Consider the following 505,111-nt stretch of genomic DNA (forward strand, 5'->3'; position numbering starts at 1 on the left):
GTGTTGGCAGCAGTGTTAGCTACTGAATATGACGTGTCTACAGTGACGCAATAACTATCAAAAAGGCAGCAGTGCTACCAACGCAATCCAAAGCCTCTTTATGATGAGGTTATTTCAACATGAGTAGCCATGACACGTTGTCTTTACACGTAAATGGTAAAAACGTCAAAAAGGAAATATTGGCAATTTAAAAGTGATGGCACAGATTACCACACGCTCAAATTAACGATTGCTATTTATAGTCTCAATGTAAATAAAAACATCTATTTTTGGAAACTGTTGTGCATCATTTGCAAATAATGAAATTAAATCACGTGAAGTAAAGTGAGAAACAAATTATTTAAAAAAAACACGGTGGCATTTAACACGAAAAATTCAAAACAAATAATGGAAGTGTAGGCAACCAATAATTCACACATTTTAGTGCTGGGAAAAAATGAGAGATGTCGCTGCTACGGTTTTGTTTTTTTTTCTTAAAACAGAGGCCTGTTATTGCGAGGTGTCCCAAAATCAATAAATAAACAGGAAATTTTAAACTAAAATTTGAAATTTCGGTTGACTGTACAAAATTCGATAAAATATTTTTAAGAGAGTTCTAGACTCAGTTGGGAGTTTGCCCGTTAGAGGTCAGTACTTGATATGACGTCACATTGTTTAATACAATTCTTTACATAATTAATTTTTTACAAAATTATAAAATTCAGTTCAATAATTCCCTCTTACTATTTTTTTTAGGCATTCACAACTTGAATAAATATGAGTGTAAATAGAAGAACTTTGTTGTGATTAAATTATCATATGAAATAAATTTAAACAATCGGCTATAATTACTTAGAAGCAAGCATGTCCATTACGCTCGACATGATTCGATTTCCTTTGTAAAATTTTAATGATAAAAGTGCAGGTACAATGCCCAATTTAAAATGCAAATATAATCGGGTAAACATCTAAAGCAAACGGCTAATTGGTAAAAATGCACCACAAACGGCTCGTCAATTACGCGAATTACGTCAGCCTGCGCCCGTTAATCCAATACTTAACGCCCTTAACTTTTATATCTGCTAGTGCATAATTTATGCCGAGAAGTGCACACGAACAGAGAGGGAATCAAAAATATGTGCCCAAGAAACGCCAAAATTAATTAAACAGATCTCTAAAAAATGGTGGATGCGCCGGGTCTACACTAAACTTCGTCGTCATCTTTCGTTTTCCGCGCACCGCCGCCAAGAATTGGTTATATTAAGTTTGATTTATAAATTGCCGTAACAGTCATCTAGCAGCTAGGGCCGGGGCGCGTCTGTGCCCGAGGTATGAATAATGAATAAAGTTATCGTTTAGTTCATATTTTTGATGGGGTACGGCAGAGCAAAATGAAATTTGCATTTGTAAGAGATATAGCGAGATCAAAGCCGGCCCACCCTCGCCCCTGCTGTTCCTCCCCCTTTTCCTCCGTCGTCCTCTTTTCGATGTTTGGTCGATTTTTTTCCAGCACCCGCAACAAAGTCCGGAATTCCTCCTAAACTCGATTGGCCTTTGAGTTCGGTGATGGACTTCTTGATTCTCGCAATCAACACGGAATCCGATTTGGCGGCGTGCGCTGAATACTCCTCTGATCACATAACCGAATGGAGAAAACGAATTTGTTTGTGTCGCTACACTAGATTGGAGAGAATTGGTTTACGACTTGTACCGACGGTGATGTGGTTTACTCATTGACGCTAACTAACTTCGCGACCCTTAAAACACCACTTTTCACAGTTTTAACCCCAACTTCAATCGGGCGATTTTTGAATTTCCTATTAGCAGCGTTTAGTCGGGTGTGGGCGAAATGCTCGTAAATCTAGAAGTGTCCGTGTCTTTGAGGCGTTCCTTATTCGGAGGGTATTTTTGCATGCGGATGGGATGAATGGCGGCGTCTGAGCGATCCAGACAGGCAATCCATTGAGGACATCCCGCGGGAACCATACACTACGGCTCTGGTTACTCCTTCGTTCCTGCAAACGCTCGCAGGATACTCTCACTCCGACACAACCGAATTTTCAAAAACTGACCCCTCGAAAACCACCCAAATTAATTAAACAATCTGATCAAACTCACAGTTCCGTTTCAGTTCAACAGACAATCGTCGTCATCTGCGTTATTTAATTCTGGAATGCAACTGAAAGATTTTCTTTGGGCGCGGGCAAAGTGCGAGCACTCCACGCACGTTCTTCGATGGTTTATCTTATCTACCTGTTAGTACACAGGGCGCAGCGTGCTTTGAAATATGAACACAATTTTTAAAATTTGTACATTTAACCTGAGGCAAGCAGCGCTCAGGATAATCGGGTTCCGACCGCAAATGAGTTATTCATTTTAGATTTATGGACGTTTCATGTCGAATTTATCCGACGTCTGTTTTACATGCACGACGAGGAGAATTGAAAGGAACATCTCTCAACTACTTTATCGACGGAGCGCCTGAATTTGCCAAGATGAAGTAGTGTTTAAAAATCTACTAATAAATATTTGGCGAAGCAAGGGGAATATTAGATGCAGGATGAAATTTTTGTGATTTTTCCTGCAGCGGCGCCATCGATCCGAGATCGCCGAACGGTGTGTATAAATGTAGCAAAAACAGTTACAATATAAATGAAGTTAATCTGTAAAAGTGGCACATCAAAAAGACTGCGAAATTGATATGCAATTTTGTCACCAGTTTTCGCCCTTCTCGACTGTCATTCGCGAGGGAATCGCTGCTGCCGAGCTTTATTGCGTTAGCTGTAAGTGAGCTTTGATTTTAAATTCTATACCATTGAGCTTTATTGCTGCAGACTTGAAAAACAATGGTAGCAAGCTTGAACTCTCATTCCTTGTCACCGGTCAATTAGCGAGAAAATTCAGAAAAAAACGATACGAAAATCGGGTCTATGAATATATATTTGTTGCCTCGCAGGTACACACATGTTCTCATTTCGAATGCATTGGGAAAATACAATAGCGAAGAAGACATAAGGAATTCTAAATTTATTTTCCGCATATCGGTGTGTATTGGTACGTATGTGATTCCGAATGATTGAAAATAGATAACGCTTCTCATGTTGGCAAACGTGGATGATTTGCTGTGTGATGAGGTTACCAACCAATTTCAACTTTTGGGGAAAAGGAAAGAAACCGCGAAGAAAAAAACACAAACGCGAAACTTTAGACATCAATTTTGAAGTTCCCGCCATAATATGAAAGTAAGTTGACGTCGCGCCTCTTCCGGCTTCATTTCAAAAATTCAGCCCCCTGATTTTTCCATGCCAGTGCCGCCTCCTCTTCCCCAGAAAGAAAATAATGAAATTATGTATAATTTATAGAAGATGAGGATTTTCGGATTACCAAGATTTAATCTGCAACTTAATTACGAACTTGTTTTACGAATTTTTGTTCTTATTTCTTCATTTACTAATTATAAAGTCTGAATTGTTTTTAAATAATTAGCCAAGTTTTACCAGAGCGCTCCTCAATTTCATTTATTCCGATTAGTTTTTTCCGCGCGATTTTTTCTCTTTTACATGCGATTCCCGGACGAGACAAATAAGAGATCACGTAACAGGATTAAAGACGGTTTAAGTGAGTTAACCGATCGTTCCGATAACAAATAAAAATAACTCCAATAAAGTAGTTAATGCAATTTGGGCCTTTCCACTATTTCTCACTTGTTAACGCGTTACGACTTCGCGGCACGGAAACCGAAATTCTGGAGGCGGGAGCGGCGGCGGTTCGTGTTGGAGCGAACTAACATTGTTACTGACCGAATTACGGGCATAATAGAATTACGACTTGGAGGATACAAAATCGAAAACATTGATCGAGAGAATAATTAAGGAAAATAGGTAATGCCGTCTCTGTACTCGTACGTCAGTGGTGATGTTGTTCCACTTGATCCATAAACAATTGAAGTTTTTTTGAAATCGCAAACTTCATTTGTCGTCCATTTACTCGGCGACGGTCCATCGATCCTTTCTTAAAAAAAGTCGTGGAAAGCCGCCCACTAATTGCCTCTAAATAATGAATAATCCCTCCGAAGAAGTAAAATCCAGCGAGACGATAATAAATGAAAAGGACTCTCCTGAATTTCCGCGTCGTCCAATGGCGCAAGCAAATATATCACAGCACAAAGACCCCATCATCCATCTTGCTTATAACAAAACAAATCCATTAAAGCCCTCTCGCTTTAATCTGCTCGTAAAAAAAGTGTTTAGTGTTTAGCCATAAACTGTATCGGTATCCCCACTATTAACCGGATCCGGTGCACCGGAACAGGATTCCGTCCTCGTCCTTCGCGTTTTCAGCAGGAATCCTTCTCCTGCTAACGGCTCCGCCTTCTACAAGAGCGCAGGAGCAAGCGACTCGCAGCATCTGGACCTCCCCTAGCAACGTCAGTATCTCGTGTTGATCTGTCATTTGCCACGATCCGGTTGTTCTTGTGTAGATAAGTCGCTCTCCGGGAACGGACACTCCGGGTTTTTTTTTTAAGAGGGTTCGAGACGTGAGTGTTGAGGTGAGGTTGTTCATGGTTAGAGGGGGCTTCTGAAGGAACGAGGGGGCGGCAGCCCCGGATCCAACATCACGATTTTCGGCGACAGTCATAAGGTAATTTTTTTTTTTATAAAAATTTTACAACGGGACAAAATATTTCATTCCAATTTTTTTACCCTTTTTACAATTTTATTACTGTTTATAAATTTCAGTTACGTAATACCGCAATGTTTAAAAAAATTATAAAACTAAAACTAAATTTAATTTTTCTAGTGACAAAATTACGGAAAACAAAAACTCTTCTAATTAGATCGTTCTAAAAATCTTGACTTCTAAATGTTAAAAGTTTAAACTCTTAAAAAAAGATGGCTGAAAAACACATGAAATAAAGTCATTAAATTTGATCAGTTTTCTTAAATTTTCAAAGCAACGTATCGCCCAAAATAATTTGGAAAACACAAATCCCCATTCTGGTGTAATTTTCCTAGAAATTTTGAAATAGAAGAATAAACAGAAGAAGAAAACAAGACAAAAAACAAAGGTTTTAGAGTCATTAGATCTTTTTTTTCCTTAGCTGTGAATTTTCACAGTAAATTTGATCAAGAAAAAATTGAAAAAATTGCTTCCCAACTTAAGCGCAACTTTTCCTAGGGACTTAAAAAGATGACACACAAAGAGACCCCCCACAACATGAGATACGAAGAAGAAACCTTCAGACGGTCGATTTAATTTTGATCTAATTATAATTACTGCTTCTCATAAACCAACGAATTCGAAGATACCGAGAATTCGAGAACATCTGCACTTATTAGGTACAATTTAATAAAATGTAACGCGCTGCTTAATGAGACGAATTAACTCAATTAATAGCACTTTATGCGCTGCTGTTTATTTGAATTTTTCTGTGTGTTTTATGGCGAGCGTAATAAGACGAGTCGTTGATAATTCGATTATTCGTTTGATGAAAATAACATTTAAATTAGTGTGTCAAATATAAATATCACGATGATTTGATAAAGACATATCGCTTCTTATTTATAAATTTAATAAGACCCGTATGTTTGCTACTTAACATTTCGACGTTATTAATGGAGAGATAGATTCTTTGCGGCGGTCGTTAAATCTAATTGACATATTAAAAAACCTCAACGCAATTTTGATCGTTTTTTGGGTCTTCCAGATATGTGGGCGCCGAGTATAAGCGCCCGCTAACTAGCCAGATCCATCATCTGTCCAATAAAGCGATATAAAGAGTTGATTGTTTTCATGATTTCTATTAGTGGCTTTAATAACAACAACTGAATGTCTTGCCGTCGATTACTGTGATTTGAAGATTGATCAGAAAGACCGGATTATCGTTTAAATCTTTATGACGCTTTGCAATTGAGTTTGCACTTCATTTACACCACGCAGGATGTTCTTATTAGCGATATGTCATATCCACAAACCTAATTGTTGTAATAGGGTTAATAAACTAAACGCTGCAAAACAGTTATCTGGACGAAGAGATGAACAGCGGCGGCTGTAGGACTGGGTTAATGGGGAAAATGGGACGCGTGACATGAAGAGGAAGTGAAATGTTCGCAGGAATATCAAAAAGAATAAATAAAATGCATTTGCTGTCGCATCCAATGACAGCTATTTTCAGCATTCGCTTTTTGTCTTGGTCCTTCTGCTTTGGTTATTTGCAAACTTTTAAAATTTGACAGAACGTCGAAATCAACAATTGGATCCAACATTGGATCGGAAAAATCTAAACGATAAAAGCCCAGATCCTCCGCCATTTGCGCCCTTTCTTGCTCCTCGATAAGATCTCTCTCGAAACGTCCGGTCCCACAGCCAACTTCCTGAACCACCACCGAACATGTAAGCGCAGGTGTTCGCAAGCTACTCGAAGAGCCGTCCTCCATCATTAATATCAATCGAGTGTACGTAATGTGCCTTCCCCGAATTAGAGAAGTGATTAGCATATTATGCCGCCCCGTGCAAGCAAACATCATGTACATGACGAAATTGCATTCCGTACGTATGATTAGGGCCTAATTCGTCGACGGAGGGGCCCTCTGTAAGGGATATCCAGTCTAATAGAATTACGACGGTGATCAACTTACCGCTGCTGTTGCTACAGCAGAGGACCTAGTACGAGACTACATAATCCCGACCGACGCATCACGATAATCTCATCAATTTTACATTCGCATGGTAATTATTGAAGGGCGGGCGCGCAAAGGGATGATGGACAATTATCGTTATTTAATTGGAGGAGGAGGAAAAAAGCACGCAAAGGAAGGAAGTTGACGCTCTTAAGCCGGCGTGATGAGTAGATTCCGATCCAACTAACAACAAAGTTATACAAACGTATCGTTCACGACAAACTCATGAAAAATTACGCCTTCCTCCCTGCATTAGCCAGAGTTGAAAAGGGCGTCCCGTGTAAAAATTAGCAATTCCCATTACGCAAATGGATCTGATTGTAGAGAAATGCGATTTCGCGTCCTGCATCCGCATCTACATTTCCAATATTAGTTCCCTTCGTCAAACCCAATTAAAGTGGGTCGAAATCGGGAAAGTATCGATGTTCCAGGCGCCGGCCCGAACGATAATTACGACCATCACGGTCGTCTCGCTCATGATGTCACGTATCTACTTAACGTAGTTAACTTAATCAGAATTAATTCGCTGTTAATTTAACCGATGCGACCGACGGCGTAGGCTTTATCTAATTTAGAAACGCGGAGGTTATATGCCACAAGGACCCAATCGCGGTCCTCTACTATTTTTTCGGTTTCCTCATTTCTGATTTTCTGTTTCAGATTGCGGGTGGGGGAGGCAGAGGGATGTTCTGCTACCACTGCCCGCCCGCACTTCATCCAGGCGCCCCTCAGCCACGTTTGCCCACTCTGGAGTATCCCTTCACCCCCACGCACCCTTGTGAGTACTTTTTTTCTATAGAATTAACGCGTAATCACAGGTTGTCAAAAATAGTTGCATCGGAGGTCACAACTAATGCGCTAAGTAAATCCACCCTTAATGCGACATGCGGTCCGAAATTCACCCTCGTTAGGGGCGGAGTCTCCCGAGACCAACGATAAGGGAAATAGCGTCGAATTAGACCAGTTCGACAAGAAAAAATACTCCTTTTGGGTTCGGTGCAGCATGATGACACTTTCCTGCGATGCCGATACGACACAATAGCACCGATAATAACAGAGCAGGTACGGGATTAGCGGATAATCGCATCATCACAGGGCGCATTAGCGACCCATGACCTGGGGGCGGTCATGCCGCCCCCTGCGAGAGAAAGCATCGATACATTTCAATCGTTGTATGTTTGTCATTGAGTCATGGAATTCCGAACCGAGCCCTGTCAACGATCATAATTACGCAGCGATTTCGCATTCCATTTGTAGGTAGACATGCATTGACGGTAGGGAAAATCACAGCCGAATTCAAATCCTGCTTTTTGTTCGGGATCTGGCGCCCAAATCCTGCTGGATGTGCGTGGAACTTAATGGGATGTGGCGTTTTAGACAAGGTGGCGGTGGCTGAAATTTAACGCTTTGTTGCAGAATTATGCCATAATTAAACGATCAGATCGGCGGCGGCGGAAAAGAGCTCCATTTTGTAAAGTCTAAAAATCCATAAAACTGAGAAAGAAGTGTTCAATTTAAAAAAAAATATACAGGGTGGCCCATCTAAGACTTTCGGGCTCAATATCTTTGTTATTTATGAACGGATTTTTCCAAAATTTAAAATATAATTTCTTGAATAGGTAAGGATGATATGACATTACCAGCGTCATCCTTGTCTTAAAAATGTTAATTTTACTTGTCTTAGTTTAAATTTTAATTAGTTAAAAGTTATGTCATTTTATAAAACAGCAATAATTATACGCGTGTGCCAAAAATCAACCGTCTAGCAAGTCAAGTTGCCGAGAAAAAGACAAAAAAGGACCTCAACATTTCCAAAAGATACTAACTGATAGTCGGCTATGAAACAATTGACTTCTACAGCGAGTTTAGATTTTGGACATCCCTGACTTGTTGATGAATCCGTGACATTCATGACATTTGTGACATTCATTTGAGGTTATGTTTATTTTTGAGCATTATGATGAGGACTATTGATTTAAACATGCACATTCACGATTTTTTATCTCGATCTTTTAGTAACTAATCACAATGCATTGAACCGAGCATCGTTTCTCGACATTTGTGATATTTCTCGTTCGAGGTTATGTTTACTTTTAAGCATGATGATGAATATCATTCATTTAAACTTGCGCAGAACGATTTATCCCGATCTTTTGAAATTGAAAACTAATCACAATGCATCAGACAGCGTTTTGGTGCAAAAATTTCATAGGCACAAGGAAATGTGAGCGAAAAACTTGTTGAAAGTTGGTCGTCACCAGAAAAATGATTGCAGAATGGTTCGTTATGAGGTGCAACTAGTATTCACGACTTCTTTAGCACTGTCACAGGTTTATTGGAAATGGAAATTCAGTGACACGTATGCAGTGAAGCGATTTGACTCATTTATGATTGCATTTGCGTTAAAACAGTACTCTCATTTATGATGGAGACAGAATTAGATGATCACAATACTTTACTTTGATTAACAAATAATTTGTTACAAGGTATTTTATTGTAAGGTACAAAGTTTTAACAGTGAATAAACTATACCAGTGACAATTATAGCAATGTAACACCATATTTTCTACAATAGTAATGAACGAATGTACAAAAATTTACAAATGTATCAGATATTTACACTGTTACAACATGTCTCTGTACTTTGGACATTTATAACAAGTGCAAATAATGCTGGAATATTGTAAGCGTTTGGTCACTGCCATTTTGCTTGTTGGCGATGCGATGAGATTTGGCTTTTTTTTACTAGCAACTCATTTCTTGAACTTTCTTGTAACGAAATGGACACAAACAATTAGGGGCAGCATAAGTTTTTGGATATGTTCTGTGATGGCGAAGAATGAATTTGAAGCCCCTTGGTCCGAGCAAATCGCTTGTCGCTTTCAACTGGAACAATTGCTTCGATGATACTAGTCATTTTCCTTCGCTGAACACTTACCATGTAATGTTGCGGCGACTCTTCATCGAATTCATCAACAAGCAGGGTTTTGCACTTTTAGCAGCTTGGTTACTGTCCGTCAAACATATCCACCCATGTTAGAAGAATCCAAGTGGCATAGTCGTTCATGGTGGTCAACAACACCGTCCAGAACGTTCTGCAATCGTTCTTAATGCTTGCAGCAGGGTACGATAGGGTGTCAATAAGAGTCCTTTACATGTTTTCATCTTTTGGCGGTTCATTGAGAAAAAACAGGTTCAATATTGAAAGTAACAGTCCGTGTTGAAGTACTGCATCATTTTCAGTGTGTTGCTTTCAGTCTTGTTCGTCTTTTTTCACTCGTCCAAGTTATTAATTGGTTGTTTAAAGAATTATCCCATTGAAAGAGTCGACCGACGATACTTTGTTAGAAATATCATGTGTGCAATTTTCATTAGAACGCAGTTATAAATGATGTTCATTGTCATTTTGTTTCATTTTTTTCTTGCACTACTTCTTTGACTCGTTATTCTTTCTTAGTGAGAAATTGTCTTGATACCGTGCAAGCACATTTTTTATATGATAATAGAGGGGGTATAGTGGTCCTAGATCGTTAGGTAGTTCGCAAGGTTTGTTGAAGCAACAAATACAAGTCGCAACATCATGCACCATATTCAGTTCGAAAACACGAATCTGAAATATCAGATGTAAACAGTGTTCCTACAATTTGCAATGACCTTAGAAAATGTAACTCACTATTATGCGTTTTTGGTGATCCAAAACCGCTTAGTTGTCGGTAAGTACATGTATCTGATTTCTATATTACTTATACGTCTTGGTATCATTAGTTGGTTTCCTATTCAAAGTTTCATTTGCTAATCTTTCGAAACGGAATATTAATGGTACTGTACGACCAATTTGGACTTGAAAAAACTTTCTTGATAACACCTTTTAGCATGGCGGTCTTGAAAGTGTGCAGAATTGTGCCTACATTTGTCGATTCGACTTTGTTTCTACAAATCATAATTGAAACATACGAATTTATTAGTCGCATAGCCACTAAATACCACAAAACTCCGTTTTGACATGGGTAAGCTTGTCTTTGCCGTTGCTCCTGTAGGTTCTAAGCCACTCAACGATACAGCATTCTTCGTTACTTTTGCATACCAACTATACCGACTGCACCAGCATTTTTCGATAGCAGCACTACGTCCTAGATTTCATACGTATTGTGAACCAATTTTGACTTCTTGACTACGGCAGTTCACATATTGGAGCTTCGAGCTTAATCTACTTTGGATTAATGACATTATTAAACAAAAGAAAAATGTTAAAAGTATCTAGTACCATACATTTTATAGGCGCGGTAAAGAAGTTTGCCGAAAAAGGATGAAATCAGCTAATTCTGTCTCCATCATAATTGAAATAACTGTTTTAACGTAAATGCAATCATAAATGAGTCAAATCGCTTCACTGCATACGTGTCACTGAATTTCCATTTCCAATAAACCAGTGACATTTCTAAAGAAGTCGTGAATTCTAGTTGCACCTCATAGCAAACCAATCTGCAATCATTTTTCTGGTGATAACCAACTTTCAACAAGTTTTTTTACTCACATTTCCTTGTGCCTACGCATTTTTTGCACCAAAACGTTGCCTGATGCATTGTGATTAGTTTCCAATTTCAAAAGATCGAGATAAATCGTTCTGCGCAAGTTTAAATCAATGATTTTCATCATCATGCTCAAAAGTAAACATAACCTCAAATGAGAAATATTACAAATGTCAAGAACGTCACTGACGTCAGCGATTATTGACAGACCGAACGCAGGGATGTCCAAAATTGGGCGTGGGAAATTATTTTTTTCATAGCCGACTATGATTTTGCATCTTTTGGAAATGTTGAGGGTCTTTTTTCTCTTTTTCTCGGCAACTTGACTAGCTAGACGGTTAAGTTTTGGCACACTCGGATAATTATTGATGTTTTATAAAATGACATAAATCTTAACTAATTAAAATTTAAAATAAGACAAGTAAAATTAACATTTTTAAGACAAGGATGACGCTGGTAATGTCACATCATCCTTACCTATTCAAGAAATTATATTTAAAAATTTTTTAAAATTCGTTCATAAATGACAAAGATATTGAGCCCGAAAGTCTTAGATGGGCCACCCTGTATAGAATAAAATCTTATATATTTTTGATGCGGTTAGAGGAAACTTTTAATTTGGTCTTATGTAATATTTGCGTTTGGTTGGGTGTGTTTTAAAATTGAAAGCTCGATTTTCCGTCGGCGCTCTTCCACCGGCTTTAAAAAATTCAAATGCCTAAATGTAATTATCCGAGTCTTCTTTCATCATCATAGGATAACTTTTCGTCCGAAATCCACAGCCGGCATCTCTAAACTTTAATTTCAGTTATGCGTAATTACATTACCGCCATGCCGAGGATACATTAATTAAAATCTCATGTTTAATTCAGAGAAATTGTATATTTAATCTTATAATCTGCTCTGTTCCCCGCGAATTAAAACCGCGCAAACATCGCTTATTTCAAACTCATCAAATATTTACCGCTTTATTGATTTAATATTAAAATCGGTTTTAGCGCGCTATAAAATTGCTTTTTATTGTGAAGTTAATACTTTTTTTCCTCTCCCGTTCTGTTTACTTTTTTAGTTCGACCATAATCCGCTTTAAAAGCTCTCTCCATTTTTAAATTTTCAATTAAAATTATTTTTTATTCGGGGCTTTTTGATGCTTTGCAGCTTTCATCGAGCGGTATAGTCCAAAAATTTAATTTTTCTACATCTATGTCTAATCCACCAAATCAAATTTCAATCAGCAACGAGATGGAAAGTTTCAATCAATTTATGTCCGCGAGAATTAATTCAATCAAAACGCCAATTAATTTGTTAGTGGCTGAATTTTCGGTGGAATCATTTAGGCGATTCAATCAGGAATTCTGAGAATTGATTGGCTAATGGATTATGTTTTATTTTGTGCAAACACGACATGTCAAGTTGGTGGGCTTTTTGTCAAAAATTCAAATTTCCCCTTTTTGGATAAGTCAATAACTGGGACCTTTAATCCAGAGTCCTCGAAATTCCTCCTTTCCCCTGTCCTTCTCGCAACATTTCACACAGCAACTTAACGCCGAGACGTATTCGGTAATATTTGCCGTCTGGTAAGCTTCTTCCAAACCCAATAATCTTAATAGAGTTTGTGTTACATGGAGTTATCTTGTTTCGTCGAAAAATCTACTTTGAAACTTTCCAACTTTGACCTGCGGTCACTTTTTGCCTCGTCTAATAACGTCAGACGTCTCGATCAAAATGAGGAAATTCTTGCAGATACGAGTTATTCCTACCATCCTGCGATCCACGATGACACTTTTGTGAGGAGGAAGCAGAGGAGGAATCGAACGACTTTCACACTCCAGCAGTTGGAGGAGTTGGAAAGTGCGTTCGCACAGACGCATTATCCGGACGTCTTCACCAGAGAGGATCTTGCGATGAAGATTAACCTCACGGAGGCGAGAGTCCAGGTACGAGTAGTTGCATGAATTCTAGATGATCCTCTTGTAGAGTTAATTTGACACATCCACCGACAAGAGAACGGCCCGGGGCCAGCAGGAAGTCCCTCAGCAGGGTGTGTATTAGATTCCGTGGCAATTAGAGCTTGCTAATGAGCCTCTACGGACACAATTACACTCGTCAGCTCCGGAGGACCTCGTTCGCTTTGTAAACGTGAACGTGTGTGGAAAAGGGCGAAGTGGGGACGCCACCTTTGTCACAATCCTGCAGTAGCAGGAAACGCAAAAAAATTATATTCGTAACTAACGTAAATTCACCGCTTCGTTATCTCACCCGGGGGTATCCTACATACGTTCAAAAATATATAAAACATCACAAGACATCGCTAAGTGACTGTAATATGACACTGGACATGTCGGACCCGGTCTGTGTTCATCGACTCGGGGGAGTTTGGTGTTTTATAATGCGGCCACGTGTCCGTTCCGTCTTCATTTCTGTCTCGAGAGTTTAACGTTTTCGACCAAAAATCAAATTTGCGGACTTCTCGTCTTTCGAGTGGATTGCGGAGGCGGGGGAGGATGCGTGGGGGATTGGGACGGCGGTGTGATATACCGACTCCAACTTTGACCCCAAAAACGACCAATGCAAAAATCGTCTTTTCCAGTATGACGCACCAATCATCATTAAAATATCAAATTACAAATCGAATAAAAGCCCCGAAATAACGTTCTCATGTCAATCGGGTGTCGGTTTACAAAACGGGGGGTTGCCCGAATTTATGTATTCTGCGACCAGTTCTGACTCGAATTTATCGCTCCAATGGCTGGGACTTAACACCTAAAATGAAAAACTCGGTCGGTCACGTGTCACTAATTGGGGCGTGCAATTTTCACTTGTTTTTCAACATACAAACAATTGACACGCGTGCGTTTAATTGTTCGTTAATGTGATTTGCTCGGGGATGTTTTTGTCGATTAAAAACGGTCCCGGTTTTTGGGAATTTCTCGCGAAACCACAAGCTCCTTGATTTTTTTCGTGCCAGGGCAAAACCGACGCCGACGCTTAATGAAGTTAAATAATAAAACGAACGTTAATCTGACCACTTAACTTTTAAAGCGCGCTCGCGGAACTAATACACTTTCAACATAAATTTACTTTAGGAGGCTTTTCCGCGAGATCAAATTCGTTTTAATCACACATTTTCCTGAGTGATTTCATAAAACAGCGCAAAGTGCTGCCTCTTACGACGTTTTATCATATTAAAATAAATAATCCGCTCATTTGACGTGAGCTTTTAGTGACAGAGAGGGCAACACCCACTTCTTAATTTCGTTACCAATGTACTGCCGATTATCATGCAAGAGTCTTCTTTACGTGCACATGTTTATTTGACGAGCTTTTGGGTAAGGGATGGGATTACAACACCCCTCGAATATTTGCGTTCAAAGGGGTTGGATGGATCGCTGTAACATTGTGCGCGAACAAAGAACAACATCTGTTGCGGTTTGCCGAATAAACGAACTGCTATTATGGATAGGCTAATCGACGACATGGGGAAAAATATTTACGGTTGCTCCAAAACCACGCAAAAAATTAGAGGGGTGGAAAAGAAAATCTGCCCAGTTGTAATTAACGCGTCGAATTTTCTTGATAAACCCTTAACAAAATTAATAGACAAGCACCCGCCGAGCACCCTCCAGCCACAATCATTTTTCCATAACCGAGGGTAGTTTCAAAAAGAAAACAATAACGCCCGACCGATCATTCGATTTACCCCGTATATTATAGGTGCAATTCAAGGGTGGCAGATTGTAATTGGATAAGCACCCTTATTATTCTTCAGCCTCGTTATCCGCTTGTTAGGGACAATAATGATTGTTTGTACATCGAAATTGTCGTCGAGACACGGGGTTGAAAACCCCCAACAATCCAACCAACTATTTTCAAACTAATTATCTCGTTGCAGGTCTGGTTCCAGAATAGACGCGCCAAATGGCGTAAAGCCGAGCGACTAAAAGAAGAACAACGCAAACGCGACGGCCAAGACGTGGTGAAACGCGACCACGAAGAAACCAAAGAAGAAAAAGTCGATGATACAAGTTCACCGGAAGTGACCACCGCTCCTGATGAAGAAATGGCTCGTGAATGTTCGAGTAGAAGTAGCGGTCGTGACACCCCCGAACAACGACCCACGGAGACGTCGCCGGTACCGTCGTCTCCACGGAGTCCCGCCGCCTCCGCGTCGTCGGAGCCACAACGCCCGGCGCCGCCACCATTTTCGCACATGTTCCCGTTTGGAGACAGGTAATTTCCAACCGCCCCCAGTGCATGTGATAGCCGACAAAGTAATTAACGACATGACATCACGAGATTTTACTGGAGAGTTAATTTTCAGTGCGTGATGTTATCAATTAACAAGTGTTTAAATTAATTATTCGATAATTAGAGAACTTGTTCGGGGATAATGGAGTGGTCGTTCTTTAACGAAGACAATTGTTTGATAAACATTGTCACGATTTTCGTCGCGGACCCCAGAAAAATGGGAATTTTCCCATGAAAACATATGAGCGGCGCTCTCGTGCATTCTAATTAAGTGTAATTACGACACTAACGGAATTAGTACGAACGATGCCGGCGACCACTAATTAATCGATGATGTCACGAAAGGCGGCGTTGAAACAATCGGCAAATGGGGTGGCATGGCGGTGCAGTCACCGCCCAGCCAAACCACTCAAAAATTATTGTTGGAAAAAATTCGCTTCGATATTCAAAATTTTCTTGATTTACCTGAATTCGACGGAAAAACTACAAAAAACTTCGGTTGTATGAATTTTAGAAAACTCCCACACCCCCAAGATTTTCCCGCCATTTAGTCCCCGAATTAAGACATCCTTCCTTCCCCCTCCGCTGCCGCCATCGCCGCCATTTTGAACACGACGCCCCCGGCAACCCGATTTTTATCGGGCCTCGCATATTGGACAGTTCAATTTAAAACATAATTTCTAACTTTCAAATATTAGCATTTCATATTTACCCTATTACATCACATGACGAAAACAGTCGCTCCCTCCGCTTCTTCGTGATGAATGTTTCATATTTTTCCGACGACTTTATTGACCGACTCGAGCCGGCGGTTATGTGACGAATTTAAATTGCATAAGCACACCCATCACGTTAAATAATTCCGAAATAAATCCACTCAACCCGGCCCTGCGATTGATCCGCCACTACTCTCCGGGCAAGAGCACCGAAAATCTACTCGCCGGGAACAGACCTAGTCGGTCGGAGTAGAAAGGCAAGGTTTAATTCGTTCACAACGAAATTAGCGTAATGAAAATATCACTGTCATTTCGAGTGAGCGAGCGCCCTCTTCTCTGAAATGTAAATGAGATGTTAGCCGGTTTTCTTTTTGTTTGAACGAATGGAAAATTCGTTTTATGATATTACGATCTTTATGTCTACTTGATGAATATTTAAGTTTCTCCTCTTGTCAGATCTTTGCTGCTCTCAGTGTTTTCGAGATGTAATATGGCACTTCACAGAAAGAATATAGAATTTATATGTTTTATAGATCCGCTTTATGCCGGGAAAATATAGTTTGGCCCTCAGTGGAACTTAAGGCGATGCCGGTGCAAAATTCAAAACGATACACGTTTGTTCTCGAGACGCTCTCCTTTGCTTTTTATGTCCGTTTACGACGTTTACGGGGAATACGACTTACAGTTGCTCTTTTTAAACGTCACCTTGAGAATTTTCAAGCTTTTTAACGGACAAACGGGGGAATATTTTACATGGACGCCAGAAAAACGCAGCCATTTCCAAACCGCATAAAAGGCAAAACTGCAAGTTTACCAAAACCAAATTAACAGAATTTCTCAAAAACTGTTTATTAGAGTGCAGGCGTAAAATTATACAAGCTCTAATAACTTAGTCCTTCTTCGTCCAAATACGAACTGTATTTTCTCTTGTAATCTCCATGGGGGTCAAACTTGTCACTAACCTCCCTCCACCACTGCGGTTTATGCTCGATCAAATGATGAAACACTTTCCTCGCCCCTTGCAAATGAACATCATTGCATCTAACACATTGAGAATCAAGAGCCTCAGGAATTGCATCTGCAAAAACGGATCAATTTTAGGAAGACAAAAATCAAAGACTTACCTCTAAGGCGTTCGCCTTCTGAAGTGCACTTTCCACGTCCTAAAACACAGTCCAAATAGTTCCTCGTTAAACGATCATTCCTGAGAATATCATCGACGTCGATGTTTTTCGGAAGAAAATAGAAATCTTCGGTGGCGGAAATGGCTTGGAAAGCCACAAAAACGAAGAAAAACACAAACATTTTGATTATGGTGGTTCTGAAGTGTGTGATTGTGTTTTTATACTTTTGTGAAAAAGAAGGGGAGGAACAACCCATGGTCAATTTAATTACGGAAGGAAGCTCATTAGTTTTAAATTTTGAAAAATTAATTTTAAAATCGACGAATTCAACATTCCATTAAATTTGATGAATAAAATCGTTTAATAAAATGCATTAAATATTCAGTTTATGATCTAATAGCCGATTCAAATGTGGATCTTGTGTAATTGTGACTGTTTTAAAATGCGCCGAATTAATTTTTAATTAAAAATTAAAATGTTGATGCAATTCCATTATCATTTGACAATGAAGATTGTGAAATATTTAATTTCCAAGGTTCCAATTTGAGTAAAAACACCTAAATTTGCATCGAGGGTAACATTTTAATAAGTTTACATCTAAAGTAATTCCCTTTGTCCTAAAATTTCGTCTCCAGCGATCCGTCTCTGCCTTTGTGGCATCATAGTCCATCCTTCCATCGACAACAGTGTAAACGCCATCGTCTAATATGGACAACGACGTTAAAACATCGCAAATTGACACTTGACCCGTTGAAAGCGCTGCTTCGCAAATTATATTTGCGATCCGCGCTCTGACAACACGAATTCTTTAATTGTAACGAATGTATGGCAAGTACGAAAATAGATCATCATCTAAGTATTCAACCGACCAAATTCATTTATATCAATTTCAATTGCATCGTATTAAATACATCTCACTGCGAATTATTATTACCAGGAAAAATCGTAGCTTCTCCGTCTCGTCGGATGTCTCTGTCGGTATTAAATGGTTCGAATTGCATAATAACGAGATTGGAACGTTTCATGTGTGACATTCAAATTTGGGGGTCTGATGTATGTATGCCGGTACCGCGACGAATTAACAGTGCATTACGACTGATTACGACGATGGAAACTGAGAATAATTTCAATTAGCGTGTTAGAACGATTAACAACGCTAATTAGGGGGGGAGATGGGCGCGTGATGCCCCCCATCAAACCATAAAAACACAATTGAGACAAACATACTCACATTCCTGCGATAGGAACTTTTACCGCCCCTTAATTTCATTCCTGCAAGAGCTTCAAATTCCTGCTGCTTCATTCAACTGGTGCAGAAATTCGCACCTCAAGTAGCGTAAAAATTGTGAATTAATAGCAGAACTGACAGTATAATTGCAAGTTTGGAGGAATTCCACCCCTCTAACCAGAAACATTTTCAAAAATAGAGAAGTCAAGTGGATCTGTAGGAGTATTGATAACCAGAAGGATAAGATAGAGAATTAAACAGAATCGAAAAAACGAAGATCCAGGAAATCCGAAAAACCCTAGAATTTCCAGCACTTGAAGGCTCTAATAGAGCAAAACCAGGAAAACCCAAAAATACAAAGAAGCCAAGAGAATTCTAAAAAACCCAAACCGTTCAAAAAACGAAACAAATTCCTCTAAACACTTTATTTCATCATCAAATTCATTACAATTCATTTAATACTCGACTCCTTCGTCCTTCAAGTAATTGGCATACTTCTTCTTATACTCTCCTTTGGGATCATATTTCTCAGTCACTTCTTTCCACCATTCTGGTTTCTTCTCCACCAAATAATGTAAGACTTTCTTCGCCCCTTTTCTGATTTTTTCATTACAATTCGAGCAGTTGTTATCCAGCGCCTCAGGAATAGCCTCTAGAGTTTTTTCGTCGTACAAAAAGAAAGAAAATGAAGATACTTACTCTTTAGATTTTCACCCTCCGAAGTGCATTTCCCCTTTCCCAAAACACAATCTAAATAATTTCGAGTTAACCGATCGTTTTTGAGGATTTCATCGATGTCGATATTATTGGGAATTAAATATTCTTCGGACGAAATTAAATAAGCCTGGAAAGTCACCAGGACGAAGACAAGTAGAGGAACCATGTTGGATGTTAAGACTGAAGATTAGAAATTGTTGTGTGCTATTTATAGCGATTTTGAGGAAGCGGTGGGATTGGCAATGGAAATAAACAGGGTCAGACTTGGGAATTTTTACCAACAATGCAAGAATGTAAATTTCAAAGTCAATTACTTAAGTCGACCCAAAAAAATGCAATTTTTTGAAAAGAAAGCAGCGAAAGTGATTCGTTAGCCACTGGGGTATTAAAATTCATAAGTAAAAATTGAATTCAAGTCCTAATTAGAGCCACATCGGACCTCATATTTTCTCATTTTAGCTCTTCCGTAAAAATGCCGCCTTAAAATCTTGAATAAAACATCGCGCAATACAATTTAGCGCTGTAGCCATTTCATAAAACGAATCCAGAGCGAGACTCCGGGATCCCATAAACCGGACTTGAAATATTAAAACTGCAATAAGACACACATCCCGGAGCGAATTCCGGTGTAAATCGACTAATGCATTATCCGTTAATTTAGCAAGATTATGCGATCAATTTTAGCCTCGTCTGAGTTTAAGTATGGAAAAAGTTGCATGAAAAATGCATGAGAGCCGCCGTTGCTGCTCACAGATGGAAATGTAACCGAGGAAAATTCACTTGGTCAACTTGAAAGCTAACTTGTATTCGGGAAACTTTATTGAGGAAAATTTGATTTAATTTTTATAACAGCACCAAAGAGGAATGAGTGCTGTAATTTCTTTTGATGCTGCAATATAATTTCTGTATAGCGAGTACCTTTCGGAATGAAATTTTAAACGTATCGCGAAAAACTTTCAGTTGCACACCTGAATAAGGAAACGGGAAGGGAAATGATGAAGGAACAAAGAGGAGATGCGATGACGGTGCTTTAACAGTGTACTTTGGATAATTCGATGTGCACCACTTCAAGGAGTTATATTTATTGATTAAATTATTCCAATAAGCGTGTTTATGGGAGACAATTGTTTAATAGTTAATATTCGCGAGTCCTTCGCTTGAGTGCTTGAAATATTTCGGCGTTGATTGCTATGCACTTTGTGCCGCGACGCGGTCCATTGTTCAAAAGCTTGAACTCTCTCTCCAAAAACTTTCCTGCCCCTTGCGTATCCCGAAATCAAAAATTCAATTTTACTATACGCTCCCAAATATAGATATTTTACGGACTCATTTGAGTCCCTTAAACGAGTCTTTTTCGGACTCAATTCCAAAAAGTTGCCATGACAACTAATAAAGCATTATATAATTCAATACAACAATTAAATAACATTTGTGCGCCTCCTTCTGTTTTCATGGCATTTGAGATACTTATTTGCGGCACATTTCGAATAGTTGGTTGTATTTTGCTAGTTGGCATAGCATAAAATGTCAATTGTGTCAATTTGTGTGCTGTTTTGGAAGCCAATAACTTTTTAAAATAATACAGATAAACTAATTAAGTAAAACTACAAAAAAAAATATCTGAAACATATTTTAATTTAAACTGATTTTCAATCGTTCGATTTGAATGCTGTGCTACCAACCAATTTCCCTACTGATAAAATTTCCATAAATGAGTGAAGGACGCTTTAATTCATTAGTCATTTCATTATGTACAAGATGTTTATAAATGTTTCTAGCTTCAAGGGTGGCTATGAAATGTCAAAGAAATTTGCCGGTCATTACAAATATGGGTTTAGATTTTTCAACTGACAATTGTAGTTAACCTAAATTATGAAGCAAAGTAAGTTTTGAGAGTTGTGATTTGAACCTGAAAATCCAAAACTTGAACACAAATCTGTAACTGAAACGCCTTTGACGTAAGTAACATTATAAATAACTATTCATGTACATAGTTATATTCACTCTAAAAACAAAGTGACAAAATTGTGCATGACAGGAACTCCAGAGCCACCCTTGATGCTAGTAACATTTATAAACACTTTGAATGAGTAACTTGATAAATGAGGCATTTTTTGCGACAAATTTTAAACACAATTTGCATAAACTCTAAAATGACAACAAAGATATTTTTAACTCATTTATTTTGAAAAACAAATAAATTATCAATTGGTTCCACAAATCCTCACACATTTTTAAGGCGTCGCGACGCCAAAACTACTCTGCACATATTATCATATTTTATCTTAAAATAATAAAGAATGTTCATTGAATTTTCTGGAGCTTTTAATAACAGTATAATGATATTGTTCGGTTATACGGATTTTTTGATAATCAGAATGGCCTCGGTTTTAATTAGTCCGGACTATCGAGGTTGCACTGTAACTATTAATTATTATCAGCGCACAAATCTTTGTGTTTCACCACGTCTAGAAAATACTTTGAAAATACTCGGAAATTTCTTCGCATTTCCAAAAGAACATTTTCCAGCCTTGTGAAACAAATATCTAGGAGTATATTATTTAGTCTAATAGGTACATTAATATGAATAAATTATTAGATTTGTAAGTAAATCTAACACAATTTTCTTCGCGTTTTCGGATTTTTTTCAGAATTCTGTGTTTTATGCAAAAAACCGTCTTTTTGTGTACATTTTAAACAATGCGACGCTATTTTCAAAAAATTGTAAGATTTGAATGGGTTTTTTACTAAAAAATGTTGTTTGTAACACGTACCTAAAAAAAGCGAATTCATCTGCTATTCACAACAGCAACGATTAGTCCGCAAAAACTGTATTTTAGATACTTGTAACAAAAATAACAATTTTTTGGAATTAGTAGGAATAAAAAAAGGATCAACAGATCTCTGATACAATAATTCAGAGTTTTCGATGTGTGTGGTTGGAGCATTCGCTGCTGAAACTCGTGTCTAATTTGCGCAATGTTGTACTATGCAAAGTTGCACAAAAAGTCTTCATTTCGAAGTTTTGTTGGCTCACCATAAAAAACCTCCATCCCCGCAAGCATGTTCGGATCAAGGCTGATTTTGCAATGTTTATGATTACATTAGGGGTTGTATAAGCAGACTATAATAGGGAATTAAGGTAATTTAGTCGTGAGGCGGAAAATGAAGTTATAAAGATACGAACTCTCCTCAAAGGAGACGTTATTGTCTGTAGCTGCCATAATTTGGAATTTCGCTAATCAGATTTTATGTACTCGCATTACTCCTTGCGCCTCCAAGAAATAACACGACACAGTTACGTCATTTTTTTTGTGTCAACTATGACGTCATTACGTTATTATTAAAACCGCCCTTTGCTATCCATCACACTATTGTCTTTCGAACTAAAGGTCAGTGAAGACGGGCGTCCGGACGCCGTCCCACGGGGTGAGTGCGCTTCCGTTTCCGACTTCCTTTTCCCATTGACTTAACGGTAATCGTGCATGCTTTGGTTGCAGTCCCAAAATTGCATATGCTACATTGATTCGCACCCCCGAAAAAAATAGAGGGTGTACGATGTCATTAACGACGCTTTTTTCCGTTTGGTGCGTGTGTATACTTTGTAATTTCTGGCTTCGTGGCGGTTTTGGGGTGTTTAATTTCGGGATTGCTTTAAGCGTTTTTTATTGCGAGGGGGTGGGTCGAAAACGAGTTAATATTCATGGGGTTGGAGAGACGGCGACGAGAAAAATGAAAATGATAATTCTTTCACGAGAGGTATTAATTGCGGCTGCTGTCACCCATGGATGCCATTCCATGATCATTTTCGACGTGACTGCATCATAATGCGCCTTACGTAGGAAATCGTAAGTTATTCAAGAGCCTCTCCACATCATAAATATGGCTATTATTTATTTAAATCGCGAGGGTGCTCCCGCGTAATGGAAAATTAAAGGGCGAATTTAAAACGTTGTAAAAATCGCGTCCCCTGCATGGATTTGCCGCCCCCGGCCGCTCCGTTCCCGAAAGAGAAAACCTAACGAGCGTCATCCACTGAGTGATTAGCTTGTAGCTGTTCCCTCGAAGATACACATCGCACCTGGGGGTGGCGGGGGCGGCAACGGAAATGAGCTTAACTCGGCTGCGGTTAACAGAAACCCGGCTAACTTTGATCCGTGCCAGTCTGCTAATTAGCTGATTAATTAATTGCACAGTCACTCTAATTCGATAGGTATTTATTTATGAGCAGCGGCATTAATGTAATTACTGCAGGTGTTGGGGGGCGGCGGGATAATGCGACGTACGCGACGGGAGCGGCGAACGGGGACGGTCGCAACGAAATCCATTTGCCGGAGAATACGAAAATATATAAATAAATCAAAATGTCACATTTCTTATATTACATTTCCCCGATATGGAAGCTCTGTTTGACGTCTGTAATAATGTTTGCTGACATGTTTCTTCCAGTGTACTCCGCAAATCCGCCCCCAGTTAAAATGTTTAGACTTCAATTTACTTTAGAGTCTCCGAGGAGGGACTTTGGCTTATGTCTACAAATCATATCAACAAAGTATCCAGTCGGCCATAACGTACACAAGCGAGAGGGGCAATTTTCCAAAAACACCCCAAAATTGGAACATTTCCATAATTTTGAGTTTTGAGCTTCGTCTGTGTAACACTAGCTGCGCTCCACAGAAGTAAAGTTGCGGCTAGACAGCGAGTTTAACGTTGTTAGTCAAAATAGAGGTTGGCATCGTCGGCATCGAGTTCCGTCGTTAACGTAATTCCACAAACTGCCTTCATGACATTGTTTAATATAATATGTGACATTCGAGAAGATTCCTTCTACACAATTACGGCCGTGCCAAAGCGAATGCATTTGCGTAAATGCCTCAGACAGCTTAATTTCCTACACTAACATATTAATTGGATCCCGTGTGTAGCTTACTTACGCTGTTACGCTATCTACCGGAAGCGGCCATTCCGGGATTTTCACGGCCTCATGCGCTCACTCGTCCATCGAAGAGGAAAAACCCGGAGCCGAGAGCGTCTTGAGGCCGTCTGATTGGGGCCTAATGAGGGGATTTGCAATGCATTGGATGGTCAAAGCAAATGCCCGGACTGGAGCGGTTTAATTGAATTTGATATAGTTTGCATTAATTGCTACATCATGTATCATAATCAGAGATATACATCCTATTTCCATTTCCAAATTATATCACCAGCGGACCCGGGGCTTAATGGAGGCTTTTCAATTTGCTGCTGGATTATTTATCAAATTCATTTACATTTCATTAACGGAAATGCGTGCGTATACGTGCCGCTCATGCTAATTATTTGTATAATTAATGGTCACGGTAATTCTGACCAAAAGCAATTTGCAAATTACAAGAGATTTCTTCTGACAAACGTGTAACTTTTTTTTTCAGTGCCGCAGGATTTCGTCCGGTCCTCGATGGCAACGCTGCCACCCGCAACACGCCGCCTCTCTTCTTCCCGCCACACTTGGCCTCTCATATATCATCACAATTTTCGCCGCCTCTGTTCCCAACACTAAAAGGTAACACCATCAAACAGAAAAAAAAATCCCTCCACGATTTATTATAAGACCTGGCGTATCGTCCTAATCGAGTTTGCGAACAACTTCGCCTCCTCCGTAATATCCTTACATATCGAATTTAAAGTTGATCGCGATCTCAGGTGTAAAGTGGCGGCAAATTGGACGATAACGGGGGCCTAAGTGAATAAAGAGACGCCGAGGTGTACGACACCCAAAACAAATTATCCCACATTAATAATCATAATTTACGCCGTTTTTGCAGGATTCCCCGGACTTTGCTCCTGCTGCCCCATTAAACCAATGGCTGGCCTGCTGCCATCTGCCGATAGCTCGCAGATATCGCCATCCGGTGGCGGCGATCAGCGTTCGTCCAGCGTCGCCGAATTGAGGAGGAAAGCGCAGGAACATTCCGCCGCCCTCCTGCAGAGTCTCCAACACGTGGCCAATTTTCAACAAGCGGCAAGTTTGGCGGGAGGGCTCAATTTTCCCCTTTTACCGCCGTTGACCCTCCAAGCTCTTAACAGAAAGCATGAGATGCCGGAAACCGCCACCAATAACAAGGAGTCGACGACGTAATTTGCTGAGTGCTGGAAGAGGTTTCGTACTTAGATGGAGGAGATGTAAATAATAGTGTCGAAAAACGACGAGTGCAATGATGTAACGAACACCAAATCGCAGAGATGTTGGGGTAGTTCTAATGGAAGTATTTTAATTGTTTGTCAAGGCTGGGGGCGGCACAGGCACATTGCGTTTGTTTCCAATTAATATCTATATTAACCTGGCTTAACTCGATCAGCCTTCCTATAAAAAAAAACAAAGATATCTGTTAAAATGACTAAACGTTTATTAATATTACCTACAATTTTTTTTACACCACCCGTAGTTACGACATGCTTATTTTATGAGGTATTTAGAAGAAAAATATATTAATAATAATATTTAAAACTAGCAGATGAATTAACAAATTATGTTTTACTTTAAATTTTAGTTTTAACTGGATAATACTAATTTCTACACCATATCATATGATCGAATAAAAATACTATAAATATAACACTGGAATTTAAAATGTGTTGGTAGTTGTGTCTATCCACGTCAATTTGACAATTTTAGGTTAAACATTACATACAGTCCGATCATATGGTATTTCGTACCAAGTTTTATCCTAGAATTGTCTGTACTAGAAAAAAATAAAAAATTAAAAAAACGATTTTATATAGCAATATTCAATCAAAAGTGCACATTGTGATTAAATAATTTTGTAGTCTGCCGCCGCCTCCGCCGCCACTAAGCAATAGCTGTACATATAGTTGTAGACTAGCGACTTGTTACCGAATATTGTGATGTGATCTAGTAATTATATTAAAAAAACCTGTGTACCATTCCGGCCCCGCGCCGCCCCCATAACTGTAAAAACCTGTATAAACGCTATAGTGTGTTCAATAAACCAAACTATACTCGACCCCTTCATTTCATTTCTGTACAATCACACCACCCTTGCAAATAAAAAAAATTGAAACGAATCTGTCCGGCGGCGGTAATCCCATTTGTCGTCGTGAGGTCGCCACGACGGCGCAAACCCCGCCTCCACCAATAGTACACCGCCATTCGAGGGCATCGATCACGTCGCGACGCCTCTCACAAGGGGGCGGCGGTGCACTTTCAACTTTTTCGACGTTTCCGAATGATTTCGATGAATCACGTCACGTGGTCCGGGTGACTTATGGGAGCAATTGTGAAATTAGATCGCGGTACCTGGGCTCCAGTGTAGCCAACCTCGCGCTAATGGAATTGGCTGATGATGCTGTTTGCGGGCGTAATTTATGGATATTAATATCTATGATATTTCGGATTAATTATGCGAGTGTCGGGGGCGGCGGAAGGGGGGTGGAGGACGGTTTCGATGAAATGAGATCGTAAATTTACACATTCTTAGTGTAATTGTTTCGGTGGTTTCTTACGACTTGTTTTACACATCTGAGCTCGGAGGATGTCGCTGATAATAAAGATGAAAATGCAAAGTTTAGAGTTCGGGAATGTGGAAAATTGCAAACAAAGAACTAGTCGAGAAAATGAAATGATTTGTGAGACAACTACACAGTTGAGAATGTAAATACAGAGAGAAAAGCTGAAAAGACATAGAAGTGCAATTACAATTCTAAAACGATTTTTAATTACGACTTTCTTAGTAACTGATAATAAAATCATAAAACTGATAATAACTAATCTTCATGCTCTGGCATAAATTATGCACTTTGGAAGCAATCATTATAAATGAGTTGATTTATGATAATTGTCTAAACCCGTTGAGACAAATTTGTGGAAAATTGATGACATGCATTACCTCCAATTGTCAAGAAACCGTACAAACTGATTTTTAATACCACAACCTACTTTAATATACAGGGTGGTCCACCTAATAAGTCTTTCGAGCCCAACATCTTTGTTATTTGTGAACGGATTTTAATAAAATTTAATTAAAACCAAGTTAACTGAAAAGATTAAAATTGATTAAGCGTTGCAGACGCCACCGTTTTCCTCGTCGATTTTATTCGTCTTAATTAAAATTTCAATCAATTAAGTAATCATATGTTTTATAAAGCGGCAATAATAACAGGCGTTCACTAAAAAGGAACTGTCTAGCAGGTCCAATTTTCAAGAAAAAACATTGTTGCAAAAAAGCTACAAAATCAAGGGCAATTTTGAACATCCCTGACATCTTCTTTAATCTGTCGATTTTGACGTTTCTGATTGGACGTTATTGTCTGATTATGATTAATTTTAACCTACAGAGACCCATTTCGGCTATATTACGGTGTTTTATTTTGATCTTTTGGAAATTACAGCAACGCATTGACACAGAAACTGTTGCAATGTGAAGAAATTCAAACTTATTGAAAAGTAAGGTCAGCAAGGGTGCACAGTATCAACGAATTCTCTTCCAGTCAATTTTTGGTAAATAAATTTACTTTTTTCTACGACCGTATTTAAAATGCCGTTTTAAGTTGCCATCTTATAGTGATGCTAAGTGACATTTTAAACACATCGAGTCACCCGTGACTAAAGTGGCGCTTTCTTTAGTTACAGGCTGAAATTGGCGCAATAATTTTAGTCACGAGTTGAAATTAGCCACAGATAAAATTGACAATTGGTTGGAAATTTAATTGTGGTTGCGGTGGTTTCGAATAGGCGGTTCTTGGCACGATAATAAATCTTTAATTATAATTTTTTTGTAATTTCAATAAAGTTGGTATTACATATTTTAGTTTCAATATTTAAATTTATAAACGTTTATAAACTACCCTAGACACTCGAACTTTAAACACCCGCTCCGCTCGTGCCTAAATGTACTCGTGACTAGAAAGATTATAAAACTTGTTACATAATAGAGTAGACTTTAGATTTTTCAAGTTTTTTCTATGTCCTCTAAATTCTGAACTGTCCACGCTGTCTTCTTCTTGAATTCTCTATATTTCTATCCTCGATTATTTAGCTTCTTATACATACAGTAAACTCTCGATAATTTAAACCTCGACAATTTGAAGTTTTGATTCGTTTGTTGATTCTGACTATTGTTTGTTTGCCTTTAAATTCTCGTTTATTTGATTTTTTCTTCTCTTTCTCTCGATTATTAGAATGACACTGTATTTTAAACTCTCGATAATTTGAATTTTTTCCAGGTCCCTTGAGTTTCAAATTATCGAAAGTCTACTGTACATACTATTTTATACTTGACGTGATAGTAAACGTTCCGAATAAATTTACCATTTAAAAACATCGCTAAAATTGCATTTTTAATGGTAAAATAGTAGAACTATCGTCGAATTAAGCCGCACGTCATCAGTAATCATCGTTTTAAATTTCATTAAAACTCGTTTACCTATACAAATAATAAAAATATTGGATTTGAAAGTCTTATATGTGTATATAAACTCTTCCAAGAACAATATAATTATTATAGATAAGATAATACATCTACGTCTACCGTATGTCTTTGATTTACCATTATAACGTAATTTACAGTTAAGGAAACAGGCAATTAACAAAAACTGTATAATCAATGAATGAAGTCCATAAAGTCACAAAAATTATGACGGATCATGCATACTGAATAGAAGCACAAGAAGAACTCTTTTAACAATTTCACTCAGTGTGTAAATTTCATCAGTCATGGATTAAATCTAGAGAATTTTTTATAGATATCAAAGATCGCCTACTACTGACGTGCAAAAAGTGCAGTAAAACTTGATTTACGGCTTTTATCAAAAGCTTATTGTTTTACAACTTGTGCTGCTAATTAATTTTATTACTCTTGTTCCGTTCCACCAAATTTCCTTATCTTCCATTCAGAAAATTCCACTGAAGTCGGATTAGCACAATTTTGCAACCACCAAAAAACCATCCCTTTTAATTCAGTGTGGTGAAATAGTAAAATAATTCAGCTCCAGATCCATAAATCATTCCGATTATGTTTTGTGATCGCGTTATGAAAAATGTAACATTCCGCAACTCGCTTAAAACAAAATTGCAATTCCGTAATGCAAACGAAACGCAATTACTAGCGGCATTGCACGCGAATATATAAATTTTAAATGTTTAAATTTTAATTAAAAATGTCCGCTGTGAAATAACACGATTTTGTCGGTAGAAAACGCGTTTAAAAAATTACATTTTCCTAGGAAAAAAAGTGGCGAGGGAAATAAAATAAATTCGTGTAGCAAAACTATTTTTAAAAACCATCACATCAAGTTTGAAATTTTAATTACTTTACGCACTGCATTGTTGTAGCCTTCCTTGTACTGGTACCAGATGTCGTTTTTGGCATCTTCGAGTTGTTTCCCTGGAAAACCGCAGATTTTCTTGTACAAACGCAATCAAAATTACAACGGTTCGACTTTAATTAATACATTTAGACGGTCGTGATTGAGGAGGGACAATGAAATTGAGAAACTATAGAGTAATTACGTCGTTTGCTGAAGCGGTAATTTATTGGTAATGACGTCTGTAATTGCTTAGGAAGCAGAGGCGAATTCTGGCCCGGATTCACCAGAACACTATTAGCTTATTGTTTGCCGACGAAAATTACAATTCGGATTATTACTGTTTGGATTGGGTGATGGATTTAGGATGTTTCGCGATGAGGGGTGCAATTACTCACCTGATGGGGATTTCTTTAAGATGGGGCGGCCGAAAAAGTCCTTCGCCACCTTCTGAAAAAAATACAAAATTCAATTTACAACCACAAAGAATCATACATTATATTAACTTTTTTATTTCCACGTTTTTGCAATACTGATAAGATAACCATAAATCATGTCGACACGCATTTCTTATAGAAAGCAACGAGACTAAAAAAGCATGTTTACCAACATTTTTTTAATTTCCCGACCTTCCCAGCCCTTGAAATATGCAGCCTCTATTTCCTTTACTCTTTCCCAACCGTATTTTCTCTAACATTGACAAATGCTTGGACCGTTAAGCCTCCAGCGTCTCGGGATCGAAATAATCTGACAAACAATGGAATCACAGTGAAAATGGGCTATCAGCAACCAGTTTTCCCATTTCCAGTAAAACGCTAAGCTCGCAATCTAGCCAGGTCATCTTTCATTACCGCCGTGATATCGTTTGGGAATAGTATTAACCGACTCGTGTTGCAGCCGTCGATACTGAAAATCTCCTCGTTTTTTCTCCATTATTCGGATCAAACGATCCACGTGAAGAGGAGATCGCTATTTTTTTCACCAAATACAATCATGAAGAAGTTTGGTGTGTTTGTGTTGAACATGGCGCGGTCAAATTGATTCTCAGTTGAAATTGGAATTTGAACGGGATTTTCCAGTGGGAAACTTTTATTACGACTAACGACTTTGTTGACAATAGATTACCGAGGAGGAAAAAAGGCTTTATGTTTGTTATTAGGGTAGATTTTGCTTTTCGGAATTTGTTTATCAGGGAGATAAAATTAGTAACTAACAGAAGAGGAAATTTGTCGATGACAATTTGAAATAAGTAAAGGAAAATATATCTAATAAAACTGTTAAAATGTAACTGAATTGATGCAATATTTCACAATAATTATTATTATTGACGCATCGTTCAGAGGCAATTGACTTAACTCAATGAAAATCAACAATCAGAATTGGCGGTTGTAAAAATATTGATTACCGCAAGTCTACACACAAAACAAAAACAGTAAATTCAATTATAATTATTACAGATAAACTTTAATAGTTTAATTAGTTTAGTATGTCTGATAGCATTAGAACTGTCAAAATACAAATCCCTAGATTTATAACTTTTACGTTGATTAAGGATTGAAAATTGTATATAAGACTTTCTATAGATTCGACAAAACAGAGAAATTGTGAGCTCAGATAGAAACCAACTAGAGAGCAAAGCAATCGAAATGAAAGTTATAATTTTTGCCATAGCTTTGGCACTTGTACCCGGTAAATATATTTTTTGATTTTTTTAAAACTGTTTTTAACTATTTGAAATCGCAGCTTTTGAAGCGAGGTCAGCCAGACTACCAGTCAAACCCCAACCAATACCAATTGGCCCAGGTGTAAAACCCGAACCAGTGCCAATTGTACCAGGAATCAAACCCCAACCAATTCCCGGACTAGAAGTACCAGAAATTGAAATTGACCCTGTCCCAATCGTGCCAGGAATCAAACCCCAACCAGTACCAATTGTACCAGGAATCAAACCTCAACCAATTCCCGGAGTAGAAAGTCCAGAAATTGAAATTGATCCAGTTCCAATTGTGCCAGGAATCAAACCCCAACCAGTCCCAATTGTTCCAGGAATCAAACCTCAACCAATTCCCGGAGTAGAAAGTCCAGAAATTGAAATTGATCCAGTTCCAATTGTACCAGGAATCAAACCCCAACCAGTTCCAATTGTACCAGGAATCAAACCTCAACCAATTCCCGGAGTAGAAAGTCCAGAAATTGAAATTGATCCAGTTCCAATTGTACCAGGAATCAAACCCCAACCAGTTCCAATTGTACCAGGAATCAAACCTCAACCAATTCCCGGAGTAGAAAGTCCAGAAATTGAAATTGATCCAGTTCCAATTGTGCCAGGAATCAAACCCCAACCAGTCCCAATTGTTCCAGGAATCAAACCTCAACCAATTCCCGGAGTAGAAAGTCCAGAAATTGAAATTGATCCAGTTCCAATTGTGCCAGGAATCAAACCCCAACCAGTTCCAATTGTACCAGGAATCAAACCTCAACCAATTCCCGGAGTAGAAAGTCCAGAAATTGAAATTGAGCCCGTCCCAATTGTACCAGGAATCAAACCCCAACCAGTTCCAATTGTACCAGGAATCAAACCTCAACCAATTCCCGGAGTAGAAAGTCCAGAAATTGAAATTGAGCCCGTCCCAATTGTACCAGGAATCAAACCCCAACCAGTTCCAATTGTACCAGGAATCAAACCTCAACCAATTCCCGGAGTAGAAAGTCCAGAAATTGAAATTGATCCAGTTCCAATTGTACCAGGAATCAAACCCCAACCAGTTCCAATTGTACCAGGAATCAAACCTCAACCAATTCCCGGAGTAGAAAGTCCAGAAATTGAAATTGATCCAGTTCCAATCGTGCCAGGAATCAAACCCCAACCAGTACCAATTGTACCAGGAATCAAACCTCAACCAATTCCCGGAGTAGAAAGTCCAGAAATTGAAATTGATCCAGTTCCAATTGTGCCAGGAATCAAACCCCAACCAGTCCCAATTGTTCCAGGAATCAAACCTCAACCAATTCCCGGAGTAGAAAGTCCAGAAATTGAAATTAAACCCGTCCCAATTGTACCAGGAATCAAACCCCAACCAGTTCCAATTGTACCAGGAATCAAACCTCAACCAATTCCCGGAGTAGAAAGTCCAGAAATTGAAATTGATCCAGTTCCAATTGTACCAGGAATCAAACCCCAACCAGTTCCAATTGTACCAGGAATCAAACCTCAACCAATTCCCGGAGTAGAAAGTCCAGAAATTGAAATTGATCCAGTTCCAATTGTACCAGGAATCAAACCCCAACCAGTTCCAATTGTACCAGGAATCAAACCTCAACCAATTCCCGGAGTAGAAAGTCCAGAAATTGAAATTGATCCAGTTCCAATTGTGCCAGGAATCAAACCCCAACCAGTCCCAATTGTTCCAGGAATCAAACCTCAACCAGTCCCAATCGTACCAGGAATCAAACCTCAACCAATTCCCGGAGTAGAATCTCCAGAAATTGAAATTGATCCAGTTCCAATTGTGCCAGGAATCAAACCCCAACCAGTCCCAATTGTACCAGGAATCAAACCCCAACCAATTCCCGGAGTAGAAAGTCCAGAAATTGAAATTGAACCCGTCCCAATCGTGCCAGGAATCAAACCCCAACCAGTCCCAATTGTACCAGGAATCAAACCTCAACCAATTCCCGGAGTAGAAAGCCCAGAAATTGAAATTGATCCAGTTCCAATTGTACCAGGAATCAAACCACAACCAGTCCCAATTGTACCAGGAATCAAACCTCAACCAATTCCCGGAGTAGAAAGCCCAGAAATTGAAATTGATCCAGTCCCAATTGTACCTGGAATCAAACCTCAACCAATCCCAATCGTACCAGGAATCAAACCTCAACCAATTCCCGGAGTAGAAAGCCCAGAAATTGAAATTGATCCAGTCCCAATTGTACCTGGAATCAAACCTCAACCAGTTCCAATCGTACCAGGAATCAAACCTCAACCAATTCCCGGAGTAGAAAGTCCAGAAATTGAAATTGAACCCGTCCCAATCGTGCCAGGAATCAAACCCCAACCAGTCCCAATTGTACCAGGAATCAAACCTCAACCGATTCCCGGAGTAGAAAGCCCAGAAATTGAAATTGATCCAGTCCCAATTGTACCTGGAATCAAACCTCAACCAGTTCCAATCGTACCAGGAATCAAACCTCAACCAATTCCCGGAGTAGAAAGTCCAGAAATTGAAATTGAACCCGTCCCAATCGTGCCAGGAATCAAACCCCAACCCGTCCCAATTGTACCAGGAATTAAACCTCAACCAATTCCCGGACTAGAAGTGCCAGAAATTGAAATTATTCCAGTACCAATCGTCCCAGGACTCAAACCTCAACCAGAAGCTATCGTTCCAGCATAAATCAAATTGTGTTATTAACTATTTGAAAGTCAGTTTGTTAATTTATTATGAATAAATAATTGCATTATAAAACTTTGTTGCTATTACGAGCACAAAACCCCAAACTTTATCGAACCAGATCGTCATCATCGCCATTAATCTCTAGCAATTCCATCACCTCTTTTCCGCAACTTCCATCCCTAATTACTTCATCACTCTCATATTATCCTCCTTTCATCATTCCCATTTTCGTTCAACTCTTTCCATCCGATTCCGGCGTCCGTCCACCCCTCAGATTTATATTCGTTTACATTGTGGAAAAGTGTCAAAACGCGTTTAGACGCCCGTCCCGTTTTATGCGGCGAATAAAATTCAAATCGTGTCGTGCTAAACTGATCTTTACGAAGAGTGTCTTTTACGAACAACTCCACATGCGACCTCTATCGCCGTCCGCATTAGTTAAATGGGGTGGTAACTGCCGTGATCTTTCGTATCGTAAAATACTGCCGTTTTTGGACATCCGGCAGGATTATTTTATACACTGGAACAATTTAAAACACTTCTGGCAGTCTTAAAGGCTGCATTTACGCCCCGGAGTACGGAAAATTGGTGCGCTGAGGACAGGAAGACGTATCGAGTTTTATTCGATGAGGGGGGAATTCGACATTTTGGGATGGTTTTGTTATGGTGATTGCGTGTTTTACGTTTATGGATCGAATAAAAGTTTATGGAGGGTTTAAGACCGATCGGATGGCGAGAGATAAAGATCTTGAATTCGATTTCGAGTTACGAGAATTATATCAACAGAAAGTGGTTGTGCATACATTCATAGTAACTTTTTTGTTATTTTTTTCATCGTCTCCCAGTCGCCGGATTTTTCCGGTCGTCCATTTTGGAAACAAACACGCAATTAGCCGCAGTGGAAATAGCCACCGCCGCCGACAATAAGCCGTGAACAAAGCTAAGAACATCCTAAAGATGTTAGAGAAACGGAAGTCGAGCCGTAATGGAGCAGGAGGAGCGGCGTGTGCGCCAGGATAAGCGGCAGATTCCATTTAGCCGTCCGAAACTCTTTTATTTAGGTCGTTAAACAGATACTTGATCCAGTCTAGCTATCTCCTTTTCATCCTCCAAAGACCGCAATCCTTAATGGGAGAATCCCGGATCCCTATATTGTTTAACGTTATTTACAATCGACGAATAAATCAACGTTGAGTAGACTTCGGATGTACTTAATCTGGGATATATACGTCCTGGAGGATACGCCCTTTGAGAAATTTTCCTGCCAGTTTGATCTACTGAACGGTTAGGATGGGGAAATGCAGGTTTATGTTGAGATGCACTTTTGAGCTGAGCGAACCAAATTTGGCACGCGCAAGTTGAAGACCGATGAGTCTTCGGACTGTTCATATAGATTTTTTTCAATTCTCAAAAATGGTGGAGGCGCCGGTACAAAGCTACCTTATTACAAATTCATTATTTTTTTTACCCCCAATCCACTTGAAATCGCCGTCTTTTCAACAATCAATTACACCGACCTCCCTCCCCCGTCCCCGCCCTGTAACCGAGCGCAACTTACCCTACTCACCCCTTGGCTCCAACACAAACACACGCACACTCCGCCTAATGAGCTAACCATTTCCAAACAGTTTATCATTGTGCGAATGTAATTGCGCTGTTATATCATCATTAGCCGATGACACAGCGCTGAACAATGGCACCCATAAATTCAAAACGCGTCCATTATTAATTCATGGTAATAAGTGAAACGTTGCGGATTTTCACCGTCTCTCCCTCTCTCCACTTTTTGTGTAATCCGTGCATTGTCTCGTTTTTCGCTTTCGGTCGATTAGAAGAGAGTTAACCTGAGAAGTGGCGGTGCCGCCCATGACATCAAGACCCCAATGGCCACCGGAAGGAAACGGCCATCTCTCTCCGGGCCGACATCAGAACTTCCGCAAAGAGCTCTACTACGGTTAAGTAATGTTATAACCTGCGAACGGGGGTGCTAACACTCACCGAGAAAATTCATAAAATTCGGGTTTGTTTCGCTACTTTTTCATTACCTTCCATCATCATTCAAAATCTGGTTACGCCGCCAAATGAGAGTGATTAATAATTTCGAAACGACGAGCGTTGGCGCGAAAAGCGCACTGCATGAGATAATTTTGTGGCAAATTACGGCGAAAATGAATTGAATTGATGTTGTGATGTTGAACGATGCTTCCATTAAGGAATTAGAATCACGGGATGACACATCTAGAGCAGTGTATAAATCGTATTTTAATTAACTAGCTTATTCAGGCTGATAAAATATGGAAGCTAATGAATATTAGAAGCAACGGAATTTTCAGGCGAAATTCAAAAATTACCAAATGGCACCTCCACCAAAAATTACGTAAACGACGATATGCTTTTTTAAATTGTTTCTTTTGAAGGAGACAAATTTACCAATCACAAACTAGTCAGCGGAAAGAATTGTAAATTGTACAGTCGACCGAGTGTCTCTCTGTCTTCGTTGCAACTGTTCCAAAAGATAATGTATTGGTTTTGTTTTCTTCAGCATAATTAAAACGAGACGAGACCTTGCATTTTTTGCGTTGGTAGCAATGTTTTTATCCACATTTAAGACCCCAAACTGTCAAGAAACAAAACTACCAACAAACTTCAAATTCCAAGGCGTTTCTCTCGCGATTTTTTGCATAAGAAATAGTTCTTTGATTTTTCTACAGTCGAAATTTGCAAATTTTTGCAAAAATTCATGACTAAAACTATGCCAAACTTCTGATATCAATATCTCGCTTATTTTTTAGGGTAAACTTAAGTTATTATACATCAGTGTACGCAGAATTTTCCACAGATTCCAAAACTGGGATTTAAATTCAGATTCGACAACAAATAACTGAGTTATGGCCGATCAAAGTTTCGGAAAGTTGATTTTCATTTTTTCTCATTTTTCCCAATTTTCAAAGTTAAATATCTCGGAAACTATTAGAGATATTGAGATGCGGTTTGCGCCATCGTTTTTCTCGGCCCATTTTACGTTAGAAAATGCTCTCAAAAGCCCAAAATTCGATAGTCGATTTTTCGCGAAAAAAAATTGCGACTCAAACGATGAAAATTTTTAATTTTTTTTATTTTTGGCCATAACTCGTAAACTATTTGTCCGATAGATCTCAAATTAGGCCAGTAGATAGATTTTGAGCTCCTCTTGCGACCGATGTGTAATTCAATGCTATTAAACGTCGTTTTCATTCTGGAAACATTGATTGAAAATTACCCTAAAATGATGTTTTCAAAACAGTTTTGGCCAATACCTCGTTTATTTATTAAGCAAACTCAACAAATTTGGGTCCCATTTTACGCAGAATTTTACTCTGAATTCAAAAACATGATAATTTTTTAATTTTTGTCAACAAATAACCGAGTTATAGCCGTTTGAAATTTTGGGTTTTCGCCAGAGGGCCAAATTTTCGAAGGTTCGAAACAATTCGTGCTCGATATCTCGGAAACTATTTCAGATATTGAGATGCGGTTTGCGCCATCGTTTTTCTCACAATTTTTTACATAAGAAACAGTTCTTTGATTTTTCCTCAAACGAAATTTGCAAATTTTCGGAAACATTCATAACTAAAACTATGGCCAAACTTCTGATATCGACATCTCGCTTATTTTTTCGAGTAAACTTAAGTTATTATACATCGGTGTACGCAGAATTTTCCGCAGATTCCAAATCTGGGATTTAAATTCAGATCCGACGACAAATAACTGAGTTACGGCCGATCAAAGTTTTGGAAAGTTGATTTTCATTTTTTCTCATTTTTCCCAATTTTCAAAGTTAAATTTCTCGGAAACTATTAGAGATATTGAGATGCGGTTTGCGCCATCGTTTTTCTCGGCTCATTTTACGTTAGAGAATGTTATTAAAAGCCCAAAATTCGATAGTCGATTTTTCGCGAAAAAAAATTGCGACTCAAACGATGGAAATTTTTAATTTTTTTAATTTTTGGCCATAACTCGTAAACTATTTGTCCGATAGATCTCAAATTAGGCCAGTAGATAGATTTTGAGCCTCTCTTTCGATCGATGTGTAATTCAATGCTATTAAACGTCGTTTTCATATTGAAAACATTGATTGAAAATCACCCTAAAATGATGTTTTCAAAACAGTTTTTGGCCAATACCTCGTTTATTTATTAAGCAAACTCAACAAATCTGGGCTCATTTTACGCAGAATGTCACGCTAAATCCAAAACCATGAGAATTTTCCCATTTCGTCAACAAATAACTGAGTTATGGTCGTTTGAATTTTTGGGTCGTCGCCAGATGGCCAAATTTTTGAAGGTTCGAAACAATTCATGCTCGATATCTCGAAAACTATTTCAGATATTGGAATGCGGTTTGCGGCATCGTTTTTCTCGCGATTTTTTACATAAGAAATCGTTTTTAGATTTTCCAATAGTCGAAATTTACAAATTTTCGCGAAAATTCATGACTAAAACTATGGCCAAATTTCTCATATCGATATCTCGCTTATTTTTTAGAGTAAACTTGAGTTATTATACATCAGTGTACGCAGAATTTTACGCAGATTCCAAATCTGGGATTTAAATTCAGATCCGACAACAAATAACTGAGTTATGGCCGATCAAAGTTTCGGATAGTTGATTTTCATTTTTTCTCATTTTTCCCAATTTTCAAAGTTAAATATCTCGGAAACTATTAGAGATATTGAGATGCGGTTTGCGCCATCGTTTTTCTCGGCTCATTTTACGTTAGAAAAAGTGCTTAAAAGCCCAAAATTCGATAGTCGATTTTTGGCGAAAAAAAATTGCGACTCAAACGATGAAAATTTTTCATTTTTTTTAATTTTTGGCCATAACTCGCAAACTATTTGTCCGATAGATCTCAAATTTGGCCAGTAGATAGATTTTGAGCTCCTCTTTCGACTGATGTATAATTCAATGCTATTAAACGTCATTTTCATTGTGAAAACATTGATTGAAAATCACCCTAAAATGATGTTTTCAAAACAGTTTTTGGCCAATACCTCGTTTATTTATTAAGCAAACTCAACAAATCTGGGCTCATTTTACGCAGAATGTCACGCTGAATCCAAATCTGGAATTTAAATTCAGATCCGACAACAAATAACTGAGTTATGGCCGTTTGAATTTTTGGGTTGTCGCCAGAGGGCCAAATTTTTGAAGGTTCGAAACAATTCGTGCTCGATATCTCGAAAACTATTCCAGATATTGGAATGCGATTTACGCCATCGTTTTTCTCGCGATTTTTTACATAAGAAATAGTTCTTTGATTTTTCTACAACCGAAATTTGCAAATTTTCGCAAAAATTCATGACTAAAACTATGCCAAACTTTTGATATCGATATCTCGCTTATTTTTTAGAGTAAATTTAAGTTATTATACATCTGTGTACGCAGAATTTTCCGCAGATTCCAAATCTGGGATTTAAATTCAGATTCGACAACAAATAACTGAGTTATGGCCGATCAAAGTTTCGGAAAGTTGATTTTCATTTTTTCTCATTTTTCGTATTTTTTAAAGTTAAATATCTCGGAAACTATTTGAGATATTGAGATGCGGTTTGCGCCATTCTTTTTTTCGGCTCATTTTACGTTAGAAAATGTTATTAAAAGCCGAAAATTCGATAGTCAATTTTTCGAGAAAAAAAATTCCGACTCAATCGATGAAAATTTTTCATTTTTTTTATTTTTGACCATAATTCGTAAACTATTTGTCCGATAGATCTCAAATTTGGCCAGTAGATAGGTTTTGAGCTTCTCTTTCGACCGATGTGTAATTCAATGCTATTAAACGTCGTTTTCATTTTGAAAATATTGATTGAAAATCACCCTAAATTGATGTTTCCAAAACAGTTTTTGGCCAATACCTCGTTTATTTATTAAGCAAACTCAACAAATTTGGGTCCCATTTTACGCAGAATTTTACGCTGAATTCAAAAACATGATAATTTTTTAATTTTTGTCAACAAATAACCGAGTTATGGCCGTTTGAAATTTTGGGTTGTCGCCAGAGGGCCAAATTTTTGAAGGTTCAATACAATTCGTGCTCGATATCTCAGAAACTATTTCAGATATTGAGATGCGGTTTGCGCCATCGTTTTTCTCACATTTTTTTACATAAGAAACAGTTCTTTGATTTTTCCTCAAACGAAATTTGCAAATTTTCGCAAAAATTCATAACTAAAAATATGGCCAAACTTCTGATATCGACATCTCGCTTATTTTTTCGAGTAAACTTAAGTTATTATACATCAGTGAACGCAGAATTTTACGCAGATTCCAAATCTGGGATTTAAATTCAGATCCGACAACAAATAACTGAGTTATGGCCGATCAAAGATTCGGATAGTTGATTTTCATTTTTTCTCATTTTTCCCAATTTTCAAAGTTAAATATCTCGGAAACTATTAGAGATATTGAGATGCGGTTTGCGCCATCGTTTTTCTCGGCCCATTTTACGTTAGAAAAAGTGCTTAAAAGTCCAAAATTCTATAGTCGATTTTTCGCGAAAAAAAATTGCGACTCAAACGATGAAAATTTTTCATTTTTTTTAATTTTTGGCCATAACTCGCAAACTATTTGTCCCATAGATCTCAAATTTGGCCAGTAGATAGATTTTGAGCTCCTCTTTCGACTGATGTATTTTTCAATGCTATTAAACGTCATTTTCATTTTGAAAACATTGATTGAAAATCACCCTAAAATGATGTTTTCAAAACAGTTTTTGGCCAATACCTCGTTTATTTATTAAGCAAACTCAACAAATCTGGGCTCATTTTACGCAGAATGTCACGCTAAATCCAAAACCATGAGAATTTTCCCATTTCGTCAACAAATAACTGAGTTATGGTCGTTTGAATTTTTGGGTTGTCGCCAGAGGGCCAAATTTTTGAAGGTTCAAAACAATTCGTGCTCGATATCTCGAAAACTATTCCAGATATTGGAATGCGATTTACGCCATCGTTTTTCTCGCGATTTATTACATAAGAAATAGTTCTTTGATTTTTCTACAACCGAAATTTGCAAATTTTCGCAAAAATTCATGACTAAAACTATGCCAAAATTTTGATATCGATATCTCGCTTATTTTTTAGAGTAAATTTAAGTTATTATACATCTGTGTACGCAGAATTTTCCGCAGATTCCAAAACTGGGATTTAAATTCAGATTCGACAACAAATAACTGAGTTATGGCCGATCAAAGTTTCGGAAAGTTGATTTTCATTTTTTCTCATTTTTCGTATTTTTTAAAGTTAAATATCTCGGAAACTATTTGAGATATTGAGATGCGGTTTACGCCATTCTTTTTTTCGGCTCATTTTACGTTAGAAAATGTTATTAAAAGCCGAAAATTCGATAGTCAATTTTTCGCGAAAAAAAATTGCGACTCAAACGAAGAAAATTTTTAATTTTTTTTATTTTTAGCCATAACTCGTAAACTATTTGTCCGATAGATCTCAAATTTGGCCAGTAGATAGGTTTTGAGCTTCTCTTTCGACCGATGTGTAATTCAATGCTATTAAACGTCGTTTTCATTTTGAAAACATTGATTGAAAATCACCCTAAATTGATGTTTCCAAAACAGTTTTTGGCCAATACCTCGTTTATTTATTAAGCAAACTCAACAAATTTGGGTCCCATTTTACGCAGAATTTTACGCTGAATTCAAAAACATGATAATTTTTTAATTTTTGTCAACAAATAACCGAGTTATGGCCGTTTGAAATTTTGGGTTGTCGCCAGAGGGCCAAATTTTTGAAGGTTCAATACAATTCGTGCTCGATATCTCGGAAACTATTTCAGATATTGAGATGCGGTTTGTGCCATCGTTTTTCTCGCAATTTTTTACATAAGAAGTAGTTCTTTGATTTTTCCACAAACGAAATTTGCAAATTTTCGCAAAAATTCATGACTAAAGCTATGGCCAAACTTCTGATATCGACATCTCGCTTATTTTTTAGAGTAAACTCAAGTTATTATAAATCAGTGTACGCAGAATTTTTTCTTTTTCCACCGGAAAAAATTACCATTTTTATAATCGCGCCGCGGCCGTCTAGACTAATTTAGCAAATTAATAGAGAATAAAAGTGAACAAACCAATCAAGTTCGAGCTGGCCCAATTGTTTCAGGAGTCAAACCCCAACCAGTTCCAACTGTAAAAGGAAGTGGTCAAAATTGCATTTTTAACTATTTGAACAACAAAAGCAGCAAATGAGGCACTTTCTCGCCATTTTCATGACTCTTGTGCTGAATTTGGACGACAAATTAATAGTTGAAAACTTCTAACCCTCAATAAACGGTTTACATTCAGGGTTACCAACATCTGAATAAAACCTCTAGTGGGGCAAGTTAAATTATCAAAAATAATTTAGAAGATCGACGGAAATAATCAATATCGCGTTTCTAACAATAAAATTCCCAAATCGGTCAAATTCATATAAATAGAACCCACCTTCAGCCCCAGCACACAAGTTTTCAAAAAACACCACATAAGTGTTCAAATTCACCAAAATTTTATCACACGAGCGGCACTAAACAGTGAAATCGCTTTAAAACAGGAAAAACAGCAATTGATCGTACTTTTAGGCGTTTTTCTTTATTTTTCCAACGCAAAAAATCGCCATTTTTATGATCGCGCCGCGGCCACCTAGACTAATGTTGCTAATTAATAGAGAAGAAAGGTGAACGGACCAATTATGTGCGAGCAGTCCCAATTGTTTCAGGAGTCAAACCCTAACCAGTTCCAATTATAACGGAAGTGGTCAAAATTGTATTTTCAACTATTTGAACAACAAAAATATCAAATTAACGCAATTTCTCGCCGTTTTCATTGCTGTTGTGCTGAGTTTAGATGAAAAAATAATAGTTGAAAACTTCTAACCCTTAATTTTCGTTTCATATTCAGGGTTACCAACATCTCGTTAAAAGCTCTGGTGGAGCAAGTTCAATCATCGAATAAATTGAAAAGATGGCTGAAAATAATCAAAATCGCGTTTGTAACAATGAAATTCCTAAATATTTGTGAAATTGAAGAAGATAGAGCTTACCTTCAGCCCCAGCAGACAAGTTTTTAAAACAACCAGAAAAGTGTTCAAAATCGCTGAAATCTTATCACACGAGCGACACCAAACAATGAAAATCACTTTAAAACCGGAAAAACAGCAATTAATCGCAGTTTCCACGAGTTTTTCTCATTTTTCCAACGCAAAAAATCGCCATTTTTATAATCGCGCCGCGGCCGCCTAGACTGATTCTGCAAATTAATGGGGAATAAAGGTGAACGGACCAATCAGGTGCGAGGTGGTTCAGCGGGAAATTTAAAAAACATTTTTGACAGCAGCTGTGCCCTAAAGTCAAATAATAAAATTTTGACTCGGATTATCCGCCTGAGCTGAAGATACAAAGGTAAATTCGGACCCCTAATTTCGCAATCATGTCCTTGCAACATTGAAAAACCTCTGGTAAATTCCCCCAAAACCACCAGCTGTTTTCTCACCCCCGAAAAGCATTTAATGCCCCGTCGTGTAGCTGGTGCAAATCGCTTTGTTTGACAATCACAATGGGATCGTCGGAGGGAGCATATGGGCGAGGAGAGCGAAGCGTGAGCGCTTATACATACACAAACATCCACTTGATGTTCGAGTACCTCGGCGTACAGCCAAACCACTCGACAAACAAACGTTGTTTAATCTTTATTGTGTTACGCTCTTCACGCCGTATTTGCGTATTACGATGTGATACTGTTTATTATTAAACGGACAAACAGGCGGGGGCGCCTCAGGACTCCGATTGAAATCTCATCCTGTCTGGTAGCTAGAGATCAATTATGTCATTTTTGTTTGCGCGTTGTTTTCGCTTCTTAGAAATGTAATCCCGTCACTCCCCCTATAAATTGATTCCGAGTTAAAACCTAATCCGTCTGACCACCCCCATCCTTCCTCTCCGATGATAAATGTTCCACTTATACAAAAAGTCGAAAAATTGGCGGGGCGGCCACATCGTCCACGTCTTGTCTGGCGCTGCTATAATGGCCTCAGCCATTTAAATATGAAAAGAATATGAAAAGAGCCACTCGGCCCCCGATATGCTCTTAATTATGCCGGTAATGGACCGCAATCCGCCACACTTAATGGAAATAATGGAGATCCGGAATGACGATCATAACAGATTTACTCCGTCGGATAGATTTATAATGTTTTTTTCCTTTTTCGACGATTCGCAGTTATTTCATTTCCGCCCCCAAAAAATCCATTAAGCGCGGAAGAGGTTTAACGCGTCCGAGTGTGGATTGGAATTGACCGCTTACCGGTGCTTGAGGGATACTGACACTCTTCACTTTCAACGTCTGGAGGTGGTTTCGAACGGGGGTTGCAGATCCAACTTGAAACCGACGCATCTTCAACGTTTCGATCTCTTGGGCGATCAACTGCTTGTTCGAGTAGGTGAGAGTCTTCGGCGCGGTGAACGAAACCAGTTCATCCAAACAAGGATCTAAATAACTCTTCAGATAATGTCGTCGATGGGTAGTCATCACTCACCTAGTTTATAAACGTAGGAGCCTTCCGGAGTCCTCTCTTGGACGTAGGTCAAGTTGTAATCAACCATCACGTTGACCACCTTCTCCAGAGTCTTCTTTTCTTCCTCCGTGTACAAATGTAAGTTGATGGGGCGAAACTGGGGCGAAATCACGTATAGCAACAGAGGGACTAAATCCAAAACTAACGCCAGCGAGTGGACGTATGAGCGTATTGCTGGCTGCATACCTCGCATCAATTCCCCAATAATCGCCTTCTGTCTCTTCTGCTTCGTTTTAACCTGAAAGAAAGAGATTTTTCAAAAGACTTGACACTCCGTCACTCTATTTTCCGAGTAGAGACGTTAATTACCGGACAAGTATCGGATGATATCTTTTTAAATGTAACGAGTTTGCTCGGGACGCTGCATAATTCAGGATCTCATTAAAGGGGGCGCAGGGCCGGAACGAAAAAAATATCAGCCACGAAATGACCCGGCGCATCCACCAAAACCACGGCTCAAATTACAGAGACCGATCACGTTGGCGCGGGGTTTAAAAACAACAACAATCGACGACTGTCGTGGGTGTCTGGATATCAACACGTCGAAGAAAAAAACAAGTTCGGGCATTTCTCCTCAGTCCGTCCCTGTGCGGCAGCGCCAAATTGCCTAAATCAAAAGAAAATCTCGCAGTTTTCGTGCGCGCACTTTTTAATACGTTTTCATTTCTTTAAAAGGGTTTCTCAACAACCGGAGCGTAATTACGCCACACAATAAGTACTCATTAATAATTCCTAAGGCGGTGCTTTGTTCCCACGCGTCCTCTTTTTCCCCGGATGGAATTTGAAATTATACAGTCGACAACTAAGCATAAATTCGGACCGACTGTCAAAAACTTTAACTCTTCGTCTTCGTTGCAACTGTCCAAAGATAATTTATTTAAAATGTTCGCGGAAAATGGAAGAGTTCCAAGAGATAATGTATTGGTTTTGTTTACTTCAGCATAATTAAGAGAGGCCTTGCATTTTTTGCGTTGGCAGCACTGTTTTTACCCACTTAACCCCAAACTGTCAACAGAGCTACCAACACACTTCAAATTCCAAGGCCTTCATAGCCAACGTGCACTTACTTCATATCCGGCGCTGGGATACTGCAGCTTCTGCCACGTTCTGCTGGCAAAGGCAAAGTGCCACGCCACGAAAGCGTACTGAAGATAGCTAGCCAAAGTATAACTCTGCGTGGCGAAAATCTCCCTATTCACAACATCGCTGAAGCTGAACCACTCCAAAGCCTCCGTTGCCGCCTGCAACTGCAGCCCCCCTAAATTCACAAAGTTCTCGAAAACTCCCTGAGCCACCTTCTCATAGTCCCCGAACGAGTTCACCACCTCTAAAACCTTCTTCCCCCGTTCTTTCAAACTGTCTTTATTCTTCTTATCCATATAAAAAATATCCCGCCAAACTGAGAAAATCCCTTTCTGAGTATCCTTCTGCCCTAGACTCGTCTTCATCACGTCTGACAACATCACCGCTTTGTTCTGCGTCTTAAAAACGTGGAGCACTGAAAGACACGATCGAATATCATTCTGTGATTTCTCAGCAAGAGCGAGCATGGCCCCCATGTCTGTTTTAACGTCCCTCCATTTCGCTATCTCGCAGAGTCTTTCAGCGAGTCGAGTGTTGCTCGTTGGAGGGAAATTAACCACGAAGGCGATCTGACGAAGGGGGCGCAGCGCCGGGACGTACGCATCGTTACAAATACAAATTATGGGTCGCTTCAAGACGTGCTTTTGATTCTTTTTCTTCGTGGGGGCCCCCGAAATAAACTTGACTAAAAACTCGATGGAAGCGGCGGGAGCTCCGTCGATTTCATCAAACACCAGACAATTGGGGCGCTTTTCAGCATCGAGAACCGAGCGCATCTGAGTGGCATTCTCGAGCGACTTTTTGAAGGCGTCCAAACTACGGTCGTCCGAAGCGTTGATCTCCACTACGTTGTACCCGGCGTGACGAGCCACCATGTGAGCCAAAGTAGTCTTCCCGAGACCTGGGGGGCCACACAAAAGAGCAACTTTGTGGAAAGGGCGCCCATCCTGATCCAACTCTGTATTCAAATCAGACTTTTTCGTCGGTTGGACTTTGAGGCGCCTCTGAAAGACAACTTTGTCCCAAAGTTTCAGCCACCGCAAAATCACTCGATTCGTGCTCTCGTCGCTGAGAAGCTCAAAGTATTTCCGCGGTTTGTACAAGTCGACCCAGAGGTCTTTCTCGTCGGAGGTGGCGACCACAGAGACTTCTACCTCTTGAGTTTGTTTAGTGATCAGATCTTGAGCTTCGCTCCAAAGGTGTTGGTTCGCCCCCGCGGTTAAAGTGATATCAGAGATGATACGGCGGCGCTCCTCCAACTCGTACTCTTCAGAGTGGAATCTTACATACACCCTTTGCTTGTCAGGGCGTGTCACCCCAATAAAGGGGTAGCTGGGAACCGAATACGACAAGTTATCACAGTCTCTGTTCCGTACAGACGTGTAATCTCGGCGGGAACCCTCAGGAGCCCCCTCGTCTTTCGCCAAGCGGCGAAGCTCCACAATGTGTTCGATTAAAGCTAGCTCGTCTCTATTCTCATCAGTTTTAGCCCGCTTGGTTTGTTTCTCATACAGAATATCGTCGATATCCCCGAAAAGCTCCTCAATGGAGCGCTTATTGGTAGTTTGGGTAATTTCACCAACATCATCTTCAAACAGATCCTGTGAAACCTGTGGGATGTTTTCCGGTTCTTTTGGCAAATCCAGACTCTCCTGGGACTCTTTCGGAGCATTTTCTATGTCTACAAAAAATGAAAGCAAAGTGACACCTAACCTCACTGTTGCCCATCACTAAATTACCTTCTTGTTCCCTCAGAACGTCGAGGTCATCACCGTAGGTCAGCTCAAACTCATCTTCGGAGGTGGGAAACTCATCCATACTCAAAATGAGTGAGTTTAGCACGATTTTTAAATAAACTTTTCGTGGATTAGTTTCGCGCCAAAACAAAACGATTGTGGCGACAGTGGTGACATTACCTGTGGCATTACCCTAAACTACAATGTAAAATTGGTTGCCTACATTTCAGGCGGATTCATCAACTTCTTCGTTTCGCTGTGGACTATGAATAACACTCACTTTATCGAATTGATTAATTTTATTTGAACTAGAAGGGGGCAATGTAATGTGGCGTCGTGCCCAGTAATTCTCTTTGGTCGATAAAAAAATCTCTGTGGATTTATTATCTTTATTGCTCATCACTTCATGTTTGGTTAATTAACACGGCAATTTTACAACACAAATCCAATTGTAAAGACCTTGACGCTTCCTTTACAAGCATGTCGTGCGATTTGACTCATTAACTCCGTAAAAAGTACATTCCGGCGCCTGTGGTCATCAGGTTCTTCAGGTGTTCTAGTTAGAGGGGCCTTGACCTTGCATCGGAATGTAAGTCCCATAGACCGAGAGTAAAACTTTTGAAACAATTAGAAACTTCCGGAGTCGTCGCTAATAGAGCATTACGGAATTAAAAGCAATAAACAGACGCTGAAGGATAACGTCAACGTGCTGGAGTTAACAAGTAGAACAAACTTTAAACCGTACATTAACGGTACATACTCGAGCACGTCTAGAAGGTGGGTTCAAAATGTAAAAAGCCAGTGAGGATGGTGGCTCGTTTTGCTACGGTCTTCTTTTGAGTGGTGAGTGAAGACCTTGCAATCAAATTGATTATATTGTGACTTATATCTCCATTGTCTTCATATTATCAGTGAATCCACCAACTGTGATTTCACGCGCCCGTATCGTAGGTGCGTTGACGTCAAATCCCATTAACAAGACAGTAGTATACGAATCCGTGCGAGTGTTATAAATCATGTTTCGGAAATGTTAAGTTAACTTCTCGTGCTCTTTCCACCATGGCAGCACGGATAAAACCCGAGATAACTCTCCTCAGCGTTACAGCGCACTTTGACCCGAGATAAGCCGCAAGAAATGGCCGTGAATTGAAATTAAAAACAGTGGAAATGTGGACCAGGTACTTTGTGTTCGCGTGGCTCTTCGGCCTTTGCTACGGGTTCGTGTTGATCTCGTCAGCTGCTGGAGATGACGTCAACTTGTTCCAAGTCGGAGATGTCGAAATCTATGAGTTACACTCGACGGTGCTCTTCAACGAAAACAGCGAGAGTACGAAGAATGTTGGCTTCTTCATCTCGGGGAACGTGCTCGTGCACTCCGTGTGGGGCGGCGGGCAGGAAAAAGTGTTCAAACTTGAGGTAAGAAACGATTTGAAGAACACGAAGATAATTGTTTTTTTGTAGTTGAAGGCGCCGCAGTTGCACATCAGGTCGAGGAAGGCGCCTTCTCCAGATGGCTTCATTCAGCATTCGTCCAAATTGGAGAGCTTCTCGTTGAAGCCGTTCTATGTGGTGTGGAGACAGGGGAGGATTATCAAGGTTTTCATGCCCAAAGGGGAGCACGTGGCGATGGCTAATCTGAAGAAGGGGATCGCTAGTCTTTTCCAGGTTCGCATTTTTTGCTAAGTCAACAGTTTCGCAATATTCGTCGATATTATTATCGCTGAGCAGCAGAGCGGCGCGTGTTGAAATAAGTATCGTTAGCAAAATTCCCATTTATCAACATTACCAACTTGTCTAAGAGCCTTTGAAATGGTCGAGGCGTGTCTGTTTTTGCCATTAGAACTATCAGTTTATCGTCATCATTAAAAGCAAAAATGACTCATATTCAATGGAAAATACATTCTTTTCGTTGACCAGTCGCTGTTAATTTACCCCTGGGACTTATGCACGTCTTAACTCCAATCGGTATAACTGGTTGCCTTATCACCACCAATTTTATTATCGAAATTTATTTTTTTTTAACTTTTCTTGTTTAGTTCCAGATCCTCGACCAGGAAACCGTCGAAACCGACTCCTCCGGTCTCTGCAAGACCGTTTACCAAACCATCGACCCCACGAAATTCCGCAAAACCAAGCTCCACTGCGCCTCCCAAGACTTACCACTCACCCAAAAATCAGACCCAATTCTAGAAGTCCTCGTCTCTTCATCCCGTGAAACTACCTATGAAGTAGCCCCCCAGCTCACCTTCATCAAAACCGTGTACAGTAAAGAAACCCACCGCATGGTCCTCGCGGCGAAAGAGGACCTCGGCAGCGTACTTCACGCCGACCAAATCCTCAACCATGTCAAAACGGAGATCACCGACACTATCAAAGCCCAAGACTTGAAAGAAGTCGAGGAAGTGATCGTTTCTGGGGGCTACGAAGAAGACAATCTCTTAACCCGAAGAGAAGAGTCGCCGAACGAAGAAGGAAAGACCTTCCCGAATGTGGTCAACGACTTACGGGAGAACATCGCGGCGAAGAACTTGGGGAATTTAGTGTCAGCGAAGGCGTTCCTGCGCTTATTGGAAGTAGCGAGGAGGGCGAGAAAGGAAGAGATCGCGAAAGTTTTAGGGGCGAAGAAAAACCAGAAGATTCTTCCTCAAGTTTACGATGTGTTGGGATACGTTCAGACTATGGACGCTCATTCAGCTGTGATGAAGAAACTCCACTTTGATCGTGACGATCATCTTGATCTCAGCGAGCGCTATTTGTGGTCGCTCTCTTTGTCGGATAATCCGAACCCGGAGATCCTGAAAGACCTCCTGGAGCGACACCGGAAAAACGACAACTTCCCAGAGAAGGTGAAAGAAACGCTGGTGTTAACAATAGCGGTGATGGCGAGAAGAATGGACTCGGAACACCACAAAGTATGTAAAAAATTCGTTGACCACACCTTCATGTCTTTGTTTAGATTGTCCGCAACGTCGAAGAAGCCATCGTCAACAACCTCAACTATGCGAAGAACGAAGCCCGGTTTGTTTTTCTACGGGCATTGAAGAACCTTCGAAGTCCAAGCACCATTCCTCTACTTCTGAAGACCATCAAAGATGGAAGCACCAAAGAAGGAGTTCTGGCATTTAAAGCCCTAAAATCGTTCGATCCTAGCTTCTGGGACAGAGAGGTCCTCAAAGTCTCTAGGTCCACGTTCCTCCAGCTTGACCGTAAACATGACAGCAGCTCCAGGACTCTCGCGATTGATATTCTGCTGGAGTCTCAGCCAGGCACTCACTGTCTTGAAGACTTCTTAGTTTACCTCAAAAGCAACGACTCTAGCCTCGAGGTTAAACAGTACGTCATGCAACGTCTGGAGATGACCTCCGACGAAGACGCGGCTTTCAAAAGAAGAGTTTCCTCGCTTATCACCAGAGATCCAAGTTTGAATAACTACAACGTTTTGTCCCCGAAAGGGTTGTCCACGGCTCTTAAACGCAACTTCTTGAAAAGTCCTTCAAGTAACGGTAGCTTGGTAACAATCCAGGAGATCTTCGGAGGAATTGTGAAGAGAGGCATCGTCAACGTGATGATGGACAAACATGGCACCACCCGCGAAATGTTCAGTGTAAGTACCCAACCCCATTGAGGCGACTAAATTTTGTGTAGTTGGGGATCTTCGCCGGTGGCTTGGGCAGCTTCGTCGGTGGCGACTCCGACGGCGACGACGACGCCGCGACCGCCGGCATGGAGCTCACTCTGCTAGACACCCAAATCCGCCCGTTCGTCTTCTTCAGCGGGCAAGGCGAGCTAATGGGACACGTGTGGTCAGGAACGGCTTCAGAGCGTACCACCGCCTTCCAAAGCCTCGTTCTCCTCCAAGACCACCTGGAGTACATCCGCATAGGTCCAGGTTTCATCGCAGAGTTCAACTCCAAAGGCGCTTTGTCCTTTGACTTGTCCGGGAAAATCGAGATTTCGATTTGGAGTCGTACCGCTGATTCTTTGGTGGAAAAATCGTAAGTTTCTTCCGAAGAGTGGTGCGTGTCTTAACACTTTTTTGCAGAGCTGGGATTGTTACCAATGGTCTTGTCGTGATCGACACGGCGTTCGTGCGCTCGCAAGTTGAGTTCAGCGCCTCGGTGGAGCCGAAACTGGAGTTGAAGTCCAATATTGACTTTTCAGGAAACATGAATCTCTGCATGAGGGTGACGCAGCCGGATTCTGTCTTCAGGTGAGTTACCACCGGGAAGATCGCGAGTTTCAACACTTCTTGTAGGTACAACGTGTTTAAGATCGAGCGCATCCCCGGCAGTAAGCACAAGATGCGCATCGCCAAGTACAAGAAAACGTCCATCCCAGGCACCACGTACTCTCTCAACCACAAGAATAACGAGATGTGTAGTGCTATGTTTAGTTAACCAAGTGCTGTGTTAAGACTCGTGCTCAATTAAACGTTAAGAACGACAGAAGACTTTATTTAAAAACGTATTAATAATCCAATCGTTTTTTCCTTCGTTTCTTCTTCTTTTTCCTGGTCCTTTTCCTTTCTTTCTCTTTTGCTTTCTTAGCCAGTTCAATGTACAAGAGCTTCTGGTTTTCGTCCATTTGTCGCCACAGTTCAGCTCCTTTCTTCATGAGCTGGCTGCTCTTGAGGCCGCGGTTCCAACTGCGAAAGTCGCGAATGAAGTTGAAGAAGGGGTTTGATGAGGGCTTTTTTTCGCAGGCGGAGGGCTCCGCGCCCCAATCCGTGGAAAAGTCGTTGTTCCAACATAAATTTTGAGGATTCATTGTTCAAAAATTTGACGTTTGACACAAGACAGAGTGATACTAAAAATAGTCAAATCCTGTAGTTCCCATCGCTCATCTTCGGTTATTTTTAACAGGTATAATTCTTTGATAAGCCAACAACGCGATAAGCACCAAAATGGATCTCAAGTGTTTTCACGGGCGCCGCCGTCCCGACGCGTCAGTGTGAAAATAATTCTCCAACAATGCACCTCATCCATTTCGCCACAATCCTTGTTCTTACCTTCATTTGGATTCTTCTTCTCTATCTTTTGCGTGTTAACTTCTTCACGTCCATCCAGTTGAACATCGACTCCAACTACAACTTCAAGACTGCTCCGAAGAACAAAAAGTATCACATTCCAAAAGTCATGTTGGAACTGTACGAACAGAACAAGAACAACAACAACCAGTCGCGGCCTGATGTTGTCAGAAGTCTAATTCCGAAGCACGCTGGTAAGAAAAATCACGAAAAGAAGAGTAGTGAGATCTTTTCCAGGTTCCATGAATGTGGAAGTCGAGTCCGAGAACCACCTCTTGGTGTTTGATTTACCCGCCTCCGACGAAGAGGAGGAGTTTGTAGGGGCGGAGCTGCGCATTCTGACAGTCGTAGGGGTCCAATCAGGTGTCGAGCGCCAATTAAAAGTCTCCGTTTACGATGACGTCACCAAAATGCTTGACCGCGTGGAGGAGGTGCACGTGCACCACGTCAACAACACGTGGGTGTCGTTCAACGTCACCAAACCTGTTGTTGACATTCTTCGGAAAGAAGAAAAAGACTTGAAGATTGTTGTTTCGGTGAGCGCGTTTCTTCCTTATTTTCGGGATACCGGGAATGATTTCCGGTTGTCTCTCATGCCGGTAACGGACGACTTTGACCACGATTATCCCATTTTGTTGTTATCGTACTCGTCGGGACGTGGAAGGAGGAAGAAAAGAGGCATCGAGGAGGATTACGAGGAAGAAACGAACAGAATTTGGGACGAAGACGCAAAGAAGAAGAAAGTGAAGAGGAACAACTGTCGAAGAAAACCACTTTACATTGATTTCTCCGAGATAAATTTCGATATTTGGATCGTGCAGCCGCGCGGCTACGAGGTACGAAGCATTAAAGTTTGAGTGAAGTTGGTAGCACTGAATTTCAGGCGTTCCAGTGTCAAGGGAAGTGTTTCTATCCAGTGGCGGACCATCTCAACCCCACTAAGCACGCCATTGTGCAAGCTCTCCTGCACAGTGTCGCCCCCTCGAAAGTTTCAAGATCCTGCTGCGTCCCGACGCATCTAGATTCTATTTCCATCCTGTACGTCGATAACAACGGAGTCCTGACTTACCGGTACGCGTACAAAGACATGGTAGTCTTGGAATGCGGATGCAGATAAGAAGTTTTGTAAAAATTCAAAGATAATAAAAAGATTGCAGCAAACTCGTTTTGCCTGAAGGCCGAAGATCAGTTCTGGCACAACCGTAAAAGTGTTAACATTGTTAATTTGCGACAAGTCACTAATTTTCCTATGTGTATTAATAGATTCCTGTTCGTTGAAAACTGTGTTTAAAAGGTAAGAAAACGCGAGGGTTTCTGTGGGAAAGCGCGCTCGTTTCAGGCGCTCGGTGTAGATGTCCCTGCCGCTGAAACCCTGAAAAGTCGATATGTGCATTCCTGCTCGTCCCGAGCGCGGCCTGCTAAATCGCTAAAATTGACGTCGTAGAAACTTGTCAGGTTGACTTTTACCACGAAAAGTTGGGGTTAAGCAGGGGTACCAACAGATTTCGCATTTTCATGCCTCCTGAAAAAGTTTCTAGGAGTGGTGGGTAGATGTCTCTGTATTGTGCGCCTTTATAAATAAATAATTAAACTAGAAATCAAAAGTTATAGCATTGGCGACGGGGACTTATTTGGGTCAACTTTGAAAATCCCGGTTTTCTAGGGATTCTCTTTTTCGTGATTTAGGACTCTTCGGCGTTTTAGCCCTCGTATTGACCTAGTCTAATGTGACGTCACAGTTTCTGTCGTAACCATCGTCATGGCAAAGCACGGAGGTGGAAGCCATCTCCTTTCATTATACAACAATCAGAAATTCCTGTATTTAATAACAGTTGGAAATGCCGCGTTATAAATAATTCAAACCCCTTCACTTTTCAAACACGTTTATGGCTCTCCCACCCTTTTTTTCCACCCAATAATCTCCGATACTGTTCTTATTTTTCTATAATAATGCTTGATTCGACCACGTCGCAACGAAATCAAAATAAATATTTAATAAATATCGATTAATTACGTCGCTACCACCTCCACACTACACCCTTGCGTTCCACAAGGGGTGCTTTCAGTTTGACCGTGAACGCTGCAAAGCGTGCTTAAAATTCCTGGTTTCGATGCTCGAAAACCGGACTGATTGTTTTAATTTAAAAGAATGCGTTGTTAAGTGATGTTGTTACGCAATCCATTTTGCGAATTGTTAATAAGATCGATTTTAGTGATAAGCGTGTGATATGCTACTAGTGTGATAATTCGGATGCCAATTACTTATGATCGGTTTGAGTTACTTCGTTAATGCTACTAAAATGTCAGTTCAGTTGGTTCAGAAGGTGGATGTTTCGAAAATTAGTAAGTCGGGGAGTTGGGGGGACATGCCGCATGGTGAGGTTAACTCTATTGACCAGCACCACGTCAGATGTTCATAGAAAAACTACTTCCAAATTTAGACATCGATCGAGGTTTATCATCAATTATCTATTGTCGTTCGAATAAAACCTTGAAGACACTAAAATTTATACGTATCAGTTAGGTGTAATTAAGTAATCTATACGAAATCAAATGGATCCAAATCTGGCCACTTAAGCGGATGTTTGCGCATCAAACCGGAAAATTCACCGACAGATAAAACAACAATACAACATTTTACTTTTAGTATAAAACCCACTAGATGTAATTATTCTAGTTGCCATACAATATCAGCTTGATAACAACAAATTAACCTTTGGATTCAAAAACATGTAATTCCAGCCAGTTTTCTCCAAGCCTCCGCGACAATCAGTACTACACAATGTTTGAGAAAATCAGTAAGTTTGTTTATCCGTTATCTTATCAATGTTCCGTCTACCGAAAAACAGTTATTTTAGACACAATAATACACCATGGAAGTTTTTTTTTCGGTAACTGTATTTGTATTCTACGGTCCAGTGCGCCAGTTCAATTTTTTCAGGTGTCATCATACTGTTATTTCGTTATCTAATTAAAGGTAGAAGGGGCCAGTTTCTTGGTCAAGTTAATTAGAAAAATGACTTGCAGTTTGGGTTGTATGTAATTTATTTGTCGTTCGTGTGGTTATGAATATTATGTTATGACAAACATCGGTGGAGACAGGTGTTTGCAGTTGCAGCTTTAATTAATATTTGAAGAAATTTAAACTTGGAGGTTGCCAAGTCGAAAACGGGAGAGAATCGAAGCTAGACGTTTTGTCGCTCAGGGAAAGACAATTTTCTTCTGGAATTTCAGTTAAGAGTTAAGAATTCTGTAAAGAAATAAGTTCTCTTTACATTATTTTCTCGAGATTCTCTTTCGGCTATTTTTAGATTCTTCAGATTTATCTACTTTAGTTTCTTCTATAACACTAGTCAACAAATTTTGTTGGAAAGTCATTCATCCTGACTCTAAATCCGAAACCCGTTTTGCTCCATCAGGTCAGGACTCAGAGATATTTGTAAAATAAGTTTAGTTGAGTACCCCTCGTTTACTTTTGATTTTTTCAGTTTTGCTTAACAACTTACAAAGTCATGAAACTCTATGCTATATCATTGGAAAGGTAATTAAATAAGCTTCTCAACGAACTATTAAAGTGTCCAATTGAGTTAGTTTTTGCGAAGATATTTAAGAAAAACTGATGAAAATTTCGAAAAACGAACGCCTAAAAAAATGACACTTTTTGCATAGAACTCATAAATTGGTACTTCGATTTTTTATTGTAATATGTCATTACAAGGGTTGAAATCTCTGCTTTCTAACGCGGTGTTAAACAAGTTATTATCTCTTGCCATTTAGTAGTTACATGACAAAGAAGTTGGAGAGGTTTTTAGAAAAAAAGTCATGTTTAGTTAGCTATCAAAAATTTCATAAAAATTATCCACACACTTGTAGTTTTTGATAAATTTCGCGTTTCTAAACAATTTTATTAGTCAGAATGGAAGATCATAGATAAAAAATTATGCAGCAACTGTTAAAAATTTGTTGATCGAGTTTTTTATAATTTAAATAAATTTGAATACGTTTTTGTATCAATCTATTTAATCGTTTCGCCCCAGATAAAATTTTCGTAAAAGTGATGATATTTTCATGAGTTACTGCCACCAGATTGTCCGGAGAAAAGTTCGAAAATCAAGATTCAACGGTTAAATTTGGAGAAATGTGGTTGAAATCCACAAAATTCATCGAAAAATCAACTAAATTTGAAGCTAAATAACGATTTTCTTTATAAAGAAACGGTTTTTTAAGTTGTATATGCAAAGTCGAGATCGAAATGCACAGTTCCTCCCCATTTTCTGCTAACTTTTCAACTACACAGATTGGCGAGTATTTGTGATTAATTAAAGATTTCCACTCTCTAATTTTTTTGGTCCATAAGGAAACTAAAAACTCTTCATCATCAGTTTTCTAAGATTGATTATTCTGCACTGTTTTAGCATCAAACTAAATATGAAATTAGTATTTTTTAAACTTTGACATTGATTTTTTTTATGAAATCGCCAAAAATAAAGTTTTAATTCTTTGATAAAGTTCTCAATGTTTTTTGTCCCGTAATTTTTCAACGATAAGAGATAACAATGCATTTGTCAGCGCGTCCAAAACTCAAGATCTCAATATCTTCAATGAAGCATTATAATGAAAAATCGATGTAATAATTCTTCAGTTACATGCAAAATTGCATATGAAAATCTCTAAAAACAGCGTTTTTTATGGACATGAGATCAGTTTTTCAAAATATCAAAGGAAGTCGTAACTCTAGCTAGAAATTTTATAGGTCGTTGAAAAGGTTATTAAATTTGCTTTCCAAAACACTGTCGAGCAATTTCATACCTTTGCAAGTTTTGAAAAAAAAAATGAAGAAACTAAATGTACAGTAGGACCTGAAAATATAATTTTTCAAGAATATCTCTAAATCCGGACCTGATGGAGCAAAACTAACTTCAGATTCGGAATCATAAAGCCATTCTACTTAAAGTACTCCAGTACATTTTTTTTCCAAAATTCTTTTGGATTCTTTCGTGTCTTGATAATTTCTTGGTTTTATTAGGATAAAGGAATTAAGAAGAGTAATCAGAACCCTGAAGATTAATTTGTGCTTTCTATTTTAATTACACTTCAAATTGCCGTTAATTAGCGAGCCTTGACTTTTCAAACCATTGGTCAATTATAAAACAATAAAACCATAAATCCCTGCTTCCCATTCCTGACCCACTTCTCAAATTTATGCTTTCAGCAGCTGCCAGCCGTCAAATTTCGAAAAGCAATAATCTCCTCATAACTCGATTTGAATCATTTCAAGGTTCGTTCTAAATCCAAGTTGCCAAAAATGCCCGTGATAAATCCGTTTTTTTGTAAATCCTCTGATGTGTCACATCGTGGCGTCTGTCCCTTCCATCAGCATAAATCTTCGTTAAAAAAGCTCGTGACTAATCCACGGGTGGTACCCCTCCAGGAAACCAAGCACGCTCTTCCAACACCTACAACAGGTGAACGTCCTGTTCACTTGGTCACTGTACCAGCACTCTTCAGCTGTTGGTTTACCACGTCGACCTCGTTTTCGGCGCCTAACGGACCGGTCCTAACAAGGTCAACGAAGGTACCTTGCCGATGGTACCACGAACCCTTTGCGCTAAAAATAACTCGCGGTCGTCGAACCCCATGTAGGTCGCGAACGATTTTATTATTTTTGTTGATTTCCGCATGGGCAACCTTGGTTTCGCCAGTCCTCCACCTCTTGCAATGGTACTGCAACAGTACCGGGTTCCGCGTCGACGCGACGTCATTGTTTTGGGTTATCGTCCGAATTAAGAATTTCGCGCGAGATTTCTTCTCTAGTTCTTCTTGAGCCGAAAAGTCCCCTCTCTTTGATCTCGTTCACCGTTACCATATTCGACTTCTTCAGATCGAACTATGAGGTGTTGTAGTGCGTGAGGGATGGACGCGATCATCCTTAAAACGAAGAACTTTATCAAAACTCATCAGAAAAGCAAACGAAAGAAGAAAGATGGGAACAAGGACGACACTAGATGGAGGAACAGTGAGTGAACCATTTTTTAATAGGTCACTAGTCTCTTGACCTCTTCTTTCACCACGGCTACTTTCTAGTATTTTTTCCAAACTCGAGATCTAGCGGTATTTCTTCAGTTCCTTGTTACGATCGTATTTCTTGAAAGTTGCGCATTTTTACACCAAATGACATTTCGAAGTAATTTAATTACAAACCAACTGCCGCTCTTTATTCATCGATGTTGTAACCGTATTCTTTATTAAAGCTGTAAATAAAACAGCGCTAATATTGTGGTCTCAACAAAGGAAAACGCTCGTAGGAGTTAATAGCTCTGCTATGTTTGCTTACGCTCAAATTATTCGCAATCAAATCTTAACATTTCAGTTTTTCTACACTTGCAAGGTTTCATGATTCATTGTTTTGTTTTGCGGTTGTTTACCCTTTCGACTTCAGGATTTACGGATCGGAGATTTTTTACCTTTGTTTTTACAATATTTCGAAAGTGTAACAGTCATTCACTCAAAAAATCTGATGAAATCACTTTAAGCGATGTTAACAAAGACTTTAACTGAGTCATAAAACTGAAACAAATCAACAAATAATCAATTGGATGATTTATCATCGAGTCGGCTGGCGACTTACGAACGTGTGTCGCAACTTGACGCTTAAACACCAAAAGACTGACAGATGGTAGAGAATGACAGCTACCAAGACATACGTTCATAGAACAACAGCCGACTAGATGAAAATAAATAGATCTGAAAAGAGAATTCCCGATTTGGACTCTTTTGATTTCTTTCCAGTGGACGATATGGAGCAGTACCTGCACTACATCGGCGGCGGCGCTGGAGCATTGGCCCTCACCGGTGTAGCCGCAGCTTCAGCTTTCTACTTAGCCAGCAGACCGTCCTCCCAAAAACCATTGTTTCCATTAGACGAACAATGTCTACTAGAACCGGTAAGTTTGATGCTCTTTTTTTTCCGTTGTAACGGTTACGACCAATCACGCTCTCAAGCGGTTAATTAAGGGCGAATCACAAGATAACGGACGACATGACGTCACTATTGTAAGATTAGCTGTTCTGGAACGCGCCGAACGCGAAAATAACACTTTATGGCTGTGGGCCAAATCGACAAATGTCATGTGGTGGTATCGGGAATACTGGCCTCGTGATTTTCGGATTTGGGCCATCGAAATTTTCGTTTCGATCGGTGACCTGTTAGGTTCCGCGACTTATTTGGGGAAAAAGACATCACAGTCGCGCGGCTTAGTGAGAACGCGACTTAATTTGCACCGAGGCGAAAATTGGAGGAAAGAGCACGTGGGAACCTGGCAGGTCAAGGTTCTACTCCACTTTGGTTCTTTAATTTAGCTGAGATGATTTGGCAACTGGAAATACTAATCGCACGTCAAAACATGCACATCTTTTTGACAAATGAAGAGCCACACTTGTTTACTAGCCACACGTGTCTCCAATCTTCGCCAATCAAAGAAACGAAAAATACGAAAATCGCACAGTCCGGAAATTCTTCAGCGGCCATCACAAACACCCCGCGCCCTTGAACGTGTTAATTATAAAAATAAATAAGAATTTTCGTACAGTCAACTTGATGCAACAGGAGTGGGATGAGCGAGGACTATTCTCGTCCGCTTTCATCCTTCAGGACGCCAGTCGTGAGCGTCCACCCGAAGATTTCCCAGCGAATTTTTCAAAATTACGGTCGGGATTACATAAAATTCGTGCTCTTGAAAACAAGCCAAATTAAACCAGTGACTAAGTCCTCTAAAAACTTTCAATGAGTTTAAAAATATTGTTCGCGAAATTGTACAATTCGTTGCAGCAAGTTGTGATGCGGTTTTGAGACGTTACAAAAAGAATCAAAATGTGCAGTTGTTGTGCCACGGTGCCTCCAGTCACCGTCCCCATTAACATGAACAACCAATCGGATACGCTTAACTTTAAAGTAAGTGGAAGTTTGCCTGTAATCGCAACTGCTGCTATTTCAATTAAGTTTTTACGAAAGGTCGAGATGTTGTTCTGCCTTGATGACAGTTGCACAATTGGAATTTATTATCGTTTTTTCGCGATTTTTCGGGGTCCTCAAAATTACAAAGTACGGACCTGTGCAAATGCCCAGTGGTCTTTTAAGCATGTAAAATTTTTTAAGCATATAAGATGATCCTGGACAATGTAAAATAAATTACAAAAACTGAGAGAAAACAAACAAACTCTAAGAGAGATCCAGAAAATCCCACAGAATCTAAGAGAAAATGGGAGACTTATAACACTTGCTAGTCGGTTCTAGAGCTTCCTGGAGAATTTTGGAAAAAACTACAGGATATCAAAGATTCCAGAGATTTCGGGAGAAAAGAGCAAACCGGCCAACAAAAATCATCCGCGTGTCTGTTCGACATGTTTTTCGGCGCGAAATTGAAACTCCGTTTTTGCAGGGCCCAGAACTAATCCGCGTTTCCCGCTTCTCCAAAGACGCGAAGGAGGGCAAATTCGTGAAATTCATGTTCCCCGACTCCCGGACCCTCTACGAGACCTTTCGCCGAGGATCGAAAGAATCAAGTGAGTTACCCTCCGGCCTATTTTTCGAAGAGCGTGACAAATTACCAAACATTCTTGGCACAGTTTCTGAGCCATGTTTTATGTCTTTTTTTCTGTGTTAGATAACGGACCTTGTCTGGGCTGGAGAGAGTCCTACGTGAAGCCTTACCAATGGTTGAGTTACAACGAGGCTCTTCTGCGAGCTAAGAATTTCGGTGCTGGGATGGTAGCCCACGGACTGAGTCCTGGTGCCAACACTTTTATCGGGATCTACTCGCAGAATTGTCCGGAGTGGATCTTAACAGAGCAAGCTGCGTATTGTTATAGCATGGTCTTGGTGCCGCTGTACGACACTCTTGGTCCTGATGCATGTGCCTTTATTATAAAACAAGGTAAAGTGCGAGCCTGTCATCAGTTTCAGTAATCTCTAATTGGATTTCAAATATTTATCATTTCATCACGATATAAATACCATTAAAAAATATTCGCTCGGGTATTTCCACTAAATTGATAAATATTTTCGTTGGATCGATTTAGTTGAGTGTCAGCTGTGAAGATAGTTTATGTTTATTGGTCACTTGGTGCACACGGCCATGTGGCGTTGTTCCATTGGGCGAGCGCAGCGAGCCACCCAACCTGCTTTTATCGAATTCCCATTATCCACGTGTCTTTCCAGCTGAAATCACGACTGTGGTATGTGAAGACGACTCCAAATGCAACCTCCTCCTCGAACGTGCGCCGCGGTGTCTCCGGAAACTCATCGTTTTCAGGGACGTGCGACCAGCGACCAGACAAAGAGCGAAGAATCGCGGCGTGGAAATCGTCACGTTCCTCGATGTCGAAGTCTTGGGGTCCAAGTCCAACCATCCGGCAGTTGTTAGTACTTTCTAATCGCGTTGGTCAAAGACTTGAGCGTTCTTTTTCAGCCTCCAAAGCCCTCTGACCTGTGTACGATTTGCTACACCAGTGGCACCACTGGGAATCCTAAAGGTGTGATGTTAACTCATGAGAACGTAGTGGCCTCTATGAGTGCCGTCTTGATGCAAATGGGTGATCACAAGGTGAAAAGTTCCGACGTCCTCATTTCGTTCCTTCCTTTGGCTCACATGTTGGAGCGGTGTTGCGAGGTTTGCGGTTCGGTGGTATTGTCTCTTATTGATCTATCTATTTGTAGAATGCTATGTATATGATGGGTGCTTCGGTGGGGTTCTATCTCGGGGACATAAGACGATTATCCGATGACATGAAAGCGTTGAAGCCCACAGTGACCGCTGCAGTTCCCAGACTTCTTAACCGCATTTATGATAAAGTTCAAGCGGAACTCAACGGTAGTTGTATCAAGAAGATGTTGTTCAACATGGGGATGAGCGCGAAAGAGAGCGAAATCAAACGAGGGGTCCTCAGGAGTAACAGCTTCTGGGACATGTTAGTCTTCAGGAAAGTCCAAGAGGGAATGGGCGGGCGGCTACGACTGATGTTGGTCGGATCGGCGCCCTTGGCGGAGAACGTCCTCACCTTCACCAGATGCGCTCTTGGATGCTTAGTGATCGAGGGCTACGGCCAAACCGAGTGCACAGCCCCCATCACTCTCACCATCCAAGGAGACCACGTCCCTGGTCATGTAGGTCCCCCAGTAGCGTGTTGTTGCGTGAAGTTAGTCGACGTCCCTGAAATGGAGTACTGGGCGAAAAACAATCAAGGAGAAGTCTGTGTTAAAGGCACCAACGTTTTCCAAGGTTATTACAAAGACCCTGAAAAGACTGAAGAGACAATAGATGAGCAAGGGTGGCACCACACCGGCGACGTCGGGATGTGGATGCCGGTAAGTACCATCGGCGAATTTAAGTGCCTTTTTAATTCCCATTTTCAGAACGGAACCTTGAAGATCATCGACAGAAGAAAACACATTTTTAAGTTGTCTCAGGGCGAGTATATCGTCCCTGAGAAGATCGAAAATATCTACATTAGGTCACAATATGTTAGCCAAGTTTACGTCCATGGCGAGTCCTTAAAGGTTGGTTCCCTCGTTCAACAACTTTCGATGACCCTTTTTGTTGCAGTCTTGCATTATCGCAGTGGTGGTACCAGACGTCGACGTCATTAAATGCTGGGCGTCGGAAAATGGTATTCCTGGAACCTTGAGCGTGTTGTGCAGCAACGACGACGTCAAGAAGTTGATCATGGATGACATGACAGCATGGGGAAAGGAGGCAGGATTAAAATCCTTTGAACAGGTGAGACTAGAAACCTCTGCAGCTTTTTCTGACCAAGTTTTTTCACAGGTGAAAGACATTTATCTACACCCGGACCCCTTCAGCGTTCAAAACGGTTTATTGACTCCCACGCTGAAGTCAAAGCGTCCTCAGTTGAAGGCTTACTTCACGCCGCAGATAGAAGATATGTACAGCAAATTGGCGTAAATTGTTCGAAAAAAAAAGTATTAGGAAATTTTATTAGATCTAGAAAGCACCAAAGCAGAAGTTTCTTATTCAAAAGACTCATTTCATAGCAATATCGTTGAGAGTTAAAGAGAGTTGCAATAAAGTTTGCATATCTATTCTTGATTAAGGCCTCCGTGGTCGTTAGAACGTTGCCAAAATCAAGGTTTTGATATTTCGTTACGTGTTCATTTGTATTCAACTATATCAATTATGCATTATCTTGCCTTTTAGGTCATAGGTTAACACTTTAATCACCTATATAGGTTAGAATTTTGTTGTATCTGACAAGCTATTTTATTTATTGTTCGTTGTTATATCTGAACAACCCCTTTAATAAAATTATTTGCAAAAAACCTGTCATTTATCTAAAACCTAGAAAAAAATTAAACTTAAATTCTACTGACCTGCAGGATCCAGGAGGGTTCAAGGATTACAAAATAAACTTGCGAGTGTACAAATTACACATTTATTAACTTGTCCTATTTCTTAGGTTTAACAGCTTGTTGGGCTTTCAAAACCTTGACAACAATCTTCTGTTCTTCAATAAGGAAAGCTCTGACGATCTTTTCCTTGACGCATTTGTGGCAAAGGACTCCACCATATGCTCGTTTCACGGTCTTCTTACGTCTGCACAAGCGAGAGCGTTCCTGAGGACGCGCAGGAAGGATTCCCCTAAGTTTGTCTTTGCATTGTCCGCATCTCGGGATCTTCTTGGGCTTTTTTAGGTATTGATATACCAAGCGGCCGCCTGGTGTGCGAACACTAAAAGAAAATAAATAAACAAGGTGTAAAGACAAGAAGGAGTTTATTGGGAGGTAACTGAGAATCAGAAAAGTGAACGAAAGGGTGGTGTCGTCACTGAAATCAGGACTCTAGCCAAAATTCATCATGTTGTCGCGAACATAACCTCAAACTTCCAGGTTGAATTTTCCGGGATTTTTCCCACGGGAAACTACATTTTTGTTTGCATTTAATTTTGTACTTACATGTGTCGCCTGTTTGACTTGGTATTGTACGATAAACGGCGTCTAAACACCAACCTCTGCACCATGTTGGTCTGAAAATAATCACATGTACACTAAAAAATCTCACTGGAATAACAAACTACGACTAAAATGGAATCACAATTCGTGCGATTTAGTCAAAAATAGTGAATATTGAGCCCGATGAACGCCGATGAAAGTCATGAAAACATCCTCACCTGTCAACTTTGACGTCTCACAGAAAAAGAACCAGGCGCAGGCGTGCCAACCTCCAACAATCAGTCATCGCCATCTACGTCAAAAATGTCGAAATCAAATTTCTCCTGATAGAAACTCAGATATGGTTTCTCTATTCGAGAACTATGAACAGCAATATTCGGTGCTCACGGCTGATATTACAGCTCAAATCGGACTCCTCGCAGCCTCCGCCACAAGTAAGCCCCCAGTTTTGACATATCGATATTCCATTGTTTGTTTGCAGAGGACCGTCGCCAACTCATATCGAACATTGAAAAGCATGTCGAGGAGGCGCAAGAACTGGTAAGTGACAATAATCAATCCTCTTTAGTTCAATTGAATTATTTAAGCTCGAACAAATGGATTTGGAGGTTAGGGAAGTCGAATCGGCCAAAAGGCAAAGGTGTAGAACCAAGCTAGATTGCTACCGTGCTGAACTCAAGCGGCTAACGCTGGAATATATAAAGGCTCGGTCGATAAAACAGTTGAGTTATGATAGCGCGGAAGAATTGAATGATGTGAGGATTTCGGGGGATCAGAAACAGAGGCTTTTGGACAATTCAGAGAGGATGGAGAGGACAGGGAGGCAACTCGAAGAGGGGTACAGGGTGGTCATTGAGACTCAGGAAATTGGAAATCAGCTCATGCAGAATCTGAACAACCAAAGAGAGACCATAAAGAGGTCACGATCAAGGGTAAAAACGCAATTATCAATACACTGTTTCTATCATTTTATTGTAGTTGCGCGAAACTGACGAGGAGTTGGGCCGTTCGTCCAGACTTATGAGTTCCATGATAATGAGGTCCATTCAACAAAAAATCGTCTTGTTCATTGTCGGTGCCTGTTTTGTAATCGCCCTGTGTTTGGGGCTGTACTTAGGCTTGAGCAAGTAGTTTTTACACTTAGGTTTTTGTATATAGTAAGCGTCTACAAGAAGTATTCTATTGTGTCATATTGCGATCTTATTTTATTGTTATTTAGTTTGGTATTACATTCCCGTTATTTGTGATGATTTTGTTTGCACTGACTTTAGAGCTAGCGTGATAATAATACAATAATTTATTTATTTTAATAATACTGAAGTACAAATGTCGTTGTTTGTTGTTTTTTTTTATCCCGACCATTTTTTTAGACTTTCTGTTTATCGTTTTATCGGCATAAATAAATATTTTGATAAGAGATTAGATAAGATGGTGGGAAGTAAAACTAATGTAAAAAAAGCAAAAATTACCATAACAAAAATAAAAATCAGATGATTTGGGGAAGACAAGAGTTTTTTTTTCGATTTTAATAAAATCAGTTTGAATTTCCGCGCGTTGAATGCCGCGCTCTGATTCGCTAGATGTCGCCGCAATCTTCGCAAACATCAAGTCGCCATCAGTGGTACAGTGCAGTGGATTGTGTCGTAATTGTGCAAAGATTTGTGGCTTTGTGAATGCATTTGTGCCCCTAAAATGGCCGGTTCTGTCGAATCGGAAGTTCCAGTGGTCCAATTCCTCAACAATACTTCAGCGTCGAGCCTTGTGCAGACATGTAAGTCTTCTTTATTATTGGTTATGTTCCTTGGCCTTCTGGTATGCGTCACAGCAATCTTGGGCAGCTGTGCCGATGTTGCGATAGCGCGATTCATTCATAAATCCGCGATAAAGGCGTTGTTTGCGTCGCGACGCGATTTTATCGATTCTAGGAGACGTCCCGGAGATGACAGGAATCGACGGAACGGAACAACAAGGTCACGGGACGACCTGTCAATTTTGACGGATGACAGGTGATGCAGGGGCGGAGGCGGCAGGGTGTCCGGGGGCGGGATGACCCGTGACTTCCACCACGGGGGGCGGCGGAATTTCCCAGAAATGACGAGTGACCTTCGAGGTCGTGCAGCCAATGCGATTTTGGGGAATTTTGAACTTGTTTATTCAATAAATAACGAAAACAGGGGTCGTTTTTTATTTGTCTTCAGCCCCCGGGCCCGCGCTTCCAAATCTTAAATTTTCCACACTTGGACTGGCCCCCGGCGCCGCGATCCCTTCGCACCCCGCAACTCCAATTTACGATTTTCCAGTCCCAAAACTCATCTCCGACGCCGCATCAAAATAAAACGCAAACCCAAAACAGGTTACAAGCAATAAATTTGAAATGGGTCTGTACTCTGTACCATCAGCCCCGAACTTGACCTCTCATATTCAGTACCAACGTATACTCCACCATCTCAGGCATGGTCTTGGTACCGGACCATGGTGTTTAATACCTGGCTTCACAGTATAAGAGCCCGCCTCACAAAAGACCGCGAGCCAAAGGTGTTAGATTAATTATGTTTCTGACGCGTTAAGGCTCCAGACACGATTTCGTGGTGGTTGCTTTTTTCTTTTTCGACGACGATGGTATTGAAATGAGGAGAAGAAAAAATTGTAAGCGGTTTAGATGGAGATCTTTGTATTGAAGTGCAGGTGGACGGTCGGAATGTGGATTTGTCGGGAAAAAGATGGGACCACGGAGAGAAAGAACCCTGCGGAACTTCCTTGGTCGATTTTTGAGCTTATTTATAGCTCTCGTGGAAAAATTGCTGAATAATCGCCGCATAACTGTCAGATTTCCTCCCATATCCTGATTTAGCGCTGTCTGGCGCGCGTTCTCCACTCCATAAATAAATCGGGAGTTTATTATGCCATTGAGATATCTCGCTATTAATTTGCATATCCCATTGAAAGATTAAATAATTTATTTGTTTATGATTAAAATAACCTTTATCGCAGCGACTGTGGTCATGTGTTAAATATAACGCACCGTCGATTCCAGCGAAATTGCTGTTTTCAATTAATTAGTTATGTCATAGACTCGAAGATAATGATGCACATGTAAAGTTGGAGACAATGTTCGATGCACAGATCGAACGTTGTTTGCTTATATTATATTGTCGAACCACCTACGTGGCTACAATCCGAAATTATACGTTCAGCATGCGTAATTGCAGCAATTATTTTTTATTACCGACAACTTTCGTACTTGAGTAACAAGGAAAATGTAAATAGTAATTAGCAACGAGGTGGGGAAATGGATATTGAATTCATTCATTGTTGTAAAATTTATTACTATACCAGCTTCAACGCTGCTTATATGGGGACCGCGCCCCACGGATGCATACTTTTCTGAAAATACTTTTCTTCACCTGTTTTATGTCGCCTGCAGTAATTACTCATTCGAGAAAATAGCCACTTTCGCACTCCTCATACAAAAAGCAGTTAATTTTATGACGAATCATAAAGTGACAACTCATAGGAACACGTTTCGGACCATTTGCGACGATAATCGAACTAATGCGTCCACCATTATTATCGTTTGAGGGTGTTAAGCTATTTTTTACGATGTTAGTCATATGCGAACATGTCTTCAAGTGTTTATTAGCCCATGACTTTACGGGTCGTCTTATCTTTACTTCTAATTTATGGCTGGAGAAAATAAATCCTACACTGCGAAAATCCGCAAATTTCGCCCACAAACGGGCTCATTTCCGCGTGCATGCCCTTAAATACCAATATCTTGACATTTGACCGAGTGGAAATACCATTGAAATTTCGCCATCGCAAATGTGGGTCATTCCGATAGTGGGTGTTGTCATTGCACCGCAATTGCAGCTGGCTGCCAAAAAAACGCACCCGTGTGTACAGCTCGCAAATCTGATACGATTTGAACGCAATTACGAAAGTTAATTGAACAAAGTACATAATCGTCACCGTCTTTTGTTCCCCGACACAAAGAGCAATTAAGCATGCAGTCACCACAATCGGAATTCGTTCGTTACGTTCCGCTGCACTGCGTAACAACGTTTACAAATCGACCTTTAACTATTAAATTGGATTCAATTGGACCAGGTTGTGACATCGAAAATAGCCGGGTCCTCTGATTTTACCCCTGGGAGTACCTCAGGGCTCGCCTCTGGTCCCCCTACTTTTCGCATGCGTACTGTTGCCGGCACCAAATACAGTGTTATAACCAGGGGTTAATACTTCTCAAAAATGGGCTACGCTTGACTTTCCCTGATTTCCTTGTGATTTCGTCTAAATTTTCCTGATTTCCTTGACATTTCGTCCAATTTTCTCGTATTTGTTTATTATTTCGCAAAACTTCCCCTAAGTTGCTTATGATTTCGTTCAAACTCTACTTATTTTCTTGTAATTTCGTCTAGTTTTCGTCTAACTTCCCCTATTTTTTTTTGATTTCATAAAACTTTCCCTGATTTCCTTGAGAATTCTTCTTATTTCCTTGTAATTTCGTCTAAATTTTCCTGATTTTTTTGTGTTTTCCTAAAACTTTCCCTGATTTTTTTGAGATCTCGTCCAACTTTCCCTTTGCCTTGTAATTCGTTTAGTTTTCGTCCAACTTCCCTTTATTTGCTTGCAATTTTGTCTAAATTCTCCTGATTTCCTTGCGTTTTCGTTCAACTTTCTCTTATTTGTTTATTATTTCGCGAAACTTCCCCTAAGTTGCTTATGATTTCGTTCAAACTCTACTTATTTCCGTGTAATTTCGTCTAGTTTTCGTCTAACTTTCCCTAATTTTTTGTGATTTCATAAAACTTTCCCTGATTTCCTTGAGATTTTGTCCAACTTTTCCTTTGCCTTCTAATTTCGTCTAGTTTTCGTCCAACTTTTTTTTATTCCCTTGTAATTTTGTCTAAATTCTTCTGATTTCCTTGCGTTTTAGTCTAATTTCCCCTTATTTCTTTGTGATTTCATAAAACTTTCCCTGATTTCGTTCAACTTCCTTTTATTTGTTTATTATTTCGTAAAACTTCCCCTGAATTGCTAGTGACTTTGTTCAAACTCTACTTATTTCCTTGTAATTTCGTCTAGTTTTCGTCTAACTTCCCCTAATTTTTTTTGATTTCATAAAACTTTCCCTGATTTCCTTGAGAATTTTTCTTATTTCCTTGTAATTTCGTCTAAATTTTCCTGATTTTCTTGCATTTTCGTCTAATTTTCTCTAATTTTTTTGTCTTTCTCTGATTTCGTTCAACTTCCTCTTTTTTGTTTATTATTTCGCAAAGCTTCCTCTGAATTGCTTATGATTTCGTTCAAACTCTGCTTATTTTCTTGTAATTTCATCTAGTTTTCGTCTAAATTCCCCTAATTTTTTTGTGTTTTCTTAAAACTTTCCCTTATTTTTTTGAGATCTCGTCCAACTTTCCCTTTGCCTTGTAATTCGTTTAGTTTTCGTCCAACTTCCCTTTATTTGCTTGTAATTTTGTCTAAATTCTCCTGATTTCCTTGCGTTTTCGTTCAACTTTCTCTTATTTGTTTATTATTTCGCGAAACTTCCCCTAAGTTGCTTATGATTTCGTTCAAACTCTACTTATTTCCGTGTAATTTCGTCTAGTTTTCGTCTAACTTTTCCTAATTTTTTGTGATTTCATAAAACTTTCCCTGATTTCCTTGAGATTTTGTCCAACTTTTCCTTTGCCTTTTAATTTCGTCTAGTGTTCGTCCAACTTTTCTTTATTTCCTTGTAATTTTGTCTAAATTCTCCTGATTTCCTTGCGTTTTCGTCTAATTTCCCCTTATTTCTTTGTGATTTCATAAAACTTTCCCTGATTTCGTTCAACTTCCTTTTATTTGTTTATTATTTCGTAAAACTTCCCCTGAATTGCTTATGACTTTGTTCAAACTCTACTTATTTCCTTGTAATTTCGTCTAGTTTTCGTCTAACTTCCCTAAATTTTTTGCGATTTCATAAAACTTTTCCTGATTTTCTTGAGATTATGTCCAACTTCTCCTTTGCCTTCTAATTTCGTCTAGTTTCGTCTAAAAACTTTCCCGCATTTCTTATTGATTGCCCCCAATGTCTTGATGCTTTTCTTGTAATTTTCTATTGATTTCCCAAATTTTTTTCTAAGACTGATACACTGATTTTCCAGGGAGATTTACCCCACGGTAAACACGATTCTTAGTGCCGGCTTCAGTACAGTTGATTAAAATTTTTCAATTACTACAAAAAATACGCGTCGACTAATGAAGATTGATGTTAGAAATTCGAAACTCGGGTCAGAATTCTAGTGAACCCACGCCCACGATTTGCTTAGGCGCTCGTCACGAAGAGTCCAGGGTGGTCGTTTCTAGCTCTCAAGGAACCTGGAGGAACGGTGACGTTGCCATCGCCATCACTTTGCTCACAAAGACGAAAATGACTAAACGAAATCCAAGTGCGAGTTCAAGGTTGTGTCTTCGCCATAGAGACCGTTTTACACTCGGATGAGGAACGACAAAAGGCCGCCGCGCAACGAATCCAACCTGTTCGTTGGTGCTTTTTGTTGTTAACAAAGACCGTCCTCAGGTGTCACGGGAACAAAACGGCCGTTTTATTATAAATTGATTCGAAACGCCAGAGCAATCACAGAGCGAGAAAAGGAATAAAAAACAGTCATTTTGGGGCTTTGTCCGGGCAGACGTGACGGGCGTCAGAGAGGTTGACGTTTGAATGAGGCATTAGTTGGATAAATATGATTTTTGTGATTCCAAGTGTGGTTTTCGCTCGTCCGAGATCCAACCAACGGAAATTCTTTATTTTTCTCTACACGTCTCTGGGCATTTTATTCAAATCCCAGTTGGCGTTTAGCGCCAGGTCCGAATTTATTAATTTGGCTCGGTCAGAGGTGGCCAAGGCAGGTAAATAAATTTGTCGCGGAACGAGTCCGCCTCGGGCCAAAAAAGATTCCAATTTGTGTAGTCATATTTCGCGCTTTTTTGAATGGAACAGAGATGTGTTTGTTGCGGTCCGGCGGCGCCAGAGTCGAGATTATGCTTTTACGACGACTTTTACACTTCCAAACGAGATAACTCACAATTATGTTATTGTACGAACGAAAATAGACAGCGCGTTGTGAACGTAATTAAGCGGCGATGCGTTACACGAAATCGGAATGTGAGTCCCACAAGGTACTATATTAGGGACGATCCTATTTGAGAAACGTCAATTTTACTCGTATATGGAAGACACTGGGAACAATCCGTACCATGGTCGTTCCCATTGTTCGACTTGGGCAGTAAATCGCTGACTTTTCTCAAGTTCCTTTTATGGGGACGTGTTCTAGATTTTTTGATCAAACCAGAATCTTCCAAAATCGAAACCAACAGATGTTGGGAAAACGTACCCACAATCGCCGTTTCGCTTTTATCAGCCAACTTTCACGCCCAAAAACGGAAAGTTTATGTAATTCTACCATATGTAGATGTGGTCGGGCTGCCGGTTGATCATGGAGACGTATATAAAATCTTACTTATGGACCAAAAAAATGGAAAAATCGACGAAAAACCATTCCAAATCAAGCATAATTAAATAACGTTTTGATGATGGAGTGAAAGACGAGAGAAACGTCGATGATTCACAGGCGCCTCTCGATGATTTTTATTGCGTTGTAAACCAGAGATTTTGGAAAATTGTCGATTTGATTTATGTCCATGACGCAGGCATTTTGGAGGATTTATTATATGTTGCGTGTTGGTGGTCTTCGACAAACTTCACCGTTTAGCTAACGAAGCAGAATAGCGACACCTGCTATAAAACAAAGTTCCCCTCATGTTTACTTTATTCATGTAGGGATATGAAAGGTTCATGAATTAATTAATAATTTACTGGAACACTTTAATTGATTTTTTGCACGCAAGTATTACCAAAGAAAGGTGTGTTTGTGTACTGAAGCTACCTACACTTTCTTGGAAAAACAAACAAACCGTTGAACCATATGAGCTGGAGGAATTGACAATGCGTGGGCGTTGAGAAACGATGTGATAATTGGTTGGCGCGAGCGAAGGAGCGAGCGCAGCGAGCTCCGTTTCTCTACCACGAACAGTAATCACAGCAGCTTTTATTCCAGTGTCGACTATAAATCCGAGTTATTAATTACTGCACGTCTTGAGATTAGATATGGATGAAAATTAATCCGAGTCTTATAAAGGCATACAACCAACAATACAAGTTTTTGTTTCGTGTCATTTTTTCGTGTTTATTAAGCAAATCGCCCCGAATAACCTCGTTATGCTTTTATTGAAAAAACATGCCATAATACCAGCTTCTCCGATCATCACCATGCAAATTGGAAGCTACTTGATTAAATTATTACGTTTAATGGCCGCCATAAATCCACGAATGTCATGGCCGGAGGCGGCGATCGAACCAAGTCGTAGCGACAATCTTCAATAGTAACAATGTGATGGCTAAATAGCGAGTGATTTAATGAGGATCCGGGAGGTTAAAGACGAAACCGGTCGATCGTTGATATTTTTCCTGATAGTTTTGCTTAATTAGATTTGAGTAATTCGTTGGGAATAATTAAAAGGTTTTTAGAAATTGGTTTTGATTTATGGGAAATAATAAAATCGTGAGGTGTGACCTTTTGACGACTACCGTTAGGTTTTGAAATGGTTTTGGAGATAATTTTCAGACCACGAGCATCCGATGAACCATAATCGAGCACAGAGGTGTCAGAGGCACGTTCTCGGCTCGCCCCTCGTCATGGAACAAGGGTAGACACGCAACAGGTCTTTGTGCCCCTGGGCAAGGCTGTTGCTCCGATTCCAAACCAGTACAACTCTCATATCTTTACACCACATGAACACGAATTTTTCCAGCTACCTGTCTTTACCACCAAATTCGCTATCACCGCCAGGTAAACGGCCTCTAATTACCCCAAAATCATTGTCTCTTCATTCATTAATTCAATCACCGCCTTTGGCACGTGCCTCATCGAATATGCGCGGTGTTTTTCGTCAGCTCATTGTCGTTCAATTACGTTTCCGTGTTTGCTTACCGGAATTGTTGCCAATCATCGTGCGTGGGTAATGATTTTCGATGATGAAAGTGAACCTACCACTAAAAGGCGTTTAGTTTGATTAGTGGTTGCGTCGAGTCATTATAACGCCTTCCGATCACCGTTTTGACATTGAAGAGAAGAGATGAGATCCGATGGACACGTTCGGAGGTAGGTTTCGAGGCGCCGAGGAGGAACCTTTTTTTGTTGTTGGTAATCGTGTTGGGAGTCGTGTATGGGTCGATTTTTAATGGTGGTCTTTATTGAGATGGGTGTTCGGAGATACGAGAGTGTTGGGCGGGCGAATTGAGGTTTTGTTAATTAACCACATGCTAATCCAGAGCTCTGTCTATTATTCCAACACCTTTGGTCAACCAAAATCGCTTGATCAAAAATTTTGACTCGCGTCCACAAAGCCGCTTTTTTACTTGAATATTTTTGAATTTAGAACGTCTGGGTATTATAACGAGGGCCGGTTTTTTCGACTTGTCGTTTGTACCATTCCAAACCACCGACACTTTGAGGTGTTTTCGTCGACCGCTTCTTGCATCAAAATTTATTACGTTTTTCGTATCAGATGCGGGAAAATACCGAGATGCTTTGAATTAATAAGGTACCATCCACATATGGGAACGACCATGAAATGTCTGGTGCTGTGGGTTATCAGATGACGAGGTTTTTGGAATATTTCAGGAAAAAACTCTGTGGAAATCTTGGGTTCGGTCTTATCTTCGTGTAAACATACAATGTATGTCATAACCCAATTTTAGGGCAGTTATCAGGTAATTTAACTTGGTTGAAATACAGGTATTGTACGATTCTAAGAATCTTTATCAGGATTTGTTAGTAAAACAGCTGAGTGATTAGATAAATAGACGATTAACTGGAAGATCAGTATTAAAACACCTTTGAATTTCCTAATCGCTTATGTCACATCCCGTGGAGCAAAAAGCTGTTTGAGCATCAAGGGCGTAAAGTCGACCCTCAAACCGAATAATAACAACACATGTCCAACACGCAAGATCCCTATCACTATCTAATTCAGTTAACACCGTCCCTGTTTTCCATACAAAGAGCATTTTTTTCGCCCAGAATGCAGAAAACCGACACGCGAAAGTGTGTAGCTAGCAACCACGACCACTGCTATCATATTTCATCGGGTTATAATGTAAAACCCGAACCGTACACGCCGACATGTCGTATATGGGCTCATTCCATGGAACATTGGACACGTTCAGGGCGTAAATACGTGTTCAGCGACCACAACAAAGCCGCGGCTTTATTCAAATGACAGACGCTGCATGTTCGACACGACGGTCATTAGCTGACCGATCATTTTTACGGAAGACCGTGACGTTGGATGGATGGACACGGAGATTGGCGGCGGATGTGGTCATAAGACACGCGGCGGAGCGTAATTGGCTAAAAAAAGTCGCGTCCCCTCGTCGCTATGTTGAAAAACCAGAACCCGCTTTAATAGAGACATCTTTCCTCACCTGTTACGTGTTGGTCTCACATTTGCTCCAAAATCCCCTGATAACTTTCGCCATTCAAATGACTTCATTTCGGGTGTTTTACATGTCGAAAAGTCGTTCCGTTGGGGGTCATGGAACAATAAATTGTTCTCGTAATGGGGTTGTCGAGGCACGTACGTACAAATAGGTGTGAATAAAACTTATGATTTAAACAAGTGGTACGTGTGTGTTGCGAATAAAGTCAAATTGAAGCGTGACGGGCGACAATGAAAGGGTTTTTTTGCGAAATTTGCAAGCGCTCGTTTTTTGCAATTAACCCAATTAATTATCCACACAACCATAAATTAATTCAGTATCGCAACTGTGGTACCGTTACGATTTTGGCAGCGATGCCCAAAAATGGCTCGTTTCCGACCAGTACGTCCCAAATTCGACAAATCGATCTCTTAATTTCATACAATCACGCGCGTCATTCATTAATTTTTTTCTCAAGAATTGTTACGTCTCACTTATTAGCCAATGGGCCCCCGAGCTCAATCCAATAATTGAAACTTACAAGTTCGAAGAATGCTAGGTGAGATCATGGAAAAATTCTTCAATCTAAGACATTTTTATGGTGTCACGGGTCAAATCAACTACAAATCGCCGTTACCGATGACGCCGATTAAACAAACATTCAAACAAGATAAATCTCTGCATAATAAAGATAAAATTGAATGATGGTCAAAAATTATCTTTACAGTTGTTTCATTTTTTTTCTTAATTGACACTTTGAGGAACATGTTTGTTTTTTCGTGACGTCCCGCGGCTTTTCCGTCGATTTTCGATCACGATTTTTACCTTTTTGTTCCCGTTCAGGTGTGACAAACCGGAGATGCAACCGTTTCAGGTATGTGCCTCTCAAACAACACGTGTAACGAGATTACGATATCTTCGTCACGATTTATTATAATGAAGAGTCGATGATCTTCGCGAATTTGAATGTTGAGAAGATTCGCAATTATATTAACTTGGTAGTACTGGTTTCGATTTACATACAATATGGTCGCCACAGCATCGTATTTTGGTTGTTTTTTTTCCCCCCACACTTGATGCACATCCATCCATCTGATTCAACGATTTAAATTCAATACTTTCTTGGTCGCAGGTGTAGAAAAAATGACGTTCTAAAAGTTCCAAAAAAGAGAAGACCGACCCGTCAACGAGAATTCAACGGAACGAGTTGAAAAACTCCCCAGATCCAATTTCAGAAGACACCAGACACGCCACAAAAAGTCCAAGAACTTGTTGTCGCGGTCTTGTGACAAAAGGGGACGACACAACAGCATTAAATTTGAATCGCGTCAGATCCAATGCCTTTTCTTTGTTTACCAAAGAGGCAACAGAAGCGCTGAATTTCAAGACGACCAATTAAAACGTTTTTATCGGATTCTGTGGTGTCGGGAACGCGTTGCGAGGTTTGACAACGCGTTTCGGATGTTTGCGGTCGGTCATAGGAGGAGATAGCGTTTTTATTGCTGCGAAAAATTTTGACACGACTTGTTGGTTCCGTTTATCTTGGATAAATGTCTTGTCTCTTCGACCACTGCGGCCTATTCTTACCCTTCTCCGCGCAAAAGACCGCCTCGGCCAACAGATGGTTTTGTCTATCTAATCCTAATCTCGCACACTTCGCGTTTTCCTTCCTCGGCGACACGGCATTAATCCTCAGAGCAAATATGGCAGTCGTGATTTTTTCTTCATCGCGATGACCTCTTCAGATAGAAGAAAAATCTCCGAAAAGCCGAGGTCACAGTTCACCTCCGTTCGGGTAAACGACACGTGCCCACGTACCCACGTACCCATTACCAAGTTCGTAAACCAACCTACGCTCTTTCACCTGACGACCATCTGGTCCTTTCCTTCACTTATTAAATGTCTTATCGTGGATTTCATTAAGCGGACGTGGGTGACTCGCGAGTTTTTGGTCGTTTTCGATCGAAAAAAAAAGTACCAGATGGAGGAATACCAGGGACCAACGCCCACGACGCGGGTCAAGGCGCGTGTCATTTACAACGTGTCCGTTTTGTTGGGATTAGACGACGCCCACGGAGAAAAGTTTTGATCTGTCGAAAAAGTGGTCACCACGAGCAGCTGTTTTACGTTTTGGCGGGCTTTCCCCGTGTCAAAAAGCAATTCGAGCATTTCCGACAAACGCGAACAGATGCCTGCTTGAAAAAAGCCTCGACAAAAGCCAATTAAAGTTCGTCCGTCGCGTTTCTCGGATTTATTTTCAACTCGTCTGCGAATGCGATGATGTCCGTCCTATTTCGAGAAGGCGCTCACAATCATCGAAAATAATAGAAGAAAAAAACAAGAGTGTGACATGTGTCACTGTAACAAGCCTGATGTTAGATAAACCTCGCGCATGCATCAGAGCTGCCAACACAAACGAAAATAATTGGTTGGACACACACACCACCAACCCTTATCTCACTCAGTAACACCGCCAATTAATCTAAACGTGTAGCCGCACCTTTAGCTGACGATGGTTTTATGACGTAAATAATGGGAAAAATGCGGACGTTAAATCTCGACCTACGCGTGCAAGTGTAGAATGTAATATGCAGATGGATGCGATGGGTTGGATACCATATGGGTGTAATTCGCACTTTTTGTTGTTTCTGCTAACTGGTATCGCTGTTTCCGCGCCTGGGATGCGTAATTGCGCGATTTATCGACGAGTAGAGAACGGAAATGAAAAAATCACAACTTCGCACACGTGACACGTTTTTGCTACAATGATTGGTTGTCAAAATCGTGGGTCGCTCGCGCGATTAATGCGAATGAACACGACCGACGGGTTCTCGCATGTGTGAATCGTAAAAATTGAGATTTACAGCAGAACACGAAGCCGCAAATTAACTGTTAACTCTACACCCACAATGTAAAAGAACTGGACGATTTTTTTACTGAAGACAAGTCGCGAGCTTTTTATTAAATTCTTGCTACGCTACTAGTGAGCAGAAGGTGAAATTGATTTTTGTCATCAAGAGATCAATATCTTGTCTGCCACTTGGGGCTTTTAATTGAGCGTTCTGTGAATTACGAGGCCAATTATTTTGTTTTCTACCTGAAAGTATGCTGGATTATTTTTGAGGCCCACCGTAATTATCCGTTTTACTGTAGTCGTTAAAGACGAACACTTGGGCTCTGATTATATGCTATTAGATGACTACTGTTTAAGCGCGATATCTTCGGATTTATGGGTTGTGTCGTAGATGATGACTGACTGATCAAGAGGTTCTCGCTTAAATTATATGGATTTTAAACGGTTAATAAGAAACGCTTTGGTAATTGGGATCATCGGGAAAAACGGACGTTTGCTGGTACAGATTTAAACCAAAGTCAAAGTTTTTTTCAATACCATATATTTGTTGTTTTCGCTCCGCGAACAAATTCGTTAAAAATGATCCCGGAACTTTTGAAAACCTTATTCGGTTCATATGTTGTTACGTTTATGAACGGTTTCCGTGATTATTTAATGTTCGACAAATAGGTACATCACCTACATACAAAACGCAATTTTCGCGAAAATTCATGACTAAAACTATGCCAAAATTCTGATATCGACATCTCTCTTATTTTTTCGAGTAAACTTAAGTTATTATACATCGGTGTACGCAGAATTTTCCGCAGATTCCAAATCTGGGATTTTAATTCAGATTCGACAACAAATAACTGAGTTATGGCCGATCAAAGTTTTGGAAAGTTGATTTTCATTTTTTCTCATTTTTCGTAATTTTTAAAGTTAAATATCTCGGAAACTATTTGAGATATTGAGATGCGGTTTGCGCCATTCTTTTTCTCGGCTCATTTTACGTTAGAAAAAGTGCTTAAAAGCCCAAAATTCGATAGTCGATTTTTCGCGAAAAAAAATTCCGACTCAATCGATGAAATTTTTTCATTTTTTTAATTTTTGGCCATGGCTTGTAAACTATTTGTCCGATACATCTCAAATTTAGCCAGTTGATAGATTTCGAGCTTCTCTTTCGACTGATGTATAATTCAATGCTATTAAACGTCGCTTTAATTTTGAAAACATTGATTGAAAATCACCCTAAAATGATGTTTTCAAGACAGTTTTTGGCCATTACCTCGTTTATTTATTAAGCAAACTCAACAAATTTGGACCTCATTTTACGCAGAATTTCACGCTGAATCCAAAAACATGAGAATTTTTGAATTTTCGCCAACAAATAACTGAGTTATGGCCGTTTGAAATTTTGGGTTTGCACCAGAGGGCCAAATTTTGAAAGGTTCAAAACAATTCGTGCTCGATATCTCGGAAACTATTTCAGATATTGAGATGCGGTTTGCGCCATCGTTTTTCTCGCGATTTTTTACATAAGAAATAGTTCTTTGATTTTTCCACAAACGAAATTTGCAAATTTTCACAAAAATTCATGATTAAAACTATGCCAAACTTCTGATATCAACATCTCGCTTATTTTTTCGAGTAAACTTGAGTTGTTATACATCAGTGTACGCAAAATTTTCCGCAGATTCCAAATCTGGGATTTAAATTCAGATCCGACAACAAATAACTGAGTTATGGCCGATCAAAGTTTCGGATAGTTGATTTTCATTTTTTCTCATTTTTCCCAATTTTCAAAGTTAAATATCTCGGAAACTATTAGAGATATTGAGATGCGGTTTGCGCCATCGTTTTTCTCGGCTCATTTTACGTTAGAAAAAGTGCTTAAAAGCCCAAAATTCGATAGTCGATTTTTCGCGAAAAAAAATTCCGACTCAATCGATGAAATTTTTTCATTTTTTTAATTTTTGGCCATAGCTTGTAAACTATTTGTCCGATCGATCTCAAATTTAGCCAGTTGATAGATTTCGAGCTCCTCTTTCGACTGATGTATAATTCAATGCTATTAAACGTCGCTTTCATTTTGAAAACATTGATTGAAAATCACCCTAAAATGATGTTTTCCAGACAGTTTTTGGCCAATACCTCGTTTATTTATTAAGCAAACTCAACGAATATGGGTCTCATTTTACGCAGAATTTTACGCTGAATTCAAAAACATGAGAATTTTTTAATTTTTGTCAACAAATAACCGAGTTATAGCCGTTTGAAATTTTGGGTTTTTGCCAGAGGGTCAAATTTTCGAAGGTTCGAAACAATTCATGTTCGATATCTCAGAAACTATTTCAGATATTGAGATGCGCCATCGTTTTTCTCGCGATTTTTTACATAAGAAATAGTTCTTTGATTTTTCTTCAGTCGAAATTTGCAAATTTTCGCAGAAATTCATGACTAAAATTATGCCGAACTTCTTCTGATATCGACATCTCGCTTATTTTTTCGAGTAAGCTTAAGTTATTATACATCAGTGTACGCAGAATTTTCCGCAGATTCCAAATCTGGGATTTAAATTTAGATTCGACAACAAATAACTGAGGTATGGCCGATCAAAGTTTCGGAAAGTTGATTTTCATTTTTCCTAATTTTTTCTAATTTTTAAAGTTAAATATCTCGGAAACTAAATCAATTATTACGCATAAAATGTAAAGATTTGCTTTTAATTTGTGTATTTTTTGTATTTTAAAAATTCACAAATCCAGCTGTCACTTTGAACACCGGCTTATTCCACCTCTGAACCTGGGTTAGTTTAACACCGTGCTAACTTGTATTTGAACCGCTCAAAAATGTTTGTGCAACGCAAAAATCATTTAAGCCTGGGTTAAGACAGATTTGAACCGGTTCAAATTTGGCTTTTATTGCTTTTGATCGTCTGGAAATATGGGTGCTCGAAAATTCTATTTTACTTCTACATATATTAAAGTGTTGTATCATTCTGGCTAAAGGCAGAAATAATAAAAAAACGTAAACTCCTAATTTAATCCTTCAATCAAATCTGTGAAAAATAGAAACCTCCTAAAAACACAAGTTTCTTCTTTTATGGTGTTGTCACTCAAATATGGTTCTCATTGACCGAAGAGGTAATTATAACTTTCCTGCTACCGCCGACCGAAATTTGTGCTATTTTCAGTTTTACATTATCTTTCGAACAGAATCCCTGTAATTGCAGAGCTTTGATTTTCTCATGGGACGAGTCCAGTGATAATGTTAGCATTCTTGAGGCGTGACGGATCAGGTGTCGAAGTGGAACTGCTGGCGCAGATGTTGCGATTGTGAAATTCGCTTTCATTACAATTATTTATCACAAAATAAATAACACCGAGCAGAATTGAGTTACTGGGAAACTGTTGGGCGCACTAAGCTCGCTTTGTTAACTTGATGAAGAATTCCCCGAAATGCGATCCGTTTTGGGTGATTTGACGGTTTATTCTCTCGCTTCGTTCGCTCCGACAATGAAATTGTGTACTTTGTACAGAAATGACATTTCACGTTGGTTGTAATTACGTAAATAGTAAAAAAAACCATAAATTTGCTTTTACGGCTTGCATTCCATAAAATTTTTGATTGTGGCATGATCACCGACTACTTTATTATTATGACGCGTGTACAACACGACCGTTATTAAAATATGGACATCATAAAGATTTCCATGAAGTATAATAAACCGCATAAGATCATACTTATTGCATTAGATGATGGCAATTACATCAGCATGGAAAAAAATTCTTTTATTTTAAGGCTGGTTCACAGCGTCTTTCTATAATTCGCGACAAATTCCCACTGTGCATTATCTTAATTATTGTGTACGACAAGCGACAAACTTGCAGGTGGTATGCAAATGGTTCTTCGGTGGTCCGATCGGAATAAGAAATAAAATCGTGGTTTTAATGCCTGCATTCCTTGCTCGCACGATTAGGTGTTAATCTCTCCTCATCTCTCTCTTCTTTCATGTCGTGGGCGACGATGCATGCGATTTTTTCTTTCTTCATCGTCCGTCGTGTTTTCTTTATTTAAATGGATGGATGAGCCCTGAAGGCCATCGTTTTCTTCGAGTTCAAGAAGACTGGTAGTAACGCATGACTGCTGAAGTAATAACATCAGTGATGGATTAATAAATATCTCCCTTTGAAATAATAGAGCAAAAGAGACGTTTATACAAAAAACCGTCCCGATCCTGGGAACCGCCTATGGAACGGTACGACCGAGCGTGCACTTGGTCAATCGCCTCTAAACAGGACATAACTTTTAATCTGTAGCGAATAATTACGTCAGGTTGGTACTACCGGATAACGCGTCGAATGTGTGTAAGTTTCGAAACGAGAAAAATCCAAATCGCTCCGAGATAATCCGAATCAGGAAGGAGTCTTGAGATGTGAAAACGGTCGCCGTGACCCGCATCAGTGCAATGAATTGGATCAATTGAAAGGGAGAAATGATGACACAGACGGTAAATTGGAACAAGTGGATCCATCAAAGGATTTATGCAGGAAACGTCCAATCAATTAAGGGACGGGGGCTCTTGGAGATGGCCGAGGACCGGAATTGCTGTGGGACCCGAAGAAGTACCGTGTGATTAAAAACGAGCAATTCCTCACGAACCTATAAATCAGTTCTGTTTACAAACAAAACGTAAACTTGGCCGATAAAATGATTTACCATTGGCAATTAGCGTAAACGGAAAAATCACGATAAGTGATTGGTCGCGTCCATAATGTCCGCACTATCTGGTGCCGGAATTCTCATTACTATCGCCACATAAACGTCCACATTTTACTGACTCGCTCTCGAGATAATTAGCATCGTATGCGATTTTCCAACCGATAACAAACCTGCGGACGAAGATGAGATAAACGAAACGTGAGCTGAGAAAACGACGTCGTTGAGACGCAGACGATAGATTTCCGGCGACTACCAGAGCGAAAAAACTCTCGTAAAGTCGCCGTGGTGATGTCGGAAGAATCGCGATACGCTAATGAGTCATTTAGATAAGTAAAGACGCGTCGAAAATTTTTTTTGTTCTGTTCTTCACACCATTTTCTCGGTGTTACGTGATCGACTCTTCACACACCTGACTCCTGTGGTTTCCGGTACCGTCGCGCGTCCGACATGGAGATGGTCGATAACGACGATCGTCCGTTCACATATTGAAGAAAATAACGACACTTGCGCTTCTTGGAAGTGTTAAATCCACGCTAATGAAGTTGTTAATGTAATTGGTGGAGATTATAGCAGTGTCGCCGATTGATTTCTTCCTTCTACTCTTTTGTTAACGTAATTTTCTATTTGTTTAATGTCTACGGAAATTATCGTCACCCAGTCTGTCAGTTGACAGAGTTGTTCAAACAGCAAGTTCAACGCTCTTCAACATTTATTTGTCAATCTAGATCCGTATCTTCGTGTGATGTAAATCTAACTTGCTTTTCCAGTTATTGAACCCAAATTTCCGATCAAAGGAAGAAACTCACTTCCTGCCATGTTTATTTACACATTGACAGTTGCCAAACGCGAATTTCGCCTACATCAAACAAGAAGTTCAGTGCCCCGGCACAATAACCGATAAGAAGAATCGAAGAATCTCCCGTGGGTGACCAAACCATAAACCGCCCATTAATCTTTTCGTGGGTGCAATCCATGGAGTTTCGTAATCTTGAATATTTGCGCCCCGACATCAAACGAGATCACGTTAATTTCCTCATTTTCGCCGCAAATCATAAAGCGAGTCCAAAATAACGCACGCACCTGGTAAGTGGGTGGCTTCTCGGGGGCGGCGAGGGCGATCGTCCGTCATTTTGATGGGAGATTTATCAAGGGGAATGTTGGCGGCGGTTGGAGGACGTTAAATCACTTTGGCTTTTTTGCGAACGAGCAAATATATTCTTGTAAACATCGAGTTCTCTGTCAACGTTTATTAAAGTGTGACTACCGAGTTGTGACGTTAAACTGTTTTAGATGCAATGCGAATAAATTACTTTTATGGTAATGACTATCGTAAGTTAAATTCTGCACGATCTTGAGTCAGCAGGAATTATGTAACCATGCGCGTCGTGTAAACAGCGCTTTAGTGCGGAAAAATACGTTCTTTTATTTCATCTTCATACATCACGATTCTGTATTGATTTGTTTGTTGCAGGTGAGTTGTCCATTTGACTCCTAGAAAACTGCGACTATGTTGGGTAAGACATTTTCAATTCGCCGTCTATGTTGTGTTTTGGGCTTGCACTCGCTTTTTTTGTGAACAGCGCTTTAGTACGTGGTGTACCACAAGCCGCACTTATATGACCGCTTTTGTACCTATATAAAAATGCGTAATTTTCTCTATTGGTGTGATACAATCTCACCGGTGTTACCAACCTATTTACAGACTTCCAACAACGTAGTTTTGATAAACGATTAAAGTGCGTACGTTTTATCTTTGTTCTAACAGAGACAGAGCACCATTGTCGTCGATCCGTCTTCGATAACCGATTTTATAATATCTCGACTCAAGATTGATCTCAAGGCAATTATTATCAATCAATCATCGAACGATTCCTTTATCATCCACCTTCTCGTGTTTACAAACTAAACTCGCTGCGCAATTCGTGTTGTTGTCCTGATAACGAAAACTAGGATGTGTCAATAGAAGACTTTCAACCGTTCTTTTAATCTAATCGTGGATTTTATTGCCTCGTGGGTGGAAACCGTGTTTTGATACCAATTCTACCTGAGGGTGGATTTGAAATGAAAGCCATTCGTCCAACACCTGTGCTTTCTTTTGTAAAATCTCTACCTGTTCTTTGAAAGGAGCTACAGAAATGACGAGCTTTTGTCATTTCATAGGGGATAAAAGAAGTTTTGTTGGCTTTCTGGGCGCACCTGTGCACCGTTTTCAAAATACCGACTGGAGTAAAGTCCCTTCGCCGTAAATTCTCACGTCGATAATTTTATGCGACTTAATTACGTTGCGTACGCCGCGCCGAGTCCTCTAAGAAAAAGCCAACCGGTCTAGGAGACCGGACGATGCCACTAAGTGTTTATTTAAGGCCCCGTGAAACTGAATCAACGTTTTAGTGCACAAGGAAATGGCTTCACTCTCATCGCACCGCCTTGGGGCATTTTAAATCGAAGAGTTGGCAAGCCTGCGAACTCGACTTAATCGCAATTTTACCCAAGGTGCTGTCCAGACGACGACTTGGAGTTTCACAGACTGAAAAAACACTTTTCCGGGTACGTCGCTACAAGGCGCGGCCGCCAAGTTCGCCCGATTTCCGGCTCATTGATAAATGAAAGACTAGCGATAATCACGCGGTTCAGCGGAGAGGTTGAGGTCGAAGATAGTTTTTTCTTCGGAAATGAGATTATTTTTATTGAACGGGATTTGGGGACGGTTCAAGGATGATTTCGCCTCCAGTGAATGAATGGAACGAGCAGCGAGCTACTTTCGCGTAGGTCTCGAACACCTGTGTTGTTTTACATAATTTCCCTATAATTTTGAAGAAGTTCCGTTGGGATTCATCAGTCATCACGCATATTTTCCTAGGAAAAAACTGTGTGGGTTTTCTTCCACACCTGCTGGATTTTCCTTCGCCGAGCGGAGGTGGAGCGTACAGCTGCGACCAGACCCATCTCCAAGTTTATTAATATTCAAATTGATTTTTGTGTACGATTCCATTAGCACTTATGGGTGTGGGTATGCGTATTCGTATGGTAATTTTTCCAGAGATGTTATGCACCACGGAACTAGTTCTTATCGATGGATCAAGAGCAGACCATGAGGACTTTTTCGCCTGTTTTGTCGAGATCGGTCTTCAGATTTCAGGTTTTGAAGAGATCCAAGGTTGAGCGGCGTGAATTAATGGATTAATCAACAGGTGAGAATGCAATTATAGGAATGACACTTCTGGGTAGAGGAGATTCGTCATCCTCGTGGTGTCGGGGAAAAATCTTCTCTTTGATACTTTCAACCTGTCAGTCAAACAAGTTTGTCGAAATCCCCGAAAAACGAGACCAGCAAACTCGTTTAATTATACAGTCGCTGCAAGAACCCGATCTTTGCATATTCATTCACCATATAGCGGCTCCCATTCATGACTGAACTTTACTCTTCATATTGACAAAAAAAAGAGTCAAAGAATAACAAACGTGTAGGAGGCACACACATCCTGTGCACCGAAGGACAAATATTGACTTTGAATCATAATACATAGAGACCGAGCCTTCGAAGATATCGAAGATGTTTGATATGCGTGCCCGGGCATCAGCTCTGTTTCGATGAGTTTTCACAAGAAATACCAAAGAAAATTAGGATTTCCCACGAGCAAAAGGAAAACTGTTTTGGATGAAATGTCACTGTCATTCTTGATGGATGAGCCGACAAATATTGACACCATTGACCTGATTATTGGTAAAGTACACAAGTATTCTTCGTGGAGGAGTGACGACACCTGGCGCGTTTGTAAATTTGTTCAACTCGTTGGTGGTAACAGACACAAAGAAGAAATTCAAACAACTGCGATCTAAAGTAAAAAATCTTTTTTCCTCCTCCTTCCACCATCTGGTCGTTCCTCGGCGAAAAATAAACCGGCACCTGTTTCAGGCCCATTTATAGTCATAGTGGAAAAGCATGGGAACTCGTTCGTACGAGACCACAGCAACGTTTCATAATCTTGATAGTGGCGCTCATCCAGGTTTATTGTACTTTTGTCTGTTGTAAATGATGGCAGTGAGAGCTTGCAAAACCGGATAAAAGTCGAGACTTTTTCCGAGGAAAAAACGCGCCAAGTTGGATGTGGACATGAGAGGTTATCGGGCACATGTGCGCAATTTTGATATTGCCTTCGAAATGCTTAGTCTTCACTGCCAACAATCAAAGCAATCATCACTTGCGTCCTCGCGATGATTTATCGTTTTTGAATTGAAGCCGATGATTGAATGTAGACATCCGTATTTAGCGCTAGAGAGTCATCAGTTTGTTGTTTGATCGTTACACCAGTCAATAAATTTTCGAAAAAAAATTGTGCTGGAGAAGTGGAGAGTCATTTCTTAAGTGGAATTTCGAATCTGAAGTCCGTTTTATTTCATCAAGTACAAAGATAGTAGAGATAGGTATTCTTTTGAGGTTCTACTGTACACAAATTTATTTTTTTTCACTTTTTTTTTTAATTTGCAAAGTAATGGGATTGCTCGACAGTATTTTGGAAAGTTAATTTAATAAGTTTTCCAACCACCTAGAAAACTCATTGCTAGGGGAAGTACTTTCCATGATATTTCTAAAAAAAGAACGTTGTTTTTACTGATTTTCATACGCAGTTTTAAATTACATAAGCCAAGAATTATTACATCGATTTTTTATTGTTATGCATCTACTTATTACTTATCGTTCAGAAGTTTCAGAATAAAAAACATTTTCTGAAAAATATAGGTATTTTTGTATTTTTTGGGCGACTACAATAGTATATTATGAAACGCGTTTCATAATGAACATTTTGCCGCACGCATGTCGTGTCATAAAGTAAGTGCGGCAAAATGCATTATGAACAAGTATCATACGCAATTTTTTCTATTTCGCCTTATTTTAAACGAAAAAACTTGATTTCGAAATCTAGGGAATTTTAGGGTAGTTGGCATTTGCAAAATGTTCAGGAAAAAAAATCGAAGTAGCCAAATCTAATTTCAGTCAGTTTGACAGGTGTGACGTTTTGAGGTTACCGGAGCGCAATAGTGCCAAGAGAGCGAAGATGTTGATCATGGTCATGATGGTCCTCTTGCATCCAAGAGTTTTTCTCTGATGAATTATTAAGCCAAGTACAACAAGAAATAATAGTGTATTGATCGATTTATCATAGTTTATCAAAACCAAAATCTAAATTGTCAACGTTGACGGCAGGTTGACAGTTTGTCTGCTGCAAACCTAAGAAAGATAAATGCCCCTGGAAATATTGGCACAGGATTGGTCCATTACGACACCAAAATAAGCTCAAACGCGTATCGAAATATCTTCATTATGAACGCGAAATAGAAAAAAATTCTAATTTATAGTGATTCATGCACGTTCAAAAATTTTACACCCGTAATTGTACTTTAAACTTCTTTCAATAAAACGAAAGTTTATAGCTTTTTCGAAAGCCTTTATTTTTTTAAATAAAATATTTATTTCTTATTCTAAAATTTTGTACTTTTGGACAGTTAATGAACAGTTTAGAACAAATATTAACCTAGCGAAATTTATTTGTCATAACTTAAAAACTAGAAAAGATACGAATTTTAATAATTTTAAGTTTAAAATTTTTGGTTCGTTTTAAAATAATATACAAATTTTGTACTTCAACGCAATTAATGAACACTTTAGAAGTAATAACTTCCCTAAAAAACGTTGTCATAACTTATTAACTAACAAAGATCTGAATTTTACTAAAAAAAGTGATATTTTAAAAACCAACAAAGATACGAATTTTAATAACTAAATATTTGGTTCATTCTAAAATTAAATTTTCTAAAATCTCTATTTTTTGTTCTAACATTTTGCGCTTTGACCCAGTTAATGAACAACTTAAAAATAATAACTTTTTATTTTACAAATTTTTTTGTCATAACTTAAAAACTAAGAAAGATGCGAATTTGAATAAAAAAAGTTTAAAACCCTTGATTTGTCCTAAAATTAGATTTTCTAAAATCTGAATATTTTGTTTTAAAATTTTACACTTTGACACAAGGAATGAACAGTCTAGAAATAGTAAAAATTTCATTGTAATATTTTTAAAACTAACAAAGATACGAATTTTAATAAAAAAAAAACGTAGAAATTATGTGCTTCGTCCTAAAATGAAATTTTCTAAAATCTCTATTTTTTGTTTAAAACATTTTGCCCTTTAGGCCAGGTAATGAACATTTTAGAAATAGTAATCTTCACAAATTTTATTGCCATATCTTAAAAACTAACAAATATACGAATTTTAATCAAAAAAGTTGAAAATATTTTGTTTTTGGTGAAGGGTGCAAGACTTTTAAGCGTTACTGTATATTGAGTTTTAGAATGACTTTAATGCTAACATAGACGAGAATAGTTCCTACACTTTTGAAAACTTCTTAATGATGAAGAGTTCTTGGCCTGTTTATGGACCATAAAAATGAGAGGGTGGAAATCTTTGATCCGATTTTTGGAAAACTCAATGCGTACAACTATTCAACACAAATACTCGTGAATTTGCTGGGAAATTTGCACAAAATAGAAAAGTGGATGTCCCAGAAATTTTTTTTGTACCTTTACTTCTTCTTTTCCAGACAATCTGGTGGCAGTAACCGATAAAAATATCTAGGACGAAAAATTTATCTAGATTGATAGCAAAACGTCTTCAAATTTATTAATTATAAAAAGTCGACCAACAACTTTTTAACAGTTGCTGCAAAATTTTTATCTATGATTTTCCATTCTGACCAGTGAAATCATTTTTTTCTAAAAATCACTTCATATTCTTTAAACTTCTAAGTACCAAAAGATAATAATTTATTTAACACTTTTATAATGACGTATTAATAAAAAATTAAATTACCAATTTTGGAGTTTTATGCAAAATTTTTATCAATTTTTCTCAAATACATTGGCAAACACTAACTCACCAGGCGACTTTGATAATTCATTGGGAAGCTTATTTAATTACTTTTCTTATAATTTATTATAGTGATGCGGGGTATTAAAAAATTATTTTACAAATATCTCTGGGTCCTGACCTAATGGAGCAAAACGGGCTTTGGATTTAGAATCAGCCAACTGCTCCAGTACGAATTCCGTCGAAATTTGTTGGCTTTGTAGTGTTATTTGGCATGAAAATATTTAAATTGTAAACGTTTCCACGAAAATTCCGCACGAATGTTTCCAAAGAAATGATAACGCACACAATTGACATGTATTTTTATTTATTATTTTGTTGTCATCGTATATAAATTACGTGCGTTCATAAAGAGTAAAGTCCCTTAATTTCGAAGGAAAAACGAAATTTATCACCTGTTATAAATGGTGGCGGTTCCTCGAAACAAAAAAAAGGTGGCGTCCCGCACCGACCTGTCATAAGTCCCCTTTTATTAATGTTTATGTAAATTTCATAGCCCACTAATTCCAACATTTTTGCACCGCTGACCACATTGGTTTTATCTCTAATCATCTAATTTTTCTCGACCGGTCTTGTGAGCGTCTCCGGATCCAATTTAAAACCAAATATTGCGTAATTCCGTAGATAAACGCGTTTCAGTTTACACGATCTTCATGTAAATGCTGCTTTTTCAGTCGCCAATGAATGCGGATTCGCCACTTTTATAACTTTGATAAGGATCAGTGGATGTTACCAAAAATCTCCGAATGTCGCCATTAGTTATTTATTATTAGTCGTGCAGACGAGAGACAAGTCGCTGGTCCGTCCGCGTCCTCTTCCGTATGTGTCGGTCTGGAAGCAGCAAGGGTGCCAACATGACGCCCGGTGCGACATCGAGTCCGAAAAAACTGCAATTAGGCGGGAAAACGATGCGCCAGACATTACGGGAAAACGTGCGTGTCTATGAAATCGTTAATGAGAATCGTTAATAAGCGGTGCCACTGGACTAAGGTCTGTGCCGTATCGGAGACGCTAATGCTAATTCATAACGGGGATTTGGGGGTAATTGGGGAAACGCACCTTAATAAGTCTAATTGAGGTAATTTTCGCCGAGTGTCACTGTCATGGTAAAAAAGTCGCTTTTACCAGTCGCGACATTCCCACCGAAACCTGAAACTCTTGGATTTCCTTTTCCTTCGGCACGGTCCTTTTGGAAAAATCTGTACGTGATCGGTCACAAGATCTCCTAATTATGGTCACAAACATTCGCTCTCCGTCACACATCCAGATGTCATACTTCTTATTTATTCAGCCCTCTGTTTAAACATCTTTCCCATCCGGTCCCATGTCTTTCTCGCTCTTATTTATTGCCAAAACGTAAACAATTTATCCCGTATTTGGTTTGTCTTCTTCATCGTCGCTTATTAGGTTAGATGTTCAATTAAAGCAAATCCCTAAATAGGAGATGCTCTTCATTGCGCATTCTGTTAGGGTTTTCTTCGTGGCGTATTTGGGTATAAATGCGCTCAAGGTGAGCAATGGTAATGTATTCCGACGAAGCCGTCATCGACAATGTGGAAGAAACTCTTGCAGGGATATAAATACGGCCGTAAATAAAGTTGCGACCTTCGCTTCCAAGTCGGGTTAGCATCCTTCCAGGAATCTGGGACCTTCGAGACATATGGTGGAGAAATTTGATAGAGAGCGTGGAGGAGATAGCGATATGGGGTCCTGGGCAACTGATACCCACAGTGACGGGAAAAAACGATGATTGGGATTGAGACGTGTCAAAGATTGACGAGAAAGTCTTCGAATTTCAGCATCAGTTTTCCCCCTATTTCCACACTTCCTTCTCTTGGTAATATTTATACTTTCTTATCAGATTACGCAGGTTGTTTGCCAATATTAAAACGCAATATGTTATCTTGTCGCGTCAAAGAATCGGACCATGAACGGCGCCCTGTGTGACACCCCCGTACCCTTTTTTCATTGCGAACAATGGAAAAACCGTAGGTCGTTTTTCTTGCGATAAACAAACACAGCATTAAGTCGTTTTCCGTTATCAGCTCCATTCTCTTTTCTAATTGCACATAATTGAAAAAAAAATGAAGAAAAACGGACTTGTAGTTGGACACGGCCATAAACCGATAAGATTACGAAACCCATGTTATAACGGCTGTAACTTATTGATTACGACTCATTTAATAACATCTCCAAGGAAAAAAACAAACAATGGGTTTCTTATCTCGCGATACGTAAATTGAGTCGATCATCGATCGATCATTATTGTTATTAGAAATAAATGTCGTGTTGTTGAAAAAATCGCATAAATTACACCATTACCCTTGGTCGAATATAAATCAAGTCCAACGTTTTTGGTTCCAACAAAGAAAACACCACAAAAGAACATCTGGGCATCCCACATAACACCTTACGGTGGTCTGCAACGGTCCGATTTTCGACTCAACGCTCAGGGAATATACGAGTCAAGGTGGTGCTTGTCGTACCGAACACTTTGTTACCAGTTTAGTGTTGGACCCACTGTGAAAATCCATAAGTTATGGTCGTCCGACAGCGAAGAAAAGTTTTGATATCACGCTTCAGCTATATAATCGGATTTGGGCGCGGGGGATTTTACGATTCGTAATTTGGTACCTATTATGCCCATGGCGGGAGATGAATCATTTCAGTCGGATTGGACATCAATTGTGATTGAATTTATTATGAGCGAATAATGGTTTCTTGGATTCCTGAAGACGACAAAAGAGTTTTTATGGGGATTATGGTCACTTCATGGATTTAGTACTTTGCATTCTCGCCGGCTTAAAGTTTTATTATCGTCGCCGAGGTATGCAAAAAGACGTGTCTAAATTTTGGCGTGATTTTCCCTCCTAACGTTGGTGTCTCCGATCTCGCCGCCGGTGTCACCAAATTAAACGTCCTGCATGTCGAACATGCTGTTCGGTGACTTTTCGAGATTCATCTCTTTCTTGGAGTACAGCAGAGTGAGGTGGAGGCGGAGGAGGAGGCGGTACGCCGCAGCAGCCGTAACAATAGTCCTCCCCACTAAAGTGTCTGAGTCAAACGTCGACTGCTACTCGCTTGTTTTTTCACAGCCCCGCTATAACAACCTGTAATCTGTGGACGGAGACCTCAGTTATGCGGCGTGTACGATGGAGAGCGCGTTGTGTCGTTACAAATGTCGATCGCGCGCCAAGTCAACTGCGATCGTGATGTGATTGGTTTCTTGGGAAAAGACGAGAGTTTGTGAGGACTATCATGTCTGTGATATTTAAGTGATTGGGGGTGTGATTTAAAGGGAGAAATATGAGGAGGAACAGGAATATGAGGGCCAGAAAACAAAATGGTAATTAAGTTTCTCGATATCTAGAGCGCGACCTACTGCGATCGCAGGTTTTTCAACGGGAAAAGCGCATTTTCCAATTTTCGTTTTGGTGGTTTTAACGAGGTGCCGCGGTCGGAACCACGGGATACAAACCTAAATCATTTGTACTCTTGACACTTAATTAAGTATGAAGGCATCACCTATCATCCCAAGGGTATAACAAAAGGACCTTTATGTCGTTGAGATGAAAGGATATTATGGTGGAAAAAGAACCAAAAGGGCGAAGCGCAATTTTGCCGATTCGCCATGTCCTGTCAAATTGATGTAGTATCAACAGTTGAGCGAATTTTGACCTTCTCAAACGACATGTTTTGTTGTTTTAAATCGCCATCCTTGAATTTTTCTCTCGAATATGTCGGTCAACAAAACTGCAAAGAAAATGTTATCTGTTCAATTTCTAGTAAATAAACACTGATAAAGTGATCCACCCCTGTTTTGATGTGCGTAGCTTGGACAGACCCGAATTGACACCTCGTGAGTTGAAATGGAAATGAATATATACAGAGTGTATTTCCAAAAAACTATCAGGCTAATCAAGTTCATGGAATCACTGTATTTTCACGACTAGAAGCCCCTATCTCCTTTATCAGAACTCCACAATGAAGTGCATTTCCTGGAACACTATTTATTTGCGCGGAGCAAACATCGTGGATCATATCATGTTGTGCAGCCCCAAAATTGTCGACGTGAATCGCAGCCAACTACTTTAATTAGGCCAGAAATTAAAACCTCGAATTTTACACATTCCACGCCATTCCCATAATTCCACGCACATAAAAACAAAGCGATTTTACAGGCACTTTGCTGAGGTTAACGTACGAACCCACTATTAGAAAATCTCATCGATGCAAATTCAATAAAACCGTAAAATTAACGACTAGTAATTGCTAATCGATAAAGTCGAAATGAGAATTAATCGCGGATAATAACGTAGTCAACGTTTAATTGTCTAATCTGAGTTGATTAAGGAATTTGGTCCTTGGAGCCGGATGCTCTGGCACAGATTTGGGCGGTCGTCCACCTCGATTTCTGCCATTTTGGGTGCTCCGCCCCTTTATCACGCGGAAATGGCAATAACCAATTAAAAGATCTAATTGGATCATAGATCGTTAATTAGTAATTACGTTTCCCTTAATTAAAGCAATCACATTTTTGATTGTGTTTTTACGATTTTCGTCGAAATGTCACGATGGTTCTCTATTCCCAACTAATTTAAATGTTTATTATAGTTTCTTTTTTATGTACATCCGTTTTCGAATTTCGTCTGTTTTGCATAAACGTTTGGAGCCAATTATTATAATTACATGTTGAAATAGTACGAGATTGGAACTATACACTACTAGTCTTAATGGTCTACGGGCAAAAAACCTCGTGGGCCGACCATTTCGACTGTCCATAAACCGACCCACTGGTCTCGAAACTCGCGTAATAACACGTTACCAATTCAGGTTATACGATTCATGCAAATTTTCCTTCCGAGATGTATGATTTACCTTCAGGGAGGGTGGAACGGTGGCATTAATTTCACCCCTCGCGGAAGCCGGACGTTCATTACGCCCTAATACAAATAATTACCAGGAAATCGAGGTTTTTCTGTTTAATTTGTAATTACGTAACTTCAGGGGCAATTAAAGCAAACAAATCGCCTAATTTGCTGCGTGGGTGCGTACCGACTCAGCAAAAAACTCTCTTTCTTTGGTCGCCCGCATTGTTCTCTTTTGTCCGCCTTCCAGATGTCGGTCCAATTCCCGAAAGTTTTTCTCCCCAAAAATGTCACCTCGTGGACAAAAACCGGCCCTGTGCGTTCTCTCTTCGATTAATCGAATCGTGAGTTTCTTGTGGCATCGGTCACGGTTAAACAGACACTCTGAAAGGCGCCACAGGTATGCCAGGACCGGCCATAACGAATTCAGCGCGTTTGAAAAACAGATCGTTCCGAGATACATACAATACGCTAACGGGGTGTACAGTCTGGCCAGACGCGCGGAATCTTGATATTGTTGCGAGGATAAAGCGAAATAATTCAGTCGCGTTGGGCGCCAAAATTTCCATATAGGATTGTGGCGCCCAACGTGGATCCAGTACCGTGTTGAGCCAAAAGTCGACTCTCGACCGCATTATTTGGAAGACGATCTAACCGCCGCAGACATAACACAAACCAAAATAAAAACCGTAAAAATAACCGAAATCGTATAAATAGCCGATCCGAACGATCATAAGGAAATCGCGTTTTTCCTTCTGTTTCGGCGACCTTTAGCTACCCGGATTACGTAAAAATACGTAACGCAAAGAATCTGGCGTTCGTTATTTCCGGCTCCAGGTCTTGAGAACGATCCTGTCAATAGTAGCACCGATGCCAAATCGGCGATTTTCCACACTGGACGAGAGTTTTTCCGACCAACTGTCGTGACAACGTCGCATTTCTGAACTTTGGAACGTCTATTTCTGTCACTTTGGCTGACCGCCGTCTGCCTGTGCAGTAAAAAAGATGACATAACAAACACATCTGCAAAGGATGGACCGAAAATAATCGGAAGCACCTGCGTTATTTGCGCCGAGATTATTTTCGGCCCACGACGCGTGCGCCACCTGTCGGACGAAATACTCATATTTTTTTCAAACGAAGTTCTGTCATGAGTCGATGAAAACGTCGGATAAATCGAGAAAAGTGAGATATTAATCGGAATCGGCGAAATTTGGGCGAATTTTTGGCACGAGTTGGGAAAAAATCAGGACGCGAACAGATGTGGCCAAAACACAGGTGGCGGGTTGGGAAGTTGGCAATGCTGCGGATTTATACAGGGAAATTGTAAAAGTAAGCTTGTAGAGTTCTATTTCTAATGTTTTTCTTTATTACAAGTAAACTGCGAACGCGTTGACCATGTTGGGTAATAAGACCTAGAGAGACCCCACGTTGGGCGACAAACTTTCTTGCCCATTTACTGGCAATTAAGTACCGATGACCCCATTAAGTACCCCGACATTTACTCCCTGACATAAACTCGTCCTTCAGCGATCCGTTCCGGTCAACTGCCCGAGCATGTGACACATAAACGCTCAATTTTCCCATTTCAAATGAATATAAATCCTTCACCGGAAATTACATCACGTTTTTTTGTCATCATCGCTTTTCCCAAGCACCCTTTAACTGTCGTTCCTGCATAATTCTCATAAAATTTACATGTAAACTCGAGAAATGAGTGTGATAAATGCGTTTCGACAATATTCGCGACACCTTCAGTGAAAACGAGCGCGGATTGCAGCGAGTACGGTCGTCGTGACCGACCTTGTCATTAACGTTCCTTTTTTCCGCTGTCCCCGGTAGACTTGAGATAATTACTGCAATTATAATTCACGTGGTTGCTCTCACGGAATCCTGTTATTAAAGCGTGGAAAGCAAGAGGGAAATGGTTGGGGGAAAATTGCAAATTGGTGCTTCCCCGGTACCATCAAATCGTCTTGGCAAAAATTCTGTTGTATGACTCGACGATTTTCCTTCTTTTGTTGAACCATTGACGTGCGAATGGTAATGAATAAACCGTCAAAGATCGCCATGACTTGTTTGACTGACTGCCAGCAGCCAAAGTCTCCATAAACCCCAAATTGTCTTCCCGGTCTATTGTTAGTTTAACGACTTCCAGCAAAGTCAACATTTCGTCGAAAAGCGATTTTTTCTCGCCCCAAAAAAATCAATCCGACAATTCCACGCGTGTGCAATTATCTCGAAAATCCCCAACGAGCCGTCACTCATCTCCGATAATTAAATGTCTGTTGTGTATCATCCCGAACCGATTTGGTCGGTGCTAATGGCGCAGACTTCGGCGCCAGTCGAAAGTACTTTTGACTCGACTGTACATCCTATACCTGGCCCTCTGAGATCTCGGCAGTACCGGATTTTTCTTCCAGTCTATAGATGGCCGCGTAAGAAGAACGTTGCGTTTTTGTCTTTAAGAAAACCGCGTGTGTTTTGTTTATTATGTATGTTTTCACCGAGGACGACGGTACTGGTGAGTTGTTGTAACGTGCGGTTTGCTTTTTTTGACATGGGAATATGGCAAACTGAAGATAGGATTTGTGGCGCCGGTCGTAATACGATGGAATTTCTTGGATGGTTGGTTGGATCGGTGGTTGGTTTCGGAGATTGTGAGGATATGAGACCTGTTTGGGTGTTAAGTCAAGCTGGGTCGATTCGGTACCGACCATTATGTATTTTTACAATGAGGAATTATTCATGAGGAGTGTCAATCATCCATTCCGTTTTTATCGAGCGAAATAGAAAAAGAACGGAGAATGTAGGCGCGACTTCTCAAAAGAAACTGTCAATGTTGGCCAAAATTCCCCTCAGGTTTAGTGCAAACATCGCAATAAGCCGCATAAATGTGCGTTTGATCATCTCGAGCGATCGGCTCAGATCTCGCAGTCGTCAATTAAAGTTTCTGTACCAAGGCCGGGACAAGTCATGAGTGGGTGTCGCATAGTTATGGGTTCGGTTCCATAGCGCAATCCACCCGGACGTGTTTGAATAGCGACCATGCACACGTGTTCACGTTCTGCTCAGCTTTTCTGAAAAAGTCGCAACGACACGAATGTAGCGACATTTTTGCACTAACGGCTTTGTTCGCTGGGTTTTGGTACCGCCCACTGTACCCCAACTTTCTAAATACGACGTGAAAGCTGTCCGTTCACAAAAATGGTCCAACGAGCCGGATTAGCTCGGGACGTTCTGGGAGTCGTCACAATTGCATTGTTTACAAGAGGAGTAAATATTTGAAGCTGGTGGATACTGGAAATGTGGTATTATTTCGGGTTTACGATTGGAAAACATTGTTATCTAAATAATTGTGCTGGATTTTGTCGTTGGAATGTTGGCGGGTTAAGGTGAATGTACACGAGACAGTTTCGAAAAACAATGGGCGTAGTTCGCTCTTTTCGGTTTCTTTGGAGACTGCTTCTCTGGTTATTGATCGTTTTTTGGTTGCGTAATTGCTTCTCGACGACAGCTGGTTGCAACAATGACGAGCATATTTGTCATGAAACATGTGATTAAAAAATGAACTATGCAGGTGTCATGAATAAAATTTGCATAATCAACAAAAAAACGCGTTGTTTTAAATCTGCACAGAAGTACGAAAAATGGGACGCGCTGTTACTAGCAATTAATAAACATTCCTTGCATTTGCATTCATTAGAAACGACTGGTATTAATTGTCGTCAGGTGTTTTAATAGCGTTGGAATTCGAAATTGGTTGGTAGCCCTGCGACTTTTGACGGTTTGAGGTTGCACATTGATTTATCTTATTGACAGTATTGCCAACACAACTCACGTTTTTTTCGTTTGCAGTGAGAAAATGTTACTGCGAGGAACACTGTTCAAACGGCCAATTCAATGGGACCTGCGACATCAGACCCGGAGGATTCTGCTTCGCCATGGTCGAAGTGGACTACAACGACCGAGGTGAAGAATACGCTCGTAGAAGCTACGGATGTCTTCCACCAGAGGAAACGGGCTTGATGCAGGTAAATCCTTCGCCGTCGACTTGAAGGATGAGTTGTTAATAGTTTGTTGTAGTGTAAGGGTGACCTGGTGCCCCACGCCGACCGCAAATCAATCCAATGCTGCAACGGCTACGATCTCTGTAACAAAGACATGAAACCAATGTACGCTGAACGTCCCACGTCTGACATCCCCGAATATGGCATCTTCGACAGTCCTCTCCACATAGTGCTCTTAACCTCAGTGACGTTTTGCATAACCGTTTTTCTCATCGTGATAATGATCTACTACTTGCGGTACCGCAAGAAACAAGGTTTCCTGCATAAAGACTATCACCCCGAAAAGTACCCATCGATGAACATCCACCGGCACCACCTCATCGACGAGAAGAGCAGCGGTTCGGGCTCGGGAATGCCGACGTTGGTACAACGGACAATCTCGAAGCAGATCCACATGGTCAGTTCGGTGGGGAAAGGACGATATGGGGAAGTGTGGTTGGCGCGTTGGAGGGGCGAGAGGGTGGCGGTGAAGGTGTTTTTTACAACAGAAGAACAGTCGTGGTTTAGGGAAACTGAGATCTATCAAACGGTGTTGATGAGACACGACAATATTTTGGGGTTCATCGCGGCGGATATTAAGGGCACGGGGTCGTGGACGCAGATGCTACTCATAACGGATTACCACGAAAATGGATCGTTGTACGATTACCTGCAGGATCATGTTTTGGATACGACGACCTTGCTGACGATGGCGTTGAGCGTCGCGAGTGGGCTGGCGCATCTACACACGGAGATCTTCGGCACCAGAGGTGAGTGCTTGACCCCATTAAACGTTCGTGACGAATTTTAAGGAACTATTGTCCGTTTTTAATCCTTTTATGATCACAGTTTAAAGAACAAAAGCTTTCGTAAAACCCTAATGAAATATTCATGACGTATTGTAATTAAATCACTTATTTAGTACCCGGTGGATTAACAAAACAGAATAACTTTCCATGATGTTAGTGTGACGAATTGTTTCTTTCCAGGCAAGCCGGCGATCGCTCACCGCGACATCAAAAGCAAGAACATTCTCGTCAAAAGCAACCTCGAATGTTGCATCGCCGATTTCGGATTAGCTGTGAAATTCTTCAGCGACACCAACGAAATCGACGACCCCCGCAGCAGCCACATTGTCGGCACTCGCAGCGGCACCAGGAGGTACATGGCGCCCGAAATACTCGACAGCAGCATCAAAGTCCGTAACTTTGAAGCCCATAAGATGGCCGACATCTACGCCTTCGGTTTGGTGCTGTGGGAGATGTCGCGGCGGTGCATCACCGGAGACAAGATCACCGCCGCCGACGAGTATCAAGTACCGTACTATGATTGCGTCCCGAGCGATCCGAGTTTCGACGAGATGATGCAAGTTGTGTGTGTGAAGAACGCGCGGCCGCAGATTCCTCTTCGGTGGGAGACGGAGCCGGTGCTGAAGACGCTGGCGAAGGTGATGCAGGAATGCTGGCATGCCACGCCGTCGGTGCGGCTCACTGCGTTGAGAGTGAAGAAGACTCTGTCGAAATTGGACACTGATTCTTGTATCAAGATCGTGTAGAATCGGGGGGGGTAGAGTTTCTTAGTGTACAAATATATTGTGGGTGTGTAGATGTGTGTCTACGGAACGTACAATCCTACCAACTAACTGTACATAGATTAGGCTAAGTCTGTACATAGTTCGTCGTAAGAGATATCCGTGTTCAGTTGTTTGGCAAGCCCACTCAAACTTCACTAGTGTTTGCGAACAGTTGAACATCGCCGGAACAGAATTCAAGTACCTATACATTCACATATGAAGTCTTTACGACAATATGAATAAAAACCAAACTGTCAGGACACAATAATTTGTCACGCCATAAGTCGCTATTCCTACTTTCTAGTGCCATTCAACCAAATTCGAACAATCCTTTTTGAAAAATTATTGTGTCTCGGAATTTTTGGTACTCGAAGACAATCGTCACTTTGGGTATTTCTAGAAGAGTCTTGATTTCACTTGTTAAGATTGCACGACGGTTAAGTTCAAATTTTGCTCAAAACGATTAATTTGTGTCGATCAAGTGCAATGATTTTTTTGTTTTTGTTTTACTGTAAATACATTCTTTTATTTACACTTGTCCCCGTGAAACATATAGGCCGTGTGACTGTAGTATTGTGCATTTACGTTTGTAAATATCCTTTATCTTTTGTAATAATGTGAAGTATCAAAATTGTTTTTTGGATGTGCAGTAATATTGCAAGACTGATATATTTTGAATGTGTATACAAATAACGTAATAAATAGTTTATAGAAAATTACTTTCCGAGTTTCAATCTCAAGTTGGCTTGCGGCGACGCAAGATAAAAACACCCTTTGACTAAACCAATGTTTATTAAACTGATATAAATACAAAACAATTTAAGGAATCCCTCGTAGTCACTTAATGTCATCAGTCACATGTTTGCGCAATTCGTGCAACTTCAAGTCTCTCTTCGTCTTAGTTCTGAAACTGCAATGTTCACATTCTTGCCAGACAATCTCATCCGGCGCCAAATGCTTCCTCACTTTATGACACTCCAAGTAAGACTTTGACTGTGTCTTATAATCGCATTGATCGCACAGAAACCATTTGATGTTTTCTGTAAAATGAATGCGCGTTTTGTGTCCTTCGACTTCTTTTATTGTCCGACCTTTGTAGCTACATTGATCACATTCAAACCAAACAATGTCCGGCTCATCCATATGCTTGCGAAACACGTGATGTCTCATCAGTACTTTGGTTTTCGCCCGATACTTGCACTTGTCGCATTGCAACCATTGAATCTCATCAGGAGACGAGTGCATTCTGAGTTTATGCCTGGCTAGGTACGAGTTGTACTGAGCTTTGTACTCGCACTGGTCGCATTGGAGTAATTTCAGGTCTTGAGTGGAGTGTTTGTTGTTTCGATGCATGGAGAGCGACTTCTTGATCTTCGTCTTGTACTCGCATTGGTCGCATTGGTACCACTGCACCTCCGAGTCATCCGTGTGTCGACGCAGGATGTGAATCTTCAACTTGTCTTTTCCTTTCGTTCGGAACCCGCAGTACTCGCAAACGAACCACTCGATCTCATCCGGTGTTAAATGTTTCCTTATTTTATGCGAGACTAAATGACAATTGTACAAAGCCTTGAACTCGCACTGATCACATTGAATTTTCTTAACATCTTCAGTGGCGTGGTGGCGCATTTTATGCGCCTGCAACTGCTTTAAAGTCTTCGCTCTGTAGTCGCACTCCTCGCATTGCTGCCACTCTATCTTCTCCGGTGCCACATGTCTCAGTTTGTGCGCCATTAAATTCGCCTTGATCGTAGTTTTAAACTCGCAAATATCGCATTTGAGCGACTTTAGTTTAATGCGATAATGCGTGCGGTTTTTGTGTTGGTTCAACCGCCCCTTTGTGCTGGCTCTGTAGGAGCACTGATCACATTCCGCCCACTCCACGTTATCAATCCCGTGCGCTCGGTACTCGTGAAGAGCCAACTCGTTCTTCCCGTGCGTTTTGTAATCGCATTGCCCACATTCGAACCACTGGGTTAAAAACAGTGTTGGGTGGACTCGTTTTCTGTGGTACGCCATCGCGTTGGAGTACGTCGTTTTGTATTCGCATTGATCACATTGCAGCCACTGCGTGGCTTCAGTGGGGTGCTTCCGGATTTTGTGCAACTTCAACTCTTTCTTTAGTTTCGTTTTATAGGCGCATTCGTCACATTCGTACCAGTGGATCTCTTCCGGGGATAAATGCTTCCGGATTTTATGCTGGACGACGTGGTAATTGTACTGAGCCTTAAAATCGCATTGGTCGCAATGAACCCATTTGATGTTTTCCCGCGCGTGCACTCGCACCCTGTGGGCTGTTAAATGCGACTTAAACTTTGATTTGTACTGACATTGATCACATTGGAACCATTTCGCTTCGGCGTCGCTTGTATGTTTGCGTATCACGTGAACTTTCAAGCTCTCTTTGGTTTTTGACTTGAAATTGCATTGATCACATTCAAACCAGCGGATTTCGTGGGGGAGGAGATGTCTTCTGATTTTGTGGGCTTTCAGGCGGTAGTTGAGAGGTGTAGCAAACTCGCAGTAATCACAGTTAAAAGTTTTGGGGGTCTCTGACTGTGGAAGCCCCCCATGGCGCCTTTTCTGCGCGCATTCTTTCCTTACGTGTCTCAACAATTTCAACCTGAAATAACTGACGAAACCGCAGCTCCGACATTTGTAGATTAATGTCCGATAGCTTCTTTTTGGATTTCCGGTGCGTGTGGAGTGGTCTTTCAGGTGGTGCTTCAATTGGACCACAAAGTCAGTGGTGAAGTTGCAGTCTTTGCAAAAGTAGGGCTCTGGTCGCTTGGCTTCACAGGAGAAGAGTCCTGGGGACAACCATTGTTGTCGCAGATCAACATCCAGAGAAAACATGGGGGTTTTGGCAAGACAGAGCTGTGACCTCTTTTTCCTGGATTGTACTAAGGAGACTTTATCAGTGTTCGAATGCAACTGTTATTGGTTTTTGTTGTTATTAAAAGGAGATTTGCGATAACAGACTCACCAGTGTTATGTAATCATGAAAAGAGGAATTCAGGTTAATAAACAAGAGATCTAACCTCAAATTGACGAAAAGTGACGTCGTAGGTGCCTGCAATACCGACTCGATTTGAATGGTGCCAAGGACATACGTCGAAAACACAATTTTAAAAATTTAAATTAAACAATAACCAACGCCTGAAGCTCAAATCAAAGTTCAGATTCTTATTCCTGATGCCAAAATTGATTAAAAGAGTATTTTTCCGGTTTTATTCAAGTCGAAAAAATTCAAGTCAAATAAAAAAAATCAATTCATTCATTAATTAAGCGTTGCATCGAAAGATATTAAACCGATTCTCTTTTCTGAGCTTCCAATTGGTGAAATAAATCGGTTTCAACGAAACTTTAAGTTTTGGGCAAAAAAACATAAAATTCTTCAGTTCAACACGAAACTTTGCACATATCATCATTTGGAACACATTTCTAGTATTAGTTTTTCGCCATCTCTACGATTTTCCAAGAAAATTCAAATTGAAAATCTCAAAAAAATATTGAGTTAAATTTAAATAGTGCCAAGACATACGTCAAAGATTTGTCCTATCTTTAGACACATAATTACAACGGAATAACCAAGTCATTAATCTTAAATTAGAGGTCTTATCCGTTTTTCACGTGTTTTTTACTGGTGTATTTCAAGAGAACCTAGTGAAGTTGGCCACAAAAGGCACGTGAGCACAACCCTGCACCATCATTGGTCGTGGTAGCGCAAAACTCTCGTTACCATGGAAACTCATTATTTATTTTACCAACTTGACAAAACCGGTTTAAAATTGTGATTGTGCTGTTGTTAAGTTCACTTGTCAAGTTATTTGATCGTCTTTGGTAAGTAATTTTGCTTTAATTGCTTAAATTAAGTGTAATTATCTGACCAATATGTTAATTTTTGAAAAATGAAAAATCGACTGGTTATTTGGGTCTAGCTTTATTTAAAATGGACTTGTTTTTGTGAAATATGCACTGCTGACAACCTAACGAACGTAACATATCTAAATTTTTCAAATCTTAACATTGGAAATAAACGTTTGTTCACTGGTGATTGGCGACAGATATTGTGCACTCCCCAATCTTGGCAATCTTGTTTTCTAAAATTTCCAAATTCGTGGTATTCGTGATACTAGGAGCTTCCTCAGTTTTTTCTTCTTTTTCCTTCTCTTCCACTTTCTCCGGTGCGTTAGTCTGCTTCTCTACTTGCTCTGGTTCGTCTTTTTCCGTTTTGATCTCGACGTAGGGCTCTATCATTTCTGTGTCTTGTATTGGCATAATGAGATACTCCAAGTCTCCATAGGGTAAATTCGTGATATCGTAATTCTCCCCGTTTCCTCCTTCAGATCGACTAGAGTTGAGTCGTGGTCTTCCTCTCCCCCTTTTAATGAGGGGTTTTTGCGCGACTGGATATTTCCTGGGACGCCCCCTAGGTCGCTTCGGAGGGTTCATCATTGAGTCTTCAGCTTCACTGCGAACATGGGAAATAATCTAAAACGTTTCGATTGTTCTTTAAGTGGTCACTTACAAACGGTAGTGGAGTGCCGGGGGGCGAAGCAACGGAATGTGGCAGCTCACCCTCATAATCTTGCTCGTGAGTCTTCCTAATGTGGTGCTTGAGTTTGTCGTGTCTCGAAAAAGCCTTGTCGCAGTGCTCACACGCGAACGGTCTTTCTCCAGTGTGGACAAGCTGGTGCCGCGTTAAATGCGAAGAACGCTTAAAACTGCTCGGACAGAGATCACACTTGAATTTCCGCTGTTTCTTAGCCCAAGCGCTCAGTTTGGGCATTTCGGGTCGAGGCGGAGGGTCCTCAACATCAGTCGGAACTTCAACAGGACTGTCTTCATTGGTACCGGTTTCTAGACCGTCGTCTGAAACATCCAAACTTGGCTTGGGGGCGTCGGTTTTGGGCTCTGGGTCTTTGTAGTCCACCGCGACGCGCTTCAAGCCTTTGTATCTGGTGTCCCGACCATGGAGACCGTTCTAGAAAATTCCGCCGTTTATTTATTATTATTACTCAGTGGTGTTATACCGTATCACTACTAGCTTTGTCGTTTTCATCCCGGAGGACTCCAGAGATTCCAGACAGTTGGAATTCACCCGCGAGTTCATACAACGGGTTGAGACCTTCAGGCAGCACCTCCACGTTCCCTTTGTAGATGAGCTCGATCACGTCGTGGAGGTGCTGGTACGAAATCCCATGCATGACTAGAATTAAGTGGTCGTGGTTGTTTTCCGCGAAAATTCGGTGGAAGTATGGACTACTCGCGGCCAAAATGAGCTTGTGGGCTTTGATGGAACCGTCTTTGCAGCAGAGGGTGACGTCCGCCAACTCCTCGTCATTGTGGAGTTTCCGGAACATTTTGCTGATGTTCTCCAGGTGCTTGTTGGGGTAGAATTGCACGCTCGACTTCATCTGCGAGCAAAAAAGTTGAAGAGAGTGTGAGGAATAGGAAAGTGTACAGTGTAATTCTCCGCAATCCGGACCTGTGGCAACTCCGCCCCTGCACCCGTACGTAATCGACGTGCAAGCGAGCCCACGCGAAATTCAACCTTATTGCCCCGTCCTTGAGAAGCATTGACCACAATTTTTACTAATTTTCTTTGAATCAGCTGAATGTTGAATAACCAGAACGTGATAAAGAAATGAAGAAATTACCAAGCGCGACAACTTACCAACGCGCGACGAAAGAATCGTATTTCTAGCCCATTTCCGTCGATTACAAGCGGAAAAACTCTTAATCGACAATAAATCCGTTTTGTTTACAATACGCAGCGAAAAAAATTTCGCGGAAATATGCAAAATCTGCGGAATTTTTTATAACTTCGCCGTGACGATTTTTCTTATGTTTAAAGAAAAAAGAAAGTACCTTGAGAGACTGTAGGAGTTTTCTTTTGCGGAATTTTCTTTTCGCTTAATAACGCTGTTACCCACACTGCTTTTAACTTGTGACTGCGCCCTTTCTACAAAAGGGGGGCAGAGTATTGATTTATGCCCGCTGTCCCCCCCTTTCAGAAAACCCTTGCGAATTCATTATTAATTCTGGATGGGAGATAGGTGCCCGCCCTCCAAGTTTTTATTTTAATATTTTTCCCAACTGGGGACATTTGTTTAAACTCAAAATCCGCCTCATCTTTGCATCATTTTCAGTCATAAATAAAACCGCTCGGCAAACATTCGGGCAATAAACTGACAGGTGTTTATATTTTATTTTATCGGTGCTAAACAAAGTTTATAGAACCACGAAATGGGTGGCGGAAAAACCGATAAATTCGGAGGCCCTCAAAGTTTTTTCATGTTGGCAGACCTTGGATTTTGCAAAATTCAAAGGAGGCTTTGAGTTGTCAAAATTTCAAAGCACCCTGTGATTTCTCGTTTGGCAAACAAAAAATTATCAAACCACTTGAGTCAATATTCTATTAAAATAACTGCGCCGTTCCCAGGCCGCTCCAAGGCGCGATTACTTCCAAACATCGCCGCCACGTTCAGTACAACGTCCGGCGTCTCATATCGACAGACGCGTCGTTCGTTTTTCGTTGTGAAGCCCCACGCATTTTCGTGCTCTTCAAACCCACAAACTTCATCAACGTGGAGAATTATGGACGTCGTCGTCAAAAGCCCCCACGTGTCATACACCGATGACTACATCCAAGCCGACTATGATTATCTCACCACCAAGGTGGAAAAAAGAGGTAACAAGATTGAGGTAAGACTAAGTGGAATTTTCCAGTCGACCGGAAAATGCAGTATTGATTTTCCGGCCGGCTGTTCTTCGAGAATAGATGAACCCTCCCGAGTTCAAGGTAACATTCCAAATCTCTAGGTCACACCCGTCACTGAACATCTGGTGATACGCACTCGCACCAAGGTCCCCCGAGTTGGGGTAATGTTGGTGGGATGGGGGGGAAACAACGGAAGTACGTTCACGGCTGGGATTCTCGCAAACAAGGAGGGGTTGTCTTGGCAGACCAAAAAAGGAATCCAAAAAGCGAATTGGTACGGATCGCTCACTCAAGCCAGCACCGTACGACTTGGGGATGGAATTTACACCCCTTTGGGGAAACTCCTCCCGACGGTGCACCCAGACGACTTGGTCATCGACGGATGGGACATCAGCTCAGCGAACTTGGCAGAGTCCATGGAAAGAGCGCAGGTGTTGGAGCCCGGGCTGCAACAACAATTAAAGGGGGCGATGGCGTTGCTGAAACCGAGACCGTCGATTTACGATCAGGATTTCATCGCGGCTAATCAGGTAATCCTAATCTAATCTGTTTGCTTTGCTAACATCCACCATGACTAGGCTTCCCGCGCGGACAACGTCATCAAAGGCACGAAACTCCAACAACTCCAACAAGTCTGCAAAGACATAGAAACCTTCAAGAAGAAGTCCAACGTCGACCAGGTCATCGTGCTATGGACAGCCAACACCGAGCGCTTCAGCGACATCCTCGAAGGCGTCAACGACACGTACGCCAACCTCAAACTGGCGATTTCTTCAAACCACCCCGAGATCTCCCCATCAACCCTCTTCGCCTATGCTGCAATCTCCATGAACTGTACTTATATCAACGGCTCCCCACAGAACACCTTCGTTCCTGGAATCATCGAAATGGCGGAAAACGCAAACGTGTTTATCTCCGGTGACGACTTCAAGAGCGGTCAAACGAAGATTAAGAGCGTCCTGGTGGATTTCCTCGTGAGCGCAGGGATCAAGCCCACGAGTATTGTTAGTTACAACCATCTGGGGAACAACGACGGGATGAATCTTTCGGCACCCAAGCAGTTTCGGTCGAAGGAGATTTCGAAGAGTAACGTGGTGGATGACATGGTTGACTCCAACAAGGTGTTGTATAAACCTGGAGAGAAGCCTGATCATGTCGTTGTTATCAAATACGTCCCTTACGTCGGTAAGTTAGAAACTACCCCTTGAGAGAGAGAGAGTTGTTGAAATATTCTTTAGGGGATTCCAAGCGCGCTCTCGATGAGTACACCTCTGAGATCATGATGGGGGGGCTCAACACCATAGTCGTACACAACACCTGCGAGGATTCCCTCCTCGCCACTCCAATCATTCTCGATTTGATAATCCTAGCAGAACTATGCCAAAGAATTCAAATGAAGAGACGGAACGAACCGGATTCAACCTTCACCGGATTTCACAGCGTTCTTTCGCTTCTCAGTTATCTTTGTAAGGCGCCTCTGGTGCCTTCAGGGACTCCCGTTGTTAACGCCCTCTTTAAACAAAGAACTTGTATTGAAAATGTTATGAAAGCTTGTCTAGGTTTACCCCCGGATTCCAACATGCTCTTGGAATGTAAAGTTCCGTTTTTAATGAAAGACGACGTGGAGGAGCCACAAAAAAAGAAGATGAAGATACAGAACGGGCGGCATTAGAGAGATGGATTGTTTCCCAGTTGGTGTCGCGATGGTTTTCTTTGATGTTGGATGAGTCTATATGTGATAAGAGAAGTGTTTTACTTTTGTACCTTTCACATGAATAAAATTTGTTGCTGGACAAGGAGTCTCATTGGAAAACGCCGCACTTTGATCTGGTTTTATTACAAACATTGCTATTTTGGCTGTGTAAACAATCTAAAGTCAACAATCGATACTGATGATAGATCCAGCATTGCATGTTTTCAAGGCTTCCCAGAAAGGTGAACGCGCAGTAGATTACATTTAATTACCTATCTCAAGTATTACACAGCAGTTCTGTTGTGATTACACATGAAAATCATCCAAACGTAAGTAAAACAAGTCTTATTGGTGTCGAATGAATTAACACTAATTTCCAGATGTTCCCTCGCGCCGCCCCCGTTTTCCTCCGAACCGCCGCCACCCAAGCCGCCCCTCTTCCAAAATCGTCTTCATTTGAATACGCTTTGACCCGCTTAGACGATCTCATAAACTGGGGGCGCAAAGGGGCCACCTACCCCCTAATGTTCGGTCTCGCGTGCTGCGCAGTGGAAATGGTACACACGGCAACCCCCCGATACGATTTAGACCGATATGGGGCGCTTTTTAGAGCTTCGCCCCGCCAAACGGACATCATTATAGTGGCAGGGACCCTGACAAATAAAATGGCCCCCGCGTTTCGGAAAATCTACGACCAAATGCCTGAGCCGCGATGGGTGATTTCCATGGGGAGTTGCGCCAATGGGGGTGGGTACTACCATTATTCGTACGCTGTGGTGAGGTGAGTCAAAGGTTGAGGGTACAAGGGGTGCTCTAAAGTGGTGTTTTAGGGGGTGTGATCGGATCGTGCCTGTGGATATTTATGTACCGGGGTGCCCCCCGACTGCTGAGGCGCTTGTGTATGGAATTTTACAGTTGCAACGGAAAATTAAGAGTTTTAAAACTTTGCAGATGTGGTATCGAAAATAAAGTTGTGCTAATTTTACTTTTAAATTTCCCGCTTTATGCAAGCTGACAGAAATGTCACTAGTGTCAATTGAATGTCAAATCGTTAAACGTCAACATCTTTCATTACGTAAATCTGTCAAAACCAAGCAAAATATCAGTCGCACTTAATAAAAAAAGGTAATTTTTCCTCGAAAGTTCGCCCTTTTGACCTCCCCCAGTCATCTCCTCAAGATTGTAAAACCGCACTGACACTAATCGCCTTAACCTCAAATTCCAGATGATCCGCACAGCGATCGCCTCTAGTAAGGGCACCGCAAATGTTCCCTCGTTGGCGAAGATTGTCACCGGCAGCTTCACACCCCCCGTCCGGAATCAAAGCACACAGACAGAAGTAGCCCCCTCGCCTCGCCCGTACTCTCCGTTCCAAAAAACGAGTAACCTAGCCGAATACTCCTTGGCTCGTCTCGATGATCTCCTCAATTGGGGCCGCAAAGGTTCCATGTGGCCTTTGACTTTCGGTCTCGCGTGTTGTGCTGTGGAAATGATGCACATCGCCGCCCCCAGATACGACATGGACAGATTTGGGGTGGTTTTTCGTGCGTCGCCGAGACAAGCTGATGTGATCATTATCGCAGGAACTTTGACGAATAAAATGGCACCAGCGTTGAGGAAGGTGTACGACCAGATGCCCGATCCTAGATGGGTAGTTTCCATGGGCAGTTGCGCCAACGGGGGCGGTTATTATCATTATTCATATTCAGTTGTTAGGTTTGTATGACAAGACAGAGAGAAATGGGGCTAAAAGTTTGTTTAAGGGGTTGTGATCGAATTATCCCTGTGGATATTTACGTGCCAGGTTGTCCCCCCACTGCCGAGGCTCTGTTGTATGGCATCTTACAACTACAGAAGAAAGTTAAGAGGTACAACGCTTTGCAGATGTGGTACAGAAAGTAATTAGATTAGGAGTATTTAAAGCGATTTGTAAATAAGCGGAAACCCGAGTTGTGTTGTAACAATAAATATAAATGTCTCCTACGGACCCGTTTTTTATTTAGACAGCATTACTGTCAATTTGACGTGCAAATTTCAATTATTTTTGCCAAAAGTGACAATATAAATGACATAAGGTTGTTTTACACTTTGACAAACCGAAACTATGACAGACGCACAAAACAAGTTGGCCGTGAGTGTATAAACTGGGCTTTGGGGAAAAAATGACGACCGCAGTACAGTGACGGCCAAAAAAAGTGGTACAGCTCTTGAACGACATTCTAATCTAGGCCAAAAATTAAACTGTTGAACTACTAATCGGACGTTATAACTACCAATAATAGGCACTTACAAGACGTATTTTGTAAATTTCCGAAACATTAAAAGTACAGTACTGTACAATAATGATTAAGAAAATTTCAGATTTAGTTATCCGTGAAAAACAAAAATCAATGAAAACGTAGGACTTGGTTTGAATTAGACGTTCCTTGACAGTTGGAGGTAACATTACGTCACTTACAGCATTAGGAGATATTTTTTGGGTTTTAGAAGCATTCAAAGGAGTTTTACAATGGTACTTTCACGTGTTCCTAAATACACAATGAAAGTGGTGATACAGTCGCGATCAAAATATATTGGACGTAATTTTTTTGACATTTTCAAAATTTGAGTGTAGTCTTCGCATTACTCTCAATTTCACATGTGAAATTTACGCAATTTTGTTAAAAGTAACAGTAACAATGAAATAAATAAAGGGTGCTTTACACTTTATGATAATTAAATGACTGACGTCCAAAATAATTTAACCCCGACTGTACTTGGATATTAGCTTTAGCGAGCTTTAACGCCAGTATAGTTCAAATTAAAATTTTATTCCTAATAAAAAATTAAAACAAATAAAAATAAAAAAAAAAAGAAAAATAATTAACTAAAACCGTTTTCATTGTTTTTGTTTTTCAGATATGGTAAACGAAAATAAACAAACTACTGTATAAGTAGAGTCTATGATTGTAAACATGCATCAATGTCAATTTTTTCGTTTGTTTTATGTCATATTTATGCCTCCAATGATTACACAGTTCAACAAAATTTAACTTTTCTATTTTTTCCAATGAAGTCTCTTCATAAACCGTCGACAGATTTATGATACCAGCTCTAGTTTTTTGATTTTCAATTGTTTTTCCAAATTTCGAAGAAGCGATTTTGGCAACAAGAAGAGGAAAATCAAAAGTCTGTCTGTTTAATTTAATCAATTTAAGTGTAAATTTACGATTTTCATCGATCTCTTTCCAGTGTTTAGTCTTAAATCATAAAATTTTACCAATTTTTGCGTTTTCGACATTTGTCACTCCAATCTTCTAAGCAATGTTACTCTAACATTTAATCGCATTGTTTGCAGAGTAACATCGATTTTAAATAGATAATAGAAAATTCAGTATGTTTAGCTGATTTAGCCTGAAATTTGACATTAAATTTGCTATTTTTTCGAAAACTAGAGCTGATCTTGAAAAACCGATTACTGTTTCGTAATCAGAACGCCTTGTATATCCAGAAACCCCTTTTAAATCTTTGAAAAAAAGTGCTGTTGCGCAGTGTTATTATTGTGCCTACTTTATTTAAAAGTCTGTTTTACACAGCTCAATTTTTGAATGGTCCACTTTATTTTGGCCGTCACTGTATATCAACTGGGATGTGGGGAAAAATGCCGATCGTAGTAATTAATAAAAGAATGCTCTCTTGCGACCAGGGACGGGTCATAAATCTGAAACGACACGTCTTCTGTATGACTAATGTTTCTAATATCATAGAAACAATATTTATTATATATTACATCACTCGATTCTTTCAGAATCGTACACATAAAAAATTGTTTTTTTCCTCCTAACAAACATTAAATAGAGCACAGTGATTTATCTACATTATATCGAAATGTATCTTGACAAGGCGGGTATCTACACGCGATTATGACTTAATTATATTACAAGCTACCTCGTCACGAATGTGGGGTAAATTCACGCCACCCCTTGACATAAAAAGTACGTGCCAAAGTACCAGGTTGAAATAGAAAAAAGAACGTAAAATTGGTCCACATGGTACGCTCTATATACAAAATAAAACCGAATTTTGGCACTGAGTATTCTTCAAATTAGTTAAAAGACACACACACGAATTGAATTTTTTTAAATAAAATTTGTACCGAGCACGCTGGCACGCACGATGGGACCACTGCAAATTCAGGCTATTTATTGCGTTGACGTCATTCAAATCAGGCCCCATGGAGTGTAAAATAAATAACTGCAGCCGCTTGAATCTTACAAATTAAAGTATAAATAAAATGAGCTATGTATATAAGAGATGATAAGTCATCAGTCTTAAATAAATTACTTAATGAAAATGTACACAAATAAATAAAAAGTAAAAAATAAAACAGAGGACATGACGTCGGCTTTACGTCCACGTAGAAGCTGTTTTAATAATTTTATATACAATCATTTCTTAGGCAGTTTCGGCACCCATGATGACAACTTGACACTCTCACAGTTGTCAGTATGGGTTCAATTTCAGGGATGCTGACGGCTGTTTATATGCATAAAACTACACATTATACATACAAAACCACTGCAAAAATATTTCTAGGAACGATAGCCCCCTTCTTAATTTATCTTTTGATTATGCTATATAATGAGATCATGAATGATGAGTGGTACCCCCAAAACGAGAACAGCTAAGCCTGTCACTAGTTTAAAGTACGATTTTGATTTTGAAGAACGCCAGTAGTACGATTTTGCTCGATTTGGACCAGTAAGTAGCAGGTACCACTCTCTACATCTTATGTCGCCCTGGTCAAATCCCCAGAAAGTTTCAATCTCATCCACTAGTTTTTATCACACGCTATTCGCTATCGCGGCTCCTCTTTCTTGTGCAAGTCCGTCGGGGGCGTCACGCTCATTTTATGGTGTTGAGATGGTGGCGGCGGGGCCGGACCAGGACGCAAATGCATCAATCCCGGATCTTTTCTTAGTTGGCTAGGATGTGCGGCGTACGCACTGAACAACTTTGCACGCTCTTCCTCAGCTCGCATGACGTCGACGAGTGGATTGTATCGCAACGGTTCGTAACGATAGAAAGGATCCGTCGTGGGCGGCCAATGAGAGGCTGCCGGAGGCGGTGGCGCGTAATGCGGTAAACCGTGCGGCAGCATTCGGGAGCGGTCCAACACTGGAGGCTGCAACGGCGGATGGCGCAAGAACGGGTGGTATCGCGGATCCGTCCGCACCAACAGTTCTTCTTCTTTAGATCGTGGTTCTTCCTTAACACGGATGTCTGAAGGGTCCGCTTGACCGTTCCGTAGCGGCGAACGGTCGCGCATAACTGGAGGAGCGAGTTGTTTGGCCGACTCCGCCAAGCGTTGCTGGTGGAGGAGGCGTTCCCGCTCCCTTTCCCGTTCCCGTTCTCGTTCCCGCTCCAGTTCGCGGCGTTCCATTTCCCGGCGCTCTTTCTCGCGACGCTCCCGTTCTTGTTGTTGCTGCAACTGTGAAATTAGTACCCAGAAAACCAAACGAAAAACTTACAAATACCTGTTGTTCCAACCGCCTCTGCTTCTCTTCGCGATCTCTCCTTTCTCGTTCCTCGCGTTCTCGGCGTAAGCGTTCCCGTTCTCGTTCTTCGCGCTCGCGGGCTTCACGTTCCCGTTGTTCGAGTATTGGGTCGGGTTTGATGCTCCACGGAGTCGGTGGCGCCAAACCAGGCATGCTTGGAGGTAACGCGTTTACGCTTGGCGGGAAATTCGGAACTGTCCTTTGTAGGCCTCGCCAAGGGTCGTGCAAAGACCCCAAAGCCAAGTCTCTGGTGCTGGCGAAGGGGGAGACTCCGAACGGCGACCCGGCCGAGGTCGATCCGAAACCGGTACCATACCTGCAACGGTGACAAAATAAGAAAAATATTACAGTACAACCTCGATTATCCGTGCTTCAATAAACACTCGCTTTAAGGCAACAGAATTATTTGGAACGTTTTTTTCATTTTAAATACAGGGTGATTCTTATTAATATTAATTACAGGGTGCGTTGACATTTTTTGAACATGTGTTTTCTTACACCATACGATTTTGCTCAAGTTAGAAAAAACTGCGTTTTGCACTGGTGAACGTTATTTTGTTATTTGTTACCAAGCAACAATGAGACAAGCTCATAAAGTGTTCATCTGTCTTGTACCACCGCAAATCTGACACTTAACATTTGATTTCACAGATGACAGATCAGTGACAGCGAAGTTGGAGCCCAATGGCGTATCATGTGGTGACATTTCGCGGTAAAAAAAAATAATTTTAATGGTCCAAAATGTGCTTTGACTACACTAGATTTGCACGGTTTTAATTTGCATTAATGGTGCATATCAAGTAGCAGTAGTTTAATGTTCAATATTGCCAAAAAATAATTAATTATTACATGGACCCTAACCCCCGTCAATTCTACGCTGATGTGTAACACGTTCAACGAGTAGCAAACTACGTCAAAATTTGCAAAGCCGTCTATGATTAATATTAATAAGAATCACTCTGTATTTAAAAACTTTAACAACATTTATCAACATCTTATCAATAACAATTTGAAATATTGAAAGAAATAATCAACTCTTATCAGACATATTACATAAAAGTAACTATTTCGTGGTGAAAAAAATTTTCTCTGCCACTTGAGTTTTCAGTTTCCTTAATTATAAAGAATTTCATTACAAAAGAATTTGTTTTAAGCATTTTTCTTAATGTTTGCGAACACTACTATTCAAAGTTTGAAATTTTAACTCATAATTTTGTTTTTGCTCTCTACACTGACTTAAATTTTATTAACCCTTTAACTGTTGTAAACGTATATGTACGTTTTGCAAATGATAAAAATTTGAAATTTTGGGGAGAAAAGTAAGCGGATAAGAGGAATCAAATAAATAATTTCACATTTACTTGACACTTCTGGTTATGTCAGAAGTGGCAGTCAATTTGCTTATTTTAAATAGAACACCCTATATTTTATTGCATTTTTGAATTCTATATGCAAATTGAAAATCACTTTCTATATACCATGCAATACCTAAATTGTATCATTTCTGAAATATCTCAATTAAAAAAAAATAATTTTTCATTAAAAAAAAAATATTTTCACAAACATTTTTGAGTATTTTTAATTTCTATTTGACCACCAATTTTGTTTAGAAAAGATCTACATAAAAATTGAATTGTCACTATTCCAAAGCATGTTTAAAAAAAATTGGAAACATAAGAGTAAAAACACTTCTTTTTTCCGTATTTTTAATAGGAAATAGGTGTCCAATACATAAAGTTGATGCAAGATTTCATTGTACGTTTGTATTGTGCTTATTGTCCAATATTAAAATGGCGATTTTGGAATAGTTAACTTATCTCGGAAAGAAAATTTCTCTTGTATTGTACATTTTTTTTTACAAAAATCAAGATATCTGTGAAATGGTTAAATTTAAGTGTAGTACACTATACATCAAATCACCCTTAATTTGGATGTAGAATCTGAAAATACTATAATATATAGGATGTTCCACTTTAAATAAGCAAGTTGACTACGACTTCCGGCATAACCGGAAGTTTCACAAATACGTGAATATTGTCATTCAATTTGTCTTATTCGCTTATTTTTGTTCCCAAAATTTCAAATTCTCATCTTTTGTAGTTTATGAGAAAAATGTCAAAACGTATATACAGGTGTGCCAGAACTCATGACTCATGAAGCAAGGAAGGGTGCCGACAGCAGCACAGATCGTAAATTTCAAAACACAAAAGCTTAATAGTATTTAAGAAAGGATAAAAAATTAACAACCAATCCCGGAAGCTTATTCTATAGAGATGGAGTAAAATATCCTAGGCAACGAGAGTGTAATGTTGATCGGACCAATGAATGATAGGATGTGTCCATAGTTACCGATTTTCAAATTCTGTTCAGCTTCGAGATTGGCTACCGATTTTTTCTCTTAACTCGATAATTTTTTAAGGTAACAAATTTTTGTTTCGAAATTTTGATTCAGAATTGTTGTCTTCATAAGCCTTTTTTCTCTGGGTCACGAGTTCTGGGACACCTGTATACGTTTATAACAGTTAAAGGGTTAAACTACACCAACTGTCACTCATGAAATTTAAAATTTTAACTTTTCTAACATTGGAAGCAAAAATACGAAGTAGTTGGCCCTCGATTTGTATGTTTTTTGTAATGCACGGATAATCGAGGCATGGATAATCCGCACCCGGATAATGGAGGTTCTACTGTACTACTATTATTATTATAATTATTTTTATTATTGCCCCCCTTGACAGGCCAAAGCCCAATTACCAGAGAAGAAAAAAAAAATAAAGAGCGAAAAGCGACAGAAAACAAATGAAAAAAGTACAATTAAGAATAACTACAAACTGAAATGAAATAAAAAGAAGAAATTGAGCCACCATTGAGTGTCTTACCTCGTGAACGGCGACATGTTGCTGGCGGCGAAGGGCGACTTTCCTAGATGCGTGGGGGGCGGCGTGAACAGCGAGCTCGGATGCGGTTGATCGAAGCCTGGAGGTCGATGGGTGGCTAACGTCGGTGGGAAAGCTATATCATGGGGACGTCCAGCGTGAACGCTCGGTGAGAATAAGTGTGACGGCGGGCGTAACAAATCGGTTTTGGTAGCAGCACCACCTTTCCCTTCGCCGCTCTTTTGTTGATGATGATAGATCTCCCAAGCCACTCTAACATGCATCGCATTCCATTTTCCGGTTTTCTGAAAAACGACACGGTATTTATCAACCCGGAAAATTCGCAAAGATACACATGCAAATTTCTCCCACGAGATGAATTATGAGGACAAAGCAAATTTTAAAGCGGACTTTTTCTTGCACGTACCATTGCTTTCGGTTTGGTCGGATCTGTTGGCATCGACTGTGGACAAAGAGAAAGCGTTAGGGGTGGCAAGGCATGCCGAGAGTTAGTGCACATTGGCATGCCGCAAGCATGGTGACGGGCGCAGCGACACAAAAAACAAGAAATCAACGGTCAGTGTGTCGCTGCGCACTTTATGCATGATGGCATACGAACATGGCGCGTTTGATGGTCTTACCTTCGGCTGGAATGTGGAAAGATGGTTCGGGGGGACGAACGGCGTCGGCCCCGTCAAACCTGGATGAACCAACCCTGGCGTGTAGCCTGGGTAATTGGGCATCCCGATGTTCTGCCGGTAAAAAGGTGACTCCATCCCACCCAATTTCGGGATGTCCTTGAACTACAAACAAAATAAGATCAGAAAAAAAATTAACATCACGACATGTGCAACATGTTTCACCTGCAAATTCTTTCAAAATTGCCGGCAACGCACACTTACACAAAAACTTTGTCTTCATACTAAAATTATACTCACACTGCTGCCGTTTCGTCTGGACAGTCGTTCCATTGGCGATACCGTCTAATGACAAACAGAAGGGTTCAGAGTTTTTAACTTTCAAATTTACAGGCAAAACACATTTTTGTTTTGCATGCGTTTTGAATTGTGTAACAGTTTCACTTAACCTTTTAGCTAAACTTTGTTTATCGTGACATACATAGATATCCCGTGTAAAAATTTCACGAACGCCGTATCGCATGCTCTTGGCAAATCAAGAAGATTATATTTTATAAAAGAACGAACACGCAAAACAAAAAATATAGGCCGATTGTTTTGTTTACCAGTGGCGATGGGAATAGAGAGGAGGCAGCCGGAGGCGGCAGCAGCGACGTCGTGTGCTGATGTACATGTGTGTGGTGGTGCTGATGCTGGTGCATTTCGGTTCTTAAGTACGGCGGAGGCGCCACCCCCAAGCTGCGGTCTTGAGATGCCAAAAATCTATTGTCGAGTTCCCTTCTGAGCATGTCGGCTTGATCTGCAAATAACGTGTAATTTTTTTCTCGCCATAATGTTGGTACAACTCACTCGTTTGAAATAGACTTTCCGCAGAAAAAGGATTCGGATTTGGTGGTTGTACCGCTGAAGTCAAAGGACTCGCCCTTGAAACAGGAGGCAGAGGTGCCGTGAACATCGGAGGCGGGAACGACGAATGCAGAGGCGGCGTCGGTCGTGGGGGCGCCGGACTCAGTTGCGGAGAAGGTCCCGTCCACGGTTTGCTCATGGCTAGACTAGAAGACACTGTGGTGGGGGGCGGACAGCTGAGGGGTGTCACGCTGCCTCTACTGAGACTACTGACGTTACTACTGCAAAAATGAAGTGTCACTCTCGTTTCAAATTGTGTTAATTTTCACCTGTAGCTCTCCCGTTCCCTGTTGGGACTGTGGCCCCTCGGTGACGGCGCCTTGATCGTCGTGGTGGTCGTGACGGCCGTCACAGGCGGTGGAGGCACCGCCGCCGTTGTCGTAGTACTCGGCACGGTGGCCGTTATCGTCGCCGCCCCACTAAACGGCGTATGCACAGCATAAGGCGCATACAAAGGTTGGTACGACGAAGGATGATGGTACTGTCCCGCCCCCGGGGCGACAGGTACATTGGCCGAAGTTGCCACCGCCGGACTGTCCGTTCTCATGGCGTGGTTGGCGGCGCCCGACGTGGAATCAGGATGATGGGCCATGGGGGCGGCCGCCGGTTGTGGCATCGTCACCGGTGGCACACTAACTGGAACACTAGCTGGTGGTGGTGCGGCCGACGCCGGCGCCACGTCACCGACGGAAGGCGGCATCGCCGGTTTGTTGTTGCCACCAGGGGCTGCAGTAGTCGCCGCCGCTGGTGGATGTATCGGGGGTTGTTGTGCTGGAGCTGGGGACGGTACGGGCAGATTAGGAGGGGTAGGAGCGGGAACTGGGGAACTGCTTGTGCCATTGCTCAATGGTAAGCTAGGCGGCAAGGCGCCTGGAAACTCGCGTTTCCTGGACGCCGGTGTCGAGGCGAATATCACCGAGCTGGCGTCGGAGCCCTGCAAAAAGAAACACCACCATCAAAACCAATAAGACAACATTGCGGCAGAGAGAGATGCAAATCACGTCGTCGCTAATTACCCCCAGCGACCCGCTTTGGTTTGTTAAGAAGATTTCCTTCGGCCGCACCCGATAACCCTAATCATCCCCGTCGCGACCCTCAACCCTAGAATTGCATTGGATATCCCGACTAGCACTTAATTGTGTTTTAATGAATCATTAAGGTGCGGATGGCGCTGTATTAATTGCAAACTCGGTTGCGAACACTTTAACAAGCTGGGTAATTGCACTCCCGAGTCCAGAGGGCGGCGGCGACAGCGACGGCGGCGGCGATTCTCACCTACATACTGCGGAAAAGTCACGCACTTCATCATGACTCTTTTATTAAGAGCCCTCGTGCGGAGAAAACAGCGAAACGAAAGGGTGCAACCACTACACGCGTTGAATGAGCTTTTATTGGGAGCTTTTATGAAGTGACATGCGAGCATAACGATTTAACAGGCCTGCAACGGCCCCAAAACTGCGCCCCTCAAAAATCAGAAGTCATGTCTGTGATTGAAGCACAAGTGTTGTTTATTCACCATTAGTCCATTAAGAAAAGCCGACAAATATCACCGGTTTGTTCTATTCTAGTTTATTACCTTACAATTACTTTCCCGGCATTAATATTTAAAACGGCGTAATTGTATGGAAAAAAATACTTGTGGAACGCGTTGACCTGGAAACACGTAAGAGCTGGAAAATGGAAACATGGAAATGTGTGTATTTTGTCAAGTTTGCGCGCTGTCCTGTTGATCCCTGTAGGAATTCCTGTCGCCTTTGCGCCCTTTAACCTCTTCCCACTTCATATCCTGTATTGGTCCAGGAATGTACACGATGCGCCCGTCTGTTTCCTGTTGGTGTGTAGGCTGCATTTTCCTGCGGATTATCGATTGCGGCGCGTTTTTAATTGCGCGTTTGGTCCTTGCAGCAACGTCGGCGGCATCCCAGACGCGTCTTCAACATCCACTTGATTACCCATTTGCAAATTCGCTAGGACCACCTCCGTCCCTATAATTACGACGTCGACGTCATGTCGACAAGGGACGGTCGTATAATCAAAATAGCCATCGCCTGCGGCGTCGCAACTATTTAAAGCCACCGGGGGCACGAACATGTGTGCTCCACTACTAGAAAATCCCCGAAAATCTGCGTGTTTCCCGTCAATTTCCCGCCCCCAAGATTATTTAACGTCATAATCAAATCCGTCTGTTTAACCGCGAAATGACAGGCGATCATCCATCACGATCGCTGGGATTTCGCCGTAACATCAAAAGAGATTCCCGCTGCCACCACACAAGCAAAAGACGACCGTTTCGTATTGATTTGCCCCCACCTCCACCCATCGGGACCGTTGCTACAGTACAGTCTTTGTGTGGCGGCGGCGACCGCGGTGGAGTTATTTCCACCCGTTTTTATACATACAACGTCAATCACAACGAGAGTTTTTCCAATTTACCACGACGAAGAGTATGATAATGTCTTCGCAGGGGATCGTGAGAGACGACATGACCCAAGGCTTTATTATGGCAAACGACGTGACATAAAAAGTGGGCAACATAGTTACGGCCTCCTGTTTTATTCATGAGGATATCGAAGAAATTGATAGCGATGGGGGTTTCCTGTATGTTTCTTGAAATGGCAATAGCAGAGACGTTTCGAGTGTTCCGAACAATTTCCTTCAGGGTTGAATGGGCGGAAAGATTAGGGTCATGAATATATTTACACTGCTCGAAATTAAGCGCGCGCAACGAGTTATGAAGCATTTTTTAGTTTCAGCAACAAAGACATTGACATAGAAATGGGGTATAAGTAGTCGAGATGTTTCCTGCTGTAGGCTTATGTTAATCCCTAGTCTTATTACTTCAATTACAAGTCATAAAAGTTGGAACAGTCATAAAACCCCCCGTTTACGTTTAATGACTTTGATTATGACTTTCAAGTGCAAAACAAAACTTTCTAAAAATAAGGTGTTTGTTTACGTCATCATAGTCGAGTTCAAAGTTGCAGCAAACTTCCAACTACATTTTTTTTTTCGAATAAATTTCCACGTGTATCCAAGCAGAATCAGTCGTTACAAGCAACTTATTTCACCGTGAGCATGAAATTAAGTTACAATCACAACCATAATCACACATGTCATTCGATAGCCCCCGCAAAGTGCAAACTTCATTAAAATTGCAACAGTAAATCAAAGCTTCGCTTGCAATTTTATCAAGTCCGGATCAGATTGAGAAATTTATTTCCACACTTCGGTTAATTTTCCGATCGCTTTGTGTTGTTCCAACACCTCTCTCCCTCCACGTGTTAACCCCTATAGAGTCGGGTCCTTCGCTTAATTAAGCGTTAATTATTCGCCGGCTGCCACAACTCACGATACTGATCTTGCTTGTTATTAAAAAAGACACTTTCACCTCGTTACAACGTGAACAGGTGCAGCAGGGTCGCTCGTTTTTTCTCCGATTTTCCAGCGCGAAATTCAAATCGAAAACGCACCCAAAACATAAACGAAAGGATTTTACGATCGTTTCGTAATTTATGTGATCGTTAATTAGAACCTTTTAAGATGTTTACAACTCATGATAATAAAACGCGGACCTTTCGGCGTACCTGCACCGATATGTCGTCAGATGGTGAAGTTAACGGCGTATCGACGGTCTCCTGGTGTCCTTCTTTCTCCTTGGTCTCGGTCGTTTCTTTGCCCACATCTTCCTTATGATCTTCTTCTTCGATCCTCACTATGATAGCTATGGCGGCGGGTTAAACAGTCGCCTCACCGGGTGAAAATAGTTGGGCACATCACAACGTGTTCTAATGGGCACACGAGGGAGGCTATAATTTCGGCGGAATATTCCCAACGGTCTGTCCCACGCTAATCTCGACAACACTTACGACTTAATCCCCTTATAAAAAGCCATTATTTACTCGACTCTGTCGGTATACGAACTGTTATTTATTTAATGCCTTGTACGACCTGTGTTTAACAAACCACGACATCGAGATAGGCACGGCACGTTTCTCTTTTGTCCGCGAGGAAAGATGAGTAAACACCGTCGGCCATCGTGAAAAGAACTCTTCACCTACTCGACCGTGCCCGTCATTATTATGATAATAAGACTGGTAGTGCCCACGCGACACTTTCCGCACTCAATGTAAAATATACCACCGTAAACATCGAATTTAACGGGGCTCAGGTTTCGAAAATCGCGATCGTAAAATTTTATTAAACCGAGAGAAGCCGCAGCCCTTGTAAGGGTTGTCGACGACCAGTTTACAAGACCGAGTAATGCACCCTCGAGCCGGATGTGTCATTTCGGGCCATTAATCCGACAAATAGACCATTAGCGCAATTGAATACTTTGACTGTTTAGAAAGAAATTCGGAAATTACGACGCGGCCACTAAACCGATTATTATTATTGTTATATCACAGCCAACAATGCATTGAACTGGAGAACAAAGCAGGAAAATATAAACGAACAGAAGACGAAATACAGGAAATGAGAAGAAGCTCTTCAGAGACCGAGAATTCCATCAAACTAAAAAACGGAAAGAGAGGCTAAAATTTTGAAAAAGTAGGTGAATTTGTGTATCTAGAGTAAATCTGGGACTTTTACATCGATTTTTTATTAATATCTATTTTTAATAGGTACATACAAGATGTTTATAAATGTTTCTAGCATCAAGGGTGGCTATGAAGTGTTATAGAAATTTGCCGCTCATTACAAATGCGAGTTTCAATTTTTCAACTGACATTTGCAGGTAACCTCAAACATGGAGTAAAGTAAGTTTTGAGAAATAAACTGTGTTAGTTGTGGTTTAAAACCTGAAAATGAAAAACTTGGACACAAAATCGTAACTGAAACGTCATTGACGTAAGTAACATTATAAAAAAATTTTAAGATAGTTTTATTCACTATGAAAACAAAGCGGCAAAATAGTGCATGACAGGAATTCCAGAGCTACCTTTGATGCTAGAAACATTTATAAGCACCTTGTATATTTTTATTTTCGATGTATCAATAAAAATCCATGATTGCGGTTTCGATGTATGTATTTTATTTTACACTCTTGATTTTGGTGATTTTTCGTTTCGTTGGTTGTCAACGTATATTTTAGAATTTTGTTTATTCTTATTAATTTCGAATTTGTTTTTTTTTATAATTTATTTACTTATTTAAGGTTTTTATTTATTTTTGTTTTTCTCGTATTTGTTTATTATTTTGTTGCTTTATTAAGAATTTTATTTATTTCTGTTTTTCACAATAAACTATGCTATATTGAGTTTTTTATTTACTATTTTTCAAAATCGATGTTTTCTCCGATGTATTGGAGATTGATGTAATGTGCTCTTGTTGAAATTGAGTTCAATATCGATTTTTTTACTCGATGTTCCCAGGTTTAATCTAGAGCTCTTGTCAGTTAAAACATTTGGAACTCCACCAACAGATGGCACCGTTTTTTCAGTGACGTTCGTGCAAAAAAGTTGACCATGATTTTTCAGTCAAAATAAAGAGTTTAGCAGTTTTAAAATATTGGTGTGCCACTGAAAAACTCCATGAGCAACAAAGGCTAAACTGAGTCATACTAAATCTTGCACTTGACGTCGCGTATTTCTGTACAAACTAGTACTAGTCGATTGGAAAACGGAGCTTAAATAAATAGTCCAAACCCAAACACTCGTTCTGCGGGCAAAAAAAGTCACAAAGAGCCGAACATACGAAACAATAATACCGTCAATGAGATAGATGAAGAAAAACTTGAAATTTGGGAAAGAAAAACGCCACGAAAGATATTTGGGGGAGCCAAGGCACAGGACGGAAAATATAGAGTCATAGACCTGTTCAAAAAATCAAGAATCAGCCAGTAAATAAAAGCACACAAAATGTCTGGAAGAAGAAACTGATGAGAAAACAAGAGGTCGCCCAAAGAAAAAATGACTGGACGAGACAAAGAGACTTAAAGGTCGTGCCAGCTAGAATTGAAGTTGCATTTTTAAACCTCCAGCCACTGGCCACCCTGAACCGAAGAAGTTGAAAACGCACGTGACACCCTTCCCGTGTTTTCAGTGACGTTCGTGCGATAAAAGTGACCATAGTTTTCAGTCAAAGTGAAGAGTTTTGCATTTTTTAAATATTGGTGCATTACTGAAAAAGTCCAGACAAAAGAAGACTAAACTAAGTCGTACTAAATTTTGCACTTGACGTCGCGTCTTTCTGTCCAAACTTGTACTGGTCTATTAGAATACGGGACTTAAATAGTCCAAACCGTTTTCTGGTTAGAACGGACAATGTAAAAGTCTACGAAAATGCTCTTTTTTCTGTGTGCCGTTCAAAAAATAGTGAATGCATCAAACAAAAATGACTGACAGGTCCTTTTCTACGTGACAACGTAGAGAAGCAACATTAACAAGTAGCAGAAAAAAGAAGATAAATTGAAAACAGAATACTGAAGGGAAGTAGAGCAGCAGGATCACCAACACTCCTGCAGGCAAAAAAGCAACAAAAAATTAAACATACGAAACAATAATAAGGTCGGTCGGACACTCAAGAAGATAGATGAATAAAACCATAAAATTTGGAAAAGAAAAATGCTGCAAGAGAAATTTAGGGGAGTCAAAACACAGGACGAGAATTGGAGAAGAACAGAGTCCAAAAAATGTCTGGAAAAAGAAGAAAAGGTCTCCCAAAGAAAATATGTTTGAACGAGCCAAAGAGGGACTTAGCAAGTTCAGAAATCATCATGAGAAATTAGAGAAAAAGTTGCGATCGAAAGAAGAAATGGACGCAGATCATCTTCGACTGTTTATAAAGAAATTCAAAAATTCCGACGCGGCCACTAAACCGATTATTAATTGTTCCAACCAGCGTAATTGCGGTCACGATTCCAAGCCGAACTTTCGTCGTAACGATGTAATTATTTCGCGAAATTCCATCCCCGACAACTGATAATTTCGCGAATTAAAAATGCTAATTTCGTATTGTGCCGGCTTTTATGATGTTTTCGTAATTTTCGATAAACACCAGTTTGGCAGGCACAAATTGCCAGGTACGAATCGCACGTACCGGTGCATAATTCAGCTCCGTGGAGTGAAAGGCGCCCGTGACTCTATGGCGAAATTCAATGAGAATTATCGTTTTTTGTTATCGATTTGAAACATCGCTACTGGCAGAAATCAATTGAATTTTGACAGTTTGAATTAAGGAGATGACGGAGTGGTTACAAGCACTTTCGGACCGCAGTACGAAGAATGCGAGGTGCAAAAAAGTATTTTTCTGCCAATTAGGGAAATAGAACTAATTAAAGTAATTGAGCTTGATACAAACTAGCTTTTTTAGTTTTATGGTTATTGCCGGTTATAACAGTCAAGTTTTTCTGTTGAAATTTGCCAGTTTTGCAAGGTGATTCATCAGTGGAGAAAAATTGACTGAATATGTAGTTTTGCCTGTCGTGGCGGAGATAATAAACAAATTAGAATGAGTGATCCATCACGTAATATTGAAACGATGATTAGTGCATTTTGAGATTAAGCTCCGGGAAAATCCGGTGCTGTGATTGATTTTCCTACAATCGCGAACATTGTAACCCGTCAAGCTGTCGACATATTTGACAATATTTTGACTAATGAACACAAAACGTTGAATAAACGAGTAGAAATTTGTAAATAGAAATGACTGGTTAGAAAAAACAAATTAACAACCAATTAAATTCAGACAAATATACTTTACTACTAATGACCGCATATGATTAATTATAATTTCTTCATACTAGAATTAAAGGTAAAATAAACATGCAAATGGAATCTGATAATAACATATATTAATGTCCGACTGATAAATATTCATGGGTTTTTCTAGTCAACAAACATCCAATAAATTTTACAGAAAACGGCGCTGCTGAATAATAATTAGAGCCGGATGCATAAAACTTAAATAGATAATGGGGCAGCAAAAACCCGTCCCCGGCTAAAATATGCAGTGTATACTTATTTATGAGCTGGGTTAGAAATAGCTTATGACATATCGCGTGTTGTAAAACAACGACGCACGAGAGAAAAAAATTGGTATTTCGCCAAAAAACGGCGTCGTCGTGTTCCGGGGGGTGGGGGAAAAACCCACACCCTCCCGACAATAAAATCCGAAATTCACAATTTTCCAAACGTCGCTTTTATTACACATTCAAATCCAGCCGATTTATAGCCTCCACCGTAAAGTAGCCATAACACCATCGACATTTACGATCTATTAAATTATTTCAGTACCACTAAACCCTTCAATGTCCACCACACAGCACAGAAAAATTATAATCATCCTATGGGTGTCCAACAACCAACACCAAACCACCGAAAAGCGCACACACTTGACTTTGCAGGAGAGCGAACTGGGTCGTTCAGCAGGAATGCGATCGTAGTCTCTGCAGGAGACTTCGCCTCACACTGAGCGAGCACCATGTCCGCGACTGGGTTGGAAGGCGGCGGCGCCTGCGCCGCCAGTTTTCACCCGGACGAGAAGACATCCATTACAGTTTTTCAGGAAACGTAATTCGACTTCGACAATGCGACAAGTGAAAAGAGGAGGGAAAAAATGAAATTTCCATGAGAGTTTCCTGCTGGAAAAATCGACGTTTCGACACCAGATTGGGCGCTGTGACGACGGAGCGCGGCTATAAATAAAACCTCGCAGGACTTGTACGACAGGATGTTTTAACAAATCGCACGCGCGGGGAAAGAATGAACAAGGCCGCAAGTGTAATTCGGCGCGGATTTTTTTTCTTGTAAACGAGAATAAGAGGAAGAAAAAATATTGTAAACAAGGCCGAGATGAAGGACAAAGGAAAAACTGAAAATTTCACGCCGTGATCACATTCAAGCCACTTCCCGACATATGAAACCGAAAATACTCATTCTGTCAGTCGTTTCCATTAGCGAATCAGCGTCACAATTTGTTTAAACCTGACGCCTTCAATAGCACCGAGACTAATTTGCACAGTTAGATGATCACATTAGTGCCACTTACCATCGCGAAACCGCAAAAGTCAACAAAAAACGAGCAGTTTCTATGCAAATCGAGGAACAATGGTCAGTCAACAATAAACTTATGTATCTTTTTCTGTTTGAATTTCGGTGCACTATCATTAGTGCGTCGTAAAATGAACAAGTACAAAAACGTCCGTGTTTTAAAATAAATAGTTATCTTCGATAAACATTGAAATGTTTATTTGTGTAAATATGCGTTTCAAAATAGATAAACTTTGAGTAGTTTATGTACTAAAAATTCGCGTGAAATTGTTTTGTTTACTAGGCCAATAAAACGTGCATTCTTATCAAAAAGTGCAAAAGTGAAATGGCCGTCAGTCAATTATAGAGTATAATAAAAATTGTCTTTCAAGTAATTACGGAAAATTATAGCATTTCGATAAAACGACAGCTTATAATCGACCCCATAAATCACCGATATATTTCTACCTAGTAATCGACAAAAGCAACGACCGTGACAAGGCAATAAACTGAAGATAATTGCGTTAAATTAAATTCGACAATGAATGCTTCACAGATCATTAACAAAATGATTATAACCAATCCAATTGACATATTATCGTAGAAATCGACACGTTTAAACACGAAAATCCACTCGCAAAACATAGAAACCTACGCACCTGCTTCGACAGCTTGTCGATTTACCAACCAACCAGTGGCGGCGCACGTGTACTCAACCACAACAAAAAAAAAACAACAAACCATTGTATGTAAATGCAGTTCTTTTGTTGTAACAAATTACGTAACCCGGCCATTACACTATGCTTCGATAACAGGGGGTGGATTTAATTCGTCTTGGAAAGACCAGGGGGCGCCCTTAAATATTTAAAAGCTCTCTTTAATATGCAAACGAGGTCCGTTCGTACGCCCTCGCCTATCTCTGCCTTCCTATCAATTTTCAATTACGTCGGCCTTTTGTGTACGTTATAAATATTTTTCGCGCTTTTCAGAAATTCCACAGTGTTTACTTTTTTTTACGAGAGCCCGAAGCCGCTTCCGCTTGGATTTACGCAGAGCGCGTCGTAAATATCACGCGCGGTGCGGTAATGAACGACGCTCGTTATGCGTCTTTACGGCCCTGGGACTTATTCAATAAATGGACGCGGTCGGCTCGTAAAAACACCTTCGTCAACCCCCACGGCAGCGGCACTGGCGACGAAGAGGCTCAACACCTTTGAAAAGGGAAGTCAAAAGCAATGTTTAAGCAATCAAAAAATCGGTATAAAACTGTCTGTCTGCAAATCAAAGGTTTAATAGTGAGAAGATTTGGCACAGCCGGAAAGGCCATTATGTGTAATCAACTTGTCAATTAGACAACTAACCTATTTCATTTTATCACCAGAAAATCACCATTTGGTAACTGATGAACCATCTCAGATTTTGATGGAAATTTTCCAATTAAAAGGAAGTGGGAGCGTTTTGGAACACCTGTATAATACATAGTTTGATAACATGATTCTTTAATGTCTTTTCGATTAATTAATTAATTAGGAAATTTGACATTAAACGAAACATTTTTAGCATTCCACATCATTTAATTTTATGTAACGACAATTAAGCAGTTTTTGTTTATAATTAATCGTTTTTTTAATACTGTTGCGAAAATTTTATGATTAAGATATGTTATCCTTGCCCTGGCAGTGATATCTCTTTACTCTGTATAATTATGATTTTAAGTTCTTTTAGAGTAATTTAAGTGATAATTACATACTTGTCTTTATAAGTGCAAGTAATTAAAAATCCCTGAAATCCAAGCCCGGATTAAGAAAATTTGAAGCCCGGAGCTAAATCGTAAAAGGGGGCCCATCGATAAAATTATGCAAAGAAAGTCTTACGTACTTCATTTGTATTTTTTCAATTTCTATAGCAAATTTTTACGTGGCAAGGGACCTCTGGGAAAGTGAGCCCCCCCTGAGTCCGGACTTGATGAAATCGCAATGCATAATGGTAAAGTTATGCTTTCCAACCCTTCGACAAATAATTGATAAATATGAATAGTAAATTTTTATGTATTTTAAACGTAGGTCATTTTCTAATTGTACGTACAAGTGGTCAATAAATCAATAGACAATAATTTCTGTTTTCTTTCAAAATTATGTACTTTCTTAAATTTTATTAAGATATCTATTTTGGGCATAAATGAGTTTCTCCCGACCGGGAATAAAAATCGACTTATTTATTTATTTTTTTTAATACTCGTTTTTCAAAATATGCCTTAGGGATATTTTATTCCTTCTTACACTTTATTTCCTTTTTGTTTCTAAGACAACGTTTGTTCAAATAGCTTAATTCATTTAAATTTGAGCTTTGATGCTATCCTCTTTCAAGAAAACAAGATCGGGAGAAAATTTTTGTATTCATTTCAGGAATAAAAATTCCCTTACAATCTCGGGATTAATATGAAGGTTTATTCCCTTAATAAATACATAAATAACTATTTCAATTTTATAAAAAAAATAACAAAAAGATGTTTATATCGTTGAATAATTTTGTGTTGCCATTTCAGAATTAAGAAACATTCTATTAATATTCATTTCCCAAATTTTCCAATTTTAAATTTTACGACAGAAATGAAAAAAATTAAGACTTATCTATGTCCGACAAAAAAAATTAAAATGGACTTGACGAGTTAAGCCGATGAAATGTTTACAAGCTGAAGCCTAAGAATGACAAAATAGACTGCAGAAAAAAAATGTACTTATTGAATTTATTAAAAGTCAGAACAAAACACCCTGTATATATTTTCCAAAATTCGCAGAAACGTATTTTGAGAACAAGCGGAGAGTAGTATCTTCTCTTGTTGTCAAAATTATTTTTTTAGGGTGGTGAAAATCTGGAAAATTGATATATTTATGGAATGTCTTAACATAGACATTGAATAAAAATAAAGTAATATATTTATTACGTTTCATGCGCGTAAATTGTAATGAATCGGAATTAACAGTCAAAATAAAATTTAAGATTTATTGACCATGGGCAATAATAATTTGGCTATCAGCGCAGTCAAAAGTATCACCTATTGTTCTGACTACACGATGATGGTTTTTATTTATGATTTTATTAGCGTAGTAATCGGACTGACTGGGTTCTCACCAAAAAAGTGTCTTCTACAAATAAAGAGGGTTGAAGAGAGAAGCTGTTTAGGTGTTTGAAAGTTCAGCCAATCCATGACGAAAATTTTGACAATAAATTTTCACATTATTATTTTTACCATATGTATGTGAATAAATATTGTGCTAAAAGATTCAGATTTTAACATACAATATATGTTTCATATCAAATAGAAGTATTGATCAAATATCAAATCATCAAGTATCAAATACAAGTGGCAAATATTTTTAAAATAATGTAACCAATAATACAATTTTCATGAATAACTTGATACATTTCGTTAACTTTATTTAGCATGAAATTTGTAAACTCCTGACAGTGTGCTTAGAAAAAGATGTAAAATCTGGGAATAATATTCATCAGTGCTGAAGAAGTCGATAAATCTGAAAAGTAGGTAAAAAATCACAAATGATTACCTAATTAAATTATTAAATAAAAATTTGTTTTCAACTTGGAAATACCAAACAAATATTGCCTACACGTATTACAGAATCTGTTAAGTTTGATATTTATTCTGTTTATGAATACTTAGTTTGTTGAAGAAAATAGTTTAATTTGTTTGTACCATCCAATATAACACCAAGTGTTATAAAAAGGTTCCTCCAAAGCATAATAACAAATATTAAATAAAACAAAATCATTGCCAAATTTTGGTTGAATCCAAGTTTATCATTTTCATAGATACAGGGTGTCCGGAAAGTCGCGCACCACCGTAAAACTGTATCATCGGACAATGCCATAGATTACAGAAAAAATGTTAAAAAAAATCCATGTTTTCAATTTTTCGAGATATGACGGGTTGAAGAGGCAAAGTTTGATGCGAAAATTAACGATTTCTGAGCAATAATTTTACGTTCAAATAAATTTGTTACTTAAAGAACATTTTGCGCATAGGTATGGTGCAAAAAAATCGGAAAAATCTTGTAAGAAATGCCCGAAAACTCTTAACAAAATTTTTGAATCAACAATCTCGATCAGTGTGGCATCGTTCACGTGAAACCATAGTTCATGAGCCGACCTGACTAACGCCAACAATACAACAGCAACGTTACTATGGCTTTAAATACTGGAAATTTAAATTATAGGGGGGCACAGTTCTACAATGTTGCCATTTTCCTAATTTTCTTTTGCTTCTCCTGCGAAAACAGAGAGTCGGGAATTTTTTTTAACATTTTTTTTGGTACTGTGGGGGACCACCCAATTACCCCCTTTCAAGGTGGTGCGTCACTTTCCGGACACCAGTAATTCCCGCAAATCTTCTTAGAAAATTTTGATTAAAATTGTAGCAATTATTTCGTCCGTTATAATTTTTAATTGGTAATTTCGAATTTTCAAGTTTCAATTCAAAATGAAGAAATGAAAGTGGACGTTTCAAAGAACAAAGAACCCGGCAAAATGAATCGAACCATTTACAATAATTTTTATCCCTGCTCTCATTATCCTCCAATTCGAAAAAACCCCTTCGCCTTTTCAGGCTTAGTTTATGCGACAGCCCCCGTATGTGTACGCACGTTGGCTGCGTCGTGACTGAAAAGAAAGGGCAATTAGCCGTCCATTGACGTATGAATGGAGTCGTAAAATCCACGAGAATCTCAAATAAATTAGCAAGACGAGATGGTCGAGACGCGAGGGGGCAGCGAAAAACGCGATTTCTCGACTCGTTCTTGAGCATTTCTCGTTTTGCATAATGGGGATTGAGCGTGTTCCATTCGCGAACACGCCAGAAAACATTCACTTAAATGTATAATTCAGGCGTATTAATGCAAATCGGGAGCCCCCTCAAGACTATTTTGCATATCGATGCGGCGGCGGCTGAGTTGGGGCGGACTTTCATGCAAAAATACAGACGAAATGATTTTTTATTTCTGGGTAATAAAATTTTGTGTTTTTTCGGACTGGAAATTCACACGAGCGCGCTAAATGTCCGCCGCGTATTAATTATCATAAATATTTGTGTGAAAGTGTTAATTGTACATGTAGATAAATGCCAACGTTTTATTAACATGTGATAAACGGATATTTGTCGTTATTAGCATCTGATAAATTATTATCTGTTACGTAAACACTCGGCATAAATAGATTCCACACATTGTTCAAATCGTACGCCTCTCTCCCACGTTTTGTAACGCTAATTTGTCCATTCCCACCTACTTCCATGTTATATTAGTGTTTTCGGAGTCGCATCTAATTACACTTTATTCCGATAATCATCGGATTATCGATGCTGAAATGAACACAACACCTTTCCGTATTTTAAATCGTTATTTCGCAATTATTGGTTTATTTAATTTTCTAGTTGCGAGTGATCGGCCATGATTCATGCGCAATTGAGAAAGTCCGTCAGTGCTACCAACTTGGAGAAAAAAAATCCAAGGCCTTGTAGTGTTTTTCCAAAATTCCCCCATAAACAGGCGATAAAGCAAAGTTTTAATCTTTATTAGAACGACTCTCAACGGAAGGAATAAAAGACGAGTTTACGACCCCGTCGCTGATTTGCGAAATTAAGCGATATCGAATCTGGTAAGTCTGGGAAATAAGCGCGATTTCCGCCCCCTGCAGAACCTCTCTAAATTCCGGTCAGAACCATCACTCTCCACTCCTTGCATCACACAAAAGACGTTTATGTTCGACGATAAAAAATACGTCGTTTCGGGTCGCTTTTCGCCCCCTACAACCCCCGCGTTCGTTTCGTTTTTATGGTCTTCGTCGTCCTGAAAATTCAAGACGCGCCCTCCGATCAGTGTTGTTCGTGTAGTCGTTTAGGGTCGTCCTCGAAACGGTTCTCCCTCACATCCTCATTTCACATCCTTCTCGCGTCGTAAAAGTAAATTTCCAGCCACGTTTTCGTACCAATAAAATTTATTGGAATTACGTGGATATCGACTGAGCTGAACGTTTTAATGCCTTTCTTTTTTTCTCAGTTCTTCGTACTCTTTTTCTCTGCGGTCGTCTTCTCAGCAAAATCCACCACACATTGTAGCGAGAATTCGATTATAAGGCTCGGGTCGGCCATTCGCGACGAGACCAGTTTGCCCAAAATCGAAAGAACTCGGACAAGAGTCCCGAGGGAACGTGCGGGAATTAGAAATTCACACCTAATACGGCACGGAGGCGATCAAATTCGAATTTGGCTGCGGATGAAGACATCGCACAGAAACTGCACAGCGACAAAATTTCTAAATTATTTGCATCTAGTTGCCATTCTTTTTGTGCCGCTCGCATTGGACTGCGTTTGAACTAGTCCTGTCACTTTGGACTTCTGTCAATAGTGTCACTTGTCAAACGGCAAAATCGCCAAAACGGAAGAAATTTAAACAACAATATGCAAAATTAGGCCAAATCCCTCCAGCGCCTATCTAATAACACTGGTTTACAAATTTAAATTTTTTCTTATATTCTGAGATTAAATTATAATTTTCGGGGCCCACTGTGATCATAAAAAGCCATTGGGCATAATTTTATCACGTCTGGATTTTTTTGTTTTTTGTTTATGCGTAGGAAAGCATTCATTTCTGGGTAAAATTTTTGGCTAAATATTGAAAAATCCTTCTTCAAAAAATCGCAGTAGGCTGAGTTTGCAACTTACAGTAAGCGTAGTAGTCTTAAAAGATAACCATATGGTCTTCTATGATTGTTATTAAATTCAAAATTTTTCTTCAAAAATAAACGTATATACAGGGTGATTTTTTAAAAACGGCAGGCGTTGTAGAATTTTTATTTATGAACCGATTTCAAAAATTTAAAAAACAAATTAAATGGTTTTTAATTTCCTATAAACTGATGATTTTAAAATTTTTCTAAATGTCTTAGTATCTTTTGGGCGATACTCAACTTTCTTATTTTAAATTGGCATCCATATTTTTTTTTTCATAATATGGAATATATTTTTTTTTTGATTCAGAAATGTGTAATGTTCTACTGTTACAAAAAATATTAAAAAAAAAAATATCAAAAATGAAAAAATTTAGGCAATAAAAGTTAATAAAATCTAGGTGCGTGGTGTCAAATAACATAATATCGTTATTGTAATCTCAAAAAGCAGCAAATAACAGAAAGAACAAGTTTTCTTTCAACAAGATGGGGCTACACCTTACAATGCACAATGTATTTCTCGTAGGTGTCAATTGTGCAAAAAAAAACGGGATAGCGTTTCAACAGTATTTAAGTGATTAAATAAGTTAGTTGTTTTTTTTCGATTTGTAATTATTATTGTCTTTTGTTATTAATAATTTCAAAAAAAAAAAATGCCGATCCTTTGTTATTTGCTGCTTTTTGACATTACAATAACGGCATTCGTTTATTTGACACCATGGACCTAGATTTTATTAACCTTTATTGCCTATTTTTTTTTTCAATTTTGATAATTTTTTTAAAAATATTTTTGGTAAAAGTAGAACATATTACACATTTCTGAATCAAGAAAATTTATATCTTCCAAATTATGAAAAAAAAAATGGATTCCAATTTAAAATAAGAAAGTTGAGTATCGCCCAAAAGATAATAAGACATTTAGAAAAATTTAAAAATCATCTGTTATTCATCATAGTAAATTAAAAACCATATAATTTGTTTTTTAAATTTTTGAAATCGGTAAAAATTCTACAACGCCTGCCGTTTTAAAAAAATCACCCTGTATGAGTGGTCAATTAAGAGAGACACCCTGTATAAATAAAAAACCAGACGTGAATTTTTTTTGTGTTTTCAGTTTTGAATTCTGCTTAAAAAACTCATCTAGATTCAACCCTTTTCATTGTCGGATAAAAAATCTTGTAAACTATTGTATTTTTTTTTAAAGAATTTTCAGGTTATGTAACTAACGTTCCGACCATTATCTTCGTTAAGCGGAAAATCATAGGAGACTAGATGACACGGTGTGTCTTCTTCCAAAGTACAGCACTGGTCATTGCAGATATTGCATGAAATAATTAAAAAACGAAGAAGTTAGAAACCGGAAAATCAACGTCAAACTCGGAGCTGCATAAACACGACGTTGAGCTTTATGCGCCTTGTCATCCCGATAAATAAACGTTTCGTCCTCGCGTACAAATCCTTTCTCAAGACCGACGCCACGTTCCATCCTTCCGACGGACATTTCAACAGACGTTCCGGGTCGGATTATGAAAAATTCCCGACGCTAACTCCATCGGAACGTTTTTTGATATAAAAAAAAGTATCGGCGACGTGTACACAACAAGCGACAAAAAAAATTCATAAATATTTCATCATGGACTCCGGGTGCTCGCCATAAATCAATAGGTTTATTTATGTGCCCGAGGGAAGTTTCCTAGACGTCGGGACACTCTCTCTCTACCGAACGATGATTTTTGTCTAAATAGAAAGGAGACTCACCTTATCGTCTTCGCCTTCGCTATCACACTGCGAAAAGAGAAAAAGAAATCCATTAGTATAACAACCGGGGAAAAAATCGTGGGGGTAAAAAGGTCTCGGAAAAAGATACTTACGATATATCCTTTTCCTGAACTGCATCGACTGCTGGCCTGTAAATAAAGAAATTAGAAGGGGGTTTAGGGGGTGTTGGGGTACGTACGTCACTGAGGCGGTCCCTTGAACTGTCCGCGTCACGTGGCGCCACTGACGACCCAGTTAGACGTTCAGAAGCCCGTCCACTGTCGTCGCTGGTGGCCGGGTCTTGGGTCAGCGATAACCCCTAAAAAAAGAAGAGATTTTAACTTTTTAATACAAAGTCCTACAATTTATTACCAGCAGGTGTATAAAATCATAATAAAAATGTTCCGGTAGGAGCTACAAGTAGTGGCGCTAATTAACACTAATTACTCAATTACTGTACTGAACAAACATGAAACATACACAGACCGGAGAGATGGATGCATAATACAAAGAGTAAATTACACAGGTCTCAGGCACGCCCTCTTATTATTTTAATTTCCCTAATAACACTAATGGTATCTGTATTATTTAATGTTGACATGACACGAGAAAATAATAATATATCATGAGTATACTACACACAAGTCAATTAATTCTGTCATTAAACGACGATTTCCTTTTTTAGAAACCATTAAAACGAGGATGTTGTAAAAACCGCTGGGAGCGCAGATGCACGAATTAATAAGAGCCGAGATCTCGAATTTGCGGAAAACAATTGAATTGACACAATTTTACCGCGCGGGACGACAATGATCGTTTGTGTCACTAGAGCAAAAAATTGAATTTTCCGGATCAGTAAAAATTTTTTTCACGAATTTCATTACAAAGGCACCAAATGGTACGGTAAATTGGTACCTTAAAAAGAAACGCTCGTGGCTATAACTCGCCAAATGTCCTCCCTCCGTGCAGAAACCATTTGTTCGTTGAAAAAACAACAACCGAAGCAATTCGAGACTATTATTTCGCCATTAACGATGAAGACTCGAATTACTTACGCAATCGTGGCGGTAATACCACCGTTGATCAACTGGCGCTCTAATAAGACTTTTCTATTACGAAGAGGAAAAAAGTAGAACGAATTAATTAACCGATTACCATGATTAGAGTCATTAAAAAGTGTTTTATTGACTGGCAGCGATCTGGTAAAATTAAAGCCGCGCGTGCCATCGCCATACAACATTCTTTCCCCTTTTCTCCCGGTCGTTTCGCAGGGAGATTTGTACCGGATTGAGCTCCGCACTGACATCTGTCGGAAATTCGGAGCGACGCTAAGTAACTGAAGACGAGCCGCTACTTGTCGCCGGGATTTTCTCCATTCGCAGGATTATCGACGAGAACCGGAAAAGGAAATACTTACGTGGTTGTTGTGTGCCGAGATGTGATGGGTTATGTGCGTCTTGGTCTCAAGTCTTGGCCTTTCGATGTCTGCCAGGCGCTTTATATTCTCTTTACTGCTTATCTTCAGTACGAACTGCAACAAGACATGGCGTTACTGACAATATTCAATTTCATCGTTTTCAATCATTGTCGGCTCAATATGAATGAACGCAAAATTGGCGGAGGCGCCGGTCTCTGCTCCGAAACAGTCAGCTGTGTTTGTGCGCGGTCAATAGCCCTGCAAAGGTACCGCTTCTGTTGGTACCACGTCGACCAAGGTCAGTCAGACTACTCTCGACGGAGCCGGATTCCTGCCGTGTTTCTACTAAGGTACACGGCCTATAAAACCGGCCCATTGCACCGTCGCGAATATGTAACGTAGTACTCGCACGATGGTACCGGATGGGTGAAACGTCACTCCGGAAATGCGGAAAATCCAGCAGGGAAGAGGAAGCAAACCCGCGGAAAACGATAACGAAACGAGCGCACAGTTCGGCGAAAGAGTATTTTATTCGAAAAAAATTGCTCATGAAAACGAAAAGCAACAATGGATTCTAGGACACCTATTTTTTTCAATTTTAGATCATCATAGGTTGAATCACTTTAATTTTGAAAAATTATGAAAATTTATGTAGGGTAAAACTACCAATAATCGGCACCATTAGCAGATTTCTCAACTTCAAAACGCTGTATAAAATTGAATTTTTGTTCTATGTCTTTGTGATTGTTGTCATTTTCCTTAGAAAAACTTTAAGTTGTTGTTAAAACAGTTGTAAACCTCCAGATAATGTTACAAATTCGTAAATTTCCAAATTTCACAAGACACAGCATTAAGCTAATTATGAGCACCTTTTTTGCCGAATAATAGTGGGCACCATTTCAAAACACTCTAGAGGACTACCAAAATTGCAAAATTGTAAATTGGTATAATAGTTTTTATTCTAACAAAAATTATTTATTGTTAAAGTCTTTTGTCCTAGTTTTTTCTTTTTGGCTCAGAATAGCACATTTGCATCCTGCTTCTATTCTTTGTCTTTTTCGACTCTTAAACAATTTTCTTTTTCGCTTTCTTTTCCAAATGGATTTTTCTATATTCTGTGGTAGTAACCTCACTTTGGTATGAAATATGAAGACATTACTGAGGAGAAATGGATTTTGACAAGATGTTACTTATCTTTTTACCATTTTTTTTCGACAAATACACTTCACCATTTCAAATTAGATACAAACAGTGTTAAATAAATGCTAAATGTTAATTTTTATTTGGTAATTTTATCATAAGTAGGCACTGTCCATTGTTAATTTTGTGGTGTGTCAAAATGTAAAAGAACACATGGAAAAACAAAATAAATTTTGCAAGTGATTTTGTAAACAAAAATTAACTAAAAGAAAACTAAAAACTTCAAAACAAATCGAAAAATATCGTCACGGCTATAAAATTTGAGGAAAATACAACTTTTAAGCCGTCAATTGACTCTACTAAATTAAAATGGTAGACCAAAAGACCCAATTTTAGAAATTGTTATTAAGGCGGAGCAAAAAATTTAGACACCCTTTGTTTAAATTCGGAATGTTTTTATAATTCCAATACATCGGCTACAAAACTTGGAAAAGTTCCTAGCTATGAGTTATGTACTAATTAAATTACAGAAATCTAGATCGGAAGATACAGACTTCAGAAATTTTATTTAAAAAACGAAGCAAAATTCACCATTAAATTCGGTAATTTGATTGCTTCAGCATAAACTTTAGAAAAACTACTACTTTTGAGCCGTGTATTAATTCAACCAAATTGCAAAATTGTAAAGCAAAAAACCCAATATTTGGAAATTTTAATTTTCAAGAGGAAGCAAAATGTTCTGACATTCACCACTAAAATTCATAATTTTAGTAATTTTTTTGTTACAGCTATGAAAATCGGGCAATTTTCTACTTTTCACTCGTATATTAACTTTATTAAACTGGTAATTTTTTGAAAAAAATGCGCACATTCTAGAAATTTTAACTATGTACAATACCCAGCAAAATTAACGCAAAATCGGCCTATTAATTTTAAAAATGGCTTTAAAAAAATTATTGACGATTCACACCAACTTACCTTTAATTTAAATTTGCATATTAAACTTTTGCAATGCATTCAGAACTAAACAGTTTCATTAACTGATTTAACACAAATGCGATAAAAAATTGTTAAGTAAGAAGTCAGAAATTGCTGAATACTTATCAGTATTCGAAGAAGTAAAACACTCTGTCAAGGCCAACTGTAAAATTCGAGGTAAAAATCACAGCGATTCCCACTTTTGTTTTTTCCAACTAACAACAAGTGTTGTTAATTTTGTGGAAAAAAATTGATATTAAATTGTCAAAATTGGTTTAAAATGCATGTTCATATAAGAGCCCAGTTCATTTAACAAAATCTATATACAATCTTTAAAAAAAAATAAATTTTAAAAAGTTTGCCTTAATTTTGCGGCGCAGTGTAGTTATAATATTTTGCCAGCTACGTTGTTGGAATTTTTTACTCAGTTGTCTTGGTTTTAGAGTTGTATGACATAAATGCTTTTCTCAGCAAATATTCTGTTGTCGATTATAAAATTTTAACCATATAAACCATCAAAAAAATAAAAAAAAATCAATTATTGAAACATAAATTTTCAAAATGTAAGTAATTCCACTTACGATGATTTAAAATTTGACTTCTTTTGAAAAAAGGGGTGTTCTGTTGGTTTTCGTTTTCATGAGCAATTTTCTTCGAATAAAATTCTCTTCCGACGAACCTTGAGCGCCGAACCAAAAAATTAAGAACGTAAATAAAAGAGTTTCGCTTCAGATTTTTTCCAAATTTAAATGCCTCCAAGAGTGATTTAGACTTAAGAGCTTAATCAATAATGGAACGAGATTTGAAAGCGAACTTATCTTTACAACGAGTTTTTGTTTGAGGATTAAAGTCTTAAACTTTAACGACTTAATCTTGATACAGTATTCACATTAATCTAATTCGACTTATTTCGATACTAACAAAAAGACACTCGTGTCATAAATAGTCATTTAATAAATCTTTGTTTAATCTTGTTGATGTCATTTCACTGTTATAAATTACGCAGAGTTAGTTTTCCGCAAATCCCCCGAAAGTCTGTTTGCTTTTTAGAAAATAGTTACTTATGCATCCAGGGAGGAAAGCGGGGTTTTCCCGCCCAATACCACCGTAATTATCTCGTAATTGATGGATCGTGGCGATAAACAATCAGAGTTTGGTAAACACGGCTCACAAATCAAATATTTTGATTGAACATCGCCGTGTTCCACTTCTCATTCATCGCGCTCATGATTTTATCAAGTGATAAGAGCTTTTTTTTTAGTACGGCTCTGTTTTTCTTTATTGTCGGCGATTACGTTGTCAAGCACCCATTTCAATAAATCACACGGTATTTCGATACGTATCGATTGGGATCGCGTTTAATTGAATGTTTCACAGGAATATTTAACTACGCCTGGGGCAATTTAGATAGACTGATATTAACATAGATAAAAGTGTAGGTAATTACGGTGTTTATTTCATTAATCAGAATACGCGGTTGCGGTTTTGCCACGTTCGGTGGCTGGATAATGAGATTGCGTGTAATTTCACTGTTTTTTCGTAGTTATGAGTTATCGAAACTCGAGAGCCGATAAGAATGTCAACAAGTTTCGAGTTGGATTTTTGTAGTTTTTCGGGCGTGCATTCAGCGAGCGAGTGATTGTTCAAGTCGTTGACTTTTTCGAGTGTTTTTGCGATGATATCAGCCGCAAATCTTAATCGATAGACGTTTGTTTACGTTTTTTGTCAAGTTGAGTTGCGGCAGCGCAACTCCAAATTGCGTCAACTAGACCGCGACTTTCTTTCCGGGGATGGAAAGATCGCGTGCTGCGCTCCTGCAGTAGTCGACTCGCGGCAAGTCCTCATCATCATCACTAAACCAGCCACTACCACAAGAAGAAGAGTGAAAGGCTGTCGAGAGTTCAATGCCCAGGGGCTCGCACCGGTGCGGTGCCGCGACTACCGTGTCCATTGTCTGAATGTTATGTATTGGTTTTCTTATCTTGTATCTTTTTAACTTTCGTGCCACCAGAAATTTTCGTTGGAAAACGGAGAAAAGCGCTCGCGTGCGCTTGTCCGGTTATTAATAACTTGATTCTATTTGTGTCGTAGGATTACGTTATTTGTAATATTTACGATGTTTAAAAGGCCACGGAAACCGTGTAAACATTTGGACGATGATTTAATGATTGATTTAGTGTTGTTGACACCTGGTGTTCCGCAAGGAGCTGTCCTCGGTCCAGTTTTATTGTTCGCGTTTGTTTACGTTGCAACACGTGGATGGGCGATTATCAAAAAGTGCGATTTTCCACGCCATCACCCACGCTGATTAACAAACCAAAACAGGCAGAAATCGTGTGGGAAATAATCAATTAACGATCAAAAGGCGCGAGTTTTCCCGTTGGTAACACTTAAACTGTCATTTGATTATGAATATGAGAGGAAAAACCGCCACGAAACAGTAAACAAGAGAGTCTGCCGACGTCTGGATGTCTCCCTTTCCACCCCTGTCATAACACAACATAAACAGCACTTCAACACCCCATCCGGCGTCCTACATACGGGAAAGAAATCGATTAATGTCAACGAAAATTGAAACACACGGTATATAGCCAAACTGTTTTATTATCCTCTTAATTCCAGTGCAGTGGCTCTCTTTTGTGCCCACCATAAAAGTATTATCTGTCTATACAATTACTCACAGTACTTTCCCTGACCACAACAATATATTTTTATAGCCAACCCCCGAGCCACAAATAACTACCATGTTTTCCAATAGCAGGTATAATCCAACTGTGCTACTAGAGAATTTCGTTTTATTGCACTCCTGTTGGCAGTGCAACCGTTATTATGATGTGAGGACACAAATCAGAGTCTATAATTGTAACAATGCCGGAGAAATAAAACCTTTTGGGAAAATAATGAGATTTCGTGTCTATTAAAGTCGACGGCGGCGGTAAAACGATCGCTGAAATGCACGAATTTTAACAAAGGAGTCGAGAATTGATTGGATTAATAAGCCCAAGCTACCTTAAAACAAAGGAAACATTCATGTACCACCCTCTAGCCCACTCCAATTACAATTTTTCAGCGCGCTTTTCTGAATTTAGTGGCGCCTTTATAACAATGTCACGTTTTTATTGCATAATTCAGTCTGTCAGCAGAAATGTTAATCTCCATTGTATGTATATCAACTTGGCATAAAAACTACATTGAATCACGTCGATAAAATTAAAATGACAAAACTAAACAACTTGACTCGATAATCGTGTAAACACTGTCGATAAAACACTCGAAAAGAACGCAATCGGTTTTGTTTTCTTACAATTTGTTGCACTTAAAACCATAAATACCGCATGATCGGATAAAAAAGACGACGCACAGCCTTTGGAATTACAAATGGGTTGGTAGCTCTGTCTGTTGACGTTTGTTGATCGATAACAGCGTCACCAACATGAGGAATGCAAGAAACATTCTAAATTTCAAAGTTTTGATACCGCCAAGTTGCCATACTGAGCCAGAAAAATCACTAAAATAGCAAAAAGGTAAGATTTTAAGAGTCTTTAGTTTATTTTGTTTTGTGTGATTTAATTAGCTTAGAAAGGTATCCAATAAACACCCACTTTTGCACACCTAGCCAATAAATGAAAAGGTACGATCTAGTTGGTTGTTTCCGTGCGTTTTTTGTTATAAAAACGACTTTGATAAAGACACCGGCAGCCAATGAACGAATTCTTTTTTAGGTGTTAATCCGATTTCAATCACTTTCTCCATTTTGGTATGAGGAAAGGGTGGAGCTGTAAATAAAAGTTTCTAAAATTTGTTCCTTTTGCTCTAGAAGATTATTTTTGACTTCTCTTTGCAAATATTTCAACATTTTGGAGCTCAATTCAAGGAAAGTCCGTGCGACATTTTCCAGATCGCTCACCTGTTCATTAAAATAATAGGGCAACCATAAAAGTTGGAATTTTTAAGACCACCTTCATCACGTTGCTGTCACTATAAAATTTTGACATAAACAAAAGCGAAAACTAGGAATTTTGACGTTTCAAAAAATTACTTAATTCAGGGAAATTTCGTGCGGTATTTTCCAGAACGGCTCGCCTGTTCAGAACTTAATTAACGGGAATATTAAGACAGCCCTAAAATGAGTGTGATTGACATTTACCAAAATACGAATTTAATATCATCACGTTGGTATCATCATAAAAATTTGACATAAACAAAAACAAGAGTGAGCTTTGAATGAGTGTCATTTGTCATTTGTGTTTTGAATGGGGTGGTGCGTTTTCTCTTTGGGACTGCAGTCGCCCTGGCAGCCCCCGTGAAATTAGAGAGATTAAATTTAGTGTCTTTTTGGCAAGACTGCGTTTTTTAGGGTGGTACGACATGTTGGGCCGACCGTCTATTGTCCCTCAGAGCCTTTGTTTCGCGAAGCTTTTCTGCTTCCTTTTGGTTTTAGGGTAAAATCGGAAGCCCCCCGTTACTCACTTCAAGATCCTCGTAGGACCGAAACTGTAATATGGAGAACCCCTCGACGATGTCCTCCTCAACGAGGGCCTCCTTGTTCTTCTTCCTCCTGTTATGTGGCCTTTGGGGCTTCTCCCTGACGACGTTCTCGTCGTCGTCTCCACTGTCTGGTCCATCGCGACGGTCACCCTTACCCTCCCTTTGGGCCTGCATGCGCTGGGCGCGTCTTCTGCGTCTGTTTCGCTGCTTCACCTCCACATCCATGACTCAGACATTGCAGCCGTTGCGACGGTGGCGGCGGCGATTCGCCGACATAGCGACCATTCACTACCACCTGGAGCTATGGCGGACTCGGCACCCCGTCCTCCGCGCCTTATCCCATCACCGGAGGGCCCCAAGGCACATCGCACGCCCTCACCAACAACACTCACAAACAACACCATACACCGGATTTAATGCACGGACCGCTAATTTTACTATTAACAATATTTACAACGGACACGACACGGCCAGTCAATACAATGTAAAATGTCGCGACGCACGGGCGGCCCCTCGTGGACGAAAAGCCAACTAGTAACAAACCACCAACGTGAGGATCCAAATATCCCTAGAAATAAAACTGAGGATGACTAGAGCCAGCGTGCCACTATGCTGCGGGGCACTTTTCCTGAAACAGCTCCGAAATATTCCATTCTATTCATGCCATTCCAAAGAGAAATTATTCCTATTTTGTGAACTGGAAGTTTGAGGCTGAAGATCGCAAAACTAAACCAGAGTGACTCGCTGCCCCTAAACAATAGCCCTTTGTCCGCGCTCGAGGGTTGTTTTCCCCTAATATTTCAAACAAAGCTCTCCAATCCCTTCAACCCCCTGCGACGCTCATTACAGTTTACGTCAGTCATTATCTACTTATTGACACTAATTAAATAGACAATAGACATCGATTTGCAGTTAAAGTGATAGTTTATGCAAGACAAAGCTCATTACTCCACACTGCGGAACTCATTCAAACTCTAATTAAACTCTTGGGGATTTTTTCTCTAGTCAGTATGACCATCCGCGATGCCGTTGACCCTTTCAACCCTTTTTAAGTCCGATAAATATGAAAACTATGCCGTCATTGTGGCAACCCTGATCTCTCCAATCAGCTGTGACCACCTTAAACTGATTAAAATTGAAGCAGGCGCAATTCTTTACACGTCATTTTAGTTGTGTTGGTGAGCCTGTTTTAATTTTGTTTAGAACATCATCTGGCAGCTGAAGTTTCAACTATTATAAGTTATGGTTTCCTTGGGGCTTTTGAATTATTCAATAACTTTTTGCTGTTTGATTGGATTGGGTTTATCGATTTATGCCTATGTTGTGGAACTACAGGCTGAGAAAGATAACAAGTATGTGGCAATGTGCGACATTAGTGAACATATGAGCTGTACGAAAGCTTTTACTTCTGAGTAAGTTTATTGTGGTGTCATTCGGTTACCTGTATGCAAGTCATAAATTTGCAATGCAAAAAATGTGGTAGAGTAGAAATCTGTTATATCGATGTTGAGACGGAGCGACATAGAGGGAGCCACATGTTTGATTGAAATTTTGAATTAATAGAATTCTGTTTTTTCCCGTCTGAAAAGGATCTCTATTACTGGGTGTTCATTTGAATTTGTTGTCTAACCAGGTTTGACTGAAATTGGCGTTCGTCTTTTCGTTACTATAATTTTAAGATTAGGAACTCCAAACTTGAGAAATCCTGCAAGTCCACTAAACATTCTTGTTTCTAGTTTCTTATTAAATCTTTTTTTTAGACTCTTTATTGCATAAGTGTGGATTTTACAGTTGAAAAGAAAAGAATTCTCAGCCTACTATAGTTGATTTAGGTTGCAAATGTTCACCCAAGGTCACAAATTTCAAACTTTCCATCATGTAAAACGTTCCTGTTGCAAATGTTGCAATGGCGGTATTATGTGAATTGAAAAAAAATCGTGTAAATTCTGCTAAAGTAATGTGTTAGAATTTAAATTGTTTATTATAATTTGTTGTAAAATTTCAGTTTACTTAGAACATATTAATTTAAGTGTTTGCCCTAATTTATTTACGTAAAATTAATGCACAGCAATTTTCATGTCAAAATTGACAAATTTCAAATTCTGGGTGGACAATGGTACCAAGCTTGTCACCTTAAAATTTCCAAAGCTTATTCATCAAAATTCCAACTTTAAATAAAAAAATAACTGTCAAAGTAGACACTTGCAATCTAAACCGACTGTACCTACGTAAAATTGATGCACAACTATTTTTATGTCAAAAGTGACAAATGTCAAATACTGTAGAGTTAATGATGCCAAACTTGTCAAATTTCCAAAGTTAAGTTACTCAAGATTCCAACCTTAAATAGCGTTTACAACTCTAGGGAAATTTCTCTAGTCTCTGGGAATTTTAAAGGCATCTAGGGACGTAGGGATTTTTTTTTTATTTTAAGGAAAAATTTGTAATTTATACTGAACCTAATTACAGAGATATTTTTTAGAACATTTTTTATCGCACAAATACAAAACGAATTAAAATTGAGATTTATTATTTTAAATGGTAAAAAAAGTAGTTTAAATTTGGTGCAAGATCAGGACAGCCAAACTAAATAGCAATGTATCCAACAGAGAACAACCGAAAACTCCTAACAACGATATTGTGTGTTGATTTAAGAATTAAATAAATTCTTCTACAAAATTTGTTTATTTTATGCACTAAAACTTTTGTATCCCGAAACAAAAACTTTAATATGTGGAAAAATAACGAAATTTAGGGAAAAATTGTGTCCGGTTTAGGGAAATAGGTATACAAAACGAAAGTTGGCAACATTGACTTTAAATAACAAAATAGTCGTGACAGTAGACACTTGTTCTCTAAGCCGACTGTACGTAAAATTGATGCACAGCAATTTTTATGTCAAAATCAACAAATGTCAAATTCTGGGGGGTCAATGATGCCACCATTGAACTTAAAATTTCCCAAGCTAATTCTTCAAAATTCCAACCTTAATAAAGAAACAATAGTCAAAATGAGCACTTGCCACCTAAACCAACTGCAAACAACAATTTAAAATAAATAAATTGTAAACTTTTTTTTTAAATATCTAAGATTTTACAAAATTTAGTTTAAGACCTCATTAATATCGGTCCACTCATTAAAAAGTGAAGTTGGCAGCAGTTGGCAACAAAATTAAAAATTGAAGTTGGTTGCAGTTGGCAACAATTGTCCCATCATTTTCTCTCTAAAAAATTGCAAGGCTGATTTACACTCAAGAATTTTCAAAAATTTGTGCAGGGGAATGGACTGATGGCAATATGCATGGGCTCTAGTTTAGAACTTATTTCTAAAAAAATTCAATGTCGTAAGGAAAAAATTATCATTTTAAAGGCTATTTTTACTTTAGAGTATTTTTTGTAGGCGCTAAATTTAAAATGCCCCTCTGTGATTGGTCGCTCAGCAGAGCGGAATGTCAAACCAGAGCTGTCACATTTGTCAGATTGTCATTAAATTGTATTATAACTTAACCGTTTCAAATCCTGCTGATGTCTAAAATTGTAAATTGTTAAATTGTCTGCAGGAAAAATAAAATATCAATAATGAAAAGCTGAAGTGAGCTTTGGAATTTTGACACGCGCCAGTAGTGACACTGCCAGTTCTAAAAAATCAGATTCCAAAGCCTCCTTCGCTGTCATCTTCAAGTAAACAGTTAGAAATATCTTTGTCTGACATCATCAATACCAGTGTCACCGAGGAAAAACTCAATTATTCACCGCCTTCCCTGACCTGAAAAGATAATGAGTGAATAATTGATACCAAATATAGTAAAACGCTTGAAAGCAAGCAAAAGGACTTCCATGAATTACGATCAATGTCTGTTTATTTTTTAGATATGGAAAAGGCTTCGGTCTAATTCCCAAAGGATCGCTCCTCCACGTCCCGAACAGTCTACTCGGAATTTTATTCTACAGCTTATCAGCGACTTTAGGTGACTTTTCTTGCGAAATTTCAGTAAAACACGTTTAGTTTCAGCCCTTTCAAATTCCGCCATCATGACGCGATTGTCGTATTGGGCCGTGATTTTGTCGAATTTCTCGTCGCTCTACTTCGCCTACATCCTCTACTTCAAACTGTACGACTTGTGCGTGGTTTGCGTTTCCACTTACATCGTCAATATTCTGTGCTTGATCTTCACTCATTTGAAATTACGTCAAGTGCTGACCGACGCCGAGAAAAAGACAAATTGAGTTTACACTCGCAAGAGGGAGCCATCTGACTGAGCCAAACCAAAGAACATTGTTATGTAATTATTTTTGATGTTCATATAACAATTAAAATTTCAAAAAAACTCGTTTCTTCTGTTTCCTAACTCAGTAGCTCGTTGATTATGTAGGAATTAGCGGTTGTATAATGCGCTCCGGTTATGTTTTCCTTCAATAACACTTGCCGTGTACTCAACCCACGCAGGATTGACGCAATCGTTGAAGAATTCTGATAAAGGCGGACTCGACTTATTGGGACACCAATAAAGGGAGTCACGCAAGGAGCTGATTTGAGGCCGATTCTACAAATATTTGATCCCATTTCGGCGTCAGATGGTCAATTCAAAGTTCAAGGGATTTTCAAAGAAGTGTTGAGTTTACCAGTATGGCCCGATCAAGGATTATGATGTTTGTATAACATACATGTAGCGAAATTGCTGGGATTGGGCAATGCTGATTGCTTGGGGCGTTCACGGATTACGTAAGTGTGAGGTGGTTCATTGGATTTATTTGACTTAAGTCATTTTCCGGCCGTAATTGAGTATGACACATCCTTTTCCTTTGAGGCAACGGCGCTGAACACCCGAAATTCCTCAAAGAAAGGTCGATTGATTTCAGAATGAACAGTGCCTCTCCTGCCTTTGCGTTGAAATCTCTCAGAAACTTGGATTTTTCCAGGTAAACGACGGATGGAGCAGGAAGAAAAAAATGTGGCTAATTAAGATTGATCACGATTCACTAAAAAACGACCTCTAAATATCTATCAGTCATTTCTGTATCGTTTCTTTGCAAGTTAATAAAAATTACGCACTAGAGACAAAATCTGTTTGAAGTGTTAACTGAAACGTCCTCAGCATGTTTGTTTATTACCTCTCCGAAGTCCACACACCTCTGAAAAAGTCGCCCATCAAGCAATTTCCTGGTAAACACCGAGCCAGTAATTCGTGTTTCGTACCATTGACAGATAGGCGCAATCGGTGCTGGCTAACACCTACACGCGACTTGCTTAGTACGACTTGCAAGGTGATCTGTAGGCACCAAGGCGAGGCACGGTTTGTTTCTCAAACACGCTGCGACACTCGCAGAAAACGTATCACTAGCAGTGCTGCAGCGCAAAACACGCGCTCTTCTCCCAGTGATTCGAAAACAACAGTGAAGTGATAAAATGGTGTTGGTTGAGTGAAGGATTAAAGACGTGGTAAGTTGGAGTGACTTGTCGGTGGTGAAAAGGGGCGATATGGGTCAAGAGCGGGTGATTTCAACGCGCGATCAGGAAAAAATCTCCGGCTTCCTTTCTGATCCATCGTTGAAATCTCCGGAATGTTGGCGAGAAAGTCGCAACAGTCAATGATTTGAGTGAGATTCGGATTTCGGCGTGTTGGGAAAAAACTAGTTTTCTGGAAATTCTCATCTCATCACGTATGTACCAACATGGTCGGTGATGCACGTATGTCGCATGACCTTGGTATCTCTAAGGTAACTAGATTTCTCATCGCATATGTTTTCCAGTCCACGTTTCAATTGTTCCTCATACAATGCGACATTTCGGTCGAGCTTCTCCTTGCATCGTCTTTTTTGGATAAACAATGTCATATCCAAGGTTTCTTCGCATTTTTCCCTCGAAGGTTAGTTCGTTGCCCAAAAATGAATCACATCGCAAGGCTGTTAATGAATCCAATTAACAGTTCGTTGACCAATTTCTACAAGTCCAGTTATGACAACATCTCGGGGTGCAAAAATCGGATGACTCACCAGTAGATCTGCAAGGGTCCTCCTTGGTTGTCTATAAAAGGATACCACGAGAGAACGAGTATGCTTAGGTCGTCTGCGATTTAATATCGGACACTTATCATCCTTAAACATCCAATTAGAGCCTCTGGGAACTATTACTGTTTTTGCTTTTGATGGCCAATTGCATAATTTAAGAGGGTTCGTCTAGACGGGAAAAAAGAAAGATTTCTTCGGGGCCTCAAAGCGATTTGATCTAATCGTAACCGGACTCTCTTAATTCGAGATTTCGCGACAGCTGCTTCTAAATAAACATTCTTGAGTTGACATTAACACAGGAAACCGTATAAATCAATCATTAGCAGCTCGTTACTTTGATATTCGAGAAAAAACGAGAGATAATAAAACGAGAAACGAGTTAGACCCACACGACGCCAAATATGAAGTGTACACGGGTAATTAGCATAAGTAGTAGCAAAACTTGATGGATTTAGATCGGGGCGATAAAACGAACAGTAAAACTGCAGGATTTTGATCATTTACCTCCTATTCTACTAATGGAACAGATAACGAGCGGAAAATAAGAAAAAACTTGTTTATCACTCAAAATTTATTTGTCAGATGCTCGTGGCTCTTCATTTTTGCAAATCGCCAAAATTGCACTTTAACAGTTCTTTATTTTGCAATATCTCTCTCAAGCTTTCGGTTTTCATTTTATAAGGTCAAAAAATCCTCTTCCATTATGTACTTTACAATTTAGTGGTATTAATACTCGAGACCAATACAATGAACACTTCAAATTTTACTGAAATAGCTTGAAAATTACCGGAATTACAAATTTTTATTTAAGTAAAATTGGAAATTTTTTATTCGACCGTAAAATAAAAATTTCCAAAAAATGCCCCTTTTGCACCACGACCTTCCAATTGGGTGGAGTTTTTACCCGTGGCTAATACAATGAACACTCCAAATTTCACTGAAATGTCTTGAAAATTACCAGAATTATAAATTGTTATTAATTAAAAAAAATAAATTTTTAACTGGACCGTAAATTAAAATTTTCTAAAAACTATTCCTTTTGCACTCTCCAGATTTTACTGAAATAGCTTGAAAATTATTAAAATTTTTATTAAAAAAATTGAAGATTTTTGTCCGTCCGTAAAATAAATATTTCTAACAACTGCCTTTTTTTGCACCACAACTTTTCAATTGGCTGGAGTTTATACTCGTAACCAATACAATAAATACTCCAAATTTCACTTCAGTAGCTTAAGAATTACCAGAATTACAAATTTTCGTTTAAAAAAATGGAAATTTTTTGTTCGTTCATAAAATAAAAAATTCTGAAAACTGTTCCTTTTGCACTACAACTTTTCAATTTGGTGGAGTTAATACTCGTGCACAAAGTAATGAACTCACCAAATTTCGCTGCCATAGCTTAAAACTACCAGAAATCCAAATTTTTATTTAAAAAAAACAACAAATTTTTAGTTTTTTTACAAAAAAAATAAAAACTGTCTCATTTGCACCACAACCGTCCAATTTGGTAGAGTTGATACTTGTGCTCAATACAATGAACACTCTAAATTTTACTGAAATAGTTTTAAAACTACCAGAATTACAAATTTTTATTCCAAAAATGGGCATTTTTTGTTTGTCCTTAAAATAAAAATTTCTAAAAAGTGTCCCTTTTGCACCACAACGTTCTAATTTAGTGGAGTTGATCTTTGTGTTTAGTACAATAAACACTTTAAATTTCAGGGAAATACCTTGATAATTACCAGAATTACAAATTTTTATTTAAAAAAAATTAGATAATTTTTCGTTTGTCCGTAAAATAAAAAAATCTAAAAACTGCCTCTTTTGCACCACAACCTTCCAATTTAGTGGAGTTTATACTCGTGGCCAATACAATAAATACTCCAAAATTCACTTCAGTGGCTTAAGAATTACCAGAATTACAAATTTTTGTTTAAAAAAATAGAAATTTTTTGTTCGTCCATAAGATAAAAAATTATGAAAACTGTTCCTTTTGCACTACAACTTTTCAATTTGGTGGAGTTAATACTCGTGCACAAAGTAATGAACTCACCAAATTTCGCTGCCTTAGCTTAAAAACTACCAGAATTCGAAATTTTTATTTAAAAAAAACAACAAATTTTTAGTTTTTTTACAAAAAAAATAAAAACTGTTTCATTTGCACCACAACCTTCCAATTTGGTAGAGTTGATACTTGTGCTCAATACAATGAACACTCTAAATTTTACTGAAATAGTTTTAAAACTACCAGAATTACAAATTTTTATTCCAAAAATGGGCATTTTTTGTTTGTCCTTAAAATAAAAATTTCTAAAAAGTGTCCCTTTTGCACCACAACGTTCTAATTTGGTGGAGTTGATCTTTGTGTTTAGTACAATAGACACTTTAAATTTCAGTGAAATACCTTGATAATTACCAGAATTACAAATTTTTATTAAAAAAAAATTAGATAATTTTTGTCTGTCCGTAAAATAAAAAAATCTAAAAACTGCCTCTTTTGCACCACAACCTTCCAATTTAGTGGAGTTTATACTCGTGGCCAATACAATAAATACTCCAAATTTCACTTCAGTGGCTTAAGAATTACGAGAATTACAAATTTTTGTTTAAAAAAATAGAAATTTTTTGTTCGTCCATAAGATAAAAAATTATGAAAACTGTTCCTTTTGCACTACAACTTTTCAATTTGGTGGAGTTAATACTCGTGCACAAAGTAATGAACTCACCAAATTTCGCTGCCTTAGCTTAAAAACTACCAGAATTCCAAATTTTTATTTAAAAAAACCAACAAATTTTTAGTTTTTTTACAAAAAAAAATAAAAACTGTCTCATTTGCACCACAACCTTCCAATTTGGTAGAGTTGATACTTGTGCTCAATACAATGAACACTCTAATTTTTACTGAAATAGTTTTAAAACTACCAGAATTACAAATTTTTATTCCAAAAATGGGCATTTTTTGTTTGTCCTTAAAATAAAAATTTCTAAAAAGTGTCCCTTTTGCACCACAACGTTCTAATTTAGTGGAGTTGATCTTTGTGTTTAGTACAATAAACACTTTAAATTTCAGGGAAATACCTTGATAATTACCAGAATTACAAATTTTTATTTAAAAAAAATTAGATAATTTTTCGTTTGTCCGTAAAATAAAAAAATCTAAAAACTGCCTCTTTTGCACCACAACCTTCCAATTTAGTGGAGTTTATACTCGTGGCCAATACAATAAATACTCCAAAATTCACTTCAGTGGCTTAAGAATTACCAGAATTACAAATTTTTGTTTAAAAAAATAGAAATTTTTTGTTCGTCCATAAGATAAAAAATTATGAAAACTGTTCCTTTTGCACTACAACTTTTCAATTTGGTGGAGTTAATACTCGTGCACAAAGTAATGAACTCACCAAATTTCGCTGCCTTAGCTTAAAAACTACCAGAATTCGAAATTTTTATTTAAAAAAAACAACAAATTTTTAGTTTTTTTACAAAAAAAATAAAAACTGTTTCATTTGCACCACAACCTTCCAATTTGGTAGAGTTGATACTTGTGCTCAATACAATGAACACTCTAAATTTTACTGAAATAGTTTTAAAACTACCAGAATTACAAATTTTTATTCCAAAAATGGGCATTTTTTGTTTGTCCTTAAAATAAAAATTTCTAAAAAGTGTCCCTTTTGCACCACAACGTTCTAATTTGGTGGAGTTGATCTTTGTGTTTAGTACAATAGACACTTTAAATTTCAGTGAAATACCTTGATAATTACCAGAATTACAAATTTTTATTAAAAAAAAATTAGATAATTTTTGTCTGTCCGTAAAATAAAAAAATCTAAAAACTGCCTCTTTTGCACCACAACCTTCCAATTTAGTGGAGTTTATACTCGTGGCCAATACAATAAATACTCCAAATTTCACTTCAGTGGCTTAAGAATTACGAGAATTACAAATTTTTGTTTAAAAAAATAGAAATTTTTTGTTCGTCCATAAGATAAAAAATTATGAAAACTGTTCCTTTTGCACTACAACTTTTCAATTTGGTGGAGTTAATACTCGTGCACAAAGTAATGAACTCACCAAATTTCGCTGCCTTAGCTTAAAAACTACCAGAATTCCAAATTTTTATTTAAAAAAACCAACAAATTTTTAGTTTTTTTACAAAAAAAAATAAAAACTGTCTCATTTGCACCACAACCTTCCAATTTGGTAGAGTTGATACTTGTGCTCAATACAATGAACACTCTAATTTTTACTGAAATAGTTTTAAAACTACCAGAATTACAAATTTTTATTCCAAAAATGGGCATTTTTTGTTTGTCCGTAAAATAAAAATTTCTAAAAAGTGTCCCTTTTGCACCACAACGTTCTAATTTAGTGGAGTTGATCTTTGTGTTTAGTACAATAAACACTTTAAATTTCAGGGAAATACCTTGATAATTACCAGAATTACAAATTTTTATTTAAAAAAAATTAGATAATTTTTCGTTTGTCCGTAAAATAAAAAAATCTAAAAACTGCCTCTTTTGCACCACAACCTTCCAATTTAGTGGAGTTTATACTCGTGGCCAATACAATAAATACTCCAAAATTCACTTCAGTGGCTTAAGAATTACCAGAATTACAAATTTTTGTTTAAAAAAATAGAAATTTTTTGTTCGTCCATAAGATAAAAAATTATGAAAACTGTTCCTTTTGCACTACAACTTTTCAATTTGGTGGAGTTAAGACTCGTGCACAAAGTAATGAACTCACCAAATTTCGCTGCGATAGCGAAACCATCAGAATTACAAATTTTTATTTAAAAAAAATCAAACGTTTAGTTTTTTACAATTTTTTTTTATGTGTTTTATTTGCACTACAACCTTCCAATTTGGTGGGGTTGATACTTTTGCGCTCAATTCAATAAACACTCTTAATTTCACTGAAATTGCTTGAAAATTACCAGAATTACAAATTTTTATTTAAAAAATATGGAAAATAAAAAATTTTGCAAACTATTCCTTTTGCAGTACAACTTTCCAATTTGGTGGAGTTAATCCTCGTGCACAAAATAATGAACCAACTATATTTCACTGCTATAGCTCAAAAACTACCAGAATTACAAATTTTTATTTGTAAAATGTAAAAAAATCAAATTTTTAGTTTTTTTACAAAAAAATTCTAAAAATTGTCTCATTTGCACCACAATCTTCCAAGTTGGTGGAGTTGATACTTGTGCTGAATACAATGAACACTCCAAATTTCTCTGAAATAGCTTAAAATTTATCAGAATTACAAATTTTTATTTAAAAAAAGTCAAATTTTTAGATTTTTACAAAAAAATTTAAATCTGTTTTATTTGCACCAAAACCTTCTGCCTGGCGGAGTTGATACTCGTGCGCAATACAATAAACATTTCAAATTTTACTGAAATAACTTGAAAATTAGAAGATTTACAAATTTTCTTAAAAAAAATGAAATTTAAAATAAATTTTTTTTAAACTTGTTTCTTTTGCACCACAACTGCCCAATTTGGTGGAGTTGATATTCATGCCCACAAAATTTCATTGCCATAGCGTGACAATGATCAGAAGTAGCAATATTTATTAAAAAAAAATGAAATTTTTAGTTCGTTAACTAAATAAAAATTCCTAAAAACTGTCTCTCCTGCTTTACAATTTTCTAATTCGGCAGAATTAATAAACACGTTTAAACGAGTAAACTCCCCAAATTTTATTGGCATGGCGTTAAAACTACTCACATGACAAAATTTTAATTTATAAATCTCTGTTCTACACTTTTCCAATTTGATGCGTTCGATTCCATCTTCGCCCGCGACAATAAAACTCAGTTTAGAAAAACCTGCGATTAGAAGCAATGTAATCAAGCCATAAATAATCCAACTGTTTCCTGCCAAGTGCACTTTTAATCTAAAAGCAGCAAACATAAATCTGATATCGAAATTTTTCTAAACTTCGAAACATGAAATAATAGGCACTTAGTCCTCCATATTAGGAATTAAGCGAGCAGGCTATAACAGCCACAATTACCTACAGAAAAACCAAAAAGAAAATCGTTTGCGATTGCCAACGGCCACAATTGCGACTTTGTCCCTTCAGCGACAGCACGACATTCCATCATAACATTTTTATCATGAAAGTTTGAAGAACTAGGAGTGTCTTTTCGCTTGAGATATTCGCGGATTTTCGAAGCAATAAATCTGGTAAAAATTATAGGTGGTAGGTAGTTTAACGGTTACTGTAATGCCTACGCCAATTTGTAAATTATTGTCTTGACACCAAATGGTAGGTCAAAAAAGTGGAACAAAACTCCACCAGATCCGAGTCCTAGTGAAACAAAGGTGCTAAATGATTACCACACACCTGTGGTTGCGTATTTTTTATATAACGCATTTCCAGGTCAATTAAAAGTTGTGTCGCATCGATGGTTTCACATACTAATAATAAAAATGACACGAGCCTCCGGCTATGACAGTTTGGTTCTCTAATCCCTAAAGTGGAAAACATCCCAAAGCACTGGATAATTAATGGAAATCTTCTCATGCAGAACTGAAACGCGGCCATAAATTCTTACAATTAGAAGACTGGAAAATATTTTTAAATCTTGCGTCATTATGGGTCACAAATCTGCGGATAATTTGAGCTTATTATCGCGACGTTACAACAGTTGTTAACACCGTTTTCATAAAAGGAAAACTCTATTAACTCTTTCTTTTTTGTGTAATGACAAGTCTTTTATTATGCAAGAATGATTGATAATTCAAAACAAACTCTGACAGAGGTCGAATTTTAATCCAGGGTCGGCTTCAAAGATGTCACGTCGAAAGAGATTTAGTGGGCCTTGTTTATCTTTCCATGTTGGTAGCACTGTTGAATAATTTCCACTGAAAGTAAAAGTGTTGGATTAACATCAATTACAACTTCCTCGAATAAACGTGAGAATTTCATAGTAAAATTCATGATTAATAAATAATAAAATCGCAAAGTAACTGGTATTTCTGGTAAATATAAATGAGTATGTATATCATTCGAACAATACTGTTCCAAGAACAATTTATGCAACAATGACGTGTCTAATTTCCGCGAACAAAGGCCGCATCAAAACCTCTTAATTAGATTTTGACAAATCAAGTCAAGGATAGCACCTGCCAGAAGCTTGCGCAAAGAAATTCCTCGCTCCAATTTTCATTTGTGTTGTTTCAGACGATGACGGAAGTCGCCAGTCTTCTTCCTGCTGACCACAGATTGACCTCAGTGCGGCGATACGAAGCTGGACCTCCGGAAGGCCTGGAACTGGTAATCATAAATTGTGACGCGAAATTGTGATGTAGGCAACCAAACATACACCAAAGGTCTTTCTCAAGTACGTTTCGTCACAGATAATAAATAATTTCATATTGCAAGGCGCACCTCGCTGACCTTTATCATCTTGAAACGTCAATAGCGTAACGCAATTTAGCACGATCGGAGTCGCTGCGGTTTTAGAGCGAACCTTGCGAGTCCAGAAAGAAGTGGGCGCGACCTTTTACCAAAACTTCTCATGGGTTTGAAAATTTTATTATTTTATTGCGTGTCGTGTAAGAGATAAATCGCGACATATTTCGCCATCTATAGAAAAACGGAACAAAGAGAGAAATTTTTATCAAAAGGCATGGGAATGATGAAGATCAGTATTGAAACGAGAAATCGAAAGTGAAGAAAGTGAACTGTGAAAATGAGAGCCCCAGGGAATCGCCGCGGGCTTGGGCGCAAAAAAACTTCGTTTAACCTTTGCTTAATTTGACGTTGCAATTATCTAAATAGTTTTAATGGTGGAAAAAAAAGATAATTACAAGATGGAGCCACTAATGATTTAATTGAGACGTGTTTAAGAAATATTTTATGCGCTACTTTTTTCGCATTTTTATTCGGGTTTTTACACGAGTTTTCAATTATCGCGGTGTTTTCTAATGGAAGAAAAATGTTGAGGCTGAAAGTGGAATTTCCGAATTCCGGGGCTTGGATTTGTGAGCTCTCAATTTCTAATTTTTCAATTTTCTCATTTCAAATTGTGGTTGTTAAACATCTACGAAATTTCTAAAAATTATGTTTGGATGTTTGAAATTTTGTTAGAACAATAATTCCTTTCGAGAGAAATTTTAATTAAAAATAAGAATTTTTGGTTTGTCCATAAAATGAAAAATTCTGAAAAATATGTATTTTATTCAACAACATTCTAATTTGGGGGAGTTAATAAGAAGGTCTAAACTAGTAATCTCCCCAAATTTTATTGCCATTGCCTAAAAACTTTCAGAATTACAAATTTTTGTTATCAAAATTTGGAAATTTTTAGTTAGTCTGCCAAATAAAAATTTCTAAAAATTCTGTCTTTTGAACTACAATATTCTAATTTGGGGAAGTTGATAAACAGGTACAAATTAGTAATCTCCCCAAATTTTATTGTCGTAGTCTGAAAGCTTCCAGAATTACAAATTTATATTTTCAAAATTTGGACATTTTTAGTTAGTCTGCAAAATAAAAATTTCTAAAAATTCTGTCTTTTGAACTACAATATTCTAATTTGGGGAAGTTGATGAACAGGTCCAAATTAATAATCCCCCCAAATTTTATTGGCGTAGTCTGAAAACTTCCAGAATTACAAATTTTTATTTTCAAAATTTTGAAAATTTTAGTTATTCTGCAAAATAAAAATTCTGTCATCTGCACTACAGGACTCTAATTTGGGGAAGTTGATAAACAGATCCAAATTAGTAATCTTTCCAAATTTTATTGTCATTGCCTAAAAACTTTTAGAATTACAAATTTTTGTTTTCAAAATTTGGAAATTTTTAGTTAGTCTGCCAAATAAAAATTTCTAAAAATTCTGTCTTTTGAATTACAATATTCTAATTTGGGGAAGTTGATAAACAGGTACAAATTAGTAATCTCCCCAAATTTTATTGTCGTAGTCTGAAAGCTTCCAGAATTACAAATTTATATTTTCAAAATTTGGACATTTTTAGTTAGTCTGCAAAATAAAAATTTCTAAAAATTCTGTGTTTTGAACTACAATATTCTAATTTGAGGAAGTTGATGAACAGGTCCAAATTAATAATCCCCCCAAATTTTATTGTCGTAGTCTGAAAACTTCCAGAATTACAAATTTTTATTTTCAAAATTTTGAAAATTTTAGTTAGTCTGCAAAATAACAATTCTGTCATCTGCACTACAGGATTCTAATTTGGGGAAGTTGATAAACAGGTCCAAATTAGTAATCTTTCCAAATTTTATTGTCATTGCCTAAAAACTTTTAGAATTACAAGTTTTTGTTTTCAAAATTTGGAAATTTTTAGTTAGTCTGCCAAATAAAAATTTCTAAAAATTTTGTCTTTTAATCTACAACATTCTAATTTGGGGAAGTTGATAAACAGGTACAAATTAGTAATCTCCCCAAATTTTATTGTCGTAGTCTGAAAGCTTCCAGAATTACAAATTTATATATATTTTCAAAATTTGGAAATATTTAGTTAGTCTGCAAAATAAAAATTTCTAAAAATTCTGTCTTTTGCACTACAAAATTTTAATTTAGGAGAGTTGATAAAAAGGTTTAAATTAGTAATCTCCCCAAATTTTATTGTCATTGCCTGAAAACTTCCAGAATTACAAATTTTTGTTTTCAAAATTTGGAAATTTTTAGTTAGTCTGCCAAATAAAAATTTCTAAAAATTTTGCCCTTTGATCTACAACATTCTAATTTGGGGAAGTTGATAAACAGGTACAAATTAGTAATCTCCCCAAATTTTATTGTCGTAGTCTGAAAGCTTCCAGAATTACAAATTTATATTTATTCAAAATTTGGACATTTTTAGTTAGTCTGCAAAAAACAATTTCTAAAAATTCTGTCTTTTGTTCTACAACATTCTAATTTGGGGAAGTTGATAAACATGTCCAAATTAGTAATTTACCCAAATTTTATTATCATCGTTTGAAAACTTTCGAAATTACAAATTTTTACTTTCAAAAATTTGAAATTTTTATTTCATTTGCAAAATAAAAATTTATAAAAATTCTGCCTTTTGTTCTACAACATTCTAATTTGGGGAAGTTGATAAACATGTCCAAATTAGTAATTTACCCAAATTTTATTATCATCGTTTGAAAACTTTCGAAATTACAAATTTTTACTTTCAAAAATTTGAAATTTTTATTTCATTTGCAAAATAAAAAATTCTAAAAATTATGTCTACATTCTAATTTGGAGTTGATATGTAGGTCTAAACTAGAAACTTTCTTAAATTGCATTGTCATAGCATAAAAATTACAAGAATAACAAAATTTTATTTTCAAAATTTGGAAATTTTTAGTTCAAATTTTTAAGAGTTGGAACAAATCATATCTAATTGTGACGTTCTTTGGCAAAAATATAAAAATTTCACACCCACTCAAGAACTGAACTCTTCCCTTTGAATTGAGCACCTCCTATTACCATTAATCCGCCAATAAACCCTGAAAAGAAGCCAATAAATAAATCAGAACTCTTTATATCCCACTGCGATCACCCATAAAATAACAATGAAACAGCGATCAAACAATTTTATGACATAACTCCACCCACTCATGTTCCATCAAGACCAGCGGCGGTGGATCCGACGAACCGCACTGTCAGCCACGATCATATCTTCAGCATTGTTCTCACGCTAACATTGCACTTTCAAAATTCAGGATAGAGCGAAGAAACTGAAAGTGAACAACTTACAACATTCCATCAGCAACCGCACCCTTCTTCAGCGCTCAAATGTCAACCCTTGCGAAAAAGGGCAATACGAGGCCGAGACCGAGAATTTCGTACTTTTTCTGGGCAAAATAGTCTTGTGAAGAAGGCGCGGTCTAACAGGTGGAAGGTGGAACAATAACTGTGATGTAACAAATCCCCATTACACATGAATGTGTTGTATTCCGTAAAACTGGGCAACGTAGAGTGGTAGTAATGAGTGGAAAACTGAATGGCAGTACAGTGGCGTCCGTTGGCAGTGCGCGACCCTTCGATAGTCTCGTTTCATTTAATTAATGCAAATCGCCAATTAATTGTTTGAAGGTTCTTCTATATTTAACCTTCCAAAGCTGTTTTCTCCTTTGTCCGTTATGTCGTCGAATTGCGTAAAACTATTCTTGTCTGTGAGAACGTGCAAATTTCAAAATTTTTCTCTGCATTGTAGTGACCAGTGATGTCGAGGTCCGACCCGATTTACGTTACGTAACGCAATTAGCCTCAGTAGAATCCGGATAAGTGGCAAATCGCGAATTTTCCACCATCAGTAGTGAGCGGTCCACGAAGTAAACAACAAGGTGCACATAAAATCGAAACAACGGTCTAATTTATGTACCTCTATAAACGTCAAACGGCTTTCGAATCGATTCAATCGCCGGATGTTTACAATTTTAATCGTCATTTTGAAGGCTAGAAAGTCACCAGCGCCACCTTTTATTGTTCTCTACGGTTTAATTGCAACAGAAACGTGGCAAGGATTAATTAGCCACACATTTGATTTGACGAAAATGTACGCACTTTAAGATTGACCAGTGCTATGAATGGTGGTTATAGTTTTTGTTGCCGACCCTAGAGGTCCTTCACAATTTCCCGCCAAAAAAGTTACTTATTGTTCGAGGATTTTTTTTGAACCGGGACTCTTTTTCGCGCAGGTGGAGCCGGGAGAGACCTATGCCACCACCAAGGAAGGTAAGTTACATTTTTCAGTTGGATGCACTGTTTGGGTGCAAATTTGGGAGGCGTTAAATCTTTTTTTTCTTATACTTTTTGTCTTTTGTAAGCTTGTAAAGCTTTTAAATGCTTGTTGACATTTTCCTCTTTGAGTTTTCAATGTTTTATGGAACTTTTTGTGCGTTCGACACTGCTTTTTTACAATTGGAAGTCTCAAATTAAAGTTTTAACTTTTCAAGTTTCAATTGGATTTTAGAAAGTTAAATCTCCCTAAATTTTATTGTCATATCCTTAAAATTTCCGGAGTTACAAATTTTCTTACTTATAAAAATTGGAAATTTTTAGTTTGCCTGCAAAATAAAAAATTCTAAAAATTCTGTCTTTCGTTCTACAGCATTCTTACTTGAGGAAGTTGATAAACAGGTCCAAATAAGTAATTTCCTCAGATTTTATTGTCATAGCCCAAAAATTTCTAGAATTACAAATTTTTATTGTCTAAAATTGAAAATTTTTAGTTTTTCCGAAAAATCAAAAATTCTCCTTTTTCATCTACAACATTCTAATTTGCAGGGGTTGATAAGCAGGTCCAAATTAGTAACTTCCTCAAATTTTATTATCATAGCCTAACTTCCAAAATTACAAATTTTTATTTACAAAATTTGGAAATTTTTAATTTGTCTGCAAAACAAAAAATTCTAAAAATTCTGTCTTTCGTTCCACAGCATTCTAATTTGAGAAAGTTGATAAACAGGTCCTAATTAGTAATCTCCCCAAATGTTATTGTCATAGCTTGAAAACTTACAAAATTACAAATTTTTATTCTCAAAATTTGGAAATTTTTGGTTTATCTGCAAAATAAAAAATTCTAAAAATTCTGTCTTTCGTTCTACAGCATTGTAATTTGAGAAAGTTTATAAACAGGTTCAAATTAGTAATTTCCCCAGATTTTATTGTCATAGCCCAAAAATTTCCAGAATTACAAATTTTTATTGTCTAAAATTAAAAATTTTTAGTTTTTCCGAAAAATAAAAAATTCTAAAAATTCTCCCCTTTCATCTACATCATTCTAATTTGCAGGGGTTGATAAGCAGGTCCAAATTAGTAATTTCCTTAAATTGTATTGTCATAGCCTAAAAACTTCCAAAATTACAAATTTTTATTTACAAAATTTGGAAATTTTTAGTTTGTCTGCAAAATAAAAAATTCTAAAAATTCTGTCTTTCGTTCCACAGCATTCTAATTTGAGAAAGTTGATAAACAGGTCCTAATTAGTAATCTCCCCAAATTTTATTGTCATAGCTTGAAAACTTACAAAATTACAAATTTTTATTCTCAAAATTTGGAAATTTTTGGTTTATCTGCAAAATAAAGAATTCTAAAAATTCTGTCTTTCGTTCTACAGCATTGTAATTTGAGAAAGTTTATAAACAGGTTCAAATTAGTAATTTCCCCAGATTTTATTGTCATAGCCCAAAAATTTCCAGAATTACAAATTTTTATTGTCTAAAATTAAAAATTTTTAGTTTTTCCGAAAAATAAAAAATTCTAAAAATTCTCCCATTTCATCTACATCATTCTAATTTGCAGGGGTTGATAAGCAGGTCCAAATTAGTAACTTCCTTAAATTTTATTGTCATAGCCTAAAAATTTCCAAAATTACAAATTTTTATTTACAAATTTTTAGTTTGTCTGCAAAACAAAAAATTCTAAAAAATCTGTCTTTCATTCCACAGCATTCTAATTTGAGAAAGTTGATAAACGGGTCCTAATTAGTAATCTCCCCAAATTTTATTGTCATAGCTTGAAAACTTACAAAATTACAAATTTTTATTCTCAAAATTTGGAAATTTTTGGTTCTGCAAAATAAAAAATTCTGCTTTTTGTTCTACAACATTCTAATTTGGGGAAGTTAATAAACAGGTCCAAATTAGTAATCTCCCCAAATTTTGTTGTCATAGCCTAAAAACTTTCAAAATCACAAATTTTTATTTTCAAAATTTGGAAATTTTCAGTTAGTTTGCAAAATAAAAATTCCTAAAAATTCTGTCTTTTGTTCTACCACATTCTAATTTAGGGCAGTTGATAAGCAGGTCCAAACTAGTAATCTCCCCAAATTTTGTTGTCATAGCCTAAAAACTTCCAGAATTACAAATTTTTATTTCCAAAAATTGCAAATTTTTAGTTCATCTGCAAAATAAAAAATTCTAAAATTTTTGTCTTTTGTTCTACAATATTCTAATTTTGGGGAGTTGATAAACAGGTCCAAATTAGTATTCCTTCCAAATTTGATTGTCATAGCCTGAAAACTTCCAGAATCACAAATTTTTATTTTCAAAAATTGGAAAGTTTTATTTCATTTGCAAAATAAAAATTTCTAAAATTTTTGTCTTTTGATCTACAATATTCTAATTTTGGAGAGTTGATAAACAGGTCCAAATTAGTATTCTTTCCAAATTTTATTGTCATCGCCTCAAAACTTCCAGAATTACAAATTTTTATTTCCAAAAATTGCAAATTTTTAGTTCATCTGCAAAATAAAAAATTCTAAAAATTCTGTTTTTTGTTCTACCACATTCTAATTAGGGCAGTTGATAAGCAGGTCCAAACTAGTAATATCTCCAAATTTTATTGTCATAGCCTAAAATCTTTTAAAATCACAAATTTTTATTTTCAAAAATTGGAAATTTTTATTTCATTTGCAAAATAAAAAATTCTAAAATTTTTGTCTTTTGTTCTACAATATTCTAATTTTGGGGAGTTGCTAAACAGGTCCAAATTAGTATTCTTTCCAAATTTGATTGTCATAGCCTGAAAACTTCCAGAATTACAAATTTTTATTTCCAACAACTGCAAATTTTTAGTTCATCTGCAAAATAAAAAATTCTAAAAATTTTGTCTTTTGTTCTACAATATTCTAATTTGGGGAAGTTGATAAGCGGGTCTAATTTAGTAACATCGTCAAATTTTTTAGTCATAGTTTGCAAACTTTCGGAATTACAAATTTTTATTTCCAAAAATTGGAATTTTCCCATGAATCCCAATCGATCCTAGAAAACTAAACGATTGTTTTCTAATTATTATGTTCCGTCTTAAATTTTTCTCATCTTTTAATAACAAAATTCCGATGTCTCTAAATCCTCAAACTTTAAATGTTGTGATTCTGCAGAGGAATGGGTAAGCAAAAAGAAAACCGAAGTCACCAACACCAAACAGATCGAAACCCGCGTGAAACGCCAAGTAGTCCTCGAAGATGGCAAAGTCGTGGAAGACACCGGCCCCATGGTCACCACCAACACCACGGAAGACACCGAAACGCAAGAACACCACCAAACCGAGTTACGTAAACTAGGCGAAGACGCCCCCGACGGCCCCACCGCCATCGAAGGGGCGGCAAACACCGAACTCAGCGAGCTCGACTCCAAATGGATCGCCGTCCCCAACCCCGACGGCGTCGTGCGAGAAGTGAAAGAAAAACGTGTCATTTCCCGCGAGGAAACCGAAGAAGTGAAGGAAATGGAGGATGTGCAACATTTTGGCGACATCACCGACGAGGTGAGTTTTAGTGATAAGACACGCGTGTATCTGGCGGCGGCTTTCGTTCTTGTGCATGGAGCGATGGCCATCGAGATTCGTCCCTGTATCCGAGAGGGGCAGAGAGAAGACGGGGCCTCCACGACCAGTCAGACAACCGTTCACCGGCACTGCCGAAGACTTGAAACCAAGCAACCAGCACAAACACACAAAGACAAAGTGCTAGTGATAAGTGTGCAGTGTGAAAGTTCGCGTTTTTCCGAGGGAAATTGTGTGGAAATTGTCGGGGAACGAGCGTTTTCATGGCGTTGATTCGGGTCCGGGATGGCGATATTTCTAACTTTGACATTTAAACGTCCTCAACAATGCATCGCTGAAATTATTAGTACTTTCTCGAGCGGTTAAACATTGTGGATTACGTCACGGACTAGTTCGGAAAAATCTTTGGTTATCAACGACAATAATAATCAGTGGCAGCCTTCACGGAGCTTAGTTTCGAAAGAGAATGCTCGCGAGAAATCGCAATTATTATTAATAAAAGGTAATAACTGGGTCTCCGACTTATTGTCATTCTTCGGTAAGATAAAACTGGACCGCTTAGACTGTGACTGTGCGAAATCGCACACTTGTCCGGAGATTACGTCAAGGCCGCGAACAGAATCGGACCCGGCGCGCACCCTTGCGGCACTCGCGAACAAAATCGGGCCGCTTGTGGACCCTTGCGGCGTTCTCGATTTCCGCCTGATTACGCTACAAACCCGGAGAAAGTCCGCCAATATCGATACCAGAAGCCTACATATGCACATTACGCAATCGCCCCGAATTCGGTGAAATCTCAATCTAATTTTCCTCCTCTTCCACAGGACTTCCTCTCCGCCGTCAACAGCGGGCGCAAGGACCTCCGCCAGGTTCTGCGGTCAACGAAGGACGGTCACACGTTGGTATCGACAGGTCCGCGTTTGCTGAACGAAACCTCCAAGAGCAATAAAGTCGTAGACACGGAAGACACGCGCGAGCTGAGTTCTGTGCTGCCCGACGGGAAAATCGTGACGGAAACGCAAAGAACCACCGAACACGAAGAAATCAAAGACGACGAACTGCCCGAAGACGCTCCCGAACAAGATTTCTACAAAGAGAACTCGCAGCGATACCTCAAAACGCGTGACCAAGAAGACGTTGATTATGTAGCCGACGGTGTCAAGATCGGACACGAAATGCGCTTCCGCACCGAGACCATGGAAGTCGAACGCCACGGCGACGAGGACGACGAGCCCGATTTCGACTCCCTCAGCGCCAGGGCCCGCCGGAGGGCCAACAACCGCCAGCCCCACAGATACAGAGGTGAGCAAATCACTAATTTATTACTAAAGTTAAGCGAGTTTGTGCAGTTCCTGGTTTGGAGAACGGCGTTTCGCCGTTGGACCGGAAGGACGCGCTGACGAAGAAGCCGTTGGATTTCGACCAAGAAGAGGAGACCCGCAAAGTGGAGACGTCGAAATGGTTGGAGCACCATTTCGGGAGCGAGTCGAGGTCGTCGAATAACTCCGTCATTGATGATGAAGAACAGCCACCCAAAACAAGTTTCTTTAATGTGACGATCAAATCGCAGCCGACCAGAGCCGAGACACCACCGCAAAAGTACGTCACGACGATCAGCAACGGTCCTCGGGTCTACAGTCCGGTCGAGCCAGAAAGAGACAGGCCGCAGCATTCCGAGTACTACAAAGGTAAGGTAAAAGCAGCAAGAGCGCTCAGATAGTTGGTGGTGTGTGTCGCGTCAACATGGCTTGTACGACGGAGTTTGTCTACCTTCCAGGGATAAGTCAGTGGTCGGAGCGGCACCAGCAACCCGAGCCAGTGGCGTACCACCAAGACACCCCGATTTACGTCCACGAACCTGTGACGTATCCCCCCGCGCGTTCGCCAATGCCCGCGTACCGCGAACCAGTACCTCCTCCAGTCCGCATCTCTCCCATTCGGGAAATCACGCCGACACCTCCACAACGCAAACGAGTTTCGGACCGTCGTCACCAAGTCGAGGAACGCAGTCGCTACACACGGACGATGACCAACGGCCGCAGCAACAGCGTGGAGCGGGTGGCCGAACCACCACCGGACTATTCGCCCCCCAATCCCTCCCCCAACCACGACAAGAAAGCCATGCAGAAGACGCGCTTCGCTCCCGACCCTCCCAAAGCCAAAAGCGGCAACATCATCGGTGAGTTGACGGTACTGCCCACGTGCAAGGATAACATCATTGTGCTCAGGTCAGTCCATTCGCAAATTAGTCGGAAAGATACGTTCAGCCAGTTCCGAGCGCAAGGCTAGGAACAGGACGAAGAGGTCGCCCAGTCCTTCCTACCAGAAAGGTCACGTCATCGACAACATCCACCACAACGGAATGGAGAACAGACAACCCATGCAAAAGTACTACCTTGGCGAGGATCCTTTCGGAGGCAGCATTTACGGCAGGGAGAACAAATACGAAGGTGTCAAACCTGCTAGGAGCTCCAAAAAGAAAGAAGAAGAACACAGGTGAGTGAAAGGGCACGAGACGAGGTCGGTTTCACGGCAAAGGACTTATATGGCGCGTTAATTAAGTTTTCTATTGCGTCGCGCAGGTGATTTCATTAATGAAAACGGCCATAAATATTCTTAAATTTGCATCTGTGTGGGTGTGTTCACTGTTTGTTAGACTGCGATCACGTGAAAGTCATTAACGGAGGAATTCCACCGCGAAGTACTCCTAAATTTCGTCTTCTCTATAGCGCTTGGTACGCAGAAGTTTTCACTAAGAGTGACTCACATCCAGCACGACTAACTCTACCAAGAATTGGGATAATATTTACAATGCTAATACTGGACACCTGTTCTTGTGCAAATCTGTGAATACCTTTTGAAAACGTTTACATTATTGGGAGCGTTGCGCAATTTGTTATGTCATTTGTAGTACTGCCTTCAATGGCGACGACTGTTCCAATTTCGAGAGAAATTTTTTACGTTAGGATTGGAGACGAGTTAACAACTATACTTGCAAGATTCTTAAAAAGATTAACTCCCCACGCGTTTTCTGGTTTGTCGAATGACTCATCCAAAAAAAGAACCCAAGAGTTTGAGTTATCGCCAAGAAACAACCGAAACCGATCGAATTAGGTGTCTCCAGGCGGTCGCGTGTGGGCAAATTGGAGCACTTGTCCCCGGAACCTTTTCAAGACGAGACAAATTAGCCAATTACCGATCATCGATAGAAAATAGGATCGGATTGGGCGTGCAAGCTGACGTCAGCCTCCAATGTGGGTTTAATTGCAGAAAAGTCTTATTCCGGTGAAACCACGCAAAGGAGGCCTTGTGTTTTTTTCCGTATTGGTAGCACTGTTCTGACATTTAGGTACTCTCCGCGAATTTATGTCAGTGTGCCTCTGACTTTCTTTGTTTTGTTTGTGTCGCTAAATTTGGTCAGGCATGACGCAATAAAAACCCGCAAATACGGAAACTTTGATGTCCTTTCGTCCCATGTCGCACGCTGCTTTTAAGGCGGTCCAGTGGCGTGGGCGCCGCCCCATATAAGTCCAAGTCTAAACTGTCTCAACCATTCCAGGTCTCAGAGTACCCTGGGCCGGTTCAGCAAATCGACAAGTCGCCTCCTCAACAATTCGGCCCCGCATGAACGCAGCTCTCAGACTCTACCAAGACATCTGTCAAGACACCACGATCCTCCTACCAGACTCGAGAAGAACAACAAGTCTAATAGTACCATAAACGTGTCTATTATTAACACAGTGTCGCGGACTCTGGGGCCGCCGCTAGGACCAGCGAAGCCTGCGAGGACTTACAAGTCGAATTTGAGCAGAAGCAAAAGTTTGAATGTGCACGCGAACGACTACAGAAGACCCGGCATGTACACCAGTAACCCACATCTGAATCGTTTAGACGAGAATCCTGTCGGGCTCAAGAGTCCTGGATTGATTTCCAGTCTTAGTCGAAGCCAGAAAGACCTCCATGAAGACAGTGTCTACACGAACCGTTTCGCAAGAAACGGCACCAGTGAAAACACCAGTGATAATAAAAGAGTGTTCATGAAAAGTCTCAAAGATAGAGCGCCGGAACTTTTCAAAACGTTGCACGAAGACGAACCGGATACTGTGATCTATAGCACACCAGTCAAGAACCATCACAAGAACAAGTTCAATGGAGACATCTATGAACCTCCCACGCGTCTCAGAGAGCCACAGTCAATCTTAAGAAGAGGCAGCAACTCCAGTACGGACTACTCAGAGACTTACCACACCACGACGAGGAATGATAATCCTCACAGACCCAGCGTCACCAACACTGTTAAGAGTTACAGCAAGAAGACCATACCGGCGAAAAACGGTCGCAGCTTGGAAACCATAGAGTCAAGCGAAACCAAGTCAGTCACCAAAAGCCACTACCGCGGTGACCCCAGCGTCAAATTCTACGAAACCGAAAGAAGATACAGTGGGGGAAGCCCCGTCGTCATCGAAGTCAGAAATAGCGGATATAGGAAGTAACAACTCACACGCATACTGCCATAAACTGTCATTATTTATGTTTTGTTATTGTACTAATGGCGTTTTTATAATGTGATTGTTTTTTTTTGTTTTTTTAAAAATCGCGGGTTTTGGCATTTTTAGTGTGGTAGATTTAGGTGCTAAAATTCCCTAAACTTTTGTATGATATTTTAAATTTTTTTCTAACGTAATAATATTCAGAACAATAATCTTAGAGGTATAGAATGTGCCAAAATAATTTGTAAATACGAGCTTATCAAGATTAAACTATTCAAGAATTAATTATGTGCTTTATTTTACTTGACCTTTAAGAACGAAAACCTAACGACCTTCAACACCTGGCACTGTAGAAGAGGAAACTGTAAAGTTGTTTAATTTTTCGTTTTTTGATCGCCTCTCGTAAACTACTTGTTCTATCGATCTGAGATTTCGCTAGTTGATAGATCTCGAGGTGTTCTTTCGATCGATGTATAACTCAAAGGTATTAAATGTTGTTTTCATTTTGAAAACATTGATTGAAAATCACCCTAAAATGACGAAGCAAACTCAACAAATTTGGGTCTCATTTTACGCAGAATGTCACGCTGAATCCAAAACCATAAAAATTTTCACACTTCGTCAACAAATTACTGAGTTACGGTCGTTTGAATTTTTGGGTTGTCGCCAGAGGGTCAAATTTTCGAAGGTTCAAAACAATTCGTGCTCGATATCTTGGAAACTATTTCAGATATTAAGATGCGGTTGGCGCCATCGTTTTTCTCACAATTTTTTACATAAGAAATAGTTTTTAGATTTTCCAATAGTCGAAATTTGCAAATTTTCGCGAAAATTTATGATTAAAACTATGCCAAACTTCTCATATCGATATCTCGCTTATTTTTTAGAGTAAACTTGAGTTATTATACATCAGTAAACGCAGAATTTTACGCAGATTCCAAATCTGGGATTTAAATTCAGATACGACTGCAAATAACCGAGTTATGGCTGATTAAAATATTGAAATGTTGATTTTCATTTTTTCTCATTTTTCCTTATTTTTAAAGTTATATATCTCAGAAACTATTAGAGACATTGAGATGCGGTTTGCGCCATCGTTTTTCTAGGCTTATTTTACGTCAGAAAAAGTGCTTAAAAGCTCAAAATTCGATAGTCGATTTTTTGCGAAAAAAAAATCCGACTCAATCGATAAAAAATTTTCATTTTTTTTATTTTTGACCATAACTCTTAAACCGTTTGTTTGATCGATTTCAAATTGAGCCAGTAGATAGATTTCGAGCTCCTCTTTCGAATGATATATAATACAAAGGTATTAAACGTCGTTTTTACATTAAAAATAGTGATTGAAAATCACCCCAAAATGACCACTTCCAAACAGTTTTTGGTCAATGCTTTCTTTATTTCGTAGGTAAACTCAATAAATTTTGACTCATTTTACGCAGAATGTCACGCTGAATCCAAATCTGGAATTTAAATTCAGATCCGACAACAAATAACTGAGTTATAGCCGTTTGAATTTTTGGGTTGTCGCCAGAGGGCAAATTTTTGAAGGTTTAAAACAATTCGTGCTCGATATCTTGGAGAGTGTTTCAGATATTGAGATGCGGTTTGCGCCATCGTTTTTCTCACAATTTTTTACATAAGAAATAGTTTTTAGATTTTCCAATAGTCGAAATTTGCAAATTTTCGCGAAAATTCATGATTAAAACTATGCCAAACTTCTCATATCGATATCTCGCTTATTTTTTAGAGTAAACTTGAGTTATTATACATCAGTGAACGCAGAATTTTACGCAGATTCCAAATCTGGGATTTAAATTCAGATACGACTGCAAATAACCGAGTTATGGCTGATTAAAATATTGAAATGTTGATTTTCATTTTTTCTCATTTTTCCTTATTTTTAAAGTTATATATCTCAGAAACTATTAGAGACATTGAGATGCGGTTTGCGCCATCGTTTTTCTAGGCTTATTTTACGTCAGAAAAAGTGCTTAAAAGCTCAAAATTCGATAGTCGATTTTTTGCGAAAAAAAAATCCGACTCAATCGATAAAAAATTTTCATTTTTTTTATTTTTGACCATAACTCTTAAACCGTTTGTTTGATCGATTTCAAATTGAGCCAGTAGATAGATTTCGAGCTCCTCTTTCGAATGATATATAATACAAAGGTATTAAACGTCGTTTTTACAATAAAAATAGTGATTGAAAATCACCCCAAAATGACCACTTCCAAACAGTTTTTGGTCAATGCTTTCTTTATTTCGTAGGTAAACTCAATAAATTTCGACTCATTTTACGCAGAATCTCACGCTGAATCCAAATCTGGAATTTAAATTCAGATTTGACAACAAATAACTGAGTTATAGCCGTTTGAATTTTTGGGTTGTCGCCAGAGGGCCAAATTTTTGAAAGTTCAAAACAATTCGTGCTCGATATCTTGGAAACTATTTCAGATATTGAGATGCGGTTTGCGCTATCGTTTTTCTCACAATTTTTTACATAAGAAATAGTTTTTAGATTTTCCAATAGTCGAAATTTGCAAATTTTCGCGAAAATTCATGATTAAAACTATGCCAAACTTCTCATATCCATATCTCGCTTATTTTTTTAGAGTAAACTTGAGTTATTATACACCAGTGAACGCAGAATTTTACGCAGATTCCAAATCTGGGATTTAAATTCAGATACGGCTGCAAATAACCGAGTTATGGCTGATTAAAATATTGAAATGTTGATTTTCATTTTTTCTCATTTTTCCTTATTTTTAAAGTTAAATATCTCGGAAACTATTAGAGATATTGAGATGCGGTATGCGCCATCGTTTTTCTAGGCTCATTTTACGTCAGAAAAAGTGCTTAAAAGCCCAAAATTCGACAGTCGATTTTTCGCGAAAAAAAAATCCGACTGAATCGATGAAAATTTTTCAATTTTTTTAATATTGGTCATAACTCGTAAACTATTTGTTCGATAGATCTCAAATTTCGCCACTAGATAGCTTTTAAGCTCCTCTTTCGACCAATATATAATTCAATGCCATTAAACGTCGTTTTTATTTTGAAAACATTGATTGAAAATCACCCTTAAATGATGTTTCCAAAACAGTTTTTGGCCAATACCTTGTTTATTTATTGAGCAAACTCAACAAATTTGGGTCTCATTTTACGCAGAATTTTACGCTGAATCCAAAAATATGATAATTTTTTAAAATTTGTCAATAAATAACCGAGTTATGGCCGTTTGAAATTTTGGGTTGTCGCCAGAGGGCCAAATTTTCGAAGGTTCAAAACAATTCATGCTCGATATCTCGAAAACTATTTCAGATGTTGAGATGCGGTTTGCGCCATCGATTTTCTCACAATTTTTTACATAAGAAACAGTTCTTTGATTTTTCTACAGTTGAAATTTGCAAATTTTTGCAAAAATTCATGACTAAAACTATGCCAAACTTCTGATATCAATATCTCGCTTATTGTTAAGGGTAAACTCAAGTTATTATACATCAGTGTACGCAGAATTTTCCGCAGATTCCAAATCTGAGATCTAAATTTAGATCAGACAACAAATAACTGAGTTATGGCCGATCAAAGTTTCGGAAAGTTGTTTATCAATTTTTCTCATTTTTCGTAATTTTTAAAGTTAAATATCTCGGAAACAATTTGAAATATCGAGATGCGGTTTGCGCCATTCTTTTTTTCGGCTCATTTTACGTTAGAAAATGTTTTCAAAAGCCCAAAATTCGATAGTCAATTTTTCGCGAAAAAAAATTACGACTCAATCGATGAAAATTTTTCATTTTTTTTATTTTTGACCATAACTCGTAAACTATTTGTCCTATAGATCTCAAATTTGGCCAGGAGATAGATTTTGAGCTCCTCTTTCGACTGATGTATAATTCAATGCTATTAATCGTTGTTTTCATTTTGAAAACGTTGATTGAAAATCACTCTAAAATGATGTTTTCAAAACAGTTTTTGGCCAATACCTCGTTTATTTATTAATCAAACTCAACAAATTTGGGTCTCATTTTACGCAGAATGTCACGCTGAATCCAAAAACATGATAATTTTCACACTTCGTCAACAAATTACTGAGTTACGGTCGTTTGAATTTTTGGGTTGTCGCCAGAGGGCCAAATTTTTGAAGGTTCAAAACAATTCGTGCTCGATATCTTGGAAACTATTTCAGATATTGAGATGCGGTTTGCGCCATCGTTTTTCTCACAATTTTTTACATAAGAAATAGTTTTTAGATTTTGCAATAGTCGAAATTTGCAAATTTTCGCGAAAATTCATGATTAAAACTATGCCAAACTTCTCATATCGATATCTCGCTTATTTTTTTAGAGTAAACTTGAGTTATTATACATCAGTGAACGCAGAATTTTACGCAGATTCCAAATCTGGGATTTAAATTCAGATACGACTGCAAATAACCGAGTTATGGCTGATTAAAATATTGAAATGTTGATTTTCATTTTTTCTCATTTTTCCTTATTTTTAAAGTTAAATATCTCGGAAACTATTAGAGATATTGAGATGCGGTTTGCGCCATCGTTTTTCTAGGCTCATTTTACGTCAGAAAAAGTGCTTAAAAGCCCAAAATTCGATAGTCGATTTTTCGCGAAAAAAAAATCCGACTGAATCGATGAAAATTTTTCAATTTTTTTAATATTGGTCATAACTCGTAAACTATTTGTTCGATAGATCTCAAATTTCGCCACTAGATAGCTTTTAAGCTCCTCTTTCGACCAATATATAATTCAATGCCATTAAACGTCGTTTTTATTTTGAAAACATTGATTGAAAATCACCCTTAAATGATGTTTCCAAAACAGTTTTTGGTCAATACCTCGTTTATTTATTAAGCAAACTCAACAAATTTGGGTCTCATTTTACGCAGAATTTTACGCTGAATCCAAAACCATCAGAATTTTTCAATTTTTGTCAACAAATAACTGAGTTATGGTTGTTTGAAATTTTGGATTGTCGCCAGAGGGCCAAATTTTCGAAGGTTCAAAACAATTCATGCTCGATATCTCGAAAACTATTTCAGATGTTGAGATGCGGTTTGCGCCATCGTTTTTCTCACAATTTTTTACATAAGAAACAGTTCTTTGATTTTTCTACAGTTGAAATTTGCAGATTTTCGCAAAAATTCATGACTAATTTTTGATATCGATATCTCGCTTATTTTTTTGAGTAAGTTTAAGTTATTATACATCAGTGTACGCAGAATTTTCCGCAGATTCCAAATCTGGGATCTAAATTCAGATCAGACAACAAATAACTGAGTTATGGCCGATCAAAGTTTCGGAAAGTTCTTTTTCAATGTTGCTCATTTTTCGTAATTTTTAAAGTTAAATATCTCGGAAACAATTTGAGATATCGAGATGCGGTTTGCGCCATTCTTTTTTTCGGCTCATTTTACGTTAGAAAATGTTCTCAAAAGCCCAAAATTTGATAGTCGATTTTTCGCGAAAAAAAATTACGACTCAAACGATGAAAATTTTTCATTTTTTTTATTTTTGGCCATAACTCGTAAACTATTTGTCCTATAGATCTCAAATTTGGCCAGGAGATAGATTTTGAGCTCCTCTTTCGACTGATGTATAATTCAATGCTATTAATCGTTGTTTTCATTTTGAAAACGTTGATTGAAAATCACTCTAAAATGATGTTTTCAAAACAGTTTTTGGCCAATACCTCGTTTATTTATTGAGCAAACTCAACACATTTGGATCTCATTTTACGCAGAATGTCACGCTGAATCCAAAAACATGAGAATTTTTAATTTTCGTCAACAAATAACTGAGTTATGATCGTTTGAAATTTTGGGTTGTCGCCAGAGGCCCAAATTTTCGAAGGTTCGAAACAATTCATGCTCGATATCTCAGAAACCATTTCAGATATTGAGATGCGGTTTGTGCCATCGTTTTTCTCGCGATTTTTTACATAAGAAATAGTTCTTTGATTTTTCTATAGTTGAAATTTGCAAATTTTCGCAAAAATTCATGACTAAAACTAAGTTTCACCTCTGATATCGATATCTCGCTAATTTTTTAGAATAAACTTAAGTTATTATAGCTTATTTTACGCAAAATTGAATTTTAACCGCCATTTGCAAACTATTTGACCTACTCATCAGAAACTTGGACAGTTTAAAGACCTCACTCAAGCTGTTTTTTCAATTCATGTAAAGCCAAAGGTCTTAAACGTCGATTTTGCCCCAAAATTTGTTTTTTAAAATTACCCAAAAAAAACCTGAAAATATATATTGGTTAATATCTCATTTATTTGTGATACTGACTGTGCTCATTTAACGCAGAACTCGAAGTTAAATCCAAAACTGTGTTATTTTTTACGTACGACAACAAACACTAAATAAGAATCGATTGAAGATTTTAGTGGTCGCTAGAGAGCAAAAATTTTGAAGCTCAGGAGTATTTAGTGTTTAATACCTCTGGAACTACAACAGATAGAAAGATGAGGTCTTCTTCATCGTTTAATGCGATCTTACTTATGGGATTTCATCTCAAACGATGTAAAAAAAACTGAATTTTAACAAACAGACATGTCCACGCTCTAGCGGCTATTCTAATTAACTTTTTTTCAGTACAAAAAAAACAATCTAGGAAATAATATGTTTATTTAAAAATGTGCTATACATGAAGTGAACTAGGTAGATGTAATGAATAATAAAAACAGACATAAATAATTGTTATAATTGGAAAGCTGACAAAACATGAAATACAAAAAAATATGATTTCTACCACTCCTGTTGGCTCATGGCTCTGGCTTGAGCTCTAACTCTCTTCTCGTATTCTAAGCGGTTTTGACTGCAAAAAAGCCATTAATAAGAATTCAGAACTCTACAGGAAACTACCAGTAGATTGTGTAGGCTTCAGCTTGTGCAGGATCTTTAACATTGGGTTCATTTAGCAAGTCCTGGATTCCCAGCAGAATCTGTTTTATAGTGATAGCAGGTCTCCAGTCTTTTTCCTCATCTAACAATGACAAACAAACTGTTCCTGAAGGATAAACATTAGGATGGAATAGAGGAGGTTCAAACTTGCATTTTGGTGGAATGCTGGGATATTCATCCTTAAAAAGCATACGCAATTTGTAATTACCGCCCTCCCATGGTGTCTAAAACACAAAGTTAGTAAACAAATAGAGACAATCCGCCGAAACTTACGCCTTTTTTACCGGGGATCGAGCATTCCCAGTTCATTAGATTCAAGGAGCCATCGGGGTTCTTTGAGGGGCGCGCAACAAAGCCCTGGAACAACACATTAGAAATGGTGATATCATTCCCAGTGGAAACTTACAAAAGGGTGTTCTTTCCGCCAAGCTTTCCTTTCCTCGGCCAAACGAGCTGGTGCGATTCCAGACATCCTTCACACGCAAGGTTACAAGCAAAAAAAACGAAAATTTCAGTCAGTTATACCTAGAATTTACTCAGACTCTCAGAAACGTGCAACTTGAGGGGGTTAACGGGGCTGTACACTAATTTTCAAACGGGATCTAACGGCCCTCCGCTTCTCTGAAGTTGGCGGCTTGACAACTGACAACTGACAGACAAAGGAACTGCTGGAGCAGGGGAATTTCGCGCTGGCGACTTTGATAAAACAAGCGCGGTAAATTCAAACTCAGCGATTCAATTTATTCACGAAAAAAGATTAATCCATTGTTGATTGTGCCAGCATGATATCAGCAAACTTTTTCGCGCATTTCGTTTGGGGCTGTTCGTTGTTATTTCCAGTTTTGACTTCTCGGTCTTGAATCTTGGCGTTCTCTTGGTCGAAATCCTCTTGGATGAGCTTCAACGCTACGAAAGAAATTCAATTGGGGGTTGTAACCACAAGCAAATTACCCTGTTGCAAATCCAGGATGTCCATGTCCTGGTTCTGGATCATCCGGAGGCGTTCCTGGAACTTCTCCGCGAGTTTTTTTCTTTTGTAATCCCCTTCGATCTCCTGTTTCGTCCTCGGGATTCTTATCTTGACGCAACAACAGATTAAAATGACTAGAATTCGTTAGTGTCCGCTCAGTGTCTTTGCTTACCGATGGCGGTGAGACCGGAAAAGCAGAAGAACATGACATGCCAATTCCGGAAACCATTGAAGGCAGCTTTTTCAATCCAGGGCTCGTTGGCGTCGTTCGGGTTCGCATAGAACGTGGCCATGATGAAGATTGGCAATAATTGGAACGAGGGGTGGTTTTGTGGCCGCTCCCAGTAACACACCTATTAATTTACACATGGAGCTAATCGAATGTGGTTTTGACCCGACGCAATCCCATCGATTTTACGAGAAAATTGATGAATTTGAGAGACAAGGAGTGGGATTTTTCGAATCAGCGCGTAAATTGGAAAATTTGAATTTTGCGGGGAATATAGTGGCGTGCTGTGGACAGAAGTGTGAATTTGAAATTGGCGCGCGGGGGTCGCGCCCGGTCGATGTCAGCCGATCGGCGCCGAAGTGTCAGATCCGACCCGCTCACACTGCGGCAAGTCTCCTGTAACCTTTTTAATTTTCTTCTGGAACTGTACAAAACCAATGTCCCCGATGTTCTGCTCATGATAATAATGAATCCAGCGCAACCGATAAGTGTTTCAGTGGTGTTCGATCGTCCAGATTGCTTGTGAGTGCCGTAAAAAACAAACGTTCAAACTGGCGACCGACAGTGACAGCAAGTCAAACATGGCTTCTTCGGCGAGAATTATCCAGAGTAATTCCGCCTGGTTTCAGAAGAAGATCAATTTGAGGCCGCAACACAGAGGCGTGCATCTGGTGACGGAGGAAATCCTGAGACAGGTGCCCGAGCTGTCGCAGTTCGCCATGGGGCTGTGTCATGTACAGAGTAAGTGCACGTTGATGTTAAGGTTAATTTACGACGCGTGGGGGCTCTTTTCTAGTCTTGCACACCAGCGCCAGTTTGGCACTCAATGAGAGTTGGGATCCGGACGTTAGGGACGATATGGAGATGATGTTGAATAAGATTGTGCCCGAGGGGCTGCCTTATCGGCACTCGTGCGAAGGCCCCGACGATATGGTGAGTGCTACGCCCCGATCAACTGAGGAGGTGGCGAAGGTGCAGCTTGTTATTGTATTCAACAATTTGCCCATTTAATTAATTTAATTGCCGTTTCATGTCCTTGAATTACATTCACACTTTCAGATCATGCATATGATGTCACTTTATGACCATTTTTAATTCATTCTGGCTATTTTACCGGAAAATGGAAAGAAAGTCGGTGACTATGGTACGCATTTTTGCAACTGGTGAGACAAGGCTCTTTTTCAACCCAACCAAAATAACTAAATCTTAACAAAATGGGCTTTTTTAGGGCTTTTATTTGCTTATTTGTCTATTGTGGTGTTCACTAAAAAACAGGTTATTCAAATTTCGCGCCTTACGTCTCTAAAAGTGTAGGTGGGTGTGATAATTCGCCTTGGACTGAACGTCACACTGGCTCAAATGTGAGGTTGGTTTCCACCTTAAAAACACTAGTCAACAAATGGAATGTCATTTCTAAAATTATTCAAAACACAAAGCCCGTTCTGCTCCATCAGGTCAGGACTTGGAGATGTTTGTAAAATACGTTTTTTTAGTACTCCGCGTTTACTTTTGTTTTTTTCAGTTTTGTTTAAGTCCTCCCAGAATCATGAAAAGTTATTAAGTAATAGTTTTTGCCAAGATATTTGAGAAAAACTGATGAAAATGTCGACAAACGAACGGTTTTTAAAAGCTTAAAAACTCCTAAATTGGTTCTTTGATTTTTTTATTATAATACGTCATTATAAAGGTTGAGATCTCTGCTTTCTAATGCTGTGTTAAACAAGTTATTTTCTCTTGCCATTTAGAAGTTAGATGGCAAAGAATATGGAGGGATTTTTAGAAAGAAATTTATGTTTTGTTAACTTTTGAAGATTTTGTAAAAATGTTACTTTGAATGCATGAAATTGTAGTTTTTCGATAAATCTCGCGTTTCTAAACGTTCAGAGTGGAAGATCATTGATCAAAAGTTGGTCGAGTTTTTTATAATTTTGATAAATTTGAAGACTTTTTCGTGTCAAAATAAATATTTTTTTTGCCCCAGATAAAATTTTCGTAGAATTGATTGTATTTTCATCGGTTAACTGCCCGGAAAAATGAAGATGCCTTTTCATTTTGTCTTCATTTTCCAACAGATTGGAGAGTATTTGTGTTAAATTGTTATTCACTGCGTTTCCCAGAAAATTCTAAACAATTTCTTTTAAAGAATTTCAGCTTTTAATTGTTTTGGCCCAAAAGCAGACTAAGAACTTTTCTAAAATGTATTATTCTGGTCTGCGTTAGCCTTAAAGTTGTTTTAAAACTCAATATGTGTAGAAATTGGGATTTTTTTAAGCAATGCCAATGCTTTTTTATGAAATCGTCAAAAAATAACAATATGTTGATGTTTTTAAAAACTTCTGAAGGTTTTTTTGTCTTGTAACTTCTAAACAATAAGAGATAGCAATGCATTTGTCAGTTCGTCAAACAGGCAAGATCTCAATCTTTTTAATGATGCATTATAATAAATAATCGATGCAATAATTTTTGAGTTATATGCAAAATTGCACATAAAAATCACTAAAAACAGGGTTTGTTACGAACATGAGGCCAGTTTTTCAAAAATATCTTTGAAAGTGCAAGGTGTTTCTAGTATCAAGGGTGGTTATGAAATGTCAAAGAAAGTTGCCGCTCATTACAAATGTGAGTTTAGATTTTTCCTAAATCATGGAGCAAAGTAAGTTCTGAAGAAAAAACTGTTCTAATTGTGGTTTGAAATCTAAAAATCATCAATTTGGACACAAAACCGTAACTGAAATGTCGTTGACGTATAAATAATTTTCAAAATAGTTATATTCACTATGAAAACAAAGCGGCAAAATAGTGCATAACAGAAATTCCAAAGCCACCCTTGATGCTAGAAACATTTATAAACACCTTGTATTTATAGTTTGTTGGAAAGCTGCCACACTGTCGAGCAATCCCATAACTTTGCAAGTTTTCAAGAAAAAGCGAAGAAAATAAATTTTTGTACAGTAGAACCTCAAAAAAATTTTTCAAGAATATCACTGAATCCGGCCCTGATGGAGCAAACCGGACTTTCCCCAACTTTTTTTGCAAAATTTGTTGACTGGTGAACTTCAAGGCGCGAATTTTGAATTAAAACGTCGACTAGCATTTTGTTTTTCTAATCCGCTGCATGTAAAACTGAAATGGGCCAACATAATAGTTTCGGTTGTGAGCGTTTTTATTGAACACTCTGTATTTCTGTTTATGTGGCGTCTCTCGGCATTATCTGATACGTTTTTCTTTTAGCCGGCCCATGTGAAGGCGTGCTTCCTGGGCTCGTCGCTGACCATTCCGATAACCGAGGGCAAATTGAACCTAGGGACGTGGCAGGGCGTCTGGCTGTGCGAACACAGGGACCACGCGGGCTCACGTAAACTGCTCATAACCTTAAACGGGTGTCTGCGCGACGCCACGTGCACCCCCTTGTCCCCCGTCAGCCCAATGGCCAGCACGAGCAGTTAGGGAAAACACTCGGGTCATTCATTGTCCAAACATTGAATGACTCGAGTGCCTAAAAACATAAACTTAAATGAATTGCAACCAAACTATTACCAAGCGAAAAAGGATTTAAAAAAAAATCACCAAAAAAATTATAATACAACCTTCAGCTACGAGCTAGTGTCACGCACAGACTTAAAAAATATTAAACTTACGACAATATGTACATAGCTGTATATTACGGTATGTCCTCTCGGTTTTTATTGATAGGGTGATTCAAAAAAAAAATATAGGCGGTTACGTAATTGTTTTAGGTGCTGTGCGTTTAGTTTTTTTCTATTTTTATTATTAAGAGTTGATTTGTGCAAACCGAACAAGTTTTTGGGAGTGTCGTTGGTGAGTCTACATTGTTCCTTCTGTTTTTATTGTAATAAGAAAAAACGAGTTTGTTGACCGGCAAGGAGGTGGCGATTTCGAGCGGGGAACCCTGAAGATGGACGCAATACACGGCAGAAACAGACCCTGATTCAATTGCCTTACCGAGCCACAATCACACTACACAGTTGGAAAAAAAACCGTACGATCGAAAAAATCGCGTTCGAGTAGGCCGCGGACCTACTAGACTCCGTTTTTTGGTCGTAAAAGCGCCCCCCACACACTGTGACAATAAACGAACCCGTCTTTCGTTCTTCGTCGCTCGTTTCCGCTCGAGATCGCCGCTTTTCCTTCGTCCTAAGTGTACATAATAACATTACGGGTTGTAAATAATGTGTGTTGTTACGGACTGATGCTGTCTGTCTTCCTCCCTTTTAGCAATATCCAATTAGTCTGTTTCCCTCGTCCCGATCCACTTTTGTTTTTGTTATTAACCAATCGGCATACAACGAGCGTTTTTTGTTTCGCTTTTTCAGTTGCTACTGTGACATACAGGGTACGTAAATTGATAGTTCCGTTGCGTGTGTGCGACACGCGCGCCCTCTGGATGATCGTCCGTTCACTTTATATGTGGCACGTTGTTATTTACACGATTTTTTCCGGATATTCACAATTGGGGTGAGCCGAATTCGCGTCACGACTCGAGGCATCTTATTGTTGAATGCATGTTACTTTATATATTTTATTTTATTACATAGTTTTACACACTTTGTTTTTCTTTCTCTCCTTTTCAACTCCTGCAACTAGTCAACCAACTGTCTCACTAGTGTAGATAGATCAACACAACAACAAGAAAAATGCAAATTGTTGAAAGATATTGTTTAAAACAACTTTTTGAATTTAGATAGATTTTAGGGGTGTAAAACGGGGCGCAGTCGAGGGGGCGGCGACTACCTTTCGTTTCGTAGATTCGACATATCAACAGAAACGTCCATGCAATAATCGTTTGTTTCGATCCACGTGTACTTCTCCGGCCATTTCGGATAGCGCGATCGCGCCCCCTTGCCGCGCCCCCATACAATAGGCTGTTGTTACCGGCAAAAATACGGCTCGATTTGCGCAATAACCGCTTGGAATTCCAGATTTTTTCGTTGTAAAAAGAAACTTGAGTTGTACCCATCCGTCCTAATCGTGTAAGTATTAAATCGTGAACGTGTGGCTGAGTGAATCTACGCCTACGATAACATAGCTGTATTTTTGCCTTTTCGTCTATTAAACAAAGCTCGATTCTGATCGAAATAAATGAAAGGTGGGTTTATAAATAGTTCACTGCCACTATATGCAACTTGTAAATATTTGTTTAAATTTCGTTCGTTTGTTTTCTTGATCATTATATTTGATTAGTGTTTTACTTTGCTCACAGATTTGACGATAATCGACTTGATAAAACAAACGACCTAAATTCCTAAATTTGTAAATAAAATTTCATAGATTTAAGGATATACAGAGAATTTAATAAATAATTGCATATCATGATATGAAAATGAGGCCCTTTCCGAGTTCCCCGATCCGGTCCTGCGTTCCCACCAACCCGGTACTAATCATACGAAATATATTTTCATAATGTGTGCAATTAAAACTATTTTGAAAAAAATTAAGAAAATCTGTGAGTAAATCAAAATATACTGATCTGATGTACGTACTGAGTACCAATTTGAGGGTGTGGAAGATTTTAAATCTGTAGGGTTGGCTGCATTGCAGTCAATCTCGCATTCTATATTGTACCTAGGCGCATAATTTGCATAAATGAAATAAATATAAATATTCACAAAGTGACCGGACTGTTATTCCATCGCTCGCATTTATTTCTACTAAAACACAAAACTAAACCTAACACATTTAAACTCCTTCATTTGGTCGAGTCTTCAATTTTGTGTGGACCCGGTCCTGCGTCTGAGTTGATCTTCTCTCGCACCGTCTTGTAAGTCGAACGCATTTCATCCAGGGCCTTACCCAGCCCAGATTTGATCTGATTAAATTCGTGAGTTACCAAAGACAGTTTCCCGAGGAGGAAGTTCAAGTTTTCGTCCACTTCCGTGATCCTGCTAGTAATCGTACCAACCTAAAATCAAATTTCACAGCCACGTGAATTTTTTCATGTGTACGTATAGTTCGTCCAACGATCAAGTGCGGTTATAGCTTTGACGTTTTATAAAAAAAATTGTAATCCCATAAAGTTTGTACATATTTTAAATTTTAGTTTCAGTATTTGTTATGGTTGCAATTTGAGGTCGTAGAAAAAGTATAATATGTAACACGTGTAAAAATCTCTCTAGGCGTTCGTTTAGTCAAACACTCGCTACGCTCGTGTCTAAAGTGGAGTTTATACCACTAGTTTTGCAAGAGAGTAATTATAATTTCTATAAAGTTGGTATTCCATATTTTAGTTTCAAGAAAAACTATAGTATGTAACAAACTCGTACTTTAAGCACTCGCTCCGCTCGTGCCTAAACAGACGTTATATAATGTAGTATTTTGTACTGTAGTATATTTTTGTAGAAAAAATGTAGCATGTAACGCGTGTATAAAGTTTTGTAAATATTTGTTTTATTTAACACTCGAGGCTCGTGCCCCATAGAACTCATCTTTACAGTGGATTTTTTACCATTAGTTATTCAAGATAATAATTCTTTGATTTTGAAAATTTTATAATTTCCATAAAGTTGGTATGTTATATTTTAGTTTCAATAATTTATTATAGTAGCAATTTGAGGTCGTAGGAAAAGTATAGTATGTAACACATTTATAAACTACTCTAGGAACTCGAACTTTAAACACTTGTGTTTAAATGGACTCGTAACTAAAGAGACATTTATAAAACTTGTTACATAATATACTATTTTTAACTGTAATATATTTCAGTTTTAATTATTAAAAAATATAGTATGTAACACGTGTATAAACTCCTTTAGACGTTCGTTTTATTACACACGTCTTTGATAAAATTCGTGTCAAAAGTGGCGTTTATACTAGTTATGCAAGATATTAATTCTTTGATTATAAAAATTTTGTAATTTCCATAAAGTTGGTATTTCAAAAATTTGTTTCAATATTTATTACGGTTGCAATTCGAGAATGAAGAAAAAGTATAGTATGTTACTCGTACTTTAAACACTCGCATCTCTCGTGCCTAAATGGACTCGTGACTAAAGAGACGTTTATAAAACTTGTTACATAATATACTGTTTTTTACTGTAATATATTTCAGTTTGAATTACATATTATGGTTTTAATTGGGGGTCGTAGAAAAAATGTAGTATGTAACACGTGTATAACGGTCTATAGAGGTTTGTTTTATTAAACACTCGCTACGCTCGTGCCCGATAGAACTCTGAAGTGGAGTTTAAACCCCTAGTTACATAATTAGTATATTAAAACTCCGAGTTTTATAAGGCAAATTTTAAGATACGAATCTAAGTTTATAAAGGATGAGTGCCATAATGGCCTTATGAACGATTTTTTTATACTATTTTTGCCTAATTTGTGTTGTAACAGAGCTATTTCCTCATTCAGTTTGAGTGCCTAAATAGAGTTTCGACTCCGAATGCGTTAATAGTTTTGTTTCCATAATAACTATTTAAAATACAAATTGGGAAAACAACATAAATAAATATAAAAAAACATAGAACATTTAAAAGTCAAAGCCGTAACCGTACTAGATCGCTGGACGAACTCTACTTACTTTTCCTTTCATGTTGTCCATAACATTGAGCGACCCGTTCACGTACTGATCGGTCTGATTCTGCAACCGATTCAGAGTATCAGCACTCGCACTCATCTGCTGGTGCATAATTCCAATCTGCCTCCAAACTTGATCGATCTCCTGCCCGATCTTCGCAGTCAAATTCGCCAAAGCTCCAGTATCTTCATCCAAAACCGACATTTCGAAGGTATCAAACCGTTCGCTGATCGCCGCGTTGACATCCTTAGAACTCGCTTTAATTAACTGTTGCATTTCCGCGATGACCTGGTGGACGCCGTACTCTACACGTCTCTTCGTATCCAAGACGCTATCAGCGGTTTGTACCATCACTTGTTCGACTTTTCCTAAGTTCTCGATTTCGCGCCGAAGTTTCTCAGAGCTGCCATCGAACTTCTCTCCTAGAGAGTTGACGGTGGTGGCGATGGCAGTCATGGAGTTGGTAACGTCGCGGTGGTTGGCAGCGACGTCTTCGCGGAGTTTGTTAAGATTGGCGGGTTCGGTGGAGTTTTGATCCCCGAGGTGGTTTATTTTAGAAGTGAGGGATTTCACGTCGGAGAGGACTTCCTCCACGTGGCTCTTCTGGACCTCCAAAGCTATAAAAATTTCGATTATTTTCACGATTAAAGTACCGCGCGGTTACCTTGGAGGAAACTCGTGTGCCAGTCGCCCTTCTGGTCCTGGAGGTTCTCAGGAACGGAGGGCACGCGATTGTTATACTCGGCTAACTTATTTTCGTACTTTTCCAAGAGCTCTTCGCTGGTGGTCAAGTGGCGTTTTACTTTGTCGAGGTTTTCCGAGGACTTGTTGCTAATGTCGCGGATGTTCTTATTTTGTTCCTTGATTTGGGAAAGGTTTCCCTCTAGGGATTTTATATTATGCGTGACTTTCTCGAGTTTGTCGCTAAGGTCCTTCTGGACTTTCTCGAGATCTTCCTTGGTTATTATGGGGGCGATGGTGAGTTCCGGCGGAGGGAGCGGTTTAACGTCCGCGAGCTAAAAGAAGTGAAATGCACAAGTCAATCTTTGTTGCCTGCAGTTAATGTAATCAATTTACTTCAACCCGTTTATTTTCCACCGCGTCTAGACTAAAGGAAAATAAACGTGCCGCTTCATTACCTTTTCGATGATGTCGTTCTTTAGCTTGTCGACAATGACCGGTAAGTTCTTTTGAATGTCCTCCACCGCATCGAAAGTCTTCTGGAATTGAATCCTCTCCCTCTCATCTTTCTGCATTAAAATGGTTTCGACCGCGGCGAGCCTCTGATCTAGTCTACTGATAGTCCCTTTGAAAGGTTCCAACAACTTGATCCTTTTATCAATAGAAATAAGGCCTTTCTTCAGTTGCTCCCCCAACACCCTCTCCCTGTATTCATGCCTTTCTAGTTTATCTTCAGTGGCTCGAACAACGTTGACCACTTGAAGAATAGCGTCACGGATGTCTTCATTTCTAGAAAAATTGAAATGAACCGCCTGTAAAACGCGCCTCTTTATCGCCCCATAAACCCACATAAATCATGTGTGCATCTTGTGCAGTCCAGATGCGAAAGCTCAGGGATTATAAATAAACTTCAGTTCGTTTACCCGAAGCAGGAGGAGGTTTTGACAAGTTTTTCTAGAGATACCGAGACTTGAGAAAACAAAATCGCGCTTTCATTCGTTTGAACCTGTCCCAACGTCATCAATCATTTTTTGTGCCCCTTTTAAGTGGTTGCTTCTCTCTCAAGACACTTGAACTATTTTGGGTACTCACGTGACCGTGCTTCTTCCAACAGCTGCTGTTGGTCCGGAAGTGGTCGCAACGATGACGAAAACCACAAAAAAAGCGCGCATCGTCTACAAACACAAATCAATTAATGGCGAGAACAAATTTCAATTATTTGCGATAAGTCTTGTATCTCTGACCCGACGACCTCTTCGCCAAGGTTGCGGAATTCTTCCTAGAACTGTTTTTTTTTGTCGGGAAATAGCAGATGCTAAATTACGGTGGCGCCTGGTGAAGTTTTTTTTGCGCGGCGAGATAAAAGACGTGACTTTTTTTTTAATTAAACGATTAAATTTCACTCACCAGATGTAAACAAGACGGTAAAAAGCCACTGAAGTTCTTCTTGTTGCCTTGTTGAAGGGCACAAGAAGACTGAAGAGTGCAATTATTCAAAAATAGTACAAAACCACCCTTTGGAACGACACTAGCGACATCTCCTCGAAAAAACGCGAATTAATTACAGTTCCCTGTAACAGCGCCCTCTACGAATCACCAAACTTATGTAATAAATATGGCGATGTGACCGCACGTGAAATTAGAATTCCAAGTTTTTTCTACTTTTTCTACTAGTTGAAGACTTTTTTGACTAAACGAAACAATGTACAGACTCTTAAACGTGAGCTTAAGTTCTTTACGACGATTCCCAGGGGTGTCATCGGGTTTTACCAGTGAAAATGTCAATTTTAAGGTTAGGGAAACTTTGCTAAGACAGGACGATTACTGCATAGGTGAGTGCTCCCTTGCTAATGACGCCGGCTGAAAGTGTATTTTTAGAGTGTTTGCGTAATCAGTCGACAAAAAGTAATCCCAATCTGGTGCAGAACAAAGTGCGGAAGCGAGCGAAATCCAAAAAGCCTTATTATGACTTGTTAGTGGGTAAGTTTGGGGGCGATTTTAAGGGGTTAGACAGTAATGTAAGACGTTCGAAGTTTGACGCAAAGATGGAGATCATTCACGTCTGGTTATTGTCAACATGCTGATAAATTGGGGACAATCTAAATGTGCTTTGACTTCCTTGTTTAAGTTTCTTCTTATCGCTCGGAATTGTGTAGATAGTCATTCAATTTGTTGACTTTATTTTTGCTTGTCAAACAAACACTTTGGGGCCACAAAATCAATGCTATGATAGATTTACAGCTTGTTGTAAATTGACCCCCTTTCCGTTGCAGTCACCGACTCGAAAACCAAGCAAAAGAAAGCTTCAATAAAGAACCTAACATGGGACGACCTCAAACTCCTCGCCACAACCAACCTCAACCTCAGCGAACTCCACAAACTCAAAACCCTCTCGAAAAACAACGAACACGTTCAAGAACACACCTACAACAACCTCGCGGTAATAGAAGACGTATCGCCACCTGAACCTGACGTGGTAACTGAAGAAACAAGAACTGTAACCATCAACAAAATCCCAAGTCAAATTGAAATCCCCATTGAATCCTCGGAGGATATCTTGGATTCGATACCGAAAATCGACTCTCTTCAACCGGAGGTCATCGATGAAGCTTCCGAGATCCAGGATCTTGTTGACTTAGAGCCGGAGACGGAAGTAAAGAGTGACTTAAGTAAACAAGCGCGACTTGTGGTAGCTAATAGGATTTTAGCCTCATACTTGGAGATGTGTTCGAATTTAAAAAACCCTTCTCGGGGGTTGAATGCGTTGGTTTTTCACAACGCGCGCGCGTCGAAAGGGAAGGACACCGCTTTCGCCCCGATTAAAAACATCAAAGTCTATAACGCCGTCTTGAAAGGATTTGCGGCGAAAGGAGATGTCGTCCGATTGGAGGAAGTCTTGGAGATGGCAAAGAAGGAGAACGTCAAGTTAAACATGCAGAGTTACATCACAATTTTGGAAGGCTACGGGAGGGCGAACATCCAAGACCACTACCTCAAACAGATCCGAATCTACGCGAACGAAGCGATTAGTAACGGGTACCACTTTGACAAGATGTTGAATTGGGGGACTTTCCTCAACGACGAACGGGAAGTTGTCTTACAAACCATGCAAAAATGCGACCCTGATTACGTTCCAAGGTACTACAAACCCCACGTGCAATACAAAAACGAGCTAGTCGATGTTTTGAATGATCGCATCCAATTTAAACCCCCAGAAATTGCCCAGAGTGGTACCCCTGGAATCTTCACCCCCAGTTCCATGAGCGAGGCTATTAAAAGACAGCTCACGTTGGAGAAAAACGGGTACCTTGAAGTAAAAAGCGTGGAAAATAAAGGAAAAGTCGCTCCAGAGGTGTTTAAATACCGCGAAATTATGGACGAGCACATCAAAAATTGGGAGGAAACGGCAGCTAAGGCGTTTAATCGAGATCTGAGCGCTCTGGCGGCTCAGAGGAGTCCTTTGAATTATGAGCCCTTCATGAGATGCATTCCTTTGAAAGACTTCGTGACGATTATTGTAAGTGAGGCGAAACAAATCGCTGAAGGCTCCGAGACTTATAGTCCTACAGTAAACCAACTGTACAGGGAGTTGGGGCATAAAGTCTACGCGCGATTTAAGATGCTCCGAAAACAAAAAACGGGGGTTTTAGACAAGGTGACTTCGATCCATTCGAAATACTGTGAAAGCTACGCGCATCAGCACGCCCAACTCGAGGTCGTACCAACAGAACCGCAATTTTTCAACCCCCGACAACAGTGGCAATGGATTGAGTATGGTCTGAAAGGGAGTGGGGCCACCCTGACTATGGACCACCGCTCTTGGACCCCTACAACCCTTCAAACCATCGGAAAGTTCCTATATAGAATAGTCATGCACGACTTGAAAGTTGACGTGAACGCCATGAAGCTCAACAGCAAGCATAAGAACCAACATCCGGCGTTTTACACAGTGTTCAGAACCCAAGGAAGAATCCTCAAAGAGGAAGTTAAACCACATCCGGTGTTGTCGCGGTTATTCCGTGCGTCCATGCCGGAAACACTGTCTTTCCCGGCTTACGAATTACCGATGATTTGTCCCCCAGTTCCGTGGACTTCTATTGATAACGGGGGCTACTTGGTGGCTCCATGCGACGTCGTTAGGTTACCCCCACAGGCCACCTCTCAGAAACAGAGATTGTACCACGCCGAGCACCAGCAACTGTACCCGCCTTTGGATGCTTTGAACCAGCTGGCGGCGGTTCCGTGGAAGGTCAATAACGCCATTTTGGACGTCATCTTGGAGGTGTTTAACAAGGGCGGTTCTTCGAAATTGGACGTCCCAGAACACCCTTCGTCACTCCCAAAGCCGGCGTCGCTCAGTAACGAGATGGACAAGGGCGAAAAGTTTAAAATCTTCCGCCAGAAGCTACAATATCGGCGCAAAAAAGCCGAGATGTACTCTTTGTGGTGCGACTGTCTCTACCGCCTGTCTTTAGCCAACCACGTGAGTACCTCACCCAACTAAAGTCAAGTTTTTTATTCTTCCTTCAGTACAGAGACGACGTCTTCTGGTTACCCCACAACATGGACTTCCGCGGCCGCGTCTACCCCGTCCCTCCTCACTTGAACCATCTAGGCTCAGATCTGGCTCGATCAATGCTAGTTTTCGCGGAATCGCGACCTCTTGGAAGCGACGGCCTTAACTGGCTCAAACTCCATTTAATTAACTTGACAGGTTTGAAAAAACGCGACTCTGTCGATGATCGATTAGCATACGCTGATGTCATCATGCCCGACATTCTCGACTCTGCCGATAACCCCCTCACTGGCAAACGCTGGTGGGCCGAATCCGAAGAGCCCTGGCAAACCTTAGCATGTTGCATGGAGATCGCCAACGCACTTAGATCCGGAGACCCCGAAAACTACCACTCCCATTTCCCCGTCCATCAAGACGGCAGTTGCAACGGTTTGCAACACTACGCAGCTCTAGGTAGAGACTCTGCGGGGGCGTACAGTGTCAACTTGTGCCCCTCGCAAGTCCCTCAAGACGTTTACAGTGCGGTGGTACTGCTAGTCGAGCAGCAGCGACTGGTAGATGCGGCGAACGGAAACGAGGTGAATATAATCGCCGGTTGAGTAGAACCGTGCGTGATGGTTTTTCTCCAGGTTGCGAAGGCTCTTCATGGTTTTGTTAAACGGAAGGTGATCAAACAGACCATCATGACTACGGTGTACGGCGTTACGAGATTTGGAGCTCGACTGCAGATCGCGCGACAGTTGAAAGACATCGATGAGTTCCCGAAGGACTTGGTTTGGGGAGCATCGTCGTATCTTACCGGACGTACTTTCGACTCGTTGCGATCGATGTTTACCTCGACTAGAGAAATTCAAGACTGGTTTACCGACTGCGCTCGGCTGATTTCAGCGAGTGGCCACCACGTAGAGTGGGTTACCCCGATGGGGTTGCCTATTGTACAACCCTACATTAGGTATAGGAGTATGGGGAATGCCATGGTGTACAAACCGTACCATATGGACCAGTTTGAGTAAGTCCGATCGATGGGTTAGCTACCATGAGTGCTACAGGGTGGTTTTAGGAAACCGAACGTTATGAAACAGAAGAACGCTTTTCCTCCAAACTTTATACATTCGTTGGATTCTAGTCACATGATGCTGACGTCGTTGTATTGCGAACGCGCTGGCATCACTTTTGTTTCCGTGCACGACTGCTATTGGACGCACCCTTCGACCGTACATATTATGAATAAAGTACGTTTTTGTTGTTTCTTAGCTTCAAGCTCATTTTCTCGTTTCAGATTTGTAGAGAGCAATTCGTAGCGCTGCATTCTTTGCCCATTTTAGAGAATCTTTCCTTGTTTTTGACTGAGAAATACAGCTTTGATAAGAGGTAAGCGAGCGCAGCGAGCCATCCTACATACAGATCCATGAAATCGTCTCTAATTTTAAAGATGCAAATGATTGATCAAGCTACATCATCTGGCACAAAAATTTGTTTTTTATCGCCATTAGCTTGGCGTCGCGACGCCTTAAAAGTGTAATGTTTGGCGATTTTAGAGAAACTTTCTAATTCAATTTTTTTTAACATAACTATGTCAAAATATCACGGTTTTGTTTTTAAATCTTATGCAATTTGTGTTAAAAATTTGTGAGAAAACGCTGTTTTATTAAGTAAAGTCATGATTGAAACACTTGCAACCTACATTTACACCAAATTCATTTCATTCATTCGTATGAAAGTTAATTTTGATTAAAGCGAGCGTGTTTCGCTTTTTGGACACTATAAGTCTTAACTTTTGTTACAATATAAATCGATCTAAAGGATAGTTGACATTTGTCACACAAGATATTGACAGTTTGGTGTAAACGTAGTTCTAATTATGACATTATGAATTTGGAAGCTAACTTGATAAGAGCATATTCTGCTTACATTTTAAAAACAATTTGCATAAAATCTAAAATAACAACTGAGATACAATGACGACCAAAATAATGTGGTACAGCTCTTGAACGACATTGAAATACAGACCAAAAGCGTACAATTTGAACTACAATACATAGCCATCAGAACTACTATAACACTGACGGGCAAAAGAAACTGGTTCGCTTTTTTTTTTCATTTGTTTTAATAATATTATTGTGAACTCTACCGTAATAATCATGCCTACTTGAAAGCCATACGTACACAACTAAATTTTTGAGAATATGGGATTCAAGATTTGTACCAGTTTTTTGCACTTACTGTACCAAGTAGGCAATATGTAGTACGTTATAGTAACTACTAAAAATGGACACGTAATAATTTATTAGCCTACAAGGGATAATCTGTGCCTACAATGTAAAGGTTTTTTGTAAATTGTGGATGCATTGAAAAGTAAAAGAAAATGTGCAAACAAATCACTGTATAAATAGTCTAAAGTACAGCTTGCTCATTGTTATCAGCCCACTCTCCTGTGTCAGTTTTCGGAAATTCTTGGATGTAAATCAGGCTTTCAATTCTTTTGCGAAAAAATTAGGGTAAAATTGTAACAATTTTTGAGGTTAACACGTTGTCAAAGTTGGCTGAACATCTCAAACTAATATTAATTAATAAAAGATTTGTTCCAAAAGAGAGATTTAAATAAGGATTTGAAAAAGTGGCGTAGGTCGATTAGCTTCTTCGCATGTCACAGTTGCTACCAACTGCTACAGATTAAAATTGCTAGGAGCTGCTGCCAACTTTACTTTTTAATGAGTGGACCGATGGTAATGAACTCTAGTATACAACTGTAAGCATGCATCAATGTCATTTTTATCTTTTGTTTTATTAATATCATTGTTAAGCCTACAATAATAATTATCATTATGCCTACTTTAAAAGCCAGTGTTACACAGCCCAATTTTTGAAAAAAAATTGACTTGCTCTTTATTTTAACCGCTAATGTATTTTTAACAAATTTGCTTGTTTTAGTGATATTGTCGGGGACGGATCGACCAGTGATTTAACCAAAACTAAACTCAACCGAGTGCTCCGAAAACTACCAAAAACGGGCGATTTTGACATCAACCAGGTTCTAAATTCTGTATACTTTTTCAGTTAAGTGTAAAATAAAGTGATATTTCTTTATATTGTGTTTTTTTATCCCGAGGCAGCTTGAAAACGAGGTGCATGGAGAACATTCTAGAAGTTCCTGTCAGATCCGCTTCGGCTAGTTTCTTTTTTGCATGGTATTTTTATTTATAAATGCTGAGCACCGGAAGACGCGAATTTATCGATTGCATTGTTGAATTGATTACTGCAAAGTAAAATCATTGCAATAAAATGATAAAGAATATTTATGGGTCATCAGGCCAGATAACGCGAATTTTGGGCGGATTTATTAAAGATGAATAAATTTGCGGATCTGTCGCAGAGAAACCGGAGGATATTTTCTTAAGTCGTTAGCACAATGGAATGCAAAGAGAAAAGCGGTTGCAATCAGAGCTACATAATCACACGAAATTGCGAGTTTTCCGAATAAACGAATTCAATTGTGATGATAAACCTTGAGATTTTTTATTTACATTTTTTTGTTTTATAACTACCACGTGATTTCACAAAGCGTCAAAGGAGGCTTTGGAATTCAAACTCGCTGTCAATAAGCAGTGTCGCCAACTTGTGAAAAAATGCATTTAGTTATCACCGCTTTTTGGCAGTTTTTTCGACGTCTATTGATGGAACCAATAAGGTCATTAAGGGCGTCCCTAACCCATCGATCAAAATCATGAGGAAAAAACTCGAAAGAACTTGACATTGGCGAACGAATTAATGAAATCCTTTCGTCAATATTGCAGATAAAATTATGACCACTGTTGTGAAGACCAAACATTTACTTGCAAAATTACGGTTTTGTACCACTACTGTTTTTATCAGTTGCGTAGAGGTGGAAGGTATATACAACGGTATACACTTCTATCGGTTTTTGCGAGTTTGTTCTTTGTGAAAGTTAAGACACAAGTGCCAAAGCCGCCGATAACATAAACGGTTTTTAACTTATGACAAATTGGTGAGTTTCATCCGCCTTTTACACCTCTTAAAAAATGTTGATTTTCCAAAAATTTGGCATTTTAATGGGTAATCAGATTTTAATAACGCGTTATCGCCTTTAGTGGTCATAAAAAAGTCAATTTAACTCCTCAACAATGGTTTATGTAATAAAGGACGCAAATTTTTAGGAAATGTGTAATTATTTCCGTCCACATGATATAATGATACCTTTAAAAATAATGATTGTTTTTTAAAGAATTACGTTGGACTCTTATCATTTCATTGGGATTAACATAATCTTGCGAGAAATTAAAACAATCAAGAATCATATTAACACAATTAAAGTGTTTGAAATAGTTTCACCCGAAGTGCGATATCAGCGAAAATTTCATATTACATAGAGGAAGGTAGAACGAATAAAGTAGGCTTAGGAAATTTCCCAATTGGTTTACCGTGATGTCACGATAGACCTACCAACATCCCAATGCCTATAATTGTACAGTTTTTACTTATCGATTTTTTATCGGTACATAAAATGCAACTATTTATTGATGCACTGTCCATTAGTCACAGAGACCATTTAATGGTACCCATTACTTCCTCCCATTGCTCATTTAATTCGTTTCATAGTCACGTTTTTGTTATTTCAGTGAAAATTATGCGCACACGTTATTTTTTATTGTGACAAGATGATCGAAACTAAAGGTGAGTCTTCTTGTAAAAAGAAAGAAGTTCCTATTTTTAACTTTCAGGCCTTTTTTCGACGCGTTTCGTCATCGCTGTGATGCTCTTCATGGCCTGTTTCATAACATACAGTGTTAGAGTCAACATGTCTATAAACATCATCGCCATGGTGGAGCCGCAAAAAACCAACGGGACTCTGACACAAGCGGAGTGCCGCACTGTCAACCAAAGAACCAACGAGAGCCTTGAAGCCCAGAAGTTGACTTCAGCCCCGGATGTAAGTCCCCATTTCTTCAGTTCCTCCGCTTCACGTCCCGTTTCAGTACGGAACGCGATACGACTGGGACCCTTCCCTTCAGAGCCTAATTTTGGGCTCCTATTTCTGGGGCTACATCCTCACGTGCATCCCTGGTGGGGTCCTCGCGGAGAAGTTCGGCCCAACCCGAACTGTGATGATCTCGACTTTAATTTGTGGGTTCTTGACGCTGTTAGGGCCTCTAGTTTCGTCGTGGCACTACATGGGACTAGTGGTGTCAAGATTCTTGATTGGGTTATGTGGGGTACGACTGTCCGGGGGTATTAAAGAGTTGGTACACCGGTTTGTTGCAGGGGGTAGTCTACCCTTGTCTCCACTGCTTGGTGTCACGTTGGGCTCCCCCTGAAGAAAAAGGGCGCTTCGTTGGAGCCCTCATGGGTGGTTCTTTGGGAACTGTAGTGACGTGGCCACTCCTGGGGGCTATTATAGAGAACCTCGGTTGGTCGTGGTCGTTTTTCATCAACGGGGGCTTCGTCCTCCTGTGGTGCATCACTTGGGTTGTTCTAGTGGCTGATAGTCCGGAGAAGCACCCCCGGATCAGCGAAGAAGAGAAGTTGTTCATCACGAAGAGCCTAGGAAACACTGTTCAACCAACGAAAGGCCTTCCTCCGTACAAAGACATTTTCTTTTCACTCCCCTTCTGGTCGTTGATCATCCTCCACTATGGCAACCTCTGGGGGCTCTACTTTCTCATGACCGCCGGTCCCAACTTCCTCTCCACTGTCCTGGGCTTCAATCTGGGCCACACTGGGATCTTAGCCGCGCTACCGTACCTCTCCCGGATGATCCTGGGGGTCATTTTCGGGCTCATCGGAGACTCCATCAGGAAACGACAGCTCGTGTCTATTATAGTCGTGCGAAAAGGCTTCATTTTGTTCTGTAAGTTTCCATTACCCCCAAACACCCCTAAAATCGCCGATTTCAGCTCATATCATCCCCGGCCTTCTCCTCCTGGTACTAAACGTCACAGGCTGCCACGTCGCATGGACAATCGCGCTTTTAACCCTCTCGTTGGGCTCAAACGGAGCCTCCACTTTGACGAACCTGCAGAACTCGCAGGATTTAGCTCCGAACTACGCCGGGACTCTTTATGGCATCGCGAATTGCATTGGGAGCACCACTGGGTTCATCACCCCGTTGATCGTGGGGCAAATCACCAAAGAGAATGTAGGGCCAACACAACAAAAAACTAATTCTAATGTGAGATTTGCAGAACGGAATGAAAGAATGGCATGTCATCTTCAGCATCGGCGCTCTCGTCTACATCATCTGTGGCGTCTTCTTCTGCGTTTTTGGCAGTTCGGAGATCCAACCGTGGAATGGAAAGAAGACGAAGGACGAAAAGGAAGGAGTCCAGAATGTCGCTTTCGACAACGCTAGCGAGGTCACAGTGAAAATGGACGAAACTAATGAGAATACAAAAATTTAATAAGTACTTGGAGCGAAATTGCCATAATTTATTCTTATCAGGTCAACAATAGTAGTCTTTCACTTGACCTTGTACTATCAAAGTGAAAAGTAGCGACATTTTAACCATCTACGCTTTCTACAGTCGCAACATTTTATATGACCGGTCCTGTTTTATTTTTATATATTTCCGATGTTTGATGTGATAATAAATGTTACGATGACGTTAGAGTTCTCCTTTAAGGTAAAAATCGAGTCAGCGGGGGCTTTTTGGATGGCAGGCTTGCCAACTTACTTCAAATTTGAAGGCCTATACATATTGTCCTAACTTCTGAATAATTTACAAAGCTGTTTAAAGATTATAGGCCGTTAAATTCTCTGAAATCGCAGTTTTTGCATGAAATTACGTATATACTGGGTGTTCTACGAGTTGCTGAGCATAGGAAAATAACATGGAAATTTGAATTTTATTTTTTTCCTGCTCTTTCGAACCTCCAAATACATTTCGGTTAATGGTGGATTGTGCTTCAAGAGATTTTTAATTCGATGGTTATTTTTAGGGTCCATTGTTATTGTGGCATTATTTAAAAAATCGAATCAAAAACGAAAACAATTTAAATTTCCCACTCGAAATTTCAAAGTTGGTGGTACTGAAAATTGAAAAACTCACGATATAAATAATAACCTTACTTTTTTAATTTATTTATGCCTGGATAGTATCAAAGAAAAGCACGGACCATAAAATTGCTTTGGAAAGGCTATTTGCAGTAAAAAAGGTTGATTTAGGCCTAAAGCAACGTTACAGTGCCAGAAATTTCAAGCGGGAAATTTGAAATTCATTTGCATAATTTCCAAGTTTAGTTCTGGGTGGGAATAATTTCCACACCTCTGGTATGTTTACTTGGATGGGTTTAATTTCCAAATTGCGTTCTGGATGGAAATAATTTCCAGAATGCTGGTACGTTTACTTGGATGGGCATAATTTCCAAGTTGCGTTCTGGATGAGAATAATTTCCAAGTCACGTTCTGGATGTGAATAATTTCCAAGTCACGTTCTGGATGTGAATAATTTCCAAGTTGCGTTCTGGAATTAAATAATTTTCAAGTTGCGTTTTAGATGAAAATAATTTCCAAGTTGCCTTCTGGATGGGAATAATTCCTACAATTCTAGTACGTTTTTACTTGGATAGACATAATTTCCAATTTGCATTCTAGATCGAAATAATTTCCAGACTGCTGATATGTTTACTTGGATGGGCTTAATTTCCAAACTGCGTTTTGCATAGGAATAATTTCCAGAATTCTGATGTTTACTTGGATGAACACAATTTCCAAGTTGTGTTCTGGATGGGAATAATTTCCAGAACGCTGGTATGTTTACTTCGATAGCAATAATTTCCAAGTTGTGTCTGGATGGGAATAATTTCCAGTACGCAGGTGATGTCAGCCGTTTGAGTAACTCGCCAGAATCGGAGTTAAAGGGGTGTAATTCCTTCCTTTACAGAAGAATAATTGTGCTATGATTTTGCTAGAGGCAATTTTTTTTACATAGTCACATAAAACAGGTTAAAAAACATGAAAAAAAAACAACCAATTATTACCCACTGCATGGCTTAAAAATAGTAAAGTTTCCTTTAGCAAAGAAAAGCGGCGTGGGCAGCCCGAACGTGACAATAAAAACGAAATAGTTCCGATAAAAAAGTAATAAAGTGCGAATTGGAAAACAAAAACTCGTTGCATCATCACAGCATGTTGTCGCAACTTTATTTAATAAAAGCAAAAAGCAATAAATACTTATTCTACGCCGATTATAATCAATGACTTGGAACACTTTTTCCCAACGAGCTCTCCGATGGTATTAAACAAATTGTCCCCGTTGAACTTCTCTCTGTACTGTTTGAACAAAACAATCTTTCTTCTAATTAAAATCTTCATTTCATCGATATCATCGGATGAACACTTGTTATGATCAGTCGCTCCTTCATCGTCTTCTAATCTCGAGTACTTGTTCGCTTCGAGTTTAGGTACGCAGCGTTCGATGGGGATCCAGTTGTAAGTTTCTGGACACAGGAGGAAGGAAGGTGTGAGTTTACCTTTGTAGCGCATTTTGGGACACGAATGGATGTAGAAGCCCATGTAATAATTCTGGATGGAGGAGACTTTCTGGTGAAGAGTCCTCGCGAACTCTACTTCCCTGAAACAGGAAAAATAAGTGTTGTGGGAAGAAATTTTCAAGCGCCATCTGTGGGCGACAACACGAATTACCGTAATGATCCGTAAGTCCCCAGAGTTAAGTCTCTATAGTCTGGATCATAGAAGAAGTACACAGCACTCACGCATTTTGGTAAAATATCGACAACTCCCACAGCTATCAGTTTATCGTCCAACCAATACAATTGGTGGAATGACCCGAATCCCAAATCGGAGTCTCTACTGAATTTGACATGCTGAAATGAGTGGTTGCAGGAGTGCTTTCCACCGGAAAAAGCTCAGAAACAGAGTAAAACATACCTGTAAAGGCGAGTCAACCAGAAAATTGTAGTACTGGAACTCATCGCAATCATCGGGCGACTCGTTGTGCACCGCGATTTGGTATTTCGCAAAAAGACTTGCCGTTAACTTGTAATGTTTGTGGCTTTTGTGGAGTCTTTCTAAAGTGATCTGTGATTCAATAAAAAATGATTTTCTGACCTCGACAGTTATTCTTTTACTCTGCTTTTAAACTTTTGAAAAATACCTGCAGAGGAGAGTTTACTAGGAACCTTAAAAAACCCTCCATTTTACACTTCTCTGGAGGATCATTATGTACAGCCATTTGGTACTTTTTATACAACGCAAACTCGACTTTTTTTAATTTCTCCCACTCCATGGTATTACTACCAGTATGGATCAGTTCAAGCTGAGAAAAGAATAACTATTGGAACACGCAAAATGTGGGCCACCCACCTTGAACTTATGACGCCCTTCATTGGGGGCCTCGCCCAAAAAATCCTCCACCGACTTCTGCTCGTTTTTCACATCAATTTTCTCCAGACTCATCCCGCGCTTCAGTAACTTTTCTTTTTTGCGCTCCATTCGTAAAAATTTCGCTTTTTTACAAGGGGGCTTCCCTGGGTCCGCCCCGACGCCGGTTTTTGGCTCGGATTTCGGGGGTTGGAGCTGCGGGGGCCTTTCAATCGGTGGTTGACTCTGGCTAGTTTCAGGCACTTGATTATGTTCAATCACAGAAGTCTCTGCAAGGAGTTGGCCAGGGGCACTTCTATACACGAACTCGGAAATGTTATCACTGCCGTCGTGATTGAAAGGGGCGGATTTGTTCAGTTCCCCGTCTTTGAGGAACTTGTTGAATTTCTTAACGATTTTTTTCTGGGATTTTGATAACTGGAAATTTTGAGCGTCACATCTGAAATGAAGGGTGAGAATGTGCGTGATGTGGTCAAAGGGGGGCTCACTTTATTGTATACATGGGGCAACAGACTTCCTTCATGAGGGGCTTGTAGCAATAATTCCCCGATCTTCGCCAGCCTCGGTCGATGAGGTTTTGGTAGTCTTCCACCGTCAGGGTCTTTGCCCACATTCCTAAAATTTCCCATGACATTGAGGCAATAATTGGTGGTTACGTACCATGAGAGACATTCCCTTTTTCGTTCTTGCAGTACCCACACAGATGCTTCTCCAAGTCTGGGTACCAATACACAATACTGTGCTCACTCATTTTGAGGTTGAAAACACGAAACCCACGTTACGTAGCTCGTTTTCTTACATAGAAATCGTCAAATTTTCTTTGTCTCGAGTGTTTAGTGCAAATTTCGAACAATGACAGCTGACAATTGTGACATTTCGATTGACAGATGGCACGTGATTACATCCGGCTCTGTGATTCGTCAATCGTTAGTTTTAGTATCAAGTGGAGTGGAATTTGACGGGTATTCCAGTGGCGGAACCACAATCGGGAATATAGGTAAAAAAATATTTATTTAGATCAAATAAAGCCGTTGAAAAAGACAACAATCCACGCTCTTGGCTCATCATTTTTAACAGCCACTATTTCTCTCTGCGGCTCGTCTTTGGTATATCGTTCTACAAATTTAATAAAGCTGCTAATTTTAGTGTAGACACTTGGAACTTTGGAAGATGAGCATCGCAAGGGTCCCCACGAGAGGACTCCAATAAGCGCCCCATTTTGAACCAGTGGGCCTCCACTGTCGCCACTACAAACCGCTTGTTTGCCAGGTTTGACACAAACCTGCAAGTCTTCAAAAACCACATCCTCTCTAGTAAAACTTTGCATGTATCTTCGGCACTCTACAACAGAAGAGTTACCACAGTTAACAACACTTGGGTCCTTAGTACCGTTGAAGGAAATAACCTCGACTTGAGCCGTTTGCAGCTTCGTGGGCGCTTTGTTTTTGCTAACTAACCCCCAACCAGACACTCTCGCCGTTCCTTCTCTTGCAGAACCCGCTGGTGGTAACCGAACGGGCTGTACCACCAAACCAAAAATTAGAGGTGTTTCAAGTCGCAGAAGAGCAAGATCGTAAGGATTCGGTCCTCCTGAATAGCTAGGATGCACGATTTGTTGCAAAACAGAAATGTCCTGGCGCTCTGGAGATAATGATAATAAATTCGAAGATCCAGCTACCACTTGGAATTTTCCCAAGAGCCGGAACTTTGGTGGAGTTTCTGTTATGCAGTGCGCGGCTGTGATTACCCACAGTTTTGCAATAATGGAGCCTCCACATAAATGGGCAAATCTGTTTTTAGGGAAAACAGCTTGGTACGAAACTATGTAAGGAATTTGTCCTTCTTGGGCGTTTTCTCCGTTGAGGATGCGTGTTTGGATGAGTGGGGAAGCAGCTAAAAGTTGAGTTTAGTCGTTTAGAGCGCGGTTTGAAGACTTACCGAAAGTTTGGACGAGAAATGAAGTTAGCATGATAATTTTCATGGTGCTTTCGTAAGGCCAGCAATTTCCATTACAGCGAAAATTAGCATTCACGTTTTGCGATAAGTTGACTCATGCATTTTTACTAGATAAAACTGTAAGTGTTCAATATAATTGCATGTGTAATACAAAAAAAAACAATAAATAGTAATTTCCAGCGTTTATTTCTTCAAATATGATGATGGTCAACTCACAGTCATGTATCTTGTACATTTTTCCTTCATGAATCTTCAAAGAAGTGGAAGAAATCTTAGTGTAACTTTGTACAAAGCAAACGAAGAAAGAAGTCGTTTGTATTCTCGGACTTTCTTTGGAAGTTTCTTCTTTGGTGTTGCCAACGTTCTTGTTTTATGAATTGTTATCGAACTTCAATAAGATAAAAAATTGAAGACTTTATGGAAACAAACACAAAAGGTTTACAAATCGTCGATGAAACAGGAACATTTATGAAATCGAGGATCTAGAGGGGATTTAGAGAATGAACGAAAAACTTGGAATAGAATTAGGAAATATTAGGAATCTATTCGGTTATACAAACCGAGTGAATCAAGAATAACTAAGAAAAATAAAAAAAACGGAAAATCAGTTGTGGAATGTAAGGAATATGTTAAGAGAAGGTAAGTAAAAAAAATATAAAGAATTTGAAGACAATAAATTAAAATGTAGAGGCTTTAAGGAGGAGATAGAGAGACATTACAAAGTCCAAGGATTATATGGAAAATTCAAACGAAACTTAAAGGATAGAAGAAGTTGAGAGAATTGATGCTAATTCTGGAGAAAAGCAAGATAAAATCTAAAGAAAATATAAATCTAAGTGTAAATAGAATTTGAGGAATCGAAAAGATATCTAGAATACATATATCTAAAGATAATCGGACAGAATCTAAAGAAAATTCAAAAATTTACAGAAATTATAATATAAAAAAAAGTACCAAATATTCTAAAAACAATCTAAGAAAAATCTAAATTATAGAATATCTTTAAAACCTAATAAGAATCAAAATTTAATTTGACGGAAATTCAAAAAGTACAAAAAAAAAATAAGAATACAAAGAAAATTAATTAATAATTTGGTTGTCAAGAAAAGTCTAGACACCCAAAGAGAAAATTTAGATAATCTAAGAAAAAATCTAGAGAAAATCTAGAGGAAAAGGACTACAGATTTAATTAATTAATCTACAGGACTGTTAAAAATATAACAAATATAACAGCCAAAGTCTAAAAAGAATTTGCGATAAAAAAATCATCTCAATTTGTAATGTGCCTTCTGGATACTCTATAAATATACAGGGTGAACCCGAATAAAATATAGTACATTATTACACGTATTTCATAAGGCGAGTATTGTAGCACGAATGAGTTTTGACCACGACGAGCGCAGCGAGGAGTGGTCAAATAGAATGAGTGCTACAAGTCGTCTTATGAAATGAGTGTAATATACTATTTTTCTACTTTGCATTGTAAATAAATTTAAAAATTGCATTTGAACGAAATTATTTTCAATTAGGGATTTTTGACAAGTTAGGTTGGTGACAAAAGAGGTAATGACATTTGTCTAACAAAATTTCAATTCAAATAATTACTGACGTTTTCTGTTTAATTTTGCAAAATTAGGTATTGCAACGTTTGGTTTTCTTCTGATTCATTTTTCCTAAATTCACATTTTCGTGATCATGATGATGATCATCATTGAGGTTTTGATTCAACGTTTAAGTGTCGGCATAATAATATAGCCAACATAACCAAAAAAAATTACTGTTTTGCGTGCTATAATAAAAACAATTGTTTTTATTGTGAAACAATGAAAGTATTGTCAACGCAAAGTAGAAAAAGAACTTTTAACCACAGAATCAGCTACATTATGATTCTGCTAAAAATATCAAAATTTTTAAATCATTTCAATTAAATTATTGTCTAAACCGGCTCTAAGAACTTCAGCTATCAAAATTTTGTATTTTACATAGAATAAGTTAAGGTTTAATCCAAAATAATAATCTATTGAAAGAGAGGATTTTAAAGAAATCTCTAAACAGGGTCCGGCAACACTGAAAAAAATAATTTTTTTTGTCAGCTTCTAGAGCTTTATCAACTGTGAGCCTATGCAAATTTTCAAAATTTTATCTTTAAAATTAAAGACGATTTTAGGGGTGGACACAAGTGTTGCCGGACCCTGGAGAAAGTTTAATGAAAATTTATTAGAGATTCTAAGAAAAATCTAAAATAATTCGGACAATATAAAAAAAATCTTAACATGCACATATGTAGTTTAAAAAGCATTCTAAAAAAGTCTAAAATGAGATTATAGAAAATCTCAATACGATATGAGAAAAGATCAAAAAGAATTTAAAGAACCCAAAAAAAATTCAGCGTGGCTTACAAAAAATAAAAAATTCAGATAGAATCCGACCCAAATCTAAAGAATCTAAAAAAATCAAGGATCTAAAAAACTGAAAAATACAAGAATTTATTAGAATTAACTATGTATCAACAATAAAAATAATTAAAAATACTTAATAAAATCTCATACTTTTGAATTTACAAATTTACTCCTCCTCAGTTATCGCATTCCAGGGCTGCACCGTCGCCTGTTCAAACAAAATAAAGACGATGCCTGTAAAAGTGAGCACACAAGCACCAACCGAGAAGATAACGGCGGCTGCTTTAAGACTCATATTCTGGAAGCAACGAAATTACCAACCCTCAACTAAAAGTCATTCTTACATAAGTATGATTGATGTAGCCAGTTAAAGGGGGCACCACAAGCCCTGTCGTCATACCAAAGAGATTCATCATACCAAAAAGACTCCCTGCGAAGTTCGGTGCCAAGTCTTGAGGTAGTACGAGATGACTGGCGACCAAAGCTCCATTGAAAGATTGATTCAAGATTAAAAGAGTCACGACGATTACGTGGTTGCATCCTGAAGGGTACATCAGAAACATGCAAGTCGCAGGGATGAGATGAGCTGAAAAGTGTTGTAAAAACGGGTTGTTACAAGGGGAGAGTTACAGAAGATGGCGAAGAATTTCCGGTTGTTCGTTTTTGACATTACTTCTTTGATTAACATGTAGTCGCTGATTGTACCAAAGATTGAGCTGAAAATGAGTCTTCCGAGGTAAGGAAGAGCGGCTAAGCCCGCGGACGCCTTCAGGTCGAAGCCTAGAGTCTCGGCTAGGTACTTGGGGGCGTAGGAAAGCATGAGGTTTAACCCCCATAGGTTTCCAAACTGGGCGATTGTCATAATCCAGAATGGTCTTGATTTTAATATTTTAACGTACGGCGGAACTTTCTGCAAGAATCATCAAAGACTCTTGAGATGGCGACGCTTTAAATTTACCTTCTTCGCCGAAACGTCTTCTCCTTGAGCTTCTTTGATGTACTTCTTTTCTTCCTCTGAAATCCATGGGTGTTTCTCTGGACTATCTCTGACGATGAGTGCGACAGCCGTGCAATAGACACCCATCGCTATGACCAAGGAGTAAAACCCCCACGCCCACCCCCACTGCGCTGTCGTCCATCCCACGGCATTGAAAGTGATGACTGTTCCCAAGGTGTTACCCATCATTGCTGCTACAAACCTACCTTTCTCTTTAGGGGGTGCCCATTTCGCGATGAGGACGTTAACAGCAGGGTACGTCACCCCCTACACAAACAATCATGTCATTTCTCCATTAACCAACTCACCCCTAATAATCCGATCAAGAATCTATTCGCACACATCCCTATAACACCCCCAGATGTCGCCGACACCGGAGTCAACCCTGTGAGGATCATTGCTAACAAATTACTCCAAAATATCACATGCCATGGGCCGAACATCTCCGCTAAGATCCCCCCAGGTATTCCTGTTATGATGTAGCCCCAGAAATACGCTCCAAGGATCCACCCCACTTCGTTTTCGTTCCAGTTGAACCTTTCTTCAGTCTACGGAAAGTGACACAGGTCTTGGGGGATGAAAGAATGATTATTACGTCAGTGGTGTCCTTGGTGGTGGTGTCCTTTGGTGTGTTTTCCAAACACGCGGGGGTGAAGTTCTTTGATCTTCGTTCCACCATTCTAATGATGCTCACAGATATGTTGGATCGTAACATGTAGCTGGTGAAGGTGGTGAAGAAGATCATCACCCCGATCCACAGGCGAATTGGGGGTTTTTCTGGAGGAAGGAAAATTGACAAACGGGGGAAGGAAACGTGAAAGAAAACTTACTCATTTTTGAGACAGCTCTAAAACTGTCGTGAAAACGTCAACATGAGTTGTTATAGTTATTCTTTGATAAAGAGGAGGTTGTAAACAATACTGCGGTGATTAACACGAATTGTTTAAATTCTTGTGTCGACTCATAGGAAAGTTTACTTAAAAAAAACAATAAATCAGCGGTGGAGGAACAAAAATTTTATTAACAGTAAATAAAAACAGTCAATTATTTTATTTTGCTAAAAGGCAAAGACAATGTTGAGCGATTCCTAGTTTCTACAGTCGCGTTCAAATAATTTAAGACATCATTTGATTGTCATAATGTGTAGAGCACCCTTTACGCATTTCCAACCTAATTTTGATTAATGTCACTTTTGAGAACGTTGATTGGCTCACATGGCATGACGGTACGTCAAATTTGACAATTTCGATTTTCAAACGTGTCAAAATGACAGTAATGCCTAGACTACACTTTTAGTTGTGAAAATAATTTGGTCGCGATTGCAGGAACAGCGTTTTTTTCTTCAAATTAGGAGTTATTTTTCAAAATTCAATTAATCCAGTTTTGACTGACATTGGGTTTGATGTGAATTCGAGATTATTTTGGATAAATCTAACAATGCTTTTTTTTTATTTAGTGAAAAACATCTTGCTAAAACATTATGTTTCATGCCCTCTTATGCCAAAATAGTCAAAGTAATTTGAAGAAAATTGAACAAATTATCGTTTTTTCTAAACCCTTGTAAAAAGTTATGAAATGGATTGATTGAGTTAAAGTTAAAGAAACCCTCAAATATGAACTAATTCGTTCTTTGAGTTCTTTGGCTTCGTCGGAAAATCGAACAACACGACTTGTCTCTTCTCTCTTCTGGATACTTAGAAGTCGTATTCAACCCCGAATTTCTCCGCGCACTCCCGAATCCACGGCAAAAAACTAGCCACCCTCGTGTACACCCCCGGTCTGTCCTTCTTCGCACACCCGTCGCCCCAAGACACAATTCCGGTCAACTCGTGTCTTCCGTCTCGTTCACACACTAAAGGTCCTCCGGAGTCGCCACCGCACGCATCAATTCCGCCCCGAAGATGTCCCGCGCAGAGCATAGAATCTAAAATTGGTTGTTGTCGCCCTCCGTAAATCCCATCCTTTCTGCACGTCTCCAAAGAAAGAAGTGGTACGGCCGCTGAGCGCAACACTGGTGAGAGTCTTTCCGGAGCCTCCGGATCGCTCGCCCCCCACCCGGAAACCTCGCACCAAGTCCCTGGCGGCGGCGACTCGTACGCGAAACACGCCGGTTTCACTAAAATGTTGAAATCCACTCCGGGCGCCGCCAGAAGAAGCACCGCGATGTCGTGGCTGTAGGGTCCCAGTTTCCGGAAGTCCGGGTGTCGGATGGCTTTTTCCACTTTGACGACTTGTTCGTACGGCGCGGTGCCTGGTGGTCCGTGGGCGCCTGCCACTGCTACCAGTCCATCGGCATAGCAATGGGCGGCGGTGATGACCAAGCGTCTGGCGATGAGCGCTCCTCCGCATTGGTGGCGGTCGCCTCTTCGCAGCTCCACCTGCCAGGGGACGGCGCCGTACGGTGGTTCTTCTCCGCCGACGACGCGAGGTTCCCTTTCGGGCCTCCACGGGACGGCGCGCCGCCCACAAACCATCGGAAACTTCGGGAAGCCGCCGCTAGCCGAGGCGGAAGCGATCAAAGCGAAGACTGCGAGCAGCATCACGCGCGGTTATGCGACGACGAGGCGGAGGACGCCTTTTTATGGGTGCGCACCCACCACCGAAAAAGTTTGGTTGTTGTACATCCGCCGGGAAACTGGAACGGTGCGAGATTACTGCTGTTATTATGTCATAGGGTCCCGCACACGGTGGCGGTTGAATTGCGCACTGGCCCACATCCCGATGTCACCTTGGCCCCGGAGCACTTTCTCCCCTGACACACTTCGTTATATTGAAAGCGAAACGTGTTTGGTGATGTGCTGGTGTGTGACCGCCCAAACTGGACACAGACAACGAAAGTTAATCTTTAAGAACCATCGCGCTTTTCTTTCCTTTCAAGAACATTAACACCGATTTGATCGCCTGTAACGCGACCCATTTCGCCCACACCATTTTTCTCTTCGGACCAACAACGGAATTCTTATGGCGAAAACATCCAAGAGGCGGGCGGCGGCGGCTCCAAAGGCATTCCGACTCTCCCATTCCAAGAACTCTACGTTTGTCATCACTCTTTTGCTATTCTCAAAGCGCACCCTCGAAAGACTTTTATCCATTTCATCTACAACATGTTAAATAATAGACGCATTATGTCAGAATTAGTAAAAGTTAAACGACATTCATATTCCAACAAGTGGAAATATGACTATTACACGGCTGACTAGAATAATGTATTGCCATGTCAAAATTGACATATCTCATTTGAAATTACTAAATTTCGGCTGTTGTAGATAAAGCATAGTGTTTAACCCGTGTATAATGCTCTTGAATGATGAAAAAACTCGTTTGTTTAACTTTTTTCACATGAACAATACGGCGGCTTTATAATTTAGGCCTTATTGTGTAAGAATCTGTCGACAGATTTATCACATCAGCTCTAGTTTTTTTTGATTGTCAATTGTTCTCCAAATTTTGAAAAACCGATTTTGGCATTAAAAAAGGGAAAATCAAAAGTCTGACTGTTCAATTTAATCAATTTAATTGTAAATTTACGATTTTTATTTATCTTTTTCCGGTGTTTAGTCTTTAATCATAAAATTTCACCTGTTTTTTGAGACCATTTTTTGGGCTTTGGACAATTGTCACCGCAATCTTCTAAGCGATGTTGCTCTAACATTTAATGGCCTTGTTTGTAGAGTAACATCGCTTTTGAATGAATTTGAGGACTTTTAAAAAAAAAATTCAGAAATACAGTATTTTTAACAGCAGGTTTAGCTTGAAATTTGACATTAAAGTAGCTATTTTTTTGAAAACTAAAGCTGCTCTTGAAAAAAAAATAACTGTTTCGTACTCAGAACGCCCTGTATATCCAGAAACCCCTTTTACATCTTTGGAAAAAAAGTACAATTGCGCAGTGATATTATTGCACAAATTTTTTTCTGAGTGGGATCAAGGCAAAGTAATTCTCCAGTAATTATTTCCCAGTATTTTTCTGCCCCAGATGAATCAAAACCTTTACCCACTTCTTTGTTCGTTTGAATTGTTTACGAAATAATCACCGCTAATAGTTTATTTTAGGTCAAAACAAATACAGAGTCATTAACAATGATTACACTGAAACTAGAGTAATGCTTCAACGTAAGCACCCTTATAATTTGCAACCTACTTTCCTAAATTATTTCAACGAAGCTGTAATTAATTATTGTCAAGCATCCAAGGCTTTCAGACGAGTTTAGTAAGCCTTGCATTTATGTACATGTTGGTAACTCTGTTATCTCCGCATATCAAAACATGTTTAACCTCAAACTGTCAATAAAACCACAGAATAATAACCAGAAGAGGCAGGTTCGGAAAAATCTTAGTTACTTTCGTTTCATTAAGATTTTAAGTTGGTTTGGTTAGTATGGGACCGAAACTTACATTTTACATGTGTAGAGTGAATGTCAACCCCCCTGTTTGAATTTGCCGCCTGAAAAAGTTTGTTGAGGGGAGTTTCGCAATTTTTGGCTAGCTGTCGCTACTGACTTTTCTGTGGTTCAAGATCAAACTGGCAAGTTGTACCAACATAAAGCGAATTCTAAAGCCTGCTATAGTTCGTACAGTGAGAGTTTGAATGACAGAAAAGTCTCTAAATCTACGCAATAAAAAGTGTACCATACGCGCGAAATTTAAAATAACAAAATAACCCCAGTTACTGACAACCCTAGGAATTTAGTGTTTTTAGTGTATTTTGTAGCATAATTTGCTACCAACCTATATGTCAACTGTCGAAATCTCCCAATCTCTCACCGGATAAACTATAGTGTACACTTTCGATTAACAGTCAAATGTGAAACGATCTTTATATTCTCTATGAAAAGTCAACTTTGATTGGACTTTGACGTTTTGCAACATGAATAATGACATTAAAGTATGGTTCACATTGGATTTATTTGACATAATTAAAAAATCCTGTCTAAAATTCCGCCGCCAAAACTGTACTAAAAAAAAATGCCGCTCATTGTTTTCAATAATGTAAATTTTCAAAAATTCTTGGGTGAAAATTAGACTTTCAATTCTTTAGAGAGAAAATTAGAGGAAAATTGAATGTAGCGATTTTTGAGGTCAACACGTTGTTAAAGTTGAGTGTAATAATCAATATTTAATTAAAAAATTGCTGCAAAAGGAAGATTTCAACTAATATTGATGATTATTGATAAAAATCGCTAGGGGCTGCTGCCAACTTAACTTTTTAATGAGTGGACCGATAGTATTGAGCTCTTTTGGTCGTCACTTTAGGATTTAGGTAGCGAAACGTCACAATTAATGTACAAAAATACCGAAATGATTTAAATTTAAATAAAAGTCGCGCTTGCCGATTAGGTCGCTGTTTTACCGGCGCTCTGCAACCGCCGCGCTGTCGCCCTCTCTGATTTTTTGCTCAAACCACGCCTCCCGGCCTGCAGAGCCCTCTTTTCAGGTCACATGACACAAACCAAATGTCAATTCAGTTGACAATTGCTTACCATTTCGAGCGCACAGTTATGTTTATATCGGAATAACCGTCGTATTCCGACCTTCTCGCCGTTTATTTTTCGTGCTAGTGCTCCCGCGCCCCCTTGAAAGTGTGAAAAAGTGCCCAAAGTGACTATCCCTCCAACGGCGTTCACCACCAAAAACTGGTAAGTTCCCGCAGAGAATCCAGTTGAAGCCTCTCCACGATCCTCTCATCCCCGTCCCCCCATGTTGTCTCTATTTATGTAAAAAGCAACCCCGCCGCTCCAGGGGGTTAAACCCGCCATGTTTGTTTGGTGTTCGCCCTGGTGGCTTTCGAAGTGACGCCGACGGTAATTAAAAGAATGACCTCGCTAGCGGCGTCGTTGGATTTTTATGGAAATTTCAGTTGGTAGCACGAATTATCATAATTGTCAACTTCGTCTGTTTGAAAAATTAACAGGGAGGTCACGTGGGTCTAGGTTTTTTTTTCGAGTTGTCATCCTGAGTGTCAGAGTTATTTTGTTTTGGGTCGTTATTTGAAATAATCTCGTGATAAGACGAAGGATTCCATGGCGAAATAAAAATATAAACTGGATTTGACGTGAATGTGACGTTGAGGTTAGCTCAATTTTAGGTTTATTTTTCTGGTTTTATGGCCACTGTAAACAAGTGTAGTTAACCTTACGTTCAATGACGAAGGGGCCACGTTTAGACAGGGGACGGGGCTATTATAAGATTAGAATAAGAAAAAGGCAAAAAAGACATAACCTCACTCGTTTCATTTCATTTCATTCGTAGTCAAATCAGGTGCTTTGTACAGAGGGAGCCAAAAAAGTGACGACCTTTACTGGTGGCCTAAAATTGAAACAGGTTTTGAAAGACCTTGAACCAGAGCCGGTTTTAGAAATTTTGATGCCCCGGGTCGCTTGAAAAACTGAAAACAAGTCATTGATCGAAATTTTTGACAAAAAGTCATATCGGGTAGGCCATGCATTTTGAACGTGTGTCGGCTTCTAGCTCGAAAACTGTCAAATCTCCCAAATATTAAGTTTTCATACGTCAAAACTGCTGCTGCGGTGGTGTTGGCTGCGACATGAATTTTGTTCTCAAAGCCTACTATGAATGGCAATTTAATAGATTACAGTAGCGAACCTAAAATGTTGTGTCACTGTTTTGACATGTCAACAGCATGCTTTGTCGTTTTAGACAACATTACTTATAAATGTCAATTTGACGAACAAAATTTTGGTTTACTGACTACACGATATAAAGGAGGTGATCAAAACTAGCAAATTTTCAAATGTTAATTTCTTAAAATGTCGAATGATTAAAAACTCAAAACAAAGGAGTCACGTAACTAAGACCATAATGGATCGAATAACTAAAATCAAAAAACGACAAATGTTTTTTTTTCTCAAAGCCAACTATGAATGGAAATTTAATAGACTACAGTCGCGAACGACCAAATCTTTTTTTGACATGTTACGAACGAGCAAAATATTGTGCTGTTGACTGTACACGATATAAAGTATGTGACTCACATGTCATATATCTCAAAATTTCATGTAACCAAAAGCCCAATGCAATGGAGTTGTCCAACCAAAATCTCAATGAATCAAAAGCCCAAACTTCCAAAAAAAAAAAAAAACTGTAAATGAATGAAACAGACTGAACTGTTTGTTTTGACATGTTGTTACCCATGTTTGTCGTGCGATTGGTCAATTTTTTTTACAATCAACTGTCACAATATAAAAGTCTCAGTAAATGAAAAACCAGCAAATTTCAAAATTTCGATTGATCAAAAGTTCGAAGTTATTTCAGTGAATCGAAAACCCAAATAATAAAAAAAGTGAAACATGATTTGTTTTGACATATTAACCATAAGGTTTGTCGTTTGATTGGTTGATTGTACACAACATAACCTATAAATGCCAATTTGACGCAAAAAAATTTGTGCTGTGTTTCATTAGGTCAAAAGCCAGAAAACTATCAAATGTCAAATATCTCAAAATGTCGAATGATCAAAAGCTCGAAGCTGTGGAGTGGTCTAGAAAGACCTCAATGGATCGAAAGCCCAAAATTTTAAAAAGAATAAATTAAAACAGATTGAACTGCATGAACGTTATGAAAATTGAAGTTTTGAACGGCAAAGTTGGTGAAATGTCATTCAAGTGTCAACTGTTAATAATAATTGATATTTGTGTTACTAGTGGGGTAGAGGCATCATTGCAATTACGAGTGTGATGAGTTACTTGAGAGGGGCGTTAGTTCGAGTCATTATAAGCCCGCTATCTCACGAGTGACATACAACGTTTTATCTACTTCTTATTAAATTATTCTACTTTTTTAATTCAAAATAAAATTGCAAAATAAGAAATTAAAGTAATAATCATAAGGTACCATCTTTCGAATTGCAAAAGTCGTAAATAAATAACGTTTATTATTGGATTAATATATAGTTTTGCAATTGATTGGAGTACCAACTCACAAAACGCTGCTTTAAAACATCGGAAACAATTGAACACCATGCTTTAATGAGGCTCTTACAGTACTAAAATGTAAAAAAGTGCTAACCAGGTTGTGCAAAGCATGGGAACTTCTTGGAGAACCGTTTACATTACCACATTCCTCCGATTTTTTCTTCCAAACGAGTTGCACATCCCAGGAAGTGTCTTAATTAAGGTCTACTATCCAACGATTCCCATGAGGAAGTCTAAATAAACATTACCGAGACGAAAAACTAATAATAATAATAACAATAACATTCCGAGTTTATCTTCGTCGGTAAACATGGCCGTCTGGATTTTCCTTGGAAGGTTTCAATTTTTTCCTGGTGGTGTCGTCTCTAATCGATTACGCCCAAGGGCGTCTAAATTTAAAGTAGAAGAAAAACTATTTCCAATCGATAATGGCGCGCATAATTGCTTCTATCAATGGCGAAGACCCTTTGTTTATAAAATAAAGATCGTGAATCATCGTGTGAATGGAAGAACTTCGTATTTTTATCGAGGTTGAATGGAGTAATGAGTAAGTGTCGGTTGATGGCCACGTGGCGCAATAAAACTGTTTTAATTGGATGAATATTTGCTCAGTTGATTGAGACGTTTCGATAGGATGAGCGTTCATCATCAGATTCTCTCTGTCCCAGTCCCTTCAAGGTCCACGATTGACATTTTCGTCGCGCTTGACACAGTTACATCATTCAAGGTCAAGAATAGTCTGTCCAATTTCATTAAAATTTCGCAACTGAGTGAAAACTGAGTGAAAATCCGAAGAAGCGTGGACGTACATCCAATTCGCGATTTGCGAAGCGTGATCCTGCAAACGGTTTCTTCCGGACTTTCATTGTTCGAAATCAACTGGTAAAAGTTCCATGAAGTCGCGATAATAATGTTAATTTCTCGAATAATGAGGTGTTATCGAGGACGTTCAGTTTACGTTTCCCCGTTTTAGTGGTGCAGGAAGAGATTCAACTCCTGCAATAAAATTCCCATAAAAATCTCTCCAGACTTTGTAGCAACAGCTTTATCACATTTTTCCACCAAACGGAAGAAACCGACCTTCCCTTATCACTCAGAACTTTAAACTCTCAACCAATGCGCAGTTTTAACCCCGAAAAGAGCCAACTATGCGCGTTTGAGTGCGCGAAACAATCGCAAGACGATGTTCAATTGTCGGGTGAAAAAAGTGACGGCGCCTCCTCCGACGAGGTGTTCCTCCGCGTCAATTTTCTTGTTATCCGTCGTTGGCTATTTTTAGACCGAGCAGACGTTTTCTGTGTACACGTGTTGGTGTTTTTAATTTTCTGTTGTTGTCAGTGATTTGTGATGTTATCAGGGGATTTATTAATTACGATAAGGTAAAGTTGGCTAACCTGTTGATTCGAATAAACCATTATTACTAATCTGAAATATGAAATTTGTTTAAATAGATCGTGAACTTTGATGCGACCTTTGATTGCACTTTTTTTGTTTTCTCTAGAACTATTTCGTCTTTCTCTGCAGCAACTTCACGCGTTATTTTATTAATCCAATTGTCTTTGATGACTCAGCTGTCATAAAAATGCAAATTAGTCCAAAGGTAAACAGCCTACTATCAGTTACTTTACGATTCGTTTCGTTTCGTCGTTCTCGCGTCATCTTCAGCACCCTTGACGACGGCGAAGTTGCGCCAACGTTCGCTTCGAATTACACAAAAATGCACCGATCATCGCAAATATTCATGTCATGACTCGCCAAGTATGAAATTGCACTTTCGAAACGATCGGAAAAAAATCACAGAAACGTGAGTTCTGTCAAAAATCGCAACGAAAACAAGATGGATGTGTTTTTTCCGTAATGGCGATTACGATTTTGTAAATAATTTCAGTGATAAAAGGTCATCGCAGTGTTGCAATTATTTTGCAATGGAATGAACGTTCCGGTGATTGATTACCTAGTGATTCCGAGGCAAAAATTGTGAACAATGTCGTGGAGTAGTTGAGCGAAATTTGCATAATTAGTTGGGTCGCAGGAATAAAAATTTTGGTATGAAAACGAATAATGGAACAATAGTCGTGATAAAAGAGACAAAAGACAATACGTGTTTACTTCCTTGTGTATTATATTGTCGGCAAAACTGTGTCTCGCCGGTAAAAATCTCTTTGCATTTCCGAATAAGTCCAAACAAAGCAGTTATTCAAATTTATGGCGGCATTTGTGTCATAAAGTCCAGAAATAGACCAAACAAAACAATTTAATATTTTGGAAATTTGCAAGTTTGATAAGTTTTTTTAGTTTTCGGTTTTTGGTAATTTGACGTTCTTCAATTTTCATAAGTTGGGCTTTCGATCCATTGAGATTTTTGCCAGGGGTTTATACTTCTCAAAAATGGCTTGCATTTGAGTTTTCCTGATTTTCTTGTGATTTCGTTCAACTTCCCTTTACTTCCTTGTGATTTCATAAAACTTCTCTTAATTTCTTTGAGATTTCGTCCAACTTTCCCTTCTTTACTTGTAATTTCGTGAAACTTCCAGTGAATTCCTGGTGATTTCGTACAACTTCCCCTTATTTCCTAGTGATTTTATAAAACTTCTCCTGATTTTCTTGTAATTTCGTGCAACTTCCCCTTATTTCCTAGTGATTTTATAAAACTTCTCCTGGTTTTCTTGTACTTTCGTGCCACTTACCCTTATTTCCTTGTGAATTCATAAAACTTCCTCTAATTTCCATGAGATTTCGTCCAACTTGCCCTTATTTGCTTGTTATTTTCTAAAACTTTCCCTGATTTTCTTGTAGTTTCGTTCAGTTTCCCCTTATTTGCTTGTTATTTCGTGAAACTTTCACTGAATTCTTTGTGATTTCGTCCAACTTCCCCTTATATCCTAGTGATTTCTTAAAAATTTCTGTTTTTTTTGAGATTTCCTTATTTGCTTGTTATTTTGTAAAACTTCTACTGAACTCTTTGTGATTTCGTGCAACTTTTCCTTATTTCCTTGTGATTTCATAAAATGTCCTCTGATTTTCTTGAAATTTCGTCCAACTTCTCCTCATTTGCTTGTTATTTCGTGAAACTTTCACTGAATTCCTTGTGATTTCGTCCAACTTCCTCTTATTTCCTGGTGATTTCTTAAAAATTTCCCTGATTTTCTTGAGATTTCGTTCAACTTCCCCTTATTTCCTTGTAATTTCGTCTAAATTTTCCTGATTTCCTTGTGTTTTCGTCTAACTTCTCCTTATTTCTTTGTGATTTCATAGAACTTCTCCTGATTTTCTATTGATTGCCCCTAACGATTTCCCGTGATTTTCTTTAGATTTCCCTGATTTCCTAAGACTGATGCACTCGAATCTTTGTTAGATTTGGCTTTGAAATTTTGAGATTTGATTGTTTTCCATATAACGTGGGTTATGTTGAGTACAATAGACCAATCAAACGACAGTCATTATAGTTAACGTGTCATTTATTTTTGTTGTTTTATTTGGGCTTTCGATCTATTGAGATTTTTACTCCATTAAACTCCATTAAATAGAGCTTTTGGTTATTCGAAATTTTGAGATATCTTACATTTGATAATTTAGTGGCTTTTGATCTTGACAACAGTAAATTTGGTCGCAAAATTGATATTATTAGGTTATATTGTGTACAATGGAGCAATCATACGTTAAATCTGATGGTTAACATGTCAAAATAAACAGTGAGATTGTTCCATTCCCTGTTCTTTTGAAATTTGCTCTTTCGATCCACTGAGATTTTTGTTAGACTCAATTGCATTGAACTTTTGCTTATTTGCAATTTTAAGATATCTTCCATTTGATAGTTTAGAGGCTTTTGATCTTATGGGACGTTTTTTTTATCGTGTACAGTCAACAGCACAAAATTTTCATCGGTCCTAACATGTCAAAATAGTGACATTTACGATTTAAAAGCTATGTTCGCGACTGTATCCATTTATTGTTTTTCTGCATTTTGGACATGACTTCATTGTATTGAACTTTTGATCTTTCGACATTTTGAGATATGTAACATTTAGTAGTTTGCTAGTTTTTGCTCCACTGGAATCACGTCGTTTATATCGTGTAGTCATTGTAGTGACGTTGACAATTTAAAAGTTTTGTTCGCGACTGTATTCATTAATTTTGTATTCGCCGTTGGCTTTGAGAAAAAAAATCACCTTCATTGTTTTTATGATTTTGGGCATTCTATCCATTGAGATCTTTGTTAGATGACTCTATTGCTTTGAGCTTTTTATCATTTGACACAGCAGATTGAGATTTTTAGGTTATGTTGTGTCTAATCGACCAATCAAACAACTCAACATAATTTTTTCTCGCGACTGTCGACTGTGTCCATTAGATTTTCATTAGCAGTTGGCTTTGAGCACAAATTTCATGTCGTAACTAACACCATCACAGTTGTTTTGACGTATGAAAAGTAAATGTCTGACAGTTTTCGAGTAAGAAGCTGACATACGTTCAAAATTTAATGCTTCTCATGCTATTTTTTGACATTTCGGGAATTTTTCTCTAGGCGGATCAGGAAATGGTTTAGCCACAAAACTTTTTTTTCGTTGACGTAATTAAAATCGAGGTTAGTGTCGATTGCGTATACCAACGGTGCATTATTTTTGTCGTCGAAGTTTTTTCTCTTTGATGACCTTTCGCCGATTTTTCGATGACACTTTCGTCGTACTTAGCGCGTCTAGATGATAATTAACGTCAAGGTCATCAATGAGGTCGCTAGTAAACGATTCTCGTTTTTCTATGTTTGTGTATAATTTAATTTTGCGATATAAATAGAAGGTACTCGCTAATTGTTGACTATTTCATCGGTTTTATTATAAACACACTTAAAAAATTATCAATTCAGGGTCAAGATAAGTGTTCATGTGATCCAAACCCTCAACCCTCATTGGTTGTATTCTAAATCAGACGCCATTTTCAAGTGATATAACCTCACTTTCTCGTTATCTTGATTAAATCATTGTTAATCAGTGCTACCAACTGAAAAATGTAATTGTTGGTTTATCAAGTCTGTTGAACTTTCGAGCCACCTATGATCGCATTCAATGTAAATAAAGTCGGAGTGTACCGAGAAAATGCCAATTGTATTTAAAAATAATAGAAAATATGTAAATCGAAACAGGAGTGTCTCAACATTAAAAATCGGTTTTCGGATCAATGAAAAACGACGTGAAAGTAGCACCACACCGCAAGTCCAGGGTCGCTCAGATGACTTTTTTCAGTCTTGTCTATTTTTGTAATTCCATCGTTGCGTTACACAAAGTTCAATGCTGTGAAACGCGGAAACGGCCGTGTCGGTATTGCAGAGTTCTGTTTTTATTGACCAAATTTGGAGACCTTGGTCAAACCGATTGACACACTGACCCAACAATTCGCGGTACGTAAACCTTGAGAAAAAAATAAAATACATAAAACGAAGCAACGAGGAGAATATAGAAAAATGTTTCTTACGCAAGAAGCGTATTTCGTTAATGGAAATAAACCCGTTTATGATTTCATTTCAAACAATGTGTCAAGTCAGAGTGGCACTCCTCTAGACGACCCACAAAACGAATTTCGAATTCGTTTTTTTGGGGAGTTTTGGGTTTACTATCGGTGGCTGGTACGACTAAAACGCGACCTTGGTGTCATTTCCCATTACATCAATTGATTAATTCAATGAGATTTTCAGGAAATCATAAATTTCCATGGGTGCGGGCTGCCCACGCTTTTCCCACCAGTATTATAGGAAACTGTAAAATTGCAGGCGCGCGGTTTAGTTATTCTTTACTAGATGGCGCCACCGTCTCAGACAGTGATGTGGTATTGTTGGTTGCATACGTCACTGGAAAATTGTGGAAGTTTGGAATTTTTGCCACCCCCAGGTGATTACGTCACTCTTCATTCACTCAACGGCATGAATAGGGGGTGTAGGGGGCGGCGCACCCTCGAATGAGCGCGTCATTTTTATTTGAAAACGTTTTGTTATTTCCTGAAAATCAAACTCTTCGGTAATATCGAAAGGGTGGAATGCAGGAACGTTGCTCGTCCTGCCGCAAGGACTCGACGCTATCGATTCGACGGCTGGCAAGCTCTACCCTCGACGTGCTAGCAACCCCTAAAACGAGGGACGTGTTTAATTTTTAATGGGTTTTATTTTAGCGCCGATGATCATCCCTCGTCATTACAGTTTAGGCGCTTTTTGCAACGTCCGGATTGAATTTTTTATTGGGGGCTGCAGCGTTGTTTTTCCCCGCTAAGTAACTCTCAAGGTTGTGATTTGACGTCACTTGTAAATTACCGTTTTTGCAACGTATGGGAAAACTGCGCCCATTTTATCGCGAATGGACGTGACGTTTCGCTCTGAAAAGCGGCGAAAATATCGGCTCTGGACGAAAATTACTGAATTTGCATAAGAATCCCGATCACGAAAACTAGCATCGAACGCGGTTTTTGTTGTTAATTTGGGTCGTTACCCAATCGCGAGCGGTTTTTCTTCATTTTTAATCGCACGAAACGTCGGTCTCGATTAATTTTGAAACGGAGAGCAAAATATCATCAGCCTTTCACTTCGTTCGACAAAGGTCAAATAATAGAGCGAAATGGTAACGACCATTTCAGGGTTAAACCCATAGAGCGTTTATACGTGAAAACATTTCAATGGCGGAATTAAGTCTTGATGGCGTTTTAAACGCGCGCGATTATGGAAGAAGAAAGGGAGATTTGAAGCAGTGCCATTTTGACGCACGCGGCGAGATTTGGCTCACCTCGAACTTTGAAAAGTCACGAAAACAATGAAATTTTCCTGATACACACACCCAGTGACCGCTCGCCTAATTTTGACTCGCAAGGTCCTCTCATTTGGCCGATTTACAAATTTTCATGCTTATTAACTCTCTGATTTGAGTGTTTCCGCTTAAAAAAAACCTCATTACGTTCTCTACGAGGCGTAGGTTTTCCAAACACTTGGGAAAAACGATAGTCCTTGGCAGTTGCCTAATTTCGGTGTCTTCGGCCAAGGATAATTACCGGCCAAAGGACGATTACGTAAGGAAATTTTCTCAAAAAAAAAAGAAACAGAAGGATGTCCGTCGACTGGTCTATAATAATTTTGACCTTCGACGAGTTTGGATCGTGTGAAAATTAGATAAACGGGTCCATCGACCGATTTCCTCGCACCTTTCGCGAAAATCAGCAGGTTTTTCGTCATCGCTGACATTGAAACGTAATTTCCTGCTAATTTTTTTGGTAAATGTCACGGGGGACGGCGGTAACGGTCGCTTTTCGGAGTGTCGTTCACACTGAATCCTTTCGAAATTCCGATTTCCAGTGAAGATCGTTCAAGGAAGCTTTTTTTGTCGGACGCAGTCGATGAACCGCTCGAGGTCGGAAAGATTGATTGATTAGAATGGATCAAGATGGTTTGATGGGAATCATTGTGCGTTTCAAGGAAAATCGTGCGTAATTTTTGTCATTTTCACACGTCCCCTCGCCTCACCAAAGTGTTTTCTTTGTGTGGTCAAAGGACCATCTGTTGGGTTCTTCGCTCCAGGTCTAATCCGTAGCTTCTACCTTTCAAAGTCCATGCAACTCCGACTAATAACACAAATCGAGCACCTGAGCTCAGGTATACAAGTTAAAAATATAAAGTCTACAGGCATAAAATCCATCAACTGAAGATTTTATACCTGACGACCGGACGGACCTGGAAAAAATTCGTCTTTTTTCGTCTCACTCGCTCGGAAATGTCTACGTTGTTATGGAAAGGTGATTTTTGAGGAAGTCATGGTCGAAGCCTTAGGAAAACGCGCGGATGTGAACACGAACTACGGAGTCCACGAGTGTAATTTCAACTAGGTTTGTTAACCCGCTCGACAAAATGTCGCTCGTACGAAATGTCGCGTGCCGCTCCGTCGTCGCGGTGATTGTTATTACGCCGAATAAAACAATATTGTCCGTCCTTCAACTTATCTTTCTTGCGGTTGTTCCGTTCACGCTACTCTCCAATGTGAAAACGTCGTCGTTCAAACAAAAGTCCCTTCTAAAAGTGCAGGTTCAACGGCATCGTCGTCTGGGTACTGCGTTGCGACGGCGAAGAACCATCTGGTCGACTAGACTTGGTACCGGTGAACGTTGACCGCTTCCAAGGTTGGTTTACCTGTGCCTTGGGTCTGTCTGAGTTTGGTCTGCTAATGGGGAAAAATTCGATCCTTTGTGTCGGGGCTTGAGGTACCATCGCCCCTTCGTACCAGGAAATGACCATTGGTATTAAAACGAAATTACCCAAAGGAAGTTCTTGGGATTTTTTGGCGAGCTAGTCATTGGCCTCGACGCTTTTGCGATCAATCAAAAATCCCATTTCGCCTCCAAGAAAAACATCCAAAATCGCTCGATCAAAAAAAATCGAGTTCATCGCGCCACTTATAAATATCCCAATTACCTCACTTATTAATATCCCACAGGAATTCACCGTTCTTGTTTTCCAGGACTTCCGACGACGATGACGCCGAACCCGAGAATGTTGACGTACAATCTTCGGATTTATTAGGTGAGTTTCGAAATAAACAAATTAGAAAAATCGATTGTGGGGACGAGGGATGGCCACCCTCTGGACACGCTCTTTATATGGGTTAAAGTGGGAGTTCGTCGACCCCGTGCTCCCCCTTTCATAATTTTAATTACAAATAATGAAATTTATGGAGGCACACGTACGAGCTTCGATGCGAGGTTTTTATCGTCGCACGGTAGATTCAGATAATGGGGTGGAGGGAGGTTAAAATACAGAGACGGGGTTTTAATTTTTTTGATAATATCTCGGGTTTCCCCCAAACTTGAAAGCCTCGCAACCCACATATATAGTTCTATTGTGTGTAAGCTCCGTCAAACTTTCTGTAATTACAAAGCTGCCGTGTAAGGACATCCACTTTGAGGAGAAGCCGGCGCTGCAGTTCCCAATTTAAACACTGGAGGTCTACAGTTGGAAAAATCTTGATTTTTAAGAATAATTCATCGCGTTTTTGTTTTCCCCTTCTAAAATGTACTTGAAACGCTCGGTAGGCGTCACGGTTTTGAAACCATCTGCCTTCATTAACGGACGACGATAATTTAAAAATATTTAAACGACGCCTGTGACCCTGTACGTGTGCATATATGTGTAATTGTTATTATGTAATTGTCTTTGTGTGAGCGAACAGCGGCCACTCCAAGGTCTAAATTTTTCAAATTCCCCCATTTTTCGGCCACCATTCAAAACCATCGCAATAGCGTGCGATCGTAACCGTTTTTATTATTTATGTGCGACACAATCGCTTTACTTTTCCGTTTCGTAACTTTCTTACTCTCACCTCTATTCACTCTCACTAGAATTTTGCACAATTTTTGCGACTTTCACTGGGGTGTTCCGCAAGGAGATGTCTTAGGGTCGTTACTATCACATTTTTTTATTAATCAAGCCACCTAGTAACAGACGGGGGTTGCTATACGTGGTGGCAATTTCATCCCCTCTCGCTCCATTTTGATTTGTATGTAAACGCGATTCCGGTCGGATTATTACGGAGAATTGCCGCTCCTGCCAACAGCTCTTTGTTACACTCCGGGGTGGTTAGAGATGAGCGCGGAACGATATTGCGAGGGGGAGACAACCCTTTTGATGTAGGCAGTGGTGTTTTTAAAACGTGACCACTGCGGGTGGAAATTGATAGAGTTCGGTTTTCCCGCTGATGGATGGAAAAGCGGCAGGAACAGTCACGCCGACGAAAGTTTTCCTAGAAAGAGAATTTCCTGCTGGGAATTCACCTTTTAAGTTTGAATTTCTGTTGAACGAATAATAACTCGTAATTTTTTTTTTCTGAAAGTTATTTAATATTATAAACAGTTTTGGATGTCTGAAAGCGCAGGATTTTGATTCTAAACATAATGGTCACACTGGTAAAGCATTTCCTGCAGAGAATTTTCTTTTGTAATTTGAATTCCTGCTGAACGTTTGCCATTTGAAAGTTATTGAATTTTATGGCACCCAAAATTCCCCATTTCTACTGGGGGCAGGGGACAGGAAATTTGGACAAATTCACGTTGACGAATATTTTGATTTGACTTTCCTGCTTTTTCAGTTTAAATTCCTGCTGTTTGCTATTTGAAATATTTTTGACCGTCATTGAAATTTATGGTGGTCACATTGGTGTCACGTTTTTTTCTATTCTTGCTGCTTGGCAACCAAAATTTCTTATCTTTGTTGGGCTCGTGGGGCAGGGAATTTAGACTACATATTTAATTCACGTTGGCGAATATTTTGATTGTAACAGAATTTGATTTTTTTGTAGGGAATTTACTTCTTGCTTCTTCAGTTTGAATTCCTGCTGAACGATTCTTGAAAGTTATTGAATTTTAATGTGCTCACAATCGTGTGGCATTTTATTTATTTCTGCGGCCGCATAGCCAAAATTTCTAATTCCTGCTGCGAAAATTGGGCGCATAGGACAGGAAAATTGAATGTTTGAAGTCGCAGGATTTCAGTTTTAGAAGTGGTGTGACATTTTTTCGTTTTTCTGCTGTTCGGCACCTAAATTTTCCAATCTCTGCTAGGAGCATGTAGCAGGAAGTTTGGATGAATTCACGTTGCCGAATATTTTTGATTTCCTGCGGGGAATTCATTTCGTCAGTTGGAATTCCTGCTAAATCTATGTCATTTGGAATATTCTTGAAAATTATAGGATTTTATGGTGGTCACATTTTTTCTAATTCCTGCCGAATACTTTGATTTGCAGGGAATTTGCTTTTTTAATTTGAATTCCTGTTGAACGAATAATAACTCGTAAAACGAAATATTCCTGAAAGTTATTTATTATTCTAAGCAGCTTTGGATGTTTGAATTTGCAGGATTTTGATTCTAATAGTGGTGGCATTTTTTCGAATTCTTGCTCTCTGGCACCCAAAATTTCCCATTACTGATAATCGGGGGCAGGAAATTTAGACCAATTCATGTAGACGAATAACATAATTTGTCTTTTAGGGAATTCACTTCTTCAGTTTGAATTCCTGCTGAACGTTTGCCGTTTGAAATATTCTTCGGTCATTGAATTATGGTGGTCACATTGGTGTAGCATTTTTCTCAAAATTTCTCATTCCTGCTGCGAAAATTGGATGCGTGGCAGTCACACGAATTCACGTAGACGAATATTTTGGATTTAATAAAATTTGACTTTCCTGCTGGGAATTCGCTTCTTCAGTTTGAATTCCTGCCGAACGTTTTTAATAATAAGTCGAAGAAAGAAAAGAAATCGCAGGATTCTAAAAGTGGTGGTCACACTTGTATGGCACTTTTTCGTATTCCTGCCGCCCGACCCTCAAAATTTTCCATTCCTGCGGGGGGCAGGAAAATAGTTACGTTGGCGAATATTTTGATTGTAACAGAATTTAATGTTCCTGCGGGGAATTCTCTTCTTTACTTTGAATTCCTGCTGGAAATTTCTATTAATAATACCTCAATGAAAGAAGCGAAGCTATTTGAAATCCGTATTCCTGAGAGTTCCTTAATTAAATTTTTTTGCAATCGCAGGATTTTGATTCTAAAAATGGGAAAACTTTTCTCCCCTGCTGGGCGCCCAAAATTCCCCATTTCTGCCAACTTTTTCCCGACGTCGAGACACATATTCACAAAAGCTAGTACACCCTCCAGTCGTCCAGTTGCTTACTCGTCGTCCTAGCCTCGACTCTTCGCAAGGATTACCCTGATCGCCGCCCCCAAAAACCGCCCCTTTGTCGTGTCGTCGCAAGTGCGATTTTCGCCTGCGACGAACCAGATCAATACTGTATGCTATTGGTTTTGGTCATTACGGCAGCGTACACCAATGGCGTTAGCGCGCCTCTACCCTTGCACGTCGACGACCCCTCGGCGTCGGGCGATGTCGGCGAGCGTCGCGACGCCTCGGTCGACGTACGATGGAATTTCGCCGAGCGAAAAACGCCAGGGCAGGGCAGCAAAAAAACACAAAAATTCAGAATCTTAATTTAATTAGCCATTAAAATAGACGCGTTGGTCTCTCCTGCTGACTGACGGATGTGGCAGGAGAACTTGTTATGGTAATTTCAGGGAAAGAAGTCGGATAATAAAAAATTTTGTGGGGTTAAAGTTGCTTTTTATTCGTCGTAAAACGCAGGAATTCGGACGAATTTAGATGGAAACGTCACGAAATGCAGGATGCAGCCAGCAGCTGGCGGCGACTGAAACTGAGATTTTCGGGTAAATTTTTCGTTCTGTGAAATCTAGTAGTCCTTGAACTTGCCCAGCCTCCTCCGTTTGTGGAATTTTTGCATTTCGCGTGTCGCACCGAAAATATCCGTCATCGCCGCGGGGTGCGCCCGACGTCTATATCTTTTCAAAATTTCCCGCTTTCGGTTCTCGCTCGCGATTGGTGGGCGTCGTCCGCGCCTCCCTACCAGGACCAATGGCGTCGTCGTACACGGTCGTCCGTCGCTGGCGCACCAAGGTTAGAGTTTAGTGTTGGCGAGCAGCGGACATGATAACTTCTCCCCTGCTCGGACTCTGTTGGCTGCCTGGAAATAACCGTGTTTTGAGTGTTCATAGTTTTCACAGTAAGATTCTCGGACGTTTCGTGTGGAATCATCAGTGTTTTTTGACTATCGGACAAGCCGTCACTCCGTATGTCGGATTTTGGAATAGTGTCGCTATTTTTCAGCCGTCAGCACATCCCTTTAATATGGAAACAAGGTATTTATCACGGCGGTGGTGAAGTGGCGGCGGCGTCGCGACGCCCATACGCGAACCGTGTTCGTGGTGATTCTGTGCGAATTTGGCGAGCTTGTGACGTGCAGTGGAGTGACTGTGGTGGAAATGTCAAAATTTGTGCCCATTGTGGAAATCTTTCTCGCTTCTGGTCGTAACAAACTCTAATTATTTTGCCAAAAAACCGCCGTTTTTGGTTTTTTGGACAGCTCGCGGAGTGTCAAAGTTCAAAATTTTTGACCGAACAGTCACCAAAACGTGTTTTGTGGACCAGTTGTGAAAGACATTTTCAGAAATGAAGCCCTCTAGTTGCCATTTCCGTTTTGGTCAATGTTGCCAAAATCTATTTTTCGAAAATCGCGGCCGATGTGAAATTCGCAAGCTGCCAACTTTTTGAGACCTTTTGTCCTCACCCACCGCCCATTGTCCCATCACAATGGCACGATCGTCATTGTGATGGTAGCAACGATGGGACCGTTTCTTTCTTATGCGCAGAAAGAAAAACACAAAAGAGATCAAAAACTCGGCTGGCTTCCCAGGGTCGCGACTTTCACATATTTCATGGTAAACGTTACGATCAATGGGACGGAACTGAGAGAATTAATGGGAATGGGTTCCAACGGCTGCGTTTCCACCCAAAAGGGACGACCGCGCCGTCGTTCCAGCGCTTCTAAAACTCCACCACCATTGCGGTGATGGGAAAAATTTTTGATTTGGAATTTTTTGATGCGTGCGTGACCTCACCAACATGTAAACAAAAGACGTCTGCGTGTCCTTGTCACGATGTGTGTCATCGTCCGCACATCTCGAATCTTTTGCCGCACTCGGCGCCGCTCCCCGTCGACGGTGGCAGGAGGTAGAGTGTCTGGGAGTCAAAAAAAAGATGAACGACTCTCTCGAGAGAAAAAATCATCGAAGATACCGTCGGGACTGAAAACATGGCTCGTTCGCCTTGTGGTCGGACGGTTTCTTCTTTTTTGGTTCTTCGGTTTCGTTCGATCGCGCGGTTTCCCTTCTTTCTTCGTTTCCGGCGACCACGACACAGAGAACGACCACGAACAATCGGTTTATTTAATTCCGAATATTGTTCATTGTGTTGGCTGCGCTGGAAACAATCGAGGGGCGGTGGGAACTAAAGAAGATAGATCAAGGCGGGGGATCCACTCCAACCAACATCCAAAAACTAACGAAATTTCCTCACCTCTTCTTCGTTTCGCAACATCCTCTTTCTTTTGTTCGTCGCAAGTTCAACGTCCGGTTCGGAACAATGTACAGAATTTCGGCGTTGTGATTATCACGTCGGACGAGGAAACAAGACATGGAAGTATTTTTTTTTTGGGGATTTTTGGACCGACCCTGAAACGCTTTCGAATTGTCGTCATTGTGCTTTTTCTTTTTGGTGCTTCATAGCCGCAGGTGCACGACACGTGTTTAATCAGAATCGTCCTTGGTTTTCACGTTTCCTGATCAATTGAAAAAGTTCCTTTGTTGTGTGCCGGTTGCGAAAGGTTGGGTTTAATTACGGATTTCGTTAATTGTGCGCCAAGGTTGGGGAGAAGCCTCACGTTGCCGTCGTTATCAGCACTTTTCCCAAAACTTTCTATTTTCCCTTCTGCGAAGCTCAGCGCGCAGGTAACAGCTCCCATAAACCTAACAAATTACCCTTTGAACGCCCCATTCCCACTGCCCAGGTAGAAAAATCCTAACGGTTCGAAGCCCCTCTTGAAGGAATCGTCGCTAATTACGAGAAAATCACCAAACCCAACGGAATTTTGTTTAGAATTAAAATAACTTTCCGACGCGCTCTGGCTAATCCGGATTTGCCGGATGATCCTCGATGGTTTGCTCTCAATTAAGTCGAGCTGTTGAGAGATTTTCGCGAGTTTTCCGACCAGCACCGTGGAGTATTTTTTTCAGCGAGCGTCCACATTGATCGCTCGGAAAAGCTCTCAGTCGTTTGACCCATTTCCCGACAATGTAGGTAACGTCCCGGCAGCAAATTATCTCCGAAACTTCCGACGCCCTGAAATGCATTTAGTGGCGCAATATTGCCACGTAAACATGAAAGAAAGTCCCCGAAGGTGCGCAAATAAAGAGAAAAAAATGCCGTGTTTGTCTTGGCGACGCTTATCGGAGCTTTTTATTTTATCAGTGCGTAATTATTGAGCCGGCAGCTGCGTTCCAGAGGTGGATTTTTGGAATTTTCGCCTCACATCTGGCGCGTCTGGTTTTTTTAAAAGGCGAGATAACGTTTTCACCCTTTGGGGTTGGGGGGCAATGTTGGCAGAACGTGACCAACGGAAGGTCCATCTAAAGCGATATTTAATAACAATGGGCTCCTTGTGGTACTCCGTCTAATTTCGTTCTCTTTGTTTCAGGTACGTACTGCTGCCGGTCCTGGATATTTCCGGCGATGCGGGCGCATTTCGCCCCAAATCAAAATTTCTTTTCGTTTAGCTCTCGTTTAGCTACCTGCATGGAAATGCGGTTGGTATGTAGGTCTCGGTTTAACCCTTTTGCTTGGCTTTCCCATGCCCAGGAAACCGGTTTTCGGGCTCGAAAGTCGTTAAGATGATCGTCGTAACGGCGAGATGAAATTTTTTTCGTGGTATTTTTAGACCCGCGGTAATTTGTTTACTTGATTATTTTCATCGGGCGATGAGCGTCGTTTCAAGGCTTTTCGTTTAATTACGTTTAATCGCATTTATATGACGCGAGTTGCGTACCTTATGGCGATGCTGAAGGTAAGGTTCGCCAGTCATCACAGTATAAAAAGAAATTACGGGAAGACTTAGTAATGACGAAATGGTGTTTCTTATCGGGCGGCTGGTGGGATTTTTGTGGTATTTCTTCGAGGAATGTCACTGCGGTCGCATTATAAATAGAAGAGGCTCGAAAGTTGATCCTTGCGGAGTCCGGGAACTCCACATTTGTGATTTTTCATCTTCGTTCCAGGCCAAGGCGCTTTTCTGAGGTCGCAATTTCACAATTTATTTCCACCGCCATCGAAAAACTGTTTTTCTCTCGTCTTATCGCATTCTCTCCCCTCTCGACCTCTTCGCCGCGCTGAAACCATTAGTATTCTTGGGGTGAAGTTGGACGGAGGGAAGGTAGTTTTGATAGACAGATATCGAACTCAAGGGTAGTTTTCGAGCCTTCGCTTCAGTCGGTTCGTGCGATGGATGACGATGGATCGTGTGAATGACGCTTTAGAGTGGATAGTGTGTGTGCCGTATGATCTACGGCATTTCGTCGAGGAGGCTATGAAGAACAAGTGAGTATCGATCGGACACGTGGAGGCGGCGGCGGCAATTTCTCGTGTGCAACGGCCTCGCCGCGAATTATTCAATTATGCTAATCGACACTGTTAAGATCAATAAAGTAATAAATTGTCCGACGAGAAAAACAACGCGAACGGCAATGTTTGGGGGATTTTTTTCCCAATGTTTGGGCGGCGGTGATTTCGTAACGTGTGGAAGACCTTGGCGAAGGTTAAATGAGGAATCAAAACATATTTACCAACGCGACTAGAATAAAACGACAACTTTGGGTTTTTTCGGAGCGAGCGCAGCGAGCTAATGCCCTTGAAAACCCCTGCATTCTCGCTCTAGAAGGCCTTGAAAGCGTTTCCACCCCCCCCGAAGAAAACCCTCCATCGATCCGCCGCCCCATGCCACCCCCGGTTTCGAACGAAAAATCTCTGTTTATACCAGGGGTGAACGATCTCTCGGTCAGCTGTTCCGTGAGGGGTGGTTAATGTGCTGGATACTTTTATGATTCATGTGTCTGGAACAGGGTTGTACAAAGTCGACGGCGCAGACGAAACACTTTTTTTTTCACGTTGGTAGCATCGACATCGTGACAGATGTTTGCCGTTTCCGGTGGTGAAATGTTCCGATTTGAAAGTGCAACAGGTGGCGTTGAATTTTGAGTTTTTTTCGAATTTATGTTTCGGATTGCGTAAAATTCAACGTTTTTTGCGATTGGAGGCTCGTAAAGTCGTTTTTACGAATCGAAACGCGCAAGGCTGTTTATTTATTCATGATTTTTTTCGAAAATCGAAATTTATGGACGTTTTACGGGCGAAGGAATTTTATGCGAGAAATGAACGTTTTATTGATACAGAACGAGAAATGATTAAAAATTGATGCAGGTGCGTGGATTTTCGTCGTGTAGACAGATGTTTTGATGAAAGTGAAAATTGGAACACATTTTTTAGGTTTCTCTTCATTTTGCTGCGACACGTGCGGTGGCTTTTCGGAAATTCGAACTCGTGGGATTTTCAGTTCGGGGGTTTCGGACATTTGGTCATTTGAACTTCTAGAATGTGGACGTTTTAACATTTTGTGACATTTCAAAGCCTCTTCTGACGCCATTTTTTTTCCTTTTTTATTGTTAAAGCGAAAATTGGGATCAATTTTTTAGATTTCACTTCATTTCACTGCTACACGTGAGGTTGGCTTTTTGGAAATTCGAACTGGTGGGATTTTCAGTTCTGGTGTTTCGGACGTTTGATCATTTGAACTTCCAAAACGTTGATGTTTTAACATTTTGTTCATTTATTGCTTGATAGGCGACAGGCAGGGCTACCATTGCACTTTAACGTTTCAGAGCTTCCTCTGATGTCATTTTTCAAAGTAAAAATTGTAACAATTTTTTTTAGATTTCACTTCATTTCACTACGACCCGTGCGGTTGGCTTTTTGGAAATTCGAACTCGTGGGATTTTCAGTTCGGGGGTTTCGGACATTTGGTCATTTAATTTCCAGAATGTCGAGGTTTTAATATTTTGTGCATTTATGTTTCGACATTTCACTGTTATGACGTGATGTTGGTACCCAACTTCACCGCATTGAACAGGCAGGGCTACCACTACTCACATTTCAGAGCCTCTTTCGACGTCATTTTGTTCTTTAATATTGTTCAAAACGAAAATTGGGAAATTCGAACTCGTGGGATTTTCAGTTTGGGGGTTTCGGACATTTGATCATTTGAACCTCGAACATTTTGTGGATTTATCGCTCGACATTTTGCGGTTGTGACGTCATGTTTTACCTAACTTCATTGTGATAAACAGACAGGGCTGCCAATGCACTCTCAGATTTCTAAGGCTTCTTTGACGCCATGTTTCTTTGATATTGTTACCTTGTAAACAACAGTTTGTTGTGTTGGCCCACCTGCGTCCCAAATCTGGGCATGAAAGGAGAGTTTTCAGCCACCTGCACTGGGGCTATATCTGTTCCTAGAGCACATGTACTAATAGGACGTGAGTGGGGGAGGTCCGCCATGTTGGTTTTGGTGCCCTAAGGGTCGTAGTACGCTCTACGATCCGAGGCTAAAAATAGCGTGGGGTCGGATTTCTTCGCTCGTGGACACGCAGCTTAACCTCGACCCCACACAGTGTAAACAAACGACAGATGACAGTAAAAATGGCCGCCCTGTCATACAATGACGAAACGATCAAGTGAGCGAGGCGCCTAAAACTTTCGCCGAATTTTCATCCGTTCGTTTTACATAAACGCCCGCCAATTTCCCAATTGAAATAGAAAGTGAACCGTCGCCGTCGTGTAAGAGCCCGTTTCGTGCCCCCTACCGTACATCCTCAGTCAACAAAACAAGAGTGCAGCAACAAATTCGGCAGTCGGCCGTGTTCGCTTCTCCCTCCCTTCATCTCTCCTTTTCCCTCTCCATCCGTTCTTTGTTCGTTGCGTTCACACGTGCTTCAGTTACCGCTGAGCAGGCATGCCAACCGTCGGTGTAACGTTACGTCCGTTGTGGTGAATTTTTTTTTAAACAGTTCGTTACGACAAAAAATGGAATACGCCAGACGGAAGTAAGTTTTTCACGGCGAGCCGACGACGATGTTGCGTGGAGGCGGCGGCGACGCCGCCACATCGGCTACTGCGACGCTTTCGTCTACCGGATGTTGTGTGCTGTTGGTTTTTTTTTCGGAGTGAAATCGTGCGCTTTTGCGAAATGTTTCGTTTCTCAATGACGTTGGCTAATTCGAAAAGGGACGGCGGCGGCGGTTGAGGAGTGGACGATGTGAAAAGCTTGTGGTGTTGTAACATGTGTTACTTTCGAACAGCTGCTATTGCAGAACGTGAAATTTCTGAGAATTGTTTCGGATATAATTGAGTGGAAGGAACGGCAGTAATTAGGCGGTTGGCAACAATGAGACTGTTTTTTGACAGTTGTCACACGACCGTGTGAGATGTTTTGTCATTGTTTTTGTCTTCTTCGAGGCGCACCTTCTTGATTGGAACCGCAGGAATTGTGGCGACTTACTCATTCCGAAGTATTAGATAATTAATTTCTCCGTAATCGAGACGGGGATTTTCTACTTTCGTTTCTACCGGTCGATTGCTAATTCGGTGGAAATTGAAATTTTGTTCTTTTGGAATCGTGAAACCGTTGCAAAATTTCAGAAACTTTCTTTTTCACGCAATCAGAACGGGGATTTTTCGTTATCAAGCACACACAGGTCGCAACGATCTTTGGGGCGTTCGAAGGGTGGGAAGGGTTGCAATGCTCCAAGGTCGCTGCATTTCCAAACCAGTAACAGCTGGGGAGAAGTAATCCTGTTAGGTCTCCATTATTCGCCGCCTCTTTTGTTGGAAATGAAAACAATCTCCCAAAAAAAAATGCTTTCATAAAGAAGTGATACCAAACCGAATCGACTCTTTTTGGGTGTTTGATTCTTCACCCTCAAATCGGTTTCGAAATCTTGACCACATTGTTGCCTTGTGCGAAATAGCAAGGGTCTTAGAATGCCCGTTATCTGCTTCCCAGTGCTAGTTTCTATGACACAGCTCGCTTCTGGTAACCGCGGAACTCGGAAATCTTCACCGTCATCGAAAAATCTCTCGTTCTGCAAAATTTCACCAAGGTCGGTCGATTTTCCACCAACTCGTTTCTGATTATTTATTGGGAAGCCGACTCGAAAAACTGGGTTAACAGATCGGACAAAGGTCGAATTTCGTAAATTTTTTCGTCTCATTCATTTTATAATTGTGTGTTTTTTTTTACGTAACTTACTCTCTTTTCGCGTGTTCATTAGCGTGACCGGATATCCGCAAACAATTAGAATTTCGACGCCGTCTCTGACTAATTAGTGACGGTTGCTTCTTGTTCTTCCGAAGATGATGCGGGACCTTGTATGCCGTCATGACCTTCAGTGAAATCATCAGTTTTGAAAGTTTGAAGAAAATGATTATTCCATTGTTTTTTATGTGTGTCAATGGTTGGGGACGGTTGCTAGCCAGACGCAGCGTTAACGGTGCCGATCGTCGCCAATATAGGTCAAAGATTCCATCTGTCACGTCACGTGAGCGAATATTTCAGAGCCGTCCCTGTCGCAGGGCGTCGCCGGTCTGCGTCCCCTCTTCTTCACAATCACCATTGAAAAATCGTGTATCGCAACCGAACGCTGTTGGTCAATATGGCCGATTGCTCCACGACGTGACGCAACGCGAGCTTTCTACAAACATACGCGTAGACGTAGGCTTTGACGAAACGAACGTTTTCTGTCCGAGATGATGAGTCACGACGTCTTGATTGTCATGAGCTTTGTCGAGTCAATTAAGCCCGAACGCGTCTGATTGGTCCAAGTTAACGTCGTTAGTCATGAAGGAATTGGCCGATTGACATTGGGACCGAAACAATAACGAATCAATTGGCGGCGGAAAAGTTTCAACGCATTTCAAGGTTTCACTCTGTATATGTTACCAAAAAAGCGCGATTTCAAGGTTTTCTCCCGTCTCCGTGACGTCAGATTTTCGCTCCTCCGAAGTGAGAGGATCTCTTCGTCGTCGGCGAACGAGATTATCGTCAAGGTCAAGATCACGCCGATGATCACGAAGTTTCACGCTCTGCTTTCTTACATAATCAATGAAAAATTTCACAATTGTGAAAGCTACTAAACCCGGCAGTGGCGTCCGTCGTTACACAATCCATTATAATTCCCGTTTAATTAGAGAAAGAGAATTCGGTCTCGTTAAATGAAAGTTTCGGGATCTTCTTCGAGGAGGTTGGCTATTTTCGTTCGGCGACGTGGGGGACGGTTGCGTCATCGGTGATTAAGCGCGATTACAAAGCGAGGCACGGACGCCCATGAATGAAGGTGGCATTTCCGGAAGGTTTGTCGTATACAGGGTGTTTGTTTTTGGCGTGTTTGGTTGGAGCAGTTGGTGATGGTTTTGTTTTTGCACAGGTACAAAAGCGGCATTCGCAGCAGCGCAGTGAGAAGCAGCGTGGTAGCCAGCGGAGGCGGCGGCGGCGGCGGCGGGGGCAGCGGTAGACTGTGCGAAGTGAGGCGAGCATACAAGGCGGCCGTGGTGCCGTGCAAAACGGGCCGACGTAGGGCCCGGGGCATGAGCATGGGCCAGAAGGTGTCAGGAGTCAAGGCTGTTAACCGGGATGCAGCCGCACCCTACAAGCCCGTCATCCCAAGGGAACTGGCGCAGGTACGGTTATGTCCAGCTATGTATAGCTCGGCGTCTGGGTTATTTCGGGAAAGCGGGAAAACTACACCACTTTGCTTGCAGGATTTCGCGCGTCCACCGCGACTCGACATGCTGCTGGATATGCCGGCGGCTCTCAGGGAGACCCAGCTCAAGCACAGTTGGAACCAGGACGACCGCTCTCTCAACATCTTCGTGAAAGAAGACGATAAGTTGACGTTCCACAGACATCCGGTGGCCCAGAGTACAGACTGTATAAGAGGAAAAGTGGGATTCACGAAGGGGATGCACTGCTGGGAGGTGTGCTGGTCGACGAGGCAGCGAGGGACGCACGCGGTGGTCGGCGTCGCGACGGCGGAGGCGCCTTTGCATTCCGTCGGATATCAGAGTCTGGTGGGCAGCACGGACACGTCGTGGGGGTGGGATTTAGGTAGTTGATTCCCTTCACCCCAACCAACCTCTAAACTGAATTCTTTCATTTTCAGGACGCAACAAATTGTATCACGACTCGAAAAATTGTCCCGGTGTGACGTATCCGACCTTGTTAAAGCCGGACGAGACTTTCATAGTGCCCGATAAGTTTTTAGTGGTGTTAGATATGGATGAAGGGACGCTTAGTTTTGTTGTGGACGGCCAGTACTTGGGAGTTGCGTTCAGAGGGTTGAAAGGGCGAAAACTGTATCCCATCGTCAGTGCCGTTTGGGGGCACTGCGAAATCACCATGAGGTACATCGGCGGATTGGACCGTAAGTACCCAACAAACGACGAATTTTTTCCCTCTTTCGAATAAAGCCTTGACATTTTCCCCGATTGCAGAATTCACTTCGGTAAACAATGCTAATTACATAATCTGATAGATTTGTGATTGTATAAACTTGACACAGTAATTAAGTTGTGTAAACAATGGTGAAAATGGAGGAGACGACGCTGGCACGATTTTCAAACTCGAAATGTTCGCAACGTTGTTTTTTCCTCGGATGCTCGATCGATGAAATCACTTGTGCGTCACGACGACCGCTGATTGAATTTCCACCAAAGACACGTCGTCGTGACCTCAAGGTCGGAACGCACGAATCAAATAAACATTTCCTGGCGTGCGATACATTTGGCGCAAAAAACGTGCTTCGTTTCATTGATGTTTTGCTTTGAAACTTCGAGGGTGCCCTTGGTTCGATCAGCAATCTCATGAATGTTTGTTTCTAGCTGAGCCGCTGCCGCTGATGGACCTTTGCCGCCGTGTGATCCGCCAACGCCTCGGCAAGCAGCACCTCGAAGAGAAAGTGATGAGTTTGCAGCTGCCTCAAGCCCTACAGACTTATCTCTTGTACAGAGATCGCAGATAATAACAGTGCTGTTTAGTGCAGTGAAGTGTCTGAACAATTTAAATCAACGTGTCAGCCATCAGAGCAACCAAAAAAAAAGAAGAAAAGCGAGCAACACGAAGATAGAAGTACAGTAAACGACGCGGACGTTTTTTCGTTTAGAGATTTTTCATTTCGTTAGTTGGACACGCACTCAAAAAGTCTTCGCTAGTTCTGTGCTGTGATTGGTAACGATGATTCTTTTGTTATATTTTTTTTTTGTTTTATTTTGTAAGTCGATCATGGCACGCCCCAAACTTCCTGATCTCGGGACAAGCAAAGCCAACTTGTCTGATGCTGGTTGAGAGAACAATGCCATATGGTGTACATAGTTGTAACTCAGTCTTCTTAACTTATATTCTCGGCACGGCTTCCTGATATAGCTTTACAAGATAGATTTTTAACCTTTTTCGGATAGAGTTGTAGAGAGGGCGCCGCTGAGCGAGAACAACGAAATGTGAGGGTGTGGCCGTCGCGGCGCCCGCCCTCCGTGACGCCGATGTGCATTTGTCGAAGCTGGATGGAATCACACCAAGATAACATTACTTGTATGTAAGAATATTAGATTATTTTTGTAAATATTTAGTTAGTGCCAGTCTCATTACACCATAATTTATGTCCGATACGAACAATCGACTGCTCTGTTCTATGAGATTAACGATAATTTTTAAGAGTGTATAAGATTTTTTTGCATCATAACTGAATACGGGGCCATCTGATGGCCTCTTGTGAGGATATAGAATGTCGGAGTGTATGTCGTTGTGTATTGTGTTAGTTTTTAGATTGTTTATTAAGAAATTTTCAAAACATTACGTGTTCATTAGGTAAATTTTTGCAATTTCATTGTTTTTACTATCTTCTATTTTTTGTGGTTTTTATGCGAATATTTTCTCTCATTTTTTTCGAATTTCAGTGATAGATTTTGACCAGTTTTTTGGGTCTTGTTAGAATATTGAAATGCAATGCGTAGTGGCCTGGACTTCCATGATATTGATAAGTAGTATGTTTTACTGTATTCTAAGTTTCGCTGTGAACGTCGTCCAGGCCTATATTTCAGTTACTCGATGTATGATTATACTATATAAGTAAACTCTTTAAACAAAAATTGCTTCAGTCAAACCCACAAACTTTCCCTTAGCATTTGAATTTTCCGGTTTCTGGACGGTCAAATTATGCTGTTAACCAAGTTTCGCGTCAGTCTGCAAACTTATATATTTTCAGACACAAGCAAAAACTACCTGAAATACCTGATAAAACAGCTTTTTCCATCAATCCGTGCTTCAGAAATAAGAATCTGAAGTCGGTTTTTCAATTCACTGCGTCGGTGATTTTTTTATCGATTTCAATAATTTTGGTGCCCTTGGTTCGATACACATGGTTTTATTAACCAGCCCCTGAAGTAACTGAAGTAAATATTCTTAATTACCTTTGGACTTCTATAGCGTGTTCTTAATTATTACTAATTAGATGAAAACTGTCTTGAAATGCAATAAAATGCAATAAAATGGAAAGCATGAGTATGTGTTGTGAGATTAAATTATATCATCAGAGGATTTTCGCAAAACGTTTCTCTTTGACGGTTTTTCATTAAATTTTTTAGAAAATACTCATTTTGACAAAAATATTTTATTTTCATTAATTTTTTGCATATAATTAATTTCGTTTCTGAAGATATGCAACCATTTATACATCTTATCGAGCCGTACATCTTTGCTTGGCAATATACAAATTCCACTAGACTTGTGAATTTCAACCTGTTTATATAAATGTTTCCAGCATCAAGGAGGCTATGAAATGTCAAAGAAATGTGCCGGTTGTTTCAAATGAGGGTTTCGATTTGTCAACTGACATTAGCTGTCAACCTCAAACATGAAGCAAAGTAAGTTTTGAGAAATGAACTGTTCTAGTTGTGGTTTACAATCAGAAAATGAAAAACTTGGACACAAAACCGTAACTAAAACGTCATTGAAGTTAGAAACAGTATAAATAATTTTCAAAATAGTTATATTCACTATGGAAACATAGCGGCAAAATAGTGTACGACAGAAATTTCGAAGCCACGCTTGATGCTAACGAGTGTCTAAATAAAAATCTGGTCAAGAATGTAATGCCACCAGCTTTTGTTTTTTTCGGTATGTCTTCTCCTAAATCAGTTTTGACAGCCGTCATTCGTTGAACGTGTTTATTATTGTTCCAAAATGGTGTTCTCTAGTGAACAAAAAGCCTTTATGGTTGAAAGCTAGCACAAAATGTTTTTTTGAAAGATTATGGAGAAATAACCTATAATGTGTGACAACGTGTTGAGTTTGGAACCGACATACGGAAAAAAACAAAAGCTGGTGGCATTACGCTCTTGACCAGATTTTTATTTAGACACCAGTTAGAAACATTTATAAACACCTCACAGTATATTTACAAAAGGTTTCTCACCCAAAGAAACGCAAGTTTGTTTTTAATATACTAAATTTGACAGAAACAGAAATTTGTAATTTGTGTGCCCTTGGTTCGTGAATTTGACAATGCAATAGTGAGTCTGATGCTATGCAACCAATTATACACATTCGGATTTCACTGAGCTTGCCAGTATTCGCATTCCACTGGACTTGTGAAGCGTGGTCGTGGTCGACAAAATCAACGCAAAATGGACAATTCAGCGAATAATTTATTATAAAGTAATACTTTTTACAGAAAAAGATTACATGTATAATGATAGTTGTTAATCATAGCGTTGTACTAGATCCTGTAACATGGTTTATTGCTTCCTATTCGTAGACTAGTTATGGCGTTCTTCAGGAACCGGCGCGATGAGTCTCTGCAAACTCAGATACTCGTTCCCCGAGCGAGGTCTGAGAGTGCAACTCGGCGGTGGAGCCTCACTGGAGCTGTGTGACGACAGCGACAGCGTCTCGAAGTAATCCGACATGTCGGAAGTCCCGCTGCTCGTCGAACCTGAAGGACACACCGGAACTTCCGCCTCGGCACTCGCAGACTTGCCTTCATTCTTATTAAATTGGAAACTCAAATCCCTGAGCGGATCCGACGACTTGGAGCGTCGTGGTAACGTAGAGACGGCACACGGCATCTTGCGCGGTAACTCGAAGACGCCGGAGTCGTTGGAGCTTGACGAATCGCGATTCGACTTGCATGGCACCGAGGAGGACCTCCGGACGGCGATTGATTGAGCGCAGTGGCAGGGCGAGACGGTCTCCTCGCGACTGGAGTCGGCGGAGTTGGAGCGTTTGCGTTGGAGGTTGTCCGTGGAGTCCAAGAGTTGTTTGCGGTGGTAAACGTGGAGCATGGCGGAACCTGAAGGTTTGTTAGACCGGTCTAGTACGGGCGCGAGGTTGGGGTTGCTGTTGGATATCGACTTCAGGCGTTGCTTCACAGCTGGGGACATGGGGATGTACCCGGGGTGCGGCTGCTGCTGTTGGGGTTTCGCCGAAGGTTCCATCATGAGGTAGTCGTCTTGAGCATGGCCGCATTTGCTGCACAGAGCTTTGGCTTTCTCGCTGATTTCTTTGCTGTTTTCGTACAGCTTGAGGGTTTGAGCAAATTCCATGTTTTCGTAGTTGGAGGAGATCGCCATGGGGATGATGTTGGCGTAGTTGGCTGCTGGGGGTTGACGACACTTTTTGCTCATGTCGACGGTGGCGTACAGGGCGCTCACGTCTTCATCCCCGGACCAACAGGACATGAGGCGCTGGCAAACGCACGGTCTCTCCGGTTCGGGCTGGCGTATCCGGACAATGCACCCACAAGGCTTGTGGACAGTGTCGAAGAGACACTCTTTTAGCTTCCGGGGAGTGTCGTAGTGCTCGTCCAACTTGGGCTCCTGAAAAACAACATTAAAAGAAGGTAAAAAAGGGAATAAAATGACTTACAACAGGATATGGTATCTTGGGAATGTCGTAATTGCCGTAGCACGAGGGTGCTGGGGCTGGGGGCTTCTTCGGCGACGACATCGCCGCGGTGGGTTTGGGGGGCCTCGCAGGAGGCTTGGTGACCGTCTGGCTCCAACCGCTGCTGTCGGATCCACTGCTTATCGAATGTCTATCACAAGTGTGTTCCCAACACGGCGCGGAAATCGTCACCGTCGCCGTCGACGACCTCGACAAAGCCCCCAGCTTACTGATACAGCTCATGCAGCGTTCAATCGGCGGATTTCCCCATCCATCATTGGATATGCTATCCCCACAACCATAATTGCTTTCTAAATCCGTGTACGGCGACTCCGCCCGCGAAATAATCGAAGAATCGCTCAGCTCCAAGGTGGCGCGACAGTCCGAACGAAGCACCGGCCGCCGTGGACTGTCCATAACTGAAAATCACCTTTAGAATCATCCTCATGGTCATCATCGCCATCTTACCGGACATGTTTCTGGACACTGGTCTCCTCCTGGACGCGTGTAGCTGTCCCACCGCCGCCACTTTCAGCGTTGAAGTGATTTCCTCCCCCTGATCCGTTAAGAGGACGTGTAGCCCTTCACCCTTTCCACACCTCGAACCCCCTTCGAAGCAGAAGCGACCCTCTACCACTCCATATCTCCGTAGATTGCTGATTAACCACTCCCCTGCAACCCTCGGGGGAACTCCAGTGGTCAAACAGAAGCCTCTTTCTTGCACGTGCAACCGCGCCGGGCCTGGTGGTAGCCTGGACTTGCCCGGTGAAGACGACACGAGAACTAGGAAGTGCGGACCGTCTCCAAGATGCGAGCTCAGTTTCACCTGCCATTGCATCAACCGCTCTCTGTTGTCGAAAGCGAGGACCACGACGACGTCTTGGCACAATATAGCGACAGTGTGGGACTCCTTATCCAACGTGAAGCCCGTCTCCAAGCCCAAGAAGTGTTGGAGGGAAAGAGATGCTTTGGTTTGGCCTTGTTTGTATCGATCTTTGGAGTCGCGGTACAGCTGCAGGTGGAGACAATCTGGAAGAAAGGGGAGACATTAGGGAAGTTCTTTTTCTTTGATGCGAATGACAAATGGAAAGTGTTGAGAAGCGGAAGAGATAAAGGCGGTAATTACTCTTATTGTGAAAGAACGTATGATAAAATAGACGATACACGGAAGAAAAAAGAGTCCATTCGTGGCCAGTCGCTGTGTAACTTTAATTCAAGTTTACCCTAAACGTAAAGTTTAACAATGACCTGTAAATCCCCTGGAAGCAAGCGATCCATGAAATTGTGTGGGGTTCGAAAACCACTTTACTAGACTTTTGCGGCAGCTTTGGAATTAGTTAGTGCACTACGTTGCAACTTTAATTGGCGTTTGGTAATCCAACGTTTTAACACACTTTTACGGGAATCAAGGCCGCACAAGACAAAAATTCCGATTTTATCGAAAAGTCTTTCAACGACCCGCAGAAACGCATTCAAAAGGGTCGAAAAGTGCCTCGCCCAAAGGTAAAACGTGCTAAAAACGGAATTTTTCCATGAATTCGCACCTCAAGAACAACAATTTTTAAAATTCGGGTGCCCTTGGTTCGAAACGCACGGTTCGATTCAAGATGACAAGGAACCACTCGCAGTGCATTCAAGGGGTCGAATTGTGCTAAATAAAGATTCGTCTCGGTCTAAGGGCTCGTATTTTTCGGTGAGAGTCAAAGAATGCGTCTGGGCCAAAGTCAAAATGCAAGTCAAAATTTGGTAAAAACTGTCTTTTTTCCATCAATTCGGATCTCACAAACTAGAATCTGAAATGAATCCGATCCAGTGCTTCGTTGATTTTATATCGATTTTTAAAGTTGGGGTGCCCTTGGTTCGAAACGCACGATTGGATTAGAGTTGAAAGTTGAAATTTTTTAAAAATCGTTCTTTTATCAATTCTGGCCTCAGAAACAAGAATCTGAAGTCGATTTTCCGATCCAAAACTTCGTTGATTTTATATCGATTTTTGAAGTTGAGGTGCCCTTGGTTTGAAACGCAAGATTACATTAGATAGTAGAAGGACCGTCTCGCGGAAACGCTTTGAGGGGGTGAAATTATGCTGTAGACAAAAATTTGCGGCTGTTTGAAGACTCATATTTTCTCTTTTTATTTTAGTCATACTCGGAGAAAATGAGTGCCCCAAAATTAGAACATGTAACAAGAGATTTTTTCATCGATTTGGGCCTCAGGAACCAGAATCTGAAATCGGTTTTCCAGTCCGGTGCTTCATTAATTTTTTATCGATTTTTAAAGTTGGGTGCCCTTGGTTCGAAACGTACGGTTGAATTAAAAAAAAGAAGATACGACTTGAAGAAGCGCATTCAGAAAGTCAAATTATACGGTAAACAAAGTCGGAAAAAGTGTCTGACCAAAGTTAAAACGTGTTAAAAATCAATGTTTCTAATCAATTCGGGCCTCAAGAACAAGAATCTAAAGTCGGCTTTTCGATCCAAGACTCCGTTGATTTCATATCAATTTTTAAAATTTGGGTGCCCTTGGTTCGAAACGCACAATTAAACGTATTCGAAGGGTCAAATTACGCAGTAATAAAGATACGCGTCAGTCTGAGGATTTATATTTTTCTGTCAAACTTAGAGAAAATGGCTAGCCCAAAGTTAAAACCTGTTAAAAACTGATTTTTCCATCAATTCCGGCCTCACGAACAACAAGCCAAAGTCAGTTTTTCGATCGGGTGTTTCGTTGATTTTATATTGATTTTAAAACTTGGGTGCCCTTGGTTCGAAACGCACGGTTGAATTAGAGAGGAGAAGAAACGAATCGCGGAAACGCATTCAGGGGATCAAATTATGAAGTAAACAAAGATTCGCTGATGTGTGAAGACTCATATTTTTCGGTCAGAGTCAGAGAAACTGTCTGGCTAAAGTAAAATTCGTTAAAAATAGATTTTTTCCATCAATTTTGGCCTCAGAAACAACAATCTGAAGTCGGTTTTCCGATCGGGTGCTTTGTTGATTTTATATCGATTTTTAAAATTTGAGTGCCCTTGGTTCAAAACGCACGATTAAATAAGAAAAACGAAAAACTCGCAGAAACGCAATCAGGAGAGTCAAATTTTGCCATGAACAAAGATTTTCATCTGTTTGAAAACTTGTAAAGTCGGAGAAAGTGTCTAGGCCAAAGTTGAAATCCGTTAAAAATGGACTTTTTTAATCAATTCTAGCGCTGACAACAAGAATCTGAAGTTGGTTTTTCGATCCGGCGCTTCGTTGATTTTATATCGATGTTTAAAATTCGAGTGCCCTCGGTTCGAAACGCACGGTTGAATTAAAAAAAAGAAAATAATTACTCGCTAAAACACATTCAAGAGGGATAAATTACGCTGCAAATGCAGATTCGCGTTGGTCTGAAAACTCATTTTTCGGCCAAAGTTGGAGAAAGTGCGTGGCCCAAAATTAAAACGTGTCAAAACGAACTATTTTCATCAATTCGGGCCGTAGGAACAAGAATCTAAAGTCGGTTTTCTGCTCCAATGACTTTAAAAATTGGGTGCCCTTGGTTCGAAACGCACGATTGGATAAGAAAAGACACGCACCAATTATACATATACGGGTATCAAAGCCCGGAATACAAAGAATCGCGATAATTTCCGTCGGCCACGTGCGCAATCATTGTCGTTCTTTGACGAAGAGAGGTAGACCGCAGCGAACGCTGCAGAAACTCCACAATTTGATAAAGACGCGAAGGCGGACGCTGAATAGCGATGTCCTTATCGTATTAGCTGAAACGTGAGCTCAATCCGCATTCAGACGTTTAAAAATTTTATTAAAATCGTCGACGAGGGAGTATTAGGTTAGACATGATGCTCGTTTTATTTGTGTTTTGCATGATTTGCGGCATTCGATTATAAGTGGTAAATATGAGAAAACACTGCGCATGTTGTGGCAGAGAGGCAAATCCCGGGAGTCTTGTATGAACAACAGAGGGCTTTTGATTAGGACATTAGCAGGCAAATGATTCCCTCGTTCAACGCAACCAGGCGAACACTTCTGCACGCACTGCTGTACTAACAGTCTCTGGATATTGTCTATTTCCATTTAACCGGCTCACATAGAAACGGAGACAATTAAAAGAAGAACGGCAGCGCGCACAACAAGGAATTAACAAGCAAACTTTAGTAATCGCCGTCTGTAAAGTTCGCAGCTTCTGAAGAATCCGTCATCAAATTTGACTAAAACTGGCGTAATTTATCTAAATTTCATCGTCGTGTACGGCGAGCTTTAGTTCCGACTTTTTGGTTTGTGTTCAACTCCGCACACGTCCTCTCGCAAACGAATAAAACGTCCAGGGAGCGTAATTCAGCCCCGGAAAGGGCGAAGGGTGTGTAATTTAGTTCTCTTTACGACGACGAGGGACGAAGCCCTTTTTGCGTCGCCAGGTCCAACTAGAATTCCGTTTGTTGTGGAAAACCAAAGGATAATTGAAGAATCGTTGCTTTGTGGCGCTCAAGTCAAGAATTTGTCAAAAACATTTCGAGCCGTTGCGGCAAATAGCTCGTATTTTTCTTTCGTAATCAATTTATGATCAAATGTGACGTGAGGCACAGATGGCGTAACCATTAATACGAGCCACGGGAATCATCAATCTTCTTGCGGCTCATCCAGCGAGCTGCTGCTGTCAGTTTTAAGGGAATTGGGAGCATTGAGATATTTCGAATATTTATTTTTAATGTCTTTGTTGAGCCGAAGCGGTTCATTACCGGTGAGGACAGAGGAGGATTAAGGGCGGATGAGGCCTCGGACCGCACAAAAAAAAACCAAAATGAACACGTGACTTCTATTTTTTGTTTGATTTCTTTAAATTCTCGTTAAGATTTTCTTTACTTTCTTTAGATTTTTACACTTTTAATAAGTTCTTAAGCTACATCTTTAATAATTCTGGAGATTTCTACTTCAAACTTGCTTGCTAGATCTGTTAAATTACAACATTTTTGAAAAATGCAAGACCGATTTTGATTTTTTTATTTTTGAAATTTCGAAAAAACGCTTGTAATTTAATTATTAATTGAGTTACATCTTTGAAATTTGTTGACATTACTACTTTAAAGTTGTTTGATAGATTCGCCAAATTACAGCATTTTTGAAAGAGCGAGGCCGATTTAAGAAATTATTTGATTATTGTGCAAAAAAATTGAATTTTGATAAAAACGCTTGTAAATAAGTTATTAATTGAACTACATCTTTGAAATTTGTAGACATTATTACCTCAAAGTTGCTTGCCAAATTTTCCAAATAACATTTTTGAAAAACCGAGACCGATATTTGAATTTGTGGAAAAAAATAAAATTTCGAAAAAACGCTTGTAAATTATTTCTTATTTGGGCTACATCTTTGAAAATTATGGACATTATTATCTCAAACTTGCTTGTGAGATCTGCCAAATTACAAATTATTTAAAGAAGCGAACCAGATTTTATTTTTTTTATTATTATTTCAAGTGAAAGAAATTTTGATATTTCCTAAAAACTCTTGTAAATTTGTAACTAATTGAGCTACATCCTTGAAATTTGTAGATTTTTACCTCAAGCTTGCTTGTTACATTTACCAAATTACAACATCTTTGAAAAAGCGAGACAAATTTGAGAAATTTTTTGATTGTTTAGGAGGTAAAAATTTTGAAATTATATAAAAACTCTTATAAATTAGTTATTAATTGGGCTGTGTCTTTTAAATTTGTAGAAATGTGGTTTGTTACATCTGGCAAATTTATTTTTTTTAAACAAAAAAAAGTCAAAAAAAAGAAAATTTCGTAAAAACTGTAATTGTTGCGCCACATTTTTAAAATTTGTAGAAATTACTACTTTAAACTTGCTTATTATTTTTCCAAATTACAAAATTTTTGTAAGAGCGAGATAGATTTTAATTTATTTTGATTATTTAGAGTAAGAAAAATTTTGAAATTTCGTAATAACTCTTGTAAATTAGTTATTAATTGGATTACATATTTGAAATTTGTAAACATTACTACCTTAAAGGTGTTTCCCAAATCAACCAAATTACAACATTTTTGAAAGAGCGACAACGATTTTAGATTTTTTTTTATTGCGAGTGAGAAAAATTTTTGAAATTTCGTAAAAACGCTTGTAAATTAATTGTCAATTGAGCTACATCTTTGAAATTTGTAGACATTACTACCTTAAAGTTGCTTGCTAGATCTGCCAAATTACAACATTTTTGAAAAACCGAGACCGCTTTTAGAAATGTTTTGAATTATTCAATAAAAAAAATTAAATTTAGAAAAACCGCTTGTAAATTATTTCTTAATTGGGCTACATCTTTGAAAATTGTGGACATTATTATATCAAACTTGCTTGTGAGATCTGCCAAATTACAAATTATTTAAAAAAGCGAACCAGATTTTAATTTTTTTTTTATTATTTCAAGTGATAGAAATTTTAATATTTCCTAAAAAAACTCTTGTAAATTTGTAACTAATTGAGCTACATCCTTGAAATTTGTAGATTACTACCTCAAGCTTGCTTGTTACACTTACCAAATTACAACATTTTTGAAAAAGCGAGACAAATTTAAGAAATTTTTTGATTATTTAGGAGGTAAAAATTTTGAAATTACATTTAAACTCTTATAAATTTGTTATTAATTGGGCTGTGTCTTTTAAATTTGTAGAAATGTGGTTTGTTACATCTGGCAAATTTATTTTTTTTAAAACAAAAAAAAAAGTCAAAAAAAGAGAAAATTTCGTAAAAATTCTGTAATTGTTGCGCCACATTTTTAAAATTTGTAGAAATTATTATTACAAATTATTATTTAGAGTGAGAAAAATTTTGAAATTTCGTAATAACTTGTAAATTAGTTATTAATTGGTCTAAAACTCTAAAATTTATGGACTGAACTACCTAAATCTTGATTTTTAGATCGGCCAAATTACACTTTTAAAAGACGAGGCAGATTTGGTAGATTTTTGTCGTGTTTTCTCTTTAGATTTTTATATTTTCTATTAACTCTACATGAATTCTATTGAAAAGTCTTTTAGCCTTCTAGAGATCCTCTCCTGTCTAGATTTTCTATAAATTTATTACATCCTCCTTATATTTTCCTAATTCTTTCAGACCCTTCAGTGCAAATTTCCTTTAGATTTTCTTTTTGAAATCCTCCTCACATTTACCTCTTTCATTACTTTGGATTAAAACAGACCTAAACCCGCTTTTGGTTGCGAAATAATAATGCGGCTCCTCCGATGATCTCCCCGATTTTATGGTCAATCCTTCCGATAATTATCCGCTCCGAATCCAATTTAAGCGAACCTCAATCTTAGAAGTGCCTACCGAACTCCTGACCACACAACTTGAGTACTTCGAAAAGCGAATTTTACGATGGCGCTGCAAAATTCATAACCTTACAAGTTTAAACAGTTTACCGTAAGTGCTTTGCATCGATTATCCTTCTTTACGAACTCCGCGAACGGAAACTTTCCCAGCCCGAGGGTACTTTTTCGAGAGAGACGTTTTGACGCTCGCCGAAAATAAATATGGACAAGGAACAAGTAGCGTTTTTCCTGAATGTTCCTTCTTCTTAAATTAGTGAGTTTAGTTTGTCTTTGGCTCCCACGGGAAGTAATTTTCGGTTGTAAAAATGGTGGATGCGCCGGGAGATTCTTATCGTTCTTTAGTTGCATTCTGCACTCGTAATCCAACACTCTCCCCAATTGGGGTCTAGTGGCGGCTCCAACTTCAAAAGGTTTGGAATGGCTCGCTCTTTGTGAAATCCTTTGCGAAGACGACACCACCACTGTAGCGAAACAAGCGTTGTTCTTGTTTGCTCGTCGCTGGAGCGGAAAACGATCCATTATTCATTAATTGAAAATTAACATTGTGTTGCGGAGCTAGTTAACATCCACACACGCAATTCTGTAGAGAGTTTTTGCTCGACTCAATTAATTTCAGGCAACTTTCGATTTCGAGAGCTTTACATTCAAAGTACGAGATTTTAATCCTGCGTCACCTCGAAAGCTGAAGCTCTGTTGTTGCTGTAGCAACTTCTTCAGTAACTATTTACTGCGCGCATTTACGTAATTGGTTTCATTTTATGAAAAGCGCGGATCGAGATTTAGTGCTTTATTTTAGTTTAAGGGCGCTAATGTCAATTACGAAATAAACGGAGTTTTAATGAAAATTATTAAGCGAGTGTATGGATTTTGCGCTGTTGGCTCAATCAGTAAAACTCACTTCTTGTACTCACTTAATGAGGGAGCCAAAACATGTTTGTTTAGGACTCGAATCCTTCGAGAACTTGTTTAGTTTTTCGTGGGGGCCGGACCACCGGCAAATTACACCCAGAAGAAATAAGGGCCCTCCACGTCTACACAGTGGTCAGAAATAAATCAATTGTACTGCGCTAATAAATAATCACACAATATGAGCGGACCGGCCATTGTTCCCGCCGCCGTAACAGTTCTCTGGAACGCGAGCTTTTTGTTGTTAACGCCGCTCGCATTTAATCTTTCGACTCGACAAAGCTTTTATAATTAGACCGTGTCCTTTGATTGCTTTTTGAATTACAGCCGCCGCTCGTTACCTCGTAGATTGTACAGGGTGTGTCGTAATCGAGTACGTTTCGATTTTTAGCAGATTGTATCTTATTTCTTTCAAACAGGAAATAATGGAAGATTCGTTCATTTTCATCAATTTTTTGGTCTGTGGCGCCCTTGGTTCGATCCGCACTATTGGATTAGGCAGTTGTGCGTGATTGTGTCATCAATCCTTATCACGTAGCTTGACGAAATTCAAATTCCGCGCGGCTTGTGAATTCAAAATTATGGCACCTAAAATGGCACCACCAAGTTTTTGGATTATTTTCAAATTTCAAAATTTATAGAACGAGTTTATAATTTACAAATTTGGCGGGCATAAAAAACAGGGAATTTAGTTACCAAATTTCACAGTTATCGACTGATAAATATCGGAATTATGGCACTTTTTGAGTCACCATCGAGTTTCTTCACCCCATCAAGTTTAAAAATTTGCAGAACTTGTTTTTTCGTGTCTACAGTTTTCAAGTTTGACAATATTAAAGAATGGTTAAAAAAGTGATATGGCACTATTTAAGTCACAGGCGACCTTTATACTGTCGAAATTTCAAAATTTGTAGAATTTCTATTTGTGTCTCTAGAGTTTTCACATTTGACACTCAACGACTAGAACTGCACAACTTCTACATAAATTTCAAAATTATCGACTAAAAGATCCCAGAATTATGGCTCCTAGAGTTCCATAGAGCTTTTGGACAATTGTCTAATTTCAAAATTTGTACAAAAAGTCTTTATTAGTCTACAATTTTGAAATTTATGACACCTAGAGCTTTTGACCGATTTTCAAATTCTAAAATTTGTACAAAGTCTTTTTTGACCTACGTTTTTCAATTTTGCCATGCTTAAAGAACAGCTTGAAAGGAATCAGAGTACCAAATTTCACAATTATTGACCGAGAGATACCGGAATTATAGCACTATTTACGTCACAGTCGAGTTTCTTCCCACTCAAGTTTTAAAATTTACAGAATTTGTGTTTTCGTATGTACAGTTTTCAAATTTGACACTCTCAAAGGACAGTTAAAAAGTAGCAATTTCACCAAATTTAAAAATTATCGACTGAGAAATATCAAAATTATGACACCTAGAGTGACACTATCGAGCGTTTGGACGATTTTCAAATTCCAAAATTCGTCCAAGGAGTATTTTTTGATCTACAGTTTTCAAATTTGGCATGCTTAAAAAGCAGGTGAAAAGGAATCAGAGTACCAAATTTCACAGTTATCAACTGAGAAATACCGGAATTATGGCACTATTTACGTCACAGTCGCGTTTCTTCCCACTCATCAAGTTTTAAAATTTACAGAATTTGTGTTTTCGTATCTACGGTTTTCAAATTTGACACTCTCAAAGGACAGTTAAAAAGTAACAATATCACTAAATTTAAAAATTATCGACTGAGAAATATCAAAATTATGACACCTAGAGTGACACTATCGAGCGTTTGGACGATTTTCAAATTCCAAAATTCGTCCAAGGAGTATTTTTTGATCTACAGTTTTCAAATTTGGCATGCTTAAAAAGCAGGTGAAAAGGAATCAGAGTACCAAATTTCACAGTTATCGACTGAGAAATACCGGAATTATGGCACTATTTACGTCACAGTCGCGTTTCTTCCCACTCATCAAGTTTTAAAATTTACAGAATTTGTGTTTTCGTATCTACGGTTTTCAAATTTGACACTCTCAAAGGACAGTTAAAAAGTAGCAATCTCACCAAACTTTAAAGTTATCGATTACGAAATATCAAAATTATGACACCTAGAATAAGACCATCGAGCGTTTGGACGATTTTCAAATTCCATAATTCGTACAAGGAGTATTTTTTGATCTACAGTTTTCAAATTTGGCACGCTTAAAAAGCAGCTGAAAAGAAATTAGAGTACCAAATTTCACAGTTATCGACCGAGAGATACCGGAATTATGGCTCCTAGAGTAGCAACATCGAGCTTTTGGACAATTGTCTAATTTCAAAATTTGTACACGGAGTCTTTATTAGTCTACAATTTTGAAATTTGGTAGACTTAAGAAACAGCCGAAAAGGACTTATTAGGGTACCAAATTTCACACTTATCCACTGATAGATTCCGGAATTAAGTCATACTTTACGTCACAATCTGATTTTTTCACTCTCATCAGGCTTTAAAATTTGTAGAATTAGGCACTATTTGAGTCACACCCCATCGAGTGAAAAAATTTGCATAATTTGTGTTTTCGTGTCTACAGTTTTCAAATTTACCACTCTTAAAGAATGGGTAAAGAGGAACAACGACACCAAATTTAAAAATTATCGACCAAGGAAAACCACAATTATGAGACCTAAAATCACACAATCGAGCTTTTGGACACATCTCAAATTTCAAATTTTGTACAAGGAGTTTTTACTGGTCTATAATTTTCAAATTTGGTGGGCTTCCGATAGGAAATGAAATTACCAAATTTCGCAGTAATCGACTGAAAAATACAGGAATTTACGTTACCGCCGAGTTTCTACACCCTCATCAGGTTAAAAAAAATGCAAAAATGGTATTCTTGGGTCTACAGGCTTCAAATTTGGCACTCTTAAAAAATAATACACGCAGAGTAACCGCACCAAAATTCAAAATAATCGACTGAAAAAGCCCAGAATTATGGCACCTAAACTAACACCATTGAGCTTTGCATAATTCCCAAATTTCAAAATGTTCACAAGACGTCTTAATTGGTCTACAATTTTCAAAATTAACAGCCTTAACAAACAGCGAGGAAAGAAATCAGTCACCAAATTTGACATCTGTTGACTGAGAGATATTAGAGTTACGGCACTATACTCGTCACAGTCGAGTTTCTTCACACTCATAAAGTTTCAAAGTTTGTAGAATTCATGTTTGCGCATCTACAGACTTCATTTTTGGTACTATTAAAGAACGCTTAGAAGTGAACAACTTCACCAAATTTCAAAACAATCGACTGAGAGACACCGGAATTATGCCCCCTGGTACGGCACCATGACATGGTGCCCTAGGTTCGACACGCACGATCAAATTAAATTTAATTTGAACCACAGTAAAACGAATCATTCGAAACGTACCTGTTTTATAAAGAAAAAACAAACATTGCGCCCAAAGATATGCAACCAATTACACCCCCATTTTTTACACATCGTAATTCTTCCTTATGAAAACATCCACCGGCTGGAATAACTGAATTAATTGGAGGATCGACCGGTGCTCGAGTCATTTGACAATTTCGTAATTAATGTTAAATGTTTGCTGTGTCAATGTTTGCGCGAAATGATAGAGAGTTCAACGGTTACCACTAGTTTGACGGTAATTAGTTTCTGTTTGTTCGACTTTTTCGACGAGATCATTTCAAATTCAATCAGAGAATGGAAATTTGGTCAGTTGAATGGTGGATGCGCCGGGCGAAATAAACTAGTCGCCACTGACTAATTCGTAGTGTCAAAGTGTCAGAATGAGCTGTAGAACCAACAGGAGAGCAAACCGATTGTCAGATTCAGGTAAATTAAAAGCGCTTGAAGAAGGTTTTGTTGAGGTTCGTTGCAGATAACGAATGCTTTCCACGGCATCAGTACAACACGCGATCTTCAGGTAAGTCCATGGGGGCGAGAGTCGTGTCTGAAGTTTAGTTCTTTTTGTAGCCCACAACATCAGAGACTCTTTTCCGAGCCGAACGCACAGATTTCGGTAAGATTGACAGGTTTCCCCTCACATTGCGACAGTTTTTGTAGTCAAAACCGCGACGATTCCCCTTCGATGGACTACTGTTTCGACTCCTGTCGCCCCGCGGAGACGTGTGTGCCCCCCAAATCAACTTCCTGGTTGACCCGCTTTGGCTACCTCATCTACTGTTTGAGTCTGGGGGCTATTGCGTACCTCGCCTACACCCAGTTCCTCGTCAACCAAGAACTAAAAGACCTCAAGGTGCGTTCATCCTCTCCCTTCTTTAACTCTTGTTGATTTCCAGGAGGATTTTCGCAAGATTCGCGGTGTTAAGAAAGAGTACACCAGCCCCGCCAAAGCGCTAGGTCCGCTCCCTCGTCAATGTCCCGCCGTTTCACGATCAATTTTAGATAAGAAATGCAGCGAGGCTCTCAAACTCTTCCTCAAAGACCCGGTGAGTCGGCCGGATTTCGCGTTGGAGAGCAGTGGAGGGCGCGTGGTCTACGTGGACGCTGCTCGATTTTCCGACCCGGTGACTCTCCTGGGAGTGGTGTTGTGCGAAGGACGACACAACCCTTCGTTGATGATTCAAGCGACGACGTCACCTGGAGAGTGTTGGGCCTTCAAAGGACACGCCGCTAAAGCAATCATTGAACTGATTGAGGAGATTGATGTGGATGCCGTCACCTTGGAGCATATCCCTCTGGCTATTTCTCCAAGTGGGAAAATCGACACGGCGCCGAAAGATTTCAAGATTTGGGTATGGACACGGAGGAACTGTTACCAATTTAAGTACTGAAAATTTGACAGGGTTTGGAGTTGCATGGGAGTAACAAGGCGCTTTTGGGACAGTTTCGGTACGAAAACGACAGTACCTCTGTGCAGACTTTTAACATCAACCATGAGGGTTCGTACTTTAAATTTGTCGAATTTGATGTGTTGTCGAATCATGGTAATGAGGAATTTACCTGTGTCTATCGGTAGGTGGGAATTTTTCACTGAACACAGAGGCGGATTAAGTTTGGTTGAGACCCCGACTTTACGATTTTTGAAATTCAATTTTGAAAGAAATTTTTATGTCACAGTCAGAGTTTTAAATTTGTGTTTGCACATTTATAGTTTTCAAATTTGACGGATTTAAAGAGTGGGTAAAGAAGAACAACTTCACAAAATTTCAAAATTATCGGCTGGGAAATCCCAAAATTATGACACCTAGAGCTTTTGACATATTTTAAAATTCTAAAATTTGCACAAAGTCTTTTTTGATCTAGGTTTTTCAAATTTGGCACGCTTAAAGAACAGCTTAAAAGGAATTAGAGTACTAAATTTCACAGTTATCGACTGAGAAATACCGGAATTATGGCATTATTTACGTCACAGTCGACTCATCAAGTTTTAAAATTTACAGAATTTGTGTTTTCCGTATCTACGGTTTTCAAATTTGACACTCTCAAAAGACAGTTAAAAAATAGCAATCTCACCAAACCTCAAAATTATCGACTGAAAAATATCAAAATTATGACACCTAGAGTGACACTATCGAGCGTTTGAACGATTTTCAAATTCCAAAATTCGTACGAGGAGTATTTTTTGATCGACAGTTTTCAAATTTGGCATGCTTGAAAGGCAGTTGAAAAGGAATCAAAGTACCAAATTTCACAGTTATCGACCGAGAGACACCGGAATTATGGCACTATTTACGTCACAGTCGAGTTTCTTTCCACTTATCAAGTTTTAAAATTTACAGAATTTGTGTTTTTGTATGTACGGTTTTCAAATTTGACACTCACAAAGGACAGTTAAAAAGTAGCAATCTCACCAAACTTCAAAATTATCGACTGAGAAATATTAAAATTATGACACCTAGAGTGACACTATCGAGCGTTTGGACGATTTTCAAATTTCAAAATTCGTACAAGGAGTATTTTTTGATCTACACTTTTCAAATTTGACATGCCTAAAAAGCAGCTGAAAAGGAATCAGAGTAGCAAATTTCACAGTTATTGACCGAGAGATACCGGAATTATGGCACTATTTACGTCATAGTCGAGTTTTTTCCCACCCATCAAGTTTTAAAATTTACAGAATTTGTGTTTTTGTATCTACGGTTTTCAAATTTGATACTCTCAAAGGACAATTAAAAAGTAGCAATTTCACCAAATTAAAAAATTATCGACTGGGAAATATCAAAATTATGACACCTAGAGTGACACTATCAAACGTTTGATCGATTTTCAAATTCCAAAATTCGTACAAGAAGTATTTTTTGATCTACAATTTTCAAGTTTGGCATGCTTAAACAGCAGCTAAAAATAAATCACAGTGCCAAATTTCACAGTTATCGACCGACAGATACCGCAATTATGGCACTATTTACGTCACAGTCGCGTTTCTTCCCACTCATCAAGTTTTAAAATTAGAATTTGTGTTTTCGTATCTACGGTTTTCAAATTTGACACTTTCAAAGGACAGTTAAAAAGTAGCAATCTCACCAAATTTAAAAATTATCGACTGAGAAATATCAAAATTATGACACCTAAAGTGACACTATCGAACGTTTGATCGATTTTCAAATTCCAAAATTCGTACAAGAAGTATTTTTTGATCTACAATTTCCAAATTTGGCATGCTTAAAAATCAGCAACTAAAGATTTAAACTACCAAATTTCATAGTTATCGACCGAGAGATACTGGAATTATGGCACTATTTATGTCAAGATTCTTCCCACTCAAGTTTCAAAATTTGAAGTTTTGAAATTTGACTCTCTTAAAGATCGATTAAAAAAGAACCACGTCGTCAAATTTCAAAAGTATCGTCTGAAAGACACCGGAATAACAGCACCTAGAGTGACACCATCGAAATTTTGAGTTCTCAAATTTGAAAATTTGTAATTTAAGTCTATTGGTCAACAATCTTCAAATTTCGCGGTCTTAACAAACAGCTCTAGGGGAACAACGCCGCCGAATTTCCCAGTTATCGACCGAGAGATACCAGCAGTATTCTCCCCAGGTTTCGTTAAATTCGTTAGAAGTTGCAGGGCCCTCCCCAAGTCAATCCGCCTCTGATCTGAACCAACACTTTGTACTAAGAATAATAAGACTAATAAGTTTGTTTTTTTAGTCTGCGTGTGCACGGATCGCCGCGCCAATCTCTCTACAAATAGTGCAAATAAAGCGCTTATGAAAAATGTCGTGTTTCTGTAATAGAAAAGCAATCCCGCTCCCTTATCAGGGGGAATTTGTGACACTTGAGATTCGTCAAGTGCGAGTGTCCGATCAATTCTGACACTTTTGTGGCCAAGAGGGAGATTATTCAGTCCAGGTTCTGACGTTTAGGTAATATAGGCGGTTCGGGGTGATAAATGACGCTGGCGGGGGATTTTTATTTAGACGTTTCTGGCGTGTAATAACAAGCAACGCCGCCACCGACTGATATCTTCTTAAAAACCGATTTACCACGCATATTGTTTAAAACTGAGCGATCATATTTCTCCTTTCCAACTTCCCTCCCGTTGGGTTTTTGTCATCCCATTGAAAGCCGTGTTTCGGACACACAAAGCGAACGGTTTGCCTCCAACAAAACGCTAAGACCACAGGGCAAAAACCCACCATGTCGCCACTCTCCGGCTTTATTCAAGTCGCCCAATTGAATACAAATCCCCCCATGTCACGGAAGACTTCTTCAGACAGGTGAAATATTAAATGCGTTCGACAAAACTTTTCTGTTTTTGAAACGACGCGACGTCCCTGTAATTTATCGCACGATCATTAATTACACCCGTGTTTCTGATATCTGCCCCAAGATAAATTAACGCGGAAATCGAATTTTTAGCGAAGATTTTGGGAAAGTGCCAAGGAGGAAAAAACGTAACGAATTCGAAAAAATTCACAGCGATACAGTTCTCACCCCGCTTTGCCTAAGTTTCTGCTGAAAGCCCGGGAAGTTTCCTGCGAGATTAGCTAAAGGAACTTATCGATCTAATCCGCTAATCACCTTATTAAAGTTTAATTTGTACACCCTCCTTCGGCTTGATCGCACTCCGACCGAAGTGAATCAGATTGAATTAAAACCGCCCATATCATGTTCGCAAAATAACGACGCTAATACAGTTATCTTCATATGCTTTTACACGAGGTGTTCTGTCGGCGAAACGTGACGGACGATGAGTTATGGACGCTTTTTTTCACGATTGTTATTGCTGTGTCTGGTGGAGTACTCGAAGTTGCACGCGGAAAATGGGATTTGGGGGTGGGGGCGCTGGAGGCGGCGATTTATGCGGAGCTATCGGGGGCGGATTTAAAGCGGTTTAAGTTTTGATTTAGGAAAATTGTAGAAAATTTACAAATACGAGAGAATATAAGAAGAATCTATGAAGTTTGGAAAAGCCAAGGGTTAAAAAAAAGAAAATTTAGAAAAAAAAATAATAAAACTTAAATGGTTGAGGGAGAACTGAAGAAGATCAAATTGAACCGAATCAAGAATCTACAGAAATTAGAGAAAATCGAAGAACCCAAAAAAATTGCGCACGATTTTGACGTCGCGACACCTTAAAAATGGAATTGTGAAACCAACAAAATTTTCTAAAATCTTTTTGTTTTGTTCTAAAATTTTGCATTTTGGCACAATAAATAAACAAATTAGAAGTAGTAACCTCTCCAAATTTCATTGTCGTAACTTTAAAACTAGCAAAATTACGAGTTTTAATAAAAAGAGTTGAAAATTTTTTGGTTTGTCATAAATAAAATTTTATAAAATTTTTATGCCATGTTCTAAAATTTTGCCGTTTGACACAGTTAATAAACACTTTAAGAAGTAATAACCTCCCTAAGTTTGAATGTCATAACATAAAAATTAACAAAGATACGAATTTTTATAACAAAAAGTTAAAAATATTATTTGAATCGTCCTAAAACAAAATTTTCTAAAATATTTATCTTTTGTTCTAAAATTTTGCGCTTTGGCACAGTTAATAAACACTTTAAAAGAAGTAACTTCTCTAAATTTCATTGTCATAACTTAAAAATTAACAAAGATACGAATTTTTATAACAAAAAGTTGAAAATATTTGATTCGTCCTAAAAATAAAATTTTTTAAAATCTTTTTGCTTGGTTCTAAAATTTTGCACTTTGGCACAGTTAATAAGCACTTCAAAACTAGTAACCTCCCCAAATTTCATTGTCACAACTTAAAAACTAGCAAAGTTATGAATTTTAATAAAAAAAGTTGAAAATGTTTGGTTCGTTCTAAAACAAAATTTTCTAAAATATTTTTGCTTTGTTCTAAAATTTTGCATTTTGTCACAATAAATAAACAAATTAGAGGTAGTAACTTTTCCAAATTTCATTGTCGTTTTAAAACTAGCAAAGTTACGAGTTTTAATAAAAAGAGTTGAACATATTTTGGTTTGTCATAAAATAAAATTTTCTAAAATCTTTATCCTTTGTTCTAAAATTTTGTCTTTTGGCACAGTTAATAAACATTTTAAAAGTAGTAACTTTCCTAAATTTCATTGTCATAACTTAAAAATTAACGAAGATACGAATTTTTATAACAAAAAGTTGAAAATATTTGATTCGTCCTAAAAATAAAATTTTCTAAAATCTTTTTGCTTGGTTCTAAAATTTTGCACTTTGGCACAGTTAATAAGCACTTCAAAACTAGTAACGTCCCCAAATTTCATTGTCACAACTTAAAAACTAGCAAAGTTATGAATTTTAATAAAAAAAGTTGAAAATGTTTGGTTCGTTCGAAAACAAAATTTTCTAAAATCTTTTTGTTTTGTTCTAAAATTTTGCATTTTGACACAATAAATAAACAAATTAGAGGTAGTAACCTCTCCAAATTTCATTGTCGTAACTTTAAAACTAGCAAAATTACGAGTTTTAATAAAAAGAGTTGAAAATATTTTGGTTTGTCATAAAATAAAATTTTCTAAAATTTTTATGCTATGTTCTAAAATTTTGCCGTTTGACACAGTTAATAAACACTTTAAAAAGTAATAACCTCCCTAAATTTCAATGTCATAACATAAAAATTAACAAAGATACGAATTTTTATAACAAAAAGTTGAAAATATTATTTGAATCGTCCTAAAACAATCCTTTGTTCTAAAATTCTGCGCTTTGGCACCGTTAATAAACACTTTAAAAGAAGTAACTTTTCTAAATTTCATTGTCATAACTTAAAAATTAACAAAGATACGAATTTTTATAACAAAAAGTTAAAAATATTTGATTCGTTCTAAAAATAAAATTTTCTAAAATCTTTATGCTTTGTTCTAAAATTTTGTAGTTTGGCGCAATTAATTAGCACTTTAAAGCTATTAACCTCCCCAAATTTCGTTGTCATAATTTAAAACCTAGAAAAGTTACGAATTTTTATAAAAAAGTTGAAAATATTTAGTTCATCCTAAAACAAAATTTTCTAAAATCTTTTTGCTTTGTTCTAAAACTTTGCGCTTTGGCACAGTTAATAAGCACTTCAAAACTAGTAACCTCCCCAAATTTCATTGTCATAACTAGAAAACTAGCTAAGCTACGAATTTTAATAAATTAGCTCTCAGAGTACAACTTGTACATGTTTATTAGAATAGAAGATATTCCTAGAAGATATTCCAGAAGTATTTTATTGTAACCAAGAATTTGAAGAATTCTGAAAAAGAAGTTGAAACATGATAAATTTTGGAAATGTTACCCCTCTCGACATGCTTATTATTTTTGTTAAATTTCAAAATTTTCGGACAAAAAAAATTCAAAAAAAATTGCAAACAGTTTTCATTTCAGAATTAATTCTGAAACTTTGGTAGTTTTAAAGCTAGAGCAATGAAATTTGGAAACATTGCTACTTTGAGCACGCTTTATTACGTGTGCTAAGTTACAAAATCTTAGAACAAGTGAAAGAAATTAAAAAGAATAATTTTAGAATAAGCGAAAAAAATTATTAAAAAATTCCCACTCTACGGAAATCCTTTTTTTACTTCTAAATAAAACATTCAGCAGACAGAGCATCTAAACCGAAGCTACAGCAGGAAAATTTCCGGTTTATCTTTTCCCATTTTCCCACACATGAGCGTCCCTTGGAATATTTTCCCATCTTATCGAACCTTCCTCCGTCGAACAAGCAGCAGTTTATTTAAGCAATTATCTTAATCATGTCAACGGAGCAGCGTTACATCCGGATAGCTGTCCAACATCCGAACATAATCGCGACTAACGAAGCAAGGAAGTGAAAGCTTCCCGTTCTTCCAAGACCCGAAGAGATGACGCCTGAATTCTATTAAGCACCCTATCTTTGCACTCTTTTGTGAACATTGCTTTTATAATGTAGCCAATTAATTTGTGCGGTAATGGATAAAGAAAGACATTCTCCCTTTTCACCCTGTAAACGCGCGCTTTTATGGACAGAAAGACATTTCGCAAATTGTGTTGCTGCCGCTTTTTCACCATATAATATGTGGGTCGAAGCAGGCGTGCCGCGAGCTTAGAATTAAAATTTATCGCAGGATTAGTCCTGCAAGTTTTGTGGCAGGATTGAAATTTTTCTAAAACGCAAACAACGTTCTCTGTGAAAGTGCTTCGCCCTATCAGTTCCGTATTGGGGCTATAAATCACACTTGCGCCGGATACGCGACCACATAACCCATGATGGGTCGATGTCGACATGCATTTGCTTTCGCTGCTGCGTCACCTGCAGGAATACAGCGAAAAGCAGGTGGGATTTTTTGCAGCCCGTACCCCTCGATAACTCATGACGAGTGCACAATCGAAACGTAAAAAGCGGACAAACGCTGACTTTTGTCCCATTTATTGCTAGGCTCGAATGAAGTATTCATTTCAATTATTAATACAACTGCTAGTTTGCTTCATTCATGATCCCTAGAGAGTTTAAAAACAGTTATTTACAGTACAAGTGCCGAAAAGACTTCGTAGCGAAACGAACTGCATGTGAGCGAGCTTTCGCTATGAGCTTTACGCGAAAATACTGTACATGATTTTATATGTATACTGCTTTTCGTCTAAATATTTACGTTTTTATCAAAATCATTTGGTAAATAAGACAGTTACTTCAGTAATCGTGAAAAGCAGGGTGCCCTAGGTTCGATACGCACGTGTTTCGATTACTTGTAAAAAAGACAGTCTTCGGACTAACCGTATAAAACAAAGGGTGCTCTCGGTTCGATTCGCACGTGCTTGAATTAGTTGTAAATAAGACAATTTCTGGAATAACTTTGAAGCCCTTGGTAAGCCATTTTTGCAGGGCCGCATTCAACTGTTTTTTTTTAACTTTAAATGGAACTTACCACTTTTAGTAGAATTATTTTGAAGAGCTTTTTTACTAAGCTATTCAAAAAGATCTAGTTTAAATTTTTTTCCGTTGAGTTGCCGCAGTAATACATTTTTTTTTCTAAAAACTTTGAAATTTGCAGCATATGACTTAAACATTTGAAGCACCATTACTATTTGAGATATGAAGATAAAACTTGACACGTTTGATTCTTATGATTTCACCCGAAATGAGTTTTATTCTTAAATGTAAAAACAGGCGAGTTTTTTTTATTTCAGAAATTTGCGTTTTTGGGTCTGGTCAAAAATTTTCACATTGTATTCAGTTTTGTAACTTCGGCAATTTTGCTGATAAAAGAGTGAAATTTGGAGGCATTGCTATCTTTCACCTATCTTCACCAATTTACAAAAATTTAGAAAAAAAAAGGGATTTTATAAATCGTCTTGTTCAAGGAAAACTAAAAATTTCCAAAAAAAATAAATATGAATTACTATAACTCTGGTAATCTTTAAGCTGTCACAATGAAATTTGAAGGCGCACAAACTGTCGGCACGTTTAATATTTGTGCCAAAAATTGCAAATTTCAGAAATTTGCATTTATTGATCTGATCAAAAATTATTACCACATTTAATCAGTTCTGTAACTTTAGTAATTTTGATGACAAAAGAGTAAAATTTGGAGAGACTGTTACCTTTCATCTGCTTAAGTAAGCCAACTTACAACATTTAAAAATTAGAAATAGGTTTTATAAGTCGACTTGTTTGAGACAAATCAATAATTCCCAAAATTTTGTATAAAATACCATAACTTTGGGAATTTTTAAGCAGTGGCAATAAAATTTCAAGGCTTCACTACTCGCAGAAGAGACAATATCTGTGCCGAATTACAAAACTTTAGAACAAGAATTACAAATTACAGAAAATTCTCTTATTGGGTCTGCTCAAAAATTTTCACCGCATTTCATTCAACTTTGATAGTTTTAATGATAAAAGAGTGAAATTTCAAACAATTGCAATTATCTGCCTGCTTATTAAGTATGTCAAAATTACAACATTTTAGAAGAAAAAATAGTTATTTGTGTACCAATTCCAAAAAGTGTCTTTTTTATTGACTTAATAAAAAATAATTGTAAATATTTATGAATTCTTCACATTGCAGTTTGGGAGTGTGTAGCTTCACAATTTGTATGAATTAGATTTGATGTGGTTTTTGATGTAATTGCAGCAGCATTGCTAGACATGTTCATTTTCAATAATTCAACACGTTTTTGTTGCACTTTACAGCAGTTTGTCGATTTCATTTTACCCAAATAATTATAAAATTAGGGGTAATGTCGGTATCTTGATGTAATATGCAAGACTATGGATAGATGGCGCCAGCATAGATCGGCCAAAAATGTTTGCGGCCAGAAAAGGCTTACTTTTAGGCCGTTTTTGAGGCCTAAAAATTCCATTTTCAGTTTAAGTCATCTAAAAAAAGATTTTATAGATCGTCTTGCTTAGGGAAAACTAAATATTTCCAAAAAAAATATGAATTACTATAGCTCTGGTAATTTGGAAGCTGTCACAATGAAATTTGGAGGCTACATTACTGTCGGAATGTTTAATATTTGTACCAAATTACAAAATTTTAGAACAAAAATTGATTAATTAATTAATTGAAAATTAATACCAATTTTAATCAGTTCTGTAACTTACATAATTGTTATGATAAAAGAGTGACTGTCTCACCTGCTTATTAAGTACGCAAAATTAAAACATTTAAGAATAAGGAATAGATATTATAGGCCGTCTTGTTTTAGACCAATCAAAAATTCATTCGGTTCCATAACTTTGGTAGTATTGATGATAAAAGAGTGAAATTTAAAAGAATTGCTATCATCTACCTGCTTATTAAGTATTTCAAATTACAACATTTTAGAAGAAAAAGAAGATTTTATAGATCGTCTTGTTTATGGAGAACTAAAATTTTTATGAATTTTCTACCATAACTCTGGTAATTTTGAAGCTGTGACAATAAAATTTGGAGAATGCGCTACACTCGCTCAGTTTAATATGCCAAATTACAAAACTGTAGGACAAAAATTACAAATTGAAGAAATTTTCATCACACTGGTCAACAATGATTTTGTTGCCCTTGATGTAAGAGTGGTTTTGGAAGATTGGCTCTGATTTTTTTTAATCTTAATCTTAAGAAATAACAAGTACATTCTTAAACATCTTTTTTTTTGGAAATTATTAAATATTGTTTCGCTTGAGTGGTTAATTAATGTACATAGAAGTTGAAAAAGAAAAAAAATATATAAAACTTATGTTAAACTTTAATAAAACGCATTTTATAAGCGCGTCTTTTATATTTTTTTGTTTAAAGATCAACAGTAATCTGCCATCAAGTGACGATCCCATCTACCCTGACACCATTCTTTCATCACTTTTAGAATGGTGGACACTATTTTCATGTTTGTCACTAGAATTTCCTAGATTCTCAGGAAATCTATCTAGATGACTAGAGAAAGTGTAACTTTATGCCCATATTTACTGAAAATTTTGAAAAATTCCAACTTTTGTTGGTCACGTGGCGTGCACAAAGCGAATTTTAACATGATAATAAACACTTTATTATATTATAATCGTGTTCTGAAAAGCCGACTCAAAGCCTAAATTATCAAAAATATAAAATACGCCAAAATCATAAAAACCAGAGCCAATTCAGTACTTTTAAGAATATATTCGAAAACTGTGGTCTTGAAAACATAGAAATCCGCAGAATATTCAGGGCAACAAAAAAAAAAATTGAATGAGCTGTGTTATTGATGTGAAAAAAATGATCACCACTTTTTATTCAGTTCTGCAACTTTGATAATTTTTATGATAAAAGAATAAAATTTGGAGGAATTGCTTCCGTTTACCTGCTTATTAAATGTGCCAAATTACAAAACGACAAGAATTACGAATCTGTATACAAATTCATTTGAACCTATTTTAGACTAGACTAGACTAGAATAGACAATTATTGAGAAATTTAGCAAACGGTTTTTCTCATTTTTCCATAATTTAATCGAATCAAAATGTGACCGTGTAAAAACTGGGTGCCCTTGGTTCGATCCGCACGCGTTTGTATTATTGGTAAATAAGACAGTATCTGTACCAACCGTGCAAAAATTCTTTTTTCCCCGCCTCACTCTCCGATAAATCATGACTGGTGCACAATTAAAACACAAAAAGCGCAGAACCGCTTGCTCGTACATCGAAAATGACTTCTGTGCCATTTATTGTTCGGTTCGAATAAAGCCGTGCGGCGATGTATTAATTAAAATTATCAATATATGTCAGTGGCTCGGATTTATGCAGTGACGTTGATAAAAATCGTTGGTAGAAAGCGCGTTTAACACTCTTTCAATTGTATATTTATTTGATCCAGTGCGAGGACGATGAACATTTTTATAGAGACTCGGGCCGACTTGTGAATAATGGATGTTGGAATCCGAGAGTCTATCGGTGCCCTAATGCAACATCTTTTCATCTTCGCTTTCCCAGCTCTTTATTTCAACGGGGAATGTATAATTTACAAAGAGATTAGCCGGCGGCGGTGCGAACTAATTACACACGCTGAATACTCGATCAAAAAGCACAATGTACACACGACAATCGCGTAATTAAATAAACAACTGCATTGCAATGTACACAACGCGGAATTTTGCGAGACTACGGGGGTTGATTGCTTTCAAAGCCTACGGGATTTTCGCGATTTTTCTTCCCCGATTGAATTTGTCGTTTTGCGCGATTAATTGCAGCTTTGCCGTAAATTAGCCCGTCGCTCCGACTTCAGTGAGTCATGTAAAACAAATTAGTACCTGCGGTGCATTCAGATTTATATGACGTGTCTGCACATGGAGAAATTCCGAGCACATCCGGACCGGACTTTTTCCTTTGTAATCAAATTCGGGTGTTCTTTGCATGTCCGTGCGTTTACCTGCGCCCTCTGAATGTAAATCGAGCCCTTCCTTGTATTTTTCATTGACGCTGCTCTTCCTACATTATCGCCTTCACAGTCCGCTGAATTTTCCCAAACTAATTACGCCGAAATCTCGAAACGAACCCTCCCGCTTCGCATCTCCATAAATCATTAATAAAACTTTTTCTTTCTCCCTGAAAAAACGAGCTTTATTTAAAAACCATAAAGTATATGGATCGGTAAATATGAGAGTCGTTGAAAAGTTCCGAGATATTTTGTCTCGAGGGAACGGAGAACTCGCCAGTTTCATTTCAAAGCAAAAATTCATAGAATTTCCATCACAATACCGCCACCGTTCGGGGGTGGGTTCAGCAATTCGTGAATAGAGTGATCGGTTATCAGCGGCTTGTTTTCGACTCGCGATTTTATGGGCTGTCGAGGGCGGTCAACTTTTCAAATTCGATTTCAGAACAACTTTGACAAACGGAAGGAATTTCAAACTGAAAAAAATTAAAAGAATGGGGAGAATTAGGGTGATAAATTTCATTTAATGAATGTTGTTTGACGGAAAAACTGATATTGAGGCATAAATCAATGAGTGACGGATTCGGTTCTTAATTTTAATTGGGGCGGCAGAAGTTTAACCAGGTCAGGATCCAGAGTTGTTCTTGGAAAGTCATTTTAGGTTCGACTACTTTATTAGGTCACCACAATCGCAATTTTAGTAGTTTTGATACTAAAGAAGTGGAATTTGGAGGAATTGTCATCTTTCATCTTTTTGTTTAAGGCGAACCAGAAATTTCCAAAATTTTGTATGAATTACCATAACTCAGGTAATTTTGAAGCTGTGACAAGGAAATTTTGAGGCTGCTTTACTCCCGACAGGAATATTATCTGTGTTAAATTACAAAACTTTAGTACAAAAATTACAAATTTTAAAAATTGTTATTATTAGGTATAATCAAAAAATTTCACCACATTTAATTAACTTCTGCAACTTTGATAGTATTGATGATAAAAGAGTGAAACTTGAAGGAAATGCTAGCTTTCATCTGATTATTAAGAATGCCAAATTACAACAAGTTACAATAAGATAGAGATTTTTTAGGTCGCTTTGTTTAAGGCGAATTAAAAATTTTCAAAATTTTGTATAAATTACCATAACTCTGGTAATTTTGAAGCTGTAGCAATAAAATTTGAAGACTGCTTTACTCTCGGCGGGGATATTATCTATTCCAAATTACAAAACTTTAAAACAAAAATTACAAATTTCAAGAAATTTTATTTTTTTGTCTGATCAACAAATTTTCCCACATTTTATTTAGTTCTGTAACTTTGCCAGTTTTAATGTCAAACTAGTGAAATTTAAAGAAATTGCGACCATCCACCTGTTTATTAAGTACGCAAAATTACGACAGGTTACAATAAGCTCGAGATTTTGTAGGTCGCTTTGTTTAGGGCGATCTAAAAATTTCCATTTTTTTATAAAATACCATAACTCTAACAATTTTTAAGCTGGGGCAATGAAATTTGGAGACTGATTTACCCCCGACAGGGATATTATCTGTGCTAAAATACAAAACTTGAGAACAAGAATTACAAATTTCAGGAAATTTTTTTATTGAGCCTATGAAAAATTTTCAGCACATTTTATTAAATTCTGTACCTTGGATAGTATTAATGATACACGAGTGAAATTTGGAAGAATTGCTATCTTCCGCCTGGTCATTAAGTATGCCAAAGTATAACATTTGAGAATAAAAAATTAGTTATTTGTGTACCAAGGCCAAAAAGTGTTTCTTTTTTGGCCGAGCCTTTTTTTAATGGCCGAAGCGATAGCCAGGGCAAAATGACACTTTTTGGCCGCGTTACACACAAGATTTTTTAGGCGACATTATTAAATTTACAAGTTAATTAATTTTTACTTATGATTTATTGATTTAATCATTTATAACAACTGAATAATTGGAAATATTTATGAATCCTTTAGAAAAGTTTATCTTTTTTTTTATTTACATTTGCAGTTTCGGCATGTGTAGCTTCACAATTTGTATGAATTAGATTTGATGTGCTTTTTGATGTTGTTGTAGCAGCACTGCTATCCATGTTCATTTTCAATAATTCAACACGCCTTTGTTGCACTTTGTCGATTTGATTTTACCCAAATAATTATAAAATTGAGAGGGTAATGTCGGTATCTTGATGTAATATGCAAAACTATGGATAGATGGCGCCACCATAGATCGGTCGAAAATGTTTGCGGCCAGAAAACACTCACTTTTAGGTCGCTTTTAAGGTCTAAAAAATTCATTTTCAGTTTAAGTCGCCTAAAAAAAGATTTTTTAAGCGACTTAAACTGAAAACAAACATTTTTAGCCGATATATAGTGGCGCCATCTATCCATAGTTTTGCATATTACATCAAGATACCGATATTACCCCCAATTTTATAATTATTTGGGTAAGATTAAACCGACAAATTGCTGTAAAATGCAACAAAGACGTGTTAATTTATTGCAGTACTCCTGCAACAACATCAAAAATCACATCAAATCTAATACAAGTACACATGCCGAAACTGCAAGTGTAAATAAAGAAAATATGAAGTTTTCTGAAAGATTCATAAATAAAAATTAATTAACTTGTAAATTTAATGATTTAATGACCAAATGTGCTATTTTGCCCTCGCCTTCTAGCCTACATATTTAGTTTTATTGTTTAAACGGTTGGTATCGCACTGTTATCAATAAACAGGAGTGTGCTGAAGAGGAATACATTGTTTTATTTTCAACATAGTTGCTAAACGAGCAACCTGGCAGAGTAAAAGTCACTAGATCAATTTATTTAATTTTTTAAAATTTTGTTGGCCTAAAAAATAGTGTGTCTTCGCAATTTCAAAATTTGTATGAAATCCTACGAGTCTAGTAATTTTGATGGTGTGACAATGAAATTTGGAGGCTGCACAGAACAAGGAAACAATTCCACTTTTCACATCAGATTTAGACTTTGCCTTTTATTAGCCGGAACTGATTGGTTTTTTCGCGAGTATTTACATTTGGCTTATAGAAATAACATTGAAAACCTGCATAAAACATGAGTGTTTTCAGAACAAAAGTGATAAATATATTTATAAGAGCATTTCGATTTGAACTCTCCATCAATTATTCCATTACTCCAAACAACAAAAATAAAAAAAATCAATCCCACGATACAATGATTGATGCATCTTTTTCGATCGCAACAACAGACCCTATCGTGTTGGTAATTTTTCTCCTGAAAATGAATAGACAGAACTTCATCCTCTTATTAAAAGTCATTAACCTCGAGAAAAATGCGTGCCCTTTTTCTCGTCCCTTTTTTCTCTAGCGTCCAATTTTCTCCGACGACAGTTTGACGTCCGTCTCATCCTAATTAAATCAATTATGACGTAACTTTAGATGTGGAATCAATGCGCGCTCTGTGCCAAACCATCGAAAAGAAAAAACCATCGATGGCGCCCAATTATCCCCCGATTAAATGGATGTTTGTGGTGCAACAACGTGTGAACTTGCCGAACATAATTTTGCTCTTCTGGTTTAACAAATTTCAATCAATTCCGTCCAATTGTTGACGGGTCAACTGAATCATCCCATTCGATTTTAACAATATCACCTGTAAACAATGAATTCGGTCGGACGAGCGATAAAATATTCCCGGAGCTCTTCAAATATGTAGAGACGTCGGTTGTGTTTACTCGCAAAGAACAAAACGCCGACGCAAATAAATCCAAATGGAAAACGAAATTATGCGCTCTTACCTGTAGAAATATTTGTTTATCATTATTGTGGCCGACTCACTAACCAATTAGTTATTCGCGAAAAATTCGGCGCTGCAATGCGCCACTGAAATTTAATATAAACACCGTTTAAACAATGCACCGCCTGGAATAATAGCTCCGTTTAATTAAAACTGAAAAATCGTCGTGATTCGATTGAAACAATTACCTTAACTGAGACCGAGATTTATTTAATTACGTAACAAGGATGTGATCACTTCACTTCGTTTCAATGGCGCTGCTGCTGACGCACATAAATCAATTAATTCCGGAATTTGAGACGCCACCTGAATGCCAAAAAAGGGCTAAACGCCATTGTTGTGCTTTCGCAGATCCGGCGCGCTTCATTTTGTAATAAGAAAATATGAACATCCTGAAGGAGTAAGATAAGAATCCTCCAAACTTTGCTCATTGTCGGAGAGTCCGCATAAATATTGCCGTTTCCTGCTCTAACAATTCACAACAAATTTCATTTGCACCGTGACTGCTTCGGCTAAAACAATTTGCGAAAATGTGGACTTGTCCACAGAGGGGGATTAAGGACCATGGAGGCCCGAGGCGCATGGGAAAATATTGGAAAATGGATAATAAGGTCTTAAGATTCAGCTTTCGAGTTTCTTTTTACGATTTTCCTACTTTTAATAATTCTCTTTAAATTTTCGATGGATTCTCTTCAAGAATTTGGGGAAGTGGACAAACATTTCAGATAAAAATCACAGACCTGGGACACCGATTTTATAGAATGTGGCATAGGAAACTAGAATTTCAGAGCTTTTAGAAGTATTTAGAACTAAAAAAATTTTTTCGTTTTGTACAGGTGAACCAAATATTTCCAAAATTTTGTATGAAATCCCATAACTCTAGTAATTTTGAAGTGTTGACTATGAAATTTGAAAGCTGCACTAGTCGCGGAAAGGACAATATCTGTGTCAAATTACAATTTTTTAGGACAATAATTACAAATTTCAGACTTTTTTTATTAAGTCTCATCAAAATTTTTCAACACATATAATTAAATTCTGTAATTTTGACAGTTTTGATAATAAAAGACTAAAACGTGGTGAATTTGTTAGCTTTCACCTGCTTATTAAGTATGCCAAAAAACAAACAGAGATTTTATAGGTCGTCTTGTTTAGAAATATTTCCAAATTTATCCAAAATTTTGTATGTATTACCCAAACTCTAAGAATTTTGTAGCGGTGGCAATGAAATTCAGAGTCTTGATTAGTGATTGATCTAAATTGGTGAAACTTTGCGGAATTGCGACCATTCACCTACTTATTAAGTATACTAAATTACAAAATTTTAGAAGAAAAACGAGATTTTGTAGATCGTCTTGCTTTGGGAGAATTAAAAATTTCCAAAAATTTTTTGGATTTCTATAGCTCTCGAAATTTTGAAGCTGTGACAATGAACTTTGGAGCTTGCACTACTTCCGACACGTTTAATATTTGTACCAAATTACAAAATTTTAGAACAAAAATTACAAATTTTAAAAATTTGCATTTTTTGGTCCCATCAAAAATTGTTACCACTTTTCATTCTGTTCTGTAACTTTGGTACTACTGATGCTAAAAGAGTGAAATTTGGAGGAATTGCTATCGTCCACCTGCCTATTAAGTATGCCAAATTACAACATTTTAGAAGAAAAACGAGATTTTATAGATCGTCTTGTTTTGGGAGAATTAAAAATTTCCAAAAATTTTTTTGGATTACTATAGCTCTGGAAATTTTCAAGCTGTGACAATGAACTTTGGAACTTGCACTACTCCCGGTACGTTTAATATCTGTGCCAAATTACAAAACTGTAGGACAATAATTACAAATTACAAATTTTTTTTTGGGTCTGATTAAAATTTTTTATCACATTTTATTTAATTCTGTAACTTTGTTAGTTTCAATGCTAAAAGACTGAAATTTAAAGGAATTGCTAGCTTATTGAGTATGAAAAATTACAAGTTACAGTAAGACAGAGATTTTATAAATCGCTTTGCTTAGGGCGAACTAAAAATTTTTAAAATTGTTTATGAAATACCATAACTCTCATAATTTTGAAGTTGCGGCAATGAAATTTCCGGAAATTTCGAGACTGCTTTACTCTCGATGAAACATTATTTGTGCGAAATTACAAAACTGTAAAAATTATGAAGGTAAAGAACTTCAGAAAATTAAGAAATTTTTAAAACACATAAAACGACAACTTTTTTCATTTTAATTGTAGTTTTAATGCAAAAAGTAACAAATTAAGAAAAGTTAATCATTTTTACACTTTTCAACTGCCCCAAATTACAAAAAAATGAATCAAAATAGAGGAATTTGAAGAGTTTGATTGACCTTCATACGTTTTTGAACAGGGGCAGATTCCAAAAAAAAGAAAATTTTGGATTTCTTTATTTTTGGAGAACAATTTGATAATAATTTAATTAATAATATTCCATAACTTTAATAGTGTTAGTACTAAAAGAGTTTGTTTTTAAGATTTAGACTAGAAAACTAATTTTGTTATTAAAACAAGCTACAATTGTCAATTTTTTATATAAAATTCCGTAAATTTGGTGGTAGTAATGCTAAAACAATTAAATTTAGAAGAGTTTAATCGCTTCTACGCGTTTTGAAACTGTGCCAAATTCCAAAATTTTGGACCGAGAAAATGAAAATATGTATATAGCAGCAAATTTCATTACTTTTGCATTAAATTTGCCAAAATTATAAAATTTATTTAAAAAATAAACATTTAATTAGGCCTTCATAATTAAAAATTAGTGGTTAGTCCTAAAAAGGAAAAATTATTTCACTTGTAAAATTTTGTAGCTTATTATAGATAAAAAACGTACTAACATTAGCAATGTTTTAAAATTCCATTGTTGTGGTGTTGAAACGACCCAAATTACAGAATTAAATAAAATGTGATACAAAATTTTGATCAGACCCAAAAAAAAAATCTGAAATTTGTAATTATTGTTTTAAAGTTTTGTAATTTGGCACAAATATTCTCCCTCCCGCGAGTAATGCAGCCTTCAAATTTTATTGTCACAGCTAAAAAATTTCCAGAGTTATGGTATTCCATACAAAATTTTAGAAATTTTTGGTTTGCCCCAAACAAGACGGCCCTTAATATTTATTTCTTATTCTAAAATGTTGTAATTTGGCGTACTTAATAAGCAGGTGAAAGGTAGCAATCCCTCCAAATTTCACTCGTTTATCATAAAAATTACTAAAGTTGCGCAGAACTGAATGAAAAGTGCAAAATTCTAAAATTTGTAATTTTTGTCCTAAAATTTGGTTATTTGGCACAAATATTTAACATGCCAAGAGTAGTGCAGCCTCCGAATATTATAGTCACAGCTTCAAAATTACCAGAGTTATGCTAATTTATAAAAAAAAATGGAAATTTTTAGTTCTGCCTGAACAATACGATCTATAAAATCTTCGTTTCCTTCTAAAATGTTGTAATTTGGCATAGTTAATAAACAGGTGAAAGATAACAGTTCCTCCAAATTTCACTCTCTTAGCATCAAAACTACCAAAGTTACAAAACTAAATACTATAATGTGGTGAAAATTCTTCTAAATTTAACACTACTATAGTCACAAAAATGTTTTCCTGCATTATTTAATTCCTGCAAACTCCTCTAAAGTTGTCACATTTCTGCACCTCTCCACAGGAAGTAGAAATCCTCTCATTCCCATGTTTTCTCCGCATTATCTTCCCAACAACATTCGATTATCTTTTTCCCCGCATATTTTCATTTTAATCCGTCAGTAAGAAAGTCTGCCGATCTGCTGGCTTTTTACCGCTTCCTCCACTTTAATACGGCTATTTTTAAGGCTTTCAGTCTTTTGTTGTGGCTGACAAGCGCTATATTTCGGTCGTAAATTGAACCTCCTGCATCCATTTTCCGAGATTGTTCTAACTGCTCGCTTTAAGGAGGTGCTGAAAGTTGGCTAAAGCTCTGCGGTTTTGTCGTCGAATTAGCTCCGAATAAGCGCATAGACAAACCGAGAAATTAAATCGCATCTGGTCCAGCGACTTTAAAGTTGGTTATGTGTACAAACCCCGGAGTAATCCGGGCGCGATCTGGATTAAAACTGACACAACCCAGTCGACAATGGGAGACAGGAAGAAAGTGGATTTGTGGCGGGATTGACGGGCGTCTTCTCCATCGCTTCCAGAAAAAAAGTGGAGAAATTAGTCGTGTCGAACAACACCTCCTTAAAATAAACACGCTTGTTTTTACTGGTGTTACTAGACACCCCTTGATCATTATCGATGTTTACCGAGCACAAACAACTTGGGGTGCGATGAGTAATTCGAGCGGGATCACTTTGAAAAAATTACTACAGAAAATAGAAATTCAAGAAGGAGGAAGATTGGAAAGATCCGTGGACTTCTTGCTATGCATTGCATTTGCAGAATTGAGTTGGAGAGCGCTTTGATTGAGAAGATTCGGCGACGAATGAAAAGCGACACTATGCGGTGATTGAAAACAGAGCCGAGGGGAAATTACGTTATTTAATTAATATTCAGAAAAATTATCCTAATATCTTGAGATTCTTCCTACAGTTCGGTTTAAATTTTGTAAATCAATAATTTGGTACTCTTAACAAACAGCTAAAGGAAAGTAACGTCAGCAAATTTCATAATTATTGGCTGAGAAATACTGGAATTATGGTGATCCTTACAAGTTTCTTCACACTCACACTCACACTTCACACTCATCAATTTTTGTTTTCGTGTCCACAATTTTTAAATTCAGGCTCTTAAAAAACTGTTTAAATGAGCAATCAAACCAAATTTCAAAATTATCCTTTAAAAAATACCGGAATTATGGCACATTAGAGTAACTTCACTATGCCAAATTTCTAATATCGATATCTCGCTTATTTTTTAGAGTAAACTTGAGTTATTATACACCAGTGTACGCAGAATTTTACGCAGATTTCAAATCTGGGATTTAAATTCAGATACGACTGCAAATAACTGAGTTATGGCCGATCAAAGTTTCGGATAGTTGATTTTCATTTTTTCTCATTTTTCCCAATATTAAAAGTTAAATATCTCGGAAACTATTAGAGATATTGAGATGCGGTTTGCGCCATCGTTTTTCTCGGCTCATTTTACGTTAGAAAAAGTGCTTAAAAGCCCAAAATTCGATAGTCGATTTTTCGCGAAAAAAAATTGCGACTCAAACGATGAAAATTTTTCATTTTTTTGAATTTTTGGCATAACTCGCAAACTATTTGTCCTATAGATCTCAAATTTGGCCAGTAGATAGATTTTAAGCTCCTCTTTCGACTGATATATAATTCAATGCTATTAAACGTCATTTTCATTTTGAAAACATTGATTGAAAATCACCCTAAAATGATGTTTTCAAAACAGTTTTTGGCCAATACCTCGTTTATTTACTAAGCAAACTCAACAAATTTGGTCTCATGTTACGCAGAATTTCACGCTGAATTCAAAAACATGAGAATTTTTGAATTTTCGCCAACAAATAACCGAGTTATGGCCGTTTGAAATTTTGGGTTGTCGCCAGAGGGCCAAATTTTTGAAGGTTCGAAACAATTCATGCTCGATATCTCGAAAACTATTTCAGATATTGAGATGCGGTTTGCGCCATCGTTTTTCTCGCGACTTTTTACATAAGAAAAATTATTTATAAAATTATTCTCTCTGGGTTCTTCTAGATTTTGTATTTGAAATTAAATGTGGATTTTCTCAAATTATGTCTCATTATCATATTTATATTTAGATTAGGAGCAATATTTCTTAGTGCTCTAGTTTTTTTTCAGATTTCCCCTGAATTTCGTTTAAATTTTCAGGAATCTTCTAGAATGTTATATTAATTTTCTCTTCAGTCTCTTTAAATATTTTTCCTTAGCACCTCCAAACACTGTTTATTTTCTCGTTTTTTTGCCATTTCCTTACATTCTGTTTAGAATTTCTTCTAAATCCGCCTGTGAGTGTAACGCCTGAAAAACTCGTTCAAGATAAGAAAGTACATATCAGCCATTTCCCGATAAAATATTGCACCAACAGTGAGCAAACTGATATTTCTCAGGTTCACGCTAAGATGTTACAACATTCTGTAACAATGTCGGAAATGTCTGAATTCTCGACGACAGATTGCCGGTTTTCAGTCACCGAATCCCCATCAAAAACTCAATTAAATGAACGTAATATAAATTTCATATTCCCTTCATACATTTTGATGATTTCCGTCCAAAATCTGTACCTTTCGCAAATTAAAATCCACTCGTTTGTAAAACAAAAAGTTCATTTTTCACGAGGCCAGTATCAATCATGTGTCACGATAAAGTAACATGTTGTAACAAGTTATCTTATAAATATTGCGCCACATAAATTACACGGGAATTATCTGCGCCAGCGATGTGTTTTTACATTAATAATAATTATAAAAGCGTTTTGTTAGCGGCGGCGGAGAGGGAGCAGCGTGCTCTTGTCGTTTATTTTGATAAATAGTTTCACCTTTGCACGTTTTAATTGCGTAGTGGTCACGGGCACGACGCAAATAGTTTTAATTGCGAAAAGGACAAATGAGGTGACGGCTGAAAAGTGAAGAGGATTTGCGAAACCGCCGCCATCAGTCGCGAGGCTCGCTTCGCTCGCCTCTTCAATTAGTCGGTATATTTTAAGTTGGACAAGTCTAATCTCAGTTTGGTGGATGCAACTGCACAGATGTCGGTATTAATCATTGCCGTTTTGACCGACGCCGGTGTCATCTTCCTTAATGAAACCCGAGCTCTCTCAATCTGTTTATTCGACAGTTCGGAGCACATTAAGTTCGTGGAAGACGTTACCCAGATATGAGTGGCTTCAGTTCGGATTTAATGAAACGCAAATGTTGCCCGGGCAATAAAACAGCCAAGCTGAGAAACTTCATTAAATTAATACACCGTTAAGAAGATTATGAACCAATTTCGTTCACAACTTATAAATTTAAAAAAAATCGGTTTCTTGTTCAAAAGTTTTGTGATTTACCACAGTTGGTTTACCAGTCAAAAGCAGACGAGTCTCCGAATTTTACAGCTTTTGAGTTCAAACTGTCAAAGTTATGGAATTTAATTGACAACTAAAAATTTGTATATCATCCTCACAATAAAAATTTCAAAAAATTCTGTTTTTTGTTAAAAAAAATTGTAATGTGGAGCAGTTGGTAAACAAGTCGAAAGTACTAAAACTTCCAAATTTTACAATTTTTGAGTTGAAATTGCCATAGCTATAGAATTTAATCAAAAGCGATAAAAAAATTTATATCGCGATGAAAATAAAAATTTCTTAAAATTTTGTACTTTGTTCAAAAGTTTTGTACTTTGGCACGGTTGGTAAACATGCCAAAAATAGTACAGTCTTTAAGTTTTACAGTTTTTGAGTGAAAAATGCCAAAGTTATAGAATTTAATTGAAAACACTAAAAATTTTTATATCGTCCTAAAAATAAAAATTTCTAAAAATTTTGTTTTTTGTTCAAAAAAAATGGAATTTAGAGCAGTTGATAAACAAGTCGAAAGTAGTAAACTATCCAAATTTTACGATTTTCTATTTAAAACTGTCAAAGTTACAGAATTTAATTGAAAACAGATAATTTTTATATTGTCCAGAAAGAATAAAATTCTAAAAATTCTGTTTTTTGTTTAAACGTATTCTAATTTGCCACAGACGGTAAACATGTCAAAAGTAGTACAGTCTTCAAGTTTTACAGTTTTTGGGTGAAAAATGCCCAAGTTATAAAATTTATTGAAAACACTAAAAAAATTTATATCGCCCTCAAAATAAAAATTTCTAAAAATTTTGTATTTTGTCCAAAAGTTTTGTACTTTGGCGCAGTTGGTAAACATGTCAAAAGTAGTACAGCCTCCAAATTTTACAGTTTCTGAATTAAAAATGCCAAAGTTATAGAATTTAATTGAAAACACTAAACAATTTTATATCGTCCTAAAAATAAAAATTTCTAAAAATTTTGTTTTTTGTTCAAAAAAAATGGAATTTAGAGCAGTTGATAAACAAGTCAAAAGTAGTAAACCATCCAAATTTTACGATTTTCTATTTAAAACTGTCAAAGTTACAGAATTTAATTGAAAACAGAAAATTTTTATATTGTCCTGAAAGAATAAAATTCTAAAAATTCTGTTTTTTGTTTAAACGTATTCTAATTTGCCACAGACGGTAAACATGTCAAAAGTAGTACAGTCTTCAAGTTTTACAGTTTTTGAGTGAAAAATGCCCAAGTTATAAAATTTATTGGAAACACTAAAAAATTTATATCGCCCTCAAAATAAAAATTTCTAAAAATTTTGTTTTTTCTTCTAAAAATTTTTAATTTAAATCAGTTGATAAACAAGTCAAAAGTAATAAACCGTCCAAATTTTACAATTTTTTATTTAAAACTATTAAAGTTATATAATTTAATTGAAAACTAAAAATTTATATAAAAAATAAAAAAAATAAAAAAAATTCTAAAAATTCTGTTTTTTGTTCAAAAGTATTGTAATTTGCTACAGTTGGTAAACATGTCAAAAGTGGTACAGCCTCTAAATTTTACAGTTTTTGGGTTGATATTGCCAAAGTTGCAGACTTTAATTGAAAACACTAAAAATTTTTATATCGTCCTGAAAGAAAAAATTTCTAAAAAATTTGTTTTTTGTTTAAAAGTATTGTAATTTGCCACAGTTGGTAAACATGTCAAAAGTAGTTAAGCCTTCAAATTTTGAAGTTTTTTAGTTAAAAATGCCAAAGTTATAGAATTTAATTGAAAACTCAAAGTTTTTATATCGTCCTGAAAATAAAAATTTATAAAAATTCTGTTTTTTGCTAAAAAAATTGAAATATAGAGGATTTGATAAACAAGTCAAAAGTAGTAAAGCCTCCAAATTTTATAGTTTTTGAGTACAAACTGCCAAAGTTATAAATTTAATTGGAAACTGAAAACTTTTATATCGCGCTCAAAATAAAAATTTCTAAAAATTCTGCTTTTTGATCAAAAAAATTGTAATTTCGAGCAGTTGATAAACAAGTTAAAAATAGTTAAACCTCCAAATTTTACAATTTTTGAGTTAAAACTGCCCTAGCTATAGAATTAAAATTTTATGCCGCCTTCAAAATAAAAATTTCTAACAATTTTGTATTTTGTTCAAAAGTATTGTAATTTGCCACAGTTGAAAAACATGTCAAAAGCAGTAAAGCCCCCAAATTTTACACTTTTTGGATTAATAATCCAAAAGTTATAGTCTTTAATTGAAAACACTAAAAATTTTAATATTGTCCTCAAAATAAAAATTTCGAAAAATTCTGTTTTTTATTAAAAATAATTGTAAATTAGAACAGTTGATGAACAAGTCGAAAGTAGTAAAGCCCTCAAATTTTACAATTTTTTATTTAAAACTGTCAAAGTTATAGAATTTAATTGAAAATTGAAAATTTGCATACCGTCCTGAAGGAAAAAAATTCTAGAAATTTTGTTTTTCGATTAAAAGTATTGTAATTTGCCACAGTTGGTAAACATGTCAAAAGTAGTAAAACCTTAAAATTTTGCGGTTTTTGAGTAAAAAATGCCAAAATTATAGAATTTAATTGAAAACCTAAAAATTTTTATATCGTCCTCAAAATGAAAATTTTGAAAAATTCTGTTTTTTGTTAAAAATAGTTGTAATTTAAAGCAGTTGATAAACAAGTCTAAAGTAGTAAATCCTCCAAATTTTACAGTTTTTGAATTAAAACTGCCAAAGTTATAAAAAAAAACTTCTTTTCCAAATATGTCAGAGTTCTGAGCTTATGGAGCAAAACCGTCTCCGGATTCAGAATCAGCAGACAATTCTACTTCAGAAATGACTCTCCCCATACATATTTCGTCGAAAATTAGTTTTTAAACTCGTCGTAATGAGATTTCGGGCGATGCATTCGTGTCACGGAGCAAACAAAAGTTCTTCATCATGCGGAATTTATTGACGCTTAATTAAGACGTTACAAAATTCCTGCGGAAGACGCTTCCGGCGATTTTTCGATATTCTTCGGATTGTTTATTCGCTTCGACGGATCTTGCAGTCTTTGAGCCCTCGATGATAACCTCTAATCTTTCTTGCCAAGAATATCGATTGCTAGAGGTCGTGGATTCTTTTCACTTTTGAATCATATCACAGGCGCCCAGACTCTCGGCTCTTGTTGAGAATAATTTATTAGTTTGCTAAATTAGACATGTTTAACTGTTTACAACACGAGACAATGCCGCTCGGGATTACGCAAACATCACATGGCACGTTTCCTCGAAAATTTTACTGAAAGGGAAAGCGCGGATTTTTCCAAATTAAATTACTAGCAATCGAATTCCCCATTAACTTCGCAATGATGGAACAGTGAAATTCCTCCCTTATCGCTTTAAGTAATTTAACAAGTTACCCTTACTTGGATCTTTAAAGGATCGGCGTAAACTGCCTAATCGAATTATAACAAGTGTTTGCCTCACTTTAATGGCCAACGCATTTCAAAGCGAATCACCTGAGAATTTGTTTTCTGTTTTATTCGTAATTTCAATCTTGTTGCTTAAACGACGAGACCACCAAACGCGCCGTCAAGACAGAAAAGCTTCATTCACAAATCAAACGAAGTGGCTCGTAAAAAGCAGCAGAATTTTTCAGAGGGTTCTTTGTTCGAACGATGGAAAAGACATGTGGGGAAAAAATCGAGATAACAGTATCGTATTTGCAGGTGTAATATTGCACCAATATGAGTGTAGTAAACAACGATATTGTAGTTCCAAAGGTCGCGGAAATAAAATGCGTTTTATACTGCCATTGCTAAAAATGATAGCAGAAACGTTTATTTCCCCATTTTGGCATGTAAAATGCGCTTTTTCTACGACTATTACACACTAGTATATTCTAAAACAAGCTGCAGAATTGCCTCTATTCCAGCACGAGTTCGATATTCGAACACGAGCCGCGTGGCGGCGAGTAACCTTGCTGAAATGAGCCATTCTTAAACGATTTTTAGTGACGTCTCATTGCAGCACAATTTTTAAATATTAAATAAAAGTCACTAAAAGTCGTATCTTCTTTGCGTGTTTTTTGAGAATTAGGAGTTAAAAATTCACCATTCAAAACTATAATCGCTTGTTATTTAGTTATTTGTAGACGTACGTCAAAAATTCGAACAGTTTTGGATTCTACGCAAAATGAGCAACAATCATTTAATAAGCGAGATATCAACACGTTTTCAATCAAAATTACATTTTAATACAAAAAAACTACTTGAAAACATGACAAAAAAGAATTCCATGCTAAACAAACGCAATTCAAAACTTCAAGTTACTCATGAAAATTGTATATTGGGTTGCATTTAACATTGTCAGGGGCGTAAAGTTATATGAATCACCCTGTATTACCTCATTCTCTTTCAGCTCAAGAGTTCAACCATGACTAAAATCCACATGTCGAGTAATCTACTAGAAGTATTTCCTTCTTCATCAACAGGAAGTACAATTTTTAATCGCTAAACTAGCGTGGAAATGGTAGATTTCGCACCAAAAAATATTTCATTTTATCATTTTTTTGAGCCGGTGCATTTAGAGTTACATTAAAGCACTGTTTTTTAATATATTTTTTTTAATTGCTTGTCTAAACTATGAAATATGTCCAATAATAAACGTCATTTGATGACAGTTGTTACTTGAATGACATTTCATCAACATAGCCGTCCTACAAAATAGCCCTAAATGGAAGCAAATTGTTTTAAAAAGGAAGAAAATACAAATAAAAACACATTTAGGATAATTTTAGGAGAATGCATTTAGGTCGGCACCTCTGAAACAAAGTGATTTGATGGATTTGACACTTTATAATTGGAAAGACGTTTGTCCGAGTGTGTTATTCAATGAAATGAGAATATTGAAAGCGACGTGGAAACTGTGGGAGTTCAATTTGTGCAACAAGCAGAAGATTCAACACATGCAGTGCAATTAGTTTGAGGTTATATTTGATGTGCTGATGTGAAGTTGCGAAATGGTACAGTTTTACACACTGGATGAGGTTGGACAACGTAACAACCATTTCGCACGAGTTGAAAACAAGATTTTTTCTACAATCGCCACAAAATGTAAAGATAAATACATACATACTTCAATTGACAGTTCAGATAATTATTTTTTGGCAGTCGGAGCGAATATGTGTAAAATATCAGGAAAATCGATAAATAATCTATAAATAAGGGTACAAAGCGATTGTTTACTTACAATTTCAATGTCTGGCAAAGTGACAAAAACTTTTTCGACCTCTAAAATTGTGTAGCACACTTTTCCGTTGCACACATAAGAACCACTAACCCTACTTTTGCGGCTTCAGTGCGGAAAGGCTGCGGCAGTGCAGCAAAAAAGTTCGATTATACTGGCTCACAACACTAAAAGATTATTTACACAAGTTCAAGATTATTTATCCACCTTAACGTCACATTAAAAATTATTTTTTTAGTGGCGCCATCTGTTAGTTGCAAGTGGCGTTGGCAAATTGTCAAATGTGTCAATTCATCACTTTTAATTCGGTTTTAGAGAGTTTATCGTCCAAAAAGCTTCTTTCAAATCTCGCACTAAGAGAATTTTACGTCTCTCCAGCAAATGGCGCCTTCGTCTGCAGCTCGCGGCAAACATTGCAATATTTACAGTTGCTCAAATGTAAATAACTATTTTTCGCCTCTATTTCAAAATCACCCTGTATAGCAATTGTAGAAAAAAACATTTTGTTCTGTGTTTTTGGGTTACACATTTAAGAATATTTATGGAATTAATTTAGGTTGGCACCTCTGCTGTTAGTTTGAGGTTATGTTTCTTGTCTTTATGTCTTTCGTGCCGTTTTGACTTTTATAATACAATGTAAGTAGTAAACTTTACTTCCAAAAATAAAATATTCCGTCTTTTTCGGTTTGACAGTTTTGTCATTTAGCGCTGAGTAACAAAGTTAATACCAACATGCAATTGATAACATCACTAGAACAAAAACCGAAAAGGCAGAATAAAAATCATGTACAGTATTCTAGCGAATCTCTCAATCGAAAAGGCGAGACTGGAGTAAGACCGCCGCGTCGACATAGCGGTTTCCAGCATGTACGCCCGCCTTAAGCGTTTTTGAGCGTCAAACAACGCGGAAACAATCTCCCGTTCGCCGGAATGAATAGATCGCATATAAAAGTGTTCGCATGTGGGAGTGAAGTATACACACATCCACTTCTTGTCGAGTTGTTGGGACGTTTTCCTCGCGGCTGTATGTTCGACGTGAACGAAACCCTGTTACTAACAGTGTTTACAGCGGGTAACACAATACACCCTTGGTGACGTCACAACCGAAATGTTGCCGAAGGGCAGCAAGTCACCGTTAAAAGCGGTACTAAAACGCGTGCCAGCCGCAAGAGGTTATTGTGTCAATTACGAGACTTGGGAGTTTTAAATTGTGATACAATATTGGGAACGATCTGGAGCGGAAATTGCTTTGACCGGGTTAAGGGATCAATTTTTGCACAAGACGTCTTTAGGGAGATGAAAGGGGGAATGCGCGCCATCTTGGGGATTTTCAGGCTCCTGGACACGCGCCTTTAAATACAATGTCCGAGCAGGGAGTAATGTTACTATTTGCTTATGGTAATCGAGACTTTATAAGCCCCCTGCAGAGCAAACGGACGATCTATATGGCTTCATTCGCAAGCGAAAATTATCACTAGAAATTACCTGCAACTGGTGACAGTTTCCTCATGACGCACCATCGTGACTTCCACTGTGAACGAAGAAATTTATGGTCAAGTTAATAGAGACAGAGCTTCCAGAGCCACTGCTGATAAAACTCTCAAAGCTGCTTTGAGTCAAACGATCGGTTTTTCATCCGCGATATTTTAATTGCCATGGCCAAAGGCCGTGTTATTTCAACCGCTCCCGATGACGAATCATCGACTGATAACAGGTACGATAACTGTCGCCAACTCAAAACGATTTTTCGATGGAAATTGGAGCATTTTCTATAAATCAGAGACGTTTTTACTTTTATGTACTTCCGCAACAACCGCCGCCAACGGCTCAACGGCTATTAATTTATACATTCGCCGCCCCCACTCAGCTCCTTAATGGAAATCTGTAGCTTATATATAATTCAACGGCAACTTCACTACCATTGATTAATCTTCCATGGAAAGCGAATCCTCCATCTCGTGGTTTCCAGTTTCGAGAATAGGATAGTTGGCAAAGTAAATATGTCGAAACGAAACTGCGGAATTGAAAATCCAAGTCCGACAGCTCGTTAAGAGCTTTTCAAGCGAAAAAATTAAAGTTATGAGCCCTCAGGAATTTGAAAATTGTTTTGATCTACAGATACAGAAACATTTTGGCAGTCGATAAAGCCGGCTTCCCTCGCCCTCCGTCTTTCACTTTCGATCATTTCTTTCCCAGAATAAACGGTTTTAAAGCATTGAAAAGTTCGAGGCCACATGGTGTTGTAGCAGAGAACCGCCCCGAAACGGTCGACCACCCTTATAATTTATCGTGAACCTAACTACCGCCCTTTTCCTCCAACCGCACTACAGCTAAAATAACACGAGAAAAAAATCGTCTGAATCTTCCCTTCTTCGTCTCGGATTACCGGGATTTATTATTCAAAAGGAAATCGGTCAACGTACGACGGAAAGTTTTAGGTATTTTACAATTATAATGTTGGCGCGATAAATGACCTGACCCTCACAATAGTTCCGATTTGAATTTCTAATCGGAATTATGAGCCGACGACTTCCAAGGATTTTTTCATGTTATTTCAGCTTCTCTTTAATCCGCGCCGCCATTTCGCCTCCTTCAATATTCATTCATCGGTCTTTCGTTCAGATTTGGAATTATAAACACCGAGAAATATAAAGAAATCTCCAATTTAGTGAAAACGGGGTTGAGTCCCTCGCTTCCAACCTTCAATACTTCTTTCAAATACTTAATGGGTTCGACTTTCCAAAGTTTTTGCATAATATTGAATTTCGGGACGACGACGAAAAAGGGATATTAATTAAATCACCATGCAATTTGCTCGCGAGAACTTTGTGAGCCGAGATAGTATCGAGTTATTTTTATTTCTCTTGCGAGATGGAGGACTACACTTCCTAATTGTCATATTTCAAAGTGTTTGCTTTTCTGATTAGCAATAAAAGATTTGCCAAAGAAACTCACAAGATGATAATGTTCAAAGAAAAAGGGTGACACCTTGTACAACGTAAATACCCTAAATCAACAAACGAATCAAAGTATGCATTAAAAGAAGCCGCCACGATTCTCACTTTTGAGTAAATATACTTGCACCTGTTTTATCGTATTTTTTTAGCTGTAATTGTTAAACAGTTAAACACAGTAAATTAGAACGAACGAGAGGGAATTTTCATGACGTGGATAATTTGAGACGATTTCTTGATAAGTTACCGGTAATTAGGTTGCTGACACGTCGACACAAACAAAAACTTTTCAGTTATTTTAGGATGACTCCAACGGGGAAATTAAATTACTTGCTATGAATTTATTTAATGAAATTAGTTAATATTCCATATATTTCATTAGGGGAGGAATTCTGAGGTAGTTTCAGGAGAAACCAAGTTAATTACGCGTTCACTGTCACAGATAAATAATGCAAAATTTGACAGGAGCGCGTCACTGCTAAAAGGAAGTTAAAAATAACGCAACGACTAAATTAAGATAAAAAAATCGTAAAACTCGCGGGTTTTAGAAAGTTATCTTGATTTTGATAACATGCAACAAGGTACTGGAGAAGTAGGAAGTCGTTTTGCTCGTTTTTTTGTTATATTGCTTACATTTTATTTTCTTGGAAACTTACAAAGTTGTGAAATTGTTCAGGACCTCATTGGGAAGACAATTAAATTAGCTCTGCAACGAACTATCGCGACAGTTAATAATACATAGGTCATATATTTTTGAAGACTATTATGTGGATTTTTAATTAAAATGCATTATTGAAGAGACGGAGATCTTGCATTTTTGATCAAACCAGCCCGTAGCTGTAATCAAATTTTTAATAACGGGAACTAAAATTTCGATAGCGCTATACATAAAATGCTTGTTTTTTTAGCTTCGATTTAGAACTTGTTTAAAACAATTCAGGTTGCAAAAATGTCCACCCAACATCAAAAATTCGAAAATTTTCGTCGTGTAATTTTTAACTGTACGACTGAGCTTTCGTTCACAAGGTCTAACCACATATAGTAGAGTGCAAAATAGAAAGGTAACAGCAATAAAACTGCGCGTTTTCGTTTGATGTCGCCATTGACGTGGATTCTAGGAAGGGTTTTTTACTATTCTGGAGTGATTAAGAGTTTTTTTTGAACCGCACGCCACTGCTGTAAAAATTCATCAAGTTGAAAATGTCCACTTTGACAGTTACATCATCATTTAAGGTTGGAATTTTGATGAACTAACTTTGGAAAGTTTAAGATAACAAGGTTGGCATCATTGTCCCTCCACAATTTGACACAAAAATTGCGGTAACAAACAAATTTAATTCCGACAGATTCACAAACTCAACTCATATAACACCGCCGCCTTGCATCATTTGCAATAGGAACGAATTACACGATAAAAATTTAAAAATTTTTGACCTTAGGTGGAAATTTGCAACCTAAATCAACTGACAAGTCAGCGCGTCAAAACATTAGCACGTGATCATTCAACTTCACGTAGCAGCAACTTGCGTAAACTTGTATCAAATTATTATTATACTTATGTGTCTTTTATAAATAAGCAATATCACGTTTCTTCAGGTGCAGTTGCTACAAGCATTTTTTTAGTATTTTTTTCGAAAGTAACATAGTTGGTTCTTCCCGAGTCTTCATTTTTTTTAAATTCCGCAATCTTCACTTTATTGCCTCAGACTGTCTGCAAATAGTACGAAAAGCTCAGACCGAACACATAATAATATAACTACGAAAGTCTAGAAGCCTCAGAAAAAACTGTATCTAATGTAATTATAAAAGCTCAGCCATCGGCTGAGCTTGTGCCTATAAGCCTTAGGAAAACTGTATCTAATATTACTACAAAAGCTCAGCCTTCGGCTGAGCTTGTGCCTAGAAGCCTTAGGAAAACTGTATCTAATATTACTACAAAAGCTCAGCCTTCGGCTGAGCTTGTGCCTAGAAGCCTTAGGAAAACTGTATCTAATATTACTACAAAAGCTCAGCCTTCGGCTGAGCTTGTGCCTAGAAGCCTTAGGAAAACTGTATCTAACATTACTACAAAAGCTCAGCCTTCGGCTGAGCTTGTGCCTAGAAGCCTTAGGAAAACTGTATCCAATATTACTACAAAAGCTCAGCCTTCGGCTGAGCTTGTGCCTAGAAGCCTTAGGAAAACTGTATCCAATATTACTACAAAAGCTCAGCCTTCGGCTGAGCTTGTGCCTAGAAGCCTTAGGAAAACTGTATCAAACATTACTACAAAAGCTCAGCCTTCGGCTGAGCTTGTGCCTAGAAGCCTTAGGAAAACTGTATCTAATATTACTACAAAAGCTCAGCCTTCGGCTGAGCTTGTGCCTAGAAGCCTTAGGAAAACTGTATCTAACATTACTACAAAAGCTCAGCCTTCGGCTGAGCTTGTGCCTAGAAGCCTTAGGTAAACTTTATCTAATATTACTACAAAAGCTCAGCCTTCGGCTGAGCTTGTGCCTAGAAGCCTTAGGAAAACTGTATCTAATATTACTACAAAAGCTCAGCCTTCGGCTGACCTTGTGCCTAGAAGCCTTAGGTAAACTTTATCTAATATTACTACAAAAGCTCAGCCTTCGGCTGAGCTTGTGCCTAAAAGCCACAGATAAACTGCATCTAATATGACTATAAATGCTCAGCCTTCGCCAGAGAAGTCTCAGACAAACTACATCTCACTCACATAAATACAAAAGCTCAGCGCCTTCGGCTAAGCTTGAGTCTAGAAACTTCAGACTAACAACATCTAATACAACTACAAAAGCTTCATATTAACTACATATCGTACAGCTACAAGACCAGTTTACGTCGTTTTAACAACTTTATTTATGGGAATTTCACGCTTCTTTTAGAGGAACAATAACGCCAATATTGCCATCTTAAAAACACCAAAATTCATATACATATCAAGTTTTAAACCGTAAATAATAAAATAACTGTTAAAGTGGACATATGCAACCGAAACTATTTAAAACTCCATGACTTCATAAGCGTATTGTGCAAAACAAAAACAGCAAAAGTAATCGTTCAAAAACTTCAAAACCAGACGGCAGAAACGACCTTCCACTTCTTTAGTGAAACTTTTTTGTAAATGTAAGGTAATTTTGCATAAAAAATATTCTATGAGTTGTGAGAAATCAGATAAAATGTAGATTGTGTCAACAGAAAATTTCTAGATATCATAATTTAAAAACCAGATAAGAAACTACTTTGTCGATAAACGGAAAACTTAAAAGCCCTAAAATAGTTGCTGAATTTAAAACCTCCGAAGATAACACATTTAGATGACTTGAAAAAACTGCTTGTAATCTCTGATACGAAAGATAACTTTCAGGCGGTGACATCACAAAAGGAAAAATGATAAAAAACATATCAAAATGAAGAGTGGAAGTAAACAATTTCGATAAAAATGTCCTCATAATTTTTGCTCCACGATCCAAGAGCAAAGTCTAACAACTGACGCATTTGTTTGATTAGAACGTGAACCCACAAGCAGAAAATTCCGACACTTTTTCAAGAAGGTAACCAAGGATGTAGATAATGACTGTTTAAATAACTACAAAAACCATCAACGTTTTACAATGTCTTTAAAGAAGCAAGATATTTTATTGACCACAAAGTTCGTCTAAATTTATATGATTCGGGCTCCTTTTCAATTTCCTTATCTAAATCGATCAATTTGTAGAACAATGCGAACTACTCCTCGCGATAATTAAAATTCGCTCATTGTTTTGGCGACGACTTTTCTGACTTTTACCTAATCGTGATGTCACCATTAGTTTGCGTCACTTGACACCGATATTTGCTAAAAGTCAGGTTTGTTTAACAACTCAATTCCAGAAAATTATCACGATAACACTATCACCCATTGCCCAGGTGCTCCAGCACCTAATTATTAATGCCCCATAAAAATCCAATAGAAAACCGATCATTTTACGAGCAGCCTTGGATTTCAACCTTTGTTCATTTCATAAAACATCACAAGAACCCTCCATCAAGGTTTCTATATTTTAGTACCCATTATCTATCCCGGCACCTCATGGGACCCCTCGTTTTATCAGCAGTGTCGCGATTTTTAAGGGGTTGTACCTTTTTTCCGTCCCGAAATTTCACAGTTCCTTCGATTACACAACTGGTATCAGCCATTATCACAGTTCACATGGTAAGCACAGCTCGGGATTAAAACACAACACTGAAGATGTCCCGGGAAAAGACCGAGACACGTAACTAAAACGAGCGGGTGACAACACACAGCAAACTCGAGGGTCGGAGCGCTACTGAGCTATTGCATTGTATGGTGCGCTTACCGGACGAGCATTTACGATCTTTCGGCGCTCGTCTGCGAACTGCTCGGAATTTTACCTATGCTGGTTGTGTTTTCATCTCAGAATAGGACAACTAGATGGGTTTAAACTTGACAAATTCATCTGGAATTATGCAGGAGGGGACGCGTGTCACGGGCGAAAAATTCACCTTCGCCAGGTTCAATTTTAGATGGGAGGTTTTTGGGAGCTGAGATAATTAGAAGTCATCGATTGGCCTTGCTGTGTTTGTAATTAAAAATTTGTTTTTTCTGGAGATGACACTGAGATACGCGGTCCGATAAGATTGATAAATCTTTTTTTAAATAAAGAAAATGCGGAAATGTGGAGGAATTTAAACAGAATCGTATTGAAAGTCAGAAGAAAATATCGAGAATCTAAATAGAATCGAGAGAATTTACGAAAATTCTAAGCTATTCTAACAAGAAGACAAATATGATAGAAACTGGAGAATGTTAGAAAAACACTGAGGACATAAAAAGAATCTATAAAGTTATGAAAAGTTTATAGACTCTATTCACCAGATCTAAGACAAATTCAACGAGAATTGAAGGAAAATTTAGACACCGAAAATTATAATTTTGCACAATTGTCTCGGTCGATGACTATGAAATTTGATGACGTTATTCTCTCATAACTGTTTTTTGAAAATTGTAGACCAATGAAAACTCTAAGCAGAAATTTTTAAATTTCAAAATTACCTAAAAGCTCGATGAAGTTACTACAGGTGCCACAACTCCGGTATTTCTTAGTCGATAAGTTTGAAATTTGACGAGATTGCTGTTAACCCTTCTCTAAGAATTTTAAATTTGAAAATTGTAGACAGAAAAACACAATTTTAGCAAAATTTTGAAATTTTTTCGTGTGGAAAAACTCGAGTGTGTCGTAAGAGAAATTTTACAGATTTTAAAACTTGATGACTGTGAAGAAATTTGACGGTATCCAAAAAAGTGCCGTAATTTAGATATTGCTTAGTCGATAACAATGAAATTCGGTGACGTTATTTCGTTTCAGCAATTTGATAACATTAGCAAATTTAAAAAATGTAGACCAAGAAACATTCGTTCTAAAAATTTTGAAATTTGTAGATTATCTAAAAGGTCGATGGGGTCAGCTTGGATGTCATAATTCCGGTTTTTCTTAGTCAATAATTTTGAAATTTAATAAAATTGCTCTTTCTTAACCGTTTTGTAAGAGGGTCAAATTTGAAAATTGAACAGACAATTCTATAAGCTTGAAAACTTGATCACCATGAAAAAGCTCGCCGGTATCACAAAAAGTGCCATAATTTCGGAATTTCTCAGTCGATAATTGTGAAATTTGGTGATTTTGTATGTCTTTATTCGTTTGTTATGACCGCCAAATTTTAACATATTAGATCAATAAAGACTCCTACAAATTTTGAAATTTGATTAGTGTGAAGAAACACTACACGACAAGTGCCATAATTTCGGTATTTCTCAGTCGATAAGCATGAAAAGTAGTGAGGTTATTTCTCTTGAGCTATTTATTAAGTCCACTAATTGTGCCACAACTCCGATATCTCTTAATCGACAATTTTTAAATTTGGTGTCAAATTTAATTATTGTAAACCGCAAACACTAATTCTGAAAATTTTGGATTGTAGTAAGTGGACGAGCCTGAATTTACAGCATCAAAAAAAAGTATTTGATTAAGAATTGATGATCTATCATTTTTTTTTTAATTAATCCATACAGGAAATCATGACAATTCAAGAAAAATCAAAATAAAAAGTGAATGTATTTGAACAAAACTGACGAAATCGAAATTATTTCCACGCTTTTGGCATGTCTACGTACAATAAATCGTGCAGCAGCTGAACCTTGACGATCCATGCATGAATGCAGTTTTTACGAGACACGGAAATTGGAAAGGGCAATTGCGAAGGGCCTGGATAATAGCGTGACAAAAGCAGGAATTACAAGTATGAATGTCCCTAATCACCAAAGGGCCAGAGACTTGATAAGTGATTTTCCCTAAAAATTGTTACTATCTTACTTTTATCTCGGATTTTGAGGACGCGCTAAAATCACAGTCCTTATTTGCATAGGACTGATTTATCGCACGAAACAGGAAGTTCATGCAGTAACCATCAGTCGACAAACATTTTCGAGTTTAACTATGCATACGGCTAGTTACAGGCTTTTAGAGAAACGGCCGACACAAAGGATTTCGGGTTGGAGTTTGATGGGAATTGTTTACGAAATTATTATGATGTCGGAGGCGGAAGTTTAAGAAATTGGCTTTTAGCGAACACGGAAAAGTGCTTGGAACCGAATCAAAATTTTCTGTATAACAAGGCAGTGACCACTTCGCGGTCGCGTCTTTTTTTCCTCTTTCGCACTTCCGCTCCCCAAACCGAATATTGATTTCGAATAAACATGTAAAGTGGAACCTGGAAAACGTCGAGAACAAAGAATTCGGCAAGTTGGGTTCATAGCACCAAGTGTTAATAACCACTCGCATGAAATTGCATACTGAAAGGTAATTACAGTAAAATAACATCGAAATTCTTCGGGCATTGTTGCACCCCGACCCGACCCTCATGATCATAAATATGATGTAATGAATTCTCAGCGGGAGATGAACAGCAATTTATCTGCCCGACGCAAATAAACAGATGGCGATTTTGGTCTTCGATCGAATTTTAGGCGCGCGATACTTTCTCTTGTATTCAATTTATTACACCGCGCAGTCGGGGAATCCCAAGGGAAACATTTGACGTTTTATTTTATAGGTGGATTCGAATTAGCCTGATAAGAAAATTTTAATATTATTAAAAAATCCTCGACCTCTGATCATCAACACCAAATCGTCTAAATTTTGAGTCTCAAGCTCGTTCTTCAAATGGAAAACTCTAAGATTCTCAATTCTTATTCTAAAATTTTGGAATTTAGTCCATTTAATAAACGCTTCTTAAATAGTAAATCCACCAAACTTGCTTACTTTAGTGTTAAAATTGACAAATCTACCTACAAAGTTTAATTGAAAATTTTTTTAGTTTTGAGCTCGCTCTTCAAATAGAAAATTTTAAAATTCTCAATTCTTGTCTAAAATTTTGTAATTTAGTTTACTTTATAAATGCTTCTTAGGTAATAAATCCACCAAATTTGGCTACTTTAGTGCTTAAATTAACAGATCTACAAAGTTTCATTGAGAAAATTTTGAGCTTTCAAATTAAAAATTCTAAAATTCTCAATTATTGTTCTAAAATTGTATTATTTAGTAAACTTCATAAACGCCTCTTAAATAATAAATCCACCAAACTTGGTTAATTTAGTGTTAAATTTAACAGATCTACAAAGTTTAATTGAAAAAATATTGAGCCTCAAGCGCGTTCTTCAAATGAAAAATTCTAAAGTTCTGAATACTTGTTCTAAAATTTTGTAATTAAATACACTCAATAAACGCCACTTAGATAACAAATTTACCAAATTTGGTTACTTTTGTGGTGAAATTGACAGATCTACCAAGTTTAATTAAAAAAAAAATTAAGTTTCGAGCTTGCTCGTTAAATGGAACTCTTAAATTCCCAATTCTGGTTCTAAAATTTTGTAATTTAGTACACTGAATAAATGCCTTTTATGCAATAAATCCACCAAATTTGATTACTTTGGTGTTGAAATGGAGGAATCTACAAAGTTTAATTGAGAAAATAAAAAAAAAGAAAAAATCTCAATTTCAGTTCAAAAATGTTGAAAAAATTTTGAAATTCTTGTTTTAAAATTGTGTAATTTAGTACACTTTATAAACGCCTCTTAAATAATAAATCCACCAAACCTGGCCACTTTAGTATGAAAATTTACAGATCTACAAAGTTTAATTGAAAATTTTTTTTTGTTTTGAGCTTGCTCTTCAAATAGAAAAATCTAAAATTCTCAATTTGTGTGTAAAATTTTGTAATTTAGTATATTTTATAAATGCTTCTTAGGTAATAATTCCACCGAACTTGGTTACTTTATTATTGAAATTGACATATCTATCTACAAAGTTTAATTAAAAAGAGATTAAGTTTGAAGCGCGTTCTTCAAATGAAAAATTCTAAAATTCTCAATACTTGTTCTAAAATTTTGTAATTTAGTGCACTTAATAAATGTTTCTTAAGTAACAAATTCACCAAATTTTGTTACTTTCGTGTTGAAATTAACAGATCTACCAAGTTTAATTGAAAAAAATTTAAGTTTCAAGCTCGCTCTTTAAATGGAAAACTCTTAAATTCTCAATTCTTGTTTTAAAATTTTGTATCTTAGTACACTGAATAAACACCTTTTAAACAATAAATTCACCAAATTTGGTTACTTTTGTGTTAAAATCGACGGATCTACAAAGTTTAATTGAGAAAATTGATTTTTGAGCTCGTTCTTCAAATGAGAAATTCTAAAATTCTCAATACTTGTTCTAAAATTTTGTAATTTAGTGTACTTAATAAACGCCTCTTAAATAATAAATCCATTAAATTGGGTTACTTTTGCGTTAAAATTGACGGATCTACAAAGTTTACTTTAAAAAATTTTGACTTTTGAGCTCGTTCTTTAAATGAAAAATTCTAAAATTCTTAATTCTAGTTCAAAAATTTTGTAATTTAGTACACTTAATAAACGTGTCTTAAATAATAAATCCACCAAATTTGATTGCTCAAGTCTTAAAATTGACAGATTTACAAAGTTTAATTGAGAACATTTTGAGTTTCGAGCTTGCTCTTCAAGTTAAAGACTCTAAAATTCTCAATTTTTGTTTCAAAATTTTGTAAATTAGTGCACTTAATAAATGTTTTTAAGAAATAAGTCCACCAAATTTGATGTCTTTGCTGTTGAAATTGACAAATCTACAAGGGATAATTGAGAAATTCTTGGGTTCCAAGCTCGTTCTTCAAATAGAAAATTCCAAGATTCTCAATTCTTCTTCTAAAATTGTGTAATTTAGTACAATTAATAAACCCCTCTTTATTAACAAATCCACCAAATTTAATTACATTATTGTTTAAATTAACAGATCTACAAAGTTTCCTTGTTTCTCGAGAAAAGTTTTATTTTCGAGCTTGTTCTTCAAATGGAAAACTCTAAAATCCTAAATTTTGTAATTTAATTCACTTAATAAGTAAATATGATGTAATGAATTCTCAGTGGGAGATGAACAGCCATTGACGATTTTGGACGAATTTTTGGCGCGCCAGACTTTCTCTTGTATTAAATTTATTACACCGCATTGTCGGGGAATCCCTCGGGAACCATTTGACGTTTTATTTGATCGGTGGATTCGGATTAGCCCGATAAGAAAATATCGCCTTCATTTTTATAAAAATCAAAGATCCGCACGTCCAAATCCTCGACCTCTAATCAACATCAAATTGTCTTTAATTAGAGACGATGGGCGTGGGAACGATTCGGCAATAACGACATTTTTTATCGAATGAACGTCGTTTGGCTGATATCTCTTATCGTATTTATCAGGATAACAATGTGTTTATGTTAGGAAACGTAATTTCCCAACACCTGTCGCGATAAGAAGTTGATGCGAGAACGCACGGATGTAAACGGACATGGAAGTTAGGATATTTTATTGTTAAACGATGTTGTACGTAATGAAAAATTCTAGCCGCATTTCAGAGATAAGCACATTAAATTGGGCGACGTGTGAAGGGTCTAAATTAAGATGGAAATTTCGTGGTCATTTACTTTTCAAACACGTCAAGTGGGCTTGACTTTGACGATTGTTTAAAATTGTGGAATTCATCCAACAAATGGCGCTTTTATTTGCTGAAAAAAAGAAGAAGTGTGGAAATGGCGGTGTTTGATGACTATAAAATGATAGCGATTTATCGATGATTAATGATTGCGTCAACGAGATCAAAGGCGGAATTCCGACAAGACGCAAATATCACTTGAGAAGTGAGACGTCTTTTCAAAGTTGACTGATTCCTCATTTTGAATCTTGAAGTCTGTTTTGCTTCATCAAATCAGGACTGAGAAGTGTTTTAAAATTAACTGTGCCAAACTCGAAAATTATCGCACAAACCAGTCAAGTTTCGAGTCAGTCTTAAAAAGTCCAAAATTTGCTCTTAAATGCCGAAATTACATCTATAGAAATCTACTTTATAACGGTTTAGTAAAAAAATGTAACACAAGTTAGTAAAGATTTAGAAATTTTTGTTTTCAAGACAAGCTAATACATTTCAAAATCTTTTCGAGATGCTGTAATTTTGATATGTGCGGTGCTACAACAGTGAAATTTTTAATTAATACTAGTTTGATGTGCTTTATTAACTGTGGCAAATTTGAAAATTATAGCACAAGCATGTCCAATTTTCTAAAATTTTGTTTTCAAGTCGAGCTAAAAAATTCCAAAATGTTCTCTGAAATGCTGTGTAATATTGTTATATGCGATTCTACAACAATAAAATTTTAAGATAGTACTATATTTTGGCCTGCTTTAATAACTCAGCCAAATTTGAAAATTGTAACATACGCAAGTCCATTTTTGAAAATTTCTGTTTTTCACACTGAGCTAAAAAATTCCAAAATGTCCTCTTAAATGCTGTAATTTTGTTATACGCGATGCTACAACAATAAAATTTTAGGACGGTACTACATATTTTGGCTTGCTTTAATAATTCAGCCAAATTTGAAAATTGTAACATAAGCAAGTCATTTTTTGAGAACTTCTGTTTTCACATCGAGCTAAAAAATTCCAAAATTTTCTATTAAATGCTATAATTTTGTTATATGCAGTGCTGCAATAGTAAAATTTTTAATTAACACTATTTTGATGTGCTTTATTAACTGCGTGAAATTTGAAAATTATAGCACATCTAATTTTCAAAAGTTTTGCTTTTAAGTCGAAATAAAAAATTCCAAAATGTTCTCTTAAATGCTGTAATTTTGTTATATGCGATGCTACAACAATAAAATTTTGGAAAGGTGCTATTTCGGCCTGCTTTAATAACTCAGGCAAATTTGAAAATTGTAAGATTAATAAACAAGAGAATTTTTGTTTTCACGTCGACCTAAAATGTTCTAATTTTTTTTTTAATGTTATAATTTTATTATATGCAGTGAAATTTGGGAAGAACACTACTTTGGTCGGCTGAATTAACTCTTCCAAATTTAAAAATTGTAACATAGGCAAGTCAATTTTTGAAAACTTTAGTTTGCACATCGAGCTAAAAAATAAAAAAAATACTACAATTTTGTTATATGCAGTGTTATAGCACTGATATTTAGAGAGGTTACTGTTTTATTAATAGCACCAATTAAAAAAAAAATAGCACAAACATGTCTATTTTTAGAAATTTTTGTTCTTTAAAAAAAAACAAAATTTTCTGTAATTTTGTTATATGATGATACAGCATTGAGGGTTTCGGGGCATTATTTTTGTAGTGTTCTATTAACTGTGTCAAATTAAAAAAGCATAGCCCAAGCTCCACAATTTTTAGAAATTTTTGTTATCAACTCGAGCTAAAATATTCTAACTTTTTTTAGTGCTGTAATTTTGGCAAATGCCGTGTTACAATACAAGTATCATTATTTAAAGAAGTTTTGATTTTGAACTTGAGTGACAAAAATCTAGCATCAATAAAAACACTTTCAAAACTTCAAAAATTTTATGATGCGTCTACTGTATGGAATTGGTTTATCAGTTACAAAACTATAAAACGAATAATTCAGATTCTCAAAAATCCAGGACAATTTAACTTTTTTATTTACGATAATTATAAAATTTCCACCCAAAAGCTGTTATCTTTCCCAAGGAAAACTCCGATGAAATAATTGTTAATTTATTTCAATTTGGGGCAGAATCGAGCAAGTGAAGCGTTAAAATTTACAAAAAGTTCCACTCGGCTCGAACTAAATTTGTCGTATTTGAAATAAAAGTATGCGCACAAAAACGAGTAAATAATCAGAAAATGCAAATATCTCTCTTTACAGTTCCGGATTTATTACAGAGCAGATAATTTAAATTCCACAAATTCTCAAAAACTCACTGATATCAATCAATAATCTCTTTTGTAAATACCATCCAGCGGATAATCTCCGAATTTCCTCAGAAATCTGTATTTATGCAGATTGAGAATTTCTCGTGAAACTAGACTAAAGAAAATGCTTATCTTTGTTAATACCGGAGCTCGCAAGTTCTAAAAAGATTAACGAACGTTTCTAATAACGATGACTTTTCTATCTGCGCTGCGAGTCATAGTTTACCAAACACTCTTCCCTGAATAGAGCCCTCCTGGGATTAAGAAACGAAAAGGCCGATTACCTTCGAGGACAGCTGATTCTTATGAAAGCCCTTTTCAATGGTGTAAATGTCGATACATGTGTTAAGGCCGCATCTTAACACTGAATAGATTCGATCCCTCTCGTCCCGAATTGAATTAAAGTAGATCCAGCCGAAGCAACCCAAAATAAAATAAATCTGTCAAAGTGTCAAAATCAATGTTGTCAAAACGGTGATTTATCTCTCTTGTGCTCTCCCCAAATTACAACAACCAATTACTTTTAATCAGTTAAAACTGTCCGCACTCTAATTTTTCGAAATTGCCGAAGAAATCGTGCGCACAGAGGGCATTATTAAGCGAACAATGCATTATGAAAACGTAGACAAAAGCAACGGGGACCAAGTCGGCCAGGGCGACAATGAAAGTGCGATGCTCGAATGTTTCACAGCCGGCTGCCTCGCATTGTCGACGATTAGAAATGAAAATCTCAAACAAATGACTGCTGATCAACTACCGCCGCCCTTGATGACGTCATTCACGCAATGTTAATAAGCGATATTAGGCGAGGGGAGCACAGACCTAATTGGTAAAGAGCGGAAAATGAGAATTTTGGGGGTTTATTAGGGCTAAACGTGACGCGGCGGCCGAAATTTTTGATAGATTTGTACCTGTCGATTGAGCTGGAGGCGGCACAATTAACGCCCGGCCACCTGCGCCTCTGTTGGTGATTAAAAGTGACAAGCTTTTGTCAGATGGGGAAGTTTGCACACGACGTTTTATGAGGAAAAAGCAAACAATACAAAGCGCGACGGACGTTTGCTGGCAGAAATAGAATGCCTGGCTGTCTATTAGTTATTTGTTGTACAAGATGGACTTATTGTTGTGCTTTCGTTGTTTAATTAAGTGTGGTTTGGCTCAGTATTTTAAACGCATTTTTTATGACCGCGAAAGCTCGGCCTTTAAAGGATTTTTAATTTATTTAATGTTGAAACTACATAAATTTTTGCTTTGTCGTTAAAAATATTTTTTTAAAATACATGTTTTTGACTACAAATTTCTGAATTAGCCCAACTTATAAGCTAATCAAGTAAAGTGTTTTTCCCAAATTTCATTGTTGTAGCGCTAAAACTACCTAAATTGCAAATTTAAATATAAACATATCAAAAATGTTTGCTTGGTTTTATAATAAAATTTCCCAAAATTTGTGTTTTAGCCTTGACACATTTCTGATTTAGCCCAACTAAAGATTCAGATTGAAATAAAAAAAATACCAAAAATTTTTGCTTTGTCTTTAAATATTTTTTCTTAAAATTTGTGTTTTTCAGTCTACAAATTTCTGAATTAGCCCAACTTATAAGCTAATCAAGTAAAGTATATTTCCCAAATTTCATTGTTGTATCGCTAAAACTACCTAAATTGTAGATTAAATGTAAAATTATCGAAATTTTTTGCATCGTTTTATAATACAATTTTGCAAAATTTGTGTTTTAGCCTTTACGAAGTTCTGATTTAACCTAACTTATATAAGTTAATAAAAATAATAATTTAGCCAAATTTTCTTGTTAAAACTACCTAAATTTTAGATTGAAATAAAAAAATACCGAAAATTTTTGCTTTGTCTTTAAATATTTTTTCTTAAAAATTGTGTTTTTCACTCTGCAAATTGCTGAATTAGCCCAACTTATAAGCTAATATGTACTGAAAGTATTTTTCTCAAATTTCATTGTTGAATCGCTAAAACTACCTTAATTGCTAATTTAATTAAAAATTTTTGCTTGGTTTTATAATAAAATTTCCCAAAATTTGTGTTTTAGCCTTTACAAATTTTTGATTTAGCCCAACTTATAAGTTAATAAAAATAATAATTTAGCCAAATTTTGTTGCTTTAATGTTAAAACTACCTACATTTCAGATTGAAATAAAAAAATACCAAAAATTTTTGCTTTGTCTTCAAATAATTTTTCTTAGGATTTGTGTATTTCACTTTGCAAATTTCTGAATTAGCCCAACTTAAAAGCTAATCAAGTAAAGTATTTTTCCCAAATTTCATTGTTGTATCGCTAAAACTACCTAAATTGTAGATTAAATGTAAAATTATCGAAAATTTTTGCATGGATTTATAATAAAATTTCCCAAAAGTTGTGTTATGGCCTTTACAAATTTCTGATTTAGCCCAACTTATAAGTTAGTCAAGAATAGCAGTTTAGCTAAATTTCGTTACTTTTTCTTTAATGCTACTAGAATTCACATTAAAAAAACTTTTATTATTGTTTTATAATACAAATTTTTTACCCTACAAGTTTCATTGAAATTGCACGTTATTCTGAAATGCTGCAATATTTTTAATACTCGTGTAAAATGAGATTTTTTGTATCCAACTCTAATTGCATTTCAAAAATAGCTGCAGGAAATATTTAAACTACTCAGTTCAAGTTGTCCACTTTATCCAAGTGCAGGATAGTTTTACCTTTGTACAGGAATTTGAAAACAGCCATTTTTGCATAATTGATTCCTTTTGTCGCCGTTTTTACAGACCAGCTCTATATAATTCAATTTTCGCGTGAATTTAAAATGCAGCGAATACGTGCATGCGAGTAAAGTATTTGTAGATAACAATTTTCATAAAAATCCGTTTCATGTCGTTGACTGTCAACCCGCTTGAAATTTCAATATAAATTCAGATTAATTAAAAATATTTGTGTAACCCTAAAAAAGTGGTTTTTTGACGTTTTCTTTTCATAATCCAGCGACTTTATTTCAGCATTTCAGTCTCCGTCTATATTATCCCGATAAAATTTATATTAAAAACGCTCCCAACTCTATTCGCAGATCTTAAATTCTCTCTTCTTCCGTTTTTTACCGTCGACGCCGACGTATCCATTCCCCGAGAATTAATTACTTATGTTTCAAGTGAAGAGTCCTTATCTCGCAACGCGCGAAATAATTGGCAAGACCGAGCGAATAACGAAGCTCTGAAAAATAATTTCATCAAAACTCGCGCTCGTCTGTTTCTCATATTCGATGTTAAATCACACGTGTGATGACAGTGCAGAGTTGACGTTGTTGTGCAGAGATGATGGATGATTTCTGATCGGGTAATAGCAAAGTCTTGTAAACGATGCGTTTTGACAATTAGAAAAGTTTGTTTGTGTTCGGTTTTATAACGGCGTCACGTCGACTAAAACGGCTCATTTGCATCGGCCGTCATTAATAAAGGCCGTCTCTGCCAGAACAAATCTATAAATTCTCGCCTGCTTCAGGACGTCGCGACGCCGGCGCCTGGACGACTTGCACAGAAGTAGATACTGAAACGAGCGGACGATGACCATTGAATATTTCAGGATGAACCGCAACATCTGGAGCGAGTTGTCTTCAGTTTAACGCCGAATTAACGGATGAGGTGTTATTGACCGGTTTTTAGAGAATTAGTAGCGCTAAGTGCAACGATTTGCATAATCCAAAGAGAGTTCTGCAACATTATTAATGTTTGACAATTACAAGCTCTAACTTATTATATCTAGCCTTCGGCTACGCTTGCGCTTATAAAACTCAAACTATCTACATCTAGTTCAACTCCAAACGCTCAGACTTTGGCTGAGCTTGTTTTAAAAGACTCAGACCATCTAAATAATAATAAGATTTTCACTTTTTTGCTCTATGATGTTTTAATTTGAAACATTTAAGGCCGGTTTACAGAAGCTACGTTAAATATTTCATTTCGATTAAACACTTAACATCATGTTAAAGAGACATGTGATCATTTTTCCGCCAATCAAATGTCAAAAATCGTCAAATTAGTTGCGAAATTAACTTAATTTCAATTAAATTAGTTTAGCCTAGTCTAGTCTATAATTATTTTTGATTAGTTGATAAAGTCAAAACTTTAGTTTGTTCCTTTTGATCAAAATTTTCTGACATTCCACAGTTTAATAAGCAGTCAAAAATAATTTTTTTGTAAAATTTTGTTGATTTCCAAAACTGCCGTTTTAATAAAAAAAACTATCGAAAATTTTGCAAGGTCTTAAATTAGTATTTTTTTGACTTAGTTTCTGATTTAGCCCAATTTATAAGCAAGTCAAAAGTAGTAATTTGGCTAAATTTTGTTGATCTAGCGTTAAAATTACCAGAATTTTTGATTTTAATTAAAAAAAATTGAAAATTTTTACATCGTTTACAATAAATTTTTCTAAAATTTGTGTTTTTGACTCTATAAGTTTCTGATAAAAGTCAATTTATGATGTAGCCAAAAAAGTAATTGCGCTAAATTTCATTGCTTTATATTTAAAGCTACTAAAATTTGAGATTTAAATAAAAAAATATCTAAAATTTTTGCATTGTCTTCAAATAAAAATTTACGAAATTTTTGTTTTTGGCTTTACAATTTTCTGATTTGCAAAAGCGAGCGTAGCGAGCAATTCAAATAGAACAATTTTCCACATAAAATCGCCTCTATGTTCTCAAAATTTTTGTTACTTTTTATAAATGTACAGTTGAAGGCCCAAAATTGTGGGTATATTAAAATCCATTAAAAAAACTCAAAAGCGAGCGAAGCGGGCCATACAAAAACACCAATTTTTCATATAAAATCATCTCCACGTACTCAAAAGTTTTGATAATTATTATAAATGTACTGCCGATGGTCTAAAATTGCGAAAATATTAAAAATGCGAGCACAGCTAGTTATACAAATTGTTAAAAAGTCGTCCCAGCGTTCTCAACATTTTTGATAATAATTATAAATGTACTGTTGAACGTCCAAAATTGTGGAAATAATAAAAAAATTAAAGTTAAAGATCTAAACTTGTGAGTATATTAAAATCTGTTCAAAAAACGTAAAGGCGAGCGTAGCGAGCAATTCAAATATACCAATTTTCTACATAAAATCGTCTTTACGTTCTCAAAATTGCTAGTCAAGTAAAGAATTTATGCCTAAATTTCATTGTTTTATTGCTAATACTGCCTAAATTGCAGACACAATTTTATAATAAAATTTTCCAAAATTTGTGTTTTGGCCTTTACAAATTTCTGATTTAGCCCAACTTAGTTAGTCAAGAATAGTAATTCAGCTCAATTTCAGATTCAGATTTACACTTAAAAAACATTGTTTTTTGTTTTAAAATACAAACTTGTTTACTCTTTACAAGTTTCATTAAAATTGCACGTTTTTCTGAAATGTTGCAATACTTTTAATAGTCAAAATTAGTAAATTGCCCAAGTTTCATTGTCTTATCGTCAAAATTGCCAGAATTTTAAAATTAAATAAAAAAATATCGAAAACTGTTACATTGCTTTCAATCTTAAAAATTTTAAAATTTGATTTTCAGATTTGAACTAGTTTAGTAGCAAAAATAGTGAATTAGCCAAATTTTATTGTTTTATTGTAAAAATTACCGGAATCTATAAATTAAACAAAAAATACTAAAAAAAATTGCATGGTTATAGATAAAATTTCAATTTTTTTTATTTTTGTCTCTAGAAGTTTCTAAAATATTGCAAAAATTATTGATTTTTTTATTTAAATCTAAAATTTTGACCGTTTTAAAAATTTAACAACAAAATTTTGCAAAATTACTTTGCTTGACTCGCCTATAAGTTGGGCTAAATCAGAAATCTGTAGAGTTAAAAACACAAATTTTGGAAAATTTTATTATAGGACGACGCAAATTCATATAATAAAATAATAAATTCATAAAATTTTCAATATTTTTTATTTAAATCAAAAGTTCTAGTAGTTTTAACGATAAAACAATAAAATTCGACTAAATTACTGCACTTGACTACCTTATAATTGGGCTAAATCAAAAACCAATGTTAGAAATTTTTATTTAAAGACAAAGCAATTTTTTTATTTAAGTCCAAAATTAGAAGAGTTTTAACAATAAAACAACAAAATTTGAAAAACTTACATTTCTTGATCAGCTTATAAGTTGAACTAAATAAGAAATTTGTCAAAAACATAAATTCATGTAAAAAAAAATATTTAGATGCAAAATTTTTCGAATTTTTTGCGTTAAATCTGAATTTCTGGTACTTGTAACCATGAAGCAACAAAATTTGTTCAAATTACTATTCTAAACCAGCTTATTAATTGAGCAAAATTAGAAACATGTAGAGTCAAAACACGAAATTATTTTAAAGACGATATAAAAGTGTATTTAAATCTGAAACTCTGGTAAACAACTTAAACTGCCTGTCGCTAAAATATTTCCTGCAGCAATTTTTGAAATGCAGTTAAAGCAGGAAACAAAAAACCTAATTTAGCACGACAATTAAAAATATTACAGCATTTCAGAATAACGTGCAGTTTGAACTTGTTTTCAATTAACCCCATTCTGAAATTCCTGCACCTTACTGTGCCCGGATTTATTGTTAAACCAATTCCTGCTGCTGTTTTATATGCAGTAACATTACAGACGTTCCACCACCAGTTTTCTTTTTGCGCTTTCCCGCTCCTGTCTATAGTAAAAACAAATTCCTGCTGCGGTGGCGACATGGAAATTAAGTCGGGAATTGCAATCACGGTTTGAAATAGAAAGTTGCAAAAAAAAAACAGAGATTCGTCTCCTCAATAAAATAGAGTTTAGCATAAAATATTTGCGCTAGAAAACAATTTGTGTTGTCTCCACTTCCTGCGACGACATGTAAATTGAGAATAACGATGCCGAGAACAAATCCGCTCAAACGATTATTTTGTTGTAGAAAAAGATTCGAGCAAAAGAATGAAACTTGTGGCTCGAGCAGTAACAAATTGCCGCAGGAGTGACACAAACAATACAACAACACACTTCAAAGGGGATGTCTTGATGCGGTGGTGCATTTAAGGGTGCGCCGGCGCGTGCACGAATTTAAGGCGAAATTGATATCGACTTGGATTTATCGGCAGTGTTGAGTAACCTTTTCCACTAATAAAATTATATGCATCGAAGACAAAACCCGAGGATCAAACCGAGCCTAGGGACTCATTTGGGAAAATGATACACTTTCTATGCTGAAATAACAATCGATAGGGCGGATTTATGTTGACTTAATTGGGAACAACTTTCCTTGTTATAATGGATGGGGCAAATTTAAATTGGTTTCGGATTGGGCCGAGATTTTCATGAAAGGCAGATTAGGAGTTGTCTTTTCGGGGACGTGTGAATGCACGCCAATTTCACATCAATTTTCGGAATGTTTGTGTTATTATTCTTTTCAGCGACGCGGCAAATGGAGTGCTTCTCACTTTTCCGAAACGACGAAAAGTAGAAATTTCGAAACTATGAACTTTTCCATTAATTCCAGCGTTTCAACCCTGAAGACATCACCCCTAATTCTTTCCGAGTGTCTAGTTATCCTAGCCCGAATATAAGAACTTCCACATCTGAAATGCAAATGTCGCAAAAACCGCCCTCTTCACTCCGTTCGCATTTGTCCAAATATTCCGCACAGATATCTCCGGTAACACAATAATGACATACTCACAGAAGCGAATGCACGAGTTTAATGGCGGTGGGCCATGGGGTATACGTTTCCACCCTCGAGGGAGGCGATGCATTTGCAACCCCAATCAAGGAAATATGCGTCATGATGTGTGCGGGTGAAACTCACCCCCTGACGCATTATCAAAAAGACGACTATTTTTCTATTAAATCGCCCGGATTACTTAAGGATGTAGACGACGCGACATTTACAAAATGCAAGCGGTTATTTTCGGACGGGTTAAAATGATGGTGCAACATGTGCGCCTTTTTTTGCACGTTATATAATTAGAGACGGGTGAAAAATGTGTATCGGTGCCAGGGTATAGATTTAAATACAGTCAAACTTCGATAAACCAGAGTTCAAGGTTTTGCGCTCATCCTCGGAATTAGAAACAAGGTTCATCCTTAAAAAAACTATAAAATTCGTTATTTTTGCTCTTGAATTTTCTAATTTAGCACTCTTATGAAATAGATTTAAATTAGTAATATTTCTAAATTTAGGCGCTGTAGCGTTCAAACTAAGCAAAATATAAATTTTATTAAAAAAATTTGGAACATTTTGATTCATCCTTAAAAATCACATTTTAGAATCTGTCATTTTTGTTCTAGAATTTTTTGAATCAACACACTTAAAAAACAGATCAGAGATAATATTTTTCCCAAATTTGAGTGCTGTAGCGTTAAAATTAAGCAAGATATAAATATTATTAAAAATTTAAAAAAATGTTGGTCTATCTTTAAAAAACTATTTTCTAGAATCTGTCATTCTTGCGCTAGGATTTTCTAATTTGGCACTCCTAAGAAACAGATTCTAATTAGTAATGATCCCAAATTTGGACTCTGTAGCGTTAAAACTAAGCGAGTTATAAATTGTAGTAAAAAAATATAAAAAAAAGTTAGTTCGCCTTTAAAAAAACTTTCTAAAATCTGTCATTTTTGCTCTAGAATTGTTTTATTTAGCACACTTAAAAAGCAGATCCAAATTAGTAATTCACGCAAAGTTGGGTGCTAGAACGTTAAAACGAGATATAAATTGTTGTAAAGAAATTTGAAGAAAATAAGAATCATCCTTGAAAAAAAAAATTCTAGAATCTATCATTCTTGCTCTAGAATTTTCTAATTTGGCACATTTAAGAAACAAATCTGAATTACCGATTTTCCCAAATTTGAATGTTGTAGCATTGAAACTAAACGAAATATAAATTTTATTAAAGAAATTTTAACATTTTGATTCATCCTTAAAAATCATATTTTAGAATCTGTCATTTTTGATCTAGAATTTTTTGAATCAATACTCTTAAGGAATAGATTAGAATCAGTATTTTTCCCGAATTTAAGTGCTGTAGCGTTAAAATTAAGCGAGCTATAAATTTTATTAAACATTTTGAAAAATATTGGTCTATCCTTAAAAAACTATTTTCTAGAATCTGTCACTCTTGCGCTAGAATTTTTTTATTTGGCACTCTTAAGAAATAGATTCAAATTAGTAATGATCCTAAATTTGGATGCTGTAACGTTAAAACTAAGAGTTATAAATTGTAGTAAAGAAATTTGAGAAAAAGCTCTTAAAAAAAACTTTCTAAAATCTGTCATTTTTGGTCTAGAATTGTTTTAATTAGCACACATTTAAAAAACAGATCCAAATTAGTACTTCACCCAAAATTGGGTGCTAGAGCGTTAAAACCAAGCGAGATATAAATTGTTGTAAAGAAATTTAAAAAAAAATAGGAATCATCGTCGAAAAAATCAAATTGCTGTGGAAGTTTCTGAATTAGCACACTTAAGAAACAGATCAGAATTAGTTTTTTTTTTTTAATTTGAAAACTGTAGCGTTGTAACTAAGCGAAATATAAATTTTAATAAAGAAATTTGGATTATTTTGATTCATCCGTAAAAAACAAATTCTAGAATCTGTCATTTTTGCGTTAGAATTTTCTTATTTGGCACACTTAAAAAACAGATTAAAATTAGTAATTTTCCCAAAATTAGGTGCTAAAGCGTTAAAACTAAGTAAGATATAAATTGTACTCAAAACAAATGAAATCAATTTATGTAGTTCATCTTTGAAAAAATATTTTCTAGAATCTTTAATATTTACTCTAGAATTTTTTAATTTGAGACTCTTAAGAAACAAATCCTAATTAGTAATTTTCTTAAATTTGGGCGTTTTAGTGTTGAAACTAAACGAAATATAAATTTTATTAAAGAAATTTGGAACACTTTGATTCAGCCTTAAAAATAAAATTTTAGAATCTGTCATTTTTGCTCTAGAATTTTTTAAATCAGCACACTTAAGAAACAGATTAAAATTAGTATTTTCCCCAAATTTGAGTGCTGTAGCTTTAAAATTAAGAGATATAAATTTTATTAAAAATTTTGAAAAAGATTGGTCCATCTTTAAAAAACTATTTTCTAGAATCTGTCATTCATGCACTAGAGTTTTCTGATTTGGCACATTTAAGAAACAAATCTAAATTACTGATTTTCCAAAATTTGGATGTTGCAGCATTAAAACTAAATGAAGTATAAATTTTAATAAAGAGATTTAAAAAACTGATCCATTCATAAAAAAAATAAGAATCTGTCAGTTTTACTCTGGAATTTTCTAATTCGGAACACTTATAAAACCAATCAACATTAGTAGTTTTCTTAAATTTGGTTGCTCTAGCGTTAGAAATAGACGAGAAATAAATGTTTATTAAAAAGATTTGGAAAATTTTGGTCATTCTTTAAAAAATATTTTCTGGATTCTATAATTTTTGCTCTAGAATTTTCTAATTTAGCATAGGTAAGAAACAAATCCAAATTAGTAATTTTCCCAAACTTAGTTGCTCTAGCTGTAAAACTAAACAAGAAATAAATTTTATAAAAATAATTTGGAAAATTTTGCTTCATCATTCAAACAATATTTTCTAGAAATTTTAAATTTAGTTCACTTAAAAATCATAACAGAAAATAAATAAAAATTAGTAATCTCTCCAAATTTTGTTGCTCCAACGTTAAAATTATCATAATTACAAACAATTTAACAAGAAAAATTCGAAAGGTCTGAGTTATACAGGTTTTTCGCTCATTCAAGTCCCTCTTATCCAACTTCAACTCGCAAATTTGCAGGAAAAATCCGCCATAACTGCGAGCGATAAATTTGAGGGTACTTAATTGAAGAATGTTGTTTCTAATTTCGGAAGAGCTCGTCAAAAGTTTTAATTAAGTGGTAATGAAAAAAGTTGGAAATGCGCTACAATGTGGTGTGATATTTGACTTAATTAATATTCCCGTGGTTATCCGGGTGGACGCTCTTTATCTCAATCGAAATAATTAGAAAGCTCTATAAAATAATCCTTCATTCTTCGTGTAAACTTCCGGTCTTCACATCCTTGATACGTATTAACTGTAAATTGACCCGAAGACAATCAGCCAATGTTATACTTTCCTATGAAAACACGACTTTTGTTTCAGAAGTATCTAAGCTGTCTCGTGTTTAACGATGTGTCATAAAACGGAGATACAGAGAGGGCGATTGATACTTGTTTTTACTCAACACATGTATTTTTAACTCAAAGAGAATATAAAAGCTCGTTGAGCTTTTTCGGCTGTTGTTCAGCCCCAAATAATAAACCAAGGAAATATAAGAGACAATTAATTTGGCTTTTATTTAAATACCCACATTATATATGGATATCCGGGTATGTAAATATATTGCCGTGGTCTCTAAGGATACATTTGATATAACGAACGGCGACGTACACTTTCGAAATTATCTAACAATTTCGTTTTTATTAACAACAATTCGCATAACTACTATGTGAGAATGGACTGGGAATTATAATAATTTAATTAAGAACTTTCATGGCCTTTCAACCGCGTCGTTTACGAAACTAATTGAACAAACGTTTTATGTGAGGGCTAAATTATTGCGTCGTTTCACACATTTCACAAAGATTGCAAGTATTTACATATTGTGATTTTTATTTTGGGGACGAAAAGGAAATTTTTTACTTGTGTCAATAAAACTTGAACATAAATTTTACTAAGTTAAGCAATTGTAGACCAAAAGAGACAGTTTTTCCCTTTTTCTAATAGAAATCCGCGTGGTTTTGATGCCATCGCAAATTACAAAATTATAGAACAAAAAAAAAACAATTTTTATTTTTTTTTAATTTGGAGACGAACTAAAAATTTTTATTTTTCTTAAATAAAACTCTGTATTTGGTATTAGCTGTGCTAAATTAGAAAATTCTAGAGCAAAAATTATAGATTTCAGAAAATATTTTTTAAAAATTGATTAAAATTTTCTATTTTTTTTAATAACAATTTATTTCCCGTCTACTTTTAACGATGAAGCAACAAAATTTCGGAAAATTATTAATTTTAATTGGTTTTTATGTTTGCGGATTAAAAAAAATTTAGAGCAAAAATGACAGAATCTAGATTTTTGTTTTAAGGATAGACCAAAATTTTCCAAAGTTCGTTATTAAAATTTATATTTCGTTTAGTTTTAACGCTAAAGCAACCAAATTTGAAGAAACTACTAATTTAGATTTGTTGTTTAGATTTGTAATTTAGAAGTGTCGAATTAGAAAATCCCAAAGTAAGACTGACTTTTTTAAGAATGGATTAGTTTTCTAAATCTCTTTATTAAATTTTATATTTCATTTAGTTTTAATGCTGCAACATCCAAATCTGAGAAAATTACTAATTTGGATCTTTCTTTTAGTAGTGCTAAATTAGAAAATTTTAGAGCTAAAATTAGAGATTCGGGATTTTTTTTTTTTAAATTGACCAAAATTTTCCTAATTGTTTTAACAAAAATTTATTTCTTGTCTAGTTTTAACGATAGAGCAACAACATTTAAGAAAATTATTAAGTTTAATCTGTTTCTTATGTTTGCCAAATCAAAAAATTCTAGAGCAAAAGTGACAGATTCTAAAAATTTTTTTAGAATGAATCAGTTTTCCAAATCTATTTATTAAAATTTATATTTTGTTTAGTTTTAATGCTAAGGCAACCAAATTTAAAGAAACTACTAATTTAGATTTGTTTTATAAGTGTCGAATTAGAAAATCCCAAAGTAAGACTTTTTTTTAAGAATTTATATTTCGTTTATTTTTAATGCTACAACATCCAAATTTGGGAAAATTACTAACTTAGATCTGTTTCTTAGGTGTGTTAAATTAGAAAATTTTAGAGCAAAAATTTAAAAAAAAAATATTTTTTTTAAATTGACCGAACTTTTCCAAATTGTTTTAATAAAATTCATATGTATCTCGTGTAGTTTTAACGCTAGAGCAACCAAATTTATGAAAATGATGAATTTAAATCTGTTTCTTATGTTTTCCAAATCAGAAAATTCTAGAGCAAAAATAACAGATTCTAGAATATATTGTTTTGAGATTGAACTAAATTGGTTTCAAATTTTTCTACTACAATTTATATCTCGCTTAGTTTTAACGCTACAGCATTGAAATTTGGGAAAATTACTAATTATGCTCTATTTTCTAACTGTGTCAAATCAGAAAACTTTAGAGCGAAAATGATAGATTCTAGAATTTTTATTTTAAGAATAAACTATTTTTTTTAAATTTTATTACTATTTATATTTCGCTTAGTTCAAAAGTTGCAGCACTCAAATCTTGAGAAGTTACTAATTTAGATCTGTTTCTTAAGTTTGCCAAATCAGAAAATTTTATATCAAAAATGACATATTAATGAATTTTTTTTCAAGATTGAACTAGTTTTGTTTTAAATTTCTTTACTACAATTTATATCTCGCTTAGTTTTAATGTTACAACATTCAAATTTGAGAAAATTACTAACTTAAATCTGTTTCTTAAATGTGTCAAATCAGAAAATTCTAGAGCAAGAATGACAAATTCTAGAAATTTTTCTTTCAAGGATAATTTTTTTTTAAATTTCCAAACTACAATGTTTTGTAACTGGTAGTTTAACAACAAAACAACAGAATTTGTGGTGTTTACTAATTTTAATCTGTTTCTTCAGTGTGCCAAATCAAAAAATTCTAGAGCAAAAATAACAGATTCTAGAAAAATATTTTATTTTTAATAAAAATTTGTATTCCAGTAATCGCGTTCTGCCTGTCAATAAAATTTGGGAAAAATCCTCCAAATTCCTACTGTCAAGTGCGCCTCCACGCAAGATCGATGCTTCACCCCCCAAACATCCCCTGTACCCGCTTCCAAAAATAAACCCTCCCGTGTTCTCCATAATCGCATTTACTCCGTTAATTTTTCGGCATATTCTTGCAATCCTCCTTTGGCCGGGAATCCCTCGGTGGCGGCGTCGACAAAATCGCATTAACCGTCCACGACAGATGTGCGGTCGTCCAGTGCCGGCTTTATGAAACAACGTTAGATCAGTTACTTTGTAGCAATTTAGCAGAGCGAGTTGAACTGAAACAACGTTTGTTCGAGAGCCATCGGCGCCCGACGCGCGTAATGGATTTACGCGAGACCCATTTGCATTTACAATAATGTTATTGCCTTCATTTACATGCGCATAGGGCGATTATTTATGGTCCGATGCGAGATTTTCTGCGCCCAGAGGGCCCGCAGCCCCAAACCTGAACGCCATATTCCTGCAATTAGGCGAGGCAGGTCAAGACTGGACGCGACTAAACATACACTAGTCAACAAATTTTCGACGAAATTTCACCTAAAACTGTTTCTTTAGTTGAATTACTTTTTGATTCTGAATCCGAAAGTCTGTTTTGCTCCATTAGGTCAGGACTCAGAGATATTTGTAAAATAAGTTGTTTTTTGAGTACCAAATCACGTTTAATTTTGTTTTTTTTTAGTTTTGCTTTACAACTTGCAAAATCATGAAACTTTACAATACATCATTGAAAAGATAATTAAATAAGCTTTCTAACAAACTATAGAAGTCGTGGGCTGATTAAGTTTTGAACAAAATATTTGAAAAAAAAACTGATAAAAATTTCGAAAAACAGTCTTTAAAAACTTTTTGATACTCTTTTGCATGGAATTTCTAAATTCGTACTTTGATTTTTTATTGTAATACGGTATCTCTTGCCATTTAGAAGTTACATGACAAAAAATTAGAATGCTTTTTATAAAAGAAAATCACGTTTTGTTAACTTTCAAAAATTTTGTAAAAATTGTTCACAAATATTGCATTTCTAAATAATTTTACTCCTCAGAATGGAAGAAATCATAGACACAAATTATGCAACAACGGTAAAAAAGATTGAAAGTTTTGTAGACTTTAATTTGAAGACGTTTCAGTATCAATCTAGATAATTTTTTCAACCTAGATAAAATTTTCGTAAAATTAATGATATCTTTATCAGTTCCTGCCACCAGATTGTCGGAAAAAAAATTAAAGTGACATCCGCCTTTCCTTTTTGTGCTAATTTTCCAACAGATTGGCGAGTATTTGAGTTTAATAGTCACCCATTGTGTTTCCCAGAAAATTCTGAACAATTCTTTTCAAAGATTTCCACCCTCTAATTTTGTGGTCCACGAGCAAATTAAGAACTCTTCATCATCAAGAAGATTTCTAAAATGTAATATTCTGTGCTGCGATATTATTAAACTCTTTTTAAAACTTAATATGTGCCTAGAAATTACGACTTTGTAAGCATTGGCATTGATTTTTTTATGAAATCGCCACAAAATTACAAAAAGTTTCAATTATTTAAAAAACTTTTTCGTGGTTTTTGTCATAGCTTCTAAACAACAAAAGAGCGACAAAAAGGCAAGATCTTAAACTTTTCAATGAGACATTACAATAAAATAGGTACACACACAAGTTTTTATCTAAAAAACAGAAATTTTTAGTTCGTTTTCAAAACAAACATTTCTAAAAACTGTCTTTTCTACAGTATAATTTTCTAATTTATTACTACAGATGTAAAACATGTTCAAACTAGTAAACTGCCTACATGTTACTGTAATAGCTTTCAAATTATCAAAATATGTATATAAATTATCAAAAACACAAATTTTAGTTTTTTTTTAAGAAAAAATTTTTTTTTGGTCTCCAAAATAACAAGTTCTAAAAATTGTCTTTACTGCGCCACAATTTTAAAATATAACCAAATTCATAAACATGTTTAAACTAAGTAGAAATGTTATTCTACCTTTGAAATCAGAATTACATATAAAAAATTCTAAAAATTGTCTGTTTTATTCAGAATTTTTGCAGTTTAGCCGAAATCATAAACATGTACAAGCAAGTAAATTCTCAAAACTTTATTACTCTTGCTTTAAAACTACCAGAATTACAAATCTTTATTTTAAAATAAAAATTTTCAGTTTGTCTCCAAAATAAAAAAATGTAAAAATTGTTATGTCTGCTTTACAATTTTATTATTTAGGGAAATTGATAAACATGTTCAAACTAGTATAGTCCATAAATTGTATTACCATAGCGCGAAAATTATCAGAATTATAAATTTTTATTTCAAAAATAGAAATTTTTTGTTCGTCTGCAAAATAAAAATTTCTAAAATCTGTCTTTTCAACACTACAATTTTCAAATTTGACCGAGTTTATAAACATATTTAAACTAGTAAATTTCGAAATGTTATTACTCTAGCTTTAAAACTACCAGAATTACAAATTTTTATTTCAAAAACGACAATTTTTGGTTCATCTATAAAATAAGAAATTGTAAAAATTATCTCGTCTGCTTTACAATTTATTTATTAGGGGAGTTAATAAATATGTTCAAACTAGTATAGTCCATAAATTGTATTGCCATAGCGTAAAAATTACCAGGATTATACATTTTTATTTCAAAAATAAAAATTTTTAGTCCGTCTGCAAAATAAAATTTTATAAAAACTGTATTTCCTGCACTACAATTTTTAAATTTGGTAGAGTTGATAAACATGTTCAAACTAGTAAATGTCGGAAATTTTATTACACTAAGTTTAAAACCATTAGAAGTAAATTTAATAAACAGTTATATTGTTAGAGGGAGTTAATTAACAATTCACACCACTAAATTTCCAAAATGATCAGACTTATCTAAATCTAGTAGTACTACTAGTACTACTAGCCTTCGGCTGACCTGTTGTTGGTGAGTCTCAGTTTATCACCATCTAGTACAACAGCAAAAGCTTAGTCATTAGCTGGCTTAAGTTTAAAAGTCTTAAAATGACCACATCTTGTAAAACTATAAAAATTTATCTCTGGACTGAGCTTGTGTCTTTAAGCCTCAGGTTAACTACTTCTAGTTCAACGACGAAAACTCAGCTTTTGACTGATCACATCTTGTGCAACTTCAAAAGTTCAGTCTTCCACTGAACGTGTGTATAAGGCCTTGACATTAATAATAATATCTTATAGGTATTGAAGGTCGTAGAAAAAGGATAGTTTGGTAACTCGTTTGAAATGACTATTCTGCACTTGCAGAGCAAACTATCGACTCGTGCAAAATATGTCTAATTCCAAACTCGTCACAGAACATAGACTACTATATCTAAATATAATTACGCCATTTATTGACTTTTATTCACAGGAAAAATTGTGCTGTAATGAAAAGCCACAAAAAATAGTTTAACAATGGTTCAGTCCTACACGATTTTTGAAAAAATTTTAGTCAGTGACCAATTCTACTTTTAAATGTCTTTGCGACAAATTTTTTCCAAAATTTGTAACTAGTAAGTTGAATTCTAGTGGCGCGTTTTCCGACCTCGCCGATAAATCATAAAATAATTCAAAAACCTATTAGAGCGCATTTATTAAATTGAACTTTGTTTTATACAATGATGGTCCGGATTAAAATACAAACATAAATGGCTTTGATTTATTTAACTGCCGCGGCCATATTGCAGCAAAAATTCCCAGATTTATAACCGCGCCGGTTTTAAGTGCACAATTCACGAAAATATCATTTGTGAGGGCGAGATTAATACTTTCTTTGGAATTTCGTTGATTTATGACGTGGAAAAGAAAGAGTTTAGGAGATGTAATGTGCGCTCACTGCTCCTTCCGATCGCATTTTATTTTCATTTAAAACGTTAGAAATAAAACGAGCAAACAATTAGCTCCACCGATGAACATATCGATTTCGGGGGTTAACGAAGCGGACGACAATACACTTTGGGATACTCTGCAAATTTAATTCCCATTGGTGAACGTTGTTTTGGTGGTTATCTATTTGGCTATGATGTACAACTGACACTTTGAAAAATCGCCCTGATAAAGATGGGGCTGTCAGGATAATACTATACATGCATATATAATATGAGGGTAGACGCTGGCCGGAGATAACAGACTAGATAGGAGCAGGACTAATTAATAGCAGGGGATTATGTGGTAATCGAGACACTAGTTTGGATGCGGGCCGATTATTGAAACAGCAACAAACATTTCATTATTGTTAACACGACGGCGACCCGTCGTCTCCTATAAAAAGTCGGCGAGAATTATTACACGAGACTTGTAAATCGATCTGGGAACCCCGTAAATCCAGCTTTTTTATTTCAAGCTTTTATTGGAAAGTGGGGTGGCCACTTTTGGAACTTTACTTTCAACGCGTATTACATTTCAGCAACAAATCGAGAGAAACAGGTGAACTTTATGCGGCGGTAAGATAATATTGCTGTTTAAGAAACGGAGAGTTTTCGCTTTGAGATATTGCTATTGTGGTTGCGCTTCCAGACTTCAAAGAAGAAATACACTAGTCAACAAATTTTGGAAAAAAATTCTACTGGAGAAGTAGAAACTCCGTAGAAATATGATTTTTTTAGATTCGACTGTACAAAAATAGCTTATGTTCTGTAACAAGTTTAGAATTAGACATATTCTGCACGAATGGATGGGTTGCACGAGTGCAGAATAGCCATTCTAAACGAGTTAGCAAACTATACTTTTTCTGCGACCATTAATACTAGATGTACTAGATGTTAATCTGAAGGTTTATAAACACAGGCTCGGTGGAAGACTGAGCTTTTGTAGTTGCACAAGATGTAGTCAGTCTAAAGCTAAGCTTTGGTAGTTAAACTAGAAGTAGTTAATCTAATACTTTAAGACCCAATGAGCTCAAAGATAAGTTTTTGTAGCTTTACAAGACGTGGTAAGCTTTTGTAGTTGTACTAGATGGTGTTAATCTGAGCCTCATAAACACTAGTAGTTTTGTAGTTATCTAACCTGAGGCTTTAAAACACAAACTCAGTCGAAGGCTGAGTTTTTGTAGTTTTACTAGATCTAGATAAGCCTGGTCATTTTTACACATAAAAATATCATTTTGAGAATTTACTCCTTTGAACATGTTAAACAACTCCCTCAAACTATGTGACTGTTTAACAGAAGAAACAATTTTTATGACTTTTATTTTTAGAATTTTTAGATGTTTTATTTTGAAAACGAAGCAAAATTTTCCAATTCTTTAAAATAAAAATTTGTACTTTTGATAATTCTAAAGCTATGACTGTAATATTTGGGCAGTTCACAAGTTTGAACATGTTTTTTAACTCTACCAAATTTGAAAATTGTAGTGTAGAAAAGACAGTTTTTAGAAACTTTTATTATGCAAACGACCTTTATTTTTAAAATAAAAATTTGTAATTCTGATAATTTTTAAACTATGACCGGAATATTTGGGCAGTTTACAAGTTTACACATGTTTATCACGTCTACCAAGTTTGAAAATTGTAGTGTGAAAAGGACATTTTTTAGAAATTTTTATTTTGTAGACGAAGTGAAAATTTTAATTTTTGAAATAAAAATTTGTATTTTTGGTAGTTTCAAAGGTTTCAAAATTTACTTGTTTGAACATGTTTATTATTTTGACGAAACTGCAACGTTCTGAAATAAAAAAACAATTTTTAGAATTTTTTATTTTAGACGAACTGAAAATTTACAATTTTTTTAAGTACAACTTTGTAATTCTGGTAGTTTTAAATCTAGAGTAATAACATTTTGAAAATTTACGTATTTAAACATGTTTTTCAACTCTATCAAATTTGAAAATTATAGTTTAGAAAAGACAGTTTTTAGAAACTTTTATTATGCAGACGACCTAAAAATTTTCATTTTTGAAATAAAATTTTGTAATTCTGGTAATTTTCGCGCTTTGACAATACAATTTATAGACTATACTACTTTAAATATGTTTATCAACTTCCCTCAAGAATAAAATTCTAAAGCAAACCAGACAATTTTTACAATTTTTATTTTGGAGGCGAACTGTAAATTTTCGTGTTTGAAATAAAAATTTGTATTTCTGGTATGTAGTTTCAAAAGTAAAGTAATAAAATTTCAGGAATTTACTTGTTTGAACATGATTATGATTTCGGCAAAACTGCAAAGCAAAATTTTGAAGTAAAACACAATTTTTATTAAAAACTTTTATTTTGAAAACAAATTATTTTTAATAAAAATTGATATTTTCCTCAATTTTAAAGCTATGAGTCTAACATTTAATAATACTAGTTTGAATATGTTCATCAATTCTACAAAATTAGAAAGTTACAGTGTAGAAAAAATACTACCAGAACTGCTTTATCCACTTCTACAGTACAAAGTCTTGTTGAATGGTGTTATCCATTGAAAAGGACAGTCGCCTTTTTAATAACGTGAAAATCAGGACATTCCTCCAAGTTTATCAAATTGAATTCGTTTCCGTCAAACATGTCCGAGAAAATTAGATTGCTCGTACTAGAAGAATTACCAAAGTGGCAGAAGCAGAAAAACACTTCTTGTTTTTCGTGAGTCTGATTAAGCTCCAACATCTCCGGAATACGCGACACCGTCAACAAACCGAGAATGCCGACTTCACCGTTTCTCACAAACTATTTCTTTCGACTAAATGTCGAAACGTTATCCTTTACCTCCTTTCTTTGTTTCAACTAGAAAAGGTGACTGATAACTCTGTAAACTTTTCTAATTAATCGCTTAAAAGTTTGCTCGCGGCAAAACCTCGATTTGAATTCGTAATTAATTACAACGTTTCCCGTCACTTTTATCACAATCGTCTCGACTTTTTTTAAATCTGATAACGCAGACGTATCGCTTAGTATTTACTGCAGATAACTTTTAACCGCTCCGAAAAGTGGATTTCGTGTAGAGCGTATTTATCTTCTTTTTTCGTCCCAGCCGCATGATTTATTTCGACTGTACCATTAGTGAATATCCAAAAAGTTGGCCCGTTAAATGTTTCTGCCTTGCTTGCTCCGAATCCCGCATCCGTTATCCAGGACATGTGAGCCAAAAATGGCCGCGCTTCCGTCGAGCTTTCAAACGGTCCCACTGGACTTTACTTCCGGCCGAATTTTTTCTATTCGGGAATCATTTTTTAATGGCCACTTGGCACAGGGAATTATTACACGACTGATTAACGAGCTTTTGTCTCGGGAGGCCTTGGCTTTGTCACGTTGCAAATGTTCAATTACGGAAGGAACACTGCGGTGCATCGGAAATTAATAAATCGACAGCTTTAGAAAATCGAACACTAAATGTGGCGAAGTTGATTAATTGAGAAGTTAACTCTTTTCAAATTGGCAATGGATCAATCGAAGATAATTGATGGAGAAAAGTGGGTCGCGTTGAACAAGATGGCATTTGATGCAAAGATAAAGACGGGGATTTAAAGATTGTGTCATTTTGCGACAATCGAAGCGTTTCGAAATGATAATTTTCTCATTAAAAATTGACGTGCCTAACCCTTTATTTGTGTCTTTCATTTTTCGCTTTTTGCCTCCCATTTGACTTATGGGGCCAAATTTAGTTCCAATTGGTAAAATGCCGAAAAAAACTTCTCAGAAATTAATGCTATCGATGCCAGCATCTCATGTATTTAATTAAATTTGTCCTGATTTTACGCAAAATTATATAAAGTTATGAACTATGAAACTATGGATAACCCTTAATTTTTTGTTTCTTTTTTAATTTGTTTTTTTTTCTCCACACGATCAAAGTTTTTATTAGATTTTTAAGTCTAGCTGTGCTATTTTGGTATAAAATAAAAAAATTGAAATATCTCTCTTTTACACTGCAATTATCCAATTTGGCGAAGTTTATAAACATTTTAGCAAAAACAAGTTATTTGTAAGAACGGGAATTTTCTCTTTCGTATCCGAACTAAAAAATTCTAAAAATTGTTCATTTTACTTCAGAATTTTGCAAATTCGCCGAAGTCACAAACAAGTTTAAGCAAGTTTCCAAAACTTTATTATTCTAGCTTTAAAACTACTAAAAATTAAAATCTTTAGTTCGTCTCCAAAATAAAAATTGTAAAAATTGTTTCGTCTGCTTCTCAATTTCATTATTTAATTTTTAGTCGTCTGCAAAAAAAAAATTGTTCTTTCTTCACCACAATTTTCAAATTTGACCAAGTTTATAAACATGTTTAAACACGTAAATTTCCAAAATGTTTTTACTCTAGCTTTAAAACAACCAAAATTACAAATTTTATTCAAAAATAAATCTTTTCAATTCATCTTTAAAACAAAAAAATTGTAAAAATTGTCTTGTTTGCTTTACAATTTTATTATTTAGAGTTGACAAACATGTTTAAACTAGTACAGTCCATAAATTGAATTGCGATAGCGCAAATACTACCAGAATTACAAATTTTTATTTTAAAAATAGTTTTAGTTTGTCTTTAAAATAAAAATTATAAAAATTGTCTCGTCTGCTTCACAATGTTATTATTTAAGAGAGATGATAAACATGTTAAAACTAGTATTGTCCTTAAATTGTATTGCCGTGCCGCAAAAATTTCCAGAATTACAAATTTTTATTTCAAAAATAAAAATTTTTTTGTCTTCTGCAAAATAAAAATTTCTAAAAATTGTTCCTTCTTCACAATTTCCAAATTTAACCAAGTTTATAAACATGTTTAAACACGTAAATTTCCAAAATGTTTTTACTCTAGCTTTAAAACTACCAAAATTACAAATTTTATTCAAAAATAAATCTTTTCAATTCATCTTCAAAACAAAAAAATTGTAAAAATTGTCTTGTTTGTTTTACAATTTTATTATTTAGAGGAGTTGACAAACATGTTTAAACTAGTACAGTACATAAATTGAATTGCCATAGCGCAAATACTACCAGAATTACAAATTTTTATTTCAAAAATATAAATTTTAATTCGTCTTTAAAATAAAAATTGTAAAAATTGTCTCGTTTGCCTTACAATGTTATTATTTAAAAGAGTTGATAAACATGTTCAAACTAGTATTGTCCATAAATTGTATTGCCGTACCGCAAAAATTCCTAGAATTACAAATTTTTATTTCAAAAATAAAAATTTTTAGTCGTCTGCAAAATAAAAATTTCTAAAAATTGTTCTTTCTTCACCACAATTTTCAAATTTGACCAAGTTTATAAACATGTTTAAACACGTAAATTTCCAAAATGTTATTACTCTAGCTTTAAAACTACCAGAAATACAAAAATAAATAAATTTATTTCAAAAATGCAAATAAAATTTTTTTAAAAACGGTATTTTCTACATTTCAATTTTCAAATTTGGTAGAGATGATAAAGATGTTCAAACTAGTAAACTGCCGAAATGTTACAGTCATGGCTTCAAAATCATCAGAAGTACAAATTTTTAGTTCAAAAATGAAATTTTCGGTTCGTCTCCGAACCAAAAAATTGTAAAAATTACTTCGTCTGCTTTACAATTTGATTATTTAGATTTTAGATGAATTGATAAACATGTTCAAACTAGCATACTTCCCAAATATAGTAAGCGCAAAATTTACCAAAAAAAATAAATAAATTCTTTGTTCGTTTCTAAAATAAAAAAATCTAAAAACTGTCCTTTCGACACTACAATTCTTTAATTAATTAAGTAGAGATAATAAACATGTTCAAACTAGTAAATTGCCAAAATGTTACAGTGATAGCTTCAAAATTTTTAGAAGTATAAATTTTTATTTTGAAGAACTGGAAAATTTTGCTTTATCTTCAAAATAAAAGTTTCTAAAAATTGTTTTTCTGCTCCACAAGTTTAAAGATTTGACCAAGTTAATAAACATGTTCTAACAAGCAAACTAAATTAAAAATAAAAATCGATTAATTTCAAGTTGAATTCCTGCCACACCTCCGCATTTCCAATCCCGCAAGCTTCCGCATTTCCCAAATTATGCCGACCCGGATATCACCCGTTTGAGCTGAAATATATTTTTTAAAGTCTTTTGAAATTCAATGCCGTGTTTGTTTATCCGTTTCATTTTCAAACGCTAGACCGATTCGAGCTCTGCTATCAAATTTCTAGCTCTCTTTGTGATTTGTTTTACAATGGATTTCCAGTGGAAACATATTTTTCCTGCGGCTCGAAAGAAGCCAAACAAAATTTCCTTCAGACGATTTTTAACGATCCTCGTTTCGTCATTAATGACCGGAAGTGCGTCGTCCAAAATTCCAGAGGGACACGCGTCTACACCTTCACGCAACAATTACACACATGTTCTGCACGTTGTGCGTCGATTAATTTCGTTGAGAAAGTCGTGCCTTCCCCAACGACTATTTTTGTCGTTTTTTTTGCTGTTGTCGTCGCAAGAAAATACATTAAGTGTTTCAGCGATAAAATCCGAGCTGTCATGGAACGTATATTTTCGCTCGGCCATAATATATCTAATAAAACTAGATCATTATTATCTATAAGTCACGTTCCGGTTTAAAGTTTTCTACGAGGACGAGATAAATCTTTGCGAGGAAAATTATTGTAATTTATGGCTGGGAAAGCTCTGAACAGGTGACGTATTTCATCTTGGAGCGCCACTTAGTTCTTCGAGAAACAAATGTGCACTTTTTTATCATTTCTTGGAACGAAAGGAAACTCATCAATTGGGGGTACTTAGAAGTAGCGTCTTGTTAATGAATATAGACGCTCACTTTCTTCGTCTTTCACTTATTAATGAGGACGTCTCGCTAAGAACAAATCCAAAGTAGTTTCTAACGAGCATTAAAGTCGCGCTGAAATTACTACATGAATAATGAAATGTTTTTCGTCTTATTTTAGAGACAACGGATAAATTCATCACAGAGAACTGACTCTTAATATTTCATTTTCACGCATGCTTTCTCGCATATTTCATTTTAATATCCTTCTTATACAAACAATCAACGCCGAAACCATTTGTGATTGTCTCTTACACAGCTCGCGGAAATATCGATCGATTTCTGAATTAGAATTCGCAACAACGTGATATCCTTTGTATTTATTGTGTTGGCACAACTGACATTGTTTACCGACCTCATTGAAACAAACTTCACCACCAATCGCTGATTAATTAAAACTTGCCAATTATACACGCTATACGATATTTTTCCTGCAGAGAATTCACCGGTTTGCAAATGCCTGTCAATTCATGTCAATTTTGTTAAATAGATGGCTCTGCTAGCTACTGTCAAGATTTTTACTAATCGCAAAGTATCAGTTGGTGACGCTTCTTATGACCAATCACAGCGTCGCATTTTAAAATTGGCGCCTACAAAAAAACTGCAGGAAAAATGAGGTTGAGGCAACAAATTTAGTACTGAAAAAGTCTCCTGATTTCGAACGTCAAGTCAGCTTTGCTCCATCAGGTCCGGATTTAGAAAAAATCATGAAAAATCGTTCTATTGGAGAAAAATTTATTTTCTTTATTTTTTCTTGAAAACCCGCAAAGGTCTGGAATTGCTCGACACTGTTTTGGAAAGCCAATTTAATTAATTAAATTAATTCATTTAAGCTTTCCAACGACCTATAAAACTTATCGGTAGGATTAGTACATTTTTTATATTTTTGAAAAACTAATTACATGTCCTAAAAACTCTTACGCATTTTTCCATATAACTTAAAAATTATTGCGCCGATTTTTTATTGAAGTGCATCATTGGAAAGACGGGGATGAGACTAAAAGAAATGACAGTTTATTGGAAAACCTGTGTCAAATATAAAGCCTACGCAATTTTATCAAAGTTTCTTTTATGTAAATTTTTTTTTTCGGTTGGCCCGCGATAAATTCGCAAAATTTAGAGTACGGTCCTGTTAAAAAAATTTTAAATTTTTGAAATTTTTTTTTTGAACTAAAGTTTTGTGAACGGTATTTCAAATTTCTTTGCCTTTGGATTTTGAATAAAAAATGTACTTTTTTTTTAAACAAAAAATTCAAAAATTTTTATTTTTATATCATTTTTTGTAATTTGGTACAGTTAAAGAACGTGGTTAAACTCTTCCAAATTTCACTCATTTTGTATTAAAACTCCCAAAGTTACGGAATTTAATTGGAAAAACTGTAAAAATTTTGAATTTTATTTTTGCTTGATTTAAAGTTTTTGAGAGTGTGGAAGTTATTAACTACAAACTTTTCTAAATTTCAGCGTTCTTGCATCAAATTTACACAACATCATTAAAAAACTGTGAATTTTATATGTATGAATGTAATAAAAAATTGTTGTAGAAAATGTTATACACAAAAATGTGAAATTTTCAAAATTTTATCTATTTTGGTCTAAAGCTTGGTATATGTGAAAGCTTCTTTAAATTTCATTGTTCGCAAATTAAGACCACCAAATTTACAAAATTTTATTCAAAAAATGCACATTATTGACTTTCTCTAAAAACAAAAAATTCTAAAATTTCTCTTTTTTGAGCTAATTTTTTGTAATTTAGAACAATTAAGGAACGTGGGTAAACTGTTAACTTTTCCAAATTTCAGTTATTTAGAATTAGAAACTACTAAAGTTACCGAATTTAATAAAAAAACTGTAAAAATTGTTCTTCTAAAAACATTAAAATTTCGACATTTGTTTTCTTGATCTAAAGCTTTTGTGTGTGTGAAAATTATTAATTCTTCCAAATTTCATTGTTTTCGTATTGAGACTACCAAATTTACGAAATTTTATTCAGAAAATGCCATTTTTGAGTTTTTCTAAAAATTGAAAATTTCAAAATTTTATTTTTTTAATCAAAATTTTTGTAATTTGAAACGTGGTGTGACTACTAACTCTTTTAAATTTTATTAGTTTGGAATTAAAACTACCTAAGCTACAAAATTAAAAAAAAATTATTCAAAAAATGTAAAATTTGCAATTTTTTTTTGTCTAAAACTTTGTGTATGTGAAAGCTACTAATTTTCCAAATTTCATTATTTTCGCATAAGGATTACCAAATTAAAGTATTACCCAATTAAAGAACGCGATTAGACTATTAACTTCTTAATCGTTTAGAATTAAAAATACTAAAGTTACGTGGAAAAAACGTGAAATTGTTTTTCGAGAAAAAAATGGTTTAATCTTGGAATCAGTTCGAACTCTCAAAACTTATTGTTTTCGCATTAAAACTTTTAAATTTAGAGAATTATTTTCAAAAGTTTACATTTTTGGTTGTTCTAAAAAAATTTTTAATTTACTTAAATTTTTTTGACATTAAAAATTATATTAAAAAATTAAAGTATTCATTTAGAAATTCAATGCAAAAATTAAAAAAAATGTGTTGACAAGACTTACAGAAAAATTTGGTACTAAAAAACTTGTCAGTTGTTTGTAAAGCCATCTATTAATAAAAATTGACATGTATCAATTACAGGTATCTAACTAATCTCTTTCAAATCCCGCGAATTTTTAAAAGTGCTTTTTTGAAATGGGTAAATTTTCCGACGTATCTAGCTATTTTATTATACATTGCGCGCTCTAGTGGAGAAACCGGCGCAAATGCAGGAAATGACGCGCAGCAGGAGTGCAGTTTCAGCTTCCGCCCGCCAGAGGGAGCCACACTCAACAAAGAGAATTTCCCAAGCAGGAACGTTGAAAAAATCGTCCTAGAATAATTGCAAATCACATGTCGAATTCCCATTCTATCGGCTTTGGATTATGGCCCCTCTGAGACGGCATTAGATCGGGGCCACTTTAAAATAAATCCTGTTTCCCAATGAAAATAAATGACTACTTCCTGCGGCGGAGCCGACTTAATTTCCTTTCGGGGGCGGCATGGTTGCGCTTTTCCCATTGAAAACGCATCGGCTCGTGTCCATCGGCCGTGAAACGCTAAACAGCAGACGGTTCAAAGTTTACAGGGAGCGAGGAAAAAAGGACGGCGATGCAGGTTCGCTTGCAGGAAAGTTGGGAGTTATTATCCTGCGGTTTGCGAGCTTGAAATGACTTTCTCCGAGTCGGATTATGGGGAAAAAAAGAAAGAAAAGTTGTTGGGAAATTTGCACATTGGGCGAGTTTTCAAGAAGCGCATTTTCCTGCGAGGTTGGTAGGGCCCTCTGGCGGGCAATGCGAGGAAATAGAGAGATAAAACGGGTTTTGTTGGATTGGTAAACAATTAAAAAGGAGATTTTAAAGGTGCACGTAAAGTTGAGAGCGATGGGGAGGGAAAGACAAGCGGATTTAAATGAGGGCGCACCTTTTAAGACGAAGCAATAAAGAAGTGCAAAGGAAATGTTAAGAGAATCTATAAAGTTCAAAGACAATTCACAAAAATATAGAGGATGAAAGAAAAACACTGAAAAAAACTGGAAAGGGTACAAAACTATAGAAAATTTCTGAAACAGAAGCCAACAATAATAAAAATTTAGCGGTGAAATTAAAATTCAAAAACATTAAAAATTATTATTAAAAAAAGTAGAAAAATTAATACAAAAAATCAACTTAATCGGAAGATTATCTAGAAAATCTGAGAAAAAATTGAAGACAAATTAAGAAAAAATTTAATGGTTCTAAAAAGAACCTGTAGAGACAACACAAAAAGTATAAGCAGCAAACAAAATTTATGAAAAATCTGAGAACGTAATTCATCAATTTCAATTTAAATTACCAAATTTGCGAAAATTAATAAAAAATCTATATTTTTGACTTTTTCTAAAATATCTGTTGCTTGATCAAAATTTTTGTAATTACAGACAGTTAAAAAACGTGGTTAGACTTGTTTTAAAAAAAAAACTTAAGATTTCTAAAAAGTGTTTTTTTTTATTCAACAATCTTACAGTTTAGCACAGTTAATAACCGTTAAAAAAATAGTAACCTCCGTTAATTTCATTGCTGTAGGCTTAAAACTGCCAAAGTTACAAAAATTTGTACTTTCTTGGATTGACGTTAAAATAAAAATTTCTAAAATGGGTTTCATTTATTCTAGAATTTGACAATTTAGCACAGTTAATAATCTTTAAAAAGATAGTAACAAATTTAAGTTACAAATTTTCGTTTGAAAACAATTGGAATTTTGGGATTGACTTGAAAACAAAAATTACTAAAATGAGTACCTTTTATTTTAGAATTTTACAATTTAGCACTGTAATTAACAGTAAAGAGAATAGAAATCTCCTTTAATTTCATTGTTCTTACCTTAAAACTGGCAAAGTTACAAATTTTTGTTTAAAAAAGAAGAACGAATTTTGGGATTTACTTTAGAATACAAATTTCTAAAATGAGTTCCTTTTATTCTAAAATTTTACAATTTAGCACCTTTAATAACGGTTAAAAAATAGTAAACTCCCTCATTTCATTGTTATAGCGTTAAAACAAGCAAAGTTACAAATTTTTGTTTGAAAAAAATTGAAATTATTTTGGGTTAAAAAATGTAAATTTTTGATTTTCTCTAATAAAAACATAGAATTAAACAATTTATTTGTGGATCCAATTTTTTGTAATTTAAGACTGATTAAGTATTTCAATAATTTGGAATTAAACCACCACATTTATAAAATTAAAAAAAAAATTGTAGCAAATGTAGAGAAAATAGAGACTTTCGCTTGACAAATTTTTGGTTTCAAAACCAATTTTCCTGGTTCAAAAGTTTGGGTACATCTAAGAAACATGGGAATGCCATAAACTATTCCAAATTTTAGTATTTTTGCATTAAAACTATCAAATTTAGAGAATTTAATTCTGAAGTTGCATTTTTTATTCTAAAAAAAATTATAAAATTTTACGATAAGGTTCAAAAATTATAAATCTTAGTGCACCCCTGAAAAAAAACAAGGATAATTTGTTTTTTTCTACTTTGTTAGAGGAAAACCAACTCCGCCTCTTGTAATGAATTTAGGCGCCTCTCAAAATTAGTCATAATCAAGTGTGAAATTTAAACCTTTTCGAGTCTCGGATTAAATCCTGTCCTCCCAATCCAACTACTAATATGACAATGTCGCTTCTCTCATTTACCCTTCGACTTTTCGATATCGCATTTGCGTTATTGTCCCCGGAACAATTCCAGAGCCCTCCGGTATGCGTAATACTAGAAGATGTGAAGGGCTCTGGCAATATTGGCCGAGTCTTTCACACCCTCATTCGATAACTGGCTCCGGTCTATCACTCATCTGCCACTTCTTGATGTAATTATCAATTATGTTAGGGTCTAGCCGTCACACGTCGCCCTTTGATGAAGCAATTAGAAAAAATTAACTCCTCCTAGCCGTTCTAATCTAACGTGTAATTTGAGACGTGGACATTTTTTCGGGACTCCGTTAATTTCATGAAAAACTCGAAGGAAAAATTGGCGTAATTAAGCGTTAGCACATCATAAAATCAAGTTTCGTGCGTATAGGCGCCATTAATTTTGATAAAAACTTTTGATAACCCAAGTTAGCCGGTTGCATTAGCGATATAAAAGTTTCTCTCTCGGATTACCTTCTTCCTTTTTACGTAATCTACTCTCCTTTAATTCTTCATTCGTTGGCGGAAAATCCTGGCATTTGTTTCGATGTAATTTGCTAACAAGGAGGAAATGAGATTCCGCAAATGAAACGTACGGATCGATGGAATTACTACTTTGAAATAGCTCATAAGCGATCATCCTGAAAAATCCATCCGTCTTGTTAAAGTGAAAATAAGAGGGCAGAATTACTGTGATCGTGCTGAAATATCGCACCAATTCGGAGAGGAATTGAGAGCTGCGGTTTTAAATTAGCTTACATTTACCGGCAATTTATTGAATTTTTAACGCGAGATGAAGAGGGAAGCGCGTCCATAACTCGGCGACATTTTTGATAATTTTGCTATCGATAATACTAGTTTCACTCAAGCAGTTTTTGCCTTTAGAAAATATTTGCCTGGTTTTTGCCCTTTTTCATAGATATAGTGGTTTTAAAAAACCTAGGAGAATCTAAGATAACTAACAATTTAAGTTTAAAAAATGCCTAATATCTGTTTCTGCTTTTTAAAAATTTTTAATTCTTGAAATTCTGCTGATCATGCTTCTCTCCTCAAATTCCTCAAACCATTTTGATTCTAAGGAAATTCCTTTGAATTCTCTCAGATTCTTTGAGATTTTCTTCGAGTGTCTTAGATTGTTTTTAAATTTTAGATTGAGCTAGATTCTTTTAAATTCTCTTGAATTCCCTGTTTCTTTTAAATAATTTTTTTACATTATTTTATATTCTCTTAGATACTTTTGGATTCTCTTAAATTCCCTTGGATTCACTCAGATTTTTATTTAAACGATTCTCTTAGATTCTCTTCAATTCTCTTTTAGATTTCGTTTTGATTTTTACAGATTGTCTTAGATTCATCTGAATTCTCTTGGATTCTCTCAGTTTCGTTTAAACGTATTTTTTACATTTTTTATATTCTCTTAGATTTTATTTTAGACAAATTCTAAAAAAACTTAGATGAGGGAGAATTTTGAAAATCTAGAGAAACTAAAAAAATCAATCTGAATCTTATATAAAATGTAATAAGGATTAAGAAGGATTTGAGGAAAATTCACAGAGTCAAAGACCTAAAATCTTGAGCTGATTTAACAATTAAGAAATGACTTTTTCCTATCATTTCAACAAGAAACAAGAAGAAACCTAAACAGAAATAAAAACCCTTTACATGCCCGCCCCGCAGTTATTTATGTGGCGCGTGTTCGATTGAGCAATAACCGGTGATTTATAGCAACTATTAATTATAGCCATGTTACGTGATCAGATATTCGGAATTAACACGACTGTGATCCCGCCAAAGTTGCCAATCAACGCGAAGAGGTCGTTCAATTTCCCTGTAATGACGTCCACAGCTATTCTTGGCATTTTTCAAAGCGCGACTCGACGCATTTTCATGTTTTTGATGAGGTCGCGTGGCAAACTCCAGTAAAGTGTTGAGAGTACGCACCATTCACCACACGAAACTCCCATTTTCTTAACAAAAGTCAAAATTTCCTCAATTTAAGGTGCGACACTGCAGAAATGACGTCAACTGCAACTTGGAAATTTACGAGCGAAGCGAACTGAAAAATCTCATGACGAATGCGGATTATCGCCTATAAATTAGGAATGATTCTATCCGCTCGTGCATATAAATCAGTGTTTTAACAATGGAATTATTATGAAAGTTGGGTTTGTTTGTTAAGAGGGATTCCTTACAAAGCTCAATACCGGTGCGTCTATAATTCGATAAATAATGCACACATTATTTGCTGTGGGCTTTGAATCGAGCCCAATCAACTCTACTAATATTTGCGAATTGGTGGACTGTTGATGCTTTAGCTTTTGCATTATAAACTGGGCAACACATTTTCGACGAAATATGTACTGGACTAGTCAAAATACTCAATTTTAAGAACAATATCGCATCCTGATTCTCAATCCAAAGCCCGTTTTGTCCCATCAAGTCAGCATTTGTAAAACAAGTTATATTCAGTTGTAAAATGTCGACATTTCAAACCCCATTTTCGCCGCAAAACAGTTTTATTTATTAGCAATATCTGCACTTGCGTTCGCCTGTTACTTCGACTTCGATGGCAATAAATTGAAGATACTTCTTTTGCAGCATTTTTTATGTCGGACGGCACTTCATCTTCCGAGTCACTTATTGCGTGTTCTGATGAGATTAAGGCACTTTTAATTCGCGGAAACACAAAAGAAAACACTAAAATTGACGGTTTGTTTTTTTAATAAATTGAAGTCAATTTTTTGACACGAACAAGGAAAATTACCTAACACAGTTTAATACTGAATATGAAAAAAAAATGTGTACAACACGAGGCAGAAATGGCTTTTTTAGGCGACTTAAACTGAAGATGAAATTTTTAGGCCTCAAAAGCGGCCTAAAAGTAAGTCATTTTAGGCCGCAAAACATTTTTGGCCGATCAATGGTGGCGCCATCTATCCATAGTTTTGCATATTACATCAAGGTACCCTCAATTATTTGGGAAAAATCAAATCGACAAACTTCTATAAAGTGCAACAAAGACGTGTTAAATTATTGAAAATGAACATGTCTAGCAGTGCTGCTGCAACAACATCAAAAAGCATATCAAACCTAATTCATACAAATTGTGAAGCTACGCATGCCGAAATTGCAAATGTAAATAAAGAAATTATGAAGGATTCATAAATATTTACAATTATTCAGTTGTTATAAATGATTAAATCAATAAATCATAAATAAAAATTAATTAATTCGTAAATTTAATGATGTCGCCTTAAAAATCTTGTGTGTATTACGGCCAAAAAGTGCCATTTTACCCTCGGTCATTAAAAAAAAAGCTCGGCCAAAAAAGAAACACTTTTTGGCCTTGGTACACACATGAGTTTACCTCACGACGTCTAGTGATAAAATAAATCTTTTCTGTCTCTTGTTGTATAAATAGCTATTATTTTGAGTACACCGAGTTCACATTAATTTTTTTCAGTTTTACTTAACAACTTTATAACACATCATTGAAAAGGTAATTAAATAAGCTCCCAAAGAACTAAGGAAGTCGCCGGAAGAGTTAGTTTTTGCTAAAGTATTTGAGAAAAACTAAAAAAAAATTCAAAAAACAAACGGTTTTCACGAAGTTTTTCGCATAAATGGCCTAAATAAGTATTTCGGTTTTTTAATGTGATACGTCATTATACTTTAACTCTGCTTTCTAACGCGGTATTAAACAAGTTATTATCTCTTGTCATTTAGAAGTTACATGACAAAAAATATGAAGCAAATTTTTGAAGAAGTTATGTTTTGTTAACTTGCGAAAATTCCGAGCCGAATCGCGAAGATTTTGGGACCACTAAGACTGTAATAAATCCATATTATTAGTGGGATGTTTAAGGATTAATCGGATTCTAACAATTTAGCCGAAATTTTAATGAACCTAATTAATTGTCCAATGGACAAATCGGTTTGGTAAAATGTTTGGTGAAAAGTCGATGCATGTACTTAATAATTTTTGAGTTACTTAGGTAGGTATATGAAAATTTGTATAAGAAAGTCAATAATTATTATTGATGATGATAAAAATTTTCTTTTTAATGTTGTAATTTTGTTTTATGTAGTGCTACAACGTTGAAATTTGTAGAAGTTACTATTTTGAACTACTGTAGTATAACTTTTTAACACCACCAAAAACATTTTTGGAAAATTTGATTTTTAAGTCCACCGAAAATTTCCCAATTTTTTTCTTAAATGCTGTAATTTTGTTAAATGCACTGCTATAAAAGTGAAACTTGAATTTTGATCTGTTTAATTAACTATGCCAAAGTAAAAACTTACAACACAAATAAGTCAAGAAATTTTTTTATTTTAATCGACGTAAAAAATTCCAAAATTTTCTTTTAAATGTTGTAATTTTGTTATATGCAGTGGTACAACGTTGAAATTTAGGGAGGTTACAATCTAGATGTCATTTATTACCTGTTTCGAAATAAAACATTATAGCAGCAGCGAGTCAAGATTTAGAAATTTTCGTCTCAAGTCAAGCTTAAAATTTTCAATTTGTTTCTAAAAGACTAACTTTGTTAGACGCGCTGCAAAAACAATAAAAAATAAGAAAGTTACTATTTGGATTTGCTTTATTAACTGTGCTCAAATCTAAAATTATAAAACCAATAAGTCAATTTTTAAAAAATTTTATTCATTCAATTCAAGCTATTTTTTTTTAAATGCTGCAATTTTGTCAAATGCATTTTTCCAAAAATAAAATTTGGGGAAATCATCATCTGAATGTTTTTATTTACTGTTCCAAATTAGTAAATTATAGCACCAGCGACTTAATTTTTTTCTAAGATTTTGTAATTTTGTTAAATGCCCTGCTAAAACAATAAAAGATGAGGAAGTTACTATTTGGATTTGTTTTGTTAACTGGTCCAATTAAAAAATTTTAGCATCAACACGTGAATTTTTATAAATTTTCAATAATGCATTCATTACAATGAAAAATCGATGTAGTACTTAATAATTTTTGGGCAACTTTGGCAATTATATAAAAATTTGTATATGAAAGTCAATAATTATTGATGATGATAAAAATTTTCTCTTTAATGCTGTAATTTTGTTTTATGTAGTGCTACAATGTTGAAATTTGTAAAAGTTACTATTTTGAACTACTGTAGTATAACTGTATAGCACACCAAGAACATTTTTGAAAAATTTGATTTTTAAGTCCACCGAAAAATTTTTCATTTTTTTTTAAATGCTGTAAGTTTGTTAAATGAACTGCTACAAAAGTGAAACTTGAGGAAGTTACAATTTTGATCTGTTTTATTAACTATGCCAAAGTAAAAACTTAAAACACAGGCAAGTCAATTTTTAGAAATTTTCGTATTCTAATCGACGTAAAAAATCCAAAATTTTCTTTTAAATATTGTAATTTTGTTATATGCAGTGGTACAACGTTGGAAATTAAGGAGGATACAATCTAGATGTTATTTATTACCTATTCTAAAATAAAAAATTATAGCAGCAGCGAGTCAAGATTTAGAAATTTTTATTCTCAAGTCAAGCTTAAAATTTTCAAATTTGTTTCTAAAAGACTAACTTTGTTAGATGCGCTGCAAAAATGATAAAAGTTGAAGAAGTTACTATTTGTATTTCTTTTGTTAACTATAAACAAATATAAAATTATAACACCAACAAGTCAATTTTTAAAAAATTTTATTTTCAAGTCAAGCTAAAAATTATTTTTTTTAAATGCTGCAATTTTGTCAAAAGCATTTTTTTAAAAACGAAATTTGGAGAGATTAACATCTCAATGTTTTTTATTAACTGTTTCAAATTAATAAATTATAGCACTACAGACTCAATTTTCAAAAATTTTTGTTCAGTCGAGCTTAAAATTTTGAATTTTTCTCTTTTTTGTTAGTTGCCCTGCTAAAACAATAAAAGATGAGGAAGTGACTATTTGAATCTGCTTTGTTAACTGGGTCCAATTAAAATTTTTTAGCACCAACACGTTAATTTTTAGAAATTTTTGTTTTCAAGTCGAGCTAATAACACCAAATTTTTTTTTAAAAGTTGCAATTTTGTCAAATGCATAGTTTCAAAAGTGAAATTTGGGAAAGTTAGCATCTCGATGACAATAATTTTTATTAATTGTTTCTAATAAATAAATTAAAGCACCAGCGACTCAATTTTTAGAAATTTTCGTTTTCAAGTCGAGCTCTCCATTTTCATTTTTTTCTAAAATGGTGTAACTCTGTTAAACGACTTGCTACAACCATGAAAATTGAGAAAGTTACTATTTTATATCTGCTTTGTCAAGTGTGCTAAATCAAAAAATTATAATTTATTTTCAAAAGCTAATTTTACATTGTTTTAGGTACTATTGAGAGCTTTCACGGCCGCCAACCTCATAAAAGACACAGTCAACGTATTTATATATTCGTTATTCAATTGGCAACAAATGACGTTTGTGATTGGATCATCTCATAGTTTTGCAAGTATTTGAAAAAGTACCAACTGACAAGTCCGTCCATTAATGAGTCTCTCAAAGCTTTGCGAACAATTGAAAATCAATGCTTTAATGAGGCTCTTAAACCACCGAAATAGCAAAAACGCATATTCGAACTCAATTAAACACGATCCCCGCGGGTAAAAGTCATGGACCTTCCCGTTCTGGGAATCCCCGTTAACGAATCAGAATAATTTAATTTCGCTACGGTCTCTCTATAATGAATGCGAAACTCCCGAGAGAAGTAGGTGGTCAAGTTGGCTCATCTGCTTCTTCCCGGGTTCATTTAAGAAAAGGGGGACGAAACGTCAGTAATAATTGCTGGAGTTATTAAATCCGAGCCCGGGAAAATCAATAGAAAACTACAGCTCTAGGTTTTTTCGAATTGGTAATTTAACACCTTAACGCTGTTTAATGGCTTGTCCGAGTATTAAATCCGTTAAGGACTTGACGAAAGTTTGAATTGGCCATTAAGGCGGTCGATGCGAGTGGGAAAATTCAATGAAAGCTCGGAAAACATGTGTGACAAGGTTTAGAGAACAAGGACGATCTTTATTTTCGGGGTAAAGTTTCCAATGCGGGCGTTAACCGCACTGTAAATTCCCTGGTGACGGTGATTTTTCTTCCAAGTTTTTAATTACCACCATCTTCTTTGAAAGTGCTGGAAAACGCGACGGGTAGCTGCGAATAGACGGAAAAAAGAAAAAAAAACTGAGTGTTCTAGCTGCAAATATCGAACATGAGTTATTGAAGGCGCTGATGTGAATTGTAAAGTTATTAGATCAAGCAGATTTTTCTTTTAGAATGTTCCAAGACAGAACGTGAAGAAAAAAGTCGTTTATTTTGTTGATTTTGACCGTATGGAAATTTATTATTAATTTTCTATCTGGTTAGAGAAAAATTTGTGGAAATTTTATGAATATTCGGAAAATAGTCGTATGCTTGTCCTCGGTTTTTACAATTTTTATAGATTCCAGAGAATTTAACCATTCTAATGAAGTTAAATATTTTTTATAAAGGTGTTATAAAAGTTTGTAAAAAAAAATGTAAAAAATGTAATAACAAAACTGTACCTACAAAAAAAATAAATAAAAAAACATTATGCCAGAATAAGGACTAAAGTGATATAGTTTTAACAAAACTTCATATTTGGTCTTGTAAATTTGACAGTTTTCTGGTTAATTAGATAAAATTTTTAGGAATCACTAGTGAAGCTTGTAACTGCACAAAAAGAAAATTTAAAAATTATTTTTCCTGGATCATCGAAACTGCAGGCCATTCTAAAATAAATTTTGAATTTAGTCCTGACACTTGGCCAATTTTCCGGTTAAATAAATGTAACTTTTATGATTTTTTAGTTTCTTTCATTGTAGCAGACATGTCAAAATACAAAACTGTATCTCCACAGAGAAAAAATTAAAAAATTATTGTTCCTGGATCATCGAAAAATTTACTCTAGTAAATTAAAGTTTTCAGGATAAAGAAATGCAATTTTCAGGATTTACTAGTTTTGATCTGTGTACTAGATACACCAAAAACAAAATTGTAACTGCATAGGAAAAAAATGAAATAAAGTTATTTTTTTACAAAACTTTATATTTGGTCGTGTAAATTAGACAATTTTCCTGCTAAATAGATGAAATTTACAGTATTTACTAGTTGTGTTCTCTATAGTAGTGTCACGTTGGCCGAAAAATCAAAAGTCTCGCTTGTAACAATAACAATTTTATTGTGCACTATGAACACTCTCGTACTTCACAATTACAACACTTTTCAGGATTTCCAAATACTAGACTATCTACAATCCTATCGCTAGTCCCCTATATACAGATATTCCCCTACTACTAGCCTAATGCTGGAGCGCTGCGAGAATATTCGGGAGTTCCGCCTATGACTCAGCGACCTTCTAGAAACGGCGATTCTCGAAACGCACGGAACATTCCAGCGCTGGCGCTCGAAGCTTCCAGAATCTTCTCGTAACACTGCCCCCCTCTTAGTTCTGATCGTCCCGATCAGACCAAACACCTGATTCCCCGTGATATTTACAAAGTCTATTTAGATGAACCACTTTCATCTTTGAACGGGCGCTGCGTTGGATCCGATACACCACGTCGTTGATCCTCTTGATCACCTTATACGGTCCCTCCCATGTAGGTGTCAACTTCGGAGATAGGCCCTTCTTTCGCCGAGGGTTGAATAACCACACCAAGTCTCCTTCGTTGAATCCTTCATGATTAGCCGTCACATTATATCTGGACCGCATTCTGTCACTAGCCATTTTGATCCTCTGCCTCACAAGGTGGTGTGTATCCAGTAGGGTCTCTCTCAGGTTGTCGACGAATTCCGGTACTTCCTTTCGTTCCGCCCCAGGCGAACCAAGCAGAAGATCACAAGGGAGACGCAGCTCTCTTCCAAAGATAATCTTCGCTGGTGTTTCTCCCGTGGTTTCATGAATGGCAGCTCTGTAGGCCATCATAAACAAGGGCAGTCGACGATCCCAATCCCTCTGGTGCTCTTCCACTACCTTGGACAGATGTTCCTCCATCGTCTGGTTGAATCTCTCGACCATGCCGTCGGATTGCGGGTGCAAGGGTGTGGTTCGAGTCTTCCTAATTCCCAGCAGCTTACACATCTCTTGAAAAACGCCAGACTCAAAATTCCTTCCTTGATCGGAATGCATTTCGAGTGGAACTCCAAACCTGCTGAAGAAATTATCCACTAGGACTCGAGCTACTGTTGTGGCTTCTTGGTTGGGAAGGGCATACGCTTCCGGCCATTTACTGAAATAATCCTGCACAACCAAGATGTACTTGTTGCCGTCATCCGTTTTTGGAAATGGCCCGGCCACATCTAGAGCGATTCTCTCGAACGGGGCTCCCACGTTGTATTGTTTCATGCCTCCTTTAGTTCGCGTTCGAGGTCCCTTGCTCGCCCCACAAACTGAACATCTCCTACACCATCGTTCGACATCTTCCCGGCAGCCAACCCAGTAATACCGCTGCCTAATCTTACTTAAGGTTTTGTTCACTCCGAAGTGAGCGCCTGATGTTCCGTCATGGACCTCCTTGAGTACTTGGGGAACTCTATTCTTGGGCACTAGTAACTGGGAGGTTACTTTCTTCCCGTCTGCGCTTTCCCAAGCCCTTTTCAGTACCCCATTTTCTACTCGCAGTGAGTCCCACTGCGCCCACATCGCCTTCAACCCTGGACTCTTTTCCGAGACATCTTCCCAACGCGGCCTTCCATTATCCGCTTCCTTCCACTCCAGCAGTGGCCCAATTTCCTGGTCCGCCTGTTGATCCTTCCGAAGATTCTCCGTAGTCCAGTCATCATCACAACCGATAACCATCCTGTTTACCGGCAATGGCCCTTCAATCTTCGCGCACTGCTTGCAATCCTTGCAAGGTCTTCTAGAGAGAGCGTCAGCGTTATTGTGTTGCTTTCCTGGTCGATGTTTGATTTTGAAGTGGTATTGCTGTAGCCGCTCAATCCACCTAGCCACTTGTCCTTCGGCGTCTTTCATCTGTAGTAACCACGTAAGGGCAGCATGATCAGTCCTTATCAAGAACTCGTGGCCAAACAAGTATTTGTGGAAATGCTCTACAGATTTTACAACGGCCAGCAATTCCTTTCTTGTAGCGCAGTAATTTCTCTCTTGCTTGCTCAACACTTTGCTGTAGTACTCGATCACTCTCTCTTCTCCATCCTGCACCTGCGATAACACTGCTCCAATGCCGATGTTACTGGCATCTGTGTCCAAGACGAACTTCCCATGAGTCCTGGGGTAGCTCAAAATCGGGCTAGTGCACAAAGCTAACTTCAGTCGCTTGAAACTGCTTTCGCAGTCTGATGTCCAGTTGAATGATGCCTTTGCTTCCGTTAGTTTGTGCAGAGGTGCAGCAATGTTGGCGAAACCTTCTACAAACCGCCGATAATACGTGCAAAGTCCAATAAAACTTCTCACATCGTGCTTGTCCTTGGGTCTGGGCCATTCCTTAATCGCCTGAATCTTATCTTCGCAGGTCTTGATTCCTTCAGATGACACCGTATGCCCCAGAAACTCCACATTCTTCCGAAATAGATGGCACTTTTTCGGATTAAGTTTCAAATTGGCACCCCTAAACCGGTCTACCACTTCTTGAAGGTTCTTCAGGTGTTCATCGAAGTTTTTACCCATGACCATAACGTCGTCTAAATAAACCAGACAAGTTTTCCACGTCAATCCACGCAACACACATTCCATTAGTCTTTCGAATGTAGCGGGTGCGTTGCAAAGCCCAAAAGGCATAACCGTAAAGTGGTACAGGCCACTTCCCGTGGAAAACGCTGTCTTCTCCTTGTCTTCGGGATGAAGTCCCACTTGCCAATATCCACTCTTCAGGTCTAAGGTTGAGAACCACGTCGACCCTGACAGAGTTGTGAGAGTGTCGTCAATCCGGGGTAATGGAAAACTGTCTTTCTTGGTAACATCGTTGAGTTTTCGGTAATCCACACAGAATCTTGTACTACCGTCTTTCTTGGTTACGAGCACAACCGGCGAAGACCAAGGACTGTTGGATTCTTCAATAATCCCTTCTTCTTGCATGGATTTTACCAACTGTTCGGCCTGCTCTTGCTTCGCCCACGGTAACCTTCTCGGTGCCTGTCTGATGGGTTGATGGTCGCCCGTATTGATTCTGTGTTGAACGATGTTCGTTCTTCCTAATGGTTCATTCTCAACGGCGAACACGTCCTTATTCTTCTTGATGAAAGCCTGCGCTTTAAGAGCCTCTTCTTCAGAAAGGTCACTCGTGTCTACCTCCAGCTTTAACTTTTTCACGGTCTTCACGTTTTTCTTTGATGGCTGTGCGTCACTTATTCTGGAGATCGGAACACACACAGCAACTAGATCGCCCTTCTTGATCGTGACTGGAGTAGGGTTGATATTCGCCACCCGCACAGGTATTTCTTTCGTCACTTTTACTAGTGTCTTTCCAACAAGAATTGGTTTTGTCATGTCTCTGGTCGGTTCAATCATTCCAACGCAGCTCCCAAAGTTACTTCCTAAACGCACACTTATCACTTTCTCGCTGTTCCCATCCACACAAGTATTTTCACAGGCGAACGCTTTCACTCCATCTTCTTTTACTTCTGGGGTCGATAACACAAAGCTTTCGGTTCCAATCTTGAGGATCTTCTCGTTGTGATTAAAGGAAATCCCATGTCGTCCAATAACATCCATTCCCAGGATCATCTCATCCTCAATTCCTGCCACCAGCACCCGATGCCGAAACTTCATACCTCCCAACTGGACCGTGACCTCTGCCTCGGCACTTACTGTGGCGACATCTCCCGTGACTGTTTTTAAAATAGCACTCGTTGTTTCCAGAGATGTCCTGTTGTCCAACATGTCCTTTCTCACAAGGGAAACCATGGCTCCGGTGTCGACCGTCATCTTCACTTTTCTCCCATTCACACTTCCTTCAATTATCAAACTCTCAAAATTCCTCTTCAAACGCATAACGGAAATAACTTTGGGGCTTGTGCTCTCCCCAGCCAGTGTGTGCCCCTTGACACTGCTGGGCTTTAGTTTTCCGACTGCTGAGGACGTGACTGGGGACCGTTCTGGTCGTTCCTAGGAACAACCCTACAGTCACGTTTAAAATGGCCTGGTTTTCCGCAACGATAGCAGGTCTGGCTAGTTCGCTGCTTCAGTGCCATCCGTAGCTCCCTGTTTTCCTTGAGGATGTCGTTTAGCTCGGCTTTCGTGACGAAAGCGGTAGGTGTTGCCTCTTCTTCGTCAATACCCACACCTCGAATTCGTCGGTAATCGGGGACATTTACAGAGCTCTTGAAAACGGCTTCCACCTCTAGAGCGCGCACCAGAGCTTCTTTTGCGGAGTGATAGCTGCCCAGTCGGACCGTTCTTTGTATTTCTGGATCTCGAATCCCTTGCAGGAACGTATCCACAGCTAGTTGTTCCACAAAATTCGCCGGAGCCGAAGGGTAGGCGAGCAAAACAAGGCGCTTGACACTTGCCTCAAATTCCTGCAGAGACTCTCCAGTTCTCTGCCGCCGCGTCTTGAGCTCTGAGACGTATACTTGCTGCAGGTGTTGGTTTCCAAATCTGGCCTCTAACGCTGCCATCAGCTGGTCGTACCGCTCTTTGTCTCGACCTGGAACTGTCTCTAGCAGGTCCAGAGCCGCCCCTCTCAAGGAAACTATCAGAAATGAGGATTTTTCTTCTTCCGACCATCCATTTTGTTTGGCCGCCACTTCAAATTGCAGCTTGTAATTGTCCAGTGAGGTCGACCCATCGTAAGTCGGAGGTTTCATTTCTTTCGTTGTGGTCAGACCGGTCCTATTTGGAACTTGACGCCTTAAGCGAAGTAACTCATTTTCCATGTGCTGTTTAAATCGCTCCAGATCTTTAACTTCTTCTTTGACGCCTTGTAGTTCTCCCTCAACGCCTTCAAGACGCTCTGCTACTTCTTCTTTGACGCCTCGTAGTTCCTCCTTGACGCCTCCTATGCACTCTTCTACTTCTTCTCTGACGCCTAGTAGTTCCTCCTTAACGCTTCCTATGCACTCTTCTACCTCTTTTTGAATTTCATCGACCTTAACCATAATGGCTACGTTCATGTTTTGTTCCATGTCTTTAAGCTGGTTCAGGATTGCTGCATTCTCTGTTTGTCTTCTTTCTTCTTCTTCCAGTTTTTCTCTTTGTCTTCTTTCTTCTTCTTCTAGTTTTTCTTTTTGTCTTCTTTCTTCTTCTTCTAGTTTTTCTTTTTGTCTTCTTTCTTCTTCTTCTAGTTTTTCTTTTTGTCTTCTTTCTTCTTCTTCTAGTTTTTCTTTTTGTCTTCTTTCTTCTTCTTCTAGTTTCTCTCTTTGTCTTCTTTCTTCTAAATTTGTCTCCAATTTTGCCATCATAGTGGTCATCAATTCTTGTAGCCCCTCCATTTCTGCGGCTTGCTGTCTGGTTTGAACAGGCATAAAAATTGTCCACAATCAGGTAACAATGTCACAGTCCGGTAATGTCACGAATTTTCCGATCGAAAATTCCAGAATTTTCTCGATCACAATGCTGGACGGGATCCCACTTCTGACACCAGTTGTCACGTTGGCCGAAAAATCAAAAGTCTCGCTTGTAACAATAACAATTTTATTGTGCACTATGAACACTCTCGTACTTCACAATTACAACACTTTTCAGGATTTCCAAATACTAGACTATCTACAATCCTATCGCTAGTCCCCTATATACAGATATTCCCCTACTACTAGCCTAATGCTGGAGCGCTGCGAGAATATTCGGGAGTTCCGCCTATGACTCAGCGACCTTCTAGAAACGGCGATTCTCGAAACGCACGGAACATTCCAGCGCTGGCGCTCGAAGCTTCCAGAATCTTCTCGTAACAGTAGACACAGTAAATTGCAAAACTGTAACTGAACAGGGAAAAAGTTACAAAATTACTATTTGGGGATCATCGAGAAAGTAACAATTTTTGACCCAAACTTTAAAACCTTTAAACTTGACAGTTTTTAAGTCAAAAACATGAAATTTTTAGGATTTACCAGTTTTCATCTCTGTATTAGATGTCCCAAAAATCAAAATTGCAACCCTACAGGAAAGAAATTAAAAAAATATAATTCCAGGAACAGCGACAAATGGCAATTTTTTAACAAAACTGTATGTTTGGTTCTTTGAATTAAACAGTTTCGCGGCTAAGTAAAAGAAATTTACAGCATTTATTAGTTTTGTTTTCCATAATTAACACATTAAATTACAAAAGTGTAACTCCAAAAGCAAAAAAATGAAAAATTATTATTTAAGGATCATCGAGAAAACAGTCATTTCCAAACCAACTTTTCTATTTTGTCTTGCAAATCAGACAGTTTTCAGGCTAACAAGATAAAACTTTTAGAATTTACTAGTTTAAATGTCTATATTTGATACACCAAATCACAAAATTGTAACTTCATGAAAAGAATATTAAAAAAATATTAAGCCAGAATCAACGACAAGGTGGCAACTTTTTTAACAAAAATTTATATTTGGTTCTCTAAATTAGACAGGTTTCAGACTAAAGAGACAAAACTTTCAGGATTTACAAGTTTAGATGTTTGTATTGGATACACCGAATAACAAAACTGTAAATGCACAGCAAAAAAAAATTAAAAAATAATTCAAGAGTCAGAGAGAAATGATTGATTTTTATGGATTTTAAGAAATTTTGATATTCTAATTTGGAAATTGCTAAAATTCAGCATGCCAATTTTAATAATTTAATAATTTAACAATTCAACACATTTTTAACCGTTTAGACTCTCAAAAATTAAGTCTTTTTGATTTCAAAGATTTTAAAACTTTATTTTTTGTTCTATAAATTACTGTTTTACGCCAAAAAGATGAAACTTCAAGGACTTACTAGTTTTAAAAACTCTATTACACACACAAAAATTACAAAATTGTAATTAAATCAGGAAAAAAGTAAAAAAAAAATCCGGGATCATGGATGTTAAAGCAATTTTCTCTCGAAACGTGCTATTTGATCCTCTAATTTGAACAGTTTTTGAGCTAAAAAGACTGAATTTTTAGCATTTATTACTTTCAATCTGTCTATTAGACATGTTAAATTTTAAAATTGTAACTGCATAGAGAGAAAATCAAATATTTTAGAGCAGAGAAAATTTCTAAAAAATTTCATAAAGAAGATATTAGTTCGAAAGGTTTGCAACAGTCATAGATTTTAAAACTCTTCAAAAATTGTTGCAAAATTTTTAGATTTATTAGATCGTACCTTTTATTAAAAATTCTATTCAATTCGTCATTTTTTTGGAGTTTAGTTTGAAGATTTTTTGTGTGTTCTGAAGATTCTGAAAAGAATTTTTGGAAAGTTTTTAAAACAATCCTTGATCTTTGGAGAAACATTCAAAATATGATTTTTTTCTATTCTTTTCTTTAGATTTCTTTAAAAGACATTTTATTAAAAATACATGTGTGATTCTATAAAAAAAATTAAATCTAATAACTAGATTATTCGGAGTATTTCTTAGAGTTTAATTTTTAAATACTTATTAAGATACTTTTGAGATTCTTTGGTCTTTAGATTAGATTTCTCGGAATTCTTTGTAGATTTAAAGATAATTTCTTAGAGGACTTTTCAAACGAATTTCAGAGAATAATTTTACCGAGTTATGATAAAAATCGGGTGAAACTGAAATTTACTTTTACTTGTAAATGTGAGTTGGGCGCATCCACCATTTTCCCACCTCCATCTCTATTTTTGATTCGCTCGTTTTTCACTTTTTGTGCACCCTGAAGAGCACACCGATGTTGTGCTCTTCAAGAATAAAATATCGTCCCACGTCGTTTTTCCGCCAAAGTCGTCCATCCCCGTCCGATAGGAATTATAGTGCGGTTTTCCCTCCGAAAATAGTCGCTCGTCCCAATTCGCACTGCAGTGCAGGGACCAATTAAAAACTAGATTATCCAAATCCCGTCGGTCCGGACTTTATCTAGTTTTATTTGGTTAATTCGATTTGGTGCGCAGGCCAACGTAGGTCTCTCCAACCCCCACTATTATGAACCCTCTGTCTACCTACGTTTATTTCCATATTCATCCAGCACCTAAATGAATGAAAACTAACGGCTGGATGCACGTAATAAAGATGAATTATCGCCGCGATCGAGGAGCCTCTGGAGGTGAAACATCGAAATGCACTCAACTCTCTCGGCCTACTGCGATCTATATACATGTAGGATAATGACAGATCGCTACGGTTTAACCGACAACAGACGGATTGGAGTACACACTTTGCGGTTTATTGGCGGAGAACGGGATGTCCTAATTAATCTAAAAGGTGGGCCAATGCCGAAAATTAATGCGAGGGCGGCGGAAATACGAGCACATGTGCTTGAGGGGATCGATACTTCACCCTTCCGCTAATGGAAAAGCCAGAAATTAGAATCAAAGATTTTTTGTCCGATACTATAAATCGAGGCAGAGGAAGGCGCCGATATCGCATCCAGCACGAATTTATGATATCTGTCATCTCTACACGTTCCTGCTTCTGGTGCTTCATCGACAACAGATAAATTATGAGTAATCGAGAGCGTGTGGTTCGGTGCTTCATATTCGCCATCTGTTAGCAATTTCCACTAATAAGCCCTTAATCAAATCTTTCCATCATTTTGTTTAAACCCCCTCCCTCAGAATAGCCCATAAAAGAATACTGCTGTCGTTTCATTTTTCATTACGTCGACGTGTATGCATCAGTGTTTACGTGTGTTTTACGTCGTTTCATAAATTCCATCGCGGAATACCAATCATTGCGACTTTTTATCTTTTAACTAAACTCTAATGTTCTGTAAACGCCGACAGTTGCGCGAGGAAAACCCCATAAACGTTATCGCCATAGTCGTTGCAGCTCCATATTCGCATAAAACTTTTTATAACTATCTCAAGTTCAGTTCGCAACTTCCATTCAAATTGCACTTGAAGCTATTAAAATAAAAATTACCGACTCGGACAACTTTTCAAATTAACTTTGATTTAATCTACGAGGGCGCCGTGTACGCCCGTTACGCTAGTCAACAAATTTTAAAAATTCGAATGGAGCTGTTAAAAACTCATTTCTCAACGAGAACTGTTTCTTGATTTTCTTAGACAGGTCAGGACTCGGATATCTTTAAATACATTTATCCGGCAGGCTATGACTTTCAGTGTTGTTTTGGTAACACTGATTTTCAATTGATTGACGATTTAGAGAAATGTCTTCCTGGTGTCATTTTTTAATTGTTTCTGGTCGTAGCGCCTGTCTAAATTATTTATATTAATATAAAATAATTAATTTTTATCAAGATCCAACGGTTGATTCAGGAGAAATCGGATGAAGTGTGTGTGAAATTAGCAACATTTACTAGTTTTAATAGTTTTGATCTGAGTATTAGGTACATCAAAAAAACAAATTGCAACTGTGCACAAAGAAAATAAAAAAAAATCCAAGATCGGAAACATAACGATAATTTTTTATTACAAAACTTTATATTTGGTCTTTTAAATTAAACAGTTTTTTGGCTAAATTGATGAAATTTTCAGAATTTTTTATAGAAAACTCGCAAAATTACAAAATTTTAACTGTACAGAGAAAAAAATACTAAATTATTAATCCAGAATTATTGAAAAAATTGCCATTTTTAAAACAATGAATTTAGTCCTGTAACTTAGACAATTTTCCGGCTTATGAGATGAGATTTTAAGGATTTACTAGATTTGATTAAATTCATTTAAAAACAAAATTGTAACAGCACAAAAAAAAATTAAAAAAAATATCCAGAATCAGAGACAAAGTGGTGTTTTTTTTACAAAACTTCATATTTGGTCCTCTAAATTAGACAGTTTTCCGGTTACATTGACTAACTTTTCAGCATTTACTAATTTTGCTCTCTATAGTAGGCACACAAAATTACAAAACTGTAACAGCAAAGGGATAAAATTGAAAAATTCTTATTCCAGGATGATGGAAAAAGTAGTCATTTCTGACCCAAATTTTATATTTAGACCTGTAAATTGGACAGTTTTCAAGTGAAAATCACAGAATTTTAAGGATTTACTAGATTGCATTTCTCTATTACATGCACCAAAAATCAAAATTGTCACCGCACAGAAAGAAAATTTAAAAGTTATTATTCCAGGATCATCGAAAAAGTTGCCATTTCTTGAAGAAATTTTAAATTTAGTCTTGTAACTTAGACAATTTTCCGTTTAAAGAGATGAGATTTTCGGGATTTGTTAGTTTTGATCTGTGAGTAGATACAGCGAAAAACAAAATTGTAACTGCACAGAAAAAAAATGAATAAAAAATTCTGGGTCAGAGCCAAAATAGTACTTTCATTTGAAAACTTTATATTTGGGGGTCCTCTAATGAAACAATTTTCCGGGTAAATTGATGAGCTTTTCAGCATTTACTACTAATTTTGTTCTCTATCGTAGCCACACATAAAATTACAAAATTGTAACTGCAAAGGGAAAAAATTGAAAAATTATTATTCCAGGATCATCGAAGAAATAGTTATTTCTATTTTCTTTTATATTCTATATTTTGGCTAAAAAAATAAGATTTTCTGCATTTCCTAGATTTGATCTGTGTATTAGATACAGCAAAAAACCAAATTGTATCAGCACAAGAAGAAAATGAAAAAAAATATTCCAGGATCAGAGCCAAAATAGTAAGATTATTTTTTTTAGAAAACTTTATATTTGGTTCTCTAAATTAGAGTTTTCCGGTTAAATTGAGGAACTTTTCAGCATTTACTAATTTTGCTCTCTATAGTAGCCACACGAAATTACAAAACTGTAAATTCAAAGGGAAAAAATTAAAAAAATATTATTCCAGGATCATCAAATTTCTAAAACAAATTTTGAATTTAGTCCTGTAATTTAGACACTTTTCCGGTTGAAGAGATGAGATTTTCAGAATTTGTAAAAAAAAAATTTCAAAATCAGAACCAAAATAGTATTTTTGTACCAAATACGAGGTTAGCAGCTCTAGTTCAATAAACAACAACTTCGTGGCGAGCAGTGAGAAACTGTCGGCATCAAACGAGCGAATGTTTGCGCTTTTCCGGATAAAGACAATTTACCGCGAGTTGTACAAACTTCAGTGCTAATCAGTAAACATACTGCTGCAAACATCGGCCGGAATTTAAATAAACATTAGTTTTAGTGTGAGTTGGCATGCGAGCTGGGGGATTTCAGCGCTAGCCACATCACTACTTCACGTTACCGCAAACGCCTTAGAGCGGATTATGGAGAGGACTCGCAACAAGAATGGATGATGCGGACAGCGGAAACGGATTTTGACAGACACGAAGAAATACCGCCAATTGCCCGCCACTATTAATTAATAATCCCGCGCCTGAACAGTCGTCGAAAGCGGCGCTGTGTATAGATTAAAAAACTTTTCGAATCGGCACAAAACAGAATTTTCAGAAGTTTATAAGCGGTCACAATCTCCGACTCGAGTCTTACTTTATTAACTTGTAGCGATATTTCAAATTGAGTTGGGAAGAAGTAATAATAGTCGGAGTTCGCTTTCTATTTGCACGATCGTGCTTTTCATTTCAAGCATCGCCGATTTTTCCGTGCACCTGATGCACCTTTGGAAATACGAAAATAATCGACTTTGGAGAGAGATAATCATTTTTCAGCTTACTTGTGTTTGGTGTGCCGTGGCGCTTACCTGAAACAAAAAAACGAAATAAATATACCTCGATATAAATTCAAAATGCGTCGGGAGCTCTTTCGTTTCACAGGTGATTTATAACCGAACCGTTTCGGGACAATGGCGAGGATAAAAGAGGGCGCATCGGTTAAGTGCAACTTTCCATTTATTACAAAATAATTTTTCTACACAACTTCGTCATATATCACACGTACAAAGATCAAGTTGACCTCGGAAATGCATTTTTCACGCGCGTAAAACACCACATTACACTCCAGACCCATAAACAAGCATTGATTTTTGACAAGTCAGCTCTGACCACGGAAATGCAAAAAACACATGTTTGCCCTCGTAAAAAATCCGCATTTTTTGCACGTAAATCCTGCGTGTCGTGATAACGCGCTATCGCTTATTTTTCATGTAAAGTATTAATCTCGCAATCGGTATTTAAACGCGCTCGTTTAATATAAATGCAAATCGCCGAGAGAGGGATTCTAAAACAATAACGACATCGATAACGACTAATGGTTGGACACACTCTCGCTGTCGTAACCACTCCATATCGAAGGCATTATTTGCCACCGACTAATTTGGGGAAAATTGCGAGGTGGAGCCGGACGCAAAATAGAAATGTGGGTTCTAAACGGATAAAAACAAATTCTTTTTTCCTGCAGGCGCTGAATTTTTAATAGCCGTTCTGTCAAATCTTGCTAATTTTTATAACATTCTTTTTTGGAAATTAGTAAAACCGCTGCAAGAAGAATGTTTAGTTAACAAGGTTTTGGAAATAAGAAGTAGCAATTTTTTGGTTTCGAGTTGACTAAAATAAATTCAATTTTCTTTTAAATACCTTAATTTTGTTATATGCAAAGCTAGCACAATGAAATTTGTACAGGTCACTTGGCTCGCTTCATTAACTGTGCTAAATTAAAATATTATAGGATGACCACGTTTTTAAGAATTTTTGTTTTCAATTAGAAATAAAAAATTCTATTTTTTCTTAAATACCTCAATTTTGTTATATGCAATGCTCCAACAACAAAATTTAGAGAAATTTCTATCTTGGTCTGGTTTTATTAACTGCCAAATTAGAAAATTCTAACACAAGCAAGTCAATTTTAAGAAATTTTTATTTTCAGGTGGAGCCAAAAAATTTTAAATGTGCTGTAATTAGAGTAATTAGAGGTTACTATTTAGGTTCGATGTATTAACTGTCTCAAATAAAAAAAAAATTGTACAAACACGTCAATTTTTAGAAATTTTTGTTTTCAAGTCGTGGTAAGAAATTCCAAAATATTCTCTAAAATGCTGAAATTGTGTTATTATGCGGCGTAATGACTTTTGAATTTAGAGAGATTACAATTTATTTTGAACTGTTTTATTAACTGTGTCAAATTAAAAAATTAAAAGAATAGCAAGTCAATTTACAATTTTTTTTTAAAGTGTAGCTAAAAAAAATCCAAAATTTTCTCTTAATGCTGTACTTTTGTTATACTTTGTACTACAAAAATTATGCGATAGTAACTGCGCCAAATTTGAAAATTTTAGCACATTTTTAAGTCTTTAATGGTGTAATTTTGTTATATGCAGTGCTAGAATAATGACATTTGAGGGATGTTTGATTCGCTTTATTTATTATTTGTAGTTAATTAAATTAAACAATATAAGCACATTACATCAAATAGTGCGTTTTTATTAAGATCAAACGGTTAGTTATGAGGAAATCGGCCGAAATGTGCATGAAATCCACAAAATTTGTAGAGAAAAATTTATCTATATTGAAGCTAAATAACGATTTCTACTTTAAACAGACGGTTTTCAAGGCTGTATTCGTAATGTTGCGGTCAAAATACAGGGTGATGAAAAAAAAAAGGCGCCCAAGGTTCAGTTAAACCATCTCAGAAATCAAAGCAAAATTAATTAAAACATATTCCTTTTCACAATATAGATTTTTTCAAAGGAAAAACTTGGCAATGCCGCTTAACCCTTTCTAATGAAATTTTACATTCGGCAGTCTCCGTATCTAAGCAACTAATACTAAGAGCTTTACAATGTTGCAACATTGAAAAAATTTCTACAAAGCGAAGAAATGGCACTTAAAAGTTCAAGAAACTTGGTTTAAAGTATTTTTTGTCCGTTTTTTGACTCACAATATCATTAACTGTAAAAAATGTGATGACTAACAATAAAAAGTTTATCCAAACAGAGTTTGATCGAACTTCTATCTTAGTTAAAAAAGCACAAATTTCGTTTTGGTTTTCAATTTTGGGCTCTGGAAAGAATTAGCTACTTGATAGGTAGCACAGGCGCCTTGTTTTCATCACCCTGTATATTAAATATAGACGTTTTATCAAGATCCAACGGTTCATTATGGAGAAATCGGCAGAGATGTGCATGAAATCCTCAAAAATCGTCATCAGGAACACGTTGGAGTCGCAGGCGAATAAATTTCGTGTAAAAGAAGGGAAAGCACAAAGAAAGCTAAAAACTCTCATTTGCGAGAGAAAGTTCCCATTATGTGAACGCGGAGGGTTTTAAAGAGTTCGCGTCGATTCTCACAAAATGTGGCCACTTTAAGTGGTTAATTGCGTTTTTATACAAGACTTCCGCCCTTTCGGCGGAACTCAGCCGACAAAAGACCACAGAGAGGAGCTTTGCCGAAAATGTGCCAACAGGAGGAATAATTTCGGCAATGAAAAGCGTGTTTATGTTGGGGAAATATTAAATTTTCGCGCTTTTATTGCCGATTTTATTAATTTATAAACTTTCATCCCTTTCCGGGGTCAATAACATTCAAACTCACAATAAAAACTCGCGTCTAAAAAAACCACTTCCGAGATTATCTCCGGGCTCGATGCAAACTTGAAACGCCGCTTTTGAATCCGAAGAGGTAGTTAAAAATTACGTCCGTCTCGCGAATTCGACTCCCATCACGGTGAAAGCGCATCCCGAAATTTCCATGACAAAAAGCGCATTCGGGATAATAAGAAGCCCGAAAGTAACTAGAAATATGACTTTATTACCCTATGAATAATCCAGCGGAGCCGCGTTCGGTACGTGGCGAATTTTTAACAAATTGAGGTGGGATTTTTTTTATATTTGCAGCCCACATAGACTTTGCTTCCCCTATATTCGTATCCCATTAGCGCGGTCGGTAATTACGGATCTCATTTGTCATCGTTTGTCTTCCGCAGCGAGTTCGCAGATTTACAAGAATTTCATTACACTGACATTTACATAACCCGGGGAATGATACACTTGCTGAAATCCTGAAAGCGACAGCGAAAGAAAACATCAGGCGGGGCTAGATTCAGCTGGGTGGAACAAATTTTGGAAAATTGTACGAGAGAAGTGAAAAGCCAAATCTAAATGCGGCCAGAACCAAGATTATTTGTTTTTTTTAATATTTATTTATTCAATGATGAATTATTATTACAATAAAAATATACAGGGAGTTTGGAATTTTAACAGGTAAATTCACAACACACAGAGAAAAAAAAAGTGGCTTTGAGGGGTTTGAGGCACTTCCAATTTTTAAGCCCACTGTTTAAATTTTGAATATTTTAGCTCCATTAAAAAACAAAATTTTCTGCAAGTTGACTTGCTTATGTCATATTTCTAATTCTAATTTTCCAATTGGCATTGTTTAAAAAGCAGATCAAAATAGTATATTAAAGAACGCGTTTTTTAATAGCCAATGCCATCATAAAACAAGTCCTTTATATATTTTTCAAATTTGCATCCTTTTTTCATAAAAATTTAAATTTTCCAATTCTAAGAGTTTTCGTTTTACACGATTGGTAATGGTTTTGTCCCCACGACTTGCCCCTTGATTTTCAAATTTAATCTAAAATTTGACATTTATTGAGTTTCACTGTCACTGAATTTTGACATAACGTAACCTAACCTCAGAGCCGGTATGGAGTGCGGGCACTACCGCCTGTAAAGTATGCAACCTCCCACTCTGGAGGATCAACACACCGCGTCGGTCCATTTAAATACTATTGAAAGAGTTGTTTAGATGCAGTATTTAATTATTTTTTGTATTGTAGTTGGGTTGCAACTTCTTAAAATGTATTGCCTTAATGATAATTTTGATCAGTGAATGGTAAATGTTTAATTTCAGCCAGACTACAAGCTGGTATCTCTTTAATTTTTGGCATATTAAGTTAAATTTTGATAAAATCGTTTTTTTAGGGATATTTATAGGCAACTTTGAAAAATCTATGACGAAACTAAATATAGCAGATATGGCAAATTCAATGTATTAGGATTTTTTTAATAAAGCCATTTTCTTGTAATTTACTTCGCGTTAGGAATTTCTCTAAAAGTTAGGTATTATTCTAAGAGAAGTTGCTTAGAATCAAATTTTAAATTCATTTATACCAAATGAGGAGTTTTTAAACAAAAAAAAATGCAATTTTTATTTTATGACATACAGCTCTTTTAAGCAATAATACATTGTATAATAATTGGCGAATCAAAATGAGCCATGAATTTTTTAGTACATATGTACAATGTTTGTCCATGCTCTTACACAATTTTGAACCACTTTCAACTTTAAATTTTGAGTTTCCATTAAGTATAATTTTATGCAAACTAAAAAATAAACAAAATCATTTATTTAGCAGAAATGAACAAAATAATATTTCAGTATCAATAATTAACGATCGAATTTAAAGATTTTAATATTTAAAAGAAATCGAAATAAGAATTTTAAGTTGAAATTATGTAAGGAATGTCTTTTGAGCAACTTTTCTTAAAAATCGAAGATGTCCAACACCAAGGAAAAGTTCACTTTATTCAAAAACTCGTGGACAATCTATCATTTCCAAATTCTTTTTTCTAAAATTAAGGAAGCTAAAAGCTTATTCATTTAAAGTACAGAGCACTGTATTATTTTTTCGTCTAATCTGTAGATATTTCAATTTTATTTTAATTTTCATCGTCAAGCGACAAACGCCTGTAACTTTTTTTTGCGATTTTTAAAATACCAAAATTGGAAACTTGTCATTCGTTGGCATTTTTGGACCACTAATTACGACAAGAATGTTCTAAAATAAACAATAAGTTTTTAATGGCAGTATAGGTAATACATATTAAAAGGTTTCAACCCAAATAGTTAAAACACAGTCAAAAATAATTAAATACTGCATCTAAACACCGCTTTCAATGGTATTTAAATGGACCGGCACCGTTTGTTGATCCTCCAGAGTGGGAGGTTGCATACTTTACAGGCGGTAGTGCCCGCACTCCATTCACATCTATTATATTTAGGTACAATTATTGATGGCCGCAAAGGACAATTCAATTATTTTGATACATTTTTTATTCACGCAGCAATTTATTAAACACGAATTGTAAAATCCAAATTGACCAAAAATTTGACAGAAACAGGTGACAGTCAGACTAATTAGTTCTGCCAACTCTTAAAAAACAAAATTTCCTACTTTGAGTTCTTTTATAGGTACTTATAAACGACTCCAAATTGAGTACTCTAATAGACCTATTAAAGCGGCAAATTCAAAAATAGTATTTTCTCAAAATTTTATTGTTGTAGCACTCTATATATAAACAAATTGCAACATTTAAGGTGGCTCAGGAGTGACAAAAATCCTTTTTTTCGCCTTTTTAGCCACTTTTTTTCAAATAATATCAAATTGTTGTACATCAAAATGTGTATTTTTTTTATTTTGTAGGGAGGATGCTATGTTATAACTTGATTCAGTTTTTGTATCGTAATTAAAGCAAAAAAAAACAGGTTTTTAACCATGTTTTTTTATAATTTATACTCTAAATCTTCATAGAATGTCACAAAAATTGGTATGAACATTTGATATGTCAATATAAAGGGCGCTAACTTGAGAAATCATTGTAATCTTTTACATTTGTTTAAATATTAATTATTTTACAAAATGTATAATATCTTCGAAAGAAATACCTAAAAGCGTGCAATCTTGGGTAAATAAATAGAAAAAAATATCTACGTTGAATCCACCAAAATTTTTTGCTTATAAACATGTCCTTTTTTATTATGAATTATTGTTTGTAAACTTATTTGAGCAGTTAGTTCGCCTGACCTGACCTGACCTGACTTGACCAATGGATGATAGTATGTGTCCATAGTTACCAATTTTCAAATTCTGTTAAGCTTCAGGATTGGCTACAGTTTTTTTGTCCTTCTCGGTTATTTTTTGATTTAAAAAATTATACTTCTAACACCACAAAACTCCCCCCACATAAAAAACACACATTAACAGCAAAAAACGCGAAATTTTAACACGTGTTTATCCTTCACCGGACAGTTCAGATTTTTTGCCTAATTGCCTAAACCTTACATTTTAAATTTACTTGTGCGTGGATACACAGACCATAAAGCGACGTTACACAGTGACAGAACTTCATTTTCCAGTCACACAACTTTCAAAAATTTCGAGCGGGAAATTTGAAATTTTACATATTTTAATTTAATTTTTTACTAATGCCGTAACAACATCGATTTCTAAAAATATCTCTTAGAATAAGACTTATTAGGAGCACAATCCACCCTTAACCAAATTTAATTTAAAGGTTCACGAGGGCAGGAAAAAAATAAAATTCAACTTTCCCAATACAGCCTCCAAAAATCGTTAATTTCTTGTAAGAAATCCGTGTGGTCAATTCCCCGTGGTTGTGTTATTCTCATTAGCGAGCGTTTTAGTGTCCAGTTATGAGACAATGGACATATGCCACATCAAGCCGCTTTGTGCCATTAGCGTCGGTCGAGTGGTCGCAGGACGCCTCGTTACCGAAGGGTCCTTTGTTTCAGAAAGTTGGAGAGAAAACGACGAGAAAAGCGCCCCGTTCCAGAATTTCAGAACAGGAAAAATTACTTACGTTCCGATAAAGGAAGGACGGCTTTTATCAAACGAACGAAGAATTCTTCAGTGCTCGTTAAATATTAATCAGCTTCCAAATTGCCTTTAATAAAGCCCGGATTAATGGAGATATGTAACCGCTATCGCACGGGGATAATGATGGAAAATAAAACGGAGAAAAAAGCGAGACGTATGTGTATGGAAGCTGGTGCAGCGGAGCGACCATAAAGATATGGTTATAACCCTTGTATATCACATTACACATATAATTCAGGGTAAACGAGCCGTTCCAGACGTGCTGCCCTCTGGAAGATACACGACAGACTTTGTATCGTCCTTCTTGCATCATGCGTTATTTTATTGTCGAGAACACCAATATTGTGAAGGTTAAATGTTGAGGAAACTTTTATTAAGCTTTGAGCTTTACTGGCCAGGCTTGACATTACTAAACTTTAAGTACAGGCGGTTCAACTTGCAAATGGAGGCTGCGGTCTAAAGAGTGCGTAAGGCCTTTTACATTTTTTAACATATTTTGCACAATTATTTTTTTTTAACATTAGTAGAAATGAAAATTTTTGGTTTTATCTAAAAATGAAAATTACTAAAATTTCTTTCTTTTGCTTTTAACTAGAAATTTAGCACACATAATAACTAAGTAAAAAATAAGTAGCTCTCCAAACTTTATTGTTTAAAACAAAATTGTTTAGCGTTAAAACAAAATTCTAAATCTTAATATAAATTGCAGAAAATTTTTGGTTTCTTTTAAAAATGAAAATTTTTAAAATGTGTTTTTTGCTCTATAATTTGGAGATTTAATAAATTTAATAAACAAGTTTCATTATAAAAGCGCAAAAATTTCCAGAATTGCAAATCTAAATATAAAATGACAAGTTTTGATTTCTCCTGAAAATTAGAATTTCTGAAATTTGTCTCTATTGCTCGATAATTTGGACACTTAATAAGTAAGTCAAAAATAATTAGCTCTTTAATTTTATCATCATAGCGCAAAAACTTTTAAAATTCCAATATAAAATGATGAAAAAATAGGTTTCTTCTAAAAATTAAAAATTTCTAAAATTTGTTGATTCTACTCTATAATTTTAAGATTTGGCAAATTCAAAACCTTAACTTCCCCAAATTTTATTGTCAGAGTGCAAAAACTGCCAGAGCTTTACTAAAACGAGCAGATTCTTCTTATACCATCAAGATTTTATCGAAATTTAATTCGATTAGTGTATATTGTGCATTTTGTATAATTTTATTAATAAAATTGTCTTAGTGCATTTGAATTAAAACATGCTAGGAGCTTCGCTGGGCCATCCAGCAGTCATTCATTCCACTTTCATTAAAAAATTGCAAGAAAGAATGAGACTGTTTTTAAACACCCCACGTTTGTCGCTTGAACACAAGAACTCTTGAACGAGATGTTTCGAGAGCTTACAGAAACACCATTCCCAGCCCAAGGAAAATACTTGTCTTTGTTGTTCTACCTTTGTCTACTTTATTGCTTTAATTAGCAAAAATCGACGTCGACAAAGCGGCATATTTAGTGATTTTTCACCTACATCGTTAAACTCCCGACGTCGTTTCCTTTATTTAGACGTAGATTTATTCATTTCTCCTTTAATACTCTCGGCGTTTATCCACCTGAAATAAAACCCCCATTAAACTCCCTCTCTCATAAATCACATCCCCCATCAAGATATTTTTACTTAAACTGTAGCAATCTTACAATGATTTTTAACGTTCGCCTCGCAATTAAATTGACGTGTCTGGTGCTTACTCGTCGAAAATCATCCACTTTTATTGCTGGATAATTCCGTTTTCGACTCTGTCAGCATTTCTATCTATAACGATATTGTTAAAGTGAAACGTCGGACGAGCTTCTTGTTTGGCTAAGCTTCGAGTCCGTTTTTTTATTTGGCCTCAATTAAAATCGGTAAACATTTTTTTTCATCGAAGATTTAATTCGGCGTGCGTTTTTAAAATTCGGTTTGATCTGAGGTAAACAGATTTTAGGAGGAAGTGATATTAGGAATAGCGGCTTGAGGGATTACGTTTTCAATGAAAAATGGACGGATGAATAAATAACGTTGCCGTTGAAAATTTGAGAAAATCCGCCCTTTGTGGCGGGAATCGATGGCGATGGGAGATTATTTTACAAATTTTAGTTTCCGGGACAGAGGTGGATTAAGGGCGGTTGAGGACCGGGGCGCGAGAAACGCTTTCTTGGTCTTTCTTAGATTTCCTTGCAGAATTTCTTTATATTTTATAGATTTACTTTTACTTCTCATTGAATTTTTCTAATTTTTTTTCGAATATTCTCTTCATATTTTGTTGTATTGTCATTAGATTGATTTTTCTTATATCGTCTTTAGAACTTCTAGATATTTTTAGATTAATATTAAATTAAGACAAATGATACATTTTTTTACATCAAGTCAAGCTTCTAAATTTTACATGAAATGCTATAATTTTGAACGCTTTTCAGTTAGAACATTGAAATTTTAGAAAATTAATGTTTTTGTTTCGTTTATAAATTGTTAAGTTTCGCAATTAAACAGTTGAAGACATACATTTTAGAAGTTTTATTTTAGACCAAAGCTAGAACGTTAAAATTTTACATTAAAAGTAATTTTATGTTTTCTAGATACAACAATAAAATTGTGGAAAATAACTATTTTTGACTCGTTTATGAACTGTGACAAATATCAAAATTATAGAGCTAATAACATAAATTTAAGATATAAATTTATTTTTAGTACCAAACCAAAACTTCCAAATTTCACATTAAAGGCTGTAACTCTGAATGTTTTCTAGTTAACGCAATAGAATTTTGGAAAATTGATGTTTTTGACTTGTTTATAAACTGCACCAAAAATTTAAAATTATAGAGCCAAACGCACAATATCTAAACAAAATATTTTTAGAGTCATGTCAAAACTTACAAATTTTAGATCCAAGGCTATAATTTTGGATGTTTTCAAGTTAAAACAGTAAAATTTTGGGCTATAGCTTTCGATTTGTTTAACAATTCTGTTAAATATAAAAATTTAAGAACTGGAGACACCAATTTTTGAAAATTTTATTTTCAGGGCCAAACCGAAACTTACAAATTTTAAGACTGAAAGCTATAATTTTGGCATTTTCGAGTTAAACAATAAAATTTTTGAAAATTAATGTTAATAACTTTTTCCAAAACTGTGTTAAATAATATCAAAAATCCGAGAGCCGAAAACACAAATTATAAAAATTTTTATTTTTAAACCCAAGTGAAAACTTCAAAATTTTGGATTAAAGACTATGATTTTGGATATTTTTAAGTCAAGACAATAACATTTTAGAAAATAGATTTGTTCATAAGCTGTGTTAAATAATGTCAAAATTCTAGAACCAAAAACACAAATTTTAGAATTTTTATTTTCAATGCCAAGCCAAGACAAATTTTAGATTGAAGGCTAGATGTGAAGGCTGTTGATTTGATTAAAAACTGTTAGATATCAAAATTATAAAGCCACAAACCAAATTTAGAAAATTGTATTTTCAGAGCTAAACCAAAGTTCTAAATTTTACATAATTGGGTGTAACGTTGAATCCCTTCAAGCAAGAAAAATAAAACTTAGGAAAATTGATGATTTTTATGAATTGTGTCACTTATCAAAATACAACAGCTAAAGACACAAATTTTGGAATTTTTTATTTTTGGAGCCAAGCTAAGACTTCCAAATTTAGCATTAAAGGCTTTAAGTTTGGATGTATTTAAGTTAGAACAATAAAATTGTGGAAAATTACTCTTCATGGCTTATTTATAAACTGTGTCAAATGTCAAAATTATAGAGAGTTAATAAGACTAATTTTAGAAACATTTTTACCAGCCAAGTCAAAACATTCAAATTCAATTGCTATTTTAGATATTTTTAAGTTAGAACAATAAAATTTTGGAATATTGATGTTTTTGACTTCATGAACTGTGTTAAAGTGTAGAGCTAAAACCACAGATTTTAGAAATTTTAATTTTTCAAATTTTAGATTGAAAGCTATAATTTTGGATATTTGCCAGTTAAAACAGACAAATTTTGAAAAATAGCTCTCGATTTGTTTAAGACCTGTGTAAAACATCAAAATTTAATAGCCAAAAACACAAATTTTAGATATGTTTAATTTCAGAACCAAGCCAAGACTTACAAATTTTAAACTGAAGGCCATACTTTTAGATGTTACGAAGTTAAAGTAGTCAAATTTTAGACAATTATAGCTTTTAATTTGTTTAAGAATTGTGTTAAATATCAAAATTATATAGCCAAAGACACTAATTGTAGAAAATTTTGTTTATAGAATTCAGCCAAAACTCACAAAATTTAGATTAAAAGCTATAATTTTGAACAATTTTAAGTTAAGGCAATACAATTTTGCAAAATTATTGTTGTTGACTTGTTCATAAACTGTGTTAAATATCAAAATTGTAGAGCCAAAAAAACAAATTCAAGAAATTTTTATTTTTGGAGCCAAGACAAAACTTACAAATTTTAGATTAAAGACTATAATTTTCCATATTTTTAAGTTAAAATAGTCAAATGTTGAAAATTACAGGTTTTGATTTGATTAAAAATTTTAGAAAATTTTATTTTTCGAGTCAACCCAAAACCTCCAAAATTACATTAAAGGCAGTAATTTTTGATCTTTTTATAAGACAACATTTTGAAAATTGCTGTTTTTGTCTTGTTCTTGAACAGTGGTAAATATCAAAAAGTTCTAGAAGTATGTATTTTTAGAGCCATGGCAAAACTTTACGTTAAAGACTGTTTTGGATATTTTCAAGTTAAAACAGTCAAATTTTAAAAAATCATAGCTTTTTATTTGTTTAAAAACTCACCTACACATCAAAATTATAAAGTCAAAGACACAAATTTAAAAAGAGTATATTTTTGAAACTTCCAAATTTTACATTAAAGGCTATAATATTAGATATTTTTAAGTTAGAGCAATGATAATTTTAAAAGTTTATGATTTTGACTATAAAATCTGTTAAATATCAACATTATAAAAGCGACAACACAAATTCTAGAAATTTTTATTTTTAGAGCCAACCGAAAACAAACTTTACATTAAAAAATGCAATTTTTTCTAGAATTTTCCAAAGTGAACACGATTACATAACAGTATTATTTTATTATTAAAGAGTTTTCTTAAGATCTTTTTGATTTTTTCCAGATTTTTCTCATTCTTTAAATTCTATCAGAGATTCTTTCTTAGAATTATCAAGTTTTAGTCAGATTTTCTTAAGATTCACAAAATTTTCTTGGATCTCCATAGATTCTTCTTAAATTTCCCAAATATTTTGATTGTTTTGCATTAAAAATAAAGTGTTATCTTGAGGTTTAGCGGAGCTCTTCCCAAGCGGGGCCCACCTTTAAATCCGCCCCTGCCCTAGCCCCCGTAAAGTGTAAAGTGCGAATTTCCCCTGATTGTCGATGCAGCGTAATGTATTCTGTAAACTCGGATGGAACCGTCCGGATTATGCTTATCCGACATGTGAGAATCACCCTTCGTAAATTCAGAATTAAAATCCCCTAGCCGACGCTAGTTTGTGCATAATTGAAAAAATAACGCTGCCACATTATAAACCATTAACCAATTTATTGGAGACATCAGGTACAACCCGAAGTTAATTTGTTTTTCAGCGCCGCCATCAAATCCGTTTCAGGACTAATAAAAAACAAAGTAGAAAAGTTTCGGAATAAAAATGTGTCGTAAGCAGCTTATGACGATTCTGCAGGAAGAATCGCGATCACGCAGGAGTTGTGCCACGTGACGCAGAGGGATAATTTTCATAATGTAACTTGGCCGGAATCCGAGCTCTTTTGCTGTTGGACAACATACAAATGAACGAACATTTTCTTCGTGCTTGGCGCAATAACCGACACATATATCAACTTTTAAAAACGCGGAAATACAAACGCCATTGTTGGAATAATTGAAGCTTCCTCCAACATAAACAAAGACACATAATGCAAACAAAATTATGCATTCAATTTCACGTACCGAATTGCATCGGATCGTTTTGTTCAATACCATCGGCAATTTGCATAATTTTAATAATAAAGCGAAACGGGATCGTGTCGCAGATAAACGCCATCGTACATCAGCAAAACGAAAAGTCAAACGCATTTTTTTTGAGAGGCTGATTTTTAATTCATTCTCTATTTAGCCGCGGCGAAATCTGAATAAACGCTGAGTCTTACGCAGAGCTTTCGAGAGCTTTCATCTGGAGGTGCTGAGTTCGATGTGACGAGAGCAACTCACGCTTGACAGCTCAATTTCCTCGTCTTCAATAGGCGCGAGCACTTTCGAGGCAAAAAGAGATACGCACCTGGCGGAATTTTTGCGAGGTCACGAATTAGATGAAGGATGCCCGAGGAGAAATGAGAAATGTGAGAAAGAATAAACACGCTGCTGAGTTGGTGATAGCGTCGTTAAAAATACTGGCGTAGGTTTAAAGACGGAGGAGATTTACCTCTTTTAGAGTGAATAAAAAGAGGCGCATTCACCCACTCTGGTTGTTAACGTGAGAATTTTTTAGTCGGTGGAAATCTATAAGTTGAGGAAATTTACAAGACAGTTGGCAGATTTTTCGAGCTTCTAGAGCAAATTAGAAATTGTAATTGGATTTAGCTGATCGAGCTTCCATACATCAAACACAGATTTTCTTAATTCTGTGAACATTTATATGATTTGTGTAGACAGCTAAAATCTACAAGAAAAGAGAACAATGTTTCTATAATCAGTGAGCAGTGGCAAAAATTCTCGTTTCTGTGTTTAAACAGAGAAAATTTAGATAAAATTCGACTCATTTCATACTTTATGAGCTTAAAAGATTGTGCATTTCTCTTCTAATAAATCAAAGTTCTCTAGATTTTCTTAATTCTGTGAATATTTAAACAATTTTTCGCTTTAATGAATGAACAAGAGAAGTCTACAATTTGATCGAATTTTCATCATGTATTTCACAAAATTTCATTAGTGCAAAAAAGTTAATGTAATTATTCTACGGTTCTATAGATAAGTTTCTCGTCTCTTCAAATATTCAAAGTGCCAAAACTTCAAGGATCTAAATTTGCTTTCTATAGGTACGTTTCTTTTCCTCTCAAATGCTCAAAATTTCAAAATTTCAACTGCTTTAATTTTATTATCTCTTTACTATTTCACAAAACCTCATTAGTGCAAAAGATTTTATGCTCAGCTTATTTAGCAAATGTTCAAAGGTTCAAAATTTCAAAGATTCCAATTTCTATAATTTTGACTATTGCACGAAACTTCATTAGTGCAAAAAAAGTATGTAATATGTATTTATTCTCAACTTTTAAGATTTTTGTCTTCCCAAATGTTAAAAATTGTAAGTGTTTTAATTTTTATCATTTTTGTACAATTTCACAAAACTGCATTAGTCTAAAAAGTGTATTTTTTCTTTCGGATTTTAAATTACTCATTTTTTCAAGTGCTAAAAGTTTAATAATTTCAAATATTCGATTTTTCATCATTTTTCAAAAAATTACAAAATTTGCATTGTTATTGTCGGATTCTAATTTCTCAAATTGTCAAATACTCAAAGTTTCAAAATCCCAGAGCTTTTAATTGTCATCATATTTTTAGTATTTCGCAAAGTTTCATTAGTACAAAAATAGTAATTTTTATTCACAGGTTTCAAGTATCTAATCTTCCCAATTGTTAAAAGTTTATCAAATATTTGAGATTTCATCATTTTTTTACTATTTCACAAAAGTTCATTAATGCAGACGAGTTGTTTTTATTGTCAGGTTCAAAGTATCTCATTTAATCAAATGCTAAAAGTTTCAAAATTAAATATTCAAATTTTTATCATTTATTTTACAATTTCTCAAAACTTCATTAGCCCAAAAAGTGCATTTTTACCTTCGGATTTTAAATTTCTCATTTTTTCAATTTCTAAAAGTATCAGAATTTCAAATATTTCGAATTTTCATCATTTTTTTAAATATGTATTTCACAAAACTTCATTAGTTTAAAAAAGTTGTTTTTATTGTCAGGTTTAAAGCATCTCATTTTTTCAAATGCTAAAAGTTTTACAATTTCAAATATTCGATTTTTCATCATTTTTCAAAGAATTACAAAATTTGCATTGTTATTGTCGAATTCTAATTTCTCAGATTGTCAAATACTCAAAGTTTCACAAGTTTTTAATCTTCCCAATTGTTAAAAGTTTCAAAATATCAAATATTCGAGTTTTCATCATATTTTTACTATTTCAGAAGAGTTGTTTTTATTGTCAAGTTCAAAATATCTCATTTTTTCAAATGCTAAAAGTTTCAAAATTTTACCATTTCTCAAAACTTACATTAGTCCAAAATGTGCATTTTCATTTTCGGACTTTAAGTTTTTCTTCTTCTTGAAATGCTCAAAGGTTCAAAAGGTCCTCATTTTCATATTTTTTAGTATTTTGCAAAATATTAGTGCAAAAATAGTAGAAGTAATTTTTATCTTTAGGTTTTAAGTTTCTAATCTTTTCAAATACCCAAAGTTTCAAAATATCAAATATATGAATTTTCATCATTTTTTTACTATTTACAAAATTTTATTAATGCAAAAAGTGGATTTTTGTTTGCGGATTCTAAGTTTCTCATATTCTTAAGTGCTCAAAGTTTCAGACTCTCAAAGATTCTAATTCTCATGATATTTTTCAGTATTTTGCAAATTTTCATTTGTGCGAAAATAGTATTTTTTTAAATAAAAATTTAAATATTGGAATTTTCAACATTTTTTTACTATTTTATAAAACTTCATGTGTGTAAAAAGTGTGTTTTTATTTGCGAATTTCAAATGCTCAAAGTGCAAAGTTCCATTAGTGTAAAAATTGTAGAAGTAATTTTTATTTTCAGATTCTATGTTTCTCATATTCTCAAATGCCAAAAGTTTCAAAATTCCAAATATTCGAATTTTTATCATATTTTTTATTATTTCGCAAATCAAAGTGTATTTTTATTTGGAAGTTCCAAGCTTCTCATCTTCTCAAATGCTCATAATTTCAAAATTTTAAGGGTTCAAATTTCCATCATATTGTTTAGTATTTTACAAAGTTTTATTAGTACAAAAATTGAATTTTTTATCTCATGTTATAAGTTCGTCTTCTCAAATGCATAAATTTTCAAAACTTCATATGTTTGAATTTTTATTATGTATTTGGCAAAACTTTATTAGTCCAAAAACACATCAGTAAAATTGCCCGTATTCTAAAATGCTCAAAACTTCGATTGTTCAAATTTTCATATACTCACAGGGTGTTGTAGAAATAAGTGCACAAAATTAAACTGGAAAGTGAACAGTTTGATTTGATTAGATAATTTCGAAATTAAATTCAGCACAACCCATTGCGCGCCGCCGCCGCCGCCGCTTGCTCGGTACAAAGTCGCCACTAAATTATTGAAACGAGCCGAGAAATGACAGGAAAAACTAAGAAGCATTGTTGTCTTGAGGGAATATTTTAGGTGGAAATTATGACCTCCAGAGATAAGTTTGTCGTAAATATTGATAAGAGATGGTGCAGGGTGCATTTTTTATGTCGCATGTGCAGTTTAATTGAGTTTGGACAAACAATAGAAGTCGGTTTTATCGGTGGTTTTCACATGACTGCATTGGATTCTTCCGATGTCGGGCGCTTTAGAATGTGATGTAGTTCACCGGTTTGAAATAAGAGAATATGCAAGTGCATGTACAATTCCGTACGCTCCGCTTATTCCGGGAATTAATTCGGTTTTCTTGTTCAAGATGTGCTCGATCGCCATCCATCACGAAGAAAAATCGCGCAGCGCCGCGGCGGCGGTTTTATCTCGCGACTTATTACACGAGTCCATATTTTTCACGTCATCTCTATAAGAACGAGTTCATATATAAAATTCCCATCTTGTTGTTAGAGAGGGCGCCACTCTCCTTCCGGAAAACACACATCATAGAGTCGTAAAAACAATCTTCGGAAAGTGTCGAGGGAGAAAAAGGTGAAGGAGACACATCGATTCACTTCTGTTTCTGTACCATCGACACTCCGTTGTTGTTATTGCATTCGACGACGACTTTGATGCCATCCAAAGCTTGGGCGAGATATCGCGAATTTAACAGCAGGAAACTACGCGCCCCGCGATATTGTCATCGAGTTAGGGAAGTTATTACTGTGCGCTTGCAGTCGGGAAGATTACCAGAGTTTTCAATTTGACGACAAACAAAATGGATGGATTGGAAATTGTAAAGATCCAGAGGAAAAACAACGAAATAAACAAACGATTTCACGAAAGATTGGCACAATTCCGAAGAAATCATGCGTGCTGGGGATAAATCGATGACGAAAAACACGACGTATTCAAAAATCTAACGAGCTTATCAAAGGGATGAACTCTTCAAGTGCCGATGCTTTAATGACACATTTCGGGCCCAAACATATGATAGCGCAAATTTATATTGTTTTCTTCATGGAATTTGGAGTTAAATAAAAATTACGATTTTGCACTAATAAAGTTTCGTCTAATTACATAAAAAAAGATCAAAATCCTAACATTTGAAATTTTGGAACTTTAAGCTGTTGGGAAAAAATTCTATTTTCCGTAAAAAAGTTTAAAAAAAAAATCGAATATTTGAAATTTTGAAACTTTAAACATTTGAGAAAGTGAGAAATTGATAATGATAACAAGAAAATACAAATATTTGCACTAATGAAAATTGGAGCCTTTGAAATTTTGAAACTTTGAGCATTTGCGAAGACGAAAAACTTTAGAACTTAAGAATAAAAATTGTTATTTTGCGCTAATGAAGTTTTGAATGACAAAAATTATGAAAAATTTAAAATTTCGAAATTTTGAAGCATTTGTAAAAATAAAAGATTTTCTGTTCAAGAAATAATAAAATCTAATACGAAAAACACTTGAAATTTTAAACTTTTGAATATTTTAGTCGACGCTCAACTTACAGAATTACTATTTTTGGGCTAATAAAGTTAGGTCAAATGATCAAAATGATAAATAAGACAAATACAAATTTAAATATTTAGAATTTTGAGGAAACGGGAAACTTTTGGACCTTAGTGTTAAATTACCTTTTTTAGATTTATGAACTATTTTTATACTAATAAAATCTTTAGAAATACTAAAAAATACGAGGAAATTTAGTACGTTTTAAATTTTGAAACTTTGAGCATTTGAGAACATAAGAAACTTAAAATCCGAAAATAACAATGCACTTTTTAGTAATAAGAAAGTTTTGTAAAAATGGTAAAATAAATGATAAAAATTTGAATATTTAAAATTTTGAAACGTTTAACATTTGATAAAGTCAGAACTGATCAAAAGAAAATAACACTTTTTGCAACCTTCGAAATATTGAAACTTTGAACATTTGCTAAGGTGAACTTCAGAATCTGAGAATAAAAATGTATATTTCGTACTAATGAAGTTTTGAATGAATGAAATTCTGACAAAAATATAATTTCGAAGTTTTGGGCAGTTGAAAAAAATAAAAGATTCACTTTTTGTGAAATAATAAAATAAAATACGAAAAACGCTTGAAATTTTAAACTTTTGAATATTTTAGTCGAAGAAACTTACAAAATTGCTGCTTTTGAGCTAATGAAGTTTTGTCAATTGATTTAAAAGATAAATAAAAAAGAAATATTTAAAATTTTAAAATTTTGAACTCATAATGTTTTGTGAAATAGTAAAAAAGATGAAAAAAAATGTGAATCTGATATTTTGAAACATTTATCATTTGAGAACATAAGACACTTAAAATATAAGAATCAAAATTACTACTCTTGCACTCATGAAACTTTGAAAAATACTAAAAATATAAAAAAAAGAATCTTGAAACTTTGAGCATTTGAGAAGGAGAGACTTGGAATCCGCAAACACTAATAAAGTTTTGGAAATAATAAAATCAATGATATGTAAAAATTTAAATATTTAAAATTTTGAAACTTTTACCATTTGAGAAGATAAGAAACTTAAAACCACAGAATAAAAATTACTGTTTTTGCACTAATAAAACTAAATATTAAAAAATATTATGAAATTTAGAACCTACTGAATTTTGAAACATTGAGCCTTTGAGAAACTGAGAAATTTAGTATTCGCAGAAAAATGCACTTTTTGTACTAGTAAATTTTTGTGAAAATAGTAAAATAAATGACAAAAATTTGAATATTTAAAATTTATAAACTTTTAGCATTTGAGAAAGTGAGATACTTTAAACCGGGCAATGAAAACTACTCTTTTGCAGTAATAAAGTTTTGTCAAATAGTAAAAAATTATGAAAATTCGAAAATTTGATAATTTGAAACTTTGAACTTACCTACTATTTTTGGACTTTTGGAGCTGTGAAACTTCGGACATTTTAAGAAAACGAAAAACTTATAACTCGCAAATTAAAAATGCTTTTGTTGTTTAATGAATTTTTGTAAAATAGTAAAAAAGATAATAAAAATTTATATTTTTGTTATTTTGATGCGTTTAGCATTTAAGAAAATAAGACACTTTTAGATTCTACGAATAAAAATTATTTATTAAATTTTAAGTGGTTTGACATTAATTTAAAGAGTAAGTAAAAAGTGGCAAATTTCAACCAATTATCTTAACCCGTTTCGACCCTATAATTTTCGTATAAATAGCCCCCTCTGCGTCGCGACGCCGTATCGAAAAAACGGGCAAGAACCCTTCAGCTCTTGACATCTGGGCCAACGATTTCGTCATCATTTTCAAAGATATAACTTGATTATTGCGAATGGTGTCGCCAGGTGCTGAATCTGACGATTTCCTCTTCTTTCATATTTTATATGGGATTTTATGACGTGACGTGAACATCGAAATGGGAAAATAATAATAAGGGTCGAATTTCACCATAACACGGCGTAATATTGGCCGATCACTAGTAATTACTGGATTATTCTAGTACTCGTACTCCATTAGGTAGCACTAGAACATTGTTCATGAATATTCCAAGCAATCGGTCTGCACGACTATCGATCTAATTTAACACTGAATAAAACACTCGAACTAATCAGTCAGAAAGTTTCTACAAACTGTAATGCACCTATTTTTAGTCAAACATACATTCAGGTTAAATTAAGGTGCCAAAAGTGTCCCGATAAGAGCCACTAATTAGTTATACGTCGACTGGCAATTATTCAAAGTCTTGTTGCGCATATAAATCCACGTCCTACATTACGGCGATAATTTTCTCGAAAGTGACAAACCATTTGGATTAATTCTGTACTAATTGATGGAATCAAAAGGAATAAATCACATTGCGTGACGTCACTAGAAACACATGAAAAATTACACCACTCAACAAATTTTCACGTTTCTCTTTCTTCTTTGAATTTCGCAAATAGACGTACATAACTCGTCTTGCACTCGGCTTTACATTTCCACTCGTGCGAAATTTGACATTTTTTGCACTTGTCATGTAAATACATGTCGATTTTCAAGTACTCAGCGTCCATTGCTTTGAAAAAAAGACGAAAAATGAGTTTCGCTAAATTTAACATCAAAATGTTGCCAGAAAGTTTTTTGATTTTAAAATAGTATATTAAATAACGTGTTTTATAATGGCCAATTTTGTGCAAATTTAAATTTTCCATTTCTAAGAGATTTCGTGTTACACAATTGGTAATGGTTTTGTAACCACGACTTGCCACTTGATTTTCAAATTCAATTTAAAATTTGACATTTATTGAGTTTCACTGTCACTGAATTTTGACATAACGTAACCTAACCTCACAGCCAGTATTCATATCTATTATATTTAGGTACAATTATTGTTGGCCGCAAAGGAGAATTCAATTATATTGATACATTTTTTATTCACGCAGCAATTTATTAAACACGAATCGGAAAATCCAAATTGACCAAGAACTTGACAGGAAACAGTTGACAGCCAGACTAATTAGTTCTGCCAATTCTTAAAAAACAAAATTTCCTACTTTGAGTTCTTTTATAGATAACCTATAAACGACTCCAAATTGAGTACTCTAATGGACCTATTAAAGCGGCAAAGTTGAAAAATGCTAATAATAAAATTAATACGATATTTGGTTCTTGCTGGAATCGCATTGCATGACGTCACACGAAACGGAAACACGTGAAAAATTATCTTAATATGATTATCGGCGGTTAACGGCGTTGCCTTTCATCTAACGTGTCGTAATAACAGTCGCGATTTATTTTAAGTGGCACTCAGGTGAATTACTTTTGATAATTAAATCGGGAGGTAAAAGCTCGAGGGATTTTTAGGGATTTTGATCCCGGCGCCTCCACCATTTTAACTGCAATATTGTGGGATTCAAAAAATTATATATTTAAGTGGCTTTACAACTTTGATTGAAGATATTAATAAAGACAACAGAAAGAAGAAGAAAAAGAAGAATCTAGATAAAATCTAAAAAGTATAAAAACGCAATTCAGAAACGAAAGAGGTATTTAGAAAGAACGTAAAAGAAACCTCTTAAAATGAAAAGTTAATCTAAAAGAGGTAAGTAAAGAAGTAAGTAAACAAGAATCTGAAAAAACCACAAGCAAAGCCCAAAAAATACAAACAAGTAATTAAAAAAAATTAAATAAATAGCGTCCGCTTCCAAATTATTCCTTTTTTTAAACTGCCTCCGAATGAAAGTGAAAATCGCCCGACACGGTTTAGCTTTCGCCCGCTAATTACCCAGCCCTGAATTTTTTGCTGCCGATCGCCGCCGCCGCCGCCCAAAGACATGGAAAGTAGGTAAAATTTTCCTATATATTCGCGAATTTATTTTCGGAATCCCTTTATACTCAAGAGGCTTACACTAGCTTTTGCTTTAAACTCAGATATTAAACCGACAGAATTTCCAAGTCCATATTAAACCGGTAAAAAGATCTCCGCCGCGTCGTGTGCTGTAAAATAATTTATCAAAGTGAATTGCTCCAGTCTTATCGACGCCGCCAACGTATGAGTTATGGGTGATCGTAACCCATTGAATGTAGTGTATCGAAAAACAGGTGTTTTATGAAAGTGTCCTGCACGCACGCTCCGTTTTTCATCTTTTTTCGGCGCAGAGGGACGGCGAAGGGCGTCTTTGTTCGACCCCAGAGTGCCCAAGGGACGAATTTCGTTCGTGCGTTGGAAATGAATGGTCGAGATTAATCTCGGTTGTGTATTTTTCGCGGGCGGACGATTTCGGGGATGGAATGTGCCATTGACATCTTGGGTGATCAAATTTGAGGAATTGCGGGCATTTTTCTTGCAATTATGGACGCGTTTAATCCATTTTTAACCGGGAAATTGCGTTTTTAACTGTACAAATGATCGAGAAATAATTTTGCCCCAAATAAAATTTCTAACTTTCTTTTGATCCATGTCAGTAATTTTAATATAAATTTTTATCGCTCAATTTGAAAGAATTTCTCTTCCATATTTCACATGCTTTCCAGAGGCTAAGAGATCGTATGCAGACGAGAAATGTTATTAAAATAAACGATGCAATTTTCAGCATAGAGACGTAATTATATGTGAGGATATAAATCAGCGGCGAAACCAGAGCAATCATACTTTAATTATGAAAAGAATATCAACGCTATCGTCACAACAAAACGACTTTTCCCTGTAAGTTCAGAGGCGGATTAAGGGCGTTGAGGCTCCGGGCGCATGGGAAAGATGAGCCCAGAAGAAAAAATGAATTGTCTTGTTTTGTTTTTTCTTTAAACGCGCCAAATTTAAAAATTGTGAACCAATGAAGACCTTTTCTAAAAATTTCAAATTTGTGCGAAAATTCATGCCATTCTAGATGCCATAATTCGGGCATTACTTAGTCAACAATTTTTAAATTTGACCAAGATACTCTTTCTTAACTTGTCTTTAAGAGTGTCAAATTTGAAAACTGTAGATACGAGAATACTATTTCTGCAAATTTTAAATCTTGAGGATTAAAAAAAACTTGATTATGAGATAAAGAGTGCCATAAGTTGGGCATCTTACACTCGATAACTGTGAAATTTGGTGATATTATTTACCTTTAGCTGTTTGTTAAACCTGCCAAATTTGAAAATTGTAGGTTAATTTAAACTCTTGTTATAAAGTTTTTAATTTGAGAATTAGCTTTGAGCTCGAGAGCATCATTTCAAGTGCCATAATTATGGTGCCTCTTGATGTACATTTTTGAAATTTGGTGTGGTTGTTCTTTTTTAACTTCTCTTTAAGTGTGCCAAATTTGAAGACTGTAGATACGGAAACACAGAATCTGCAAATTTTAATAAGACTTGATGAGGGTGAAGAAACTCTGTGACATAAAGAGTGCCATAGTTCCGGTATCTCTCAGTCGATAACTGTCAAAATCGGTGACGTTATTTGCCTTAAGTTGTCTCTTAAACTTGCCAAATTTGAAAATTGCAGACCTCTAAAAACATTTTCGACAAATTTTGTAATTTGAAAATTATCTCAAAACTCGATAGAGCCACTCTATGTGCCATAATTCCGGTATCTCTTAGCCGATAATTTTGAAATTTGGCGACAATGCTTTCTTTTAACCGTTCTGTAAAAGTGTTAAGTTTGAAGGCTATAAATACACAAACCCAAATTCTGCAAATTTTAAAACTCGACGAGAGTAGAAAAACTCGATTCTGTCACAAAGAGTGCCATAGTTCCGGTATTTCTCAGTCAATAACTTTCAAACTCAGTGACGTTATTTCCCTTTAGCTGTTTGTTTAGCCTGCCAAATTTGAAAATTTTGGATTAATAAAAACTCTTGTTACAATTTTTTTTAATTTGGGAATTACCCTAGAGCTCGATGCCATCACTCCAAAGGACATAATTGTAGTATTTTTTATTGTACAATTGTGATATTTGGTGAAATCATGTTTTTATTACTTTCCTTTAAGTGTGCAAAATTTGAAGACTGTAGATATGCAAACACAGAATCTGTTAATTTTAATACCCGATGAAGGTGAAGAAACTTGACTGTGACATAAGGAGTGCCATAGTTCCGATATTTCTCAGTCGATAACTGTCAAATTCAGTGACGTCATTTGCCTTAAGCTATTTGTTAAACATATCAAATTTGAGAATTGTAAATCTATAGACTTTTTCTACAAATTTTAAAATTTTGGAGTTATCTGGTGCCACTCAAGGAGCCATAATTCCGATATTTCTCAGACGATAATTTTGAAATTTAGCAAAGTTAGTCTTTTTTAACTGTTCTTTAAAGGTGGTTATATGTAAGATTTTTTTATACACAAACACAAATTTTGCAAATTTTGAAAGTTCATGATTGTGAAGGAACTCGACTGTGCTATATTTCCAGTATTTCTCAGTCGATAACTGTGAAATTTAATGACGTTATTTGTCTTCAGCTGTTTGTTAAGTCCGCCGAATTTGAAACCAGTAGGCCTTGGTAAATTTAAGTAGAATGGCGAATTTCAAGAAATTTTACAAAATACAAAAAAATTAAGGATTAAATTAAAGATTTATGCAAAAACTAGAACAAAACAATTTTAGTAAAATATTAAGATAATAAAACATACATTACATTTTCTTTTTTATTGCTTCGGATTATGCGTCCCCTTCAAATCCGGCCCTGTGCGAATTCCTGCACCGGGCGATTTCTTCTAAGCCGCGATAAAATATTGACAAACATTTACTGCTAATTTATAGCATCCCTCTATCAATAAACTCCCTCTTCCTGCGACAACGAAAGAGTGTAAATATTTGAAGTGCATCTTCTGCGGTCAATATGAGCGATCGTGTCGGGGAAAACACAAGAAATCGACCACCAGAGCCGACGCATACATTTCATGCTCGGCTGAAAGTTTTACAACAATGAGAGGCTATTTTCCCCCACAATGGGCGGCTGAAACACCTCTGCCTAGTGTCCAAAACCCGCGCCATTTTTGTCCGTCATTCGGAATTGCAAATTGAAACATCGCCAACTTAATCCCCAACTAAACCTTATCGCGACATGTCACCCTTGTATAATATTTAATGCAGAGTGACAGGAACATAATACCGCCGCAGGCTGCAGCCGGCAGAGTTGCCAACATCTTTTTAAACTGCAGATATCAGCGTTGGTGATGCGAGCTCTTGTTTTCCTTATCTCGCTTTTCCTGCTTCATGCGGGCGACGCGCCATCGATTTCGACGTCGAAAAAACCATCAGACAAATATTTTGATGTATTCCCAGCATAACGACGACAAGCGGTGATGAATCGCGAAATAATAACCAAAAACGACGAAAAAAATTACCCGCTTTTCAATGTCAGGACGCTAATCACCTAATCAATTATTTACTCAGAAATATTTTCTCGCGATTAAATTTGGTCACCTTTAACACGGTTGGAAGAGTAAATAAATAAACCGCTTTTAAAGGGGTGGTTTTCCAGCGGATGGATTTCCGGAAAAACCCAATCCAATGCAGTAACCAAGTGTAAAAAAACATTTTAGAGTGAAGTTTATAAAAAGTGCTACTTTCTCGATTTCCCACGAGGTCTTAAAACGGTTCGTCTGTCTAGAATACGAACAGACAACGTACAATTTCTGCGTCGAGACGCTTTCACGAAATCTCGCCATTTCCCGTTGTCGTTCTAATCTCAAATTAGAACACTTAAAAATGCACGACCGAGCAAAAATGATGTATTATCCTGGTGCGTGAGCAACTTCATAAACGCAGCAATTTCCAATAATTTCACATATTTCCCTGTCCGATGATTTATTTAAATAATTACATCTCTGTCGGTAATGCAGGGTCTCACGACAAGGCAGAGTTACGATGTCTCGGTAACCAGGAGCGGATTAACGCCGGATGAGGCCCCAAGTCACTTAGAGTTTTCTATTGATACTCTTTGGATTACCTACTATTTGTACGAAACTTTTTTTTTACTTAAAAATATTACTGCAACAGTTTTTGGTTGATTCACTTCACTTACTATAAATAAATATGTTTATGGTGTTTTCACTTTTTTTTAGTTCTCCGTTTGGTTCAAGATTTTCTAAATTTAAATTTTTTTTTCTGCTATTTTTATTTTTTGCTTTAAAATTTGCAAAAATTAAGTTAAAAAGAACAATTTCGTCGATTTTTAAAATGATCGACTAAAAGATACGGAATTATAGCACCTGAAGTGACAATCGAGTTTTGGATAACTCTAAAATTCTAAAATTTATAATAGTAGTTTTGATAAGTCGACTAATTTCACATTTTGCAAACTTAGCAAACAGCTGAAGGCAAGTAACGTCACTGTTATCGACTAAGAAATACCAGAATTATGGTACTCTTTATGTCACAGTCGAGTTTATTTTCTCTTATCGAGTTTTAAATTTGCAGAAATTGTGATTGTGTATTTATCGTTCTCAAACTTTACATTTTTACAGAACAATTAAAAAAAATAATTTTGGCAAATTTCAAAATTATCGACTAAGAGATACCGGAATTATGGCACATACGAGTAGAATGGTACTATCGAGTTTTGAGATAACTTTCAAATTTCAAGATTTGTAGAAAAAGTTTTTACAAGTCTACAATCTTTAAAGTTGGCAGGTTTAATGAACAGCTTAAGACAAATAACGTCACCAATTTTGACAGTTATAAACCGATAGATACCAGAATTATGGCACTCTTTATGCAACAGTCGAGTTTCTTCACCCTTACCGAGAATTAAAATTTGCAGATGCTGTGTTTGCGTATCAACAGTCTTTAAATTTGGCACACTTAAAGGAAAGTTAGAAGAAAATAAATTCACCAAATGTCAAAATTGTACAATAAAAAGTACCATAATTATGGCTTTTGGACTGATGCCATCGAGCTCTAGGGTAATTCTCAAATCAAAAAAAATTGTAACAAGAGTTTTTATTGATGCAAAATTTTTAAATTTGACAGGCTAAACAAACAGCTAAAGGAAAATAACGTCACTGAGTTTTACAGTTATTGACTGAGAAATACCGGTACTATGATACTCTTTATGACAGAGTAGAGTTTTTCCACACTCGTCGAGTTTTAAAATTTGCAGAATTTGTGTTTGTGTATTTATAGCCTTCAAACAATACACTTTTACAGAACGGTTAAAAGAAAGCAATGTCGCCAAATTTCAAAATTATCAGCAAAGAGATACCGGAATTATGGCAGATAGAATGGCACTATCGAGTTTTGAGATAACTTTCAAATTTCAAGTTGGCAGGTTTAACTAAGAGCTTAAGACAAATAACGTCACACCAATTTTGACAGTTATAGACAGATAGATACCAGAACTATGGCACTCTTTATGCCACAGTCGAGTTTTTTCACACTCATCAAGTTTTAAAATTTGCAGATTCTATGTTTGCGTATCTACAGTCTTCAAATTTGGCACCCCTGAAGAAAAGTTAAAAACATACAACTTTATTAAATTTCAAAATTATCGACTAAAAAATACTGGAATTATGGCACATAGAGTGGCATCAACGAGTTTTGAGATACGATAAATTTCAAATTTCAATATTTGTAGAAAAAGTTTTTATCGGTCTAAAATTATCAAATTTGACAAGTTTAACAAACAGCTTAAGACAAATAACGTCACCAATTTTGACAGTTATCGACCGAGAGATACCGGAACTATGGCACTTTTTATGTCACAGTCGAGTTACCTCACACTCATCATCTAAAATTTGCAGATGATGTGTTTGCGTAGCTACAGTCTTCAGATTTAGCACATCTAAAAAAAAGTTAAAAACAAACAACCTTACTAAATTTTAAAACTGTACATTAAGATGTACTATAATTATGTCACTTAGAGTGATGCCATTGAGCTCTAGCGTAATTCTCAAATGTAAAAATTTGTTACATGGGTGTTTATTAATCAACAATTTTTAGATTTAAAAAACTTAACAAACAGCCTAAGGAAAACAGAGTCACAAAATTTGACAGTTAACGACTGAGAAGTGCCAAACTTATGGCACTCTTTACGTCATAATCGATTTTTTTTCATCAAGTTTTAAAATTTGCAAAAATTTTATTTGCGTATTTATAGTTTCTAAATTTAACACTCATAAACAAAAAATAAAAGAGAGTAACTTCACCAATTTTCAAAATTATCGTCTGAGAGATACCGGAATAATGCCACCTAAAATGACACCCTCGAACTCTTAGAAATTTCTCAAATTCCAAAGTTTATAGAAGTAATGTCTATTGGACTAGCATTTTCAAATTCGACGGTTTTAACAAACAGTTGAAGGAATATAACTCCACTAAATTTCACAGTGATCGGTTGATAGACATAAAAATAACTCTCTCCGGACATTTTTAAACTTTGTAAAATTATGATCCTTTTAATCTTCTCTGTCTGTAACCACCCAATTTCAAGTGGATTATCTCGCAATCAATCAAGGGGGATTTTTTAACTAATTAGTTAGTAAAGAAAAACAATTTACCTTCCCCCTAACATCATCCCTGTAAAGTTTCCCCACCGAGAAGTAATATTATAAAGCGTTGATCGCTTTATTAAATTTACGATTGTAAGGGAAAGAAAAAATCACATCAGTGGAATCATCAAAATTCGTCGTGTTTTCGCAAGGGATGAAAATTATTGACAGCCGCCGCTCCCGAAGGATGTCTTAACACGACGCGACTGATTACCAAACGAGCGGAAAGTTTGACGTTTTGTTCTTGATGATTTTATATGTTTACACACCAGTCTGCGGTTTTATTTATCTGTTTAGCACTTTATCCTCTTCGCACACAAATATAATAAATTCGGTTTCGCAGTCCGTTAAGTAATCCATAACACGCTATTAGCTGCAGACAATAGAGCAGGCGTCCTGCTATCCTGCTGAACAATACACGCCCGATTAGGTATCCGTGGCAGACGCACGCATAGTCCGTCGTGATTTATGCTCGACGCCACTAATTAAAACGAGATATGAAATAGTGACGTCGATGCTGAAACGTCTTCCGGTTGGATAACGAAACGTTTTTCCTCCATTAACCCGTTTTTAACGGTTCAAATCGCTGAAAGAAGCATCGTTTATTAAAATTGAACTGAATGAGGCGCCACGGGTTGCGCTTATATATCTCCAGCCGCGGGACCCCCCACTCCTCGGACGGGTGGGGGGCGACGAGCCACTAGATTTTAATTCGCCACGCTGGCGAGTGTAGTTTTTACGGCTTCAATCTTGTTTAGAATTAGGACGATTTGAACTTTTTTGGGCGATGATTTCGATTCTCGTCAGCGCACTAATTGGCGCAATAACCATTAGATCTCTTCATTAGAGTTCGCAATTTGTGGCTAAATACCATGTCACAGGTCGGTCAGTGGCACCGCTATCGTTCATTTCAGTGCAGCCAACATTAGGGATGCCATGCACGCTTCCGAGGGTAACTACTACGATCAAAAAGGTAGTGTCAGACTGCACTCTGCCTTATAATTATACGTGGAGCTGCTTTGAAATATTGCTAATCTCTACGGAAACCACCGGCCCGACATTAACAGACTAACTACAACTAGTTGAGGGTCCGAAGGGCGATTTACGACGTCACTTCTTCATCGCGCCCTTTCTTTGCACAGCCGCGAGGGCAAAAATTAATAGCTCGAGGCTGGAAAGCCAATTATTTTCGCGTTTCCGCAAGATTGAGTCGGGGGCGCCTCTTGAAATGTTTGAATTTAAACAGAATACACTCGAAAACAAGACGTGGAGAATTACATATTTTATGGTCACAGGAAGAGCACACAGTTAAGAAAAACTCCCTTTTTTCGTAACGTAATTATCCCAATAATTACCATAAAGTCCCCCTAAAATTCACTTTTCCTTCCACCGCCAGGTGCGTCCATCTCTGCCGTCTCCACTCCCTCAATTCCTCCATCCTGCGTGACATGTCCATTCATTTTGTCCCGTTTTCTTCGGACACGTGCAGCCGCTTAAAATTTCCACCATCGACGCACTCCAAAAGGCAGATATTTCAACGTCGCGACGACAACAAAATGAATAAAATCAAAACAGTTTCCAGAGATAAAACGCGATCATCACGGAATTACTTATCGATTTGTTTATTTGCTCTCTCCCGAGTTGTAATTTGTAAAACGTGATGTTAATAAGTGTAAGTGCAGAACAATACGCGATTTAACAAAATGCGTTAATTGAGGAACAACACGCGATTGGGATATTAAGATGCTCGTTAAGATTACAAAGGTGGAAGGGTTTTTGAAAATTTCGAACGAAAGTTGTGGTGGCGGCGGTGCAAGTTTAGATTCGGCGCTGATGACAGAAATTCGGGTTTATCCTGGGATCTTTACGAGATTCTAATGAACGGGGGGAGTAAATCAAATGAAGAACAACGCCACGAAAATATAAGATTTTCACAAAAAAACAAGAGGAAAATTACACTACGAAGGTTTAAAGCGATTTGGAATTCTTTTGAAATACTTGACTTATAGATGTCAGATTTGATTCAGTTATAGGACTTTGAGCTGCTCTTTCAATTGGCATGACATATAAGAGGATGTGGCAACATTTTAGTACCTCTCTAAATTTCATTTTATTAGTGAGAATATTTTACGTATTTTTAAGATAAATGTAAAGTAATTTGTGCTTATTTTACGCAGAGTTTCACGTTGATTCCAAATCTATGTATGTTCAGATATTTTTGAGAACTGCAAATAACGCAGAAACAAGAAGGTTTAAATAAACATGAGGAACTGAAAAAAATATAAAACTTTAAATTTTTTATAGAGGCAAATTTTGTGATTTAAATAAAATTTCCTAATTTTGTTGAGAAATTGTTTTCCTTTAAATGTTTAATTTTCTTGTAGTTTTTCAATACCCAAACCACAAAAAAAAGACAATAGAACTAAGTAAAAAATAAAAAAATTTTAAATTTCCTATCAAATTTGAGCGAACCCCCAGATTTTATTGTTCTAAAAATAAAATTTTGTAATTTTCTTGATAGGCGATGGCTTTTAAGTGGTGTTAGAAAACAGAAATTGAGTTTTTGACTGAGAAAATAAATTTGGTTTTTCAGTTTGAATTTTGAATTTCATTTCTTGCTTTCAATGAATAACAATTTCTAAAAATTGTGTCTTTTGGTTTAGAATTTTGGTATTTAATCGAATTGATAAACGATCCAACATCAGTAACCTCCCCAAATTTGGTTACTGTAGCACTATAAACGCCGGTGTAATAAATGTTTGTAAACTAAGCTAAAATTTTTTGATTCGTTCAAAAAATAAAAATTTTTAGAATTTGTGTCTTATGGTTTAGAATTTTGATATTTTGATATTTACTGTAGCACCAAAATTATCAGAGTTATGATTTTTTTAAAGAAAGCTTAAAATTTTTGGTGCGTTTAAAAAATAAAAAACTCTAAAATTTGCTTTTTGCTGTGAATTTTTGGTATTAATGGGTTTAATAAGCAATTTTTTTAAAATTGGTTACTGTAGCACTAACAACGCCTGAGTCATAAATTTGTGAAATAATTTAAAATTTTTGTATTCCTCCAAAAATTGAAAATTTTTAAAATTTGTTTCTTATGGTTTAGAGTTTAATAAACAGTCAAATATAGTAACCTCCCCAAATTTAGTTACAGTAGCACCAAAAATGTCAGACTTATGAATTTTTATAAAAAGTGTTGAAATTGAAAATGTAAAATTTTAAAGTCTGTGTCTTTTGATTTACAATTTTGACATTTGGTGGAAAAAATAAACAGCTTAGAAATAGTAACTTCCGTAAATTTAATTCCTATAGCACCAAAAATGTCAGAGTTATAATTTTTTCTAAGAAAACCGAAAATTTTTGGTGCGTTCAAAAAAGAAAAATTTTAAAAATTGTGCTTTCTGCTTTAGAACTTGGATATTAAGTGCGATTAATACACTGTTTAAAAGTAGTAACATCTCTAAATTTAGATACTGTTGCACCAAAAATGTCAGAGTTATAAATTTTTGTAAAAAATGTTGAAAATTTTTGGTTCATCCCAAGAATGAAAAATTTTAAAAACTTTAAAATTTTATGGCATTAAAAATGTCAGAGTTATAATTTTTTCTAAGAAAACTGAAAATTTTTGGTGCGTTCAAAAAAAAAAATTTAAAAATTGTGCCTTCTGGTTTAGAACTTTGATATTGAGTGCGATTAATACACTGTTTAAAAATAGTAACATCTCTAAATTTAGATACTGTAGCACCAAAAATGCCAGAGTTATAATTTTTTTTAAAAAATGTTGAAAATTTTTGGTTCATCCCAAGAATGAAAAATTTTAAAAACTGCTGTTTTTTGATTTACAATTTTGATATTTGGTGGCAAAAATAGACAGCTCAGAAGTAGTAACTTCCGTAAATTTAGTTACTGCAGCTCCAAAAGTGTTAGAGTTATATTTTTTTCTAAAAAAACTGATAATTTTTGATGCGTTCAAAGAATAAAAACATCTAACATTTATGTCTTCTGGTTTAGAAATTTGACATTTAGCAGAATTAATAAACGACTCAACATTAATAACCTCCTCAAATTTTGTTACTGAAGTAACAAGAATGTCGAAGTTATGAATTTTTGTAAAAAAATGAAATTTTTTGATTCGTCTTAAGAATGAAAATTTCTAAAATTTGTGTTTTGTTTTAAATTCTTAGAATGTAGTAGATTTAATAAGCAACTAAAAAATTATAACCTAATTTGGTTGCTGTAACACTAAAAACATCTGAGTTATAAATTTTTGTTAGATAAGTTGACATTTTTTGGTTGTCTAAAGCATAAAAATGTGTGCCTTTTGGTTTAAAATTCTGACATTCTGTTGATTTAATAAACAACTCAAATATAGTAAAATTTCGTTACTGTAGCACCAAAAATGTCAAAGTTATAATATTTTCTAAGAAAGCGGAAATTTTTTTGATGCGTTCAGAAAATAAAAAATTCTAGAATTTATATCTTATGGTTTAAAATTGTATTTGGTGGCAACACCAAAATAATAATCTGACCATATTTGGTTGCTGTAGCACTAAAAACGTCTAAGTTATGATTTTTTGTAAAATAAGTTTTTAAACAAAATTAAAATAAGGCGCAGTTTTAAAAAATATTAAGACTTCTCTAAAATGAGAAAATCTTATTTTGTAAAAATATTAAATATTAATTGACTAGTAAATAAAATTGTTATTGGCAATAAAGTAAATTGAAAATTCAATTTTTACAGCCAAGGGATAAAAACGATATAACATTCTGCGCACGCTATGAAGTATAAATTTTAATTATTATTTTAGAAAAAACATACTCGTATTAGTTTATTACCACAGTTGCACAAAACTGAGGACATCCAACATTGAGAGCTATATTTTAACTTGAAGGATGGCAATAAAGGCTATCTTTAATTCGAAAATGAGTAATCATTTAAGACATCACAATGTATATCTTTTTAAAATGTAAATAAATAATAAAAATAATTTATAAATTTCATAGTTTTCACCATATGCATTTACAAATACCAATTTTGTAGATGTGAGACGACAAAGAACGACTTTTATAGAAGTCCTAAAGTATATCTATAATTTGTAATATCTGCTTTAAAATGTTGTACTGCACACAAATAATTTAGTAATTTTTCGCGATCAAAAGATTACATTTCTTTCGCACCATGGCAAATTTATCCCGGCGCATCCACCATTTTCTTTAGTACCAATAAAATTCCTCGTGGCTTCGGCAGTACGAATATTTCCAGTAAAATAAATAGACGTAACTGAAAATTTTATCAATATTTCGTGCTATGTTTACGATGATAGATTTCAATAAAATCCATGAAAAATACATAACCGTTGGCTCAAAAGTGGAGGATTTACCGAGTCTTTTGCTCCTGTTTGGAATAAATTACTGATCGATAAACTCCGCATTTTTACGGCTTTAGTGCCGTTCGTATTAACAAATAACTAAAAGTGTCGTGTTTGAGACGAAACTAGCCAGGATTAGGTCGTGTTAATTCAGGATAAAGCGACTGCTTACATAATAAACAGCCGCTCGTTTAGTTTCCAACAAGACGAACGACCTTGCGGCCGATGGGACATAATTAATAGCGGACTCACCTGCAGCTGGTGACAGTTTGGTGATGACGCCCCATCTCTGCTTCCACTGTAACAAAAGTTATATTAGAAAGCTCCGTCATCATTGGCGATTTATCGGAAAATCATCGTTGCTTGTGCTAGTTAACAATTTGTTACCAACTTTTCACCGCAAAAAGGAATTTATGGTTGCGAGTTGCTCCAACAGAAAGGGTTACATTACGTACATACTGAACATTGTATGTTTAAGAAGACGAGCACGTTGAGCACGTTCTTTATTGAAAGCCGAATAGTTTGCATGCATTGGATCGCGGGATTTATTTGGAAAGCTTTGTTTGATTGAAATTACAGCGTTCAGAGGGATTTTGGAATAGTTGGCAAAAATTAACACCGCTAAAAGAGCCTGAATTTCTTCATTAAACTAACTTTGAGGCATTCTTTGCGGTTGTCGAAACAAACGAGGGAAATCCAGAAACATTTCAACAAAATTGTTGTTTAATAGATGCGTCAAGTTTAGGCACCTACATCAAAATAGTATATTGCGCAACAAGAATGGTAATTGGCCTTACCTTCGCGTTGCGTACTATACTTTTTCTACGAATACAACTACATTTTGTCACCGCATTGATATTTAGAGTTAGCTGATTATGTAACAAGACAATTTATTTAGTAGAATAATTAATGGTTACGTTGGAACAATTATTAAAAATTAGTGGAGGATTATTGTTACTGCTAACTAATCAAATTACCTAATTAAATACATGAACTGCGGTGATTTGATATTAAACCAAAATCAACTTGTAAATAAATAAAATCACGATTATTGTTATAAAATCCTCCAGCTACTGACTAAATTTGTATTACCTTTGCTTTATTTCATAGTAAGGAATACTTCGGCATTACTACACTAAATAACCATGTTCGCAAACACCTCATTCAATAAAGTGTAATTCACAAACACAAATCCTACAAAACAACAAATTAGTGAGGTTATGGTGTGGCACAAAACTCTTCGCTCTTATTACCCGTATCCGCATGGAATCCAACAATTACACTGTATGGCAGGAAATGTTCATGTTTAACACCTAATTATCACTAGAGTTACGGAATATTGGAAAGACGATAGAATTTTATTGTAGTCTAATTAGTTGATCAAAACATAGCAGAGCGCAGAGGTGGCGAAGGATGCCAATTTGTTATTGCTATGTTGCCAACTCAAAAAATTCCCCTAAACGGGCCGTGCGTTTAACCGTGCGATTTCTTCTCCCTAGTCCTTACGCACGGATGCTTTTACTTACTTACAATGCAAGTAGTCTGTGCAAAAATGCCTAAAGTCCGTTTTTTTTAAAAAAAAAACACCAACCCGCAATCTTCCCTGCATTACAACCGGCAACGTTGCCTAGGGAGATTTTTAGTGAGAAAACAGTTGTCAAATTTTAGACATTTCTGAAAATTACGCAGCTAACCTATTTGATTTTAACACCAAAAAGACACCATCGACGACATTGCCGGTTGTAAAGTGGTGGGAGAGTGCGGTGTTGGTGGTTTTTTAATAAAAAAACGGACTTTACTTACGCTGGTGAGTAGAAAAAATACCATTTTTTTAACTTGTTTTTTTGCTTACGAATTTTGTCTTTCTCGCACGAATTATATTTATTGAAATTTGCAAGTCAAGCATGTCTCTAAATTCACATAAAATTACAAACATGACGACCCGTTATGCTGCGAGGTCTTTTCGGTTTGTACCATAAATAACAATTCTAAACCGCAGTGTTTATGGATACTCGGATTAACACGACAAAATGAGTTTTTCAGTCATAATCGATAGTCATAGTCCCTTTGTTGTCATAATGGACTAGAATACCCAAGAAACATTAGAAATAGATTTATCACAACAACGAGCTAGCTGAAACCCCAAAGGACGTCCTTTTACCACCACGTCCATATTTACAAGAACTTTCTGCACTCGAATCGTTAAAATCAATGCGCCTTTCATGTCGATAATGACCGTCCCAACCTCCGTCCAAAGGTCAATAACTGCACCAAGTCTTTCAAAAGCGGCCGACACGAATGTCTGCATGATTAATACCGAAAGCTGTAATTGAAATTAACCCGTCACTGCCAATTCAATATTAACACTTTTCGATATTTTTGAGGAGCATAAAACAATCTTCAGCATGCTACATTGTCGCTCGTCTATCACGACACGGCTAATTTACTGCTTAAAAATGCAGGAGTCGGTCCTTTGTAAATGTTGAGCGCAATTACCGTTTTCCTGCTGCACGGAATCCTGAAAACACTGCGACATACCTAATGCGGTAATTGGCGGAGCAGTGTGTCGCTAATTAATTAAGGCTTTGATTTCGATGATTACAAATTTAACGTCAGAGTGGAACAATGACAGCGAGCCAAAATCCATACTCTACACTTTTTAAAACACACCAAATTTTAATCTAACAATCTAGAGAGAATCATAAAAATTTAAAAATTATTAAAGAGAATATAAAATCTTCAGTCTGTCTGGAGAAAATACATATAAAATTTAGCAAAGCCAAGAACAAAAAACAGATTTTACAGACTTTACTTTTACAACATACGAAAATAATCAATAACTGTCACATTTTAAAAGCTATAAATTTTAATTTTTTGGTCATTATTACTGTTTATTCTGTTGTCAAGTACCAGAAATTTTACAATTTGGTAGTCAAAGAAACAGATTTTAGACACTGTTGTCTTTGCAACAAAAAAAAAATTGCGAGTAACTGACACTGCTATTTTAAGAGTTATCAATTTGAAATGTTGAGAGTCATATTGCTCTTAAGTTTGATATTGAAACTTCTAAATTTTATGTAAAAAGAAAACAAATTTTAGAAACCGCCAATTTTACAACAAACGCAAAAAATTAATCGATTACTCTTATAATTTGTGGCCCAACCGACCTTAAACCGCCCCCAGTCCCATAAGAACGGCAAATCACAGAATTTCCCTGAACTGCATGGTCCGCTCGTTAGACGAAAAAAGGAAAAGGAATAAAACAGAAACATTGCTAATAAAAGGGGGCATGCCTTCGGATTATTGCACGCATTCGCAAAGAAGCTTAACGAACACTTGAAAGGGAGGATGTAAGAAGATTGCGGATAATTGGTGATGGACACATCGAAGGACAAAATTACAATCGTGAAATGAAAAAAGAGCCTTTTCTTACCTAATACATCACTTAAACTTGTCCCATGTGTTACATTACGTCTGCAATTCTCTTAATAATTCATTTAGAGCTTTACTTGAGCTTTCGCACACGTGTTTTGTCCGTACAAACTCACGCTTTCACTGTGTAGATAAATTTCCATATAAATATGCAGAGAGAAAATTTACATTTGTATTGAGTGTATAACTCTTACGAATGTCTTTTTTATATCTCCGTTGTGCTCGCATTTTCTTTAAATCCGGAGGCTTCGAATTATTATTACCGATTGTAAAAACGCGTTCTCTTCATGAAAAAGCCGTAATCTTAATTTACTCACTTCATTACACGCCGTCTGATAGCATTTACATCGATATGCAAAACAGGGGCGGAGTTCCGGGCTTGAATTTATTATTTTTGACGGCTCTCCAGACGGAAGCTTCGGAAAGGTCGTGGGTGTAATTTATCGCGAAAATTTCTAATCAGACTAAGGTTTCGATTAAGTAATTATTACACTAGTCATCAAATTTTCAAAAAAGTTAGAATAGAATTGCCTCGTGATTCAGAATCGTCTGGAAATAGTTGAAAAATTTGTATGTTTAGTTGTGGATTTCTCATATTTCGGTTTCGCCATGAAAATAAAAATTTCTAAAATTTGTGTATTTTGATCTACATTGTTGCAATTTGCAAAACAAAGCTGAAATAGAAGAATCCTTCCTAAAAATTCGTTATTTTAGTAATTTTAGTCCTACAACTATGAAATTTGGGGAAATTGCTACTTTTTTATCTTTAATTCACTCTGCCAAATTGCAACAATGTAGATCAAAAGACACAAATTTTAGAATTTTTTTATTTCCAAGGCGAAACTGAAATATGAGAAATCCTTCCTTAAAATTCGCAATTTTAGTAATTTTAGTGCTACAGCTATGAAATTTAAGGAAATTACTAGTTTTAAATTGTACATTGACTCTGGCAAATTGCAGCATTGTAGATCAAAAGACACAAATTTTAGAAATTTTTATTTTTAAGACAAATTCGAAATATGAGAAATCCTCCCTTAAAATTCGTAATTTTGGTAATTTTAGTCCTACAACTATGAAATTTGGGGAAATTGCTAGTTTTTTAACTTTAATTCACTCTGCCAAATTGCAACAATGTAGATCAAAAGACACAAATTTTTGAATTTTTTATTTTCAAGGCGAAACCGAAATATGAGAAATCCTTCATTAAAATTCGCAATTTTGGTAATTTTAGTGGTACAGCTATGAAATTTGGGGAAATTACTAGTTTTCAATCGTTTATTAACTCTGCCAAATTGCAACATTGTGGATCAAAAGACACACATTTTAGCATTTTTTATTTTCAAGACGAAACCAAAATATGAGAAGTCCTCCTCTAAAGTTCGCAACTTTAGTGCTACAACTATGAAATGTGGGGAATTTGCTAGTTTTTTGTCGTTTATTCACTCTGCCAAATTGCAACATTGTGGATCAAAAAACACAAATGTTAGAAATTTTTACTTTCAAAGCGAAGCTGAAATATGAAAAATCCTCCTTAAAAATTCGTAATTTTAGTAATTTTAGTGCTACAGTTATGAAATGTAGGGAAATTACTAGTTTTAAATTGTTAATTAGCCCTGCCAAATTGCAACATTGTGGATCAAAAGACACAAATTTTAGAAATTTTTATTTTCAAGGCAAATCCAAAATATGTGAAGATTTTGGTCCACCAAAAAGACAATAAAGTCCCAAGTCTGATTGTTTAATTTTTAATTTACATCTCAATGTGGATTAATTTATTATTATTTATGAAACTAATTCAAATTTTATCAAGAATTAAAATCGTTTTGAATGAGGCGTCGGTGTTCTTAATTTCAAATTTGGCAGTGAACTGACATTAATAATGAAAAATCTAAAGGATGCTTTACATTTTATGACAATCAAACGACAATTTGGCCGCGACTGTATGACAGTTCTCGTTTGACATTCCGCATGAGTTAAAAAATTACCATCGTGTAACTCGCTCTTCTGAACGACCAATCACAGATCAGGAAAAGTCACCTTTATCGGTTATTTTCCCTAGCGAGAACTCACCGATTCACAATGGAGCAATTTTTGACATCGGCAGGATTCGGAAGCGAGAAGTTAGATACCTGTCAATTTTGGTTGACAGGACCCACAACTAAATGTCACCTTTGACAGTTATTTCTTTATTTAAGGTTGTAATCTTGATGAATCTCGTCAGATTTTTCCCGAATTTTAAACTAAAAGCCTGATTTACACCCAAGAATCTCCGATATACACAGGAGCTTTATTAATAATCGTAAAATAGGTTGCAACGGGCCACTTTGACAGTCATTTAATTATTTAATGTTGGAATCTTGATGAATTAGTTTTGGATGAGACGGTTGTTATTATTGTTTCCCCAGAATTCAGTGTTCGAAAATTCGAAAATTCGTCGACTACTGTGATTTGAGCCTCGGAACTTCGTCCAACTTTTCGCATTTTTCCCTCGATCGATTTTAATTTTTCCTCTCGTCTGACGTCAAAACAAACGTGCCCTCAGCAGTAGCATCAGTGAGTTATGGCGTCATAATCCCCGATAATCGCCTCAGTTTGTTTCTGTCGATAAAGAAAACTAATTTCACATGTACGCGATGTGTTATTGTAAGTCTGAAGGATCTTATCGATTGCTCGCACTAATCCTCGATTTTTCCCCCGCCCAAAACTAAACTTCCTATAATCCGCTGCTAAGTAGATTTCATGGCGTGTTCATTGAAGAGATGTTGATAAACTTGCGCCAACTGTTCCATCCTCCAAATCATTTGCTTTTCATAAACTTTCCCATAGTTAAGCAAATTTCTGTGTTTTAATACCGCACGAAACTATTCCAGCGAAAAATTCGCGCGTTGCAACACAAACACGGCGGAGAGGAAGTTTGCGGAGGAAAATCCCCGAATTAATTTTCGGTACAGGGAAATGGAAATTAACATTTTCTGAAAAATTCAACGCTCGATATTGATTCAGTGTATCGTGACCAAAATACATTAGTTCGACATCAATTATTTTAATGTTTTATTAATACAAGTTTAGTGTGTGGTAACTTTGATGGAGGAGACGACGAAAATGCGCACCATTTTTAAAACCACGCATACCAACATATCGATGTTATATTTTATTCAATAGCCCGTATCCTTTATCGCCTCATTAAAAGTAGATTGTCGGACTGAATTATTTATCGAAGTGGTTTTAAATATTTTTGCGGGGGGTCAAAAGTCGTCTCCACAACTAAAAATAACTCTTCAGTTATCCCCTATGAAGTTATTTATAAAACTTAATCGACACGTCTCTGGTAACGTATCAATAAGCAAAACAATTGTGACTGTAAGAGTCTCACATTAAATAAATTGAGTACTGGAGGGAAGTAGATTAGGGTGAACGATCAAGCAATCCATCATTTCGGCTGCACTTGTTTCTAATCTAATAAGCAGTTGTTTGGTCTTTCTTCGTCCTTTTACATACTTTTACTATTATTCTAATTTTAGTATTACCAGAGTTGTATTCAGTAGCGAAGCGACCCAATTCCCACGCTTCCTCAAGAGTCATTTACTTAACAAGTTTTTTGACACGTGTCAAATGGTGGCTAACCGAACGGATGGCCTTAAACACGTGTCCAAATTGATTGGTGCAAAAAATTGTCTGTTGACCAGGGTGCCCCAATTCAATATACAGGGTCTTACACTAACAAACCTATACAGGGTCCGCCAACACCAAAATGTCTGTAATTTCAAAGATAAAAATTTGCAATTTTGCATAAGCTCAATGGATGAACAAGTTCCTGAATTAGATTTTTTTTTATTACCGCTCGTTTGATGTTTTAGAAATTTTTTGGTTAAGAACACATCCAAAAGTTTCAAAATTGAATAAAACAATTGTATTTTTATTCGTGTTATCGCCACAGGGATAAAATTTCGGGAGTTTGCACTTCTCACTTCATTTATTAACGGGATTAAATTTTTTAATCCTGAAGCAACTGACTTGATTTTAGAACTTTTTTTAGAGCAACTCCAAAAATTTTAAAATTGCATGTAAAAAAATTGTGTTGGGGCCACCGCGATAAAATTTGAAGAAGTTGCTACTTTTCCCCCATTGATTGACTGTACCAAATTTCAAAATTTTGGAGCAACAACACAAATGTTAAAAATTTGTCTTTCAAGCGAACCCAAAAGTTTTAAAATGGCATATGAAAAATTGTATTTTTAACTGTGTTAGGGCTACAGCAATAAAATTTGCTACTACAGTTGCTACTTTTACCTCAAATATTGACTTTACCAAATTTCAAAATTCTGCAGCACCAGACACAGATTTTAGAAATTTTTAGATTTGGAGCAAACCCAAAAGTTTCAAAATTGAAAAAAAAATGTATCATTGGTCGTGTTAGAGCCACAGTAGTAAAATTTAAAGAGTTTGCTACTTTACCTTATTTATTAACTACACCAAGTTTCAAAATTCTGAAGCAACTGACTCAGATTTCAAAACTTTTTTTTTCTGGCAAACCCAAAAGTTTTAAAATTGTAAACAAAAAAATTGTATATTTGGTTGTGTTAAGGCCACAGCGATGAAATTTATGGAAGTTGTTACTTTTGCCTCATTTATTACCTGTACTAAATTGCAAAATTTTGGAGGAACATACACAAATTTTACAAAATTTACTTTTAAAACGAACTCAAAAATTTTAAAATTACTAAGAAAAAAATGTATGTTTGGTTGTGTTTGGCCCACAGCGATGAAATTTGAGACAGTTGCTACTTTTATCTCAAATATTGACTTTACCAAATTTCAAAATTTTGCAGCACCAGACACAGATTTTAGAAATTTTTAGTTTTAGAGCAAACCCAAAAGTTTCAAAATTGAAAAAAAAATGTATCATTGGTCGTGTTAGAGCCACAGTAGTAAAATTTAAAGAGTTTGCTACTTTTACCTTATTTATTAACTACACCAAGTTTCAAAATTCTGAAGCAACTGACTCAGATTTCAAAACTTTTTTTTTCTGGCAAACCCAAAAGTTTTAAAGTTGTAAACAAAAAAATTGTATATTTGGTTGTGTTAAGGCCACAGCGATGAAATTTATGGAAGTTGTTACTTTTGCCTCATTTATTACCTGTACTAAATTGCAAAATTTTGGAGGAACATACACAAATTTTAAAAAATTTACTTTTAAAACGAACTCAAAAATTTTAAAATTACTAAGAAAAAAAATGTATGTTTGGTTGTGTTTGGCCCACAGCGATGAAATTTGAGACAGTTGCTACTTTTACCTCAAATATTGACTTTACTAAATTTCAAAATTTTGCAGCACCAGACACAGATTTTAGAAATTTTTAGTTTTAGAGCAAACCCAAAAGTTTCAAAATTGGAAAAAGAAATTATCATTGGTTGTGCTAGGACCACAGTAGTAAAATTTAATTAGTTTGTTACTCTTACCTTATTTATTAACTGCACCATGTTTCAAAATTTTAAAGGAAAAGTCTCAGAATTAAGATTTTTTTTTAGAGCAAACCAAAAAGTTTCAAAATTGCACGTAAAAAATTGTATCTTTGGTTATGTTAGGGCCACAGCAATAAAATTTAGGTAAGTTGATATTTTTTCCTCAGTTATTGACTGCATCAAATTTCAAAATTTTGGAGTAACAGACACAGATTTTAAAAATTTTTAGTTTTAGAGCAAACCCAAAAGTTACAAATATTGTATAAAAAAATGTATCTACAGTTGTGTTAAGGCCACAGTAATAAAATTTAGACAATTTGCTACTTTTACTGCATTAATTAACTCCAGGAAATTTCAGAATGCTAAAGCAATAAACTCAGATTTAAAAAAAAAATTATAGGGCAAACTCAAAACTTATATTGCATACAGAGTGATTCACGTAACTTTACGACTTTGACGAACGAAAGATGCAAGCAGTAATACCTTTTTCATAAGTCACTTGATACATAAACTTATCTTTTTTTACACTTTGGACATCCCTTGAAAAAGTCAGATAATATGATTATTATCGATAGCTTCAATAACCATAATTTTGTTTTTAGATTTCGTGCTCATCCGTTTTCTATTTCCTTTATGTTTTGACCAGTTTTGGCGGAGTTCCTTCTCTAACCGTTTACAAATTTTGTCCGTTGGAAGCCTACGGCCTGCATAACAGCATCAGTGCAACATTTCCACTGCTGCTGCATTCTTCTTGCACTTACCATAAATCGAAAACATATCGACTCTTTCATAATTTAAAAACAGTTTGCAAGGTGCGCAAAAGTTTTAAAATTTTCGAAAATAACTTGTCAAATAACGACATTGCTGTCAGAAGTGTACAAATTTCGTGCTAAATAAAGTTAACGAAAGGTATAAAGTTATTCATAAAAATTGTATTTTTGGTTGCATTTGGTAGTCGTCAGAGTCGTCATGTTAGTCATGAAACGAACCCAAAAAATTTTTAATTGTGTAAAAAAAAATCGTAAATTGCGACTCTAAACTCGTTTCTTAAATGTACCAAATTTCAACTTCCTCGGGCAACAAATTCAGATTATATAAATTTTTATTTGCAAAGCGAACCGAGAAGATTCAAAATTATATAAAAACTATTTATCTTTGGATATGTTATAATCACACCTTAGAAATTTAGAGAGGTTGCGTCTCTAAACCTAATTTTTATCTGTAATAAATTTTAAAGCAACAGACCTAAATTTTTTAAATTTTTGAGTTTAAGGTAAATCCAAGAGTTTCAAACTTTTACCTATGTTTAAACTTCAATGTTGTACCTACCTTTAAAAATTAAAGAGATTGATTTCACCCCTCAGGGAGGGTTAAGTGTAAAAAGTTATAACTGCGTGAGTCATACGCCCTCCTTCAACTAAATTTTTTTCTCTATTTCATTTTCGTTGGCCCACTCTGTATAGATTTGTTGTAGCGCCCTGATTTAAATTTGTGTATGAATCGTGCTAAATTGCTTTATATAGACATGAAGCAACAATTTTTCACCAAAAATATGATAGGGGTTGTAACTATGGTTATTTTAACAGCAATCAAATTTGGGGATTTTAGTTAGAGTTGCTCTTTAACTGTACCGAATTGCAAGTCAAACAAAATAAACTTAGGATTTTTTTTATTCTGAAGAATTGAAGATTTCCAAAAAAAAATTGTAACTTTTGTAATTTTAATGGCATAGCAATAAAATATGGGAACATTACTAAGTCAGACTAAGTTGTTAACTGTGCCAAATTTCAAAATTTTAGAGTAGAAGCGACTGTCTATAACAAATTTTCCAATTTTTTATTTAATTAAGCTAGTGAATGCACAAAATCGCAGAAATGAGACAATTTCAAAAAAATTCACAGACTTGGGAGAAGAACTGGAAAACTCTTGATTTTAAGTCTAAATCTGTGTATTTTCATCTTCCTAAAAAAAATCTCAAAGGACCTAAAGCGTTCGTTTAAAAGGCGATCCATAGGATCAAAAACGCCTAAAGAATCCGAGTCCCAATCGATTTAAAGGATGTCATCCCTCTAAGACAGGATTTGCAAGATTTAAAAGGATTTCGTTGCATCTTTTCCTCTCTTTAGTCATGAACGTCGGCTAGTTTCTGCGTGTAAAAATACGAAGACGACGATGTGACAACCGTCGCATGTTTACAAAGTCTTTCCGTTTCCGTATTTTATTGTTATTATTATTCATAGGTCACAAAAAAATCAAAGCACGTATTCTATCCAAATAGGAAGGCATAATTGCGTGATTAAGGGTAGCGTTTCTCCGAATGGAAAACCCCATTCCCTCTGTCTGGTGTCGTGAGAGCTTTTTTCCTTTAATGATAAATGACCAGGCAGATTGTGTTGTGAACTCGGCGGTATTTCTTTCATCCGAGAACTGCATAGAGGCAAGACGATTATAATTTGAAATTAAAATTCGACCTCGCCGGTTTGTTTTGCCCTTTTTCCCTTCCGTTTAACACGATGCAAATCAATTTTGGTCGCTTGAATTGGAAAGCACACTTTTCCCTTGCACACATGAGTGCGGAAAAGCTGCGGCCGTGCGGAAAAATGTATACACCAAAGTATTATTTGTACAATAAACCCCTTTTATTAGTGGCGCCACTATTAGAAGATTATTACAATTATGAACAGTACTTTCGCGAAGAGCTCGTAGCGAAAGCTCGATTTTGTCGATTTTTCCGCGTCGAATCTTCCGGAGCTCCGGTCAATAATTTAGCCGAGACGGCCCTATTACCCACCTTTACTAGCAATTCTATTCGGTACTTTATAGGTCGGCTCCGGGGGCTTCCACTCCAAATAAATTACGACATAAATAATGGACGACGAATCGGGAAACGAAATTAATCCGTTATTTTTCTAACTGTGCCATTACGCAAATTTTCACCGACTGAATTCCAGAGATATCAACTTTGGTATAAATTCTATGCGAGTTGCGAAACGTATCGATGGACGAAAGTTGTAATCCGGTAACATCTGGGATTTCGGAGTTTTGACCGGAATGCAAAGAGAAATTCGCACGGATCAATCTTTGTCTAATTTTTCAATTACGTCGCCCTCCCAAGCCCGGAATTACATTTGGAAGTTAAATTTCTTCAGCAACAACTTTATCCGACTGTGGAGAATACCTATTATCGATAATCTAATTGTGCGGCTAAGTGGTGCAAGCAGGCGATTCCTAATTTCGGCCTCGTCAAACTGCATCAGGCTCAAATGCGAGCTATTTAAACAATCAAAGCGAGAGTTAATCTCTTAAGCTGCTGCAGCGGGTGGTCGGTGCAGTTTTTTACATTTTCGGGCTAGAATATGAACAGATTCTCTTTTTATTGTGTCTACTTTTATTGTACATTTTGTCTCTAACTACTTTAGATTTTTTAAATTTATTGTTTAGACTTTTTAAATCTTTAAAATCTTCATTCAATGGTGTCTTTAGATTTACTGATGCTCTCCAACTTATCCTACCTTTTCAATTCTCTCTGGAAATTACAAAAGACCAAATTTTTGAAGGTTTGAAAATAGAGGCGCTCCATAAGTTCCGGTTTTCGACTACGTTTTTCTCGCAAATTTTATTTTGTCAAAAAACTATGTCAAATGTCTGCGGTCGATATCTCGCTTATTTTTGCGGCAAACTTGCGCTTTAAAACTCACTTTACGCAGAATTTCACGTAGAATCCAAAAAAATAAGATTCGTTAAGACCGATCTAAAAATAACTGAGTTATGAGCGATTAATGCTTCGGATATTAAATTTTGAGTTGGAACAATTTCAAAGCTTGATATCTCCGAAACTAAAAAGATTTTGAGAAACGGTTTGAGCCATCGTTTTTTTCGACTCATTCTACTTTAGAATAAGCTCTCAAAAGTCGAAAATTCAATGGTCAATTTTTTTGGGCAAAAAATTTTGCAACTCAATCGATGAAAAATTTTTAATTTTTCGTTTTTTGATCGCCCCTCGTAAACTATTTGCCCTATCGATCTGAGATTTGGCAAGTTAATAGATCTCGAGCTCTTATTTCAACCAATATATAATTCAGTAATACTAATTACAGTTTTCGCCCCGAAACAGCGTCTTGAAAATGACCCTAAAATCACCCTCTGAAATTCTATTTCGGTTGATACCTCATTTATTTGTTAAGGAAATTTGAGCTGTAAAGACTCATTTTACGCAGAATTTTGCGCTGAATACAAAACCACTCCTGTTTTTCTTGTCAGCCTCCAAATAACTGAGTCAGAGACGTTTGCAATTTCGACTCATCACCAGAGGACCAAAATTTTGAAGTTCTAGTATTGATTTTGCTCGATATCTCCGGAATTAGGGCAAATATATCCAAACTCATTTTGAAATCGTTTTTCCCGCAATTTTTCAGTTTATAAATTGGTTTTAAATAGTTATAATTCAAAATTTTCATTTTTTCAATAAAGAAGTTAGCTGCCTTTCAGTCTCTAATTCAGACTCGGTCGCAATATTAACGTATTTAAGCTCATTTTACGGAGAATTTTGCGTAGAATCTAACAAAAAAAACCGCTTAAGTTCGGGTTAGAAATAACTGACTTATGAGCGATCAAAATTTCGAATATTGGATTTTGAGTTAGAAACATTTCAAAGCTTGATATCTCCGAAACTAAAAAAGATTTTGAGAAACGGTTTGCGCCATTGTTTTTCACGGTTCATTCTACTTTAGAATAAACCCTCAAAATTTAAAAATTCAATAGTCAATTTTTTGTCAATTTTCTCAATCGATGAAAAATTTTCAATTTTTTGTTTTTCGATCGCCCCTCTTACACTATTTACCCTATCGATCTAAGATTTGTCAAGTTAATAGATCACGAGCTCCTCTTTCGATCGATATATAATTCAATAATACTAATAGCAGTTTTCGCCCAGAAACAGCGTCTTGAAAATAACCCTAAAATTAGCCTCTGAAAATGTAATTCGGTCGATATCTCGGTTAATCGGTGAGGAAATCTGAGCTGAATGGGCTCATTTTACGCAGAATTTTGCGCTGAATCCAAAACCACCTTTGTTTTTCTTGTCAGTCAACAAATAATTGCGCTAGAGCCGTTTGAAATTTCGCCTTGCCGCCAGAGAACCAACATTTTGAAGCTCTAGAAACGATTTTCCCTGATATCTCCAAAATTATGGCAAATAGTAAAAAACCGTTCTCAAAATCGTTTTTCTCGCAAATTTTTCACCTTAGAAATCGATCTTAGATAGTTTGAATTTAAAATTTTCACTTTTTCAATGTAGAAGTTAGCTGTCTTTCAGTTACTAAACCAGAGTCGGTTGCTACCTTGCGTATTTATGAAGCATTATTAAAGTATTGGTACTCTTTTTACGCAGAATTTCACGCAAAATCCAAAAAGATAAGATTTGTTAAGATCGGTTCAGAAATAACTAAGTTATCAGCGATCAAAGTTTCGGATATTGAATTTTAAATTGGAAACATTTCAAAGCTTAATATTTCTGAAACTAAAAAAGATTTTGACAAACGGTTTGCGCCATCGCTTTTCTCGGCTTATTCTACTTTAGAATGAACCCTCAAAAGTCGAAAACTCGATGGTAATTTTTTTGGGCAAAAAAATTTTGCGACTCAATGAAAAATTTTTAATTTTTCGATTTTCGATCGCCCCTCGTAAACTATTTGCCCTATCAATCTGAGATTTGGCCAGTAGATAGATCTCGAGCTCTTGTTTCGATCAATATATAATTGAATAATACTAATTACAGTTTTCACCCCGAAACAGCGTCTTGAAAATGACTCTAAAATTACCCTCTGAAAATGTAATTCGATGTCTCGGTTAATCGGTGATGAAATTTAAGCTGAATGGGCTCATTTTACGCAGAATTTTGCGCTGAATCCAAAACCACCTTTGTTTTTCTTGCCAGTCAACAAATAATTGCGCTAGAGCCGTTTGAAATTTCGGCTTGTCGCCAGAGAAGCTCTGGCAAATAATAAAAAACCGTTTTTCGAAATCGTTTTTCTCAGAAATCGATCTTAGATAGTTCGAATTCAAAATTTTTTCAATGCAGATGATTACAATTAACCGAGTTTTATTTTTCAGATTTATTTTTAAATGGTTAAATTTTAAATTGTAATCAAATAAAAATTTCCAAAATTTCTGTTTTTTTTGTTCTAAAATTTTGCATTTTTGTACACTTAACGGTGCTGTCAAAACTTATAAAGCCTCCAAGTTTCTTATTCCAGCAAGAAAGCTATAGAATTTACTAAGAAATTGTGAAAATTTTTAATTGAATTGAAAAAAAGATTTCAAAAATTTCTGATAGTCGTTCTAAAATTTTGTCATGTTGTACACTTAGATGGCCTGATGAAACCAATAAAGTAAATAAGTTTTCTCGTTTAGCCACAAAAACACAAAAACAACCTCTAATAAAAAATTATAAAGCACTAATTTTTTAAAGGGCCCAATATTTTCTTAATCGGCCAGATTTTAAGTTTAAAGTTTTCTCTGTAATGTTGAAAAACACGTTTTTCTAATCCCTGTTATCGTGAACCAAAGTTGTAACTGTAAAATATGCCCCCTGTGAAAAATTCGCCTTCATCAACCTCTTCTAATTGGTTTTTAAGACAACTTATTGTTCGTTAGTGCTCCTCCAACAATAGAACCCCCAGCGACGTAAATTGTCAATTTTCGAGAACCAGAGAACAATTAAAACAAAGTCAATAATAATCATGAGCTCATTAAGAGTTGGACTACGAAACAACTCCGATTAAACACAAACTTCCCTCACTGCAAAGTCTTCGTCTTCTCCACGCTCCAAATATCCAACCACAATAGTTGTTACACGGCAGAATCCAACTGGCATTGATATATAGAGCGTGCTGTTAATGGTGCAACTTCCCCCTCAAAAATAAACACAGAAGGTTTCTTCTCGTCGGCATAAGTTTCCTAATAACTTAACAGCTACTTGAATGTCGCGAGGTCCCGAGGGAACGCGGTTTTTGGAACGGGAACACGGGCTTGGCAAACGTTCAAAATTCCAGGTTATCATCATTCATATCATGGCGATTCGGGCGCAATCTATAAATTACGAGTGATCATTCCGGGGGAAAATATTACTCTAATTAATTAACCTCGGCCCGGCCCTGACTCTTTTAAATCGGTCTTCAATGGGAAGAATGGCGTTGATTTACGCTTTGAATGATTCGTTCCGTGCAGAGGCGAATTTAACACAAAGAAATTTTTTTGAAAAATTTAGATAAACTAAACATAATGAAAGGGAAGGCAATTTAAACAAAATGTAGAGGTCGTCCAGAAAGGATCGAGAAAATTCGAGAAAAATCCAAGGAAAATCAGCAGTAACTCTTGGAAAATCCAAACATTTAGAAAAAATTCTAGAGAAAATTGGAAGAAAAATTAAACGTAGTAAATTTAAGACAAATTGCAATTTTTATTACTTTCCGAATAGTTTAAATATTTGCTCAAATTTTCTATAGATGCTCTAGATTTCTTTCAGATTTTTCAAAATTTTGTTTAAATTTTCTATTTAGATTCTTGTTTTTCGAATTGATTATCTAAATATTTAATTGTTTTTAGAAACCGTGATTTCGAAAATCTTTCTTAGACTCGGTTTCAAATCTTTGTTAAGTTCTGTTTGTATTTTCTTTGAAGAGTTTCAATTTTTTTTTAGACTTTTCTTGAAGTCTATATTTAATCTCCCGGTTCCTTTTATTTTTAAGATTCTTCTTGGGTTTTTGAATTTTCTTTTTTTTCTAAATTTCTCTTGAATTCTTTTTAAAAGTTTTCGTTGTAATCTTCTTAGAACTTAGTTAGTCTTCAAATTTTTTGTAGTTCTCTGAATTCTCCTTTTATCCTTCAGATTTTCTTAAGGTTTTAATTAGAATTTTGAAACTTAGGCAATTTTTGTTTTGTAATTTACCATCTGTATTGCTGTCGGCACCTCCCCTTGTTCTTTCCTAGGTTCTCTAAATTCTTAAATTTTCTAGATTATTTCAATTTCTGCAGATCCAATGATTCTTTCAGATTTTCAAAAATTCTGTTATAAATTTCTAGATTTTCCTTGGATTTTTTTCATTTTTTCTAGATTGTGTCAAAATTCTCTTTAGATTCTTTTTGGAGTCATTTTCGAATTTTTAATTATCTAAATATGTAATTGTTTTTACAAACCTTGATTTCGAAAATTTTTCTTAGACTTGATTTCAAGTCTGGTAAATTCTGTTCGTATTTTTTATGCAGTCTCAGAAGTTTTTAAAATTTTTTAGAGCTCTAAATCTACAAAACCACCAGTTTTTATCAAAATTCAACGGTTGAATCGAGAAAACGGCTGAAATCTACACGAAATCATCAAAATTCTTAGAGAAATCGTTTATTTTGATGCAAAACGACGATTTGTCGCTGATTTTTGCCATTTTCTGGCTTGAATTCGCAAAGAAGAGCTCGAAATCTACAAAACCTCCAATTTTTATCAAGTTTCAGCGGCTGAATTGCAAGAAAACAGCAGAAATCTGCACGAAATCATCAAAATTTTTAGAAAAATCCGCTTATTTCGATGCAAAACGACAATTTCTCGCTGATTTTCGCCGTTTTCTGGCTTGAATTCGCAAAGAAGAGCTCGAAATCTACATGCAAAACGACGATTTCTCGCTGATTTTCGCTATTTTCTGGCATAAATTTGCAAAGATGAGCTCGGAATCTACAAAACCACCAGTTTTTATCAAGATTCAGCGGCTGAATTGCAAGAAAACAGCAGAAATCTGCACAAAATCATCAAAATTCTTAGAGAAATCCGCTTATTTCGATGCAAAACGACGATATCTCGCTGATTTTCGCTGTTTTCGGGCTTGAATTCGCAAAGAAGAGCTCGAAATCTAAAAAAAACACCAATTTTTATCAAAATTCAACCGTTCAATCGCAAGAAAACGGCTGAAATCAGCACGAAATCATCAAAATTCTTAGAGAAATCCGCTTATTTCGATCCAAAACGACGATTTCTCGCTGAGTTTCGCTGTTTTCGGGCTTGAATTCGCAAATAAGAGCTCGAAATCTACAAAACCACCAATTTTTATCAAGATTCAACGGCTGAATCGCGAGAAAACGGCTGAAATCTTGTTTATTCTTCTGGTTCTATTTATTTTTAAGATTCTTCTTGGGTTTCTATTTTTGTTTTGTATTTTCTTAATGTCGCTTCAATCTTTTTGAAAAGTTTTATTTAAATTTTTTTTAAAACCTGTTTGTTTAAAGTCTCCAAATTTTTTGTAGCTTCCTGAATTTTCCTTATATTTTCCAGATTTTCTTAAGGTTTTCATTAAATCTCTAAGTAGTCTTTAGATGTATAGATTTTCTCAAGATTTACTTCATTGGTTCTTCCAGATTCTCTTTTAATTTTCTTTTCCTTTGCTTTGAATTAAAGAAATAAAGTTATATCCTTGAATTAGATTCTTTAAATTCACAAATTATTTTTGGGTAAATGCTTTAGATAGAGCTTGCTTTTTGTAGATTCTCTCTAAATATTCAGAAGCAGATCCTCTGATTTATTTCAGATTTTCCAAAATTCCGTTTAAATTTTATAGTTCTCCTTGGATTTTTTCAATTTCTCTAGTTTGTATCCAAATACTTTTTCAATGTTCGATTTTTTTTATTCTCCAATAATTATTTTTAGAGACTTCATTTTTGAAATCGTTCTTGTTTTGCTTAGACTCGTTTTACGACTTTGGTAAATTCTGCTTGTATTTTTTGTAAAGACTCTAAATTTGCTTTGAATTTTCCCTCAAATTCTCTTTAGTCTTTTTTAATTTTTTATTTAATTTCCCACTTTTCTTTACATTTTTAAGATCTCTCTTTGGGTTTCAAAATTTCTGTTAACTTCTCTAAAGTCTTCTTAAAACCTGTTTAGAGTCTTCAGGTATTACTTAAAATCTTCAAGTATTCTTTAGATGTTTAGATTCTCTCTCGATTTTTTTTTTTGATCCTGAAATTTTTCTTCGGTGGCTTTGAATGCAAAAATATAAAGTTGTGGCAACCCGCCTCTGGCCGCAATTAATTAATCATTTCTCCGCCGTTGCATAACTCTGATCGATTTTTTCATAAACTAGCAAGATTAAGTCAGTCACGTCAACTCGCATTCCAGAAATGTCGATGTTATCGCCGTCGCTTTGTGCTCCTAATGCAAACAAAAATTAGCGATTCGATCACGACACTTAAAATTCGAATTAAAGAGTGATAAGCAATTATTGTAGAACAGCGGCCACGATAAGAATTTCCGTGGTAAGACTGCACGTCGCCATGTCTATGGCAACCCGTAAGTCCTCTTGAGCCTCTCATTGTTACATGATAATCACACGGTCCCGGGGATTTCATAATTTACTTCAGCCACTTAGGAGTTCCATTTTGCTCGGCGTCAAGATGAACGAACTCGCTCCCTCCGCGGAGACACAGCATCATTGTTTCTACGTCTCTTCCATATAAGTACTCGCTTTAAAAGCGTCATGCCTACTCTAAATATCTAAAACTGGAGGAGTTTTCCTTCGCGAGATGAAATGCGAGCACGAAAACATCGTGTTGATTTAAGTGTAATTGGAAATTGACGAGAACGAGGAACGGAAAAGCGTACTCTGTTACGTTAGCAACAATATGAAAAAAATGCGCGAGAAGCGGCTCAGTCGGTTACGTGGAATTCGCTCAAAAGTTACGTGCATCGCTTAATTAGTAATAAGATTTTGGATCAATATTTACTGTCGCTGCTTAACTTCTTGAGTTACGAAAGGATTTTATGAAAGATTGATATGCGTTACTTTTGCATAATAGTCTGCATACAGAAGCGGATTAAGGCTGGTTGGAGCCTTGTTGAAAATCAAATACCTATTTTTGCAACAAGTTGCGAAATGGGACTGTTTTTCGTTTTACTCGTTTTTTATTTCTTCTACTTATACAGGGTGTTACGGAAATGAGTACACAAAATTCAACTGGTAAGAGAACTCACCATATGCAACAACTTTTCTTAATAAAAAAAATTCTAAAATGCTTTCGTTTTCGAATTAAAAATCAATGAAAATTTGCTGTGAAAAGCGTTACCCGCCTATGCATTAGGGATACTAACCTTCGTCTATGCGACAAAAACCATTGCTTCATAAAAACGAGTGGTTACATCAGGTTGATACTTTGTCGCTCATTTGTTTGTAGAAAAAAAAAACAGCAATAAAATCACGAAAACCCAATTGAACAATTTGTTTATAAAAATTGTTCAAAATGCCGTTCTTCACTGTTAATGCATGCCTGAATTCTCCGGGCCATTGAAGTTGGTGTTCTCACAATTATCGCTGGGTTTTAGGGAATTGTTTCAGCCCCAGCATTCACACGTTCACTTAATTTTTCCACTGAATTCACGGGGTTCGCGTACACCAACTCTTTCATATGTAACCACAAGAAAAAATCGCAGAGATTTAAGTCTGGCGACGAGGGGGCCACAACACTGGTTCATTTCTACTTATCCACTTGTTTTTCAAGTGCACATTTAGCACGACCTTCCCCATAGAGATGCTTCCTATCCGTGTATTCCATGTTGGTATAAACCATTTTGTACCACCTTTTGCACTTTAAGAACGATCTGATAACTTTGACACTGTGGAAATTCACAACAAACTGATTACAACTGATCAGTCGTTTTTATGACAAAAAATTGTGATAAGGTTTAAGTCAAAAACCTCCTCGTTGCAGAAATGAAAGTGAATTTGTTTAGAGATATCGAACGGTTGGCCAAATTAAGGGCGGAAAAAAGCGAAAATTAAAATGCGTTTACGGAAACAATTATCTAGAAAAGTTGTAGATCTTGATACGTTCTAACCGGTTAAATTTTGTGTATTTAACCTGTTATGATTTTCAACATAACTGTGATACAAATATCTGAGTTTTTATTTTGAATCTAATGCAAATTGTGTAGAAAATTTGCGAAAAAAACGCTGTTTTATCAAGTTAGTTTTCAAAATTCTGACGGCGCAGCGGGAAACTACGTTTACACCAAAATTTCACAAGTCACTTCATTCACTCTTATAAAGGTTAATTTTGATTAACACGGGCATGTTGTACTTTATGGACACCAGAAATCGTTAATTAACATCGACAAAGCGACAATTTTACCAAGTAAGACTTTTGTTACAATCTAAAACGAGCCAAACGATAGATGTCATTTGTGACACAAGATGTTGACAGATGGGTGTAAACGTAGTTCCCAATTTTGACGTAATGAAATTGGAAATTAACTTGATAAAACAGCATTTTTTTTTCAAATTTTGAAGACAATTTGCATTGAATCTAAAATAACAGCTGAGATATTTTTAACACATTTATAATGAAAAAAAAATAAATTAGGGGTTGATATCACAAACCCTCACAATTAACTAAAAATTACATTTTTAAGGCGTTTTAAGGCGACGCCAAAACTATTAGTGATAAAAAACAAATTTTTGCGTCAGCTTCTAGAGCGTTGTCAACTGTGAGCTTATGCAAATTTTCAAAATTTTATCTTTAAATTTAAAGACGATTTTGGGGGTGGACACAAGTGTTGCCGGACCCTGTATTTTGTTTCTTTGACTTTTCTATAGTTTTTCTGCGATTAAGTGTTTTTCTATTTTTTTATCCTTAGATCCCCTTATTCTTGGAACTGTTTGCTGTTTCTAAATTCTCTTTAGCTTTTCTTTGGATTCTTCTCAAATTCTCTAGAAGCTTTCTAGAGTCTAGATATTCTACACTTTCAATTTTTTCTGACATTCTCCAAGTTCTTTTGTATTATCCTTAGAATCTCTTACTTTTCTATAAGTATGTATTCTCTCTAAATTTTCTTTCGATTTTCTAGAAATTCCCTTAAAATTCTTGTGTTTTACGATACTGATGTTCTACAGGGTGTTAGGTAACGTTACGGCCATAGACTAATCAGTAATTAAGGAAGGCAAACTGTCTTGGAATCCGCAATTAATTTTATTTTTTTCGTTTTAGTTAAAAAGCTACAAGGCTTTAAAATTGACCAATAGAATGGCTTCAAATAATTTTTCAATTTTACAGAAATCCAAGTAGCTTTCGGACCAAACGAATAATTTGTCACTTTCCCGTCACATTTGAAGTTTTAAATCAGTGGCGTCAATAAAAGGGAAAACAACAACGCAATTTTATTCAAAAAACAGACAACAAAGCAACACTACAATAGATGTTCAAAATGGCCACCATCTTGTTGAACACAAAATTGTAAACGACGCAACAATGTTCCCTTTATTGTACTCAACACATTTTCGTTTTGATGAACTTGATTTGTGATTTCCACAAAAATGGAACAAGTACGCCACTGATAAAAAATAAGAACTGTCAGTTTGACATCAAACAAAAAATTTCCTTCAGTAACTCTGATTAAAATTTTTGTAACCTTATGCAAATTGTTCCCTGATTGGTCACATTCAAAGCCTTCCAGCTCTTAAACGGTTCAAGAAAACCCGAAAAAAACTTCGAAACATTACTTTTTACGGCTGTCTCCATCACCCCTTTTTCTATGACCGTAACGTTACCTAACACCCTGTATGTTCTAGATTCTGTCAACACACAGAGCCTCTATAAAACAATGTAACATCCAGGGTGCTCTGAAAAACAAAAGACTGGCACCCATAGCCACCTCAAATTGTAAACACTTTTACTCTGTCGAATTTTGAGGTTACATATTTTAATTAGAGATTTCGCACAGATTATAAGGTCAGTGAGATGTCGGAAGGATCAAGTTCAAATTGACGGAACCGGAAGCAGGGTTTGATCCAGTTATTTCAAAACGAGACTGAACACAACTGTCAGTCATGTCAAATTTTGACACTTGACGTTTCTTACGTTAGTAGAGCGGCACATTTTTACTAGTTTTCAACGCCAACAACAATGTTATTTTTATAGACAATTTTCGAGCCTCACATTTATAAAATGTAAAACGAAGATTATTAAATACGTGAGGCTTCAGTTGACATTAATTAAACAATGTCAGCGACGTCAGCGTTAAAAAAATGAGTAAATTTTTACATTTTCAGTTATCCTGGTTTTAAATTTTATTAAAATCCGTTTATAATTAACAAAGATACTGAAATATTCTAGGTGGGCGACGCTGTATATTTGCCTTTGCTGTTTTCTTTAAATTTCTTTATCTTTATGTGACAAATTAAAAAAAATTAAGTCTGTCATGTAATAAAATGCTGCATTTTTCCGCTCGGCTATGAAATCCCGAAAAATGTGAACGAATCCTTTCTCTGATCGGGCTTTCATTTCCCCAACACGCACACGTCACCCTCCATGACAGAAACCCATGCAAAGACATGAATGTAATACCTTTTTGTTGTCCCTGAATTTGAGCCATCCCGCGATGACGGTTTGATCCGGCGTCGTCGGGATTTCAGTAAACAGTTGGTCCCCTTCTCCATCGGAATCGGTGAGAATATCAGGTGCATGTCCTATGCTCCTCGCAGGCGAACTACAGCAGGATTCGGTCAATCTCCTGCCGAGCAGCGGCGAATTGTAGGCGCTCTCTGACATTTCTTTCTTATTAATTACAAACGACAGAGTTTTTGTTCGTTTGGATATTTACTTGCGGCTTTATTTGGAGAGCTGAGGGAGATACGAGTATTAATCAAGTTTACACAAACCCAAAGCCGGTTTGTTTAGCCGAAATATGTAAATTTCAAGCGAGGAAAAAACGAGAATGTCACGCTTGATATTTCGAGCGAGACTTTGGAAACTTTCCAATAATAAGTTTTCAAGTTATTGTGCTCAGAGGTCACTTTGTGTCCCCCAAGAATCAAGAATCTACAAAAAGACGGGGTTATGTATGACGAAACTTTCAAATGAAGATTTATTGTCAAGACGCCGCATTTGCATTCCTGGAGCTTTCATTAATTCAACGCGAATTTTATCAATGATTGAAAGAACAATTGTCTGCGGTTGTCTTCGGGAATTAATTGCGCCGCAGCAATTAAACCTGTGCTAATTAATTTCAGAAAATTGTTTCAGGACAATCTGTTTCCGTCGACTACATTTATAACAACAAATCGAGCCCGTATATCATTTAGATTGCGGACGAACAACGAGAAATATAAACACACGACTCTTATATTAAACGAGTGACCTTTCCACGACCCGAAAAACGAGAATAAATCAAAAGAAAGTGGCCATAATTCAGGAAATTTCATGTTTACTCTACTTTTATTCCATATCGCGCCACTTTCTTTAGCTAGCCCGCAACTAAACGACGTCGTTGGATGGGAACAAACTCTTTTATTTGTTCTGCCGACATTGAAAATGACAATTTTCGTCTCACATGTAAAATACATGAACGTGCAATTGACGGCACTCTCGCCGAAACCGAAATGTGAGGCGTTGCGCTGTGAGGCTCCGGCGAGAGAACTGTACATAATTTTATTCGCAATCATTACCGTAATGTGGGTATTTTTAACATGCAGAAGGTTCAAAAATGCGTCATTTTTGACAGAACAGTGCTGCTCTTGATCTGAACGACAAAACGTCAACAAATGTCAGTTCGAAATCAACATTTTAAAAAATTCTTTTTGTTATTTTACATTATAAATGTTAAAAGGTTGGAACTCCAGCGCCAAGTTGCGAACTTTAGATTACTCAAAAAGCAATAAATAAAATCAAAAAACTAAACAATCAAAAAACGAAGCAAATAAATAAACTTGAAATTGGATAAATTGTTGACAGTTTTCAGGCATTGGCGGGAAATTTAAATTTTACATTGTACATTGCACGTTATAAGTTTTTCCAAAAGTGCACTGAACATGATTTCGCAGTAATGAAACATTTTTTCAACCCCGAATAATCTACTAGCTCTCTGCTTTTTACAGGGTGGTTCATAATGAGCCTATTCTACTTCAAAATTGAGGAGCACCTTGTAAATATCGTAAAATCTTGATTTTTCTAAAAAACTAACTAAAATGTACTACGAAGAAAAATTATTTTCTCTACTTCCAAATTTGAAAGCTGATTTAAGTTGCCAACTTCGTAATGGTAAGTGACATTATAAAAATATCACGTCACCTGTGACTAAAGTGGTACTGGTAGTAATGTGAGGTCGTAGAAAAAGTATAGTATGTAACACGTTTATAAACTATTTTAGACAATTGTTCTTTAAACACTCGCTCCGCTCGACAAAACGAACGTTTACAAAACTTGATAAATTATAATTACTGTTTTATTAAAAATGATACATCCTATATTTTTTATTATTGACCAAAATAAAATAAATTTTAATTAAATTTAAAAAAAATAATTTTAATGTTAAAATACATACATAAAACCAATGCAACATTTAATTTTAGTTTAGGCCGATTCATAATTAGAAATCCATGGTGTTTTATTAAAAAAAAAGTTATTTTACTTTAAAATAAACTGCTTATAAATTACACCCTGTATGTTACGTTCGAATTACTTATCTTGAAAACAAAAATTTACTTTTTTGGTTACATGTTTGCATTAACTAAAAATATTTTTTTAAAATAAGCAAGTTGGCTTCTACTTTTAATATAACCGAAAAATATCAAAAAATATATTTTTAGGCGACTTAAACTAAAAATAAAATTTTTAGGCCTTAAAAGCGGCCTAAAAGTGAGTCTTTTCTGGCCGCAAACATTTTCGGCCGATCTATGGTGGCGCCATCTATCCATAATTTTGCATATTACATCAAGATACCGATATTACCCTCAATTTTGTAATTATTTGGGTAAAATCAAATCGACAAACTGCTGCAAAGTGCAACAAAGACGTGTTGAATTATTGAAAATGAACATGGATAGCAGTGCTGTTGCAACAACATCAAAAAGCACATCAAACCTAATTCATACAAATTGTGAAGCTGCACATGTCGAAACGGCAAATGTAAGTAAAAAAAATATGAACTTTTCTAAAGAATTCATAAATATTTCCAATTGTTCAGTTGTTATAAATGATTAAATCAATAAATCATATGTAAAAATTAATTAACTAGTAAATTTAATGATGTCGCCTAAAAAATCTTGTGTGTATCACGGCCAAAAAGTGCCATTTTGCCCTCGCCTTCTTTCTGGCCTCGGCTAGCGCCTCGGCCATTAAAAAAAGGCTCGGCCAAAAAAGAACCACTTTTTGGCCTTGGTACACAAATAGCTATTTTTTTTATTCCATTTGTTTTCTCATCATTTGTAGATTTTGAGAATAAACTCATTGAGGACCACCCTGTATAATTTTGAAAAAAGTAATACTAGAGCCTTCTGATTCCGAATCTGAAGTCCGTTTTGCTACAACAGGTCCGGACTTAAAGTTATTTTTGAAAAATTTTTTTTTTTTGGATAAAGAGTACATTTTTTTTTTAGTTTTTCTTACATACAAAGTTATAGAATTGTACAACACTGTTTTAGAATGTCAATTTAATAAGTTTTCTTATTTATTATTTATTAGTACTTTCCATGATATTTTTGAAAAACTAATCTCATGTCCCAAAAAATATGCCTATTTAGTAATTTTGTATGTAACTCAAGAATAATTGGATCGATTTGTTATTGTAATACATCGTTGAAAACATTGAAGTTTTGCCCTTTTGACGCTCCAACAAATGCATTGCTATCTCTTATCGTTTAGGAGTTACAAGACAAAAAACTTGAGAAGTTATTTGAAAAGTCAAAACTTTTCGTTATTTTTGTCGATTTCTTTAAAAAATTAATACCATTTTATAGACCCATATTGAGTTTTAAAGTAACTATAAAGCTAACGAAGCTTGAAAACTGCTTGGTTTTTTTGCTTTTACTTCGGAACAACAAAATTAGATTGTGGAAATCTTTGAAAAGAATTTTTCAGAATTTTTTGGAAAACTCACGAGTAAGTATTACACAAATACTCGCCAATCTGTTAGAAAGTTGATTTATTGAAAAACTACAGCTTTGTGGGCATTCAAATTAAAAATTGTACTTTGAAAGTCAACGAAGGGTAATTTAATTTTTTTTTTAATCACTTTATTTTCTTTAACATCTAACTTCTAAATAACAAGAGATAATAACTTATTTAACATCGTGTTAGAGAGCTTAGATTTCAACCTTTCTTATGACATCGTAGATCAGATTTAAGAGTTCTTTGCAAAATGTACACCCAAAACAAAAAGTTTCAAAAAACCGTTCGTTTTGTTCAAATATCTTTCGTTGGAAAGCTCATTTAATTATCATTCCAACAATGTATTAAAACGTTTAATGATGTTGCAAGTTGTTAAGCAAAACTGAAAAAAAAACAAAAATGAACGCGGTGGACTCAGAAAAACTAATTTTACAAACATCTCTGAGTCCTGACCTGATCAAGCAAAACGAACTCGTTGACTAGTGTTAATATACATATAAAAATCAGTATCCCTGCTCAAATGCTATCAAGTTCTTTCAGCGCTTGTTCTGCAAATAACTATTGTTTAAATTTCAACCGCGTCTCTCCACTAATTCATATCATAATATAAATCGTCCTTTTTGAGTCAAAAACATGGAAACGGACTTTTTAAAATGTAATATCCATGTAAACGTCAGTAATTAAATTAAAAAAACTCGAGCTTTTAAATCCGCGTCCGAAAATAATGACGTTAGCACTTAAATTATTTGTCATGTTGGCATGCATGAAAAAACCAGCACTGCTCCAATTTGAATTTTTTTTGTCGTGCCAAGTCGCAATTCTGCTCCGATTAAACTCCCTTCATTTCCATAGAAATTATGATAGTTTCAGCTAAACAAACCACAACAAAAAGTTGGATGATTTACCTCAAATACCTGCGCGCATCCTCGTTTAAATATTACAGGAGACGCGGCAGGTTAACCGATAAACAAACCGAAAACACTTGGATTATTCAAAATGTGGCTTTTGCCGGCACAACACACCACCACAGAATGTTTACTTGGAACAAATAGGTAAATGATATTTTTTCGGTCGACAAGACACGACGAGTTAGCTTTGCAGATATGGTAGTGGATATGGAAATCGAGTGGATTCGATGCTTCCAGAAACACGCTCGGATGCACCTGCAACAAACATGACATAAAAGCCAATAAAGAGGTGAAATGCGGAAAAATTGATTGGGGCGAGTTAGGGGTGCACCCACATATAAACAATGGTATTAATCGGAGGTGGCTTTGCATTTTTCGACGTCGGACTTATTGTTAGTGGATCTCCATACTAATTGAAGGCTTGACACATTGGCGGAGAAGTAACGGGGGTCAAGGGCATTTAGATTTTAATTACTTTATACAACGTTTTTCCATTCTCACAACTAATAAGCAACTCAATATAAGTAACCTCCCTAAATTTGATTACCCTGGCGTTAAAATTACCAAAGTTACAACCCTTAATATATTTTTTCGAAAAATTCTAGTTGATCTATAAAAAAAAATTTCAAATTTTGTTTCTTCTTATGTAAATTAATGAATTAGAAACCGCACCAAATTTAGTTACGGTGGCGTTAAAATTACCAAAATTACACCCTTAAAAAAATATATTTTTTTATTTTTCCGAAAAATAAAACATTCTTAAAACCGTCGCTTTTGCTCTATAATTTTGAAACTTGGCACAATTAGATAGTAGGTTTAAGCTAGTTACCTCTGCAAATTTGAATGTTGTGGCGTTAAAAGTACTACAGTTACAGCCGTTAATACATTTTTGCAAAATTTTGGTTTATCAATAAAATCAAAAATTTCAAATTTTGAGTTTTTTGCTATAAATATAAGTTTGGCAATCAAACCGTTGTAACGTCTCCCAGTTTAGTTGCTGTGGCGTTAAAATTACCGAAGTTACTCCTTTAAGCACAAAAATTAAAGTTTTCGAATCGTCCAAAAACTAAAAAAACCTCAAGTTAGTCCCTTTTGCTCTGTAATTTTGAAATTTGGCACAGTTAGTAAGCTAATCGATACTAGCAACCTCTCTAAATTTGAATGACATGGCGGTAAAATTACTAAAGTTATGGCGGTTAACACATTTTTGCAAAATTTTGGAACATCTCGAAAATCAAAAATTTCAAATTTGGTCCCTTTTGATGTAAGTATTAGTTTGCAATTTAACACAATTAATAAGCAAGTCTGAATTAGTAACCACACTAAGTTTAGTTGCTGTGGCGTTAAAATTACCAAAGTTACACCTTTAAGCACAAAAATTTAAGTTTTCGAATCGTCCAAAAAGTAAAAAAAACCTCAAGTTAGTCCCTTTTGCTCTATAATTTTGAAATTTGGCACAGTTAGTAAGCAAGTATAAACTAGCAACCTCGTTAAATTTTAATAACATGGCGGTAAAATTACTAAAGTTATAGCGGTTAACACATTTTTGCAAGATTTTGGAACATCTCGAAAATCAAAAATTTCAAATTTGGTCTATTTTGATGTAAGTATTAGTTTGCAATTTAGCACAATTAATAAACAAGTCTAAGTTAGTAACCGTACCAAATTTAGTAGCTGCGGCGTTAAAATTACAAGAGTCACAACTCCAAAATCAAAATTATTTGCAGTTTTTCGTTCATAAAAAAAAAATAAAAAATTCTAAAATCACTCGCTTCTGCTTTACGCTTTTGAAATTTTACGAAATCAGTAGCTAAGTTTAAGTCAAGTCTCCCTTAATTTAATTCAATTGGCCTTGAAATTACTAGAGCTACAACTCTTAATACCAATTTTCGTCATTTTTGGTTCATCAAAACAAAAAGAATTCTTCAAATTACATAGTTGTTCTTGCTCTATAAATTTCGAAATTTCGCACAGATTGACGTAGCATTAAAATTACCAGAGTTACAAGCTTAATATCAGTTTTTGCCGAGTTTGATTCATCCAAAAAAATAAAAAAAAATTAAATCAGTCATTTTTGCTCTATAATTTTGAAATTTGGTACAGTTAGTAACCAAGTCTACACTAGTAATCTTCCCAAATTTAATTGCCGTAGCGTTAAAATTACCAGAGTTACACCCTTAACATTTTATTTTGGATTCATCCCTATAATAGATATATTTTTTTTAGTTTGACCTGTTTTGATGTGTGTATATTTGTAACATTAAGCACGGTTAATAAGAAATTTTGGATTAGTAACCACCCCAAATTTGATTAATCTAGCGTTGAAATTACCCAAAAAAATCCAACACCGCCTTTGATTAACATCGAACAGAATCCACCCCATCCGCTCTGATATTTACGTTTCTTCGTGGTACCGGAAAGGACCAAAACCTAAAATTACAGCCCTCTGTAAACCCGGCGTCGGATTTGAGGTTTTGTAATGTAATTATAAAGTCGATAAAACGATTTATGGTAGAAAACGCAATGAAAAATGAATGGCTGATAAAATATTGATCAAGAGAGACAAACAAGAAGACGTTGACCCAGTTATTACGACGAAGCGAATTTAAAAGAGAATTCGGTTGTGGTTTATTTTAATTTTCGTTGAAAGCGATGATTAAGATAAGGAAGGAAAAGTTGAAATCGACCTGGGAAAGAAGGAATTTTGCTTTCCGGAGCGCCCGGAATAAAAAGTGCAGTCCCCACGGTTTCATTAAATTATCAGATCATTTGATTAATTAGAAACTTGACTAATTGTTTGGAAAAACAAGTTTAAATTTGCTGATACAGTGATGTATGTCGGGTAAATAATCAGAAATGCGTTTTGCTCCATCAGGTCCGGATTCAGAGATATTCTTATTATTTTTTTAGACTCTTCTGTATGTACAATTTTTCAGTACATTTTCTTCAGTTTTTCTTGAAAACTTGCAAAGTTATCGAATTGCTTGGCAGTGTTTTGGAAAAACAATTTAATAAGCTTTTCAACGACGTATAGAACTCATCGCTAGGCTTAGTACATCCCTGGATATTTTTGAAAATCTGATCTCATGTCCCTAAAAACGTTTTTTTAGTGATTTTCATACGCAATTTTGCATACAATTCAAGAATTATCAGATCGATTTTTTTATTTTAATTCATCATTGAAAAGATTGAGATCTTACCTTTGTGACGTGCTAACAAATGCACTATATTTTCTCGCTTAGAAGTTACAGGACAAAAAACATTGTAAAGTTTAAAAAAAAAAATTAAAAAAATATATCTTTTGGCGATTTTATTAAAAAAATCAATTACATTACGTACAAATCGTAATTTTTAGACACATATTAAGCTTTACAGTGACTTTAATGCCAACGTAGCTCAGAATGACACATTTTAGAAAATTTTTTGATGAGGAAAAGTTTTTAGTTTCCTTTATAGACCAACAAAATTAAAGGGTGGAAATCTTTGAAAGAAATCGTTCAAAATTTTCTGGAAATTTTAATGGGTATCTATTAGTCAAAAAACTAAAATTTTGTGAGCATTCAAATTAAAATTTTTACAAAATCTTCGAAAGTCAACAAAAGGTAATTTTTTCTAAAACCTTAATTGGACCAAATATTAAAGGATCAACCCTTATATTCTCTTTTTAAACTAATCTTATTAATCAAATAAAAAAGTTATAACAACTGAACAAGGATTAATTATTAACAAATTAAACTTTAAAAATAAAAAAAAATCAAATCCAAAATTAAAAAAATAAAAACTATAAAAAAATAAAGATAAGCTAAAAACATTATAACATTATAATTAGGAAGTTTACTCAACTTAAGCCTTCAATAACTTCAGGAAATCAGAAATGAAAGACTGCTGCTCCAAGTTTTGTAATAATAGATGTGTTTATTATTTAAATCAAAAAAGCTACTCCAAGAAAAACACAAATAATCAAAAAAATTAAACAAATCAGGACCAAAACAATGTCCTTCAAAACCAATATTACTTGTAAATAAAATGTTCATGTTATATTTTTGTTATAATGATTAAACTAGTATATTTTTATGTAATTTTTTTTGTTAGATGATTATAAGAAATTCGGCAATTATAATTTTCACCTGTTTATTCTAAAAATCACTTCTTTAGCATGTAACATCTAAATGACCAGAGATAATAGCGCATAGCAAAGATCTCAACCTTTCTACGTATTACATTAAAATTAAACTAATTTAAGAGTTCTTGGCAAAAAAGTATTTTCCATGCAAAAACTTTTTAAAACGTTGCGTTTTTTGAAATTTTTATCGGTTTTTCTCAAATATCTTGGCCAAAACTAACTCACTCGGCAATTTCTATAGTTCGTTGGAAAGCTCATTTAATTACCTTTTAACAATGTATCATAAAGTTTAATGATTTTGCAAGTTGATAAACAAAATTTAAGAAAAACGAAAGTGAGCGCGGTGAATTGAAAAAAACTAATTTTACAAATATCTCTGAGTCCTGACCTGATGGAGCAAAACGGGCTTCAATTCAAGATCAGAAAGCAATAGAACAATAAAATGACAGCCCAGGCAAAAAAAATAGTCACATGGAAATTATTTCAATATTCGTATTTACTTTGACTGGACCATAACAGCGGACCGGATAATCCAAACATGTTGATTTCTGTAATCCGCACTTTATCGGAAAAAGGAACAAATAATGTGATTGTTGCTTACGGTTTTGACAGCTTCCGGTGACTGCTGATTATACCGGAAGTTGCAGTTAACTTTGTTACTTTAAACGTAAAAAGTTAGTGACTTTTATTCGGACGCTCTGTATATTCGGCCTGACATCTTTGTGTTCGGATTATGCATACATCACAGTATTCCAAAAATAATATCTCGATTAATTTGGACCGTCACAATTATTTATATATTCCGCGCTGTCACTAACAAAAATAAATAAAATCTGCATGCACCCAATTAAAATTCTGTCAAATTGACAACGAGTTCTCCCACAAAAATAAATTGATAAACATAATCATAAAATCGGTAAATTTCCGAGTACAAATGAGATCGTCTCCCCGATACGTCTTGAATGAATTTTAATTCTAGATAAAAGACTCAATTTCAGGATTCAAAACGGGTCTCTGGAAAATATTAGATAGGAGTTTTTTTCATTCATTTTTAATAACTCGTTTTTTTTCAAGTTACCTCGTCTGATATGTCAACAATGCCAGCGCGCCGCCACCAAAGCACTCACACGCGAAACTTTGTTCACCACCCACCGAAAAATCGCACGTAAAACACGCGAAGGAAGCCGTGGACGTCGTTGACGCTCCGGCGTCGAAAAACCGAATGAGCGCCGATTGGAACCATCATGCTAAGCGTCGCGACGTCGCGCGCACTTCTTCTCAACATCATCAACAACGAGCAGAATTGCCATAATTACGTGTTATTATGACGTCTAATGCTTAAGTTGAATAAATAATGTTAAACAAAGCGGAAGAAGCGTCGCGACGGCCGTACGGCGATGATCAAGAGGTCGAGTTTAATTATTGGATGTCGGCGGCGGTGGATGGCATTCCTCCGGTTTATTAACTCGAAATCGATATGTCAATTCGGGACAGTGAAAATTATTTAGGAAAAGTTTAAGTTGAGTTGAACGCGATTATAAAAATTAAGTTTTCTGTGGAGCTGTTAAAAGGGGCGACATTGCACGCAAACGCCTCGTACAGGATATTGCGCTGGGAAATTAAGGAAAACGTGTTGGTTTAGACTGGAAATGTATTTAATATTTTCTGTGCAATTACATTGATATTTCCACTTAACACGAACTTAATTGCTTAATTCTTCGGTTGGGGAAATTGGGTAATAAACGGGTTTTCCAATTGGGAAAATGGGGAAAAAATTAGATATCGAAGTGACATTTCGCAGGGCTGCCAACACTTTGCAGATTCCGAAGCTCCAAAAAAAAATTATGTACAAGTCTGCCAACGCTAGTGTTTCTTGCTAAAATTGCTTTTAATTATTATGAAACTAATCAGTAATAAATAATTTGTTTTTTACGTGTAGAGGAAACATAGCCTTATCAACGCAAGGTCAGTCGAAGGCTTGTGTAGCCTTTAGCTGATCAGATAGAGTTAATTTGTTCTCATCCAACGACTGAGCTTTCATTATATATTTTTTAAATTATGGATTTGATTGGTTCAGGCCATGTCGGTGGCCCCTGTACAGACCGGCCTTAACAAGATTCTTTATTATTTATCATGTTCGTTTCAGTAAAAATCTCCTTCTTAGTTTACCGGCGGTGTTGAACTTAACCTCGATAGATTACTGACAGCTGACTTGTCTCGCGTCTCGACTAAATCCATTATTCACGTTAAGAAGCGCACCCCGGCTGCATAGGAAAGCAATAACAGGAACAATTCGAAGCGGGGGTGCGCCTCCCTTACTATTACAGAGATTTACCGAAGAAGCGTCCGTTTCATTCTGACTGTTTCGTGGTCGACAAGGCACTAAACGTGCCATCAGTGGTTAAACGAACGACCGACGGAACGTATTTAACACATGTGGGTGAATTTTTACACAAACCACACAGGAGCGCCTGCCACAATAAAAACGAAACGATTTATAATACAGGGAAAAAGTGCCTGGAAAAATCCGGCTCTCGGGAGGAGGTTTCCTGCAGTTCTGCGAGAGCGAATATTTATTTATTGAAATTGTTTTAATATTGCAGAGGAGATAATTTATTAATGATGATAATGGTGTTATTTTAATACTCGATTCCGATGCACGACGATAAATCTAAATAATTGTCGATATTAGAGCCGATGGTAATTCCATTTAGATTATGTTGTTTCGCTTGCCGGCGACGCATTTAATTAAATGTATATTTTATGACAACTTTCCGGGTTGATGTATGTTGATTTTTGCCCACGACAATGTACAGGGTGCTAACGAAAACTTGCCGAATTATCATAACCAAATATTTGGTTCATTCTGGCGAGTTAAGATCTGTTTTCCTGTATGTCTTTAAAGTCTCTAGTTCTTTTTAGATCCATTTTAGATGTTAATGAATCTAATTTTCGTAATGATTTTTTATACAAGGTGAGCTTATTCGACATTTTTGTCAAAAATTACAAATCTTATAGAAATTTCAAATTTTTGAACTAAAATAAGCGGATAAGACAAATCGAATGGAAATACTTCCATTACTAACACTCCAATATCTGGATAGTACATCTAAATTGAAAGATTTTCTGAAAAATCTCAAAAATTTAGATCAACAATTTTTATTAATAAAACGAGTTAAAAAATTTAAGCAATTATTTACACTTGAAATTTTGGCAATTTTGATGCTCGAGGAATGAAATTTGGAGAGATTACTATTTTAAATTTTTTAATTAAATGGCAAAATTTTTAAAAATTTGGACCAACACAGACACATTTTAGAAGTTTTTACTTATACAAGGACTAAAAATTTTAAACATTTTATATTCACACCTGTAATTTTGGCAGTTTTTATGTTAGAACAATGAAATTTAGGGGAATTACTATATTTGAGTTGCTAATTAAGTGAGTAAAATCCTAAAAATTTATGCCAACTCAAACAAATTTTAGAAATTTCACTTTTAAATCGAATTAAAATTTTTAAACATTTTATGTTTATACTTGTAAATTTGGAACTTCTTATGCTAGAACGATCAAATTTGGGAAAATTAGTATTTTCGACTTGTTAATTGAGTGGTCCAAATACCAAAAATTTAAACCAATTTAGTCAAATTTTAATTTTTTTACTGATAAAATGATCTAAAAATATCTTAGATCACTTATTCACACCTGTGATTTTAGTAGTTTTTATCTTAGGGCTATAACATTTGGTTTGATTAGTATTTTTGACTTGCTGATTGAGTAGCCCAAATCCCAAAAATTTAGACCAACCCAGACAATTTTTGAAAATTTTCGCTCACAAAATGAGCTAAAAATTTCAAACATTTTATATTCAAACCTGTGATTTAAGCAATTTTTAGAACAATAAACATTTTTCTAGTATTTTTTTCAAGCGTATTGGCTTCTCCATATTCCCTTTGGACCGTTTCAGATTTAGCGTGCACATTTCCAGCACGATGGACGCATGTAATCTCCCACAAGTTGTCTGACACCTCTCATAATAAAATTAATGCTATCACTCCACATGTGCAATTTGATCGCTATACAAAGGGCCGTAATGATAATAAAAGGTCCCCATCCGTGGCACGTGAGTAATAAAAGGCAATTCCATCATTGCCATTAGACGACATCCAGTCTAAAGAAACGGCAAAGAAGCGCTCTGATTGTCCGCATTGTGCTGCACAGAATGACTCACTCTCTTCATTTGTATTGTTATTTCTCTGGAAAATATGCTGCACTCATCTTCAATGTAAATTACTTGTAATAGCAAACTACCGCCCTGTTCTCTCTCCTGATTGACGGACGGCCGAGGGAGAAGTCGGGTTTTAGTATTTTAATATTTCATAAATCAACCCTGACTGGTTAGTTATTCCATTCCACGACTCCACCACCAACTACTAAATTAAACAAAATCCCTGGAAAAATATTCTGATTATGGGAGGAAGAGATGCCACTTATCAAGTCGAAATTGGAATTTCTACACATTGCTTGTAAAACAGTCGGGTTTAGAGCTTTTGTGCGCTTCATAATACACCCTCCGCGTTGAAATCATTCATATCTTCCACTCGGTTTGGTAACAATGAGAGGAAGATCTGGATTTGCATAAATTCGCTTGTTGATGTCTTTGCAAATGTGGGCGCTGCAAGGACCAAAAACATTCAAACGTTTGTTTAAACTCGCTTCCGTTTGTTAACACGGAAAGGCCCAAGGGACGGAATAATTAAAAACGACGCACACAAAAATCCCACATCTAACAAGACTCCGATTCAACTGGCATTTATCCAAAATATCCCAATAAATTTCCTTCGGTAATCCTATTAGCTGAGCGTCATTCTTGATTTCTGCACGACAAAGGGGATTTTTTCACTTTTTACCCTCTGTCCAATTCAACTCGACTCTCCCAAACCGCTTACCGAACAAATATCTAACGATAAACCTAATTGTAGGATAACAAATAGGCGGCGGTGTTTAAAACAATCGCCGTGTCCTGCATCCCCAGGCTATCTGCGATCCCTAGAGTACGCCTATGTGTCCCCTCTTTGCCATTCTTTCCACTCTCATGAGCCCCAGGACCATAAATTTCAGAAGCTTTTAATTTTATAATTACCGTGTCGAGTTATTTACATACATATTTCGTTCCTAGCAAGAGGGTGCCTGATAAACTTTTAATATGAAAGGTTCTACTGTAATAAGACTGGAAATTATTGGCAGATTTTCTACAAAACGACAGGGATTCAAGGCACATTATTGGAATGTTAAAAAAACGAGTTTGGAACAACTGAAACTTCAGGCTAGGAAAATCACATTAAAAATTGCTCTAGAGAAATTAACACTGAAACCATCCAAGCGCTTGGAATTATTTTATTAGCTCGCGTTGTTTTTAAAGTATTATGACAAAACGATCAAATCCGTGCTTATTTCTTGGCCTAAAGGTACATAGGCTGTCCAAAATAGCGGAGTATTAAAATTTTGAGAAATGCCAAAATTATTATTTGAAAATTTTTGTTTATTTGTTTTTTAAGTCTTTTGGTATAAAATTTTGTAATTTGTTTATAAGTAAGCAAGGCACAAAAAGTCTTCATATTTGGTATATGAAGCGTTAAACTGCTAAAATTACATTTGTAAATAAAAAAAAATCTAAAATTTTGTGTTTTGGTACATACAGTTAATAAACAAAACGATAGCGAATAATAATTCCTTCAAATTTGTGTCTTTTACATCAGATTTTGGTAATTTTCGTTTAAAATTAAAACACCTTTAAGCCTATAACTCTATTTAGATTGTCTCTAATTTCCATAGAGCCTCTGGATTAGACTCAGTCTAATTTTCATTAAATACATTATATTTTCTTTATTTTAGATTATTTTTTAAAGCATTTCTAGAATTTTTCTAGACTAGTGTTTTTTTAGACTATCTTCAGTTTTAAGTTTTTTTTTTGATTTCATTTTTATTGGATTTTCTAGATTTACATTAGATTAATTTCTCTGTTGATTTGTATGAGATTTTTATATTTTTATTTCTTGGACAGTGTTAAGAGTCTGTAATTTCTTTTAGAATAATTTTTGATGGTCCTAACTTCTGTGGATCGTTTAAATTCAATTTAGATTAAATATAATTTCTCTTTAGATTCTCTAGGTTTTCTAACATTATTCTCTAAATTTGTTTGATTTCTTTGTAAAATATTCAACCAAATTTGACTTAAATTCTCTTAAATTCAATTGAAACTTTTTTGTTTTATAAATCCTCTATCAATTTTCTGTACGGCCATTTTGGTTTTTCGTAAAATTCTTTCTAGATATTCTATATTTTTTTACTAAATTAGCTAAAATTTCTCTTTAAGAAGAAGAAAAATAGTCATTCTAAACTTTGTTTAGAATTTTTTTATAGTCTCCCTCGGTTCTATTAAATTTTTTGTTGAATTATTTTATAAATTAATATATTTTTTCTGTTCATAGATTTACCAATTCAAGGTCAGCATTATTTTAATAAACTTCCCGCTGAAGTTTAGAATGTCACATGTAACATTTTTTTAGATCTTTCATTTATTGTTTTTAAAGTCTAATTTTTTTTAGATTATTTAGATTGTCTCTTCTATAAACTTTTTTTAGATTAGTTATCATAAGATTCCTTCGATGCTCTAGATTTTCGGAGTAAAATTCAATTTTCTAGATTTGATTTTAATTTTCCCTAGATTGTGCTTAAATTCTCTTTCAATTTCTTTTTAGATTGTTCTTAGATTTTTTTTATAGTCTCTCTGTTAACAGACTTTATTAATTTTCCTCAGATTCTCTAAATTTTCTCTACTCTATTTTTTTTTCACAATTCTCAAATTTTCTAGTGATTTTTTTACATTCTCTACAAGTTTTTGGACGCTTTAAATTCTGTCTAGATTGTCATTTTTATTAGTTTTTTTATATTTCAACTGTAAATTACCTTTGAATTTGCTACAAAATCAATCTCGAATCTCATTAAAATTTTAAAATCATCTATTTTTAGATTTTTCTCAGTTTGTTGACAGAAATTTGACAGAAATTGCAGGAGTTTTAAGGTTTTGTCGGCTCTTTTTTTACAAGAAATAAAAACTGTAAACGCTGGATTTTTCACATAAAGAAAAATTAGTTTCCAGAAGTTTCCCCCATTTTGAATATCTTGTTTATTGTGAAACTATGATACTATCGTCATTCCCATAACTTCCCAGATCAATTTGTAGATATCCCAGCAGGCTTCCATCACCATCAAATAAGACGTCGAAACCGTTTAACCCATCTCATTTAGTTCGACAGAACCTCGCCAGCTAATGACTCCAAAGACATAACATATTGACATATGTTAATAGATTAAAGTTTGTCTGAGACGTTCTGGCCCTCCAGGCTCATGTTCTTCGGCTGACACGCAAGGTGTGCTCTCTGGAGTAGAGCCCCATTAATCAATACACCTTCGGGTTATTTATGTGCCCTCGTGATTCCTATTCCTCATGTTCCCGAAACTTGTGCATGTGGCAAACTTCACGAAGATGTTAATTTGTAGTTGTTTGAGTGAATTCCTCTATCATATCTAATAAAACGGACCGGCGTTCCATTTTCTTTCACGATAATGGATTTTATCGGGATCAGCGGACATTTACCAGCATACGTGGCCAATTTACCAACTCCTCAATTGATATCACTCGGCAAATATTTGCTCCAGAATTCTTATGTCTGTTTTAATCCCTGGACGCTTGCTTCAACTGCCATTTCTGACCTCGGCAACTCAAATAAATAAACAGGAGTTGTACTACACGTACATTGTTTCATTTTTCGAATCACAAACTTTACGACGAATTATGTCCAACTCGGGACATAAAACTGACAATAACATTTAGAAATAGTTGCGACGTATCTCCTCTTCCCCACCCAAGAAAGAGTTTATGATTAGATCGATCTCGGTCGAGAGTTAAAAACTTGCAAGTAATGGAGATAATTTCTGGAGCTAAGAATTTTAATTAAATTTCGAGGATGGAGCGTTTTATCTTAGGAGGGTGCTTTGTCCGATTCGACAATCGAATCACTCCATTAGTGCTAATCTCAAAGCAAACTGCGTAAAAGTGAATGCCAAATTGGTTCATTATGGATATTCAGTGGACTCTTTAGTTGGCGGTTTCACAATAATTTCATTTTCGCCGTTTTGCGCAACTTTGATCCATAAATATTGGATTTGGAACCATGAAAATAATTCCCCATGATTTCCGATTACGAGTGACATTCTGGATGGGAGTATTCAAAACCGGAAGTTCAAATCCGAGGGTGCAACGAGTGACCAGGGGTGGCTCCAACAATAACAATTATAAAATTTTGGGGTGGTGACACCCCATTAGCCGCACATGCGTGTTATTTATGGAAGTTTACAACGACGTCATAAGCGCATTAATAATAAATTATCGTACTGCTTTAAGAAAACAAGAGGGTCACTGATTATAGGACTTTAGTCCGGGATTATATAATTCATGGACGCACCTTGTCATTTCTGAATTTTTCCATCTTGAGACGTTTCCATCCATTAAAAATTAAGGGTGGAAATTATTCATGGAACTTTTCTCCGAAGACGTGTGCTTTTTAATTATGGCACCCTTAAGAAGAAACCCGAATTTTGGAATTTGGCACAGGAAAGAAACAAATCAAAAAGAGCGAGCTCCTGTATTTTAATACAAAGTGTTGCAAATTTGTATTTTTTTGCTCTATAGTTTTGCACTTTGGCACAGATATTAAGTAAGTTAGGAAGTTTGGAATTGTTTTGCGCTAATTGCATGTTTTATGCCAACTTTCAAAAACGGCAAGCTTTAATATCACATTTTTTTGTAAAATACAAAATTTCTAAAATTTGAGATTTTTGACCTATAATTTTGGAATTTGACACAGTTCAAAATTAGTTTATTGTTAGTCTGCTTCCTTAATTCCTTTATTCTGGCGTTAAAATTACCAAAATTCTAGATTTTTTCTACAAAATGCTGCAAATTTTTGACACGACCTATAAATAAAAATTTTCAAAATTTGTCATTTTTACTCTATAATTTTGGTTTTTATCTCAAGTATTACGGAAGTTTGGAATAGTAACTTCTCCAAATTTCAAGTCGTTATTGCTAAAATTCCAAAAACGACCGGTTTTTAAGATTAAATTTTCATTTTTTTTTGTCCTTCTATGTTGTTTTCTAAATTTGTGATTTTTACTCTATTGCTTGGCTCAGCTAAGAAACATCTTATGAATTGTGAGCCTTGTAAATTTCATATTTCTGCCGTTAAAACGACAAAAATTACACGTCGACTTACAAATTGCTGCCATTTTTGACGTCCAAAAAATGTTTTTTTTTATTTGTTTTATTTTACTATTTTATTTTGTACTTTGTCACAGTTGAAAATATCAACTTTTCCAAATTTTATATCTTCAGCGATGAAATTGCGAATCAAATTGTTTTTTAGGCGACTTAAACTGAAAATGAAATTTTTAGGCCTTAAAAGCGACCTAAAAGTGAGTTTTTTCTGGCCGCAAACATTTTCGGCCGATCTATGGTGGCGCCATCTATCCATAGTTTTGCATATTACGTCAAGATACCGATATTACCCTCAATTTTATAATTATTTGGGTAAAATCAAATCGACAAACTGCTGTAAAGTGCAACAAAGACGTGTTGAATTATTGAAAATGAACATGTCTAGCAGTGCTCCTGCAACAACATTAAAAAACACATTAAACCTAATTCATACAAATTGTGAAGCTACACGTGCTGAAACTGCAAATGTAAATAAGGAAAATATGAACTTTTCTGAAGGATTTATAAATATTTACAATTATTCAGTTGTTATAATTGATTAAATCAATAAATCATAAATAAAAATTAATTAACTTGTAAATATAATGATGTCGCCTAAAAAATCTTGTGTGTAACATGGCCAAAAAGTGACATTTTGCCCTCGCCTTCTTTCTGGCCTCGGCTAGCGCCTCGGCCATTAAAAAAAGGCTTGGCCAAAAAAGAACCACTTTTTGGCCTTGGTACACAAATAGCTATTATCGAATTTTTGAAAATTTTTCGCCTGCCAAAAATAGTTTTTTCACAATCTCACATTTTTGCTCTATAATTTCCCCTTTAATTTCTATTGAAACAACAAAAGTTAGAAGAGTATACAAATTTTTTGTCACAGTTTAAGAATCAAATTTTTAAAATTTCGTACTTTTTCACGTTAAAAAAAGCAACTGCCCCAAATTTCATGTCATCAGCGCTAAAATTACAAGAATGGTAAGTTTTAACATCGAATTTTGATTTTTTTTTTGTACTGCCAAAATCATTTTTTTAATTTTGTGTTCTTTGCTCTAAAAGTTTGTACTTTTAAGTAAATTCCTAAGTAAATTCCATCGTCTTGACGTTTAAAAGTACCAAAATAACATTTCTTTAACACAAAGTATTGAAAATTTTTGACATGTCTGAAAATAAACACTTTTAGAAATTGTCTTCTCTGCTTTATAATTTTGCTTTTTGACATAGATATTCAGCAAATCAATTTCATGTACTTTGCGCTAAAATTTCGACTAATACAAATTTTTACACAACATTTTGAAAAAACTTTTTGTGTCGCCAAAATAATTTTTTTAATTTTGTATTTTTTGTTTTTAATTTTGTACTTTCTCATACTTGGAAAACAAGTTAAGAAAAGTAAACCCCTTAAATTCCAGTGTTTTGACGTTAAAACTGCCAAAATTGCAGAACAATTTTTGACAAATGAAATTTGAAAATTTTTATATTTGTTTTTTCCGTTCTATAATTTTGAATTTTAGCATAGATCTTAAACAAAATAAACATACCTTTCATATATTTTATGCTAAAATTACGAAAATTACAAGTTTTAAGATCAAAAGTCATTTTTATTGCCAAGAAAAAAAATCTAAAATTTGTGATTTTTGCTATATAATTTTGTACTTTGACCCAGATCGTAAGCAAATTAAAACGAGTAATTTCCCCAATTTTCATCTCATCAGCGTTAAAATTACGAAAATGACACGTTTTAACATACAATTTTGAAGAAAAAGTTGTGCTGTCAAAATTATCATTTTTAATTTTGTGTTTTTTGCTCTATAATTTTGTACTTAGATACAGATTTTTAGCAAGTTAAAAAAAAGCGTTCTATTGCCAAAATTATTATTTTCAATTTTGTGTTTTTTGATCTATAATTTTGTACCTTGGGACAGATATTAAGCTGATTAAGAACAGTAAATTTCCCTCATTTGATGCCGTCGGCTTTAAACTTACAGAGCTTTAATATCAAATTTTGAAAAATGTTTGCCCGTCGAATTGAAAATTTTCTAAACTCCGCCATTTTTATACTAAAAATTTGAATTTTCGCACAGTTGAAAAACAAATTAAAAATAGTGAGTTGCCTAAATCTCATTGTTTTCCCGCAAAAAATGCCAAAACTGCAGATTTTATTACAAAGTTTTGCAATTTTTTCCTAGGAATAAAAATTTTGAAATTTTTTGTTGCTTAAGTAAGCTATAAGTAGCAACTTTTGTAAACTTTTTTTGAAGGCTGAGCTCAAGACGCCTCCATACATTAAAAAATTAAGCGTGGAAATAATTCATGAAACTTTTCTCCGCCGACGACGTGTGCTTTTTAATTAAAACTATGCCACCCTCAAGTAGGATCCCTAAGCAGCGATTCGAGATAATCTTGAAGGGCGCAATGATTGCAGTTGTGCATCTTCGGAGAGAGTCTGACGAACCAAAACCAAGAGTTTAATTAAGTAGACTTGGATCCGTTTAATAGAGGAGAAGAGATGAATATGAATCGCATAACGGTCATGTAAATTGCGTTTACAAAGTGGGTACAGTTGCTCCTTAACCTCCTGTTGTATCCAACGTAACTTTGCGGGCTTAATTGAATAAACAAGACGTATAACATGTTCAATGTTAACTAATTAGTGTCACGCTATAAGCGCTTCATACGGGTATTGCGGGTTAATTAGGACAATGGACGACTTTTCCGATAATTAACGAGCGATTTCGTGGAATTTCTAAACCAGCTACTTTTGAAAATTAACACGCGGAAATCCGAGTTTGCCAGAAGCCAAAAAGAGTGTTGGAATTTTATCTAGCGCAATTTCTTTTGCTCGATTTAAATCCCTGTAACTAATGCGTTTGTCGTCCGAGGATTCACCAGGACTAGCAGAGAAAAGAAGCTGCGATTTACTACACGATGTCTGCCGCGAACGTTTAAAAAGAACACTGTAATTTAAAATATTCGTGCTGGAATATCAAAGCTGAAAGCTGTTTTGTGTCTTTATGTTCTCGTTTTGTTTTTCTGGAATAAGTGGCAATTTTACTTGTCAGAAAGTTTGGTGTTGACGGGCGGTTACAAAGTATTTTAATAGTTTTTACTTCGGTAATGGAGAAGTGCATAAAATCCCGCCAGGCCGACAAGTATCCAGTTTTTTAAGCTAAACAATTAATTAAATAATCGGTAGAATTTAAACATTAGTTTGAAGTCGTTGGACCTCGATATCTCAAACTGTGACAAAAAGGACATCATATTAATTGAGCAACTTTCAGGAAATACGGCCATCGTTGATTAAAAGCTCTCTGCAATATTATCTCCACAGAGATAAGTATTAAAATATGGACTAAAATTCTTGAAAGTCTATTTGGAGCTATTTGAAAGTTGTTTGTTTTTGAATTATACAAATTATACAAAATTTTATTCAACATTTGAGTAAATTCGACAATTTTACCTCTGAGATTATCAAATTTGGTGGAACTGTTATTTCAAAGATGTTTATTAAGTGTATTAAATTACCGAATTTCAGACTAAAAAAAATAAATATTTTATTTTTTATTATTTATAGAACAAACAAAATAATTAAAAAGTTTCTATTTTTGTTTTCATAAATTTGACAATTTTGAAGCCAAAATAATAAAATTTGGTGAGCTTGTTACTTGAGAAAACGTTTATTGTGTGTGCTAAATTCCAGCATCCCCCTCCCCCCCTTCCGGGTTGATCCCCAATTACAAATTTTGAATTTTTTATTTTTTGAGACAAACTAAAAATTCAAAATTTTCTAATAATTTTCGTAAATTCTACAACTTTAACGCTAAAGTCCTCAAGTTTGGAGAAATTGTAATTTTGAAAATGTTTATTAAGTGTAGTAAAATACAGAATTTTTTTTAGAACATGAAATAAAGATTTATTTTTTTATTTAGAAAACGTAAAAAATAATTAAAAATTTCCTAGAATTTTTGATAAATTTAACCCCCAGTTTTCATTCCAAAATAATAAAATATTATTACTTGAAAAACGTTCATTAGATGTACTAAATTTTAGCATCGTTGACCGCGAATTACAAATTTTGGAATTTTTTTTGTGAGACGAACAAAAAATTCAAAAATTTCTAATACATTTCGTAAAATTGACAATTTTGACGCTAAACTTATCAAATCTGGTGGAATTGTTATTTTAAAAATGCTTAATTGGGTGTATTGAATTACACAATTTTAAAACACAAAGTAAGAATTTTAGAATTTTTCATTTTTAGAACGAATAACGAAATCAAAACTATCTAAAACATTTCATAAATTTGAGAGTTTTGATGCTAAACTAATGAAATTTGGTGGACTTGTTACTTGAGAAACGTTTATTATGTGTACTAAATTCCAGCATTCGTTGACCGCCAATTACAAATTTTGAAAATTTTTATTTTTTGAACTGAACTAAAAAATTTTTTTTATTCATTTCGTCAATTTGACAATTTTGACGCTGACGTTATTAAACTTGGTGAAACTGTTATTTTAAAGATGTTTATTAAGTGTATTAAATTACAGAATTTAGGACAAGAAATAAAAATATTATTTTATTTTTATTTAGAAGACATACAAAATATTAAACATTCCCTAAAATTTTGGATAAATTTGACAGTTTTGATGCCAAAGTAATAAAATATTATTGCTTGCGAAACGTTTATTAAATGTACTAAATTTTAGCATCGTAGACCGTAAATTATAAATTTTAAAAATTTTTATTTTTAATACAAACTAAAAATTCAAAATTTTATTATACATTTTGAAAATTCCACAATTTTGACAGGAAAGTTATCAAATTTAGAGGAATTGTTATTTTAAAGATGTTTATTAAGTGTATTAAATTACAGAATTTTAGAAAAATGAGAAAAGAATTTTAGAATTTTTTATTTATAGAACGAACATCAAATTCAAAGCTTTCTAAAACAGTTTGTAAATTGAATCGTTTTGGCACTTAAGTAATAAAATTTAGTGGACTAGTTATTTTACAGGCATTTATTTAGTGTACTAAATTACAAAATTTTAGAACAAAAAGTAAGAATTTTAGAAGTTTTTATTTGTTGGACAAATAAAATATTAAAAATCTGACAGTTTTGGCATCAAAATAATAAAATATTAGTGTGTCTGTTAATTGAAAAACTTTTATTGTGTGTACAAAAATCATCGTTGACCGTCAATTCCAAATTTTGAAATTTTTTATTTTTTGAGACGAATTAAAAATTACTTTATTAATTTATTTTGTAAATTTGACAATTTTGACGCTAAGTTTATCAAATTTGGTGAAATTGTTATTTTAAAGATGTTAATTGAGTGTGTTAAATTACAGAATTTTAGAACAAGAAATAAATATTTTATATTTTTTTTATTTGTAAGACGAACAAAATATTCAAAATAATCTAAACTTTTTAATAAATTTGACAGTTTTTTATGCCAAAATCATATAATAATATTACTTGAGAAACATTTATTAGTTGTACTAAATTTTAGCATCGTAAACCGCAAATTAAAAATTTTGCAATTTTTTATTTTGTGACAAACTAAAAATTCAAAATTTTATTATACATTTCTTAAATTCGACAATTTTGACGCTGAGATTATCTAATTTGGTGAACTTGTCATTTTAGAGACGTACATTAAGGGTACGTACTAAATTACAAAATTTTAGAACCAGAAGTAAGAATTTTAGAATTTTTTTATAAAACGAACAAAATATTAAAAAATTTCTATTTTTTTTCATAAATTTGACAGTTTTGACGCCAAAATGATGGAACATAGTGAGCTTCCGTCATCGTTCCATTGTTGACCGCCAATTACAAATTTTCAAAATTTTTATTTTTTGAAATGAACTAAAAATTCAAAATTTCTCGACAATTTTGACGCTGAGGTTATCAAATTTGGAGGAATTGATAATTTACTGTGTCAACCGTCAAATGTGAACTGACCTTTCTTCCCCAAGAAAATTTGACTTTGAAGTCTTGTAATATCAATCATTACGACATTAAAGTATAGCTCACATCAGTTTTGCTTGAATTAACGTTCAAAATTGTATGACCAAAGAGATGCGTCAAGTTTCTCTTTTCCTTTGAATTGTTCTTCGATTTCTTCAGTTTTTCCGATTGACAGACAGAATTTCTGGCGACTCCTGAAGAGAAATTCTAGAATATTTTATACTCCTAGATGTGTGTAGGACTCTTGAAGATTGTTATAATTTGTGGATTGGATTCTTTGAGGTGTCGGGCATATTTCACCTCTCCAGAATGGGCGAATTTTCAGCAGCGCTCTCCATTCTCGTGGTGAAGCTACAATAGATCATAATAACATTCAAATCAACTTCATCCTTGTCCCAATTGGTATGCAACGTCTCGTGCACTTGTGCAGTCGGAATTACAATTTTTAAGTTATTCATAAATCCTTGGTGCAAACAAGAGCGACCGCAACACAGCAGCAGAGGGCAAAGACATTCCAAGGGTCTTTGATCTAAAGTTTCCTTAAAGGTGTCACATTCCCAACTGAGGTCAAACATTCGCTGAATTGTTAAATGACATGACAAGCATTGTTAACCGAAGGGACCAAGTGCTATAATTCGTAGAGTCGCATGCAAATTCTATTAGTGAGTCGGTAACACCTGAGAATAAATTTGTTTAAACTGTTTCTGGATCGATAGCTCCTATAATTAGTTTGTTTAAGAATGATGTCGTGCCAGTATCGCCACGTCCTAATCATATTTCCCGGGGATGTTATTAAGGACGAGCGAGTTAAATTCTCTTGGTCGGTCGGGGTTCGCTACCCTCGTTTCCGAAATAAGAAAACAATCTACGCAGTGGGCGTGTTTTAATTTGGCAAAGACACACCGGTTTGGTTCGGTTGCGTTAATTTGGTCCGTGCCAGGACCGAAGTGATTGATGGCAGAAAGCATTGATTATCTATTGTTCTGGTCCTCCAGAAGCCACAATTACGTCTTTCTACAAGCGCACAATTGATTTTTTACCACGAAAAATATCCCATAAATTTCATGCTAAGCACCGGCAATATCAAAATCCACTAAAACCGTCCTATTGTTCTTCACGTTAAACACTGGAGCTTGATGAATATTTCAGGGCAATTTGCAGAGTGCACACGGTAAAAAATGGCGCATCCATTGCACTTAAGGTTTGCATGCGTGGTGGCAGTACAATTTGCCCGGGGGCAATGATAGATGCCATGAGATGGGGGTGGCTGTTAAGACCCTCCGGGAGGAACAAACTGACCGCCGTAATGACCGCAGCACTCGTCACGTCGTACGTCACAGGGTGCAGTCCCTACAGTGCTGCTGCAGGGAATGTGTTCATTGGTCAAGGGATGATTTAGGATGCAGAATATTTGGACTGCGAACAGAGGCGGATTCAGCGACTTTGAAAGGGCCCTGAGAAACCACAACTGTACACCAAGGTTTCATTCAAAACCAGAATTCTGAATTTTTTATTTGGTTTACAATTCAAAAATTCCAAAATTGGTAAATCTTGATCTAAAAATTGTTTTAAAGTAGCAATTCCACCAGTTTTCTTTTCTTTAGCGTTAAAACTGTAGAATTTAAGGAATGTTTTCGGAAATTTTAAATTTTTAACGTAATGAAAAGTTCAAAAAATCGTAATTTGTAATCAACGATGTAGTAATTTAGTACAATCAATAATCATAGTAACATAGTAAAGTAACAAGCCTACCAAATTTCATAAATTGAAAATTAACAGTGTCAAATTTCTAAAATTTTTTAGAGAATTTTGAGTCTTATAAATAAAAAATATATAATTTTTGCTTCTTGTTCTAAGTTTCTGTAATTTAATAAACTCAACAAGGTGACTTAACAATACGAATTCCAGGAAATTTTGATAACCTTGTCGTCAAAATTGTAGAAGTAACGAAATATGTTTGAATTTTGAATTTAAATTTTTAGTTCATTTTACAAATAAAAAAATCCAAAATTTGTAATTTGCAGTCAACGCTGCTGAAATTTAGTACACGGTAGACGGAACCGTTTTTCTAGGATTTTGATAAAACTTTGCAAATGTTTAGAATAGAGGTACACTAGCAACTCCCCAAAATTATAAATCGATCTACCGTACAGTTTTCGAGAAAATCGAACTCAAGTGCCATAAGATTACATGTAAAAAGTTAGTTTTTGCCGTTAAAATTTTAACGCTTCCTAGGAATTTCATAAAAATCTCCCATAATATTGTCTGAATGTTAAAAAAACAATTAGCATTTGCAAAATAAATTTTTACCGTACAGTCTTTTCTTAAAATAATACAGAAATCCGAAAGTGACACTTCAACAGTCTACATGGGTCAATGTGGCAATGTTGCCTGGTTGACGCAAACGTACTTTGCAAATTAGAAATAAGTTTCTTTCTCAACTTTGAAATCTGCACTTGTTGCTTTCCAATAAACGTCTCTATAACATTTTCCACGGAATTTTCACAATCGTTTGTCAATAAATTTTTTTTTAGAAATTGTTATTTTTAAGAGGAAGCATAAACATGAGAAATTCTTTCAAGAATCCGTAATTTTGGTAATTTTAGTGCTACAGCTATCAAACTTGGGGAAATTACTAGTTTTTAATCGAAAAATAAACTCTGTCAAATTGTCTTAAAATTCGTAATTTTGATAGTTTTAGTGCTACAGCTATGAAATGTGGGGAAATTATTATTTTTCAATTGTACATTAACTGTGCCAAATTGCAGCATTGTAGATCGAAAGACACAAATTTTAGAAATTTGTATTTTCAAGGCGAAGCTGAAATATAAAAGATCCTCCCCTAAAATTCATAACTTTGGTAATTTTAGAGCTACAACTATAAAATTTGGGGAAATTACTAGTCTTAAATCGTTTATTAACTCTGCCAAATTGTAAAATAGTAGATCAAAAAACACCAATTTTAGAAATTTGTATTTTCAAGGCGAAGCTGAATTATGAAAGATCCTCCCCTAAAATTCGTAACTTTGGTAATTTTAGAGCTACAACTATAAAATTTGGGGAAATTACTAGTTTTCAATTGTACATTGACTCTGCCAAATAGCAACATTGTAGATCAAAAGACACAAATTTTAGAAATTTTTATTTTCAAGGCAAAGCTGAAATATGAAAGATCCTCCCCTAAAATTCGTAACTTTGGTAATTTTACTGCTACAACTACAAAATTTGGGGAAATTACTAGTCTTAAATCGTTTATTAACTCTGCCAAATTGTAAAATAGTAGATCAAAAAACACCAATTTTAGAAATTTGTATTTTCAAAGCGAAGCTGAAATATGAAAGATTCTCCCCTAAAATTCGTAACTTTGGTAATTTTAGAGCTACAACTATAAAATTTGGGGAAATTACTAGTTTTCAATTGTACATTGACTCTGCCAAATAGCAACATTGTAGATCAAAAGACACAAATTTTAGAAATTTTTATTTTCAAGGCGAAGCTGAAATATGAAAAATCCTCCTTAAAATTCGCAATTTTAGTAATTTTAGTGCTACAGCTATGAAATTTAAGGAAATTACTAGTTTTAAATTGTACATTGACTCTGGCAAATTGCAGCATTGTAGATCAAAAGACACAAATTTTAGAAATTTTTATTTTCAAGACAAATTCGAAATATGAGAAATCGTCCCTTAAAATTTGTAATTTTGGTAATTTTAGTCCTACAACTATGAAATTTGGGGAAATTGCTAGTTTTTTATCTTTAATTCACTCTGCCAAAGTGCAACAATGTAGATCAAAAGACACAAATTTTAGAATTTTTTATTTTCAAGACAAACCCAAAATATGAGAAATCCTTGCCTAAAATTCGTAACTTTGGTAATTTTAGTCCTACAACTATGAAATTTAGGGAAATTGCTAGTTTTCAATCGTTTATTAACTTGGCCAAATTGCAACATTGTAGATCAAAAAACAGAAATTTTAGAAATTTTTATTCTTAATGCCAAGCAAAAGTCGTTTCATTCATTACCCTCGGTTATGACAATAACGCCACCTGATTATTTTTTGTTCGCTCAAGAAAAAAGTAGTTATATCATATAAGCAATTAAGAAATTACATATTAATCTCATTATTGAAATCAGTTGTGTTTCGCCTTTTGATAAAGACGGTCGTTTTGGTAACTTGTGCTACAGAGTGCTGCTCTGAAAAAATATCTTGCAAGGTAAAGTACTACCCTATATTATTCAAGAGTTTTCAATTCAGCGAAACGTTTGATTGTCTATTTTTTCAGTTCGTTGACATTGACAAAAGCAGTTTAATATACAGAGCGTTTATGCTTAGTAATAATCGGAATTTAAAGAAAGTTAGATACATTTAAACTTTTTTGTTCTTACAAATGTTTATCTAAGATCTGTGTTTGACTGTTAAATACAATAAACAAAATTAGAAGGTTGCGCAAAGAATTTAAAAAAAAAAATTATGTAGACGAAAACATTTCTTAAAATTAGCCACCCAATATTAATTTTGCGATTTAAATTTTATTTGAAAGCACATATGGAACTCAACTTTATAATCGTGTTCTGTACTAAAAAATCTGTTTTCTTTGCTTAGATCTTTCGTAAAAATGTCCATAGTCGTTTCACGCCACCGTGCTGGAATTCACTTTGGTCTCATGTATTCATTTCATCCTTCAATTACGTAATTAGTTGAAGGTCAGACAAGTTGAGCAGTACCGCACCATCGACAAACAATTCGTTCTTTTGGCAAAAAAATTGTTAGATAGCAGTACTGATAACTTCGCTCTTATTGTGCTCAATTTCAAGTTCAATTATATGAAAAAAAGGCCACACTAATAAACCTTTGTTGAAATATGCCTTGATTGATTTTCTTTCTGGAGGAAATATGACAAATTCGCTAAAAATCCTGATGTGACCCAGACGTCTTATTGCATACTTAACAAGAAATCAAAATCAGCGTCTCAGCAAAAATCAAATGATTAAATTTTGTGGCATAGTGAAATCAGTGCTTTATTATTTATTATTTAGGCGTTTTCGGAGTTTCGTTTTAAAAATTCGAAATTTGGTTTAATCTGCAATTATTAAATCTGATTATTACAAGCAGTCTAAATACAAGTTTTTAATGTGAGGGAACAGTTTTGACAAAAATTGCTTTGCATTTTTCGGCAAAGTTCTAATTGATTGGTTTTAATATTGTCGAAATGGTATTTTTCGCAAGTCTTGAAATGAAATGTCGTTTGAAAACGCGAAAACCTGATTATTTTTTGTTCACTCAAAAAAAAAGTAGCATTTAGGAAATTACATAATAATTTTATTATTAGAATTTGTTGTGTTTCGACTTTTGATAAAGACGGTTGTTTCGTGCTGCTCTGAGAAAATATCTTGCAAGGTAAAGTACTACTAAGGTAATTTTAGTGCTACAGTTATGAAATTTCGGGAAATTACTAGTTCTTAATCAAATATTAACTCTGCCAAATTGCAAAATTGTAAATCAAAAGACATAAATAGAAATTTTAATTTTTAATCCCCAAATGCTTCACTAAAATTGATAACTCTCGTAATTTTAGTGAAAGAGGAAGTTACTACTTTTAAGTCGTGTTTTACCTCCAAAACTCGATTGTTTAAATGAGAATGTAAATCAATTTTGTGTACCTGTGACTGATAAGAAATATGCGGTTTTCTCTATCGTTTTTCTAGCACTATTGTTGCTACTCTTTCATTATTAGATTGAAAATTTTCAAACTAATGTAAAGTTGCAAAATCTGTTTTGTCTACCTATGGTATATTTGGATTTATTTTGGAACTCGACCTTCTGAAAAATCGTTGTCATTCATTACCTTCGGTTATGGCAATAGCGCCACCTGATTAGGTACTTTTTGTTCGCTCAAGAAAAAAGTAAAAGTTATTGTTATAAGCGATTAGGAAATTAAATAATCTCATTATTGAAAACAGTTGTGTTTCGACTTTTGATAAAGACGGTCGTGTGCTACAGAGTGCTGTTCTGAGAAAATATTTTTAAGGTAAAGTACTAACCTATATTCATTTATAAACATTTTCGAAAGTTTTCAATTCAGAGAAACGTTGGGCGCGTTTGATTCTAAATTTTTTCAGTTTGTTAGCGTTAACAACACAAGCAGTTTAATATACAGTGTTTATGTTTAGCAATAATTGGATTTTAAAGAAAGTTAGATACATATTGCAAGGCAGGCTAAATACAAGTTTTTAATGTAAGAGAACTGTTTTAACAAAAATTGCATCGGTAAATTTCCGATTGATTAGTTTTAATATTGGCGAAATTTGTCAAAAAAAACTTAAAAAAAATCTGTTTTTTGACCTGAATGTTTGTAATTTGGCACTCTTAATAAAAATGGTTGAAGTAATACCTCTTCCAAATTTCATTTATTCAGAGCCGAAATTACGGAAGTTATGAAAATTCAATGTAAAATGTTGAAGATTTTTGGATCGCTTCAAAATAAGAATTTTAAAAAAATTGTTCTTGGTTTAAAAATGGTAACTTTACCAAATTTTATAGTATTGGTCTTAAAAATACAAAAGTTAAGATTGTCTTTGGCCTTTGATTTATTTTCTGCTTGTACTCTCTCAGACCCAAAGTGGATAATACAAGGAAAGTTCGTATTTTTCGCGGGATTTTTTCACGTCTAAAATTATAGTCACTTTGTAAAATCCACTTTGAGTTCGCTCGTTTCCAGATAATCCCCTTTTTTCTTGTTCTTGAAGTTCGGTTGTAGTTTGTTGTTAATTTCGGCGTCCCCGAAGCGATATTTCGTGCGACATTAATGGGAACTTTGCAATTATGAAGTGTCATCAATCAGGTTTATTTTGCTTTGCAAGTACACGTCATGCTTATTCCCACTAAATTTCCTAGGGACTAGAGGGAATCGTTTAGTACTATCGATCGGAGAGTTCTGTCTTCCCCGAAAAGTGAATTTTTATTTCTTCGTCACGTTTCCCATCACTCTACCTAATCCGGTCAAAAAATCCCAACACTGTCCGACATCTAAATTTAATTATCGGAAAACCATTACCGTCTTCTCAAGTTTTAATCGGTGAGAAATATACACCGGATCATTGTACGCCGCCCCCAATACCAGAAATCGATAACCGCCAATTCACTCTCGTTTCTTATTCCTGGAAACGAAGGAAACTTTGGCCGTTTGCCGCTTAATTTACGGTGCTGTTATTCATCACGCTCTTTTTCACGTGCGAATTTGTATAAAATCACGCTGGAAAAGTACGTGTACGTGATAATGAAATTAAAAGGATTCGTACCGCAATCGTATCTTTATAAAGTCCGAAATTAAAACGATAAATTTATTTTGGAAAATCACGTGGAATTAACGCTTTTAATCAAAACATAAATCAAGCGTTTGAATGGACGAAATACATCGAAAACGGTTATTGTGCTCGCATAACAAATGGAAATCATTCCGCTCTTGATGTATTGGCTTCAATGGAAATCCTTCCGTGACATTATTCATTTTTTTGATGAACAATGCGAGTTTACGGATTTTGTTTTAAAATCTTTTCAACGTCGGTTCATCTTAGCGAGATTTATTAACGGCACAAGGGAAATAGCTCCAGAAAGGGGTGATTATTACTTCTGACTTATGAATAAAACTTTTCAAGAGTTGCTTTTATAGAGCGTGCCCGGGATGAATTAATGCAGACGATTTTATTATGCGATAATAAAGATTCTACATATTTTTGCCATTTTATTTCCATAAAGTCCACAAACAAGAAAACTTGAACATGTCGATCAAGATGGGGCGATGAAGTTTGACGGGGGGATGAATTTTATCGAGTTTTAATGGAAACGCATATTGTGCCTGATTTTTGGCTCCGGGAAGACGAGATTGATATTTTGCATTGTCCTGCTGGGCGGGCAGAGGCGGACTCAGGACGTGGATTGTCTTTATATTATCTAGATTTACATTTGCCTACTTTTGATTCTCTTTGAATTCTCTAATTCTGCAAATTTCGAGGACTTCTTCGATCTACATAGAATATTAATTTATCATTTTTTCTAGTTCTACATTTTAATTTTTCTTCACATATTTTCGTTACTTTAAAGACGTTTATTAAGTGTACTTAATTGTAGAACTTTACAATAAAGAGTAAGAATTTCAGAATTTGTCATTTATGGAACATACAAAAAATTCTAAATTCGACAATTTTGACGCTAAAGTTATGAAATTTGGTGGACTTGTTACTTTAGAGTTGCTTATTAAGCGTATAAAATTAGAGAATTTTAGAACAAAACGTTAGAATTCTTGAATATTTCATTTATAAAGCGAACAAAAAATTCAAATTTTTTAAAGAAATTCTCTAAATTTGACAATTTTGTCCCTGAAATAATGAAAGTTGGTAGATTTGTCATGTTAAAGATGTTTATTGAGTGTATTAAATTACAGAGTTTTAGAACAACTACTAAAAACTGAAGCATTTTTTTATTTAGAGAAAGAATAAATTTTGAAATTATTATTTTGAGAACGATTCAAAACTTTCAACATTTGTTCTTGAGGTTCATATCTTCTGTCATTTTAACACAAAAACAGTGAAATTTACAGACAGTACTACTTTCACCATTCTCAGTAAGCGTACAAAATTACAACAATTTTTAACAAAAAACAGATTTTTTAAAAAATGTTTCTAGGATCCACCGAAAATCTTCATTTTCTATTAAATCCACAATATTCATAGTTTTAACATTAATACAATGAAATTTTGTGGAAGTACCATTTTGGTTCCGTTTATTAACTCCGCTAAATTACAAATTTCTACATCCAGAAACAATAAAATTTGAAAATTTTATTTTGAGGACGATCCAAACATTTTTAATAATTTCCATTAATTTTTATAGCTTCCGTAATTTTGCTGATAAAAGAATTAAATTTAGTGGAGGTAGTACTTGTACCACTTTTCTTTCCCCACACGGTGAATTTTTTTCTTAACTTCAACATGAACAACATAACTTTCGAAGTTTTAGTGCTAAAACAATGAAATTTAGGGCCTCCTGCTGGAAAAAATCTCCAGCACTTTATAATAAATTCTATAACTTTAGTAATTTTAGCGCCAATACAATGAAATTTGGAAGAGGTACGACTTTGATTTCGTTTATTAACTGAGCTAAATTACAAAATTTTCAATCAAGAAACAAACTTTTTTGATTTTTTTTTTTAGTCAAACCAAAAAACAAGTATTTTTATTTAATGCCACAATTTCTACAATTTGGACCACAAGGTTATCAAAATTTCCAGGAATTCTTATTGTTGACTTAATTAAATTACAGAAATTTAGAACAAGAAGTAAAAATTATATATTTTTTATTTATAAGACTCAAAATTCTCTAAAAAATTTTAGAAATTTGACACTGTTAATTTCCAAATTATGAAATTTGGTGGGCTTGTTACTTTAGAAATGATTATTGTTTGTACTAAATTACTACAATCGTTGATTACAAATTGCGATTCAACATTCCATTCCTACATTCAAATTTTAGAACAAAATGTTAGAATTCTAGAATATTTCATTTATAGAGCGAACAAAAAATTCAAGTTTTTTAAAGAAATTCTCTAAATTTGACAATTTTGTCCCTGAAATAATGAAAGTTGGTAGATTTGTCACGTTAAAGATGTTTATTGAGTGTATTAAATTACAGAGTTTTAGAACAACTACTAAAAACTGAAGCATTTTTTTATTTAGAGAAAGAATCAAAATCTAAAATTTTCTGAAAAATTTAAAATTGTTTAACATCTAGTAAATCTACACTTGACGCTTTGGTGGAATTGTTACCTTAAAGTATTAAATTAAATTTTGTACTAAATTACAAAGTTAAAAAAAAAATGTAAGTTTCAAAAAACTTCGGTAAATTTGACAGTTTTGACGTCATGAAATTTGCTGGACTTGTCACTTTAGAGGCGTTTATTGAGTATACTAAATTACAAATTTTTAAAACAAAAGGTAAAAATTTTAGAAAGTTTTTATTTACAGGAAGAACAAAATATATCAAAAATTTCTAAAAAGTTCTATAAATTTGACAGTTTTAACGCCAATATAATGAAATAAATATGATGAGCTTGTTACTTGAGTACCGTTTATTGTGTGTTCTTAATTCAAACATCGTTGTCCATAAATTACAAATTTTGCAATTTTTTATTTTGTGAGATGAACTAAAAATTCAAAATTTTCTAATAAATTTCGTAAGTTCGATAGTTTTGACGCTAATGTTATGCAATTTGGTGAAATTGTTATTTTAAAGATGTGTGTGAAGTGTACTTAATTACAGAATTTTAGAACAAGAAGTAAGAATTTTAGATTTTTTTTATTTATAGGTCAACAAAATATTCAAAATTGTTTAATTTTTTTTACAAATTTGACAGTTTTGATGCCAAAATAAGGAAATATGCTATATGGGGATTACAAATTTTGGAATTTTTTATTTTGTGGGACGAACTAAATATTCAAAATTTTCTAATACATCTCGTGAATTCGACAGTTTGGACGCTAATGTTATCAATTTTTTTAGAGTTGTTACTTAAAAGATGTTTATTTAGCGTATTAAATTACAAAATTTTAGAACAAAAAGTAAGAATTCTAGATTTTTTTTATTGATAGAACGAACAATAAATTCAAACTTTCTAAAAAGAATTCGGAAATTTGAAAGTTTTTGACGCTAAAGTAATAAAATTTGGTGGATTTGTTACTTTAAAGACGTTTGTTTAGTGTATTTAATTACGAAATTTTGGAGCAAAAAGTAATAATTCTAAAACTTTTCATTTATATGTTAGGACGAACAACAAATTCAAAATTTTAAAAAACATTCTGTAAATTTTACAGATTCTACCTTAAAGTATTGAAATTTGGTGGACTTGTCACTTTAGAGGCGTTTATTGAGTGTACTAAATTATATAATTTTAGAACAAGAAGTAATAATTTTAGAAACTTTTTGTTTATAAGACGAACAAAATATTATTTTTTTTTATAAATCGACAGTTTTGACGGCGAAATAATGAAATATGGTGAGATTGTACTAAATTTCAGCATCGTTGACTGCAAATTACAAATTTTGGAATTTTTTATTTGTGAAATGAACTAAAAATTTAAATTTAAAATTCAAACATATTTCGTTAATTCTGTAGTTTTATCAGTAAAATTATGAAAATTTAAGGAGGTACAACTTCTATTACTGCTATTAAGTGTACCAAACTACAAAATTCTAGAGCAAAAAACACTTTTTTTTAAATTTTAAAAAACCAAATATTCGAACTGCAAAAGTTCAGCCAAAAGTTGCTTAAAAGCCTTTTGGAGAATCTACATCAAAAACGACTTCTACTATATTAAGATACCAACATTAAATAAATAAATAACTTTCAACATGTGCCTAATAAAACTTGATATTTCACACAAAAATTTTTTCTTTATTCAAATTATGTCTAACTTTACAGCCGCCTTAACAACTCCACCTGAGCCTCTTAAACATAATTGATTTTTCAATACACCCCGCAACAACCCCTGGCAGTATTACAACTCTTCACCACCACCCCATTTTCCTTAAAATACCCCAAAACATCACGAAGAACCCCACACTTTTCCAAATCCACATCAAAATCAACCACCTTTAACAAAATCCACTTGTCTTTCAAAACCTGAAGATCCAACTTCCCCACTTTATTACCCTTCAAATCAAGAAGTATCAACCTCAAACTCCCACTAAGTTCATTAAAATCAAAACTCCCCAACTTGTTGTGCGACACATTCAGTTTTCTTAAGTCCCCCAGACCGGAAAAGAATCCTCCAGGAATGCTTTCAATTCTGTTTTCCGCCATGTTCAGTTTTTGAAGTTTCGACCAAGTGGCTCCTGAAGGTAAGTTCTGAAGATTCTGGTTCGCAGGAGCCCCCCAGTTCATAAAAAAACCACTTTGGCGTTTGGATCTTCGGAACTGAGCATAATTCGGATTTGGCATAAACGCCCCGAAGGCTTGAGACGGGTTGAATCGCGAGTTCTCTTGACCAGGAACTTGAAAAGGAGTCTGAACAAGTTTCGTTCCAAAATTGCTAGTGTCCAAATTTCCAAATCCTCCAATCAAAGAACTGATGAGATTGTGGCTGACATCTAGAATTCGCAGTTTTGGGAGTTTGTCAAATTCGTTTCGGTTCAAACTGGTGAGTTTGTTGTGGCTCAAATGCAGTTCTTGTAAACTGTCTGAGACCAACTTCCCCCAAGACACGAGGAAGTTGTTATTGAGGTTCAAAACTCTGAGTTTGGGGAGGCGCTCGAAATCGTTCCCAAGGATAACTAGACGGTTACCATCCAAGTGGATCTCCTCCAAGTCCGGAAAGTCGGCGAAAGAACCAAATTCTTCCAATTTGTTAAACGACAAAGTTAAGACCTTCAACAGTTTCAACTCTTTGAAAAGTGACGAGTTCAATGCAGACAACTCGTTGGACTTCAAATTCAGTTGCTCGATCCCCGCAGATTGAGGTGAGAAATTCGGTTTTAACTTATTCCCAGCGAGATTAACAATCTTCAGATTTCTGTAACTACGGAAGATGTGGTCATCGATGGTCTCCAGTTCTGCATCGTTAATCTGCAGCTCTTGGAGTTTTTCTTTGTTGACAGAACAAGCCGTTTCAAGGAGATTATCCTTAAGACTATTGCCAGGGAGGGAGACGGCATTAAGGACTAATTTACAGACGCAGAAATTCGTCCGACTTTTATAAACTTCATCATAGATGCATCGGAGTTCAGTGCCACAAAAAGATGACGAGACGGAAGGCTCGCAGTCGAAATTAGCCGAGACGTGGAGAAAAAGAGACAAGAAATAAATCTGGAAAAAATGTGGTGATAACGATATCGACTTTAGCCGGCAGCAGCCTCTGGTAGACGGTAGATCAAACTTAGTCGAGTTCCGAAAGAGAAATCTACTAGATTTTGGTAATTTTTGAAAATTTGCAAGTTTGGTTTAATGAAAAAGAATCGATTTCATGCTGTTGAAATTGATTTTCGCAATTACCTTCGATTTCGAGTTCCACTGTTCCATCATAAGTCTGCGAACTTTTCACACTTGCACTTATCTAATCAAATTCACGACTGTAAATGACAACAAACTGGGTTGGTTCAGTTCGTGATATTCAGTCCGAGCCAGTGAACTTCTTGGGAATTTTCCAAACCTTCTGGGAAAGAGGAAGCGGGGATTAGGATAAAATATTGTATAAAATTCATATAATTTGACATTTACAAATTAAAGGTGTTTGATTGGTTATATAATTGATTTAAAGCACACGGGTGTGTTCATAAAGTGATACGTCTGTTGGAGCGTGTGACGTCAGAGTGATGTGATTAACACTCTGAGATTCGCCAGAGTGTTGTTGCGTTTATGAACGGTTTCCGTGGTTATTTAAATGTTCGACAAATAGGTACATCACCTACATACAAAACGCAATTTTCGCAAAAATTCAGAACAAAAACTATACCAAACTTCTGATATCGACATCTCGCTTATTTTTTCGAGTAAACTTGAGTTATTATACATCAGTGTACGCAGAATTTTACGCAGATTCCAAATCTGGGATTTAAATTCAGATTCGACAACAAATAACTGAGTTATGGCCGATCAAAGTTTCGGATAGTTGATTTTCATTTTTGTTCATTTTTCCCAATTTTCAAAGTTAAATATCTCGGAAACTATTTGAGATATTGAGTTGCGGTTTGCGCCATCGTTTTTCTCGGCTCATTTTACGTTAGAAAAAGTGCTTAAAAGCCCAAAATTCGATAGTCGATTTTTCGCGAAAAAAAATTACGACTCAAACGATGAAAATTTTTCGGTTTTTTTTATTTTTGGCCATAACTCGTAAACTATTTGTCCTATAGATCTTAAATTTGGCCAGTATATAGATTTTGAGCTCTTTCGAATGATGTATAATTCAATGCTATTAAACGTCATTTTCATTTTGAAAACATTGATTGAAAATCACCCTAAAATGATGTTTTCAAAACAGTTTTTTCCAATACCTCAATACAAATTTGGGTCTCATTTTACGCAGAATTTCAAGCTGAATCCAAAAATATGATGATTTTTTAAAATTTGTCAATAAATAACCGAGTTATGGCCGTTTGAAATTTTGGGTTGTCGCCAGAGGGTCAAATTTTCGAAGGTTCGAAACAATTCGTGCTCAATATCTCGAAAACTATTCCAGATATTGGAATGCGGTTCGCGGCATGGTTTTTCTCGCGATTTTTTACATAAGAATTAGTTTTTAGATTTTCCAATAGTCGAAATTTGCAAATTTTCGCAAAAATTCGTGACTAAAACGATGGCCAAACTTCTGATTCGATATCTCGCTTATTTTTTGGTGTAAACTTGCGTTATTATGCATCATTTTACCCATTTAGTATCCCACGGACATTTATCCATCGTTAATCGCGCGTTGTGTTTATCCCATCCTGATCTGAAGGCTTTGGATCACATCCCTTTGGTCCGTCCAGAGGTCGATTCTCCACCCACATCTAGCCCTTAAGATCTTGTACTTGAAGTTGGTATGGTTCCTAGCCTGCGAATTTACGTTCTTTTTCTTTTTGGCGAAGTCAGAAACGCAGCTGCTGGTGGTGCTGATGCTAGTGACAAGTTGTCACGTTCCAAATGTTGCAGGTGAAGCGAGAGTTCCACGACTTCCGATGCACGTGACGTTGACTCCGCGGAAGCTTAGCCCTTCTTCGTTTTCACCGGCCTCATCTTCAGTCTCTCTGCCTCTTCGTGGTCCTCACCGCCCAAACACGGTACAAGAAATTCACGGCTTTCATCCAAGTCGTCTTCTCGGTTCTAATCCTCCTGAAATCAACCCAGAAAACTGAAAAACGATATTAAAATCCGCTCGGTTTCGAACAGTTTTCGCACCATCTTCGATCACGCAAGCAGTCCGCGAAGAGTGCAGCTCGTTTTACAGCGCGATCAAATCGACAAGAGGTACAACTTGTACACGTTCGAAATCACCACGAAAGTGCAAGCGGGGATTTTAAGGGGGGACACTTTTCAACAACGAGGTAGGGGGTTCAAGGTACAAGTCGGGTTAGACGAAATCGGCTGTCTCGCTTGTAGTAACAACAATTTAACGACGGTCAAAAGACCGAAAGAAGCGAGATTTAATGTAAGGAGTGTAGTCGAGGCGGTTTTCAACGTCTTTCTAAGTCCTGTTGTAGTTTTTAAGTAGAAACTTTGTACTCATTAATTTATTCATGTTAATGTTTGTGTTATTAATAAATTTCTTTAAATTTGCCGGTTCTTATTTGGGCTGTGTGTGATTGGTTGAAAACTAAACAGATGTTTCTTTGCGACTGATTTTTGAAATTTAATCGAAACCCTCTTAAAACATTTTTTTTATTAATTTAGACTTCAGGAACAAGATTCTGTATTCTAAAGTCGGATTCAAAACGTAATTATAAGTTTACTTTAAATTAAAATTTGCAATGTAGGTAGGCAACCAATTATACACACATTATGCATTTATTTTTTGGTGTAAATAAATACAATAAACTACTTAACTTATTGATTTTAACCTCAGAAAAACGAATCTGAACTTTGATTTAAAATTTACGACTTTGTTAATATTTTATTTAATATTATTTATGGACTAAAGATAGGACAGATCTGTTGACGCATGTCCTAGCTTCTATGCTTCGTTGACATATTGCTTGACGGGAGAAATTGAATTTTAGAATTTTTAATTTGCATTTTCTCAAAAAATCTCACAGTAAGCGAGGAACGGAGACCAGAAATGGATGTAGAAATGTGAAATTATGCCCTGTGCAAAGTTTCATGTCGATCTGAAAACCTTTGTGTTTTTCGCCAAAAAAAGTTCAAAGACTAAACATCATGGATTTTTGGCGATTTCGACAAAAAATAAAATCTCCTTGAAACCGACTTTTTCCATCAATTTGGACCTCAGGAACAAGAATCCGTCAAAGATTTTTCGATCCGACGCTCCGTTAAGTTTTTATTAATTTTTCAAACTTTTATTTGACTTGCATTTTTTCGATGAGAATTAAAGCAAGAAAATACTTTTTTTATTAATTTGGTCCTCAGGAGTAAGAATCTGAAGTCTGATTTAACATTCACGACTTGGTTACGATTCTATTAATTATTTAAAATTATTGTGTCTAAACATCGGACAGGTATCTTAACGTATGTCTTCACTTGACTATTTTGACAGCACACATAGAGGTTATGTTCATGATTTAAGAAATTTAATCGAAACCCATAATAGCTCTTAAAACTTATTTTCAGAGTACAACAAATGATTAACAACGATCCTGCTTGCACAAAAAACTACCAGAATTCTTTACTGTTTACTTTCTCGTTCTTCTGGGCTTGGCAGCAAAGAAATTACACAAGTAAGAAGTTCATTTGAAGCTATTTAGAGTTGGAGTTGATTTGCAACAAATTTATGGGTCTTTATTGAAATTTTTAAACGCAGGTAAGCTGAAAACTGTTTGAATTCCAGCCTTGAAATGTTTCGTGGTATTTCAGGTTCCAACTGGTTTCAGGTGCTGCTTTACTGCAATATGGATGAAAAAGGCTAAGTTCAAACATGTTTTAAGTCAAAGTCAAATGTTCTTTTTTCAGTGTGTGACTGGGAGAGTTATGGCCGCTTGAAATTTTGGGTTGTCGCCAGAGGGTCAAATTTTCGAAGGTTCGAAACAATTCATGCTCAATGTCTCGGAAACTATTTCACATATTGAGATGCGGTTTGCGCCATCGTTTTTCTCGCGATTTTTTACATAAGAAATAGTTTTTGGATTTTCCAATAGTCGAAAGTTGCAAATTTTCGTAAAAATTCATGACTAAAACTATGGCCAAACTTCTCATATCGATATCTCGCTTGTTTTTTAGAGTAAACTTGAGTTATTATACATCAGTGAACGCAGAATTTTACGCAGATTTCAAATCTGGGATTTAAATTCAGATACGACTGCAAATAACCGAGTTATGGCTGATTAAAGTTTTGAAATGTTGATTTTCATTTTTTCTCATTTTTCCCCCATTTTTAAAGTTAAATATCTTGGAAACTATTAGAGATATTGAGATGCGGTTTGCGCCATCGTTTTTCTCGGCTCATTTTACGTTCGAAAAAGTGCTTAAAAGCCCAAAATTCGATAGTCGATTTTTTGCGAAAAAAAAATCTGACTCAATCGATAAATTTTTTTTATTTTTTTGATTTTTTACCATAACTCGTAAACCGTTTGTTTGATCGATCTCAAATTGGGCCAGTAGATAGATTTCGAGCTCCTCTTTCGAATGATATATAATACAAAGGTATTAAACGTCGTTTTTACATTAAAAATAGTGATTGAAAATCACCCCAAAATGACCACTTCCAAACAGTTTTTGGTCAATGCTTTCTTTATTTCGTAGGTAAACTCAATAAATTTTGACTCATTTTACGCAGAATCTCACGCTGAATCCAAATCTGGAATTTAAATTTAGATCCGACAACAAATAACTGAGTTATGGCCGTTTGAATTTTTGGGTTGTCGCCAGATGGCCAAATTTTTGAAGGTTCCAAACAATTCATGCTCGATATCTCGAAAACTATTTCAGATATTGGAATGCGGTTTGCGGCATCGTTTTTCTCGCGATTTTTTACATAAGAAATAGTTTTTAGATTTTCCAATAGTCGAAATTCGAAAATTCATGTTTAAAAAAACTATGCCAAACTTCTCATATCGATATCTCGCTTATTTTTTAGAGTAAACTTGAGTTATTATACATCAGTGTACGCAGAATTTTTCGCAGATTCCAAATCTGGAATTTAAATTCAGATTTGACAACAATGGCCGATCAAAGTTCGGAAAGTGGTATTTATGAACGCTCAAAGTCGAGTGACAGAAAGCATTGCGCATCATTGTAATTACGATAGCCTATATTATATGCGACAAATAAGTTTATTTTCACAATTACAAAACAACTACGCCACGGGTATAAAATAAAAACTGCCAGATTGACGTTAATCAAACAATTTCCTAGGATGACCTTGATTCAAAATTCGATGGTCTTTTGCAAATTGATATCTAATTGGTTACAAATAAAGATTTCCAGCTCTTAAACAGAGAATTCTAAAAAAACGAAATATTAATATTAATAATAGCCCGTATTTGTGTTAATTTTCAAAAAACTTCCTTTAAAATGGCAATTATCTGCCTTTTATTGGACACCAAAATTTCTAATGTTGTTCCATAGTTACGTCATGTTCCGAAGTTACGTCATGTAGTTCCGTAGTTACCTCATGTCATACCGTGGTTACGTCGTGTGGTACAGTGTTACATCATGTTGTCTATTTTCGAACTGTTCAATTTGAACAAAAGGCAATAATTTTTGGGTCACAAGATTTGAAACTGTGTGGTAAACAATTTATTACTTGTAGTATAAACTTATAACCAAAAAATTAACTAAAACCGATAAATAAATTAGGAAGACGGCATAACAACAATCTTGTTAACACTACAATAAAACATCCATCATTCCACGTAAAACCAATAAATATCATCTTGCAACAACAACAATTTAACGCAATTTTAAACTAATTTGTTCAATCAACTGGTCGACCCTTTCACTCGCCCCTTTGAAACTCCTAGGGTCAGGCCCGATCATCTGAATAAGCTGCGGTACTTCTTGCGACGAAATCTGCACGAATTTACTGAGGGCCTTCAAACAGCGGTACAAATGCTCCTCGCTGGGCTTCGAATTGAAGAACTGAAGAAGCGCCATCGTCAGCTCCACGGCGACGTCATCAAACACCTGGAAAAAAGCACAGCGAAATAGTAAAAAACAAAAGGGGAAAGCAAAGAGAAGCTTGAGATAAAACGACAAAAAGGGAGCGAGAATTTTTGTGATTTTTAAAGAATGTTTCGGAGTGGGCCTTGAAAAAATCACGTATGTCGTCAATAACTTGACATTTCATTATTACTCAACTGATTTTGAATAAATGGGGTTTGTTCCATCGCATTTTCTCTCATTCAGACCCTTTATAGCCCCATCCTCCAGTTCCTAATTTATTTTCATTAAAAAATTGAGGTGATATTAAAAACAAAAGTTTAACTTAGACATGACTTCTATGTCTGTCTCTCTCGGTCATGGCCTCCTCCAAAACATTTTTGTAAATCACCTGTTAGCCACATTGCTGCGTTAGTTTTTCCACTTAGCTACCTTAGATAAGCTGCCTTTGGGTAAAAGCTGGCGAATCCGAAAATTTTTAAACATTTTCTGAAACACAATCTAAGAGTATCTGCATGACAAATTTAAAGCAGCCAAGCGCATCATAATAATGAAATTAGATACAGACCACGGTTTTTACCTCCTTGCAGGCTAAATTGTGGACGATGGCAGTTCCCCGTTCTTGTAGAAGTGGTAAATCCGACAACAACGAATGGACCGCGACTTTCGTCGTCACTCTTATATTACTAGTTTGTTGATTGTTGTACGTCCACTCTGAGATGTACATCAACCACTCGGAAGAGCTAAGATTCTCGAACATGTTGGCAACCTGAAGACTAAAATGAGTTCGGGAAAAACGCAGTGGCAACGTACAAAGAGAGCGAGAGCTGTTTGTTCCTCCGGACTAATCCGATCGATTTCAAAAGCAAAGTTCATCAAGACGTGGTCTTTGCGGTCTTGGTGCAACACTAAGATGACGTCGTCTTTCAGAGCCGCGATTGCCAGGATGTTGAGGGTGCGAACGCGAACTTCCACCGGAAGGTTCTTGTCGTGCAAAAGGCGACCTATGAATGTTAGAAATCCATCGCTTAAAGCCCAACTTCCTTCGTCACCGATCATGTAGACCTGCAGCTCCTCCATGAAGCGCTGCTCCTCTTCAGAGAGCTTACCATCAATCAACCCGAGGAGGGCGTCAAACTCGCTTTTCGCCTACAAAGAAAGTTACGAAAAGAGCAGTGAAATTAAACGCGCGTACATCTAAAAGATCCTTGTAGACGATGGGGGGTTCCCTTGCCTTCTTCTTTTCTTCGTCCTCGCGCCGCTCTTCTTCTTCCAAATCCAACACTTGGTCCGAAGGGGTTCTTCCTTCGGCGCCGTTCACTTCAGACTCCGCCATGGTAACGTCCTGGAAAAACAATGAGATTTGGGAGTTTGCGGTGAGAAATTACCTCCAAGTCGACGGGGATTGGGCCTCCTTGACGCAGCAACTTCTTTCGTTTCTTCTCCTTCTTCTTCTCTTTTTTGGCGAGCTTTTCTTTGATTGTCTTGCGGCGCTCTTCGAGGAGGAGCGAGCGGTATCTAGAAAAAATTTCGATGAACAACAATAAAATTATTACGTTGGCAACAATTCAAATATCATGGAGTGTTGCCAACTGGAAAAATGTTTACAACCTGCGCATTTTCCGAAACCAAAACATGGAAATGATTCACACCAAGTGTACTGTTTACGATTTATTGTTTCAGGTGCAAACTCAAAGCCTCCCCAAATGTTACAAACACAAAAAGCAACTCAAAATCGGTGCGGCGCTCAACGCTTTGTCACACTTTTTTTATGTTTATCTGACCTGACTTCTTCGATTTGTGAGTTTAGTTGGTCGAAATCGGGACTGTGGGCCCTTTGCTCTTCGGCGATGGGTCTCGCGCTCTTCTCCAACTGTCCTATGAGTAGAGGCAACGCCGGGCCTAAGGAAGAGTTGAGAACCTCGTTGGGGAGATCCAAAATGTACTTGGGGATGCTACTCCCGCACAAAAACTGCGCGATGTCTTCAGAGAAGTTATTACAATTGTGGCGCAGGAGGTCGTACGTGGAGCCCCTAAAACCAGTCATGAATTCGCGCGCTAAGAGGGCGGAAGCAGACTTACGCCCACGTGGACTCGCTCAGCCCGTTTATGTACTCGATAAAGACAGAGTAGGGGACTTGAGTCTCGCCGAGTTTCAAGATGCGGAGAGGCTCACCCAAAGCTGTGGTCGTCTGGAAAATCACAAAATAAGAAGCGTGTTAAGTTGGCGCTTGGTCATGCCAGAAGTGGTACAAAAAGACACGAAAAACTTACAGATCTAAAAGAATTAAATGCACTAATAAGACTACAGAAAGCCGGCACGCTCCTGGCAAATAATGTCTAAATATTTATAGCACCATTCCAAATTTAGCATTGCTAGAGTGCCCTCTGTGGATGTAACCCAACTCACGCATCATTCTAAATTCGTACCATCATCGTTTATTTATAAAACACAAATAAATGAGAAATTACACGACCACCATCAAAGTTTTGTTTTTTCTCTTACCGGGTTGCAACTGGAAATACCGTGTGAACCAAAGAAGTACTCTCGGCCGTAGACCACGATCGACGTGTGCCAAATTCCGTCGATTTTCTTCCCTGTGGGCCCCAAAATTCAGTGTTGACATAACCTCAATTTTATTTCTTACCTATGATCATTGGAGACAGGGTGGCTGCCATGCCTCGGGACAAGTCGTAGATGTACAGTTCCACCTTGTTCGTCCCCATTTTCACTGGAAATTTTCAAATCGGAACGTACAGACGAGTGACCTGTCAGATTTGACAAGATTTTGACTGTCATGCACTCACCGAAAATCTAATCTTCGCGAGAAGTTTCCAGAAGAGACTGGCGGTGGGGGTCGACTCCGGGCTCCGGTGTGGATTTTTGGGGGTTTTGCGCCTCAATTTGACATCATTTTTCACGAGAATTGGCAAAATATCGTCGGTATTTAGTAAACTGCGAAACGGCGCGCCTGCAATGTCTATTTCAGTTTGAGTTCAGTATTTTACCTGTACGTTTATGCACTTGTGACGAATTCCAGCCTTGCTTATATTTAGAAACAGGAATTCGCATCTACGAATTATTATTTGGCCCAAAGTTGAAAAATTACCCGCGGGAAATTGGCGCGAAATCTGTTTGTTTTTTTATTACGACCGCAAACTAATTTTAATCTCCTGAGTCATTTTCTACGCAAAAATTGATCAATTTTCCAGAAATCGTGAAATTCAAAATTTTTAGTGATTTTCGTCGCGCGGTTGCCTGCCTGCAGAATGACATTTGACAATTCGACTTGAAATAGTACTGACTAAGCTTATAAAAATATACATGAATTTTTTACAATGTCCAAAGACAAGGCAATAGTAAGTGATACATCATTAGAGTACAATTAACCCCCCTCGTTGCACGCCACCCCGAATAACCCCCTTCCTGCTCTTTGAAAAAAAATTTTCCGACATAACCCCACTTTTTCAAAAAAATCAGAAAGTCTTCACAAATTTTTCTTTTTAGCTACTGAGGGTGCAATCTCCCGATGGAACGAAACGCATCGAAGTCAGCTCTTCGGATTCGACCTGCAGGTTGTTTGAACGAGTCCATGACACCTTTGATTTGAGCAGTTTTGCGTTCGCTTTGTACAAAGAACGCAACCAGAAAAATGAAATCACCAGCAGTAAATCGCGAACGGTGTCCGGCGTGGGGCTGCGGCATGGAGACATGATCTACATGCACCCCGTAAATGGGGCTGTCTTATTTCCATCAACTGTAAGTTACTCACCACCAACTCAGTTTCACTCAATTTTATTTGTAGAGCAACAACACCCCCTCAGGGGAGCCTGTCTTGGTCAACTTCGGGGCCTCCACCAGTTCAGGGATAAACAACTCGCGACCAAGTAGCAGCTCAGGGGCTATCAACAAAAGCACCGTCAAAGAAGACTCCGTGGATTTACAACTGTCTAAACTCGACGGGAAAGTCCAGAGGGAGCAGGACCCCAAACTGTAAGTTTCCTGTGTTGTTAGTTTGGTTGTTAGCCCCCATGTTCTGTTTAGGTGTCGCCACAACAGCAACTCTCGCTGCGTGCACTGCTCGGCTCTGGAGCCCTACGACGAGTCGTACCTCCGCGAACACAACATCAAGCACTTGTCGTTTCATTCCTATATAAGAAAAATGACGTCGGGAGTCGACAAGGGTAAATTCCTGGCCCTTGAAGACATCTCTTGCCGTATTAAAAACGGGTGCAAAGACCACCCTCCATGGCCCAAAGGAATCTGCTCGAAATGTCAACCCAACGCGATTACCCTCAATCGGCAAGTGTACCGCCACGTTGACAACGTCGCGTTCGAAAACAAGGATTTAGTGGAACGTTTTCTCAACTACTGGCGTTTGACCGGACATCAAAGAATCGGTTTTTTGTACGGAACTTACGAAATTCACAACGATGTGCCTTTAGGTAAAAACCGTCCATTTTGGGATTGTTCCTCTATGTTGCTTTTAGGTATAAGAGCCAACGTCGTGGCAATTTACGAACCACCTCAAGAAAGCAGTCGTGATTCGATCCGTTTACTGCGAGACGACAAAGAAGAGCTAGTCGAAGATTTAGCACAGAGTTTGGGACTAAGGAGAGTCGGCTGGATTTTTACTGATCTCATACCGGAGGATGTGCAGAAAGGAACTGTGAAGCACTTGAGACACATCAATAGCCATTTCTTGTCGGCTGAAGAGTGCATAATGGCAGGGCACTTTCAAAGCCAGTACTCCAACCCTTGCAAATACGCATCGGGGGGCTACTTCGGGTCGAAGTTCGCCACCGTTTGCGTCACAGGTAATTAATCCAAAAAACTGTTATTACGGTAATTTGACGTGTTTCCTTGGAATTATGTGTAGTGTGATCAATTAAGTTTCCATTGTGTTCTACAGTGACGGCCAAAAGTAACTGGGACAAGTCTGGGGCGCTGTTTTCTCAAAAATTTGTTTAATTGGGTTGAACAATGACCAAGGAAGCGCAGGAATTCATTTTGGTCTGGATATCTACGATTTAAAAACTCTAACTAAACCTAAAGTAATGAAACCTCAGCCTAACTACTTTAATAGTAATTACATGCAAAGTAACCACGAAAGCTCAGCTTAATTACATGAATACTAACAATGAAATGTTAGCTTAATTACATGCAAAGTAACAGCGAAAGCACAGCTTAATTACATGCAAAGTAACAACGAAAGGTCAGCTTAATTACATGCAAAGTAACAAGAGTCAGCCTAACTACAGTAACGACGAAAATTCAGTTTAAGTACATGCAAAGTAACAGCGAAAAGTCAGTCTAATTACAGTATGTCCCCGGATTGAGTTCACAAGAGGAAAAAAAACGTTATTTTTCATTTTACAAAAAAATGACAAAGGAATAATATTTTTTGCTTAATTTAAAATAAATAAATCTTTAATTAAAACTTTAATATTATGAAGCTGTGTTTTTAAAATCGAAAAAAACAAAAAATAACGAAGAACTTTTTTATTTTTAATTTTGCAAAAAATGTCAAAGGAATGAAATTTGTTCCTTAACTCAAACCAATTTCCACTATTTGATTGACCCATTTAGCACATAGTTCAATTCTAACTCGTAATTCTTTAAGACTGTTTCGAATTTTCTCAATTATTGTTAAGGATGCAATTGCATTTTTTTCCAATTTTTTAATACTTACACATTATTGGGTAAATTTTTCTTTAATCTTTAACACACTATTTGATATTGTGAATCCACAGCCTGCTATTATTTAAATACGACTACAAAATTTAATAAAAAAAAAATAATGAAAAAATTAATTTTAAGAGTACAAACTAATAATTTTGAAATTTTAATTGGAGATTTATTTGTTTTGAAATAAGCAAAAAATGTTATTCCTTTGTCATTTTTTTGTAAAATGGAAAATAAACTTTTTTCCCCTCTTGTGAACTCAATCCGGGGACATACTGTATATGTAAGGTAACAACAAAAAGTCAGCAGCCTAATTACATGCAAAGTAATAACGACACTATGCCTAATTACGTGCAAAGTAACAAGAGTCAGCCTAACTGCATCTACAGTAATGACGAAATTCAGCTTAAGTACATGCAAAGTATCAACGAAAGCTCAGTCTAATTACATTTACAGTAACAATGAAAGTTCAGCCTAATTAGATGCAAAGTAACAGCGAGAGGTCAGACTAATTACATACGAAGTAACAAGAGTTATTCTAACTATGTATCTGTTGTAACAACGAAATTTTCTTTACTTTTGACCTTTGATTATTAACTGTCTACAAAAACTTTATATTGATACTACGCCAACAGATAACTTTTGAGTCCGTTCTACAATGAGAAAAGCGTACCAGTTACTTTTGGCCTTAAGTACAGTGATCTTTAACAGACTGCACATTGCGGAATTTAAAAAAATTAAGTGTAGTCTATGTATTATTGTCAATTTGATGTGCAAATTTCAACCAATTTTGTCAAAAGTGAGAGTAACAATGGAGTTTATAAAGGGTGCTTTGAAGTCAAAAACAATTTGACTGCGACTGTAGCTGCAGCGGAAAAATGAGATATTACTTATTTATAAGACATATAATTCTTTTCTATATTACAGCATTAGAGTGATGTTATTCAATGTTTAGAACAAAAACAATTTTTAGCGACTTTCATTCTGACATCAAACACCGTGCTGGAATAAGAAGTCACCAAGAATCGTTTAACAATGAATCATTCCAGCACGATTTTTGTTTTTAAGAATGAAGGTTGGTTACTAGCTTGACTTTTGAAGAAAAATAAAAGTCTTGATGTAGAAAATAATTCCAGCTCGAAAACTGTAAAATCTCTTAAATATTTGCTTTTGATACGTCGAATCTGTTGCGGTGGTGTTATTTACGACACGTTTTTTTGTTTTTGTTGCAGGTGATAAAACGAATCAGGTCCACATGGAGGGTTACCAAGTGTCCAACCAGTGCATGGCCCTCGTCCGGGACAACTGTCTCGTCCCCACAAAGGACGCCCCTGAGCTCGGTTACGTGAGAGAGTCGTCCGACAAACAATTCGTTCCTGACGTCTACTACAAGGTAAGGAGTGAATAATTGTCATAATTACAGATGCGGAAAGTAATTTATTTGAAATCTAGAGTGAGGTGGTAGTAGGTACTCATTATCACAAATATTAGTCGGGTACAAGGCACAAACACTGGCTGCTACATTTAAGTTTTCGCAATTAGGGGTTTCTGTTTTTTGTATTTTTTCTGTTCTATTTTTTATGAATCTACCGACATGACATCACGACATGCAGCCTTCGAAATACCAACCAACGTGACGTCATGTCCGCTTACATGAAATCTCACTAAGCTAGTTCAAAAAACTTTACAACGATTCTATTTCTATGAGACGATGTTTGCACATTTATGATGCACATCTAGTAACAGTTGAAGAGACGCACGAGCAACAGGAGAAAAGTTGAAAAGTCGTAGGGTAGCTCAATCCAAAAAATGACAAAAATTGATGCTTTTTCTTTGGTGTTGCCTCCAAATTGTTCAAACTGGACGGCAGAATGAGCGAGACAAAAGAAACATTATTGTCCTGGCAAACGAAACCGCTGCCTTCCACGTTCTGGTCCTTGGTGCCGGATCAAGTTCGTTGAGCCACCCTAAACTCGAAGCCGGACGACGGCATCGCAGTGAGCACTGGTCAATGAGCATGAGCGCCATCGTCCGGTTTCGTTCCGCCCTTCTTACAAACACCGATTTTAACACATGTAGACAATTACGCGTATGAAAGATTGGCGAAACATTTATTGTATTGTTTTAGGCTTATACATACAATATTTAGGCTATGATATTCGCACTACTTTTCTAACGTTGGAAATGTATGATAATAGTAACGCTTTACATCCGTCGTTCTTCCTCGCCCCAACTCCATCAGAGAACGAATTCGCGACAGAAAACGGGTGCCACTACTGTGGAGCCACCAAAAACGAAAGTCAAGGTCAGCGGGGACAGATTCTCATCGAAAATTAGAATTTTGTGCAATTAGAAAATCGTTGAGTTTGACACTGGTTCTTGGCTTGAGTGGCTCCACCTCCAGGGAAGACCTAAACTAGTGATGAACAAAAATAAGGCACAAAAAAAGTTCTAGCGAAATGAGACCACACAACTACACCTACAACTAAATTGATATGCACTGGACAATTCTGATAATTCGTTGTACATTCGTTTTGACCCCAGTTAGTTCCGAAAGACAGTTAAAAAAACAAACGAAATGAAACGTTAAAAATATAGATTTTATTTGCCTTTTTTTTCATTCTTTTTGTGATTATAACATTGACAGCGATTCTAGCATGTTATATTCTTCGATAAATATACCCGGTTGCGACTAAATTATAACTTAAGACTACACAGCTCGGATTGCAGGTTTAAACGTGTCTCAACTACGATTATCACTCTCTTTTTTTATCCGGACGAAACGAACGTCGCTTAAACGTACAATCCAAGGAGACAATTTAACAATTTACCGAATTACCGCACTTAAACTAAACATATCCATGTCATATAATAAGAAAAAGAAACATGACAAACAATTAAAAATGGGAGATTTCATATACGACTTCTTGTTTATGAACCCAAACCCTCTGACTACGGGGATCCCATAATAATCGCTACGTGGGTCGAATCCTGATCCTGGTTTCGGTTCACGAACGAAAAAGTTAACTAACTCTATAAGGTACAACAAAAGGGGAAGCATAACGAAAAGACAAATCGTGTGGACTTTGAAACGGAAAAGTACACGATGTTCAATTCCTGCTGACATGTTGACATTCCGGGATTTTTAAACTCTGTAATCTTTAACATTCTACCGCACCAGGAAACAAACATAACATAGACACTTATTAAGCTAAACGTCCCTTCACAAGCTGAAAAACGACAACAATAAAAAATATCGCTCGTGTTTGCTCTCTTTATATACGATATTTCATACGATACGAAAATATAGTTATTTCGGAATTCGATAGTACTATTAAGCTAAGACGGTATCTTTACGTTTTCTTCTTTTCGTGATCATTAACTACGCAGTATGCTTGAAGCTACATATATAAAACATCTAGATATATATTTTTGTACAGAATTTTTTTTGTTTTTTTTTTCTAAGCAGAGTTTGATTCATACACATCAAATAGATAATTTAGTGTTTGTGGGAACATGTCAGTTGAAAACTGAACGTTTGTCATGTGTGCTACATATCGTCGCCGTTTTCATCTGACATCTTCATTCGATGGCGACGAAAGACGACTCGTTTTATAACTTCCCGCATTTCGCTATCAGTATATTTTTGGTTGGTTTCCCGGCCGTGTCCCCGTACGTACTTATTTTCTCGACTAGTTCGAGCCCCTCGATAACGTGACCGAAAATCCCGGTGAACCCCCTCATCTCTTGAAGGATAATACGGAATTGCGACCCCACCATACCTAGATTATCGTGCCTCTTCTGCGTTCTCCTCATTCCGACGGTCCCACGCACCGCCATCAGTTTCGTGTCGTCCGGTAAGAAGTACGAGTCTTCGAAGATGGACCTTCCGCCGCGGCCGTTGTTCAGTTCGAAGTCGCCGGTGATGACGCTCTCGCCTTCCCAACACTGAAAGATCTGACAGCCTTTGTATCCCATGCCGGCTTCGCCGGTTGTTAAGAGGCCAAAGTTCTTCGCCATTTTGGGGGCGACGTCGGCGCGGACCTCGATGACGATCCTCCCCAAACTCTGACCGTTGACTTCGATGTTGAAGTAGTAAAGGGGGCACATGTTCGCCGGGTTCCGGATTTGGGGCGAATGGATGACGTTCTGCATCATGAGATTGTTTTCTTGGTAGATGTTCTTGGGAGTGGTGAGTACCAAGTGTTGAGGGGCGTGGTTTAAGTAGTTGACCGGAGGAATCGTATTGTGATTATGATAGTCGAGACTACCGTTGACTGTCTGTTTGGTGAGGACGTGGCGAGAGTACAGTTGCGACATGCAGTAATTCGCCAGGAAAAGAATGGGGTTTTGTTGCGAGGGCGGCAGAATTCGAGAGTTTCCGGGGAACGCCACATCCCCATTGTGAATATTACTTAAAGCCTGCTTCAGCAACTGAAAATCGAAAATCACCGTACTATTTCGTATCAGATCATCCAGTTGACACTGCAAATACATCTCTTGGTATCTCAGCTGCAGTCTCTGCTTCTCCACGTTCACGCTCGAATACAAGTTGTGCACGTCCGTCAGATTCTCCGCCATCGACAGATTCAACCTTAGCTTCGCCAGCGTGTCTCTGGTCTCGGTTAATTCGAAATGGGACGCGTTATTGGTCAAATCGGCTTCGACGTGCGTCTTCAACGTCACGCACGCCTCTAAAATCTTCAACAAGAACTCGCGTTGCTGCATCGCTAATCGTTGGATCTCAGACAACATCTTATTCATCGACGCCAAATCCACCTGGAGCTCCGCGATGAGCTGATCCTTGGCCTCGTTCTGCGACTTGATCTGGTGCGTGGAATGGTCGCTGGTGGTGGCACACGCCCGACACACTGGAGCGCAACATGTGTGGCACCACAGCGCCAGAGGCATCGCGTGCGTGTGGCAGTTCTCCGAGATGACCTTCGTCGTCGGTTTATCGGGCGGCTTAGGTCCCAACTTTAACTGGGAGAAATTCTTCGTCAAGCAGAGCACCGGGGCGTAGGTCGGGAGGCCTTCGGGCCCCATCTCGCCGATCTCCGTGCGCTTCCAGCAGAACACGCAGTATAACTCTTGTCCCTTGCTCAAGTTGGTCCGCATGCACTGCAGACAGAAGTAGTGTTTGCACGACAACAGCTTCGGGCTCTGGTCGGAATCGTTAAATTTCTGCTTGCAGTAGCCGCACAACATCAACTCCTCGAATTCGGGGACCACTGATTCCATTTCTGAAACGACAACCAGTTTTCAAAAAAAGGGGCTCCCAGATGGCGCCACCGTCCGCATTGTTTTCGCGTATTTTCCTCGATTTTTCGCCGACTTTGCCATACAACGCGCCCCCACGTTCATTGCCAACTGCCCATTTCGGCGGCTTGAGGACGCGGGGGCGGCGAAACGACCGTGGAAACAATTGCGTCTCTTCGGCTGTCAAATCAGCGTTGCTGGCGTTTTGGTCAATAAATTTCAGTGTGGCGAAGAGAAAACGCATTCGTACTCACCGTTATGATTTTTTTATGTTTTGTTTACGATGTGTAGCACAGCCTTTGAGTAAATCCGATAAAACGAGGGATACGCTTTTTGGTCGTCGTTTGTCTAATCTTATAAAAAGTCGGTGTTTCGGCAACGGTTTTCGCGTGTTTGTACTATTTAGCGTTTAGAACGGGTACGGTGAACGATGCATTAACTAATCGAGATTTATATTACATAATTGTTTCGTGCCGACAATATCGGCAGATATACGAAAAAACTTAAAGTTATTGTGGCCGCCGAACGATGTGCCACATCATGTTGACGACTAACCGCACACAGTCAAGTTAGCTACGATGCGCGGATGCGGCGTCGTCCACTTTTGACAGCTCCGGATAACTTCACTTCTATCCCCGCAATGCCGCCAAATTCAAATCACCACTCTAAAATCATTCCTTTTTGTACGCGTATCTTACAACGCTTTATCTACGATAGTTCACAATTTATATCTACGAATAAACTCAAAAAAATGGACAGTTGATTTGACGTATTACCATCTGGATGAAGCCTAAAAAACGAATCATCAAACTTTAACTCCTATTAAAAGTCTAGGGGAATTGGAAAAGACCACAGTTTTAATGCCTACGTTACTTATAAAAACCATAACACTCAACGTAACCATCGTAACACATAAAGTTGCCATACTAACATGTGACGTAACATGGTTACGATATCACAGTAACGTGAGTCACATTTCCACTTGTTGGAATCTAAATATCATTATGCTTTCCCCCTTCTACTAACAGAGTTCTCTAAATGAACAAATATTTTTTCCTTTTTTCAGGAGAAAGACAGCTACGGGAACGAAGTCTCGCGCCTCGGCCGCCCCCTGCCCGTCGAATACCTTCTCCTAGACGTCCCCGCGTCCACCCCCGTCACTCCCACTTACACCTTCAACTCGGACCCGTCGAAGCAGCCCTTCCCTGTCGAAAACCGCCTCTTGGACGGCGACATCCAAGATTTCAACGCCCTCAATCAATATCTTTCTCAATTCAATTCCAGCGAATTCTTCACGGCAATCAATGATTTCCATTTGTTGTTGTACATCGCGACCATGGACATGTTGCCCATGAGAGAGTACATGGGACCATTGTTGCAAGCTCTGAAGGATAAAGACGCCGCGTCGGCTGAAGAGTGGTCGAGGTCGGAGCACTGGGCTACCATTGAGCAGTTGATAGCGGCGAGCTCGCCGCCCCCGTCTAGGTAAATGGGATTTGAGGAAAAAAAATGGTTTGATTTTGGTTTCTAGGCCTGGTAGCGTAGCCTCGGGGAGCGTGAACGCAGGAGCGGGGTCTTCGAGCGGCGTCCAGACGAAGTGGACGTGTTCGCACTGCACTTTTTTGAACACTTCTGATGTCATTAATTGCGAAATGTGCAGTCTTCCTAGGTCTACGCCTCATTGAGGTATCAAAAAATGTAGAAACAACGTAAAATACTTAAAACTCTTTTTTATAGATTGGTGAAAAGTTGCACAAATTTGAGGCACGTGATGTCAAGTATGAAGATTAAAATATTGTTTAATGGTTATAGTACACATGTAAATCTTTAGTTGTCTTTTGTAATTCTCAGTTACATTTCCACCGTCACACATGAATTACTGGTGTTATTCTTTTGTGAAGCGGAACAGTTCAGATTTCGAAATTGTGGAAACGTCTACGACGTCTATTTATTGGTCTATCGTTAACTGTAAATAAATTACCGGAACTTTTAATTTGTTTCTAGTGTTTAATTGTACGGTGATATGAAGTTTTTAACAGTTCTTCGTACATTACTTAATAAAAACAAGCTTATCCAAAAAAAAAATCGTTTTTCTTTTTCAAACTCCCATTAACAAGTCTAGTGGAATTTTAAAGCCTACGTTACTAATAACTAATAACCATAAAACGCAATGTAACCATCGTGTCACATAACGTTGCCATGGTAATACGTAACGTTGTCATAGTAACACGTAACGTTGCCATGGTAACACATGACATAACATCGCCACAACCGTGTAATATTATAAGTCACGTGAGTCATATTTTCACCTGTTGAAATATGAATGTCATTATCATTCCCTGCTACTCACAGATATAATTTAACAGTTGTAAATAAAACTTCTTTAATATAATACGAAATACAGACGACTTTTAAAACAAACTTTCCTTTGATTCTTAGATCTAAAATACAAAAACTAAATTCGTGAAGTTAGCGGCTGATACTGGTGTACCCCCTGTCGTAGGGATTCACCGAAGTAAAAGGTCGCAGCGCTGGGTCTGCTTCTGGCAGAGAGCCCCCTGTCGTGGTCCTAACGTCTTGATCCAACAGAATTACGTCTTGAGAGAAAGTACTGTTCCTGCAACCCCACAATTTTAAGGTGGTGGTTGACGTACTATGATATCCACCCTCTTACCTCACCACTGTGTCGTACTCCTCCCCAACGACAGTCTCATTTTCGGTAAAAAGAACACATTGGTAACTCTGCATTCCTGGCGTAAATTTCCCCAAGGTCCCATTATAAACCAACAAATCATCAACGAGAATCTACAACGGGGGTTTTAGAATCCACCCCTAATGAGTTGAACTTACCCCAAATTCCTTAATCCCTCTATTTGGCGTTTTCGAGTAGTTCCACAACTTTACCAACGACACCACGATGGGTTGGTCCATAACCACGTAAACGCGATTCAAATGTTTGGGGATGATGGGTGCCAACCACGAGTGGGACCCAGAATGGTCATTGTTCACCCCATCCACGAGCTTATTCGGTGTTCTCACGTCACCCCCGACGTTGGGCAGGAGATTTACGCTTTCAGGGTAGGCACAAACGTCTGGAAATCAAAAGTTACCAGATTTTACCAGACGGTGGTACTGACTTTGTTCCTCCAAGAAGATCTTCTTTCCGTACTGGTTGTACAATTCGAGGCCGTTCAACCCGCAATAGTATTGGTCGCCCCAGGTGGAGAACACGATGAATTGTAAAACGAAGCCTTCAGGCATTAGCTCCTCCTGGTCTAAAAATGGAGGAATTTCCTCTTGGTTTTCCTCGGTGTCCTCAACAAACTTGATGTCTTGGACGTAGTCATAGTGGAGATTTCCTGGCGCCCGTCGCAGGATGAAAATCTCGTTTTTAGTCAACGGATTTTTCACCGGTTTGTCATCGAGGAGGACCTTCATGGCGCGGACACCAGCGAACGACGTTTCCAAACTACCATTATAGTTCCAGAGTCTGATTCCTAAGAAGCTTCTTAAGAAGCGTTGTACAAACTCCTGTAACTCACCTGAGACGTATTTAAAATCCTCGAACTCCACTCTGATGGTAACTTCGTCGTCTTCGAAAGGCACCCACCACATCTTCGCTTGGTCGTTGGTGATGGTCGTACCATCAACCAGCACAGCCAAAGAACTCTTGTTACTACAACTCAGTTGGTTCGGTTTGACGATGATCACAGTGTCGTTGCCTTGAACCACTTCCAACCCTGTGATTCCGATCATGCTCGGGTGCCCCCAATTCGATAGGAAAACGAGATCGATGTGCGTCGCCCCCAGGAGAATCTGCTCCGTTGGGGAATTCTTACTGACCGGTCCAGTGATTGGTCGAATCTGTTTGAAGTTAAGAGGATGGTTGCACAAGTTTGGGTACTTACATCTGAAGTTAGCGCTGAAGTTGGAGGTCGTTCCGTTATGGTAGGGGTACTGGGACCCGACGTTAAGAAAGAGTACGATGTGTCGTTTTTGGCGATATTCTCGAGAATTTGGTCTTCGGTGGTAAAGAGGATCGTCTAGAAGAAAAAGTGAGGTGGTGGAGGGTGTGTGGTGGTACTCACATCGCCGAAAGCCTCAATTCCTCCAAGCATTCCGCCGCAGGCTTTAGCTATCTCTCCTTTGAAGATGGGGGTGTCGTCTAAGAACATGACAATGTCGCGGACGCCTCGGTAGGAGTGGATGCGCGACTTGTTGTAATTCTGGAAAAAATAAACAGAATTGCACGTTTTTGTGGTGATAGTACCTACCCATATACGTATCATTGCTAACGTGGAGACCTCTTCAAACTCAATTGTAACTAGGTGACTACACCCGTTTTCAAACGGAGCTAACCAAATGTGCATATCATCCTGAGTCCGATTCACCCCATCCAACAGGTTGGAAACCACCCTCGGATCGTTGTTACACTCTGCCAACACGTTAACATCTGATGGTACCGCTGTTACCTACAACCAAACTGTTAGAAACTACCTCTAAAGTTCAGTCTTACCTTCTTAGTCTGTACCAATTTGCCATCAACCCCAAAGATCTCAATTCCGTTGAGACCAACGTAGTACTTGTCCCCCCAGGTACTCAAAATGTCGATAATCAGCGTTTTTCCTGTGGGGAGCTCTGGAATGATGAAAACGTTCTCTTTCCTGTGGCTCTTCTTCTTGCTGTGTTTCCGGTAAGTGGGAAGATCATCGCCTCTCTCCAAATTGTACCTCCTAAGCCGTTCCGTGATCCTCTCATTCTCCGCCAGGAGCTCGCAGATGATCTCCTCTCTGAGTTTGTTTTCTTTGTCGACTTTAAGTTGGTACTCATTCATTTTTCTTTCAAAGATCGGGTCGTACCTCCGTGGAAACTCCACTTTCTTCTCGAAATAGTTGGACATTTCGCTCCTGCTCCTGTTTGGCACTGGTTCAAGCAGAGACGGACTATAAATGGTACTAATATCGCTCTCTGAGTTTTCGTTGGAACAGATGGGCGACAACACGTAATCGTACTCTGCTAACCACAGAAAAACACCACAAGACATGAAATTTTTTATTGAAGAGTCTCCGTAGCGATACATCACTTACCGAGCTTAGGATCTAGATTAAAGTTTTTGGCACTGTCGAGACGCCCTTTGTGGGACTGTTTGAAGTTGTCCAGGCTCTTCCAGGATTTCTCCAGATCCATCTGATACGGATCCTGATGTAGCGACTTGATGTCGAATTTGTCAAGTCGCGGAATGAGGTAATCCGAATCGTCCAAGACCTGGGAAGCCAAGGAGGACCTCCGACCGTACCGTGCAGACTCCGTTTGACGTCTACAATCAATTTTAAAACCTTGGTCAAATTTAGAACCGCCATGAATGATTTATCGCACGCACCCATTGGTCTGCTCCAACCCTTCGAAAAAACTCTTCACATTGTTGCTTCTGTGGTTGCGCACGATTTTCCTAAAATTAGACCATCACGAGTGACTTGGGGTTGCGACTACTTACTGCGAGATGTCCTCCAACCACTTCGGGATGGTCCCATGGGATGGGACATCGGTGGAACTCCTCACATTGTTATAACCATCGTCTTCTGTTGGTATCTTCGAGCCCATGGTACCGCACGTTTTCTACACGTCCATGGTTCAAACGCAACTCGCCCAAATTTTGGTCGGATTTCACATTGCACTTTCAATGAAATTTCAAAAAACGCTTTGTTTTGATCGTGTTGCCATGGAGACCACGCTTGGGAAACAATTGAAGGACCTTGACTGGGGGTTTTATCGATGGGGTCGTAAAAGAAAAGTCACATTTATCGGATTTTATTTACAATTTACACTTAAAATAGTGGAGCTTCTTGGAAGATGAAGATCACTGGTGGTGAGATTGAAGAAGATTCAGTTAATTTCCATTCTAGGTAGGCCGTGCATTTAAACGTATGTCGGCTTCTTGCTAGAAAACTGTCAAATATCTAAAATATTGAGTTTTGATACGTCAAAACTGCAGCGGTGGTATTAGTTACGACATGGAATTTTCATCAAGGCCAACTAAGAATGGAAATTAACGGATCACACGTTACAATGGCAACAATGAAAAGCATGGATATTCTTCTATTAATACTGACTGGATTCTATTGTCGGTTTTAAAGAGAGCAACTTGTACCTACTGAGTATTGGAAAAACAGAAATTCCATTCATTGCTCCCTTAAAAACAAGCACTGTGGGTGTGTTTAGAAATGCACCTACGTGAGTATTTATCTGGTATCAACTCAATTGAGCATTTTCGGTCTACTTCGGAAGAGCAAATTGTGCACTTTCTCCTCCATTTTGAGTACGTGGAAACGTGGCGCCTCGACTCACTTTTTGTAGATGCTCGTATGTCGTAGATAATTTGGCACCCTTTTTATTTCCAAGTGACAGTTTGATTTTGAAGCACTCTGTATACGCCATAGAAAAATAAGTTTGACGAGTGGTTACTATACAGACCGAGACCGCCACATTTCCGCGCAGATTTGGTACTACTTTGGTATAAACAGCTATATACAAAAAATATTCCTAAAAGATCCCCTATCTGAGTATTTCGCGTTTCCGGCTCAGATCCAAAACTACTTAAAAATTTGTTCCCAGAGTTATTCCTACCCTATCTGAATTGAACAGGGTTGGCATATGGAATTGCTGGATACAAATGGTTCCTGATGGCGTAATAATGTACTCCTGCCGCCATTGCGACGAATAAATGCCAAATGGCATGGGCACACGGTATGACGCCGTCACTCTTGAAGAACATCACGCCTATTACATAGACGGCGCCGCCCATTTTCACCTCGTTCAATCCGGGGAATTCGTGCTGAAAAAAAAATCATAACAAGGGGGCTACTTCGGACCCTACTTACTTCTGAGATTATAAGTAATCCGGGGCCTATGCCCATCAAAAGGTAGAAGCACGTTTCGAGACTTTTGTACTTTTCGTGGAACTTTTGCTGGTAGATTATACCCAGAACTGCCAGAAGCCAAACAAACCAGTTCATGGAGGAAGCCCATCCCTCTTTGGGGAGCTGTTCAAGGGTGAGCCAGGGGAAGTATGAGCCGGCTATGAAGACATAGATCATAGCCCTATCACAACGGTGGAGGACATCTTTGAGCTTTCTGAAAAAAAAAAAAAAAGATTTAAATTTGGCGCCAGGCAGCGGTGTAAACTTTGTGTGATTAAAATCACTAAATTCGTAATAAAAATGATAACGATAAGGTGAAATTTGAAAAGTGCGACACGCAAGGTAGAAAAGCGTGTCGTGCGTCTTTTCCCTTCGAATTTACTCGTTTTTCTTTCAATAAACCCCCAACTGAATTTGACAGGCGCAGCCTACGTGAATTTTATAAAAATTAGAGTGACAGCTCAGATTTGGTTTAAATTGTGGTGGGAAAGGTTAACAGGGCCCCCTTACCCGCGCTTGTTACAGAAAGAGCTACAATGGAACGACGTCGATACGCTGAACAAAAACACGAGTGTGGCCCCATAGACCATCGCCGACAACGTTTGAGCACCATTTCGAGATCTCTCTAACAATTCCAAAGTGGCTAGGACGCTGGGAATGACCCAAACTCCATGGGTGAGTACATTAGCTACGTGTTCGATGGGAGTCGGGTTGTACGCTTCCTGCGGCGGAGCCTTTTTGTTCATCCATTGTATCCTAGAAAAACCCATCAAAAGTTGTACTTTTCATTGGAAATTTACCTTTTCCAGGTGTCCCAAGAGATGAGTTTGTTGAAATAGAAGCAACACTGCTGGATGACAGTGTTACTTATCATTCCTGAAAGAAAAAGAATTATTTTGGGAGGATCAAGGGGGCTGCTTACCAAGTAATGGATAAACAAAATCAGGCCGCCGCTGGGCTAGCCCTAGCGCCCGAAATTTGTTTTGATTTTGGCTTTTGACAGAAGTGACATTTGTGACAGTTGGACAGGACCGGACCGGGGGAGTTTGAGCCCGAGAAAAGGCGCGCGCTGAATTTTCGCCAACTAAATAGGTAAGCCATGAAAATTGTTTCTAAAATCTAATTTTGATTTTTCATTCAAAATTATCAAAAAAACAGGTGAAAATTACAAAATGTCACGTTTTTTCTTTACGACTGTTTGACTCTACTTACTTTTTGTCACCTTGCGCCCCGACAGCTCCATCACTCGGCCTCCGCTCTTCGGCGACTCTATTTAAAGACTTCTTCTTTACATAACATCTAATTTTTATGGTTTCAGATCAATATCGCAACTGTTCCTACTTAATTCGTAAACTGTGTCAACATGAATTGAATGGAATTGGAAATAACACAGAAATGTTAATGAACAAGAATTATATCCTTGAATTCAATGGAGTAATTAATGGGAGTTTAATTACCGGGTCACTTTAACATTTTTTTCTAGCCTGACAACACGCTACTAGTTCTGTTGGAAAAAACGCAAATACCTATTTTACAGTGAGCAACTTACCAAATCTTTTTTCCTGCACCAACAACCGCACGAACACTAAATTATTCGCGCATCATTCCTCCACTATTATTATATCATTTGTGTTACTTGGCTTCATTGCTTTTAATTGAAACTTATTTGTGTGATTTGTGATGGAGCCTTCGGGAAGATAAGAGGTGGAACTTGTTAGAATGTGATTTTCGATTGCAGCTCTGTTTCATTACGTCTAGTTTAAACAAAAGTTTACATTTTTCTCCCGGTGACTGTTTTGATTACAGAGTGTCAGAGTCTAGGCTCGTTTCTAGGTCAAACGATTAAATTCAGCTCCGTGGGCATGTATCTCGAGATAAAGCCGAAGGAATTACAGTTATGTAGAGACGGTTCACAGGTTGGAAAACGTTCAGCGACGGTCACTATTTCTAAGACTTTCATAGTGTTGCAAATACGGTTTTGTGTACCTAATAAATCGGGTTTCATATTAAAGAAAAGGCGATTGGGTAAAAAAGTGTTAAATTAAAACGATGAAACTACTCAAAGTCAAACTACATTTGCTATAAATACAGAGAGTTTGGCTGAGCTTATGTTTGAAAGACTACGTGTAGTACAATTACGAAAGTTCAAACTGACTAGAAGTGCGAAATTTGTTTTTAAAAATCTCAGACTGACTACATTTAGTACAACTGAGAAAGATAAGCCTTTGGCTGAAATTGTCTTTAAATAACTCGAAATACTAACTCTTCAATCCAACTGGGCATACACAAACTCAGACTTTGAAAAGTTGTTATCTGACATCTTCCTGGGTTTCACCCTGATTCTGGGGAACAATGATGCCAACCCCCATTTTAAAAATACTAAAATGTCGAGGTTCTAAACGTAAATGAATTAAACTTGATAGATATAAATCTAGGTTTTAAAGTATTTCTATTCCAATATTTCTTAAAAAACCATGTTATCTCCGAAAGATGAAGCAGCCTTCTCTTGGTAAGATGACCCTGTATGCAGTGGTGTATAGTTGGTGGCCTGCTTACACAACCTCAAAATTGACGGATGGATAAATATTTTGAAATTGTCGTTGATAAGCTGTCATTTTTGCTTTTCTCACCACGAAATTAACAGTATTGATGGTTCTTATCGATTTTTATAAATTAGTTTGAAGTTTCCGCTTGACGCAGCGTCTTGCGCAGTGTGCGAATTTATCAGCTGTTCAATACAATATGGATGTGTAGTGGAGTTGGTATTTGTTTGGAAAAGCAAGGTCAGCCTTTGTGTCAGAAATAACGAGAAAGTTGGTCTAACGAGTAGTAAATTTTCAATTTAGTGTTGTAGATTTAGTGGTTTTATATCGAAACAGTGTAATCATCACGAAGAACTCATGAGTAACACAACGTCATCGGACTCAAATGGAACTCGCAGAGACAACTATTATGTAAATTACAACCAGGACAGCACGTAAGTTTCGCCCCCGCCGTCACCCTCAACCCCCACGTCCATTCCTCCATCGTCCAAACAAAGAAACTCGCGCGTTCCACGACCTCTTTTCTAAGGTGAAAGGTCTTTGGCTGCAGAATTATCCCTCAAGTGGGTCGCGAACGCCTTATAAACAAACGAAGACGAAGACAATCAGCTGATTGTTTGACAGTGACCGTTGTTTTCCCGTTTTTCCTGGTTTTGGGACGCGTGACGTCGCATTACGACATTTACTTACAAACCACCGATGATGTCATCATTTTGTCATTTTGCAATATTTGCCAGTAACTACTGAATTTGTTCGGGGCCACGCTTACAGGTTTGCCAAACCTTGAATGCGAGGAACCTTAAACTTGGAACGTTGCGAAATTCGGGTCAGCGGAGGCTGGGCGATTGTTTCGTTTCCAAAGCACTCTGCGATCTAGCTTGTAAATAAATAATAATCGCGAGTGTTTTGCTTTTTGATATTCCACATCCGCGTTGTGATTAAAAGTAAATTATAGTGGATTAGACGTACTTTAATTAAACTTTTATCTACGTTCAAAGCGCGCTTTGTCTTTCTTTCATCGACCAAGAAAATCACAGTTTTATGTCGGATTTATATCTATTTCATTTAGAACGATCTATTAATCCTCATTACAAATAACGCAGATACATTTTCTTCATCTATACCTGTAATATCTACGTATCATGTAGTCGTGCGATAAAAAAAAAGATGACGTGCGAAATTCTTTTGTTTCGTTTGTTTTTGTTTTGGTGTTCGATTTCCGATGCTTTATTACTGTTATCGGTGAACTGTTATCACAACGATATGTTTTTTTAAACAAAAGACGTAGTGTCTAGGAAAATCACACATCAAGCAGGCCATGCCGTCTCTCGAAACTGCGCAATAAGGGGAGAAAAGTGTCGGTTCTTCCTTTTCACTGCGTGCTTAAGCCGTTGTGTTTGAAACAACGTCTATGCCATCTTTAAAAAAAAAACATATAGCCCATGGAGGCATGCTGAGCCGTTTCCTGCTCTGAAAATTGTGCGAAAAAACGAAAAAGGGGTCCGTTCCTCCGTCCTGTTGCCTGTTGAAGTCGCTGCTTCTGAAGCAAAGCCTATCTCATCTCTTCTTAAAAAAACATAGAAGCAGGCTATACCGTTGCCTTCTCTGGAAGCCGCGCAAATAAACGAAAAAAGTGTCAGATCTTTCTTCGTGTTGTGTGTTCAAGTCATTGCATCTGTAAAAAAGCCTATGCCGTTTCTTTCAAAAACCATATACCATTGCTTATGCCGTCTGCCTGTCTAGAACATGCGTGAATAGACGGAAAAACTGCCTAGTCTTCTTTCACGTTGCATGTTCAACGCCTATGCAACCTGTTTTTTAGAAAAACATGGCCCTTGCAAGCAGACTATGCCGTTTTCTTCTCTGGAAACTGCACAAAATGACGAAAAAAGTGTTTGTTCTTCTTTCTTGTTGCATGTTTAAGTCGTTACGTCTGATACAAGCCCTATGCTATCTCTTTTGAAAAAACATATAGGCCCTGGAAACAAGATATGCTGTTTTCCTTTTTTTGAAATTGCACGAAAAGACGAAAAAATCGTCCATTCTTCCTTCAGATCATGTGTTCAAGCAGTAGCGTCTGAAATAAAGCCTATGCTGTCTCTCTCCAAAAACCCATACAGTTAGTTCCTGGAAGCTGTCTCTGACTTTGCGATCGTTTTCGCAGCTCTCTAGTCGTCGGCAGCAAAAACGGTTACCGCCTCTACTCCCTGAACAGCGTCGACGATTTGGAACTCATCTATTCCAACGATGTCGAAGAAACGAACATGGTGGAGCGGCTCTTCAGTAGCAGCTTGGTGGCGACAGTGGCAGTGTCGTCCCCCCGGAAGCTGAAAGTGTGCCATTTCAAGAAAGGAACGGAAATATGCAACTACTCGTATTCAAACACAATCCTCGCTGTCCGCATGAATAGGTGCGTCCAAAATCTCCATAAGAAATAATCTTAAACTGTCTGTTTAGATCAAGACTGGTGGTCTGCCTGGAGGAGAGTCTTTATATTCACAATATCCGCGACATGAAGGTCTTGCACACTATCCGAGACACGCCACCGAACCCCCAAGGTTTGTGTGCGCTGAGTATAAACCACGACAACTGCTTATTGGCGTATCCTGGATCGGCGACGATCGGAGAGGTGCAGATTTTCGACGCCGATCATCTCGTGAGAGAGTCTGATGTTACTAACTTCACGCACTAAACTGTTTCTCGTAGCACGCGAAAACAATGATCCCCGCACATGACAGTCAATTGGCGGCGCTAGCTTTCAGCCCCAGTGGAACTAGACTGGCCACCGCCTCCGAAAAGGGCACAGTTATCCGAGTTTTCTCATCAGCCGACGGACAAAAACTCTTCGAGTTCCGAAGAGGTGTTAAACGCTGCGTCTCCATTTCCTGTTTGGCATTTAGCACGTGCAGCAACTATCTCTGCTGCAGCAGCAACACGGAAACAGTGCACGTGTTTAAATTCGAAGAGCCCAAGGACACGTAAGAATGACAAGAGAGGTGGCACAAATATTCTGTTGTTTTTGTAGTTCGAGACGCAGCGTGGAGGAGAGCAGTTGGATGGGGTATCTTTCTTCCTATTTGCCCACGCATGTGACGGATGTTTTTACCCAAGGGCGGGCCTTCGCCGCCGCCCATTTGCCCACTCAAGGGGTTAGGAATGTCATTTCTATCATGACGTAAGTTTGAGGCGGTCATGTGACTCCATTTCAAATCTACGCGCCAGAACGAGCCAATGAGAACGCGGCTTCATTACATCGTTCTTGGTAATAGCCAATAGTGGAGAAGATGCGCAGTAGGTACCGCGCAGAGTTCCGCCAGCTCGCGACGTGTTTTGGTACGCGTCTTTCTAAATCTTGGATGTAAATCAGGCGTTCAATTCTTAGGGAGAAAATCAGGAAAATTGAATGTAGCAACTTTGAGGTTAATTAAGAATTAAAAGATTTGTTCCAAAAAACAAATTTTGGTAAATTTTCGTGTTATGGCTGCTACCAACTTAACTTTTTAATGAGTGTTTAGGTACATATGTTCTTGTTTTTGATCAAGGGCTCAGAACCAGCTGCGCCTGCTCGTGGCTACTGAAGAAGCCAACTTGTACGTGTACAACTTGGATCCTAACGAAGGTGGCGACCTCACTCTGTACAAACAGCACCGTTTGAACGACCCCCGCGATCCCACAAAAGGTACCGCCACTGAACCACAAAGCATCGACGGAGGTAATAAATCTTAGTCGTCCACTTTCTTTTTTTCTGTTCTCTAGTAATGTAAGAGTCAAATGTCCGTGTAGAGTAACTCAATAGTCTTGCAAGAATAAAGGGCGTTATGCACTAGTGACACGATCGAATTGACGTCGTCATAAAACTAACGCCGACAAACCTGTGCAATCCTTTAGCCTCTTTGTGTTAATTTCACCTCAAGTCCTCTTTGATTTGATTTGTTTTTGTTTCAGTAGTTTAAAAAAACCGGTTGCATGTAAGTCAGATTCGCGTTTTTTTTTTGTTGAAAAGAACGCGCGAATCTGATTGGTCCGGCTGGCACTTGTTTGTTAAAACAACTGCCAGCTGACTTAAGTTCCCCCACCACCTGTAGTTATGCTGTAACCCGCACCCATTATGATTTTCTCTGTTCCGTGCAAGGCTCTGCCATACTAGCTAGCTACGCCGGCATCGTCAAGGGCAATCCCATGGGCCAAATGTCAGGTACTGGTCAGTATAAAAATATACTTAATGTTCAATAAACAACATAGTATAAATCGCACGGTCATTCTATAAACACCGCCTGTGTTTATTGAACGACCTGTATATCATACCGTTCCCGCAACTTCTTACGCACGATCTTGCGTTGTCTTCTACATCACACAAACTCTATGATTTGCGATTTTCATCCCTGTTTTTCGTTCTTTTCGTTATTCTCTCTTAGTTGCTTAGTTCACATCGCTTGGAGCAAACGTGGCGATCGGCCTTAACACCGAAACAGTGCAGACTAACTTTTACCAGTAGAAAGTTACTGTGCGCTCTTTCGTTCTCACGTCCCTCGAGGTACGTTTTAACCCTTTCTTCTTTGCGCAGAATCCGAGAAGCTCCGCGAGATGGCGGCCGCGACGGAATCGCCCCCGAAAGGTCCGTTCCACTTCAACGACGACCAGGAATATCCACCGCTCACGCAAACTTCGGACTGAGGTCTGGAAGCGCGAGAAAACTTTTGCAGGTATCGGGTGATGTTCGGTGTCATTCTACTGATTCATCTCGTCGTAAGGATTATCGAGGATTTCATTTTTTATCTATTCAACTTGAACGGCTGATGCCATGTTTTTAATTTCATTAATGTAAGTTGCAAGATCAAAGTGTGTTTTATTTGCCAACAAGCATTTTAATAGGGCGACGCTCTGTATATAATAAGAAATTCATATCAACACTAGTTTAATTTTTTTTTATTATAAGTAACAGCAAATTGAGATTAATGTATTGGCGTTTTACGTAAACAGAAGTGCGCTTGGTTCGGCTTTTCACTTTCTGTTTAAGTAAAATGAGAGATAGTGGAAATTTCTAATTTATTTTGACTGTAAAAGGCGACTTTTCTTCGATTTTTTACAGTGGATATTGTTTTCCGATTATTTGCGCACATTGTGCTGTGTACATAATTAGATTAAGAGTGATAGCGTGTTTATATGACCAGTATGTTAAGGCTAGACTATGTAAATTGAACGCGAGAATGAGGAAAGTGTGATACAATAATAATCATTCATGGAGATGAGGGTTTTTGAAACGATATCCTTTTGTTTCTATCCCCTTCCTTGAAGTGCTCTCACTTACCGTAGTCGCAACAATACGTTGTCACAAGTCTAGTGGAAACTTTCGTCAGTCCCCCAAACGTCAAAACAGACATAACCTAAAAACAGTTTTAAAAATCTGATTACCAATGTAACTCCGACGTCTTCAAGCCGCGAACTGGGTCTGATTGTTTTCCCAGTTCTGGGCCACCCCTACAATATAAGATTTTAGGTTACCATGCCCATTTTGGAGTACTACATAAAGACTTTCGCCCACCTCAAAAACTACGTGATTTCCTATCAGTGTAAGCAATGCACTTATTTCACCAAGTCCGCCTTTTCAATCAGGAGCCACATAAAGCGTCACACGGCCCCCAAACTGTTTACTTTTTTCGATTGTGGTGATCGCCCCCCTGAGAGTCACTACTGCGACGACTGCAATTACAGTACTTTTCTGACTGTGGAATTTAACAAGCACGTTAAGAGTCACAGGGAATATGAGTGTGAGCAGTGTGGGTACGCTTCGTTGAGTTTTTCTAACTGGCAGAGACATATTCAGGAGTGTGCTTGTATTGATAAGGTTTATCAATGTGAAAAGTGTCCGTTTCGCACGTCTTTTAAGTGGAGTTTGAAGTTACACGTGATGTGTAAGCATGAAGACGGAGAGAACGTGCAGTGGTTCGTCTGCACAATGTGCCCCTTTAAAACCAAATTGAAGGGTAGTCTAAAACGTCACATGATGTGCAAACACACCCCTTCTGAAGACATAAATTGGCTGCACTGCTCGTTTTGCTCATACAAGACAAAGTGTAACATCACTCACTTGAAGAACCACATTTTAAGCCAACACACTCCTAGAGAAAACGAAATCAATCAGAACTTCCATTATTGCCATGAATGCCCGTTTAAAACCCGCTACAAGTACAATCTCCAATCGCATATAACTAACAAACACACCGAACTTGCCGACGCGAGATTGTTTAAATGTGATGCTTGCCCCTTTCAGACTAAACTGCAAGGCAGCCTAAAGAGACACGTAATGTGCAAACACACCCCTTCTACAGACATCAATTGGTACAAGTGCAATAAATGCTCCTTCAAGTCAAAAACGAGAAGTCATTTAAAATACCACATCATAGAACGACATACTCCGTCGGAAAACATTAAATGGTTTCAATGTGATCACTGCTCGTATCGGGGCAAGCGGAAGAGCGCTTTGAAGAAGCACGCGCTAATGCACGTGGGCCAAGAACAAAACGATGGGGAGAGTGGTAAATGACTGACAATGGTTTCAATGTGATCAGATGATAATACTCGGTGCTCGTAAATATTTTATTGTTAATTTATAATTTATTGTTAGGTTGTGGGAGGATGTAAATCAATTGTTAGCGTAATATCTGTGGAGAATAAAGTGTAGTAAAACAGTCATTTTGAAATCTTGCGTCTTAAAGAAAAAGCCAATAAGACAAGACAGCTTTGGCCATTTTATTTCAAAAAACCGCGTTTAAAATCGCTGCCAATCCATGCGCGCAAAATCCCCAACTCGTGCTAACGTTCCTCACTGAAAATAATCACAGATTTGAATGTATAACCCCTCCGCACCGTCAAAAATACCTCCATTTCCTACGTGGAACCCCCAAAGGCGCCCCAAAATGTTAAATTCTCGAATCTGTCTCCCTCAAAGTTGGTAGCACCGGCCACCATCAGTGACAGCTGTCATCTCAAACTGATGACTCTCGAATTGAGGTTATGTTCGTTTTTTACCTTTGTTTTGTACACAACTAGACCACCACAAAAATGCAATTTAGTCCCTCGTTTCCTTTTTTAAACCCACGAAAGTCCGGTCGTGTCTGACGAAAAAATGGACATCTTCGAGGAGCTGGGGGTGCCGAAAAAGTACCTCAAAGCCACAAGCAAAGAGGGGTTCTTTGTCGCTCTGGTTCACCGCATATGGCTCAAGTGAGTACGAAATTTTGTATGTGTGTAATTAAATCTCAATTTTTTAGATCGTTGGTGAAGCACTCGAAACTCGCAGAATTCACAGAAAGGGGGCGTTTTGAGTCGTGGCCCACAGAGGAAGAATTGGGGCCCTCGTGGACGAAAATCTTCATTTCGGTGTTTAAAAAACGCGACGTTAGCGTGATTCCGTTGCCTCGCATTCGAAGTCTAATTCAAAATGACCCGCCGCTGTTGTTCTGTCAATTATTGCAATACATCCACCAGACCAACTACAAGAACCTCTGGAAGGAAGCGTACAAGAAGTATAACAGTAAAACTGAGAGCAATAAAGAAACTCAGATTTGTTTAGGGGAGTACAACGACGTTTTGCGGGAGATTATCACGCGGATCTACGGGTGCCCCCTTATTAACGTCTGTGATTCCAAAGTAGAGACCCCCAAGTCTTTTGATGTCCACTTGAATGTATTACCAGCAGTCTGCGCGGTCGAGACGTTGAACGCGATTTTTGTCCTCCACGTCCCTTACCTGGAGCACAATCTTAAAGACTGCGTCACCTTCAGTCCGGCGGTTTTGAATAAATGTTACGCGAAACCGCTCTTTATTATCTACCAGTTACTGCAGACTTTGAGGTCGATGCATGACCGGAGTTTAACCCTTGGAGAGATTTCTTTGAGTGATATTTACTTAACAGAAGACATGTGGATTTACATTATCCCCAACATACATTCCAATATTTACGTCCAAGAGAAGACGGAGGCGAAACGACTAACAATCTCTGACTGTCGTAAAACCGGTCACAAGTTCGATTTGAACTTACAGTGCGAGTCCTGCGGATTACGGACGTACGATAAAGTCCAAATTTCTAAAGAAACTCTCCAAGAACTATGTCAGTTGTGGGTTGAAGGCCAGATCTCGAACTTCACCTACATCAGCGCGTTGAACAAGCTCTCTGGACGGAAACTCGGAGACCCCAACTGCCACCACGTCTTCCCCTGGGTCACGGACTTCGCCTCGCGCTGCGGAAAGAACTGGCGGGATCTGAAGAAGTCCAAATACCGCATCAACAAAGGCGATCGCCAATTGGATCTCACTTACGACAACCCCCAGTCCCAGATCCCGCACCACGTCTCCGACGTTTTATCATCCATCACGTACTACGTTTACATGGCGCGGAGGACACCGAAATCCGTGCTCTGCAAGAATGTTAGAACAGTTTGGGTACCGGCGGAGTACCCCAGCTCGATCCAAAGAATGCAGGAGTGGACTCCTGATGAGTGTATTCCGGAGTTTTTTACGGATGCCACGGTTTTCCGGAGTATTCATGATGATTTGGATGATCTTGAAGTTCCGGCGTGGTGTTCCGGGCCGGAGGATTTCATAGAGAAGCATCGCGAGGCGTTGGAGAGTGGGCACGTTTCCGAGAGGCTGCACCACTGGATTGATCTCACGTTTGGGTACAAGTAAGTGGAAATTTGTTATAAAGTACGATTTCAAATTCCAAAAGAAGGTTATACATGGTGTTTATAAATGGTTCTACTATCAAGACTGGCTACGAAATTTGCCGCTCATTACAAATATGGGTTTAGATTTTTGTGTTTTTCGGTTCTTTAGATTTTCCCTTTCCAGCTTATCATTAAATTTCCTTTAGATATTTTCTAATTTCTCTCTATTTCTTGTGGTTTTATTTAGATTCTTCTGTTGTCTGGAAAATCTCTAGATTTGTGGTGGATTCTCTACATATTTTCTCAAGGGAAATTTTTAGAGATTCTTTAAATTGGCTTTTTAGATTTTTTTATAATATATTTTTCCCTCTAGATTTGCAGTTCTATTTTTTTGCATTCTCCCCAGATTTTAAATTCCCTGAAATATTATGGAATTTTCAAGATTTTTTTAATAGTAATTTAATGGCACTTTCTTTTAAGATTTTTCTTAGATTTTCTTTTAGAGTTTACTTTAGAACTATGTATTTCCTATATTGAATAGTTCTTCTAGATTCTTATTAGATTTGATCCAATTCTTAATACTTTTAATTTAGTCTTATCTCGGTTATTGGGCTTATTTTACGCAGAATTTCAAGTAGAATCCAAAAATTTGCCGCAGTTTCACATGCGTCAAAAAATAGCCGAGTTAGAAGCTTTTAAAGTTGAAGGTAGCTTACCTATGGTGCAAAACCTAATTCGGTCGATATTTTTCTTATTTATGAAGCAATTTTAGCAAAATTGTGTTCATTTTACGTATAATTTTAAGTAGAATCCAAAAATGGGCGGATTTGTTTATAGATTTAGATTTTTTTATAATATATTTTTCCCTCTAGATTTACATTTTTATTTTTTTCGATTCTCCCCGGATTTTAAATTCTCTGAAATATTATGGAATTTCCAAGATTTTTTTAATAGTAATTTAATGGTACTTTCTTTTTAGATTTTTCTTAGATTTTCTTTTAGAGTTTACTTTAGAACTATGTATTTCCTATATTGAATAGTTCTTCTAGATTCTTATTAGATTTGATTCAATTCTTAATGCTTTTAATTTGATCTCATTTCGGTTATTGGGCTCAGTTTACGCAGAATTTTAGGTAGAATCCAAAAATGGGCGTCAGTTTCATATGCGTCAAAACCTAATTTGATCGATATTTTGCTTATTTACGAAGCATTTTGAAAAATATTGGACTAAAATTTCGAGTAGAATCCAAAAATTGGCGCTAGATTCACATACGTCAAAAAATATTCGAGTTAGAAGCGTTTAAAGTTGAAGGTAGCTTCCTTATGGCGCAAACCTAATTCGGTCGATATTTTGCTTATTTATGAAGCAATTTTAGAAAAATTGTGTTTATTTTGCGCATAATTTTAAGTACAACGTGTTTATAAATGTTTCTGGCATCAAGGGTGGCTATGACATGTCAAAGAAATTTGCCGTTCTTTATAAATGTGGGTTTAGTTTTTTTAACTGACATTTGTAGTTAACCTCAATCATAGAGCAAAGTAAGTTTTGAGAAGAAAACTGTGCTAGTTGTGATTTGAAACCTGAAAATCAAAAATTTTGACACAAAACCGTAACAACATTATGAATAATTTTCAAGATAGTTATATTCACTATGAAAACAAAGCGGCAAAGTAGTGCACGACAAGAATTCCAGAGCCACCCTTGCTGCTAGAAACATTTATAAACACCCTGTAAAATCCAAAAATGGGCGTCAGATTCTAATATGTCAAAAAATAACCGCGTTAGAAGCATTTAAAATTGAAGGTAACTCAATCTATGGTGCAAAACCTAATTCGTTCGATATTTCGCTTATTTACGAAGCAATTTAAAAAAAATGTGTTCATGTTACCCAGAAATTTCAGGAGAATCCAAAAATGAGCGGCAGTTTCACATACGTCAAAAAATAACCGAGGTAAAAGCGTTTGAAGTTGCCGATAATGCAAGAACAATCAACTTTTCAAACTCGCAACACTAGCGCCACCTGTGCGATTCCCATCCAACTCTCGAATTAGCGCGCCAATTTTGAATTTTATTCCAGACTCGCCGGCACGGCAGCCGTCAAATCCAAAAACGTCTGTCTTCACCTCGTCGACGACCACGAAAAACTCACAAAATCCGGCATCGTTCAACTTTTCACTCACCCTCATCCCTCCAAAGCCACCGCGTCACTCTTCTGGAACAAAACACCCCCTAAAATCTACATAACAAAACCGTCACGTAAAACCCGTAATCGTAGTAGTTCCCCCGGGATAACTCTCGACGCTAAAACCGACGACGAGGACGTGGACGACGTCCCCAACTCCACTAAACCTCTAGCTCTCTCTAGATTCCTCTCTCGAAGTCGCTCCTCGCTAAACGAAGAACCTAATCAAAAAACCAAAACGAATCAAAGAAGTTCGAGTTTGGGGCCGAAGAATCCGAGTTTCACGTCGCATATTAACACGAAGACTGGGCTTGTGGTGCCGAGTTCGTCGATGAGCGTGGGGATTATTTACCTCCCGAAGGAGTACAAGCCTGAGCAGAGTTTGGAGAGTTTGGAGAAGAAGCACGCGTTCTTCTCCAAGACCTTCCACGTGGAGGAGAAACGCGTCAAAGTCGAGGAGAAGCGTGTGGAGGACGTGGGGGACGACTACGTCAACGCCTTCACGAATCTCATCTTCGAAGAGAAAGTCCGCGCTTTCCCCGTCGACAATCAAAATTTTTTCACGTTTCGTTGCAAGAATCAAAAGAACGACAACCAAATTGTTTGCAACTACTCTGATATCATCTCTTCGCGACGAATCCGAGAACTCCAAATCCTGGGGTGTCTCATCGTGGAGATCTTCATGGCGAAACAATTGCGAGCGTTGGGGGCGAACGACGCGAGCTTGTCTTTCAACGAGCGATTGAAAGCCTGCTTGACTGTAATCAAGAGTTGCAAGCATGAAATCCCACCATGTGTGACGTACATCGTTGATTTACTCCTCCAACCGGGGGCGGCGAATTTCAAGGAGTTCAAGTATCCGTCCGTTACAGATCTGGGCTTGCCGCCCCCCAGCGCCCACTTGTTACTAGAACCTCTTTTACATTCCGTCGTGCCGTTCCCGAAACTCTTCCCCAAGTTGTACCATCTGGTGGCGACACTCAAAGACTTCAAGAATGTCGCGACAGAGCTGGGGCTCCTTTACCATTTCGACTGCAACGGAGAGATGTGCGCGGAGTACGAGAGTCTCGAACGAAGGAAAATCCTCTTCGCTCAGAACATTGGGGAGTGTCGCGTGAAGACGTGTGCGCGCGAACTTGAGAATCTCTTGGAGGAGTTGTATCCGACCACCGACGGGGAGGTTGTCGGTCTTCTCTTACCACACGTCCGGGAGTTGATTGAGGATCCCCCCACGTCCGTCTTAGCCGCGTGGTACTTGTTCGATCCAATCTCAAGAGTTCTGGGGCCTCAGAGAACCTCCGAGACGCTCTTGGAGGCCATCTTGAAACTGTACGAAAACGAACCAAACGAGAGTACTCTTCCGTACTACGGAAAAATCGCGAAGCTGTACCACCATAGCTTCCTCCTGAGGCTCGTTGTCCGACTGGGTCTTCGGTGCTTCTTGGACAACTTCACCGTGCCCTTGGTCGAGGCCGTCGGCCGCTACAAAGACTACGACAAAGTCGATTTTATCCTCCACACCCACGAGAAGGTCATCAAGAAGACATCGCATCTGAAGACGATGGACACGGAGCAACCCGTCGATGCGTCCGCTAGTGACGATTCCAGCGTGTCTTCAGAGAAGCGTCCGACGCCAAAACAAGAACTCGCGGAACCAGAAGTGTTTGAATTTGACGACGACAAACAAAACGAAGAGCAGATGAAGTCGCTGATGGAACATTTGGAGTTGAACGTCGCGTCAGAACTACCTTTCAATCACTCAACGGCTGAGGAAGCTCTCGACGCCACCATCACCGAAAACTTGGATCATTTACGCGGTTTGGAAGAGTTGACGATGAATCTCAGCGAAGAAGACGACAAAGTCGTTTCGCCAACCATCCCCATACCCACAACCAAGGAGTTTAGCAATATTAGTTGTGAAATTGGGAGTAAGAAGAGCGACTCCATCCACATGGAGCTGCTGGAGTCGCCAGGCGGGAGCGCGGAGCCTAAGAAAATTGCCCCAGTGCCAAAAAACAAGAAACAAGATGCCAAAATCTCAGACATGAGCGCGGATAGTTTGATCTGGTTATCGCACAGGTTGGGACCTGTTTTATCGGCGCGGTATCTCTCGCGTAACTTGTTGAAAATGTTAACTTTGTGCTACGTGGGGAAGGAGAACTTGGCCATCGTCCCCAAGGACGAAGGGAGGGAGGTGGAGACGATTTCGGTAGTTTCGAGCCACGTCGTTGGAGATCGGAACTCTTCGAAGGTTTTGGAGTGTTTGACAAGCATTGCAGGTAACTTGATGACGCAAAAATCCCCCAGATTTTTGTATTTTTTGTAGGTTTGTACGGGGAACAGCTCATTTTGTTCCAGTATATCCCCCACATGAGCGAGCTTATCGCGTTGTGTAAGAGACGACTCACCCCGAACCTAGAGGGTGGTCTAATTTCATGTCTAGCCCTCCTTCAACACGTCGTCCCTTATTTGTCAGATTCTACGTTAATGGACCAATTACAGGTTAGTACGAAACAAACTCCTCCCCCGCTCGTTACTGATTGGTCGGTATTTTCAGGACGTTATTTTAAAGAACATCGTCCACCCAATCATCCGCCTGCTCGCCTCCACAAAATACACCTTCCCAAGCGGAAGCACCGCCCGAAACATTCTCGCTCGTAAATACATCGACACTCTCTACATCCTCTCCATCAGAATGGGCTCGGATATGACGCGGACCCACCTCGCTGTCCCCGCCCTCCAACGTTTCTTTCTCATCTTTGATAAGGTGTACACCAGTGAAGAACCTGAGGAGCACCCGCCTCCGGATTATGACACCTCCCACTACGTTGAAGTGTGCAAGGATGGCTCAACTAAAGACTGGGCGGTCGGCGGCGTTCCCATCCAGATCTCAACCGTGAAAAGCGACGTCTCTGATTCGCCGCTTGTCCACGACGAGCACAGTTTGGAGGAGTTAAAGGCGGTGTTTACGCCGGAATTGGCCTATAGCGCGTATTTGCCGTTTTTGAAGCACGTGGGGGCGGCGTCGTTGGAGATTTCGTTGAAGAATCACGCGTTGATTAAGGAGTTGTGTCAGGAGTATGAAGGGAGCTCGCCAAAGGTGCAGATTTTGGAGAGTCAGAGTTGTACGATCACGGCGTCTAGTAGTATTGGGAGCAACATCGCGGTGATTGGGAATAGAATTGAGGTTCAGACGGGGGATTTCGAGAGCATCAACACCGACGTCTTGAGCTTGGTTAGTAACAGGTTGGAGAACAACAGTCGACACTTGCGGGGGAACTGGTTGGCGTACTGGGAACACGAAATCGGGAGGTCCGACAAAGACACGATGTTCAATTTCAAACAGATCAAACTACAGAGTTTCGCAGGTAGATAATGCCAGCAGTTGGTAACCTTGTTTGATTGTTTTGTTCAAGGCCACACTCATAGCGTGAAGTGTCTCTACGTCTTGGACAATGAGAACAGTTTTATCTCTGGCAGCAGAGACAAAACGGTGAAATTGTGGTCCCTGCGCAGCCAAGGCGACGGCTCTAGCGTCTGCAACTGCCAGTGGACGTACACAGCGCACAAGAAGTCCGTTCTTTCGATCACTTTCATCGAAAGTATGAGACTCGTGGCGTCCTGTGACAGCGTCGTCCACATTTGGGACCCTTTCATGGGAGTCAACGTCGGCCACCTCGAATCTTCAAGGTTCCCTCCGGTCAACGTGCTGAAGAGTTTACCGGCACCTTCCAGTTTGGTGGTTGCAGCGACGACCGACGGCACCGTCAAAGTTATCGATACGCGAACGTGTAGTTACATCCAAGAGCTGAAGGTGAGAACACTCCTCAATTTCAAGTTCTTATTTTATTGTTAGGTGAGTCTGAACCCCGCCGGCCTAATCCGGTGTCTCGCTGTGGCCCCCTCGGGCTCCTGGATCGCGACCGGTCAATCCTCCGGCGCAATCACAGTGTTGGACAGTCGCACCGGGCTTGTGATCTCCACATGGAAAGCCCACGAAAGTGAAGTCCTTCAACTCGTCGCCGCCGACAACTCCACTCTGATTTCGTCGAGTTTGGACCAGAACATCGGCGTTTGGAGCGTCAGCGACGGGAAGTTTAAGTTCCATCTCAGGTTGGTACAAGTGCGTCGACTTCGGTTTCATCGCTATTGATAGATTGTCTTTTGTTAGAGGGGCCACGGAGCCTGTACACTGCCTCAATGTGTATAATAACGAGCTGATTTCCGGAACGACGGCCAATAGAGTTGGAGTCCACACGTCGATTGACTTAGAGGCGTCGTTTTCAAGCACCAAGTTGCGCTCCGACGCTTTTAAAGGTCTGTTGACGTCGATGGCGCTGTTGCCGCTCAATAGATTGCTGTTACTGGGGGCGGATACGGGGGTTATTCATTTGTTGTGTTGAGAAACGGACATTCCAGTGCAATTCCATGTAGTACCACAGATTTTATTTATTGTGATGTTAGTTTTAATTGTTGAAGCAAACGCTGTTTGTATATTGAGACTATTTTCAGGGACATGTATATTCATGGTTACTCAACTAACAGAATTTTATTTTATACAAGATGTAAGCGATTTTGTAAATTGTAGGTTAGGATAAGTTGTTGCTTCGTATTGGAGACGGTTTTTCTTCAGATTTTAGAGCTATCTTTAGTACCGGTGAGCATTTTAAAAAATGTGGACGACCATGACTTTTTTGAGATATTGGCAACATTGAGTGTCAGTTTTCAATTTTTTCAATGTTGGCAAATATGAAAGTAATGGCCTGTTTGATTACCTATTTTTTTTAATTATAGAATTACATCAAGGCTAGTGTTGTTTTCGAGTCTCATCTCCAATATCTTAGTGATTTTAATAAAGACACTTTGGCGACATGTCACTAGTCAATTCTTTTATAAGTAGGTGTTATTTTACCGCGTATGATGTTTTCTAAGTAACTGTACAATTATTTATTTACGGTATTATTTGGTCCCAAAGATTTACAATGTAATTCATTATCATGCGTTGATTACTGTGCAAATAAAGAATTGAAAAGGCTGTTGTTGCCCTCATTTTTATTCCTCACCAATGTCTCTTTATTTTTTAACGTAAAAGCTCTCGGTATTGGCTATCGCTGTACCGTCCTCATTTCAGTACCATTTTTCTTGTCGAATTTGCCATCCTTCATTTTTTTAGACTAGTTTTGTTAGTTTTATAATTTTTATTTCCATAATGAAGTATACTTTACCATTCAAGGTGTTTATAAATGTTTTTATCATCAAGGGTGGCTATGAAATGTCAAAGAAATTTGCCGCTCTTCATAAATGTGGGTTTAGATTTTTCAACTGACATTTGTAGTTAACCTCAATCATAAAGCAAAGTAAGTTTTGAGAAGAGAACTGTTCTATACCAGAGCTCATTTCTATCGGTCCACTCATTAAAAAGTTAAGTTGGCAGCAGCCCGTTGGGATTTTTATTAGTAACAATTGGCAGCAAAAGCGTTTGACCTTCGTATATTCGAAATTAAAGTATCTATCATTAATATGTTATTTTTTTATTTTAATCAAGTTTGGTAAAAATGTTTTTCTCAACAATTTTCACCCCGTTTCTGTCATTTGCGTTTATAACTTCCAGTGACTAATTAAAATAATAATTGCCTCATAAATCAGTGAATTATTATTAATAGCTAAACGCTTGCAGAAAATCAGCTTAACGGAAATAAGTACGTATCTTAGCCATTATTCATGACTTTCGCAGTTGCCTATAAATTACTTAGATTTATCGATATCTTGCAACAGGTAGGTGAGTAACACCTAATTAAAATTGATTTCGTAACTTTCAAGGTACATTACATCTCCGAAAAATGCAGAGACCCGCAAAAATTTCGAATGAATGAAGAGTTAAAATTAAGTTTTGTTTACATCCTTCGTATTTTTGACGTAAGAGTTACGTAGTTAGTTACTGGAACATTTCCAATTTCTAATAAAAATAAAACCTAATCGGTGTGATGTTAATGGAAATATCAAATTACCACCTATCACGATCCTTAAAAACAGGTCGTCATGATAACTGATAAATAATTCAGTTAGTAATCGATAATGGTTTTAATGCGCGCGTGAACCTAAACAGTGTAAATAAATAAGTTGTTTTTCTAAATTTAAACCGGTTTTAATGTTAGGAATAGAATTTTTGATTTCATGTTAAAACGGTTAATGTGTTTATGGATTGTATTTTTTAAAATGTCATTTCAAATGAGAAAGGTCAAGGATCGTGACTAGGAAAATAGGGATCAAGAGTTCCTTAAAATTGGATTTCAATTTTTTTATTTTAATGAGACTGGTTACTAAGCTATTCCGGGTTTAACTAGGTAATTATAGTCGGAATTTTGTAACTTTGGTTTAACTCCGCCCACATTGACAAATGACGATTTGAATTTGTCTATTCAAGGAATAGCTAGCCTCCTTTACACAACATAATCAAAAATTTGGCAACTCTAGTGTCACACTTGTCAAGAAGATTTGCAGTTTTGCGGGAATTTCATTAATCGTGAATCCTTCGTCGATTTTGATCTTGTTTCGTCTTCTAATGTGTAGACATTTCTACCCCGGCTCCTGGCAACAATATCAACAAACTATCAAAATGTTGCAGAGTAAATCAGACTTCCAGCTAAAATTCAATTGGCCCAAAAGGTAGGCGGAGTTAAACCAAAGGTATAAAATTCTGACTATAGTGTTGATGAGTTTTTGAAGTTAAAAATGGCATCGGGCCAAAAATGTTTAATTGCAACGCATTTATGCCAAGTTTACGCTCATTCAAGCATTAGAATTTAATTTTCGATTCTTGAGTTAGTCCATTTTTTTTTTTAAAAACCACCAACACCGCAATCTTCCCCTGCTTTACAACCGGCAACGTTGCCTAGGGAGATTTTTGGTGAGAAAATAGTTGTCAAATTTTTGACATTTCTGAAAATTAGGCAGTGTTTCCGTTAAAAACGTTTCTTTTACAGCCTGTTGGATTGCAAATCAAAGGATTTAATAGTGAAAAGACTCGGCACAAGTTGAAAGGCCGTTTTGTGTAATCAAATTGTCAATTAGGCAGCTAACCTATCTGATTTTATCACCAAAAAGTCACCATCGACGACGTTGCCGGTTGTAAAGTGGTGGGAGAGTGCGGTGTTGGTGGTTTTTTAATAAAAAAAAACTGACTTTACTAAAAATTAAGTCTTATTTAGAATCAATAAAAAAAAAAATGTTTGCTTTCCCGGCGCATCCACCAATTCATTCATACACATTCTGAAAAATAATTCTTAAGATCTGAAGGACTTGAAAGTCTAAAACCAACGAATTCAATAAATTGAAAATAAAAAATCTAAAAAAGTAGAAATTAAAAAAAAGATTTCAAAAATTTGAAGAAATTACAGATAGAAAATTTCACGTTCGTAAAGTGGCATTTTTTATTTTGAACTGAAAATCAGAGGTGACTAGATAAAAATCTTTTTGAAACACGGTGTACATACATACATAAAATTAAAAAAAAAGTCAAAAAATTTAAAAATAAAAAAAAACAAAAATTTGTAGAAAAACTGAAAAAAAATGTGAAATTTATTTTCGAAAAATTTTATTAGAAGCTTGTATTTGAAAAAACACTAAATTAACCCTATTGATGCATCAATAACTGCCATATAAACAATGAGATTGTTTTATTGGTTGCATAACAATCAACAAATTTATGAAATCAATAGGAACTTGGAACTTGATCTTTCTAGTTTCAGTACGAAAAATATGTTCAAATAAATTTTCCTTCTAAAAAATTTATAGAAACTAGGGACTTTCTACCGTCAAATATTGCTGTCACTGTTAAAAATCAGTCAAATATTCGATAATCAAGTGGAAAACCCACACAGGAAAACCAGGAAAATGGAAATAACGTAAACTTATAACAACTGACACTCAATTAACCTACGACATTCAAAATGACGTAACAAAGAATAAGTCATAGATAACTAGATCTGAACTTTCTTTGAACACACAGTAAAGCGAATTTTGCGACTACGTTTCTGTTTATCACACAAAAACGTTTATCACCAACATGACCTTACAATGGTATTAATTACGTACAAGCGATGCAAATACGTATCATAATATTATTGTTTCCTATAATTTAACATAATTGCTGCAAAAAAACCGTCCCTGTATTTGTTTAGAACAAAAAACCATCGCATTCGCGTAATTTGAACGAAGGCGAGCAAATTTTCAATTCCACGTTCTCAGTCATGGCCTACTACACTGTTTCAATTCAAGGTGATTATTTCTTCCGTGTGTCGGTCTGGTCAATAAACTACCATGTGCGTTGAATAATTTATTTGAGACCACCGAATGATTATCGACGTTTCCCTGTTTAGCTACGTGTTTCCCATTCTATGGCCAGTGGAAATCGTCAAATTTACTATAATAGTGGTGTTACCAACCGCACTGGATTTTCATCGACTTTGTGATGGTTTTCTTCGGCGTTGGGGAAGGTCGCGGACCTGTAACTGTACTAGAGATTTCGCGTTTTCGAAAATTCCGTACCGCCAAGGTAACACTCTTCAATGACGAGTGACTATCAACGCCCGCATACACGCACTGAAGGTCCGAAAAGGTTCGATGGCCTTTTAAGGTCACTTATTTTGGCACTTACTTTCGCTATGTCGGGAAAGTAGGCTATGAAGATCACCGCCATCATGGCGTTCTTCGATGTAAGACTCTTTTCAGGTGGAAATTAGAATCAGGCTAGGTAAACAAAGTAGGTGATTTCAATGCTATGTTAATTGATGAAGAGAATGCACGGTTTATATCTGTGTAAAATTTTAACAGCGACGTCCACCTATTTACCTACATCGTTGTTTACACAATTCACTGTTTGTTTGCGATCGACACATCCAAATTTTCTGGCCCAATACAACCGGAACTTTGGACAATTGGAGGATTTCGAGTTAAAACCAAAATTAGAAATCGTGGGAGATTACTATTTTGGTTGACAAAGTTGTAATTTATTTTCATTAGATATGATTAAGTGGGTGAGGGACATTGTCTCTCCAGACTGAAATACACCACATTTTGGTATTAAAACTAGTATATTGTATAACGAGGACAATAAGGAGTGTATTAGCGGCCACTATGGTCTGATGTGACGCCGAGTTGCCGTTATTACACGAAAAACTGTCAAATCTATGGAATTACTTTGTTTTGAAAAGTTTTGAAAGTTCAAAAGTACAGAGCGAAAACGCCAACTTTAAAAGTTTTTTTTTAAATCTGTTATAAAAGCTTGTCCTTTTTGTAATTTTACCGCTGAAAATGTAAAATTTCGGGAAATTGATTTTTGACTTGCTTAAGATGTGTGCCAAAATTCAATATTGCGAGCAAAAACGACAAGTTTTATGTTGAATTATTTATTCTTAAGAAATTGCAAAAAAAAAATTCAAAATTTTGATTATAAAGCCTGTTATTTGTGTAAAAATTGGTATGAAATTTATTTCGGTTGTTTTTAACTGTGCTAAATACAAAACTGTACTGCAAAAAAGACAACTTTAAAATTTTTTTTTATTCTTCACTTGTTTTTTAATTGTGCCAAAGTATAAATTCATTGAAAATATATGAGAAACACAAATAGTACAGAACATTTTAAAAATGCTGAAGAAAATATCTAAAAAAGTCGAGAAACTCGAAAACGTTTTAGTGAATTCGTAGGATCAACATGATTTCACATAATCTACGTATAGAATAGATAGATCAAAGTACAAGAAAAAGAAGTTTCCATTTTTTTTTCAATCCTGAACATTTTGAATTCCAAAATTATTACTTTTTCTGACAACTAATTGATCACATTTCTTACAAATTTACGTGAGACCTAAATTAGTATATTAAAGAACGTGTTTTATGATGGCCAATTTGGTGCACGAGTTCCCGGTGTGGGACGAGTGCACCAATGCCATTATAAAACAAGTCCTTTATATAGTTCAGCCAAGTTGGTCCGAGCCACCATAAAATCATAAAAATTAGACGGCAACCGCAAACGGACAGTTTGCGGTATTTTGTCATTTATGACGAGACATCTGTCCTGTTTAGGGATGCTGTGCTTATCGCAGGGTGCAAACTTGAGCAAATAAACCCTCATTATGTGCACTTGAGAATCTTTTGAAGCTGTCCCGTTGCGGTAGCCCACAAATTTTTATGTTTCTATGGTGGCTCAGACCAACTTGGCTGAACTATACTATTTTTTCGAATTTGCACCCTTTTTTTAATAAAAAATTTAAATTTTCCAATTCTAAGACTTTTCGTTTTACACGATTGGTAATGATTTTGTAACCACGACTTACCACTTGATTTTCAAATTCAATTTAAAATTTGACATTTATTGAGTTTCACTATCACTATCACTATCAATTTTGACTTAACGTAACCTAACTGCACAGCCAGTATTCACATCTTTATATTTATCCCTATGTGCATGTAATGTGTGTCACGTCAACTTAGAATCTGATTCATCAGATTCTGAAGAGGAACTGAAATCTGAAGCAGAAGAAATCTGTGTTATGATGGTAGATTCAGAATCTGATTAAAATATCAATCCATTAGCCTAAAAAAGTAGTTTACTTCATAACCTCAAAATGTTACATTGACAGTTTTAGAACCAAAATGCTAAAAGTCATTGTTATAGGCGTTTTACACAGACATGGCCTACCGAGATGTCAATAATTCTGAAATATAGTATAGATACCTATAAACGACTCCAAATTGACCTATTAAAGCGGCAAATTCGAAAAAAATATTTTTATCTACTTTAATTTATGGGGTATTTGATAAATACCACACGTAACTGTCATCGTAATAATATATTTCGAAATATTTGACATATCTACCTGTATATGTACAGTTAACAAACCGCCTTACGATAAAAGACAATTTTTTGAAATACTTTTATAATCTAAATTTTCCAGTAATGCCATTTTATCTAAACTACTAGTTCTCTTAACACCCTTTAACAGTCACTCAAGTACTCGTTTATTGCGAGTTTATTTAAATTTGCCTATTTTTTATCACCTACAACACTGTAATTTATTGCAGGTATAACATAAATACATGAACAACTTGGTATGCAATTATGAATATGTATCATATGATCATTAAAAAATAGACACGCCTTGATATTTTTCCAAAATTTGGTAGAACCAACAAACAATTGAAAATCACATTTCGTACAAGCGGCAGTTTTCGACTGTTCTAAAATCGCCTTGAATATTACGACATTTATGACCCGCTTATTTTTTATTTTCATGTGAATATAATATTGGATCAATTAGTTAGTATTTATTTTGCTAAGGTGTGAAGGTATAAAAACAAATTGTTAATAATTTAAATAATAAAGTATTAAAATAGCTAACATTTTAGTACTGCGCTGTTATAAATTATTCATGTCAGAATCGATATCATTTAGATAGCTTGGTGGAAACGATGAATTACCCAAGTTTCTACGTAAACAGCATCAATATTAATGCAGTGGTTTAAATCTAATAACAAACTTTAATTGAAATTTAAGGTTTGGGGAAACTAAACACCCTGTCTAAAGTCTTGAGTACTTTTTAATTATAAATTTATTTATTATGGGACAGGAAATAGAGCAGAATTGTGCCCGCATTATAATTATTACTAATTTTAAGTTATAAGACCAGAATTATTATAAATTTTCAAAAGAACAAAGCTGGGAAATTTTTAATCGTTCCCAAATTGAAAATTTGCAAAATCCGTTGTTTTTGTCCTATATTTTTATAATGTAATAGTCTCAATAATGAGAAAATTTTCTAAAATTTGTCCCATATTTCTGTAATTTGGTGCTCTTACTGAATAAGTAAAAGATAAACTGCCTAAGTTCGTCACAACAAGTATTGTAAAATTCTTTTTGAATCATTCCTATAATGAGAATTTGTAAAATATTTTCTAACTAAAAAGCTTAAATTCTTAAAGTTTCACTGGAATAAAATCAAAATGTTCGATATTTTGTAATTGGGCTGAGATTGATAGGTTCAAAACTAGTAAGGTCTCAAAATGAATCACAATAAAGCCAAAAGTTTAAAATTTGAATTCTAAAGTTTCTATCTTTTGCCTTATGGCTTTATCTTACAAAAGGACAAAATAGAATAGACTGCAATAGAGCCAAACATCACTAAAAAAATAATTACGATAAATTAAAATCGGTCCAAAAAATTCCGAATACTAATAAATAACCTTATAAAGTCTGGAATCCGGAAAACGCGTCAAAATGTTTCATAACTTACGTTTTTAAGTGGTGAAATGTTTAAAGTAAAATCTACAAAACCATCAATGGGGAGTTTCAAATTTCGAAACTTCTAAACTCTCTAAATTGTAGATAAAACCTTCAACAAATTTAATTAAAAATCTATAAATTTTCACCTACACGAGTGACAGATTTCCCACTCAGGAAACGCACGGTAAGTAAATTAACTTTTTATGTTAGCATGTAAATTATGTAGTCAACAAACAAGTACCCTTTTCCGTCGAATTTTCCTCGCCTTTGCCGTTATCTCGCAACAATAGAAAATACAATCGTGAACTTTATAAATCAAGGCAAGTTATCACAGAACTTTCTTAAAAAACCACGACCCAGTGATGATTTATAAAACGACCTTGATTCGCTATCATTAGCATTCATTGTTTTCTGTTATTGTTTAAGCTCATTATGGAGTCACGCTGAAAGTCTTTGTTATTTGTGGGTGCCATTTTATCACAAAGATAAAAATTTTTTACACATAAACACTCATCGCTTGTTATCGTGGTCATGCTGGTCGTATTTTAAGCAGTTTTATATTTCCTTCTTCTTGGTTTAAGGACATGTGTCACATCATTAATTATTTATTTCTTCGATTTAACAAGCAGACAGAATTCTTTTATGTAACACTCTGACATCTCGTTGCAAAAACAATCAACAAAAACTTTGGCAAAATTGGAACAATGTCGCAATTGTAAATCGGAAATAAAATTATAACAAAGTTTGGAGTTTTTTAAGTTGTGTTTATCGATAACCTTCATGGACCAAATAGAGTAGGCAATGTGTAAATTATTGCTCTTGGTGGTGAAATCTTGAACAAATGAAGGCATACAGTTGACACAGAAATAACTGGAATTATTACTTTAAGTCGCGTCCGAATGTAAATACAGGTGGTCCATAATGGACACATACAAATTTGAAATTTTGAAAACTCAATAATAATCGAATGAAAATTATCACAGTTTTGTGGCGCGTCCGGTTATACAGGAAGTAGTAGACAACTTGAAAAAAAATTGATTAAATAAACATTTGAGTAAAAAAGTGAAATTTTGTTTCCAAGATAAGTAAACTATGATCTATTCAAAACCGCCACTTTAATTGAAAAATAATATAATATATAATTTTGGAGAGTTTACTATTTTTGAACCTCTCATTCACAGCAAAATTACAAAATATCCGAACACGTCCCATTTAAAATAAGAAATGTCTTTGGTTCCCAAAATTTCAAATTTCCATCATTCGTAGTTTAAGAAAAAAATGTAAAATAAGGTCATCGTGGACCACTTGTATGAGTATTCAATTTTCTTATCTTTGTTTTTGTTTACGATAAATTGTCATGTCTATCAACACTGCAAAATAAGCGTGTGCACCTTTCACAACTTGAATTTCGTTTTTACATTTTGCAATTGTCAGAAAAATTATTTTTAAGATTTATAATTCTATTGTCTGCTTCTAGCATTGTTATTTAAAGTTTCATGACTCATTAAAAATTTTATTACAGTTAGGCCTTGAATCACATTTTTGAATCATCAGATTTTATGGCCCTTTAATGATGGTCACAATCAGACACCTAACTGATAACATGATATTAATTATCTATAATAAATAAATTTAATTCAGGTGTATAAAAAGAAAACTGGTTCGCATTGGATGTGTTTATAAACAACCATAAATATAGAAATCCGTTGACAACAAAAATTTAACGATTAGATTCTCAGACTCAATCAATTTAAAAATTAAACGATGTGAATTGGAGTTTCTAAATTCCTTCTTTCCAGTTTGCGATAGAAATAATAATTTATAAGAACAAAAAGATGGATTGAATGTTAATACAAATATCGTTAATTAAACATTAATATTAATTGAATGTTGAATATGCAACAAAAATGCTCATACTTGTTTAATAGTGTTTTTAATTATAAAATGCGAATAATTTATCGATTTATTAATTTTGAATAATTAAATTTCATGTAAATTTGTGTCTTTTTTTTCTGTTGTTTTGTATATCCGGTTGCTATCACGTATTTCGAGTCTAGAGATTATAATTTTAACTTTAATTGTAATAAAATTCACAACTTATGATGTCAGTGGTTTCAATGTGATCAGTGCGAACCTGAAATGTTTCGAGAAGGTTTAGAGAAATTTAAAGAAATGAAACGCAAAGCAATGACTCTAGAGAATGTCAAAAATTAGAGAAAATAGTAATAATCGAAGTGGTAGCTTTCAGGCTGCAGAGACAATCTGATTTTATTTTATTTCACATTCAAAGAATCTAACAGTCCAACGACCTAAAGAAACTAGTCTAAAGATCTCAATATAAATTCAAAAAATTGAATAGATCTGATGAATCGAAATACATAATACATATTGAAATTTATAAAAGTCGGGAAAATTTGAGAAAAATTCGAAGAAGTCTAATAAAATTGAAAAGTTTAAAGGTTTTATAAAGAATCAAAATTTGAAAAATTAGAAAGGGATAAGAAAATCTGATTTCAAGTTCAAATTTTAGGAAATCTAAAAATCCATTTTCAATTCTACAATTTCGAAAATCTGTGTAGTGGGTAAATATAAAAAATTTGTATTTAGGTATTGTTAGTTCAATTCAGCAAATAAAGCAGAAAATTGAAGAAAATCTATTTACAGTTATCAAATTGGGAAAAGGATTTTAAAATAAACGACTAAAATCTGGGGCTTGACAACCTGAAACCCAAAAGAAATAAATTTGGTTTTCCAACTTTCGCGTAATTTTAGTACCGATGTTAAAATTTAATTCATAAGAAAGTCGACATTGACAATATTACATCATTTATCTTTCTGCAGTGGAAAACACTCATTTTTATGCCATACTTCGCTTTCACTGAACTACATTATTTTCGTACATATTTGTATTTTTCATCTCCACTCGTCGCCTCAATGCTAATTTGAAGAGCAAAAACGCGATATCAAACTATTTGTTTAATAATAAACAACATGAAAAACTATTTTTGCATTGACATAAATTCAGAATAGACTGATAAAAACCGTCTTCCGGATCATAAAACTTGTCCTCATTTATAAATGCGTATAATCCAACAAAAGTGCCAAACTGCGAACTTAAAATTAAGAAAGATATTTTAGTACTTTAGGTACACAATGAGAGATAATTTTTATCAAAACGACTAAAACCGTCGTTTTCACGTAAATCCATTTTCGTCTCAGTTCGTTGTCTGATAAACATGTGAATTTGCACAAAGTAATCAACTTTTGAAAACAACTTGTTTATGTTTTTCACGATTAGAAAATGCACGAAAATAGTCGCCCGAGCGCGTCTATTTTCACATTGAAAACTAATTATATCTTCTGATAAGTTTGTGCAAGTGAAAACTGCCAAGGTTAAGATTTGCATTACAAAACTCGCTCCAATTTCAGTACCATCACCATCCGAATTTCACCATCATCGTCTCGCAAAATATGGTATCTGGAATGTCTTCTGCAATTGCGGTTACATAAGCCCTCGATACTGGCAGATCTGAGCCCCAGTGAAATCATTTGGTGATTCGATTAGTATAATTCGCGCATTTGCGCGAATTGACCTCCAAACATGATATAAAAAACAACTTGATAAGCAAACCTGAGGCGAATTTTCGATAACAGACGAACACGTGTCGATTGAATTTTTGAAAAATTCTTGTAAACAGACGAACGCCGTAAACATTCTGGTTCAACGGACTTCGCGGCACGGAAATAGGAATAGATGCGACTATATTTATCGCGGAAAGCAAAGATCAATGTCAGAAGAAGAATAACGCGCAATTTTTAGTGCAAACATCGGACATTAAAAATTGACTTGCTCGTGTTGTAATTTTTTTATTTGGCACTATGATTTACGAGAAAAATTTAAAAGTTTTAACTCAATTCAAAAACAAAATTTTCTAAAAATTGACTTGCTTGTGTTATATTTTTTTTAATTTGGCGCAGGTAGTAAAGCAGATCAAAATTGTAGTGTGCCAAAATTTCATTGTTGTAGCGCTGCAAATAACAAAATTACAGCATTATGACTTGAAAGAAAATCCAAAATTTGGCTTATTCGTGCTAAAATTACAGCATTTAAGAGCAAATTTTGGATTCACAACTTTAATTCCCTTACAATTGCCGGGTCGTGTTTTTTTACGTCACGAGTTTCACTCTAATTTGTTTTTAATTTTGAGAAATTTGCAATGTTAGAAAGCGGCGCCGCCGAAATTCGCGACAGCGCCGCTTATTTTTTCTTCTAATTTTGAAAACTCGTTTAATTGTGATACGATTTCCTCAATTTGTTTGGCATTACTCAACTGCTCCATTAATTTCAGCCACGAAAAATGTACAGGATGTCATTACATAAGTGAAAGTTTTCACTTTGAGGAAATAGAGTTAGTTACTCAAGTGAGTGAATTTGGACACGAGTACTGTTTACACGTACAATTAACACGAACGTGTTGCCATTTTCAATCGATTATGAAATTATCGGTTGAATTCTCGGCGAATCGTCGGCAAAATATTCAGTTCCTAGATTCTTAAAATTCAAGGTTTTGACTTGACAAAAGTTGGATTTATTTGTGATTTTATGAGGTTCCTGAAGCATTTTAATGAGATGCTTTATGAATCGCAAATATTGCGAAATGTGAAGTGAATCGAAATTGGACGACGGCTGATAAATTTCAATTAATTTCTTAATTTCCGGATGAAACAGTTGACACAAAACCTTCAAATTAAAAAAGTTTAATTAGGTATACTAGGAGAGATAACGCAGATAAACTCAACGTACGCACATTAATTGCTTGTTTTTGTGTTAGTGATAATTGTTATCGGAAGTAACGTCGCAGATTAATATTATAAATTTAAAAAAAAAAAGAAATTTCTAAATCTTCAAATGAAAATTTCTAAAATTTGTCTCTTTTGTTTTATATTTTTGTAATCCGACACATTAATTGCTTGTTGTTATTGTTATAGTTAACTGTAATTATTATTGGAAGTAACGTCGCAGTTAAAATTTTCTCTTGTAGCAAAAAATATTATTGTAACTTTATTGTTAATTAAAATTAGTGCTAGACATTAAGTTTTTGTCAAAAATGATATAAAGTTGAAATGTTCCGTTACGTAAATTTTAAGTAAGTAACTTTAAAAACATTAATTTTGTCTTTACGAGTTTTAAAAGTAGAATCTGCAAAAAATATGTGCATAAATTATTCAAAATTCGACTTGGTCAGCAGTCTGAGTACATATTAATGGTGTAATAAAAATTAAAATAAACAATCAACGAATGTGAAAGCAGTCAAAAATTTATGTAACTGTTACATTTCAATTTTATATGGAACTATGTACGAATTGTTTGCGATTTGTATTCATATTTACGTTTGTATTTGAGCAATCCCAGGTGAAATTGGTCATGTAATGAAGTTTTTGGTGTTGTAGTTTCTAAGGTTTTTGCTTATTAAAATCGTCTGATTACCCTTATAAAAATGAGATTTAAAATTCAGGTTTATAGGAGCCTTAATTACACTGGTCCACACGATTTTTGTCTCTGACTTCTGAATGTCAAATTTTGGTTTTTTCTACGTTACTAATAAAGAAAAATATTTTTTTTTATCAAAGTTTGCTTTTGTAGAAACCAGAGCAGATTTAATTTTTAAGAAAAATGATTGATTTTTCACAATTTTATTATAAAATACAATCAAAAATTTTTTTTTGCTGAACATAGGAGTCTTTTTAATACAAAAATAATGATTAGTAATAGTATACAGATGTAAAATAATAAAAAATCAAGTATAAAAATGAATATTTTTAGTCATTTTTTTATGATGGTTTTCTCGATTTTCTCTAGTTTCTCGAAACAAAAAAAAACAAAAAGAAAAAACAAAAAATATGTGAAAAAGCCCGGCATTTCTTTACCATTTCGAGTAACATACATGACATATAAAAGTCTTTTAGTTTAATTAACATTGCATCACAAAATTCTTCATCCTTGAAAATAATATCATATACAGGGTGATTTTTTAAAAACGGCAGGCGTTGTAGAATTTTTATTTATGAACCGATTTCAAAAATTTTAAAAACAAATTAAATGGTTTTTAATTTACTATAAACTGGTGATTTTAGAATTTTTCTAAATGTCTTAGTATCTTTTGGGCGATACTCAACTTTCTTATTTTAAATTGGAACCCACATTTTTTTTTCATAATTATGAAGATAATAATTTTCTTGATTCAGAAATGTGTAATATGTTCTACTTTTTAAAAAAATTATCAAAAATGAAAAAATTTAGGCAATAAAAGTTAATAAAATCTAGGTGCATGGTATCAAATAAAAGAATGCCGTTATTGTAATGTCAAAAAGCAGCAAATAACAGAAAGGATTGGCAATTTTTTTTTAAATTATTAATAACAAAAAACAATAATAATTACAAATCACAAAAAATAACTACCTAATTTAATTAAAATACTATTGAAACGCCATCCCGTTTTTTTCATTGCACAATTGACACCTACGAGAAATGCATTGTGCATTGTAAGGTGTAGCCCCATCTTGTTGAAAGAAAACTTGTTCTTTCTGTTATTTGCTGCTTTTACAAGAATGAGATTATGCAAGTCGTTTTGTCAAGTACTTGTCTACCCTATGTTTAAAAAAATAACGCCGCTCGACAACGCTTTAGCGCGTTTTGCATCATTTTATTTTGCATTTGACAGTGCCGCTGCGTAACCGATTTGCGGCACTGAATTAGAATTGACCCTAAAGTCAATAAAAACATAATGATAGAAACAGCAGTAAAAAAGACATTTACAGTACTCTCACGAAAAGCTCATAGCGAAAGCTCACTCAAATTACTGCCGCATTGGTTTCGCGTCTACTAAGATGTCGGTTCTTTTCTATTGCAAATTTTTCCCAGAACCAAGACTTTGGGATTATTCATAGTGCCTCATTAGCCTTGCTTATTTGCCGACAAAAGATTTTCTACCTGCGATTACTTTTACCTGACTTGCACCTGTTTGCAAATTTTGGTAAACAAGTAACTTTCTAAAAGTTTAACTTTTCCACATTTGTATATTTAGTACTCAGTGATCGTCACTGATATTTGTCCATGTTTTTTTAAGATTTATCTTACAAGATAAGAAGATAAGTATCTGGCTGTATAGTTCGAAAAGCAATTTATTGTTGTCACTTGATCACTTCCTCCATTACTTCATTAGATTGTCTTCCACCAAATCAGAATCATCGATCATTTTCTTGAGACTTCCGAGTGACTCAATAATACGTCTGACGCTAAATAAATGAGTAAAGTATTTACTTCCACCGGAAATTTAGTTCCCTCCTTGTGGTAACAAAATCTTGCTAATAAAGAAACAAGATAACACCATAATTAGGCACAATAATGTAAAGAATGAGTAACTTGATAATTCTAGTCACCTGTAAAATTAAAGGAGAACAAACAAAAAATTAATTGCGTGTCAAGTTCTTTTGTTATAACGACATGACAGCTCCGATTACTGATTATCAATTTGAACATTTAGTGGCAGGTGGCGTGGCGTCTTCTGTTTAAATACCATTGTTTAATACAATTCGTAATTATTCAGTGTGTCATAGTTTAGTCGTGAAAGTGTAAACTTTTAAGTAGTTTAAGGTTGGTAATCCATTAGTTAGTAAACACTAATTACACTAAATGTAATTTCGATTTTTAATCAAGACGACCCCACATCCTATTATCTCCAAGTAAATTAATAAAAAAATGAAAGTTGATTGATAAGGTTGCTCAAGATAACAATGCACATGCAAATTGAAGGCTAATAATGAGCAATTAATTATTTATTGAAGCGCGACGCTGTACATTGTTAACACTCAACTTTCTTATCATGTTACTTAATATTAATGAATAGCAGTCTGAAAACAAACGGTGAAAGTGATTGCATCACTCCGCATTACTACTGTTTGTAATGACAGCAAAGAATATAATTATAATTACAACTTTGCATGTGCTAAAGACACAAAAGAGAGTGGTAATCCTGATCGCTCTGCAATCTTACTGTCATTCAATGTAAAATTTACTGATAAAAACCAACAATTACGCAATCTCATGCGTTATTTTTGATGGCGCATCTAATGCATTTATCACATTATCAGATTACCACGATGACGATAATTAAGAAATTATTGCTAATAACACAATAATTACGCTGTTTGTTATGATGAAACGTCAAGTTTTCATTGTGATAGCCTTGGTGCATTGTTAATCGCAGATTTGACAATCTTAAAGTAAACTGAGCGGCGTTAAATGTTAAATTAAGTTTGGTAGCACTGGGAAAACAATTGAAAAGTGACAGACACACGATGAAGTGAAATTTGCAGACACTGAATCTTGTTAGTAGATTTGAGGAATGACAATGTAAAAATATGACAGTTCGTACACTTTTGATCATACAATTTTGGACAAGTTTGTTACGTTACGTCAGGACAAATGTGAACCATACTTTAATGTTATTATGATCGATGTTTCAAAACTTCAACGATGACTTTTCATGGAGAATACAGTGGTGACCAAGTTATTTTGGACATTTTATCGACATTTTGAAAATTTGACTGTAGTCTATGCATTACTGTCAATTTGATGTGCAAATTTCAATCAATTTTGTCAAAAGTGACAGTAATAATGAAATTGATGAAGGGTGCTTTACGGTTCAGATTCAGATTTTTTAGATTCTATGATGATTCTGATTGACATTTTAAAACTTTAAAGTTGACTTTTCATATACATAATATACCGAAAGGTTATTTCACATTTGACAATTGACATTGTCCAAAATTCTATGACCAAAGTTGGACATGCTGTACACTTAACCTCAAATGCATCGATTGCCGTTCAGGTTACCAATATCTGATTTATCAGATTTCTAGCAAACGAGCGTTGTTCTGTTGTGTTGGCATTTCGAGTATTTTCGGAAGTCGGTGGCAGGAACTGACACAATTCAGCGACTTGTTTGTTTTTTACGTAATCTTGTTAGTATACTTAGATCTGAGGAGTGACAATGACATTTTAAAACATAACTTGGCAGAAACTCAAAAATATGATGCAAACAGTTTACACCGGGAAGATCTTTAGGTTCTTCTTGTAACACTTGCTTATTTTTAATCTTTACAGAATAATAAATTTTGTTTTCGGAACATCATGTGTTCTATTCCAGGCAAGGCTGGACATTTTGAACGTATGTCGGCTTCTTGCTCTAAAACTGTTAAATCTCCCAAATATTTAGTTCTTATACATTTAAATTGCAGCGGCGGTGTTAGTAACGACATGAAATTTCTTCTCAACGCCAACTGTGAATTGACAATTAGTGGAAACTGCCTCGAGAGTTTAAACAAAAAATTTTGTAAAAATCCGGAAAAACTAAAACTTTGCAACGGGTCTGTGTACTCGTAAAATCATTCTATTTTTTGTTGCAAATAGAGATAAACAATTTTGTTTACTTCAAATATTTAAATCCGTTAAACAACATGCAGTGAGATTATTATCAGTAGTTTCACTAGTAAACAAGCAAACAAAGTGCTTATTAGATTGAATTTCGAATCCTTTATTTTTGCGACGATAATTTCAGTGATTATTTTCTATTTTGGTCATTTTATTCGACGGTTTTTTACAAAAGGATATATCATAGTAGTTGGCGTTAAAATCAAGTGAAAATGTGCCGCCTTTTGGTGAATCTAAGCCCTAATAATGTAAAAAACGTCAACTTTAAAATTATGACAATGTTGACAGTCGTTACATAACTGGATTAAACTGAAGAATGCTTCCGATTCCGTCAATTTGAACCCAGAAATTGGTTCTTCCAATATTTCACTGACTTAAACTCAAAATTGAACACTTTTTGGTGGTTTAGAACACAGTGGATCTTATATTCTTTTATATAAATCCTGTACTCGTTGGTATTTAATTTTTTTTTTTGCGTTTTTCTATTATCTAAATTTTTTAAATTTTCTTTTGTTCTCTTAAATTCTTTAAGCTTTCATAGAATTCTAGTCTTTCTAGTCATTTTATAAGTTTCTTTAGGAATCAAAAGATTTTTTCAATTATTGGAACCAAAGAATTCTAAAATTCTCTTGGATTTAGTAGGTCCTATTTATTGAACTCTTTTCTGGACTTTTTACTCCAAATACTCTCTATTATTTGGATTCTCCCAGACTTTTATAGAATTTAGAATGTATTCAGAAAGTTTTAGAATAGACATCGGATCTCTGTCGGTTCTAAATATGACTAATAGAACGCTGAAATTGACAGGACTAACTCATTTTGGTCTTCTGAATTCAATTTTGACAGTTATAAAAAATGAAACAGCAAAAAAAATATAAAAAAGATTGACAAATTAATGCTTCCCAAAATTTTTCTAAGAATTTTTAGATCTCTATCAGTTGATTAATATGACCAATAAACAGAGTAAAATTGACATTATTTTGATCTTCTGATTTTAATTTTAACAATGCCAAAATTATAGTCAAACAGAAAAAATTTGTAAATGGGATTAAAAATTTAATGTTTTTTTCGAAGAATTTTTGGATTTCGGTCAGTTCAATAATTGACTAATGGAGCGCGGAAATTGACAGGACTTTCTTGATTTTTTGATCTCAGTTATGACAACGCCAAAGTCATAGAAAGTAAAACAGAAAATAATCTAACTAGGATTGCTAATTTAATGTTCTCTGAAATTTCAGAAGCTTAAAGGCCTTTAGAATTCTACTGTATTTTTATAGTTTGTCGTAAATTTTCTAGGATTTCATAGAATTCATCAAAAATTTGTGGTGTTTTTTTTTTATTTCTTTGTTCTTTGGATTGAGAATTAGTTTAGATACTTTTGACTTCTTCAGGATTTATCGTCACAGTTATAGTTAATTTAAAAAATCTGTCTAACTAAAAAACATTTTGAAGAGTTAAAAATTCTACAAGAGCTTAAGAAAACATTGTAATTATAACAAATCCGCACAACTTTCTAATCCTAAAACGAACCTCCAAAATTTTTATGATTGTCCTACCTACAACCTAGGAGATAATCCGATTAGTTAACTTTGAGCATTTCTTGCCATCACTTTCTAAGGGTAGTCTCCCCCGCAATTAGCACCCGAACTTTGATTTACAATATTAGACAAAATCCCTTAAAACCTTTTAAATCTCTGTAAACGATAAACCCGAAAGTTAGTTTCCGAGCACTTTCCAGGGTCATGTCTTACAAATGCTATAGCTGTTACAATTTCATTTTATGTCTACTCATCATTTAGAGCTCTGACATTCACAATCTTGCATAAGTATTTCAAAATGTTGGTACGTGATTCTGTTTTGTATACATTTTGAAAAAAATGTTGCTTATCATAATAGTAACTTGTGGAGTTTATTAAGCGACTATTTGTTACAAACAGTGTAGAAAATCGAGTGGAATAAACCCGTTTAACTATTAAATCAATTAATACTTTGAACGAAAGGAAAAACATGCTAATTACACGGTCAATGAAAAAAATAAAGGTGAAATCGTCTTTATATTTGTTAAAGAAAAATAGATCCATAATTAAAAAGTGCAAGTTTAGTTTTACTTCAATCAGTAATCCAAGGGTAAGAGACTTTGACCTTGTTAAAATTGATCAAATAAAATTATTAATAACAATTCCATGCCACGTGTGTTATCAATTCGGGCGGTCAACGCGAGATTGATTGGAATTTTAATATTCTTTAATCAAACGTAGAAAGAATAGTAGTATATTGTACAACGAGCATAGAATTCTACTCATTTTCCACGAGTATGAACATTTTTCGGCTCATGAGTCAACTGTCACTTTCATGTGAAATATCCAACTTTATGAACAAGTTATACAATATACTATTAATTCAAGAGATTTTAATGGCAGTTCAGTTGAAAAAAAAATTAGCGAGTGTTTTCACAAAAACTCAAAAATTGCTAAACTTTACACTTCTTAGGCGTCGTGACGCCAAACTAACGGTGATAAATGCAAATTTAAAATGTACCAATTTTGTCATTATAACAGTTTAATCAAGACGTGATTTATCGGTCAGCAGACACCAAGGCAGGAAAGTTTCCTGACCGGAAGTGTACGGAACATGTACAGTTAAAATGATAGTTTGCAATAAGAAGCAGACCAAAATTATGCTATTAAGGAATGAAATTTAATGGCAATTTCTTGAGTCTGTTGTCTGATAAGTAATAATTAACAGCAGGACTTTAAACAAGTGACTACTATAATTATTTTATTATTAACTTGTGGCGAGAAATTACAAGTTTATTGATCTAGTAGAATTACTTGTTCTAGTACCGCTCCAAATGAGATATTAGCGAAAAGAAAGAAGTAAATACAAATTTTTCCTAAGCGGGTATTTCCGCTACGTGTCAGGAAAACATTCCAATTATCATATCTAGACTTTTATACCTTTGATAGGAAAGAGCAAATTTCATGTTGTTTAGTCCACGAAACTTTTTTCGTTTCGAATAAACTGATGCGTATCGACAATTTTTCTGCAAAATAAATTGAAGATAAAAATGACGTGAAGTCCTTGAACATGAATACTATGGAATGTGTATGACATGATCAAAGTGTATTTCGACGTAAATCGACTTGTAATTTATCATTAAAAGTCAAGAATTTTTCCATGTTATCTCGAATCTTGAGGTCATGATCAAAATTATTTTATTGTTTGATAATGATAAGTTGGCGCTGTGGTGATACGCGAAAAATTTAAAATAGAAGTGGGAGCGTTTTGATGATGATAAAATTGATAAAACTACGAAAAATGCGTATTTTTGCACTGGATAAAATATTATTAAATTTTCGAGGTATTTTTGTACTCTGGATTATTCCTGGATAATGCAGAAATATGTTGGAGTTTTTGAAGCTAATAATACTTCTTATCTCGTTACTTTTCTTAGATTTTTCTTTCATTTAGTTATTCGACTTGTAGTGCAGTTTAAGTTAACAAAACGTCATTTTTTTTCAAAAAATCTCTCCATTTTCTTTGGCATATAACAAGATCTAATACCGTGTTTAACACCGCGGTAGAAAGCAGAGATTTTAACCTTTATTATGATATATTAAATTAAAAAATCAAAGTACCAATTTTGGAGTTCTCCACAAGAAAGTATCAAAGAGTTTTTAAAAACCGTCCGTTTTTTGAAATTTTCATCAGAATTTTTCTCAAAAATGTTGACATCCGGCGACTTCTATAGTTCGTTGGAAAGCTTATTTAATTTCCTTTCTAATGATATATTATAGTCTCGTGAGTCTGGAAGTTGGTAAGCAAAACTGAGAAAAATATAAGTAAATGCAGTTTGCAAATGTTTATTTCGTAAGCAAACCGGAGATATTTTAAATTTATATAAATTCTGTAACTATGACAGTTTTATGGCAACACTCTTATTTTTTTTTTAGTTTTGCCCCTTTTGACAGGCTTATCAACTGTGCAAAATTCCAAAAATTTAGACCCAGAAAGAACAACTTTAGAATTTTTGTGTTAGAAGCAAACCGGTGATTTTTCAAAATTTAGTAGAAATTTTGTAACATTGGCACTTTTAATAGCACCAGCATAAAATTTTGCGATTTTGCCACTTCTGTCGTTTATCAACTTGGCGGAATTAGACAATTTTAGACTCTGAAAGAATAATTTCAGAAATTTTTGTTTTGAAGAACTAGAAAATTTTGAAATGTTCTATAAAATTCTGAGTTTTACTGACAAAATAACAAAATTTGTTGGTTTTGCTACTTTTGCCAAGCTAATTAACTGCAAAATTGCAAACCAATAAAGAACAATGTTAGAATTTTTATTTTGGAAGCAAACCGGAGATTTTTCAAAATTTCGACCAAACGTCGAAACGAATTTCAATTTCAATTTCAAGAATAACACATTTTATTTTTTGTAATTTAGTGGCAAACTGAAGTTCCATAAGTGTATATTATAAACTAAACCAGTCTGGTCAAAATATTTTACAGGGAATTTATAAAACATTCAATAAAATTGAACGAAAATCCTCAAATAAATCTTTAAATGTTTGGTCTCATCTTTCGCGGTTTTCTACCGGTTCTGATAGTAAATAAAAATCTCCCAACCGAGGCGACACGTGAAAAAATAGAAATTTTTAAGATTCAGAACGACTTGTAGCAAATATTTGAAACTTTGACTAATACGACATTACTTTTCTACTCGTTAAAAGCTCATTACACAAAATTTGCATTAGCATAATACCAACCGAATCAGTCCCAAGTTTAACACAAGTTCAAGAAGACGTGCGCTTCTGAGAATGCGACTTTTTGCATGAATCATCTTGGAATGTTCATTTTTATAAAGGTACGTAAATAAATTGACAATCCTGAGAGATAGATCTGATTTTTTCTGTCTGAATTGTCATTATTTTTCTTATCACAGATTTCTTTTTTTGATAGAATTATTATTATTGTTCGATAATTCTGTGATAATAATTTTATACTTGTTGCATCACCGCCACGTAATAAAGTATTTAGCGGTTCATGCCGATAAAAATAGACACTTGCTTTTATTATACAAGGTGATTCCGGTATAAATCTTTGTCCGATAACTCAGATAAATTTCAGTAAAGCATGCATATAAGAACAACAAAGAATCTTCATCTCGTGCCAAAAGGCACGTTCCGGGTACATTAGCCCCACTTAATATCCCACCCTCTTAGAATGCCATTAGCGTGCAATTATTATTTCGATAACAGTTGCTACAAATATTAGAGACACCCCCAGGAAAATCTCATTTGGTACTTAAAAACTCAGTGATGGCTGAAGACGAGTGTCAGTTTTTCCAACCATGTTTCATATATTATCCCGTGGGATACCTTCCTTTGGAGGATTTCAATGTTTATTCCTCTGATTTTGAAGGTATGTGTGTCATATTTTGTTTTTACTTCTAGAGGTAGTCAAGTGTGAAACCGTAAATTACACCTATTGTCACAATCGTAACAATAATTCATTGATTTCCTGGTTAATTTCGAAGGCTCGAACCTTGACAACCGATAAAAAGGTCGACATTGTGTTAACTACGTAAAATACGTCAATTCCGCGCGATTGTTGTAATTTGTAACTAACGGGATTTTTGTACTTCTTAATTTGGCTCACCGAAAATTAAAAATAGGATTTCCAAAATTATTTTTTACGTGTTTTGAGAAAATGAACAGTCAACTTTGAAGATTTGAAACATCAATCACAATGACAGTAAAGCGTGATTCACATCAGTTTTTCTTGACATAAAGTAAAAATCCTACAGTCTCGGCCAAATTATTTTAGACGGCAGTCATTTGATTGTGATAACGTGTAAAGCACCCTTTATCTATTTCATTATCATCGTCACTATTGACAAAATTGAGTGAGTTTCAGTTGGCAAATTGACAGTAATGCATAGATAGACTACTCTGAAACTTTCAAAATGACGCCTAAAATAATTTGGCCGCGACTGTATGAACAAAAGTGTACCCAACATTTTTTGTTCACGACTGGGATTCAAAAACGACGTTAAAATCGGAAAACACGGCCAAAATTTGACACTTATGGTGATAGAAGTTTGGACAGGAATTTTACGTAGTGTCAAGATAATATGAACTATACTTTAATGTCATTATGATTGATTTTTCGAAACTTCAAAGTTGACTTTTCGTAGGAAATCTAAAGGTGATTTCACATTTGACGGCTCAAAATTCTATGACCAAAAGTGTACAAATGTTCTCTTGTTTGACATTTCATAGAATTTTGAGAACATTGCCAATCTGTAAGTCTCTTTGAGACGTTTTGCACTTTGTCAATGTCAGATCCATTTATTTTATTTAAGGATTCACAGAAAGTAAAACTCGAAGCTTCCATTGTTTAACTTTGACATTAGAAACGTCAACGACACCATCGTCCTTTGGACTCCAAACCTCAATTAAACTATTCAATTTTGGAATTTGTGACCTTGAGAGAACATATGCAACATGAACCGCCTATAATTTCAATTTCAATTCAAAATTCTCGGATCCCGGCCAAATTCTAAGCAATGAGTCAGTATAATTACAAAGTCATTTTTATTGATATAAGTTGCCAATGACCCGGCCCAGCAGACCATAGCAGCGAGTTATTGCACTTTAGTGAGTCATAGAATCGTCTAACCTTAAATGAGTGTTTAACAGTAATTTCCATTTAGATATTGCAGTAGATAAATATTCAAATCAGGTCTGTGTTATGTTAATTACGCGCTCTTAACGCGAAGGACAAAATTTTGTTGTTTCGGCGGTCCGTTACCGCACATTATTGACCTATTCCGAATTGAACGGTGTTAATGTCATTTCTTGCAATATCTCCGTTAAGCGTGAAGCTACAAAAAGAGATAATGAGTCTTTTAGTAGCCACGTCATCCGCGTAGGGCAATCAAATTAAATATTTACTTATTACCATTACCAGTGGGGAATCAATAGACAGGCAATCAAGCCCTGGACACGGTAATTTTCCACGTGTTCACCTGGACACGTGTCCTTATCAGCGATTTTTCTATTGTCTTATACTCTTATCACTGATTATTATGTAACACGGCTCCAGATAGAGTGACCTCAAATCTGTTTATACGAATCTTTTTTGTTCACCGCAGTTTCCTGACTTTTGGTGGTGACACATTTTAAGGACAAACGACGAAATCGTGCATAAGGTCGTTGTTTTATCAGAGTAATTAACCTCAAAACTGCCAAAACAAAGCCTTTGTTTCAAGTCTTTCTTTTATCTTTTAATATGCGAAAACTATTTTGTTGTCAGTATCAATGGATTTGCTACGTTTATCGTTTCATTTCGCAAAATGTTTAGAGTCGAGCCGCCAGAACTGCGCTAATTTTAGATCCGCGGCAGAGTCCAAGGATGTGAAATCTCGGTTTTGGATTTTTTATGCATTTGCTGGATTTGCTTCAAAGGCGATTTTCAATGACCGGTGTGACCGCAAAATATTTAATTGTTTGGGTCGTTTGACTATGAATTTGAAACCATGTTGACTATTTTTAGTGTTTATGGTCATTCAAAGTTTGTTTACGACGAATATTTAGATTAGAGAATCAAAATTGGCATCAAATTTCATCGAACCCAAAGGCAATTTCGCTATTATTAATTTCATAAAAATTCATACAAATAGTTTTAGTACCTATTGTGACTATAAAAAGAATTGTTTACGAGTTTTTTTGATTTTCCCATACAAAATTAATGTCAA

At 36.7% G+C, this 505,111-nt stretch overlaps 42 protein-coding genes, 3 long non-coding RNA genes and 1 pseudogene across 83 annotated transcripts; 23 read left to right on the plus strand and 23 right to left on the minus strand.

Moving 5' to 3' along the window:
• Nucleotides 1-4,414: 4,414 nt before the first annotated feature.
• Nucleotides 4,415-26,229, plus strand: Drgx (Dorsal root ganglia homeobox). Its single transcript, XM_088040762.1, has 6 exons — nt 4,415-4,620; nt 7,320-7,437; nt 12,932-13,125; nt 15,081-15,418; nt 24,633-24,763; nt 25,026-26,229. Exons 2-6 carry the CDS (start codon nt 7,344-7,346, stop codon nt 25,337-25,339), a joined length of 1,071 nt encoding a protein of 356 aa, XP_087896888.1. The 5' UTR covers nt 4,415-4,620; nt 7,320-7,343; the 3' UTR covers nt 25,340-26,229.
• On the minus strand, nt 10,990-12,021 carry LOC148172106 (uncharacterized). Its single transcript, XM_088041206.1, has 4 exons — nt 12,016-12,021; nt 11,951-11,979; nt 11,194-11,541; nt 10,990-11,141 (listed from the first exon to the last, which is right to left on the minus strand). Exons 1-4 carry the CDS (start codon nt 12,019-12,021, stop codon nt 10,991-10,993), a joined length of 534 nt encoding a protein of 177 aa, XP_087897332.1. The 3' UTR covers nt 10,990.
• Nucleotides 16,998-17,457, minus strand: LOC148172107 (ejaculatory bulb-specific protein 3 pseudogene; annotated as a pseudogene). The gene is made up of 2 exons (XR_015770393.1): nt 17,277-17,457; nt 16,998-17,230 (listed from the first exon to the last, which is right to left on the minus strand). The product of XR_015770393.1 is annotated as an ejaculatory bulb-specific protein 3 pseudogene (transcript).
• Nucleotides 18,915-19,530, minus strand: LOC148172108 (ejaculatory bulb-specific protein 3-like). Its single transcript, XM_088040767.1, has 2 exons — nt 19,204-19,530; nt 18,915-19,156 (listed from the first exon to the last, which is right to left on the minus strand). Exons 1-2 carry the CDS (start codon nt 19,385-19,387, stop codon nt 18,960-18,962), a joined length of 381 nt encoding a protein of 126 aa, XP_087896893.1. The 5' UTR covers nt 19,388-19,530; the 3' UTR covers nt 18,915-18,959.
• Nucleotides 26,230-29,476: 3,247 nt separating the features above from the next.
• cutlet (chromosome transmission fidelity protein 18 homolog) lies at nt 29,477-47,500 on the minus strand. The gene is made up of 6 exons (XM_088040737.1): nt 47,343-47,500; nt 45,588-47,284; nt 44,482-44,758; nt 44,250-44,434; nt 29,922-29,973; nt 29,477-29,603 (listed from the first exon to the last, which is right to left on the minus strand). The coding sequence occupies exons 1-6, from the start codon at nt 47,419-47,421 to the stop codon at nt 29,503-29,505; spliced, it is 2,391 nt and encodes a 796-aa protein (XP_087896863.1). The 5' UTR covers nt 47,422-47,500; the 3' UTR covers nt 29,477-29,502.
• LOC148172110 (uncharacterized) lies at nt 30,227-34,636 on the plus strand. The gene is made up of 11 exons (XM_088041208.1): nt 30,227-30,237; nt 30,293-30,378; nt 30,421-30,554; nt 30,603-30,728; nt 30,779-30,807; nt 30,901-30,955; nt 31,107-31,212; nt 31,267-33,905; nt 33,947-33,953; nt 34,008-34,419; nt 34,474-34,636. Exons 1-11 carry the CDS (start codon nt 30,227-30,229, stop codon nt 34,634-34,636), a joined length of 3,768 nt encoding a protein of 1,255 aa, XP_087897334.1.
• A 357-nt stretch (nt 47,501-47,857) lies between the features above and the next one.
• Mtp (microsomal triacylglycerol transfer protein) lies at nt 47,858-51,787 on the plus strand. 2 transcript variants are annotated; one of them, XM_088040736.1, is made up of 8 exons: nt 47,858-48,182; nt 48,252-48,755; nt 48,801-49,004; nt 49,376-50,251; nt 50,296-50,943; nt 50,985-51,334; nt 51,382-51,549; nt 51,595-51,787. In XM_088040736.1, exons 2-8 carry the CDS (start codon nt 48,507-48,509, stop codon nt 51,734-51,736), a joined length of 2,637 nt encoding a protein of 878 aa, XP_087896862.1. In that variant the 5' UTR covers nt 47,858-48,182; nt 48,252-48,506; the 3' UTR covers nt 51,737-51,787. The 2 variants fall into 2 exon arrangements, with proteins under 2 accessions (XP_087896862.1, XP_087896861.1); XM_088040735.1 differs by having other exon boundaries at nt 47,858-48,755.
• Nucleotides 51,788-52,215: 428 nt separating this feature from the next.
• LOC148172112 (bone morphogenetic protein 10-like) lies at nt 52,216-53,492 on the plus strand. 2 transcript variants are annotated; one of them, XM_088040759.1, is made up of 3 exons: nt 52,216-52,586; nt 52,621-53,201; nt 53,249-53,492. In XM_088040759.1, exons 1-3 carry the CDS (start codon nt 52,310-52,312, stop codon nt 53,480-53,482), a joined length of 1,092 nt encoding a protein of 363 aa, XP_087896885.1. In that variant the 5' UTR covers nt 52,216-52,309; the 3' UTR covers nt 53,483-53,492. The 2 variants fall into 2 exon arrangements, with proteins under 2 accessions (XP_087896885.1, XP_087896884.1); XM_088040758.1 differs by having other exon boundaries at nt 52,216-52,559; nt 52,603-53,201.
• Nucleotides 53,493-53,566: 74 nt separating this feature from the next.
• Nucleotides 53,567-63,695, plus strand: LOC148172113 (long-chain-fatty-acid--CoA ligase 6). 5 transcript variants are annotated; one of them, XM_088040744.1, is made up of 10 exons: nt 53,567-53,659; nt 59,155-59,309; nt 60,804-60,927; nt 61,029-61,298; nt 61,583-61,782; nt 61,833-62,033; nt 62,081-62,728; nt 62,777-62,920; nt 62,967-63,140; nt 63,189-63,694. In XM_088040744.1, exons 2-10 carry the CDS (start codon nt 59,163-59,165, stop codon nt 63,324-63,326), a joined length of 2,046 nt encoding a protein of 681 aa, XP_087896870.1. In that variant the 5' UTR covers nt 53,567-53,659; nt 59,155-59,162; the 3' UTR covers nt 63,327-63,694. The 5 variants fall into 5 exon arrangements, with proteins under 5 accessions (XP_087896870.1, XP_087896867.1, XP_087896868.1 ...); XM_088040741.1 differs by lacking the exon at nt 53,567-53,659 and adding an exon at nt 54,420-54,708; XM_088040742.1 differs by lacking the exon at nt 53,567-53,659 and adding an exon at nt 55,071-55,163.
• A 104-nt stretch (nt 63,696-63,799) lies between these two features.
• On the minus strand, nt 63,800-64,628 carry LOC148172114 (large ribosomal subunit protein eL34-like). The gene is made up of 3 exons (XM_088040768.1): nt 64,549-64,628; nt 64,334-64,404; nt 63,800-64,109 (listed from the first exon to the last, which is right to left on the minus strand). Exons 2-3 carry the CDS (start codon nt 64,396-64,398, stop codon nt 63,827-63,829), a joined length of 348 nt encoding a protein of 115 aa, XP_087896894.1. The 5' UTR covers nt 64,399-64,404; nt 64,549-64,628; the 3' UTR covers nt 63,800-63,826.
• Nucleotides 64,629-64,670: 42 nt separating this feature from the next.
• On the plus strand, nt 64,671-65,661 carry Vti1a (Vesicle transport through interaction with t-SNAREs 1a). The gene is made up of 4 exons (XM_088040766.1): nt 64,671-64,764; nt 64,812-64,870; nt 64,918-65,262; nt 65,309-65,661. Exons 1-4 carry the CDS (start codon nt 64,671-64,673, stop codon nt 65,459-65,461), a joined length of 651 nt encoding a protein of 216 aa, XP_087896892.1. The 3' UTR covers nt 65,462-65,661.
• A 262-nt stretch (nt 65,662-65,923) lies between these two features.
• Nucleotides 65,924-100,551, plus strand: tkv (serine/threonine receptor kinase thickveins). 4 transcript variants are annotated; one of them, XM_088040753.1, is made up of 5 exons: nt 66,053-66,101; nt 83,888-83,930; nt 98,069-98,244; nt 98,297-99,029; nt 99,249-100,551. In XM_088040753.1, the coding sequence occupies exons 2-5, from the start codon at nt 83,924-83,926 to the stop codon at nt 99,812-99,814; spliced, it is 1,482 nt and encodes a 493-aa protein (XP_087896879.1). In that variant the 5' UTR covers nt 66,053-66,101; nt 83,888-83,923; the 3' UTR covers nt 99,815-100,551. The 4 variants fall into 4 exon arrangements, with proteins under 4 accessions (XP_087896875.1, XP_087896879.1, XP_087896876.1 ...); XM_088040749.1 differs by lacking the exon at nt 83,888-83,930 and having other exon boundaries at nt 65,924-66,101; XM_088040750.1 differs by lacking the exons at nt 66,053-66,101; nt 83,888-83,930 and adding an exon at nt 92,449-92,688.
• Nucleotides 100,552-100,611: 60 nt separating this feature from the next.
• Nucleotides 100,612-102,873, minus strand: LOC148172117 (uncharacterized). Its single transcript, XM_088040746.1, has 2 exons — nt 102,819-102,873; nt 100,612-102,735 (listed from the first exon to the last, which is right to left on the minus strand). The coding sequence occupies exon 2, from the start codon at nt 102,686-102,688 to the stop codon at nt 100,670-100,672; it is 2,019 nt and encodes a 672-aa protein (XP_087896872.1). The 5' UTR covers nt 102,689-102,735; nt 102,819-102,873; the 3' UTR covers nt 100,612-100,669.
• Nucleotides 102,874-103,497: 624 nt separating this feature from the next.
• Nucleotides 103,498-108,355, plus strand: Inos (Inositol-3-phosphate synthase). Of its 2 annotated transcripts, XM_088040572.1 has the most exons (5): nt 103,498-103,675; nt 106,281-106,543; nt 106,661-107,089; nt 107,138-107,744; nt 107,798-108,355. In XM_088040572.1, the coding sequence occupies exons 2-5, from the start codon at nt 106,436-106,438 to the stop codon at nt 108,229-108,231; spliced, it is 1,578 nt and encodes a 525-aa protein (XP_087896698.1). In that variant the 5' UTR covers nt 103,498-103,675; nt 106,281-106,435; the 3' UTR covers nt 108,232-108,355. The 2 variants fall into 2 exon arrangements, with proteins under 2 accessions (XP_087896698.1, XP_087896700.1); XM_088040574.1 differs by lacking the exon at nt 103,498-103,675 and having other exon boundaries at nt 106,244-106,543.
• On the minus strand, nt 103,756-106,005 carry LOC148172119 (uncharacterized). Its single transcript, XM_088040575.1, has 4 exons — nt 105,707-106,005; nt 104,869-105,252; nt 104,364-104,819; nt 103,756-104,326 (listed from the first exon to the last, which is right to left on the minus strand). Exons 2-4 carry the CDS (start codon nt 105,250-105,252, stop codon nt 103,880-103,882), a joined length of 1,287 nt encoding a protein of 428 aa, XP_087896701.1. The 5' UTR covers nt 105,707-106,005; the 3' UTR covers nt 103,756-103,879.
• A 133-nt stretch (nt 108,356-108,488) lies between the features above and the next one.
• LOC148172120 (uncharacterized) lies at nt 108,489-109,237 on the plus strand. Its single transcript, XM_088040577.1, has 3 exons — nt 108,489-108,581; nt 108,633-109,033; nt 109,083-109,237. The coding sequence occupies exons 2-3, from the start codon at nt 108,633-108,635 to the stop codon at nt 109,219-109,221; spliced, it is 540 nt and encodes a 179-aa protein (XP_087896703.1). The 5' UTR covers nt 108,489-108,581; the 3' UTR covers nt 109,222-109,237.
• A 48-nt stretch (nt 109,238-109,285) lies between these two features.
• Nucleotides 109,286-110,239, plus strand: LOC148172121 (uncharacterized). The gene is made up of 3 exons (XM_088040576.1): nt 109,286-109,377; nt 109,478-109,968; nt 110,016-110,239. Exons 2-3 carry the CDS (start codon nt 109,478-109,480, stop codon nt 110,152-110,154), a joined length of 630 nt encoding a protein of 209 aa, XP_087896702.1. The 5' UTR covers nt 109,286-109,377; the 3' UTR covers nt 110,155-110,239.
• A 1,728-nt stretch (nt 110,240-111,967) lies between these two features.
• On the minus strand, nt 111,968-144,124 carry tay (tay bridge kinase). 7 transcript variants are annotated; one of them, XM_088040400.1, is made up of 14 exons: nt 143,683-144,124; nt 137,095-137,208; nt 135,877-135,996; nt 135,791-135,826; nt 135,678-135,704; nt 118,479-119,143; nt 118,153-118,430; nt 117,909-118,102; nt 117,604-117,648; nt 117,307-117,468; nt 117,093-117,128; nt 116,669-116,970; nt 113,769-114,105; nt 111,968-113,716 (listed from the first exon to the last, which is right to left on the minus strand). In XM_088040400.1, exons 1-14 carry the CDS (start codon nt 143,923-143,925, stop codon nt 113,090-113,092), a joined length of 3,186 nt encoding a protein of 1,061 aa, XP_087896526.1. In that variant the 5' UTR covers nt 143,926-144,124; the 3' UTR covers nt 111,968-113,089. The 7 variants fall into 7 exon arrangements, with proteins under 7 accessions (XP_087896526.1, XP_087896529.1, XP_087896525.1 ...); XM_088040403.1 differs by having other exon boundaries at nt 111,968-113,722; nt 118,153-118,427; nt 143,683-144,108; XM_088040399.1 differs by having other exon boundaries at nt 113,763-114,105; nt 118,153-118,427; nt 143,683-144,108.
• A 684-nt stretch (nt 144,125-144,808) lies between these two features.
• Nucleotides 144,809-148,017, plus strand: Vkor (Vitamin-K epoxide reductase). Of its 2 annotated transcripts, none has more exons than XM_088041339.1 (3): nt 144,809-145,052; nt 147,570-147,667; nt 147,712-148,017. In XM_088041339.1, exons 1-3 carry the CDS (start codon nt 144,943-144,945, stop codon nt 147,924-147,926), a joined length of 423 nt encoding a protein of 140 aa, XP_087897465.1. In that variant the 5' UTR covers nt 144,809-144,942; the 3' UTR covers nt 147,927-148,017. The 2 variants fall into 2 exon arrangements, with proteins under 2 accessions (XP_087897465.1, XP_087897464.1); XM_088041338.1 differs by having other exon boundaries at nt 144,811-145,112; nt 147,712-148,014.
• A 961-nt stretch (nt 148,018-148,978) lies between these two features.
• chas (chascon) lies at nt 148,979-169,747 on the plus strand. Of its 3 annotated transcripts, none has more exons than XM_088040704.1 (9): nt 148,979-149,139; nt 156,908-157,000; nt 161,384-161,420; nt 164,569-164,954; nt 165,797-166,274; nt 166,322-166,660; nt 166,750-167,151; nt 167,201-167,468; nt 168,532-169,747. In XM_088040704.1, exons 2-9 carry the CDS (start codon nt 156,911-156,913, stop codon nt 169,463-169,465), a joined length of 2,934 nt encoding a protein of 977 aa, XP_087896830.1. In that variant the 5' UTR covers nt 148,979-149,139; nt 156,908-156,910; the 3' UTR covers nt 169,466-169,747. The 3 variants fall into 3 exon arrangements, with proteins under 3 accessions (XP_087896830.1, XP_087896828.1, XP_087896829.1); XM_088040702.1 differs by lacking the exon at nt 148,979-149,139 and adding an exon at nt 149,401-149,417; XM_088040703.1 differs by lacking the exons at nt 148,979-149,139; nt 156,908-157,000 and having other exon boundaries at nt 160,855-161,420.
• LOC148172125 (uncharacterized) lies at nt 156,413-157,246 on the minus strand. The gene is made up of 4 exons (XM_088042406.1): nt 157,240-157,246; nt 157,046-157,177; nt 156,850-156,991; nt 156,413-156,588 (listed from the first exon to the last, which is right to left on the minus strand). Exons 1-4 carry the CDS (start codon nt 157,244-157,246, stop codon nt 156,465-156,467), a joined length of 405 nt encoding a protein of 134 aa, XP_087898532.1. The 3' UTR covers nt 156,413-156,464.
• A 6,347-nt stretch (nt 169,748-176,094) lies between the features above and the next one.
• Nucleotides 176,095-177,056, minus strand: lwr (ubiquitin conjugating enzyme lesswright). Its single transcript, XM_088041591.1, has 4 exons — nt 176,794-177,056; nt 176,661-176,744; nt 176,349-176,611; nt 176,095-176,301 (listed from the first exon to the last, which is right to left on the minus strand). The coding sequence occupies exons 1-4, from the start codon at nt 176,857-176,859 to the stop codon at nt 176,232-176,234; spliced, it is 483 nt and encodes a 160-aa protein (XP_087897717.1). The 5' UTR covers nt 176,860-177,056; the 3' UTR covers nt 176,095-176,231.
• Nucleotides 177,057-177,102: 46 nt separating this feature from the next.
• LOC148172127 (uncharacterized) lies at nt 177,103-177,821 on the minus strand. Of its 2 annotated transcripts, none has more exons than XM_088041589.1 (3): nt 177,530-177,821; nt 177,339-177,491; nt 177,103-177,293 (listed from the first exon to the last, which is right to left on the minus strand). In XM_088041589.1, the coding sequence occupies exons 1-3, from the start codon at nt 177,648-177,650 to the stop codon at nt 177,145-177,147; spliced, it is 423 nt and encodes a 140-aa protein (XP_087897715.1). In that variant the 5' UTR covers nt 177,651-177,821; the 3' UTR covers nt 177,103-177,144. The 2 variants fall into 2 exon arrangements, with proteins under 2 accessions (XP_087897715.1, XP_087897716.1); XM_088041590.1 differs by having other exon boundaries at nt 177,339-177,465; nt 177,530-177,778.
• A 102-nt stretch (nt 177,822-177,923) lies between these two features.
• LOC148172128 (uncharacterized) lies at nt 177,924-181,134 on the plus strand. The gene is made up of 3 exons (XM_088041588.1): nt 177,924-178,327; nt 178,383-178,519; nt 180,818-181,134. The coding sequence occupies exons 1-3, from the start codon at nt 178,168-178,170 to the stop codon at nt 181,031-181,033; spliced, it is 513 nt and encodes a 170-aa protein (XP_087897714.1). The 5' UTR covers nt 177,924-178,167; the 3' UTR covers nt 181,034-181,134.
• A 2,092-nt stretch (nt 181,135-183,226) lies between these two features.
• Nucleotides 183,227-187,323, minus strand: LOC148172129 (uncharacterized). Its single transcript, XM_088041585.1, has 6 exons — nt 187,212-187,323; nt 186,897-186,979; nt 186,263-186,593; nt 185,788-186,139; nt 185,127-185,740; nt 183,227-183,506 (listed from the first exon to the last, which is right to left on the minus strand). Exons 2-6 carry the CDS (start codon nt 186,974-186,976, stop codon nt 183,294-183,296), a joined length of 1,590 nt encoding a protein of 529 aa, XP_087897711.1. The 5' UTR covers nt 186,977-186,979; nt 187,212-187,323; the 3' UTR covers nt 183,227-183,293.
• A 72-nt stretch (nt 187,324-187,395) lies between these two features.
• Nucleotides 187,396-193,407, plus strand: PolrMT (mitochondrial RNA polymerase). The gene is made up of 8 exons (XM_088041584.1): nt 187,396-187,636; nt 187,683-187,784; nt 188,078-190,287; nt 190,335-190,898; nt 190,950-191,329; nt 191,381-191,552; nt 191,600-191,691; nt 193,252-193,407. The coding sequence occupies exons 1-8, from the start codon at nt 187,507-187,509 to the stop codon at nt 193,379-193,381; spliced, it is 3,780 nt and encodes a 1,259-aa protein (XP_087897710.1). The 5' UTR covers nt 187,396-187,506; the 3' UTR covers nt 193,382-193,407.
• Nucleotides 193,408-194,125: 718 nt separating this feature from the next.
• LOC148172131 (sialin-like) lies at nt 194,126-196,938 on the plus strand. Its single transcript, XM_088041586.1, has 7 exons — nt 194,126-194,326; nt 194,958-195,012; nt 195,060-195,268; nt 195,315-195,551; nt 195,601-196,186; nt 196,233-196,474; nt 196,521-196,938. Exons 2-7 carry the CDS (start codon nt 194,997-194,999, stop codon nt 196,734-196,736), a joined length of 1,506 nt encoding a protein of 501 aa, XP_087897712.1. The 5' UTR covers nt 194,126-194,326; nt 194,958-194,996; the 3' UTR covers nt 196,737-196,938.
• A 1,515-nt stretch (nt 196,939-198,453) lies between these two features.
• Ate1 (arginyltransferase 1) lies at nt 198,454-200,576 on the minus strand. 3 transcript variants are annotated; one of them, XM_088040822.1, is made up of 7 exons: nt 200,339-200,576; nt 200,167-200,293; nt 199,661-200,117; nt 199,452-199,613; nt 199,226-199,375; nt 198,980-199,161; nt 198,454-198,908 (listed from the first exon to the last, which is right to left on the minus strand). In XM_088040822.1, exons 1-7 carry the CDS (start codon nt 200,427-200,429, stop codon nt 198,509-198,511), a joined length of 1,569 nt encoding a protein of 522 aa, XP_087896948.1. In that variant the 5' UTR covers nt 200,430-200,576; the 3' UTR covers nt 198,454-198,508. The 3 variants fall into 3 exon arrangements, with proteins under 3 accessions (XP_087896948.1, XP_087896947.1, XP_087896945.1); XM_088040821.1 differs by lacking the exon at nt 199,452-199,613; XM_088040819.1 differs by lacking the exon at nt 199,226-199,375.
• Nucleotides 200,577-200,670: 94 nt separating this feature from the next.
• Nucleotides 200,671-201,869, minus strand: LOC148172133 (lectizyme-like). Its single transcript, XM_088042407.1, has 4 exons — nt 201,851-201,869; nt 201,617-201,727; nt 201,068-201,571; nt 200,671-201,019 (listed from the first exon to the last, which is right to left on the minus strand). Exons 1-4 carry the CDS (start codon nt 201,867-201,869, stop codon nt 200,697-200,699), a joined length of 957 nt encoding a protein of 318 aa, XP_087898533.1. The 3' UTR covers nt 200,671-200,696.
• Nucleotides 201,870-203,544: 1,675 nt separating this feature from the next.
• On the minus strand, nt 203,545-205,915 carry LOC148172134 (dietary and metabolic glutamate transporter-like). Its single transcript, XM_088042409.1, has 11 exons — nt 205,861-205,915; nt 205,626-205,807; nt 205,339-205,578; nt 204,992-205,297; nt 204,664-204,943; nt 204,378-204,619; nt 204,204-204,331; nt 204,146-204,165; nt 204,034-204,078; nt 203,888-203,944; nt 203,545-203,651 (listed from the first exon to the last, which is right to left on the minus strand). Exons 1-11 carry the CDS (start codon nt 205,862-205,864, stop codon nt 203,545-203,547), a joined length of 1,611 nt encoding a protein of 536 aa, XP_087898535.1. The 5' UTR covers nt 205,865-205,915.
• A 716-nt stretch (nt 205,916-206,631) lies between these two features.
• LOC148172135 (trypsin-4-like) lies at nt 206,632-207,732 on the minus strand. Its single transcript, XM_088040823.1, has one exon. It carries the CDS (start codon nt 207,568-207,570, stop codon nt 206,725-206,727), a length of 846 nt encoding a protein of 281 aa, XP_087896949.1. The 5' UTR covers nt 207,571-207,732; the 3' UTR covers nt 206,632-206,724.
• Nucleotides 207,733-210,473: 2,741 nt separating this feature from the next.
• On the plus strand, nt 210,474-235,593 carry gus (splA/ryanodine receptor domain and SOCS box containing gustavus). 5 transcript variants are annotated; one of them, XM_088040421.1, is made up of 6 exons: nt 210,474-210,666; nt 221,445-221,506; nt 233,912-234,164; nt 234,246-234,591; nt 234,647-234,907; nt 235,365-235,593. In XM_088040421.1, the coding sequence occupies exons 3-6, from the start codon at nt 234,072-234,074 to the stop codon at nt 235,502-235,504; spliced, it is 840 nt and encodes a 279-aa protein (XP_087896547.1). In that variant the 5' UTR covers nt 210,474-210,666; nt 221,445-221,506; nt 233,912-234,071; the 3' UTR covers nt 235,505-235,593. The 5 variants fall into 5 exon arrangements, with proteins under 5 accessions (XP_087896547.1, XP_087896548.1, XP_087896549.1 ...); XM_088040422.1 differs by lacking the exon at nt 210,474-210,666 and adding an exon at nt 214,316-214,340; XM_088040423.1 differs by lacking the exon at nt 210,474-210,666 and having other exon boundaries at nt 221,421-221,506.
• A 2,573-nt stretch (nt 235,594-238,166) lies between these two features.
• LOC148172137 (uncharacterized) lies at nt 238,167-406,329 on the minus strand. Of its 3 annotated transcripts, XM_088041278.1 has the most exons (6): nt 406,102-406,329; nt 401,657-401,932; nt 378,641-378,686; nt 239,890-240,450; nt 239,404-239,840; nt 238,167-239,354 (listed from the first exon to the last, which is right to left on the minus strand). In XM_088041278.1, exons 2-6 carry the CDS (start codon nt 401,858-401,860, stop codon nt 238,296-238,298), a joined length of 2,307 nt encoding a protein of 768 aa, XP_087897404.1. In that variant the 5' UTR covers nt 401,861-401,932; nt 406,102-406,329; the 3' UTR covers nt 238,167-238,295. The 3 variants fall into 3 exon arrangements, with proteins under 3 accessions (XP_087897404.1, XP_087897406.1, XP_087897405.1); XM_088041280.1 differs by lacking the exons at nt 401,657-401,932; nt 406,102-406,329 and adding an exon at nt 379,642-379,668; XM_088041279.1 differs by lacking the exons at nt 378,641-378,686; nt 401,657-401,932; nt 406,102-406,329 and adding exons at nt 281,455-281,500; nt 287,043-287,283.
• Nucleotides 251,284-254,837, plus strand: LOC148172138 (sperm-associated antigen 4 protein-like). The gene is made up of 8 exons (XM_088041209.1): nt 251,284-251,414; nt 251,458-251,510; nt 251,557-251,638; nt 251,680-251,697; nt 251,742-251,934; nt 251,978-252,433; nt 252,484-252,653; nt 254,795-254,837. Exons 1-8 carry the CDS (start codon nt 251,284-251,286, stop codon nt 254,835-254,837), a joined length of 1,146 nt encoding a protein of 381 aa, XP_087897335.1.
• LOC148172139 (uncharacterized) lies at nt 380,036-442,468 on the plus strand. Its single transcript, XR_015770399.1, has 3 exons — nt 380,036-380,195; nt 441,837-442,026; nt 442,080-442,468. It is a non-coding gene; the product is annotated as an uncharacterized LOC148172139 (long non-coding RNA).
• LOC148172140 (uncharacterized) lies at nt 437,005-440,378 on the minus strand. Of its 2 annotated transcripts, none has more exons than XM_088041285.1 (3): nt 439,941-440,378; nt 438,570-438,726; nt 437,005-438,383 (listed from the first exon to the last, which is right to left on the minus strand). In XM_088041285.1, the coding sequence occupies exons 2-3, from the start codon at nt 438,597-438,599 to the stop codon at nt 437,046-437,048; spliced, it is 1,368 nt and encodes a 455-aa protein (XP_087897411.1). In that variant the 5' UTR covers nt 438,600-438,726; nt 439,941-440,378; the 3' UTR covers nt 437,005-437,045. The 2 variants fall into 2 exon arrangements, with proteins under 2 accessions (XP_087897411.1, XP_087897410.1); XM_088041284.1 differs by having other exon boundaries at nt 438,570-438,729.
• A 1,477-nt stretch (nt 442,469-443,945) lies between the features above and the next one.
• On the minus strand, nt 443,946-447,328 carry LOC148172141 (uncharacterized). Its single transcript, XM_088041286.1, has 11 exons — nt 447,132-447,328; nt 446,972-447,055; nt 446,830-446,921; nt 446,406-446,515; nt 446,108-446,356; nt 445,712-445,841; nt 445,519-445,668; nt 445,137-445,472; nt 444,904-445,092; nt 444,756-444,812; nt 443,946-444,347 (listed from the first exon to the last, which is right to left on the minus strand). The coding sequence occupies exons 2-11, from the start codon at nt 447,048-447,050 to the stop codon at nt 444,114-444,116; spliced, it is 1,626 nt and encodes a 541-aa protein (XP_087897412.1). The 5' UTR covers nt 447,051-447,055; nt 447,132-447,328; the 3' UTR covers nt 443,946-444,113.
• Nucleotides 447,329-447,457: 129 nt separating this feature from the next.
• Npl4 (nuclear protein localization 4) lies at nt 447,458-457,353 on the plus strand. Its single transcript, XM_088041281.1, has 9 exons — nt 447,458-447,683; nt 447,832-448,083; nt 448,130-448,317; nt 448,369-448,769; nt 448,815-449,141; nt 451,242-451,402; nt 456,335-456,753; nt 456,800-456,954; nt 457,006-457,353. Exons 1-8 carry the CDS (start codon nt 447,663-447,665, stop codon nt 456,951-456,953), a joined length of 1,923 nt encoding a protein of 640 aa, XP_087897407.1. The 5' UTR covers nt 447,458-447,662; the 3' UTR covers nt 456,954; nt 457,006-457,353.
• Nucleotides 452,592-455,868, minus strand: LOC148172143 (uncharacterized). The gene is made up of 2 exons (XM_088041283.1): nt 455,523-455,868; nt 452,592-455,252 (listed from the first exon to the last, which is right to left on the minus strand). Exon 2 carries the CDS (start codon nt 455,248-455,250, stop codon nt 453,622-453,624), a length of 1,629 nt encoding a protein of 542 aa, XP_087897409.1. The 5' UTR covers nt 455,251-455,252; nt 455,523-455,868; the 3' UTR covers nt 452,592-453,621.
• A 284-nt stretch (nt 457,354-457,637) lies between the features above and the next one.
• Nucleotides 457,638-460,989, minus strand: LOC148172144 (katanin-interacting protein-like). 3 transcript variants are annotated; one of them, XM_088041089.1, is made up of 12 exons: nt 460,763-460,989; nt 460,649-460,696; nt 460,356-460,585; nt 459,785-460,284; nt 459,543-459,740; nt 459,357-459,494; nt 459,177-459,311; nt 458,811-459,132; nt 458,406-458,765; nt 458,119-458,360; nt 457,943-458,073; nt 457,638-457,885 (listed from the first exon to the last, which is right to left on the minus strand). In XM_088041089.1, the coding sequence occupies exons 1-12, from the start codon at nt 460,867-460,869 to the stop codon at nt 457,738-457,740; spliced, it is 2,559 nt and encodes an 852-aa protein (XP_087897215.1). In that variant the 5' UTR covers nt 460,870-460,989; the 3' UTR covers nt 457,638-457,737. The 3 variants fall into 3 exon arrangements, with proteins under 3 accessions (XP_087897215.1, XP_087897214.1, XP_087897213.1); XM_088041088.1 differs by having other exon boundaries at nt 459,785-460,281; nt 460,649-460,717; XM_088041087.1 differs by having other exon boundaries at nt 460,649-460,717.
• Nucleotides 460,990-461,060: 71 nt separating this feature from the next.
• On the minus strand, nt 461,061-463,821 carry LOC148172145 (monocyte to macrophage differentiation factor 2). 4 transcript variants are annotated; one of them, XM_088041091.1, is made up of 7 exons: nt 463,735-463,821; nt 463,398-463,454; nt 463,108-463,269; nt 462,986-463,061; nt 462,696-462,941; nt 462,147-462,399; nt 461,061-462,100 (listed from the first exon to the last, which is right to left on the minus strand). In XM_088041091.1, the coding sequence occupies exons 2-7, from the start codon at nt 463,426-463,428 to the stop codon at nt 461,894-461,896; spliced, it is 975 nt and encodes a 324-aa protein (XP_087897217.1). In that variant the 5' UTR covers nt 463,429-463,454; nt 463,735-463,821; the 3' UTR covers nt 461,061-461,893. The 4 variants fall into 4 exon arrangements, with proteins under 4 accessions (XP_087897217.1, XP_087897218.1, XP_087897216.1 ...); XM_088041092.1 differs by lacking the exon at nt 463,108-463,269; XM_088041090.1 differs by lacking the exon at nt 463,735-463,821 and having other exon boundaries at nt 463,398-463,537.
• Nucleotides 463,494-463,753, plus strand: LOC148172146 (uncharacterized). The gene is made up of 2 exons (XR_015770383.1): nt 463,494-463,619; nt 463,669-463,753. It is a non-coding gene; the product is annotated as an uncharacterized LOC148172146 (long non-coding RNA).
• A 1,052-nt stretch (nt 463,822-464,873) lies between the features above and the next one.
• On the plus strand, nt 464,874-469,974 carry Atg18a (Autophagy-related 18a). 3 transcript variants are annotated; one of them, XM_088040506.1, is made up of 9 exons: nt 464,874-464,968; nt 465,032-465,162; nt 466,893-467,138; nt 467,186-467,384; nt 467,435-467,706; nt 467,754-467,903; nt 468,271-468,440; nt 468,861-468,929; nt 469,293-469,974. In XM_088040506.1, exons 2-9 carry the CDS (start codon nt 465,086-465,088, stop codon nt 469,400-469,402), a joined length of 1,293 nt encoding a protein of 430 aa, XP_087896632.1. In that variant the 5' UTR covers nt 464,874-464,968; nt 465,032-465,085; the 3' UTR covers nt 469,403-469,974. The 3 variants fall into 3 exon arrangements, with proteins under 3 accessions (XP_087896632.1, XP_087896630.1, XP_087896631.1); XM_088040504.1 differs by having other exon boundaries at nt 464,875-465,162; nt 468,861-468,923; XM_088040505.1 differs by lacking the exon at nt 468,861-468,929 and having other exon boundaries at nt 464,876-465,162.
• An 81-nt stretch (nt 469,975-470,055) lies between these two features.
• Nucleotides 470,056-471,421, plus strand: LOC148172148 (zinc finger protein 711-like). The gene is made up of 2 exons (XM_088040508.1): nt 470,056-470,175; nt 470,226-471,421. Exon 2 carries the CDS (start codon nt 470,232-470,234, stop codon nt 471,270-471,272), a length of 1,041 nt encoding a protein of 346 aa, XP_087896634.1. The 5' UTR covers nt 470,056-470,175; nt 470,226-470,231; the 3' UTR covers nt 471,273-471,421.
• On the minus strand, nt 471,270-471,714 carry LOC148172149 (uncharacterized). The gene is made up of 2 exons (XR_015770327.1): nt 471,608-471,714; nt 471,270-471,554 (listed from the first exon to the last, which is right to left on the minus strand). It is a non-coding gene; the product is annotated as an uncharacterized LOC148172149 (long non-coding RNA).
• Wdr81 (WD repeat domain 81) lies at nt 471,509-480,454 on the plus strand. Of its 2 annotated transcripts, none has more exons than XM_088040491.1 (8): nt 471,509-471,952; nt 472,000-473,412; nt 475,473-477,856; nt 477,904-478,079; nt 478,135-478,945; nt 478,994-479,391; nt 479,434-479,690; nt 479,734-480,454. In XM_088040491.1, the coding sequence occupies exons 1-8, from the start codon at nt 471,855-471,857 to the stop codon at nt 479,978-479,980; spliced, it is 5,784 nt and encodes a 1,927-aa protein (XP_087896617.1). In that variant the 5' UTR covers nt 471,509-471,854; the 3' UTR covers nt 479,981-480,454. The 2 variants fall into 2 exon arrangements, with proteins under 2 accessions (XP_087896617.1, XP_087896618.1); XM_088040492.1 differs by having other exon boundaries at nt 479,749-480,454.
• Nucleotides 480,455-505,111: the final 24,657 nt, after the last annotated feature.

The sequence above is a fragment of the Gnatocerus cornutus genome, chromosome 7, assembly GCF_029298725.1.
Source record: "Gnatocerus cornutus isolate USDA-ARS CGAHR chromosome 7, icGnaCorn1.1, whole genome shotgun sequence".
Lineage (NCBI taxonomy): Eukaryota > Metazoa > Arthropoda > Insecta > Coleoptera > Tenebrionidae > Gnatocerus > Gnatocerus cornutus.

Bases quoted from the DNA above. Each gene is read 5' to 3' on its own strand.
- LOC148172137 (XM_088041278.1), bottom strand. From the start codon at position 401,860: ATGTCAGAGAGCGCCTACAATTCGCCGCTGCTCGGCAGGAGATTGACC. The intron at 240,451-378,640 runs GTGAGTCCGCTA...CCTTTCTTCCAG, and splicing joins CAAACTGTCACCAGCTGCAG to ATTGTCTCCACCTGCAGCTG. The intron at 239,355-239,403 runs GTAAGTCATTTT...GTTGTTTTTCAG, and splicing joins CCAAGATACCATATCCTGTT to GAGCCCAAGTTGGACGAGCA.
- Npl4 (XM_088041281.1), top strand. From the start codon at position 447,663: ATGTCCAAAGACAAGGCAATA. The intron at 448,318-448,368 runs GTAAGTTTCCTG...TGTTCTGTTTAG, and splicing joins AGGGAGCAGGACCCCAAACT to GTGTCGCCACAACAGCAACT. The intron at 451,403-456,334 runs GTAAGGAGTGAA...TCCTTTTTTCAG, and splicing joins TTCCTGACGTCTACTACAAG to GAGAAAGACAGCTACGGGAA.
- Inos (XM_088040572.1), top strand. From the start codon at position 106,436: ATGGACGTCGTCGTCAAAAGCCCCCACGTGTCATACACCGATGACTAC. The intron at 106,544-106,660 runs GTAAGACTAAGT...CCAAATCTCTAG, and splicing joins AAAGAGGTAACAAGATTGAG to GTCACACCCGTCACTGAACA. The intron at 107,745-107,797 runs GTAAGTTAGAAA...AATATTCTTTAG, and splicing joins CAAATACGTCCCTTACGTCG to GGGATTCCAAGCGCGCTCTC.
- LOC148172108 (XM_088040767.1), bottom strand. From the start codon at position 19,387: ATGGTTCCTCTACTTGTCTTCGTCCTGGTGACTTTCCAGGCTTATTTA. The intron at 19,157-19,203 runs GTAAGTATCTTC...AAAAAACTCTAG, and splicing joins GGAGGGTGAAAATCTAAAGA to AGGCTATTCCTGAGGCGCTG.
- LOC148172127 (XM_088041589.1), bottom strand. From the start codon at position 177,650: ATGGCCACGTTCTATGCGAACCCGAACGACGCCAACGAGCCCTGGATT. The intron at 177,492-177,529 runs GTAAGCAAAGAC...AACGAATTCTAG, and splicing joins TTCCGGTCTCACCGCCATCG to TCATTTTAATCTGTTGTTGC. The intron at 177,294-177,338 runs GTAATTTGCTTG...TTTCTTTCGTAG, and splicing joins CATCCTGGATTTGCAACAGG to CGTTGAAGCTCATCCAAGAG.
- Vti1a (XM_088040766.1), top strand. From the start codon at position 64,671: ATGGTTTCTCTATTCGAGAACTATGAACAGCAATATTCGGTGCTCACG. The intron at 64,765-64,811 runs GTAAGCCCCCAG...GTTTGTTTGCAG, and splicing joins CCTCGCAGCCTCCGCCACAA to AGGACCGTCGCCAACTCATA. The intron at 64,871-64,917 runs GTAAGTGACAAT...GAATTATTTAAG, and splicing joins TCGAGGAGGCGCAAGAACTG to CTCGAACAAATGGATTTGGA.
- LOC148172138 (XM_088041209.1), top strand. From the start codon at position 251,284: ATGATAGAGAGTTCAACGGTTACCACTAGTTTGACGGTAATTAGTTTC. The intron at 251,415-251,457 runs GCGAAATAAACT...GTAGTGTCAAAG, and splicing joins TTGAATGGTGGATGCGCCGG to TGTCAGAATGAGCTGTAGAA. The intron at 251,511-251,556 runs GTAAATTAAAAG...GGTTCGTTGCAG, and splicing joins AAACCGATTGTCAGATTCAG to ATAACGAATGCTTTCCACGG.
- LOC148172148 (XM_088040508.1), top strand. From the start codon at position 470,232: ATGCCCATTTTGGAGTACTACATAAAGACTTTCGCCCACCTCAAAAAC.
- PolrMT (XM_088041584.1), top strand. From the start codon at position 187,507: ATGTACAGACTCTTAAACGTGAGCTTAAGTTCTTTACGACGATTCCCA. The intron at 190,288-190,334 runs GTGAGTACCTCA...TTCTTCCTTCAG, and splicing joins GCCTGTCTTTAGCCAACCAC to TACAGAGACGACGTCTTCTG. The intron at 190,899-190,949 runs GTGAATATAATC...GTTTTTCTCCAG, and splicing joins ATGCGGCGAACGGAAACGAG to GTTGCGAAGGCTCTTCATGG.
- LOC148172140 (XM_088041285.1), bottom strand. From the start codon at position 438,599: ATGATGGAACAGTGGAACTCGAAATCGAAG. The intron at 438,384-438,569 runs GTAATTGCGAAA...CATTTTTTCCAG, and splicing joins AGTGGAACTCGAAATCGAAG to ATTTATTTCTTGTCTCTTTT.
- lwr (XM_088041591.1), bottom strand. From the start codon at position 176,859: ATGTCTGGAATCGCACCAGCTCGTTTGGCCGAGGAAAGGAAAGCTTGG. The intron at 176,745-176,793 runs GTAAGTTTCCAC...GTGTTGTTCCAG, and splicing joins GGCGGAAAGAACACCCTTTT to GGCTTTGTTGCGCGCCCCTC. The intron at 176,612-176,660 runs GTAAGTTTCGGC...TTTGTGTTTTAG, and splicing joins CGATCCCCGGTAAAAAAGGC to ACACCATGGGAGGGCGGTAA.
- tay (XM_088040398.1), bottom strand. From the start codon at position 143,925: ATGGATGTGGAGGTGAAGCAGCGAAACAGACGCAGAAGACGCGCCCAG. The intron at 135,827-135,876 runs GTACGTACCCCA...CTTTATTTACAG, and splicing joins CAAGGGACCGCCTCAGTGAC to GCCAGCAGTCGATGCAGTTC. The intron at 117,129-117,306 runs GTAAGACCATCA...CTTTGTCCACAG, and splicing joins TTTCCACATTCCAGCCGAAG to TCGATGCCAACAGATCCGAC.
- LOC148172144 (XM_088041087.1), bottom strand. From the start codon at position 460,869: ATGGGCTCGAAGATACCAACAGAAGACGATGGTTATAACAATGTGAGG. The intron at 460,285-460,355 runs GTAAGTGATGTA...TTCTGTGGTTAG, and splicing joins TAATCTAGATCCTAAGCTCG to CAGAGTACGATTACGTGTTG. The intron at 458,361-458,405 runs GTCAGTACCACC...TTTGATTTCCAG, and splicing joins GATCTTCTTGGAGGAACAAA to ACGTTTGTGCCTACCCTGAA.
- LOC148172128 (XM_088041588.1), top strand. From the start codon at position 178,168: ATGGCTTCTTCGGCGAGAATTATCCAGAGTAATTCCGCCTGGTTTCAG. The intron at 178,328-178,382 runs GTAAGTGCACGT...GCTCTTTTCTAG, and splicing joins GGGGCTGTGTCATGTACAGA to TCTTGCACACCAGCGCCAGT. The intron at 178,520-180,817 runs GTGAGTGCTACG...TTTTTCTTTTAG, and splicing joins GCGAAGGCCCCGACGATATG to CCGGCCCATGTGAAGGCGTG.
- LOC148172143 (XM_088041283.1), bottom strand. From the start codon at position 455,250: ATGGAATCAGTGGTCCCCGAATTCGAGGAGTTGATGTTGTGCGGCTAC.
- LOC148172119 (XM_088040575.1), bottom strand. From the start codon at position 105,252: ATGAAGTCGAGCGTGCAATTCTACCCCAACAAGCACCTGGAGAACATC. The intron at 104,820-104,868 runs GTATAACACCAC...GGAATTTTCTAG, and splicing joins ACAAAGCTAGTAGTGATACG to AACGGTCTCCATGGTCGGGA. The intron at 104,327-104,363 runs GTAAGTGACCAC...GAAACGTTTTAG, and splicing joins CCGGCACTCCACTACCGTTT to ATTATTTCCCATGTTCGCAG.
- LOC148172141 (XM_088041286.1), bottom strand. From the start codon at position 447,050: ATGGGGACGAACAAGGTGGAACTGTACATCTACGACTTGTCCCGAGGC. The intron at 446,357-446,405 runs GTAAGTCTGCTT...GACTGGTTTTAG, and splicing joins CTGAGCGAGTCCACGTGGGC to GGGCTCCACGTACGACCTCC. The intron at 445,669-445,711 runs GTAATTTCTCAC...TTGTTTTTCCAG, and splicing joins CAATCCCCGTCGACTTGGAG to GACGTTACCATGGCGGAGTC.
- LOC148172110 (XM_088041208.1), top strand. The intron at 30,555-30,602 runs GTCAAATTGATT...GGGATTTTCCAG, and splicing joins TTTGTGTTGAACATGGCGCG to TGGGAAACTTTTATTACGAC. The intron at 30,808-30,900 runs GTAACTGAATTG...ATCAACAATCAG, and splicing joins TCTAATAAAACTGTTAAAAT to AATTGGCGGTTGTAAAAATA.
- LOC148172134 (XM_088042409.1), bottom strand. The intron at 204,332-204,377 runs GTAAGAATGACT...CGTTGCTTCCAG, and splicing joins GCTACATCAATCATACTTAT to AATATGAGTCTTAAAGCAGC. The intron at 203,945-204,033 runs GTAAGCCACGCT...ATCTCATTTTAG, and splicing joins ATCTGAATTTTTTATTTTTT to ACTTTTTTAGAATGCTTTTT.
- LOC148172133 (XM_088042407.1), bottom strand. The intron at 201,572-201,616 runs GTAAGTCTTCAA...CTCAACTTTTAG, and splicing joins ATTTCTCGTCCAAACTTTCG to CTGCTTCCCCACTCATCCAA. The intron at 201,020-201,067 runs GTACTAAGGACC...CTTCTGTTGTAG, and splicing joins CGAGGTTATTTCCTTCAACG to AGTGCCGAAGATACATGCAA.
- LOC148172113 (XM_088040740.1), top strand. From the start codon at position 58,279: ATGGACGCGATCATCCTTAAAACGAAGAACTTTATCAAAACTCATCAG. The intron at 59,310-60,803 runs GTAAGTTTGATG...CCGTTTTTGCAG, and splicing joins AACAATGTCTACTAGAACCG to GGCCCAGAACTAATCCGCGT. The intron at 62,921-62,966 runs GTTGGTTCCCTC...TTTTTGTTGCAG, and splicing joins TCCATGGCGAGTCCTTAAAG to TCTTGCATTATCGCAGTGGT.
- LOC148172131 (XM_088041586.1), top strand. The intron at 195,269-195,314 runs GTAAGTCCCCAT...GTCCCGTTTCAG, and splicing joins AGTTGACTTCAGCCCCGGAT to TACGGAACGCGATACGACTG. The intron at 196,187-196,232 runs GTAAGTTTCCAT...CGCCGATTTCAG, and splicing joins AAAAGGCTTCATTTTGTTCT to CTCATATCATCCCCGGCCTT.
- chas (XM_088040703.1), top strand. From the start codon at position 161,273: ATGGTGGTTATAGTTTTTGTTGCCGACCCTAGAGGTCCTTCACAATTT. The intron at 164,955-165,796 runs GTGAGTTTTAGT...CCTCTTCCACAG, and splicing joins TTGGCGACATCACCGACGAG to GACTTCCTCTCCGCCGTCAA. The intron at 166,275-166,321 runs GTGAGCAAATCA...GAGTTTGTGCAG, and splicing joins CCAGCCCCACAGATACAGAG to TTCCTGGTTTGGAGAACGGC.
- LOC148172125 (XM_088042406.1), bottom strand. The intron at 156,992-157,045 runs GTTTGGTTGCCT...TACCAGTTCCAG, and splicing joins GAGAAAGACCTTTGGTGTAT to GCCTTCCGGAGGTCCAGCTT. The intron at 156,589-156,849 runs GTGCTATCCTTG...TTTTACTTTCAG, and splicing joins TTTGCGCAAGCTTCTGGCAG to TGGAAATTATTCAACAGTGC.
- Wdr81 (XM_088040491.1), top strand. From the start codon at position 471,855: ATGGACATCTTCGAGGAGCTGGGGGTGCCGAAAAAGTACCTCAAAGCC. The intron at 471,953-471,999 runs GTGAGTACGAAA...TCAATTTTTTAG, and splicing joins GTTCACCGCATATGGCTCAA to ATCGTTGGTGAAGCACTCGA. The intron at 479,691-479,733 runs GTTGGTACAAGT...CGCTATTGATAG, and splicing joins AAGTTTAAGTTCCATCTCAG to ATTGTCTTTTGTTAGAGGGG.
- LOC148172106 (XM_088041206.1), bottom strand. The intron at 11,542-11,950 runs GTTATCCTATGA...TAATTATCCGAG, and splicing joins CTGTGGATTTCGGACGAAAA to TGTGCCAAAACTTAACCGTC. The intron at 11,142-11,193 runs GTGAGTAAAAAA...AAATGATTGCAG, and splicing joins ATGCGTAGGCACAAGGAAAT to ATTGGTTTGCTATGAGGTGC.
- LOC148172121 (XM_088040576.1), top strand. From the start codon at position 109,478: ATGATCCGCACAGCGATCGCCTCTAGTAAGGGCACCGCAAATGTTCCC. The intron at 109,969-110,015 runs GTTTGTATGACA...AGTTTGTTTAAG, and splicing joins TATTCATATTCAGTTGTTAG to GGGTTGTGATCGAATTATCC.
- cutlet (XM_088040737.1), bottom strand. From the start codon at position 47,421: ATGGATGAGTTTCCCACCTCCGAAGATGAGTTTGAGCTGACCTACGGT. The intron at 44,435-44,481 runs GTGAGTGATGAC...AGAGTTATTTAG, and splicing joins CTCCTACGTTTATAAACTAG to ATCCTTGTTTGGATGAACTG. The intron at 29,974-44,249 runs GTAAGCGGTCAA...TATTTTTTTCAG, and splicing joins TCAGTATCCCTCAAGCACCG to AAGGTGGCGAAGGACTTTTT.
- Vkor (XM_088041338.1), top strand. From the start codon at position 144,943: ATGGTTTCCTTGGGGCTTTTGAATTATTCAATAACTTTTTGCTGTTTG. The intron at 145,113-147,569 runs GTAAGTTTATTG...TTTATTTTTTAG, and splicing joins ACGAAAGCTTTTACTTCTGA to ATATGGAAAAGGCTTCGGTC. The intron at 147,668-147,711 runs GTGACTTTTCTT...GTTTAGTTTCAG, and splicing joins CAGCTTATCAGCGACTTTAG to CCCTTTCAAATTCCGCCATC.
- tkv (XM_088040749.1), top strand. From the start codon at position 66,023: ATGGCCGGTTCTGTCGAATCGGAAGTTCCAGTGGTCCAATTCCTCAAC. The intron at 66,102-98,068 runs GTAAGTCTTCTT...TTTCGTTTGCAG, and splicing joins GTCGAGCCTTGTGCAGACAT to TGAGAAAATGTTACTGCGAG. The intron at 99,030-99,248 runs GTGAGTGCTTGA...GTTTCTTTCCAG, and splicing joins GGAGATCTTCGGCACCAGAG to GCAAGCCGGCGATCGCTCAC.
- LOC148172145 (XM_088041091.1), bottom strand. From the start codon at position 463,428: ATGGAGCTGTCGGGGCGCAAGGTGACAAAAA. The intron at 463,270-463,397 runs GTAAGTAGAGTC...TTACCTATTTAG, and splicing joins GGGGCGCAAGGTGACAAAAA to TTGGCGAAAATTCAGCGCGC. The intron at 463,062-463,107 runs GTAAGCAGCCCC...TTTTTCTTTCAG, and splicing joins TTTTGTTTATCCATTACTTG to GAATGATAAGTAACACTGTC.
- Atg18a (XM_088040506.1), top strand. From the start codon at position 465,086: ATGAGTAACACAACGTCATCGGACTCAAATGGAACTCGCAGAGACAAC. The intron at 467,904-468,270 runs GTAAGTTTGAGG...TTTTTGATCAAG, and splicing joins AATGTCATTTCTATCATGAC to GGCTCAGAACCAGCTGCGCC. The intron at 468,441-468,860 runs GTAATAAATCTT...GTTCCGTGCAAG, and splicing joins ACCACAAAGCATCGACGGAG to GCTCTGCCATACTAGCTAGC.
- LOC148172129 (XM_088041585.1), bottom strand. From the start codon at position 186,976: ATGCGCGCTTTTTTTGTGGTTTTCGTCATCGTTGCGACCACTTCCGGA. The intron at 186,140-186,262 runs GTAATGAAGCGG...CACTTCTTTTAG, and splicing joins AGAACGACATCATCGAAAAG to CTCGCGGACGTTAAACCGCT. The intron at 185,741-185,787 runs GTAACCGCGCGG...AAATTTTTATAG, and splicing joins GCACACGAGTTTCCTCCAAG to CTTTGGAGGTCCAGAAGAGC.
- LOC148172117 (XM_088040746.1), bottom strand. From the start codon at position 102,688: ATGTTTTCTCTGGATGTTGATCTGCGACAACAATGGTTGTCCCCAGGA.
- Ate1 (XM_088040822.1), bottom strand. From the start codon at position 200,429: ATGAGTGAGCACAGTATTGTGTATTGGTACCCAGACTTGGAGAAGCAT. The intron at 200,294-200,338 runs GTACGTAACCAC...GGGAAATTTTAG, and splicing joins AAAAGGGAATGTCTCTCATG to GAATGTGGGCAAAGACCCTG. The intron at 199,614-199,660 runs GTGGGTGGCCCA...TTCTTTTCTCAG, and splicing joins AAGGGCGTCATAAGTTCAAG to CTTGAACTGATCCATACTGG.
- LOC148172114 (XM_088040768.1), bottom strand. From the start codon at position 64,398: ATGGTGCAGAGGTTGGTGTTTAGACGCCGTTTATCGTACAATACCAAG. The intron at 64,110-64,333 runs GTAAGTACAAAA...ATTTTCTTTTAG, and splicing joins AAGTCAAACAGGCGACACAT to TGTTCGCACACCAGGCGGCC.
- LOC148172135 (XM_088040823.1), bottom strand. From the start codon at position 207,570: ATGCTGCTCGCAGTCTTCGCTTTGATCGCTTCCGCCTCGGCTAGCGGC.
- LOC148172112 (XM_088040759.1), top strand. From the start codon at position 52,310: ATGCACCTCATCCATTTCGCCACAATCCTTGTTCTTACCTTCATTTGG. The intron at 52,587-52,620 runs GTGAGATCTTTT...TGAATGTGGAAG, and splicing joins AAATCACGAAAAGAAGAGTA to TCGAGTCCGAGAACCACCTC. The intron at 53,202-53,248 runs GTACGAAGCATT...ACTGAATTTCAG, and splicing joins TGCAGCCGCGCGGCTACGAG to GCGTTCCAGTGTCAAGGGAA.
- Mtp (XM_088040735.1), top strand. From the start codon at position 48,507: ATGTGGACCAGGTACTTTGTGTTCGCGTGGCTCTTCGGCCTTTGCTAC. The intron at 48,756-48,800 runs GTAAGAAACGAT...GTTTTTTTGTAG, and splicing joins AAAAAGTGTTCAAACTTGAG to TTGAAGGCGCCGCAGTTGCA. The intron at 51,550-51,594 runs GTGAGTTACCAC...CACTTCTTGTAG, and splicing joins CAGCCGGATTCTGTCTTCAG to GTACAACGTGTTTAAGATCG.
- gus (XM_088040419.1), top strand. From the start codon at position 225,474: ATGATAACTTCTCCCCTGCTCGGACTCTGTTGGCTGCCTGGAAATAAC. The intron at 225,686-233,911 runs GTATTTATCACG...GTTTTTGCACAG, and splicing joins CCCTTTAATATGGAAACAAG to GTACAAAAGCGGCATTCGCA. The intron at 234,908-235,364 runs GTAAGTACCCAA...GTTTGTTTCTAG, and splicing joins GTACATCGGCGGATTGGACC to CTGAGCCGCTGCCGCTGATG.
- LOC148172120 (XM_088040577.1), top strand. From the start codon at position 108,633: ATGTTCCCTCGCGCCGCCCCCGTTTTCCTCCGAACCGCCGCCACCCAA. The intron at 109,034-109,082 runs GTGAGTCAAAGG...GTGGTGTTTTAG, and splicing joins TATTCGTACGCTGTGGTGAG to GGGGTGTGATCGGATCGTGC.
- Drgx (XM_088040762.1), top strand. From the start codon at position 7,344: ATGTTCTGCTACCACTGCCCGCCCGCACTTCATCCAGGCGCCCCTCAG. The intron at 7,438-12,931 runs GTGAGTACTTTT...AAATTCTTGCAG, and splicing joins CTTCACCCCCACGCACCCTT to ATACGAGTTATTCCTACCAT. The intron at 15,419-24,632 runs GTAATTTCCAAC...TTTTTTTTTCAG, and splicing joins ATGTTCCCGTTTGGAGACAG to TGCCGCAGGATTTCGTCCGG.